Raw genomic sequence first — 576716 nt, 5'->3', positions numbered from 1 at the left:
TTTATTGTTAGAATAAGTTGTGTTTTATCTATGGATCCTCTTTCGTGATATTAGGTGCCTTTTATTCGCATCAGTCTATTCCAGATTTGCCAGTCTTGCGTAAAGTTAGTCGCTTTCTCTGCTTGATCAAAATATGTCCAGAAGAGACGGTGATTAACTTTTGGAGTGATCAACTCAATCTGAATCTTCTCATTCTGAATGTGAATGAGTCCTTACTTTTTTACTATTGTTCACATAATCTCTTCATTGGATCAGTGAATACATAATGACATGAATAATTTCTCCTATGACATATATTCAACGGTTATATTTGGTTTGTACATAGGGTGAAGCGTGATGACCGTCGCTAAGTCGTATTTTGTTAAATGATAGAATTCATCTCCTGAAAATTGCCAAGTATAGGTCTCAATATGCCTACTTCTCAGATAGTGACACGGTATGAGGGTTTTGTGACTTGACGTTGGGGTCTCGATCTGTCCACTCCTCAGGTCTCGCCACTGGTCTCCGCAAGGCCCTCAGTCTGCCTATTCCTCAGATACTGACACTTTATGAGGGTTTTGTGACTTGACTTCGGGGTCTCATTCTGTCTCCTTTCAGGTCTCGCCACTGGTCTACACAAGGCCCTCAATCTGCCTACACTCAAGCGTCGAATGTGATAATTATTGCGACTGCAGTGTCCTGTTAGAACTGAACAACTGAGCACAAAGCTAAGTAACGAGACTTGGGGTTCAGGTAGATTAATACCCAGTCGTCAAGTGTTGTAACTTCAGTGTTGATTGATTATTTAAAGCAGAAGCGTAAACTTGTAGAAGTAACATTTCTAAAATGGTATACAAAGTGTTCGGAATCGATGACTAATTCTGAAGATATAAAAAATGGGTCAAAACTCAGTATTTTCAAATGGAAATCCCTGTGTTTTGGGATATTCTATACCATAACCTCTATATCAAAAACCATTCGCGAGATTTTTCAGTAATGCAAAATGTGCATTTCTACCATAAAACTACAGGCTACGAAACCTTCATTTCGAACAGTCACAAAAAGTCTATTAGAGCAATCAATTTGAAGTCATGGTTTTTATTGGAAACAGGATTTCAGAAGAATAAATAAAGAATAAAAAAATATTTGTTCTAAATAATGTATGAAAAAGTGAATATTCGAAAATATTGTATTGTCTTTTCACACAATATATAAAAACTTTTTCAAAATATTCTTAAGGATATTTTTGTTAATCCTAATTATCAAAACGCATCAAAATGTTGTATGGACTGAATATTTGTGACATAAAATAATAACATACATGAAAAAAGGGTCGGGGGGTCGCATAATATTTTTCCGTACTAAGGGGGCCGTGTCATGAAAAAGGTTGAAAAACACTGATCTAGAGGATATCTGATGAGTACTCACGTTTTTCTAGTTGAATAGAAAACACACCGAATACTCACAATGGTAGTATGCTTTTTTTTTGGAGAAAACACAAGAAAATCCTTAAGGATTTGATATGTACCGCTCTTGATGGAATCGAATGTGCCAAGTGACTTCCCCTGAAACTGAACAGGCACCAACAAAATACAGTACAACACACGTAATATATGAGGAGCCTTAAAATATTTGATTTTGTGACACGAGTAAAGTACTCCTATTTTGAAAAATCTCGGGAAATGTTATTTGAAAAAGTGTGTTAAGATACTTGAGAATGATGTAAAAACCGAAACCTTGGTCGTATTATTATCAATACATTAAGTAAGTGGAAATTAGACAAAGTATTTTATCTATATAATTCATTTAAAAAAGTTGTTCAGCATTGAAAAATACATCTAGATTTGTAGTCATTGCCATCTAAGTGAAGTTTTATTTTTTTACCAATTTTTTTGTAAATGGGGACTACGAAAAAAAAAATTTGATGAAACGATAAATAGACATCCTGTATACGACGGTTGATCTTAAAAGCATGTAATATCACAAATTGTACAACTCTGGTGTTAACCACGGTCAATTGTTTTGAAAAGTAAATTAATTTTAAAAAATTTTGGTGCAAAGTTATTTTTATTTTTTTGTTAAAATGTAGAAAATTACTCAAAATTAAACAGTATTGTAACCAGAACTTAATATTCAATAATATTAAATCACAAAACATCAGAATAGAAGAGACATTTCGAAACAAATTCATTGAATTTCTGGAGATTCAACTTAAAACAATTATTTTGGACAAAAAAATCTACAGAAAATCAATGAGTTTATTTAGAAATACCTATTTTATTTTGATATTTTGTGATTTGATATTATTGATTATTAAGTTTTTGTTTCAATACTGTATAATTTTGAGTAATTTTCGGTGATAACAAAAAACAAAAATATCTTTGCACCAACAGGTTTGAAAATCAATTTACTTTTCGGAAAAATTGACCGTGGTTGGCACGACAGTTGTGTAATTTGCAATATTACAGGCTTTTAGAATGAACCGTCGTATACAGGATGCTATTTATCGTTTCAGCAATATTTTTTTTCGTAGCCCCCATTAAAAAAATGTTTAAAAAAATATAACATCACTTAGATGTCCATGACTACAAATCTATATGTATTTTTCAATGCTGAACAACTTTTCGAAATAACATTTCCCGAGATTTCTCAAAATAAGAGTACTTTACTCTTGTCACAAAATCAAATATTTGAAGGCTCCTCGTATTATAGTGTGTTGTACTGTATTTTGTTGGTGCCTGTTCAGTTTCAGGGAATGCACAAACTTTTATCAACAATAATTTTTTGTCAAAAAACCCTTAATAAATAAGTTTCCCATATGGTGAATACTTTGGGGATGACACTGTATATATCCATATGGAAGTAGTTGTTTCAAAAGAAATTTTCATTTCGTGTAATTCAATGTTTATGTGTAAGTAATTGTTTAGTAATTGTCAAAATTGTCAAAATCATCTATCACAGAGATCGGTCTATAATTCTTCATTTTGTGTCTGTTGCCAGCCTTGTGAAGGGGTATAACTCTTGTCTTTTTCCGTTGGTCGGGTAAGTTCCCATTTTTGTAGCTTAAATTTATTATTGAACGTTTGTTTGAAGGTGGTTGACAATGTTTCGTAGTGTATTTCATCAGTTCGGACTTCCATTGTCTAATATAATATAAATTTTTGGGAAAAAAAGTTTTTGGCTTTCTACTACTTCATCTTGATACAAAAAAAAAAGGATGAGGGAATCTTCCAAAGAAAGGAAGGAAGTAATCAATTTGAAAATAAGTAACTCTATACATGGATGTGTAGAACATGCAAAGAAGTAATTTTCAGACACACAGGACGCCATCACAGCTGATCACAGCTGTGATGGCGTCATGGCCATTGTTAATGACCTTTCAAAATATAATCATCCACAGTGCTCTATACAATTTGCTGATGACACATCTTTTATTGTCAGTGGTTCGGAATGTGAAACATTGTCAGTAAGAGCAAATGATGCTGTATCCAACATGCAAAATTATTGTTCTAAAAATTGCTTGATTCTAAATAATCTTAAAACCAACACCATTCTCTTTACAATTCAGGAAACTGATTGTAGTGTATTGGTTAGGTCTGAGATTAAAAGTATTGAACAGGTAAACTATAAAAAATTTTTAGGAGTTTTTATTGATTCCCAACTCAATTGGAATCATCATGTTGATTTTATACTGAAGAAATTAGCGACACACTGTTTCGTTATATGGAATCTGCGTAATTTTGTGTCTATTGAAATTCTTAAAAGTTACTATTATGCATATGTTTACTCTGCCCTCAATTACTGTATTATTTGTTTTGGCAACTGCAATAGAATCAGTGACTTATTAATTTTCCAGAAAAAGATTATTAGAACAATATGTTTTAAAAAACCACTCGATTCCTGTAAACCACTTTTTGAAAAGTTGAATATATTAACTGTTACTTGCATGTATATTCTTAATTGCGTAATTTACGTTAAATCAAATTGCTCCAAGTTTCAGAACAGAGATGATACATGTCTTCTTTCGGGCTTCACCCTGAGAAAAAACTATAACATTTTAATTCCTAGTCATAAGTTAGCCAAGGTGAATAATGGACCTCATATCATGACAATAAAACTGTACAACAAGCTCCCAATATCCATTAAAAAAATAACTAGTGTAAAGCTCTTTAAACAAAAAGTTCGGAAACTATTATGTGAAAAGGTATTTTATTCGCTTGATGAATTTTTTCAGTCTGATTTGGAATTTTAAATTTTAATTTTTGTATCCCTTTTATGGTCCAAATGTTATATAGTATATCTTATAATTATGTTGTTTTATGATTGTGACCTCATTGTAATTGTACTGAGTAATGTGACTTTTTCCATGCCTTCCCTAGGTCTACGGAAATAAAGATTTTTTGATTTTTGATTTTTGATGGCAACAGAATTCAGAGTGTGGACGGAATGCGAAAGTAATAGATAGAGAAAAAGTGAATAGAGAATAGAGGAATAGAAACTCGGAGAGGGAATTTTTTGTTATTTCAGCTTGCGGAAATCGTCAGATTATATATTTTTCGTTATCCTTGAATTACTTCCTTCAAAAAAAAAAAAAGTAGCTACGCTCGAGAATGTCGAAATGACGTTATTTTTTTACAACTTTGCTGGCTTCCCCTTTCTTTACGTCACTCTCAAATTGTCAGATTCCTGGATTATAACTTTTTAGCAGGTAATTAACTCACCCTAACTTATTCTAACGCGCTTGAGAATTTTTGATGATCAATTTTTTTACTAATCTGGTCCTTTATCCCTCACAGGCGGCCTTATATATGGGGCTCATATTTGGTGAAGGAACTCAACCGGGTACAAGGTATACCCCTGTATATTAATCTGACACGCTTTAATAAATCCCGAAATCCCCGCTTGGGCTCCCCTATTATAAGATATAAAAAAATTGGACATTTGCTACGCACATACCCAATTTTCTCACAGTTCCAGCATCTTATTTGTTTTCTCTCAGGCAGCACTTCTTTTATCACCTTTCTAATGGTGGCCTCTATACCAGCAGGCACCTGTCCATCTTCCTCAATAACTCGAACTTTGCTTTGGCTCTTGCAGGAATGTTTTGCAGCCTCAAACTCCAGAGCTCTTGCCAGTGCATCCACGAGATGTTTGGAACAAGTTAGTGTCAAGGCCGGCCTTGTTTCTTGGTCGCGAAGTCCGTCCAAGAATGCCTGAACTGCTAACCGCTCCATTACATTTTCCGGTGTAGCAGGATATGCCAGACGTACCAATCGAGCTATGTCGGCTTCAAATTCCTGTAGGTATTCTCCTGATTTCTGGTAGCGATTCTTCAGCTGTGAATGGTAAACGTGCTCTAGGTGTGCCTGTCCATACCGTAGCTCAAGATGTTTTATAAGTTGGTGATAGTCTTCCTGTTCTTGGCTGTGAGAGTTTGCAAAATATTCGTTGCTTCTTCACGCAACGCCAGTGTTAATGCTGCCGCCTTTTCTCCTGCATTCCATCCATTCGCTCTGGCCGCAGCTGCGAATTGTCGGCGGTAATTTGCCCAAGGAGTTTTTCCGTCGAACTGGGGCGGCTTCATGGAGAGCTTTCCTGGTTCAGAACTGACTTTGACATCTTTCAATTCCGGAATGGAGTTTTCGGTAACAGTTTCTGTGGTGTGGGTAAAATTAGCGATTTGGTTTTGCAAATGGCTAACTGTTTCCTTTATCTTGCTAATTTCTGCCTGAACTCCGCCTTTGATTTCATCTACTTCGGTGTTCATTTCCTTCCTGATTTTGTCTACCTCTGTCTCAATGGTCTTATCCTTTCTTCGAGTAGACTCACCACACAACAAAGTTCTTTCTTCAAGCCTTCTGCATTTTCTAGAATCTTCCACACTCTTCGAATTTTCCAGAAGGTTCTCCTCCAGGCACTTCGAATTCTGTCAAATTTTCGCAAAGCTTGTCTTCCAAACTCTTCGAATTTTCTAGAAATTTATCTTTCAAGTTTTTCAAATTTTCCAGAAGCTTCTCTTCAAGGCTTACCGAATTTTGTTGAAGGTCATCTTTAAAATTCACCGAATTCTCGAGAAGCTTGTTTTGCAAAGTCTTGGAATTTTCCAGAAGCTTCTCCTCCAGACTCACCGAAGTTTGTTGAATTTTATCTTTCATCGAGTTTGCTCATTATTGAACTCAAATCACCCCCAGAAACTTCGAATAAATATGTTTCGGGATCTTCTCCTGATTCCATCAAGTTATCCCACAGTCTCTTCTGGAGTACTGATTTCTTTCCAGAACAATCTAGTTCCCTCTCCTCCAATTCTTGCTTCAATTCAGCGAATTTCAAGTCCGTTAGGCGCACTTTCCTCGAACACATTTTGTCTCTTATGGTCTATTTTCCACAAAATTGTATATGTCCACTTATTTTAATCGAGTCCGAAAACACTTATTTATTTTGAGACGTCAATTTTTCGCGAGAAAGATCTATCAGTTTATGTTTCCGTAGTCCGGTATGTCCACATCGCGAAACACAACGAATAACCAGTCTCTCTGCGCGCACAAATAAGTCTTATAGTCAATTTCACTTAATTTCAGATTAATTTTACAAATCCACTTCTGATCACCAATTGTAGCAAATTAAAGAATTAACTTTCTTGAATAAATTTATTTTTAACAATATTTCACTATCTCAAACTAATTTATATTCAACACTTAGCAACTAACGCTTGATTCATTTCCAGTATTTGAATTCCTTGTTTATCCGCTCGATTCACTTTCTAAATTCAACTGCCCTCTCTGGATGAGAAGCTGGCCTTTTATATCGGTAAAAGTCCATCGTAGAATTCTGTAGCTGTTCGGTACACGCCTAGACGTTTCCCGGCGGTTTCAGACTGCATTCTTTCGCGGTGAGTCATGTATTTATTCGATGAATTGGCTGGCGTATGGGTCAGGGGCGGCTTTAGATTCGTTACATTACTATGGATCTTCATCAAGTAACGGCCTAATCAATCAGAAAAAGACATACTAACGATAAAAGCAATCGAATGTATAAACCATTTGATAGCTTTTGTCATAATGACAATTATCTAAAAATTGTTACAACATGCCCCTCGCTCCCCTACCTAATTGATAATATTTTGCTTCTTGATGCTTTTCTTATTTCCATTCTAACTTGTACAAATATTTCCATTCTCTGTCCATACATTTTTGTAACCAAATTCTTTTGTTGCGCTCGTTAGTATTCAAAATCTTGCACTCGTTAGATCCTCTGTTATGAATATTTTTGTACCTTCAATTTTGTTTCTATTTCTTATCCCTTCAGTTTCATCCATCAGGTCTTGGAATTTCACAAAGATTGGTCAAGGTTTATCATTTGTGCCATTTTTAGGTTTTTCCATTCTATAATATTCCATGAATATTCCTAATATATTTCCTTCGTTTGTATTGCTCCATTTTATCAATTTCATCTTCTAGTTTCATGTTTTTTCCTCGTATTCAGCTGTACAATCCTTACCGTCCACACTTTCCATTGAAAGGGTGGACGGTAAGAATCTGTAATGTTTTCGTTTTCACTCATATGTGTGTATATTTTTGTTCCACCCTGTACATTGCTCCAGTTTAGGAACTGCAAAAGATAGTAACATATTCACCAACTAGTTTTCCTAAACCATCCAATCTGATAAAAACGTATCAACCTACCTCCCATGTACACATGTACAGTGTCCACGCCCATGTAAATAATCATAAATTTTGTATACAATAGTTATTGGAATAATCTTGAGCTGACTCGTTCAACGTTCATTTTGAAAGCCGTATATTGGTAAATTGTCAAGGAGCACCTATACACTCGCAAATGATATTCTGTGTTGACAAATTTACCTTTCCGCATTCCATCTCTCTTTTCTTCTAATAAACTTCGTATAGTTCCGATAGTCTCTAGTGTGTGAACTCTATGAAGATCCCACAAATTTGACAGATTTATTTCTGAGGACGACAAGAGTCGACAAGGTGAATTCAGATAGGGAGTACCGATCCCTTTTAATCAGAAGCGAATCATGTTATGTGATATATAATGGCAGTACCCTTTTGTGTTTGATATTAAAAATATTATCTCTTGGAGAATCTAGTTATCGATTCATTTGCAGAAGAGAACCCTCTTGGTACCAGAGGGGAGTCCTCTACTCCATTGTGTTTTTATTATTCCAAGAATGACGCGAATATTCTTATAGGGTTTTTCTTTCCTACGAAAAATTTTCTCAACCTAATCCTGCATCCCGAAGGATTTGGAAACGTTGACCATTGACACAAGAGTGTTCCTATTCACTGATTCGGCTCCATTTATCCATTTGGATGTCCTCTTTGATTCAAACAGAGGTATTTTCTACCATAGTCCGGAATTACCAATTAGCGAGTGATAAGGCGAAATGAAAAAATACAACCACTTTTCCTTTCTTACTGCTTGGGGATCTCATCTTCTCTACGGTTGTTACTTCTTTAGAATCAACGTTGGGTGAAAGGCCAGTTATAGATGATAGAGTTCTTTCAGTATTATAGTTTTGATTTAATATTTAAGTTCTTACTTTCAATATTTAACTGTTTATATTTAACCATTCAAACAAACCATTCATAATTATTTACATAAATTTGCTATATCATCAATATTCAAGCCCTTTCGAGGTAACATAACTCACAAAAACATCTTATTCCCCATTAGGAAAAATTCATGAATTTTGCCCTGGGTACACGCTTTTTCTTATATATCTATATATATATTGGTATCATCAGCAAGTTATCCGTCAAGTAGGCTTGAGAAGGTTCAATATATATGATCGTATGCTTTGTTATAATTGCATAATAGTACCGTACGACTTAATATTTATCTCATTGAATAATATGAAATTGGGTATGTCTTTCCTTTATTTCAGCTGTTGTATCTACTCTCTACCTTAAGTTTCTGATCTTTTCCAAATAAGACCTTATAAAAAAGACAGTGGCGCCCTTATTGTATCCTTATTTTATTCAACAGAATCGCAGTAATCAATCCACTCCCATATGCCGCCGACAAACAGCTGCCGGAGCTACTTTGCCATGTTTTCTCTTTTGTAAAATGACAAAACAGGGAAAAGGAATAACGAATCGACATGAATTTTTTGTCTCGAGCGAGTTCATTCATTGAAGTTTTCATAACAATCCTTAAACTGGTCTCTTGTGGGTGGAATTTTTTCTAAGTGAATAGCCACAACAGTTTCAGTCACTATTCACTGATTTGATAAGGTTCCAAAATTTTTAACTGTTATCTAGGGCAAGCGCGCACTAAAGACTTTTTATCGGCCGATAGTTCAGTTGGATGCTTATTAGTATATAATCGTAATGGGAGTCCGCACATCTAAGCGATTCCAGTCGGCCGACGGAATAATCAGAAACAAGTTGGATAGGCTTTCCAATTCTGATTCAATGACAAAGTTGGACAACTATCGGCCGAGTTCTAATCAGACTGTGTGTTTATGAGAGTGCGCAGACTCACCAACTAAACAGTCGGTGTCTGCAGACTCCCCACTCTACATTCCATTGTTGATATCTGATATCAAATATTATCTAGTACCTACTTTAATTTTGAATATATTTGCGTTTTCATTACATATTTTTTTTCATAATTATGTTGATTATTGGCGAACGTTGAGTAGAAAATTTAATTGCGGAAGTTGAAAAGCGACCTGCATTATATTATGAAGCATCGAAACAATATTCCGATGTTAATATAATAGATTTCCTCGATAACATTCTTCAATACTTTCAATTCAACGCTGATTGGGTGGAGGCACACTACTCAAACAAAACTGTTCGGTTCGGTGCTGGTGCGCAGATCACCAACTGAAAAGTCTGAACCGTTGTTTATGTATATAATATTTTGACGCGTTGAATTGAAAGTATTGAAGAATGTTATCGAGGAAAGCTATTATTGTAATTATCATTGCACGAAGAAGAAATATGAAGAAAACAAGCAAAAGAAACCGTGAATGGTGGATGCACCCTATTTTAAGTAATAGGTTAGTTCAAGGAATGTTCTACACGCTCCATCCTAAGCTGCTGGAATATCCAAAAATGTTCTTCGCTTACTATAGAATGAGCATAACCAGCTTCAATGAACTTGTTGGACTAGTTGAACCATTAATTATGAAACAAGATACAAATTTAAGACGCACAATACCTGTGCGCACAACTTTCGCAATAAAATTTTCTAATGAATATTCGGCAATAATTATGAAAAAAGATATATGTAATGAAAACGTAAATATATTCAAAGATAAAGTAGGTACTATAGTAAAACCAATAATGATTGAGAGTAAAGCACGTTGTCATATCTAAATTTTACGTTACCAGTTTGCAGCAGAATAAAAATATGGTAAGCAGTAGAGTTGTAGGTTGTGGCAAATTATAGATAATACACAATACTAGTACGTTTAAAAGGTATTATTTATGACAAAAATCAGTAATGAGCTTGTTATGAGTAATACTTATACATTTCCTGATTAATGATCAGTTAAAATTCATTATTTTCTGTATAGTGTTAGATATTTATTACAACTAGTGGCAACGCTGTACGCAACGATATTTGTGTCTTTGTCACTTTACCGTAACTTCCATCTCATCGTTGCAGTCCTCACTAATGTACTTGCAGCCATGAGCGTATCATTGGTTTGTGAATTATACAGCGTGAATTGTACGTTTTACAGTTAAGTTAGTCAGCAATCGACGTGTTGGGCTAACAATTGGTGAAAATAATAGTGCTAATAAGTGTTTAAGCGTGACATAATTATATTTCTACACCGTTCTCAAACTACTCAAAAAATGGGAGACATGGTCGGGCCTTCCACGTCGAAAAAGGTAAAACGGTCGGAGTCTCGGTCAGTAAGAGAAAAACAAATTGTACTGCGAGTATTTCACTGTCTTGAAAGAGATCATCAGCTAAAAAAAGATGACTTTGTGCATATGTGCTGTAATTCTACGTATGTACCTCCGAATAACCAACCGGGCAATTCTACATCATTAAGTTCCACAATTACAAAAGATAAATTAGTTGATATGTGCTCTGATTATACCGGTGTACCAAAATCATCGATTTACAAAATACTAAGAGAAGCAGAAATTCATGGGGACGTACAAACGCCAAAAACTAGTAGCGAACGAAAAAAAAACCCCGTTGATGAAGAAGCCAAAACCAGTATACGCAGAACAATTCACAGTTTCTTTCTCAGAAATGAGCTGCCCACACTACAAACAGTTCTGGAGGCACTTAGCGATCATGAATTGGTCCCAAAAATGGGTAAAGAAACTTTTAGGAAACTTGTAAACGAAATGAAATTTACGTACGGAAAAGTTGACAGGAAAAGCATTCTCATTGATCGTCAAAAAATAATAGCATGGAGAAGAAACTATCTAAGAAAAATTGACGAATTTCGGAAGCTCAAAAAAAATTGTACTTCATGGACGAGACATGGGTTAACCAAGGACATACGGTCAAAAAAGTATGGCAGGATGGTAATATAACAAGTGCACGACAAGCCTTTATTGAAGGTGACGATGAGTTTAAGTTACTCGAAAGCTTGAGAATAGTTATAAAGAGTTCACTTATCAATTGCTGCAACCCAATAGCGAAAAAAAGTTATATATATATATATATATATATATATATATATATATATATATATATATATATATATATATATATATATATATATTGTGTTTTTTATTAATATTGTTAATTTATTTGGTACCTACTATAATTACCACGATTATTACTCCGTTTTCATTAGGCCCACCTAACGACTACAACGATTAGGTAAATTACGATATTGCAAAGTTTTAATGAAATCAATAAAAAATGTGTATGAATATTTTAACTAATTGTACTAAGAATTTTTCTTTCATTCTTAACCCTCTCAAAAATTAATAAGCACGCCCCCGATTTGCTGTCAACTGGGCTTACTTCTACTCTCAATCATTATTGGTTTTAGTATAGATAATATTCGATATCAGATATCAACAATGGAATGTAGAGTGGGGAGTTTGCAAGCACCGACTGTTTAGTTGGTGAGTCTGCGCACTCTCATAAACACACAGTCTGATTAAAACTTGGCCGATTATTCAGTCGGCCGACTGGAATCGCTTAGATATGCGGACTCACATTACGATTCTATACTAATAAGCATCCTACTAAACTATCTGCCGATAAAAAGTCTGTAGTGTGCGTTTGCCCTTAAACGGAGCACCGATGGACACGTCTACTCACTACGGCTGTTCATCACCACGGATCTTCATCAAGTAACGGCTGAATCAATCAGAAAAAAGAAATGGAAAAGTGGAGTTGAAAGTTACTGGAATCTGAATTTCAGCATCCCATTATTTGGGCCATTTTCTTGCCCTCACTGTACTTATCTGGCGACTTCCAACTTCTTCTGAATTGATTTGTGATCAACTAAGTTATTGTGTACGCAATCTCAATTTGAGAGGTCATAATTTTCCTGAAGGACCTCTTGTAGTTTTATTACTTTTTTCATTACTTTTTCTTTATTTCGTCGTCCACAGCTGATGTGGAATACACCATAAAACATTAGGCATTTTGAAAATGGCGTGGCCCCTCGAATAAATCCTGACCGTCACGCAATCCAATAATAAACACTCTTACTAATGGCTCTGCTACGAAACTATGTCTCCCTGTCAAAAATATCATTTGCATAAGTTGAGTCGTAAGGGCAAAACATGTATCGCAGATTGTTATCTTTTGATTAAGGACTCATAAAAAGTGAGAAACGAAAGCAAAATAACAGCCGACCCACCTCAGCAGGAGAATTGACTTTCTATATAAAATGCAAAATATTTCATGAACTGCCATTTTGAAATATCTAGTTGAACAACATTTTTTTAAGAACAGAACACAAGCACTACAGGAAAATCATTAAGGCGCTCTAAGAGCGGTGCCTGTGCGAAAGTAGCGATTCACGTTGGATTTGAATCGCTGGAGGTTAAATTCATTTGAAATAACGTTTCCAGGAAGTTTATTCCACATACACGCGGTTATCAAAAAATGGAAGAGTTCTTAAACAGTGAAGTTCGAGGTGTACTTAGTTGAACCTCAAAACGATGACCAGCCATAGTCCGTCGCGAATTTTTGATATGTACCGCTCTTGGTGGAAGCAAATGTGCCAATTCATTTGAACATCTCCCGTGAAACTATAAAAGAGAGACAAATCTCCAGATTATCATACAGGGCTATTCAAATTCGTTTCTGGACATGGGGATCTCGTAAACGATAAGAGATAGAGTGTCGGTTGAATTATGGCAAAGTTGCGTATTTCAGAGACCTATTCAATGATGTAAAGAATGCGAATATAGCTCTTTTGGTTCTGGAGATATACAAGAAAAACAAAAAAAATCCCAAATTATTTTTTTGCCTATATCATCTTTATTCGCAGGCATATTGAAAATCTGTCCACATTTTGCTGTCGGCACTTGATGTGGGCTCTCAGAATACATCCATAAATCTTTTTTATACAGGATGTCATCTGACTTGGGCCATTTTTTAAATACGGAGCTGTATTTTTTGTTGTAGTTTTTGGATCGTAGACGTTCACTTCATACAGAGAAATCAAATTCAATTTTATATTTCGGGATTTTTCGGTAATATTCGATTATAATTGTGTGAATTATTCCCTTTTAAATTACGGCCCTGGAAATTGGTTGACTGAGCTGAACACAATAGCAACTTTCACGTCTCCCTATGTTACCGTAGATTTTTTTGAGAGCTTTTTTTCATCATTAGGGACGTATTCATATTTTTTCCATTGCTCTGAGCGTTTTCTACAATGAACTTCGAATAAGAAAACCTGTTATGATTATCTGAAACACATCTACAACAAAAATATATGTGTTTTGATGAGCAGAAAAAAATGGTAGCAATAATAACATCATCCGAAACGAACACTATAATTATAATGAAAATTGAAATGAAGTAAGTAATTTATATACACAAAAAAATTAATTGTGCAATAAATGTTCGAATTGGAGTCCTTCCATTTCGAGACAAATAATGGGACAATAAGATGGTCTGCAAGATCATATCTTACTATTTTGGACTATTTTCGATGGGGTACATTGAAAAATAGGATTTACGCTGGCAGAGAGATAGAAAATGTGGAAGACTCGAGACTTAATACATTTATTTGCTGCAACAATGCAGCAAATAAATGTATTAAGGGCAATAAATAATATGAAAAACCGAGTTTAAAAATGTCTCTAAATGGAAGGACTCCAATTCGAACATTTATTGCTCCAATAATTTTTTTTGGTACCTATATAAATTACTTCATTTCAATTTTCATTGCAATTATAGTGTTCGTTTCGGATGTTATTATTGCTCTCATTTCTTTTTCTGCTTATTAAAACACATATAATATATTTTTGATGTAGATATGTTTCAAATAATCATAAAAGTTTTTCTTATTCGAAGTTCATTGTAGAATACACTCAGAGCAATGGAAAAATAATGAATATGTACCTAAAAATGAAAAAAACGTGAAAATTGTTTTTATTCAAATCAAAGGGAATAATTCACACAATTATAATCGAATATTACTGAAACATCCCGAAATATAAAATTGAATTTAATTTCGCAGTTTGAAGTGAACGTCTACGATCCAAAAACTACAGGTCCGTATTTGAAAATTCAAAGATGGAGGTGGCCCAAGTCAGATGACACCTTGTATAAAAGACTCATGGATATATTCTGAGAGCCCACATCAAGTGCCGACAGCAAAATGTGGACAGATTTTCAATATGTCTGCGAATAAAGAAGATATAGGCAAAAAAATTATTTGGGATTTTTTGGTTTTTCCTGTATATCTCCAGAACCAAAAGAGCTATATTCGATTTCTTCACATCATTGAATAGGTCTCTAAAATACACAACTTTGCCATAATTTAACTGACACTCTATCTCTTATCGTTTACGAGATCCTCATGTACAGAAACGAATTTGAATAGTCCTGTATATGAACTGAAAGGGGTATACTTTTAGAAAGAAGATATTAATATGAAAGTATGTAGTACCTAATATTCAAGGTCGTGATTTAATGAATATATTGAAAAAACACTTCATTATGAGATTTTCATTAAAAAATTTTACAAAAATGCAAAACGTGTTTTGCCATACAATGGCTTCTTCGGGCGGGGTAAAAACAGGTCCAAAGAAGCCCTTGTATGGCGAAACACGTGTTTAGTGAAAATCTCACAATGAACTGTTTTTTGAATACGTAAGTTATGGATTTTCACCAATTATCGGCCAATTCCATCATATATTCAATGAATGAATGAATTGCTTCATCTTGAATTCTGAAGAGGCAATAAGTCATTCTAAATAACAGATGTCCGCCAGTGAGGATAACGGTGTTCCATGTTCCAAAAAATTGAAACTTGGGACAATGAAATTAATACATGAAGTGAAATTGACAGATGAAACTTTCAAGATGGCGACTGGGCGCCATCTGGGAAGAAAATAAATGGAAAGGTGGGTCTTGTGACACATCTTTTTGAAGCTCCTGACAAATGCTTCACAACCCTAGAGTGTACTATCAATATTTTCAACTACTACAAAATGGCCGAACTATAAATAGTTGCCTGAATACATTGACATTCAACTACATAATATGAGGTAATAAGCTTGAGGTCAGTTCAGAAGATGCTCGAAATGGTTGCCTCGAACTTCTTGACATATGAACAGCCTTTCCGATATTTCACTCCGAACATTTTCGAACACAGTAACGTCAATATATTCACCTACACCTCTTGCTTGAAATAGCCTTGTGAAAAAAGTTCAAAGGTGTCAAATCTGGCGAGGGGGCTGGCCTTTTATCCAAATAGTTTCTTATTTGTCTGGAGTAATGTGGTGGTGCTCCATCTTCTTGGAATACAATATCCATATCGAATTCATTAGGATCCGCTTCGTTGATTTCAGTGATTGGGTATGTGTTTCCCGGAAAACGTGAGGGTTGGTGTTACTCCAATAACGCAAATTTTATCTGTGAAAATTGCCGTTTGAAAAAATGTACATTCGTCACAAAAACAAATATTGTGGAGATAGGTAGGATGTGTTGCAATCGTTTCCGTCATGGTTTCGCAGAATTCTGTTCTTCGATCAGGGTCATCTTCAGTTAATTGCTGTACCATTTCAATTTTATATGGATACCTATTCCTCTTCAAAAGTCTCCACACAGTAGAAGGAGACACCTCACAAACATTCGCGACGGAATAAGTAGACTGTTCAAGATTTACTACCATCTCACCAAATATTTGCACTTGGTGTTCTTCGGAATGAACGGATGACCTGAGGGCTTTTTGTTATGTACACTACCGGTAGTTGTGAATTTGGATACAAGTTCCCTCAAATATTTTCTACAGGACGATTCGGAAAACGTTCATTGAAAATCCTTTCGGTTTCGTGAGAGTTACGCGTCGCACCGTAAATAAAAATCGCTTCAATTTTTTCTCCCAATGGATGAGAATTGATAATTTTAGAGATTGTTGACGTGGTACCTTTCTACTAGTAAAACCGAAAACTAAATGAGAATATTCTAACTGAACAATGATGTTCATTGTCGTACTGACATTTTTTTGTCGTTTTTATAAACAAAAAATAACTCAACAAACCTTTTCGGGTTGTTGGAATTGCCATATGGCAGATAAAAAGGAATATTTCTAGAAATATCGATATCAATGTGTTTGTCTTTAGGAAATTATTAAATGTTCCGCCATTTTGTAGCAGGTGAAGACATTGACTTCATATTCTAGGGTTGTGAAGTATTCTTTCCATATACTTTTTTTTCCCAGATGGTGTTGAAATGTAATTTCTTATTATTATCATTATTATTTCCTTGTTTCATTACTGAGAATCTAGTTCACGATTCATTTATGTTCATCTTGCAATGACTTGGTTTAGTTTAGAAATATATAAATTATATTTTTGCTGACAATACTTTATGAAGTTCGTTGTCGTTAATCACCTCATTTCACTTGTTTAAATTTCTATTGGCTAGAATTTGAACCGTAAAACAGTAACTAGCGTCTATGATCACGTGACAAGGAACTTCATAAAAAGCTAGCGTTCTATTGTTTTAAGGATACTTGCACGAGCATTTTGAACAGACGACATGTAAATTGTATATCAAAACCTGTACTCTATTTTATCTATTCCGATGACGTGTTGTGTTTTTGTGGTGAATAGAAACGTTTTTTTGCATTGAAGTTTTTTCATTCCAATCATCTCCAACAATGGTGCTCAGTTGCCATTTCAAAAGTTTCATATGTCAATTTCACTTCAAAATAAAGCATTCATGCATTAATTTTATTATCCCATATTTCAATTTTGTGAGTTTACAGGTTCAAAAAATTAAAGATGGTGGGGGGCATTGAAGAAATGCACTGTATATTTTTTAGGCATGTTGTGAATGAGAAATTGTTATGGAATGAACATATTGAAAAAATTAGGAAGAAAATATCTCTTCTTACTGGAATTTTTTACAAAATTAGAAACTTTTTACCTTTGATATTGAAAAAATATATATATTTCAGTCTCATTTACTCACATTTGCACTATCTCATTTCTGTTTGGGGAACAGCAAGTAAATCTATAATCAAACCTCTGAAGAGTTTACAAAACAAAATAATAAGAAGCATTTATAAATCACCATATTCGGAACCAACATTGAACTTATATAAACCAAACTTTTTATTGGATTTGAAGTCAATCTATAAACTCAAAATTAGCTGATTCATTCATTCTGTTGAAAATAATACAAAGAAAGCAAACTTCAATTTTATTCCAATTGGACATATTCACAATCATGCCACAAATCAAACCAAATTACTATCACAAATTAAGAATCAAAAAAATTTTGTAAAAAAGGTCGATATGTTATTATGGGATCATTAAATATAATATAATTCCAGAAGAAATGAAAAAGTATCATTCTATTACAAAATTTAAATATCAATTGAAAAAAAATATTTAGTGAAATTTCATAGTTCGCATTTTATTTTTATTACACTTGAATTCGTTTTCAACATATACTTTCTGTAACCATTTTCATAATTTGACTGCATTTCATTGATATTTTTTTAGGTATAATATGTGTTCATTGTAGAATATGTTATTTCTGTTTTATTATTATATTTTGTAGTTAGTTATAGTGCCTAATTATAAGCATTCATTGTTTCTTGGGACAGTAAACTGAATTGAATATGTGATTCAATTCCATAACGTATGTTTGGAGTACATACTGAATAGAAAAAAAAGTTTTTTGTATAATTCAATGTTCATATTTGGGATTATTTATGAATGGTAAACTGAGATTCAAATCCCGTATCTGTCATATTCGCCAGATATCATTCATTCAAGAAAATATATGCGAATAGGCAATTCCTTAATCAGAAAATGAAATCAATTCTGTACCTATAATTCATTGGCGCTAGTTCGGCTCAATTATGGTGACTCAGTATATAGTCCATGTTTGGATGCCGATATTCGTCGTATACAAGTGATGCACAATTTGTGATTGCGGGGGATAAGAAGGCGACAAAATATATCTCACAAACTGAATGAGCATAAATGGCTGAATATGGCAAGGAGAAGATTATTGTGTTCCTCTTGTTTGTTTCACAAAATTATCAGCTTAAAACCTCCACCTTACCTTTCAAACAAAATTTCTTCCAGATAGGATATCCATAATACGAGTATAAACGTTCGTTTCAAAGAAAGGATTATACCTCCAATTTATAGAACCACCACATATGAAAGATCGTTTTCTTATCAAGTGTGGAGGGTTTATAATTCAACTAGTTGTTGCCCATGGCTCCGCCCGCGTAGAATTTGGTTTGTCACATTAAGATTCGTGACAGACCAGTTTAAACAAATAGTTACACATTTTTTTTCATAAACCCAAAACTTCAGGTTTCCAACTTCAAAACGAACGAAACTCAATACAGTCTTTCGAACCCTATTTTTCCCCGTTGGAGGTGGACATTCCTGATTCCCTTTCTTGATGCTTATTTACGCTATACAAATAACCTACCTGCATATTTCAAGATTGTAGGTGCGTACTTTAATATAAACGTGTCAGTCAATCAGATCTCCATCTTATTGAAAGGTGAGCTGACTTTTAAGTAGACTATCTTGAAGTAACTGAGTGATATATGATGGAATTGGCCGATACTTGATGAAAATCCATAACTAACGTTATTTAACGGTATTTTACAAAAACTCAACACGTGTTTTGCCATACAATGGCTCCATCGGGCGTGTCTTTACTAGTTTTACTCTTATCCTGTCTTCTGACAACATAAAGTTATTCAAACTCTTTTTAACTTAATAATGACAGTAACATGTTCTCAAATCAGGAAACATGATGTCAAAAACTAGAGGTACATGTGACATTTTTGACCTGTAGATATCGAACAATGTGGTTTTAGTTGATGTTTCCTTGCTTTGAAAGTTGAAATGATATGGGCTCGAATTTATGCTTATTTTACGAGTACCTAGGGAGGTAGTTCAGAGGTCCAAGCACGAGATTTGTCGTGTTTGCTATGAGTTAACCATTGAGAGACACGAGTTAGAGTTTTTTAAAATTTTGTTATATCTTCGATTTAACCAGAGTGCGCATAATAATTCTTTTTTGGGTTTTCACTACCTTGTTTCCTTTGTGTGGATGGATTTCAGATATAATATAATTGTTAGACTTGGCCTCATAGATAGGAATGGTTTTTGAAATTTTTGGCGTTTGTCGTTATAATGAGGACAAAAACTCAACAGTGATGGAGTCAAGAGATATTGCTGACATTCTTTCGGTTGAAATAGATGAAATAAAAACTGAAATATCACATCTTTTCCACATTTTTTATTCTGTTATGAAATTTTTGGAGGATATCTTAGCTTGCGCTACTTCGAAAAGAATTAAAGTGATTCTGAAATCTTCATTGATTTAAAAATTGAAACATATATTCTTTATATAAAAACAAATTCAGTGAGTTTTCCCAATTGAACACTGGTCACTGTTTCAGGAGAACTTCGACAACTCTATTAGTTGATGCAGGTGGCAGTTTGATTCAATAGGAAATGAGGTGGTTGAAAATTGAATACCGTTGAAATAGGACGTGTTTATTACTTCAATCCTAGCAAGACATAAATGCAGACTAAAATTACAATACATATTAAGGTTAATTGTGTAACATCGATCATTCTTATCAATTACTTCAATATAACATTCGACCAGTACATAAATCACAATAAAATTTAATTCATTCGAAAATGATATGAAATGTATGTTCTTGTATCATTTTACCAATTGCGAATATCGAAATTCATGCAGATATAATTAATATTGAAACTTTACAAAATCTACAATTCCATCACTAACACAAGCGGATGGTTCAATTGCAACAACAGCCATAGAGAAATCAAATGTACTAACTAAAAATTTGCGTCACACTTCACAGTCGATTTGCTGGAAAAGGCACCACTCTCTATTTCCGCACTAGAATCCACAATGCCGGAAATTACTTTTCGACAACGCCTTGTCAGGAAAATTTTGAAACAGCTCAATATCAAGACGGCGTCTGATCTTGATGAAGTACCCGTCATCGTACTTAAAAAGTGAGCAAATGAACTCGCACCAGGGGTTTTTCCTTCTTGTTGGAGGATTGCTCGCGTTCAGCATATTCCCAAAGCACTGAAAAAGTTACAATTTCGAAATCAACCTGACGTTTTCTACTACCAAAAAGACACTTAGCCAGTAATTTATTTGGTTTACCCCATGGTTGTAAGGGGTGGAAAACACAACTCCTAAAATTTATTTCCAATGTAACTTTTTGTCTTATTATTTGTTTACCATTTAAAAATTTATTTCCGATAGCCTGTTTCATTCTAAACAAAAAATGTCTTCTAGGTTTTTTGCCCAATGAACTAGTTCGCAGCAAAAAATTATTTTACGAACAACTACAGAGATACATCGTCATAAATGTGAACTGGATTTATTGTTATTTTGTAGTTAGTACCTGTAATAAATGATTAAACTAATTTATTGATAACAAAACACACAACATGTAGAAATCATAGTAAATGTTCAATATATCTACCTTCAGACATTACGCATTCGTCTAGACGTATTCGCTCAAATATTCCTGGAGTCTCTTCGATTACCCTGCACGCATCGATGATGCGGTTTCTTCAGTCCTCTACATTACGAACAGGGGTACGATAAAACAAATGCTGTAAATGGCCCCAAATAGAGAAATCGAGAGGATTGAGATCCAGGGATCGAGCGGGCCAGTTCTGTGGTCCTCCTCGACCTATCCACTGATTTGCATATGTTTCAGTCAAATGCTGACGTGCTACTTGACTGAAATGGGCCAGAGCCCCATTATGTTTTTGATGGTTAGTTTCGACAATAGCGTGAGGGTTTTCATCAGCCCATATGTGGTAATTATGAAAATTAATAATCTTGTTCCGATAAAAACATTCGTCTGTCAATTCTATCGTCTTCAGAAAGTCACAATTTCTTCTAATCATTTCCACCATCCAATTGCAAAATTCAAGATGGTTCGGAAAGTCTCGCGGTAACAGTGCCTGTACTCGTTGCAGATGGTAAGGGTATAAGAGTTGTTCCTTTAAAATTGGATATACCGTCATTTGCTCAACAATTAGCTGGAAAGCAATCTTTCTAGTACTGGTAGTAGGTTGTTCTTCAATCAAATTAAGTACTGCTTCCTCAAGCTGTGGTGTTCGTACTTCTCGATGGCGACCACAATCCTTTGTTCTTTTGTCGAATGAACTATCTTCTCGTAATCGTTGATGAAGTCGAGCAAACATTTTATGTGAAGGATGCTGCCGTTGAGAATACATTTTAGCATATCTCCTAGAAGCTTCTAACCCATTCCCCTGCGACAGACCGTAAACGTAATGCATATTAGCCATTTCCTCATTTGTGTATGCCATTTTAATAACAAGTGAATTATTAAAGTAACAAATTAAGAACAGAACAACAACACACAATTAATATTAATTCAATTTCCAAAATTCACAAACTGACAGCGTCATAGTAATTTAATTGTCACTATCGCTAATAGCGACGTACTAGATTCATTACTTTCGAATTTTCGCATTTATAACGATGTATCTCTGTAGTTGTTCGTGAAATAATTTTTTGCTGCGAACTGGTTTATTTTGGGCAAAAAACCCAAGAGATATTTTTTTTAATGGAACAGGCTATCGGAAATAAATTTTTAAATGGTAAACAAATGATAAGACAAAAAGTTACATTGGAAATAAATTTTAGGGGTTGCGTTTTTCACCCCTTACAACCATGGGGTAAACCAAATAAATTTCTGGCTGAGTGTCTTTTTGGGAGTACAAAACGTTAGGTCAATTTCAATATTGCAACTTTTTTAGTGCTTCTGAAAAAAATTGTCATACAAATTTTATGTATCCTCATTAAGGGGCTGTATCTTAACAAGGGATGCTCCAATGAAATTTCTTTATATGAAAGATTGTATCTTTTTTTCTATGAGGAATCACCTCCTCAAATCTTTTACACTTATTTGGTTACACCCTGTATTATTTTGCTGACAACAGCACACTTGTCTCGGCATTCCATTTAGTTTCCAGGACATTGGCTGTAGATGCACATCTTCACTAGCAGCAGAAGGTTGCATATCTTAATGAGAATCTAGAGGTGAAAGTAACCAGGTTCAATTGAATGCTACGAAAACCCAGGCATCGGTTTTCTCTAAAAGGATAAATGTCTCCGAAGCGGATATAATAATGTGAGGACAGACAATTCTGCTTCGATAAGTTTGTTGGGTGTTGAAATGGACACCAATATGTCTTGGCACTATTCGTAGATAGCTCTTTGTCTTTCCATGAACATGTGACAAACATTTTCAAAGTATCATTTTTCAAACTCAAATCGCTATACAAATTCAAGGATCAGTTTTCAGAAGAAATGAAATTCAGGTTAGTTCAAACTCTTATTTACCCCCATATCGAGTATTGTGATTCGGTGTATTACAATTTTTTGCCGCAATATAACAAGTAGAAGTTACAACGTCTACAAAATGCCTGCATGCGATTCGTATGCTGTATACCATATGGTGCATATGTCACACCATTTTTGTTAAAAATGAAGGAGCTGAATGTGAGGTACAGAGTCCAATATTTGATAACATTTTTTTTGTTTGAGTTGCTCCAAATCAAAACACCTAGTTATTTATGTACTTTATTAAGAAGGCATTCTGACATACATATGGTCAATTTGAGAATTAACTCATTCAACATACCTAGGCACCACACTTCCAAATTTCAACGATGTTTTTCTTATATATCTGAATGAAATTTTACTTCTTTTGAAACATAATATTCATATATTTAAGAAAGAAATAAAATCACAGATGCTTACTGCTCAGTGCTAATTTGAAAAAAATAAAATTCAATGTATGGTAATGCAGTGAAATTGTTAAATTGATCAAAATAATGTTTAGAATATTAAAAATTATCAGCAACTATATGATCTATTACTTTTTTCTCTTCTCTATCATTGTTATGATAAGTATTATTATAATTATTTCCTTACACTAACTGTATAATTTTTGGGAGTGGTGGAAGATAGCTCTTTCCTTTTATGAATGAATGTATTTTTTAGGCATAATAAACGATATTATTATTATTATCTCGCTGTAATTGCAAAAGCTTCTTTACAAAAGCTTGAAACAGAAGCCGAATCAGAAAACTGTACACACCTCAGCAACTTTTGATGCTTCATAAAGCTCAGATTAGACCTTTTTGTAGTATTGTTCTCATGTATAGAGCTCCGCCCCTAAGCATATCCTGAAGCTGCTGGATTCCATCCAGAAAAGAGCCATCCGCCTGATTGGAGACACGAATATCACTTGCAATCCTAATAATCTGGAAATACGCGACGAACTGTGACTGCTCATCGTTTTGAGGTTTAACTCAGTACACCTCGAACTTCACTGTTTAAACATTCTTCCATTCGGAGAACTGCGTTAATGTGTAATAAACTTTCTGAGAACGTTTTTCCAAATGAATTTAAGCAATTCAAATCCAACGTGAATCGCTACTTTCGCACAGGCACCGCTTTCAGAGCACCTTAAGGATTTTCCTGTAGTGCTTGTGCTTTGTCCTTGAAAAATAATAATATTTGTATTGTAACCTCAATACTTGAAGTTGCGATTGGTGGGCTGTCACGATGACAGTCAAGGCATACCGGTTCACTACAGAGGAGACGGGAGTGAGTTTACAGATGTTGTATATTATATTTTTTTTATTTGGGCGTCAGGTGAGTTGAAATGCCAATAGATTTCACTAATATCTTTACCAATTCTCCAACTTACCAAGAGAAAAGAAATAAAATCGACCAGCCACCATTTCAATAGATCAGTATATTGATAACGTGAAAATAAAATTAGCACAGGTTAAAAAAACTTTTAGCATCCATGGATTTAATCGATGTGTTTTAAACAAATTCAAATCAATACTTAAAGCCAAACGGAGTTGATAACTTTCTAAGTTTCCTTACTAGTTACCTTAAACTTCTCAATAAAAAAATAGAGCCAGCTACGTATAAATCAAAATTAAATACACAAAGAGCAGGAAGTGAAGCCGCAGGTAAGTCACCTTCAAGAATATTTTACAAGGATTCCGAAGTCATTTGCTGTGGGCCCAGAGCGCAGACGCAGTATCACGAAAAAATAATTAACTGGATCAAAACACGACTTAATTTCCGTTTTACACATTTAACAGTACGTTATTAATCACGATAATGTAAGTAATATATAAAAAAAATATAGTCAATTTTTTTATTGTTTCAGGTACTTGCGCGTCTTCTCCGCCCCCAAGTCCAAACAACAATCTTGAATCTAAAGAATCCGCCAAGATAGGTAGTCAAAATGTTCCAGAGTGGTTGTTGATCTGGCGTGAATTCTTCCTACAGGAAACCGGTACCCCAAAAAAAAACCCTTTAAAGAAAAAAAAATTCTCATTGATTTCTATTGAAATCATCCTAAGTACATAATACAAAAGTAGCATCCTTAATGACTTTAAATTAATGGGACAACACCGTAAAACAGTGATCGATATGAAAAGTAATATGTTATTTTCTTTACCTTCAATAAAAAACCAAAAGTTTTCTAATATATAATAACATGGCAAGAATCTACTGAAGCAGAAGAATCAATAACAAAAATAAAATAAATTATGATAGAACGTTACTATGAAATTATATATTTTTATTGGCGAATGTCTAGTAATCGTATATTAAAAAAACCAAATGAAAACAACAAATATTTTGCACAAGACACTTTAGGTACACTCCGTCTGAATTAGAGCAACTTACCTTCCAGTTCAGAAGGGTTTCATTTACAATAAAATCCGGAGAAATACTGAAGACAAGTATTTCTTTTTCGGTTTCCACAAAATAGAATTCAGTATTTTTCCAAAATACTGATTTGAGTAGTTCCCAACTCGTAATGGTTCAACAAAATCGTCTATGAACTAATCACACGTAGATCGCCCTATAATAGGAGAAAATGAAAATGAGAAAACGTCTCAAAAAAGCACAAATGGACGGAAAAGGTTGACAAAAATGGCGTACTCACGTGAGGTTCTCTGATCCCTGAACAGGGTGAAAGGGCCACAACCAAACAATAGCAATACTCTATAAGTAAGAAACTAACAGGCACCTTTTCACTTGAAATGAAACCTTATGGAAATTAATCCTCTATGAGGTGTCTAATAGACAGATTTTCCAAAATGGTTTTTTCTGAACACACACGGAGCGAAAAGAAAAAGTGACCAAATCAGGTCGATCTGTTTCTCCTTCCCGTTCTGAGTAGGCCGGAAATTGAGATTTGGAGTCTAGTGGGAAATTATATCCGTTAGAGCCTATTTTGAAAAACGTTTCCTTATTGAAGCGCATGCCTATACGTCATGAGCAGCGTTGGGTGAACCAATCGGTGAAGAGTAAAATACGTGACTTCCGATCCATTTCCAAGTCGGTAAGTTAAATCACTGAATTATCGGAAAAGGTGTGTGAAACAGAAAGGGCAATAATTTGAAACCTATCGACATCTAAAATTTTTAGGTATATTTACAATTACAAAACCTCTTAGTCCCTCTGACCCATAGATGGCGAAAGATAATTGATAATGTTTGTTCACTATTGTTTAATTTAAACAAGCTGTCAATTATTCACCTACACTTAGTCCGAATTCAATTTGATATAATAATCAAAAAAACAGTAAAAATAATTTCCTTTTCGACACGTCTTGACATGAATTTTTATAAATAATCGTGAAACGGTACCTCTCGCGCCCTCCATCAGCGAACAGAGAAACGTTGTCTTACGAGCCCTATGATGACAACTGTTTCACAGATCACGACTAATAATCTAACTTGATGAATCTTATTTTCTGAAACTGGGTCAACAGAACCACTAATAAGCTAACCTAAATGGTACAACGAAAACAATCTGAAGGATTATGGAACTAAACTACAACTATAAAGATCAGCTAACAGGTGGGTACAATAATATAGTTATTTTCAATTAGAAGGAAAATTATTTCCGTAAGAGTTAGTTATTTAGGCTTGGTAAGACATGTATTTTGAAGTGTTATTTACTTTCAGGTATCCACATCGAAAACCGAGGACAATCTAGCTCAAATTATGTCAACTGCTCCCTGTATCCTTACAACCTCAAATTTATCCTGTAACGAAAGGCTATACGAAACGAAAGAATATATTCCAAACAAATAATGGGCTCACCTGATTTTTGACATTCATCCAGTGGCGCGGAAAATCATGATGTCCGGGGGATATGTCCAATAATGTTGTAATTGTTAAATGTAAAATGTTTATTTTATATGAATACGGAATAATATATTTTTTTTTCCTCATGAAGTTGATTTCATTATCAATATTTTGAACTATATATTTTTAAGTAGATAATTATCCCGTTACAGTATATCACGAATGAAATGATTTGTAGGAAAAGCATAGTCGAAAACGTATTCTTAAATCCGAAGAAAATATCAAATTCAACTCCGGTTCTATCACAGAAAATGTTATTTTCATCACTTGTAGAACAATAAACTATTTTTAACATAATCAAGACATTCTTCTATATAAGACAATATACTTCCTTGAACATATTCATCCACATGGTCCCTTTTATTTCTATATCATCAGCTTATATGTATATGATTTCATATACAAGTTCAACTGAAATTATCATTCAGAATCAAGCACGGCACTGATTACGGCACATATTATCGTTTGGCTCATTTTTCACATTAGCTTTTGTGGTATGATACCTCATTTTCGTAATTGAATTCACCGAATTCCATTTATCGTCAGTCAATTCGATAATAAACGGCCACAGTGAGTTAGGAGCGTCCTCAAAAATATTGGTCATTAACGAAGCAAATAGTATTAGCTGGCTAATGAATAGCAGCAGGTGCGTGGACGAGTACGATAAATGATTAATTTAGATAATGTTGAGGTTTTTTGTTCGACATGATAAAGCTTTTTCTGAAATTGAATATTTCTTCACTTATTAGGAAATTTCAATAAAGGTTTAATTAACGGATGGTATCTTGGTTCCTTATCGATTTTTGTAGGATTGAAAAAATTCAGCTGAAAAGAAAACACATTTTTTTGAGAAGTTACCCACATACATCATCTGGAAAACAACCCATTCATTAATCAAACATATGAGGAAATTCGTGAAGAAACCGTGAAATATGAAAATATGAGCAAAATAATTCATGAAGGAGGACCTGCAAATCAATCAGAAATTCCACTCATTCAGTAATTGAGGCCTGAATAACTTTTAATATCATTTAATTCTTGATCATCGTTCATCTATCTTCTCCATTTCCTGCACTTATGAGAGGGAACACTCCAAAATCCACTCGAATGATTTTGGAATGGTCCTGCTGCTGGATGAACGAGAAACGTCTGCGAGACTAACCTCCGTGAGGTATCTTGCATAAATGTTTGTCGGATATAATTCAATATCTAGCGTGGTATTAGCTGGGGGAGTAGTTGTTTTCCGGCAGGCATTTACCAGAACCTACGATGTAGGTAGTTGGGTAGAACCAGTTCTAAACTCCTGGCATCACCAAAAGATGACAAATGAGACTTTGCCGAAACGTTTTGGAAATAATCCTTGTGAGGATCAAAAACACAAAACACAAAGCGAAATCACTCGAGAAAGTGGCAAACCATAGACACGTGTTTCGGGCTTTTGGCCCATCAGCAATATGGTGCAGCCAAGTGTAAGTATGGGTAACACTTGGTCACCGAAAGGAAGAAATACAAATGCACGGAGCCACCAGCAGGAGCCAGCCGCACATTTGTGGTTTCAGTTAATAGATTTTTTGTTTACAAGTAAAACTGCCAGGCACTTGTGCAACGTTTTCATGGAAGATTCGTTGAAAGTTATTTTCCACTATGAAAAGAAGAAATTAATTTCGTTTGGTTGATACGACCAACCGATAGACCGGTTTCGGGGTAATTGCCCCATCATCAGTACAGGGCATGGTCTCTTCAGAACGGTGTGAACCGTCTGAGTATCACGACCAAACAAATATAATTTCTTCAACTCTCTGCGCGGTATTAGCTGGGTAGTTGTTGTTTTTTGTTGGGTATCTGCAACACGTACCTACAAACTCGTAGGTCTACATGAGAGGCAAGGGGTAAGGTGTTTTCACCCGAACCTGGAGCATGTCATATGCACCTCTCCGGAATTTTAATCATTATTCCGACTCCTACCCGGGAGTATGTTTGTGGAGTTGTTTCCTGGCTCTGTCTGCAGGTGGCGCAGAAGACATTCCACTGAATCAACTGCAGAAAGAGTTCATGACTAGCTGGAATTACATTTGGTTGTGATACTCAGACGGTTCACACAGTTCTGAAGAGACCATAACCGGTACTGATGATGGGGCAACTATCCCGAAACTGGTCTATTGGTTGGTCGTGTCGACCAAAAGAAATTAATTTCTGCTTTTCATAGTGGGAAATAACTTGCGACGAATCTTCCAAATCGAAGACGTTGCACAGGTGCGTAATGATTTTACTCCAACTCTCTGCGCGGCATTAGCTGGGTTAGTTGTTTTTCCGTTGGGTATCTGCAACACGTACATACAAAGTCTTAGGTCTTCATGACAGGCAAGGGGTAAGGTTTTTGCACCTGAACCTGGGTGAATCTCCAGGAACTGCATCGATCAATTGTGGGAAAACTATAATGAGGAATGGCGGCTCTTCCGGTCATACCGGAGTAGTTGTCAACTTCGTTATTCCAAATAAAACACCCTATATATTTATCCATTTTTGAATTCTACTTTAGAATCTAAATAGTTCTTGTGCGTAATGTTCTATATCTAAGTCTAACCGTTTTTGATATATTTTAGTTTTGATGTCAAAAATGATGTTTGCAGATCCTATAATTATTATCAATTTTTTCTGTGAGGAAACCTTTATCAATATATTTTGGTCGGCTTCCTTGTAGAGTAGAATCAAATTCAATAGACTTTATATGGAATTTCGATAATTATTAATACAGGGTGGTCAAAAAGGAGAATATAATTGAAATTTATTAAAACGTCTAAAGTGACTTTTTTCGAATAGAAACCTCCCATTTTTATGATTTAATCGTATTGAGCATTTTTATTGACAGAATTCTTACTACACAGATTTTGAATATTTAGTCAGTTGGTCATGACGGCGTATCGTTAGAAAACAATCAATTGATATGATGGTGTCACTACTTGTCATTTGCAAATTGTCAATAATAAATCATGCCAGGACGAAGATTATTTAAATTTATTTATTATTTATGGAGGATGTAATGAAGTTATTTCGAAGACATGTGAAATATTTGCGACCCGATATCCGGGAAAAAACCATCACCAAATACTGTCAAAAGAAAATACAAAACTTGAAGAATTCTGGATACATAAAAGCAATGTGCAGAAAAATAACCTAAAAATAGACTACTATTTTTTTTTAGATAAACAGGTAATTTATTTAACCTCGATACATAAAGTTTTTAGCAGGCCATATGAATATACAATCTTATTCTCTGACACTTGGCAAGTTGACTTGGGTGTCACACCAATAGGTGGTTCCATTTATGTTTTTGCTTGCGTTTACGCAGCTATTTTTATCAAGTACTTTCTTGGTTTTTCTCATTTTGTTTTCAATCGAGGACCGCCTGCCCGGTACTGACGATGCCTAATAGGCTGAAACAGCTGTCTACCGGTGGCTCTTGAATTGAAGTCAATATGATTTTTTGATTTTCATGGAATTATTTTCCAGCAGCTTGACCGCATTAATCTTTCTAGATTTTACATGTATATATCTGGATCTGATCTGGAGAAATAACCTCTCAAGTATTTTGAGATCACTAGAATTGATATTTTGGAATCATGACTTTGATGGTTGCTCCCTTTCCCCGTTCAATTGATTTTTCTTTCGAAATTTATATATATATATATATATATATATATATATATATATATATATATATATATATATATATATATATATATATATATATATATTTCAATATTAAGTTTTACAAAAAGGATTTGAAGCTTTATATCTTCTATTAATTATCTGCGGGCGCTTTCGACAGTTGGTAGTACTGTCATCTTCTAGGCACTCCTCAAACTGATAAGATAAGTTTGAGGAGTGCCTAGAAGATGACAGTACTACCAACTGTCGAAAGCGCTCGCAGATAATTAATAGAAGATATAAGGCTTCAAATCCTTTTTGTGAAATTTAATATTGAAATACTGAAAATAAAGGAAAATTACTTGCATCATTCAAAAAATATTATCGATCGGTTCAATTTGTGAGGTTGCAGTCAATAGCTGGGCTGTTGTTACAAAGAAAACTCTTTGTTATATGTCAAGCTTTCGGTATATTTCATACCTTCGTCAGGACAATAACGTGAGAAAAAACATTATTTAATGTTTTTCTATCTGTTTTTGAACCTTTTTATATTTTATTCTCACATTATTGTCCTGACACAGGTGTGAAATATATCGAAAGCTTGACAAATGACAAAGAGTTTTCTTTGTAACAACAGCCCAGCTATTGACTGCAACCTCACGAATTGAATTTTCAGTTCAGTACACAAAATACCGCCGTGAAAGCCTCCACTACCTATTGCAGAACTGTTGATAAACCAATTGATCCACAATATCCGTCACCTGGTATATCTGAGACTGAACAAAACCCGTTTATTCTCCATGGATAAGATCAAACGTGGCGTCGTCGAGTTTGAACTAATTGCGTTAACAACAGCGATTGCTGATTGATCGTTAGATGGCGTGAGTTTTTTTTCTTTGAAACTATCGATACCAACAATAATTTCGGTTTTGAGTACTTGATGTAACTATATTTGTTGCGTAATAGTTTCCGTGTAAATTAGTTCAATGCATGGTTGCTTCGTACATAAGGATTGATTATTTCCAACTCACATTTCGGTTAATGTGTTATACATCTTCACCTGAGTCGGCAATACGGTATTGTATAATAGTTTGGGGTGGAACATTTCATATTACAATGACTTGCATGCAAACAGTGCAAAACACTGTTATATAGTGATACCAAAAAACTAAATATCAGATCCTTATATACTTTCCAAAGCCTGACATGGATTTATTCAAACATTGAAATATATGACCATTGTGAATTCAAAGTAAGTAGATTCACTGAAAAAATACAACTACCATTGTTTCACGAGACTCACACTCAGAGATTTCTTTTTATTTTTGGTCGAAAACTCTATAATATGCTCCCATCACCTCTGAACAATATCAACACTCTTCCTAAATAAAAAAAAATAAAATAAAACTATATCCCGTTGAAAATACAACAATATTTAACAATATCTTTTGAATCCCCTTGTACAAAACTGACACAAATTTATCATATCATACGAAAATTCCAAGGAGTATTCATTCATGAAATACCCGCTCTCACTCCTTTTTTGGTCTATTGCATTCACCTTCTCTCTCCAATATATTTTATAACCTATAATATGAACACTTTTTGTTTTTTGGATTCATTCGAATTGAGAGAATAGCCACATTACATGAGTATTCTATGCTGAGGTGTAATTCTCGACTTTTTGATGAATTCAAAATAGCACATAAAATTAGTTATTATGTATTCATGTGATTATTCAACTAGTTTCAACTGAATATTCAACTGAATGTTGATTGACTTAATTGATAATAAAGAAAGAATTGAGTTCCATTCATTCTACAGAGAACATTATAAATAATAATAGTAATATATTAATGAGGAGTTGGGATCTCCTTCCCTGCATGATCCGCGACCATTAGTTAGTATTGTTCAATAATAGTATTCAAACCTCCAACAAAAAAGTGGAGTCAGAATAATAGGAGTTGAGTCTATCAATAGTGTTCGATAATACTTTTATGAAATCAGATTCCTTCGAGAGACGGGATCATGAGCTGCAAATATTTTATTCCCTTTCAAAGTGGAATTATTGTCCTCCTCTTCTATACGAAGTTGTTGAAAAAAAAATTGTTAACATCTGTTTTTCCGCTAACCAGCTGTTGTCCCCCTATAAACGACAACTCTCAGAAGTCGAAACTTGTGCGAGCTGAGATCTTACCTTTCAACGTGTGATTTCTTTATCATTTCGGTTCAATCTGTTTTCTTCATGTACGATGGAATATCCGTTTAAGTGATATACATTTGTCCAATCATCTAAAAGAACAATTCGTTCAGGCCACTGTAGGTTAATTGACTGACACCTATCAGAAAACAACTACTATCCTGGCTAATACCACGAAGGGCGTTGGATTATATCCGACAGGTATCAGCGCAAGATTCTTCACTGAAGTTATCCCTAAACTAGGCTGAAGCGGACAACAAACAACAGGTTTGTCATCGCCCCATCTACCTGTAGACGAGGAAGCCAACCGCATATCCGAAATTTGCCCAATTCCTCGTAAAAGGAAGGAAACCTTTACACAAATAGTAAGTGGACATACTTGAAGACTATAAATCTGATAGGTGTCAGTTCATTAACCAACAGTGTAGGGAGTTGAGTCTGGCCTGAACGAATTGTTTTTTCAGATGATTTGATAATAGCCAGTCTTCAAGTATGCCCACTGACTATATGAGATAAATATACATTTACATATGTGATACATATACATTTTCCGATGAAGTTAGGCAATTAAAAAAATTGAACATGTTATACATAACTCAACATCTTCAAACATCTTGTGGCTACTTCTCACATTTATGTGGCACAATGTGAAAGCATTTTTCAATTTTTTTCTATTCACTTAATTCATCAACTTTCTCGACCTTTCAAACGAAATATCGCTTGATCCCTTGTGTTGCTAGTTTATTAGCCACATTTTTGTATGTGTTCATAACAATAATTCCAATAAAATATCAGTAGAACCGTTTTTAATCCCGAATAATTACTGCTGAGAGAACAAACATGAAAGAAAACATCCCTGGCATTTTCAATTATCCCATATGACATATTGAAAGTTGTCCATGCATCATAATTGAAAAGAGTCGCCGAAAACAATGAGATATCATCGCACAATCAAACACGAAACATTAATCACCATTCCAAACCAATTAGTCCGAAACAAATGTTCGATGTATATATGAACACGTATTCAATAAATTGCGATTCATCGGTTTTATGTGCAATAAAAGTCCTAATGTGGCAATTTACTGTAAAAGCGTCGCGCGTGGCACATCTCACTGCAATCCGATTCATAAAAATAAACAGCGGTTATTCCTTTTCAAACGAAACCTCCGATTTCATTTGTCGAAATTGAGTTCTTTATTGTAATCGACTTTCGAATGTTTGTATAACATGTTTTGACATTGAGAGAGAAATCTGCCAAGCCATTATGCCGAGGAATAAACGATAATGGGATTTTATACTGCGATTGGGTCCTTTATACAGGGTGTCAATTTGAAAACTTCCCACCCTTAATACCTTCCTTCCAGTAAACAATATGAGGAATCGAAAAAACAGGTCAATTTTTTTTGTCAAGGGAACACTTTTTTGTAGCCATCGTGGTTCAACCCCCTAGGAGGGGTAGATGTTTCAAATGGGAAGAGGGGTCAAGTGATACATCATTTTGATTGGCGTTCAATTTTGCTGCCAATGGTACCCTGACTTATTATTTTTTGATAAGAATTTTTTGAAAATTTGCGTTCTAAACTAACAGAAGTAATTATTAGTATAGTCGAAGTAACCTGTATTGTGAATGGTTGAAGCTATCGGCATCTCAAATGCCAAAAAACCAATACAGAGAAATAATGACGCTGCCAACTAGTCCACGTTGACTGAAGAATTGGCGGTTCGTATTGGATAATTTTTGCTAACCGAGTTTAATGATTGGTTGGAGAGTCATAAAATTAAATTTGAAGTCATGTTACAGTGACGAATAGAATGTGGGGATGAGTATCGCCGTTGTGTCTTCAATGTTCAGTTCAGGAACTGATCGCAATTTGAATGTTGAAATCCGATATTGGAGCAGTTACAATTACTTAAAATTTTTGTTATTTGTTCAAAATGTGGCGTTTTTGGACAAGTAGTAATAATAATAACGAGTGTGATAACAATGCAGACTTTTTTCTGTGTAGTGATTCCAATAGCGGTGGTGAACAATGCGAAAAAGAGATACCAGTGAATAAGATTCGGATGCATTCGAATATTGAAACACAGAGATTATGTTTCAATGTATATAAAAATCTACATCTCAAGTTTGGTTTCGAGGAAAACAAACTATTACAAGAAACATCAGATTTGAAAGAGATTCCTTTCTCCACTGTACGTAAAATAGTCAAAAACAAACCTTTGAACGCAAGACGCGATGTGATACGGGATTGCCAAAACCTTCAGATGTTCATCTAATAAAATCATTGAAAAAAACAATTTACGACTGTTACAAAAACAATGAGATTCCTACAACTGAAATCATAAGGAAGAAATTGAATACTTTCGACCAAAATGTGAGCTGCTGTGACAAAACTCTTCAGAAATGGATAAAGAAACTAGGATTCAGATTAACCGTAACAAGCAGTTACGGAAAGCGGAAGAATAGTGGAATTGCGTAACAAATACTTTGAACGAATAACTGAATCTAGACAAGAACAATGGCAAATTTTCTATTTGGACGAAACTTGATATGACACTCACGACACAGTTACGAAAGGATGGACTGATGGTTCGAGAATGTGTAGGCCTAACATGCCTGCAAAGGATCGCGACTAATCATTGTTCATTGCGGAGGAAGTGAAGGATGGGTTCCGAATTTTTTGAAATTATGTGGAAAAAACTTGAGGACTGCAACGTTGACTAACTTAAGAATATGGAAGCTAATATTTTTAGGAATGATTTGAAAACACATCGATCCCAAATTTGGATACGAATAGTGTAATAGTTGACAACGCTTCATATCATTCGCGACAGCTCATCAAACTACCAAATAAAAATTCGAGGAAAATATAAAAAAGTATGGACACACCATATTGAGATTTCCCCTCTATTTTTGTGTTTTCAACCCCATATAGTTGATTTGGGAAAATTTGAAACACGTTAAGAGGTAAGACCTCGTTAGTCCTTAGCTCGCACAAGTTTCCTAACTTCTGAGAGTTGTCGTTCGTATGGGGGCGGCAGCTGATTAACGGAGAAACAGATTTTGAACAGATTTTAAACAGATCAGGCGTAAAAATAATTTTCCAAAATTTGATAAGAAGCTGATAGAGCTAGTTAAAGAAGAAGTATCTAATATTACCGAAGAAAACTGGCAGAAAAGGATTAAAAAAGTAATTTTAGTTGAAAAAGACTATATGGAGATTGGACACTTCCATATTAATGGTGGAAATAAATTCATTATTGATTTAAATGACGACAGTGAATATGGAAGAGGAGTTATCAAAAGTTTCCGAAGAAAGTCAGTGAAGTATTTTTGAAGGTTAATGCAGTCAAGCTGCTGGAAATGATTCCATGAAAATCAAAAGATTAATAGAAAAGTACTATTCTGATCAGTCCTATATTGATTTCAATTTAAGAGCCACCGGTAGACAGCTGTTTAAGCCTATTGGGCATTGTCAGTACCGGGCAGGCGGTCTTCGATTGAAGACAAAATGTGAATAACCAAGAAAAGTACTTAATAAAAATAACTGCGTGAAAACAAGCGAGACATAAGTGGAACCACATATTGGTGTGCCACCCAAGTTTTCATGGCATTTCAGGTTAGCTTTCCAATTTTCTGCTAACGCAATTGTCGGTTGATTGGTCAAATCACTGACACTGACATAAAAACTTGACAAGTTGACTTGGGGTCACATCAATAGGTGGTTCCAATTACGTTTCGCTTGCGTTTACGCAGCTATTTTTATCAAGTACTTTCTTGTTTTTTTCATTTTTTCAATCGAGGACCGCCTGCCCGGTTATGACGATGCCCAATATGTTGAAACAGCTGTCTACCGGTGGCTCTCAAATTGAAATCAATATGGAAATGATCAAAATGTACTTATATTTTTTTGATTGATGCAACTAATTTTCCTTTATTTTGAGTATTTCAATATTAAATTCTACAAAAAGGCACCCTTCAAAAGTTTGAAGGGTGCCTAGAACATGACAGTACTACCAACTGGACGAATGTCCTAAACGCCTTAACTTTTGAGACACAGGGTGGCAAAGTTTTCAAAAAGAATCAGTTTTTTAATAATAACTGAGATAATTTTGTAGACATCTTTGGCATATTTGGTACATATGTTCCATGCTTCAAGGCGCATTTTCTGATGTACAATTTTCTTAATTTTCTCTGCCAGTGGCGTACGTACGAGTTTTGAAATGTATACTTTTGGCGAAAAAAATACTACGCCACTGCTTTATCTTGAATTAAAAATTATTTTTAAAATCTCCATACATTTCTGAGCACATTTGATTTGCTGGGTTTTCTTTGTCCGACGCATGGCTTTCGCTCAATAAATTGAAAATCACTTTACTTAAAGATAAATTCCTTAAAAATCTGATGCGGTATCGTGCATCGACTGAAAGCAAACTAAGAGATCAGATTTGTTGCAAAATAATTGAGGATCTAAAAGGTATTTGTTTGTTGTCAGATGCACTGTTCTCAATTAAAATCACTTCATAACGCAGCACCGCTTAATAATTTTCGAAAACATAAATTTAGTTATCCTGGAATAAATAACGTGTAGCAGAATTTATTTACTGCACCTCTTGGAAATATGGAGTTTGTCGATATGTGATTTCTTTTAAAGATTAAAAGCAGAAAAAACAGCGTACCCACCATAGCAACAAAAAACGAATTCTCTGTATGTACAAACGTCAGTAGCTAATATGTTGGTTTAAAGTAAGGTGTTGGTGTTAAAAACTGTCACAGCGCGTTTTGATTGATTTTGAAGTGTTATTGAAGTTATTTTGGTAGTCCACTGTTTTTCTGAATATCAGTAAATATGGTAAATTATAGGAATGCGGAAATGGCGCAAATGCATTACGTATATGGCCTTGCCGATGGTAATGCAACAGAAGCCAGGCGCATTTATCAAGACGAGTTACTGCTTCGCTTCGAGAGGTGTAACCTCTCGATGGCAGTAATGCCATCTGAGATGCTGGCGAAACGTCGACTATCGAATAGTACACAACGGATGAACACCCGGAAAAACAACACATCATATTCTACCATCCGTGTAAACCTACATTTTAATATATATATATATATATATATATATATATATATATATATATATATATATATATATATATATATTATTAAAGGGAAACTGTTGGAAGGTAGGTTGCACTATATCGATTACTTGAACTGTACGCCTATGTTTGACCGGAACTGGTGAAAATATTAGGTGGTAACGTTTCAACCCTTCATTAGGGGTAACATAAGCCATCATTGCCTCCAATTAATTCACATCAAAAAGTAGTCTGATAGTAAAACGTAGATCGTAGTGAAGTTGTGTTTAGTAAATGCTAAATTTTTAATTCTCATCGTTGAAAGGGTACAGATAGCAGTCTTTTTTTACTACTTCTGCTGTAAAAAGTTTCTGGTTTTGGGCAAAAAATTGGTTCGCAAATTTGAACGATGTGGTAGTATTGTGCATACAGTTGTACCTCTTGGCTATTTAGTGATTACTTTAATGAGTGCATAAAAGTGTAAAAGTGGTTTACATTTTTCAAGACAGAATTGAAATGATTATAATTTATGAAGGAGTTAAAAAGTGCGCACGAAGGGCGGCATGTCTTTTTAACGAAATACATCCAAATTGTAATGTAAGACACCGGTATGTGCTTGATTTGATGAATGAGTTTTAGGAAACTGGTTCAGTAATAAATAAAAAAATAAATAATTCCAGAGTACTAAATGAAGCAACTTTGAAGTTTTGGGAAGATTTGCTGCAGAGCCCACGAGCTCTGCAGCAAATCAGAACAGTATCAGAACAGATGATCCTCTTATAACTCACGAGCTAGAAACTCAAATGGATGCAGAAGGTAATGAACTTTTGCAGGAGGATCTGTTACATTTTCAGCAGGACGGTGCTCCACCTCATTATTTTGTTTCCATCCGATAGTGGTCAAACGAGAGATGTCCAGATAGATGGATTGGCAGAAGGGGATCATTAAAATGGCCTCCGAAATCACTGGATTTAACACCCTTAGATTTCTTTCTTTGGGGTATCATAGATCCGTTGTTCATAAAACACAACCGTCTGATATTGAAGAACTTGAAACACGAATTACAACAGCATGCCAGTCAATTTCTAGTGAAGTTTTACATATAGTTGGAGGGGAGTTGAAAAACAAACTTTTAGAGTAAAATGGACATTTGAAATGTATTTCTCGCAAATTAAATTTTATTTTGTGAAAGGACAATAAACAACAAAAAATCCCGCGGGTATTACATTTATTCTTGTCATTAAAAGGAACGGCGCCACCAACTCTTCTTAATTTTTTTATTAAAAGGCGTCAATACAATAATGCATCTCAAAATAGACAAATTCTAATTACATGTGTAAGTCTAGGACTCTGTTTTGCGGAAGATGATCATCAAAATGTCTGGATACCATTGGAAGCAGAATGGAACGCCAATCAAAATAATGTGTCACTTGATCCCCCTTACCATTTAAAATTCTAAGGTAACATGTACCCCTCTCAGGGGGTTGAACCACGAGGGCTAGTGAAAGAAAGATAATAAGGGTGGGAAGTTTTCAAATTGACACCCAGTATATGTCAAGTGTTTTGTCGATACCAGAAACGGAAGAACAGTTCAGTAGAAAGTATGTAGGCTTTGAACTTGGTTTTCAGAGGAACAGTTTATTGGTTTTCATTTTGTTGGGTTTTCAACATTTCATTATGTGAAAAAAAAATTGTGAGCCGTTACGGGACGTCTGGCAGATGTGAAATGTCAATAAAAAATAATGTGTGTATACTTAAGTACGCCAATAAGAAGTTATACTTTGTTTTTGTTATTTTGTTACTATTGAACTGTGTATGGGACAACCAAAAAATATTAGATTACTCAAAGAAAGAAACATTTGATTCAATTCAATATTTGAAATAACTAAATGTTTACGGACGTTAATAATTATTATTTGTATCTATTATTAATTTACCAATTTATTTGCACACTTATCACACATCAAATAATGAAGTGGAAATTTATTTCAGTTTATGATGTAAATAAATAATACGTAGGTAGGTACCATGTCAACTAACCGCAAATTCTACAAACGTACTTAAAGTAATATGTAAAAACCACTTTTAACCATTGTTGGATGTAGCCATTACTACGAAGTAGGAAATCATAATGAAGAAAAGAGAAATGAAACTTTCTGTTTTTTACCACTTTCATTTGCAACTAACGTTACTGCAGTTTCGTCCTATACGGACATTTTCAAACTTTTTCAATAAGCTATTGTATAAGTGAGAATGTCCATATAGGACAAAAATAAAAGCGGTAAAAAACATAAAAAGTTTCATTTCTCTTTTCTTCACCACTTTTACCACTTGTAATCATAGTAACTTATAAATAGTTAATAAATATCAGTAACCATGATATATAATTTGAAAAGGAAAGTATAACTTCAATAATATTTGTGACATCTGTGTTACTGTACTGAAATATTAATTAAAAATATGTAATTAAAATATATACGGAAAAAGGTTAATGTGGCTTTGATATAGTAGTAAACTCAATCTTAGCTAGTTATTGCAATATCTCAAGTTGTAAATATCAAAAGCTAATGTCCTAGCGAAATATGTTGTGATATATTTTTCAAATATATGTGTAGATCAAATCGTCGAGGTGTAGTGTTTCAAATCAATAATAAATGTTTCAATATGAATTCTCCCATCATTAGAAAATTAATTAATGAATTAACATTTTGACGTTCCTGTTAATAACAAATAAGAAAAACATTCGTGCACTAATTTATTCTTCAACCAACTGTTTTAGTGCATTATTTTTCATAAGAATGAAATCAAAATTGATCAATAATTAATTTGAAAATATTATATGTTATGAAAATTGTGTAGGTAAATTCTAATCTACCAAGAGAGTAGATTTTACATGTACTGACCTTTGAAACAGACCAAATATACGCGGGCTTAATGCACACTTCCATTATAAAGTATAAAGAAATGGTTAACTTACTGATGACACGATAGTGTGTCGTAGTTGTTTTCTTTGCAGGAGGCTGCTTACTTTCAATTTCTAAATTATATCACTGTCATATGAATTTTATTTTTACTAATTAATCAGTGTGGCAAAAGAGATAACGCAACGCCGAAGCAAAGAGAAGATAATCGCACAGTTGCTTGCGCATGGCTACCCATCGTCACGGCATGCGTCGCCACACCAGCCAATGGTTCACATGTCGCTATAGATGTTTCACGATAAAATTCTCGCCGGGCATAAATGGCCGCGGTCAGTGGTGTAAAACTGCAAGAAACGTTGGTGTTAGTCTCTCGAGTGTGCTTTCTCGTATCTAGTGCTTTAAGAACCCGAACAGATACGGCAGTTTCCTTCCGAAGTTATCTGCAAGAAATCAGAAATGTGAATATAAGTGCATGAGTGGACATTTAGTGAATTAGTAGGCGAGTTGACTTTTTCACGAGAGCACTTGGCTTAGACAGTAGCGGATTGGAGGTGTGTATTGTTTTTTGATGAATCGTGATTCCGCCCATAGACGTGTACAAGTATCGATACAACCAGGCGAGGGATATGCTTTCCGAAAAACTTCCGTTTGGAGGCGGATCAATTATGGCATGGAGAGGCATATCGTTTGACACTTGCTTGGAGTTAGTCTTTATCGATTATAGGACATTGAATGCATATAGGTACCTGATGGAGGTTCTACAAGACCAGGTTTTACCATACGTCGTCTTGAATACGACGAAACATTTATGCACTCAGTATCTTGACGAGGTTAAACACACGTGATTTGTTTGGCCTGCGCACAGTCCGAATTTAAATTCCATTGAACATGTTTGAGATAATAACTGAATATGCTGAGCTCGATTGAAAAAATCTTAGGAAATTTAGTGTATGAACAATTGGTAAGATATATTGAAGATAACACCATAGTTAATAGTGTTTAATCTGGTTTTCGAAGCAAGCGTAGTTGTGAAACACCATTTCAATGTGTTTGAAATGATTGGAGAAAATAGTATGGAAGGAAATAAACAAGTAGGTGCAGTATTCCTTGATCTACAGAGGGGAAAGTATCGGTATTGTGGGTGAAGCATTGAAATGGTTTGCAAATTATCTAGATAATAGAAAACAAAAGTATTTTCTGAATAACATAGAATCCGACGAAATAGAAAATAAATTTGGGGTGCCACAAGGTAGTATTCTCGGCCCTTTGCTCTTTCTTATTTATATAGATGATATCGTAGGAGAAGCTGGAATGTTTGAAATCCACTATTCTTCCACAGAGCATGGAATTTTGACGGACATGATAAACTCTACAATAAATTGTAGTCATAAATGGTGTTAAACTAATTTACTTGAAATAAATGAAAATAAAACAAAATGTATGCTCACTGCAAGAGAAAACCAGATTAAAACACTGCCAAGCCAGAATTTGGAAATTAAACTATGCTGGAACCCAATCGAACAAGTGAAAAAAATCAAATATTTGGGTAATATAGTTGAGTATGGACTAACCTTTGAAGAACATGCAAACTATATATTAAACACTATTTCTTTTAAAGTAAACTTTTCATTCAGATGTTTAAGATACCTTAATGCATGGACAAAAACGGTGACATACAATAGTATTATACTTCCCCATTTGAACTATTGCTCCACTATTTTATACCTACTGAACCAAAACCAAATTGAAAGGTTCCAAAAACTACAAAACCGATCGATGCGTATCATTTTGTAATGTAGCAGACGCACTCCCTTAAAAACCATGTTGGACAGTTTACGATAGTTAGCAATTAAAGATTATCTGTTATACCAGACATTTTAAACTCAAAACAGAACGGCACCTAAATACTTAATTGATAAAATAAGTTACGATTTTGAACTGCACCAATACCCAACCAGAACAAGAAATTGCTTTCACTTACCTCTAGTAAGGACAAAGACTTCTCAAATCCTGTCTTTGTTAAAGGACTCAAAGCTTTAACCCCAGAATTGAAGGATATAGATTCTATTGACCTTTTCAAAACGTTTTTAAAAAAATATATGATGGAAAAACGTTGTGTGAGACGTAAACTTCTAGTTTAGAAACTTTTTATATATATTTTACTTTTTCTATATGACGACAATAATTTTATTTTTATATTTTATATGTATTCGCAAGATTTTATGCTAATATATTTGAGACGAGATGTAAATTAGTAATTAACAATTTTGTATGTATGTGTGTGCATATATGTGTGTTGTGTGTATATGTATGTATAAATATTTTATTGCTTTATGACAATCTACAAGTGACAACAAATCAATTTTATTTTTAGGTTTTATTGATTTCTTTTGAAATTGTTACTCACTGAACTGCATCATTAGTATTTGACTAAATAAAGGATTTATATATATGTAAATTAAATAAGTGATTTTATATTTGATATTTTTTGAAAAACCATCAATAATATTCAAAAGAAGGATCTACAACTACTCAAATAAACACCTCACCTATTTTGAGTATTTTTAAGGTGCAATTAATATCTTTTCCTAAATAAGGGATTGTTATGTTGATTATCAATAAGTAAAAATATCGAAGATTCCATAACGTTGTGATTTAAATATAAAACAATAAAGACTGACTTATTATAATAACGTTTTCTTCATTTTTCCCCCAAAACATAAGTTTCGGTTTCGGCCGAAACTGAGACCGTTGCCGAAATTCGTTTTCGATTTCGGGTTCGGTTGTAGAAACCAGTTTCGGTTGGACACTAGTTGTTGGACAACATATATGCGGCTTCTTTGAATTTTCTCCTAAACCAGTGTTCCGCCTTGTGGATAATGTCAGCTTGAGCCCACTTGATGTTATGTTGATGAGTCCAAACATGCTCTGCTATTCCTGATTTGCTGGTTTCTCCACGCTGTGTGCTTGTGCTCGAACTTCAATGCGAACTTTCACTTTCCTCTCAGTTTCACCTATGTATGATTTTCCGCACTCGCAGGGTATCTGGTAATTCTTGAAATCGCGGTCCGCGTTTGGTGGCCTGGTTCTCGTGAGGCTGCTACGGATAATGTTACCAGATCTGAAACAGGTTCTGATATTATACTTGGACCCAATCCTTCTTATCCTTTTCAACAATCCTCTGATGTAGGGAAGTACAAGTACTGGTTGTGGCGGCTTCTCTTCCTTGTGGAGCTTATGCTGTCTTCTAGCTAGAGCCTGTTCCACCATCACTTTGGAGTAACCATTCCGATGGAGGTCATTTTTGATGATGCCTATTTCCGTTTTGAAACCTTCCTTTGTATTACAGAGCTCGAAAGCATGGTCTAGTAGAGTCTTGATGATTCCTCTCTTAGTCGATTGATGATGGTTGGATTCCTGGTTCGGATACTGTCTGTCCTGTGAGAGTGGGTTTTCGATAATCAGATGTTTCCCATTTAGTGTCGGTCCTCTTCATCAATACGTCTAAGAATGGCGTTGTGGACTTCCTTCTCCATTGTGAAATTGATGAGAGGACATACGTTGTTGATGTGCTTCAGTAAGGTGTCTGGTTTTGCAATCTGGTTTTTACAGATTCTTCCAAGGATTCCAAATCAATTTGTATCATATTAGACAATGGAAGTCCGAACTAATGAAATGCATCACGAAAAATTGTCAACCTCCTTCAAAAAATTATTTTCGGATTCGAAACTATAAAAAATACGCATATAAAGTGAATTTCGATGCACAACTGAATAGATGGCGTCATCAATTTCGATAAAACGGACATCAACTAATAATTCTTGAAAATCTGGAAACCACCATGCACGCTCTCCAGTAGCGCCAACATAAATCACTGGAAAATTACCTCTATACCTGAACATTACTTCCGGAAAATCTCAAGTCACACCTCTTTTCCTACGGATGGCGTCAGGGTGGTAACAAATGGCTTAATTTAGCGTGCTCAAGTCGAAATCCAAGATATATATTACGGGCAGGTCACAAATTAACCAACATTCGGCTAATTAGTGTTTGAAAAACACGCACAACGTCTTAAATCTATCTCTTGAAGATCAAGAAAGGCGATTCTAAAGGTTGTTGATGTGAGATGCTCGATTTCAAACATCCTAGAAATAGTAACTACAAAATTAACAGAAACACCGATTTCACGCAATGCCACAACCCTTTTCAAAAAATTATTTCATAATATTTTCTAATGAGAAAAAAAAAAAGAAAGTCAGGTTCTTACCATATGATTTTACATAAAGTAGGTATATATTTTCTTCACATACATTCCGAGCTGGATTTTTTCTATTTGGATACGCATGACAGTCGTCGAAGTTAACGATATTGTGCACATTTGAAGGTGGCGGCACTCTCAAAGGCCAAAAAAACCAATACATAGAAATGAACCGGCAGGAAACTCGTCCATGTGGACTGTAGACTTGGCGGTTCGTATTGGATATTTTTACTAACCGAGTTTTATGATTGGCTGAAGAGACATAAAATCATATTTGAAGTCATGTTACGGTGACGATAAGAAATCGGGGAGGGTTATTGCCGTCGTGCTCAGTTCAGGAACTGAATGTGTTGATTTTAGTGTGGAAATTCGGTACTGATGCAGTAATAATTACTTACAATTTTTGATATCTGTTTGGAATGTGGTTTCCTTGGACAAGTATTAATAATAATAAAGAGTGTGATAACAACGCAGACTTTTCCAGTATAGTGATTCCAATAGCGATGGTGAACAATGCGAGAAAGAGATACCAGTGAATAAGATTCAGATGCATTTGAATATTGAAACACAGGGAGTATGTTTCAATGTATATAAGAATCTACATCTCAGGTTTGGTTTCGTAAGAAACAAATTATTACATCAGATTTGACCGAAATTCCTTTCTCATCTGCACGTGCAATAGTCAGAAACAAACCTTATGAACGCAAGACGCGATGTGATACAGGATTGCCGAAACCTTCAGATGTTCATCTAGGATGGGTTCCGAATTCTTTGAAATTATGTGGAAAAAAACTTGAGGGCTGCAATGTTGACTATCATAAGAACATGTAAGCTAATATTTTCGAAGAATGGTTTGAAAACACATTGATCCCAAATTTGGATGCGAATAGTGTACCAGTTCTTGACAACGCTTCCTATTATTCGCGACAGCTCATCAAAGTACCGAATAAAAATTCGAGGAAAGATGAAATACAAAGTTTTTTAATGGATAACAATTTATATTTTGAAGATTGCCATACCAAAAACCAACTACTTGAAGTTTCACAGACTAAAACATTTGAAAAAGAGTATGCCTTCGAGAGTATGCCTCATCTGGTCTTATTTACTTGGTCGATCTCAAAAAGTTGTTGTTGATGTTCATCACTCCTTACCTCTTGATATTCTATCAGGAGTACCACAGGGTTCCATTTTGGGACCTTTATTGTTCATCATTTATACTACTGACATTATCTCGTCCATCAAGAAATATAAAATACAGGCGTATGCTGATGACATACAATTATACATGCACTCTCAAATCGATAAGTGTGCTGAGGCACAAAATCTCTTCAACACTGATCTTAATTTGATCAATGGGCTATCAAGTGAACATGATTTGGAAGTTAATCCTAATAAAACAATGATGATGCACTTTGGATCGCAGAAGAATCGTAAATTTGCAGAAAACAATTTCCGTTTAGAACTAGGGCATACTATCTTGACTCCTGTCAATACAACTAAAAACTTAGGGGTCATGCTTGACACTGATCTTAGATTCACTAGTCATGTTAAAAATTTAATGAAAAAAGCTTATATGTCATTGAAACTGTTATACTGTAATCGTTTCATTTTGAGCCAACCTCTAAAAAGAATGCTCTGTGATAGTTTGGTGCTGAGCCATTTCAACTACTGTCACTTCATATATGGGCCATACTTATATGATTCAGATAAAAAAAGAATACAAAAAGTGCAAAATTCTTGTTGCCGCCTAATTTATGGACTTCGTAAGTATGATTCAATTTCTGAAGCCTTTAAAAATTCCTGCTGGCTCAATATGAAAAACCGTGTGATTCATCATTTGGGTTGTTTTGTCTATAAATTGATCACCCTTCCCCATTCTCCTCTTTCAATACAAAAACTAATTCTGCGTCAAAATATTCACTCAAGAAACATTAGACATAAAAACAAATTAACTATGCCACAACATCGCACTGCACAGTTTCAGAGATCATTTTTTTTTGTTGCTGTAAAACTCTATAATTCATTGCCTGAGCGATTGAAGAGATTCAATATCAGGAAATTCAAATACAAATATAAAAATTATATCTATGACAGTCATGTCAAGTTTTGCTTTTTAGACAACAGATCAATTGATAAATTATTTATCAACTATCTTTAGAAGGTAATCACAAATTATTATTTTATTTACGGTTCTCATTTCGTGGTACCATCACTGTTAATTGCTTTTATTTCTGTATGTTTGCGTGCATTATGGAGTGGTGCTTGTTGGTTGAGTTAGAGTAGCTTTGAGCTAGACTTTGCCAAGGAGTACCAGAATCTCCTGTAACCTATTTTCATTTTCAGATATATCTTTGTATTGTTTTTTTGTATTATCAATAAAGCCGATTTATTATTATTATTATTATTATTATTATTGCTGAAAAGTATGAACACACCATACTGAGACAAACAAAATTGTCAAATTTGGGATGATACCAATCTATATGAGATCCAGGAGCGTCGAATGCATCCCAAAAAAGTCACTGTTTGGTGTGGATTTTTGGCTAGCGGCGTCATCGGTCCATATTTCTTCGAGAACGACGTTGGCCACACCATCACTGTCAACAGTGGGCACTATAGGTCCATAATAACCAACTTTTTTTACCACACAGCTCATGATACACTGAATATTCTGCACCAACGATTTGAGGACATGGTCACCTCAAGTGGAGGTGATGTGAACTGGCCACCGAGATCGTGCGATTGGACCCCTTTAGACTTTTTCTTGAGGAGTTTTCTCAATTCGCAGTGAAGTAAATATAATCAACGAGCAAGAAATAGTGACCATTACTCGTGTGAATGAAATTTGTTGCGAATCGAAGGCGTGAGTAGAATACTATACTTTTTCTAGGAATTACAACAGATTTTTTTTTGAAAACGGAATCATTAGTGAATGGGAGAAATACATAAACATATATGAATAGTGAAAACACTCTGCTGACTATCAAAAGGATAATACATGATGTAAAAATTTTAGTAATATTTTTTGTTGATGACAAACTGAAAGATCGACAACTTTGATCATTTTCTTTTTTTATGGATCCTCAGCCCGCACAACATTAAACTTATGGGGGTTGTAGTTCATATATTGTTGTCAGCTTGGTGATTTTCTGAATTATCATTTCTCCGAAACACATTATCCATTTTATTCAGTATATTTTGACTCGAGAGAGTCAAAAAATAAAAAATAATAAGACTTTAAAAATCATCGAACCGAAAACAAATTTTCTAACAGGAAATTGTTAATTTTCCTTCATTTTATCACTTCATGAAACGCCAAGGTAGATACGATATGTTTCTTCGTATATCAGAAACGCATTTCTCTGCAAAAATCAATCGATAAGAAATTCCTCGGGAATAAAAACAATATAAAAGACACATTGATATACACCGGTTTCCTTTTTCCTTCTGAATAAACTGTAACAAGTATCATATATCACCTGCCATACGTTCAGCCAATTTCTATTTCCTCGGGTTTCCGACTTATTTTCTACCGATATAAGTTGTTTGGAAGTCGTGGAGGGCGTAGGAATCGAATTAGGCGGTTTTTGTGAACAGTTGAGGAATCGTTTCGAGGGAAAGATATTGGCAGTTCTGACCTTCTCCTAGTTATGGCCGTGGGGATTCTAATTGGATTAGCTTCGGTTGATCTATGAGTGGAGAAAGTTTATTTGTACAGTGTGATTCGAAGAAATTATATTGAACCTAGAAAAAATCGCGGAAAAAGTGTTTACATATTCAAAATCAAAGAAACGATGCATGAATGGAAAATTGAAAACACTAGAACTCGAATGGCAAGAAATATAGGGTCTGTAATTAGGCGCTTCCTATCTTCAAACGACCATCCTTATGGAAGTTGGGCCTCGGTGGATTTTTTTACACGCTTTATATCAGCTTCACCTGTATGTATGTATGTTTGTTTGTTTGTAACTCTCTTTTTCATTTCATATCGGAATCTGTATTTGACAGAATTATCGACATTATTCTGACCTAAGACCAATTACAATTCTACCGTATCTCTCTAAAGTAGTGGAATCGATTCTGAAAAATCAGATTAATGAGTACGTCAATGAAAATCATATTATAACATCTGTACAATCAGGATTCAGACCTCAGCATAGTACCACCACGGCTCTTCTGTTAATTATTGACGATATTTTTCAAGCTGCAGATGAACAAAATTTGACCTATTTAATACTTCTAGATCACAGCAAGGCATTTGACACTCTAGATCATGAGATATTGTGTGACAAACTTGTCTACTTCGGTTTTTCTCGGAAAGCAGTGTCTTTCTTAGAAAACTATCTGAAGAATCGTATTCAAAGAGTTGTTGTGGATGAAGTTATTTCAGATGCTCTGCCGGTATTAAAGGGAGTGCCACAAGGATCTATCCTTGGGCCCTTGCTTTTTAGCTTGTATATTTGTGACTTTTATCTGTTTGTGAAAAAATGCAATATACATCACTATGCAGACGACACGCAGTTATATTTCTCTTTTTCGCCAGGCGAGTCTACATCTGCTCTGTCGCATATTAATAACGATCTCCAAGCCATCTTTGACATTTCTACTGTCCATGAGCTCAAGCTCAATTCAGACAAATCCGCAATAATGATGTTCGGAGCTAAGAAGAACAGAGAGCTCACCAACTCTACCTTTCAAGTTCGCATAGAAAACGATATACTTCCCTCCGTGGACGAGATAAAAAATTTAGGATTGTGGTTTGATCTGGATCTCCGTTTTACTAAACATGTCAGCTATCTGAACCAATCTTCTTATAACGTTCTCAGACAGCTTTCTCCTAATCGTGATTTGCTCAACACAAACTTAAAACTTAGACTATGCGAGTCTCTGATTATGTCAAAAATTTCCTATTGCGACAGTATTTATGGACCTGCTTTGAAACAATCGGATGCTCTCCGACTACAGCGTATTCAGAATAGCTGTCTACGTTTCTCGTTTGGTATTCGGAAATATGATAATATATCCCCAGCAGTGCAAGAATCAGGATGGTTAAATGTTGAGAAATTTAGAACTTTACACCTTCTTACCAACACACATGAAGTTTTGATAACTCGACAACCTGATTACTTACTGAAGAAGCTTAAAACATTCTTAACGATTAACAGCTTCACTACAAGGAACAGTCCAGTTCTAGTCATCCCCAAACACACATCTTCCATCTTCACCCGCTGCTTCTCGTATAATGCACCCAAATATTATAATCAACTACCCTGCGAATTTCGATCATACACCATCGTAAACTTTAAAAAAAGACTGAAGACTTATTTATCTCATTAGCCTCTTGCCCGTTCCCGACCTTGGCATTTCTAAAATGAATTTTCTAAAGTAAAGCAATAACTAAAATTTTTTGATATTGTTAACTCGACTTGTGTTCATATTATTTATCTATACTTTCTCCCAGATTGAGTTGAAAAACAGCCTTGGCTGATACTCCGCCTATTCACCATATACTGGAAGTTTTTTTTTCTTTGTTTTTGTTATTGTTCCTGTATTCTGTTTTATTTTATTTTTGTCTATTCCATTTGTATGTTTATGGTGAATAAAGACGTATTATTATTATTATTATTATTATTGCTTGATCTATTCGCGGGCAGATGGCACTGTACGTAACCTCCTTGATATAATTCAAACCCCCTTTATATGTATTTCTTCATTTGAAAAAAAGTATTTTTTTATTAACACGCTCGCCTGCTGCCTTATTTGTAACCCTCCTTTGCGCGCCTGCTGCCTTGGGCTTGGTAGCTGATTTTCTGGCTCCCTCTCCGGAATCGGAAAATATCAATGGTCATTTTTCTAAACAATATACGGCTGATTGATCCCAAAGTTCAGATAAAATAAATATAGTTTGAAAAGACCAAAAACACGCTTGTATAGCATACGAAACTGAAAAATGAAAAATAAATATAGTTTAAAAAACTAAAAACACGCTTTTAAAGAACATCGAACTGGAAAGTTGATAATATTTTATTTAAATAAACTTAAAACAATAACAAACGAAAAATACTACTATTATTGTGAAAAAAGCGTGGGCGCTTTATGCCATATTTTTCGTATATCAAGCGCCTGTCGACTTCTCAAGCGTAAACAGTTCACGCTTGATAAAGCTATTGTATAGCGAAACGTGTCGCGGTTTTTGTAAAACTCTTTATAGTGAAAACCATACAATAAACTGTATTGATTAGTTTAAGTAGAAACGACACATACGCTCAAAGTTTCTCAATCATACTTGTTGGCTACTTTCACTGCTTGAGTGAATTTTGTGATAACTGAGGTGGAAACTATCCTGAAAGCTCTGGAATATGTAAATATTTGTTGAATATCCCGGTATTTGTAATCAAATGATATTTTTTCAAATACCAATATCCCCCGATTTCATTTAATAACAGCGACACTACACCAACCGGTGATGAGGATGACTAGGAAGAAGTTTTTGGGGATGTTATACTTCAGAAAGCTGACTTTTTCTTTTAGTTGAACAGTAACTCAAAGAGTGGATCATTTTTCAAATAGTTTGTTATCATAGTGATAATGAACTTCCAAACTTCACCTCTAGTAAACCTCTGTAACTCTTACCATTCTATAGATCAGCGGTCGAGGAACTTTTTTAATCATTATCCCAAAATATTTTTGTGTAAGTTGATATTACTCCATGGCGAAGAGCAAAAAAAAACGAAATCGCCTCTTTTTAGCATCTTTCATAATATAACCTCTATGATAATTTTGAAAAGAAAACAATAACTTAAAATTTAATTTAAACATCATTTATTGAAGTCATCAATGTAATACCTAGTAATACATAACGAGAATAATAGTAATATACAGTTGAGGAATAAAAATCGCCCCCACAGAAAATATAAGTAAATGATAATTTCTTGTTATTGTATATAACAAATGAAACCCATTGGGGTACAATGGGAATTGTTCCTCCTGACGAAAATCAAGTAGTAAAAATATTTAAATACTTAAAAAAGAGAAATGAAATAATGCATTCAACATTTAAAGGGATTCGTTTCTATTCCATCATTTGGCAACATCGGTTATAGCTAATAAAGGACAATGAATTTGTTACCTGTATGAGACAAACAGAGATGACATATTTCAGAGGCGTGCTGTTCTGTTTACTTATGTTCCGAGTTTCGAGACATTCTGTGACATGACATTTTGTGCACCTAACCTATCTTCCTCTATATAAATAAATAACAAAACAACTGTTGTTTATATGGCTTGTGGAGGTGGTATTGAACTATAATTTATATTTTGCCTTGATTGTTGATTTATAAAGATAATTTTCCTTTTTTAAAGTAGAATATCCAGGTACGTATAAATTATTACAACTTGATATAGGCGCTGTTGCCAATATGTGAATTAGAAACAAATCCCTTTAAAAATTAAAACCCAACATTTGAAACATCAATTTAAATACTTTTCGAAGTGAATTTGAAAAACTCATGAATGAAACTCAACTTTATTCTGTTCAAACTTGCATTTGCTGTAATAACCCAAATTGAGGAACATTCCCCATTTTGGGTACTGTAACAAATTATAATAATAATAATAATGGTGGTACAAACATTCCCCATTTTGGGTACTGTAACAAATTATAATAATAATAATAATGGTGGTACAAACAAAAATTAGAATTGAAAAAATTAGAAAAAAAAAGAATAATTGAAAACATTCTTCCTTCACGTTTTGGAGTTGGAGAAATGATGTTGTTTCATGTTCGATTCAAAATTGGGACTTTTTGATGTAAGAGCGATTTGAATACAGTCTTCGGCGTTTAATCGATTTCTGTTCTTCGTTTTTATGCTCATTAGAGTGGAAAAACCTTGTTCGCACAAATATGTTGTTCCAAATGGCAACAATATTTTAACCGCCTCTTCATGTGCAATTTTGAAAGCCTTTGCAGCTTTTGACATCCAAAAAGATGACAGATTTGGTTTACTCTCAAATTGAATACGTGCTTCAGTATCAGATCGAAGTTCAAGAATTGCTCCTGCCAAACCTGAAGGTTCTTCTGGTATCATAGCAATTTCACATTAAAAAGGATCTATAATCCAACTGACAGTACGTGTATCAAGATCTGGCAAGTAATCTGAAAACCGCTTTCTGAGTTTGATAAGATGTCTCACAATTGTATTCTTGATGTCACCAAAAGTAATATTTTCACAATCTTCCAAAAACGCAGCTAACCTTGAAAAAGAAGCTATCTTGTTCTGTTCTACTTTCTGTCACCAATATTGCAGCTTTAATCGAAACGCTGACAGAATGTCTCTTGCTGAAATTATATTAATATTATTTCCTTGCAATTATTTGTTTAATATATTTATACTCTCAAGAATGTCCGGTAAATATGTGAGATATGCAACCTAGGAAGAGCTTTTAAACTTATCTGCGAGAATATTTTTTTGATCAAGCATAAAAATTTTGACTTCAGTTTTGAGAGTCCATACTCGATTTAGTACATTTCCGCGAGAGAGTCACCTTATTTCTGTATAATAAAGTAGGTTCGTATATTCAGCTTCACCGTCCTGGCATAATTCACGAAATAGCCGCGTGTTTAGTGCATGTCCCTTGATAAATTTTACAATCTTGATGACATCATGCATGACGGCTTCCAGTGTAGGTTTTAAATATTTGACCATAAGGGCCTGGCGATGGACCATACTTCAATATTTGGGTTATTTTTTTTACGAAAGCCAAAAAACCATTAATATGACCCAGCATAGCAGTTTCCTCAGTTCAAACTTTGCGCATTGAAGTATTCATTTACTTTATTGTAGACATCAATTCCACGATATCTCAACTCGAGAGGAGAACAAAACAGCAATTCATCTTCAAAATTATCTGCACTTTTGTAGCGAACATATACCATTAGCTGTGAATTGCTACTGAATTCAGTTGTCTCATCAAGCTGAATAGCAAAATATTCAGCCTGTTTTAATGCAAAAATAACGTGTTCCTTCACATTTTATGCTAATATAGAAATTCGTTTTTTTTACAATTCTCGCAGACAAGGGCACTGAATCCAGTTTCTTCGCTTCTTTTTGACCACACATGACTTAATCTCTGCCATTTTTACAGTAGCTGGTTTAACCAAATCTTCACCAATACTGTATGGTTACTTATTTAGAGCAATCCACCAGGCTATTTCAAAGCTAGCCCTTGATGCTGAACGCTGATCAAATATACCAAACAAGTTGCTATTGAATCTTTGTCTTTCAACAGATATTTGTAAATTTGCAAAGTAATCTCGCGGTTTGGAAGACAGGTGTGAATGCAAATTATCTAAATGTTTCTTCAATTGACTTTTTTTGAAAGATTCTGAAGTCACTACCTTCATACATACAACTGTGGTTTCATTGTACCATTGTCTTCTATTTGTGTAAAACCGTATTTAAGGAATTCGTCTTGGTATGTTCTTTTTCTATTTGCTGCCATCTTAAGGGAGACAGAAAATAATAGTTGTGAAATACTTGAATTAAATTTTCAAATTGCGGCTTACCTTGATCAATATATCGATGATTAATGATGAAATGATGGTCTTGTCAGCAACTAACTTGTAAAAACTCGCTCTCTGACTCGTCAATGTATTTGTATCTTGACGGCATAGCATGGACTGAACAGGTAGCCGGGGCACAGTATTTCTGTATACAGTAGTTTCACTCAGCGTCGGTCCCTTTGATGTCGGTGTCCAGGAGTTTCATTTTTTATAATGATGACGTATTTGACACTAATGACATTTCTCCCTACTACAATCTCAACCAAAGCGTGTATACACTGCTCAACATAACAACTATTCATATAAACTGCTCAAAAAAAAACAGTCTATGAAAACCATGTTGGGCACCTGAGAAAATTGTACAAATGATAATTTTGCATTTGTGTAATATTGAAGTAACCCAGATCATTTGGGCAATGATGAACTAAGTTTCAAGTAGATTTTAAAAATTCATGGAATCGGCAGATGTTCATATTCGAATGTGATAAAATATATTTTCATTTCAACAAGAATAAAGACAAGATAATGAACGTGTTTTGTTTTTCATGAACCATGGTACGAATCCATGCGAAATTTCTTTGTAGTGATTTTTGGGGCCAAATATAGCATATTCATTTATTGATTGGAGAATTCAAGATGGCGGACGAGTTTGCCGATTCGATTATATTAAGGACCAATTATTAAAAATATTCCTAATCGAATTCATCACTCAAGATTAAGGAATCTGTAGAGCCTATTCTTTCTGAATTATGTAGTTACTATTCAGGACTTGAAGAAGTAAAAAAGTAATTAAGTATGTAGTGTTCAATCATACAAAAATAATTTTTTTGTATGTATGTACTAACTATAAATGTATGTGAGAGTTTTCGGAGTCGGAAGTTATGAATTATTTACACTGTAAGATAATAGGTTGTTTTACTGCTTCCAGCTTTTATCCAAGTAAAAATTGATAATAAAATCACTGACAAGTCCAAATGCATTTTGACTATACCATTATATATGTTTTCCGACAGAAAACAACTACTTCTTTAGCTAATAACTCGACATATATTGACAAATGTTGATATTTGAATCTATACAAGTCTAGATGTCTAATCAACCCCGAAAAGTTGCTGCGTAGATTAAAAACAGTTATTCTAAATGAAACATGTCCTATTAGTCAGCAACTTCTTATATAATGTAAATTTGACTATCAAAAATACCTTACGACTGTTAACCTTTCGGAATACAAGTCGCCTCAGACATAATTGCAAAGATTCTCACTTTGAAGAAACAACTTTGCAAGAGCTCTCTAGGACAAATAGTGGGACTTCGCCTGATTCGAACAAGGAACCAACTGCGAACCGTTTTGAAGTGTTCCTCATCAGTGCAGACCATGCTATCACGGTTGTATACACACATGGACTCGTTATTCCTCCTAGAGAGCTCTTGCACAGTACCATGGTTCATGAATGACAAAACTCGTTCTTCATCTTGTCTTTTTTCTTGTTGAAATTAAAGTATATTTTGTCACATCCGATCCCATGAATTTTTAAAATCTACTTGAAACATAGTTCATCATTGTCGAAATGATCTGGGTTACTTGAATATTACACAAATGCAAAATTATCATTTGTACAATTTTCTTAGGTGCCCACATGGTTTTCATCGACTGTATTTTTTTGAGCAGTTTATATGAATATTTGTTATGTTGAGCAGTGTTTAAACGCTTTGATTGCGTGCCTGTCTTGAACTCGTCGTTTGCGCAGACCTGAGACTGCAACTCCTGGGTGTGCGTGTTGAAAATTCAAACCAAAAATCATCCGAAGTGGGATTACTGTATATAGTATACTGTGGCCGGGGGCTGTGCTTTATTGCGCTCGAGAACACTTAGTGGTGGGGAGTGAGATGGCGTGGCCTGCATATGTCGCTAAATTGTTTGAGTTGAAAATAAAATACTAACAGGTTTATAAAATAGCAATTGAAAAATATATACTTTTTACTCACAAAAGTTTCATTTTTACCACCAAAAATTTCATTTTTACCACCAAAAATTTCATTTTTAACCCATTTGGGGTAATTTACCCCGGTTCCCCTACCGCTGCTCTAGATCTTTATGAATCGACTCGAATTTCTTTCACCCGGTATCACGCCACCACAATGGTCGTTTATATTATATTCACCTCTCGCAGCCTTTGTAAAATTTTCAATTTCAACAGTAAAATGGACCAGTTTGTCATTTAATCTTATTTGTGAAATCGTTTTCCACCTTTGGGGATTATGCTTCCTTTTAAGGTTCACTTGTGAAGTTGATTAGATAGCGTTGCATGAATACCCCATAATCTCAATCGTTTTCAATTCGAGATAAGGATTTATGGCGAACCGTCAAAGTAATATATTTCCAATTGGGACTTCGATTTCGAGAAGAGGATCTCGTGCAATGCTTAAAGTAATCGCTGTTAGTAAAACCGATAGAATTTTGGATGAACTTCATTTTCTACTCTCCAAAAGGTTGTGAGAATTCAATGAATGTAAAGTTATGATTTTGTGAACAATTTAGGTGTGACCTAGTTATATACTATGAAACTGGTAATATAGGTTAGGTTAGGTCAAAAGTGAATGGGTCTATTCGACCCTCCACCGCAACTCGCAAGGGTTTATCGTGGCTCACAGCTATTCACACTCGACAAAGCTTAAACCCAGCTTCTTAATGGAGCCGATTATGGACAGTGTTATTTCAGATGAAATGGCTCTGCCAAACTCTGAAAACCTGATTAGGTCCCCAGCGGGACAGGTACAAACACCTGGGCTGAGAGCGAAATATGGTGAATATGGTATATGTGGGAGCAATACTAAGCCTATTTCATGCAATTTTGCCATCGTTTTCACTGATTTGTGACACTGTTCATTGTCTTAATGAATCAGCACTTTCTTTTCCAATAGAGTCGTTTTTCCGCAATTTCGGCCATCAAACGGTCAATAATATTCACTGTTCAGAGATCGACCTTCTCAATATAGTCGACTTTTTTGTTTTCTGGTGTTACTGCCTCAGTAATTGTCAAAGCTAATGAAGTAACTGATCAAATTGAGGAGTGGTGTTCTACAAATGGCCTGCTGCTAAATTCTGCCAAATCTCAAATGCTCAACTTTGTTACTAAAAATATAACTATTGATAAAAGCTATTTGGTAAGATTAAATAATGAAACTTTACATCAAGTTGATTGTACTAAATTCTTGGGTGTTGATATTGATAATAAACTTACCTGGAGTTTCCATGTTGATAGTGTCAAACTGAAGCTCAGTAAACATATATATTTACTTCGTAAGTTGAAACAAACAGTCTCTTTTGATGTTCTCATGCTTTTATACCACAGTTTAATTCAGTCAGTGATTTCCTATGGTCTTGAACAGTGGGGCTTATCAGCTAAAGCTGATGAAGTGTTTGTTATTCAGAAAAAGGTAATCAGAATTCTGGCTGGGGCATCTTCAAGTGCAAACTGCAGGCCATTATTCATTCGTTATAGTGTATTAACAATGCCTAGTTTGTATATCTACCAAACTCTGATATATATAAGAAACAATATTTCAATTATTCCTAGAAATGAGCAAATCCATGAACATTTCACCAGAAATAACCTTCAACTTTATTAGCCTTATAGTAGATTGACAGTATCGAAGAATCACCCCATGTGCTGTGGGATCAAACTATATAATAAGCTTAGTAATGACATTAAGTCCTCAAACATCAATGTCTTCAAAAGGAAGCTTAAGGTTTTTCTATTGCAGAAAGCATACTACTCTGTGGATGAGTTTCTCCTTGAGTCATAATCATAATTTGATTGTAGCTTAGTAATTTCATTTTTATTTAAGTTATGCTTTGTATTTGTTTTTCTATAATAGTTTGACCTGTTGTATCAGCCAGTATTTTATGATGATGTTTGCCTAATGTGATTGTAAATGAAAACTGATTCAATAAATGTTTGATTGATTGATTGATTGATTTGGACGTCCACTGCGTTCTGTAACATCAGTTTCTCTACGAACACGTTTGAAGTCAGCAGAGTCTTTATAATATATTTCAAGCCATTGCTTTGCTTTCCCTTCAAGAAGCAGTGGAAAATTGAAACACGAAATTGTTTTTGAATCATTGTGTTGAAAATAACAATGTAGTCAATACTATTTCAGACAATAATATATCTGACCACAGATATATTTTCTATGAAATTTCGGAAACCACCCAAAACACGCGAAACACTTCCTTCTCGTTCCACACAAGAATATACAGTGCCCATTTCAAAACTTTCCACCCCTAGTATTTCGTTTAGCAGGGAGAATTTGCAGTAGCAAAAAACACGTCAATTTATATATCGAGGGGGAAGTTTAAAACCAGTGCCAGTGGTATTTTGAGTTTATACCCCCTTACCCCTAGCTACCCCCCTTAATAATTTTGAATGGCAACCCCTATTTTGTAAGACACCATTCAAAAGATCTTAAAAATCCTCACTCAACCTCGTTCAGAAAACTAAAATTGGTTGATCCGTTCTCGTGAAATAGGACAAAAAGAAAATTAATTATAATAAAAAATAAAATAAAAGCTATTGCAATTAAATAAAAATACCTTACTTTATTAGGTGTTCAAAATGTTCACCATTGGTAGTTAAGCAAAAGTACAATCAATCTCGAATTACTGTCGGACTTTTGTAAATGTATCGTTATTAATTTGTCTGCATGTGTCAGTAATCCTGTGTCTTATATCCTGAATGTCCTGCGTGGGAGTTTTATATACCATTGTCTTACAATAACTCCTGAGAAAGAAATCCAATGGCGTTAAATCCGGAGATCTCACCGGCCATTCCAGAGCGCCTCTTCTGCCAATCCATTTGTCAGGGTACCATTGATCGAGTCACTGTCGGACATGTAATGCGTAGTGTGGCGGTGCGCCGTTCTGTTGAAAATGTGAATTTTGTTCATCCAAGAGCGGGTTGTCTTCTTCATCAACTTAGCGTTCTAAGGACTGTGTTATGAGTGGATCGATTACATTTTCCAATAAGTTTAAATACAATTGACCAGTTGAATTTTCTTTAATAAAAATATGGCCAATTATTTCGTTTCCCAGAATTCCAGCCCAGACGTTTATTTTTTGTGGATATTGTGTATGATCCTCTCGAAAAAAGTGTAGATTTTCATTATCCCAGTATCTAGAGTTATGCTTATTTACAAAGCCATTAAAAAAAAAGTTGATTCATCACTGAAGCAAATATTTTTTATTAAATTCGGGTCATTTTGAATTCTCGCAGTCATTATTTCACAAAATTCAATTTTTCTATCATAGTCATCCTCACTGAGTTGCTGAAGAATACTCATTTTGTTAGGAAAGAACTTGTTTAGTTTTAAAACTTTGTGTATAGAACCAACTGAAATATTTACTAACTTAGCGACTTTCGAAATTGAAGTAGTAGGCTCAACGGCAAATTGGCATAAAATCTAAATCTGTGCGGCTTCCGTAAAAACTCTCGGCTGCTTTATTGCTTTGTTGCACACAGAACCGGTCTCTTCAAATTTTTGAACAAGGTTTAGAACATATCGGTGACTCACATTTTGGCCTGCATGCCTTTCATTAAAAACTCGGGCTGTCCTACGAGCACACCTATCTTCAGTACCATAAATAAAAATAATTTCAGTTCTTTCTTATGAAGTGTACACCATTACGATTTATATTACTGTCAGTGCAACTGACACCACTTGACAAACAGTTTAAAATCAGGAATAACTAATTCTGATAAATGTTTTCACCATTTAATTGTAACTGACGGCAAGAAGCAACTGTGTGCCCTTATCTCACTTTCAGCTAAAGCAAAACACTCTGTGTAAAAAAGACACATAAACATAACGTTATTGAGTCAGCGGTAGCGGTTCCATACATTTTTGCATTTTGTTATAATTAATTTTCTTTTTGCCCTATTTTACGAGAACCGATCAACCAATTTCAGTTTTCTAAACGGGATTGAGTGAGGATTTTTTAAATCTTTGAAATGATGTGTTACAAGATAAGGGGTGCCATTTAAAATAATTGAGTGGGGGTAGCTAAGGGTGAGGGGATTAAATCTAAAATACCACTGGCACTGGTTTTAAACTTCCCCCTCGATATTCAAATTGAAGTGTTTTTTGCCTACGGCAAATTCTCTCTGCTAAAAGAATTACTAGGGGTGGGAAGTTTTTAAATGAAGGCACTGTATAATGATGAATCTCACAAGAATTTCGAAACTGCACTCCGAAATTAAAACTGGAGTGAACTTCATCAAAATAATTATATTGACCATGTATATGATATTTTCATAGGAATATTCTTCTATTATTTTGGCATTACCTAGTTATCCATTACGACGGTTGTGTAGTAGACCTAACATTAGAGAAAATGGGTGGACATGGATGTCAAAATATCTAGTTGTAAGTTGAAGGACCTTCATTTATTGAAAAACAAATACCCGGTGCTGACTGATTCACAAAAACGACAATCTCGGCTTTTAGAATCTACAAAGAAACAATACTATCAAAATAATATTCTCAACTCTGATGATCCGGGTAAAACTGCCTGGAAAGTAATATCCGAAATGAACACGTAAATATCAATGTGTTCCACAATGATATAAAAAAGAAAAACCCAGTTATTGTATCAGATCTGTTTAATATTTAAATATCCCTCTAGAACTCAAAGAAATAATCACCCAGTCAAATAATGCAGTAAACAATACCCAAGAAATTCTTATACATTCTTTATTTCTCAGACCGTTTTCATCTAATGAATTATTTAATATGCTCAGTGATAGGCTGAAAAATAAAACATCTGCAGGTCCAGATGAAATACCCACTTTCAATTTAAAAAAAGTTATGAATGTTATAATAGGACCTTTGACATTTTTATTGAACCTTTCATCTGAAACAGGAAATTTTCCCACAACCCTCAAGAAAGGAAAAATCATTCCTATTTGTAAAAAACACTGTCCTGATTACTTGCAAAATTATAGACCTATAACGATTTGCAGTAGATTCTCGAAAGTTTTTGAATATGGATTTTTCGACAGGCTGATGAATTTTGTCGATAAGCATAATATTTTGACAAATAGTCGGCACGGTTTTCGACCTGGTAAATCAACAACTAGCGCAATCTATGAGTTCTATGACAATCTCATAAACCATTTAGAACAAGGAGAGGTCCCAGTGGGCATTTTCTGTGACCTGAGTCGAGCTTTCGACTGTGTGGACTACGATATTCTTCCATCAAAGTTGTATAACTATGGTATTAGATGTAATTGTCTTGAAAGGTTAGAATAATTTATTAGATATCGTTCTCAGTATGTGAGTCTAAAATATCATCAAAATAATATAATTTGTGATGTTACATCTGCCAATACCGATATTAATATAGGTGTTCCACAAGGATCTATTTTGGGCCCAGTCCTTATTAATGAGATGACTATTTATGCAGATGACACTTTTTTACTGATTTCCAACAAAAATCAAATATAACTAGAAGAACCCTGTGAAACTGCTCTATGCCAACTAACTTCTTGGTTCAATCAAATCACTCTTTATTTCAATGCAGATAAAACTAACCTTGTGAAATTCCATAGTCATCAGAGGGAATTGGTAGATGTAGATATAATTTTAAATAATACACCTCTGCTTATACATAACAGCTGTAAGTTCTTAGGACTATTCGTTGATTCACATTTAGATTGGAAAGAACATTGCAAGCTCCCGATTTCCAAACTTTCATCTCTCCACTTAATGTTCAGAAATCTCAAAGTTGTTTTGACACAGCAACAATTAATAAACTTATACTACGCACAAGTGGAAAGTCGACTGAGGTATGGTATTTGCCTATGGGGAGACTCTACACTGTCGAATAACGTCCTCGTATCACAGGAAAAAATCATTAGGTGTATTACTGTACACAAAATTATTAGGTGTATGAACGTACTTTCAAAAAAAAGGATACCTGGTTGAGAAATGTCTATACTCTTTAAATGAATACTTTTAACTTTAACTTTTATTTTTTGTGAATCTGTTTTTTAATGTAAGTCAATATTCTGTGTACTATGTATATGCATATTTATTATGTAAACATGTTTTTTGTAGTGTTATATAATCCTTAATGTACTGTTATTTTCTTCATGTACATTTCTTCATTTAAATCTCGACCGTACTACCATGCGAATTATCTTACCACCTAGGGACAATCCCGCTGACCTAGCAGTACCACCACCCTGTTCCAGATGCCTACAAGACAGTTCTCACAGGAGCACACACTTTCGAAGCTTCGCATCCAGAGTCAGTCAGATTTCATTCCTCAAAGCAACAACACGTATAATTTCATATATTTTGTATTTTTATAATTTTTCATTTTCAAGTTCATAACAATAAAATTATTTTTAAAAAGCAAGTTTAGTGCCGTCGATAGTTAATTGGCGCAGTCGGTAGGATTGTCAAACTTACGCGTATCGTACGAGTGATTTTCGTTTCAACGATAAATTGGCAATCGAACCTTTGTGAACAGAACAAGTTGGTGTTGAAAGCAGAGCGGCTCCTGGAACTTCAGGAAACCCAGTCAATCGAAGACCTGCAGAAAACTCCGCTGTTTTCGAAAAGGGGAACTTCATCGACCCCTTCTGCAAGGAAGAAACACGTGGTGAAGACAAAATCGCTGAACCAGGGCAGACTCCTTATAGTCGTTGAGAAAGCGATGGCCAAAATCTTGCTATTATTTTGAGTAATCTGATTTCATGTCGCTTGATAATATTTTTCAATTATTGTCTTTAGCTGACTCAGACATTTCTATTTCCAACCCAAATCCAAAAACCAATCGAGTTTTTGTAAACCCCTTTTCAAATGGAATAAATTTAATTTCTCAATCAATTCCAATCAATGGTGATGATACATCTTATAACCAAAACCCAGAATTGAATATTTCAAACTCTTCAGAAATGGCAAATGTTTTCAAACCCGAATATTTAAATTGCGTTCCACAATTCGATGGGAACCCAAATGAACTTAATAGATATTTGAGTACTTGTGATAGCTTAATTACTCATTTTTATGATGCCGAGAATTCAAACTCTTTCCAAAATACATATCTATTGAATAGTTTGATTAGTAAACTAACAGGAAATGCTAAATTAGTAGTTATTATTCAAAATGTCACAACTTGGAACATTTTAAAAGACACACTGTATAGGAATTTTGCGGATCAACGCGATGAAGCCTGTTTGAATAGAGATATGGTTATGATGAAACAATACCCGGCTGAAAAACCTCAACAATTTTTTGATCGAATTTTGCAAATCCTCAATCTGATTTGTTGCTCTATTGATTCTCACGAATCAGACGAAAATTCGAAAGTTCTAAAACGTAAATTATATAATTCATCAGCTTGAAAAACGTTTTTATCTGGATTAGAAGAACCTTTAGGGACCACAATTCGTTGTATGAGACCTATTGATTTAAATGAAGCTTTTCAATTGATCATTCAAGAAGAAAATATTAATTATTATCAAAACCAATCAAACAGAGTTTCTGTAAGACAAAATAGTAGCCAAGTAAGATCAAATTCTAATCAAAATTCAAATCAGTCTCATTTTCCAAGAACTTCCTTTGATGCTGATACAAAAAACGATCGAATCCAAAACCGTCAAGAATTTAATCAAAATAGATCTTCAAATAATCAAAACAATAGTTTGTGTAGCAACACGTATGATACGTCTCTCGAATATATCGTCTTTTTAAGCTGAAGTTGACTGAATCTAAAAGAGTGTGTTATACCAAATTAATCATAAAAGTAAAGCCTGTACGATGGTATGAGGTTCACCGAAAAATACTAAGAATCACCGAAGAAAATAGTGCATAAAGTGTAGAGTGCCATGACTGAAATTCTTAGGAGAAACCGAAAGTGATACAAAAAAAAAAAATAAAATAAAAAATTCATCACAAAAACATACCGGTAGACCTCTGTCCAGGGTCGGATTAAAATATTCATAAGAACCCCAGAGTATATATGGAAGAAAATGAATAATACGAACGACTGCCTGGAACAAATTAAAGAAAACAAAAAAAATGTTACTGTGGAAGATGTATATAAATTATTGGAATTCATGAATGGAAATTTCATCAAGAAGTTTGAGTCTATAGATAATGAAATAAAATCGTTGTTGATGATTGTAGAACATAAATGCACCGATGCTGAAAAAAAGATCTCATCATTAGAAGCTGAAAACTATGAACTAAGGGTACGAGTCGAAGAACAAGAAAAAAAATTGAAAGGAAATAACTTAATAGTATATGGTATACAAGAAGAAGAGGGAGAAACGTCTACTAGTCTGACAAAAACAATCATCCAAATTTTCGAAAATATTCTTCATATCAAATTGGAAGTGATAGAAATCACGAACATATACAGATTAGGAAGAAGAAGTAACTCAACAAGACCCGTGCTATTAACACTACTCTCGAACTTGAGAAAAATTGAGATTCTTAAAAACTGCTATAAGCTAAAAGGATCAAACTTTACAGTGTCTGAAGATCTCACTAAAAAAGAAGTCGCGGAAAGAAAAATTCTGTTAATTCATCTGAAAGAGGCCAAAAAGAATAATCGACAAGCCATCTTGAGAAGAAATAAACTAATAATTGAAGGAATCCCCTACACTCTTTCTGATATCCAGACTGAAAGCGCGAACGACCCATTCTCTAATCCAGGGAAAGCCCTCAGCGACCCGTCAACTCCTTTACCAAGGGGTGAAGAATTCGTTATATCATCAGAAGAAGAAGCAGAAGAAGGAGGAAAAGGGAATGAATATAACAAAAAAGAGGCTATAGTAGATAAGAAGAAAATAACCCAAGAAGAAAAACCAATTACCCAAAATCAACTAATCAATCAGAAATCAAGAAACAAAAAACCTACGTCAAATACGGAAACCCCAAAGAAACCAACTATAACCCGTACAACCAGAAAAAATCCGTGAAAATATTGTAGTTCAACAAAGCATAGACCAAATTAGTGAGTAGTAGTAGTATATTTTATATTATTTCATGAACTCTGGTGAATTTTAATGTATTTAATTAAGGAAATTAGATAGATTTATGGAATGGAGCCTTATATAAGAGATTTCCAAATAGAATCATTACCAACCTACCCACTAAATAACACCCAAGAGGCGAAAGAAGTTTTGCAAATTAACCAAAATTCTATAAATTTCAAAATAATTCATAATAACATTTGTAGTATTGGGAAAAATATTGATGAATTCAAGGTTTTCGTTGAGGGACTTGACACTTCATTCGAGTGCATCGTTTTAACAGAAACATGGCAAATTCCCGATACTTCCATTTATGATATTGAAGGGTACACCACTTTGTATAACCACGGGAATTTGAATCAAAATGATGGGGTGATTATGTTCATAAAATCAAATTTATATCAGTCCCATAGCTTAATTGATCTCAACGGAAGCGTTATAATCAAAACAAAAGCAAAATGTTCAAATAGTACACTACTGATATATTCCTTTTATAGATCTCCCTCGACTGATGTAGATCTGTTTTTGGGACAATTGAATGATATACTGGCTTCAGAAAAAGAAGAATATCAGTACAATTTATTTCTTGGTGACATTAATATCGATTTACTCACTGAAAATGAATTATCAAAAAACTATTTGGATCTTCTAAGCGAATATGGTTATTATTCTGCAATTAACACCCCCACTAGAGAAAAAAAAAATTCGAAAACTTGTTTAGACCACATATTTATTAAAGAAAAAAGTAATAACTACAATTTCATTTTACCTATCACTATAGCTTCTTCAATAACCGACCACTATATAACAATAATACAGATCGTAATGAGCAGGTGTAACAAAACAAATAGTAACTCAAACAGAAACTACTACAAAGTAATATGTGAACATCTATTAATCGAATCAGTTAAAAACATCAACTGGAATGAAACCCTTTCGTATCAACAGGATCTTGATTCTGTAACAGATAAATTCATAGCTACATTAAAGGAATGCATACAGAAATCAACAAAGAAAATAAAAATTAAAAATAATGAAAGAAAGAGAAATAAATGGATCACGAAGTCTATCATTGAATCAGTCAACAAAAAAAATTATATGTATCTTAAATGGAAAACATCTCCAAATGATGAAGTACTAAAACGTGAATATATGAAAATGAAATATAAAGTTGAACAATTAATTGAACAGGCAAAAAAAAACTATTACATAAAACGTGTGGAGAAAGAGCAAAATGAATCTAAAAAACTCTGGCAAACGGTAAATGAAATACTAAAGATCTCACATCAAAGTAAAATAAATGAGATACAAAATGGAAATGGCGATTTAATCAGCGACCCTGAGCAAATGACAAGGTTATTCAACAAGTATTTCATAGAAGTGGGAAAAGATTTAGCAAAAAATATTACTACAAATCAAAATTATAGAAATGAAAAAAAAAATAACACCAAACTCCCTTTTCCTCGCACCTGCAAATGAATTGGAGGTTTTTAACATTATAAATAGTTTGAAAAATAAAAAAGCTCCAGGTTATGATGGCATCAAAGCGGAAACGTTAAAAATAATTTCAAATTACATTAGTACTCCTTTGACATACATCATCAACAAATCCTTTGAAGTAGGTTATTTTCCTACCGCTTTCAAGTTGTCAGTCGTTAATCCTGTACATAAGACAGGAGATAAACAAAATATTAGTAATTACAGACCAATTTCACTTATCACAACATTAAGTAAAGTTATAGAAAAAATCATAAAAAATAGATTAAATGAATTTTTAAAAAAATACGATCTTTTATTTGATGCACAGTATGGTTTTCGTGATCAAAAATCGACTCAAGATGCAATACATGTCTTGACAAGTACGATATATGAATGCTTGGATAAAGGTATTCCATCATTAGGTGTCTTTCTCGACTTGTCCAAAGCTTTCGATACCGTCGACCACAACATCCTCTTGAATACTCTTCATGAAATTGGCATCAGAGGTACAACATTCAATCTTTTCAGAAGCTATCTGACGAATAGAAAACAAAAAGTAAAACTCAATGATATATCTAGTACCGAAGAAATAATAACATGTGGAGTACCTCAGGGGACAGTTCTGGGACCCGTGCTATTTACAATTTATATGAATAACCTCTTCATGCAAGAAAAAGATGGTCAAATAATAAGCTTTGCAGACGACACCGTGATAATTTACAAAGCTGAAAATTGGTATGACCTAAAAGTAAAAGCAGAAAACGACTTGAACAACTTGAAAGATTGGTTCGATAGTAGGCTTTTATCAATTAACTTCAATAAAACCCATTACCTGCCTTTTAGTAGCCAAGAAACTTCTCTTCCCAACTATAACTTGATGATCCAAGATAATCTGATGTTAAAACCTGTGAACAAAATGAAATACTTAGGTATATTTTTAGATCCCCACCTGAAATGGAATGAACATATTATATATCTAACAAAAAAACTAAGATGTATATTATACAGATTCAAACAACTCATCACCTACCTTAATTACAAACAAAAACAAATTGTTTACAAAAGTCTCGTTGGAACTCACCTTAACTATGGCATTATAGCATGGGGAGGGGTATCACGAACGTCCATGCATATGCTCGAAGTCTCCCAGAAGAGATTTCTGAGAATGATCCTACAGAAGGATAAAAGATATCCTAGCGAAAATCTCTTCCTCGAGACACAAATAATGGATGTTAGGCAACTTTTTTATATTCAGGTTTGTATAAAACAACATTTAAATAAAAAAAATCTGATATTACCTGCCCATTCATATAATACTAGACAGAGAAATAGATATGTGATTCCCAAAATGAATAAAACAGTTGGACAGAAATGTTTTCATCATATAGCACCTAAAATATATAATGACCTACCTGAGAACTTAAAATCTGAAACTTCTTTGAATAAATTCAAAATACTGTTGAAAAAACATATATCAAGTAAAGAAAGAAGAAAAATACGAGAATATATTGATTGAATTCCGTATAGTACCTCTACCTTACTTCGCTTATTAGCTTTTAATAAAAAAAAATAAAAATAAAAAAAAAATGAAAAAAAAAAGGTTACTTTTAAATTATCAACTTTCATATTATATGTAACTTAAGGATTTATTTTTATCTATTTTTATTTATTACATTTTACATTTTATGTCATATTATTTTATTATTGTATTTACTTAATATTATTATTCGTTCCGATATATGTATTTCGTATTTTATTATATATTTCTTAATATTTTTAAATTTTTTAACCACACACAGGTTTGTAACCTCAGTGGGATTTTGAATTTATTCTCAAATTACTTAAAATTGTATTAATTGTTATTCTTACATTCTAAGTCTTAAAATAAATAGTATGTATGGTTTCCATTTCATATTTGAGAATAAATGATTTGAAAATGATTTGATTTGATCCACAAAACAATTTCCCTTCACAGCCTATAAATATTCAATCAAGAACTAATGTTCCATAACAAACATTTTTCCGAAATTCTCAAGTTTTCAAACAACCTACTAATAACCAGAACGTTTTCAAGCCCAATCCCAATCAAAATCTTCCCAAACTTCTATGAGTGTTTCAACATGGCAAACGTTCAACAGAAATCAACCCGGTCCCTCATTTCCTAGTAGACCTCAACAAAGGAACTTTATCTCAGAGGAACTTTCCAATACAGAAACGAATGATGTCGAATATTATTCACAAGATTCTGAAGTTGAAAATCAGTCAGTATTAAAATTTCGAAAATACAAAATGTTATTCTAATGAAAATTTTCAATTAATAGGCCAAGATATCAATCAAACGTAGAACCCGTGATAATATCTTTAAATTCAAGTAATTTAAGTGAATTACCCTATATAATTTTACCTGAATATAATTTAAAATTTTTAGTCGATACAGGTTCGACTAAATCTTTCTTTGATCCAAATCTAGCTTATAATCTATACCACGATAGAATCCAAAATGATTCTTTCATAGTATCAACCGTTTTTCAAAAATCTTGTCACAAACATATTGCTTTCATTCCCATTTCAAAAGTATTTAATCTTTCTGGAAATCTGAAATTTTATTTATTCAAATTTCACAATACATTTCATGGATTGATAGGTATTGATAACTAGAAACTACCTACTTCAAGCAAATGTTAACTTGAGCAAAGGATTTTTGACAACATCTCATTCACAAATCAAACTGCATTATCATAAAACAAAAAATGATTTGAACCTCATTACCATACTTCCCCGAAACGAACAAGTAATTAAAATAAAAATATCTGTAAGCGACCGTGAAATTGTAATTCCTTATCAAAAGATACACAACTGCGAAATTCCAGAGAGTTTATCGATCGCGAGAAACGGAGAAGTACTAACAACTATATTAAATAACAGTACGGATCATATTACACTAGATTTCTCTGAATCTATTGTCGTTGAGAAATTTGATAGATCATGCATACAAGAATTTAACTTTAATAATTTTGATGTGACGTACAAACGTAAACTGGACTCACCTGATTTTAGTACTGACCATTCGAATGTTGAAGAATCTGAACGTTTAAGTAGCCCATCTATTACTTTTGATAGCCAGAATACCCCAAAATACCCCAACTTAAATACCCCAGACTACCAACCATCTTCGGATATATTAGAAATAGGTAAACTTCTTTAAGATAATATTTCTATGATAGTTAATGCCGACACAGAATCTTCTCAAACTCTTGAAAAACATGAACTAAACCCAATTGAAGAAATTGATGACGTTACCGTACACACTAATACTGAAGAAAAATCAATTGTTGAAATACCCATTTCAGAATCCCCGGTAAATTTTAGTCTTCATTCACCATCCATCCAAAAATAACGATCTTATTTGAGAAGAAACAGAGAATGACTGTTCAGCTTTTTTTAAATAACTTCGAAAGAGACGTAATCGATTTTGTAAAAGAATATATTGCACCTAACATACATTATTATCTTTACTTTGAAAATTCAGATAATTATGTACGATTTTGTGAAGTAATTAGACAAAATTCAAATCGCCTTCATTAAAATTTAAAAGATGTAAATTCAAAATAATCGATGTCATAGATAAAAAATAAGCTTTAGAACTGATACAAGCATATCACGAAGGTAAAAGTATTCTTAGAAGCATTGACGAGACCGAACAAAAACTCAAAACCCTTTATTATTGGCCCAATATGAAAGATTTTATCCAAACCTTTATTAACGAGTGTGAAATCTTTCAACGAAGTAAATACGAAAGACATCCTATCAAAACAAAAATGAATATGTATAACTCCGACAGCCACCAAACCATTCGAAATTATCCACATTGACGTTTAAACGTTTTTTACTATTATAGATAGTTTTTCGAAATACGCGCAAGCATATCATTTGCCTTTTTTATCGGCTACCGATATAGCTGATAAACTTTCAATATTTTTTTCACATCATGGCGTACCTATCCAAATTATAGTTGACAACGGATCTGAATTTAAAAAAACACAGTTATTGAAGAAATTCTCAAACTGCACAAAGTAAATGTACATTTCTGCTCACCCAATCATCCTCAATCAAACGGACAAATTGAAAGACTCCACTCTACTCTTATTGAACACATTAGACTTTTTAATACTAGCGGATTTCTTCAAACACCGCCTCAAACGAAAATGGTTAACGCCATACTTGCACACAATCACTCAATACATTCTGCAACGAAATTGAAACCCATCGATATAGTTAATGGACATATAACCAATGAAAATCCATTCGATTTCGACATAGACAATATTCTCAATGGCTACACAAATGACCACCGAGAAAAAACTAAATTACTGTACGCGGAAATAAACAGAAAATTAATGAATCGAAAAGAAAAGGTTATTTCAAAATCTAATGAAACGCGCGATAACCTAGAAATGTTCAAATCTAATTCTAAAACTTACGTGAAAAAACACTTGAGACAAAAACACGCGAACAAATTTGAAAAACCGACCACTATCAAAAAAGTAGACGAAACTATGAAGACAGTTTCCACAGAAAATCATGAAAAAGTACACATGGACAATTTAAAAAGACCAAGAAAGAACTGCTATGATTTTGATAAATAGTTCATTTAATTTCTTTTCAGAATACCTTTTGTATTCGAACTTCAAAACAACCAAAAAGCATTGGCTTCTAATGTTGGGAAACAAAATTCAAATTCATATTCAAAATTCAATCAAACTATTCAACAAATAATTTACAATAAAAAATTTCTTCAAGAAAAATAGTTCATATTGCTGCGTTATTCCAAACAAAAAGTTATGAAGAAAATAGAGTATATGTTCACGATACTCTCAACTAAATGATTAATATGTTTGAAATAATCAACTTTGCCTTACAGGACATTGAAAATTCCATGGCATTCGCGAAACTCAACATAATGCATCCAAGCATAGTGAAACCCACTGACTTATACGCCGAACTTCTTAAATTACACGGTATCATTGCAAAGAATCAATTTCCTATTGATATTACTTAAGAAAACATCTTGGAATTAGAGAAAATCATAAACATCGAATGTTTTATTCTGAATAATAGAATAACCTTTCTTCTTCATGTTCCAATCACATATCCATACATTTTCGATTACTATCACTTATATTCAATATCCCTACATATAGTCAAAGTCAGTTCAAGGCACTTATACTCAAAAATTCATTTTTACTGAAGAACTCAGAATACTTCACATTCAAAAGCGACGATTGTGCAAAGTCGAACCACAATTCTATGTCTGCAAGAAAATGCCGATTAGAGAAATTTCTGGAAATCTCTGGAGCTGCAACTTCTGAAGATGGAAGACACTTCCACATGTAAACAAATCGATGTTAGGATTACTAAGCCAATAGCAAACCAACTGGAGGACTCTACCGAAAGGAAAGCGATATCTCCAAATAAAACGACAATTCACCTTCATTGTAATGAACAAGAGTAAGTTCAAAGAATAATTGGATCCCATTCAATTGACATTCCAGTAGGCTGCAAAATCAAGGCGAATCAAATCGAAATAATCAATGAAGAAAATGTAATCAATAGCAATCAAATAATATTGATTCCCGAATTGAAGCAAGATCGCTACCTTCCAAGAGGTGTAAATATGAGCTTTCAATTGGATGATGTTGACCTGAAAGAACTCCAAAACCTGAAAAATCAGCTAATTGATAACAATCCTGAAATAACATTCAACCAAGGCGGACTTTACCAATCACCGAGTATATGAACTTTAGTGATTTACTCAGCGATCATATCAATGATAGTTTACTTCTTGCACAGAGAAAATGTACTTCGATGTTGCACCAATAAGAAGCCAAGTCAAGAAGAGAACCAACTACAAGTAGTAAATGAAGTAACCGTAATCTATCTATCCACTGCAACAACACGTATAATTTCATATATTTTTAATTTCTATAATTTTTGCATTTTCAAGTTTGTAACAATAAAAGTATTATTTAAAAAGCAAGTTTAGTGCCGTCGATAGTTAATTTGCGGTTGTAACCATGACTCTTTATTTTACACATGTATGTTGTCTTGGAGAAATAAAGTTAGTTGATTTGATTTGAGTATCACTCTTAGCACAATAACTCACAAACTTATGAGTAGAATATCATGAAGTTTCAACAGATTTCTTTTGAAGGTTAGTACTAACTGAAAAAGCGGTGAATGCAATAAGACTAGCTCCATCTATGTGTTAGGCCCGAGACTTCTCAGCCCAGGTAGTACAATGAAACTAGTACATGATCGGTGTACTAATTTCACGAATGCTGTAATCGCGGATTATAAATGAATTTCATGTGTTCAAATTGAAAGGGGTTTATTTCTAAGAGAGTTTAATTTTTAGTTAAAAGGTTCCGGCTTTCTACTTCTCTATCTTCATCAAAAAATTGTGTCAATCTTCTGAACAGAGGAAGAAAGCGATCGTTTCTACGGAATACCGCAGGACGTTGCTTTTTTTGAAGCACCGACTTCTTGATAGGAAACAGTTATTCTTATCGGTGCAAACATAATCCATAACTCTCGATTAGTTCTCAATACAAATGCTATTCATAGACCAAAGATCGCTAGGCATACTGAGACGAAATTCGACTTGAAAAAAATATCTACGGGACGAAATAAACGTGTTTATGAAAAGTGGAGCGGTCAAAATACCTATTTCAATTTGGATATTTGCTAGGATAAGGACCAGAAAAAATGTATTTAATGAAATTATTGTCATATTGAAATTTTGGTGAAATCTACATGAAATGGTTCACAAAAAAATTACTGAATGAAAGTGTTATAATGTAGTGTTTACCATGCATTAACCAGTATTTTAGTTATTATATACTGGAGAATGGAAAACTCGAAAAAATATTCATTTTACAAAAGTAAAAATGTGGTATTCGCCGAAAAAAGGTACATAGTGTGTCAAAAAATGAGTTTGGACATAACGATCATTTCGGACACTTGAAAGCAAGCTCTTTCACGCGAAAAAAAATTTCACACCTTCATTTGGTAATGGTATCTTCAGAACCATTCGCTGGAACATGGTACGTAGTGAGAGATTCATCTTCATTATATACCACATTGTATATCATATTAACCACTTCGAACTTTCTATCGAAAACCACTTGATTATTTTGAAAATCGTCACTGGGAATGGAATATATGAAAATTAATAATTCGCGACGAAATTGTCAGAAAAATTATGAAACTGAAAGAAAATATTTGCCATGATAAGATAGAAAACCGAGAAACGAAAAGATTACTCCAATCAGCTGCATTGTAGCACAGTCACATACTCGATAACTGAAGCTACCGCCACACTACAACAAGAATAAACATCGCGGATTGATGAAATGATGACACAGATACCCACACCAATAATATTGAGACTTTACACCCCACTGAAGGCGTGTGTATAGTAGTAATACACTGCGAAACTTCCAACGCGTTTTTCTCGAAAACTTTTTCATACTCTGTGTGCTTTTTTTTCGACGCAAAACGCCGTCTTGCTATGTGTCTTTTCAATCCTGGGAATGAGAAAAAAAAATTGTGAGCCGTAACGGGACGCCTGGTAGATTTGAAACATCCAAATTATTTTGTACAAGTAATATGCATGAAAAAACAAATTACGACAGCAACTAATATGGCATGATGTGAAAATAAAATATTAAGAATTTTTTCTGATATTTGATAGAAAATGATGATTGTTCATTCAATGAAAATTTATTTTAATTAAATACAGAAATGAAAAATTAAAAAAATTCAAATTATGAAAACTCAATTCTTTCAATCAGTGACTTCAGTAATAGTTATATTTGCTGTTGCCTCTGACGACATTACTGTGACAATTGGTCGACGATATTGAAAGTGTGTTTCAAAAGTATTGGACATAATGTTATCAAGATATACATATAAAAAATACAGCATCTATTGTTGTTCCATATCTGGTAGTAGGTTGTTGTTGATTTTCAATTGAAATTCTTTTTACAGGAACGAAATTGATCCATGTTTTGCAAAATTTACATTAAAATCCCCAGCTGAAATCAATGGTGGTTTTTAATGATTTTGAAATTTATCGTGACCGTAAGTGACCGTACGGAAATGATAGCTCATGTACGAACCTTAGCTGGTTATTGCAATATACAACTAAAGCTCTTAAATGATAAATATCAATAAACATGTTCCGATATAAATTCCACCATCACTAGAAAATTAATTAATCAATACATTTTTTGATCTTCCCGTTAATAACAATTAACAAAAACATTACCTGATTTTGAAATATAATTTTGTCAGTATCTATGAATAACTTACTGATGGCTGGACATTATGTAGTAGTGTGATTTGCAGAAGGCTGCTCACTTTCACTTTCTAAATTTCACTATCAGACATATTTTATTTTTAACGATTTGAATGAATTATTAATTTACTATAACATGGATTATGTATACTATAGTTAACAAAACTCTACACATTATAGGTATTCGGGCTCAGTGTGGCGAGAACGTGTGTAACGCTGAACCAGTGGGAAGATAATCTATTGATAGAAACGAACACTGGCCACACTTTTCACATAAACTGAATCACATAAAACGGGCAAACATGAGCGGCTTCTGTATCCGAGCACGGAGAAACACATATTCCATTGAATCATCCCAACAACAAAAACCTTTCTATATTTCAACGCATTCAAAAACACTAGCAATAAGGTGCTTTTCAATATGTTAGTTATGGATTTTCATCAAGTATCGGCCAATTTCATCATATATCTTTTGATATCGCAATTAAATTTCAATGTCTCAGCTTTCCATGACCGACGGCGGCTCGACAAAATATTTCTCATCGGATGATCGATTCTTATACGGCTTTCCTGACAAGGGCGACGCTCTCGAAGCCTTTCTCACTCGAAGAAGAATTTGTAAAGCAAAATCAATGCTTGAATTGCAATGGAAAATTGTATTATTCATCAAATCAGGAAAAGACCTCAGCTTCTCTCCCTTTCATTTTTCCGATCCTTATGCCTTCACCTGATATTTCTTTTCCAAGGTATTCCAGGGATGATTGAAGAAAACGGCATTTCTTAATATTCAAAGATAAACCTGCAGTAGACAATGCCTCTAGTACACGCCGAAGATTCTTTCGGAGTCACACTTGGAATCGAAATGTCGTCGAAATAAACTAGGGTAATCGAATCCTTCAGATTACCGAGGGCCAAGTTAACCGCTCTCTGAAATATAGCCGATGCATTTGCAAGCCCGAACGGCATCCGCAGATAATCAAAGTGGCCGTCCGGCTGAAAGAAACCGAAAGATGTGAAGTAACGTCCCTTGCCCTGTCTGTCCAATTGGTCGTCGATGTGTTGCAGTGGAAAGCGATCTTTAATTGTGAAGCGATTTCCAGTTATAATCATACCGGAAAAATCTCGAAAAAACACTTGTAGATCACTGCGGAATTCGGCAGGAACATCGACTTCGGTCAACTCTGAAATAAATCTTCCAGAAATTCTATGAATGACTGGTAACTTGCGACGTATGATAAGAGATGTTGTATAATCTGTTATGGTTATAAGGCTTTGATCTTCAAAAATATTGTGTCCAATTAGAATACCGTGATCAAGATAATCATCGGCAACGAAGACATAACTCACTGAAAAATCAATACCAAAAATGTTTGTATAACCTGCTATCTAATGCTACATGGAATAACTTCACTTTCAAAGAAATGAAAAATTTATCAGAAATCAGCGATGAATCAGATCCAGTATCAATAAAAGCCCAGAACTGTTGGCCATCAATAACAACTTTCGTTGAACCTACAGGCTCTTAGGTAGCTGTACAGAGATGTACAGAGATTAGTATTGCACCGTTTCTCAATTGCAGCTTTGGTGGAACAATTTGAAATATTGTGACCCGTTTTGGTGCAAAAATTACAAGTTTCTGAACTTTGTGATGAACTCGGCACTTCATGTTGACTGGTAGAGAACCTAATTCAGTCTCACACCATTTTGTGCGTACTCTCTTTACCATTGCTGAATTTTCATGTATATACGATTTATAGGTGTTCACGAAAGCACTTGAGCATATAACTGTATCTTCTTATATACGACCAAGGTTTCTTTTTGGTGGAGAAGCTTCGATAAAATGAATTCAAAAAGGTGCCTTATGATGGTTCCAACGTTCAAACCATCTTTTTGCCTCGTTTAGCAAAAATCGATCAATTATTGATGATGTTTGAACATCAGATCATCCTATTTCAATTTTAATATCTTCTAGTTGACTCACTCATTTGCTGGATTCATTATTTTCAGGTCTAAAATAGGGTAAATGTACCTGTTCACTAATATTCCACGATTGGCTCACTCCAAGACGTATATTCACCCTTCGAAGTTGTTGTTGTTGGACTACACTGTCATTTGAATCATCATATGCAGAGACTTGGACTGTCGGAAGACAGTGTGTGTCGCCTCTGTTTTGGAAATGAAGTAACAGCAGAACACATACTTTGTGCCTGCCCCGCTGGGGACCGAATCAGGTTTTAAGAGTTTGGCAGAGCCGTACTCTCACCATCTGACCTGAAAAACCACTCAACATACAAACAAATTGGCTTCCTTAAGAAGCTGGGTTTATTTGGTCGATTGTGAATAGGTAAATCATAGTAAAGTATTTTTCTTTGTGTAAAGCATCGTAATACAACACTCTTTTCAAATATTCAACAGGATTCTCGAGTTCCCTGTGAGCGTTGGGCATAATCTCAATTCTGGTGATAGAAACAAACACTGGTCGCACTTTGAATAACACTTTTTATTCCCTTTCACATAAACTGAATCTCATACAACGCAGCGTCGGTCGCTTCTCTGAAGTTCTTTGTCACAAGTTACTATTTCAATGGCTTCTTGGGGGCATAACGGGTAGAAATATCTCAATGATTTCGTGGTTGAATTATAGTGATGCCACTTGCTTGAGACGATTATGGTGCTATGTTTGATGTACCGGCATTCTTGAAATTTTTTCACTCTCCAGACAATACCAAAGTATTATAGTTCAGATAAGTTCAGAAAGAATCATGAAAAATAAGAATTTATCTTTCTTGGTCAGATGAATAGTTTTGAAATTGGTGTGTTTATTGTACTTCACTATAGGTTTTTTGTTTACCACCTACACCCGATACTGCTGTAAAATATTAGGTGATAAATTTACAAATCATTGTGGTAATAGCACGAAAATATGTTCATTTTACGAACAGATACAGATACTAGACATGGATACAAAATGTTAAACAACTAATAAAACAGTATCAATCACGTAGAACAAACATAATTATCCACTTGGAGATTAATGTCGAAACAAAACATTACGCATTTTTTTTCAGCCATTAGAAGAGGGATAAATAACACGGGTGATAGTGAAGGAAATTTTGACAGTGAAAGTATTCTTGAAGTCACAGCATCCTGAATCATGAATTTCTAATGATATTGAATAAACTATGGAAATTTGTCGATTGAATAGATACAAGAAATCTAGACCTGTGACGAAAATAACCATTATTCAATCAGAGAATGGATCGGTAATTGAAAATACTAAATAAAAATGCATTCACTCCTACGATACTAAAAAAAACAATTTTTTTAATGTAGGGGTGACTGCCCATCGGTGAGATACAAAAAATGTTTCAGTTGCTATAATATTGGTATGTAGTGAAAGTGATTAACTGATATGCTAAATGGTTACCTGCAACCTTTTGCTAACGTTTAATGCAAAAGAAAGAATCGCAAGTAAGTATTTGTCTCAGTGTTGTCCACTGGTGGCCAACACTGAGACACATTTAATATTTACAGATTTATGTGATTATGATTTACTACAGTAAATAAAGCAATTTTTTATGCCAAAAACTTTTATTTTAATGTCGACACATATTTAAACGTAGGTAAATTAATGTATATCTGATCCTTCAAAGTTCATGTCGAAGGATAAGAATGACAGTTGCCTCTTTGTCTTGCCACAAATTATGGTTTTGGGTAAAACTAGTTTAATATCTTTCTAATCTACATATTGCACGTCTGGCACATCCGGAAATGTAAGTTTCTCCACCATTTTTGCACTTCTGGGCAAAAAACTTACACGGACTTCGCTCTGTGAGTTATCTTCTTCCAAAACTTGTGCAATGTAATAAACCTTAGCACCCTTGGTATTGAACTCGACGAAAAGATATTCATTTGTAGAAAAGAGAAATGAAACTTTCTATGTTTTTTACCACTTTTATTTGTAACTAACGTTACTGCAGTTTCGTCCTATACGGACATTTTTAAACCTATACAATAAACATAGAAAGTGTCATTTCTCTTTTCTTCATTATGATTTTCTACTACGCAGTAACGGCTACATCCATCAATTTATATTAATTTGTATTTGGAGATGTTGACAATTTTTCAAATTGAAGAATTGCTTTGTTGGGGAGATTTTCTTCAAATTCTTCGTTACTATCACTATCTTCAAGCAGCAAAGACAGTTCTGACTGACTCTAGTGCTACGTTCCTTTCAACAGTTTCATTTTCCTTCACAGAATCTGCTCTTTCTTTCACTCTTTTCTCGATTTCTTCCTTCTCTGGGATGTCGCTATCATGCATTCATTCTTCCTCCTAGCACGCAGCTGAGAAGGGATTTAAATGTTGAATCAATTTTTTGAACACCATTGGTTGGTTGTTCTAAATTTCTGACCTTTTTTGATTTATTAGATTTTCCGTCCATTTCGACTTCTGCAAAAAATTTCATTCGGAATCTAATTGTACCTCAGCAAGAAAAAAATTATTACATCCAAAAGCCACCAACAGTGAGACATTTTTGACAATCAGTGAGACATGTCTCACTGTTGGGTGTCTCAGTGTTGGCCAGTGTTATAATTTTTAAAACAACAACTCAACCTATAAATCGAGGTTTCAATTTTATTGAACAACTTTGCAACAGTGCCAATACTATCCCCATAATGGTTGACAAATTACTCTTCAACGCCATTAATACGCCATCTATGAATTTTTTTGAAAGTTTGTACTTTCCTTGTTAAAATAACTTGGGTGACTCACTGTTGGCAGTGTCTCACTGATGGGCAGTCTCCTCTACCATGATTTGACAAAACTATAGGACGACAAAGAAACGCAAGATATCTCAAATAATACGAGAATGACCATGAAAAATACCAACAGCTCTCACATGTTTGAAAGAGAAGTCAACAAATTCATATTGAATACCTACCGACAAAAAAAACTAATTGTTCATATTTCATTCATTTGTCAAGTAGACGAATATAATTATGTTTTGTGTCTGTTATTACTTTTTCTGTTATTGATGTTGTTGTTCACACATTCTTTTCAATGTTATTTTATTCATACATTAAATTTATAAAAAATATATCAGAAACTTCTGTGGTTATCTTATTCCTTTTGTTATAGTAATGCATGTAATATACATCATTGCATACAAGATTTAACATTGATATTATTATTAAAATTATAATATTTGGCCAAACTCTCCTCTCACTACCGAACTGATGTTTCTTCACGATCTCTGTAATAATTGATCAATGATTCACCTACTTAGCCTTATTATTAGTTACATTGATCTTTCCAACGAGTCAATCTACTTTAAGTTGAACACATCTTTCTAATAGCAGGGGAGCCCACGATGCAAAATGGGGATTTACTCGTCATTGAGACATATTAGGTTGCAAAGTTTAGATGATAAGAAGAAAAAAATGTTATATAATATATACCTTTTCATCGATGGGGGAAGCGGCTATAGATTTTTAAATATGTAAAAAAATACTGTTGCATGGACATTCTCGAGCGCGTCAGATATTGATAGCATCAATGTCCTACGTATTTTTAATAATGTTGGTATGTTAATCTGATCGTTTACATGATGTGGGTGGTTGTACGTGAGAGTTAAAAGTGAAAAAAAAATAATCGAGCGCGTCAGATTCTCTAAAGGGGTGTTAAGTGCAACAAAAAAGAAGCTCTCATTCAATAATCTGACGATTTCGATCTGACCCAAACTCGCGGTCATTATTATAATGTGCAAAAAAAATTTGCCATTTTGAAATAATCAAGCGCGTCAGATTAAGATATATATGGTTCATCTTTGTTTTAGACGTACTGTCTCATAATCTGACGATTATCTAGAGGGATTCGCCTAATTTAACGAAAACAATTTTTTTTAATGTAATTCAATAATTAATAAAAATGCATGTTGAGTATAATACTTGTATTTATAAGAGAATGATTTTAAAAAATGCTCAAAAAAATTAAATTTCTTATAATCAATTGATTAATTATTGAAGAAAAGAGGAATGAAACTTTCGATTTTTTTACCACTTTTATTTGTAACTAACGTTACTGCAGTTTCGTTCTATAAGGACATTTTCAAACTTATATATTATATATATATATATATATATATATATATATATATATATATATATATATATATACCGGGTGTCAACGAATCTATTAGACAAGTCATAACTTCTATACTATTAGGTGTATCAAAACGAGATTTGGTACAGATAAATGGTATGTGGAGAGGAGAGTTTTCACATATTTTTCACTTTCCGGTCACTTCCGGTTTCAGCGGAAATGGCTCCGGTTCTGAATTTTTAAATGGAACACCCTGTATATTGTAACATTTTTGGATTTCTGAGACAATTCTGAATCAGAAACTGACATTTCCGGAAGTTTTTCAGCCTACTTGATTTTTTCAGAGTCACTTTTAAAATTGCATCTAGGTGGCCATGATCGGACGTAAACTAATCTATGGACCTCAGGTGATATCAGAAAATTGCAATAGCGGAGTTTTAGTGACTAGTGTGTTGAATATGAATGAGACAAGTTTACAAAATAACATTTTCGTGTCTAACTATTATTTTTCAAATGGCGACCATTTTTTGACAAGCACTTTCCGAAAAAAGGATTTTTTGACAAATCTAAGGATACTAATTTATTTGCGATTGGATTACAAATAAGAACATAAATTAAATATTACTGAGGAAAATACTCGATACAAATTCAGTTACTTTTGTCAAGGGTGCCATGGATTGGAATGATGCATAATATTTTGCGGTTATTTCCATCAAGTCCACTTTGGAGAACAAAACGCTCACCTAGGTTATGACAGTGACATAAGCTTTATGAGCAGAAAGTAGAACTTTCTCTTGATTTTCGTTAATTTTAGTTTAATTTTTCGTCGAAATAATGTATACTCAAAGTGGAAAAGTGGATATGTTGTTATTGTTTGGAGAATGCCACAGAAATTCAAGGAAAGCTGCTGAGTTGTATGCTCAGAGATATCCCAATCAGCAACACCCATCTCATCAGTATTTTCCCTATGTTGAGAGTCGTTTTAGGCAAGAGGGAAATCGAGACGCAGAACAGAGGTTTGTCATAAATGAGGAGACTGAGATTAACGTTCTTGCTATGGTAGAAGTTGACAAAACGGTTTCTTTAAGAGAAATTAGTAGAGAAATGCAGATAAGTCACGAATCAGCAAGAAAAATACTGAAAAAGCACGGATATCGAGCATTTAAATATCAGTTACATCAACATTTGAATGCTGACGACGGCAATAGAAGAGTAGTATTTTGTGATTGGTTGCTTCAAAATCATAGAGTTAACCCAAATTTTATCAACTTCATTCTATTTTCCGACGAATCACGGTTTACAAATAATGGCATGTTTAATAAGCAGAATTGTCGGTACTGGGCCCAACAAAATCAACATGCAATGAGAGAGGGCAATTTTCAAGAAAGGTTTGGCGTCAATGTCTGGGCTGGTATCGTTGGAAACAGAATAATTGGTCCAATATTGTTTCAAGGTCAGTTAACAGGGGTTAGATACTTGGGTTTTCTTCAAAATGAAATCGAGGATCATCTTAATGATATGCCTTCAGAAGTTTTACGGCAAATTTACTTCCAGCAAGATGGAGCACCACCCCATAATAGCAGAGACGTACTTGATTTTTTAATAGAGCATTTTAATAATAGAGTTATTGCAACCAACGGTCCAGTACGGTGGCCTGCCCGCTCACCGGATCTGACTGTGTTAGATTTCTTCATTTGGGGATATGTAAAAGAAAGGGTCTACTATGCAACAGCCCCAGCCACTCTCGAAATCTTAGAAGAAAGGATTCAACAGGCATTTAGAAGTATATCGCCTCAAATGTTACAAAACGTGTTGAGAGAAACAATTGAACGAGCTGAAATGTGTCTTGAACAAGGAGGGATGCACTTTGAAAATTTACTATAGTGGAATTTTCAAGAACTTAGGATATTGCAAAAAATCTAAGTGCATCGCTGAAATTATTAGTTAAATTTGTTAAATTTGTTGATCCAATCGCAAATAAATTAGTAACGTTAGATTCGTCAAAAAATCCTTTTTTCGGAAATTGCTTGTCAAAAAATGGTCGCCATTTGAAAAATAATAGTTAGACACGAAAATGTTATTTTGTAAACTTGTCTCATTCATATTCAACACACTAGTCACTAAAACTCCGCTATTGCAATTTTCTGATATCACCTGAAGTCCATAGATTAGTTTACGTCCGATCATGGCCACCTAGATGCAATTTTAAAAGTGACTCTGAAAAAATCAAGTAGGCTGAAAAACTTTCGGAAATGTCAGTTTCTGATCCAGAATTGTCTCAGAAATCCAAAAATGTTACAATATACAGGGTGTTCCATTTAAAAATTCAGAACCGGAGCCATTTCCGCTGAAACCGGAAGTGACCGGAAAGTGAAAAATATGTGAAAACATTCCTCTCCACATACCATTCAACTATACCAAATCTCATTTCAATTCTCCTAATAGTCTAGGTCTAGAAATTATGACTTGTCTAATAGATTCGTTGACACCCGGTATATATATATATATATATATATATATATATATATATATATATATATATAATACTTATATATTATATATATATATATATATATATATATATATATATATATATATATATATATATATATATATATATATATAATACTTATATATTATATATATATATATATATATATATATATATATATATATATATATATTATATATATTGTATAAGTTTGAAAATGTCCTTATAGGACGAAACTGCAGTAACGTTGGTTACAAATAAAAGTGGTAAAAAAATAGAAAGTTCAATTTCTCTTTTCTCCATTATGATTTCCTACCACGTATTAACGGCTACATCCATCAATTAATTGGTTAATTAATTATCATCTCCATCACGAACGAGTCTCTGCGATCAGCTGTGATGGCTTCAGGGCAACATAATTCAAAGTGGGGACGGAGTGAGAGAGTAATAGATAGAGAAAATGTGAATAGAGAATAGAGGAATAGAAATTTGGAGAGGGAAATGTAGGTATCACACAGATTATATATTTTTCGTTATCCTTGAATTATTTCCTTCAAAATAGAAAAAAATCAGCTATGCTCGAAAATTTCGAAATGACGTTATTTTTCTACAACTTTGCTGCCCTCCCCTTTCTTTACGTCACTCTCAAATTGTGAATATACACTTTTCAGCAGATGATTAACTCACCCTACCTTGATCTGACGCGCTCGAGAATTTCTGATGATCAATTTTTTTTACTAATCTGATCCTTTATCTCTCACAGGCGGCCTTATATATGGAGCTCATATTTGGTGAAGGTACTCAACCGGGTACAAGGTATCCCCCTGTATATTAGTCTGCCGCGCTTTAGTAAATCCCGAAATCACCGCTTGGGCTCCCCTATTATAATATGTATCGAACAAAAATAATTTAGTCATCATAATCTACCTGAAACATGAACGGAACTTTTTTACATCCCATCACAACGAAATTGTTCTCTCCACTCTCTCTTCCCTACTGAAGTATTTACCGGCTGTAAGGAATACGACTCAAGGAAGTCATAAAGTACCAGAATAAAGCACTCTTCTCGAATATTTTATCAAAAAGATATATACAGTGAAACATAAGGATCTGCTCTTTTTCATCTAAAGATCTCGTGTGCCGTGTGCATACCCAAGTGTTTCTCGCACTTACTTCCACTTTGAGTTTGTTGAAATACGACCGCCACCACCGTAACCCATACGCTTTTTATTATGGGACAATGCGTGGGGTGAGACGAGGGTGAAACTGGCGTATTCAACTGTTTTGGCAGACTTTTGTTTACAAATATATCATGAGCTCTAGGCGAATTATATAGGGTCTTCCAACGAGGACTTTCGAACGTTGACACTTGATAACGGCCATATTGTTGAAGCTACATCTGTCAAATCAGTTGTCATCTATTCAGTTTGTTTTGCAAAATAACCATGGGTGGATATAACATTCAACAATACGCACAAATAATGAAATTGTTTTATCAAAATGGGTGTCCTGTTCGGGCAACATACCGCGCGCCATAATCGTCCTACCGAAAGGACTATTTGCAACGTGGTGGGTGAGTTTGAGTCCAAAGTTCAGTAAACGATCGACCAACGCAAGATATGCTGAAAATATTGCTGTTGTCTGTGAGAGTGTGCAGGAGAATCTGAAGCAATCCATTTCGCATCGCTCACAAAAACTCGACTCTTCACTGACCACAACTTGGCAAATTTTGCGTCGTGACTTGGGCTTGCATTTGACCCAAAAACTGAAGGTAAACTACCATAGACAACGACGTGTTTTCCGTGAATAGGCTGGATGGGCACCAATCCACATGAAATCCAAGAGCGTCCAATGCATCCCGAAAATGTCATAGTTTGGTGTGGATTTTGGGCTGGCGACGTCATCGGTCCATATTTCTTCGAAAACGACGTTGGCCAGGCCATCACTGTCAACGATGAGCACTATAGGTCGAGTATTACCAACTGCTTTTGGCTGAATTGGCTTCAACAGAAGGGTTCTACGAGTCATGCGACATTGGATATTTTGCACGGGCGATTTGAGGACATGGTCATCTCACGTGGAGGTGATGTGGACTGGTCATCGAGACTGTGTAATTTGACCCGTTAGAGTTTTTCTTGTGGGGTTTTCTTAAGTCGCAGGTGTATGCGAATGAGCCACAATCCACAGCGGTCCTCAAAACCAACATAACCCATGACATCGATCAAACTCAGCCCGATTTACACGCTATTACTAGTCTGTATATGAAGGTGACCTTCACATCAATGAATGTTACAAAAATGTTGTCAATATCCTAATATATGCTCTGGACCTTCACTGTCCATCAGTTAAAATTAGAATTAACCTAGAATGTGAAAGTAATGGATGGGTAACAAATGAAATTAAAGAGGAAAGTAGACGATTGAAAGACTTATTCTGGTTGATAAAAAGTACAGAAAACGAGAACATATCATTATTATACAATAACATGAAGCAAAACATAAACTAAATATTGATAGAACCAAGAGGGATTACTACGCGAAAAAAATCAACTCTTGTGGAACAAACCAAGAAAAAACCAACCAGGTTTGGAAAGTCGTAAATAAATACACGGGAAAGTCCAGGAAAGATATACCGAAACAAATGTGTATTAATGATAAGATAGAAAATGATCAATTAACCATTGCGAATTCTTTTGCAGAACATTTTGTAACTTCAGTCATTGACAATACAAACAGTTATCGCTCAAATGATGTTTCTAGTGGCACGGTAGAGCATCGTGTACTGAATAGTTTCTATTTCCAACCAGTCAATGCAGTAGAGGTGTATTATGTAATCATTTGCATGAGGAAATAAAATATCTGTAGGTTTCGACCACTTACCTACTAATTATATTAAGTTTGTCGCCTCGTCTATTTCGGAACCACTTAGTTACGTAATAAATAAGTCTGTCGAAGAAGACACATTTCCAGATAGTTTAAAAATAGGAAAAATCATTCCCTTATTTAAGAAAAATGATCCGCTGACCCTGAACAATTATGGACCCATTACGATTCCGAAAAATGTATTCATAATAAATTGCTTGATTTTTTTGTTGAGTAATAACATTTTGAGCAAGTTTCAGTACGGGTTTTGTCCGAATGAATCGACGGAAGGAGCGACTGCTGCTTTCATGGAACGCATTTACAACAATGTTGACAAGGGAAAGTATGTCGGTGCGCTCTTATTCGATTTATCTAAAGTATTTGACTCTATTAACATTGATATTCTATCGGAAAAGTTATGTACTATAGGAATTCGTGGAATATTTTTAAACTGGATATTGTCATATATAAGTTACAGAAGGGTATACGTTAGATGGAATTGTGTTGATTCGGACATATTTGACACTTCAATTGGAGTTCCTCAGGGATCCATTTTGGGGCCGCTTATATTTCTGCTAAACATTAATGTATAGCCAGAGTATATTGGAACATCCTCGATTGTACTTCATGCAGATGACACATCGATCTCTGCTGCAGCAGATAGTTCTGAAGAGCTCGAAGAGAGGCTGAATTTTATCAGCAATAATCTTACGACATGGTGTCATGATAATAAACTTGTTGTAAATGCATAAAAATCAAAATGAATAGAATTTTTTGGTAAAAAAAGATTTATTAATCATATACAGGTTTTAGTCAATAACGTCACAATTCTACCAAATGAAAAAACCAAATTTTTGGGCGTTCACATTGACACAAATTTATCTTGTAAATTTCATTTAAACCATGTAATTAGAAAACTTAATAGCAGCTTTTATGCACTATTGCAACTACGTCAGGTTTTGGATGTAAAATCTTTAATTACCGTGTATTATTCTATGGTTCAATATACACTGTCATACAATGTCATCTTGTGGGAAAATTGAACAGGATCGGATCGTGTTTTTATAGCTCAGAAAAGAATTCTTCGCCTAATTTTTAATATAGGTAGAACCGAATCATGTAGGCCCTCATTTGAACAAAATGAAATTTTGACTTTCCCAGCAATCTATATCTATGGTTGTTTAGTCTATACGTGGAAAAATATGAATGACTACGAGTCCAATTCTCAGTGCCATCGATATCCCACAAGATCGGGAAATTCAATTAAAATTAAACAACATAGGACTTCAACATATGAAAAGTCTCCCTTTCTGGCCGGAGCAAGACTTTTCAATTATCTACCTTCTACTCTAAAAAATTTCTCCGATATCAAAAAGTTTAAAATGAACCTCAAAGAGTTTTTAATTGATCGGACTATTTATTCAGTGGAAGACTTCAATAAAAATGACTATACATAATGTGTGTATTATTCATATGTATTTGAATGTATATTGTATATAATAATTGTTTTTCACTTGATGGTACTCCGTTATATTTTGATGTGCATATAGTTGTTTCAATATACTTGTATTTGACGTTTCCTACATCGTAATTGTATGATCTAAAAGAAATAAACAGTATTATTATTATAGTGATGAAAAATTGGACGTTTCGGATGCGCTTCATCCAAAGGAGCCGTAGCAGACATTTGAACGATGTTATTGAAGATAGGAAGGGTCTAATGAAAGACCCTATACATCGATTATTGAGTTTTTCAAATTCATTTTCATGTGAAACGCATTAATACAGTTTATTGTATGATTTTTCACTAAAAAGTGTTTTACAAATATCGCGACACGTGTTTCGCTATACAATAGCTTTCTCAAGCGTAATTTATGTTTCAATAATTGCCACTATTGGATATTTTCACGAAGCGTTTTGTTTTACGTCTGGGTGATTAACAGTCAACCAACAGAAATAATAGAAAATGCAACACTTTCAGTTTGCTGAAAGATATGTACACATCAGTGAAGACTTACAGCAATCCTTCTTATTTGGGTCTCACCCGTTGACTGTCTTCATTAGTTCCGAAACCTTCATAACGTAACGTTATTTAGATGTTTCGTCCCTTTACAAGTTACCAACAATTTAATAGATGTTTCACTATTTTTTTGGTATAAAACTTTTCACAATCTGAAAACAAAGCTGAATCAAATGGGTCCGCAATGAACTAAATTAATTTGGTTAGGTCTTATTGAAAACTTTTTGAAACACCGACAGCCTTGATCAATCCAAATCAGCAGTTCTGAATACCAAATTTGGGGGGGTATATAATTTCTCACTATTCCTACAGCGATGATACTCAAATTTACCTATCTTTTTCGGCAACCTGGAAGCACCAGAACTCAAAATTGAATGCAAACAAATCATTATGTATATTATTTGGACTCAAATCTGAAAGAAGACTGACTTCTAACCTTATCAAATCCACATAAATAATGTTGTCTTGCCCTTCACTTCTGAAAGTAAAAACTTGGGTTTGTTTTGGTAAGCTCTTACTATAACGTATTTCAATCAAGCTTGTATTATTGTGTTGGTTGATTTATCTTCTATTCCATATTTGTTTTTGATATAATTATTTTTTTGGTGTATATTTTTGTAAGGTTGATTTGAGAACCGCCTGTTCATCTAATTTACTTTCAGATGAATAAAGTCGATTGACTAGTATTATTATCGTTTTCCCGTAGTATACGCTGGTCACGCCCTATCCCCCGAAGCCCTGATGCATTCGGAAAGTCACGCCTACATTATCAACCAACGACCACTCCCCACACCGTGGGGAAAGTGATTATTGAATCCGAGAATCATGTGCCCTGAGAAAGCGCAGTGAGCCAAGAATGACAGCCTTCTGAATCTGTCCGGCTGAGATTTCTGCCTTAGTGCGGCAAGCCGGTTTGATTTTGAGACTCGAGAGTGGAGAGGGCATCATTCCACCAAAGACTTTTATTATTATTATGATGAAGAACATTTCTCATTGATGAATATCTCCTAAAAATATACCCCTTTCAATTCGAATGTTTTCTATGTTTCAATAATGTTCCCAGTGTTTGAGAAATGGAAACTATTTCAACTCGTCATGTGTAATGATTTCATCTACCAAACTCTATAGGTGAAATTCTGTTACTAATATATATTGCTTTTTGAATAGCGTTCTTAGGTTATTAGTCGAACAATAAAAGAAGTCGATATATAGTGCCTTTGTGGAATATACCTTCAGCTGAGAGCTCGTTGAACTCATCAATCAGGAAAGTAAGTTTTAATCACGCAATATTTACATTGACCATGTATATCGTCACACAGTGTATCGTAACGATGATATCGGTGATGACCTTACGTTGCGTCAAAATAAAATATTGGGATATATTTTTGAACTTCTATTTGCTCGACTCTTCTTTTTCGACTGGTAAACTAAAATTGCAAAATAGTAAGCACTGAATTCTCAAAAATATCTGGGGTCTTTAAACGTCTGTGTGCCTCTGGAGGCTGTTCTCTCCCACGAGCTAGGGATGCTAGGTAAGTCGTGTCGCGGTTAGTGTGTCGTTTAGGTGGTTAGGGATCGTAGGGAAAACTCTGGTCCGGCCTAGTGCCACCGTGGCGGCCAGTTGTACTCCCGCGGTGTCCTTAGATTAGCTAGAAAGTAAGGAACTTCCAGTAGACTTTGCCTAAAAACGTGTCTTGTCTTCCGAAATCGTCCAGTATACAGGAAACGGGAAGCGTTCAGGTATTGGAAACTGGTAACACCGATCTTTATAGATCCTCTGGTGGACTACCACCTGCCAGCTCTGATCTTAGTGCGGCAAGCGGCCTCGAGGTGGAAGGTATTTTGCGACCTAACGCCCAGCCGGGTACCACTTCAGAAAAACTACCCCAGGTACCGTCTTGGCGACATGGCGCCCAACATGGGACAGAAATGAGATTTCCGAAGGAAGCATACACATCAGGATTTGCTTCTTCTGATGAAGAGCCTAGTTTTAGAGCTCAGGGTCAGGAAGTTAACCCTTTTAGGATTATTTCATCTAGCTTTGATGAAGAGGCCAACGCAGCGGGCTTTGAAAGCCCCGATAGCACCTTCAGGGATGCAGAAGGTGAATCGATTAATGTTATAAGTGAAGCAGAGTCTCAGTCCTCGCTCCCGGCCATGCTAACCCAAAGGTAGTCCTAGGACCCGCAGGTCCTTCACAAGAATGGCCCACTCTGGCTTCAGGCCCAGTTAAAACTAGCCATTGGCGCCCCAACAGTGAGTTTTTTCAGCCTCAGGCAGAGGCTCCAAGAGGTTGAAGCGGAAACTTCTGAAATCCAGGATGAATCGATGAACCGTCTGGTAGCCGTTGTGTGTATGGCGATTAGCCGAATACAGAGACCGAACGATTTAGATTACATACGTTCTCCGGAAATGAAAATGGAGACACAGAGGTCTTGATATCAAAATTGTCCGCCAAGTTATTCAAAAGTGGAGTACTCGAAGAAGATTGGATGCAAATTCGATTCGTCCAATTGACAGGAGAAGTTACCAAATGGGTTACAATTTACTCGCAAAAGCAGATTTCATGGCAAATGATGAATGATGAAAATATACCAGTCCGGCAAAACTTACTTCAAAGTTTTATGGTGAAAGTCAGGACAGAAACACTTAGGCTGATGTGTTTATCATAAAAAAATTCAGGCTTGCAAGAAGGTTGTTCCCACATGGGCAAGAACAAGAAGTTTTGATAATAATAACGCAACTACTTCCGCCTGAGTTGCGATTCTTGTTGCATGCATTTTTTAAACTTAGAAACCCTCATACAAGATGCATTAAGTATTGAAGAGGATTTGCGGCTATCCAAACAAGCCAGTAGAAATTTCAATTCTACAGCTAATCAGATCCCGGTATTTTCGAACGCGAATAATGCCTCTCATAACCAGTGTAGCTGGAGCAATAATGGAACAAACAATTCATCAGAAGTCTATGGACATCTTTAAAGAGCTGCTTCTCAACAAGAGCCACCGTCATCGCAACTGGCTAATAACAATCGCTGCAAAAACCACAGTAATGTGGTGTGCCGAAGCGAACATTCGGAAAACCAGATGGGGCCGGAGCCGATGACAGTCGAGAGCCAAAGGCCCCTATTGATGAATGCCACTGCATAAATACAAACCCCCGTTCCCCGTGTATAAATATAACCCCTGCAGACTTGGACTGTTACATTTCTCTGGCTTGAGAACGTTCCTTGATTGGAAGAAATCTTTCGAAAATCCCATGCGTGATAAACGCCACAACTGCATTGAAACGAAAACATTGTTGTCGAGTTGTGATTCTATAAATTGTATCATCTTCTATTTAAATCATACACACGCAGCTAAATGGTCACATAATAACGGACAATGTGTTTTATTGAATTGAAGAAGTTTCCTGAGGATTTAGTGCCTACAATTTTGGAAATATAGTATAGTTTTTTATAATTCTACAAGGAGAAAGAGAAAACCGCATACGTGTATCATACGAGTGCGGTTACCATTTTCATTTGTGTACGGTTGTAACGAAAAACGAAAAACCCGAATGGAGACTTTCCACGCGTACACGGTTTTATTCCAAATGTTCCCAATATCCTGCATATACAGGGTGTCCCTGGACTTCCTCTTTTCCTCTCGGGAATGTATAGATGGGGTCAAAATATCACCAGTACTTCATATAACTTTTTTTCCTAAAAGTCTTCGTAACCAAGTTACGGGCCCTCGAAGTTACAAAATGAAAAATGTTTTTCTTTGATAACTTTTCAAGTGAATATTCAAAATCATCCAAATTTTGGTAATTGACTAAACAAATGAATTCCGTCGATGAGCTTTCATGCAGGAGTCAGTTGTTTTGCTACAAAGTCAGGAACGGACTACCCCCGATGGTCCACACCCCAAAACTTTGAAATGACAGATATTTTTCAATATTTTTCAACAAAATAAGGTTACTTGGACAATTTTATGAATAAAAGTACTCGTGTGGAAAGTCGATCGGAGCAACGAGTCTTGATAAAAATGTAGTTCTACTCGACGACATCAAACCCGCTCCTCCACCATTATTTGAAATGAATAATTATCAAAGCAGAAATAATAACGATAACGTTAATTCAACAACATTTATAACAGGAATAATACAAAGTATGCTAAAATGAAGTCGTAAACATATGGAAGTTTAAGTCACAATTGTGATAGTAGATATTTTTTCAAAAGAAATATCAAGTTCTGTAGATTCGTGGTGTTTTTAAACTAACAAGCTACTCTACTATGAAATATCGAATTCATTCCATATTTTGTATGTACATATTACGTGTGGAATAATCATGTTTCGTGTTGATCAGTTATCTGAATCTCATGAAACTCAACATTCGAATGTTTCAAATTCTTCTTCACAGCTAAACTGTTGAGGAGTTTCACTGATAATTATAATTTTATGGGAGAAATTCTTTAACACGAATCTAAATTTAGCTGAAAAAACGCACATCGGAAAAAATATTTACTATACTGATAAAAAGCAAACGAATGAACTACAAAAACGGCTGCACATGATCAGGTGAAAAATATCCAGGGAATAATATTTCTTTCACAGATGTTGACAAAAAAAACTTTTAGAAAGTTTTGATAAAAAATGAGAAACTGGAATGCGATTTTGTTTTGTTGAGTGGTGCGTTGTCATATGACTATCATTGTATTGTCAATATTCTATAGGATATTTTAAATTTTTTTGATATGGCCGAACAGTTTACATTCAATGAATATGCAGATATGCATGTATTTTATGGACGAGCATTTAGTAATGCTGCAGAAGCTCGTCGTCTTTATTCCGAGCATTTTCCCAATCGAACGGTACCGTCAAGAGAAACATTCGAGCGTGTCGATCGCAGCTTGAGGGAGACAGGTATGTAATAATTGATAATTAATTTGAGCACGTTGTTTTATTTCGATATTATTGTAGGTATAGTTTTGCCAAAACGAGGTGGTGAGGGCGCTCCTAGGACTGTACGTACCGTTGTATTGGAGGAAAATATTTTGGAAGCCGTCGCTGATGATCCTTCAATGAGCATCAGAAATCTATCAGAACAGTTCCATACATCCAAGTCCACTATTCATAGAATAATTGGGGAACAACTGCTCCACCCATTTCACATCCAGAAGGTACATGCCATGACACCTCAAGATTTTCCAGCACGACTGGAATATGCCAATTGGTTCATGGATAGGCAAAGAGAGGATATGACTTTTATTAATCGAGTTTTATTCACTGATGAAGCAGGTTTCAGTAGAGATGGAGTTATCAACTCTCATAATCTCCATATATGGGCCGAAGAAAATCCCCATGGGATATTGCAAACCAAACACCAACGGAAATTCAACGTGAATGTTTGGGCTGGTATCATAGGAAACCATCTTATAGGACCATTCGTTCTACTGGACCGATTGAATGGAGAACGTTATTTGGAGTTCATTCAGAACGATTTAAATGGACTTTTGGAACATGTTCCATTGCAAACCCGAAGAGATATGTGGTTTATGCATGATGGCGCTCCTCCTCATTTTAGTTTGATTGTGCGTGACCATCTGAACCATATTTTCCACAATAGATGGATTGGTAGAGGTGGGCCATATTCATGGCCATCGCGGTCTCCGGATTTAAATCCATTGGATTTCTTTCTGTGCGGGCATCTAAAAAGCCTTGTTTACGCTACACCTATTCACACAAGAGATGCATTGTTGAATAGAATAACATTACATTGTGAAGCCATACGAAACGACCCTGGAATGCTATTTCAAGTACAGAGAGGGTGTCTTCGCAGACTAAGAAAATGTATAGAGAGAGAAGGTGGTCATATCGAGCAGTTTCTGTAGCGGATTTTTCATTTCTGTTTGCTCTTGAGGCTCTTGAGTTTCGTTAGTTAACCGTGTTTGCATTATAAAAATTCGTTATGAACATTTTACCTATCATTTCCATTTTCCTTAAAAACTAATATTTTCGAATAATGGTAGACATCTCAGGATAAATGTTGTTGAATTAACGTTATCATTATTATTTCTGCTTTGATAATTATTCATTTTAAATAATGGTGGACGAGCGGGTTTGATGTCGTCGAGTGAAACTACATTTTTATCAAGACTCGTTGCTCCGATCGACTTTCCACACGAGTACTTTTATTCATAAAATTGTCCAAGTAACCTTAATTTGTTGAAAAATATTGAAAAATATCTATCATTTCAAAGTTTTGGGGTGTGGACCATCGGGGGTAGTCCGTTCCTGACTTTGTAGCAAAACAACTGACTCCTGCATAAAAGCTCATCGAAGGAATTCATTTGTTTAGTCAATTACCAAAATTTGGATGATTTTGAATATTCACTTGAAAAGTTATCAAAGAAAAACATTTTTCATTTTGTAACTTCGAGGGCCCGTTACTTGGTAACGAAGGATTTTAGGAAAAAAAGTTATATGAAGTACTGGTGATATTTTGACCCCATCTATACATTCCCGAGAGGAAAAGAGGAAGTCCAGGGACACCCTGTATAGTATAGTACACCTCAAACTTGTCAATTCTTGTCTGAACTCGGAATAAAAAAGTCCAGAGAAATAGAAAGCCAAAGCATTTCTTTTCCAAAAGGTAATCTCTTCTAAAAAATTTCTCCCTTTTAACTTATACTGAGAAATATCTTCCACAAACCATGAAAAATAAAAGAAGCAGAATATAATAATTGTACTTTTTTATTTTTTATTCACTACGAAATATCCAGTCCAAGAGATCAATCAGAAACAATCATTGGTACATATATGTATATGTGTTCCTCAGTGGGGTTCCCAAATCGTGTGAAAAATCCGAAATGAAACATATACTGTCACTGCTGTTCATTAACTCAATCAATCACACACTAATTGCAATCAATACGTCCTGATGCAGACTGGTCATTAGAATGGCGTTTCATTATGGACTACGATATGCACATTGACAGTGTTTGGTGTCCAATCATGCACCGTATCGTATAAATAGCGATGGATTGTCGAACGTAAAGCCACAATGGACTGCTAATCTAGAGAGGAATGACGATGTTGGGAAAATTAATGACCACTTGTATCGCTTAACAATTTGTGATTGTATAGTGGGATAAAAATATATGAATTGAAAAATTTGTTGAATCGTTTTTCTTCTTTCTCAACTAGATCATTGGTCTCAGATTCCTTCAATGCGTTATATTGACCAGCACAATCGGACTGAAAAGTTTGTAGGATAATATAGAAAACACTTTTTTACAAAATTTTATTTTATTTATTCATTCACAGAGTCACCATTAGAAACAATATACATTACATTTATATCAGTGAACTGCTATTCTAAGAAGTTACACATTTCACATACAGGGTGTGAAAGCCAAATGGAATAAATTCATTATTTTGATTTCGATTCATATTTTAACAAAATCCAGAAACACATCAAATTTAAATTATGATTTGACATACTTCAATGGAAAATGCTACCCCTACCTTGAGCCCCTGTCGAATCACAGGTACAACTACCAATTTCAATTTTTTGAATGGTTAGTATAGGTTTGTGACATATCATTTGAAAGGTCTCTTCATTCTCTATTCAAAAATGTTATCGATTTCAAGTTTATTGCAACAATTGAGATGAAATGAATTGAAATTATGTGGTCATCGAAGTTCGATAAAATACACTCGAAACCTATTGCAATATACTCAAAACTCATTCTATGTTGAGGTATTGATGATAAAAAAGTAAGCAAAAACCATAGGAATGTTCTTTTCAGATGGTATCCTTTAAAATACTGTAAATAATTTCCGTGGCAACGTTAGTTTGAAACGCCTTGTCAACTTGTTTTGTATGTTACAACATTAGATGTCATTATTTTAATTTCAGTTCAAAGTTCCTTAACTTCATGTCTGACAAATGGTTAGATTAACGGTTTTACAAATGATTGGTTACAGAGATAAAACCCGAACATAACAGGAAATAGCTCGCCTATTTCGTGAGAAATTTTCTAATTTACCGCCCATATGTCAAGGAACAATAAGCAAGATAGAGAAGCAGTTTTGCGAGCTTGGTCATGTGGGGCAGATAAAAAAAGCAGCTACCAATACAATGAGTGATGAACTCAAATTAGATGTGATGCTTTAGTTTGCGGAAAACCTACATACATCGAGTAGACAGGCATCCACTACATTCTATGTTAGCCATACATCGATAGTGAATATATTAAAAGAAAATAAAATGCATCCTACTTTGTCTCTTAACGATCATGCTAATCGGCTGAATTGCCGCCACTGGTTAACGAAAAATCCTCACTGGATGAGAGAAGAACACACGCAATACCCTCAAAAGGTTAATGTTCAGACAAGGATTGTAGGAAACCACATCATTGGTCCCTTCTTCATTGAAGGCAACTTGAATGGCGAAAGTTATTTGGCACTACTAAATAATTTTTTTCTGAAATAGGACTGTTTATTTGCGATTTCGTTCTTTTGATAGTGTTTCCGTTTTCATCCCAAAATACTGATACCTCAACCTTGCCAGCCGACTGTTGAGTCTTTGCACGCTTTGGAGTCGGTTTACCACGTGCAATCCACACAGATGACGATCATTTTGATTCTGGTGTGGAATGATGGAGCCATGTTTCATTCATTGTTACACATCGATGCATGACTTCGGGTTTTTTATGGTGGAACCGCTTCAAACACTGCTCAGAATCATCAATTCGTGCTTGTTTTTAGTCGATTGTGAGCTCGCGCAGCACCCACTTTGAACAGAGCTTTCGAATACTCAAATATTCATGCACGAAATGTCCAACACGTTCTTTTTATATTTCAGAGCTTCACCTATCTCGATCAACTTCACTTTGAGATCATCCGAAATGATTCAGCAAACCACTTCTCAACGGTTGATTTTCCTGGTAGGAATAATGTTTATCAAGCAAGTGGCTGCAAGTGGCTGTCGATAGATATGTCTCGAATACTTTGACCACCAATGCTGGTGTTCCCCAGGGATGCATATTGTCTTCAACCCTCATTTTATTGTATATCAACGACTCATTCGAAAAAATCAATAATGTAATATATTGCTTTGCTGACAACAGCACACTTATCTCGTCATTACATTTGGATCCCAAAACATCGGCTGCGGAAAGACATATCCACCGGCAGCAGGAGGTTGAATATCTTAATAAGGATCTAGAAGTAATTTCGAATTGGGGTGAAAGTAACCAGGTTCAATTCAATGCCAAAAAAACTCGGGAATCGGTTTTCTCCAAGAAGATAAATGTCTCCGAATCGAATATGATAATGTCAGGTCAGACAATTCCGCTTTCTGCTTCGATAAGTTTTTTGGGAGTTAAAATGGACACCAATATGTCTTGGCACAGTCATGTCGCTGGAATTACTGAAGCTGCTCCTCAAAAGCTTGGAACACTGTTCCGAACCAGAAAACTGTCCACACCTCAGCAATTTTTGATGCTTTATAAAGCTCAGATCAGACCTTCTTTGGAGTATTATTCTCATGTATGGAGCTCCGTCCCCAAACATACCCTGACGTTGCTGCATTCCATCCAGAAAAGAGCTATCTGCCTGATTGGAGACGAGAACGTCACTTGCAACCTTTATAGTCTGGAACATCGAAGAAAGATTGAAGATTTCTCTCTCTTGTTTAGATACTTACACGGAAATTGTTCAAGTGACTTGGCACATTTGATTCCACCAAGAACGGAGCAGCACACTGTGACTGCTCATTGTTATGAAGTTTAACTCAGTACACCTCGAACTTCACTGTTTAAGAACTCTTTTATCTGGATATTTGCGTTTATGTGGAATAAACTTCCTGAGAACGTTTTTCAAAATAGATTTACTCTCCAGCGGTTCAAATGCAATGTGAATCACTACTTTCGCACAGGCAAGCGGTGCCTGTGAGCGCTTTGAGGATTTTCCTGTAATGCTTGTGTTTTGTCCTAAAAAAAACAAGTTTTGGCTTCAACAGTAAAAAAGCAACACTAAATTTATTTTTATCCATTTTCTGCAAACTGACAAAAGTTTACTTCACTCAAAATGTTACATCCTGCAAACCAATAATCCGACAGCTGTGAAATTTGTACGCGTGTCTTTTGAAGGTTAGGGTTAACTAAAAATTATATGAACAATGATATGAATAATGTTGAAGGTGATTTCCGTAATACATTTTAGTATTTCCCATTGAGGGGACACCTAAACAAAACAGGGTACAGGACACAAGATTTTTGGAATCAGGTTCATGAAAAAGATGAGAGAAAAACTCAATAAGCCTATGAGGCCGCAGTGTTTTCCGAAGACTTGAAGAAATGGATGGATGGCTCCCAAGTAGTAGAAAAAAAAACTACATTATTTTCTTCTTGCTTTTTCCAGGCTATTATTGAACTGAGCTATACTTTTTTAACATTATTATGAACTAAATCTATGTCATGCTGCAACATATCACCGAACAGAATAAAAGTTCCTTGTTTCTGTGGTGAAAACGGTACCAAAATGGATATACATTTTATTTTTTTTCATCTCGCCACTGTTAGTCTAGTTCATGCTTACATCCTTCTTGGTATATCGTCGATGTATGCAATCCGTCCAAAATCCTTTCTAACATTTTTTTTCAGTTGATTGCCCTGATATTTACTTTCACTGTCGGCATTTTTTCTACTACTGCCACCAAATGTTAGATAATTGGGTTTTGAACGATATACTTGGTGATAAGTTCCGGTTCAATTCAATGTCATAAAAACCCAGGCGTCGGTTTTCCCCAAAGAAATAATTTTCTCAGAACCGGATATAATAATGTTAGAACAAACAATTCCGCTTTCTGCTTCGATAACCTTGCTGGGAGTTAAAATGTACACCAAGACGTCTTGGCACAATCATGTCGCTGGAATTGCGAAGGCTTCTTTTCAAAAGTTTGGATCACTATTTTGAACCAGAATACCATACACACCCCAGCAATTTTTAATGCTTCATAAAGCTCAGATCAGACTTTCCTTAGAGTATTGTTCACATGTATGGAGCTTCGCCCCTAAGCATACCCTGAAGTTGTTGGAAACCATACAGAAAAGAACATCCGCCTTATTGGAACATTCAATAGGGGATTTGTCTCTCTTCTATAGATACTTTCACGGGAAGTGTTCTTTTTCAGGTTCCAATCAGTACACCTCGAACTCAATTTTTCAAGAACTGTTTTGTTATAAGAACTTCGTTAATGTGGAAATAACGTCCTGATAACGTTTTTCCAGAAGAAGTTAATCTTCAGCGATTCATATCCAACGGGTATCGCTACTTTCGCACAAGCACCGCTCTCAAAGTGCCTCAAGGTTTTTCCTATAGTGCTTGTGCTCTGTCCTCAAAGAAAACTTGCTTGCCAACTTCTAACAAATTGGTAAACTCGGGCAATTGAGACTAACTAAAATCTCTAATGAATTTCACTAGTTCGGACTTCCATTGTCTATTATATAAAATGATTTGAAATCCCTGAAACAAGTAAAAAAGAATAATTAAAAAAGAATAGTTGAAAATAACAATTATATTAAGCAACAATAAACCTGAAATGAAATGATAGTAAAATAACCTACAAGTAAAAATATAATAATTGAATAAATAAAAAATTAAAGGAATGCAAAAAGAAAATAATAAAAATAAAAAAGTGTAGAGATTCCAAGTCACGTTAGTTCACGACGTTTCGATTGTTGGTATCTACAATCGTCTTCGGGTGATGACTGGTCCAGTCATCACCCGAAGACGATTTTAGATACCAACAATCGAAACGTCGTGAACTAACGTGACTTGGAATCTCTACACTTTTTTATTTTTATTATTTTCTTTTTGCATTCCTTTAATTTTTTATTTATTCAATTATTATATTTTTACTTGTAGGTTATTTTACTATCATTTCATTTCAGGTTTATTGTTGCTTAATATAATTGTTATTTTCAACTATTCTTTTTTAATTATTCTTTTTTACTTGTTTCAGGGATTTCAAATCATTTTATATAATAGACAATGGAAGTCCGAACTAGTGAAATTCATCACGAAACATTGTCAATCACCTTCAAACTAAAATCTCTAATGTCTAAATTGAATTCAATATTATTTGTAGTTTTATTTATTCGTTGTATGGCAACTGAACGATTCAATATAGATATCTGTTGGAAAGCTATACAATTTCCACTAAAACTATCCCTGAAGTTCGAGGTGTACTGAGTTGAACCTCAAAACAATGAGCAGCCCAAGTCCGTTGCGTATTACTACTGATATGTACCGCTCTTGGTGGAATCAAATGTGCCAAGTCACTTGAACACCTCCGTGAATGTATCTATAGAAGAGAGACAAATCCCCAACCTTTCTTCGATGTTTCAAGCTATCATGGTTGGACGTGATGTTCGCGTCTTCAATCAGGTGGATGGCTCTTTCCTGGATGGAATCCAGCAACTTCAGGGTATGTTTGGTGGCAGAGCTCCATACAATAGGTACTCCAAAGAAGGTTTGATCTGAGACCATCAAACGTTGTTGAGGTGTGTACAGTTTCTGGTTCGGAACATTGTTCCAAGCTTTTGAGTAGCAGCCTTTGCAATTCCAAGACATATTGAGGTCCATTTTAACCCACAACAAACTAATCGAAGCAGAAAGCGGCATGGTCGGATCTGACATTTTTATATCCGGCTCGGAGACATTTATCTTCATGGAGAACATCGATGCGTGAGTTCATGTGGCGTTGACTTGAACCTGCTTACTTTCACCCCAATTCGAAATCACTTGTAGATCCTCATTAAAATATATAACCTCCTGCTGCCGGTGAAAATGTGCCTCCGTAGTCGATGTCCAGGAATCCAGCACGAGACAAGTGTGCTGTCGTCAGCGAAGCAGCTGGGGAAAACCAGCGTTGATGGTGAAAGTATTCGAGATATATCAATCGACGGCCACTTGCAGGAAACGTTCTTCCAGGAAGCTGAAGAGTCATACACAGAAATGATCCGAAAAGCCATAGTCTGAAGTTTGGCCAGCAAACCCTCGTGCCACACACGGTCAAAGGCCATAGAAATATCAACAGCGCAACAGCTCTTGATTCCGTTATTCCAAATATGGGTGACATATGATGGAAGGTTGCCTGTTGATATTTGATCCCGAAAGCCATATTGATGATCACTCAAGATGTTGAAGCCTTTCAAATATTTGAGGACATGGTGGTTTACGACTCTCTCCATGATTTTTGATGTCACTAATAGCATGGAGATTTTTATTGCCCTTTTCGGGAATAGGCTGAACGCGAGCAATCTTCCAACAAGAAGTAAAAACCCCTTTCTTGTAAGACAGGTTGAAAAGTCAGCAAAATACTCCAATATATTCATTTTACGCCAGACGTTTCAATTGTACCTATGGAGATTTCTGTTGTTGAATTTTAAAAATTGGGGGCAAATATCAAATTCATAAACCAACTACGAAAAAAATATGAACTTCAATGGAAACTCTAGTTCCATGTGAATAGTCTACCGAAGAAAATTTTGTTGGTTCACATACTAACTTTATTATCATGGCAATTTATTACGCGTATTTGTTAGTTATTTAGTATAATTTCGAAGTCGATTACAGTGAGGTCCATACTATTCTGTAATTTTTCATGGGCTCGAACGTAAACATACGATTATGTATCTGTAGAGTAAGGAGGGTGATTGTATGTCCACAGCACTTAGACCACATGTGACTCATTGTACATCCTCTCGAGGAGTTGTCCTCCTAGATCATCGTCCATCCTGTCCTTTCCAGGAAGGTGGACTGGTCACTGAGATACATCTCCTTTATATCGGCAGGTGTAGGCCAAGACTCGCCAAACACACACTCTCAAATTGACGATAACTCCGGGCACTCGCACAGGACATGCCTGACAGTCTCATCTTCCTGTTCACACATCCTGCATAGAGGTGTGTCCACTAGCTCCATATCATGGAGGTGTTTCCTTAGTTGATAGTGGCCAGTCAGAAATCCTACTGTTGACCGTAGATTTTTCCTGGTCATCGCCAGATCGCCCAAGGTGATCCTGGCAAGATTACATCCTTTGATTCCGTCCCATCTCTTTAAGGATTGAGCATGGGTGTAACATTTGACTAATTCCGCAATTGTCGAAGTCATCAGGCCGTAGGTGCCACTGGGTCCTCAAATTCTTAGTCCAGCCGCTTCCTTGGCTAAAGAGTCGGCAAGGCGATTACCTTCACTCCTGTCGTGCCCTTTAACCCACCTCAGGATAATGTTATTATCTACCGAGGCTCTGGCTGAATCTTGGTGACACTCTAGTACTAGCCCTGAGTTTATAAGTAGTCTATTCCAGGCTGATAGGGTTTGTCTGCTGTCAGTTTAGATTGTCATGTTTTTGCCAGAAATTCCTTTCTTGGTAATTTCTTTTGTGGCGATTGATATACCAGCCAGTTCTGTTTGGACCACGCTGGTATTTCTTTCCATTCCCCACTTAATTCTTAGGCTTAGTGATCTGGAGTACACTCCACACCCTGAGTCTTCTTTGGTTTTTGAGCCGTCTGTATAATTCCGTATTGCATTTGTATCATCTGACTCTATGTTCTTCTTAATATGTATTTTGTAGGGTTTATTGAACACAAACCTGGGTTCAATTGCATGGCTTGTTGCCTGCAGCAGAGGTTGCGCAGTAAGCGCTTCCCGCCATAGGCGTAGCCTCAATTGACCCATTCCTACTTCGAGGTTTACACCAGCCGTGCGCATAAACATACGATTATTTTATTAACTAACCTATGGAGTTTCACACCAAAAAAAGCTTTATTTTTGTTAGTACTCTTATTGAAACACACACACCATTTTGATTTCGAAAAACGAACGTTGAATTCGTGAACTATTCGAATACTGAATCACGACTGACACGTTTCGATTTATCTGACCATAAGTTCACCATACTTCAGTCGTCAGTCGGCGATTCAAGGACTCATTCCCTTGGTTTCTACTTCTATGTCTATGGTGCAGTTCAATAATTCATGTAACGGTACATTGTCACAACATCTATGGCCCAATGTTGATGAGCTACGAACCCTGAAGGTAACCGAACAAAACAACATCTCTGCCATATTATTCCAGCTAGGAAAAAACAGACCACTATGAAGTTAATGAACGACAAAGGGAACTTGTGAAAGCATTCAAAATCCAGATACGACCATACTTGTTAACCATCGTCATTCAATTACATAATGGAATTTTCCAATTAGTGTTCCCAAATTACGATCGTCGCAAAACAAGAAATGAGAAACATCCACACATAATAATGATTGAAATCATGTGGGATTATTCGTATTCGAAATAATGTTTTGGTTTTTATATGCCCCGGGCCATTCCATTAGAAAATTAAATATTTAACACGCTCAGCGACAGTATTCGGTAGTAACTGTAATGGAATGGAAGAATATCAATCAACATAGTGAATAATTGAATATCGATAGTGATTACTGATTACGTGAAAATTAACGAACTCGTATTTGACCCCCAAGGAGGACATTCATTTGAGAGTTCGAACATTACGCGGCTGTAATTTGATATTTTCGGTCATTCATTCGGAGTTTGCTTCATCAATTATTGATCAGTAATATTTCAATCCCAAAAATGCTTCTGAGTGTAAAATGTTTCTCTTTGGAAATGTTTTCCCAGCCCATATGAACATTGGCGATTTTACATTTTGTGTTGTTTTAATAGATTATATATATATATATATATATATATATATATATATATATATATATATATATTCTTGTAATTCAATATACAGTGTGACCTATTTAAAATGGAACCACCCCTGTAGAATGTGCATTTTTCAATCAATCTCAATTTTTTTTTATTGAAATATTAAGCATGAAAAATTGTATCTTGACACTAACTTTCACAATTTTAGTTTCATTTCCAAGGCACTCTATGGTTTTTTTTGTTTGTTAAAAACGGCAAAAGTTTATTAGGCAATTTTTGTTTTCAAATTTGACTACACCACTGGATTGGTAGTCGTTATAAATCAAAACTGTCAAATTTTCATTAAAAAATATTTGTTAACAACGAAGTTACAACAACTTCAATTTTGGAAACAAAGTATTTGTTTGTAATTTTTATTCAGATTATAGACATATTTGAGATCTGACAACACTGTCATCACCAAGTAGAACACCAGTGAATTTGTACAGTGAAAATCCGAAGTCAACAGCTCAATGCGTTCTACAGTTATAACTCCTGAAAATATGGTAATGTGAGAGATTTGTGGTGCAAGCGTTTTGTAATAAAAATCTGACTACGCCACTGGCACATTCTACAGGGGTGGTTCCATTTTAAATGGGTCACACTGTATATATATATATATATATATATATTCTTGTAATTCAATATATATATTTATATATATATATATATATATATATATATATATATATATATATATATATATATATATATATATATATATATATATATATATATATATATATACATATATTGAAAGGTCAAATTTAGTTGACTGGTTATTATATATTTTTTTTCCTTTATCAAGAATATCTACAAAATAAAGATCATGTGAATATTATACAGTAATAGATATGTTACAAAAACTCACCAAAGTTAGTATGAAATATAAAAAAGGCATATAAATCCAAACATAAAAACGAAAAGTCAAATGCAAAATTTGACGTTGAAAATTTTGTTACAGCACCAGAGAAAATGTGATTATTATAATATTTACACATACAGTGAGATTTAAATGTAAGTGTAGGTGAAAAATTATTAGTAATGTGATATTGAAATTATTTGTTCAATTTTATTTATCAAAAGTTAAAATATAATTGTGAATTTGACTTAAATTTTGTATTTCTGATTTTTTGTTTGAATTATTATTATGTTTACTTATGTGAACCATTTCTAGAAAAAGCCTTTAGAATTTATTATTTTCAACTGTTAAAATTTTAGTATTTTGATAATCCGTAACATGATCTGAAGAGATAACATGTTAAGCTAGTCCACAGGAACGTTTGTTTGGTCTGCAGTCACTTTTATGTGAAGTGATTCAAGTTTGCAGCTATGACTAAGTATGAGTACAATGTAATATAACGAATAGCATATAAAATGATAATATTTCGATGCGAAATTAGGCCCATTTTATTATTCGAACTAGTATATCGATATTTGTTGAAAATGGTTCAAGTTTTTAATAGTTTTTTGGTGCAAAATTGATACTTCACTCTGTATGTACGTCCATAATAACAACACTACGACTCAATGACAAGAAATAATCGACTAAATTTATTAATTTTGAACAATTTAGTAATAGAAATTCGTAAGTTGTACTGAATACTCTTTGTGAGGCTAGAACCATGAAAAAGTGGATTTTTTTGGACTGTGATTTCGAATCTGAATATTGTTCTCAAATTTAAACAACTTTTTTGAATAAACCTCTTCAATAATTTCGAAAATAAGGGTAATTTACTCATGATCAGTTGATCAAAATTTACAATTTTAAGAACTCAAATCCAAATTTTCGGCAATGTACTAATTTTTATCAGGAATAAATGTTTCTGAAAAATCGATAATGAGACAAATTCTTTCGAAACAAATAATTTTTAATGAACACTGAATTATACAAAAAACACTTTTCTCTACTCAGTTTGTATTTCAAACATTCGTTTTGGAATTGAATCACATATAATTCCCAAGATTTCTACACAGTATACTAAATGAAACATGTCTCACTGGTAGACATCGATGTTTCGCCATAAGACACTTGCCATAGGGCTCTTTAGTACCAATCTAGATAATATTGAAAGAAAAAATACTTAATTCATTCACGGAATAATCTACTTATGTCATCGATGACATCGTAATGATATTCATTCACATATCTTGGCTGGGATGTAATCCAATGTTGACAGTGTTCCATGTAAGTGGAATTTTTACCTTTCAATAAATTGATGGATGTAGCCGTTACTACGTGGTGGGAAATCATAATGAAGAAAAGAGAATTGAAACTTTTAATTTCAAAGTTTAAGTTTGAAAATGTCCTTATAAGACGGAACTGCAGTAATGTTAGTTACAAATAAAAGTATCAAAAAACATATAAAGTTAACTTTCATTTAGTATACTGTGTAGAAATCCTGTGAATGATATTGATCTGATTCCATAACGAATGTTTGGAATACAAATTAAGTAGAGAAAAGTGTTTTTTTTGTATAATTTAGTGTAGGGGAGTGTTCCCTTGAACTGGACATTTTTATTGGAATGGCTCTAGGGGCTAAACGATTCATCATTTAGGAATTGAAATATTTATATCAATACGTCAGAAAATCAGGCTTTATATTTCTACACTTGAAAGTTATAAAAAGATAAGTCAAGATGTTTAAAATTTTATTTTTCTTATTGTTCACCAAGTGTCCGATTCATGAACAGGTTTCTATGAAATGGACGGTTGTTTCCATGAAATGGACACCAGACGATTTTTATACGGTTTTCATAATTAACTGATTACAATACAGTAAAAAAATTTAAAAACATTTGTAACAGAAAAAATTCAACTTTCCCAGAACTCCACAAGAATTGTGAGCCCATTTCTTGCAAAGTTTGCACTGGAGCCATTCTTCTTTGCTGTTTTGATATTCACCTTGACAGATTGGACAAACCGAATTTTCCTTTTCACCTTCTCGATCACATGAATCATCTTTATTCTTTTCCACCATTTCTTCACAAAATTCTTCTAGATTAGCAGGTGTCGAAGACTCATCGTGTAGTGATATTTCCGATGATATATCAGTATCAGAATCGTAATCATTTTTAGCAACTTTTGGTAACTTTATATTCATTTTAGTTTTCTTTAATGATACTATTGCTTTTTGAGAGCCTTTATTTGTTTTTCGTTTCTTCGCCTTTTCCTCAAATGCTCTCATAAGTTCATCTTTTTCGGGAGTGTCAGTTATAACAGCACTTTTTCCTTTTTTTCTCTTACTTCGGACCGATTTCCGTGGCATTGCTTTTGGATAGGGTCTAAGAACTTCAGGTGAAATTAGATTTAGTTCAGCTCGACCTTGTAATGTAATTGATCGATTTGAGTTCTCCACACTTTTAGAACAGCAAGGTCTTGAATGGTCAGAGCTAGTTGAGGGGATAAATTCCAAACAGGTGCTGTTAAACTTGGCGGTCTGCTCACAGGAATTTGAAGTGTTCAAGTTAGAAGTTGACTGAGAAACTATGTCCAATCCTCCAACTTCAGATAGATCATTGGACTTCTTGTCTTGAATGTCTTGTTCTTGGATTTCTTTGTTGCAAGGATTTTGCCTGTCAGTTACAGATGATGCCAGAAGGTCGTCTTCAGTAAATATTGATGAATTGAATGGATATATTCCTGTTTTCAGAAAGCTTTTACAAATATTGTTTATTGAAAAAGATTCACTATATGCAACATTAAGAAATCCTGCAACTTCGTATAGACTAACGGTTTTGCCAGGATTTGAGACAAGCCAATTATTTAATGCCACTTTGCACCTTGCCTTAAAAGGGCCGTAAACTGCCACATCAAGTGGATGCATACGGTGACTGCAGTGGGGAGGGAGTGTTGAAATAATTATATTATTTTTTCTCGCAAAATCAATTACTTGTATATTCACATGAGTAATGTGGTTATCCATAATAATCAAAGCTTTATCTTCACTCGTGGGTTTAACATGGTTAACAAAATGCTTTAGAGACTCTACAAATATTTCTTCTGTAATCCACCTAGATGGATTTGCAAACCCTTTAGACCCTGTCGGTGCATCTTTAAGCTTAATGTCCTTAAAATAAACCCGAGGAAACACGAATACAGGTGGCAGTGATCTGCCGGCAGCATTTATAAAAAAAGTGTGGTGATAAGCGTTCGTCTTTCGGCAGATGCAATTTGACCAACTTGTTTGGAACCCCTTACTGCTATAACTTTTGCTGATTTTGTAACTGTCATACAACCGGGTTCATCCAGGTTCCAAATCATGTCGGCTGAAAACCCATATTTGTTTTACAAGCTTTCTAATTTGGAAAAAAAGGTGCCTACGTTTAATTTATTAAAACTAGATGCTCTGCTTAGAGACGTATTTTCTGGCTGACGGAGCGACACATCCTTATTGCATTTCATAAACCCATGAAGCCAGTGAATGCCAGCTTTAGAATTTTTGTTCCATTCTGGTGAAATAGACATGTTGTTCGCCAATGCAAACTGGTATGCAAGCTCTCTTGTTTGCGTGGTAGTTAAGCCATGACACATTTTCGATGTTGTTTTAAGGTAAGAAACTAATAATTGTTCCTGTCCTGCCGAAAAAGTTTTTCTGTTTCCAATATTGCGGTTGTAAACAAGTTCATTGCCAGGCGCACTTTTCGCTTTTTTTACAAGGACAGCTAATAAAGACTTTGAAATGCCGGAGTTTTTAGCTGCACTCCGAATCGACAAATCTTGGTTTACAACTGCATCTACAGCTTAACGAATTTCTTCGTCAGTCTTTCTTGTTCGTTTTCACATAATAAGCCAGGCCTAAAAGAAAAAAAGTCGGTCAACTATTTTACTCAGAACTTTATTCCTTGTTTCCTTAAATCGGACACTCCGGTTCCCATGAATCGGACGTCCGATTCATGGATATCGTTGGTGTCCAATTCATGGATTTATTTACTTTGAAGTGAACCCGTATTTTCACTTAAAATATAAATGAGATCAACATACCTGGGTGAAACTAGACCTAGTAAGCAAACAACCAACACAAAAATCTTTCGGATATCTTCAAAAATAGTCAGTCTAAATGTTAAAACAGGTAAATATTTACTTTGCTTGCCACAAATATTTCACTGAGTGTACTAATACCAAACGATAACGCCGACGCATCGATACTAACACCAACACGTGTTATGCATAAACCGATGTGCCCTCCAACAGGAGGGCTGTTTCTTCCAGTTCATGTCTGGAAGTTACTTCTTGGCATGATCTACACATCTATGTCTAGAGTTACTTGTTTTGAAGTTGATTACTTCCTTCCTTTCTTTCGAAGATTCCCACATTTTTGTATCAAGATGGAGTAGTGGAAAGCCAAAAACTTTCTTTACCAAATATTATTTCGAATAATAAGAAAAAACAAATAACCAAAAGTGGAAGTGTTTCTGAAGATGGAAAGGTGAAACTGAAACCTCCGACGTATAATAAATCTAAAAACAAGCACCTTTCCCAATCACCAGAACTCATTTCTGTATCGCTTCTAAAGACTTTCGGGATAATGTTATTTATTGTTGGAACGATATGCTTACTTATGTTTAAATGATATATTATCGAAATACTGAAATTCTGCAAAAATGTCACATTTCAATGTGAATAACAGTTATTTAGTAATTTATATGCGAATGAATTCAATTCTTTGCCACATTACGAACCTACATCGGATTCGGAATGGAAATTACTGATATGCAATCGAAAAATACGATGATTCAGAATTCAAATATATTCGTTGTTACTGTCACGGCATTAGGTTATATTATTATTTATTTGTAGTCATTAAATATACATGACATATGTGCTCCAATGGCTTCAAATTCATCATTTACCAAATTATTCATTGTTATTGTTATGTAGAGCATTGAATTTTGTGACACACAAATAAATTGTTTGAATCTGATTGTTCACTGTTCTATACCTATTTTCGAATAACGTCAATATTCATATTCAGATATAACTGATAACTGGTCATTCATTACTAACAATTTGCATCAGTACATATATAGGTAATCAAACCAAAATTACTGTCATCCATACTTTGTTCGGCTTCTTAGAATGCTGGTACCTTCAGTGTGTAAAAGCCAAATGAACTAAATTCTTTATTATGGTTACGTTACATATCTAAACAAAATCCTGAAACATGTTAAAATTAAATTATAATTTGACATACTTCAACGAGAAACTACTACCCCTACCTTCAACTCCCGTCGAATGACAGGTATAACCCCAAATTTTTCAATTGGAAAGATATCTTCATTCATTATTCAAAAATGTTATCGCTTTCAAGTGTATTGCAACAATCAAGATAAAATAAATTAAAAACATGTGTTACCGAACTTCGATAAAATACACTCAAAATTTACTGCAATATACTCAAAACTTATTTCTTGTTGAGGTATTGATAATAATATAGTAAGAAAAAACCACAGCAATGTTTTTTTAGATGATATCCCTCAAAATGAAATAAATAATTTCCGAGGCAACGTTAATTCAAAACGCCTTGTTATAATATTTCCAATACCAATTGGAACAGCACAGAGAAGAAATTCCCGCCTCCACATAGGCGTCGGCATATTATTTTTCAGTGGTAGTTTTTCAGTTACTTATTCCTACAATCATAGCAATTGATCACCCCATGAAAAAGTTATCTCAACTGAATTGTTCCACCATGGGTAATTATGAAAAACTTCGAAATTTAAGGTAGTTGATTTCCGAGTCGAAAACTCTGAAATACAATGAAAACACAAATAATCACACCGAATTCTCGTCAAACATATATTTACAAAATAATAGAAGCCAATAAAATTGCTAGAAAAATAAAAATTCTTCTTTGCTATATTCGGATGAGGTGGAATCATCATCGAGTTGAATAATGATCGAATTTATGGAACTTTGCATATAATATTTGTTCTTTTCTTTCATAACGGGGGCCACACAGTTCTTCCAAACATCACTATCACTTACTTCATTCACCACTCGCCTTATATTGTCAAGCACTACAGCATTCAAAGTCGGTGACGGATTACATTTCCGCAAGCTTTCTTCCATTGTGGCCCAAACCATTTCAATTGGATTGAACACATTATAGTATGGAGGCAAACGTATGAGAATATGACCACGTGTTTCACAAATCGAATTATTAATATATTCTATTTTGAAATTACGTTGTTTTATGGTCGCCAGTAATACCTTTTTCGTTGGAATCTTTTCGGGTATTTCCATGTCATGATTTCGCATGAAATCAACAATATCTGCTTTTTTGTTATTGTTTGGTATTGTAGTCAATAACCGAGAATGATATAAAGCATTATCCATAACAATAACCGAGTTTGGATGAATTATTGGGGGAAGTTGCTCACTGAACCAGGTTTCGAATAAAGCCGCAGTCATACCTTCGTGGCAATCAGCAGACGAATCTTCTACATTTTTGGCCGACAGAAGCAAAGCGTTAGGTACGAAACCACTTTCATTCCCGGCATACAAAATTATGACACGTTTTCCCCTTGAAGAAGGTGTGTTCAAAGCACAATACTTGTTTTCGTCTATCCAGCCATATTTGACAACATCATGGGTGTCAAACCAAGTTCCGTCGAGGTAGATTATATGTCTGCTGGATTCTTGGTAGATTTTCATTCGCCTCAAATATTCTTGTCGGGGTTGAACAATGCATGTCGATTCCATTATGACCATCTGATTGTTCAATTTTTTATATTTGAAACCACAAAACAATAAGACACCTCACCTCGTAGAGTTTCTAAAGATTTGTAATTGTAATCGGGATAGTCGAGTAATTTATACCAAATTATTTCCAAGGTTGGAACTTTATTTTTTTGGTATATACCATAAATTGTTCGCCGAATCACATCTTTTGTAGCACCATCAACGTTTGCGAATTTTTTATTCCTTTGTTTTCGTTTCATTGCATGGTCAATGACATTCCCTATTTTAATGATTCGAAGAGATAGTTTCGTTAAATCGCATATTCTATTCACAATAAATAGCATTCTGTGAAGTGTGACAGTTTTCCTTCTTCAAGCATTCATGAATATTTAAAATTACTCGCTGAACTTGAACATGTAAGTCCTTATTTTCAAATTCCGGATCCCTGTCGATTGACACAGATTCCTCACACGTAATGTTATCATTTGTTTCAAAAGGTCTCCAGAAAGCCATATTGACTAAAGTACCCAAAAACACTGGAATTTTTACAAAAATCGATTTAAACGATGAGATTGGAACTTTTGGTGTAAAAGTTGAAAACTTTTTCTAGAGATCAATTACCTTAACATCAAACTGATATTTTTGTACTCGACGCGCGTTTTGATAACAAGGTTAGCATCTTCAAAAGAAGCAAATTGATACTGAATCTGAAGACAAGGGTAAGCTGTTTATATACCTACAGTTTTTTGGTCCGATGTGGACTTTGTTCGTCAAATGATGGTTATCTTAAATGATTTTTCGGTAATTAACTAGTGGAACCACTACCTGCAAATTAATTTGTCAACAATAGATTAAAAAGCAACAATAGATTAAAAAGCAGACAAATTAATTTGCAGGTAGTGGTTCCACTAGTTAATTACCCAAAAATCAATTAGGATAATCATCATTTGACGAACAAAGTCCACATCGGACCAAAAAACTTTAGGTATATAAACAGCTTACCCCTGTCTTTAGATTCAGTATCAATTTGCTCCTCCTGAAGATGCTAACCTAACCTTGTTAGCGAAACGCGCGTCGAGTGCAAAAATATCAGTTTGGTGTTAGGGTAATTGATCTCTAGAAAAAGTTTTCAAAAATCGGTTTGCAAAACCACTCACTACCTCACCTAACCACACGAACACACGGCACTGATAAAGAAATATTGTGAAACGGACAAAAAATTAGTATTCAGCCAGTCCAGATAGCCGAGCCTTTATTCCTCAACTACATTTGATAGCACGTTTACTGACTATCTGGGTGACTAGGGGCCACAGGCAAGAACTATTTATGACTGTTCACTTATTTTTATTGCCGTTCCAATTGGGAATGGATAAACTATAATTTGTTTTGTATGTTACAACTTTATTTGTCAGTATTTTAATTCACGTTTAAAGTTCGTTAATTTCAAGTCTGATTAACGGAAATGCATAAAATAACAGTTTTACAAATGATTGGTTACGGAGATAAAACCCGAACACAACAGAAAGTAGCTCACCTATTTCATGAAAAATTTTCTAATTCACCGCCCATACCTCAAAAAACCGCCATGAACATAATAGATAAGCAGTTTCGCGAGCTTGGTCACGTGGGGCAGATAAAAAAAGCAGCTGCCAATGCAATGAGTGATGAACTCAAATTAGATGTGATGCTTGAGTTTGAGGAAAACCCACATACATCGAGTAGACAGACATTCATTACACTCAATATACATATTAAAATAAAATAAAATGCATCCCTATAATATAATATCTACTCAGAATCTTATGGGAGATGTATTCGAAAGAAGAACTTATTTTTGTGAGCAAATGATGGCCTTATTGGATAACAATATCATCAAGTACACTGATGAGTGTACTTTGTCTCTTAACGGTCATGCTGATCGGCAAAATTCCGCTATTGGTCAACGGAAAATCATCACTGGGTGAGAGAAGAACACACGCAATTCCCCCAAAAGGTTAATGTTTGAGCAGGGATTGTAGGAAACCATATCATTGGTTCCTTTATCATTGAGGGCAACTTGAATGAGGATAATTATTTGGCACTACTTTGAAATTATGTCATTCCAAGTTTAGGAAATTTAAATCCAGATACAGGAAATCCTCAAGTTCCAGTGAATACGATATAGTTTCAGCAGGATGGAGCATCAACACATTACCAAGTTAATAGCTCGATACAACATTTCCCAATCGGTGGATGGCCAGGCGAGGATCGATAGAATGGCCAGCGCGATCATCTGATCTTTCGTCACTAGATTTTTTCATGGGGATTTGTAAAGATTTATGTGTACATAACTGAACATTCAGATTTCAATGACTATAAAGAACAAATAACGCTTAAGTTTAAGTCGGTCACGCCTGATATGGTAAATAATGTTAGAAGACAGTTTTATTTCAGATTAGGAAGTTGCTAAGACGTTCGCGGTGAATATTTTGAACATCTGCTTCGTTAAAATCCATAGTTCTTTTTCGTGTTCTACATTTCATTACGTTTTGCATTACATTTTAATTTTATCTAGTTTTGGAAACCACATGATTTTGATTTATATTTTCTTAATTGTTGCAATAAACTTGAAAGCGATAACATTTTTGAATAGAGAATGAAGAGACCTTTAAAACGATATATCACAAGCAAATACTACCAATTTAAAGAATTGGGGTTTGTACCTGTCATTCAACGGAGGTTGAATATAGGGGTGGAATTTTTACGTTGAAGAATGTCAAATTATAATTTAGATTTGACATGTTTCGGGATTTAAAAAAAACATGTATAGTAACCGAAATAATTTATTTATTTCATTTGGCTTTCACACCCTGTATACATCGTTTTGTCAGAGATACATAAAAACATAAACAAATTCAAGAGACTCAACTATATAGTTGATATCAAACAAGATCTGCAGGTCTGTTGATTTCCTAATGGCATAGACTAGTTGTCAGCAACAAAAATTTTTTGAATCTAAATTTGTATAATTTTTTCGATGGATCAGTGGAAGTGTTGGAATTCAACAAATTTAAAACAGTCATCAAAAAGTTTCTTCTCGAGAAATGTTTCTACAGTATAATGGAATATTTGATTCAAGCATATTCATCAAAATACCCATAACATATTAACTTTTATCATCAAATGATTATTTGGTTAGCCAATAATCGTTGTCAAATACTGATTTCAATGTGTAGGTATTGTCATAAATGTATCTATTCCTAACACGGGTAAAAAAATCTTCTCTACTCTATTGAGATTCAAGGCTTCAATACTTGACACTGTATGGGATAGTTGTATTACCTGCATACAGGGTGTAACATAAGTTCGTTAAAATATTAAAGTAACGTATTCCTCAGTCAATTTTAAGAAAAAAGTCTATATGAACTTGTGTTCGAAAATGCTTCGTTTCGGAGACACGGGGTGTTGAAATTGATTTTTTTTGTTCGCTTTTTTAAAATAACTCTTGCAAAAAATAAGTTATTTGCACGAAATTCGTGGTGTGTTTTTGACGTGAGAAATCATAATTTCGTATTAATTTTCGTGTAACATCTAGAGGGTGCTGCGTACTCTGTCATTATTTATTTCAAATTGCCCTAACTTTTTTGACAGTAAATTTTTGGAACTTTTCATGAAAAAATTTAATTCCCACACCCTGATCGTTTTCGAGATATTTACAATTTTCCATATCGATGCATATTACTTTATAGCCAAATTTGATTTCAATAATTTTTATAACTGTCCGCTTGCAAATTAAATCGAGTAGGCTATGAAAGTTTGTTTATAAAAATGAAAGATCGCTATCATATTTTTAACTATTAATTGACAAATTCACAGTTTGGAGTTCATAAAGTGATTTTTTGGTACCATGCTGACTTTACGAATGCTGAAATGGCTGATATGGTTTTTGCATACGGCTTGGCTGACGGAAATTCAAGCGAGGCAAACGCATCTATCAGGAAAGGTATCCCCAACGCGTAACTCGTTGTGCAGCGACATTTGCGAATCTTTTCCGGCGACTTTCCAAATCTCTAAGCTTTGAAGCAAATTTTGCAGTAGGACGGCCACGGACTACAAGAACTGTAGAATTGGAGGAGGTGGTTCTCGAAGAAATTAGTGAACATCCAGAGATAAGTGCAAGAAAAATTAGTCTAAATGTGAGTCACATGACAGTTTACAGAATTTTGAAGGAGCATCAATTATATCCTTTTCATATTCAGCATATCCATTCAGGTACTTACGCTACATGATTTCCAACTACGTATCGAATTTGCTCAATGGCTTCAAAGAAAAGTCGAACAACATCAGCAAATTTTATCGAAAATCCTTGGTGACACTGTGTCACCAGATTTTCTATATTTAAAGTTAGTTAGACTTGGGTTTTCATATAACGTATTATCTTGGTTGAAATCCTATATATGTGGTCGTCGTATGACTGTCAAATATAATAATATCGTGGCCAAGGAACATGACGTAACATTAGAAGTTCCTCAGGGATCAGTATTGGGACCTTTACTGTTTGTAATATTTGTTAATGATCTCTCGCATTATATTGATATTGATAATTGTTATATAAATGTGTTTCCAGATAATTGCCACAATGGCAATTACTGGAGCCACACAAGAGGATATACTAATAAGGGTCAAAGATGTTATTGATAGATTTACTTCATGGTTCCAACGTAATCATTTAATATTAAATACCTCTAAATCTGTCTCACTGAAATTTTATAACAGAAAAAATAACATCCTAAGGGAAATTGACCTTACTGATGATACTGATTTGGCCTAAGATGAAAAACAGAGGTTGTATCTTTCGATGCAACCAACTGATCTTCAGCCTTTCCCGTTTCAGTAAATGTTCACATTTATTTTTTGTATCATTCTGAGAATAAAGACCTATTATTATTATTATTGAATAATGATGTCACGTGACGTAAAATTTCTAGAAACTATATTGGATGAATCTCTAAATTGGGATCTGCATATTGATAGTGTCTGCAAGATACTAAATTCAGGTTTTTTGCAATAAAACAAATGAAATTGTGTGTAGATTCACAAAGCCTTCTTAGATTATACTTAGCAATGGCATATCCACATGTTTCTCTAATTATTATGTCATGGGGATGTGGTAGAGATTTCAATAGAATATTTGTTTCCCAAAACGTATTATAAGATTAATTTTTGATATGAACTATCTTGATAGCTGCAAACCTGTACTCATAAGGGAAAACTTGTTATCAGTTCCATGCATATATACAGGCTGATTCACGGTGGATGGCACATTAGACGTTTCTGGTGAGCCAGACAACGGATCACTTTGAAAATTTAATGGAGGGCATATTCGGACATTCTCTAGCCAACTAAAATATTTTCGGCAATGCGGTGTTGCCGCTTCTATTAGAAAGCAGTAGCAACTTTGATTTTTCAAATGGAACACTCTGTATATAATATTATTTTTGGAATCTCCAATTGCCCGACAACTTTTCTTGATATTTCCCTATAACTATCTGTTACCGTTTTCGAAATAAAAATTAATTTCAATTTTTTTCTTCGAAAATCATGACTTCTAAAAATGCCGATATCTTTTAGTTAAGAAGTACTATGATATCGAAATTTGGTTTGGAGTTAGGTGATACTTGGACACTCCCCACACGTCAGCCTAATCTCCGTTACTTCAATACAGGGTGGTAAAAAAATACAGTTTTTTCGTTTGCTTGAAAAAGTTGCTGAAATTTGATTATTTCAAATGGAACACCCTATATATTATTAAAAATTCGGAAAGCTGCTGAAATTTGCTTTCTTTCTATGTATATCATACCTATACCTAACTAGTCAAGTTTCGGACATATGAACATTTATTTGTGAAAATGTCCCTTCAGAATGGTATTTCCATTCGGTATTTGATAAGCAGGCCATGATTACTATTTGACAGTAGCGTTGTGACATTCTCCTAATAATATCGACATTTTCGTCACTTCAGAAGTTGCAAATACCTTCAAAACGATGGAACAAAACTATTCAAACGAAGTTCTTATGAATCTGTTTATTATTTTTGGACAGTGTGACAAAATTATCAGCAGAACATGTAGAAAGTTCAATGAAATGTATCCGAATCTACCGCCAATGAACCTCAAGAAATTTATACGAATTCAGAACAATTTCAATACATTTGGATCAACTTTAAAAGCACCAAGAAACTTGCCTCGACCCGTAACTTTCGAAGACAACCAGATTAATGTCTTAGCATATTTTCACGCATTTCCCGAGTCATCGATAAGAAGTGCTGAAGAAGATTTGGGTATAAAATATTCATTGGTTCGAAGAATCTTGCGAAGACATAAAATGCATGATTATGAATTCACCAAAATTCAAGCAATGAAGCCTCAAGATCCTCAACAGAGAGTAGAATTTTGTGAAATGTTGTTGACACGCATAAGAAGATCCACTTTTTTTTAAATAAAATTATTTGGACTGATGAATCGAAATTTTCGAGAGAAGAGATTTTCAATAGAAAAAATCGTCATTATTGGTCCAGTGAAAATCCTCACGTCACAAAAGAAGCCGGATTTCAAGAAAAATTTAGTTTTAATGTCTTCTGCATGTTAATGGACAACAAATTGAGGTACGTGATATATGAGAAGTCATTAACATCCAGAAGCTACCTGAATATTTTGGAGAATACTGTAGACAGTTTCGTGGATAATCTGCCACTCGAAGATTATCGAAACTGTTGGTACCAACTAGACGGAGCTCCTGCACATTGCACAAGAGAAGTGAGCGCAGAACTGGATAGACTATTTGACGATCGGTGGATGAGGCGCTTGGGACCATGGAATTGGCCAGCGAGATCACCCGATCTTAATCCATTAGATTTTTATTTGTGGGGAATGTTTAAAGAAAAAGTTTACAAAATACCCGTGCGTTCGAGAGATGAATTGTTAGAAAGGATTGCCTAAACATTTGAAGATTTGGATCCCAATGAAATCAGATCTGCCACCACGAAAGCAGTCAACACCCGCATTTTGAAGTGCTTGGAAGTGAACGGCCAGCGATTCGAACATATTTTGAAATATTCCACATGACTGTTTTACTTTTTTATAATTATTCATATCAATATTTCCAATTTCAAGTTTCTTGGTGCTTTTTTAAAGTTTGTTCAAACATTTTGAAATTGTTCTGAATTCGTAAAAATTTCTTGAGGTTCATTGGCGGTAGATTCGGATACATTTCATTGAACTTTCTACATGTTCTGCTGATAATTTTGTCACACTGTCCAAAAATAAACAAATTCAAAAGAACTTCGTTTGAATAGTTTTGTTCCATCGTTTTGAAGGTATTTGCAACTTCTGAAGTGACGAAAATGTCGATATTATCAGGAGAATGTCACAACGCTACTGTCAAATAGTAATCATGGCCTGCTTACCAAATACCGAATGGAAATACCATTCTGAAGGGACATTTTCACAAATAAATGTTCCTAAGTCCGAAACTTGACTAGTTAGGTATAGGTATGATATACATAGAAAGAAAGCAAATTTCAGCAGCTTTCCAAATTTTCAATAATATATAGGGTGTTCCATTTAAAATAATCAAATTTCAGCAACTTTTTCAAGCAAACGAAAAAACTGTATTTTTTCACCACCCTGTATTGAAGTAACGGAGATTAGGCTGACGTATATATATATATATATATATATATATATATATATATATATATATATATATATATATATATATATGTATTGTACACCCCATGGTGATATGTTGAGAATACCCTCTCACAAAACAACCAAATTTAAAAATTCTCCACTATATAACTCGATCACACTGTACAATAAACTACCAAATGCTATTAAGGAGTCTAAATCGTATGAAATATTCGAGAATAACACTAAAAAATTCTTAATAGAAAAGTGTTTCTATAGCGTACAGGATTATTTAAGACAAAAATTCTAGTTTTGAGTTTAATTTATACCTTCTATAACTGTGATATCCATATGCTGTTGTGATATTTGTTTTAGTTTTTTTATTTATATATGATTAATCATGATTTTAATTGTTTTTTTATTATATAGTACTTCTATTGACTTACCATATGTACATTAAGTACCGAAATGGCTAATAAATATTATTATTATTATTATTATCATACATCCAGCGAAAGACCTCTAAAAACGAGTTATGTGATGTAATCGACCTATACTTGATGAAAATCCTTAACGTATTCACAAACGCAACACGTGTTTCGCTATACAATAGTTTATTCAGGCGTGCCTGAAGCACTGCAAGAAAATCCTTAAGGCGCTCTAACAGCGGTGCCTGTGCGGAAGTAGCGATTAACATTGTATTTGAATCGCTGGAGATTGAATACATTTGGAAAAACGTTCTCAGGAAGTTCATAACAAATGAACGCAGTTCTCTAAATGGAAGAGTTTCCAAGCAGTGAAGTTTGAGGTGTACTGAGCTGAACCTAAGAACGATGAGCAGCTACAGTTCGTCGCGTATTCCTGATATGTACCGCTCTTGGTGGAATCAAATGTGCCAAGTCACTTGAACACTTCCCGTGAAAGTAACATTAAAAGATAGATAAATCTCCAACCTTTCTTCGATGTTCCAGACTATCAAGGTTGCAAGTGATGTTCGCGTCTCCAATCATGCGGATGGCTCTTTTCTGGACGGAATTCAGCAGCTTCAGGGTATGCTTAGGGACGGACCTGCATACAAGAGAACAATACTTCAGAGAAACTCTGATATAAGCTTTAGAAAGCATCAAAAGTTGCTGAAGTGTGTATAGTTTTGAGAAGCAGCCTTTGCAATTTCAGCGATTATGCTAATACATATTTTGTCCATTTCAACCCCCAACAAACTTATCGAAGCAGAAAGCGGAATTGTCTGTCCTGATATTATTTTATCCGGTTCCGAAACATTTATCTTTTCGGAGGAAATCGATACCTGAGTTTTTGTGTCATTGAATCGATCCTGGTTACTTTTACCCCAATTCGAAATCACTTCTAGATTGCATTAAAATATGCAACCTGCTGCTGCCGATGAAGATGTGCATCTGCATCTGATGTTCTGGAATCCGAAGAGAATGACAAGACAAGTGTGGTTCGTCAGCAATGCAATATATTGGATTTTTGGTCTATACTATATTAAAAATGTTAACTGAAAATCTTACAATCTAGTGTTCCTCGAGTACAAACTAATTGTTGGAACAGAAAAAAAAATCAAGTCCATAGGGTTGGACTGTCTTTGGAAGAAATAGACAAGTCAGGTGTCTCCCTAAGAGAACAAAAAGTATCAAAATACCAAAAAATACATCACGTATGTTCATGAACCGGTTAATAAATCACACTCGCAGTAATGCTACTTCAACTCAGCGAAATATAAATCTCAAAACTCATAATCCATTCATATCAAAACATGTTACTAACTCAAAGTGAACCCCATTCTGATTAATTCATTCGTAATGATAATTTCGTTTGTGTATGCACGCCTTTGAACACAGAATGTGAGTCGATTTGCCGGTTAGCTATTTCAGGCTGTGTAATTTTCATCGGTTGAACTATAATGATAATAAATAGGAAAATAACTCAATATTGTGATGAATAATTTATTGTTCGTGAAATGATCGATTCGGTTCGGAATTGGTTGAAGAAGTAGAATAGAACAGAATATTACATTTTAGCTTTCGATTTGTAATGAAGTACTTCCTCATTGTACCTCATTGTATAAATATCTAGGATATTCAGGAAATATTTTTGATGATATTACACTGAGTAGTCATCCAAATACATCGATGTAGTTGTTCAAATTACATTCGAACGTGAGAAAGAAATGGTTTGTCCTTTTAGGGCAGTTGGGTCCAATGCAGGCTGCAGTGCCTTCGTGGTTCGCCCCAGCACAATTGACGAAACCTATGTCTGGTCGAAACAGTACTGTCTGGTATCTGACCTACAACATTGGGCTGACCTACAACAAAAATTAATCAAGATTTTATTCACAATATAGACTGGTTTGATTATAATTTATTAACTGTTAATTACTCAAAAACGTGCTTTGTTCCATTTAGTTGTTATGAAAATGGTCTACCAGATTTTAATGTTGTACAGTTACATGTCAACAATAAAATAATAGAAATAAATAGAGTAAGATATATAAAATAGTAGGTATAACAATTGACGATACTATGAAATGGAATATACATATACAAAATGTAATTGAAACATTAAGGCCTATGCTATATAAAATAAAATTTCTGAACCGATACTTAGACTTACCTGTGATAAAGATTGTATATTATTCTCTGGTTGAATCTGAGCTAAATTACGGAATATTGGGATGGGTTGGAGCCGCAAACTGTCATTTGTCCAAACTTGAGACTCTACAAAAAAGATTCCTAAAAATAATATTTAAAAGAGACATGTTGTATCCTACAAACCTTCTTTATCAAGAGGCTAAAATATTTGATATTAGTCAGTTGTACTACATACAGTTAGTGTATTTTCAATATAAACATAAACGTCACGATTATATAGACCACGTACATAACACTAGAAATAAAGTAAAAAAATTGATCAAAACAGAACTGACACTCAAAACAATTGGTCATCGAAGTCATTTGCATTCAGCTAGTCGAGCCTATAATATACTTTCGGAGTCCATTCGACAGGCAGAACATTTTAAAAAAATTAAAAAATTAATTGAAAAATTCGTTTTGGACGAACGACATCAAATTAATTTGTTACTGAGAGCCTGACGTCCTAGTAACATGGTATGTTGTTCTTTTTTTGTATTGGCAAATCCTGTTGTTTGCAATGGTTTGTAGTTCTTTTTGTTTATTATTATTTTTATTAACTACTACATACAAAAGTTTTATTTACTGTCTAGATTATTTCTTCTGTATTTCTTTTTTGTTTGTTGCTATAGTTTATTTCATTAAATACGTATATTTTTTATTCGAAAATTTTGGCAGTTTCATCGCATACAAGCTCTGCTTTCGCGATGTTCTGTGTTGGTGTTTATTTGTGTTTATTTGTATATTATATATAATAAAATCGATGTAAATTAGCATGTGAACAATTGACAAATAAACATATTATTATTATTATTATTATCTGGTCACGAATGTTTTGTTTTTGAGCTCTGGTTTCAACTAAGGGGTCTTCCAACAGAGATATCCGAACTTTGACAATCGATAACGGCCATCTTGATGAAGCTATATCTGTCAAACTAGTTGTAATCACCATGGACGGATATAGCATTCCACAACATGTGCAAATAATAAAATTATACTATCAAAATCAGAATCAGTTAGAAAAAAAATATTTGAAGGGTTAGTTATTGTCTTCAGGTATTCATTTTCAATCATCTCTTTTCATGATTTTTCGAAGTTTGAATATGTTAATTCCTTCCAGAAAATAAAAAAAAAGGGAAATATCTTTTTTCACAAAAAATCACCATTTACAGGTGGCTTAGGCAGCGTAAAGTTGCTTTCGAGAACTCTACAGTCGATTTTCCGGGATAGACAACAGCTACTATTCCAATACTAGAATCCACAATGCCGAAAATTACTTTTCGAAGCTTCCAGTCAGGTGAATTTTGAAACATCTCAATATCAACGAGTTGTCTATTCATCGTACTCAAATAGTGCGCAAATGAACTCGCACAAGTATTTTGAAGACTTTTCAACCTGTCTTACAAGAAAAGGGTTTTTCCTTCTTGTTGAAAGATTGCTCGGGTTCAGCCTATTCCCAAAAAGAGCAAGAAAACTATTCCAAATAACTATTGACCAGTCGCTTTGCTATTAGTTATATCAAAAATCATGCAGAAAGCCGTAAACTACCATATCCTCATATATTCGGAAGGCCTTAACATTTTCGGAAATAGAGATCAACACTCATATTTGGAGGATTGTAATAGAAGAACATGAAGTGTTATAGTATTTCCAATACCAATTGGAACAGCACAGAGAAGGAATTCTCGCCTCGACATAGGCGTCGGCATATTACTTTTCAGGTAGTTGATTTCCGAGTCGAAAACTCTAAAATACAATGAAAACACTAGTGATTACACCGAATTCTCGTCAAACATATATTTACAAAATGATATAGGCCAACAAAATTGCTACCATAAGAGGATGTGACTCAATATGTGACTCAATCAATAACTCTCTTTACTCTTTTTTGAAATTACGTTATTTTATGGTTGCCAGTAATACCTTTTTCGTTTGAATCTTTTAGGGTATTTCCATGACATGATTTCGCATTTTAATCTATTGTTGACAAATTAAGTTGCAGGTAGTGGTTCCAATAGTTAATTACCGAAAAATCAATTAGGATAATCATCATTTAACAAACAAAGTTCACATCGGGCCAAAAAACTTCAGGTATATAATTAGCTAACCCTTGTCTTTAGATTCAGTATCAATTTTCTTCTCCTGGAGATGCTAACTTTGTTAGCGAAATGCGCATCGAGTGCAAAAATATCAGTTTGGTGTTAGGGTAATTGATCTCTAGAAAAAGTTTTCAAAAATCGGTTTGCAAAACCACTCACTACCTCACCTAACCCCACGAACACACGGCACTGATAAAAAAATATTGTGAAACGGACAAAAAACTAGTATTCAGCCAGTCCAGTTAGCCGAGCCTTCATTCCTCAACTACAATTGATAGCACGTTTACTAACTATCTGGGCGACTAGGGGCCACAGGCAAGAAATTTTATTACTGTACTCTTATTTTTATTGCCGTTCCAATTAGGAATGGATAGACTATAAGAGCCGTTGCGCTTGATATTTTTAAGGCCTTTGATCGTAAATAGCATGAGGGTTTGCTGGCCAAATTTCGCTGCTGTGCCTTTTCGGATCATTTTTGTGTATGGCTTCCCAAATTTCTGAAAGAACGTTCCCTGCAAGTGATTGTCGATGGAAATATCTCAAATATTCCTGCAATTGACGCTGGTGTTTCCCAGGCAGCGATATTGTCTCCATATTGTATATCACCGACTCATTGGAAAAATCCAAGGATCCGATATATTGCTTTGCTGACGACGGTACACTTGTCTTGCTATTCGGCTTTCCGCTTCGGAGGACACAATATGTCTTGGCACAATCATGTCACTGGAATTGCAAAGTCTGCTTCTCAAAAGCTTGAAACACTGTTCCGAAACAGAAAACTTGACACATATTTTGAAGCTGCTAGATTTCATCCAGAAAAAAGCCATCCGCCTGATTGGAGACGTCAACATCACTTGCAACCTTGATAGTCTGGAACATCGAAGGAAGGTTGGAGATTTATCTCTCTTCTATAGATATCGTCACGTGAAGTTTTCAAGTGACTTGGCACATATGATTCCCCCAAGAGCGGTACATATCAGGAATACGCGACGGACTGTGGCTGCTCATCTTCAGCTCAGTACACCTCGAACTTCACTATTTGAGAACTCTTCCATTAGGATAACTGTGTTTTTGTGAAATAAACTTCCTGAGTACGTCTTTCCAAATGGATTCAACCTCCAGCTAGTGTTTTGTAAAATAAAATAGAGGAACTGCCTATTAAAAAAGTCTTTTGGCTTGTGATCATCATTATTTATCCCTCTACGAAACCCTTATCACTGGGAAGGATCGATGAATGGATCGGTCGGTGGCCAGGTGGTTCGACGTGGGTGCTTTGTTCACTCACTCGAATTGACTGCCGTGTTGGTCGGTGGTTCAAGCCCTATTCTGAACGATAGATTTTCACTTGCTATCGTCCAACTCGTGTTAGGAATCACACGTTAAAAGGTAAGACCTTGTTGATCCTTAGCTCGCGCAAGTTTCGATTTCTGAGGGTTATCGTTCGTAGGGATGCGACAGCTGGTTAACGGAAAAACAGATTTTGAACAGATTGCAGCTTGAGAAATGGTTCTTATGGAGATTATGTGAAACATGTTCTTCCTTACTAATCAGTAGAGAGTTGTCCTGAAAATCTTGAGAAGAAAATCGGATTAGATAATTTAGGAAACACTTGCTACATGAAGATCATTTTACAAGTGTTGTTCATGACGAAGAATTTGAAGAACGTGTTTTTAATGATGGAAAAATCCCCACTTATTTACTTTGTTGTAAATGTTTAAGAGGTAGCAAAGACGTATAGACGGGGCCTGTGCGTGGATTAAATGGGGTTACATAATATACATATATATATATATATATATATATATATATATATATATATATATATATATATATATATATATATATATATACTTGTATAAGAGTATGAAAACCAAAATGAATATGAAATATAAATGTAAAGGTAGATAGATATAAAAGATGTGTAGGTACATATTTATTGAGGTATATTAAAATATAAGGTAAGTATCCGCATGATTAGTCAATAAGACTGTGAATTGTTGTTCTGGGCAATGAGAAAATTTACAATTTCAGGTGTTACTTGAATGTAGTTGGCCTTGAAATATTTTGAATTTCAGCTGGAAGACATTGGTATAGTTTGGGACTCAAAGTCGGACTTTTTTGTCCTTTTGATTTTGTCCTAAAAGGAGTCAAGTATGTGAGTTGTCTGTTCCTTGTATTGTATTGATGTTTCGGGTTCTTCAATTCGTGCTTAGAATTATGCTGTTTGATGTTGCTACGTGAGAAGAATAGTTGCCTTGGATCCATAATATTATTTTTATTGAATAGTATATCCGATGGATATTTTATATCTTTATTGAATATAATTTCGAGTAGGCGCTCCCCATGCTAATATTCCATACACAATATGTGGTTCCACTAACGCCTGATGTATCGTTCTCATTGCTTTGAAATCTAGAATATATTCAACACTTCCGAGTTTATAAATCAAAAACTGTATTTTCTTAGTGATGTATTTGATTTGTTTATTCCATTTCAGGTTATTGTCTATCATGACACCAAGGTATCTGATCTTATTACAGCTGCATATTGAGATGTCTTCAGTGATTTGCAGGCTATCATAAGAAGGAGTACTTCTCTTATCGATATCTATGGGTAGAAATAATGTTTTTTTAAAGGTAATTGTTAAAAGGCTATAGTTGAAAAAGGCTTGAATATTAAGTGATAGCCAGTCTTCATGACTGTAGAAAATTGCAGTATCATCCGCATAAGTAATAATTCAACCACTTGTGCTTATTCTGAATAGATCATTTAAATATATATTGAACAGAAGTGGTCCCAAAACAGTTCCTTGGGGTATACCATATTCTATTCTTTGAAAATTGTTCCTCGCCATCTTCAGTTCAACACATTGAAATCTATTGTAAAGATAACTTTCGAATAATTTTAAAGCCACTCCCCTTATGCCGATGTTTTCCAAGCATTCCAGAAGCAAGTTATGACTGACCGTATCGAATGCCTTTGAAAGGTCTATAAATACACATAGAGAGGGTTTTCCTGTATCTAAGGCATTTTGCATCTTTGTTTTAAGGGCCAGGATTACATCTTGGGTTTATACTCCTTCTTTGAACCCGTATTGGTTGGCGGAGATGATTTTTGTTTCATTAAGATTTTTGGTAAGTCTTATTTTTATGATTTTTTCCAGTATTTTAGCAATAGCGGTTATTAATGAGATTGGTCTGTAGTTTATGACATCCTCCCTATTACCTGTTTTGAAAATTGGTTTGATCACTGACTTTTTGAATATGCTTGGGAAATGTCTTTGCTAAAGGCACTTATTGAATATGTGAGACAGTGGTTTTTTGATCATCGGTGATAATAATTTTATTGTTTCTGTTTTCATTCCATCAATACCTGGTGCTTTCTTGTCTTTGATCGATAAAATAATATCATTTATTTCATCAGCATTGATGATCGACTATATTGCCAAACATGCCAAACTTCAGATTATGTGGGATGCTGTAGGTTTTTTGGGTTTTCCTGCAGCTGAAAAAGCAAATGCGCCACTGGAATCAATGAAGTCGCCCCGGAGCGCCAATTATTTTTGTTGTTGTTTTATAATTTCATGAATTGTAATTTGGAAGTGTTATTCGTTTTATTTAACTCAGTTTTCTGAAATGTATTGAAAGAAGAATGAGATCTGATGAAAATCACTTCAAATTTCCATAACTAATCCTGTTTTATAGTCACAATCTTCCACCAAAAAACTGTTTTTGTTTTTTCAGAAATTTTCATGTTATTCATGAAACGTTATAACCGAACTTCCTGTGGTGAAACTCGTATTCGACATTCCATGTCTGTCCATATAAGACGACTGTAGACGTCTCAGTAAAAAAACTACGTAAATAAATATTTTTCTTTTATAACTATGATTTATAAAATAGCACCACTTCTTTCGTATTCAAAATACATCCAGCAAAAGATTATCCGTTGAAGACTAATTCCTCTCAGACTGGAACCTTCTTATGATACCAAATTATTCAAATCTGAGTAATATTCGAATTCATTATCATTATATCATCCTACGCCATCCGACCTAGAGTTTATGTGCTCAGAGGCGTTTACACCAACCCGACTGAAGTTATCGTTACGAATGAATGAATAAGTATGGCCCTTGAGGCAAGGGAATTCGCAAAAGTTTTGTTGATGTAGTGAAATCTTGGCACTTACCTTAAGGGCCTCCTTTGCGATGCGTGGGATCGTCGAAGGGAGTAGTTATGTTTAGGTATAAGATAAAAGTTTCAGCTTTGAAAGGAAATATTACACTTTTTTCAATAAGCTCACTGGATAGCAGTTCATTTTTATCAAAATAAAGTATGTTTTAATAGCGTGAAAGCTATTTTCCGTTTTTTTTTTGACCGTGGAATGCAGGTTTTATGGCTCATGTTTCGTCTACTACTGCGGTAGACGTTATGGAAGGCGGTGCTGCAGAATTTGCAGTGCCCGACATGGTGATGGTGTTGTTGTTCCAGTTGTTCCAACCGCATTAATTACGATTCTGGTACTTTGATCTGGTTTTATATTATTATTAGTGGGCGCCATCTTTGTTTTTTCTAAGTCGATACATCCTACATTCTTTTTCTCTCCATTAGACGTGCTCACGTGACGATCCGACTATTGTTAACGAAAAAAAAATCTAATTCAGGTAATAAAAAAAATCAAATGCATGTATCATTTGGAAAATTATAAAAAAATACATGACTTCAAAAAACCTAGTAAACATAAGTTTACTGAATAAAAACGTGCTAAACTTTGAAACTAACAATATCAAAAGACGACTCAAAATATAGAAAATATGTTTCTTCGTCAACCAGCTGTCGCACTCCTACGAACGACAACCCTCAAAAGTCAAAACTTGTGCGAGTTAAGGACTCACGAGGTTTTACCTTTCAACGGGTGATTCCTAATACGGATTGTTCAGCCTGGGGCTTCAACTACCGACTCAAACATCGGTTGAATGAGAGAATGAACAAAGTACCCAAGTCCAATCGCCCGGCTACCGACCTATCGAAGATGAGGTTTAGTGCCTTTTTGGTATGTTACCATCTTCGATTTTTCTTTGTCGATACATTTTGCATTCCTTTCCCCTTCATTTGACCTGCTACACATGACGATGCGACTATTATTAACGAGGATACGGCTTAGTGCCCTTTTGGTATGTTGCATCATCTTTGTTTTTCCTTTTATACAACTCATTCATTTCCACAAATCGTCACACATTTTTCACCACCTCCCCAACGCCGATGACGTCACCCTCAACGTTTTTATGTTTTATCATTATTGTTATTCAACCCTTATTCTCGAGTTCAATTTCATTTAACATAACCACCAAACCGATACTTGTTCCCTTCCTTCTGATTGGCTTACCGACGTCACTCTGTATCATAAATGTGCTACAAAGCACAGAATTTATTCATCTCCTGATGATGCTTACCTGGTTAGCAAAACACGCGTCAAGGGACGGTAAACAATAAATGACAAGCGGCCATTGTTTTTTCTCGAGTCAAATCGATGATCAAATCGATCACCAATTCGAGGACTAGTTCGAGGACCAAATCGTGAACCGATTCGTGTACCTACCTACCATTCGAGGACCACACTAGCATCGGTCCCTCATTTACATAGCGATCCAACTAGTATTAACAAACATACGGCTCAGTGTCCTTTTGGTATCATCTTTGTTTCTTTCGTTTCCAATGGATTCGACCTTTCTTTCCTCTCATTCAATGTGCTGCACGTAGCAAATCGATTATTCTCAATTAAGTGACGGCTTAGTTCCCTTTCGACATGTTGCATCATATTTGTTTTTCCTGCTTCGATAAATTCTGCATTCTTTCTTCTTTCATTTGAAGTGCTAAACGTGACGATCCAACTATATTAGCGAAAATACGGCTTAGTGCTCTTCTGGTCGCAATTCCTGTCCAATTTTCCGAGCTTTTGAAATGAAAGTGGCCCTAATCAGTCTCTATATTTACGTACTCCGAAGCTCTGAGGATTATGTTCAGTTCATAATCTGAAATTTTGTGTCCTTTTTGAAATGGATAAATGTATGATATCGATGAAGAAGAACCCTGAAGAAACGATGACGTTTCTTCCGGGTTCTGCCAGTTCAATCCAATTCTATTCTGAATCAACTTGAGTTTTGTTCCTAGTATTGAGTACACTTTTCAAAAATACATAGACGTAACCAGACTATGGTGATTCAAGAATATAAAATCCGTTGTTATGACATTCAGTCTCTGTGAAGTATTAACAGAGATCAAGCGTAACTACACATCTATTTTCATGAAATCCCGTTCTGACTTCCACGACTGCCAACATAATACAATTGGCTATCAATTTTCAGAAGAATGCAATACAATGTCGTGTAAACGTGGACATAGATAGTTGAATGTTCAGTCAGTGAAACGCTCATCCTGATCGTAAGGAAGTTTCTGATTTCAAATGTGACTTCATCCAGATACAGAGCTAGTCAACAAGATTCCCTCGATTCATTGCTATCAGAGAAAACAATTTTTCGGACTGCTTCATTTTTTGCAGTCATATCGATAAATACTACCGTTTAAAATTACTTTCTCGCATACTGGGTAATTCAGTTGAGCGTGGCCAACCAAAGTATCCAGTATATGAATACTTCATTCGATTTCATATTTTTTTTGCTTTCTAAGGAATTTTTATTTTCAAATTTCTATTGCGGCATTGCCAAGTTATTCCAGAAAAACTTATTTTGCAAACAATATTTTTTTAATTCACCACCCGCATGTCCACATCAATTGAGTGCAATTCCTTAGGAATAGTCGGTCAATATCACTATGATAATTTCGGGAATCTCAACTTTCGGAAACGTAATTCAACATTTTCAAATGTAACACTCTGTATTTTTTCATTTGTATGAAATGTTTTAATATTTCACAACATTTTTTATCAAAAGTATACTATACGAAAAACTGATATTTTACAAATAATACCAAGTTTTAGTAATTGTTGTAATCACAAAAAATGTATTTTCTTATCACTTACTCAAATTTGTTCTTTGAATATTCAAACTAATCGCTAGTACATTAGCATTTTTCATACTATCTAGTGATAGTTATCAGCGGTTTCAACGGTAAGAAATGCGTAAAAAACCCAAAGAATACTTGAACTGCTTTTTTCTTCATATTTCTTCATTTATGCTGACTGACATAAAAAAATGAATCTCAGAATTTGTCAATAACGCCATGTGTTGAAGTTCTTTTCGCGTTTAGATTGAATCTTTTTCATTATGAATTTCATATTGAAAGATATGGTGCAAATGGTATGTGCTTTGGGGGAAAGTGGCGGAAACTGCCTCTGGGATTTACAAAGAGAAGTTCTCCGAAAGGAGACAACCAGATGAAGGGGCATTTCAGGCTCTAAATGGTAATGTCAATCACGAGAAGTTCGAACGTGTCTGCCCTGTAATAAATGAAGAGAATACATTTCAAATTGCTCTTCACCTTGTTGAAAGTCCCCATGTCGGGGACTTTCAACAAGGGACCCGAGACCTGAGAAGGGAATTAGGATTTTCTCAAACCAGCGTGTCACGAATAATACGAGCAAGCGAATTTCATCCTTATCACATGCAATTGATGCAAGAGTTAGGAGGAAGAGATTTTGAAAAACGTGTTCAATTTTGCCGATGGGGCTTAGAAAAGACCAATCTGAAAAATTATTTTTTCGTGCTATTTTCTGATGAAGTGACTATTCATAAAAATGGAACTGTGAATCGTTGCCTGAACTAGCAAGAGCGTTGGTCACTGAATGTTTGGGGTGGAATTCTCGGAAGAGAGTTATCGGTCCGTATTTTTTGTATGGGCATCTCACTGGAAGGAAATATGTAAGATTTCTACGGCATATGGAACAATACTTAGAATGTGGCTGCAACAAGATGTGCCCCACCACATTTTAAAATTAAGGTACGGAAATACCTCAACGATCATTCCATTCAAAAATGGATTGGTATGGGTGGGCCTGTGGCTTGGCCACCCTGATCACCTGACCTGACCAAAATGTTTTTTTTCATGGGGGTATATCAAATGTTTTGTCTATCGAACTTCTTCAATATCTATAGAAGACATGAAACGAAGAATCACTAAAGTTTTTAGAGAAATCTGAGAGTGTAGAGGAAAAACTTAACATTATGTGTTGCAGAAAATGGTCGCCATTTTGCACATCTTCTGACTCCTCTATTCAATAAAAAATGTAGGCGTTATTGTTCATATTGAACAAAAATTGAATAAGTGAGCGTAATTAAATGAATTTTTTATGGTTACATCAATTAATAAAACTGGGTATAATTTGTAAAATATCAGTTTTTCGTATAGTATATCGCTAATAAAAAATGTTGTGAAATGTGGAAACATTTCATATTTATGAAAAATATTGGGTGTTCCATTTGAAAAAGTTGAATTATATCTGTTTAAAAATGAATGAAACTTGACCGATTTTACCGAGCACGCTATATATTGTTTCCGAAAGTTGGGATTTCCGAAATTATCATGGTGATGTTGACTAACTATTCCTGAAAAAAATTCACTCAATTGCTGTAGACATGACATTGCCAAAAATTCCTTGAAATCTGAAACAATATGGAATCGAATGGCGTATTCATATATCGGATGTTCAATTCAAAAAAGTGTAACTGTGGTTGGCCACGCTCGGTTGACTCGCCCAGTATGCGAGAAAATAATTTTGAAAGATAGTATTTATCGATATGACTGAAAAAAAATTGAGCAGTTCGAAAATTTGTTTTCCCTGATGGCAATGGACCGAGGGAATCTTGTTGACTCACTCTGTACACTGGTAGGGTAGCATCTACATCAGTTTCCTGAATGAATTTTTATCAAAATGAATGCTTGGGTCATTATGGATATATCAAGGGTAAATTATATTAAACACATCTTTTATTTTCATTATACATATTTATTTTCTCCAATTGAATGTTTCATCAGATTCCGACAATACAAATAAATTTACACAACACTTCCATATAATGCATATATAAATAATGGAGATTCATATGTATATAAAATAGTTCAAGCAGGAAATGACATTTATGTACTGATCTGGTGCCAATCAAACGAAAAGCGCCTAATGAGAATATTCTATTCAATAATTAAAACGATTATATGGAAGTGTTTTTATACTATTAGTGAACTGTTACACACACTGTATAAGAAAATAGTTCAGTCCTTTGGACTTAAAAGATAAGATCCATCATTCCATCCCAGAAAAATTTAAGAAACATCATATTGTGATAATTAGAAGGGATCTATTTTTAGGAGAGAATAATTTTCCATCTTCATAAAAAAGATGTTGGGATGATAATTGTTTTCAACCCCTAATTATAAACCACAATTTTAATATCAATCATGAAACTAAAAATATTAAAATAGGAATAATATCAAAAAAGTTATCTTGAACATAAATATTGTTAGTAGGTTTCATATTTCATTAGGAATATGAATTTTGGAAATATCGGGACGAATTTCTCTAAAATTTTTTCAAATGAAAAATCACAAAAAAATTTTGTGATCGATCTAAAGACTTTTTTCTACACATGTTTCTTCTGCGTGAGGAATTATGAAAATAAAAGACCATTTAGAAAAATCAACCCTATACAAAGATATGTAGGTCATGCAAAGAAGTAACTTTCAGACACAAACTAGTGGAAAAAGCCCTTTCGAAATAGCTATTTTTATATAAACATGGAATCACACAAAAAATTCAAAATAACTAGTTTTATATGAACATTAAATCATACAAAAAACACTTCTCTCTTTTCAGTTTGTATTCCAAACATCCGTTGTAGAATTGAATCAGATATCAACCATAGGATTACTACACAATATGATAAATGAAAGACTGTCTCAATACTGTAATCTTTACTGGTGAACATCCGATTTTTCGGAATATAACACTTGTCTTATTACCTCTTTTGCACCAATCTGGATAAGATTATGAGATGAATCACTCAATTTATTCATAAAATTACGACTTTATGTCACGAATGACTTGAATCTACTAATCGACGACAGTACGTAATGCCATTCATTCGCATAATTGATCAACTTCCAGCCATAGGAGTCTTGTTAGAATTGAAAGGGATATATTTTCAGGAGAAATTGAGTTTTGGAAGTTTTTTCTAAACTGATTTGCTTTCTTCCTTTTTTTGGAAGGTTCCCATATTCATTGTATAAAAATGGAGGAGTAGAAAGCCAAAACCTATTCTTCTCAATTTGTATATTGCTTGAAAGACATCATTTTTTGTAGAGAGATATTCTCGTGGGGTTTTCAACACCCCAAAATCTTAAAAATGAAGACACTCAATAAGGAATCCGTTAGTGTGTAATAAAGGACAAACTGAAAGATTCACTTCTGAAAGTTACTGCGTAATTTAAACTTCTGAAGAATACAATGAGAATGAATTTAACCTATAATTGAACTCGTTGATTGAAGAAATACAATACAATCATTCATAACGATCGACGTTTCGGAAAAAATCTTTTCCGATTCAATTTCTGCAGAATAACTCTCGCATACGCCTCCTTTGGGAATGTGAATCATCCTTTTGACAAATGTCAAGAGAATAAAATTTCCAGGCGTCATAGTCGATAGTCTATAATCTATAGGAACACATACTCACACACACAGTATGTTTGCCGAGAAATCATTTCAGGCTGACCTTTCGTCTCAGCAATGATATGCAGGTGCAGTTCATTTCGACACAGTTAATTGAAATACGCTTGATACCTGCCAAAAGTATGTAAACGGTTTTTTCGATGTTTCATTTCATTTCACCAGTTGATTTCCAAATATGCTTCACTGTCCACAATCATCTTATTTGTTTTTCATTCATGTATCCACGAAGTTCATTTTTTAGGTGTATTGAAGTTTCACCTACATAACATTTCCATAGGATGAATACAGGGTGTTTCAAAATAAGTGGGTACCACTGTTATTATTGATGCAACTAGTTGCATTTTCAATGTCGTTCTCGATGCCGAAAATAAAAAAAAATACAGTCGCGTTTTCAAAATAATTCATAAAATGATATTTCTTTAAAAGAACCACCCTATTTCGATTCGTAAAAACATTCCTAACAAGAAATTTCATATCACCTTTCTTCCTGAAGTTGAAAAATATTTATTTATTTCACTAGTACAAAACGTTTTTTGTTTCGGGAAATGAAACCTCATTGAGTTCAAACACCCAATTTTGGTACTTATACGAATGACAAATTTTTTTCACTAACAACAAAAAGAAAAAATGCGCTGGGATTTGAACTCATGAAACCCCTTGATCATGTCGTACCACTCACTTGACACCACTGAGCTATTTGGTATTAATTCACAAAACGATAATTTTCAAATTAAAGCCATTCCACTAGCCGTATTTATTTTGTGATTCAAAATATGTCTGCTATAATGATAACTGCAATGGCTAAATCGATAGGAAAATTTGCCAAAACAAGACTCCTTTGCTTTCTGAATGGAAACAAAATAATAAGTGATTGCCAGTTTGGTTTCCAAAATCAAAAAACACTTTCGATGCCATATTTTCATTTCTTTACAATGCTTATTCCAACATAAATGACAGAGAAACAGTGGCTGCGGTCATTTGATTGCGTGAATCATAAAATTCTTTTACGGAAACTCAGTAGATCGCACCCAGATGGTCAAAACCACTTCATACTCAAATGAAGTTAAAATTACTTGCGGCATCCCTCAAGATTCGGTACTGGGCCCACTTTTATTCTCAATTTACATTAATGATCTATCGTCTATGAACATTCAAGGAAAATTCACATTATTTGCTGATGATACTACTACTATGGCATACTCCTAACAACATAAGTTGTATGAAGTTATTGTATGAAGTTATGACTGGTTTGACTCAAATCTCTTGAGTCTGAATGTATCAAAAACAAATCCTATCGTTACCAGATTCCAGCCGTACATCTAAATAATATTCAAATTGACAACGTACCAAATTGTTAAATTCCTTGGCTTGTTTATTGACAGTAATTTAAAATTCAACAAACATGTAGATACTTCGAAATCGAAACTCTCCTGTGGATGTTATGCAATACGAGTAACTACATTTGAGCTACAGAAGCTAGAATGGTTTATCATTCCCTTTTTGAATCCCATCTTCGTTATGGTATTCGCTTTTGGGGTGTGTGTTCTACCACATGCCTTCAATCAGTATTACTAATACAAAAACGTGCAATACGATGCATATGCAAAGACAAGCCTAGGGAGTCTTGTCGGCCTCTTTTTGTCTTTTCCAGAATCCTAACTGTGGTATCCTTATTCATATATGAGACAATCTGCCTTCTCTTCAAAAATAGGATATTGTTTAGCAACTTGGACGCGCCAATGTATCAAACTAGGCAAAGATTCAGCTTCAAATTACCGCTGCCTTCTTCCATTATTTACAACGGTCTCAAAATGTTCAATCATCTTCCTCAAGATATAAGAACGATAAATGAACTTAGAGCTCTTGAGAGAGAGTTGAAAAAATTGCTTTCTGTGAGACCTTATTATAACCTATCAGAATTATACGATGATAATTTTAATTGATAAAACTAACTGTAATATCTACGGTATTTTATTAATTGATTGATTTCAGTGACGTAAAAAGAATGTTGCGAGACTGTTTTGGAAACAGATGGATCGCTACAAATGGTTCTGTTAAGTGACCTTCCCGTTCACCAGACATGACACCTGTAGATTCCAATTTTGGGTATTTCTGAAAAATGAGATGTACAAAATAACACATGATAATGTAGATGAACTGGGAAATCATATTGGAACTATTATCAGTAGAATTGATGGCCGAATTGTGTTGAAAGCAACACGTAGTGTCAAGAGAAGGGACTAATATATGTTCAACAAGACGGCGGTGTTTTTGAACATTCACTCTTCATTCGCCAAAACAAAGAAATTTTTTGTACTAGTGAAAGAAATGAATATTCTCACATAAGTCGTGCTTTTTCGACTTTAGGAAGAAAAGTGATTCGAGCTTTGTTGTCAAGAATGTTTTTACGAATCGAAATGCATGATGGAATATAAGGTGTTCCATTTGAAAACATATCATTTCATGAAATATTGTTAATTTTTTTTTGTTTTCGGCATCGAGAAGGCCATTCAAATTGCTACTAGTTTGCCTGTTCAACCGAATTCGTAGCATCAATAATAACGGAATTGGCAATTATGTCGACTTGATTTGGAACAACCTGTATACTATTTAGTATAGGTGAAACTTTGAAACCGTTAAATGGAAATGACATTTCATCCCTTTGACATTTGTCAAAAAATGCACATATTTTTGAAGCAGGTTTGATAGAAATTAATTTGGCAGATTTCAGAAACGGAAAGGATTTTTCTCGGTTTTTAAAAAACTTGGTATAGAAAATTCAATTTTTTCAGTCAATAAGTTTATTCAAGAATGAAACAAGTTATTCTGTGATCAGACTACTCACTTCTCGAGGTGAACGTTTCAGTTTTCCCTTAATTATATCATATTCTTTGTTGATCTATATTAAAATATTTTCCAGATGGTGATAAGAAACCGAAAATACATCAAGAAAAACACCTCAAGTTTTATTGAATTTTTAAATTATGCATGAAATTGCACGCATGCATATTTGGGTGGAATATTGCTGTTGAAATAACAGTTTTCTGAAGTTTGTATCAACTCGCAAATATTTTATGTTTTTGAAACTGAATTGGAAGAAGAACACTGGCGAATGAAATTGACCTCCCCATTTAATATACACAATGGCGAAGACAGCGGGATAGATAAAAATGAAAATAAAATGAAAATAGTTAAAAAGCAAGGTTCAAAAATGAATAGCAAAAATAAACAAAATCAAAAAAGTAAGAGATGGAATGTTTTGAATTGCATTTGTCACATTAAATGTTTCCTACAAATAGGGAGATGTTACAATATTGTTTTGGTTTAGTTGGTGGATGTCAATAAACCAGTAGTACCTACACGAATTAGTCCATACATTACTTAGGTAGATTTCCGTATGTTACTCCTATAGATTGTGTGAGGATATCTGAAGTCTAACCTTTCATTGAATAAACTGACAAATTTCGATGGAAATGGAAGTCAGAATAAGTTTTGGAATTTTAAAAATCATATTGCATTGTGCGAGAATTTCAGTAAAGCAAAATGGAGAACTGCAGACGATTTGAATAGCCAATTTGACATTATTCAAAAATTTAGGATCAATGAATGCATTGATTTGTTTTTTGACCAAATTGATTTAAATTTGAGATATATGAGAGTGTCTGATACCAGTACATACTGTGTTCTAATCAAAAAATTTTATTATCTACATGTTTTCAGCTAGGTATATCAAAATCAGTTCATAAAATACGTTAAATTGAAAACCGTCTTATCACAAAATTTTTTGAGGAAGTTTTGCGATTTGCTTGTGTTAATCTAACATTGGCGCCATCATAAAAAACTTCTTGTTTTGTAAATGAAAATCAATACGGACTTCGATGGATCGTCTGTCACAATCTATTCAAAACAAAATCTGTTTGAACTCTCAAAAGTCGAAACTTGTGCGGGCTAAGGACTAACGAGGTCGTACCTTTTGACGTGTGATTCCTAACACGGGTCCGACCTTGTGGCTCGAACCACGGTTCACACAGCGGTCGATTGAAAGTGCAACATAAGCAATCTTTTATCGCCCGATGCAACTTTTATCCTCGAAACACTCCAGCCTACAGGGTAAGCAACGGAGCAGTTGTTTCCATCAGTCGCCATGAGCTCCTCAGAGGAGGACGATGTTTTTGCTTACTGGTACCGGCAAAAGAGGAAACGGGAATCTAGAAAATACTGGTTACACCCATATAATATTAAACACAGTTCAACATTGGTTTCCCGTGAGCTCTCTCAACATGAACAGAAATTTAGAGAGTTTTATAGAATGAGCTCAAATAGTTACCATGTTTTATTGAGGATTTCAAGGGGACTGGAAAAGCACGGGTTCTGCTCTACCAATTTCTGGAAGGAAATAGAGAATTGCACATATATGAACATGTCGAACGATATTGCGCCTTTCTTTCGCATAAGCGACCCGGCAGCTGTGTCCCCCTCACCGATGCGACTCCGATAACATTAGTTCACAGCCAATTCACGACTGCCACGTAAGATTTTTGAGTTATGCTTTTTTTTCAAAAATTTAATGAACATGCCATTCCAAGTTTGATTTTCCCCTAAATTGAGGAAATTGTTCAAAATCTGGCAACACAGCGGCTCTGCTCAGTATTCGAATCTGCTTCCGCTGTATATGAGACTTGTAAAGCCGCTTCTCGAACTTCCGATACTCGAAGTTTCCAGAAAATACCAGAAATACGGAACCGCTATAAAAGTAGTAGGCTGACAAGCGGATCATCAATATTGGTTTAACGCGAGTAGTGGTGAGTTAGTATAAGAGAAGCGAGGTGAGCAACCAGGTATTATATTGGTGTTATCTTTGTGAATAAAATAAGTTGACTCCTGTGAACGCAGTATCACATATTTGAACTCTACGTACGCAACAGTACCAACATGTCCAAAGTACAGAAACGTGGCTATATCAATCCCGCAGATAGTTTTTACTATATATGTGGTCAGTTTACTCCTAAATCGCAGAAACGAACAATTAATCAAATGACCAAAGTAGCCTACCATAAGTATTTTGGATGTGTTGTTGGTGATCAAGATCGGGATTAGGCTCCTCACGTATGTTGCTAAATCTGTGCAGCAAATCTGGTTTAACTGGTTAAATAGCAAACACTCTTCTATGCCTTTCACAGTTCCAATGATTTAGCGAGAAACAACAAATCATCACAACGACTGTTACTTTTGCATGACAAACGTGTCTGGTTTTTCAAGAAAGAGCAAACACGAAATTGTATTTCCGGATATTCCTTCTGCAAAAAGGCCGATTCTGAATGGAGGTTTACCAGTTCCATCACCACCAGCAAATTGGAAAGAAGATTTAGAAATGTATGATGACTAGGCAGGTTCCCATGATGTGTTCCCATGTGTCCTTATTATCCCCAGAGTGAAGGAAGAACACCCCATTTCGTCGAAAAACATGTATTAAATGACCTAATTCGGGAACTCCACTTTACTAGCCCCTCTGAAACCAAATTTACAATATTTAGGAACCGTCACCATGAGCTATTCTCGTTATTTACTATGCAGGATAAAATGTGTGTTTGTGTAAATCTAAATGGTGTGATGCAAAAATTAGAATTTGCACATAATCCGAACGAATGTTGTTTATTTATAGATTCGTCTAAAGCATGTTTGAAAGCCGTTCTGCTCCATAATGGTAACGAAATACCCTTTATTTCTCTTGCACATGCAGTTGCTATGCAATACGTTATAATACGTATAATTGGCAAATATGTGGTGACTTAAAAGTCATAGGACTATTTCTAGTTCTTCAGGGCGGATTAACGAAGTTTTGGTGTTCTCTTTGCGTTCGGAAGAATAGGACAACACAAGGCCATTATCAAGTAAAAGAATGGCCCCCGAGAGATAAATATATTCCAGGTCAAGCTAACGTGAAGAATATACCTCTTGTTAATCCCAAAAACGTTTTGTTTCCTTCATTACACATTAAACTGGGGTTAATGAAAATTTTTTAAGAAGGATTAGACGAAGAAGGTGATGCGTTTAAATATCTTGAATACGTTTTTCCAAAATTAATTGATGCAAAGTTCAAGGAAGGTATATTGTTGGGACCACAAATCAGAAAACTAAGTACTAAGTGATCAACAGTTTGATCAAAATTTAAGCAATGTCGAATTAGCTGCGTGGAATTCTTTCAAAAGAATTGTTTCGGAGTTTTCAGATAACAAGAAAGTAGAAAATTACGAAAAGAAGAACTACTTGAAAACTACTGCAGAATGGGATGCCTATTTCTTGCACTCCCATTTGAATTTTTTTCCAGAAAATTTGGGTGCTGTGACGATAAAGGAAAAAGGTTTCACCAAGACATACTGACAATAGAGCAGAGTTACCAAGGCAGATGGGGTGCAGCAATGATAGGGAATTATTGTTGGTTCTTTATGAGGGAAAACGATGAAACATATAAACGGAAGTCAACATTTTCAAAAAGGTTATGCACAAAAGACTTCATTTGAACGTTTTTTCATGTGTATTGTTATCCTCAAAATATATTGTTTTCTTCTTGTTTTGATCTTATATTTCCCTATTGTATAAAATAAAAATGACTATAACTCAAAATCTTTACGTGATGGAAAATTTTTGATTGCAAATGAATTGTACGGAACTCAACATAAATTAACAAAATTTGAAAAAAGTCCAGGATATGTTGGAGCTAAGTTTTTTAACAAACTACCGAGCAGCATACAGAACATGAGTTTCAGAAAGTACAAACAAACAATTAAAAAAATGATTTTGGCAAAAGCATATTATTCGGTTAGAGAATTCCTCAATGACAGTCACAACGACCATTTACATTTACCATTATATATTACGTTTCTAAGTGTATTGTCAATTTGTGTATGAGTGTAAAACATGACGTGTATATCCATCTTATAGATGGCTGCTGTTGCAAATACAAATAAATGAATTTGAATTTGATGTTGGAGTTGCAGTCAGGATGCTTTGAACTCTCATGTTTATCCATTATAATATTGGTCAATTTTTTTTCTTATTTGTTGGCTAGTGTAATTATAGATATAGTATTGCGATCGCTTCAGTGTGTACTAGATTATTTGCTTCCATTATGTATGCACGATTACGAGTGATCGGTGTCAAATCAGGATCGGTTTGCTAATCGAATCACTTGTTGCATAGCTTATCGTATCGCTCCAGTAAAATCCGCGTCTTAAACTATGTTTTATTATTCCAATTACAAAATATGCAGCTGAAGTTTTTTCCCCAAACTTACCCATATCCCAATTAAATGAGTTTACAAGTGAATGAAATAACCTGGACCAAGTTTTCATAATGAAATCAGTGTGTGTAACATTGCTCACTCTATGATAAATTGAAAGAATTAACAAGCAAAAAATTAAGGAAAATTATCTAGAGGTGTGGCCATAGCAGTCTACTGATCTTTTATTGAAGTTCCATTTGCATAAAAGTTCTATGGTGAAATGAATGTACTGAAAATTATATTTAAGTTTGAAGTGGCGGCACAAAATAAAAATCTGAAATTCAAATACTGTGCAACTGTTCAATATCTTATTTCGTTTGCTCATCTATTCAGATAAGCAAACGAAGTACTTCGACAGTATTTTTCCAAAAAAAAAACACAAATTCCTGATGATATGTTGATAATTTTCGATTGGGATGCACCTTTAATTTCTATCTGCAAGGTATCTGGCACACATTTCTGTTGGACATAATTCAATGTGTACCGTGATATTAACCAGGAAATCAGTTGTTTTTCAGCAGGCATTTACCAGAACCTATGAGACGTGAATGTTTAAAAAATTCAATTTTGAAATATCCATTCTCTTATACCTAAGGTGGTCTGGGTACGGTTGAAACAAAGGACGGTTGAAACAGTGCAAATCCGAATACGAATTCAGTGCCACGCCGCTTTCCGCGCATTTTCATTGTTGGTAGAACGTCATATTATTATTTATTACCCAAAATTAAGTATTTTCCTTCTGACATTGAGGCTTATATTATATGTTCTTTTTAAGTGGATGTATCGAGTGTGTGTTTTGGTTGGTTTCCGGGTTTTGCCGTAGTCTTCTACTTCGATCACGCCACTGAAGATGACTGCCGCAGGAGCAGTTGAATCGTTTGGAGATTATAACCAGAGAAGAATTTCGAGTGTGTCTTTGTTATTATTATAGAGCTTGTCGAATAAGGGATGAGGACTATTTTTAATGTTGATGTTGATATTACTGTCGTAACTATAAAGTATATTTCACCAAAAGTGGGGTTGGGGACGGTTGAAACATTTTTTGTAGGTACGGTTGAAACGGAAAATATATTGTTTATTTTTTGTAAATGTCGTAAGTTCTGGCGAGGAAAACTTAGAGAGCGAAAATTAACTTGTCGAGCTATATACATGTTGTAACTAAATGAGTGTAAAACATTCAAGGATGTGATTCCTTATCAAAAAAAAATTGGATTTTTTATATAAATAAATTTCATTGGAGCATTCCTTGTTAAGATACAGCTCCTTAAAGGGGGTACATGAGATTTGTACAACAACTTTTTTCACAAGCACTAAAAAAGTTACAATATTGAAATTAACCTGACGTTTTGTACTACTAAAAAGATACTTAACGAAAAATTGATTTGGTTTACCCCATGGTTGTAAGGGGTGGAAAACGCAACCCCTAAAATTAATTTTCAATGTAACTTTTTGTCTTATTATTTGATTACCATTTAAAATTTATTTCCGATAGCCTGTTTCATTTTGAACAAAAAAATGTCTCTTGTGTTTTTTGCCTAAAATAAACCAGTTCGCAGCAAAAAATTATTTTAGGAACAACTACAGAGATACATCGTCATAAATGAAAAAATACGAAACTAATCTATCTAGTAGGTCGCTATTAGCGATAGTGACAATTAAATTGGTATGACGCTGTCAGTTTGTTGAATTGATACTAATTGTGTGTTGTTGTTCGGTTCCTAATTTGTTACTTTAATAATTCACTTGTTATTAAAATGACATACACAAATGAGGAAATGGCTGATATGCATTACGTTTACAGTCTGTCGCAGGGAAATGGGTTAGAAGCTTCTAGAAGATATGCTGAAATGTATCCCCAACGGCAGCATCCTTCACATAGAATATTTGCTCGAAGCAGTACTTAATTTGATCGAAGAACAACCTACTACCAGTACTAGAAAGATTTCTTTCCAGCTAATTGTTGATCATATGACGGTATTTCGAATTTTAAAGGAACAACTCTTATACTCTCTTATACCTTATACCATCTGCAACGAGTACAGGCACTGTTACCGCGAGACTTTCCGAACCGTCTTGAATTTTACAATTGGATGCTGGAAATGATCAGAAGAAATTATGACTTTCTGAAAACAATAGAATTCACAGACGAATGTAGGAATCATTGGGGATAATTTAATTGGGCCTCATTTTCTACCTCCTCGATTGAATGGTGAGGCATACGTTCAAGTTTCAAGAGAAGTGCATCCAGTACTGCTGGAGGAAGTTCCTTTGAACGTCAGAAGGGATATGTTTTTTATGCATTATGGGGCTCCCACCCATTTTAGTCAAGTATCACGTCAGCATTTAACTGAAACATATGCAAATCAGTGGATAGGTCGAGGAGGACGACAGAACTGGCCCGCTCGATCCCCGTATCTTAATCCTCTCGATTTCTCTATTTGGGGCCATTTGCAGCATTTGGTTTATCGTACTCCTGTTCGCGATGTAGAGGACTTAAGAAACCGCATCATCGATGCGTGCAGGGTAATCAGAGATACTTCAGGAATATTTGAGCGAATACGTGCGCCGACGTCTAGACACATGCGTAATGTCTGAAGGTAGACATATTGAATATTTACTATGATTTCTACATGTTGTGTGTTTTGTTATTAATAAATTAGTTTCGTTTATTAACCTTTAATCGTTTAATGCAGGTACTAACTACAAAATAACAATAAATCCAGTTCGCATTTATGACGATGTATCTTTGTAGTTGTTCGTAAAATAATTTTTTGTTGCGAAGTGGTTTATTTTGGGCAAAAAATCCAAGAGACATTTTTTGTTTAGAATGAAACAGGCTATCGGAAATACATTTTTGAATGGTAAACAAATAATAAGACAAACCGTCACATTGGAAACAAATTTTAGGGGTTGCGTTTTCCACCCCTTACAACCATGAGGTAAACCAAATATATTACTGACTAAGTCTCTTTTTGGTAATACAAAACGTCAGGTTAATTTCAATATTGTAACTTTTTCATTGCTTGTGAAAAAAATTGTTACACAAATTTTATGTACCCCCTTTGAGGGGCTGTATCTTAACAAGGGATGCTCCAATGAAGTTTCTTTATATGAAAGATCCTATCTTTTTTGCGATGAGGAATCACCTCCTTAAATGTTTTACAATTATTCAGTTACACCCTGTACAGTAATGCATATGAGGAAGTGAAAGTTGAAGATTCATTACGGAAAGCAATATATAAATCACTGTTTCCTGTTGAGATACATTCGAAAGCGAGATGCATCCGGCAAAGACGATCCCAACATTCCAGCCGTCTTTCGCAAAACGGGAATTTACCCATATAACAAGAAGCTGTTTATTGAGATCGATTGTGCTCCTGCATTTGTAACAGATATCGGGAATATAAAACTATAGAGAACAGAAAATACTATTACTATATCTAATGAAAATCCAAGTGAAAGTGAAACACCACCATTAACGCCTTCTGTTTTACCTGAAGAATTACAGTTGTTTCTCCAGACAATAGTTGAACAACAAGCTTTCTATGACTCAACAGTTTAAATAATTCAGCAAATGAACATTTATTAACCTGAAGGAACTATAAACACACCACCTAGACTTAGCAGCATCAGTATCTATCATGAAATTTCACCAAGACCGTCTACAAGTGTATAAGCTACTAATGATTGTATCATCCCCTGAGACAGTAAGACCATTACCATCCCCAAATGAAAGTTAAAAAAGGGTGAACAACTAGAAATTCAACTATTTATACTGACACATCAGAGAAAGAAGTGATATGAAAAGAGCATGTAGCAAAATTAAAACGGACCAAACCAAAGCAAGTTTTGAAAATATTAGATGGGAGAAAAGGTGAGAGATAATTTTTAAAAGGAATTAAAGAATATTCAGCAGGAATCAGGAGGAAAATAATACAACAGTATTGTTTGCAGGTCAGAGAGCAGATCTGCGGAAAAGTGAATTTATTGTAATTCGTTTAAACAGTCAAGACAAAGAAGAAAGCACAGAAAGTGGTCTTATCTACCATCGTTTGTCACAATTGCGACTCTGAATACTCTGATTAATCCTAAGCTGATCGTTTTATTTGAGTTTATTCTCAATGTTCATTTGATTCAAGAAGTGTTTTTTGTGTTTATTTCGAATGATTATTTGATTGAAAAAACAGTTTTCTTCTATAGGAATCCAACTAAAACGTTTTTTTAGGTTATTAAGGATGTTGATTTCATTATTAATGTTTGTTTTTGGGAATGTCTTTCATTCAGCTTATTTTCAAAGTTTATTTGTCTTTAGAAAAACATTTTCGTGTTAAGTTTATTCTGAAATTATTATCGTTTTTTGTAATTCCTTTAAATGTTTACGTCGAATACTGACGAATGTTTTAGAAGTATCGAAATCTTGAAGACTGATTAATATTGTCATGTTGTGCCATAATTATTCGTATAATTAGTAATAATGACAAAATAAACATGTTTTATTAGTATTTATCGTATCATTTGTATGTGTTTCAACCGACCCCAATCGCTATTTTAACCGCCCCTGGCATGGCGACGGTTGAAACAAAAATTATTATTTGTTTGAAGGTGGTTGACAATGTTTCGTGGTATATTTCATCAGTTCGGACTTCCATTGTCTACTATAATATGAATTGATTTGAAATCCCTGAAAGAAATTATCACCCGAAGTCGATTGTGGATACTAACAATCGAAACGTCGTGACGTAACTTGGTTTGGAATCTTTTAATTTCTAGTTTCATTTCTTGTTGATAATATTTTTTAATTTTCAGTTTGTATTAACTTTTCAATTTTTTTTCATTTTTTGGTTGTTGCTTGTATGTTATTTCTTTGTAATTTTAGTTTTTTGTTCAATAAAATTGTTATTTTTTTTGGTTATTTTTTTATAATTTCTTTCAGGGATTTCAAATCAATTTATATTATATCAAACAATGAAAGTCGGAACTGATGAAATACAAAAATTATTTTTGGGAAAGAAAGTTTTTGGCTTTCTACTACTTGATACAAACTAAAAATATAACCTCTTCAATTCACAAAAATCATTATTTTTTTAATTTCATATATTTCTGAAAACAGTAACCGGGAAACTATGATGATACAGCTATATCGTAGCTAAAATTCCACATTTGCATTCCACTTATCATAATCGTCACGTGGTTGATAAACAACAAAAAAACAAAATTATAAACCGTACCCAGTCTCTTCTACGTATCTCTTTTCGATACAGTCTTCAGACTTCATTCTTTAATTCAAAATGGTCTGTGAATATTTCCAAAATGAGCTAGTTTCTAAGTGTATTGGAAAAAAAAACGAATGATGAACTCATGGCACCCAAAACTTTTCAAAGTTTGGTCTGTTTTTTTTGACAACTAAGCGCCACTTCAACTGGTAAGAAAGGTGAATATCGTCAGCTTCAAAAATATACCAAAATACATTCAAGTAAAGCACAAAACTTATTGCATAATATATTACTTTCACTTCAATGTCTACGGCATTCTCTGAAGAAATGTCTCGAATGCTTCACTACCATAGTACAAAGACACTAATCGTATAACTTACTATAGCACAATCTCTTCAGAAGAGTATTTTTTATCACAGTTGTTATAATTATGCACTCACACTTTCGTCTCGATTTCACTTTTGAGCAGCACAAAAGCCATCACCAGAATCTTCTAGGTTGTGAGAGGAATAAGGTACGTTGCTAGAGTAATCCACAATATAGAGACGTTGATACATGTCGAAGAACTTTTCACTGCAACAAAATAATGACGGTTGAATAGTTTTGCTTTGAATGAAGAGATGATAGTGAAATAATAATATGATTAGTACAGGTTGCCAATTCTATTGTAGGAAAGTATTGAAACCTTTGTCATTTCAAAAAAGAGTAACAAAGAGGAATAGAGTGATGCATGCATACTTGTTAGTTCCAAAGTGGAGCCATCTATGTTTATCATCCAAAAGTTAGAACACTGCTAATAATAAACGTCATTGCTCTTATGTGACGAAATCAAATATCGACCTGGAAAGAATTTAGTCACGACCAATCATGTAAGTCCTATATTATAAGAATAATGATCATTTTGAATGAATAGTATTTCAACTATCTACATTGTACTCTTTTCAACATCAGAATATTAGCTGAGAGCCTGCAGACCACAGTATCCCACTCGTAATGCACTTTTTGGAACCTTTGGTGTAGTAATGAATATTACTAGAGTAGGGGAAGAGCGGGTAATGGGAATCAGCGGGTAATGATAGTCATCAACATATCTCCAAAACTATACCCGCTAGTAATGCGTTTACTACCGTCCCCGCCCCGCTCTGCCCCCTGCTATCGCTGCGAGCGCGCCGTCCCAGTTTTGCGACGGTTCAGGGAATGACAGGTATGTTTTGTTTTTACGGTTCACCGATGCAAATTTTTATGGACGCAAAATAAACGGTGAGTATTCTAATTATTGATCTACTAGCATATGACTGTAAAGGCATACTATAATTTTGTTATTCTGCTTTCAGATGCCGAAAGTACGAGTTAGAACTACCACAAAAACTTAGTGAACAAGTGATACTTTGAATAAAGCGTTGAAACTTATTGAAGAAGATGTTTTTCTATACAAAAAACCGCTAAGGTTTCGAAGTTTCGTTTTTTGGACCTCTTGAAGGGGCATATAAAAAATAGTGCCTTTTATATATGAGAAGTCACCTCGCAGAAAACATCACACCATATGAAGTAGCATTGAACAAGGCATTTAATAACGTTGCGTCTTTTAGTAAAGGAGGGTCGGGATTTAGACCTACAAGTATTTTTCCAAGAATTCCAACGTATTTTGTGATGAAGATTTCCTACCAGCTGATTTGCTCCGATCGGAAACTGCTGTCAGTCAAAACTTTGATTAGTCAGTTTTGCAAATAATAGCCCAGCTCCAGGCATAGAAAGTTTTTCAGTACCTGGCACATCAATGTAAGTTAATTCACTGCTACCTAGTGTTGCCGCCGAGACAAGAGATTCTTGACTCTTGTCTCGTCTTGTCTTGTCTAATCAAGTCTCGATCGAGACAAGAGAAGATTTTCCTTTCGAAAAATTTTGTCTCGTCAAGACAAGACATAAGGTCCTCTTGGATAAGACAAGACAAGACAAGACAAGAGAGGCTTCTCTCGACAAGAGAAGTCAAGAGAGGTCGAGAGAAAAATAGTATTATAGAAATCCAATTATAATATTCTTTTGATGCAAAATGCGTGTTAATATTCACCGTTCGACGATAAATGTTCATCAACTTCGAACCTCTACAACCAGTGAAATCTGACTGTCAAGCTATTCGGACGACTGAAATAGACACTAGAAACATTGATGCCAAAACAACAAACACCTTATATGGATACATAATAATTTTCGAATAACTGAAGATGATTACGAAATGAAATATGTTCATGAGCAGAATACCTGCTGTTTTCGAAGAATAATCAAGTATCCGAAACTGTTTTGTCAGAAAGTTTTCGATTAAATAATGCCTGATATACTTATACCAGAATAATTTGAAGTTATTCACAATTAGTATACAACTGACATCACTGTTAAACGGACGAATCCAGTGCAGCGTTCAAGTACCCAAATAACCACTAAGTTTCCGTTTACTGCAAATTCTGAATACCAAGGACGTTCTCTCGCCAAGAGAAGTCGAGACAAGACAAGACAAGACAAGAGAGTGCCTGAAAAACAGGTCTCTTGTCAAGAAGAGAGACCATTTCCTCTTGACTTAGTCAAGACAAGACGAGAGAAATCATTTTCTTGTCTTGTCTCGACAAGAGGCATCACTACTGCTACCATTGACGCCGCCACCACTTTCCACTCATGGACCGTTGGCCCATTAGCCAATAAAAGAAAACTTGATAGAGAAAGAAAGCTTGATAGAAAAAGAGAATAAGAAAAGTGAAACCGTCTGCCCAGCCAAGGATGAGGGAAAAGGAAAACCGAACCGAAAGAGTAAAGAGGAAGGTTCTCCATGAATCTCATGATACATCTGTTTCAGACGTGGCTACTGATGGTTTATGCCAAGTCGATGAGCTAGATGATGCTGACGACGCAGGGAATACGTGCTTAATTTGCAACGAATTTGGCCGAAATAATGATGTTTGGTACAGGTGTACCTCATGTGGTTTTTGGGCTCACGCAGATTGTATGGGGTGGGAGTCTGCCGAGGGTTATGAATGCGATTTGTGCTAGATTTTTGTATGATCCTCTATGCCCATGAGGTGACCACAATCACCCTTACTTCAGTGCAATGGGAATCAAAATTGTTTATTTTTTTACTTCTCCATTAACCAAAGATGATTATTCAAGAGATGATTACTGATCTCAAATGATAGCCAATTAAATAGATTTTGTTATGAGGTGGTTGCAATAAAAATTTAGTTCAATTCCATTAATTTATTTCAATTATTACTTAAGTGATCCCCATTACCCCTTTCTACGCTACACCAAACTATTACTGTAACACCTCGACAGGTGTTTTGATCACCAAGTGATCATCTTCAAGAGAAAGATCAAACAATTCAATGTGAAAATCTGTTATGTACAAATTTTTTATTTGAATTTTATTCAAAAGTAGTTACATTTTGGGGTGGTTATCACAATTTATATATTCCCTTCCAAGACCTACGAGTGAATGCCCTTCAGAAACATTGTTGACAGAATTAGATCGACCAGACAGTTATAATATCATAATTTGTCGATTTTCGATAACGCAATCGTGAAACTCATAGGTTCCCCACGAAACACTCGAAGGAGTTCATTATACCACTATGGCAAAGCATTTCCAAAAGCTTTACGATTCCTTAGGGAGAGTGGCATGTATGTATACTTTGTCCCTGAGGTATAACTTCCTCGGCGGGAACAGAAGATGAACGTGAATTTATAAAGCCTATATGCTTGTTGCACAAGACTTTTCAGATGAGATCCAGCAGAGTCGTAAATGGAGCTAGTGTATATTTTATCGACAACGTGTTTGTTACGGATCAATATTTCTATAGAAATTAAACATCCTGTTTTGTTGTAGAACTTCTGAAGTGTATACTATTCTTGTGATAGTTGAATTGTCAAACTGCACAGAGAAAGCCAAGTTCAAGTTTATTTAAGTATTGCATGTACAAAAAAAATATTACAATTTTTGTTTACAAAATGGGGTTAGATTTGCTCTCTGAGTAAAACATACCTAGGCGTAATTGCCTGTATGTGTGTGTTTTATCCAGAGCTCCTCTAAGAAAACTATTAGTATTGTACATAAAATTATCTTAAAAATTTTGGTGGGCATAGATTTACAAGATAAAAAAAAATAAGGAAGGTAATTAACTCTTATGTAAAGCATAACTTCAAAACACCTGTATATTTAATGTGTGCACGTATTTTTACTAAAACTCTGAAAGACATTCGACGATTTGTAGAGGACAGGGATAGCAGCAAATGGTGGGTGTATTCACTATCGTTGTATTTTATAGAAAGTTTCCTTGTTTTTCAGGATATAGTTCTTTATTTCAGTTTTAAAATTGCTTAGTTTGCCAAATATTTTTAAATGTACTGGTATTTCATTGTAAAATTTTGTACCGAAAAATAGAAACGTTCTCTGGTTTATAGCTTTTCTAAATGTAAGTATTGCTAATTCTTCATTACTAGTTTGTCTGGTTGGTTGGACAGATCTGCTTCGAAGTGAGTATTTAGTTGTGTGTACTCGAATTATACATTGATGAACATACAAAAGACTGATTGGTAGGATTTTTGTTTCTTCATATAATGATTTTGTGGAATACTGTTTCTTTTTTCTGAAAATGATTTTCATGATGGAATTTTGTATGATATATAGAGGACGTAAGTTCTTAACGAAGGCTCTTCCCCATATCATAATATTGTATCTTAGAATGTATTCTACTAGGGAAGTATAAAGAATTAGTAGGTTTTTGCGTGAGAGGATATCTGAGGATATCTGAGTGTAAAGTCTGTGCAGTAATGCTCTCAGTCGTTTATTTAAATTCGAGATGTGCTCAGTCCAGCGAATGTGCTGATCCAGAGTCACTCCTAGGTATTTTATTGATAATACTCGATCTATTTCTGGGCAGGTACATGTATTTGTGTCCGTGCAAGTTGTTTTGTGAAGGTTTATAGAATAATCTCTAGTGGGTTGTGTATTAACCGTAGGTGTAAAAGGTATGAATTCAGTTTCAGAGACGTTTGGGGTAAGTAGGTAATGGTCCAGCCAAATTTGGAAATTTTTTAGATCTGCTTCTGTGGTTGATTTTATTTCTTCCAAGCTTGTTCCTGTGAATATCAGAACGGTGTCATCGGCATAGCATATTATGTTGGACGACAAGTCTCGTATTTGAACTATATTATTCATATAAACCAAAAAAATAAGTGGCCCCAGAATAGTCCTTTGTGGTACACCCATTTTGACAGTTAATTCTGAGCTCACGTCTCTTCCAATCTTCACTTTTTGTGTTCTGAATTTCAAATAGTTTAGCATCAGGTCCAATGCGATACCTCGAAATCCATAGTATTCTAATTTTTTTAAAAGGATATTATGTGAGACCGTATCAAAGGCCTCAGCAAGGTCAAGGAAAATAGCCGGACATTTTGATGATTCGTCTAACGCTCACACTGTTTTTTCGAGGAAATCAGCTATGGCATTTTCAGTACTGGATTGTTTAATGAAACCGTACTGCCTGTCAGTTATAATTTTGTACATGTTGAAAAAATCAAGCAGCCTGTTTTTCAAAGCGTGTTCAAATATTTTAGCAAAATTGTTGATGACAGAAATGGGTCTGTAGTTATCCATGAGAGTGATGTCTCCTGTTTTGAAAATAGGGGTTACGACAGATTCTTTCCATTGTAGTGGTATTATAGATGTTTCAAAGCAGAAGTTGATTATATACTGTAGGGGTGTTGTAATATGGTTGTGTGTAGGTAATTATGTTTGATAGTTTTGGCTGTGATTTTATCATTTCCAGGAGAGCTGTTATTTTTCAATTTTGATATTATGATAATTATTTCATTCATGGTTACTGGTTGTAAGTATATTGATGAGTTATTTTTTTCGGATTTTAAAAAATTTGGTGATAAAATTGTGTGAGCTATTTTGTTTGACATTTTGTATCCGTGTTGTGTGAGAAATGTATTGAATTTGTTTGCTTTGGTCGTCTTTTCTTTTATGTGCATATTTTGGTCATCAACAATTATTGTATTTTCAATGTCTTTATTTTTTTTATATAGCTTCATATTTGAAATCATTGTCATTGAATGAATTGATACATGGGCTAAAAGGTCTTGAGCTCAACACATAGTCTTATTCCATTCACCTCTGTTTCAGTTAATAGTAACCTTCAAAAGGAAGCTGTTGAATATTCATGATATTTCAGTAATTGACTGTTAATCATGATGATATTTTCGTAATTGACTAATTGATATGCTGAATTTTCCTGGACAATATTTCTGTTTGGAAATCTTCATCGACATCACCTGGGCTGAAGAGTCCCGGAAGAAAACACGTTGTTTTTCGAAATTGGCTTTACTGATCAACGTAATCTTCATCGAGAGTCACATAATTATTCCAGCGCCGCTCTAACATTGCAATACCATTTTTGTGAAACGATTTCTCTTTTGCCTCAAAATAGGCCTCAGTTTCAGCATGATCCTCTTCATTCAAGCAAATTTTTTTATCGGTGAGCATTGTTTGAATTCTGAGAACAATAAAAAGTCGCTGGTTGCCAGATCTGGATGAAACGGTGTTTTTGCGGAAGGAATTCGAAGCTCAATTCATTCAATTTTGCCATCGTTTCTATTGATTTGTGACACTGTGCATTGTCTTGATGAAGCAGCACTTTTTTTTCTTCAAATGGGGTCGTAAGTCTGCAATTTTGGCCTCGAAAAGCTCCAATAACACTATATAATATTCACTGTTGATGTTATTTCTCTTCTCAAGATAGACATTGAATATAACATTACGCACATCCCAAAATACCGAGGCATAACCTTCCCAGCCGATTGTTGTGCTTTCGAGTGCTTTGTACGAGGTTCACCAGTTTCTCAACACTCAGATGACGACATGGATAAACATTGCTCAGAATCATCAAAACGTTCTTGATTTTGATCAACAGTGAGCTTACTTTGAACAGAGCTTTCTCAGTCAAATGCTCATGTAATATAAAGCCAACACGTTCTTCCGATCTGTATCTCTGTATCTGTAGAGTAGGGGGGGTGAGTGTAGACTCATAGCACTTAGGTCACATGTGACTCATTGTACATTCTCCCGAGGAGTTGTCCTCCTAGGTCATCGTCCATCCTGTCCTTTCCAGGAAGGTGAACAGGTCACTAGGAGACATCTCCTTTATATTGGCAGGTGTAGGCCAAGACTCGCCAAACACACTCTCTTTGGCAACCTTGAGGTGTCTCACGGTGGCCTCCGCGAAGGTTTTGGAAGGTGCAGCGATATTACGCGGCTTCTTCAACTTTCTTGGGGCTCCTTTCGTGGGGGTACACAAGTGGGGGAGCTTTCCTGCAGGGGCAACCAGTTCTGTGCCTTGATTCAAGGCGGAGCTCTTGGTACCCGCCGCAGGAACTCTCCTTGCTGTTGAAGGTGAATTGCTATGTCCAGCCTCATTCCAAGCGGTAGATTGAGGTGGACACTTCTGTTCATCTCCAGCCACTGACTTAGATTGTTGTGAGCACTGCTGTCCAGCCTTGGGCTTGGTTTTTGTTTTTGTTGTTTCTGTTTTTGTGTTGTGTACCAGATGTAGGATGATTAAAATGGCTGCGGCCATTCAGCTGTCGCCATGATTCCTTACACCTTAGCTTGAGTAGACTCGTTCACGGTGGCATGTTTCGCAAAAGTTTTTAGAGGGTTTTAGTTCCACACACCCTACTTATTTTTGCCTTTGACCAGGAGTCCGGTGACCCCGTCCGTAAGGCCACATTGGCTTCCCGGTCAGGGCCACCAGTCCCCTGGTCGTTCCCCTAGCCGCCACCTGGGGACGCGCCCGATAGGTAGCCCAATCCACGTTCTTCTGATATCTCAACAATATCAGCTAACTCACGCAACTCCACTTCTCGAGCATTCAAAATGATTTTGTGGTTTCACTGCCTCATTTGGACGTCCACTGCGTTCGGCAACTTCAGCTCTACGACCACGTTTGAAGTCAGCAAACCAACGTTTTGATTATTGTTTTTGATGGAGTAGAGTCCTTATAACACTTTTCAAGCCATTGCTCCGCTTGAAAGGCATTTTTCCCATCAAGAAGCAGTTTAAAATCGAAACACAAAATTGTTTTTGATCCATTGTTTTGAAAATAACAAAAGTAGTATCGCTCTTAGCACAATAACTCACATACTCATGAAGGTTCGTACTAAGTGTAAAAGTGGTGAATGTAATAAGACTAGACTAACTACGTGTTGGACCCGAGCATTTTTAGCCAATGTCCTATATGAGTATATCATAAAGAGCATTCATATTGTTTTTGGATTACTGAAAGGATAGCTCTCATAATGAAACTAAGTATTACATTACTTCAGGAAAATTTCTGGCTAATTCTGGAGTTCCACAAGGCTCGAACCTAGGACCTCTTCTGTTTTTACTTTTTATCAATGATTTGTCTTCAACTCTTAAATTTTCGGAGTGCTTACTTTTTGCAGATGACTTAAAACTTTTCAAACGAATTCAAACTGTTCGAGACTGTATAGGTCTGCAGAGAGATATTGATAAAACCATGGATTGGAGTCTAAGAAATAAATTATATTTCAATTTGAAAAAATGTTCTGTACTCTCAATCACCCGTATTGAAGAGAAATGAAGGTAGAGATCCTAGAGAGAAAAACTGAAATAAAGGATCTTGGTGTTACCTATAATTCACAATTCAACTTTTCCACTCACATTAATAACATGATTAAGTCCGCTAATCATATTTTAGGTTTTGTTATCAGACAAACATCGAATTTTGCCAATATTAACACCATTAAATTATTATATTATTCCCTGGTCAGGCCTAAACTAGAATTTGCCTCAATTATTTGGTCCGGGGAATATCAAATATATCTAAATAATTTGAAAAAAGTACAAAACAAACTGTTGAGATATTTGTATTCAAAAAAGTACCACATGTGGCCTAATTATAATACCGTCAGGACATATCAATTAGGATCGGAATTCAAGATACTATCCTTAAACCAGAGACGAACTTTAACATCAATGACATTCCTGTAATAATCAATAAACAATTTAACAAATTCCCCAGAAATCCTCAATGTGCTTCCATTTAATGTACCTCCACGGTGTATACGTTCCGCACCAATGTTTAATATCTCTGCAATATGTACATCATCGAGAGCACCTCTTTCAGCTATGATTAAATTAGCAACCAATTTCAATCTACTTATGGATTTAGATTGGACCTTACCTCTATCAGTTTTTCGTAAAACAATTTTAGAACAAATATTGAATTCAACCCTGTCAAACTGAACATATATTTGACGAATCCACTCATTGCAGTTATGGACGACTCCCTACGAATCTGGTATCAGTAAATAATACTTTAGTAATCCAGATCTATATTTAATAGCTATCATTGTAATGTATTTGCCATCGGTTTATCCATGTAATTAGTCTATGATGGACTGTATGGGTAATAAATACAAATAAATAAATACATAAATAAATTAGCTTTTTAGTAATATAAGATATGTGCTTTTCGAAAATCAATTCAGAGTCAAATATAATTCCCAGAAGATGGAATCAGGTCAGAAGATGGGTCAATAAATAACAAAAAAGTACGGAGGAATATATCTTTGAGAATGTCTGAAAAGGAAATTCAATAATAGCTTCAACAAAAACGCATGGGCTCTAAATAATTACAAGGCTTCTCCCTGGACCCTGTCTATTCAGACTGAATAATTGTGTATTGTCTGCATATTGGATACTGTTGACTAAAAATTAGAAAGCCTTGATGGTTCTGAGCAGTGTTTGGACATGCTTAAATATGACAAACCGGAATCTTTGCGTCGATATGTGAGAATGGATAAAAATGGCATAACAATCGGCTATTCAGGCTTAATAATTGTCTTTATATTGTCTGCATATTGGAGCAGCAGTAGGCAAGCTGATAAATGAACAAAGGTGTTATATCCTGAAAGTTTTCAGGTAAAGACCAAGGTGTGGAAATTATAACACCGCTACGTTAATTTGAACTATTCAATGTCGCACTCTATTTATCAACTGACAATGTATTCTGCTTATCGCAGGTCGACAGAAAGGTACAAAAAATGATACTGTTTTTATATGTGAAGGTTAATGAGCTAACCAATATATGACAAAAAGTGAATTGAAGAGGTTATGTTTTTAGGAGTGATTAATTTTTGGGAAAGAAGAATCCCTCATCCTTTTTTTTTGTATCAAAATGGATTAGTAGAAAACCAAAAACTTTCTTTCCCAAAAAAAAATGACAAAAGGTATCTCTTCATGTTTTATGCGAATCAGACATTGGTTTACAGGAGGCAGGCAATTTGGAGAAATCACAAATTATATTTAGGAGAATGTCATAAATAACCTGTACAAACTAATATAGGAAACATAATTGTGAAAATGGCTTCATGAAATGTCACAAGGAAAGAAGTAATTGAGGCCTGTGATATTGCAACATGTGTCGATGTGTTAAAATAACAGTTTGGTGTTGGGAAGAAACTCCAATCAGATTCATTACTACACCAAAGGTTCCAAAGAGTGCTTCACACTGTTTATGCAGATATCAAGTGATGTTTGAATAAAATGTGCCTACCATCAAATTTTTCTACGTAGATAGACCACTCACCAAGAAGGAGTGCCTCCCTTATGGGAACACTCTGGGTCTGGACCACGCTCTCTTTGTCGCTTTGGTACAGTATCGGGGCTATAGAAGCGACGCACTTCACTCTCATTGAACCTCCTCGAAAATGGTGATTGCTTAGCTTGAATGTCAGGCCTAATGTTGAAGATATAAGGTCTTTGGGGTGGTGAGTGTTCGGATATGTGATGAGAGCCTCCTTTTTCTGTATCTGGAACAAAAGAAAATTGACACATGACAAGTGGTAGTATTATTGTTGACATTGAGTTACGAGAGACATACCACTTATATTTTGAACTTTGGCAACACCGAGTGTTCTTAGTGGTCAACTACCGTTTCCACCTGAAAGTTAGACATTCTTGAACCTTACTTTCTACGGAACGTTTTCTCATTTCAACAAAATTTTACATTCACATGAAAATCGTGTCTCTGCGAAAAGTCTGAATCAATTGAAATTTTTGTGCAATGATTCATCACGACTCATTCCTACTTTTGGCTGAGAAGTCTGATTGTATCTACTGTTCCAGTTACCCGTCAAATAACTGAAAGTTTTTCGAAATCAGTTCTATCAAAAAAATAATGATACTGTGCAATACTGATAATGCAAAATTGTTATGTGACATACTGTGAGATGGATACATTCTTGGGCATGAGTTACATCAGCATATACCAGGTGTTCCAACGATAAATTTACTCACCCAAAACTCAGATGATACCCGTGATCAAACTTTCCGAAAGAACTCTGTCTGACATGCAACGGCTAACGAAATAAGGGGTCTAGACATATAATATTTGAGAAGTATTCAATCATCCTGTCACCTTCGTGATTGTTTTCATAATAGATCAATTTGTTACCGATAACAGAAACGAATATACAGTGTGTAAAGGCCAAATAGAATAAATTCATTATTTGAGTTACAGTACATATTTTGAGAAAATCCGGAAACCCGTCAAATTTAAATTATGAGTTAACATACTTCAACGGAAAAATGCTACCCCTACCTCCAACCCCTGTCGAATGACAATACAACCCCAATTTTTCAAAGGGGAAGTATAGGCTTGTGATACATCGTTGGAAAGGTCTCTCCATTCTCTATTCAAAAATGATATCGCTTTCGAATTTATCACAACAATTAAGAAAAAATAAATTAAAATCATGTGGTTACCGAAATTCGATAAAATACACTCAAAACTTATTGCAATATACTCAAAACATATTTCATATTAAAGTATCAAGCGATTAGTGAGCAAAAACAATAGCAATGTTCTTTTTAGATGGTATCTTTTAAAAAACTAAATAATTTCCGTGGCAACGTTAGTTTAAAACGCCTTGTCAACTTGTTTTGTATGTTATAATATTAGTTGTCAGTATTTTAATTTAAGTTTAAAGTTCGTGAACTTCTAGTCTGACAAATGGTTAGATTGACGGAAATAGATGAAATAACAGTTTTACAGGAAGTAGCTCGCCTATTTCATGAGAAATTCCCTAATTTACCGCCCATATCTCAAGGAACAATAAGCAAAGTAAAGAAGCAGTTTCACGAGCTTGGTCATGTGGGGCATATCAAAGAAGCAGCTGCCAATGCAATGAGTGATAAACTCAAATTAGATATGATGCTTGAGTTTGAGAAAAACCTACATATATACAGTAGGCAGGAATCTACTTCATTCAATACTAGCCATACATCGATACTAAACATTAAAAGAAAGTAAAATGCATCCCTATAAAATGATTCCTACTCAGGAGCTCATGGAAGACAATTTTGATGAAAGAACTTATTTTTGTGAGCAACTGATGGACATGTTAGATAACAATATCATCCAGTTAGGAGATGTTATGTTTTCTGATGAGTTTACTTTGTCTCTTGTCATGCTAATCGGCCAAATTGCCGCTACTGGTCAACGGAAAATCTTCACTGGATGATAGAAGAACACACGCAATACCCTCAAAAGGTTGATGTTTGGACAGGGATTGTAAGAAACCATAACATTGGTTCCTTTTTCATTGAGGGCAACTTGAATGGCGATGATTGTTTGGCACTACTTCTAAATGATGTCATTCCAAGTTTAGCAAATTTATATCCTGACCCAGGAAACCCTAAAGTTTCAGTGAATACGATATGGTTTCAGCAGGATGGAGCACCACCACATTACCAAGTCAATGTCCGGCAATACCACGATACAACATTTCCCAATCAGTGGATAGGGAGGCAAGGATCGATTGAATGGCCAGCACGTTCACCTGATTTTTAATCATCTGATTTATTTTTATGGGGATATGTAAAGAGCAATGTGTACAAAACTAAACCTTCAGATTTGAATGACTCGAAAGAACGAATAACGCTTGCGATTAGGTCGGTCACGCCTAATATGTTAAATAATGTGAGAAGACAGTTTTAGATGTTGCCAAGACGTTCGCGGTGAACCTTTTGAACATCTACTTCGTTACCATCAATAGTTTCATTTTTTCGTATTCTACCTTTCATTACGTTTTGCATTACATTTCAGTTTTTGAGTGTATTTTATACAATTTCGGTAACCACATGATTTTAATTTATTTTATCTTGATTGTTGCAATAAGTTTGAAAGCGATAACATTTTTTAATAGAAAATGTCATTCGAAGGAGTTTGAAGGTAGGGGTGGCATTTTTACGTTGAAGAATGTCAAATTATAATTCACATTTGACGTGTTTTGGGATTTTTTGAGAATATGTACAGTAACCAAAATAATGAATTTATTCCTTTTGGCTTTTACACACTGTATATCATTCCTCATACACAGGCCGATCATTTTGCCTACTAAAATGAAATTTATTTGTTTACTGTTCATTTCTATATGTTCATGTGATTTTACTGTAAACAATTTTAAGAAAGTAAATAAATACATATCATTATTATTTTATGGTAATTAACATCAGGTACAATAACAACATGAGTTACACTAGTAATTTATTTATTAGTTACGTAAAGTGCCGGTTCTTCCAGATATGTATGAAAATATCAATTTTAGATTTATCTTCAGTCATCTCCTGATGATGATAACTTGATCAGCGAACCGCGACCTACTAAATAAAATCACAAAAAAGCATATTGCGTACATTTATTAGAAAATCATGTTCCAGGAAGATAGTGCTCCTTTACATTGCTCATAAGTTGTTAGTAATTAAATGAACGACAGTTTCAGTATTCAATTTTTTTAAGGACAAAACACAAGCGCTGCAGGAAAATCGTTAAGGCGCTCTTAGAGCAGCAGTAGTGATTCACATTGGATTTGAATCGCTGGAGATTAAATCTATTTGGAAAATAGTTCTCAGGAAGTTTATTCCACATAAACGCCATTCTCCAAATGAAATAGTTCCCAAACAAAGAAGTTCGAAGTGTACAGAGTTGAACCTCAAAACAATGGGCAGCCACAGTCCGTCGCGTATTTTTGATATGTACCGCTCTTGGTAGAATCAAATGTGCCAAGTCACTTGAACACCTCCCGTGAAAGTATCTACAGAAGAGAGACAATTCCAAACTTTCTTCGATGTTCCAGGCTATCAAGGTTGCACATGATGTTCGCGTCTACAATCAGGCGGATGGCTCTTTTCTGGATGGAATCCAGCAGTTTCAGGGTATGTTTGGGGGCGGAGCCTCATACATGAGAACAATACTCCAAAGAAAGTATGATCTGAGCTTTATGAAGCATCAAAAGTTAATGAGGTGTGTACAGTTTTCTGGTTCGGAACAGTGTTCCAACTTTTGAGAAGCAGCCTCTGTAATTCTAGCGACATGATTGTGCCAAGACATATTGGTATATATTTTAACCTTCAACAAACTTATCGAAGCAGAAAGCGGAATTGTCTGACCTGACATTTTTCTTTTTGGAGAGAACCGATACCTGGGTTTTTGTGGCATTGAATTGATATTGGTTAATTTCACTCCAGTTCAAAATTATTTCTAGATTCTCCTGCTGTCGTTGAAGATGTGCATCCGCAGCAGATGTCCTGGAATCCATATGTAATAACGAAACTAGTGTGCTGTGGTCAGCAAAGCAATATATTGGATTCTTGTTTTTTTTCAATAAGTCGTTGACATACAATAAAAAGAGAGTTGGAGACAATATGGATCCCTGGGGAACACCAGCGTTGATTTTTGAGTAAAGTCCATTCGATTTGTGAACTTTTCGAAATACTGTCTAGATTTATAAAATGGGACCAGTTTCCTAAAGCGAAGCAGCAATAAACCTAACCATTCTCAATGAGGTATCACAGGACTCATATCTCGAATGAAAAATAATTCGAAGGATGACATTCTCGCTCAAAGAATTAAGGATTTTCTAATAGTTTTTTTTATCAAGGTTTTCTAATAGTTTTTTTCATCAAAATTTGTCCCCTTCAGTAACAAACTTAAAACGATATTTAAATTTTTGCGGAAAATTCTTTATATTATGGCAATGTGAGTTGTTCTTGAATACTGATTTGAGTTTTTCTTCTCTCGTGATTTCTTCTCTCTCTCTCTTTCTCTCTCAGTGCAGATTATTCACTGAGTAGATGCTTTCCTGCTCGAAACTTGGAAAAACGTTAATAACTTCAAATCAATGGTTCTTACCCTTTGTTCGTTGATATACCAGTGGAGAATAGACGCAGGGTGACTTTTTCCCGATGTGCAGTTCAAATTTATCTCATCGCCAATTTGATATTCCATCTCGACGCCTGTAATGATTGGATCTTCTTCAGGTAATGCTGGAAAATATAAAAAAAATCTTCAGAAACAAAACATGGAAGTCTAATAGAAGTTGTGTAATTGGCCGCTGTGGTAGTGCGTCCGACTCACGATCGGAAAGTCGTGTGTTCGATTCCCGCCTCGACCAGATATTTTTCTCGAGATAATTTATCTGGTTGGAGCTGGAATGATTCTGCAACCGTGTTAGGAATCACACGTTAAAAGGTAATACCTCGTTAGTCCTTAGCTCGCACAAGTTTCTCAATTTCTGAGAGTTGTCGTTCGTATGGGGGCGGCAGCTGATTAACGGAAAAACAGATTTTAAACAGATGTTTTCAAACAGAAACAATAAATATTTCAATATTCTCGTATCACCAGTTTGAACTTCAAAATAACAGTTATATAATGGAATGTAAAACATCAGGGCAGTATTTTTATACTGAGATATATAATATAAAAATACCCAGTATATAACTTTATTGTGAAATATCAAACAGGGATTTCCATCACATATGTCAAAAAAGACCTCACGAAATACTCGTACTCGTACACTTCAAATTCATCTTCCTGGAGACAAATAACAGAGGCAGTTCTATTCAGTGAAAATCTCACAATAATATGTTAATAATAATAATAACTTTATTCACAACAAACACAGATTAGAGTTGAATTGATACAAAATATGTGAACGAAGTGGTTTGGCGATAAGAGCAGAGCTCTTGTTTCGCGAGAAGTTATAAAGAATATGTATATATGTATATAAATATTTGTATAAAAGTTAGTATGGCGTTCATGCAGTAGAAACTAGAAAACATTTTATTGAATTTTGTGAATTTGGCGTTATCATTAAATAAATGATATTTCGGCTTCAAGTGAAATAGGCCAATTAAATACTAGAGAAACAAAAAATTAGAAAAATAGATAAAACCTTGGACAAATATTACACGTTTCATGAGAATAAAATATTAATGTTCAAATAGATAAAATCTTAGGCAATATGGATAAGATTATGCTACTTACAATACAGTATGACACAACTTTAGGATAAATTTGACTGAGACTAACTTAGTTCATTGTAACAGATTTTTTTCAAATTGTCCATCTTTTTCGAGAATGAGTTTTGTTATTTGTTTTTTGAATATTGGTTTGTAATAAGAAGTTTTGCTTTGTGATGTATACTGTTATATAATTTAGTTGCCATAAAATAATATGCTCTTTGTGAAATATACTTTTTAACAGTAGGATGCCGTGTGTTATAGTCGTGGGTTCATGATGATGCTTTATTTTTGCTGAAATGATACTTCACGTTTGTATGAGAGTAATATAATTGTCTCACATCCATAGCTTCACACTCTCTATACAGTTTGTTTAAGTTCTTTCTGAGGTAAGTAATTTTTCGAGGAACGGAAGTTGTGAAGTATTGTTTGCAGTTTTGTTATTATATATTTTATATGAGAGTCCCACCTTAAGTTTCTATCTATGTAGAAGCCCAAGTATTTGATTTCTCTCAGGGAATCTAATTTTACTGTTTTTTTCTTGTTCGCCGACATCAAGAGTTTCAAATGGACAATCATTGGATAAATTGCAGCTAAATGAAAGAAAATTACTTTTTTTCAGATTCACTGTCAGGAGCCTTTGGTCAAACGATTTTTTTGAGCAAGTGGAAATCTGTTTCTACTTTCTTTTTAAAATCAAGCCAAGTCTGCCTCATAGAATTACGCAGTATCGTATGCCTATTCAATTATTTTTCTACCGCTGTCGAAATTGAATAATTTATTTAGATATAAATTGAAAAGCAGAGGACCCACTACCGTACCTTGTGGGACTCCACATTCTATTTGTTTTTGATTGCTAATTGTAACTGCAATTCGCACAAATTGCATTTTCTATTTCGAAGATAGCTTTCAAAAAGCGTTTGACAGTTCCCTCTGATACCATTATTATCTAAAGTTTGTAGAAGTAGTTGATGAACGACAGTATCGAAAGCCTTCGTTAGGTCTATAAATAGACATAAGGAAGGTTTTCCTTCCTCCAAGGATTCATGTATCAATTCTGTCAGTTCAAGAATCGTGTCTTCGCTTGGGTTGAGGTTTCTTCTTTGAAGCTAAATTATCTATCTGAAATCAATTCGTATTTGGTTACAAATGAGTTTATTCTTTTCTTTAGCAATTTATCGAAGATTTTTGACAGATGGGTGATAAGCAATATTGGTCTATCCATAGTCCGTGATTTCAGTTTTATCTCGTTTTTCATGGATAGAAGTCACTAGTGCAGTTTTGAATGATTCGGGCCACATACTAAGTGATATACATTTATTAATAATAAAAACTGAAGAATCTGGTATAAAATGTGATATTGATTTTAGCAGTTCTACTTTGATTTCGTCTTTTCCTACCGCCTTTTCGTTTCGTTTTCAAGATGGAAAATTAAAGCGTGAACTTCATTTCTATCAGTTAGGCTCAAGACAAAATAGTTTGGTGAAATGTTTGGATCAAAAACGAGGTTTTTAATTTTGACTATTTTATTTGCCAATTTCTTTCAAATATCTACGAAATTATTGTTGAATTCATTGTCTCTGTTGTTTGTTAGGAGAACTCCCTGATCCTTTCTAATTGGTCCAATTGAATACATTATGGATTTTCATCAATTATCTACGAATTTCATCACAATATTCATTATTTCAAAGTAAGAATTATTCAAATAATCAGAACACAAATGTAAAAGTATAATTGTTATTGTCATTGATAACGGCGGTAATATACGCTAGGTATAATCACTTGTCTATGAATTACCAACAAGCAGATAAGTTCATCTTCTTCAATGAATCTTCGCTTTCAAATTTGACTGAAATACAGGGATGTCTTCATCTCAAGTGTATCATACTGTATAAGATCGTTTAAATAAGTTGAAAAGCGAAATTGTAGCTATTATTGTTAGACAGGATTTTTTTTCCAATTTTCGTGAGGCACCCGTGCCAACAATTTACGAAATTTACGAAAATTTCATCGTTAACAAAATGAAGAAAAATGACTCTTTTTGGAATTTTGATTACTTTTGAAAAATTATATGATCGTCAAATTCTTTTCAGTAAATGAATAAATAAATTGATAGAAAAAATTCACGATGATTGGAAAAATCCTGAACTAGTTATTTCAACATTGAGAAAGTTTTTACAGTGATTATTTCTCCATGACAACAAAATAGGGAAACAATGTTTTGCCTCTTCGTTCATAAACGTTTTATCAGAAATGATATCAATTCAAATAAATTTCGACTTTGAGAATTTTTTTCTCCAACAATGCAAAAAGAGCGACCTACTTCCGTTTTTCTATTTGGAATTTGAACAATCAATGATTTATCCAATAATTTCATGTCTTCTATCGATAAATGGCACAGCTCTTCACGCAAGCAAGCTCCATATATTCCGAAAATAGTAGCAACTTTCATCATCAAATATTTTTTATCTGGCGCCTCATTTATAAACCGCTGGACTTGTTCAAACGTAAAAGTTTTTGATTTTTTGGGCCTATAACTTTCATTTTTCCACTTCAAGAATGCTATTACTTTGAAATATTTGCTTGTATTAACAACACTTTCAACGAGCGTACTCGACTTTATCATTGACACAAAGATGACGTTCCATATTTCTTATTTCTCTTCTAGATAGGCTAAAAAGACGATTTCGCTGAAATTTCCTTCGTTGTATTTAAGTCTATACCAGGTAAGAAAATTAGAATATGTGATGTCGTACTGCTGAGCCAATTTTTTCAGTAACAAATGAATTGAAACTTTTTTGCAGCCACTTTGACATCGTCAGAAACACACAATTTCTCACTTTTGTTCTTCATTATGCAAGACATTAAACACGAGCAAGAACTTTGAATGTTACTTTAAATAAAACGCGTGAACTGTAAACAATACTGTTTGTTGGTAACCAGGTGATTTGGCGTCACCTGACACGGCCACTTTACAGCAAATGCGATAACATCGAAATAGTTAACTGACAAGGGATGGCAAAATGTGTTTTTATAGAAATATCAAATTTATCTATTTTATTATGAAAACAGGACAGTTGTACAAATAACTTTGTATGATATTTGTGTTGAAAGTAAGTTTTATTTTGTTCGTGAAATTGCTCAAATCGCTTGGCTTGTTTCGCAAAAGTTTTCACTCACAAAATAAAACCTTACTGATAACACTCATAAATAGCTATTTCGTGTCTATTATTTTTCACACAGACACCATTTTTTGACAACCACCAGCCGTAAAATAAAGTTTCTGGCAAAATAATTGAAATTTAATTCAATATTAAGCATTCTTCCCAATCACCAGCACTTCGATTTTCTCCTTTACGCGCGTTCCACCAACAGAGTTGGTCTCTTCAGGAGGTAAAAAAACTTATCATCAAACGCAAACTTGGTTAGTAGAATGCGCATCTCGAAAAGTATTGAAGATTGGGAATAGTGCTTATATTTGTATTTATTATACGCCCGATGTTTCAGTGTTACGTTTCACTTACAAAACTGGTTTATTTGAGATTGAATGTCAAGTATTCTGTGTATAGCTATGATACATACAATATAGTCGTCTTTGGAAAACAAAACATTCACTCAGATAATGACAATGACATAGTTTTATAATCAGAAATGAAGGGAATCATGAGGCTGTATAGAGTTTCATAATGAATGAACATGCTGGGATTAACGTTTATGCCATGGCGAACAATTTCTTTCTCCATTTTCACAAATGGCAACTTGAAAGTTTGAATAATGGGGCTGAAAAATTTCTGATTGTTCAGTTTTTTATATTCGTACTTAGGGAGATTACATCATTCAAGTTTATTGAAAGAATATTGGCTTTTGAAAGTTTTCAAAGTCGATATTTATTTGAAATGATATCATTTCTGATAAATCGTTTATTAACGAGGCAAAACATTGTTTCCCTATTTTGTTGTCATGACTGTTGTAATGACTGTAAAATTTTTTTCAATATAATAACTAGTTCAGGATTTTTCCAATCATGATGAATTTTTTCTAACAAATTATTTATTCATTTTCTGAAAAGAATTTGACGAACATATGATTTTTCGAAAGTAATCAAAATTCCAAAAACATCATTTTTCTTCATTTTCTTAACGATGAAAATTTCGTGAATTGTTGGCACGGGTGCCTCACGGAAATTGGAAAAAAATTCCTATCTAACAATAATAGCTACAATTTCGCTTTTCAACTCATTTAAACGATCTTATACAGTGTGATTCACTTGAGATGAAGACATCCCTGTATTTCAGTCAATTTTGAAAGCAAATATTCATTGATGAAGATGAACTTATCTGCTTGTTGGTAATTCATAGACAAGTGATTATACCTAGCGTATATTACCGCCGTTATCAATGACAATAACAATTATACTTTCACATTTGTGTTCTGATTATTTGAATAATTTCTAACTTTGAAATAATGAATATTGTGATGAAATTCGTAGATAATTGATGAAAAGCCATAATGTATTCAATTGGACCGATTAAAAAGGAGCAGGGAGTACAAACAACAGTGACAATGAATTCAACAATAATTTCGTAGATATTTGAAATAAATTCGCAAATAAGATAGTCAAAAATAATAACCTCGTTTTTGATCCAAACATTTCACCAAACTATTTTGTCTTAAGCCTAACCGATAAAAATGAAGTTCACGCTTTAATTTTCCATCTTAAAAACGAAAAGGCGGTAGGAAAAGACGAAATCGAAGTAGAACTGCTAAAATCTATATCACATTTTATACCAGATTCTTCAGTTTTTATTATTAATAAATGTATATCACTTGGTGTGTGGCCCGAATCATTCAAAACCGCACTAGTGACTTCTATCCATAAAAAACGAGATAAAACTGAAATCACAAACTATAGATAGACCAACCTCGCTCATCACCCATCTGTCAAAAATCTTCGAAAAATTGCTAAAGAATAGAATGAACTCAATTGTAACCAAATACGTATTGATTTCAGATAGATAATTAAGCTTCAAAGAAGAAACCTCAACCCAACCGAAGACACGATTCTTGAACTGACAGAAATGATACCTGAATCCTTGGAGGAAGGAAAACCTTCCTTATGTCTATTTATAAACCTAACGAATGCTCTGATTACTCTCGTTCATCAACTACTTCTACAAACTTTAGATAATAATGGTATCAGAGGGAACTGCCAAACGCTTCAAAGAATACTCCAGATTGGCTCCTCAGGGATCATCTTTCACCAACTCTTCGACAGAAGCGCCTTGCAAGCAACAATTTTGACAGCTACGCTATAGTTTATTCGATGCGTGTCACGTGCGTGAGAAAATATCGACAACGATCAGCAAGCAGAACAGCCTTTCCATTACACAAATCAATAAGTGATTCCGCTGGCAATTTACAGGTATTGTAGTCAAGACACGTACAAAAGTATATTCTGAAAATGTAGGCTATTCATTATTCATGATCGGAGGGATAGGGAAAGAAACTTGTAGGTCATTCATCATGCGGGGAAAGTGAAATGCAGAGGTAAGGATGATCTGATGAAGTTAACAACTGATATGACTGGTTTTAAAACTTCAGACATATCCAAATATTTTCCGCACAAGGACTGCCCCAGTTGTCATGCCGTGGATACTATCAATATCAAAAAGTTCTTCATGCACTTCATAGCTTTTATCTACTCCGCGAATAAAAATCAACACCTGAGCAGTATCTGACACATCCGTTGACTCATCCAATGCTAGAGAAACCCACTCATGATGTCCATTTTTGTTAGATAGTTGAGATGATATATTTTCTGCGATGTCTTGCACCCTCCTAGCCACGGCGTTTGCTGACAAACTGACACTTTTAAATAATTGTACCTTTTCGGGGCATATTTCTTCGGCTACTGCAATCAAGCATTTTTTATCATTTCTCCATTGGTGAATGTTTTGCCACGTTTTCCGATTTCAAGAGCCACACGAAAGCTGGCGCGAGTTGCAGACTCTTGTTCAGTATTCGCTTTGGTAAACAAAGATTGCTGCGATTTGAGTCCGCGTTTCAAAACTTCAAATTTTTCCTTCCGCACACTTCCTGTATACTTGGCGTAACTTTGAAGATGTTTCGATTCATAGTGTCGTTTAATGTTATAGTCTTTGAGAACAGCTATGATTGCATTACAAATTAAACATAGCGCTTTATTACTGGACCATTTTTTTTGGAACGTTCTGCATTCACTGTCGATTTTTCGCTTCTTTTCCATACTAACAAATCACACATAAAAACAATGAGTCAAATCAAAATACTTTTATTGACGGGTGTTACTTTATTTCACAATAGACAGTTTCGCTTCCTTCGCCTTTCCTACGCAGACTAACTCGCAGTTGCGCCGCTAGCCTTTCTATATGCAATTATCACTGCCATCTCGAGGTGATCGGAATACACTAGGTAGAACCAGAACTTTCTCGAACCAATGGTAATTCCAAATATTTAATTACGCCTAATGCCACGTAGCGGGTAGCTGAAAAAGATAGTACATAGTACCACTACTCGCCCTTAGATGTCGTTAAGTGTCACAATACACAATGATAATCGAAATGCAGAAAAAGCGTAAGTTTGCTTAGGTCACGCACTAAGGGCAGAAAGTGGCCCTTGGAACAAACTGAAAAAATCATTATGGCCCGAAGGCTTCAAAGTTTGGAGACCCCTGGGTTAGACCATCTTGTGATTCCGCAGGCAAAACTGGATACTGGATACTGTCATGAGAAAACAACAACAAGATGTTTGAAATGTGACATTGGAGTACACATGAAATGCAAACTTAATATTTCATACAAAATAATATATTTTTCGTAGTAGTACATCTACCTAATGTACTATATGTAGTACGGCCTTGATTTTGTATTTTTTATAAAATAAAATTCTGAGAAAAATTTAATCTCTTTTTTGTCGCTAATGAGCTTCAATTTCTTAAAAATTACTTCTTGAAAATTTCAAATAATCCTATAGGCATATCTGGGTTAATTTCCATTGCTTCCAAATGATTCACTTTCAAACCTTTATTTTCTATGGGCAAAATTTCGAACTCTTCATTAAAGATGTGATTTTCTTCTAGAAAATGATTTGAATATGTTGAATTTGTTTTTTCATTTACATAGCTCGTATGTTGTTCCTGGATTCGATTCCTAAATGTTCTACCAGTTTGACCAATATATACCTTAGGGCACGTTCCATACTTCAATTTATATACTCCTGATTTGTCAGGTCAAATTTCATTCAGATCCAAATACTTTTTTCACAACCCTCGGTGAAACCAAAGGTAGTAGAAAAAGGCATGAAATTGTAAATTTCCCCTTTGAGGGTCACTGTTTTGTTCTGGAAAAATTGTTGCGGTTTTTTATCACCATGGTCACAGTTTTATAATTCTTTCGGTCTCACAAATTTGTTTCTCCATGCACATATATAATCATGGTCTTGTCGGGCCACTGCTGACGGAAAGCTAAGAGGCTTTAATATCTCGAACAATACATTTTTCAGTGAATATAAATATTTTCTATATCGAGAGTTCGAGAGTTGGCCTCCGTTTCAATTTCACCCTCGTCAACCCTCGTTAAAACTTTTGGAAAGCGGTACAAAGCCTTTATTATTATCTAATGGATAGAACGGAACTTAGATAGCTGCTTTCATCAGAAAAGTGATTCATTATTAGCGAATAAGTCCGAGATGTATTTCGATACTTGTGTATGAGTATCCGTTAGTGCTTCTTCTGATTAGTTCCTGATGGAATGTCAGATCATTGCAAAACACGCACCCTCTGTTCCCTCTTGAAAAAAAAACGTGAAGAGGGAAATTACGGTATCGCATAATCCAGTGTTATATAGGATGCTATTGTGTCAAGCTACCTAGTGAAATCTAGTGTAATATCCCTTATATTTGATCGCAAGGTGCTATAGAACAGCTGTTGCCTTCACGGAAGCCTACTGATTTTCTGAAAGCTATTAAATTTTGAGCTGCAAGTAAATTGCTTTTACAAAAACCTTTGACAGGTTTGGGGTGACAGGTTTTGCCCTTAAGTCCCTGTAATTAGTAGGAGATGCTTTTTTAGGTTAAACTATTCACTTGTATGGGAATAGTCCTCCATACAACCGGGCGGATTGGCTGTCCTTGTTCATCTTCCACTGCCTAAACCACTGTGCATGCTGTTTTTGGCGAGTGTATTGGCTTGGGATGTGGTGGTTGAGCAAACCGGCAATCGGGTGCCTGCTTCCACGTAGCCCCGCTGGTTACGGGAATGACAGAATCACTTGTGGTTCTGTTATTTTCTAACTGAATGGCATTCCAACGATGGCTCAATCCTAAGGTGTGTGCACCCGTGCCAAGAGGATGAATGACCCTAAGCCTATCAGCTATCTCTACGGAACCTTCGAGATACCGGGCGCCCCCTCGTTGTAGCATCGCCTCGTCACGGTAATGCGGGGCTCTGCCGTGATTGACCTTCTTTTCCTAGCTACTCGTGGGACTTTCATGAACAGAGTGAACTTTAAAATTCCTTCTGACGCTGAGTATATAGAGGAGATGGATGTCGAGCTTACTACTCCAACTGACCTCCCTGTAGATTTAGTTCAGGAGCGAGAGCTCTTCAACTCCCCAACTCCTGATCCAATAACTGAACCTAAAAAAAAGGTTTGGTGGTGCAGCCAGGAAACGACTGAGTCGTCTACTCATGAGCGGGATACTTTATAAAACCGCCTTGCCTCAAATTCTTCAGCGGCGTATGCAGAATCTGTCTCAGATGGAGAAACAAACCCCTATGAGCAGATTAACAAACCTTTGCGCTCAATTGATGATTCACCAAAACCAGAGAGGAAAAAGCCCTGTATGGTTGAATCTAAGGCATCGTCAGGTGGAGCTGACGTGCAAAAACCCTCATATGGAATGGTTGTCGCGGGTATCAAGGTAGGAATCTTGCACCTTGACTATCCCCTACCTCATTAACGATAAAACAGCAGAGCATATACTTTGTGCCTGCCCCGCTGGGGACCGAACCAGATTTTTAGAGTTCGACAGAGCCGTACTTTTACCATCCTACCTTAAACTAATTGGCCAAGCTTCGTTAAGAAGGTGGTTCCAAAATTCGAAAAAATCAAAAAAGAAATCATTAATAATCTCTGAGTTTTTCAACTATTGTGGTAAAGTTTTTTCACCTGGAATAATTTCAGATTCTCTCCAGAACTCCAAAATTGATTATTTTCGCCATATAACCATGAAAAAAGTCTGTGTATCATATGTTCTAATATTACCTGAAAATTTTGCGATCGAGTGAGCCGGTACGTTGATTTTTGAAGCTCTTGAAACAATTATAAAAAACATAAATTGAAACATCTGTAACAGATTTTGAATACTTCCAATTTCATTACTATTGGTATTTAAAAAAAACAATCATTTTCCAAAAAAAAATTCTAGCTCGAATCACACGTATGATTCAAGATATATTTTCTGGCGCATTTCTCATGAAATCAGATGAACTTGATCATTCAATTATGTATTCACTTGTGTGTATTACACTTATGTGTACACGCTCATATAAAGTTCATGAGTAATAAAAAAAATTAACGAATTTTAACTAAACGTTGAGAAATATAAGAGGTATTCTACATGAAATCTGATTCTCGACTTTGGAAATGATGTGACAAAAATAACAGGTTCTGTCAGATTTTCAAAACTTCGCAAATAAATGGAAGACGAATCGATATAAACTTCAGAATTTTTAGTTTATGTTTCATTCATCTTCGTAACCAAAAGAGCTGGAGTTGATATCATTTCGAAATAAGCAACTTTTCCTCGATTTGATACTCTCTCACGTTCCAAGCGAGTTTTAAGCAAAAATTTGAATTCAAATGGTCGTGTATATACATGTCATTGCTCAAAAAAGTATGATTCAAGCAATCGACAATTTTACTCTGAAATTTAGTCAAACTCTGGAGATGGCGACTGTTATCGCCAAAACACTTTCAAAAAATATTATGAAGAATGATTATGTGTTTCATATCAAATTTCCAATAACTGATTTTCCAATATTTTCTTCGATTCTGCGTATTAACATATTATCGATTTGTTAATCGTAAGTAATCGATAACGTATTGAAGAATAATTACATTTTATAGCGCTTCCTATGTTAAGAACGACTAAAAATTCGTAAACAATCTGTCGAAAATGATAACACGGTGGACAAGAAAAAGACATAGAAATGGCAGGTGGATCAAAAACACCTTCCGGTTCTGGTGCAGGTATTTTTAGTCGCACACCCAGGACAGAGATATCTACCTGCCTAACATATGCGACTGAATTTCAAGCAGAAATTCACGATATTGAATTGTGGACGGAGAGACTAGAAGAATCCAACCTCATGTACATATCAATAAAAGTATTCTCGGACAGTCAAACGGTATTGAAAGCTCTTGGCTTCTACCGAGCAACGTCTATTGATAGCTAATTGCCAAAAACGACTCTCCTCGATAGGAAGACTGAACATATTGTTTTTGGTCTAGATCCCTGGCTATACTGGCCTGAAAGGCAATGATGCTGCTGACTTCTTTGCGAAGGAGGGTGCTGCAAGCAGCTCCACCGAATCAGGTTTTTAGAGTTCGGCAGAGTCGTACTCTTACCATCTGACCTTGAAAGACCACTCACCAGACGAACTAATCGGCTTCGTCAAGAAGCTGGGTTTATTTGGTCGAGTGTGAATAGGTCTGAGCCACAATAAATCTTTGCAAGTTGCCGTGGAGGGTCGAATATACCTACTCATTTTGGACCTGATCTAACCTAGTCGGAAGTAATCGATAACGTATAGAAGAATGATTACATTTTATAACACTTCCTACGTTAAGAATGACTAAAACTTCGTAAACAATCAGACGAAAATGACAACACCGTGAACAAGAAAAAGACACAGGAAAGGCAGAAACTCCCTCGAAAAATGAATAAATTGAAAACAGAAATGAATTATGAGATGTGAGATTCAGGCGGCTTGGAAAAATAAATATGCAGGAGAAGTTGGTATCAATCTTCATGGTTTTACTGACAGTGGGAGAGTATGAATATACGCCATCTTATCAAAACATCAGTTGAGTTGAATGGTTTTAATTTCATTCGATGATCCGCATTAGACACGGGCTCGACTGACGCCCCTCACATTTTTGAAGAGTCGGCTGATGATACGCGAAAACTACTGTTGAATCTACAACCAATCATTGAGTGTTGTTTCTTTCACAAACAAACTAGTTACTAAAGTTCACTACTACTTGAGTTGACTGATCGCCACTTCTCGAACTGTAATAACTGCCTATTCGACAATTTTTTGGTAAATGTGATTTTAGGAGAAAAAAATCGTTTGATGATGTAATCACGATGCCGTGAAAGTATCAATGAAAGAGAGACAAATCTCGAACCTTTCTTCGATGATCCAGACTATTAAGGTTGCAAGTGATATTTGCGTTTTCAATCAGGGGGATGGCTCATTTCTGGATGGAATCCAGCAACTTCAGGGTATATTTGGGGGCAAAGCTCCATACGTGAGAACAATACTTCAAAGAAGGTCTGATCTGAGCTTTATAAAGCATCAAAAGTTGCTGAGGTGTGTATAGTTTTGTGGTTTGGAACAGTATGTTAAGCTTTTAGGAAGCAGCCTTTGCAATTCTAGCGACATGATTGTGCCAAGACATATTGGTGTCCATTTCAACCCCCAACGAAATTATCAAAGCAAAAGCGAAATTGTATGACCTGACATTATTATATCCGGTTTTAAGACATTCATATTCTTGGAGAAAATCGATGCCTGGGTTTTTGTGGTATAGAACCTGGTTACTTCCACCCCAATTTGTAATCACTTCTAGATATTCATGCATTAGGATTGGGATGTAACTTATTGAAATGATTCTCTATCGGAGAATAAATTTTAAAATCATCGGCGTATAATAGATAATGACTATGATGAAAGCACGAGTCAATGTCATTCATTAAAATTGTCTTTCCAATAAGTTACATCCCAAGCCTAATAAATGCTCTTCTATAAGATTTTCTCGAAAAAAGCAGAATCTTGATTAAATTTACGAGATGGACGGTTCACCTCTGAAAAAATTTCAACAAATAAGAGATCACTGGGAAATCTTGGCTTCTTACTCAGAAACTGTAAAGATTTAAAAAAACCTGTATACTCTTATATAATTCCATTGTTCGAAGCCACGTTGAGTATGCAACAATAGTGTGGAATTCTTTCCATCCAAAATATATAAATAGAATAGAACAGGTTCAATACGCTTTCTGAACTTCAAATTCAAATTAAGTTAAAGTTTTTCTCCATATACTTCTATACTATATATATATATATATATATATATATATATATATATATATATATATATATATATATATAATAAAAATAAATAGATAAGTACTTTTTAATCATTCCCATATTGATTTCAATTCAAGAGCCACCGGTAGACAGCTGTTTCAGCCTATTGGGCATCGTCAGTACTGGGCAGGCGGTCCCCGTTTGAAGACAAAATGAGAAAAAACCAAGAAAGTACTTGATAAAAATAGCTGCGTAAACGCAAGCGAAACATAAGTGGAACCACCTATTGTTGTGACACCCAAGTCAACTTGCCAAGTTTTTATGTCAGTGTTGGTGGTTTGACCAATCAACCGACAACTGCGGTAGCAGAAATTTGGGAAGCTAACCTGAAATGCCATCGAAAACGCCCGGTACTGACGATGCCCAATAGGCTGAAACAGCTGTCTACCGGTGGCTCTTAAATTGAAATCAATATGGGAATGATCAAAAGTACTTATTTATTTATTTTTTGATTTTCATGGAATTATTTTCCAGCAGCTTGACTGCATTAACCTTTTTAGATTTCATATCATTTCTAGAAACATGTGGATTCGTTTTCGATGGCATTTCAGGTTATATATTGACGAACTAGAAACCAGACGGAAAATTGCCTACGTCATTTTTCTTAGTAAATTTTCGAGCAATAAAATCGATTCAGAATATTGTTTGGCAAAGATATCGTTCAAAGCAATGGTGATTTATTCAAGTTGTCTTTAGCAAGTTCTAATTATTTCTTAAACGCTCCAATATCACGTATGCAACAAATATACAATTCCACTTTTTTTTCTGTTGACCTATTGCACTTACCTCTTTCAAAAGTAAGATTTTCTTGTAGGAACATACTATGCGCAAAGTAGGGTAACTGTATTTTTATTTCTATTTGTAAACAATTATCTTTAGTTTGATCCAGCTTAACTCTTTGAATGTAATGATGACTCTTGTAATTTCTGTGCGACTCTATAATTGAAACTTTTGTAGGGTTGAGTTGCCAAAGCTGTGAATAAATGAATGAAAAACAATAAAAATTAAAAAAATACTGCTGCCGGTGAAGATGTGCCTCCGTAGCCGATATCTTGGAATCCAACTGGAATGACGAGACAAATGTGCTGTCTCCAGCAAAGCAATATATTAGATTCTTGGTTTTTTCCAATGAGTCGTTGATATACAATAAAAGAGGGTTGAAGACAATATGGATCCCTGGGGAACACCAGCATTGATGGTGAAAGTATTTAAGAGATATCCATCGACGGCAACTTGCAGGGAACGTTCTTTCAGAAAGCTGAAGAGCCATACACAAAAATGGTCCTACAAGCCATAGCATCGAAGTTTGGCCAGCAACCCCTCATGCCACACACTGTCAAAGATATCTAGCGCAACAGATTTTGGTTATACCGGAATTTAGTACCAACTTCTAATTCAAACAAAGCAGATTTATAAAATGTAACATATGGTGTTCGAAATGACTAACTCTGAAGATATAAAAATGGACCAAACCAAGTTTTTTCAAATGGTACACGCTGTCTTTAGGATAGTTTTGAAATTCTGTCTACATCAAAAGTCAATCGTGCTCGAGATATTTCAGTTCATCCTGAAAAAATAAAACAAGTCCACTAAACTACAGGCTACTAAATCTTCATTTCGAATAGTTACAGAAATTAAGTTTATTTTCAACAATTTACCGTCACGGTTTTCATAGAAGAATGGATTTCACATGAATGAATAATGAATTGAAAATTGTTCATTCTAAATGTTGCATATAAAAGCGAGAATTCAAAAATATTGCATCGTCTTTTCACACAAAATATAAAAACTTTTTCAAAACATATTAGTAGACATTTCAGTTAACTTCCAGGCATTTATTCACTCTCCCTATCAAATTGATTATTTACAGCACGACTAATTTCATCCGTATTTAGGATATTGGATGAAATTTTCTATTTACCGTTCATGAGTACTTTATCGTTTGATACATTATGAATGTTATGAAAACAAATGAAGTTTGTTGATTTATTGTTGTCATTTGTATAAGTGTATTTCACGAGTTCATGAGCAAAATATCTCATTTAGGTTATATGAACGAATATTATTTGTTTTCGATTATGATCTATGGTGAATGTAATGATAGAGTTATTTATCGACCGGACATGCAGGTTATTTGGCGGAAGATATTCGGAAAAACCGAACCGCAATACGGTAAAAAGGCTGTTGATTTTTTTTTTGCATTATTATGGATCATTTCTTTCAAAAATGCCGAAATGAAAGCCCCAGATTGATAATGAAGATAGATGTTCATGAATATTTTGCTGCTCATCCAAATGATTGTGAGAAAAACTTACCAGTTGAACCCAGAACCGCTTATCGCATTTCGAAAAAGCATAAATGAAAACCTTTTAAATATAATCTGGTACTCGGATTTGCAAAGTCGAATTTATTTTTTTTTATTTGAGTTCCGTGGTGGCCGTGGTAGTGAACGGACGTGCTGATAACGTCAGCCCACAAAGAAGGTACGCGGATGCCATGTGCTATCGTGGGACTCCGTTTTCGTGTTGTGCTAGTCCATTATGTTAATTACGGAAATGTGTGAGTGTCGTTAAAAAAAATTTCATGAATAAAGGGCCCCCTTTATTCACGCCGGTACCCTGCACGCATCGATAATGCGGTATCTAAAGTCCTCTACATCGCGAACATAAGTACGATAAACCAAATGCTGTAAATGGCCCCAAATAGAGAAATCGAGAGGATTGAGATCCGTGAATCGAGCGGGCCAGTTCTGTGGTCCTCCTCGACCTATCCACTGATTTGCATATGTTTCAATTGAATGATGACGTGCTACTTGACTGAAATGGGTGGGAGCACCATCATGCATGAAAAACATATCCCTTCTGACGCACAAAGGAACTTCCTCCAGCGGTACTGGATGCACTTCTCTTGAAAATTGAATGTATGCCTCACCATTCAATCAAGAAGGTAGAAAATGATGCCCAATTAAATCATTTCCAATAACTCCGAGCCACACGTTAAGAGAAAACTGTTCCTGATGGTTAGTTTCGACAATAGCGTGAGGGTTTGCATCAGCCCATATGTGGTAATTATGAAAATTAATGATCTTGTCCCGAGAAAAACTACATTCGTCTGTGAATTCTATCGTCTTCAGAAAGTCACAATATCTTCTAATCATTTCCAGCATCCAATTGCAAAATTCAAGTCGGTTCGGAAAGTCTTGCGGTAACAGTGCCTGTACTCGTTGCAGATGGTTAGGATATAAGAGCTGTTCCTTTAAAATTCGAAATACCGTCATATGATCAACATTTAGCTGGAAAGCAATCTTTCTAGTACTGGTAGTAGGTTGTTCTTCAATCAAATTAAGTACTGCTTCCTCAAGCTGTGGTGTTCGTACTTCTCGATGTCAACTACAATCCTGCGTTCTTTTGTCGAATGAACCATGTTTTCGTAATCGTTGATGAAGTCGAGCGAATATTCTATGTAAAGGATGCTCCCGTTGAGGATACATTTCAGCATATCTTAGAAGCTTCTAATCCATTCCCCTGCGACAGACCGTAAACGTAATGCATATCAGCCATTTCCTCAATTGTGTATGCCATTTTAATAACAAGTGAATTATTGAAGTAACAAATTAAGAATAGAACAACAACACACAATTATTATTAATTCAATTTCGAAAATTCACAAACTGACAGCGTCATACCAATTTGATTGTCACTATCGCTAATAGCGACCTACTAGATAGATTAGTTTCATATTTTCGCATTTATGACGATGTATCTCTGTTCATTTTGGGCAAAAAACCCAAGAGACATTTTTTGTCAAGAAGGGAAAGGGCTATTGGAAATGAATTTTTAAATGTTAAACAAATAATAAGACAAAAAGTTACATTGGAAATGAATTTTAGGGGTTTCGTTTTCCACCCCTTACAACCATGGGGTGAACCAAATAAATTTCTGGCTAAGTGTCTTTTTGGTAGTACAAAACGTTAGGTTAATTTCAATATTGTCACTTTTTTAGTGATTGTGAAAAAAATTATACAAATTTTATGTACCCCTTTTAAGGGGCTGTATCTTAACAAGGGATGCTCCAAAGAAATTTCTTTGTATGAAAGATCCTATCTTTTTTCCGATGAGGAATCACCTCCTTGAATGTTTTACACCTATTTAGTTACACACTGTATTTTTCAAATAAAGTTTGTGGAGATCAAATCGTGATGTGTAGTTTTTGAAATTACTATGGACCTTTATCAAGTAACAGCTGAATCAATCAGGAAACTAGTATTTTTCTTTCGTTATTGTTTTAAGCTTATTTGAAAAAAATATTTTTAACTTTTTAGTTCGATGTTAATTAAAAGGGTGTTTTTTAGTTTTTTGAAATATACTTATTTTTCATTTTTCAGTTTCCTATGCTATAAAAGCGTTTTTTTTTAGTATTTTTAGTCTATTTGTTTTATTTGAACTTTGGGATCAATCAGCCATATATTGTTTAGAAAAATGACCATTGATATTTTCTGATTCCGGAAAGGGAGGCTAAATATCGGCTACCAAGCCCAAGGCAGCAGGCGCGCAAAGGAGAGTAAAAATAAGGCAGCAGGCGCGCGTGTTGATAAAAAAAATACTTTTGTCAATGGAATCAATGAAGTAGCCCCGGAGCGCCAATTAATTTTTATTGTTGTTTTTATTTTATTCTTATCGTTGTTTTATTAAAATATTTATTATTACTTTTGTCAAATGAAGAAATACTTGCGAAGTAAGTTCGAATTATATCAAGGAGGTTACGTACAGCGCTATCTACCCGCGAATACAATAAGCAATAATGTCAATAATTCAGTCAAATACAGATCCCGACCTTGAGAGTTACAAACAAACAAACATACATACATACATACAGGTGAAGCTAATATATTATAATGAGGAACTATATAAACCCTTAAAACTTTTCTCAAATCAAAATATCAGAAAGTGTCTTTTTACAGTCACCCATTCTTTGTTTTATCGACTGGGGATGATAACAGTAAAAACAATAAAGGAATGTTTTGTCAGTTCATAAAATCATTCAACGTTAAGGGCACTCTGTGATTGTCCATTGATATTCATCTTCCTTTGACTCTTCCGAAACCGAAAGGAACTCTTGAAAAGAAGCGATCAACTTCAATATTCATTTTAATTACTGAAAGATCAATTATTTGGAATATGGAAAATATCATTCCAAAAGTAACCAATAGTAATATATTTTTCAGATAACCAGTATAAAAAATCTGGTTGGCAGTGGTTGGGAAGTGGTTATTTTTGAACCATATCATTATTTTTTCTATCATCTTTTGTTCCATAACTTGTTCTATAACATAATAAAACAAGTTTTATTATGTAGTTAGTTTTGATAGCGAATTTATTTCTTGAAGTGTTTTTACCGCAATACTTCATAGAGAATAAATCTAAATTACCAGAGAAGTGACTTCGGCGAGATATCTGTAGAGTTCCGAAAATATTTTCCTAATTACAGGAATATGGACGAGAATTTATTGCTGTTGAAGAAGTTTTCGAGTTTAATAAATGAAGCGAGTTCGTTGGAAACTGTAAAAATGTATCTCGATTCGTTACATTTTATTTGGAAAGTTGGGAACGAACCAAAAAACGTTATTTTGTTCTCCCTTGACGGTAATCTGCGAATAAATGAGGTTACAAATACAATAATATTCGCACAATATAATAAAAAAGATACAAAAAGATACGGAATACTTGGCAAGTTTTTGTTTGAAAAAATTCTATCACGCTCTCAATTTCATTCACTCTCAAATGTATATCAGCAACGCACTATTTATTTACGTAAAAAATTCCGATACATATAAGTCTATCGGAGCGTAAAAAGACTACATATGTTGGTTCTGCCAAAATTGTAATTTCTATCATAAACTTGAAATTTTGACTGATCCTAATTGATTTCGAGAAACCCGTACACAACAACTAAAATGTATTAGCCAGTATTCTGTGAGATTATATTGTCAGGTCCTTTTTCATCCACAGTAATTTAAATGAAAAAATACCTAAATTTTTGAAATGAAATTAACTTCAGAAAAATTTGATGATAGATAAGATGAGAATCTTACAGAGAACGAATTTATAAGAGCGGTAGTATTATTATTTAGTACTTTTGTGTACAATAATGGCTGGGAAAGCAATGATATTAGAATGCTTTAAAATTTCATACTCTATGTTTTCCATTGAAATTTCAGTCACCGAGGGACTCAAAGTGTTCCCCGTTATTAGGTCTTCACTGCATAAATATGATTTTTCGTCAAACCGGAAATAATTTTGAGATAGACAAATAGTAAGTTACTCTAAAGTTTCCTGTTTTATCAGTGTGAATATGGAATCCATAATAGTCAGTTAACTAACAGTTTCTTGTACTGGTAAATAAGAATTTGCAATATTTCACAAACCATCGTACACGGACATTATCATACCTAACTCCTCCACACACCCTTAACAACATAAAATTGCTGCATTTGAGAGTATGCTTTCCAGACTGTTTAATATTCCATTGTCTGGAAGCAATTTCCAGAGAGAACTGAAATTGATAAGGCAGATATAGACTCCATTATTTCCAAAAAACTACAAAGCAAGCCATGGACCTGGTCTATCCAAATTCAATATGTGGTAACGTCAGTTGAAGGAAATTATCATATTTGGGTGAACCAACCAATAATGATCCAAGTAAATTTATTAAAAACAACAGACAAAACTTTGGTGTTGGATAGATCAAGGGTATATGGTCTGACTTGTGGTTCTAGCCCAAACCTGTATATTGGCCAAACAGGGAGAACATTTTCCGAAAGAATCAAGGAGCATAGAAGTAGTTTTGTGAATAGAAAGACCAATTCCATATTTGCAAACCATCTTTCAGCAGAAGGACATGAGTTCACTCATGAATACGATGTGTTACATTTGGAAGAGAAGAGTTTGAAACGTAATATTCTAGAATGTTTAGAAATCACTAGTTTCAGGAATTCGGGTAATTTACTGAATGATTAATTATAATTGAATAACTCCCGCGGCTGCACCGCGCTGATGAGGCCAATAGCCAGAAACACGTGTCCGCGGTTTGCCCCTATTTTTTGAGTGTTCTGTCCACGAATTTTCCCCTCTTGATTTATATCATACATATATATATATATATATATATATATATATATATATATATATATATATATATATATATATGATATATACATATACAGTTTTATTATCCTCAGTGTGAAGATGGATGCACCTAAGTAACTAAAGTACTTGTGTTGAGCTTTCCATCTACCACTCAGGGTATTCAATTATATGCAATCAACTGTCTTATATCTATATCTATATACACACATTTCGAATAATTAATTTACAGAATTGATGAATATTGGGGATGATGAAGAGCTTGCTGAACATCGTTTATGTTTAGGTATATCAGGTACTTGAAATGTATTTACCTCAAATTGTAGAATAAGGTATATTTAACATTGAATATGAAAAATTAGTAAACACACGCCTGAAGAAGCCATTGTATGGAGAAACATGTGTTGCGTTTTTGTAAAACATTTTAGTGAAAATGTCACAGTATTTTTGAATACGTTAGTTATGGATTTCAATTGTACTGTGTAGTCAATTATTGTCAAACCCACGTGGAAAACGGTCTATGTCAAACCCACGTTATGGTATAGCAAAACATGTGTAATGATTATGTAAACTGTCCAGTGGAAATCTCATTATAATGTGACACTTAAATACGTTATAGATGTTCATCAAATATTGGCCAATTCTATCACATATTTGTTTAGGGTATCATGTGTTAAGATGGGTATTAGATTTTTCTTTGGTAACTCAAGCAATTTTGCCAAAGGCAAAACCTTCCACCCATCATTTCAGTATTTATTTTTCTGTTACCATATGTTACCACTAATACTTTATTGAAGTCTGTTCCGCTCATATTCTGCAGGATGAGATATGAGAATTCAGTTTCGACATCGGCTGAGTAACTTGCGTTCTCTACCGTTTTACGTATGGTTGATTTTCATATGAATACCTTTCAATTTAGGAATAATAGTCTACTGAAAATGGCTTTGTATAATTTGTTCAGCGTTGTTACAATTCATATAATTCAGCATTCCAGTTGTGATCGAGAGAGTGCAACCGATGTATAATTCAGAAACTCAAAGCAAAGTAAAGAGAACTGTCGAAAACTCTAAATGGGTCAGAGCAGTTGAACGATTTCTGTTTTGTTATAGATTGGATCTTTCAACGTGCACTAAAAGTATGCCTGAAAAAATGGAAGACAAAGTTTTATTCAGGGTTTTATGAAAACAAGTATTTCGTTATTGATTTCTCATCTTTTTTCTCGGTTACTAATTGAGTGAACATTTCCAAAAGAAGCCATTTCTTTTGAATTCCAAAGTGGGTATGTGATAATAATGATATGCGAACAAGAGAGAGCAGAAATTGGAACAGTTTCAATTATATCTGATATTTCTCATGAAAGTTCGTCAGAAATGAATCATTTAATGTTGTTTACTTCATTTACTTTGGGTTAGTTTCTTCACTAAACATTTTTCAATATTGCCATCACTACTCTTGCAAATATCTTGTTCTAAATCACGATTCAAGTATATGAAATATAAGTAGATTTCGATATTGTGTTCATCAAACACAACTAAAACTTTCAATCTGAGAGAAAACAATTTTATACTAATCGACGGAACTTTATATCCCTTAGGTGGGCACGCCTACTGAACTTATACGAGTGGGCGTGTTGCGGCTTTTTGCCGCAATTCATACTTTTATGAAATAATGAATGTATCAGTCATATTTGGAATCGGAAGTATATTCTCGTTGAAAGACATCAATACCACACAGAGACATATTAATTATACATGCAGAAAATGATATGAAACACAAAAATAGTTTGAATAAAAATTGATCAATCTCCATTTGCTCATCGTTCCTATAAATGAAGCATATCATATTAGCATGTTTTTTAGACATATTTTTACCACATTTCAAGCAAATGAGTTTACTTCTGTTATTATCCTATGCTTCCCACATATATACCAGGTTTTGCTTCTTCTGTAAGATGCTCGTCATTGTCCCGATACTTCGCCAAGAAACATTGAATATCTTTGGGAAGAGACTGAATTAGAGCTCTTTCTTTCAAGTGTTCCTCCATCAGACGAATAGAAAGTTTTTTCAGGAAAACACGTCTCCTATCCTTATTTCCGACATTATTGAACTTGAAGATGACGAATGCATTGATTCCAGCAATATCTAGATGTCTATAGAATAAAGCCAAAGGCCATCGTCTTGTGATTCTGGAAGTACCGTAGGATGCGCACATTTGATCCACAGTGTCGACACCTCCCTTTGTAGCATAGTAATCCAAATTGACCAGGGGCTTTCTAGTGTCTTCATCACTTTCCGATGAACAATGCATCGTTGGAAGAAATATCACGGTCTTAGATTTTTTAGGAATGGTTGAAACCAAACAGAAGTTGAATTGAAAACCAAAAATAGTCGAACATACTTCTCTGTTGCGGTTTGGTAAGAATTCTGGTGGTATTTCTTTCTTGTTTTTTTTTCATTATTCCAAGGAAAGTGAGCTTTTTCGCCAACAGATATTCTGCCAATGGATGGCTGCTGTAGTAAGGTTTCTCTTCGTGTTCTCAATGGGCACGATCAATCTCTTCACAACGTCAATACTTTTGTTAGATGTAACGAAAGGTCCGGAAACTTTCCACAATATATTTCAAAGTTCAGACTGTAGAAGGTTTTTGCATCACGAAGTGCATATAACTTGATGCCATATTTTGCTGACTTGTTGGGAATATATTGTACGAATCTACAACGTCCTCTATACCCACATACCTCATCAATTGTTACATATTCACTAACATGAAAATTAGTTAACAAACTCTTCATGAAATTCATGAATCGGAGCAAGTTTGTCGGTTTCTTTTCTCTCATCTCTAGTGAGCAGATTATCAAATCTAATGGCTCGAAGCAGAAAACGGAAACGCTTATAACTGAAAAGTGTCCGTAAAAAAATCATACCTGTACCATCTGAATTCCACAGTTCAACACAGTTCGTATGGCCTCCTTTTTTATGCCAATCAAAAACAGAGCTCCTAAAACAGCTTTCAGCTCCATTTTTGTCGTTTCCTTGTAGTCCTCATCTCTAGCATATTCCACTTCAACCTGATTTTTTTGGATATATATGTAGGTGAAAGTCACGATATCTTCAATCATTTTGTCAGTAATGAACAAACCAAAAGCATCAATTTCTCTTTTCGCTTCTTTGGCATTCATTTTTGGCCCAGGGAGAATGTTCGCTACGTTTTTTGCCTGTGTTTTACCTACTGCGAGAGGCTTATCGATCCAAATAGTTTCACCATCTTTACCTATATAAAATCGATAATCGTCTTTGATCACTAGGGTTTTCATTGTTCTCTACTTTCCTTTCTTTCAATAACTCACCTACATCGTGAAGAGCTCTCTCTAACTCTTCTTCATTCAAAATTTCCCGAGACCTGAGAAAACGAGAAGTAGGAATGAAACAACATATCTTCTAATTATTAGGGGTATTTTGGATGAATCATTGTGACTGAAATATTATAGATAAAGTGTTACTTACATGGTGATGCTTTTATTTTGGAGAATACATAATGAGAAACGTGAGAGGGCGCGTTGCGGCAGATAGCCGCAAATAATACTGTCCTTCACTAAAGGTATATCAGTAACTGAACCATTGTCGCTTGGAACGTTCAATTTATCGAGCATGGTGTGGGAAATGTGAGTAAGGAATACATGCGTATACAGCACGACAGGTTGAGCGGCAGCTCTGTTACAGGAAAAAAAACGAGAAACAAATTGCTTGCCTTCACCAGTTACCAGCGGTTGAAGCTGCTTCACCACATAATGTAATAGTAGAAAGAAATGTAGTAGGTAATCACTGAATCTAGCCGCTGCCGCTGGGTAAAATTAAACCGATTCGAAAAGCGCTTTATTGCTGCATCGGTGCGACGCTTTCTGCTTTTTCGTCCTGGACGCAACTAAAGTTGTACAACTCGATGTGTACAACATTGGATCAATCGTATTACTTGCATTGAAATATTTTGACAAAACCAAAGCGAATCGATGAAGACACCAGGGTTTCTATGAAGCTAGCAGTGAGCTTTGGACATGATATTTCAAATATTTTGACAACTTGGCCATCAGTGCTCAGATTCTGTAAACTTTGAATATGATCAGTTTCAAAATATCGTAAACTCAATTCAGTTATAAGTATTGTACATTTTTCAGAATCTTTTCAATCATAATTTCATTTCAGCGTCCTGAAGAAGTCTGTATCCGGAGACTACAGACCTACAGACAAAGTCCGGAAACATCTCCACAAACACATACTCTGGGGAGTCAGAATAATAATGATTGGTCTCGTAGGCTATTGACACATTCGACCAGAAATCTTCTTGCTGGTTCAGATACGTAGATGACGTTTCCATCAAATGGCCCCAAAATTCTCCACAATTTCCTTGATCACCTCAACGCCCTCCACTCAAATGTAAAATTCACAATGGGAGTTGAAAATAATCATTCCCCTCCATTCCTAGATGTCATCACAAACAGATACCTCAACGCAATTCACACCATCATCCAACACAAACCAACACCGTTTTGAATTCTCTTATCCACAGATCTATAAACCTCCCAAACCTCCACAACACACTACAAGAGCTGGTTCAACTCAAATCAGCCCTTCTTCAAAATGAATTCACAGACCATCAAATTGACAGATCCATTTGTCGTCACCAAACTTCTCCATATATTTCCAGAGATCCAAAAGACAACAACGTTCCCCACAAAGCTTCCTTTCCCTACATTGAAGGTGTTACTGACAAAATTGGCCGAATTCTCAGAAAACAGGACATAAAAACGATATTCACCATCAACAATCAATTTTCCACATTTCTCTTTTTCCCCAAGGACAAAATTGTTAATGAATCCCAGGTTATATATGGAATTCCATGTTCCGATTGTCATGGCACACATGTAGACGACAATAGACATGTGACAAGTAGAGTATACGAACATTAACTTGCTGTCCGAAAGTTAGACCCATCTTCAGCCCTGTCCAAACATCATCAAGAGACAGGACACAATATAAACTTTGCGAACACTAAGACCATCGTCACAGCAAAAACACTACAAGTTCGGATAATTCGCGAGAAGCGAAATCGAGAAGCTATCTTCTACCTGAACAAACGTGACGACGGTCAGAGACATCCAACTACCTGTGAACCCCTACTTTCCCTATGTCCATCCCCACCGTCCGGTGACGGGAATTAACCGAAGCGTCCCCCACATTTTCAATTCAGTAGCACATGCCGATAGAAATACCATCGAACACCCTCCTGGGGAGTAGGCAGGTTGAGGCCCAGGCGTCAAGTCACATCAATTTCTTGAAAATGGCTCCGAAATCCAAGAAATGCATCGATCGATTGTGGAAAAACTATAGATGAGAAAAATCGGAAAATTTAACAATATACTAAAGTCGATGAAAGCAACTCGGCAAAATATGTCCAAAATGGCGGTACTCCCAGTTATACCGGAAGTAGCTGTCAAGTTCGTAATTTTTTTGTAGAACCCCCTACATATTATGGAACTTTTGGATTTTATACCAGAATCTGAATACTTTTTGTGTATGATGTTCTATATCTAAGACTGACCGTTTTTGACATATTTGAGTTTTTGTCAAAAATTATGTTTGCAGATCCCACAATAATCATCAATTTTTCCCATAAGGAAACCTTCATCATTATTTTTATGTCGGGTTCCTTGTAGAATAGAACCAAATTCTATAGACTTCATATGAAATTTCGATAATTTATCAATATATGGTGGTCATAAATGAAGAATAAAATGAAATTTAATAAACCGTCTGAAGTGACTATTTTCAAATATAAACCTCCCATTTTTATGATTCAATCGTATTAAGTATTGAAAATAAGGGTTATGTGTTCACTCTACAGGTTGTGAAGTTGTAGAAAGTTTCGATGAATTGATGGAAGTAGCCGTTACTACGTGGCAGTAGATGATCATGAAAAATGAAAAATAAAACTTTTTACATTTTTTTTTAAATTTTTATTTGTAACTGATGTTCAAACAATAACAATAAACTGGAAATAAATCATAATGTTAGCCCTTATATATCTAGTGTAAGTGATAATAGGTGTCCTTAACTTAATTGAGTACCTGGAATTTGTTTACCTGTGACAATGTGGATACACTAATTTGAAAACTGGTGAGTAATCTAGATCGATTTGATCACTTAGCAGATTATATCTGCAATGCTTAAGCTTACGAATTTTCAAGGATTCTAAATATTTGAGTTTCCAACCCTTGCATGCATAGTGCAAAACTTCCGTATCGTTCAGATTTGGGAACTTGTGGTTGCATTCTGAAGAATAGTTTGAAAACGTCCAATCATTTTTAGCTATTTTCTGTATTTAGTGAGTAGAGAGGGTGAGTGTAAACCCACAACACTTAGGCCACATGTGACCCATTGTACATCCTCCCGAAGAGTTGTCCTCGTAGGTCATCGTCAATCCTGTCCTTTCCAGGAAGGTGGACAGGTCGCTGGGAGACATCTCCTTTATATCGGCAGGTGTAGGCTAAAACTCGCCAAACACACACACACACTCTTTGGCAACCTTGAGGTGTCTCACGGTGGCCTCCGTGAATGTTTTGGAAGGAGCAGCGACATTAGTAGGAGGTACCCGGATTGGGGCAGACGCTGACGTCATCACACTAACCAGGTTGCTTCTCATCCAGTCAACCGAATTGTCACGTGGTGTCCCCCCATCGGCGAACCAATCAGAGTGTACCAAATTGTCACGTAGCGTCCTCAAACTGTCACGCGCAATCAGAGCGCACGCTTCTGCATCATTGTGGCGGGAGATTTGAATTTTCTGTGGACATAAATAATTCAGGCAGACAGACATGCCGTCACGGCAGACTAGACATAGTAGGTAATATAATTAAAAAAGTTCATAGTTATGAGAATCGAACCCACGACGTCCGCGTGGTAGACATTGTCCTTAGCCTCTACACCAACGTAAGATTTTGAAAGAAACTGCGAGTGATTGGTATTTACATCGTTAGTTTTATGAGAAATTGACTCATTCATTATACTTGACAGCATTTTTTGATTTCCGTAGAATCTAATCGTCATTATCAAGTTGAAGATACGCGTTATGGACTCAACGTGGGGGCAATGGAGGAGCTGAGTATTCGACAATGGCATTTCAAAATACGTTGTTATGCATGAGTTTCGACAGTTTTTCGTTCGTTTTTTATGCTACCGTTTTGGGTGCGATAGTTTTTCGTGCGTTCTCGACCGTTTTTTGTTCGTTTTTCGTGCTACCGTTTTTGCGTGCGACCGTCACGCGTGTTACCGTTTTTTATGCCTTTTTGACAGTTTTTTGACCGTTACACGTGTGACCGTTGCGCGGCTTCTTCAACCTTCTTGAAGTTCCCTCAGCGGAGGTGCACAAGTGAGTGAGCTTTCCTGCAGGGGCAGCCGGTTCCTTGCCTTATTCAACGCGAAGCTCTTCGCGCCCGCCGCAGTAAGTGCCTTCGGTGTTGGAGGTGGCGTGGGGGAGGAGGAGGGTGCACTTGTAGTTGCTGCCACTTCTGCCTCCTTCGATCTCTTTCTCCTTTTGGCCTCGGCGCCGCAAATGCGCTTACGCCTTGGCCTCTGTATTACATCACGAGGTGATCTGCTATGTCCAGCCTCATTCCAAGCGGTAGATTGAGGCTGGACATAGCATCATCCCCACCGACCGCCTTAGATTGGGGTGAGCACTCCTGTCCAGCCTCGGGATTGGTTTTTGTTGTTTCTGTTTTTGTGTTTGTTTCATTCATGTGTGTTCCCACGAGTAGCAGGGGAATAGTTGGTCACCTCTGGCAGAGCCCGGCATTACCAGAGGTGAGCTGATTACAAAGAGGTTTTGCCAAGCTCCCCAAAGGGATCGTTCGTAGCCGCATTTCACACTGAGCCATTCAGCTCTCGGCACGATTCCTTACATGTTTACCTAGTCTGAAGGACCTTTCATGTTCAGCATACCGTTTTTGCAAATTTCGACCACATTGTTCCACATGAACACTATTACACTCCGGACACTTAAGTTTATAAACTCCAGATTTCTCCATCTTGTCCACTTTATCTTTAGAGGTTTTTCAGGACATTTCGAAATATCGTTGAAAACGATCGAAAAAAGGGTAGGTCTAATAATCGATTTTTTATGATTTTTTGGCGTGTAATTTTTTTAAATAATATTTTTTATCTCAAACAATTGCTTTTGATGTTGCTTCTAGTTTATTCAATATAAATTGTTTCCATGCTGCCACATCACAAGTTTTTTTTATTGATCAGTGCCCAATAATTTTTGTAAACGAAATATTTCAGATATTTCACATCAAACGAAAACATTTCGTGTTTATCACGAGACTTGTTCTGATCTGTATAGAGTGCTCTTCCCGAACTATATATCCATAACTGTCGATTTACTTGATGATAACTCTCCATTCCTTGGAGATCACCATTTCTCTTCGGAAGTATTCCAATTATTGTGTATGTTATTTACCGAAACAAGTGAAAGAACGGTTCGCGTGGTCGCGTGTTCCCAGATATAAGACACAAAATAAAATGATCGGTCATTCTCAAGATTAATGACTGTCGCTTTGAATGGAGAACAATACACGAACGGCGGCTTATTTGTTTTTAGTGGATACCACGGCCTAGGTAGATCAGGGGTGGCGCACCAATAGTTTTCTCTTCGATTAGACAGAAAAAAGAGGGTGTCAGAGTTACTTTTTCACATCTCAGTAAGAATCCTTCATTCAGCAAGAATCCTTTACTCATTGAATATTATAATTTCACATTGAAACAGAAGATAAACAACTATTTTTAGAAATGTTGAGGTTATGTTTGCTTTTGAAATGTGATCTAGATTCATTGAGATTGGTGAATATAATTTCCTTTGGAATATTGACAATTAATTACTGAATTCAAAATGAATTCAATATACAACCGCAGCACATGAGTGGAATATAATTTCAATTTCAATTTATTCATTCAGTTAACATTCAGTTAAATATTCAGTTTAATAATCAGATGAATTCAGTTAAATAATTAGATAACATGAATAACTATTTCATGCGTTATTTTGAATTCATCAAAAAGTCGAGAATCACATCTAAGCATAGAATATGCTTGTATTGTGCCTATTCTCTCAATTTGAATGAATCTTTACGACTATAGAAAACAAAACAAAAAGTTTCCATATTATAGGTTATATAATATATTGGAGAGAGAAGGTAAATGCAATGGGCCAAAGAAAAGAGTGAGAGCGAGTATCACATGAATGAATACTTCTGTCAGTTTTGTGCTGGGGGATTCAAAAGATATTGTTCAATATTGTTGCATTTTCAGCGAGGTATAATTTTATTTTTTTTTTATTCGGAAAGAGTATTGATATTTTTCAGAGGTTTTGGGAGCATATTGTAGAGTTTTGGACCAAAAAAGAAAACAAATATCTGAGTGTGAGTCTTGTGAAACAATGGTAATTGTATTTTATCAGTGAATCTACTTACTTTGACTTTACATTGGTTATATTTTTCATAAGGCATTATATGGCAAATTACAAAATTAATTTAGGCATGGTATACCTGTATGTGTGGTATACATGTATAGCAAACCTGTATGGTATACCTATATAGCATAAATAGGGTTAGCTTCACAAAGTTTTCAGTTTAATATTCCTCTTGAAGATGATCACTTGGTGATCGAAACACGTGTCGAGTTGTTGAAAATAGCGAGTTGGTGGTGGGAAAAACTCCAGTAATATTCATATTTTTCATTGTTTGAATAAATCCATATCAGACTTTGGAAAATATATAAGGATCTGATGTTTAGTAATTTGGTATCACTATATAGAGACTCACTTTCTGTGTTTCTGTGCAGTCTGTGTTTCTTAAATATTATTTAAGTGTTTTGTACTGTTTTCATGCAAGTCATTGTTCTATGAAATGTTTCACCGCAAGCTATTATAGAATACCGTATTGCCGACTCAGCTGAAGATGTATAACAAATTCTCAAATTCTTCCTATCTACAATATCTCGTATAGAAGGTGTAAAAAAGCTTTCTGAGTCTTTTTGTTACTTGACTTATGTGTTCATCCCACCTGAAATGCTGATCCAGCATAACACCCAAGTATTTGATAGTTGAAGTCTTTTCTATTATATCACATGTACATGGTTGATATGAATCGCATCTCAAACTCTTTATTTTTAGTTTTTTTCTGTGTGGCTAATCAGTGTTCTGCAGAGAAAATGTCATAAATTCCGTCTAACTAACATCCAAGGTCAGTAGATTATAATCAAGCCATTTCCTAATCTTTTGGAGCCCGTTTTCAGCAAGTTTATAGACGTCTTTTCATGATATTCTTCTGTGTATACAATAGCTGTGTCATCAGCATAGCAGATGAGGTGACCACAAAAGTCGGTCATTTCTGTGATACTGTTTATGTAAATGAGAAAGAGAACTGGTCCAAGAACAGTTCCCTGAGGAACGCCAATAGTGACTTCTTGTGGGGTACTCAACTGTTCATGGATTTTAACTCTTTGTAATCTATTTGCTAAATAGGTATGCAAGACATCTAGCGTCTTATCTCGCACTCTATATGTATATAATTTTTTTATTAGTAGACTATGAGATACGGTGTCAAATGCTTTGGCCAAATCAAGAAAAATGATTAAATACTTCCTCGACTTGTCTAATGCATCGACAGCCTTCTCAACAAGGTCCATAATAGCATTTTCAGTGCATAATTTATTCAAAAAAACCGTACTGACGTTTACTTATGACGGAATGTTTATCAAAGAATGATAATAATCTTTTTTCAATGCATTGTTCGAAAATCTTTGTGAAAGTGTTAATGACAGAGATCGGCCTGTAGTTGTTTAATTGGTTTTTTTACCCGACTAATATTTCCCATTGTCGCGGCATGGTTCCTATTTGAAACGATAAATTTATAATATGTAGCAAGGGTCCTATGGTCTGTGTGTGAGTATGTTTATTCATGTCAGCAATTATTCCATCCGGTCATTAGAAGCTGTTATTTTTGATATTTGCAATCAAGATAATTACTTCATTTTCATTCGTAGGTTCTAAGTACATAATAGAATTTCTAGATATGTTTTTAAGAAAACGGTTTGACAAATCTACTAAAGGATTTTTTTTTAACCTGTCCCGTCCAATGTTTATGAAATATTCGTTGAACAGTTTTATTTTCTAAACGTTTTCACTAATTTTTTCACCATTTGATTTTACAGCACTGTAACACTTCTAGTAATCAGGAAGTTCAGGATCTGAACTATTTTCTTAAATCTGAATTTATCCGAATATATCTTGCAAAAGTAAACATACTTCCTGTAGTTTCATATGAAACATGACGCACTGATTCGTGATCTCAATCGGATTTCCAAGAAAGGTAACTTTCGAAGCTAGTCTAAGGTGAACATTGGATTGGTTATTTTAATTGAAAAGAGTATATTTTTAGGATACATTTTTGATGGAGAAAGGTCTTGGCTCATGTAAATGTATTGGTTACATATATACTAAGTGACAAAGGAAGGTAAACACCCATTTATATTGAAAATATTTTGTTGATTTTTCCACTTACATACTTGACAGATGATAGCAAACAAATGAGTGAGTTTTCAGATAAATTGGATGATCGTGATACCAGTGAAGTTTCGTTAGTGTCTTGCAGATCCTCGATGTCTGATATACTCGTGGATACGTCTGAGCACTGTTCTGATAAGGTGATCTATATCCTGTTGGGGTATCTCGTTCCACCCTACTTCTAACTCATGTCTAGGTTTTTTTTTTCTGATTGATGCAGCCGTTACTTGATGAAGATAGTAATTTCATAAACTACACCTCACGATTTATTCTCCACAAACTTTATTTGAAAAATACATCTCAGGTAACCATGACTGAGACTACCTCCAACAAATTACCTAAACCACTACCTGAAGTACCTCTTCAATATGATCTCCTGAATCAAATAACCTCACGTCTACATCAATAATAATTCTTTTTAGGTTTTTCTGAGAAAACAAGTTCAATAATGGTGATCTATTCAAATCCAGTTGGTCATTCATTATTATGTTTGAGTTTATTATTTTCCATTGCTTTCAAATGATTCAGTTTCAAACCTTTATTTTCTATGTGCAAAATTTCGAAATCTTGGTTAAAGATATGATTTCCCTTTAGAATATGATTTGAATATTTTGAATTTGTTTTCTTATTTACATAGCTCATATGATGTTTTTGATGTTTTTCCATAAAAAAGGAACCCCAAGGACTCAAAGATTTATGAAAAATTTTATATTCCCAAATTTATGATTATTTTACTTCAAATAACTTACTTCCTGATTGCCAGTGTGGCAATCAGGAAGTAACTACTGATATATTAACTGTATGTGATCAAGGCTTATCTAGCACTTTGATACTGCTTGATTTTTCCAAAGCATTCGATACTATTAATCATGAGCTGCTTTGTGCTAAATTAAGATTTTATGGCTTTGATGAATCTTCAGTATTTCTTAAATGGAATTACTTTTTAAGGCGTTCTCAAAAAATATCGAATAATGGATCATATTCATCTACGCTTGACATACTTTCGGGAGTCCCCCAAGGGTCTAGATTGGGACCTCTTCTTTTCATTATATACACAGCTGATATTCTAAAGAATATTCATAATTGTGAAGTGCAGGCTTTTGCTGATGATACACAGGTATATATCAGTTTTCGTACCGAAAATCTAGATATCACTGAAGATATTATAAACAATGAATTGAATAAAATAAAAGAAATATCCAATGAGCACAACTCAAAGATCAATCCTGACAAATCTAAAGTACTATATTTTGGAAACAGATATAATAAAATTCTTTTAAAAAATAATATGAAACTGAAAATTGATAATAATATACTCAAAGCTAGTGATTCCGCTAGGAATCTTGGTTTAGTTATGGATACATACTTACGTTTCTCTCAACATATAAGTAATCTCGTCAGTAAAGCGTTTTTATCCCTCAAACTGATCTATAGTAATCGACACATTTTAAGTATTAAAATGAAAAGAACCTTGTGTGAGTGTCTAGTTTTGAGTCATTTCAACTATTGCGTTTTCATTTATGGTCCCTGTTTAACTAAAGATGATAGTAATCGGATACAAAAAGTGCAGAATAGTTGTTGCAGAATAATTTATGGAATACGAAAATATGACTCCATCTCCCATAAACTCAAAAAGTGCAACTGGCTGAACATGGAGAATAGACGGCAACTCCACTTGGGTTCATTCACACATGGACTCCTAAACAAGTCCAACCCACCAGCTCTATTGCATAAATTCATTCCACGTTCTAGAATACATTCAAAAAATGTCAGAAACAGATCTGCCCTGACCATGCCCCAACACAAAACTGCGATATTTCAACGATCTTTTATTTTCAACTCCATTCGAATGTACAATTTTCTTCCTGACCAATTCAAGTTATATAACATAAATAAATTCAAATATAAATTGAAGAACTATTTATTACTCATACAATGTAATATAGCAAATTCTGATAATTTACATTTTACCTTTTAATTGCCTGCAATTATTCAGGCTAGTTAGTTTTCAATAATGTATATGTGATGGTGATTAACCTGTATAAATTATTTATGTTTACTGCGCCACTCAATTATTTTTGTAATCCACTAAGTACAGCCATTTACTAAAATTATCGTTTACCTAACTTGTGAACTTTCTTTTTCAAATCGGGGTTCAAACCCCTGTTGGTTGAGTAGAATAGCTCTGAGCTAGACTTCGCCAACACTTTCATTTCATTTGTATATCATATGTCATTTAATACAATAAAGACGTTTATTATTATTATTATTTCTAAATGTTCTGCCAGTTTGACCAATATATACCTTAGAACACGTTACACAGTTTGATTTATATACTCCTGATTTCTCGAATTTGGATGTTTCATCTTTAATATTTTCAACTAACTCTCCCAACGTATTACTTGTTCTATATGCAATATTATTATCTCGTTTCCTCAAAAATTAGGTCACGTTACCGTTGTTTGTCCAAAATACGATAAAGCTCTATAATCTCGATTATCTAACTTATCAATAGGAAAAACGTCTCGAATCGCTTTTGCGAAGAATTTTTTGGAAAGTATTTTGTTTATAATTCGGCTTCAAACCCATTGTTCACTGCAATTTGCTTAATGATATTAAGTTCTCAATCGAAATTATATATTGAAAGAGGAACATTGACTAATCTGTGAATCATGCTAGTATAAGCTGCTACTTTGGGTTGATATGGATGGGTAGAATCATAATGTATAATAAAATCCGTATAGGACGGTTTGTGATGAATTGAAAAATTATGTTTGTTGTTCATTCTATTAATTGATGAGTCCACGAAATTGATTGAGTTGTCTGCTTCTACTTCAATAGTGAATTTAATGTTTTCATGAATTCTGTTAATATCCCTATGAAAAGTATCTAATTGGGTCTTAGTATCTGTAAAACATACCAATACGTCATCCACATATCTATGCCAATACAAGAATCTTAATCAAAAGATGTTTAAACATCGACTTCATGTCCTCATTTCTTCATGTCTAAGTGCTGCCAAAGTCTGTGTGAGCTGTTGTAAATTCAGCAGTTTGCGACCAAAAATATCCACACATGTTCCATCGGTGAAAGATCGGGCGATCTGCGTGGCCATGGTAAGCCGTTATTGTCATGATGATCCATGAAGACTAGAGTTACTCTAGCCGCATACGGTCTATCGTTGTCTTGTTGAAATATGGGGTTTTCGATGGCCTCAAGATATGGAAGGACATGAGGCTACACTACCTCGTGAATGTAATGAAGAGCTAACATGCTACTATATGGAATAGCACCCTGTACCAATAAACCAACAGTATGGTGAACATACCCATCCACATCAAACTGGAGATCTCGTCTTTCACCACGACGTCTTCTTACTCTTGCTCGTCCATCGTGCATACCCAAACAATAGCGAGATTCATTGCTGAAGACTACGCGGTTCCACTGTTAATCCCAATTTATTCTGTCTCTGCACCGGTGCAATCGGTTGCGTCGAGGCTCGAGAGTCAGTGACAACACCTAATGGGGATAATAAGAAAAACTTCTCATTTACCGAGATACTGTGCGCATTACAACAATCCTTCCGTGTTCTTCAAACCACTGATTCGCAATTTCCCCAGTAGAAATGAACCGATCCCTAAGAGCCAAAAGTCTTATTCGGCGATACTCACGCGCTGTTGTTCTCCTGTGACGACCGGTGCCTTTAGCTCTGTATTCTTGGTGTTCTTGGTCTATGCCTAATTACATCTACGCAAAGATCGATTGGTTTTTCTTGAAATTTCTGTAACTGAAAAACCTGCCTCACGTAAGCCAACAATTCGTCCTCTCTCAAAATCACTAAGTTGAGACATAGTGTTAACAATACGAAACACTCCACAACAAACTCTTTAACTTCGAAAGCTCAAGTAAGAACAAAAATTGGAGAAATGGTAAATGCTCACACAAACAAAAAAAGTTAAAAACTGGTCAGAATAGCTTTCGATATGAATAAAATTTTATTGGCTCTGTAGTGGCTTCAACATAAATATAAATGCAGAACATCATTAAAATATTTTCAATTTAAATGATGGTTCACTTCTGTTTGTCACTTAGTATGAATCATATAAATTTGATTCGTATGAAAGTATTTGTTTCGAAAGTATTTTTCTTTGGCATAATTCAATTTTTTAACCTGTAAGAAGGCTTATTAGACATCATAGTTCATTCCTACTGTAGTCCAACAACTCTTTGGTATGAAGCTTCGAAGGGTGAAGTGAATAAACGCCTTGGAGTGAGCCAATCCCGGAAGATTTTCCCAAAAGTCCATGAATCTTCCTGCCATCCAGGTGGTCAATGTTTGTTTGGCAAAAAGCCTAAAACGATGCCAGTGACAGGTTCTGGTCCCATGAAGCTGCTTGCAGCAACCTCCTTTGCAAGGGAGTCATTGCCTCCTAGGCCAGTATGCCAGGAATCCAGAACAGAGACAATCTGTTGAGTCTTCTTATCGGGAAGAGTCGTTTTTGGCAATTACTACCAATTTAGACGTTTCTTGGTATAAGCCAAGAGCATCCAAAGCCGCTTGACTGTCGGAGAATATTTTCATTGACTTGTGTATGAGGTTGGATCCTTTCAATCTCTCCGCATACAATTCAATAGCGTAAATTTTCACTTGAAATACAGTCACATAGGTTCTAAGGCAGGTTGATATCTCTGTCCTGGGTCTGCGACTAAAAACACCTGCACCAGAACCGGAAGGTGTTTTTGATCCATCTGTAAACCAACATTTATCTGCTCTTGATATTTCCTTCTCCTGAAGGATTTACTCCTCTCTATTCGAGAACAGTACTTTATAAGGCAGTTCGTAGTCGACAGTTGGAAGCATAAAGTCAGAGGTCATTTCCAGAATGCTGTGAATTCCAGTATCAACCAACAATCTGTTGCACTCTGCATTAAATTGATTTGTACAATTGGCAATGTTTTTTTTTTAATTCATCAATTTGCATCAACCGCTAGGGTTATTAGCGACGGATCAGTACATATTGAAAAATGTTGGTAATGTTTGGTACAAAAATATTGTTTTAAATACGTTGCAATAGATTAATATTGTTCACAAATGAAAACAGTTTCCTAAAGTTGCAATTTTCACCCAAAATATCTTCTATTGTCTCTGAAAACTGATGATTCACCCTTTCTTGATGGTACAGTGGGCACTCACACAATATGTGTTTCACGGTTAGAGTCGTATCACATAGATAGCACACAGGTTCGGTGGAGCGAGTGATGAGATAGTCGTGAGTGATTCTAGTATGGCCTAATCTCAGTCGTGTAAGCACAACTTGATGTTTTCTGTTGTTCGGGATGGATTTGTAAGGGCAAATACTCTTCTTCACATCATGTAGTTTGGAGTTGGAGGTATCCCTTTCAAATTGCCTTGATTTGTTTTGAAGGTGTTTTAAGAAGACCTTCATGTCTGACGGTATTATAGCTGGAAGAGCTGTGATTTCGCCTTCAGTAATCGCTTTCTTAGCTAACAAATCAGCTCTCTCATTACCTATAATTCCACAATGTGAAGGGACCCATAAAAGTCTCAAGTTGATTCCGTTATTAGAGATTCTTCGGAGTTCATGTCTTATCGATATGAGGATCGGATGGCTGGGATAGAGTTCAGAAAGAGCGGATAAAGAGCTGAGGGAATCCGTGATAATAAGACATCGTTCAATATTTTCTTCATTTGCAAACTGCATGGCTCTCCATACCGCATAGAGTTCTCCCGTAAAGACTGTGGCTGTTTCTGGAAGTTTGAATATAACTTGATGGTTGTCTGTGGTAAGAGCAGCTCCTGTCTCTTCTTCTGTTTTCGAAGCATCTGTATAAATGCAGGTGTATCCAGCATATGTCAAGAGATGGTGGTGAAAAGTTTTTGATATTGTTTGGGTGTTTGTCTCAGATTTTTTCAGGAAAGTTAAGCTAGTGTCACACTCTGGAGGAGAAATGAGCCAGGGAGGAGAAGGGGGGTTTATTAGGTTCGTATTCGCTGGAATACGGTTCCCTTTAGTGTTGAAGTGAACAGGATTTGTTGTATTCGAGGCTACTGAGAAGGCATATTGAAGTGTAAGGTACTGTCTTCTGGAAATTAAAGATGGTTCTCCAGCTAAGCATTGTAGACTGGTTATCGGGCTGGTACAAAAAGCTCCCAAAGCTATCCTTAGTGCATTGTTCTGTATCACGTCTAGATTTCTGAACACTGTATTTTTAGCTGAGTTATAAACGATGGCACCGTAATCCAACCTGGACCGAATGAGGGTTTTGTGAATATTAAGTAATATTGTGGTGTCCGCTCCCCAATCTTTGGATGCAATTGTCTTCATGATGTCGAGGCTTCTCTGACAGGATTTCTTCAGGTACATGATGTGAGATTTCCAGTTGAGTTTATTGTCGAATATCATGCCTAAAAACTTCATGTTGTCAACATATTCGATAGGGCTGTTGTGGAGAATAAAATCTTTTGGATTGTCCTGTTTTGTTTTTGAGAAAATCATGCATTTAGTTTTGCTGTGAGAGAGTTGTAGACCGGTTTCGAGTGACCATTGCTCCAAATTCCTCAAAGCTGTCTGAAGACCTGTGTTCATGGTTGTTTGGATTCGGCCTTTCGTATATATGACTAGGTCATCTGCGTATAGTCTTGCCTTGATTGGGGATTTGCATCTATCGAGTATGTTGTTGATTGCCACCAAAAATAAAGTGACGCTCAGTGGGGACCCCTGTGGTATACCGTTTTCCTGGATTTTTGAGCTCGATAGGTGTCCATTGGCTCTCACCTGAAAGCTCCGTTCGTGAAGAAAGTTGGATACGAAACTCAAGATATTTCCTCTTATGGACCAGCTCCACAGAGTTTTAATGATATAATATCGCCAAACAGTATCGTAAGCCTTGGTTATATCGAAGAATATTGCGATGCACATCTGTTTATTGGCGAAAGCTTCATGAATGTAGGATTCCAAGTCCACAAGGTTGTCTACAGTAGATCTTTTTTTTCTGAAACCGCTCTGTTCTGGTCTGATTAGTTGTTTCTGTTCTAAGGTCCACATTAATCTCGTATTCACTATTTTTCCCAGCAACTTACACATAGCACATGTGAGTGCAATAGGTCGGTAGGAGTCTGGCAGATTTTTTGGATTGCCACCTTTATGAATATACACTTACGCCATTTTGATGGAAAAACCTTGGTGGTCCATATTCTATTATAGATATTCAATAGGAGCTCTTTGGCGTTATTTGGGAGATTTTTCACGAACATTATTGTGATGTTATCAGGGGCTGGTGAGGAATTTTTGGTGTTGTTGAGGGACTCGTCTAGTTCATGCATGGATATTGGAGCATTTAATGGGGTATCTTGGTCCTCGTCAAGTGGAATGGGTTCCGCTTCACAAGTGAGTTTTCTTCGTATGAATTCTGGTGCATAGTTACTGTTCTGGGAATGATGTTGGTAAGATGTTGCCAATGTTTCAACTATGTCTGCAGAAGATATCATGGATTTATTGTTATACACCAAGTTGTTTATTGTGTTGTAGCAATACTTTCCTGATATTCTCTTTACTTTATTCCAAATAACGCTAACTGGTGTCGATGTGTTGATGCTTGATACGTATTTCATCCAAGATTCCCGTTTGCTTTTTTTAATAGTGTATCGTGTTCTTGCTCTCAGCCTTTTATATTCAGTCAGGTTTTCGTTATTTTTATCTCTTTTAAGCTTATTGAATGCTTGCTTTGACTCTTTGAGATTTTTCTCGCAATCCTGGGACCACCAAGGTACAGGTTTATGCTTCCGTATATGTTCTGATTTCCTTATGAATAACTCAGCGGATTGTGTTATTAGATCTGTGAACTCATCCACCAAGGAATCGATGGACAGGCTTTGGAGAATGAATGGGTCTAGTTCTGTAGTCTTTGATTCAATAAAAGATGTGAAAGCAGTCCAGTCGGCGTTTTCTAATTGCCACTTGGCAGTAGGGTTACTATCTGGAGATGGTGTGCCATCTTTCATGATTATGGGTAAATGATCACTACCAAAAGGGTATGGGAGCACTTCCCAGCTGAGAGATAATGATAAGGTAGGGTCACATAAAAATAAGTCAATAGCTGAAGATTCTCCATTATGTGCGTTGAAACGTGTGTTCTGTCCTTCATTCAGTAGATTGAGGTTTGAGTCATTGAGTATTTTTTCTATTTTTTGACCCATCGGTGTGAGTTTATTTGAACCCCAGATAGGGTTATGGGCATCAAAATTTCCTACTATAATCCTCGGTGTTTGTATTTGGTTGATTAGATCATTCAAATCATCACTACTAGGCTGTTGATCTGGTGGTATATATATGTTGCATATATGAATTTTTTGGGGTCCGTGGGTACTTACTGCTACTGCCTCCAGATCCGTTCTTAATGATAAAGATTGTGCATCAAGTTTATCAGAGATATAAAGAGCGACTCCTCCACTTGCGCGTTGTTGATTTATTCGGTTTCTAAAAAAAACTAGTGTATTTGGGAAGTTGATGTACTCTATGGTCTCGGAAATGAGTTTCCTGGAGGCAGATTATGGAGGGAGAGTGTTCTGATATGAGTAATTTCAGCATTTCCAAATAGGTGTAATACCCATTCAGATTCCACTGCATAATCGATCCGAAAATAATGGTGGTCTAGTAGGTTACTTGGGATGCGTCGGTTTCTTGAGATGCGTCGGTATCTGAAAGGGTTTCTAGAAGAAGCTGTTTTTTTATTCTGTTCTGAATTTTGGAACATCTGGCTTTGATCTTTCTGTCAGTGATAATAAATTTTTGTCAGTATATCTAAGAGTTCGCTAACGTTGGATGTGTATGTCTTTGCTACACTCAGGGGATCTGAAGAACCATAAACATTCTCTAGAAAATGGCTGACTTCCTGATAGTTAAGAGAAAAATTTGACCCTTCATCTTCAAATACTGCTTTGGTGGGTTTCATGAGTTCTTCTATTGTAGGGGATTGTGCAATGGGTGGATTTGTTTTGACTTTTTTCTGTTTCTTCTGTTCGAAATTGGGTTTATTGAAAATTGGTTGTGGTGATGGAGTGGAGATTTCTGATAAAGTGCGTTTTAAAGGTGTCGGTGTTGGTGTAGTTAATGTCATGGATATAGATGTTTCCGGTTGACTGCTAGTTGGGGGTGTCTCAATTGAAGGAGTGACTATTGGTGAAACAATTGTTGACTTGGTAAAGATTTCGTTCGGTTGGATTGATGGAATATATATGTCTTCAATCGTGTCTCCCAAAAAATTTTCATGGATGGTTGTTTGGGGAGTTTCGTTAATGTGGTTTTCTGCATCCTCATTTAGATTTTGGTTCGTCGGACAATTTTGTGCTTGGTGTCCTATTTGTTTGCATGTGAAACATGTCTGTTGATCCAACGATAAGAAAATACGATAGGAAGTTAACTCATGAGTGACTAGGATGGATTCTGGGACTCTTGCTTGGTCTGGGGGGAAATATATGTTTGTCTGCGGAAACTGAGGATGTGCTTAAAGTCAGGATTGGTAGTACCGATTCGTAGGAAAGTAATTGGTGACACTAGTTCAATTCCCAAATTCTTGAGTTCTGTTTCTAAGATATTGTGAGGGATGGAAGGACTCACGTTTGATAAAATCAGTCTCTCGTTTGGAGTAATCAGTCTTCGAGCCTGGATAATCTGATGTTCTATTTTAATCGTTCCATGGTTTTCCAGAATTTTTTCGTTCGCTAGATATATACAAATTCTGTTGTTAGATATTCTGGATGAGAAAATGATGTTATTTGGTTGTACGACTGCGCCGAGTGCCACAAGATAATCTTCCAGTTTAACATTTTCTAGTGCGGTGAAAATAATTGCTTGTTTCTTGGAAGGAAAAATTGATGTTGTCTGGTTGAGTACTGATGAATATGTTTTGGTGGGTTGTTGTCGTTTGTAGGTTTGTTCATTATGAGAAACCCTGTAGTCAGAGTTTCCCTGTTGAAGGTTTGAGTCCATGTTTACAATGGGTAGGGTAGATTAGATTTTTGAATACGGTCCTGTTACACAGTACCATATGTGACCTCGGAGCGCTGATAAGGCGCTGTCGGTCAGCCTTCGGATGAAGTATTTCGATACCGATTTTATTAATCAATGTAAAATATCTAACTCAAATAGAATTACACTTTTGGTGCTGGTTAGGTGATGTTTTAATGATGGTGTCGCACAATTTGATGAACTCAAAAACAGTTAATTAGCTATTTTCTGGCAGACTGATAAAGGCACGTACTGAAGTACTCAATATCAGGGCCGGACCTCAATTGGCAATGTTCACAAGTCTATATGCAGCCCATCTAGCCTCTCTCTCCAGAAAAATGTGGAGAGGAGGTAGATCTAGAAGGATCTCTATGGCCGCTGTCGGTGTGATACTGATGGCACCACTGATGGCCAGACAAGCCTGTCTCTGTAAGCCAGAGGACTCCGCCTGAGCTGTTTTTTGTGAAACCTTCGGCCACCAGGCAAGTGCACCATAAGTGATCATTGGTCTGACAATCATCACATAAATCTAATGGATTTGTTTGGGACCTGAACCCCAAGTTTCATTACAAATCCTTCGACATGTCCATAGGAACAGTCCACCTTTGTGTAAAACTTTTTCCAAGTGAGTGTTCTAGGTGAGTTTTTTATCAAGGACAATGCCAAGATCTTTCACGTCCGTTCCAAATGGAATGACCTCACTATTGAAGGGAAGTGGCGTTAGATCGTTCAATTTTCTCCTCCTGGTGAAGGGGATTATCACAGTTTTGCTGGGGTTGACAGATATCTGCTCCGTCAGGCACCAACTGTGAACAACGTCCATTGTGCTTTGGAGGATATTACAAGCTACCCTTTCCGACGGGGACGAAGTTTATCTATATTGAATACTTCAAACGACAATTGTATAAATTGTTATAAGAAATTGACAGATATTCGTTAATATGCATTGTAAAAAAAGTATCTAATTCGATTGTATTTATGATTCAGTATTTTGCTACCACATAAGAGGGAGATATATGAGAGCGGTTACTTTTACTTAGATCCATTTAAGATAAACAATCTTACGGTACATGAAACTTCAACGATGTAGGCAGCGCACGCCAAGATAACTCTCAGGGAGCAAGACTTTTTCCGACTTACCAATACTTATCGTTATATTACACCAAACCTTTGTAAATTGTAGCCTTTATGTTATTCTGTTGCATAAGCTAAATATATGTTAAGGTTGATTTGAATCCGTTCAGTCGTTTAGGCGTAAAAGAGCTACATACATACTACATACATCCATCCTCACAAACTTTTACATTTATATTAGTATAGATCTATCATTGCATAGATTTGTGGAAAAATTAGTCTAGGCTGCATCTAGATTCCTAGCAAAAATTGAAACGCATAAATCAGCCCAATCTTTGTCGAGGCTATATTCGTACTCCAGTCTGGTAATGCAATAAAATATTCTGCTTTATTGTGGTCATTTGATAAAAGCGATAAGTATGACAAGCACGCGACAATGTTAAATACTCACCGGTGGATTTCCCTCAGTTGCTTTGTCCTCTTTCATTGGTGTTCAGAGGCGTGCATGAAGTTTGGATATTTATTTAAATGAATCGCAAAGATCCAGAAATCGAAAGCAAGCATATTCTGATCTTCTACTGCTGCCCTCAACTACAGGTTGAAATCTGCGTGTGAAAAACGAATATAAAATCATATACAGAAAGAAACCCAGTTCATTTTGAATTGAATTGAGAGAATGAACAGAGAATTCTGAAAGAGAAAGAGAAGCTGAAGAAGATTGTCACCTCGTTGTATAGATACTTGTTAGTGGACACAAATAACAGAAATAAAAATTCAGATTGGTAACCCAAACCTCTTCACTTATGAATATTACTGGAGTTTTTTCCCCAACACCAAATCGTTATATTTAACACCTCGACACGTGTTTCGATCACCAAGTGATCATCTTAAAAGAGGAAGATTGAAACTATACTCATATCTGTAAACTTTCGAATACATCCGAGAAAGTGCTGCTGTCTGAATATTGTTTTCTTGAATAGTATATAGATCACAGGCCAAGCGGTCAGTAGCCGGAAATTTCGACACATTTGATGAGGCGTGTTAAACAGTTACTGTTAAAATCTGTTTCCGTTGACCAGTTGTCACCCTCCTACAAACAACAGCTCTCGAAAGTCGAAACAAGTGCGAGCTAAGGTTTTACCTTTCAACGTGTGATTCCTAACACGGGTTGACGATAGGAAGTAAAAAAATTGAAAATTTCGGGCCTATATCAATAATGCCGGCACTTTCTAAATTATTTGAAAAAAATATGCATACATTCATTACTAGATATTGTGAGCGGTAAAATAAAACTGCAACCAAATACGCAATGCATTAAACTGGCAAACAATTTCTGCACTGTTCTTCAGGAAAGAAATGAATTGATTCAGGGTATTTCTCCGAATTCACACAATAATTACTTGAATCATAACTGGCTCAGTCATCGGGCGATTTTAGCAGCCAAAAATGTTGATGTTGACGAAATTAACCCAGATACAACAGTTACCAGGCGACACTGTTGTTGATGAAAATGAAAATGTAAATTTTCCAATTGAATTTTCAAATTCACTAGATATACCTGGAATGCCATTACATAATATTCCATTAAAGATTGGTTCCCTTATTATTCTCCTACCTAATTTGAATCCACCTCAGTTATGCAACGGTACACGTTTGGTCATCAAAAAGATCACCAGAAATATTCTTGCAGCAACCATTTCAATTGGGAAGTTCCATACCACCAATATACGAAGAACTTTGGAAAGATTTTCAAGAAACTAGATATGAAGGTGGTTTTTTAAAACAAGTCATACACTACAGAGCCTTTTGGAAAGTCCAAAAGACAAAGTCGAGAATTCGGAAGAATCTGGAATCTGGAATGTGAGGACTGCGATGCAAAATATTATGGACAGACAAAAAGATCTATTGAAGTAAGATATAAGGAACACATAGCACACTTAAAATATGGAAGATCTGAAAAATCAGCAGTCGCCCATCATATTTTGCAACAAAACCATTCCATAGACTTCAGTTCATTAAGATCAGTTAGACAAGTTCACAACAGGCAAGTAGATGAGAGTGTGGAAATAAGTATAAACATTAATATTATGAATAACGATGACGGACCTATACCAAATAGCATACTATATAGCTTGTCAAAATAATATTGTTGACTTTACTGATTGATACATAAGGACACATTGCAAAAATAAATTTAGATATTCTGAAATTAATTATTATATAGTTCAAAATTGTTTTATATACATCTATAACATTCAAACATATATTGTAAAATAATAGATAAGGCAAAATTGTAAAATTGATTTAGGGTGGTATACCTGTATGGGTGGTACACCTGTATGGTTTACCTGTATGGTATACCTATATAGCATAAATAGCGTTACCTTCGCGTTACATTATAGTTTAATCTTCCTCTTGAAGATGATCACTTGGTGATCGAAACACGAATTAATTCATAGAATTACGTTTTTATATCACGAATGAGTCAAATCTACTCACGTCATTGATAACAGCAAGTAATGTTATTAATTCGCTTATTTTATTGAATCCCAGGAATTTTGTATGAAAAGCGTATATTTTTAGAAGAGATTGATTTTTGAGAAAGGAAGGTTTTGGTTTTCTACTTCTACATCTTCATACAAAAATGAAAATACTTCTTTTTGAAAGGGTGTCACTTTGATTGGAAAATATTGTCAACTGAAATTATTCAGCTTTGAGTTACAGATGAGATTTTGAAAATGAGATAAATTCTTCCCGTTCTTGAAAATCTAACCTTGAATTCAACAACTCTCTTGTTTTTTTCTATCATGTCAGTCAACTTCATTTTCACATACACCCAATAGCTCGCTATGAAATCACATGACATTTTTGTTATATGCATTAACACGTGTAAGGAATCACACGTTAAAAGGTAAGACCTCGTTAGTCCTTAGCTCGCATAAGTTTACACCTTTGAGAGATGTCTGTCGATCGTAGGAGTACGTCAGCTGATTAACGGAAAAACAGATTTCAACAGATATTTTTTTGTCAAGAACGCACATCCAATAGAGACGAAGAAAAGAGCGAATATTTTCAAACTTTCGACAGGAAATTATCATATATTTCCAAAACCAATTATAATCTAAAGAAATCATTTCCTGTGAATTAATTCGGAAAGTGAGAAATGTATAGTTCTACGTTATAAAAACCAACGCGAAGTGATGGGAAATTCATTTCGGTTGTCCTCCATTTGGAGAAGATTGATCGGTTTGGTAATGTCTCCTACACAATGATTTACCGTATGTTGGAAATAGCTCACGCCCCCAGCTCTGTTCGCGTGAATCGTTGGAAATTAATTATGGTCGAATATAAAACAATATTTACAAACGAATTAATAATAAGCTGCATGAGAATGTCATCTTAATGAACTGGTACATGATAAAAATCTGATTCTTTCAGTGTTTCAGTAAAGCATTCAACAAAAATATATTCTTACAAATATACAGGGTGTTAATCAAACTTGCGGCAAAAATTTAAGGGACTATTTCTATATTTTGTCCTTTGATATTTTTGATAGAGCGCTTTGTTTCGAAGATACGAAGCGAAAAAGAATTTCGACAATAACAACTTATTACCAAAAATACATGTAATGTTTCTTAATCTACAAGAGCTGTTGAAAATGACTACCACCCGCTGGGATGTAAGAACTCAGTCACCTCCTCATCGACTGCCGAACTCTTTAAAAAACACCAGGGTCGTTTTTGATTGCGTTACACCCAGTCATCATTCTATTTCTCAAATCTTACACATCTTTCCCAGGAGTAGTATAAACTAATGACTTTAGGTGGCCTCATAGGAAATAATCCAGAGGGTTTTAGTCCGGTGATCGAGCAGGCCGTAAGGGTGGTCCACCTCGACCAATCAGCGATCTCCGTATGTTACTGCTAAAGCCAATATGCTGAAATTTGCTGAAGCACCATCGTGCACATTGCATTTCTTGTAACTACTGGTACATGCTCCAGAAACTGAGGTGCCGTTTATTCCAAAAAGTTGCGGTATACCTCGCCGGTAAGTTTTTCTGGCAGAAAAACCGTGCCAATCACGAAGTCACCTACAATTTCCATCCAAACTTATGTTGAACGCGATCTTCAAGCACGTCATGTAGATTATCTTCAGCCCATACATAGTTATTGTGGCAATTCCTTACAGATCTAAAGCAAATGAACTTCAAACATTCAAGCCTGTCTCGATATACCTACACAGTAGGTTTAATGGACTGACGCCTATCAAAACAACAACTACTCCCCTGGCTATTACCGCGAAGGGCGTTGGATTATATCCAACAGGTGTCAGTGCAGGAATCTTCACAGAAAATTTCCGGCATATGCAATTGGCAATACAACTGAAAGAGTCGACCTTCAATTCTGGAACGGGCACACTTGCAAACTGGTTTTGGGCTTATTAGCCACTCATCAGTGCAAAATAGTGACCAACATCGACCTAAAGTCAATGATATTCCACAATTGAAAATAGGAATTCTTTCAGAGTATATCATTCCTCTTCCGAAGTTGGAGCGAACATCATAAAATGTCACTCCATCTAGTAGACGAGGTATTAACCAACTGTATATCCTTAATTTGCCCGACTCCTCTGAATGAGGAAAAACTCTACACGCATAGCCCAATGACTAATAAGAAAATTCCTTGTAGCATATCTTGAGAAACTGGCTTCAGCGGTAATAAGAATAAAAGTCAGTAGTTGAGGAATTTGAACCAATGTGCGCAAAAGCCATTGACAAAATGCAATACGTGAAAGAAAATCTGCGGAAGAAGTGCCTGAACTGGTTGTATGTGGTTTGGGACAGTAAATAGTCTCTAAGAATGTTTCAACTCGTCCCGTTACTCACATTTGAAGTATTTGCAATTTTTCCAATAGAGATATCTGTATTTTCTTCTATCATGGTCAGCATATTCTCTTCTACTTCTACCGTTGTTACTGTCATTGGCCTTCCTGGTCCTCCATTTCGTTTTAATGCTCGTTTCAAGAAGTCGATGATGTGCTCTAGCGCTTGAGGAACACATTCGAAATGAAATATGAGGATTATGAAAAATGGGATTCATACAAACCGGGGAAAATACAGAAGCAGCAAGCGATGCTATATCACGAGAGGTATACAGAGAGAAGACAACCTTTAAGAGACATTTTTCCATGATTGCGACACAAACTAATTGATGGTGTCTATTTTGAAAAAAAAGGTCAAACTTACATGAATTAAATAGGGAAAAGGAGTAGAAAAAAATAGTCGTTTTAGGAGCTGTTGGAAATAATCCCATTACGTCAACGCGAAATTTGAAAATATCAACAGGCCTACCAAGAACTAACGTTAGAAGGATTTTGAAAAAAAAATCAAGTCATATAGGATCAGAAGAGTTCATCAACCCAGATCAGGAGAATTTGAACGCCGCATGACTTTTTGCCCATGGTGCCTGAAAAGTTGTAATCAAGCGCGTGATTTTTCGTTGAATTGTATTTGGACAGACAAAGCTTAAGTCAGCAGTGTCAGAATTTCCAACTGCTACAATTCTTATCTGTTTTTCCGTTAATCAGCTGCCGCCCCCATACGAACGACAACTCTCAGAAGAGAAACTTGTGCGAGCTAAGGACTAACGAGGTCTTACCTTTTAACGTGTGATTCCTAACACGGTTGCAGAATCATTCCAGCTTCAACCAGATACATTCTCTCGGGAAAAATATCTGGTCGAGGCGGGAATCGAACACACGACCTTCCGATCGTGAGTCGGACGCACTACCACCGCGGCCAATTCCACAACAAAATCCTCATTCTATTGTGGAACAGAGAAGTCAAAGAAGATTTGTATTTAGTATGTGGGTAGGTGCTTTCAGTGGTAGAATCATCGGCCCGTTCATTTATAATGACACTTTCACATCTTACAGTTAATTAAAAATTTCAAGACGAAAATATTGAACTCCTTGTTGATGAATTGCCACTAATGCATATTTTGGTAATAATTGGATAGCGAACCAAGGACCCAATCCTTAGCCAACCAGGTCACCGGACCCAATGCAGAATGCATTTAAAAAAGGTGTCCTGTATGTAGAAGAAGGTGATAGAAATTTCGAACACCCTCTCTGAATCTTTACACCGAGTGATCTTCTTCTGAAGGAAGAAAACTACCTTTTGAAGATGACCACGTGGTGATCGAAGTACGTGTCGAGATGTTTAAAAAAACTGTTTGGTGTTGGGATAGAAGTCCAGTGATATTTCTTTCACGTAATCTTTTTGACGTTGAGCATTTTGCATTCGATTACCTTCAGATTTTCTAATGACCACGCAGATGAATTAGGGATAGTCGCTCTTATATCTTGAATACTTTCAATGAAGGAATCATTTCAAACAGCTCTATCATAATTTCATGTGGCTCTCTGTATATCAAAAATACATCTCTGTAAAGAGAATACACTGTTGCTTGAATGAAAAATCACGAACTGTAACTTTTTAGTGTTCTTTCCCCAGTAGTTGGAGGTGCTATTAGAATATGAGAAAAGCTTAATTTGTCTATAGCAGGCAACTAATTTAAAACTGGAATGGATCCATAAAAACTTCACTTTCCATCATAAAACAACACGTACTCGTACTTACTGTGTGCAACAATATAATCGTGTACGCTAATTTTCATTGGTGCAATATAAAAAAAGTTACGGCAATAGCGTTTTTATGACTTGTAGCATGAGTAAAACATGAAGGTAACCAGGGGCGCCTGATTTTTCTTTCAATACTTTACGTCGTCAGGATACGCTGGAGGGTTAGATGTACAAGTACATACTGAAATATTTTCATGCTTGGAAGCATTATGTAATGCATTCAACGTTTTTCAGTTGATATCTGTTGGGTTTGGGTGTATTGGAGTTTCGCTTAATATCACAAGGAAATGTACAAAGTAAGTAATTAACTGGATTAGTGATTCAATAATTTTGTTCAAGAGGGTTAGTTGGGTAACTGAATCAATATTTCGAATTTGAATAAATTCTTGTTTATAGCTCTGTAACACTGAATTTACTTTGAACATACCTCCGACATAACTAATAACTCTCATCATTCCTAGTAATATTGAAATGGTAACACTTATATAATAAATCGACCTTATTCATCATGATATACAGTGCATTTCTTTAATAACCCCCCTTTCAATTTTTTTAATGGGTCAACTCACAAAATTGAAATTTGGGATAATGAAATTAATGCATGAATACTTTATTTTGAAGTGAAATTGACAGATGAAACTTTCAAGATGGCGAATGGCAGCCATCCGGGAAAAAAAATTAATTCAAAGGGGGATCTTGTGACACATCTTTTTGAAGCTCCTGACAAATGCTTCACAACCCTAGAATATAATGTCAATATCTTCAACTACTACAAAATGGAAAATTTTTAAATAATTGCCTGAATACATTGACATTTGAGTACATAATATGAGGTAATAAGCTTGAGATCAGTTTAGAAGATGCTTGAAATGGTTGCCTTGAACTTCTTGACATATGAACAGTCTATCCGATATTTCAAGTCTAACATTTTCAAACACAGTAACGTTAATATCTCTACAAATATTTATTATATCCAATATTGAAGCAGGTTCAGTTTCGTACACCTTTTGCTTCGAATAGCTCCATAAAAAAAATCTAAAGCTGTCAAATCTGGCGAGCGGGCTGGCCATTCTGTAGGACCTCGACGACCAATCCAAAGACCGGGAAAAGTAGTTTCCACATAGTTTCTCACTTCTCTGGTGATGGTGATATGGTGATGCTCTTTGGAATACAATATTTATATCAATTCCTAATGAATTCGATAATTTCACTGCGACGATTTCAGTGATGAGAGGGTCAACAGTAGTTTCCAGCATATTCAAATTAAGTTTCCCTGTTGAATTTCGATCAATGAATAGAGGTCTCAGAATATGGTTTCCCAATATTCCTGCCCAAATGTTTATTTTTTCTGGATATTGGGTATGTGTTTCCCGAAAAACGCGAGGGTTGGTGTCACTACAATAATGGCAATTTTGTCTGTGAAAAAAATGTACATTCGTCACTAAAACAAATATTGTGGAGATAGGTAGGATGCCTTGCATTGGTTTCCGTTATGATTTCGAAGAATTCTGTTTTTCGATCAGGGTCATCTTAAGTTAATTGATGTACCATTTTAATTTTCTATGGATGATACCTATTCCTCTTCAAAAGTCTCCACACAGTAGAAGGAGACACCTCACAAACATTCGCGACGGAATAAGTAGACTGTTCAGGATTTACTACCACCTCACCAATTATTTGCACTTGCTGTTTGTTATATACTCTACTGGTAGTTGTGAATTTGGATACAAGTTTCCTCAAATATTTTCTAAAGATAGGATGATTCGAAAAACCTTCATTGAAAATCCTTTCGGTCTCGTGAATGTTACGCGTTGCACCGTAAATAAAAATCTCTTCAATTTTTTTTCCAATGGACGATAATCAACCATTTTGAAGATCGTTGACATGGTACCTTTCTACTAGTAAAACCGAAAAGAAAATGAGAATATTCTAACTGATCAATAATGTTCGTTGTCGTACTGACATTTTTGTCGTTTTTATAAACAAAAAATAACCTAACAAACCTTATCGGGTTGCTCGAATTGCCATATGGAAGATAAAAAAAAATATTTCTAGAAATATTGATATTAACGTGTTTGTCTTCAGGAAATTATTAAATGTTCCGCTATTTTGTAGTAGATGAAGATATTGACACAATATTCTAGGGTTGTGAAGTATTCGTCAGGAGCTTCAAAATGATGTATCTCAAGACCCTCTCTCCATTTAATATGATTCCTCATATCCGAATCGAACCAATTTCTCGTGTAACGAAAAAAACTTCACATATTATCATCAACTACAGTGTACGAGAGTTGAGACTGATTGTTCATTTAGATAATTTGATTTTCAACCAGTCTTCAAGTATGCCCTCTTACTACATGTGAAAAAATTTAAATGCAAACAAATTCAAGAAATTTCACTCGCACCAAAATGATCTTCATACTTCTTAAAAAATCTGTAAGCTTTTGCCGGCTCTGTTTTATAAGTCAACTAAATCGAAAATGAATGGATAGCAGAGTAAAATTAAAGCAGCAATAAATTCTCTAAATTCAACACGGTCAAAAGGCTGAAGAACAATAACAAGCCCTTTCAAACATAAAAGTGTCCATTATCTCAAGGGATATCAGTTTCGTGGGCCTTTATACTCTTATCGCTTAATATTCAACATCTGAAAAGATATTGAAAGAAATGTTACTGTATTTTTGTGTTACTGTATTCATTCATTTTTCCCGGAGCTTTCTTGGAGGCTTTGGTACCTGTCATTGTTTCTCCTTTGATGTTCGTCTTGACGCTTTGTTTCACTTTTATTTCCTTCAAAACGAGCCAAAGTTCTTTCTCAGTTCTTTGTAACAAATCATAAATCGAAGTGAGCAATTTACAAAAGGCACCCAGCCTTCAATCTGATATGAAAAATGTCGCAAAAATATTCATACAGGATGGGGTATTATGTTAATTCAAAGAATATCAAAGAGAATATTTTTACCGCTCTCAAACACATTTGGAAAAAAATAAGATATCAAAATATTGAATTATATTTTTCTCTGCATTATCTAAAGTGATATGAATAAACCCCAAATAGTTATTTCTTATTATTCTTCAACATTCAATCTGATCGATGTAAATAATTTTTGAGGAGACAAAAATGTTCCTGGCACTCTAACATGTGTGTTACTTTTTGAGAAGAAAAAAAATAATTAGGAAGGCAAGAAAGGAGTGTGTTCATCTCTGTGAACTGAAGGTTTTCGAAAAGTTTCTGGATCCCTCTGAAACGGGACGATTGTCCCTCACATAATTGAGCTCTTCAAGAAAATGATATGGTATGGAAGAGTATCTAATGAATTAGCGATTGTGAATGAAACGATAGCTAGGCAGATACTGGTTTATTTTACTTCCTCTAGAATATTTAAAGTACACTCATTTCGAAAAAATATACCGGGTGATCCTTTATATCTTCCCCTTCTTAAAAATTATACACCAATAATAATTTACAACAAATTAACATACTCTATTGTGAAACTAAAACTAAACCAAAATGATTTTTTTTGCCTAACACAAAATACTAAAACACCTTCCTTTATTCACATTTTTTAATACCTATTGGGCTTATATATGAAATGATTTTATTATTCTTCCTCTACTACTCTGATTTTCTACAAATATAACATCATCATTGCTACCGTCCAAAACTTACGGTTCTTCAACTACGGAATCATCATTTGTTTTATCTTCAGGAATGATTGCTAGTAACCTCCTGTTTCTTTCTGGAACTAATCCGCTATCCATCCTAACTTTACATGATCTATGTCTAACTTTTATAACTTCTCCCGGTTGCCACCTAGAATTAGTACACTAAATCTTAATTTTTGTATCCTTTTTTTAACTCTGGTAAAAAAATTTGGGTTGTTTTATTATAATAGTACCTTCGTACTTCCTGGCGATTATTCAATTTCTCTCTAGTTTTTTCAACGTTTTTTAAACTGGGTTTAAACATACTATTTTCCATAGGAATTATGCCTCTTAATCTTCTGGCCAATAAAAGTGGTGTTGGTGAACCAATTTCATTTGGAACTAGAGTATTTTTATACTGTAACAGGGCCAAATACATATCTTTTTCATCATCCCTATTTTTTCGCAGAATGTTTTTTAAAGTTTGCACAGCGCGTTCCATCATTCCATTACTTTGTGGATATATTGGTGAAGAAGTTTAGTGGTCAAATTAACAAATAACTTGAATAATTCAGAGGAAAATTGTGGACCGTTATCAGAAAATAAAATTTTTGGTATACCGTGACAGAGCAAAAACGCTCTCCAAATGCATTATTACATTCACAACAGTTTTATTTATGTTTAAGCAGATCACTTTTACGTATTTTGAAAAATAGTTTATGACAATCAAATACTGCTTTCGTTAAAAAAATGTGTGTCTCGCAAAATCAATATTTTCGAAAGGAATAAAATGATCTTTGAATTTCTTCAATAAAACATCCAACTTTCCATCTTCATTTGAACCAAATTTGAATGTTGTATAAATACGATATGCCACTTCTTCTATTTAATGGAGCACGTGTGCACATTTTGAAAGGTCACCTTTTTTAGAATATTCAATTGCTATAAAATAATAAGTGAATCTTTTTTTCCACAGAATCCAATTATCCTCCATATTTCCTTCGAATTCTAGAGGTGGAACTCCGTTTTCAGCCATTTTATGAATATTTACTTTTTCCTTTTGTTTTTTATCACTTTTCTACCGACTGAATGAAGCGATAGCTACTCAAATATTGGTTTATTTTACTTCCTCTAGAACATTTAAAGTACACTCATTTCATATGAATATACCGGGTGATCCTCTACAGCAATAACTTTTCATTTCCAAATCACATAATTTACATCCTCCATTCATCCGAATGTAATTAACTTACTTTTGTTTACAGAAAACCGAACGTTTTCCGGGAAACAACACACCTGCGATCTCTTTCTATATCTGCATTATTTGTTTATTTCTGATTTATGTGCAGATATAAATGGGTATAATGTTCTGTAACATATTTTACGATGTAGTTAATGTTCCATTGGTATAGATTCATTTTATGACTATTTTACGATATACTATGCCCCATGTGCACGTTTGTTTTGTTGGATGCTTAAATTGCACCTAGACAATCCCATTTACAGTAAATTTTATCTTATTTCCACGTGATATGGGAACAATCCACATCGATTGGAGAGCTCGAGAAAAATCAACAATTCCCGGGAATACGCGAGTTCGAACTTATTTCATGACGTTCGAAACAGTAGACAAAAAGTTTCTAAAATGAATTGTTAATGACTTCAATGTGCTGAATACTACATGGGCTGAAAAGGCTCAGGCCTAACATATTAATGGCGCTAGTCCAATTGAATTTACTGCTTTTTCAGTTAGTACTAACCTTCAAAAGAAAGCTGTTGGAATTTTATGATATTCTACCCATAACTTTGTGAGGTATTGTACTAAAAGTGACACAACTTTTGTCATTTTCAAAACCGGTCTGAATGATCGAAGACTGAAGTTGCGTTAGTTAGCTGACATTTTGATGTTATCACAAGAAAGTGTTGGCTCTACGTTGCATGGGCTTTTGACTATGAGAAATATCTGTGCCGCGCTAGCTCTCTGTTGACAGAAAACAAGAACGTTTTGATGATTTTAAGCAGTGTTTGGCCATGTTTAAATGTATCAAACCAGAATTTTTGCGTCTTTATGTGACAATGGATTAAACACGGATCCATCACTTCACTCCGGAATCGAAACGATCGTCATCTGAATGGAGAGCAAGTGGTGAACCTTGTCCAAAGCATCCAAAAGCACAACAATCGGCTGGGAAGGTTACGGCCTCGGTATTTTGGGATGATAGTGGTGTAATATTCATCGACTATTTCGAGAAGGGCAATACCATCAACAATGAACATTATATAGCGTTATTGGAGCGTTTTAAAGCCGAAATAGCGATAACCTACCCCATTTGAAGAAAGAGAAAGTGCTGTTTCATCAAGACTATGAACAGTGTCACAAATCAATGGAAACGGTGGCAATATTGCATGGAATTGTCTTCAAATTGCCTCCGCTTATACCATTTTATGGTTGCTGTATTTCTCGATATTGAAGGAGTATTTGACAATGCACTATCTGAATATACTGGATCATCTCTGGTTACGAAAGGTATAGAATCGACCATGACTGGCTGGATTTATGCCATGCTGGTGAACAAAACTGCAACTTCAAGGCGAGGCCATTAGGTTCAGGATCACCAGAGACTGTCCTCAATATGGGGTACTATCCCCCTTTCTCCCTTCCAATAGTTCCCCTTTGGATAATATAGTTAAGGAGCTAACTAATTTCGTTATTCAATAATAATTTCTGATTACATAAGAATTACAAATATTTCGTTTATATAGGTGAATGGGAAAGTGGGGATTCAAATAACAGGGTGATAATCGAAAATATATATATATATATATATAATATATATATATATATATATATATATATATATATATATATATATATATATATATATAAAGTTGAAAATCTTAGCGACTGGAGAAATGTACAGTAGAATGAAATAACGGGGTCTCTCAGTCAAAAAATCAAAAACTCTGCTTTACTCCGCCAAGCTTTCGATTCTAGTGGGAAGCTTCTTCAGGGCAGTAAAAATGAGTAAAAAACAATTAATTGAACATATAAATCGACGGAAAAAGTTAAACATTAATGGAGTTTTTTGGTTTGACAAATGTCATACCTTCACATAAATGTCATTTATGTGAAGGTATGACATTTGTCCATCGTTACACGTGGATGCACCATACTGATGATGGGCCAAAAGCCCGAAACACGTGTCTATAGTTTGCCACTTTCTTGAGTGCTATGTTCGATTATTAACTTCTATTTCTATATCAAGACTCTCAATAACTTTCATATTTGTATAATTTCCTGGAACCGGATGTCACGCAGGTAGCTATAGCTGCCTCCGTGGTGATTTTAGTAGTTTTCTTGTGAACACAAGATTTATCAACTGAAACCACAAATGTGCGGTTGGCTATTGCTGGTGGCTCCGTGCATTTGTATTTCTATCTTTTGGTAACCAAGTGTTTCCCATTGACTAAACAAATGAATTCCTTCGATGAGCTTTCATGCAGGAGTCAGTTGTTTTGCTACAAAGTCAGGAACGGACTACCCCCGATGGTCCACACCCCAAAACTTTGAAATGACAGATATTTTTTAATATTTTTCAACAAAATAAGGTTACTTGGACAATTTTATGAATAAAAGTACTCGTGTGGAAAGTCGATCGGAGCAACGAGTCTTGATAAAAATGTAGTTCTACTCGACGACATCAAACCTGCTCGTCCACCATTATTTGAAATGAATAATTATCAAAGCAGAAATAATAATGATAACGTTAATTCAACAACATTTATAACAGGAATAATACAAAGTATGCTAAAACGAAGTCGTAAACAAAAAATACAGTACCTATATGGAAGTTTAAGTCACAATTGTGATAGCAGATATTTTTTCAAAAGAAATATCAAGTTCTGTAGGTTCGTGGTGTTTTTAAACTAACAAGCTACTCTACTATGAAATATCGAATTCATTCCATATTTTGTATGTACATAATACGTGTGGAATAATCACGTTTCGTGTTGATCAGTTATCTGAATCTCATGAAACTCAACATTCGAATGTTTCAAATTCTTCTTCACAGCTAAACTGTTGAGGAGTTTCACTGATAATTATAATTTTATGGGAGAAATTCTTTAACACGAATCTAAATTTAGCTGAAAAAACGCACATCGGAAAAAATATTTACTATACTAATAAAAAGCAAACGAATGAATTACAAAAACGGCTGCACATGATCAGGTGAAAAATATCCAGGGAATAATTATGTTCCATTTCTTTCACAGATGTTTACAAAAAAACCTTTTAGAAAGTTTTGATAAAAAATGAGAAACTGGAATGCGATTTTGTTTTGTTGAGTGGTGCGTTGTCATATGACTAACATTGTATTGTCAATATTCTATAGGATATTTTGAATTTTTTTGATATGGCCGAACAGTTTACATTCAATGAATATGCAGATATGCATGTATTGTATGGACGAGCATTTTGTAATGCTGCAGAAGCTCGTCGTCTGTATTCCGAGCATTTTCCCAATCGAACGGTACCGTCAAGAGAAACATTCGAGCGTGTCGATCGCAGCTTGAGGTATGTAATAATTGATAATTAATTTGAGCACGTTGTTTTATTTCGATATTATTGTAGGTACAGTTTTGCCAAAACAAGGTGGTGAGGGCGCTCCTAGGACTGTACGTACCGTTGTATTGGAGGAAAATATTTTGGAAGCCGTCGCTGATGATCCTTCAATGAGCATCAGAAATCTATCAGAACAGTTCCATACATCCAAGTCCACTATTCATAGAATAATTAGGGAACAACTGCTCCACCCATTTCACATCCAGAAGGTATATGCCATGACACCTCAAGATTTTCCAGCACGACTGGAATATGCCAATTGGTTCATGGATAGGCAAAGAGAGGATATGACTTTTATTAATCGAGTTTTATTCACTGATGAAGCAGGTTTCAGTAGAGATGGAGTTATCAACTCTCATAATCTCCATATATGGGCCGAAGAAAATCCCCATGGGATATTGCAAACCAAACACCAACGGAAATTCAACGTGAATGTTTGGGCTGGTATCATAGGAAACCATCTTATAGGACCATTCGTTCTACAGGACCGATTGAATGGAGAACGTTATTTGGAGTTCATTCAGAACGATTTGAATGGACTTTTGGAACATGTTCCATTGCAAACCCGAAGAGATATGTGGTTTATGCATGATGGCGCTCCTCCTCATTTTAGTTTGATTGTGCGTGACCATCTGAACCATATTTTCCACAATAGATGGATTGGTAGAGGTGGGCCATATTCATGGCCATCGCGGTCTCCGGATTTAAATCCATTGGATTTCTTTCTGTGGGGGCATCTAAAAAGCCTTGTTTACGCTACACCTATTCACACAAGAGATGCATTGTTGAATAGAATAACATTACATTGTGAAGCCATACGAAACGACCCTGGAATGCTATTTCAAGTACAGAGAGGGTGTCTTCGCAGACTAAGAAAATGTATAGAGAGAGAAGGTGGTCATATCGAGCAGTTTCTGTAGCGGATTTTTCATTTCTGTTTGCTCTTGAGGCTCTTGAGTTTCGTTAGTTGAACGTGTTTGCATTATAAAAATTCGTTATGAACATTTTACCTATCATTTCCATTTTCCTTAAAAACTAATATTTTTGAATAATGGTAGACATCTCAGAATAAATGTTGTTGAATTAACGTTATCATTATTATTTCTGCTTTGATAATTATTCATTTCAAATAATGGTGGACGAGCGGGTTTGATGTCGTCGAGTGAAACTACATTTTTATCAAGACTCGTTGCTCCGATCGACTTTCCACACGAGTACTTTTATTCATAAAATTGTCCAAGTAACCTTAATTTGTTGAAAAATATTGAAAAATATCTGTCATTTCAAAGTTTTGGGGTGTGGACCATCGGGGGTAGTCCGTTCCTGACTTTGTAGCAAAACAACTGACTCCTGCATGAAAGCTCATCGAAGGAATTCATTTGTTTAGTCAATTACCAAAATTTGGATGATTTTGAATATTCACTTGAAAAGTTATCAAAGAAAAACATTTTTCATTTTGTAACTTCGAGGGCCCGTTACTTGGTAACGAAGGATTTTAGGAAAAAAAGTTATATGAAGTACTGGTGATATTTTGACCCCATCTATACATTCCCGAGAGGAAAAGAGGAAGTCCAGGGACACCCGTGTTTCTGGCTATTGACCTCATCAGCGCGTTGCACCCAAGTGTAAAGATGGGCAACACTTGTTTGCCGAAAGCAGGATACAGCACATACGCACGGAGTAAACAACAGGAGCCAACCGCACATTTGTGGTTCCAGTGAAAAGACCCCGAATTCCCAGGCTACATCTATCATGACCACGTAGGCAGCTATAGCTACCTGCGTGACATCCGGGTTCAGGATATAAATACAGAGAGAGATTTTATCGAGTGTGTATGATACAAATCAAAAATGTAACAAATAGAGGACATAACACTCCAAAAAGGGGGGCAAAACGCGGACACGTGTTTCTGGCTATTGGCCTCATCAGCGCGGTGCAGCTAAGTGTAAAGATGGGCAACACTTGTTTGCCGAAAACAGGCTACAGCACATACGTACGGAGTCAACAACAGGAGCCAACCGCACATTTGTGGTTCCAGTTAGAAGACTGGAACCTTATGATTTCAGTTGTAGGAATCTTGTTGCTTTTGTAACAATCGTATACTGTTTTTTCAATGATTTCATTAGTTGAACATCTGAAAGGTTTTGGTAATCCTGTGTCACATCACGTCTTGCATTCATGAGGTTCGTTTTTGACTATTTTACGTAAAGTTGAGAAAGGAATTTTGGTAAAATCTGATGTTGCTTGTAATAGCTTGTTTCCTTCGAAACCAAATTTGAGATGTAGATTCTTATATACATTGAAACATACTCTCTGTGTTTCAATAGTCAAATGCATGCGAATCTTATTCACTGGTATCTCTCATTGGCATTGTTCAGCATCGCTATTGGATTCACTACACTGAAAAAGGTATGTGTTGTTATCACACTCGTTATTACTATTATTACTTGTCCAAGGACGCCACATTTGAAACAGATAACAATAATTTTGGGTAATTATAACTACAGCAATATTGAATTTCAACACTCAAATCGCGATCAGTTCCTGAACACGACAGCGATAACCATCCCCACATTCCCCACATGACTTCAAATTCAATTTTATGACTCATCAGTCAATCATAAAACTCGGTTAGTAAAAATTGGTATTGTATTTTACTGGTATGTATTGGTTTTTTGGCTTATGAGAGTGCCACTTTAATAGTGCACAATATCCTTTACTTTGACTATACCTACTATTATTTTATATAAGAGTTGTAGTTCAGCGTATGATATTCATTTCTACCGAGGAAGCTACGGTGTTAGCAAAACGCGTCTAGAAATAAAAATGTTTCTGATTTGTTTTGATTGTCATCATGTTAGTTTTATTAATTTCCATCAAGTAACGGGTTAGTCCATTCATAATTCTTATCTTATCTTGGATTCTCAAAGAGAATTGCAGAATGAACTTTTAGTTTTCATATTCAACTTCTATCCCGTATTTGACGTCACACGAATTTCCCGATAACCGTATTTCATCTAACCCCATCATTGAACCTCAACTGCCAATAATGTTGAACTATGCTCATCCTAGTAAGAACAGAAACGAGGAGACTCTTTTAAAATTTAACTCTCGGGATTCAGCAGTTTAAAGTAAACCCAAATCAAGATAGACTGAATTTCCGACAGGAGATCAGCAGTAGAAATATTTGGGAGTCCAAAATCTTCTTTTCTTTTGATAGGAGGAGGTCGATTGGGATTTATATGCGGACTTGCGAAGGGCGGTTTAAATATGTTCCAAGCAATCATTGGCGAACATGTTGACGATAAGCATGAGTTTTTCCGAATGTGGATTTAGAAATCTAGTTTTGTGTCAGCGGAGGATGAACGTTTATTTCTTTTATTGTTATTCGATTTCTTTTGCATTTTTTGGGGCCGTTTCACAGACAGTGCGGTTCCCAAACAACGGATACATTCATTTTCTACGTATGGAATAATGTTACAATTTCAAATCTGTAATTATATTTTTCAGACAGAATCGTATACTTTTTCCCAAGCGTGGAAGCACCGACTTAAAACTGTTTGAATAAAAGGCAGGTGTGTGTGTGTGTATGTGTAGCTCATTGGTGATAGCTCATGGTGTTTTTTCACACTAATCAACGTGGTGCTAACAGAAAAACAAATGAACATTTACTCAAAAACATATTTCTTTGATATGTTCATGTATCATTTCGGTTCAATTTTGAATTTCATGGCAAACTTAACGAAAAGTGAAACTGGCACATAAGTCCTCCATTTTTGGTTATAAAATCGAATTCATAATAATCTTTCAAATTCAGAAATTACTTAGCAATTGATGGAGGTAGGAATATACAAAATGGCTGATTTGAAAAATACATTTTTTTAAATGAATCATCACGTCTTAAGTTCAAAAGATCAGGTGTATCTAATAAAATAAAAAAATTGAAATGTTCAATATACAGGCCGTTTCTTTTATCATGTGGTGACATTGCTATATTCTAAACCGTAACAGATACGAAGACGATTAAATGAGAAAAAAGGTATCTGTCATCGAGAACAGTACCTACAATGGCCGAAGGAAATTTACAGGGACTCTAGGCCTGTTTTTCGTTTTTTTATAATGAAATTGTTATTTCGGAGAATATCAAAAAATGGAAAAAAATGTTATTGTATCCGAAGTGTACTATGACGATGTAATAATAAATATTCGAGAAAACGTTTCGTGTCAACAGGGCAACCATCAACTTAATTTTTCAATTACGGACCTGTCTTTTTCATTACAGATATTAATAAAGCGGTAAATTCACAATCCAAAGGTATATCACATTCGATATTTTTATAGTGTTTCATTTGAAATAACCACCATCCTCAGTTATAACAATCAAACAGAAAAACAATTTATTTTTTCATTAACTTTTGAGAAAAATGAAACCAATACGGAAAATCAAAGCTACATGGCGATCTAAATTAAATGCTCGAATTGACGAGCTCTTTGTTGAATGCACAAAAGTTGTCGGTCGAGACAATTTCCATGGCAATTTTCTAGCATAATGGGTGTGATACTAATACATGCATATCTTAGTTTTTGTTTGAGATGGTCGATATCTGAACTTGGTGTTGAAAAAACTTTATCCTTCATGTATCCCCAGACAAAAAATCTAAAGGAGTAAGTTCTGGGGATCGAGCAGGTCAGTTAATTGGTCCTTTGTTTCCAATCCATTCTCTTGGGAATATTGCATCTGTATGTTCCCTTACTATTGCTGCATTATGGGGATGAGCGCCGTCCTGTTGAAAATATTGTATTTCATGGGGAATATTCAGTGGCATTCATTGAATAGAAAATGGTGATACATTTCACCATTCAAAGGATGTTTGTTTCCACAATTCCCAACCAAACATTTATTCCGAACCTTTCTTGGAAATTGGTTTCCCTGCATGTTCATTTATATTATTTCACCTATAATGGATATTTCTGGTAAACCAACCATTTTTGCTGAATTTTGATTCGTCCGTCCATTTTATTTTTTTACAAATATTTCCAACTTTTCTATTTCTACGTCTTAACCAGTTCGCAAATCGTACTCTCCTTCCGTAATCTCTTTCATTGAGGTGATGAACTTTGCGTATCCTCGGGTCCTTATTTAAAAAAAAGGTGATTGTGGTCATGTTGACACGAAACGTTTTATCGAATATTTATTATTACGTCATCATAGTTCACTTCGAATGCAATAAAATTTCTTTTATTTAAATTTTTATAGTCTCCAAAATAACGATTCCACTCGAAGAAAACAAAAACCAGCATTTTTTGTTTTCCCCGTATAACTCGAGAAGGGCGAGAGTCCTCGTGAATTTTCTTTAACCATTGTATTGTTCCCGATGACAGTTACCTTTTTTCCTCATTTAATCGTCTTCGTATCTGTTACGGTTTAGAATACAGCAATGTTACCATATGATAAAAAAAACGGCCTGTATATACAATAATGTTAAAAATTGCATTCAGAAGAATCGCTACTATATTTTTCTCCATCACTGTTTCAAAATTAACACTATTCATTGAATAATACAAACACTTCACTTTTGGATGATTCTTTTCCCGTGTCTGGAATCTTTGGATGACTTCAACATAATTGTGGACTGGATGTGAAACGAAAATAAGTAAAGTGTGAAAGCCATTAGGGTAAAGTGGGTACGGTTGTGACAATTTTCATTTGATCACCCTTAATTTTGTTAGTATGCCAGTTAGATGCAAAAAATGCATTTTTTATAGTAAAATGTATATTAGTGTACACATAAATACTGAAATACTGTGCCTAAACAAAAAGGTTAACTCATAGAACCAAAATTAGAAGAAATTAGAAATTAGAACAAATGTCACAACCGACCACATCCCAGGGGTGGTTTTGACAGAGCTGGGGGTCAGTAGTGACAAGTTGTAAAATACACAAAAATGATTCGAAATCACTTTTATTGCGAGTAATATAAGAAATCTAAGGGTAAACTGAGTTCTAAAAACTGATTAGTGAAATACTGACATCTAGTCAGACTCGTCACAGTTATGATAAATGCAATAGCGACTACAACCTGCGCACTCTAAGTGGGACCAAAGTTCACATTTTCATTGGCATTTGATCCATTTTTCGCCAGGCCTACATTCAGAATATGCACCTACACAAACCAGACAGAAATAGTCTCCTTCATCCGATGATTCGACTTTGTTTTTTCCTTTTCCATTGGTTTTTTCTTTTGGTTCCGTAAAATTTTTCTTCACCTGCATATCCTTCAACCGTTTTTCTTTTTCTTCATATTCTTGCCTGACTGCCTTTTTTTCAGGAGTGTCTGTATAAATAGTCGACTTTTTAATTCTTCTACCTCTTGTCTTTCTTTGGGGAGCCTTTGGAAAAGGCCGAACAACGTCAGGTGATAAAAGAAGAGCGTAGCTGAGGATGATGCAATTGCCTGAACATTGCTTAGATTCGAAAATGAAGATTCGCCCAATAAAGAAGCTGAAAGCATCAGAGTTTAGTTTGTCCGTTACAAAAGATGGTTCTGCAGCATTAGTCTCTCCAATGTCAGAGTTCAGTCAGAGTTCAGAGTTCAGTCGAAAGATGGTTCTATAGCATTTGTCTCTCCAACATCAGGGTTTGGTATATCTATTACAAACGATGGTGCAAAGTCAATTTCTTGAAATAGATTACGATGGTAAGGATAAATGCCAGTTTTGCAAAAACCAGCCTGAATGTTCGCTTGTGTGAAAGCCAGAGGCATAGCAGTTTTGATAATACCTGGTATATCATAGATTGTCATTGTTTTGCCAGGGTGACTTCGCATCCATCCATCACAAGCAGTATTTATGGCTTTTTTAAGGGTCCGAAGATTGATCGATCCAAAGGCTGCAGTTTGTGAAAGCAGTAAGGAGAAAATGAAAGTAAAATTGTGACATTTTCTATATAAAAATCCAATGTATTGATGTGCAGGTCGTTTCAGATTATATTTCTATAAGCTAATTTTCTTACCTCTTTCGAAAAAAAGCGAAAATATATTTCAGCGCAACGTGTTCATGTACTTTGACAGCTGCTGTTTTTGCTCCTTAGAGAAAACTCTATTATGAGCAACATACCCTATGCTGACATTGTGGCCCGCAGCGGCCCCATCGCGTTTACGAATGTATCGTAACAAAGACATGCGATTAATTTCGTGCATTTCCGCAGTTCTCCGCAAAGAAGTCCCTCGTTTTACTTCTTCATAAGCATCTTCATATTTTCTTATATCACAGTGCTCTTTTTCGGTTTTCCTCAATCGTTTCCTTGGCATCTAAAAGCAAAAAAAAATGTTTACTTGTGTCACAACTGTACCCAAAAAAATATCACAACGTACCCAACACACCACTCCGCAAAAAAACCATCGCCATGACAATATAAAATAATTTACGTACAAAGTAATCAACTACTAATGTTCAACCTATAACTGTGAAACACCCATTACTCTATCTGTACAGGTATAAGAACAATTATTAAAAGAAATCGAATAAAAATACTTACTTTTGACTGATAAAAAGGAATGTAGGCCTCTGCTAACGTTAATACCGCACGATGGCTGGCGCAATACTGTGAAACACCCCACACAGCACTAGATATTCATGGAATATTCCCTGTATATCATAAAACGAACGTATATATATTCATAGAATATTCTTGGAATATATACATGCCTTTAGAATATTCATAGAATATGCTTGAATGAATATGGCAGGGTTATTCCCGAAAGAATGTGCATAGAATGTCTATAAATGGATTATTCTCCCTTGAATATTCTAAGAATATTGTCGATCGAATATACCATATGGTATATTCTTAGAATATATCCCCACGGTATATTTTGGAATATTCTATACAATGGAATTTTGAATTATCTTATAATAACGTATTCAAATAATTCAATATTATTGAAAACAAAAATATTTGAAGATCTTAATCGAATGCATAACCTAATGTATATAACCCTGATAGTGTTAACCAGTTTTTGAACTCAACGCAAAGATTCTGGATGAATTGCTCCAACAGCAACTGTTGGAAACGACAAAAAAATTTGAATGTGCCAATAAATGAACCAATTGCATCAATAAATTGGTTAATTCTCATCCTATTTGTCTTTTTGTATTTGAAATTATTTAATTATAAAGCGAAAAATCCTGGAAACAGAGAAATGGGGAAGTGAATAATTGGAGTAAACGTTTCTCATTGGTCAATTGAAGTGTAGCGCGCGACAGTCGAATAAGCTCTGTGAAAGCGGCTGTCCCTTAATGCATGGTACATTTGCGTTTGCGTTGAATTCGACATTTGATTCAACATGGCGGTTGACTGGCAGGTTCGCGTGTGTAATGCATGACGTGTTGGTGTTATTATCAAAGTATAATTCTGTCACGTTCAGTGTACCATTTATAATTTGGGGTTGTCCAATTTGCAGTACAGCGAATAGTTTGATTTTGGATCTTCAAACAGGAGAGTTGCATCTATTCAGTCTTCAAGAAAAGTAAGTAAAATGCAATAGTATCGATAGTAAAGTCATAGTGATTAACCTACTATACCTCATTTTAGGTTCATGTACAGTACATGTAGTACATGTTTGAACTAGAGTGATTTCAGCTGTGTATCTTCAATAGAGAAAAGTAAGTTAATGACACATTCTTTTGTATCATTTGTTTTCATAATTTTTATCACTCGTTTTCAAGATAATATCAATTTGCCCAAAAGGAAACAGAGTGGTACCTGGTACAGGCAGGTGCGCCAAGGAACTGAAAACGTAATGATTACTTTTCAACAAGACAATGAAAGTTGCTCTTCAAGTCATAAAATGTTGTAAATGTTCATGAGTAACCTATGCGAAAAATATCTATTTGATTTTCATTCCAGTTTTATTGTGCCACTTTCAAATAGTGATAATGAACGTTAATGTACATTCTGTTCCAGGTATTACTATTGAAACACTGGCTGATACATTGTTGGACAAATATAAGGAAAACTATTCTGGTGAGCAAAGTTTGGATGACTTTAAGTAAGTGAAATTCATTGAAGAACCCATCATACCACTCATTTTAAATACTTCATTTGTGGGTTTATTTTTCGAAGTGAGAAACCTAACCTAACCTATTTCTTGATGTAATACACTTTTTCTTTTTCAATAAAATGATATATTTATCATTTTTTAATTAGTGCTGATTAATTCACAGAGTTGTTATTTTAGTATATTTTTTAGTATACATTTGTTTGAGAGTAGGAACATCCTAATTTGAATACATTTCTATTATTTGTAATATGACAGTATTCAGGAATATTTTATTCAGTGAAAAAATATTTTGAATTAGATTTTTTATTTTTAATATTGGTTGAAACGTCAAATATTTCAATGTATATTGTTTTAAAAATATATTTGTTTATGAATATTATGTGTTTTATTACTTGTGTGAATCTTGTATCAAAATGCAATATATACATGCCTAATAGCGGTTACTCGTCACATTCTTGGAATATTCCAAATATTCCTATAATATTCATAAAATATATTTAAAGAATATTCTATGGTGTTTCTCTATTGTATATTCCTACAATAAACTAAGAATATCCTGAATATTTTATGAATATTCTTCGGGTTCTATTCCTGGAATATTCTTAATAGAATATACCTTAGATATTCTAAGAATATTATAAGATATTCCAAGAATATTCCCAAGGAATATTCTTAAAATATATCAAAAGTTCGCCAGGAGCACCTCCAGGGAATATTCTCCAGAAGATATATATATATATATATATATATATATATATATATATATATATATATATATATATATATATATATATATATACATGGAATATTCATAGCATAATACAATATCCTTAAATGTATATTCATGAAATATACCTGAAATATCTATTGCTATGTGGGACATTCAGACTCACATACTGCTTCTCTCTCCCTTTGAACCCTCCTTGGTATTCCTTATAGTTTCGCTAAAATGACGACTGTCACAACCGTAACCTGGCACAACCGTACCCAGTCTACCCTACTGCGGACGGAGGCATTCGAGGTACAGCTCAATACAAAAGTATGTACGTATGATTTCTCCCACCGGTCATGACTCAGTCCGGTAGCTCAACCTTTCTTAGGTTTTTTCATGCATTACGATAAGTTACTGATAGATAGTATTTTTTTTTAAACATTGAATTTACGCATTAACTAAAAGAGGTGAACCAAAAGTTTTCCCTCTCTACATATTTAGGAAGTTATTCATCGCAGTTTTTACTATTCCTTTCAAATTGTAGGGAGTGAAATTCTTCAGAGAGGTCAAAAAACTCTGGTTTTCTTCACAAAAACTGATTTTCGTTAAATACCATCTTGGAAATTATAGTTGATTCATGGAATCCTTTTTTGGATTCTGATGTCAAGTTCAGAAACATTGAATGGTCCTACCTTTCCAACGTTCAATTCCTAGTATGATTCCTTGGACGATATGCGGCCAACATTAAGCCGTAAGGCTCGAATCACCGTTCCACATAGCGGTAGATTAAGTAGAATGAAAAGCTAAACCAATCATTCCATACAGGAACATGAAAATTCAAATAATGATATCAAACAACTTTCGAAAATGTGTTTAAATTAATGATAATTGTTCGCCTTGACTTATTAGGATTTTGAATGAAGCCAAAATGTATGGATTGATTCCAAAGGAAAATTTTCATTTTTGACTCGAAAATATGAACGCAAAGATCACTTCATCTAAATGTTTGAAAGGCGAAGTAGATCAGATAGTTTACTGTCAAGCTTCGTCTAAAAGATGAACATCATTATCGAATGTATCAATAAAAAAATGTTGGCTTCAATTCAGTTAGAAGATGATAAAATTCCGTCGTCAGTTCACTTTGAATATCTAATTTATCAAGAATATCTACTCATAATGAATGTTTTGCTGGAATAGATGGATGAAACGAATGGAACGATGGAAAAAAACCGTCAATTTTCTATATCTCGGCTATGATTTTCACCCACAATTCAGGCTTAAATTTGGAATATCTCTTTCTATCAGAAGCGATCTCTCCTGTCAGCGAGAGAAAATGCTGGAACTCCGAAACTTGATGGTATGTGATTCAAAGTAATGTCACAGAAGATCACCAATTTCATATGCTGCGTTTATCGACCACCAAGCGATACACAATATAGGGCACTATTCTCTTCACTTGCAAACAACATTGAATTTTTGCGAATCAATCATCCCAGTGCCGATATTTCCATATTCGGTGATTTCAATGCCCACAATATCGAAAGGCTCAAGTTTTCAAATATCAACGACGAACAAGGTCGCGAAGCTAAGGCTTCTCCAATAAGCAGCGGACTTACTCAGATTATAAATGAACCAACCAGGATTCCTGACCGTGATGGAGAATATGTTAGTCTTCTGGATCTATACCTAACAACTAATCCAGAAATGTACACAGTCACCGTAAGGTCTCCATTGGGATTTTCTGACTACAAACTCATTTCAGTGTTGAGTTAATTACCGATAGATGTTGCGAACAATCTAAAATTTTTCTGGCTAGATGTATGTTTCAGCTCTGATAATTCATCATCTTGTGCTTCTGAAGTCACGGAAGTTATTCTATCATCCATGGATGCATATATTCCTTTCTCAATGAAACGACCTTCTAACGGCAAACCTTGGTTCTACAAATATTGCGAGCAAGCTGTCGCCTCCGAAAATCTCGCCTCCCGGCAGTAGCGCAAAAATCCCAGTGTCGAAAACCGAACTAGGTTTGTTAATGTTTGATTCACAATCAGAGAATTGGGGATAAACTGATTGCCAATCCCAACAGGTCTATATCTTTCTGGTCGCTGGCTGTTAATCAGAACTTTACAAAATCCACAGCTTCACCAATAACACGAGCGGATGGTTCAATTGCAACACAGCCATAGAAAAAGCAAATCTACTAGCAGATTAATTTGCATCCCACTCCATGGTCGATTTTCTGGGAAAGGCAACATCCAATATTCCCACACTAGTATCCACAATGCCGGAAATTACTTTTCGACAGCGTCTAGTCAAGCGAATTTTGATACAGTTCAATATCAACAAGACGTCTGGCCCTGATGAAGTACCCGTCATCGTACTTAAAAACTGCACAAATTAACTCGCACCAGTATTTTGCACACTATTCAACCTACCTTATAAGAAATGGTTTTTCCTTCTTGTCGGAAGATTGCTCGCGTTCAGCCCATTCCCAAAAAGGAAAAGAAAAATCCTCCAAGTAACTATCGACCTATGGCTGTCAAGGACTCTACTCTTAATTTAGCATCAATGCAACGATGCGACATAATGTAATAGTCGGAGAGCCAGTGACGCATGTTTCATGAAGTGTTTGATGCACCCTGAAATTTTGTAAGGCTGGTATCTATGGAATAAGAAGTACGAATACCTGTGTTTGCCTGACCCTGCCCGGGACAACAGGTACTGCGCATGATAGAAACGTGTGAAAAAATATAAGCCAAAATAAGTGTTTGATTCACAGGCCAACACACTTTAATCGAAAGATTAGTTAATTTTCAATTATAATTTAAGATGGCCGACATTTTGGGCAGGGTTTACATATAATTAACTTCCCTCAAAATTATTTTTTTTAACAAAATGAAATGTTTGATTCATTATGAAATTTCAACACGTAGTTAATCAAATATTTAGAAAGTTAATTACAACTGCTTTATAACTGCTTTCTTTAATTGTACGTTGATCAGATTTGGAGACCTTATATCTACTGGTAAGTGATTGAATAATTTTCCACCATTATAAAAAATGGAATCCTTGATTAATGTTGAGTTAGGTATAGGAAGTCTTATATTAAATATGCTATTACGAGTAGCATAAGGAGAAGCGACAAAGTCAAACTCCGTTTTATGTTTGTGCACCAAACATACAGTTCCAAGAATGAACAGAGCAACGACGATTAAAACATTGTTGACCGCAAAATAATTTCTGCATGATTCCCTAGGTTTGACTTTAGAAAGACATCTTACTGCCCTTTTCTGTAATATCAACACAGATGAGAGAAGGGTTGCACTGCAAGTTCCCCAAAAGGGTACTCCATATCTTATTTGGGATTCAATTAAAGCGTAGTAAACCGTTTCTGCTGTGTGAAAACCCAGCTCGTTAGAAACCACCCTCACTGCATAACATCCGGAGGAGATTTTACTCTTGAGTTGCCTGACGTGTTCATCAAATTTGAGCCTATTATCAATATAGACACCAAGAAATTTTGTGTTCAATATGTTTTCCAAGATATCATTGTCTATTGACAGTTCATCTAGCAGACATTTAAATGTTATTATATTTGTTTTGGAGATATTCAAGGATAATAAATTAGCATCATACCAATTTTTCACCTTTTCTAAATCAGATGATATCTTTTTATGTAGCTCTTCTGAGTATTTTTCCTTCCACAATATTGTTGTATCATCCGCCAAGAGAGTAAAGCTGCCAGAGATATCTATCATAATCAAATCATCAATATACAACAAAAACAGAACTGGACCCAACACAGAACCCTGTGGCACACCAGATGTGATTGCCCTGCTTTCTGAGAGTTCCGATGTTCTTACCATCTGACGATTCGAACCAATTGTACGTCACCCCTCTGCAGCCATACCGGTGAAGTTTTTTGAGTAATAATTCATGATTAACACAATCAAAAGCCTTCCAAGGTCGCAGAAAATTGCGACAGCTACTTCACTAGCATTTATTTCTGATTAAAGTTTATAAAGGAAAGAGGATATTGCATTACTTGTATCTTTCTCCGTCTGGAACCCAAATTAGTTATTACTCATGATATCATGCAAATTCAAGAAATCATTCAATCGTTTATTCACTAATTTTTCAATGATTTTCGCTAAGGTTGTAATTAGAGAAATGGGCCGCAGATTGCAGGGATTATGCAAATCACCACCTTTATGTAGGGGAATAACAATTGAAGTCTTAAAAGAAGGAGAGAATGATCCAGTTTCGAAGGAGGCATTAATGAGATCTACTTAAGTTTCCAATGCATTGCCTGGTAGATTCAAAAGTATTTTTACTGAAATCTCATCATACCCAGCGGTATTTTTATTTCTGATGTTGTTCAAGGTTTCAATTGATTCATGAATATCTGTGTAATACAAAATGAGGCTATCATTGATATTAATATTTTCTAGATTGAATAAAGGATCATAGGGCACGTGAATAGTGCTGCTTAGCTTTTGAGTAATGGTGCAGTACATTTCATTTATTTTGCTAGGATTTAATGGGATATATCAACTTTTGTTTTCTTCGACTTTCCTCTGAGGTCATTTATTATGGATCAAGTCTCTTTAATTTCGTTAGTTGATTTTTCTTTGAGTTGAGTTGAGTTACTGTAATACATTTTCTTTGCTAACCTGATAGTTGATTTATAAATTTTACGGTACCTCGTGAGGTACATACAGATAAATTGGTCATTTGTAAATTTCCTAATGTAATGCAGTGAACGTAAGTTTTTGAGGAATTTTTCAGTCCTTTTGTCACCCACGGCTTTTTACGCTTCGATTTGATTTTCTGTATAGGAAAAGACTTATCACACACGTCCAATAACATGCTGTGAAATGATAAGAAATGATTATCTTTCGTTAGAGTGCTCTCTCAGTCAATTCCGATACAATTCTGATCGAACCTATCATAGTTTGATATACTATACAGTCTACCATGTTTACATATGGGCATGCTTCTTTGGCGACTCTAGAAGAACAGAACATATTACGGCTTCATGATCCGATAACCCGGATGGGATAACTGTGCACGACTCTGTCTCCTCTTCTAGATTGCTACATACATAGTCAATATGAGATGCAGAGAATCGAGAAATACAAGTATCTGACCAAAGTTTGCTGACCAAACTTCGATCCTATGGATTGTGGGATCATTTTTGTGTATGGCTTTCCAGCTTCCTGAAAGAACGTTTCCTGCAAGTGGTCGTCGATGAATATCTCTCAAATACTTTCACCATCTACGCTGGTGTTCCCCAGGGGTCCACATTGTCTCCAACACACTCTTTATTGTATATCTACGACTTAGTATAAAAACACACGAACCCAATATATTACTTTGCTGGCGACAGCACTCTTGTCTCGTCATTCCATTTGGATTCCAGGACATCGGCTGCGGAAGCACATCTTCACCGGCAGCAGGAGGTTCAATATCTTAATGAGGATCTTGGAGTAATTTCGACTTGGGCTGGAAGTAACCCGGTTCATTTGCCACAAAAACCTAGAAATCGAAACTGGATATAATAATGTCAGGTCAAACAATCCCGCTGTCTGCTTCAATAAGTATCTTGGGGGTTGAAATGGATCCCAATATATCTTGGCACAATCATGTGGCCAGAATTGCAAAGGCTGCTTCTAAAAAGCTTGGAACACTGTTCCGAACCAGAAAACTGTATACACCTCAACAACTTTTGATGCTTTATAAATCTCAGATCGGATCTTCTGGAACATCGAAGAAGGGTTGGTGTATAGATACTTTCACGGCAAATGTTCAAGTTACTTGGCACATTTGATTCCACCAAGAGCGGCACATATCAGAAATTCGCGACGGACTTTTGCTGCTCACCGTTTTGAGGTTCAAACGTCACTCTTCAAGAATTCTTCCATCTGGAGAGCTGCGTTTATGTGGAATACACTTCCTGAAAACGTTTTTTTCAAATGAATTTGATCACCAGCGATTCGAATTCAATGTGAATCGCTACTTTCGTACAGGCACCGCTCTGGAGGCGCCTTAAAAATTCGTCTATATTGCTTGTGTTTTGTCCTTAAAAAAACGACGTAGAATCAGTATTTGAAAAAATCTGGTACTGCCTACCATTGAATCAATCCCGTTTTCCTGTTATATCATAGATTTGACATGGATTTATTTAAAACTCACAAGTCGCAGATGTCTTGGGGTTATTACCAGAAAAGAACGTTCGTCTTAATACCAATTTATTTCCCGTCTCCTTCAATAACTCCTTTCAAATGCGATCCAACTCCGAATCGAGCTTCGTTTATTTGATCAATAATCACGTAATAGCTGCGAAAAGTACCGAGCTATTAACTTTAATTCCCATTATCCGGAAACCAGAGGCAGACTTAACAAACACGTAACTATCAGTGGCGCTGTTTTCGACAGCGGCGCACTCTTGATTGAACGTGGTCTTCAACACAAACATATTTTTGTACGACTGTCATTAGAAGTGACATTATTAATGATTGTCAAGAGTATTAAGAGATGATGTTTACAAAATAGCGTGTTATAGTTATTTATGTATCAAGGGAATTAGGAGGGCCTTAATTACCGATGGCAAAGTTTGCGTCCCGAGGGCCTCTGGCCCGAAGGACAGCAATTGCCTGAGGTTATTAAGGCTCATTATTTCCCGTGGTACATAGATAATTTCATTTCTGACCGATTTCAATAAAATTTTGTTCATTTTTGAAACGGAAAAATGTACCAATTCATTAACTTCCCGGTATATTTGAATCAGGTACCGTTGATTATAGTAGAGTTTTCTTGTTGCTAGGTTGTTGCTATGTTACTTGTTTATAAACAGAACTTTGTTATCAAGCTGTGTTTGCGGTGAAAACGTGTTTTCTACCCCAAATATAATGGAGGATATTTTGAAAAAAGCTGAACAAGCAAGAGAATCATTAATTCCATCGAAAAGTGAAGCCGTATACCAAAAAGAATACAAGATATATCTGGACTGGCTGACACGGAAAAATGTTATGCCAAAAGATGTCACTGAAACTGTATTTCTGGCATATTTTCAAGAACTGGTAAGGAATTTTCTATGTTTTTCGGTAGATTTGGTAGTAATTGTGTTTATTCGTTTCAGTCAGAAACGTATAGTCCGAATTCTTTATGGACTAAATGGTCAATGCTAAAATCGATGGTGACTATACATGAGAAACGAGATATCACCAAGTTCAATGAACTACAGGCTTTTTTGAAACGGAAGAGTAAGAGTTATAAGCCGAAAAAGTCTGCTGTTTTATCTCCTAAAGATGTTATCAGATTCCTAAAGGACGCTCCTAATGATATTCATTTATTGCATAAGGTAATTTTTTTCTTATTTTTCTTTTTGTGTGTATTTATTTCCTTTTTTTTGTTATAGGTTGTTTTGATTATGGGTTATTTTGGAGGATGCAGAAGTCAGGAACTTTTGAATATGAAGATATCGGATATAGAGGACCGGGATTCCGTTATGGTAGTGAACGTACCGGACAGTAAAACTGGTGTATCGAAGAAATTTACAGTTGTGGATGAAAAAGAGTTCTCTGCTTTGCCTTTATTAAGACTTTATATGTCTTTGCGTCCTAAAGGTATTGAACGATTTTTTTTTGAGCTTCCGACAAAATAAATGTACATCTCAGCCAATTGGAAAAAACATGTTTGGGAAAATCCCCAGCAAAATCGCAATGTATTTAGGATTGTCAAACTCATCTTCCTATACGGGACATTGCCTTCGTCGCACTTCTGCTACTGCTCTAGCCAATGCAGGAGCAACTATGACTAACTTAAAAAGACACGGAGGTTGGAAAAGTTCCACGGTGGCGGAGGGGTATTTGGAGGATAGCATCGAATTGAGAAATAAAACGGCGCGTATGTTGTCTACTTTGTCATCAGAAGAGGCAGGTACCTCGACTGTAGTGAACAGAAGCTCCAGCCATACAAAAGAAGAAATTGTTTCCAGTGGCGGAAATAATTTTCAGGGAACATTTCAAAATTGTACATTTATTATTTGTAATGACGTGAATAAATAAAATATGGTTCAGTTTTCATTTCTATTTATTTTTACTTGTGAAAGGTAGAGGGAATTATAAAATCTATAATGTCCCAAGGGAGTTATGACCCTCTTTATTGATAGCGTAACTATGACGATATAAGCTTATAATATCCCGGTCAGAAATACAAATATTTTTAACATTAGGGTTAAAAGTATTTTCAACACGATTTTATTCGACCAAATAGCAATAAACAAAACATAATCATTCAAATTTCGAGAAAGTTTTATCACCAACAAAAGATATAGATACAATTGAATTCTGTTACAAATGTTGATGCTGATATCAATACCTTGCGATGTTGAAGAGCCTTGTAATATATTAGTAATATATTATAGGTAAGTTAACAATTTCATTGGCATTAACGTTTAATTCTTGAAGTGCAGAGGATGATGCTGTAACGCTGTCTTCTATTCTCTCTGTATCTGTAGAGTAGGGAGGGTGAGTGTAAGCCCACGCACTTAGGCCACATGTGACCCATTGTACATCCTCCCAAGGAGTTGTCCTCCTAGGTTGTCGTCCATCCTGTCCTTTCCAGGAAGGTGGACAGGTCGCTGGGAGACATCTCCTTTATATCGGCAGGTGTAGGCCAAGACTCGCCGAACACACACTCTCTTATTGACGATAACTCCGGGCACTCGCACAGGACATGCCTGACAGTCTCATCTTCCTGTTCACACATCCTGCATAGAGGTGTGTCCACTAGCCCCATATTATGTAGGTGTTTCCTTAGCTGACAGTGGCCAGTCAGAAATCCTACTGTAAGGCGTAAATTTTTCCTGGTCATCGCCAGATATTTCTTCGGCGCCAGCTTCCCAGGGTCGCCCAAGGTGATCCTGGCAAGATTACATCCTTTGATTTCATCCCATCTCTTTAAAGATTGAGCATGGGTGTAACATTTGACAAGTTCCGCAATTGTCGAAGTCATCAGGCCGTGGGTGCTGTCTTCTATTATTAGTAAATGACGCAGCTCTCCACGTCAGCAGGCTCCATACATTCCGAAAATAGTAGCAACTTTTATCATCGAATATTTTTCATTTATAAACCTCTGGACTTGTTCAAACGCAAGAGTGTTTGATTTTTTGGGCCTATAACTCCAATTTTTCCACTTAAAAATTCTATTACCTTGTATTAACACCACTTTCAACGAGCGCACTCGACTTTATCATTGAAAACTTGCTCCACAAAGTTGAAGAGTTTCATATTTTTGATTTCTCTTCTATATAGGCTAAGATGACGGTTTCACTGCAATTTCCTTCGTAATTGAGTTAATACTAGCTAAGAACATTAGAATATGCGATGTCGTACTGCTGAGCCGATTTTTTTTGTAACAATTCAATTGAAGCTCTTTTTGCAGAATACACAACACCTCACTATTGTTCTTCATTATGCAAGACATTAAACACCAGCAAGAACTTTAAATCTGACTTTGAATGAAACGCGTGAGCTGTAAACAATACTGTTTGTTGGTTACCAGGTGATTCGGCGTCACCTGACACGGCCACTTCACAGCAAATGCGATAACATGAAAATAGTTAACTGACAAGAGATGTCAAAATGTGTTGTAGAAATATGAATTTTATCTATTTTATTATGAAAACAGGCCAGTTGTAGAAAACATTTTGTATGACATTTGGGTTGAAAGTAAGTTTTATTTTGTTCGTGAAATTGCTCAACTCGTTACGCTCGTTCCGCAAACTTTTTCACTCACAAAATAAAACCTCACTTTCAACACTCATATCATAAATAGCTTTCGTATCGCCGACTAGTAAATATGAAATGCATGAAATTCCTGGTGTAATAAGTTTACTGTCCAATAAATAAGCTAACCATTTACTCATTTGCGGCTGGTAAATCGAACATTACGATCCCCTAGCCTAGTAACACTCTCTACCAGTTGTTTTACAAAAATGATAATTAGAAATTTCATTGAAATCTGTACGAATGTACAAGCTGCATATTTTTGCCATATTAACGAAAACTATAATTCAGTCATTGCCATTTGTGTGCCCTCGAAGCAGTTCTGATATGCACAGTTCTGAAATGCGCAGTTTTTCCTTGTTAATTTATAAAATCTGTTTTTCACTGATACCCACTGGATGTCGAGTTTACGACTCCAACTGACCTCCCTGTAAATTTAGTTCAGAAGCGAGAGCTTCTCAACTCTCCAACTCCTGATGAACATCAAAAAAAAGGTTCGGTGGTGCAACCAGAAAACGACTGAGTCGTCGACTCAAGAGCGCGGTACCTTGCACCAAATTCATGAGCGGCGTACGCAGAATCTGTCTCAGGTGGGGAAATAAACCCCCTTGAGCAGTTTAGCAAACGTTTGCGCTCAAGTGATGATTCACCAAAACCAGAGGCGAAAAAGCCCTGCACCGCTGAATCTTAGGCATTGTCAGGTGTATCTGACGTGCAAAAACCCTCATATGGGAAGGTTTTCGTGGGTATCAAGGAGGGAATCTTGCAACTAGACTATCCGAATACCTCATTAACAGAGCAAATACTTTGTGCCTGCCCCGCTGGGGACCGAATCAGGTCTTTAGAGTTCGGCAGAGCCGTACTCTTACCATGTGACCTGAAAGACCACTCACCATACAAACTAATCGGCTTCGTTAAGAAGCTGGGTTTATTTGGCCGAGTGTAAATAGGTGTGAGCCACAATAAACCCTTGCGGGTTGCGGTAAAGGGTTGAATAGACCCACTCACTTTGGACCTAACCTAACCTAACTGATACCCACTGCAGACAATGTAACATGTTGTTAAAACGATTACACTTCAGTATTATTCTCATACCGCGATTTTGCAGCTTTTCTAGTTGTGGAATTTTATTCGAATCAATGGAGTGAAGTGAGCTACCACAATTATCAAAGTAAGGCTGGATAATGGTAATTATGGAGTATGTTCAAAGACATTGAGAAAGTCTAGAAAAGTTAGGTTTCTTAATAATTTGTTTACTTATGTAGGAAAAATATGCATGTAATAATGGGCTACTATCAAGTATGAATCAAAGATATTTATTCATACTGGTTCACGAATTCAATTTTATTGTTATATATTTCCAGATTGAGGTGGTTTGAGTAGATGTTTTTGTATCTGAAGGCTATCGTAAGAATCATTGCCTCACATTTTGTTACGTTGAGTTTCATTATGTTAATGTTGAAATATATTTGTAGTTTTAGTAGGAAGTCGTTCATTTTGTTGACAGTATCATGCAGATAATTGCCTGAGATTGATAGTAACGTGTCATCTGCGAGTAGATTGAGAACACCATAATTATGATAGTACTGTATATCATTGATATTGCATAAAAATAATAAAGGACCCAAGACACTTTTCAGTAGTAGGTACACCGGAGTTATTGGTGATGGGGGCCAAGAATACATTTTATGTGATCTGTTTGTGATCTGTTAGGTAGTCCCTGATCCACTGCAATACAGTACCTTGTATAACAATAGCTCTCACTTATCAATCAGTATTTGACGAGAAATAGTTTCAAAAGCTCTTATTGACTCTTTATTGACCGTATGATCATGAGGCAAGAACTCCTGATGTACTAAGCCACGGTAATGGAAGAACAAAATGAGCAAAACCTTGACATTTGATCGAACTTTGCATGCTGTTTTTGAGTTTCACTCCATTAGGTTCTTCCATTGGGACAATTGGAATTCGGTTTCGATAACATGACCATATAGTCATGATTCGTCGCCAGATATGAGCAAATCTGGATCACTCTTGACGTCATTCAACAATTCCTGAGCGATGCTCATGCGACGGTTTTCATTGGTCAAAATTCAGCAATTTCAGAAGGAACTCCGCTACCACACGTATATAATCTTTAAATTCCCTATTAAAAGTAAAAATTCAAAGAAATCATTCAAGTTTGGTAGAATATACAGCTCCAAAAATTTTAACAAATTCAAACACAATTGCGAGCAAACTGCATGCGAAGAGGTTTTGTCTTCAAGCGATTCTATAGGCGCCTTTCAAGGATTATTCACCAGACTTTTTGAAGAATGTTTTCCTAAACGGAAAATTAAGATTAAAAAGATAAATAAATCGTGGATTACACAGGACCTCAAAATTACTGCGATCAACTTGAGATCGCTACACTCAATACGAAAATATTTTTCCGATAAATTTTTTATAACATTTTCCAACAAATATCGTTAAATTTACAGACGGGTCATTAAACATGCAAAAGAAATCCATTACAAGAGTAGAATAAACGAAGCTGTTAATGAAATCAAAGAAAACTGGGCCATAGTGAATGGTCTATGAAATAAATCAGATTAAATTCCAGAACACGTCAATATAGATCCGGAAACACTCAATGATTTTTACTGCACAATTGCTCAAAAACTAACTTCATCCCTCGTTCAAATCCTAAAGATTATTTAAATAATGTAAATATGCCCAACAACTTTCACTTTGAAGACACAAATTTATTAGAGCTGAAAGAAATTATGCAAGAAAATAAAAACAAAATTGCAACAGGCATTGATGAAATTTCAGTAAAAATTTTAAATAACTTTCTCGATTCCGCTTTGAATACACTAGTGATGGCTATAAATGAATCATTTTCCCTTGGAAATTTCCCTCCGTGTCTGAAAACAGCTCTTGTAATTCCTATTTTCAAAGGTGGTAATGCAGAAGATCCAAATAACTTCAGACCTATCTCCATGCTTTCAACACTCTCAAAAATCATAGAAAAAATGGTGAAAGAAAGGGTATTAGCTCTTCTTTATAAACACAATATATTAACCAACTGTCAATTTGGCTTTCAGAAGGCAAAAGGCACAAATGATGCAATCTTTTCCTTTCTTAAACATGTCTACACACATCTCAACAATGGTGAGGTAGTAGCTGCAGTATTCTGCGATTTCTCCAAAGCTTTTGATTGTGTAAATCATTAACTTCTTTTGCAAAAGATGAACTACTATGGCTTTAGAGGAGTGTGTAATGACTGGTTCAGGTCTTACTTAAGTGATAGAAAACAGTTAGTGAAATCAAACAAAAAACTATCACACACTAAGGATATCTTATGGGGCGTACAACAAGGATCAGTACTAGGCCCGATTCTTTTCCTTATTTTTGTAAATGACCTGGTTACTCTCTCAATTCAAAGAATTTTCACCATCTTTGCGGGTGACACCACACTCCTTTGGCATGGAAAACATGCTTCCAATATGAAAGAAACTATCTCTAGTGATTTAGAAGCTGTGAAAAAATGGTGTGACGCAAAATACTTGTGCTTTAATATTAAAAAAACAAACCACTCACCTTCAGCTGTAATGTTAACAATTGATACTTGAATGCAAACAAATTTTTGAGAATAAAAAGCAATCCAATTTCCTGGGTATCTTCATGGATAATAAATTAAAATTGGATCAACATCTTTGGATAAAAAATTGGCATCAGGATGTTATGCACTTCGAATAGTTTCAAATGAACTGAGTTCATCCACAACAAAAATGGTAAATACATCTTTCTGTTCCAAAAACAAGCCAGACAAAGTATTCTTTAATTTATGACAGTGAAAAGCTGTATAATCACATACCTTACGAAATTAGGAAGGAAAAAAGCTATAAAAAGTTCAGAAATCATGTTAAAGATGCCCTTGCAACTAAAGCGTACTACAATCTTGATGAATATTACAACGGAACATTGCTGTGATTTAATATAGGTGTTTTCTTTTGTTGTTTATATTGACACCTATACTTCAAATTATATTTTATACTGGGATAGATCTTATTTTATTGCCATGGCATGTGAACTTATGTTCAAATTGTATATACAGTGTGTCAATTTGAAAACTTCCCACCCTCAATATCTCCCTTCCAGTACATAATATGAAAAAATGGTCAGACAGGTCAACTTTATTTGCAAGGGGGACACTCTGAATGAATATTTTCAACCCTCGGGGTTCAACCCCCTAGGAGGGGTGGATGTTACCCTCAGAATTTCAAATGGAAAGGGGGGTCAAGTGGCACATCATTTTGAAGGGCATTCAATTCGCTTGCCGACGGTGCCCTCATTTATTATTTTCCGATCAGCAGTATCCGAAAATGTAGTTCTAAACTAATAGAAGTAATTAGAATTGGCCTATACTAAAATGCCTGGTTATCAAGTTAGTATGCAAAGAAATACAATTTATTGACTCTCTTATAAGTAAAACTTGTGATGACGGGTCAGCTTTTCAACTTTCCATCAGGGGTAAAATTAGACAAGCCTCAAAAAATTTACATTAATTAGTTATCTGATTTCGGTGACTTTCATTTGGGTTTATTATCGGATTTAAAACTCTTATCCCTTTTTTGTTACTTCTGCTATAAAAAGTATCGTTTTTTGAGCAAAAAAGGTGTTCATCGCATTCAAGCCATTTGGTAGTACTATCATTTCAGTTTCATTTGTTGAGCTGATCAGCGATACCTTAGAAAGTGTATAAATTGTAAGAATGGTTTACACTATCCAAGACCGAATTGGAATAATTTTTATTTATGGAGAGGTGGGCAAGTGCGCACGAAGGGCGGCATCTCTTTTTAATGAAAGAGATCCAAATCTTAATATAAGTCACCGGTATGTGCTTGATTTGGTGACAAAGTTTTCCGAAACTGGTTCGGTGAAGAATAAAAAAAGGAATAACCCCAGAGTACTGAATGAGGATGCTCAAATTGAGGTGTTGGGAACATTTGCTGCAGAGCCGACTAGCTCCTTACGATCAGTAGCAGAACAGACGGGAATGTCACACGAGACTGTAAGGAAAGCACTGAAAATGCACAAATTTCATCCATATAAAATGCAGATTCTCCACGAGCTCCATGAGGATGATTATGACAGAAGAATAGAATTCTGTGAAATCATGACTCTTCGAATCAATGCTTTACCTAATCTTCTGTTCAATATCTGTTTCAGTGATGAATGTTCATTTTTCCTGAATGCCAATGTTAATAGGCAAAATTGTCGCTATTGGAGTGACGAAAACCCTCACAATTTTCGAGAAGGACATACACAACACCCACAAAAAGTTAATGTTTGGGCTGGTATTCTTGGAAATGCCATTATCGGACCTTTATTTTTTGAAGAAAACTTGAATGGTGATCTGTACCTAGATATGCTTCAAGCACCTATCGATCCACTTATAACTCACGAGCTCGAAACTCAAATTGATGCACACGGTAATTTACTGTTGCAGGAAGATTTGTTACATTTCCAACAGGACGGTGCGCCACCTCATTATTTTCGCCCCGTCCGACAATGGTTGAACGAGCGATTCCGGGAGAGATGGATTGGCAGAAGGGGATCAATTGAGTGGCCACCGAGATCACCGGATTTGACTCCATTAGATTTTTTTCTTTGGGGATATCTCAAATCTGTCGTTTATAAAACACAGCCCACTGATATGGATGACCTCAAAGGACGAATTACAGCAGCATGCCGGTCAATTAGTGGTGAAGTTTTCCAAAATGTTCGAGAGGAGTTCGAAAACAGACTGTATTACTGTTTAGAGCAGAATGGACAACATTTTGAACATATTATCAGATAAAGCGTAACAAGATGGTTGAAATTTGTTTTTTGCAATTTAGTATTTTTTGTTTGCACTCGATGCGTATTTCGTTAACTAAGTAGTTCTACATTCCTCTCACATCCACGAATTCGAATATTAATCAAGGGTTGGAACGATGCTACCTAGTACGATGCTCACCTTTTCCAATAGTCCATTACAATCATTTGTTTTGAATACCAACCTGAATACCAAACATCTAGTGCGGGCGAGTTTTAATCATTTATTCTCATTCACTTCTAATCACCGTTCGTTTGGAACGTTATTTTTCAAAAACTGCTCATCAAAAACTAATGAAAAAGGTATCATTGGCAAGAGAATTGAATGCCCTTCAAAATGATGTGCCACTTGACCCCCCTTTCCATTTGAAATTCTGAGGGTAACATCCACCCCTCCTAGGGGGTTGAACCCCGAGGGTTGAAAATATTCATTCAGAGTGTCCCCCTTGCAAATAAAGTTGACCTGTCTGACCATTTTTTCATATTATGTACTGGAAGGGAGATATTGAGGGTGGGAAGTTTTCAAATTGACACACTGTATTTGTTATTTACATCTTTCGAAAGGGACTATACAAACTATTTTGTCTACATTTTGTCAACTTTCATTTTCTATTGTTATATTTTATCTATTAGATATGTGAACTTAGTTTTGCTCTAATTGTGTTTCTGTGTATTTGTGTTTTTGAATTGTTTCTTTTCTTTTATTCTTTGTGCTATATATACCAGAATTTTTAACAAGCTTTATCAATAAGATTGTATTTTCTTGGACAATAAAGTATATGTCTATCTATCATTGTCAAATTTTAACAAAGTATAAAACATATGGTCTGAAGCTTATGGTTCGGAAGCTACAAATTAGTTGAATTGAAAACGAGCCACCCTGAATAACTTGTGGAACAATTATTTTCAGGAAAATAAAAAACCACCTCAACAATAAGAGTACACATTTTGACATATTAACATTTGAAGTAACTTTCCCTATCGCACCCCCAGAGCATGTCACCATTTTTTTTCAAGGATCAATTGTTTTGCATTATCAGATGTTCTATGATGAACAGATTTCAACAAAGTAGAATACATTATGGTCTGAAGCTCATAGTATGGAAGCTAAAAATTATTTGAGTTGAAAACGAGCCACCCTGAATAAACTTCTGTACAATCTGTTACCTAGGTTCCTCAGAAGTTTTTGTGAAGTATACTTCAAAGAAGTCGTATTTTGTCTAGTTAAGTTTGAATTCAATATCCTCTTCATTTTGTATTTGTCTCAGTCTACAATAAAGATTACCTATCAGATGGAGTTACAATTGATGTTTCTCTGAGTTTGTACTACCAGAATGGAAATAGTGCTAGAGCTGCTGCCCGTATGTTCAATAATAACCATCCAGGATGAAATGTACGATACAAATACGTTTCTAAATTATTGAAAAATGTGATACATTAAAAAAAAATTGGTGACATGCTCTGGGATGCGATAGGGAAAGTAACATCAAATGTGAATATGTCAAAATGTGTACCCTTGTATACTATTGTTAACGTGTTTTTTTATACTTCCTGAAAATCATTGTACCAAAATTTATTCAGGGCGGCTCGTTTTAAATGGAATGCACTGTATTTTCATCGGTTGTTGATGTGTTGGAGCATCTAGGGCGAGCGTCGTCATTCACATCTTCTCGACATGAATTGCCACTTATGAACATTTTTCTGACTTAGAGCACAATCACCGTATACCACTGTCAACATTTCGAATGTTCTTGAGCACTCAATTTCAGTTTTTACAGAAAATTTAATAGAAATTCTATGATCCAGTTTATTCGATAGCAGAAAATCATCGAACACGCAAAATATTTCTATTTTTTATTATGCCTTTCACCATTGAAGTGAACATTCGAAACAGCTGAAACTATGAACATATGTTCGAGACGACTGTACTAACACTAACGCGAAATTTTAAGATTCACCTCATTTTTTTAATAGTTCACGTATATTTCGTGTAAATAGCGGGCTTACAAAGTTATTTAACTTCTAAAACTCAGTCAATATTTTCGATTCCTTGAGTAATATTAAAATTGTTTATCATGTACCTATACCTGAACAAGAATTAATATATGGTCTGTTTTTGAACTAAATATGTATTTAAACAAAGTAAATATGTTGCACAAACATACTTATGTTAATATCGAATATGAAAGAGATTTGCTGGTTTGTTTTGGTTTCGAAATTTCGGACAGTCGTCATCAAATCCAACATGAATATTGGATGGGCTCTTGTTTGTTGATTCATATCAGTGATACAATAAAAGTCGTATACAAATGGATCGAAACCATTGAATTTGAACTTGAAAGAAGATAATATATAGATACAAACATAGGCATGTAGTCTTTCACGGCTGGCGTCACTGTTTTGATTCGCTTCTGGATTTTGCCGTGGTCTTCTTTGGTTAAATTCCTTCATATTATATGATACAAATATTATCGAACTGCATGAAACATTATTTCCCATTAAAAATAAAAACTCCACAGGCTCAGATGAAATCTCTATAAATATCCTAGAAAATATTCCGATAAGACTACTCGATATATTAGTAAGTCTAATAAATAACTCATTTAGAGAAGGAATCTTTCTAGTTTTTTTGAAGAAGTCGATTGTGTTAGCACTGCCAAAGGGAGAAGTCATCAATGGTAAATCAAGTCTTCGTCCAATTCCTCTAATCTCTGCAATGGCTAAATTGATAGAAAAATTATTCAAAACAAGATTCCTTTGATTTCTGAATGAAAACAAAATAATAAGTGATTGCCAGTTTTGTTTCCAGAAGCAAAAAAAACACTTCCGATGCCATATTTTCATTTTTTTACAATGTTTATTCCAACATAAATGACAAAGAAACAGTGGCTGCAGTCTTCTGTGATATAGACAAAGCATTTGATTGCGTGAATCATGAAATTCTTTTACGGAAACTCAGTAGATACGGTATAACTGGAATAAGTCTTAAGTGGTTTGAGTGATACTCAGCAGATTGCAGCCAGATGGTCAAAAGCACTTCATACTCAAATGAAGATAAAATTACTTGCGGCGTCCCACAAGGTTTGGTATTGGGCCCACTTTTATTCTTAATTTATAGTAATGACCTATTGTCTATAAACATCCAAGGAAAATTTAATTTATTTGCAGATGATACTACAATTTTATGGCATGCTCCTAACAACCATACGTTGTATGAAGTTATTGAGAATGACATCACAAAAGTGAAGGACTAGTTTGACTCAAATCTCTCGAGCTTGAATTTATCAAAAACAAAAGTAGTGTCCTATCGCTGCCAGATTCGTTCATCTAAATAATATTCAAATTGACAACGTACCAACTTCTAAATTCTTTGGCTTGTTCATTGACAATAATTTAAAATTCAACAAACATGTAGATAATTTGAAATCGAAGCTCTCCTCTGAATGTTATGCAATACGAGTAACTGCATTTGAGCTCGGATCTGCAGAAGCTAGAATGGTTTATCATTCCCTTTTTGAATCCCATCTTCGTTATAATATTTGCTGTGTGTTCTACCACATGCCTTCAATCAGTATTACTAATACAAAAACGTGCAATACGATGCATATGCAAAGCCAAGCCTAGGGACTTTTCTCGGCCTCTTTTTGCCTCTAACAGAATCCTAACTGTGGTCTCCTTATTTATATATGAGACAATCTTCCTTCTCTTCAAAAATAGGGTATTGTTTAACAACTTGGACGCGCCAATGTATCAAACCACGCAAAGATTCAGCTTTGAATTACCGCTGCCTTCTTCGACCCTAGTTAAAGATTCCATTATTTACAACGGTCTCAAAATGTTCAATCACCTTCCTCAAGCTATAAGAATCATAAATGACCTTTGAGCTCTTAAGAAAGAGTTGAAATACTTGCTTTCTATGAGACCTTACTATAGCTTAGCAGAATTCTACGATGATAATTTTAATTGAGAAGACTAACTGTAATATCTACGGTATTTTATTGATTTGGTTTCATTCAATTCAGTTTAAATTGATTTATTTAATTTTATTGAGCATGTTCTTATATCCTGAACGTTTGTTATTATTTAAATGTCTCTTTTCAGTTCATGTTATCACTTACTTTTAGTAATTTTACTTTTGTGATACTTTTGTGATTTCATGTATATGTTATTTATATTTCGCACAAGGCTTTGATTGAATTGAATTGAATCTCCAAACGTTTCAACTGCAACTGCGGCAGTCATCTTCAGTGGAGTGGTCATAGTACTTTTCTTGACGTATCAACTGAAACTTTACTTTCAATGTTTCAATATCAACATTTGTTCACAAAAAGGATTTGAAGCTTTAATACCTTCTAATTATATGCGAGCGCTGTCGATAGCAGACTATGCTATCATCTTCATCGCTCTACTCATACTGAGTTTGAATAGAGCCATTCTTAATCCTGCAAATGAGTTGGGAGCTGGATTTCGTGCTCGTATATGAGCTCCATGAGCTCGTTGCGACTGTCCCAACTAATGCCCCCCACAACATAATGAAACCACCACCAAAGCTAACGTTATGTATAAAACGTTATGTGCGAAACGTTCTCCAGATCTTCTGTAAACTCCACCACGTCCATCTGGTTTCCATAACTGTATTCTTCTTTCATCTGTTGAAAGAATTTTACCCCACTGTTGTTCATTCTAGTTGACATGGGCTATGGCAAACTGTAACCGTCTAGTTTTGTGTCGTGGGAGAAGCCTAGGAACTCTACCAGAGCGAATCAAACCAAATACTTTGAGTCTTCTATTACTGTTTTGACACTTATGTTAACTTGTCTCGTACTCAGTAAATCATTTCTGAGATGCGGAGCTATAAGCGTGGGATTTTGCAAAGATTGAATTTTCAAATATTGGTCATCTCTTGGCATCGTTCATCTCTTACGTCCTCGGCCACCTTTTGTACTCCCCAGTCTCATTGTATCGCTTCACAATACGAGAAACAGTCGATTGATGGATATCCAATCTCCGCGCAAAATCTTATTGTCTGCATCATTCATTGACTAAAGTAACAATTTCAACTGGTGATACACTGTTTGGAACCTTTGGTGTAGTAATGAATAATACCGGAGTTTTTTTCCAACACCACTTCTTCTACAAGAAGAAGATGAAACTAAATTTGATCTTCTTGAAGATGATCACTTGGTGCTCGAAACACGTGTCGAGGTGTTGAAATAAAGGATTGGTGTTGGGAAAAAACCTCAGTGATATGTTCTAACAATTTTAACACAAACTAATTCGCTCAAATGCGGCATCTCACTGAGAAAACTACAGAATCTAGGCATAAAGTACTCAAAATGTCATTCTATCAACAATAAACATAACAATAGTCATTAATAGTGGCCAAGGAACACTATTCAAAGTTTGTTGTACCATTGGACTATAGCGACTATGTTCAAGTACTTTTTTAACTGTACTGAATGGAAATTTACGTAAAATAATTTGGCCTTGGAACATTCATAAATGAAAATTGATAACGTGTTAAGAGAATAGAAAGTGACATGACAAAGATCTGACAAAAATATGCAATATTTTTGTCCGAAGAGAATGGGTGAGACTTCGTTTCCAGAAACTTGAGATGAAAGACTGAGAATATTCTTGAAATTGAAAAATTCAGTTTGGAAAATAATGAATAATGTATTACTGATCTACTTTTCACCAACCATCAGGTTGAAATCTTTCACAATATCAAGATATTTGAGGGTGGACAACTCCATGATTGTCGACAGTCTCGCCGGTCAGTTGAAATCTACGTTGAAGTGTACATTCTGTAGACTAGTCTTTCTCAAAGTGGGCGGTAACGCCCCCTTGTGTGCGCTGGAGGCCTCTAGGGGGCAGTAAGGGGCACAAAGAAGATTGGGGGGCGTTGAAGCGGCTTAGGGGAGCGATGGCTAATTTTAAAATGTTCTTTTGCTTTATCGCTCCTTTACGCTTAAAGCGCGTTTCCTCGTGTAACGCCATCTAGGGGACTAGACAGTAACTATTTCCTGTCGGATAGTTGTCAAACTGTACAATATCTCGAAAGTACTGCCTGCCTCATATACAGGGTGTCCCTGGACTTCCTCTTTTCCTCTCGGGAATGTATAGAGGGGGTCAAAATATCACCAGTACTTCATATAACTTTTTTTCCTAAAAGTCTTCGTAATCAAGTTACGGGCCCTCGAAGTTACAAAATGAAAAATGTTTTTCTTTGATAACTTTTCAAGTGAATATTCAAAATCATCCAAATTTTGGTAATTAACTAAACAAATGAATTCCGTCGATGAGCTTTCATGCAGGAGTCAGTTGTTTTGCTACAAAGTCAGGAACGGACTACCCCCGATGGTCCACACCCCAAAACTTTGAAATGACAGATATTTTTCAATATTTTTCAACAAAATAAGGTTACTTGGACAATTTTATGAATAAAAGTACTCGTGTGGAAAGTCGATCGAAGCAACGAGTCTTGAGAAAAATGTAGTTCTACTCGACGACATCAAACCCGGATTTATTGAAAATCCCACAAATCCAACTTCGCCTATGTACCTTCATTGTCAAAGAACATGGTCGAATGAAGCGATGAAACTCTCAAGGCTACAAGATCATTTGAATAAAATGCATTCAGATAAAAAAGACAAAAGTGTGACTTATTTTCAAGAACTGGAAAAAAAACACTCAACTCAGCCAACTGTATCAAAACTTTTTCCAGCGGCTTCTAAGCAAGACGACGACGGACTCCGAGCTTGCTACAATATCTCCTTGCTAATTGTGGGGTGAACCCCACACTATTGGAGAAGATTTAATTTTACCGGCAATAAAAGAAGTAATAACTACTGTGCCCCATAAACCAGCGGCAGATAATATCCGAAAAATTCCTTTGAGCAATAGTTCCGTGAAAAGACGAATGGATAAGATGGTTGAAAAGAGTCATTATCTGAATACTTCTAAATTCTCAATTCACTTAGATGAGTCCACTTTACCAACCAATGAAGCATTGCTGTTGTCAACATGAGGTTTATCAAAAATGAGAAAATATATCAAGAACTACTATTTGCCAGAAATTTAAAGACGGATACAAAAATAGTAATCATATATAATACACTGGAAAAATTATGTGATGAGAAAGAATTTCCACTCAAGAATATTATATCAGCTGCTACGGATGGCGTTCCGGCTATGACAGGACGTCACAAAGGCTTTATAGTGTACTTAAAAAATAAAATTCCAGATGTGCTCGTTGTACATTGCGTCATTCATAGGCAACATTTGGTTGCGAAAAATTTGAGTGAGCGTCTCTCTCAATCACTGCAATATATCATCAAAGCAGTCAATAAAATCCGAAACAGCTCTTTGAATGACACATTATTTAATCAGCTTCGTGTTGCTAATGATGAAGATTTCAATCGATTGCTATCTCACACAGAAGTGCGTTGGTTATCAAGAGGTAGGTAACTGTCTGACTCGATTTTACAATCTATTTGACTCTGTAATACAGTTCTTGGAAAACAAAGATAAAGAATTGTACGGCAAACTCATCACTTCAAAGAATGATATTGCGTACTTGACAGACCTGTATAAATTATTCAATGATGTCAATCTCCAACTTCAAGGTAACGACTTGAATTTGATTAAAACAAAAAATGTCATTGCTGCTTTTGTAGCCAAATTGTTCTCATACAAGAATAATATCGGCAGACTTGAGTTTCGCAATTTCCCCTAATTTGTCAGCAGTATCCTTCAACAACGACGACTTGCTTGTTTACTGCCAACATTTGGAGAACCTTTATAGTGATTTCGCAGAACGATTTCAGGACATTTCAAAATTGGAAATACCGGACTGGGTGTTGGATCCTTTTTCAAATGTCAACACAGCAGGACACTCCAGCTGGAAGAAGAACTCATAGAACTAACTGATATCGAACGAGGAAATATAAATTGAATTAAAAAATGGATACCAAGAATTTTGGCTACAAAAGCCAAATCCGCAATTGTACCCTGGATTGTGGTCCATCGTTCAACGATTTTTGATAGCATTTCCATCATCGTATTTGTGTGAATGTGGCTTTAGTGCTGTGACAAAGTGCTTACTGAAAAGAGAAATCGGTTGCAGATTACTGAACGCGGTGACTCTCGGCAGTTTTTGAGTTAATTCGAGCCTGATATTAACAAACCTGTTGAAAATCATCAAATTCATACTTCACATTAGATTAGTTTCAAAATTCAAATTGAAATTTTTGTTTTAATAACATGAATCAAAGTTTTCCTAATATTACGAAATAGTGTTTTACATTACCCTCATCAGAAAGTCTTATTTTCCAATGACACCCATAATTTAATTATTGAAATAATGACTACGATTGTGACTCGTAAGATTTAGTAAAGTAAAAAAATTGGAGGGCGCTATAAAATAATCAATTCTTGAAGTGGGCGGTAAACAAAATAAGTTCCCTATACCACAAACAGCAATCTGGGGCTGCCACAATGTTTAGATTTTTTTACAAGGAAAAAAACTGGATGAAGACGTGCAACCAATGTGTTGAAAGTGCGAAGACAAAAAGGAAATGCAAAAGATAAAATCTCTATTAACAAGTTTCCGTGCAATGCATTCAAAGGGATTTTCTCCAGAAAAAAAATTACGGGTGAATTAAATGTTACATCTACTTGCCCCTGAAAGGTTGAGACATGAGTACCTGTACAGCAAAACAATGTAGCCACTAACTCGTGAGGTAATAATAATACTTTTTGGGAAAGAGGGATTTTGGCTTTCTACTTCTCCATCTTCATATCGGAAAATGTCGAAATCTTTCAAAAAAAAAAGTTATCATTTTCAAGAAATGTACTCTTTACAAAGATGTGTAATTCATTCAAAGAAGTTACTTTCAGATACGAACTAGAAGGAAAAGCCCTCTCAAAAAAATTACTCTCATATAAAGAAAGAAACTTCCGAAACAACTACTTCCGTATGAACCATACATAAAACAACTATATTCTATTCAGTTTGTATTCCAAACATTCCTTATGGAATGTTTGGAATACTATATATAGGGTCTTCCATTAGGCGCTTCCTATCTTTAAAGTGAAATAAAATGAAGTGTATGTGAGATACCATTAAATTTTTTTATTCGTTTGAGAGACCTATTGATGTCATTATGTGTGGAATATAACATCGTTCAAATATCCGCAACAGCTTCTCTGAGTGGTGTGCTCCTGAAACGTCCAATTTTCCATGACTGTGGCACATAAAGCAGGCTAAATTTGAACAAAAGAATGGGTTATGTTGACTTTGCAATTTGAGAAAACCCCAAAAGAAAAAGTCTAACGGGGTCAAATCGCACGATCTCGGTGGCAAATTCATATCACCTCCACGGGAGATGACCATGCCCTTAAATCGCTCGTACAGAATATCAAATGTGGCATGAGCTGTGTGGCACGTAGCGCCGTCCTGTTGAACCATTGCCATATGCCAGATCAGTCAATTCAGGCCAAAAGAAAGTGGTATCTGTAGAGTAGGAAGGGTGAGTGTAGGCCCACAACACTTAGACCACATATGACCCATTATACATCCTCCCGAGGAGTTGCCCTCCTAGGTCATCGTCCATCCTGTCCTTTTCAGGAAGGTGGACAGGTCACTAGGAGACATTCCCTTTATATCGGCAGGTGTAGGCCAAGACTCGCCGAACACACACTCTCTTATTGACGCTAACTCCGAACACTCGCATAAGATATGCTTGACATGGAGCAACATGGGTCTATCAAAAAAAACCCAATGCAGATTCTGTCAACAATAGGAAGAAACCGCACTGTATGTGCTCTGTGAATGCGAAGCGATAGTAAGACTGAGACACGCAAGATGCGGAAAAGAAAAACCCGAGGCTGCCAGTTATATGAAGGGGTCAGTGTGAAGAGTATGGAGTCTCACCAAAGAGATCAAGCTAGACAATGAGCTCTTACAACCAAGGAGCATCATAATATATACGAAAAGGTCGTAGTGAACAGGCCGTGGGCTAGCTCTCCGACAATCTAATCTAATGGGTGTGACGTTTAGATAGTTCCGCAATTGTCGAAGTCATCAGGCCGTAGGTATCACTGGGTCCCAAAATTCTAAGTCCAGCTGCATCCTTGACTAAAGAGTCGGCAATGCGATTACCTTTACTCCTGTCGTGCCCTTTAACCCACTTCTGAATAATGTTATTATCTACCGAGGCTTTGGCTAAATCTTATACTAGCCTAGTACTGTCTAGGGCTAGTACTATCTAGTACTAGCCCTGAGATAACACATTGTCTGTTCAAGACTAATACGGATGTCTACTATCAGTGCAGATTGTTATTTTTTTGCCAGAAGTTGGTTATCATTGACATATAGAGCTCACTGTTGACAGTGATGACCTAGACAACGTTGTTTCCTAATAAATATGGACTGATGATGCCGCCAGTCCAAAATCCACACCAAACAGTACCGTTTTCGGGATGGATTGGACGCTCTTGGATTGGTATCGTGCCAAATTTGGCAATATTTTGTTTCTTCACGTACCCATTCATGCTTGGGGTCAGTTGTCAACTGCTCCAGACACCATTCAGCAAATACACGTCGTTGTCTACAGTCGTTTACCTTCAGTTCCTGGATCAGCTGGATTTTTTTACGGGTGCAGTACCAAATCACGACGCAGAATTCATAAAGTTTTGTGGTCTGTGAAATGCCGAGTTCTCTCTCACAGACAGCGACAATGTTTCCGACAGATTTCGCTTTTTGTCGACCTGAAGGTGTTGGTCGATAGTGTACTGAACTAGTTGACGAAAATTTATCCACCATATTGCGTATAGTCCTTTCGGTAGGACCATTATGGTGACTGTAAAATGGCGAAGCGCGCGATACGTTGCTCGAACAAATTTATTACTTTCACGCGTTTTTGAGTGATAAGTACAACCTTTCGCGGTGATTTGGAAAACAGACTGAATAAATGATAAATAAGTAACTTCAACAAAATGACCGTTTATGGTGTTAAATTTGATTTACTGAATACTTAGGAAATTCTCTTCGATTTAAAGCTGAATGCCTTTGTAAATTCAATAGTGGAATATCAATTTTATAGATATTGTTGATGCATGATGCGACATTGTAACAGGAAGAACGGCAGTATATTTCTTTGGAATGTTTTGGGATTGTGAGAATTGTTTGCCGATGAATGTTAGGATTGTGCATGTCAGTTCTTTTCCAATGTATTCTCATAAATTATATTTTCCCAATTTTTACAGTTCATTCACATCAACATAACGTGTTGGGAATCGTACAATAAATGGCAAGACCTCGGTTATCCTTAGCTCTTTTCTAAAAGGTAGATATGGAAAGTTAGATATGGTGGAAAATGACACCCAGAATGTCAAACCCTTTCGGGGTTCAAAAAGCCCCAAATAATCGATGGAGATTACTGTATCTCAAAAATACATTTCTTGATCAAATTTTGTACCCACTTCAAAAGTACTGTAAATTAATTTTCATAATCGGTATTGGTACGTATACGAGATTTATAACTTTACAAAAAAATTCTCATTATTTTGCAATGCCGACTCTGGTTTCAGCTTGGTTCACAATTAATCTGAACTCTTTCAAAGTGATCGTAGGCGAATTTCGCGTTCCATTTCTTTTATTTTTCCAACTGAGAGAAAAAAATAGATCCCTTGTAATCCAGATTATCCTGGACTAACATTTGCAGTCATTAAAGAACGAGACTGGAAGAAATTTCAAGGAAATTTGAGAAAATCTGGGAAATGACCTAGTCCGTGATTACAATCATTCGCACAAGTTGAGATGGCGGGTGAACGTGTAGCAAATGGTTCAACGAGTTTGAATTAATTTTTCTTTTGGAATAGAAGTTCAATCAAACTGAAAGTTACCGTTCAATATAGTCTGCATTAATATTTGTTGTGAATGTGAGAAACTGAATCATTATTCGCTCATTTGTTTCAATCCCATCCATAGAAATTTTCTTTGAATTGAAAGAAGTACACTCATGTGGGAATCTTCTGAAGAAAGAAAGAAAACAATCAATTTCAAAATAAACTCTTTACAAAGATGTGTAGACTATACAAATAAGTAATTTTCAAACACGTGTTACGAGTTACAGTTCGATAACCTCTTACATCAGCAGGATATTGTTCGATGACCCGAAGACGACATCAATTATTTTGCTGATATCTGCAAAGTCGGCAATAATTTATGTATAAATAGGTTCAATTGATTTGTAATAGCCAGTACTTATATTTCATAGTTATTAGTTGTTACTCTGTTCAAATAAAAAGTTTTTAAAAACCCTTTTGTGTGAACGAGAAATATAATTGGCGCAGTCATTAGGATAGTGGAAGAGTCCTTAGAAGATCCTCGTCGTTCTCAAACGTTTATCCACTATTCTCCCGAACCAAGTTCCACCGAGAAGCAAGTACTCCAGGAAGAATTCCGGCCGTAGACAAGAATACCTCTTCACTATCGACCGTCAAGGAATATCTACATAGAAATAAGTTTTTGGTGACAGAATATGCAACGAGCCATCATCGCCATCCTGTAAGCATAAATGAACTCGACTTCATCAATTGCAAATACTATTTTACGTCCCCCTACCTTAGTTTTACCAAATTCACCTTCAAGTATCAATTCTCGCCCATCCATTATTCCTCAAACAATTGACCAACCTTTAAATCCCATCAACATGGCAAAACAATTCGACCTGAAGAATTTTTGGATTGTACCCGAATACGATGGAAGCCCAAATGAATTATACCAGTTCATCAACGTATCAACAATGATTCTGAACGAATATTGGAATACTGAAGACCCCGGTTGTTTTCAGAACCATATATTGATACAAGGACTACTCAACAAGCTACGAGGCAGAGCCAAAGACGTCATCTCAGTTTATGGATGTAGTGACTGGAACAGCATCAAAGGAACTCTAATCCAAAACTTCGCCGACCAACGGAATGAAAATTCCTTAACAAGAGATTTGGTAAACCTGCGACAAGACCAGAACGAAACACCACAACGTTTCTACGAAAAAGTCATAGGACTTTTAAACACAATATCAAACTATATCGAATTACACACCGCCGATGATACGATAAAGATCAGCAAGAAAAGCTTTTCCCAACAACAAGCTCTAACAACATTCCTAGCCGGACTACGAGAGCCTATGGGATCCACCATAAGAGCAATGAAACCAATAGACTTGGCAACGGCAATGCAGTACATCCAAGAAGAAAACAATATCCGTTATCTACAAAGGACGTTTGGACCCCCTCAAGTCCCCAAGAAACCACTCCAGACCCAGCAAAAAACTGCAGATCACCAATATGCCCAACAATCAATACCACAGCGGATGTACCAACCCATGCAACACTTTCAACGACCCGGACAACAACAACCTCATCAGGCAATGGGACTCCAACCACAATTTCAACAACCGACCTTCAGACCACATTGGCAACCAAATACTCAACAGAAACAGATGTGGCCTTCAGTCCAACCACCACGTTTTGGACAGAATCAACCAAACAGGCAGAACGGACAAGAACCAACACCAATGAGCATCAGTACCAGAAATACTTATGGAGCACCAACGAGGAGCATGAGAACCCAACCTCAGGCAAGACCAAATTTCAATCCAGCTCCCATGTTCAACATTGAGCAACATGACGAAGACTTTGCATATCAAGCGAACCCCTATTACATTGAAGAAACCTACTTTCATCCCAATCAAGAACCAACTGAAGAATTCCAGGTTCAAGAAGACCAACAGGAACCAGATGTAAATTTTCCATTGGATCCAGGACAAAACCAAGAAACATAGTGGAACTGCATACATTTGACGATAAGAGAGAACTTCCTTATATAACCATTGCAAATCCTCCCCTCAAACTCCTCATTGACACCGGATCAACAAAATCCTTTCTCAATCCTGAATTAGCTTTTCAATATTACAAGGATTGCATCAAAAAAGATCCCTTCGTCGTCACTTCCATTTTCCAAAACTATTCTCAAGATTACAGTGCAGAAATTCCCATATTTCCTGAGTTTAACTCAAACGGCATTCTGAAATTCTACCTCTTCAAGTTCCACAAAACTTTTGATGGCCTCATTGGACTCGACAACCTGAAATTTCTCAAAGCTGAACTGAATTTTCCTGAATCCTCCCTTTTAACCGAATACTCCTCTCTCCCAATCCAGTACTACGAAACCAATAAGACCCAGTTCTACTCTATTCAATTGGAGCCAGACAGCGTGACCCAAGTACGACTACCGGTGAAGGAGAAGAATGGAACTATTATGATACCAAGACAGAAACTTCAAGGCGCTTACATCCGTGAAACTCTCACTGATGCCCGTGATCATCTAGCCTGGACGGAAATTGTCAACTTCAGTCCAGATAAACTCCAAATCGTTCTAGCCGAACCAGTATGCAGCAGCCCAATAAATCTTCAAGAGCATCATATCTATTCTGCTGACATAATCCCATCAGGAAACAGAGACCCAATCAACAACATAGATGATCTAATCAGAACAGACCACCTGAATCCAGAAGAGGAGATGCATATCAGAAAATTATGCAGAAGATATGCTGATATTTTTCACCATCCAGATTCCTCACTCACATTCACCAATCAGGTCAAACACCATATAAAAACCAGAGACGAAATCCCAGTCTACACAAAATCATACCGATATCCGTATGTACACAAGGAAGAAGTCAAGAAGCAAATAACTTCGTTATTGGACCAAGGAATCATCAGACCTAGCCAATCTCCCTGGTCCTCACCAATTTGGGTCGTTCCAAAAAAACTGGACGCCTCTGGAAAAGCAAAATGGCGTATCGTTGTGGATTTCCGCAAAGTCAACGATAAGACAATCGACGACCGCTACCCTATTCCGAACATTTCTGACATCCTCGACAAACTGGGAAGGTGTCAATATTTCACTACCCTGGATTTGGCAAGCGGATTTCACCAAATAGAGATGGGAGAGGAGGACATCCCTAAGACCGCATTCAACGTCGAAAACGGACACTATGAGTACCTGCGTATGCCGTTTGGACTGAAAAATGCTCCAGCGACCTTTCAAAGGGTTATGGACAATGTCCTAAAGGGTCTACAAGGGACTATCTGCTTGGTTTATATGGATGACATAATCATAATCATCTCTGCAGGAGCATATGGTCAACCTCACAAAAGTTTTCCAACGTTTACGAGAAACTGGTTTCAAAATACAAGTAGACAAGTGCGAATTCCTGAAAAAAGAAGTCAGCTTTCTAGGACACATCGTCACTCCAAATGGGATAAAACCAAACCCAGCAAAAGTCAAAGCAATCATGGATTATCCTGTACCTCGAACTGTCAAAGAAATCAGAGGATTCCTAGGACTTCTAGGGTACTACAGGAAGTTCATCAAGGACTTCGCCAAGACTACCAAACCGTTAACCTCCTGTCTCAAGAAAGATGCCCATATAGAGCATACGCCAGAATTCCTAAAATGTGTTCAAACTTGTAAAAACCTGCTTACCAATGAACCACTACTACAGTATCCGGACTTCACAAAGCCCTTTAATCTGACCACAGATGCCAGCAATTTCGCCATAGGAGCCGTTCTGTCCCAAGGACCCATAGGAAAAGACAAGCCAATAGCTTATGCATCCAGGACCCTGAACGAAACTGAAATGAAGTACTCTACCATCGAAAAGGAAATGCTAGCAATAGTTTGGGCCACCAAATATTTCCGACCATATCTTTTCGGCAGAAAATTCAAAATTCTGTCAGATCACCGTCCCCTCCAGTGGCTCTTCTCCTTGAAGGATCCAAACTCAAAACTGGTCCGATGGCGCCTGAAGCTAGAAGAGTATGACTACGAAGTGGTCTACAAAAAAGGCACAAGCAATACCAACGCCGATGCGCTCTCCAGAATAGAGATACATACAAAGGAGCTCCATGAAGCAAACTACGACGACGACAAGGCATCTCTATTCAACCATCCTCCATCGGAAGTTCCTGAGTCTGCAGATGACATCATCAACGATCTGTTTAAAGATTGCTTTCATCAACATTTTCCTGAAGATAAGGACCCCATACCGCAAGAACAAGAAATTCAGAACGAACCCCCAACCGAAGGAGACAAGGAATGCGTGAACCTGAACCCGGAAATTACCCCAGACGAAGATACTAGTGGCATCACCAACCATACAGCCAGAGAAAGTCCAATATTAGAAATACCAATATCAGAGAAACCTCTCAATGTCTTCAATAACCAAGTCATCTTCAAACAAGTAAGCTATAACCCAGCAAGAACGGTGATAGAAGAAATATTCCCGAATAAAAGAAGATACCATGCTCAATTGGGAAACGACAATATGGACGAAAATGTTTTTAACTTTTTCAAAGAATATATCAGCCCGGGAAAGAAATACGCTTTGATGTTCGAAGATGAAGAACTCTACCCCAGCATGTGCAGAATCTTGAGAGAGACATTCAAGAATTCCTCTTTCGATCTCATAAAATGCAACCGCCTTTTGGAAGATGTCAGTTGCTCAGCTAGACAAAAAGAAATAATCAAGCAGCATCATGAAGGAAAAACAAACCATAGAGGAATCACCGAAACGGAAACTCGGATCAAAAGATTGTATTATTGGCCCAATATAAAAAAGGATATCGAAGAAGCTATCAACTTATGCGAAACTTGTCAAATCAACAAGTATGATCGAAGACCAGAGAAGCCAAAGTTCATGCTGACACCTACCCCAACGAAGCCTCTTGAAATAATTCACATGGATACCTTTCAGGCTGCTGGACAAAAATTCCTGACGATTGTGGATGCATTTTCAAAATATGGCCAGGCGTATCCAATAGAGGGATGTAATGCTATCAACACTCTCAATGCTCTCTTAGTATTCATCAACCATCATGGAATACCACATATGATCGTCACTGATAATGGAACGGAATTCAAAAATGGACTGATCCAAGAATTTGTTGATACACATAAAGTCAATATTCACTATACCACTCCAGAAAACCCTCAGTCAAACGGGATAGTGGAAAGATTCCATTCCACATTGATCGAGCACCTGAGAATATTGAGAGATACGCATAAGAAAAGAAACATCAAAGAACAGATGCTCTATACCATCTTAGGATACAACAACTCTATCCATTCAGCAACAAGACAGAAACCTATGGATATTCTGAACGGACATCTCAATAGTCAAGACCCATTCGATATCGACATAAGACGAGCCTTGATTAACAACTACGTCCAACAACACAGGGAAAAAACGAAGGAAATATATAGGAAAATCAACGAAGATTTACAGAAACAGAAAACAAATATCATAGAGAAGAGAAACAAGAAAAGAGAAACTCCTATTACCTACAAACCCTGCACCAAGGTGTACACAAGAAAAACAGTGAAAAGAAACAAACTGCTACCACCCTTCCTCCCAAAATCCATCCAAAAAGACCAAACAGTAACTGTCGAGACAGAAAATGCAAACGTCCATAAGAAAAATATAAGACATTTGCCTAATAAGTTTACTAAATTCTTCGTCCCTTTACAGTCTTCATCTGACGAGAGGACAGGAGATCGAAATCCAGAACCTCAAGACAAATCCAGGACTACTTCCCCTCAAGATGGGACAAGCAAAGATCAATACTAGTACCCACGACTTCATCCACTACTATGATCTTCAACCCATCCACGAAGAGATATTCGCTATAGAATCCCAATATGATGCCGTCTCCACAGCAATTCGTAACGGACTAAGTGACCCTTATTTCTTCAACTTGCAAAATTTCGATCAATGACTGAAGTACCAACTGAAAACTGCCAAGGAAAAGCTACAGACTCTTTATCCTCTCAGTAGACCCAAAAGAGGACTCATAGATGGCTTAGGAAGTGTGATCAAAGCAATTTCTGGAAACTTGGACCAAGAAGATGCAAGGAAATATGAGAATGCTATTGCTTCCCTAGAAAACAACCAAAGGAACATAATAAGTCATGTGAACCAACACATCAGTTTAAACACAAGAATAATGGAAAGCTACAATGAAACCATCTCTCTATTAACACATAATCAAGATACCATCTCAATAGAAGTCAAGAGAATTGAAACCGATCTCAATAGACTCGTTTTTGACTTCAATCACTATCTGGAAACCAGAAACGTATTGGATCAAATCAACCTGATACTTCAAGTTATTTTACAAACACTGAATGACTTAGAAATGGCAGTATCCCTGGCAAGGATCAATACAGTCCATAACAGCGTCCTCAAAAGCGAAGATTTAAGTTGGATCGTAAGGACACTGCTCACCTACCACTCAGAAAACCAGTTACTCTATAACCAGGAGGACGACATCCATAAATACTACGACGTCATCAAAATAGACGCCTACCACACGGATCATAAAATCGTATTCATCCTTCATGTTCCCTTAATATTCCCTGATACATTCACCTACTTCCACTTATTTCCCATTCCTACACAAAATTCGACAATAATTATTCCACCAACTCCTTACCTAACAGTCAGTCCCTACCTCTACCAATACCTAAATTCACCTTGTGAACGAATTGGCCTGGATTACCTTTGCGAAGAAAATTTCCTCCAAGATACTGGCAGATCCCCTGACTGTGTTACCCAGATGTTGGAAATAACAGATGAAGAAGCAAAATGTGAACACGTTCCAGTTTCGATGAATGCAACACTGATTCTGGAAATGTCAGAAGCCCATTACATAGGAATATTTCCACAGGCCACGAAGATATCTACACATTGTTCCAGTACGAAAGTTATGGTTCTGGAAGGAGTGCATCTGATAAAACTTCCACCAGGTTGTGAATTCAAAACCAACAATGAAGCCTTCATAAACTCCAAAAGTGTCATATTAGACGAGCCCCTCACTTTACCAAATATCAAGACAGCTCACATCAATTCCTCGCTGAAATTCAAACCATTGAAATTAGATAAGATTCCCCTGGATAAACTACAACATCTGACCCTAGAAGAAGAGAAGTTACAACTCATCCCAGAAGAAACCAGACAATCTGATAATAGCCATTTCTGGATGACTCCCATTTACATTTCAATCACCATCTTCATTCTATACGTAATTTACAGATTGAAAAGGCAAACGAAGAAAGAACCATCCAATGATGATCCACCAGTTCCCGAACACGAAGCATCATCTTCAGTCTTGTTCGTCCCTTACAAGACTTCCCCAGGGGATGGAGAAGTTACAGTTCGATAACCTCTTACATCAGCAGGATATTGTTCGATGACCCGAAGACGACATCAATTATTTTGCTGATATCTGCAAAGTCGGCAATAATTTATGTATAAATAGGTTCAATTGATTTGTAATAGCCAGTACTTATATTTCATAGTTATTAGTTGTTACTCTGTTCAAATAAAAAGTTTTTAAAAACCCTTTTGTGTGAACGAGAAATATAATTTACGGTTCCCAAAATGCAAGAGCGGATTTATAAGATAACAGAAAAGTAATGTATTGAAATCATATATTTATGCACATCATCCACCCTGTATAATATTCAAAACAATTCAGTTCAGTTTTTTTGTGCCTAAAGACAATCAGAATAATTCGACCTTGAATAACGTTGATAGGGAAAAAAAGGAAAGGAAAAAGAAAAGGGTTTTTTTTTCTCTGGTAATGAGAGTTGAGTTTGGTTATCTTCTCTGGAGCAAGAATTTTGAGCTCATCACTTTGTGGATTTGAAGAAACCAAAATATTCAATACGGGAATAACTATATTTGGGTTATCTAAAGGAATAACTCGCTCACAGTATTGGGGATTTTTATTAAGTACCCGTTCTCTTGTCAAATTCCAATCTTCAGGCCACACAACAACTACGGCCTTCTTATTACCACCTCAAGTCGATATTTTGAACTATATCCTGGTAAATCTCTCGCAAGGCTAGACCACTACACCCCTTATATCTCTGATTACGGTCTTCCGAGGAGCAAGTATTCTGCATGGAAAAGATAATTGCCTGAGTGGACTGCGTACAGGGGTAGGATCGTGCTGCTGGAGACTATTCTCCCATATCCCATGCATGTAAGGTCTTCCCTGTTATGTATTACACCCTCCCGCACGACCTCGAATCAACATTGCGGCACAAATTGCGAATTCTAGAAGGAACCAAGTATTTACCACACCTTAAGTTTAATCATAAGTTGCTTACATTTATATCTGTGAACCCAAAAGTATACTTCTGGGCCATAAGCCTGTAATCACCACAAGCTTGGCGTGTTTGAAGAAACAATACACTTATCCTACAAGTGGACTTATATTTACCCACCATCCCTCTCCGCTGAGTTCCGGCAGCCCATAATTTAGTTTCTAAGTAACAAAGTAACCCGTTTCAATCTACGACAACGAAGGTTACACACGAACTGAAAGAAAAAGCTCTATTGTGTTATTCAATGTTTACTCGTATATGGAACTTTTCTTCCAGTTTGTGTCTGAAATAATCTACACATCTTTGTGAAGAAATTATTTTGAAATTATTTGCTTCATTTCTATCTCTGGAAGATTTCCACGTTATTTTGTATAAAGATGGAAAATTAGAAAGCCAGAACCGTTCTTCACCGAAAGCAAATCACTTCTGAATATTTAACCGTTTCAATTTAGGAATACATGATTTCCAATCAAGAAAAATATAACATGTACAAACAGATACACAGTTTTCTAATTGATTCAGTCTTTACTTGATGAAGATCCATAGTACTTTCAGAAAAGAATCTCCCGAGGACGCTAACTTGATTTAGCGTCCTCAGTAGATTATTATGATCACAATGATCTTAGGACGCTAACTTGGTTAACGAAACGCGCGTTTCTTTTGGTGGGAATGTGTTCTCAAGATACACATTTCATACTATGAATATTCAATCAATTGAATACAAATTATCGCAAGGTTAACAAAACTATTGGTTCTTTATCGAACGATTCACAATTTTAATTAAAACAGCTTTTATCACTCTCTATATCTAATTGTCTCCCAAGAGATACGTGAATGATTGGATAGTTTTTCAGGAATGGCTGAAAGGGCAAGAAGTAGTTGTTCAAAATGGTTCACTCTCATAAATTTTGAGTAGTTGGACGGTAGCCGGTCGGTTCGACGTGGGTGCTTTGTTAACTCACTAAAATCGACCGCCGTGTTGGTCGATTTTAAACTGATCAAAACTTAGAAGCAATATATGCGAAAAATTCACAAAATATGATGTCTTCTCAAATTGTTGAATAAAATTCGTGCGATGAAGTCTAAATGATCATTCTGACTATTCTGAATAACCAATTCGGAATGAGTATATTCCGGGAAAGTGAACATCAAACACGAGCTGTTGATAAAAATACATAACATCACTCTACCTACTTAACACATCAAATTGGGATTCACGAAAAAGTTTGTGAAGGTGCTTGACAAAAACAGTGATGCTTTCTGGTATTTACAAAAAATCTTCCCAAACATTACAGAGGATAAACTGAAAGAGACCATATTTGTTGGCCCACAAATCCGTAAAATCATGAAAGATTCTCGGTTTGAGAGTCTTTTAACTGTTAATGAAAAATCTGCTTGGACATCATTCAAAACAGAATATTATTTGGAAAATAATAAAACTGAAAGTTACAAGGAAATTGTTACCGATTTATTGGAAAACATTCAACAGATGGGAGTAAACATGTCGGTCGGTAGCCGGGCGGTTCGACGGGGGTGCTTTGTTCACTCAGTCAATCGGCCGATGTGTGAGTCGATGGTTCAAGCTCCAGGCTGAACGCTCGCTTGTTATTGTCCAACCCGTATCAGGAATCACATGTTAAAAGGTAAGACCTCGTTAGTCCTTAGCTCGCACAAATTTCGACTTATGAGGGTTGTCGTTCGTAGGGGTGCGACAGCTGGTTAACGGGAAAAACAAAGTTTAGAACATATGATAAAGATTAATTTTCTGCACTCGCATCTGAGTTTTTTCCTTGAAAATTTAGGAAGTATGAGTGATGAACAAGGGGACATTTCCACCAAGATTCAGAGGTTATTACATGTCAGGGGATTACTTTTGGTCCATTATGAGAGAAACTGATTCAAATAACCATAAAAAGAAGGCAAAAATTAGTTATTTTTAATTTTTATTTTGTAAAAATACCAAAATTATTTATTCCCGTTAAGCCGTTAAGTAAATAAAGTAAATAAAGACGTGACAGAATTATATTTTCTGGATAATTCTACCTCAATAAATAATAAAATAACAACTTTCAGCTGAGGTATGAAAACCGTGTAAACTAGTGAAATTATCAAAAAACGAGATGCTTTGTTTTGGGAAAGAAAGTTTTTGGCTTTCTACTACTCCATCTGATACAAAAAAAAAGAGGATGAGAGAATCTTCCAAAGAAAGGAAGAAAGTAATCAATTTGAATGTGTAGATCATGCAAAGAAGTAACTTTCAGACACAAACTGAAAGAAAGTTCTCCTGAAACAACTACTTTCATATAAACATTGAATTACACGAAAGAAAATAATTCTTTCGAAACAAATACTTCTATATGAACACTGAATTATACAGAAGATACAGTTTGTATTTCAAACATTTGTTGTGGAATAAGAATCAGATATCATTCACATGAGTTCTACTTTGAATGAATGGTAATAAATTGTACCCACATAGAACACTGTCACCCTCACTGGTACAATTTATTACCATTCATTCAAAGTAGAACTCATGTGAATGATATCTGATTCTTATTCCACAACAAATGTTTGAAATACAAACTGAGTAGAGAAAAGTATCTTCTGTATAATTCAGTGTTCATATAGAAGTATTTGTTTCGAAAGAATTATTTTCTTTCTTGTAATTCAATGTTTATATGAAAGTAGCTGTTTCAGGAGGACTTTCTTTCAGTTTGTGTCTGAAAGTTACTTCTTTGCATGATCTACACATTCATGTATAGAGTTTCAAATTGATTACTTCCTTCCTTTCTTTGGAAGATTCTCTCATCCCCCTTTTTTTGTATCAGATGGAGTAGTAGAAAGCCAAAAACTTTCTTTCCCAAAAAAAAAATTAATCACTTCTAAAAATATAACCCCTTCAATTCAAATAGAGATGCTTTGCTGTTTAAATTTGAGTACTGGCAACTCTGAGCTGAATACTAAAAATTTCAGATTTACAATTTACTCCTTTAAAAATAATAATTTAGATGGCAGAGGCTTAAGACCGAACACAGATCAATAATCACACAAGTACTGAACAATTTTGTTTGTCTCGACTGATGACTTCAGTCCACTGAATATTTTTGTGAGGCACTTTCACAATAATAGGTTTTCTCTGAAACCTATTCGAAAGTTCGAAAGTAGTTCGTGAAGTGCTCGAACCCCAAACTCCATATTTCATACCTGACTGTAAAAGTGCCATGAAAGAAGCTATAAACGTTCAATGTGACCGTTAACTGCATGTGACCTGCATGACTTGGCGATCCTTATAAATTATGTCGATACCTTTAAACTCCACATAGCCATCGAACGTTGTCAATAAAATATTCATCGCGAGGACTCTGCTAGCGGCGGGTCTTTTCATGAAGTTTCAAGTAGGGGAATGAAAATTGTCGAACAGGGAAAAATATTTCTAACAATATTGAAACTCTTATATGACCAATGAAGTCTGAGAATCAACATGATAATGGTACTTCACTTATAAGGAAATAAATATTTCAAAATAATAATTTCTTTCAACTACCTACACAGTAGGGTGTGGTAGAGGTTTGTCGAAAAACAACTACTTCCCCGGCTGAGACCACGCTGGATATTTAATTATATCCGACAGACATTTATGCAAGATTCCTCACAGAGGCTACTCTCGTAGATGTCTCTCGTTCATCCAGCAGCAGGACCATGCTGAAATTATTCAAATAGTTCACCTGCAGACCGCGGTTTCGAGGTGTTACCTCTCGTCAGCACAGGAAAGATCCTACCCAGACAACAAAGTGTCTGGGACTCGACTAATTTCATCATGGCTCCGCTACATAACTTTCTCTCGCCTGAGAGAAAGATTGTTAACGAGTAACAATTTCATCTCGTGAACAAAGCTCCAAGCGGGAAAGAAACATCCCATATATCAAAAACTCAGTTGTATAGGGATAGTCAACATTTTCACAAACATTTTCATTTCAGACGAGTTTAGCGAACACTGTAGCTTCCTACCGAGCCTATTTCTTTCGATGTGAAACATCTATAACTGCCAGTAAACCCTATTGCTGGCATTGCGACGCATACCGTGGCGATGTGTCGCCATGCGCAGGTGACTGTGCGATTCTCTTCCCGCTGGCTCGGCATTACGCTATCTTTCTCGCCACTCTGAGCTCGGATACCTATAGTGTATTTAGTTGTGTTCACTACAGTATATATAACCTGTATTTTACTGTATATTTTTTTAAATATTCAAAAACAAAAAATTTCTGACAGTGATATACTGTATACTGTGGTAAACACAGTTGTGTCTACTGCAGTACATAACATGTATTTTACTACATGATTGATATTCAAAAATAATTGAAAATAAAATATGTCTGACAATAATAATTCAGAAAATGAAAGTGAGCAGCCTTCTGCAGAGAAAGCAAAATCACACTCTACGTTAAACTATCAAGTCATCAGAGTGCGTTATCGAGAGTGAGCCTAAAGTTACACTGAGTTTCTACTATTTGTCATTGAGACCCTATGCATAAGGCCAAAGTTTTATTTGGGTTGATTTTCAGTCCATGATTCTCCGAGTATAGGAATGTTTTGTGCAAATTTGTGTTTATATTGGCCACGCAACTTTCTGTATCGGTGTTATGAGAAGACAAATATAACTGTATATCATCTGCGAATAGATGTACTTGACAATGTGAAAAGAAAGTGGGGTAATCAAAAATAAACACTGAAAACATCAAGGGCCCTAAAATACTTTCCTGTGGTACACCTGAGATTGTTTCTTTTAGGGATGACCATGAGTAATCATCCAGTTCGACCCTCTGTGATCGGCCTGTGAGATAGCTGGTCATCCATTTAAGAGAAATGTCTTCGAATCCTATGAACTTGAGCTTGATGATGAGTAAATCGAAATTAACTAAATCGAAAGCTTCACTTTGATCGAGCAGTACTAAAATGGTGACTTTTGATTGATCTCTGAATCTCGCAAGATCGTCGATTACTTTCAAGAGGGCAGTCTGTGTTCCGTGTTTTTTTGCGAAACCCAGACTGCTAGTACGGGAGTATTCGATTTTCTCTAAGAAAAGCTCTTATTTGACGGAAAACATTTTTCTCGAACATTTTAGAGAATGAGGGCAGAATGCTGCTAGGGCGTAGGTCACTGAAAGTGGTAGGTGCATTCTTTTTCGGAATTGGAATTATATTAGCAACCTTCCAAACATCTGGAAAAAACCCTGTCTGAAGGACTCATTGAAAATATGTTCAACTTCATCAATACTGTGTGGTGTCACTAAAGCAATCATCGTGATATTTATATTGTCAATACCCAAATCATTAGACTTCACTTCTTTGATAGCAGTCAAAATATCATCATCACATATATCGGTGAGGAAAAAGTTCATAGGAGCGTTAAATTTATTATTATTGTAGAATGAAAGAGTTTCGTTATTTACTATTGAATGTCCGGCCACTTTGGAAAAATAGTCATTGATTTCTTCTAGTCTACGTAGTTCAATTGGCCGGCTATTGGTTTGCGAGGTTGATTTTGTACTAACACCCCAATCTGCGAGATTTATCCATGTCATTTTTTAATTGTTTTCATTTTTGTTCGAAACAAATTATATAAATGATGTTTTTATACGTTTTACTGCGTCACTGATGTAGTTGCGTAAAGTTACATAGTACTGTCTAGCGGCTGCTGTCGTTTCTTTAAGATATTTGGCACGAGCTTTATCACGGGTTTTCATCATCAATTCGATATTATAAGTTATACACGGGGATGCTTTATGTTTTCTATTTACATTGCAAATTGGAGTATGTTTTCTATTTACAGTGCAAATTGGAGCATGTTTGTCAAAAAGCATAATGATGCTTTCGTTGAGAAAATTTACTTGGAATTAATATCTTGCATAGTCACAATATCATCCCAGCATCTTGAGAAAAAAGTTCATGACTGGAATTCTTGAAATTTCTATAAAAAAATCAAGTTATCATAAGTAAATTCGCCTTCGAAATCAATATCGCAAAATACCATCAGATGTTCAGTTATACCATTCATATCAAGTGTATTACAATTTCTTACCATTACTTCCTCACTACTGCAAATGACATCAATCGGAGATTCAGAAGTTATTGTTATCCGAGTAGCTTTTTCTACAATTTGATTCATATCGAAACAAGAAACTAGGGCAGTGAATAGTTGAATGTCGCGAGAATCACAGTTCAACAAATTAATATTAATATCACCAATAACACCACAGTAGATGTTTCCAAATAAACTCGTTCCAGTAGTCCTCTACATTTGTTCCTGGTATGCGATAAACAACTCCACAGGCTAATTTTTGTTTGTTTATATTGACTATAATCCATAGCTGCTCTAGACCATTTGGCGAAATTGAAGAGTAATATAATTTGTATTTATACATACAGCGATTTGATGAAAAAACATACGCCACCACCTCTACCATCACGGTCCATACGTATCAAGTTGAAGTTAGGTATAGTAACAAATTCATCTGGATATTATGGAGAGAGCCATGTGTCCGTGACTCCAATTATTGAAATTTTGTTATTATTGTTAGAGTCTTTGAAATCACCAAAACAATTATTCAAAGAACGAATATTCACGTGACCGAATATTATATTGAGTTTTTAGATTTACTGATAGAAGGAACCCCATAAACATATTTAATGTATATGTTATCCTCGCCATTTTGTTTTCGTTCATTAAATTGCAAGAGAACACCTTTCTCAAATATTCACGTTGAAGAATTGTTTTATCGGTACTAATCTGAACGTTGAAATTTTTCATTTTATGTTTAGTTTTCAATGTCATATAGACGTCTTCTTGTCTATTCAGAATTACTTTCAGTGGTGGTTGTTGAACACCTGTTCTTCCAATCCTGAACGTTTTTATATCTTCAGTATTTACTGACGGGGCAATAGCTCCAATTATATCTTTGGCATTTTTCATATCGGAGTCTTGGCCATCATCCTTCACTTTATATATAATTATATTTTTTTCTTTTCGTTGTCTTTCCGAAATTTTCAGTTATAATGGTTTCAGCAATACCAGAGTATTTGTTCTCCTTGATTTCCTTGATTTCTTCCTGCAAACCTTTCACTATTACAGTGAGATCCTTGATCGCCCGAGTTAATTCGCGGCAATTGGCACACTCTGTACCCGGTGCGATAACGGGTTACCCGCCCATGAGTTGTCTGCAATCCTCGCATTTATAAAATGTCCCTTCCATGCTAGTGAACACAGCACTTTGTTCTTTAGACATTCCAAGGCATTTGTAGTGAAAAAGTTTTGAACAAAAACTACACTGTAGGCCTGGCGCTCTATCATTTGTAGTGTTTGTGCATTTGTCACATTTCACTGACATATTCTTTGAATTTCTTATTTTTCACTCAAAATCGAAATACAACAATGAAAATAAGTGGTGTTATGTGTGTAGATTGTAGCACTAAACTTTTGGGTTATCGTTGGTATAATTATTTAGTATTATTTCTGTCGTATCTTTCAAATAAGTACGGAACAATTTCTCACAAGTCTACACTCACTTTGGTACGCCTCTGGTAGGGTTGCCAGTTGTCTTGCCAGATGTGGTAATTTATGTTAATTGTAGGCCCTTTTATGATTCAGTCACAGAAAAGCGGGACTTTTTAGTCCCAGTACACTGTATCAATTTTAGATATCATTCAATTTCATCTACTCAGTACCCGAAACTGACTTTATTTTTCACAAAAAATATTCTGTCACCCTGATGTGAAATTTGAAATTTTCAATCGACAAAATACCACTACAACTCCAATTTCTGACGGAACTCTTCGACGCACGTACGTTCAAGAAATACTTTATGCGACTATCTGATATAGAAATTGCATATCCTACCAATTTCCATTCATTTTATTATATACCATTTATTTTATTACACTTGATAATTGTAATAATTGTATCAATTTTAATGAGAGCTGGTTGAAATGTACTGGTTTTAGAATTTGCCCAGAAAAAACCAAATGTATGATTTTTTCAAAGAAGAACGAGGCTCTTCCATCATGTCAAAGCGGTATCAATCTACTACGAATTCTCACAAACCATAATTTGGGCTCCAACAGTAAAACGCTTTTACTTCTCTATAGAACTCTAGTAAGGTCTAAGATCGATTACGGCTCTATAATACATGCCTCAGCAACTAGATCAGTTGTTGACACAGTTCATAATACCGCAATAAGACTAGGACAACGCCTACTGAAAGTCTTCACAGTGAATCTGGAGAGTCACTGTTGCAAGCTCGACGAAAGTATTTGAGCCTAGCATATACATCAACTGTTTCGGCTGACAACCAGCATACATTCTCATAGCACTCCGGAAATCTGTATGAAACCTGAAGTAGAATAACACATATTTTTATCAAAGAATTAACAATTACAGTTCCGAGTTGAACGTTGTCTTCCCAATAATCCTCTCCAACAAAACCTCAGATACCCCTTCCGGGCTCATTGCACTGCCATCATGCACTCCCAGTCTTCTCAAAAACACACTTCCACTCATCACTGAGTAAATATCAAGAATACACAGATGCTTCCAAATCTAATGATGGAGTAGCATCAGCCTTTCTGAGCCCGAATACATCAAGTGCTTTCAAACTATCTTAATATTATGACCCGTTTGTCCTTCTGGCAAACATCAGTTTGAAGGGTAAGGGAGCCAGGCTCCAACCTATTTGAAATTAAGATGACGTGCAGGTATCTCAGTATTGCAGCGTTTATAGTGGTGAACTTTTCGGAAAATATATACTGATCACCCGTTGACAAGATCCATCAAAGAGTATACTCACTCAATTACGGGAGCTTCCAGAAGGCTACAATTCATGTGGGTACCGTCACATGTCGGGATTTCTCGCAATGAACGAGTCCACAAAATCGCACGTGAAACCGTCAATAAACCAACCATTCAAGAACAAGAAGGGGTACATTATGTTGACCTGAAAGCATGTATGAAAACTGTGGTTCCTAATTACTGGTCATCCATGTGGTTAATATCTAAAATGAAATTGAAATAAATTAAAGATGACATCAAGCCATAAAAAGACATCCCCAAACAACGAAAACAAATCATAATGATTTGTTTGCGTATCGGACATACAAAGTATACTCACAAACACTTACTGAAAGGGGAAGAAGAAAAAATTTGTTATACGTGTGGGGTGCCAATTTCAGTTAAACATTTTATGGTGGAGTGTCCGATGTTCGTGGATGCACGGCTGAAGTACAAAATTAGTGGAAATATAAAGACAGCTCTTGGTGAGAAGTGTAACTTCACAAACATACTCGGATTCCTTTCTGAAGTATCAGACAACCTCCCTAATCCCAATGCTATTTGAATTTGTAAAAAAAATACTATTGTAAATGATAATGTTAAAGGAGTTGTTTGAAGTATTTCGTGAACGCGCGTGGGTCGATAGGGTTCCGTCAGAAATTGGAGTTTTAGTGGTTTTTTGTCAATAGAAAATTTCAAATTTCACATCAGAGTGACAGTAAAAGTTCCGCGAATATTTTTTGTGAAAAATAAAGTCAGTTTCGGGTAATTTGTTAAACTGTGACTCTCGCGACACTCAACGATTCACTACCCTAGTTTCTTGTTTCGATATGAATCAAATTGTAGAAAATTCTATTCGGATAACAACAACTTCTGAATCTCTGATTGATGCCATTTGCATTAGTAAGGAAGTATTGGTGAGAAGTTCTAATACACTTGATATGAATGGTATAACTGATCACCTGATGGTATTTTGCGATATTGATTTCGAAGACGAAGAAACTTAATTTTTTTTAGAAATTTCAAGAATCTCAATCATGAATTGTTTTCTCAAGATGCTGCTAACTTATCATGGGGTGATATTGTGACTATGCAAGATATTAATTCCAAAGTAAATTTTCTCAACGAATGCATCATTATGTTTTTTGACAAACATGCTCCAATTTGCACTGTAATCAGAAATCATAAAGCATCCCCGTATATAACTTATAATATCAAATTGATGATGAAAACCCGTGATAGAGCTCATGCCAAATATCTTAAAGAAAAAACAGCAGCCGCTAGACAGTACTATGTAACTTTACGCAACTATGTTAATGACGCAATAAAACTTAAAAAAACAGCATAAATACAATTCGTTTTGAACAAAAATAAAAACCTTTCAAAAATGACATGGAGAAATCTTGCAGATTGGGGTGTTAGTACAAAATCATCCTCGCAAACCAATAGCCTGCCAATTGAACTACGTACACCTAAAGAAATCAATGACTATTTTTTAAACGTGGTTGGACATTCAATAGTGAATGATGACACTCTTTCATTCTACAATAATCATAAATTGAACGCTCCTATGAACTTTTCCCTCACCGATATATGTGATTATGATATTTTGACTGCTATCAAAGAAATAAAATCTAATGCTTTAGGTATTGACAATATAAATATCAAGATGATTTCTTCAGTCATACCACACTGTATTGATGATGTTAAACATATTTTCAACGAGTCCTTCAGACAGGGTTTCTCCAGATATTTGGAAGGTTGTTAATATAAATCCAATTCCGAAAAAGAATGCACCTACCACTTTCAGTGACCTACGCCCTAGCAGCATTCTGCCCTCATTTCCTAAAATGTTCGAGAAAAATGTTTCCCGTCAAATGAGAGCTTTTCTTGAAGAAAATAGAATACTCCCGTACTAGCAGTCTGGGTTTCGCAAAAAACACGGAACACAGACTGCCCTCTTGAAAGTAATCGACGATCTTGCGAGAACCAGAGATCAATCAAAAGTCACCATTTTAGTACTGCTTGATCAAAGTAAAGCTTTCGATTCAGTTAATTTCGATTTACTCATCAGCAAGCTCAAGTTTACAGGATTCGATGACATTTCTCTTAAATGGATGACCAGCTATCTCACAGGCCGATCACAGAGGGTCAAACTGGATGATTACTCATGTTCATCCCTAAAATAAACAATCTCAGGTTTACCGCAGGAAAGTATTTCAGGACCCTTGATATTTCCAGTGTTTATTTTTGATTACCCCACTTTCTTATCACATTGTCAAGTACATCTATACGAAGATGATATACAGCTATATTTGTCTTCTCATAACACCGATACAGAAAGTTGCGTGGCCAATATAAACACAGATTTGCACAAAACATTACTATACTCGGAGGCTCACTCTCGATAACGGAGACATTGACGGGGTAGACAGTGCTAAAAATCTTGGCGTAACCATAGATAGCTCTTTGTCTTTCCACGAACATGTGACAAACATTTTCAAAGTATCATTCTTCAAACTCAAATCGCTATATAAATTCAAGTATCAGTTATCAGAAGAAATGAAACTGAGGTGAGTTAAAACTCTTATTTACCCCCATATCGAATATTGTTGTTCGGTGTATTACAGTTTTTTGCCGCAATATAACAAGCAGAACTTACAACGTATACAAAATGCCTGCATGCGATTCGTATGCTGTATACCATATGGTGAACATGTCACCCCATTTTTGTTAAAAATGAAGGAGCTGAATATGAGGTACAGAGTCCAATATTTGATAAAAATGTTTTTGTTTAAGTTGCTTCAAACTGAAATAACTAGTTATTTATCTAGTTTACTAAGCAGGCATTCTGACATACATATGATCAATTTGAGAATTAACTTATTCAACATACCTAGACACCGTACTTCCAAATTTCAAGGATGTTTTTCTTATACAGCCCCTTCCTATCTGAATGAAATTTCACCCCTTTTAAATCATAATATTCATCAATTTAAGAAAGAAATTAAATCACAGTGCTAATTTAAAAGATTTTAAACTCAATGTACGGTAGTGCAATGAAATTGTTAAATTGACCAAAATAATGTTAAGAAAATTAAGAGTTATTAGCAACTAGATGTATTATTTTTCTCGTATCTATCATTCTTCTCTATCAAATAAGTATGTTTATAATTATTTTCTTATACTTACTGTATAATTTCTGGGAAGGGTGGAAGATAGCCTTTGGCTAACCCTTTTCCTTTTGTATAAATGTAATTTTATGTATATTAAACGATATTATTATTATTATTATTATTATGAAGATGTTTTGGTTCATATGCCTATCTAGAGAACGGGAGAGCCGGTTTCGAATCTCGGTGGGGTCACATTTTTTCAATTTATTTTTTCTCTCGTTTCATATAACATACCCTAATTTCTCTTCTATTATTCAATTTCTGTACAAGAATCAATGAATATCCTAGATCATTTCACACACCATTTTCCTGAATTTTCTCATTTTCACCTGTTCGCCATCTTAATCATCATGTGATTCTTGAACGAGTTGACAATCGTCATGCAAAATGCTTTGACATTTTTGGGCGCTTTTTCAAATCTCTCTCAAAAATACAAAAATGTTTCCTGGCCCCCCCTAATCCTCTTTGACTTGAACCAACTGCAGTTTCGGCGACGGGCAAAGCACAGCTGGTTTCTAATGAACCGTGGTGGCGACACATATAAGTTTCGCATAGAGCCAACTCATCTTGTCGAAACGAAATTGGATCATACCGACTCCAAGGAAAATTCGAAAGCTTAGTCAATCACTCACTTCTACGTATCCATAACTGGATTTACGATTGTTTCGTCAACTTCGAAATAATATTCATGAAAATTATTATTCACACGCCGTAGGAGTATCTCATGATTACTTCCAGAAACAGAACACGCTTTAAATTATTCATGCTCTACATGAAACGCTGGAGCTATAGAAACAATCTTGCACATCTGTAGCAGATGTATTTTATACTGGAACAACTTATTCTGAAAGTTTTGTGACGATATCGGTGTTGGGAATGAAGGTCTGTAGCAGTAAAGACTAGATGATTTTATGTAATTCACCTTAAAATTTATGTACATATCAGGAAAAGTATTTATTCATTCAGTAACAAATGATCTCGAAGCGTGATTATAAGATACATTTACGAAATACGATTACAAAATATATTCAAAAATACTTACTAAATTATTTCAGTTTTTTTATATTTGATATATATTTGATTATATTCGATATATTTGTCTATGTTTCGAATGGATTGAAATGTAAAGTCATCAGTCAACCTAACCGTTTTTGTGAACAATTGTGGGTAAAAATTTCTCTTCAAAAAAAATCTTTTGCAGTGGGTGTAATATACAAGCCCCCTCAACGGGATAAAAACTGTTTTTACAAGAATTCGAAGATACTCTGAGTGATTTTCATCCAACTGTTGATGAAATTATATGCACTGGCGATTTCAACATCAACATCCTAGATTTCGAAAATACACACGTAGACAATCTTTTATCAGTTTTAAATAAACTTTGGTTTGACTCAAATAATTGACTTGCCTATTAGAATAGTAGTCTAATCAACAAGTTCAAAAAAATGAAAAATAAAGATAAAGGTCCTAAAGATGTGAGCGATAGCTCATTCGATTCGGAATCACCTCTAGAAAAATGTTTCAGAAGGATTTTGGTTCAGGTAAAAAATTGCAATTGTTATTATCAAAATAAGATTGAAAAAAAATGGGATTTAGTTTTTTGTTAATAACTCAAAAGATATCAATATTTAGGCAATTTGGAAAAAAGCTCGTTAAAGAGGAGGAAATTTCCGATAAAGAAGTCCCGACTCCCGAAACTCTATCTCCATTATTTATAATTTTAATTTGACTTTGAAAATAGGGTACCGCGCGACTGTTACGGCATGCGCGCGCTGCCGCTAAAGAGAGTTTAACAAAAGAAATAATTTTTTTATAACATGAAATGTCACTTGGAAAATTTGAAAAAATTCTAGTATCCTCTTAACACTTGAATGAATCGAGTCCCGTAGAAAAAAAAGTTTTATTACCATTTTTCAAAAAGTTATTCAATTGTTAACTAACGAATTTTTCCCAATCTCCGTTGGCATAAATAATGGGATGGAAGGTATAAATAATTGGCCTATAAATTAATACTATAATATTATAACTATAATATACTTCATACGATCCTGCGATAAAAGTTCATAAGAATTTATTAATCTGTTAATTACGATTTTTTATAACTATTGCAAAATGAAATATGTAAAAAAAATTATAATTTTTTTTCCAATTGATATGTCTGTGAAAAAAAATGTATAACATTTTTTTATATATAGCTGTTTTCATAATTTTTTTCTGCTTCAGAGAAAAAATATAACGTTATTCAATATTTGTTCGTTCGTTGTTAAAATAATAAACAATTAAATAATAAATAAAAAAAAATTCGTCAAACTATTCAAAAGTGTAAATTATGATTTTTAAAAACAAAATTATTTCTCAAATAACTATTTAAACAATCGAAATACAAAAAAAATCGATTTTAAACCATTCAAAATTAAAATAAGGAAAATTTTTTTTCAAATCATAATCATCTCTAGACAACAAAATATCAAAAAAAAATAAAAAAATATCGAATTTCTTTATTTGTTTAAAGCAATTCAATGAACAAATTACGTGAAAAATTCATATCCCATGTTAATAACTGCCATTGTTCAATGTAAAAACAGACAGCTAAATATCAATTGAAAAAAAAATATCAACAATTATTAGATATTTCATTTTGCAATAGTTATAAAAAATCATAATTGAAAAATTAATAAATTTTTATGAACTTTTATCGCAGCATCGTATGAAGTATATATATATATATATATATCATAAGGGCTTCACGAAGTTTAAAATTTATAGGCCAATTATCCCTTTTATCCCATTATTTATGCCAACGGAGATTGGGAAAAAATTTGATAGTTAACAATGGAATAACTTTTTGAAAAATGGTGATATAACTTTTATTCCTACGGGAATCGATTAATTTAAATGTTGAGAAGATACTAAATTATTTTCAAATTTTTAAAATGACACTTCATGTTATAAAAAAAATATTTCTTTTGATAAACTCTCTTTAGCGGCAGCGCGCGCATGCCGTAACAGTCGCGCGGAGTTTCGGGAGTTGGGACTTTTTTTATCGGAAATTTTCTCCTCTTTAACGAGTTTTTTTCAAAATTGCTCAAATATCAAGATTTTTTGAGTTATTAGGGAAAAACTGAATACCATTTTTTCAAATCTTATTTTGTTAATGACAATTGCAAATTTTTACCTGCACCAAAATCATTCAAAAACATTTTTCTAGAGGTGATTCCGAATCGAATGAGCTATCGCTCATACTTTAAGGACCTTTATCTCTATTTTTCATGTTTTTAAACTTGTTGATTAGACTATTATTCTAGTAGGCAAGTCATTTATTTGAGTCAAACCAAAGTTTTTAAAAACTGATTGTAAATGTGTGTATTTCCGAAATCTAACAAAAAGTGTGCCATTCAAACTATCATTTGTTGTCATTTGTTGAGTTGGCAAGAGATCACTGTCTGCTACTAAATGCCACTAAAACGAATATCATCTTTTCCGGATAAAAAAAGAATCGCCAGAAAACAAGTGAATCTCTCACAATCACGATTGTGATTACAACCCACAAATGAACGCAAAAATCTTGGAGTTATAATCGACTCTGACTTGCGGTTTGAGAAACATATAAACAAACAAATACAACTTGCATATTCTTCGCTGAAACTTATTTATGGACACAGACACGTACTCACGAAACAGACAAAAACAACTTTTTGTGATGCACTAGTTTTATCGCGTTTTAACTACTCGGATACTTTATATGGTTCATGTTTAACCAAACAGTATGCTCAGAAAATACAAAAAGTACGAAACTCGTGTCTACGGCTCATTCACGGAATCAGGAAATATCAAAGAATATCCTAATAAGTTGAAGAATACGGGGTTGATCACAATGGAAAATAGACTGATATTAAATGCTGCTAATTTATATAATAAAATTATACAAACCAAAACGCCGCCTTATCTGTACAGAAAAATCACTTTTCGTACTGATGTTCACAATCTGAACATCAGATTTGAGGGTACTCTTACCCCACCTAGTTTTAAAACTGAATTTTTCAAGCAATCTTTTAGCTGTGATGTATGCCAAGTAATCAACCTGTTACCAAAAGAAATAAGAAATTCAGAACTTTCTGTTTTACGGAAAAGATTCAAACTCCTTCTGCCCAACCCTATACATTTTTCATCATTATGAGACCAGAATATGTCTCACTAATGGAGACTAATAGATATTTAAATAATACTAATTTTTTTCATGTATTTTTTTGTGTTAGTTTAAGTAGAATCTTTTTGAGATTGAATGGAAGAACAACTCAGTAGCACTTGTGCTAACTGAGTTGAACTTCTCCTTTTGTTATATCAGCAACTAGCTCTGTAATTTATCTAAATATTTGTATGTTACTACAGCTGGAGAACAATAAAGACGATTATTATTATTATTATTATCATAACGTTTCGCCAGCACAAGTGGCTGGTTTTTTCAGAGGTTTATTCATCTTAATGATTAATGTGTATTTATGCTGACTCAGGGAGTCAGCCTCTCTTGTTGATGTGTCGCTATTGGCTGAAATGTTATCTTCTTCACTAAGCGCGTGTTTCCCCACTGCCGATTTGTCTATTCGATCTAATCTACAGTTTCTCCCATGTTAATTCAGCCTTGTACCCATGGATCTTTTGGTGGTACCGATATAAACTTTTCCGCAGGTGTATGGTGAACGATATACCCCTGCAGCTGATAGTGGATCCCTTTTGTCTTCCATTGTAATTTCCTGATGGGCTTGAACACTGTTTTTATTTTATGCTTCCCTAAGAGTCTTCTTTCGACTCTGCCTGTAAACCTAAGGATGTACGGTAGAACTGCACGTGCAACCGTTTGAGTTTCCTTTCTATTTCGACTTGTGTAAGTTTTCAGTTTCATAGCCTTTTTGATCTCGGTTACACGGTATAATCCAGTCATTTAAGCTTAAATTAGGTAAGAATCTCGGAATTCGAGATACCCAGCTGTAAGTATGTAAATACTTGTATATTGACACCCTAAAAGTTGTCTCAAAACCTACATATGGTAGGGTGTAAGCAACTATTAAATTTCAAGGTCAAAGATCACAAAAATCGGTTTTTTGCGCTTTTTTTGGAAATATCTCATTTCCTTAGGTTTTTTGCTATTTGTATTCATTATCAATATTGTAGAATACAAAATTCTCTACAAATTTTGTTTGAAAAAATTTTTTATACGATGAACCGTTTTCGAGATAGAGGGCGGAGAGCGCGCGGTCACAGCAACACTTCAGGTCAACCGGTGCCTCCGGTCGAAAACGCGCCATATATAGTTGATGAACTATCGATAAATCAATGATTATAAATATTTGTCAATTTTCATTAACTATCATATTATATATTATCATTTTCTTCATGCATTAAATCTATATCTATTCATATTGTATGGAGCAGAGAAGATACTTTTTCTATTATTTTTGATAAATACATGCATTATTTACAAAGGCATTACAGTTCCAAAATAATTGTTGTATTTGACGGATATTCAGACTACAGTAAGAACGTAAAAGCTATGGAGCAGCAGAGAAGACCTGCTGCACTTTCAAAAACGTATGAAGTTTGTTTCGATGAAACAATGTTTGTACCAGTTACTCAAGAAAAATTCTTATCAAATCGAAATAACAAAGATAAGTTGGGAAAGGTAATGTAAAAACGGAGATATACTCGACTGAGAGTTTTGATAATTATCCTCATTCTAAAAAATTTTATTTCTGCACGCATTAAGTGGCTGTGACACAACTTCTGCGCTTTTTGAAAAGGAAAAAAAATCATTTTTAAAAGTAATTGAGAAACTGACAAATTTGGATGAACTAGCTGCAGCATTTGAGGAAGAAAATTGTTCGGCCCAGAGATTATTAGAGAGTGGAACTCAAACCTTATTGGCAGTCTATAATGCTCCGAAATCTGTGAAAAGTCTCGATCATCTTCGTGATATGCATTACGTCAAGTCTACAAAACTTAATAAACCTGTGCAGCTTTCAAATATTCCACCAACAAGTGCAGCTGCTCATCAACATTTCAACCGTGTATATTATCAAGTTCAAACTTGTTTAGGACATGATTTGGAACACCAGGTATGGGGTTGGGTAATGCGAAACGATTTTCTGGAGCCTATCATGACAATTTTACCACCTGCTCCAGAAGATTTGCTTAATACAATTTTCTGCAACTGCAAGATTGGTTGTGGTTCGCGGGCTTGCAATGCTCTTTAGCTTGTGGCCAATGTAATGGGCGAGCTTGTCTCAATGCTCTACCATATCACAGCGACATTAACGAAGATGGAACCTTTGACCCCGAAATCATGGAAGAACTTGAGACAAATATCGTTGAAGACGATAATGAAGACCAGTTTGAAATTTACCAGCACCCAGAAGACGACGATGAAGAGGAAGAAGATGATTAAAATTATAAATTGTAGATTTTGTACCCTTTATTCCATTTCTTCACTTTCAATAAAAATAAATGCATTCAATGATATTTTTTAATAAAAAGATTGATTCATAATTTATTGTTTTTTTTTTCATCATGTAAGAAGTTATAAATAATAATTAGGTTGAAATTCAGATATAATTCCTATATTTTCATTAACAATTCTGCAATTACATGGACAGGTAAGTGTTGTTAAATAAATTAATACTGAATAAAAAGTGAATAAATTAGGAAAAAAATGATAAAATATAATATAATAGTTAATAAAAATTGACAAATATTTATAATCATTGATTTATCGATAGTTCATCAACTATATATGGCGCGTTTTCGACCGGAGGCACCGGTTGACCTGAAGTGATGCTGTGACCGCGTGCTCTCCGCCCTCTATCTCGAAAACGGTTCACTGTATAAAAAATTTGTTCAAACAAAATTTGTAGAGAATTTTGTATTCTACAATATTGATGATGAAAACAAATAGCAAAAAACCCATAGGAAATGAGATATTTCCAAAAAAAGCGCAGAAAACCGATTTTTGTGACCTTTGACCTTGAAATTTAATAGTTGCTTACACCCTACCATATGTAGGTTTTGAGACAACTTTAAGGGTGTCAATATACAAGTATTTACAGACTTACAGCTGGGTATCTCGAATTCCGAGGTGAACTTACTATAATGACTGGACTAGTATCCATTCGATCTTAAAGCCACTTGATACTGCTCCAATACTGCTCCTGTTAGCAATACAAATACCAGAAACCCTTCCACGCACAACCAAATCGGTTTTAGTGGAATTCATCCTGCCCTTGTTTATTGTCTGATGTAACGTAATGTCCATTTTATATTGTAAAATAAATCGTTATTGTTTCATGCCCTTGAACTCAATACTCATGTAATGCAGAAGTTCCAAAATAAGCCATTTTCCCAATTACCAGAAATGCAATATTTTCCTCGACGAACGTTTTACCAATCAGAGGTTCTAGTTCCACCTTTAATTGCAAAAGACGTTACTAATAATAACTGCGTTAGCAAAGATTTGTGGAATTTGAAAATTGTTTCCTGGGAACCAATGAAAACAATGAAATAATCAATGACTTTTATTTCACCATTCATTTTAATTTCTCCTTGAAGAATCTGATGGTTGGTCCCTGTGTTAACTTCAGCAGGTTGAGAATTACCTATTTCGAATCTTATTGTTGGATCCGATATGAATGCAATATTTTTCTTTCTACCTATTGCCATAATGTCAATTCTCCTAATGCTACCCTTGCAAGTTGTACAGTTGACTTCCTCATAAACTTCGAATTCATCAGATAATGTTGTGGCTATTAGGTGATGGATGGTGTTTCTCAGAAGTTAACCAAATGGACAAGATGTCAAGATGTGAGGAAGGGTTTTAGTCTCAGTACAATGTCTGTACTAGGTTCCTCCGTCTTGGGATATGCCTGGTATTCCTCTTAGGTTCACTAAATACCCTGTCATTTACACAACTTGAGTCTCCATCCAATAATTTGCTGAAGTGTATTGATCATTAAGTTCTACACCTCTTCTTTACATTTTCAAATTCTTCAAGTGGTTATATTCTCTTTCCCTAAGAATTTCTTTCAATTTTGGACCAGAATAGGTCCATTTGTCAATGTCAATTTTTTCAAACATGTGTTAACTTCATTATCGAAGGATCATATTTTGTGTAGCACATTCTGTTGAGATCTGAGTTTCTTAGTTATTGAAGCTTTGGAGAAACGCTTCCCATGATGCTCTAAAGGGACCTTGTCCTTTCTCTACTGAAGAAGAGTAGAGCATATTTTTTGGGAAAGAAAGTTTTTGGCTTTCTACTACTCCATCTGATACAAAAAAAGGGATGAGAGAATCTTCCAAAGAAAGGAAGGAATTAATCGACTTGAAACTCTATACATGAATGTGTAGATCATGCAAAGAAGTAACTTTCAGTCACAAACTGAAAGAAAGTCATCCTGAAACAGCTACTCTCATATTACACGAAAGAAAATAATTCTTTCGAAACAAATACTTCCTTCCTTTCTTTGGAAGATTCTCTCATCCCTTTTTTTGTATCAGATGGAGTAGTAGAAAGCCAAAAACTTTCTTTCCCAAAAAATGAATCACTCCTAAAAATATAATCCCTTCAATTCAAAGTAGAGCATACTATCTGGAATGTCTAAAAGTAATGCCAGCATTTCTTCGAGATATTTCATTATTTTGTCGATATCTAAAAAGAATTTTAAAGGTAATTCATCTAGGTAAGTCGGCTGAAATGAATATACCAGTGATGACCATTTTGAAATATTGAAGAGGAGAGGAACTAGATGATAAAGTCTGAGAGGATTGATAAAGAAAGACGAGGGGAGATTGTTAAAGATTCAAATTCATGTTCATTCTATATTTATATGAAAACAGCCAACAGCCAGGTGAATGAAATACTACAACATTTGGATTTCTGTGTGCGATTTATCACCAATATTCGTTTACATCAGACATGTCGACAGCGATAAACTTTCGTTCAAGCTTTTTAATTGTTTTAATTTGGATTAAGAAAGTTCTATTCAAACACTAATGAAAATAAATCGAGTAATCGCATCCACTTGGTTCTGCCTAATCCAATTGTTCACTTCCGTCTCTCAGTATGGATCGATACTCCTTTCAAGAATTTCTACTAAGAATTCAATGAAGCCATTGGATTACAAAATAATTCAGGTTTGTCTTCATTGAAACATGTAGCACAGTAATTAATTGAAGAAGAGCAGCACTAATTTTGTTCGTTCATCCACTCGACAAACTTTAAAGGAAAACTACTCCAGTTAAGTATATCGAAAGTGATTTGCATCGGTAATATTTTAAATGCAATTTTCACAATAGATATTATTTCGATATTACATGCTATTACATGCGATATTACACTGGTCACTTACAAGTATTATGCCTCATAATTTCAGTTCGTCTTCTTCCAAAATAATGATTGAGGTGCCATTCGATTAATATTTTCACACAAAGTTATAGCAAATAGTTCAAGATTCAGTTCAACAGAAAAAGAGGTGTTCGTTTCCTGTTAATATTTCGAAAATTATAGCAGATATTCGAAGTTTCGAAAAAGATCATCAGAAAGGAGAAAATTTACTGAAGAAATGTATCTCCCAAAACTACAGCACCAATTTTCACAGTGAGAACATCTTCAATTGTTCATGAAAGAATGTAAAGTCTACAAAAATCAAATATTAAAAAAACCCAGGTTCAAATTTCGAAAACTAACAGGGTTTCTGTGTAATGTCAGTTTTTCATTGATACAATTGGAAGACACATTGAATTCGACCATTTCAAGAAAAGGTTGTTTGAAAATACTTCTTTTGTATGTAAAACTTTGATATTGATGTAACCAGGTTTATGTGTTGTTTTTATTGAGTGTTATATTAATGCACATGCTTTCTCATTGAGTTCTAAAAAATTTCCCTCGCATATAAGAAACACCATGTTGCATCTGCTCCAGAACTTACACCGGTGAGACCAACAGAAAAGTCTCCAATAGATCCTATGAACATGAGCTTGCTGTCCGTAAATCAGATCCAGCTTCATCCCTCTCCAAACGTGATCTTGATACACAATAAGCTTCGAAAACACCAAACCCACTGCCATCGAAAAAATTCTCCGGCCCAGGATAATACACGAAGCTATTGAAATTCAAAACGTCCCAACTGCCTCAACAAACTAGATGTTTCACAATCATCACCTCGTTCATGGCGTACATCCCACAACATTGCTCACCTCGCTTCTGCAGGTCACACCCCCGTTCTCACTACCACCTCCACCCTCGCTTCCACTACCGGTGCACCCCTCTATCGTCCAGGAACATAAATACCTGACCAGAGCTTGTGGACCCACAGGCAAGATCAACTAGCCATGCGCAAGTTATCAGATACTTGCAATAGCAGGTGTACAGATTAGAAGATTGGGCCAACCTTTGGAAGATCAGTATAAACCCAGACAAAAATCCGGGCAGACCCGGAAGGAAACATCACCTCCAAGGGGCAAGAGATTTCGTGGACCGACAAGGAAGTCACCCTAGACAAAACATTATCATTCAGGTCTTACGTACGGCAGAGAATAGGAATAGCGAGATCTGCGCGACATAACCTATTCCCAATAATAGGTCGAAAAAGCAGCATGAGACTGAAAGTGAAACTGCTGATGATTAAGACCGTAATATTACCAATAATCCTGTATGCCTGCACTGCCTGGGACCGGTGCGCAGCAACATACAGAAGACAGATCCAGTCGTTTATGAACGCGTGGGTAAGGGCCGCGGTAAACGCTCCAAGATATGTACCGAATAGGTACATATTCTGGAATCTAGACCTGAACATGCACTACGAGATGCACGCTGAAGACGCGCTTGACAGAATTCGAGCGCACGACAATCCAGCGCTACGCGATCTTCACAATGCATGACCCCAGATTCCGAGAGAGAGATAAACATAGAAGGCCAACCAAACAGAATCAACGTCCACCTCCGAGAGTCGATGTCAGTCGGCTCCAGTAAGTATACATTTTTTTAAATAGACAACAAACACTTGTTTTTCAGGTTCAACGAGCAACACTCGACCGCAATATCTTTTTAAGCAATAGTCTTCGGTTGGTTTTTGGGGATCCCATGCAAAAATTCATTTAGAAAAACCAAGACAAAACAAAACAGATTTGAAAGTAAAAGCACCTAAAAGCTGACTTCTGACCGAAGGAGGTCAAATGTCAATCTTGCCGAAGTGCCCATCAGTAAGTTGAAGACCGCTCCGAAGGAGCGCGTGTGGATGGACGAGATGTGATGTTCTGTACACGGTAACCGCGTGGGGAAGATTTCAACTCAGGGCATCAACCCAGCATGGGTTGGTGGACCCACAGTCAACTCTTGGGAGTAGGTAGATTGAGACCCTTCTGGAGACCAATGACGAGACCTGGGGAGTAGGCAGACTCCAGCCTCGAGTCACAAAACCCTTTAAACGTGTTACTACTTGAGAAGTGAGCAGATGGAGACCTCCGTGTAATCAAACCTTCTTAGCTGAAGCCAAAACGACGAACAGTTGAAAACACCAGATGCGGTTCAACCCGAGCTCTCGACTTCTAATATCATCGTCTAGTTTGAGGCGCTTTAAATTCAGTAGTGGAACTAACATTGGAGTTTATTTTGCCTGAATAATTCTGATTAAATAAAAATGCTGTATACATGGAGTCTCCGAAATGGTATCTTGATTATAATATTATAATTATAAATATATCACTCACATATGATTTCCATTTTGGCCTCACTCTGAGCAGATGCAAATGAAGGTGCTTCTGCCGACACTTCGCATCGGAACAGGCCACTTGTTCTCCAACTCACTGGGTGAAGGACCACTCTCTTGCTATCTGATTTCGACATCTGCAATGAAAGAATCGATTTCTTAAAACTACGAAATAGTCAAGATAATGAAATTCACAAGTATTGAGCGCAAAGGACGATATTGAGCGATATTGAGTGATATTTAACGATATTGGCAAAATTGATGATATCGAAATTGAGCAATGTTGAAGTTGTTCGTATTGAGGCAATTTCTAGCGCCACTCAGACGATATTGAGACCGTCAGAGGAAATTGATAATGTTCGATTGAGTACCTAATGTCTTCATTTTCCAGTATTATTATTACTTGAAATTCATAAGAGTCACCAGTATTGAGCGCAAAGGACGACATCCAGTAAATTTGAGCATTAATGAGTGATTTTCAGCCATATTCACGATATTGAACGATATTGACACGGTATTGAGCGAAATTGGGTGCAAAGGACGATATTCGGCAAGAAATATTATACATACGTATTTTATTATGAAAGATATTTCATTAAACGCGTCCTATCTTTGAATTTGAATAATATAAAGTGTGTGTGAAATATAATCGAAATTTTTCCGTCGTTTGAAAGACCTATTGATGTCATATGTGTGGGATATAACATCGTTCAAATGTTCGCTACAGCTTCACTGTGTAGAGCACATCTGAAACGTCCAATTTTCCATGACTTCGTCGCATATATCAGGTAGAATTTGGCCGATAGCATGGGTTATGTTGGCTTTCAGGACTGCTGTGATTTGTGGTTCATTCGCTTACATCTATGACTCAAGAAAAACCCACAATAAAAATCAAAGAGGACTAATCGCACGTTCTCGGAGGCCAATTCACATCACCTCCACGTGAGATTACCATTCCCTCAAACCGCTCGTGTTAAATATCTAATGTAGTATGAGCTGTAGGCACGTATAGCCCCGTCCTGTTGAAACCACATGTCATTGGTGTCCAGATCATCCTATTCAGGAAAACAGTACTGGCCTTGGCAACCTCGTTATCAAAGAAATATGGACCGAATGACGCCGCCAGCCCAAAATCCACACCAAACAGTGACTTTTTCGGGATGCATTGGTATCGTCCCAAATTCGACAATTTCGTACTACGTCACAGAAATAAATAAAAAACATTCATATAATCTTTCAAATGAACAATAGCAAACATTTTTGCATAGAGAGAGAATGGCTAATATGTTTTATTTGATAATTATTGGTTAGGTATCCATGTGAAACAATGGTCATTTCCTAGCAAACCTTTACAAAAGACCTGAGAACTCCTTAAAAGTAGTAATATATCAATCTTCAAAAAAATCTTCAAAAATTTTTTTTACTCACATTACCCCATTTGAAATTATACTTATAAGTTCTTTTATACTTCTTTTTATGGAATGTATCATTACCTATATCCTCAGAATTATTTTTCAGATCTGGGTTTGATCTTTGATTTTCAAACTCAAGAATGGGGAATGTTTCTCCTGACGAAAATCAAGTAGTTTTCATAAAAGAGCTCTAAAAGAACGCATTTTAAACTTATCATTTCAACCTTCGTCTTTAAAAAAATATTTAAATACTTAAAAAAGAAGAATAAAATAATGTATTCAACATTTAAAGGGATTCGTTTCTATTTCACCATTTGGCAACATCGGTTATAGCAAATAAAGGACAATGAATCTGTTACCTGTATGAGACAAACAAAGATGACATATTTGAGAGGCGTGCTGTTCTGTTTACTTATGTTCCGAATTGCGAGACATTCTATGACATATGACATTTTGTGCACCTAACCTATCTTCCTCTATATAAATAACTAACAAAACAACTGTTGTTTATGTGGCTTGTGGAGGTGGTATTGAACTTTGTAATTGCTCTTCAACAAGAAAACAATTGTTTTTTTTTTAAACAATTGAACCTGTTATCCAACCAACCTTTTTCCTTAAAAATTATTTGATCACCAAACTAGTTAACTGATTATGAAAAAAATTACAAAATTGAAGAAACTAAAAGTTAAACTTTCCCTCGGTTATCTTGAAGGCGCGATTTTGTTCCATCCTTTACATAAAAGAGGACGTATGCTTCTCCACTCACAAGCGACTTTGGTGAAATTGGTGACACGTGTGAATCGTTGTATTTGTGCCACGCGCTAGTATACGGGTGTCTGCAGTATGCTGTATAATGTCCTCTGTTAGTAGTCCCACTGTGATTTAAAAGTGCATATAGATTATAACAAGTAGCCACATTTTCTCCTGCAAAATTGTCCATATCCAATCCTTCTAGAGGAAATTCGATGACATCATTCAATTTGCCTCTATTTTCAGTTGTAGAGAATCTTTTTAGATGTATTACTAAAATATAGGGAAACTTGTGGATTGATAGGGACTTTATGCATTTTCTCCTTTCCTTGCATTTCGAACACGTCGGTTTTTCAATTCCATCCAAAGTTTCTTCTCTTGTAAAATAATCTAAGCATTGCCACAAACTCAATTGGTCGGTTCTTTGTGGTATGGAGAGAGACAAATCCCAGAAAGGATCAAATGTTACTGAAGAGTATCCACAGTGTGTGCATTTCATTGTGGATTTCAATTGGCCAACGAAATTATCTACAATCTTAGAGTTATGCATCCTCAAATATGTGAGCCATGACTCTTGTGCATTTCCGCTGTCGCTCAATTTTTCGTCAATCTCCGTTAAGATTGGTTTAGGTTTCTCATTAATTATATTAACCTCTTCATGTAATCCTTCTAAAAGATAACGGAGAAACTCCTGGGCGTCTTGATGGGAATTACCCATGAATCGAGGAGCAAAACTTTGAATCTGATTTTTTAAGGACGCTGTATTTACTACTTTATCAAAAGAATCTTCTGACCACAACTCCTTGATGACTTCTGACTTGTATTGAACTATAATTTATATTTTGCCTTAATTGTTGATTATAAAGATAATTTTCCTTTTTTGAAGTAGGATATCTAGGTAGGTATAAATTATTTCAACTTGGTATAGGCGGTGTTGCCAATATGTGAATCAGAAACAAATCCCGTTAAAAATTTAAACATTTGAAACATCAATTTGAATACTTTTCGAAGTGAATTTGAAAAACTCATGAATCAAACTCCACTTTATTTTGTTCAAACTTGTATTTGCTGTAATAACCCGAATTGAGAAACATTCCCCATTGGAATATTTCCATTTTCTTGTTGTGAACTTGGAGTGTCTCGACCCAATGCTATCAGGTACCTAATGATAAACAAAGGGATACATATTTTAAGTTCATTTTTAATCCATTTTATATTTACCTGTCCAGATTCTTATTTATTTTGACAAAACAACAAAACAAATTTCTCAAATGTGAGGTTAAAAGTTAAAATTGCTATTCTGCTCTGCTGTACTCATCGACATAACGTTATGTCAGTGGATGTACTGCTGACTGACTGACAGATGACAGAACCACAGTTCACAGACACGACACAGAACATAGGATTAAACAATGCAGAGTTGTGATGACAGCTCACAATTTTGACATGAGTACGGTATTTGGTGATCTGGAACTTGAAACACGAAATTACATGGTTGCCACACATATTATCATATTGTCATTTTTTATTGTACTCAATGGAAGTCAACGTGAAAATGTCAAAAAAATTGAGATTATAGTACTGACTAGTCTACATATTGATCCGGGTAGTACCTTCGTATCAAAATCATGGAATAGTACCGAATGCGGTACAATAGAACCTTAACGGCAGCACTGTAAATGACTGATTTGACAGATGTAGCTTCAACAAAATGACCGATATCAATTGTCAAAGAACGGATGTTTCTGTTGGAAGACCCTATATATTTGAATTGATACCTGATTTCTTCATTTTTCAGTTTTATTGTTACTTGTAATTTATAACATTTACGAATTATTTTCTATTCATCTAATATTTCATCCTAATTATATTGATAAAGATTGATAATAACATAAAAATTAGACAGCATGCCATGTTATACACGTAGGAATGAATCTCAACTGATGGGGTCATCTTTTGTGTTTAAATAGAAGTAATTGTCAAAGTTAACTAATTTAGTGATCCAATAATTTTTCCGAAAAAGGTGTTGGTTGTGTAACAGGATCAATTAAAAAAAATTGTATTCTTGCCGACGTTTCGAATTTAATCAAGATCTTCTTCAGGGCTCTGAAGCAATGAATTTTCATAAGCATACCTTCCACAAAACGTATATGATTAATATCGTTTCAATTTCATGAGAAATAATGAGTTCCTAATTAAATAACTCACCGAAAAGTAATTTTTTCGTGTTGATGATAATACTATTTTGAAAACTATCAGACATATTACATACGTATTTAAAAAATAAAAATAAAAAACATTGCAACAACAAATTGTCGAAACAACACCAACACAAAACGACATGATAAGGTAGTGTCTGTTTTTTAATCAATGGCAGAAAGAAAAATTATGAAAAAAGTGTAAATTATTCAGGTATTTTACGTATCGAATTAAAATATGCAGTATTAAGGTCATCGACATCTCTTCTACTGTTAACACTATCGCATTCGAGGATATGTATGTTGTATCGTAGCTGGAATATATAACGTGTATGTTATGTGGTCTGATATAACATGTATCATTTTGCTCAAAAGTTTTTTTGATAAATATGGTTGAACATCTAGAATGGTTGGATGATTGATCAAAATCAAAAATATGTCCATATTCTTTTTCATCTTCAACGAGAGCTGTGGGGTTTTTATATTCAGTTTCTTAGAGTCTCTCCTGCTTTCCAACTGTATATATTCCAATAATTTTTGTTACAATGGATCTTTTCACAAACAAATTTTTGGGTTGGGGATGGGTAATTGTATGTCACCCATTTATGCAAACTTGGTCATGGCAGAACTACAAAATATATGCATTAAGAAGTTGTCATTTTCATTCTAATTTTTCAAAAGATATGTTGACGACATTGTTACTTACATTCCAAAAAATAAACAAACTGAAACATTAGACACTTTTCATAGTTTTAATCCAAAACGAAAATTTACTCTAGAAATGGAAAAAAAACAATTCGTTAGCATTTTTACTGAAATAATCAAAGATGCAAACCGAATTTTGAAGGAAGACTGGTATCATAAACCAACTTTTTCTGCGAGATTCTCAAATTATTTCTCGAAACATAATTTTCATAGTAAAATCAACATCATAAGAAATTTGAAATCAAGAGCAATTGCCATTTCTAATTCTGAATTCGATAACAAAAATCTTCAATTAATTGAGGATTACCTAGTGAAAAATAATTTTCGTAGAGCCCTTATTAGAAAAATAATTAAAGAAAGAAGGTTCTCCTCCCAAAATACAGGGGTGAAACCCAAATATCACAAAATTCCATCTGCAGAAAATTTATCTGTTAAACTACTTAGTACCGAAGAAATAAAAGTGGCTTTTTCAAATGAAGATACAGTTGGAAAACATTTTTTCTCGAAACAAAAAACTAAAACATCACAAGAATTACAATCCGATATTGTGTACAAATTGATCTGTCACAAATGATATGCTGGTCAAACTGGACGGTGTCTTAAAACACAAGTTTCAGAACACATGAGAGACTCTAAAAAACTGAATATAAAAGCCCCACAACTCTCGTTGAATATGAAAATGAATATGAACACATTTTTTATTTTGATCATCCAACTATTCTAGATATTCAACCATATTTATCAAACAGACTTTTGAGCGAAATGATACATATCCTCAAATGCGTTAGTGTTAACACTAGAAGAGATGTCGGTGGCCTTGATACTACATTATTTCTTTTTCTTTCTGCCATTGATTAAAAAACAGACACCACCTTATCAGAATCACAGATAAAGCCATTCGTTTGTTTCATGTTGTTTTGTGTTGGAGTTGTCTCGAAAATTTGTTGTTGCAATGTTTTTCATTTTCATTTTTCAAATACGTATCTGATATGTCTGATGGTTTTTAAAATAGTATTATTATCAGCACGAAAAAACTACTTTTCGGTAATTTAACTAAGAATTCATCATTTCTTGTGAAATTGGAACGAAAATAATTGTATGAGTGTTGTGGAAGGTATATTTATGAAAATTCATTGTTACAGAGCCCTGAAGAAGAATTTAATTGAATTCGAAACGTCGGCAGGAATACATTTTTTTAAAGAAAAAATTGATCCTGTTATCCACCAACCCCTTTTTCAGAGTAATTGTCGAATTTGACAAAAAATAGTCTTTTCAGTCTCAGTTTGTTGAAATTTGAGCATGGGCATGAGAAACAATGTTCAGTTAATGAGTGTTATTTATTATTGTTGGGTTTATTACAGCAAAAACAAATGCCAAGTCCAATTGCATGTTAGTCTGTTATTGACGTAAGATGTCTTATATTACCAACTTCAATGGTGTCACTATATATTTTGGAATCTAACTGAAAGGAGATGTAAAATTTGTTACAAGCGTTGACGAGGAAATTGTTATCAATATCTCAATCGTCAAAAGCTTTCTAAAGAGACAGATAAGTAATTCATATGACGGACCTTTTGTCTCACTCGTGAAAAAAATCGGACAAGTTAATGGAGAAATAAGACATATGTGTTGTTGTTCAGAAAGAAATGTATTGAATCACTTATGATTTTTGATAGGTTTTTGATGCATAATAGAAACAGTTTTGAAACAGTATGGTTAGGATGACTGACAAATCATCAACTCATCGAATTTTTTTTTGTTTTGTACAAAAAATATGAACCTTGGGTTTGCTAATTTTCTAAAACATTCTTTCAATTTTTTTTCTTGAACTAAACACAAGCAGAACACAAAAATCCTCAAGGCGCTTTAGGAGAGGTAGCAATTCACGTTGGTTTGAATCGCTGGAGATTAAATCCATTCAGAAAAACGTTCTCATGAAATGTATCCTACATAAACGCAGTTCTCCAAATGAAAGAGTTCTACAGTGAAGTTCAAGGTGTATTAGGCTGAACTTCAAGACGATGAGCAGCCACAGTCCCTCGCGTATTTATGTACCGCTCTTGGTGGAATCTAATGTGCAAAGTCACTTGAACAACTCTATTGAAAGTATCTATAAAAGAGTGACAAATCTCCAATTTTTCTTCGATGTTCCAGACTATCAAAGTTGCAAGTTCGTGTCTCCAATCAGGTGGATTGTTCTTTTATGGATGTTATCTAGCAGCTTCAGGGTATGCTTCAAGGTATGTGATCAGCCTACCTCTGGCAATGCGGGGCTCTGCCAGAGGTGACCAACTCTTCCTTTGCTACTCGTAGGAGCACACATAAATGTAACAACAAAAACAAAAACCAATCCCGAGGCTGGACAGAAGTGCTCACCTCAATCTAAGGCGGTGGCTGGGGATGAACGGAAATGTTCACCCCAATCTACCGCTTGGAATCAGGCTGGACATAGCAGATCACCTCCAACAGCAAGGGCATTTCCTGCGGCAGGCGCCAAAAGCTCCACCTTGAATAAAGGCAAGGAACCGGCTGCCCCTGCAGGGGCAACGACAATGATATCGCTGCACCTTCCAAAACCTTCGCGGAGGCCACCATGAGACACCTCAAGGTTGCCAAAGAGAGTGTGTGATCTGCGACTCTTGGCCTACACCTACCAATATAAAGGAGATGTCTCCTAGTGACCTGTTCACCTTCCTGGAAAGGACAGGATGAACGATGACCTAGGAGGCAACTCCTCGGGAGTTTGTACAATGAGTCATATGTGGCCTGAGTGCTGTGAGTCTACATTCACCCTCCCTTCTCTACAGATACCAGATAGTGCCGAAGCTCCATACATGAGAACAATACTCCAAAGAAGCTCTGATCTGAGCTTTATAAATTTGTTAATCTATTCTGTTATTGTATTGTCACAGAAACAGAATAAATCAATAACATTTGTATTCAAGAAACAGTTTGTCGTGAGATTTTCACTAAACAGTTTCACGAAAATGCAACCCGTGTTTCTCTATACAATATCTTCTTCAGTCCTGATAGATTTTCATTGAGTATTGGCTGATTCCATCACACAAATTATATTACAATAATGGACCGTACATAATCAGTTTGGTTATGCGTCTGGGAATAGATCGAATCATTGAATTTGAGTACTGCATGAATATATAAAGTTCCAAAGAACGGTATACATAAAAACTGGATGTGAACAGCCATATTGCGTGTATCGACCCAATCAGGTCGAGCAAATAATGTTTCTAACTCATAAATGTTATTTGAACCTCCCATTTGTAGTTGAATGAATCTTGTTCGTGTATTTCTGAAGACTAGTCATGTTTTGCAATAATGAATTTTTCCCTCAGTTTATATTTGTGGATTGTTTTGATTACACTCCCAACTCCCATTCGTAAACACAATAACGCAGTGTACTACAGGAAAATAAGTTCAAAGCCTGGAATACAAAATCGCATGACCAATAACAATAATTCGATCACGAACAGAAATTGACGCTAAGGTAAACGAATATACTGAGTTTAGTTTTCATTGTTATCAAATGAAGTATCTCGTTTCTATGGCAAGGAAATAAAAAAGAATTTGATATATCTAGAAAATCGATCAAATGATCATCAAACAATAATGTTAATGCCACAATACTTTCTTGTATAGTTCAAGTAAACGATATAGTGCAACCTACCTTCCAACAGCTCCCCTTTAATAATATAGTTAGAGAGCTAAGTAATTTCGTTATTCAATAATCATTTCTGATTATATAAGAATCACATTAATTCTGTAATATATGTGATTTCTGTTTGTGAGGTTGAAGTGAATTTTGAGGTTGACAGGGAGTAAAAAAACTCTTTGGTATTATGTCAAGCTTTCGGAACTGTTTATTTTCTTCTTCAGGGCTTAGTAAAAAATTGTAAACAAATTAACACTGTTACAATTCCATAGATTGGATGAGACTACTTACGATCGTGAGTTTGAGAGAAGCTAGTTCCTTCGAAACAATCAAAACTTGTCGGTCATCTTATGCAGAACAAACAGCATAAATGTAGATTTGTGACATTTACATGTCACATTGTGAACACGAAACTGATAGTTCTGTCAAACAATTCAACATGTTCCATGACTTCCACACAAGAGTACGTGATCTTTGTGAACTGTCAGTTTCATGGATCAATAAAAAAAATTGGGCAGTTATGAATAGACACTGATCACACATTTATGTGATCACGTTTATTCGTGACTGACCTAAAACAAATATCCTCAATTCAACCATCCTGTTGCACAATTAAGATTTCAATCTACAATCAAATGTAGATTGAAATCTAAATAAAATCTATATTTATACTGTCTGTTCTGCATAAGATGACCGACAAGTTTTGATTGTTATCAAGTAACAAGCTTCTCTCAAACTCACGAAGATAAGTACTCTCATCCCATCTATGAAATAAATTATAACAGTGTTGATAATTTGTTTACAATTTTTCTGTAAGTCCTAAAGAAGGAAATAAACATTTCCGAAAGCTTGACATAATACCAAAGAGTTTTTCCTACTCCCTGGAATCCTCAAAATTGAGTTACAACCCCACAAACAGAAATAACATGGTGGTTTCAAAGTTTTTTCTTCAACTGGCCAGTCATGACCAACCCAAAGTTTATATTCAGGGCTATTCAAATTCGTTTCTGTACATGTGGATCTCGTAAACGATAAGAGATAGAATGTCGGTTGAATCATAGCAAAGTTGTGTATTTTAGAGACCTATTCAATGATGTGAAGAAATCGAATATAGCTCTTTTGGTTCTGGAGATATAAGGAAAAACCAAAAAATCCCAAATTATTTTTTTGCCCATATCTTCTTTATTCGCAGACATATTGAAAATCTGTCCACATTTTGATAGCCCTCATCAAGTGCTATTGGCAACTAGACTCTAGAGTCTAGTTGAAAAAACCAGACATCACCAGAAGATGGCAAATGAGACTTTGCCGAAACGTTGTGAAAATAATCCTTATGGGGAGAAAATACACAGAACACGGAGCGAAACCCGAGAAAACAGCTCATCATATATATATATATATATATATATATATATATATATATATATATATATATATATATATATATATATATATATATATATATATATATATATATGTTATATTAGAAAAATCAATGCACCCTTTGTCCAAGGATTGCACCATAATAAACAAACATTGCATCAGCCACTACGCAGTTACCCAGGAAATGACTCAGCATATTCAGCACATTTCCAAGGTTTTTCTAGAACATTCGAAGAAACGCATATCTACATCAGCAGTTCCTGATCCTATAAATATGGGAAAACAAGAGGACGCCTCATTCTTGAACACTTTCGCGACTATCCAAGTTCGTCGATGTCTTGAATCATTATTTAATCAGATTCTTGAACCACTTCGCGACTATCCAAGTTCGTCGATTTCTTGAATCATTTTTGTAACATTTTATACTTTATTGTAAATATTATATTCAATAAAGTTTGTTTTTAAAAATATAAATTCAGTGTGAACCACATAACAAATTGGCGCAGTCGGTAGGATCTTGAGAAACGCTGACATCCAAACAGCGGTAGTCTCCAGACTTTCGACAAGAAGAAGAACAGCACCAACCCCAGTGGACAGGACGGTCTCTTCAGCATCAAGAAACCCGCATAAGTCGTCGCCGTTGCCCATCCGTTGTGAAGAAATCACTCCAGGAAACACGCGTAAGTCGTCGAACGCTGCTCATCTTGCTGTAGCCAGAGCTCATGAAGTAGGATTTCATCCCGCCACACCAAGCAACCAGAAGCCACAACGAAAAAGAAAAAACAAAGAAGAATAGAATAAGAAACTAGGATAAGGAAAAGCGTGAGTACACTTTGAATTATCATCACAATTGAGTTGAAATTTTGATTAACCCTTGTTCAAATTTTGAATAATAATTTAAAAATGGCAGAAAATAATGATCCAATTGAACCCTACAAACTTTCTGAAATATTTTCAATTGTTCCTGAATACGATGGTGATTCAATTTCGCTAGGAAATTTCATAAATGCTTGCGATCATGCCGAACGTATGGCCGTAGATCAACAAAAAACTTTACTCACAATACATATTAGAAATAAATTAAGAGGAAAAGCTGCTCAATTGATAAATTCCAGAAACCCAGGAACTTATCAAGAGATCAGAGGTTTATTAAATTCTCACTTTGGTGATACGCGAGATCTAACGTCACTAATTCAAGATCTACAGAGAATAAAACAAGGAAATGGAGAAAATGCACTGACATTTTTCTCAAGACTACAAAGTCACAATGCAAAAATGTTATCTTGCATACAAGCTTCAAACTTGACTCACGAACAAAAATTAGCACAATCAGTACTAATCGAGTCAATGATATTAAATACTTTATTGACAGGACTAGAACCCAAATTAGGTCACATAATACGAGCAAGTAATCCAACAACGATGTTAGAAGCATCAATCAGAATAAAACGTGAGATACAGCTCTCATACTTTGAAAATCAAAGATTGAATACACGTTTACCCCCAAATCAAAGTCAGAACAAGCCAAGACAAATGGCAAACACCCAAAATAATTTCCAAAGAAATTATATGCAAAGCCAAAATCCAATAAGACCCATTGGAAATCAAAGTCAAAGCTTTCAACAAGGTTTTCAAAGACCACAAAACTACCAACAATCATATATTCCAAGACCAAACTTCCAAGTACAACAACGTACACAACCGAATCAAACGAATCAATTCAGACAACAGAATTACGGTCAATCACAAAATAGGCCTACAGTAATTCAGAAAAATCCCCAAAATCCAATAAGTAATAACATGAGAACCCATTATCTTGATTACAATGACTATAATTATGATAATGAGTATGATCAAAATGAATACTTTTATAATGACAACCAATACCAAGACGAATACAGTTCGGAAAATAATTCATTTTACGATGAAAACAATTATTTTCAAAATCAATATGAAGAAGAACAATTCTATGAGGATTTTCACAATACCCTGTCTTTAGACAACCCTCCTATAGACAACCCTCATATAGAGAACCCATGTATACGAACTACCAACAGTCATTCAGACAATATCAAGCCCCAATTACGACAAACCCAGTATATAGACAAGTTATTAATAGACCCATCATGCGTAGCACAGCCGATAACCGAGAAATTTGCGGCAGTCATCAAAACCAATATCAGTCCCGTTCTAACAATGAACAAAGAACAATTATTCGTATAAGTCCGATCCTAAGCAATCTTTATTATATAAACAGTTTAAGCAATTTTAAAATACTAATTGATACCGGAGCAGGAATATCAATTTTCAAAAAGAAAACTGTAGAAAATTATTCAAAACGATTTAAAGAAAATATTCAAATAACAGGAGTAACTGAAGGAAAAGTAACAATTAATGAATCTGTATTATTACCATTCGGAAAAAATAGAGTTGAACACAAAGTTTATATTCACGATTTAGATATCGATTTTGACGGAATTTTAGGATGTGATTTTTTAGAACATTTTGAAGGAGTTGTAGATATAAAAGAACAACAATTAAAATTAAATTATGGCACAATCCCGCTAATAAAAGCAACAGAAATGATTGATGACCAAAAACCGGAAGAGAAACAAAATCAAAATAAAGTCACTCTTAATCCTGAAACATCAATGGCTGAAATAAATGACATTTTTGAGTATGACCCTGATAATTATTTTTTCGAAAGTAAATACGACTATTACAAATACTTAGAAGACGAAATTCCCATCAATAATATAAAAATTGAACCAAGAGTAGAAAAAGTTTTTAAATTAAAATCAAAACTTAGAAATACAGAAGCTATACTGTTAGCTGCTGAAAAAGAAAAAGTAAGACTTCCAAATGCACTTGTAAAAATAAATGAAAAAGGAGAATTTTTAGTAACAGCTGTAAATGGAAACGCAATTGAAAAATCCATTGATTTCCCAGACTTACAATTTGAAAAATTTAATGAAAATGAAATTCAAAATGATTTTAGTGAAATTTTTCCAAATCGTTCAACAGAAATAAAAAGTTTGCTTCGCTTAGAACATTTGAATGAAGAAGAAAAAGAACTCATTGAGAACCTTTGTTTAGAATTCTCAGACATATTCTATATAGAAAGAGATCCTTTAACATTCACGAGTGAAATAAAACATTCAGTAAAACTAAAAGAGAATGCCCAACCCATCTCAACAAAATCTTATAGGTATCCACACATTCATAAAAATGAAGTGAAAACTCAAATTTCAAAACTATTAGAACAAAACATAATACGACCATCAGTCTCACCTTGGTCAGCCCCAGTTTGGATAGTACCTAAAAAACTTGACGCATCTGGAAAACAGAAATGGCGCGTTGTAATTGATTACAGGAAACTAAATGAAATCACAGTAGACGATAAATACCCTCTACCTAATATCTCAGACCTTTTAGATCAATTAGGAAAGTGTCAATACTTTACAACACTTGACTTAGCATCAGGATTCCACCAAATTGAAATGGATCCTAAAGACATAGAAAAAACTGCATTTTCTGTAGAAAATGGCCTCTACGAATTCCTGAGAATGCCATTCGGGATGAAAAACTCACCCTCCACCCTTCAACGAATTTTAGACCATATACTAACCGGACTTAGAAACGAAAGATGTCTAGTCTACATGGACGACATAATAATTTATTCCCCAACAATTGACGACCACTTGCAAAATTTGAAACTAGTATTCAAACGCTTAAGAAAAGCTAATTTAAAAATACAACCCGACAAATGCGAATTTTTAAGATCAAGAATGATTCTTCTACTGGCACTAACGATTCAAATAATCAACGCCCAGTATATGCTAGTACCTGTGAACAACACTATAGGTATTTATTACCATGAAACCGGAAGCATGAAAATATCAAATGAAAAATGGACTTTATTAGTTGTAAAAGACATGGCACCTGTAAAACAAGCCATTGCCCATAATCGAAACATTTTAAGTAATCTCATTCACCTACTTGAAACAAACAATTTAAGAATGAAAACTTTCAGTTCAGAGATAAGCACACATATTAGCCTTTTGAATAAAGTAGCTGATTCAGTAGAATTAAAATATGAAGAGACGCAAATAGACGCGAATGATTACAATAAGAATAATAAGCGATATAAACGAGGACTTTTAAATGGAATAGGTTCCGTATGGAAAGCAATAACCGGCAACCTTGACGCCAGTGACGGCGAATATTTTAATGAATGTATTAACAAGATTTATAAAGATGAACACCAAATTGAAAATTTATTAAAAAACCAAATTTCAGTCACAACCTCTGTAATTAAAGAATTTAATACTACAATACGACAATTACAGGTTGATGAACAAGCATTTAATGAAGATATAGTTCAAATTGAAGCATGGATATATACGCTATCCGACAGAGTATCTTTAATAAACGCAAGGTTGAAAGCCATCCAAATTTGCGAACAACTTTTAGAAAGTTATGTATTTCTAGAAGATTATTTAAATGATATGCTGAACGCAATTACTTTTGCCAGACTTCATATCATTCACACATCAATCATAAAGCCAAACGATTTAGTTTCGTCCCTTCAGGAAATTGCTCAAACAATACAAAGAAACAATTTACCTTTACCAACAAGACTTTCTTCAATATCAAAATATCTTGACATAATTGAATTACAAGCTTTTCAAGCAGATTCAAGACTTGTCTTTATTTTAAAAATACCACTAGTAGAACCTGAATTATATACTGTCTATAGATTGTACCCCATTCCAATTTTGGATAATCGAACAGGGTTACATCACATTTTACCCACAAACAAGAAATTTATAGCAAAAGATGATGATTCAATGCTGTATGCTGCATTTGAAAATCTAAATTCATGTAAAAACTTAAACTATAATATTGATATATGTCAAAATGTAATTTCGTACCCAATTGATAGTAACGCAATGTGCGAAGCTCAAATTTTGAGACCACTTTCAGAACTTCCTAGAATGTGTTCAATTTCACTTTTATTTGCAAAAGATTACAATGTCTATGAAATACAAAGTAATACTTGGCTAATTGCATTATCAGACCCGTTAGCTGTAACAATAAATTGCCAAAAACGTGAGGTTGAAACACGAATTATAAAAACCAATTCAATCTTGAAACTTCAAGATAATTGTAATGCTTTCATTGGAAACACAAGAGTGTATTCAAAAATACTTGCAAATGAACAAAATGTTACTTATAAAAGTCATCCAATTTTGATACCATATCAATGTTGCAAAGATGTACCAGAAAAAGAAAGTTTACCACACTTAAAACCTTTGAAATTGAGTAAATTGAATGTAGACAATCTCAATATTGCTCAACATAAATTAGATCAATATTCAGATCAGCTGGACCAAATTATAAATGAACCATTCGTAAACCGACATGTTTCATGGTTTACTATTTTCACAATTGTAATAATTGTAATAATAATAATAATAATAGTACTTTACATATTTTGTAAATGTAGAAAAAGACGTCCTATGCAAATTGGTATAATGACATCAAGCAATGATGATCAACCACCTGGACCCAGAAGAACTTTCGCTTCATTACGAAGACTACTCCCAGCTCCAGGAAGAAGACCCAGTATCCACCTAGAGGAACCCATTGAGGAAGAAATTGAGTTAAGCTCAAATAAAACATTTGCTTGACTGAAAGTTGCAGCACCGCATCAACTTTCTTTTCAAGGGGGAAGTTGTTATATTAGAAAAATCAATGCACCCTTTGTCCAAGGATTGCACCATAATAAACAAACATTGCATCAGCCACTACGCAGTTACCCAGGAAATGACTCAGCATATTCAGCACATTTCCAAGGTTTTTCTAGAACATTCGAAGAAACGCATATCTACATCAGCAGTTCCTGATCCTATAAATATGGGAAAACAAGAGGACGCCTCATTCTTGAACACTTTCGCGACTATCCAAGTTCGTCGATGTCTTGAATCATTATTTAATCAGATTCTTGAACCACTTCGCGACTATCCAAGTTCGTCGATTTCTTGAATCATTTTTGTAACATTTTATACTTTATTGTAAATATTATATTCAATAAAGTTTGTTTTTAAAAATATAAATTCAGTGTGAACCACATAACATTATATATATATATATATATATATATATATATATATATATATATATATATATATATAAAAATCAAAAATTAAACAATTTGTGGACACAACACTCAAAAAAGGGGTGCAAACCGCGGACACGTGTTTCTGGCTATTGGCCTCATCAGCTCGGTGCAGCCAAGTGTAAAGATGGGAAACACTTGTTTGCCGAAATCAGGAAACAATACAAACGCACGGAGTCAACAACAGGAACCAACCGCACATTTGTGGTTCCAGTTAGGTCAATAGCCAGAAACACGTGTCCGCGGTTTGCCCCCCTTTTTTGAGTGTTGTGTCCACAAATTGTTTAATTTTTTATTTATATCATGCACACTCGATAAAATCTCTATTTGTATTTATCCTGGACCCGGATGTCACGCAGGTAGCTATAGCTGCCTCCGTGGTCATGTTAGATGTAGCCTGGGAATTCTAGGTCTTCTAACTGGAACCACAAATGTGCGGTTGGCTCCTGTTGTTGACTCCGTGCGTTTGTATTGTTTCCTGATTTCGGCAAACAAGTGTTTCCCATCTTTACACTTGGCTGCACCGCGCTGATGAGGCCAATAGCCAGAAACACGTGTCCGCGGTTTGCCCCCCCTTTTTGAGTGTTGTGTCCACAAATTGTTTAATTTTTGATTTATATCATGCACACTCGATAAAATCTCTATTTGTATTTATCCTGGACCCGGATGTCACGCAGGTAGCTATAGCTGTCTCCGTGGTCATGTTAGATGTAGCCTGGGGATTCTAGGTCTTCTAACTGGAACCACAAATGTTCGGTTGGCTCCTGTTGTTGACTCCATGCGTTTGTATTGTTTCCTGATTTCGGCAAACAAGTGTTTCCCATCTTTACACTTGGCTGCACCGCGCTGATGAGGCCAATAGCCAGAAACACGTGTCCGCGGTTTGCCCCCTTTTTTTGAGTGTTGTGTCCACAAATTGTTTAATTTTTGATTTATATCATGCACACTCGGTAAAATCTCTATTTATATATATACAATATATATATATATATATATATATATATATATATATATATATATATATATATATATATATATATATTTCTGATGTACAATTTTCTTAATTTTGAAATGTATATTTTTGGCGAAAAAAATTCTACGCCACTGCTTTATCTTGAATTGAAAATTATTTTTAAAATCTCCATACATTTTTGAGCACATTTGATTTGCTGGGTTTTCTTTGTCCGACGCATGGTGTTCGCTCAAAAAATTAAAAATCGCTTTACTTAGGATAAATTCCTTAAAAATCTGATGCGGTATCGTGCATCGACTGAAAGCAAACTAAGAGATCAGATTTGTTGCAAAATAATTGAGGATCTAAAAGATATTTGTTTGTTGTCAGATGCACTGTTCTCAATTAAAATTACGTCATAACGCAGCACCGCCTAATGATTTTTGAAAACATAAATTTAGTTATCCTGGAATAAATGACCTGTAGCAGAATTTATTTACTGCACCTCTTGGAAATATGGAGTTTGTCGATATGTGATTTCTTTCAAAGATTAAAAGCAGAAAAAACAGCGTACCCACCATAGCAATAAAAAACGAATTCTCTGTATGTACAAACGTCAGTAGCTAATATTGATGTTGGTTTAAAGTAAGGTGTTGGTGTTAAAAACTGTCACAGCGCGTTTTGATTGATTTTGAAGTGTTATTGAAGTTATTTTGGTAGTACGCTGTTTTTCTGAATATCAGTAAATATGGTGAATTATACGAATGCGGAAATGGCGCAAATGCATTACGTATATGGCCTTGCCGATGGTAATGCAACAGAAGCCAGGCGCATTTATCAGGAAAGATATCCTAATCGTGCCTTACCAGATAGCCGAACCTTTTCAAATATTCATCGTCGACTTGGGGAAACTGGTAGTTTCAAGAAAGGGACTCCGGAAGGTAGACCTCGTGTAGTAAGAACTCCTGAAATTGAGGAAGCGGTGCTGCAAGAAATTGAGGAACAGGAGGAAGAGTACGAGGAAGATCGCTAGAACTCTGGATATTTGTCATCAAATTGTTTGGCGTATTTTGGTTGATTTTTTGTTATACCCATACCATATTTCAAGAGTGCAGGCATTACTCCCCAGAGATTTTCCACAGCGTGTGAACTTCATTCAGTGGTATCTACAAAGTATTGCACTAAATCCGCAGTTTGAGACACAAATTTTGTTCAGAGACGAAGCAAATTTTTCTCGGAATGCCATTCAAAATTTCCATAACAATCATGTGTGGGCTGAAGAAAATCCCCATGCAATAACCGAAACCCATTTCCAACACCAATTTTCGGTTAATGTATGGGCAGGAATTATAGGTGATCATCTAATAGGCCCATTTTTTCTACCAGGACGCCTTGATGGTCGTTCTTATTTACAATTTCTCGAAGAAGACTTACCTGAGTTATTGGAAGATGTGCCACTTGCGTTAAGGAATCGAATATGGTACGTGCACGATGGCGCCCCTGCTCATTTCACTGTAATTGTCCGAAACCATTCAAATACAGTTTATCCTAATCGTTGGATAGGTCGCGGAGGACCTCAGCAGTGGCCAGCAAGATCCCCCGATCTCAACAGTTCAGATTTTTTTTATGGGGTCACCTCAAAACTCTTGTGTATGAAACTCCCGTTGATACTTTAGAAGATTTAAGAGAGCGAATAGTTGCCTCGTGTGAAACTATACGAAATACGCCGGGAATATTTGAACGGATGCGTAATTCCATGCGTAGAAGGGCGGAAGCATGCATACTAAGTGCAGGTGGCCACTTCCAACAATTTTTATAATCAGTTTTGGTATTATTACTAATTAACAAATTTGTACTATTCGCTTAGACTTACTGTCACAAAATAAAATAAAACTCGTTTTTGTGAAAAATTTATTTTTTTGCAGATTATGTTTTCAAATATCATTAGGGAATTGGTAATGCATTATGAAGCAATTTTCAGATTCTCATTCATTTGAGAATTGATCTAATTTCTTAATTTGCTTTCTGTCGATTTTTATTTTTTTGAGTGAAAATCATGCGTCGGACGAAGAAATACCAGGAGATCAAAGTTTCTCAAAAATAAATGAGGATTTTGAAAATGATTTTATTTTGAAAAGAAAGCATTGGCGTAGTACTTTTTCCCCAAAAATATTCAAAAATATTATTGCTTAATCTATTCGCGGGAAGATGACGCTGTACGTTACCACCTTGATATAATTCGAACTCATTTTACATGTATTTCTTCATTTTTGGCAAAAGTATATTTTTTTATTAACACGCGCGTCTGCTGCCTTGGGCTTGGCGCTGGTTTTCGGGCTCAATCTCCGGAATCGGAAAATATCAATGGTCATTTTTCTAAACAATATACGGCTGATTGATCCCAAAGTTTAGATAAAATAAATATAGTTTGAATAAAAAACACGCTTTTATAGCATACGAAACTAAAAAATAAAAAATAAATATAGTTCATAAAACTAAAAAACACGCTTTTAAAGAACATCGAACTGAAAAGTTGAGAATATTTCTTTAAATAAGCTACAACAATTACGAACAAACAATACTAGTATTATTGAGAAGAAATCGTGGGCGCTTTGTGTCATATTTTTTGTATATCAAGCGCCCGACATTTGTTTCACAATAATACTGTTATTTTTCGTTCGTTATTGTATTGAGCTTATTTTAAAAATACATCATTTTTAACTTTTCAGTTCGATGTTCTTTAAAAGCGTGTCTTTTAGTTTTTTTGAATTATATTTATTTTTCGAACAGATCGCATATACCTAGGTGATTACATGTCATTTGAAAACATTTCCTACCCACTACCTCATTACTTTAAGGTTGAAATAAAATAATGGATTCATATGAAGACACTTCAACATAAATAAATTCAAATGCTGTAACTGACTTTGACTGATTTTGAAATCATTTTTCAAAATGAAAGTTTGAGTTCCACTGGGAATGTGAAGGTGTGATCTTTCTTTCATGACTTGTTCTTCGTAATTTGTGTCAGTCATTTCTTGAAATAATATTTTCGGAGGATTCTTTTTCGTATGTGAATCATTATATCATTTCAATCCACATTAAGATCATACTGAATAACGTGTTCCGCCAAGGCACATGATCTAATGTGAAACTAGGAATCAATCTGATGAAAGATAATGCGACTGTTCAATGTTGTAAATGTCTGACCAATATATTACTCTTCACTATTTTGAAAAGAAAATTTGATTCATCTTTGTTTTCAATTCAACTCTGCGAATTTGATATGGACATAATATTTTTATAGCAATTATGATAATTTAATTTTTCAGCAAATTTAATAATTTGGGAGCGAGTTCTCCAACAAACGATAGGGATCTGAATGTGAAATTTGAAATTCGTGGAAATTGTGATGGGATTGAAGATACGGGGTGACAATTCAAAAACGAACAATGACTATATGTGGTCAACCAAATGAAATATAAGAAATCGCTGAAAACAACTTCCATAATATGAAGGGGAGAAACAGGATAATGTGATAGCTCACTTGTTTCCACTTACCCCCTCGCCCCCAGCCACCACAACTTCAAATTCTCAAATGGCAACCCCCTACTTGTGATACCTTACCTAACAACTCTTAAAAAATGCTTTCCAATGGTACCTTAGAAAGCTACATTCGATGTAAAAAGTTTTGGTTCATTAAATATAACACTATTTATTCAAATTGAAATTTTAATTTAGGAAATGTTCAAAAACATTGTCATTACTATCATAGCATCAACTCTGCACCTCGCCTGTACGATTTCCAGAGAAAAATTTGCCTATGTACATCAAGATTTTAAAAATAGACTGTATTATTGTTTTGAAAAGAATGGAAATCATTAAATAGAAATGGCCGATACTTAATGAAAATCCATATCAAAACTAATTAATACAGTTAATTGTATGATTTTCACTATATAGGGTTTCACAAAAACCGCGACAACCGGCACGTACAGATATTATCACTCATAATTCGTCCACCCACTCGCACTCACCCCGCTGCATAAAGTAGCAGCTTTCAATGGTATGATAATAATAATAATAATAATAATCATCTTTATTTCAGAATATGTCAACAATACAATAAACAAATAGTGAAAACATATAATGAAATGACATCATAGACTGATCCATAGACTGAAAAATGTGCCCTTGTCAGAGGCGAATTTCAATTAAGAACTGAACATAACAAAACAAATAGCCGTCAACAATGATTACGATAGCAGTCTAATACATTCTTTATTATCAAAACAGTTATACAGCCAAACTTTGGAGAAAGTTCACTCAAATCGTAGAGGAGAGGATGAAATTCATAGGACCTCAACCTACTTAGGCCAACCCACTACAATATTTCATATTTTCTGCACAACAATGGTGTAAACATTGCTTTCAAAACCAACAACCACTTAGGCATGCAGATTAAGAATAACAAAGATAAAAGTTCAGTTTTAGAAAAAACAGGATTGTATAAATTATCATGTGGGTCATGTCCGATATTTTATATTGGTCAAACTGTGAGAAAATTCAAAGCCCGCATAAAGGAACACAAAAATTGCTACCAGAATGTAAAAAAATTAATTCCACATATGCCACTCATTCAATCACAAAATGACATGAGTTCAACCATGAATATGAGCTTCTCCATTTCCAGAGGAAAGGTTTGAAACTTAATCTATTGGTGAGTTTGGAAATAAAGAAATTCAAAAACTTTTATGAACGATGAAAGTGAATTGAATAATTCGCCATCATTGAATATGTTCATTTCCAGGTAAAATTGTCACCCTGTATGTCATAAAAGATGGAACTGGAACCCCTGGCGTTTAATTTATTCCAATCACAATCAACGTATTGATTTAATCTGACTCAATTCTGGAAAGATAGTTCAACTTGAGTAATCACAATTGAATATATTTGGATTTTGAGAAATCTAAAGTTTTTTGATTGGATTATTTGGGGAAGTCTGAAAATGACATCTGGCAACACCGATCGTAGGTAGAATAACAAATTATTCCGTAACTTAATAGAACTCTTTCTTGAAACCTACACACAAAGCACATGCAATAACTCATTTCACTGAAATCTCATTAATCAAAGCAACGCGATGGGGAACAACAAAAGTGTATAACAATTTCAAATTTGATCGAGTCTACTTTTCACCACGTATCGAAATTGTCTATTTATGTGGCGCAATAAAATGAACGACAGTTATGGCGACAAAATAATGGATGTTTCCGAATTGAATGAACTCCATTTCGAGGAAACGTATTTTCCGTAGAGACTGAGACACGCAATTGTCGAAGCAGCATAATCTATACAGATAGAAAAACTCCTGGAAAGAAGTTTATCCATCGAAGAGACTCCGTCCATACTTGTTGAACTGTCCTTAGGGGAATCGGAAACTTTTTAGCTTTTCCTTCGGAAAACACAAAATATTGGGTTACCGTTTTCCATCAACTGGAAGAATTTTGGGTGCGTTGACATTATTTTTTGTATATCAAATATGTTATACTTATACAGTGTTATGAATCTTGTCCTTGTTATACAATTAGTTTCATCATTCAAAAAAATGAATACTCAGCCAATGAATTGATCAAGGCTGTCGCGGTCAAGATTTTCAGTATTACGATCTTTGTTCGGGTTTGAACGCCGTCGTAGTTTGGAACTGTATTCTACCGTTTCGCCAGCAAGAGTCGCTGGCTTCTTCAGAGGTTCATTAACCTTGATGATTCACCGATGACTGGTGATTTCTAGTTCGTAAGTTGTATTTATATTGACTTAGGTAGTCCGCCTCTTTTGTTGATGCATTGCTAGACCACATAAATGTTCAACACCCTAGCATCAAGTTCACTATGAAGACTGAACAGGAACAGCTTTTCTAGACGTACTCGTCGAAAGGCGTGGCACTCGACTGACACATGAAGTGTACCAAAAACCGATACATACGGACATATATCTGCATGTACTCTCGAACCGCCATCCAAAACATTAGCGGGTAATTATCAACACCCTGACTGAACGTGCCCGTGGAATAGGTGAACTCGAGCACCTACAAGAAGAATTGGAGATCGAATGGATACCCTGTAACCGAGATTAACAAGGCCATCAAACTGAAGACTTCCACAAATCAAAATAGGGAGGAAACTCAAACGGTTGCACGTGCATTTCTACCTTACAGCCCTAGGGTTACAGACATAATCGGCAAAATATTAGGAAAGCATAAAATAAAAACAGTGTTTAAGCTCGTCAGGAAAATACAACAAAGCCTCAGATCTGCGAAAGACAAAAGAGATCCACTATCAGCTGCAGGGGTATATCAATTACCATGCACCTGCGGAAAAGTTTATAACGGTACCACCAAAAGAATCATGGGTTGAATGTCATCGAAGAAACTGTAGATAAGTTCGAATAGACAAATCGGCAGTAGCGGAACACTCACTTAGTGAAGGAGATCACACGATACTGTTTGAAGATGTGAAACTACTTGCCTCCAATACCACAGTCGGCTTGTCGGTAGCCAGGCAGTTCGACGTAGGTGCTTTGTCCACTCACTCAAATTGACTGCCGTGTTGGTCGGTGGTTCAAGCCCTAGTCTGAACGATCGATCTTCACTTGCTACCGTCCAACCCGTATAAGGAATCACACGTTAAAAATGTAAGACCTCGTTAATCCTTAGCTCGCACATGTTTCGACTTCTGAAGGTTGTCGTTCGTAGGGGTGCAACAGCTGGTTAACTGAAAAACAGATTTGTTATTTTTTTTTGTACGGAAAGCAATACAAATCCATGAAGACAATAGAAAAGAGGAGGCGGTAACGCTTAACCGGATTTGGAATCCCATACTAAAAGATGCTAAAGGAGCAACAGCGCAATGCAATGTTACGTCATTAACAGGCTTCGACCAATAGCAACGCATCAACAAGAGAGGTGGACTACCTGAGTCAACATGAATACAACCTACGAACCAGAAATAAGCAATCATCAGTGATTCATATATAATTTTTTTTTCTGTGACTGGAAAAAAGTTTGACATTTTGTCTCTGATGACAAAATTTGAAATGTTTAATAATATTTCAGGGCATACTACAATATTTTTTTTAGTCGAAAATCGGGATTTTTTAGTAGCGATTTTTTAATTGGAAAAATCACTACGCCACTGGATTCAGAGTGCCTGTAAATAGATGTGACCAACATTTCATGAAAGATCATTCATTATTACCAAAGTTATGACAACTCAAAAATTCGAAAACTCACACAGCTAACAGTCACAATATATCTTTTTTTTATGACTTCAACAATAAAGTGCCACCAGATGAAAAAAAACAAATAGCGTAAATATTTCTAATGAAAATAACGGAAATACATTCACACAATTCAACTAACAATGAAGCAAAAAATTTAAATGTACGGAACTAATAACTAATTATTGAAATGTTTCGATCCAGTGCAACAATTGATTCTAACGCATATTCCAGTAGCCCCTACTAATCCACCACGTATTATGATACATGAGTCGTAGCGCTTACGAATGTTTCTGATTACGTTCCTTAGTTCTTGAGGGCTAATATCTGCACATACCTGTCGAATTCTTTCAGAAAGTTCATTTTTATCTCTTGAGCGGTTTTTGTAAACCTTTTGTGTGAGAAGTCCCCAGAGAAAAAAGTCCAAAACTGTGAGATCTAGAGATCTGGGTGGCCACTCTATAAATGGACTACCACGGCCTATCCATCGGTTTGGAAAATGTTCGTTAAACCATTGCCTCACAGCTCTGGCATAATGAACTGAACACCCATCTAACTGGACAATTAAATTTAATCGTTCATTGATTGGCAGCTCGTGAATAGCATCCCAAAACTCTGTGTTTAAAAATTCTAGAAACCTCTGCGCATTCATGTTTTTCTCTAAAAAGAAAGGACAGATAATTCGTTCGTTCAATATCCCACACCATACGTTGATTTTTTGGGAATACTGGCTTTTACAGTTTATTACCCAGTTAGGATTATCCGCTGCCCAATAGCGACAATTCTGTGATGACACTACTCCATTTGTAGTGAAAGTGGCTTCGTCGGTATATAAAATATTTTTTAGGAAATTTCAATTGTTTAAATATTCCCCTTGAGTCCATAAACAATATTCGAGGCGTCTTGCTTCGTCGCCTTCTTGAAGTGTATGTAAAAATGTTGGCTTGAAAGGTTTAATATTCTTCGCCTTGAGACATCTCCGAATAGTTTCTCGTGGAATATTCAAATCCAAAGTGGCATTCCTTATACTGGCATTAGGATTATTTCCGAAATAATCTAAAATGATTTGATCATTCCTGTCATTCCTGTTTCGTCTTTGTACAGGATTACTTTTTAACATCATTTTTGATACTGTACTAGTTTCATTGAATATTTCATTTATTTTATTTGGTCGGTCGGTAGCCAAGCGGTTTGGCAAGGGTGCTTTGTTCACTCACTCGAATTGACTGCCGTGTTGGTCGGTGGTTCAAGCCCTAGTCTGAACGATCGATCTTCACTTGCTATCGTCCAACCCGTGTTAGGAATCACACGTTAAAAGGTAAGACCTCGTTAATCCTCAGCTCGCACAATTTTCGACTTCTGAGGGTTGTCGTTCCTTGGGGTGCGACAGCTGGTTAACGGAAAAACAGATTTTAAACAGAGATTTATTTTATTTACCGTACCGCAGCTAATACGAGGGCGATCTGGATGTCTCTCATTATATACTCTACAAACCTCTCTAGCACTTCTAACGTCATCTGCCGAAAGGCGTACAATTTTAATTTTCTCTCTTACGCTCAATCTTGCAGCTATGGCACAAAATAATTCGAAGAACTGTAAGGTGAATATTGTTGACAATAATAAACTTAAATCTTTCACAAGTGTCAAACTGTATTATCATTTCCATGGCAACTAAGATTTAAATTGAAATATTAGGTATTAGTTTTAGTTAATTTGCGTGAAAACTTGAATGTAATTCCGTTATTTTCATTAAAAATATTTACGCTTTCTTTTTTGTTTTCATCAGGCGGTACTTTATTGTTGAAATCATGAAAAAAATATTCTCATGACTATATCTGTTGTTATAGGGTGTTTTTGTGACTGTTGGCTGTGTGAGTTCTCGAATATTTTTGAGTTGTCATAACTTTGTCAATAATGAATATTTTGTCATGAAATTTTGATCACATCTGTTTAGAGGCACTCTGAATCCAGTCGCGTAGTGATTCTTTCAATAAAAAAATCGCTAATAAAAAATCCCGATTTTCCACTAAGAAAAAATATCGTAGTATGCCCTGAAACTTCAATAAACATTTAAAATTTTGTCCCAAGGTAGACCTTTTAGTACTTGCCATTTCGAGAAAAAAAATTGAAATCGGTTCACAACTTCAAATTTTAGGGGGATGTTTCCATTACAAATGGGTCACACTGTATATACACATATATATATATATATATATATATATATATATATATATATATATATATATATATATGGCAGTTCTCCTACCTACTGCCAAAAGCCATCAACAACCCTCAGGTAGAAAAACAGGTAACAAATCCATACAACTTACGCAAGCGAAACCATATAAAAACACCACAAGAAGAACCTAACATCAGTTACACCTCTCGAAGCGAAGCAGTAACTCGTCTTGATAATGCCATCTGAGATGATAGTGAAGCGTCGACTATCGAATAGTACACAACGGATGAACACCCGGAAAAACAACACACCATATATATATATATATATATATATATATATATATATATACATATATATATATATATATATATATATATATATATATATATATATATATATATATATATATACATATATATATATATATATATATATATATATATATATATATATATATATATATATATAAATGTGCATTGCATGAATGATATGTTCCTTGGACTATTCGATACACCAGTCGAATTTTCCTGTGTTGAAATTATATTTTTTCTGCCATGGACACAACTGTCGTTGATGTTCCTGGTCACAAATCGGGTATGGGTGTTATTTCATCACTGCCAAACGTTTTAAACATTTTATTAGCTATTTCTGTCCTGTGTGCTACTGATTCATCAACTTACCCTTCAGCGACCGTTGATGACTTCCCACCGTCATGTTTCTTCAGTGTCATCAAGTCTCCTTCAGATTCAACTAAAAGTGTAACAGACGATCTTCGAAATGAATGATCTGTATATGAATTTGCATTTTCAAGTTGAAGAAAATTAGCCACTGCTTCAGATACCTTATAAAACTGATTGTTTACCCACAACCTGATTGATACATATTTCATTGCGATATGCATAAAATAGGCGGTGATCCTTTGCTGCTGCTGGACGAAGGGCTATATACATTCGGTAAAATTCAATATATTCTTCAGTAACTACAAATCTCCTGTTTGAATAATTCTTTGTTTGCTTAAGTTTTACAATCAATAACGTTCCCGAATTTTCAATATCATCATGTTACCTGGCTGATTTCACAAATTCGACAAGCTCCTGCAATCCCGAATATAACAACAGCCTTGGCCATTAAATAAACTTCATCGAGAGCCTTATTTAAAAAGTCACTAATATGTGTACTCGTAAGTATCGCAGCTTTTTTGGGCGTGTAACCTTTCCCATTTTGTTTCAGAAATGTAATTAATTTGAAATATTTTGAAATGTCTACTTTATTATTAGATTGTAACATACTTTCAATCATTGAATAATTCGACCACACTTTGATGGCTTTTGTTGTTGTGTCAGTTCCGATGAATAAGCTAATAACACCGTCTCCGAGAATGAACTGAATGTCTTTTTCCTCTTCCATTCCATGAATCTTGAATACGCGGTTTCATAAATTTTCCGCGATTAAGCTGGCAATAATTTTTGTAACGCTACTTTCGCTCCTTCTACTAACTCCGGCGGAGTCAGAGAAAACTCGGAATTAGACATTTTTCAAAATAACTACTAACCACTAAGTTCGCAATTTTTAAATCAAATCACAGAATTTAATTGACAGATATTTGATTTTCTATTAATTAGTTTCCCAGCAACGCTATAAGTACAACAGCCCACCTGTTTGAAAATTCAAATTTCACATCGATAATTTTCTAACTTCAACTCATTGTAATAATATGTTTTTTTCAATATTAAATCGTCGTTTTTTCCGTCACAGAAAGAATTGTGTATTATACACGGAAAAAATATTAGATTTCAGTTCTCAGTTTTTTGTTTCCGTCCGCTTCGCGTCGGGGGACAACACAACCTCGAGCTAAAATCTAATACTTTTTCCCTTGTATAATAAATAACTATTATTTTTCCATATGCAATGCCACAAAATGAGTTTATAATTTGGCGAAAGAACAGGGCCACACATTCAACATTTTGGCGGAAGCTAGTAAAAACTCCGTTGTACTTTTCAAATATTTTGATAACTGTGAAACGTACATTTACAGATATTTCTTCATTTATTATGTTCCAATAATGATTCAAAATGGTTTCAATTCATGTTTTTTGGTTCAATTACCTTCAAATACAGGCTGATTCACGGTGGATGGCACATTAGACGTTTCTGGTGAACCAGACAACGGATCACTTTGAAAATTTAATGGAGGGCATATTCGGACATTCTCTAGCCAACTAAAATATTTTTGACAATGCGGTGTTACCGCTTCTATTAGAAAGCAGTAGCAACTTTGATTTTTCAAATGGAACACTCTGTATATAATATTATTTTTGGAATCTCCAACAATTGCCCGACAACTTTTCTTGATATTTTCCTATACCTATCTGTTACCGTTTTCGAAATAAAAATTAATTTCAATTTTTTTCTTCGAAAAACATGATTTCTAAAAATGCCGATATCTTTTAGTTAAGAAGTACTATGATATCGAAATTTGGTTTGGAGTTAGGTGATACTTATACACTTCCCATATGTCAGCCTAATCTCCGTTACTTCAATACAGGGTGGTAAAAAAATACAGTTTTTTCGTTTGCTTGAAAAAGTTGCTGAAATTTGATTATTTTAAATGGAACACCCTGTATATTATTAAAAATTCGGAATGCTGCTGAAATTTGCTTTCTTTCTATGTATATCATACCTATACCTAACTAGTCAAGTTTCGGACTTATGAACATTTATTTGGGAAAATGTCCCTTCAGAATGGTATTTCCATTCGGTATTTGGTAAGCAGGCCATGATTACTATTTGACAGTAGCGTTGTGACATTTTCCTAATAATATCGACATTTTTGTCACTTCAGAAGTTGCAAATACCTTCAAAACGATGGAACAAAACTATTCAAACGAAGTTCTTATGAATTTGTTTATTATTTTTGGACAGTGTGACAAAATTATCAGCAGAACATGTAGAAAGTTCAATGAAATGTATCCGAATCTACCGCCAATGAACCTCAAGAAATTTATACAAATTCAGAACAATTTCAATATGTTTGGATAAACTTTAAAAAAGCACCAAGAAACTTGCCTCGACCCGTAACTTTCGAAGACAACCAGATTAATGTCTTAGCATATTTTCACGCATTTCCCGAGTCATCGTTAAGAAGTGCTGAAGAAGATTTGGGTATAAAATATTCATCGGTTCGAAGAATCTTGCAAAGACATAAAATGTATGATTATAAATTCACCAAAATTCAAGCAATGAAGCCTCAAGATCCTCAACAGAGAGCAGAATTTTGTGAAATGTTGTTGACACGCATTCAAGAAGATCCACTTTTTTTAAATAAAATTATTTGGACTGATGAATCGAAATTTTCGAGAGAAGAGATTTTCAATTAAAAAAAAATTGTCATTATTGGTCCAGTGAAAATCCTCACGTCACAAAAGAAGCCGGATTTCAAGAAAAATTTAGTTTTAATGTCTTCTGCATGTTGATGGACAACAAATTGAGGTACGTGATATACGAGGAGTCATTAACATCCAGAAGCTACCTGAATATTTTGGAGAATACTGTAGACAGTTTCGTGGATAATCTGCCACTCGAAGATTATCGAAACTGTTGGTACCAACTAGACGGAGCTCCTGCACATTGCACAAGAGAAGTGAGCGCAGAACTGGATAGACTATTTGACGATCGGTGGATGAGGCGCTTGGGACCATGGAATTGGCCAGCGAGATCACCCGATCTTAATCCATTAGATTTTTATTTGTGGGGAATGTTTAAAGAAAAAGTTTACAAAATTGTTAGAAAGGATTGCCCAAACATTTCAAGATTTGGATCCCAATGAAATCAGATCTGCCACCACGAAAGCAGTCAACACCCGCATTTTAAAGTGCTTGGAAGTGAACGGCCAGCGATTCGAACATATTTTGAAATATTCCACATGATTGTTTTACTTTTTTACAATTATTCATATCAATATTTCCAATTTCAAGTTTCTTGGTGCTTTTTTAAAGTTTATCCAAACATATTGAAATTGTTCTGAATTCGTATAAATTTCTTGAGGTTCATTGGCGGTAGATTCGGATACATTTCATTGAACTTTCTACATGTTCTGCTGATAATTTTGTCACACTGTCCAAAAATAATAAACAAATTCATAAGAACTTCGTTTGAATAGTTTTGTTCCATCGTTTTGAAGGTATTTGCAACTTCTGAAGTGACGAAAATGTTAATATTATTAGGAGAATGTCACAACGCTACTGTCAAATAGTAATCATGGCCTGCTTACCAAATACCGAATGGAAATACCATTCTGAAGGGACATTTTCCCAAATAAATGTTCATAAGTCCGAAACTTGACTAGTTAGGTATAGGTATGATATACATAGAAAGAAAGCCAAATTTCAGCAGCTTTCCGAATTTCCAATAATATACAGGGTGTTCCATTCAAAATAATCAAATTTCAGCAACTTTTTCAAGCAAACGAAAAAACTGTATTTTTTTACCACCCTGTATTGAAGTAACGGAGATTAGGCTGACGTGTGGGAAGTGTCCAAGTATCACCTAACTCCAAACCAAATTTCGATATCATAGTACTTCTTAACTAAAAGATATCGGCATTTTTAGAAGTCATGATTTTCGAAGAAAAAAATTGAAATTAATTTTTATTTCGAAAACGGTAACAGATAGGTATAGAAAAATATCAAGAAAAGTTGTCGGGCAATTGTTGGAGATTCCAAAAATAATATTATATACAGAGTGTTCCATTTGAAAAATCAAAGTTGCTACTGATTTCTAATAGAAGCGGCAACACCACATTGTCGAAAATATTTTAGTTGGCTAGAGAATGTCCGAATATGCCCTCCATTAAATTTTCAAAGTGATCCGTTGTCTGGTTCACCAGAAACGTCTAATGTGCCATCCACCGTGAATCAGCCTGTATATATTGTGTACCACTATACTCTTTCAGGTGCAGAACTCTTTGAAATTATTTCACCGAAGCGAAGTAATGAGGGTTAGATCTCAAAAAAGTTTTCTGAGCAACAGCCTATCAAAATTAAGGAAGATTCATACATATATGAACACATAAAAAACATTTCAGTGTGACGATTTCCTTTTGATAGCTTTCTATCTCTTCCAATTTTGCTTCTATTCATTCTCTTACTAAAAGAGTACATATACTTATCAAATTATCACAATGTATATTTGAAGTTTCATGTACCAAAAACCCTGAATTACAATCTCCGAATCAAATGAATAGATATCGAAAATATCAAAGAATTTGAAAAGTATACCTAAATTTTCACCTCGCTCTCGCAAAAATGGAAAAAAAGTGCCTGGTTCATTCTTTGAATTATACATAAATTTTTTGGTCCAGACTAATAATGAAGAATTCGAAGAATAAAAATCACCATCATGAACCGAATCAAATGTGAACATTCAATGATTCATTCGAATAATACGTGTATGTGAAATAATAAAATACTTCATTAATCATATAATCACTTACCAACTGTTCGTTGATGATGTTTTCATTTTTTATTTTTCAGTTTGATAATGTTTTATTTTCATTCTGCATCTACGCTTTCTTTTAACAGAAAAATTGGGAACTTCATCAATCTCTAACAATTATTCATTTTGCATTCAAAATAACTCTGTTTTCATAAATTCAATTTTTTTATCGAGTTTAGAGAAATGCAAAATTTGTGAATGATTTCAATAGAGCTTTTTTCAATTCCGTTTGCAAAATATTGTAAATAGCAGATAAATTTAATTGTAACAAATGAGAAAAAAGCACGTGACTCCTATTGAAAAAAATAATAATACAGAGTACTTGACTACAAAACTTCACGATTAGTTGTGGAGTCCGAATCAAATTATATTGTTAGTGCCAACTCCATTTCAAGCTTGAATGCCCACGTAGGTAGAAGTAAGTTAGGGAATTCCAAAACTGGTTCTTGTTCAACAAGCTGAGACGGGATAACTTCGATAAACTTCTTTTGGAGAGATTGCTATTCGAACTTCATCTTGACAATTGTGTGTCTGCGGAAAAAACACTACGGAATGGAATTGATTCAGTTTGGAAACCTCGATATTTCGATTTATGTAATATATATTCATGTAATAGGTCAGTAGCCGGGTGGTTCGAAGTGGGTGCTTTGTTCACTCACTCAAATCGATCGCCGTGTTGGTCGCTGGTTCAAACCCCAGGCTATCGTCCAACCCGTGTTAGGATAAGGTAAAAGGTAAGACCTCTTTATTCCTTAGCTCGCACAAGTTTCGAATCTTGAGGGTTGTCGTTCGTAGGGGTGCTTCAGCTGGTTAACGGAAAAACAGATTTTGAACAGAACAGAAAACGGCTCAGGCGAAGCTTTCTGGCTTACAAAGATAAGCTTGTCTGGCCATCAGTGGTGCCATTAGTATCACACCATCAGCAGCCATGGAGATCCTTCTAGATCTACCTCCTCTCCATCTGAAGACGACCTCTGATTTTATACCTCCAACTATTAACTACGAACTGCCTTATAAAGTATTGTTCCCGTGTAGAGAGGACTGGATCCCTCGGGAGAAGGAAATACTAAGAGCAGATAGCTGTTGGTTCACAGATGGACCAAAAACACTTTCAGGTTCCGGTGCAGGTGTTTTCAGTCGCAGACCCAGTACAGAGATATCAACCTACCTAGAAACCTATGCGACTGTTGGAAGCTCTTGGCTCCTACCAAGCAACGTCTAAATTGGTAGCAAATTGCCAAAAACGACTCTCCTCTTTAGAAAGACAACAGATTGCCTCTGGTCTGTATTCCTAGTTATACTGGCCTGAAAGGCAATGAAGCTGCTGACTCCCTTGCAAAAGAGGGTACAGCTTCATCGGACTAGAATCTGTCATTGGCATCGCTTTAGGCTTTGCCAAACAAAGATTGAACACCTGGATGGCAAGAAGATGTATGGACTTCAGGCAGAATCATCCAGGATTGGCTTACTCTAAGGCGTTTATTCACCCTTTGAAGCTCAGTACCAAACAGTCGGTGATCTACAGTAGGGATGAACTACGATGTCTAACAGGTCTTCTTACATGTAACTGTCATTTGAATCATCATATGCAGAGACTCGGACTCTCGGACAGTGTGTGTCGCCTCTGTTTGGAAAATGATGAAACAGCAGATCACATACTTTGTGCCTGCCCCACTGGGAACCGAATCGGGTTTTTAGAGTTCGGCAGAGCCGTACTCTTACCATCTGACCTGAAAGATCTGGAGAGTCGAATAGACTCACGTTGGACCTAACCTGACCTATCATCATTATTACATTTAAAATTTTGAAGTGCAAGTTACCAGTTCAAATAGGTACTCGATTAATGACAAAGACATAAAAAGTTCTATAATTTGGCGAATGAACTTGGACCATACTCTATATTTTGGCGAGCACACGAATCTAAAACTCCATTTATTTTATTTATGTGTGAACATGTGAAACAATTGAACAAATATTAAACTGCCACATAAAACATTGACATGGGTCAAATAGCATGCTGAAAAATTTCTATAATTGATTTGTGAACTTGTTGACAGTATTACATGTGAAAAGTCGAGACAGTCTTACGAAAACAGTACCTAACCCCTTCGACATATAACGAACCAAATCACTACATACTGTACTCCTACCATAGGTCTACAAAGGTGGAAAATTTGCTATACCCTAATAATCGCCACATATTGTTAAGTAATTGGATACCTATAATATTGATTGTTATCGAATATATACACCGTCGTCACCTCAAGCATTCCATACACATTATGATTACCCCTGACAATTCACATCTATATCTAAGGGGTAGTCGCAAAATTAAAGCTATCGCACGAGGAAATAAATTCAAGAGGTCTGACAAACCGATGCGGCACACGTAATGAAGTAACTTTGCAATTGTGTTGGTTTTGTTTCAGTGTGAATCACTTTGGAGGTTGAGATTGCATTTTTTGTTAAATTCAGGTAGATAGGTGTATACTATTTCAAAATTGAAATTGGTAATCGCAATTCTACTTATTCAAGTTCATTTAACAACTATTGCCAAAAATCGAGAGTATAAAAAAAATCAGTTTATATTCAGATCATGGGCACCCCATTCCACCACTCTAATACTGTTTTCAAATAAATTGATTATAATTGTATATTTATGACTTACTGTGTTGCTGACTTCCGTTTCCGATTATTCATTGCTCATAAAATTTTGAATTATGAATACATTCACATGTTACTTGATGGAAATCAATACGTAACGTCATTCATGATGATATTCATAAAATTTTCAAACTTCCCTACAATGTTTTTTATATAGCATTATATCTTTCTATTTTCTAATATCAATATTTATAATTATATAGTTATATCGAGCCATAGGCCTTATTATCGATGTTGAACATATTCTTGAATTAGTTTCAAATTTTTTTTTTAATTTTGTGTTGCTACTGAAGCATGTTTTTCGGTTTTTCAAACTAATATTTATTTTCCACTTTTTAGTTGGGCTTGTTATTTCAAGCCAGTTCGCATTAATATAAATTATATTCGCATGCACAGATAGTGTGGTTGTCACAACTGCTCTCACACAGAGACTGTGTGAGAAAATTATTCAATCCTGTTGTGGAATTGGCCGCGGTGGTAGTGCGTCCGACTCACGATCGGAAGGTCGTGTGTTCGATTCCCGCTTCGACCAGATATTTTTCTTGAGAGAATTTATCTGGTTGAAGCTGGAATGATTCTGCAACCGTGTTAGGAATCACACGTTAAAAGGTAAGACTTCGTTAGTCCTTAGCTCGCAGAAGTTTCTCAACTTCTGAGAGTTGCCGTTCGCATGGGGGCGACAACTGATTAACGGAAAAACAGATTTTAAACAGATTTTTAAACAGATCCTGATCAGAATAATGAGATAAACCTATGGAATTTTAGTATTGTCATTGTACAAAGTTTTAAATACATGAAGTTAGTCAAAATATTGTTTAGAGGAGTCGGTTACAAACAAATATAAACCTTGTACGAAGAGTTTTCCGAATTCCATTTTGGCCCAGCCCACTAGATCTGCTTTCGTTAGAAGACAGTGAGACCAAGAGAAAGAAAAAGAGAGTGAAAGATTTCTCGAAGCTCTTCCTAGATTTGACAAGCCGTACAAGTGAAGCTAATGTAAGCGTGTTGAAAAGTAGAATTTGTGTTGATCTTTAGTGATAATTATAAAACTCATCGAGAAGCAGTTAAAATATTCAACAGACATCCAGAGAAAAATATACACCATACATCAGTAATGAGAATTATGGAAAAATTCAAATCATGTAGAAACATTTAGAAACAAACATCAAAAACGTGTTGCAACAAAACATTTTCAGAGAGAATAATATTTATCATAACATAACATAGAATACGTTAAAATTTGGAGACTACGACAGACGGCTAGAATTTTGTATACTCATTCAAGGAAAGCCAGCTAGGTCTCCAGAGTCAATCCCATTGGATTTTTTCTTCTATGTATATCAAGACAGGCCATTCATAAATGTAAAACATTTGGAAACAGCTATTACGGAAACAATTCAGGATATTATTCCGAATATAATTAGGTATTTATTGAAAGAATTTCTTTCTAGAATGGAGACCTGTATTGTTAGATGAGGCGGAAACGTTAAAGCAATAGTGAATTATTGATAAAGTATTACACGCTTTTCACGCAATCAACATTATTAGCACTGTATCTATGTATACAGGGTGTTCCTTGAATACATGCTAATATTTAAGGAGGTAATTCTCAGACCCATTATAAGAAAAAAACTTCCTATGGACGTATGTCCTAAACGCCTTAACTTTTGAGATACAGGGTGGCAAAGTTTTCAAAAATAATCAGTTTTTTAATAATAACTGAGATAATTTTGTAGACATCTTTGGCATATTTGGAACATATGTTCCATGCTTCAAGGCGCATTTTCTGATGTACACAAATTTGTATTTTTTCAAACAGTGGCATCCCTACGGGTTTCGCAATGAATATTTTTGGGGAAAAAGTACTACGCCAATGCTTTCTTTTCAAAATAAAATCATTTTCAAAATCCTCATTTATTTTTGAGAAAATTTGATCTCTTGGTATTTCTTTGTCCGACGCATGATTTTCACTCAAAAAAATAAAAATCGACAGAAAGCAAATTAAGAAATTAGATCAATTCTAAAATGAATGAGAATCTGAAAATTGCTTCATAATACATTACCAATTCCCTAATAATATTTGAAAACATAATCTGCAAAAAAATAAATTTTTCACAAAAACAAGTTTTATTTTATTTTGTGACAGTAAGTCTGAACGAATAGCACAAATTTGTTAATTAGTAATAATACCAAAACTGATTATAAAAATTGTTGGAAGTGGCCACCTGCACTTAGTATGCATGCTTCCGCCCTTCTACGCATGGAATTACGCACCCGTTCAAATATTCCCGGCGTATTTCGTATAGTTTCACACGAGGCAACTATTCGCTCTCTTAAATCTTCTAAAGTATTAACGGGAGTTTTATACACAAGAGTTTTAAGGTGACCCCATAAAAAAAATCTAAACTGTTGAGATCGGGGGATCTTGCTGGCCATTGTTGAGGTCCTCCGCGACCTATCCAACGATTAGGATAAACTGTATTTAAATGGTTTCGGACAATTACACTAAAGTGAGCAGGGGCTCCATCGTGCATGTACCATATACGATTCCTTAACGCAAGTGGCACATCTTCCAATAACCCAGGTAAGTCTTCTTCGAGAAAGTGTAAATAAGAACGACCATCAAGGCGTCCTGGTAGAAAAAATGGGCCTATTAGATGATCACTTATAATTCCTGCCCATACATTAACCGAAAATTGGTGTTGGAAATGGGTTTCGGTTATTGCATGGGGATTTTCTTCAGCCCACACATGATTGTTATGGAAATTTTTAATGGCATTCCGAGAAAAATTTGCTTCGTCTGTGAACAAAATTTGTGTCTCAAACTGCGGATTTAGTGCAATACTTTGTAGATACCACTGACTGAAGTTCACACGCTGTGGAAAATCTCTGGGGAGTAATGCCTGCACTCTTGAAATATGGTATGGGTATAACGAAACATCAACCAAAATACGCCAAACAATTTGACGACAAATATCCAGAGTTCTAGCGATCTTCCTCGTACTCGTCTCAGGATGTTCCTCAATTTCTTACAGCACCGCTTCCTCAATTTCAGGAGTTCTTACTACACGAGGTCTACCTTTCGGAGTCCCTTTCTTGAAACTACCAGTTTCCCCAAGTCGACGATGAATATTTGAAAAGGTTCGGCTATCTGGTAAGGCACGATTAGGATATCTTTCCTGATAAATGCGCCTGGCTTCTGTTGCATTACCATCGGCAAGGCCATATACGTAATGCATTTGCGCCATTTCCGCCATATCCTTATGTAAAGCGATTTTTAATTTTTTGAGCGAAAACCATGCGTCGGACAAAGAAAACCCAGCAAATCAAATGTGCTCAAAAATGAATGAAGATTTTAAAAATAATTTTTAATTCAAGATAAAGCAGTGGCGTAGTATTTTTTTCGCCAAAAATATACATTTCAAAACTCGTACGTACGCCACTGGCAGAGAAAATTAAGAAAATTGTACATCGGAAAATGCGCCTTGAGGCATGGAACATATGTACCAAATATGCCAAAGATGTCTACAAAATTATCTCATTTATTATTAAAAAACTCATTATTTTTGAAAACTTTGCCACTCTGTATCTCAAAAGTTAAGGCGTTTAGGACATACGTCCATAGGACGTTTTTCCTTAAAATGGGTCTAAGAATTACCTCCTTAAATATTAGCATGTGTTTAAGGAACACCCTGTATACTGTCTGTCCATGGTTATCAAATTTCCAACGAATATAGAGATGACCGAAGAAAGTTTTCGATATTTTCGAAAATGAATTTACTTTATTGTTAATATTTCCTGACAAACCTTGTATATGATCGAACAAATCTTTTATCTGATGGTTTCATTTTAGGTTTGAGTCCATGCCGAACTTTTCATCAGATATAACTTCTTTTTCTACAATTATTAATAAAGAAGTTTTCCATATGGTGCGAACTCAAGCAGACATACTCGTACGTGTATAATCATGAATAGCTTTAGAGTTTGCCACATTAACTATTGTATGCGGGTTTAGTCCTGTCATATAGTGAAATTGTTTATTAAGTTTCTATAGTGTGAGTGTTAGATGGAATCTGTCATTAATTATTGAAATACTTTCAATAGGAAACTCTATTCAACCTATTATCATTCCACCTAAAAACGCCAGAGTCTGCACATAAACGGATTCACTGCAAGACAAGTCTTTCATTTCTCCTTTGGCAAGTCAATTCCGATATCCCTCAATAAGAAAACTCTGTGAGAACAACAGTTGAATATATATAAATATACTCGTTAGGACAATAAGAGGGTAGCTTCGATTCTTGGGGTTCTTTTTGAATACTCTGAATACGAGCAAAAAAACAGAATCAATACTCCTGACCGCTCTGGATTGAATGATTCCGTACAGTCTATCTCGTCTTGTGTTCGTAGATCTTTTGCTGGAAAAATCCTCATTTGTTTACTTCATAGTAGTAGTTCAAGAGGTAGCAAAAACGTTTGTGATTTTCCAGAACTTTAACTAGCGTTTCCTAATATGATTGATAAGCAGTACGTGCAAAGCTTATTATTAAATCATCTGAAAATGGAACTTTTAACTGGTGATAATCAACTGTATTGCCAAACATGCGCCAAACTAACTGTTATAAGGAAACAAATAGAGCTGAGGCACCAGTCAATCTAATAATAACACTGATGATCTTCAAACATGACTCAACCTCTGACGGAAGCACCAAACTCTTACGAAGGATCGGAATGAATGAATACTTCAATCTAGCAAACCACTATTAAAATCTTCATACAGTCATTGTTTACTGTGGTTCTGGCGTTGAATCTGGTCATTATTATGCATTGGTCAGAGACGAAACGGGTTGGTTTAAGTTTGACGATAGTCGTGTCACTAAGTGTTCTGGTGAAGTCTTGAATTTATTGGAGCCTCTGGAGAAACCCCACATTTTGTTTTATGAAAGAGAAGACATTGGCAGATCAGAACCTTCAAATGATATGGTGCCGCAGGTTTTTCCGGGTTTTCCTGCAGCTGAAAAAGCAAATGCACCACTGGAATCGATGAAGTCGGCCCAGAGCGCCAATTAATTTTTATTTTATAATTTCACGATTTATAATAAATAAAATGAGTAGACACATTGTATTAGGACATCATTGTATTAGGTACTTTCTTCTTCAATATATAAATATACACACATCGGAAAAGTTTAGGGATATTTTTATAGCATACTAAATATCATAAAAATGAATGCATGAGGTCGTTTAATTTCGATTAAATTGGTACACTCGACTACCCTGTAGATTTCTATGGGTTGAACAAAGCCTGCAAAAACGGTAACTAATCTTTTATCAAGTTTTTTATAAACTATAGGTTTTCGGCTAAAATGAATAATCTGAAAGTGTCAAGTTTGTACATTCTATGCAGTTCTTGCTCAGCAATTAAACTGGAAATATTGTGCTTTAACATGGAACGCCATCACTTACCATTGGCTGAGATGAATAGAGCTGTAGGGCTTCTTCAAGGTGGCATGCGACAAAATGATGTAGCTCATCGTTTGGAGGTCTCTCAAAGTGTTATCAGTCGATTGTGGCGGCGTTTCCGTGAAACTGGCAGTCTAGCCGAACAACATCCAGGGCGAGGACGCACTACAACTGTAGTTCAAGACCGATTTTTGGTCTCAACCGCAAGAAGACAACCAACAATCACAGCACCTGAGTTGGTTAACGTGTTGCAGTAGAAGCACCAGGTAACCATTGGTCGTGATACTGTCAGAAATCGACTGCATGAAGCAGATCTCCACAACAGAAGGCCACTTAGATGTCCACCTTTGTCGAGAGGCAATCGCGGTAGAAGATTAGAGTGGTGTCAAGAACATCAAAACTGGGATGCAAATGATTGGGCCACAGTTTTGTTTACAGACGAATCCAGATTTGGATTTCATCCAGATTCTCGTCAAGTAAGACTGTGAAGACGACCTGAAAATAATGAACGTTTGAGACACGTCCAGGAACTCCACACATACAGAGGTGGTACAGTAATGCTATGGGGCGGAATCATGATCGGCGGCAGAACCGATCTCTTTTTTCCAAATCGCTCCCTCACAGCTCGACAGTACCTCGACACCATTCTTCTACCTATCGTCCGTCCATTTGCTGGTGCTGTTGGTGAAAACTTCCACCTAATGCACGATAATGCTCGTCCACATGTCGCGCGTCTAGTGACTGACTGGCTCACCAACGAAGGACATGGCCAGCACAATCACCGGACCTGAATCCCATCGAGCATGTGTGGGACATGCTTCAACGAAGAATTACTCCGCATATGGGGAACATTCACACAACGTTTCAATTGAGAGAGCTTTTAATCGCTGAATGGGCAAATGTACCTCAACAAGACATTGACAATCTCATTTTGTCGATGCACGATAGATGTAGGGCCGTAATAAACCAGCGTGGAGGCCATTCTTTGTACTGATTTCAATTTTTTTTGTATCATGATTTTTTTTCGGGGTGCCAAAGAAGAGCCATATTTTTTTTTAGTTTTGCTTATATGCGCACTCAGTATTTTTGACCATTTAATAAATTTTGTTGTAAGATACATTCGTTTAATAATCACCCGTCAACTTTTTTTCCCTAAAGCGATCTAAAAAAAAATTATTGCCATTTTTAAAAATATCTCTAGACTTTTCCAAAGTGTGTAAATACCTATTTTTGGAGAAGACATATTCATCGATTAACTTAGGTTGTGCCTAATAGTGAATTAATGATACTATTTTGCGAATTTTTGAGCCAAGATTTGATCAGTTTCTTGAATTGATGAATGTTGTGACTCATTTTTAAGGCAGGGACACATATACGCGGTGGCGGTAGCGGTGGCGACAGCGGTGGCGGTGGCGGTAATCACTAAACACATACATGAGCGGTAGCAATGCGGTCGCTCATGCGGTATAGTCTCTCAAAACATACATTTGTGAATAATATTGGGTAGGTATACTTATCCATCCTATGGATTTCGAAGAGGAAGTATTACTTTTGGCAGCCGCCAATGAAGAAGAACAACGGGAGTTGCTTCATCAGAGGAACCGAAGGTACGTTTTGTTCAAATGTGTTGGATGAAAAATTGAATTTTCTTAATGTTATTTTAGGAAAAACCAGTGGGTTCATGAAATAAATCAGACGCGTCTTCAGGAAGGGGAATTCCACACGTTATATAAACAGCTACGAATGGATGAGAAACGGTTTTATATTTATTTTCGAATGAATTTTGAATGCTTTGATGAAATATTAGCACGTATAGAGAAACAAGTACGCCAGGACGCCAGAAAAGAAAAATTTAATTACCACCTATGCCGAGCTCGTCGAGTCGTGGAAAACGCTTTTGGAATTTTGGCTCAAAAGTGGCGGCTATTTTTTAGCCCTCTAGAAATGAAAGTTCCAACTGCAATAAGTATTGTGAAAGCTACTTGTGTTCTTCACAATTTTCTACTATCAAAGAATGTAGACGAACATTTTCATCATCTAACTGAATATGATCCAAGACCAGTGCAGGGATTAAAAAATTGCCAGCTGACAGACGAATAGCAACTAATTATGCTTTTCATTTACGTGATCAATTTGTTGATTATTTCAATAGCTTGTAGTGTTTAATGTTACTAAACAGTGAGTTATATTGACATAACATAACAACATAATAAATTACCAATACACAATAACACTAATATTTTCATACTTACCATCCATGCCTTCAACATTTCAACTTTTTGTCATTTCGTCCCATGCTTTATTCTTAATCCGAATATTTTTGTAATGAGGATGAGATACATCATATAACACCCTGCATTTCTTTACATGTTCTATAATTTTTTCAGTGACACTTTCTTCAATTATAGACATTTTTGCGAGCGGTACGCGTTTCAATAGCGGTCGAACTCAACAGCCCATGTTTCACCGCCACCGCGCATTAGAACGCTGCCGTACCGCTCTGGCCCTAGACATGTTACGACAAGTGTGCAACGGCATATTTGATTGTACATGTTACGTCTGAACGCCACCGCGTACTCCACCGCCACCGCTACCGCCACCGCGTATATGTGTCCCTGCCTTTATATTTTTAGATAGAAAACAGAGTGTAAGGCATTATAATTGAAGGCCTTAGACCCAATCTCCTCTCTGCTTGATATGTTTTGGTACTGTGTTCCTTCTTGTATCGTGTCTCATATATACGGAAAATATTTTCTGAATTACTTTCCATTTTATAATAATAATGATACATTTATTTTCAACAGGTATACGCCCAATAATAGAAAAAAATGGTAGAATATAACTACAAGGTAGGTAACATAAAAAAAGTTAAATAAAAATAATCCTAATTCTGGATTCACTTATGAATTGATAAAATAAAGTTAATATCATCGAAATTATCACAAGACGTATAATTATCGTTGAAGATTATACACATTGAATGAATTGTTGACATGTGGATTACATTGATGCCAGGAGCCGAATTGTAAAAAGTAATTTTTTGGCGAGAAACAAATCTTGGTGCATGAAAATTGATCCTACTCAACAAATAGGGACAGTGTATTATGCCGTTCAATAATTTATGGAGAATGGTAAATTTCAAGCAGTTTAGTTTTATTCGCAGAGATTGAAAGTGAAAAGTATTCAGAAGATCTTGAGGGGGCATATCCTCTTTCGGGGTAATAGCCATAATATTTGAAGAATATATGTTTGAGACATTTCCTTCAAACAGATCCAATATTGTCTATTGCGTTTTTATATAAAGGTGACCAAATGACTGTGGCATATTCTAGTTTACTTCAAAGGAATGTGAGGTGTAAAGTATTTTCAGACTGTCTATATTAGCGAAGCTAGACCAATTTCTAACATAGTGATCGAGTGATTTCATTGAATTCATTAAATTCATTCTCCAAACCTAAGTCTATCGTCAAATATTACAGCTAAATCTTTCAAGCTGAAGCATCTTTCAAGAACGATGTTACCTATTTTGTAGCTATAGGCAATTAGATGTTATTCACGCAAGAACTTTAGGATTTTGCATTTGTTGATAATGAGTTTGAGATAATTTCTGGCACACCAGTGCTCCAATGATGTTGAATTATCTGATTGATTCGGCCGTTACTTGACGAAGATCCATAGTAATTTCAAAAACTACACCTCACAGATTATATATTTTCGAATCGTCAGCGAATGGAAGATGGGTGGCACTAAGTTCAAGTGATAGGTCGTTGATAAATATTAAAAATAGAAGTGGAACTAGATTGAAGCTTTGTGGGACTCCCGAGCAAACTACATAGCGATCAGGTGTGTACCTTCCATATTCTACAAACTGAGTTCTTCTGAGTAAGTAAGATGTCATTGAATCGATTAGTGATTCAGAGAAACCAACTGCTCTTAATTTAGTTATTAGTAAGCCAATGATATCAATAGCCTTTTCGATATCAGTGTAAATGACGCCTACTTGACTGTGAGAGTCACAGGCCTTTGATATTACTGAGTAATGCAGGTTAAATTAGTAACAGTGGATCTTCGGGTCATGAAGCCATGCTGAGTAATAGAGTAATAGCTTACATCATATAAAATAATTTCGAATGATTTACCAAAGTTACACAGAAAGGCAATAGTTCTATAGTTAGATATATTTGCTGTGTCACCTCATTTTGAAACAGGACAAATCTTGGTTTTTTTCACAATGTTGGATAAACTTTACATCAAATAATAATATGACAAAGTGGACTAGCTAAAATATTTATGCAGTAATTAATTATGAAACTAGGTATATTATCGACATCACTTTTATTCTTGGGTTCAACAAATGTAGGAGTTATCATATGTGCTAGTAGATCCTTGCAGATTAAGGGGATTAGACTAAATATAAGCGTCTGAGAAAAATTGTGATATTCCATTCACTACATCTTGGAGATTGTCAAACGTTGAATTATTTTATGTCATGATGCTAGGTATTTCGGGTTTTCTTCTCTTGAGTCGAATAGATGACCAGAATTTCGCGGGATCATTAATGCTGGAGAATAAGTACCTTATTTATTTTACCTCACGGTAAAATTTCAGATTCTTCGTACTGCAAATGACTTGGGTAAGTTTCATTTTATTGATTATCAGTTTTGGAATTATTTTTTTAGTAGTTTTGTGTGTTCAAATGATTTTTGGGCAACCCACCCCATCCTGTTATGCCATATTGGATTGGTGATTTCACTAATACAAAGTACAACTTTTTAAAATAACATAAATGTAATATCCCATTGATTTCAATACCTAAATAACGCGCATGTACTGCTTCTTCCAAAATCAGCCTACCACAAGATATGGAACAACAACCGATGCAGTTTTCTCTACATATCTTTGCAATTTGCATTACAAAAAATATGTATCTTATTTCTCATACCATAAGCCTATTTATTGTCTCGGTACACTGTACCTACCACTGTACCACTGTACCACTGTAATTACTCATGTATGCGATAATGAAAATGTGTTCATCCGTTGTGTACACCCGGAAAAACAACACCTCATATTCTACCATCCGTGAAAACCTACATTGTGATATATATATATATATATATATATATATATATATATATATATATATATATATATATATATATATATATATATATATATATATATATATAAAGAAGTTTTTAAATCGGACATAGCACTCAAGGAAGTGGCAAACCATAGACACGTGTTTCGGGCTTTTGGCCCATCATCAGTATGGTGCAGCCAAGTGTAAGGATGGGCAACACTTGGTTACCAGAAGAAATAAATACAAATGCACGGAGCCACCAGCAGGAGCCAGCCGCACATTTGTGGTTTCACTTAATAGATCTTGTGTTCACAAGAAAACTATCAAAATCACCACGGAGGCAGCTATAGCTACCTGCGTGACATCCGGGTCCAGGAAATAATATAAATACGAAGGTTATCGAGTGTCTTGATATAGATAAAGAAGTTTTTAAATCGGACATAGCACTCAAGGAAGTGGCAAACCATAGACACGTGTTTCGGGCTTTATCTATATCAAGACACTCGATAACCTTCGTATTTATATTATTTCCTGGACCCGGATGTCACGCAGGTAGCTATAGCTGCCTCCGTGGTGATTTTGATAGTTTTCTTGTGAACACAAGATCTATTAAATGAAACCACAAATGTGCGGCTGGCTCCTGCTGGTGGCTCCGTGCATTTGTATTTATTGCTTCTGGTAACCAAGTGTTGCCCATCCTTACACTTGGCTGCACCATACTGATGATGGGCCAAAAGCCCGAAACACGTGTCTATGGTTTGCCACTTCCTTGAGTGCTATGTCCGATTTAAAAACTTCTTTATCTATATCAAGACACTCGATAACCTTCGTATTTATATATATATATATATATATATATATATATATATATATATATATATATATATATACATATACAGTGCATTTCTTTAATGTCCCTACCTTTTATTTTCTGAACGGGTCAACTCAAAAATTGTAATTTGGGATAATAAAATTAATGCATGGATACTTTATTTTGAAGTGAAATTGACAGATGAAACTTTCAAGATGGTGACTGGGCGCCATAAAAAATTAAATGGAAAGGGGAGTGTTGTGACACATCATTTTGAAGATCCTGACAAATGCTTCACAACCCTAGAATATAATGTCAATATCTTCAACTACTACAAAATGGCAGAACTTTTAATAATTGCCTGAATACATTGATATTCAACTACATAACATGAGAAGATGCTCGAAATGGTTGTCTTGAACTTCTTTACATATGAACAGCCTATTCGATATTTCACGACGAACATTTTCGAACACACTAACGTCAATATCTCTACAAATATTTATTATTCGTCGCCGTATATCCAATATTAAAGCAGGTTCAGTTTCGTACACATTTTGCTTCAAATAGCCCCATAAAAAAAGTCCAAAGGTGTCAAATCTGGCAAGCGGGCTGGCCTTCTTTAGGACCTAGAGGACCGTTTGATTGGTCCTCTAGGGAAAAGTAGTATCTAAATAGTTTTTTACTTGTCTGGAGTAATGTGGTGGTGTTCCATTTTGTTGGATGGGCGACGATTTCACTAATGAGAGGGTCAACAGTAGTTTCCAGCATATTCAAATACAGTTTCCCTTTCAAATTGTGATTAATAAATAGATCTCCTACAATATGGTTTCCCAATATTCCTACCCAAACGTTAATTTTTTCTGGATATTGGGTATGTGTTTCCCGGAAAACGTGAGGGTTGGTGTCACTCCAATAACGGCAATTTTGTCTGTGAACATTGCCGTTTGAAAAAAATGTACATTCGTCACTGAAACAAATATTTAGGAGATAGGTAGGATGCCTTGCAAAGGTTTCCGTCATGATTCCGCAGAGTTTTTTCCTTCGATCAGGGTCATCTTCAGTTAATTGATGTACCATTTTAATTTTGTATGGATGATACATATTCCTCTTCAAAAGTCTCCACTCAGTAGAAGAATAGACCTTACAAATATTCGTGACAGAATAATCATAATAATAGTGATAATAATAATAATAATAATAATAATAAAAGAGGTTCCTGACACAAGGTGCAGGGCCTGCCGCGCGGCGCCCGAGACCCTAATGCACTTGCTATCAGCATGTCTAGCATATGCGGTCTCGGCCTGTATCCATCGGAATAACGCGACCCTAAGAGTGCTATACTACCATCTACGGCACTGTTACGGTATTGACGAGACACCGGTGTTGCCCTACGCTTCGGGGGATATTGAACGAGAAGTGCCGAATTCATTGGAACTATTCGTTCCCCACCCTCAGGCTCATACAAGCTAATAAGCTGATGTAGTCCTTCTCGACCACCAGAGCAAAACGATATTTGTCGTGGAGTTTTCAGCTCCTGGCGAGACGAATATTGTCCGAAAAGAGGAGGAAAAACGGATAAAATGTCGAGATTTTCTCTTCGAACTCCGCAGACTCTATCCAGATCATTCTGTCAAGATGGTTGTTCTGATTATTGGAGTCCTTGGTGGAATGATGTCCTCTCTACTCTCAAATCTTAAAAAATCATACCGGCTTGCCGCACTGAGGCAGAAATCTTAGCCGCACAGATGCAGAAGGCTGTCATTCTTGGTTCACTGCGCTTGCTCAAGTGGGAAGTGGTCATTGGTTGATAATGCTGGCGCGCTCTCCCGAATGTATCGGGGCTTCGCTGGCATGACCAGCGCACACTACGGTGAAAATAATAATAATAATAATAATAACTTTTATCAACCTGTAAGACAATCAAAAAGGTACATTGTGTAGGATTAGTCAGAAAAGAACTTAAAAGTATAACTGAAAATAAGACAATTTACTAAGAGTAATGCATTCATTGAAATTTTCCTTTCATTAATCAATCATTTCCTGAAGGAAGTAATATGTTTTCTCTATTAGGAAAGACTTAAGTGTAATTTTGAAGCTGTGGATAGTACAAGAGTTTTTCAGTTCAAGTGGTAACATATTAAATAATCTGAGCCCTATTACATTGGGGGAATTGTAAGTCAGTGCATTTTTACAATGAGGCATATGAAAGTCTGTCTTGTACCTGGTAGGTATCAATAGATGCACATTTTCTTTTCTTATGAAACAGTTACGGTTACCATATATAAAAACACATAATTCAAATATATACAGGCATGGCAATGTTAGTATTTCAAAATTTTTAAAAATGCTTTTACAGCTTGTATTTCTTGAGACTCCTGCTATCTTATGAATTTTTTCTGGTCGTCAAAAACATCTTTGCATGAAGAGGAAGCTCCCCAGAAAGTAATACAATACCGAAGACGCGATTCAACCTGAGCATGATACAGTATAATCAACTGTTTCTGGTCTAAAATATTACGAAGGTTTGTCAGAAGATAATTCATGGAGTTCAATTTTTATATAACTGTTCCACAATGAGTTTTCCAGCTGAGAAATTCATCCAAGTGTACACCTAAAAATTTCACCGTAAAGCACGGAGAAATTTCATCATCTTCAATTTGCAAGTTGAATCTGGCTATTTCTTTTTGTCTAACGTGTTTTTTTGATTATTGAAATGTAGGGAATTTTCCTTGAACCAGGTGTTTAATTTTTGCAGGATTAAGTTACCTTTGGTTTGTAGATTTTGATCTATTTCATCTGATATAACCATATCTGATATGATAAGTAGACTATTCAGGATTTACTACTATCTCTCCAATTAATTGCACTTACTGTTCTTCCGGAATGGACGGATGACCTGGGGGCTTTTTGTTATGTATACTATCCGTAGTTGTGAATTTGAATAGAAGTTCCCTCAAATATTTTCTCCAGATAGGACAATGTAGAACACGTTCATTGCAAATCCTTTCGGTCTCGTGAAAGTTATGTGTCGCACCGTAAATAAAAATCGCTTCAGTTTTTTCTTCCAATGGACGAGAATTGACTATTTTAGAGATTGTTGATGTGGTACCTTTCTACTAGTAAAACCGAAAACTAAATGAGAATATTCTAACTGAACAATGATGTTCATTGTCGTACTGACATTTTTTGTCGTTTTTATAAACAAAGAATAACTCAACAAACCTTATCGGGTTGTTGGAATTTCCATATGGCAGATAAAAAGAAATATTTCTAGAAATATCGATACTAATTTGTTTGTCTTCAGGCAATTATTAAAAGTTCCGCCATTTTGTAGTAGTTGAAGATATTGACATTATATTCTAGGGTGATGAAGTATTCCTCAGGAGCATTAAAATGATTTGTCACATAACCCACCTTTCCATTTAATTTTTTTCCCAGATGGCGCCCAGTTGCCATCTTGAAAGTTTTATCTGTCAATTCCACTTCAAAATAAAGTATTCATGCATTAATTTCATCTTTTCAAATTTCAATATTTTTGAGTTGACCCGTTCAAAAAATAAAAGGGGGACCTTTAAGAAATGCACTGTATATGTATAATTAATATATGTATATACATATATTAATAACACTGAATACACACTGATAACACTGAATATGCTAATATTTACATTTAAAATCAAACACAATATATTATCTGCGTGATCAGTTAGCCTACAAAGTAGTATTTATATACACTCCATTAGAAATAGAATAGGAAATTTCCATATCAACAGAGAGCACCTAGGTTGTAACTCTTTCTATAGTTCTGGTCTGATTACATTCAATAATTTGCCTGGTCATATAAAAAGCTATGATTCATTAAATTCATTCAAAAGAAAATGTAGTGAATATTTTTCAAGTGATAGTCATCAATAGTTTGTCTTGTTTTCTTGTTTTCACAATGTGACTTGTCTCTATTTTTATATTTTTTGTTTTGGATTTCACAAGTGGCTGACTGTACTATGAAGAACATTAATTGCTAGTAAAGAGTGATATATAAGTTTCACAGGATTATCTATGTATTCAGATTGCAATTATGTACATTTTTGAGTACCATTACTTTAACTTTCCAGGGAAGAGACTTATCGAGCCGGAAAATAACTCATAAGGCATGCAACACCCCATTAGGCCCCATCTGAATATTAAAACCTTTCTGTTGTATATGTTTACTCGGACAAGCAAACTGTGAATAATTCAGGCGACTTCTCGACGAATCGATAGCAGTCAGAGCGAGAATCCATGTTTCCAAACACCTTCTTCAATACTCACCCTTTTGAACTACATAATTGAGTGGTTCAATGCTCACTCATGAATACTACATTGACAGATCGCAGATAAAAAGTGAGAGGCTAGTGGAGTGGAGCTAATGTAGATATTTTCTGTATACGGGATTTTTACGACTCATTTCCAAAAATTTCGTACCTGGTTTTTTATATTTTTCTGATATTTCATAGTGCATGCTATTTTTTTTCCTATGGCTCTTCCACAATCAGAAAAAAAATTGAAATTGTAACGGAGAACTTTATCCCTCTAAGTTGCAGAAGTCCGAGAAACATTTTGACTGATAATTTACTGGTGCTTTTCAAGGAACTGGCGCTCTTTATTGGGACATTAGTGGCCTAATCTCAATATTTTCGGTTAGTTATGAAATTGTTTTCAAGATAAAACACAAGCACTACTGGAAAATTCTTAAGGCACTTTAAGAGCGGTGTTTGAGCGAAAGTAGCGATTCACGTTGGATTGAATCGCTATTGGTGGAATCAAATGTGCCAAGTCACTTGAACACTTCCCGTATCTATAGAAGATACGGACTATATAAATATATATATATATATATATATATATATATATATATATATATATATATATATATATATATATATATATATATATATATATATATACCGGGTGTCCCACATTTTATGTGACAGGCAATATCTGGTTTGTTGAAGGAGATACACAAAAATGTTTCATACAAAAGTTTTAGGAGTTCATGAGAGCTATATTTTGATATAATTTTTAAATATACAGGCTGTTTGGTGTAGGTGCTACAGACCAAAATTCCATTTTTTAAAATAGAACGCCCTGTATATCATTACATATTCAGATGCTACGTTAAATTCTGATATCATTTCATGTTTGGTTTTTGAAATTCGGTTACGGCGTTGTTGAGTTATTGCTTGAAATGTAAAGTCTTGAGAACGACTATTATTTTTAAAAATATCTCATACAATTATTCTCTCTGCATCAGATCACATGAAAATTAGTCAAAATTTTGGGTGTTCGAAGATATTCAGTAACAACCTGTGAATTGTGAGGAGGAGCACCATCTTGTTGTCACCAAATTCCTTGTCGTTCTGCTATGGGAATATCTTTCATCAACTGGATCAAATCATTTTCTAGAAAATGTAAATATCGCAATCCATTGAGATTTTCATTGAAAAAGTAAGGTCCTATGATGCGGCCATTGAACAATCCACACCATACATTAATACCCCAAGTAGTTTGAAAATTACTTTCGCGGACCCAGTGGGGATTTTCTTGAGACCAATAATGACTGTTTGTCGATTCACAACTCCATTATTGTGGAATCGCGATTCATCGCTCCACAAAATTTGACTGAATATGTTAGGACTTTCATGTAATGTTACCTAAATACAAGCAATGAATTCAAGTCGTCGTTCAAAGTCCGTGGGTTTCAAACCTTGTACCAACTGAATTTTGAATGGGTGGTATTTATTTTCTTTCAGAATTCTCTGTACATTAGATTTACTCACACCGACTTCTTCTGCAAGAGTACGGATAGAAACATGTGGATGAATAATAATATAAGCCAACACATTGATCTCTAAATCTTCAGTTCTAACAGATCTCGTATGATGACGATGCTTTATAGTAGAAGGAAATGACCCAGTTCGCAATTTTTCTACAACTCTCGAAAAAGTCATTCGTGACGGAATGGGTCTGTCTGGAAAACGTTCTTGGTATAGACGTTTTGCTTGACGGCAGTTTTTCTGACATTCCCCAAAAATTAATAACATATCAATGCAATCACTTGGACTAAACGCGAAAGGCATACTGGAGTTTTCGCACAAAGAACACAGTTACTGTTTTGCAAAGAATCACTGAATCGAACTGACAAGTAGATACAATTCAACAACATTTGTTACTATGGCATCAACAAGCATAAGCTACTTGATGAAATTGTGCAATATAAAGCAATTCACCCTCAAGTTAGTCACATTCTCAAGAATTTCAATATTATATTCAACTGATATCGATATCGTATCGTAGAGGTGAGAATAATGGTTTGTATTCAGTAGTAGTCTAGTTCGATTTAATAAAAGATATAGACTGGATTCGTGTACGAGTAAATAAGTTTTTTTGAAACTTTATATTTAAGGAAAAGTGCAATAACTCAATAACGCCGTAACCGAATTTCAAAAACCAAACATGAAATGATATCAGAATTCAACGTAGCATCTGAATATGTAATGATATACAGGGCGTTCTATTTTAAAAAATGGAATTTTGGTCTGTAGCACCTACACCAAACACCCTGTATATTTTAAAATTATATCAAAATATAGCTCTCATGAACTCCTAAAACTTTTGTATGAAACATTTTTGTGTATCTCCTTCAACAAACCAGATATTGCCTGTCACATAAAATGTGGGACACCCGGTATATATATATATATATATATATATATATATATATATATATATATATATATATTATGATTCAAACTCTCATCCTTGTTTTCCAGGAATTGAAAGTTCTGCTGTGGTTATCGGGTCAAAACTTGTCCCTCTCCCAAATAAACATGACCATTTTCGAATTGAAAACCAGATCCTATACACAACGCATTCATGATTCAACACCAGATAAAGCTGTTTCATTTCGCCATGTGTCACAGGAGTGGTGCTAGGCCGAACCACAAATGAGTTTCTGGGCCCAACTGTCCTTGAAAAACAAACCTGAGTATGTAAGGTCGACGATGTCACCTTGCAAAAACGCCATCTATGGGATCGAGAGAGACTGCAACTCTTGAATATCAAAGTTGAACGAGGCTCTCCAAGGCGACCAGATGCAAAGCCAAGCTTCAAAATTAACCGCCGACGAGATTCGTCCTCTATCTTTTACTGCAGCTTTCACTGCAGGGCAACTTGTTGAAAACCAGAGCCCGTGCACAACGTATTCATGATTCAACATCAGCAAGCGCTGATTCGACCTTACTCATTCTTGAATCGCTGCAAAAAGTTCTTTCCCTGACAGTTCTGCCTAGCCGTAAGTTTTAAATGTCCCTTCTGTATTCGACACAGACTGAAAGAAATCGTTTTTTAGCATCATTAACGTCATCCAAACGACAAACCACATTCATCTACTAAATTTATTAGCGCAAAAAGTTATGTTTGGCCTGATTTCCGATCATCCTTCCATACAATGTAAAGCTGATCCCAAATCAATATCGAAGCATTTACTAAAATTCAGTATCATTAATCATTCACTCACCATTCAATTCGCATCAATTTATTATCCAGAAGGTCAAATCCCTATTAGCGAAAACATGGAAGTCAATATTTGTTGTGAGTTTTAAGCTGGGTATGGTCTGGAAAATTGGAATACTTTCGTTAACTTTTATTGCTAAATGAAATCGTTCACCTAGAAGCTTATTTCTCTACCAATAAAACAAAAAGTCTCAAGTCAATGGAGATTGCCTCATTTTCATTGCTATTGATGTTCGTTGTACGTCGACTACATTCAGTATAAGTGTCATCAGACTACGTGGAAAACTACTAGGAGCACTCACAGCACTCAAACGAGAGAGGAGAGAAACCGTGAGAAGTTTTGTTTCGAGTTTGCAGAAGTTTCACTCGATGTTTGTAGCAAAATAACTATCATTCAATAGAAAAGTGTCAATTTGGCGTAGTAAATGAGTACAATGATACTTAGGCAATCGATCTCGCATTAATATCCCAAATTCTCTACAGCTCAAAATTTCAAAACTCTTAACTCATACAAAAAGCTACTTCCGTTATTGAATACATCGATAGAAAATTCTTTTCCGTAAAACCAAGACAATAGACAAACAAAAAATTTACACATAGTTAAAGTTACCAATATTGTGCACAGTTGAAGTTCGCGGCACTCTCAAAGCCCAAAAAAAACAATACATAGGAATGAACCGGAGAATGCGGAGTTGTGTGATAGTTCTTGACAACGCTCTCTATCATTACCGAATAGAAACTTGAGTAATAATGAAATACAAAGTTTTTTAATGGATAACAATTTGTATTTTGAAGATTACTATACCAAAAACCAAATACTTGAAGTTTTACAGACAGATAGAGTGTCGGTTAAATCGTGGCAAAGGTGTGTATTTTACAGACCTATTCAATAATATAAAGAAATCGAATATAGCTCTTTTGGTTCTGGAGATATACAGGAAAACCAAAAAATTTCAAATTATTTTTTTGCCTATATCTTCTTTATTCGCAGACATATTGAAAATCTGTTCTCCTTTTTCTATTGGTACTTGATGTGGGCTCTCAGAATATATCCATGATTCATTTATATAGGGTGTCATCTGACTTGGGCCACCCCCATCTTTGAATTTTTAAATACGGACCTGTATTTTTGTTGTAGTTTTTGGATCGTAGACGTTCACTTCATACTGAACAATCAAATTCAATTTTATGTTTCGGGATGTTTCGGTAATATTCAATTATAATTGTGTGAATTATTCCCTTTTGAATTATGGCCCTGGAAATTGATTGACGGAGTTGAATAAAAACATAATATAACTTTCACGTCTCCCTATGCATCGCAGAGTTTTTCCAGAGTTTTTTTCATTTTTAGGTACCTATTCATATTTTTTCCATTGCTCTCAATGAACTTCGAATAAGAAAACCTTTTATGATTAATTGAAACATATATACATCAAAAATATATTATATGTGTTATGATGAGCAGAAAAAGAAATGATAGCAATAATAACACCCGAAACGAACACTATGTATAATTGTAATGAAAATTGAAATGAAGTAATTTATATAGGTACACAAAAAAATTATTGGCGCAATAAATGTTCTAATTGGACACCTTCCATTTCGAGACATTTTTAAACTCGGTTTTTCATATTAGCGTAAATCCAGCGTAAATCCTACTTTTCAATGTCCCCCGAAAATAGTACGACCTGGTGATCTTGCATACCATCTTATTGTCCCATTATTTGTCTCGCAATGGAAGGACTTTAATTCGAACATTTATTGCACAATTAACTTTTTAGTGTATATAAATTACTTACTTCATTTCAATTTTAATTATAGTGTTCGTTTCGAATGTTATTATTGCTACCATTGTTTTTCTGCTGATCAAAACACAAATGATATATTTTGGTTGTAGATATGTTTCAGATAATCATAAAAGGTTTTCTTATTCGAAGTTCATTGTAGAAAACGCTCAGAGCAATTGAAAAAATATGAATAGGTACCTAAAAATAAAAAAAACTATCGAAAAACTCTACGGTACATAGGATGACGTGAATGTTGCTATTGTGTTTTTATTCAACTCAGTCAACCAATTTCCAGGGCCGTAATTTAAAAGGGAATAATTCACACAATTATAATCGAATATTACCGAAAAATCCCCAAATATAAAATGAATTTGATTTCTCAGTATGAAGTGTAAGTCTACGATCCATGGATATATTCTGAGAGCCCACATCAAGTGCCAATAGCAAAATGTTGACAAATTTTCAGCATGTCTGCGAATAAAGAAGAAAAAGGCAAAAAAATAATTTGGGATTTTTCGGTTTTTCCTGTATATCTCCAGAACCAGAAGAGCTATATTCGATTTCTTCACATCATTGAATAGGTCTCTAAAATACACAACTTTGTTACGATTCAACCGACACTTTATCTCTTATCGTTTACGAGATCCTCATGTACAGAAACGAATTTGAATAGCCCTGTATATATATATATATATATATATATATATATATATATATATATATATATATATATATATATATATATATAATCTTCTTTGAAGATGTCAGAAAAATCGAACAACGAATATGATCTACATTTCTTTGTGAAGAGTTTTTTTATTGAAGTTAATTGGTTTTTGACCTTGTTAGACAGTTTTCCATTTTCTGATAGTGATGCAGTGAAAACCTAGAAATCTTTCACTTTCACTCAAAAAACAGATATCGAATGTCTAATAATAATAATATTCACTGATGTACCATTTTGTTAATATGTATCAGATCAATATGAAACAATATGGAATAAATATAATTGGGTGAATGTATTATACAAAGGTGTATTTTCTACCCTTGATTTTACCCTCGGTCGTTACGAGTAAATTTAGCTTTGTCATTACCAATGACAAGAATGAATTCTGAAAAAAATGTGTAAAATTTTCTGGCGATGACATTGCTATTATCATATTTGAATTGAACGGGTATATTTTAAAGAGAGATCAATTTTTGGGAAAGAAAGTTTTTGTTTGGCCTTCTATTTCTCCATCTTGATACAAAAAATGTGGGAATCTTCCGAAAAGAGAAGGAAAACAATCAATTTCAAATAATTAACTTCATACAAAGATGTGTAGATCATGCAAAGAAGTAACTTTCAAACACACACTGGAAGAGAAAGCTTTTCGAAACAGCTTTTTTTATATAAACATTGAAATGCACGAAAGAGTAGCTATTTATGATATGAATGTTAAAGTAAGGTTCGTGAAATTGCTCAACTCGATACGCTTGTTTCGCAAACTTTTTCACTCACAAAATAAAACTTACTTTCAACACAAATATCAAACAAAGTTTTTTGTACAACTGTCCTGTTACATCTCACACATTCACATTTGAAGTACTTGCTGGTGTTTAATATATATGATACATTTGTAACAGAATTCAATTGTATCTATATCTATTGTTCACAATAAAATTTCCTTGAAAATTGAATAATCATGTTTCGTTTATTGCTATTTGGTCGAAAAAAATCGTGTTAAAAATAATTTTAACACCGGTGTTAGTAAAATTTCTCTTACATGTCACTATCATCCTCACTGCTAGACAAACATCGAATGTTTCGCCGTAAGACACTTATCTTATCGCCTGTTCAGTAGCAAATACGGATAACATTATAAGAAAAAAAACTCAATTCGTTCCTAATTGCGACGTTTCGTCACGAAATAGGTTGAATCCACCTGTGTCATCGGTAACAGTACAAAAATAACATTCATTCGCTTATTTGAATAAATCCCAGCCATAGGAATCTTGTTCAAATTGAAAGTGTATATTTTTAGGAGAGATCAATTTTTGAGATATATTTGAAGATTTGACACTGGCAGCGATGTCAAATGTTTTCTTCACTGACAAAATGGTTAAGGTTTTCACGGCCGAAGTTTTCAGTGTCACTATTTTTCGGGTTTGAAAGCCGTTGATTTTTGGAATTTTGCTGGCACAAGTGGCTACCTTTTTCAGAGGTTTATAAATCCCGAGTTCATCTCCGATGACTTAATATTACGGCTGCGTAAAGCGTATTTATGTTGATGGTATGAAAATACGTGTATCTAGATCAGGCAAATTGCAGAGTTGCCAACCGTGGCGGAATTCCGCTACAGTAGCGGAATTTACACAACGGTAGCGGCGTAACGGATTTGAATATAAAGTAGAGGAATTTTCTACAAATAATCAATATTGAAAAAGATGTTCAAGAAAAAGAGGCAGTGGACAGCATTCGAAGCTGACAGATGATAATTGAATAATTGAATGCAGAGTCAATACGTTATACTCTTAGTAGCTGAGGCCATTACATGATGAAAGGGAAGAAGAATCTTGTTAGATATTTTCATTCATATCAGATACCTGCAATATTTCGAATCTGAAAATCTCAACTATCTCCAGTATTATAAATTCTATGAAACAAATTATAATGGAAATGGAAGATTTTCAACTGATTGTAGCTGGAGTGAATGATCGTCCGCAGTTGAAATTGACGGAAATGGGACATGTTCAAAAAAATACAAAAAGTCTCGAAAACAAACTTTTTCAACATTGGTTGTCTGATTTCAACTTGAAAGGATGGATTGGACCTGTCGCGAATCGTTCAAGAGCTCAGTGTGACTATAAGTATGTGAACAAATTGATATTTTGTTTTACTTTTCAAAATCATTATTTGAAGCTAAGAAATATTTGGTCGAAACGATAGCTTTCAAAAATTGAATGCTGTGAATTTAGAAAATTAGGTAACATCTACTGAGTTGCGCGGTTAAAAATTAGCATAATTCCTGAAATTAGTTAGAGTTCAGTTTTGTGGTATCTGAACGATACACAAACTACAAAATGTAAGTTCTGTGGTATTTAAAGCGTCAGATTTACAAGCGTAGCGGAATATGAAGCAGTATAGCGGAATGTCGGTTCATGTGTAGCGACTTTATGGTTCATCCAGTTGGCAACACTGAAATGTATAATAGATTCGTCGACCCTTTTCTACCTGCCTTCATGCTGTTTGCCATTTTTGAACTTCTTAGAATGGGATTCCATATTCGTTTGAGTTTCACAGCTTCTTCTTTTCTGTTGAAATTATCTGTGTTTTCTTCAGTATTTTGTATGTTTACTAAGTTCAAGCATCTCCGCTTGAACTTTTAGCAAATACTAATTTTTCAGGATCCATTTCTTATTTCATTCAATTTCAACATCCTGACTATTTCCTATTCGAAAACATCATGTATTATACAAATAGATTAAGTTTCTTTCAACTGTTTTTGTCTGGACACCTGTTATTTCCTCTGAATCATATGATTTTAGGGCCTGACTACGTGGTAGTCTGTAGTTTTCTTATGAATATTATTGGAGTTTTTTCCCAAAACGAAACCGTTATTTTAACACCTTGACACATCTTCAAGAGGAAGATCAAACTAATCCTACTGAGAGAGTTATCCTTATTTGTACCATAGGTAACTCTTCTATTTACCTGCGTTTTAAGTGTCTTAAATTAGCTTCACAATATTGCCTTAACTACTATTCTTAAATTAATTTTACAATGTGTCCTTATCGGAAGGCCGTGGGTTGTATTCCCGCCTCGACCAGATATTTTCCTCGAGAGATTTTATCTGGTTGAAACTGGGATGATTCTGCAACCGTGTTCCGAATCTCACGTTAAAAGGTAAGACCTCGTTAGTCCTTAGCTTGCACAAGTTTCATAACTTCTGAGAGTTGTCATTCGTATGGGGGCAACAACTGATTAACGAAAAAACAGATTTTCTAAACAGATAAATTCACAATATTGCTTCATCTACTAGTATCAAATTGATTTTACTATGTATACTGTATTATGTATAGTATTTTCTTATTAGTCAGTGGGCTATGCTTGAAGACTGGCAGTCAACAATCTAAAGCAAATGAACTTCAAACGTTCAAGCCAGTCTCTATATATCTACACAGTAGGTTTAAAGGACTGACGCCTATCAGAAAACAACTACTCCCTTGGCTAATACCACGAAGGGCGTTGGATTATATCCGACAGGCGTCAGTGCAGGAATATTACAGAAAATGTCCTGCATATGCAATTGGCAATACAACTGAAACTGAAACTGACTGCCAGTCTTCAAGCATAGCCCACTGACTAATAAGAAAGTTTTTCTTCCTTATTCAGAGGAATCGGGCAAATTACGGATATGCAGTTGGTTAGTACCTCGTCCACTAGATGGAGTGACATTTTGTGATGTTCGCTCCTACTTTGGAAGAGGAATGAAATACTCTGAAAGAATTTCGATTTTCAGTTGTGGAAGATCATTGACCTTGGGTCGATGATGGTCACTATCTTGTACTGATGAGTGGCTAATAAGCCCAAAACCGGTCTGCAAGTGTGCCCGTTCCATAATTGAAGGTCGACTCTTTCAGTTGTATTGCCAATTGCATATGCAGGAAATTTTCTGTGAAGATTCCTGCACTGACGCCTGTCGGATATAATCCAACGCCCTTCGTGGTATCAGCCAGGGGAGTAGTTGTTTTCTGATAGGCGTCAGTCCATTAAACCTACTGTCCATTTGCTCTAGATTGTATGTATAGTATACTGTTAGATATTGGTCCACCACCCTTATTCATAATATTATTATATTTACCTATTTCTACACTCTCATAGGCATCTAGATGCCTGTTGTTGTTAACTTGTCTGACTAATTTTATTGAACTAAAGTCTATGGAATAGTTTTGTTCCAAAATATGATGGGTGACTGCTGATTTTGAGTCTTTCATATTTTGAGTATGCTAAGTGTTCCTAATGTTTTATTTTAATAGATCTTTTTCTCAGTTCATAATATTTTGCATCGACATTAAATGTAAGGACTGCAAAATAATATTTTAATTATTAAATTCACCTGGCTATTACATAAGGACACATTGTAAAATTAATTCAAATCTGTTTAAAATCTGTTTTTCCGTTAACCAGCTGTCGCACCCCTACGCACAACAACCCTCAGAAGTCGAAACTTGTGCGAACTAAGGATTAACGAAGTCTTACCTTTCAACGTGTGATTCCTAGTAGATAAGGCAATATTGCGAAATTAATTTAAGACGCAGGTAGGTACCTATAAGAGGTACCAATGGTATAAATAAGGATAACTTCGTAAGTTGGATTAGTTTGATCTTCCTCTTGGAGATGATCACTTGTTGATCGAAACACGTGTTGAAGTGTTAAAATAACAGTTTGGTGTTGGAAATAAACTCCAGTAATATTCATTACTGCACCAAAAGTTCCAATCAGTATATCAAAAGTTTTCTTATGAACAAACAGATTTGTGTTTCTTTGTGCAACGAAGTGATTTTACGCAGGCAACTGTAACAGGCTGGTGGTGATTTTATTGCTGCCCAACTGTGTTCTCGACTAAGGTTTTGATTTTCAATATGGCTATCCCGTAAGTAACGAATGCCATAAAACCCAGTAAACTCCGAAAACTGCAAGTTTTCTTAGAGAATTCAGTCTTCTCCTAGTGATGGGTTTTGTCGGGTTGAAGTAAGTTCTCAGATTCCATTCTTCTTTCCATCAATCATAGTATTTCTATTTGTCATTGCTCAGACATCATTTTTACGTTTCATTCCTTTTTAACTTCGGTTATCTTGGCTTTCTTCAGGATATTGGTAATTCATAAGCTTTCTTGAAGCGTAAGGATTTATCTTAAGGACTAGGTACTATGCATTGATCTACGAATATTCTTCATCTCTTAATATCAAGTGACAAATATTGCCTTTGGGATTGCTACTATTCCGTTGGTGTTCCCCAGGGATCCACATTGTCTCCAATCCTCTTTTGATTGTATATCAACGACTTATTGAAAAAATAATACAATATATTGCTTTGCTGACGACAGCACACTTGTCTCGTCATTCAATTTGGATTCCAGGACATCGGCTACGGAGGCACATCTTTACCGGCAGCAGGAGATTGCATATCTCAATGAGGATCTGGAAGTAATTTCGAATTGGGGTGGAAGTAACCAGGTTCGATTCAATGCCACAAAAACCCAGGCATCGGTTTTCTCCATGAAGATGAATGTCTCTGAACCAGATATAATGATGTCGGGTCAGACAATTACCATTTTTGCTTCGTAGGTTTGTTGGGGGTTGAAATGGAATCCAATATGTCTTGGCACAAACATGTCGCTGGAATCGCAAAGGCTGCCTGTCAAAAGCTTGAAACACTGTTCCGAACCAGAAAACTATACACACCTCAGCAAATTGTGATGCGTTATGAAGCATGTATGGAGCTCTGCCCTCAAACATGCCCTGTAGTTGCTGGATTCCATCCAGAATAGAGCCTTTTAACTGATTGGGAACGCGAACATCAAGTGCAACCTTGTAGAACATCGAAGAAAGGAAGGATATTTGTCTCTTTTCTATAGATACTTTCACGGAAGGTGTACAAGTGACATGGCACATTTGATTCCACCAAGAGCGGTACATATCAGAAATGCGTGACATACTTTGGCTGCTCATCGTTTTGAGGTTCAACTCAGTACATCTCGAACTTCACTGTTAAAAAACTCTTTAATCTGGAGAACTGCGTTTATGTGGAATAAACTTCCTGGGAACGTTTTTCCGAAAGAATTTAATCTGCAGCGATTCAAATCCAATGTGAATTGCTACTTTCGCATAGGCAACTCTCTGAGAGCACCTTAAAGATTTTTCTATGGTGCTTGTGTTTTGTGCTTGAAAAAAATTACCAATTATTAAATTCACATGTTTTGTCAAAAAGTACATTTGTATTACCAAATATCAAAGCTACTGATTTTTTGTATCAATTTTCAGAGCATAATCAGTTGAAATTTCATATGACGAACCAAAATCATTATAGATAAACTTTACTGATAACTAGAGATCTGTTATTTTGAAAGAGTAATATATTAGAGTATCGTCTGCATAAAGATGATAGCTACAGTATCTCAAAACATTTACAAAATATGAAGTATATAGTGTAATTAAACGTGGCCCTGAGATGCTTCCCTGAGGGACTCCTGAAAGTCATTTTTGACAAGTTTTTCATCATCTAATTTTATCAACTAGGTTCTATTATGTGAGTATGAGTTCATCAACATACACGCTGAGTGACTAAATCCCAAATAATGTTACATTAACAGAAGAATATTATCATTCATTAGGTCGAATGCCTTCGAGTAGTCTAGCAGAATCAATATAATTACTCTATTTACATCATTGGTATCAATAATGGCATCTAACAGCCATGGCTGTCGCTGTTGAACTCTGTTTTGGGACTTCTTCTTTCACCGTTTTTCCTAGTTATACAGTGTTTTCCATGTATTCTTCATTATTATATTGAATCACATTTTCAACAAATTCAATTTCAATAGCATAAGAAACCAAAATGAAAGTGAATTAAATTTTCAAATACAAATTTCAATGCCGCCACTTGAATTGCATGTTCGTAGACGTTTTCCACTAAACGAATTCAACCCAACTATGGAGTATAATTTATGAGTTTTTAATCCTTAAAGATGAGCAGAACGGAAATTACCTGATATGTGTTACAAAATTTAATATTATTCCATCGCAAAAAGAGCCGTAGCAAGTTATAAAAAACTAAATATATTTTAAAACATTCGCTGCGCGTTATTGGCTTGAGAGATGAGAAGAGAGTGAAAAGTGATCCAGTAGCGTTCCAACATTTTTAGGTTTATGGAAGTCTTAGAGACCTGATTGCTCGACGGATTCAAGTCCAACATATTGTGAAGACTTGGTTGGTAAAACATACGTCGAGAAAAGTACTGCGATTTTGGTTATTGGGAGAGTGCTTGTTTTGAATTTATACTATGCCTATGCCAGAAGGTTCAGTTTCACCTTCTATTTTAGTATCAAGTATATAACTCAATCAATCAATCATACATTTATCGAATCAGTTTTCCATCACAATCACATTAGACAAAAAAAACATAACATCATATAAAATACTGGCTGATTCAGTAGGTCAAACAAACATAAAAAAGTCAATATAAAACATAAAACATACATAAAAAAGCTACAAATTAGGATTCAAGGAGAAACTCATTCACAAAGTAGTATACTTCTTGCAACAGAAAAAATCTTGAGTCTCCTTTTAAAGACATTGATATTTGAGGATTTAACTTAACCCGAATGCACATGGGGTGATTCTTTGATACTGTCAATCTACTATAAAGTTGATGTAGTTGAGAATTATTTCTGGTGAAATGTTCATGGATTTGCTCATTTCTAGCAATGATAGAATAAAAATATCAAGAAAGTACTTGATAAAAATAGCTGCGTAAACGCAAGCGAAACATAAGTGGAACCACCTATTGGTGGTTTTTATTTTTATCAAGTACTTTCTTGGTTTTTTCTCATTTTGTCTTCAATCGAGGACCGCCTGCCCGGTACTGACGATGCCCAATAGGCTGAAACAGCTGTATACCGGTGGCTCTTAAATTGAAATCAATATGGGAATGATCAAGGAGTACTTATCTATTTATTTTATATATATATATATATATATATATATATATATATATATATATATATATATATATATATATATATATATAAATTGTTATAAATATATAAAATTAGAAGAGTATGGTAGATACCTGTCCTTACCTCTAAATCTTACCTCTATTCTTCAAGGTTGCTCAGCTCAATCGAAGCTCATGCAGCTCTCTTTCTCAGAGTAGAGTTCTTGGAAAGGTGTTATAAATAAAATTTTGTATGTCTGTGTTTTTGAAAATAAAGCTTTGTCTCAAAGTTAAAAAAATATATAATGAATGTCAAATTTTTGTAAATGTTTTGTCAAACCAAACTTAAATTACCCTAAAACTGCGCCAAAATACCTTATGCTAAGTATCTGGCTTTCTAATAAAATTAAACATCTAAGAATAACTTTGATTTTCACAAACTTTCAACACTGAACTAACAAAATATGTGAACTTTTAACATCAAATTAATAATAATATGAAAAACTTTTAACATCGAACTATCAAAATAAATACAAACTTTTAACTTTTAACTACTAAAATAAATGTAAACTTTTAACTAATTAAAATTTGAAAATCTTTAACTTTGCAATAATCTTATAAAAAAAAACTTATCATAACAATATATTGGTAGATATACAAACTAGACATTGTTAATAAACTATAACAAATGAGCAGTGTTCACTTGAAAATGCACCAGCCAGAGTTCTGAATACCTTTTTCTGAATAACAAAAACTCCATCAGCTTCAGCTGATAAGCCCCACTGTTCAAGACCATAGGAAATTACTGACTGAATTAAACTGTGGTATAAAAGCTTGAGAACATCAAGAGAGAATATTTATTTTAACCGACGAAGTAAATATATATGTTTACTGAGCTTCAGTTTGACACTATCAACATGGAATTTAGTACAATTAACTCAATGTAAAGTTTCATTATTTAATCTAATCAAATAGTTTTTATCAATTGTTCTATTTTTAGTAACAAAGTTGAGCATTCGAGATTCAGCAGAATTCAGCACCAGGCCATTTATATAACACCAGTCAAGAATTTGATCAGTTACTTCATTAGCTTTGACAATTACTTCCGACATAGTTCCTGCAGATACCAAGATGTTAGTATCGTCCGCAAAACAGTAATGGAAGCTTTTGAAGAAAATTTTGGAAGAGCATTTATGAAAACCAAAAATAGAAGGGGTCTCAAAAAACAGAGCCTTGAGGTACCCCTCTTGATATACATTTTCTTTCAGAATTCATTTCATTCACACAGACCAACTGACTACGATCAGTCAGATAACATCCAACCCAATTCAATGCAGAACCACATATACCATGTAACAATATGGCATGGTCAACGAGGTCAAAGGCTTTGCTCAAATCCTAAAGTAATTCTAAAATCTGCTGTTTGTTTTCCAAGATTTCCAGCGCATGTTTAATGAGTTGATCAATTGTACCAACTGTAGATTTATTTCTTCTATAAGCATTCCGACTAGAAGAAAATAATCTGAATGACTGAAAGTAATCATATAATCTCCGATAGAAACAGTATTCAATAATCTTAGAAAACTGATTGAGATGCACATCATTTCAGTTGCTGGATATAAATAAATACGTTGATGAGCAGATGACATATAATTGATATTTTTAGTATCAGGTATGAATATGCTCCTACTGAGATTCAATAATATATTGGGTTGTTTCGAAAGTTCTGTCCATTTTCATGAATCTACTTCAAACTGTAATATATTAGTGAGAAATTATTCAATTCAAACGAAATAGGCGCCATTTGAATCATCGGACTTGTGCCAACATAACACAAAACGATTAATTACATCAAAATTGCCTGCTTGGGATTCTAAAACTGGTTCTGCCTGGTGCTGATTGGCGAATTTTTTATCGGTTAGAAAGTTATCGAAGTGATGGTAGTCGGTTGGCGAGAGGTCTGGGAGGTATGGTGGGTGAGGCAGTACTTCGACGCCCTATTCGTTTGATTTCCAACCAATGATTTGTGAAACGTGCGGACGGGCGTTGTCGTGGAGCAGGATTCGACCTTCTCTGTTGACCAGTATCTGCTACTGCTGATGCAATTTCTGGTACATTCTATCGATTTTCTCAAAGTAGGAGTCTGCTGTGATGATTGGCCTGGTTGCAGATAGTTATAGTGAATCACACTAGCCACAATACAGGAACCATGGTCTTTTTTGATGGATTTTCGCCTTTGGGAAGTGTCAAGATGGCTCGTTGGTATCCAATCACTGTCCTGAACGTCTCCTGTTGTTGAAGAAGATCCACTTTTTATCACACGTGGATCCAAAATAGGATCGTTCTGGTTATGCAAAGAAGCAAAGAAGTGCAGACCTCGAAACGTGACAATTTCTGTCGATCGTTCGAATCGAGGGGCACCTACTTTTCGAGCTAGTTAACCTTTCCAATACGTTTAGAACCATCGAAAACGCATAGGAGCTTACACCATGTCTTCCGTCATCTCACGAACCTTTTGTGATGGCTCTGTCTGAACCCGGGTCTTCGAATCCTCTTCCCTTAGTGAGGATAAGATCTCCAGAGCAAAATTCAGCAACCCAACGTCGAACACGGCATTCATTACCAGTATCATTGTCAAATGTCTGGTTAATTTTTCGGACTGTTTCGGCAGCGCTTTTGTCCAATTAGAATTCGTAGTTTATTGACTACGTTACATTTTCATGTTTGTAGTAGTGTCCAACCGAAAGTTTGGTTTCGGTTTCGGTCGAGTTTCGGCAAAAAACGGGTTTCGGTTTAGTATCGATTTCGGCGGCAAACCTGCCGAAACTACGACCGAAACCGCATTCGTGAGTTCCCGCGCTGTGATCGGTCATTTTCGGCGCGTTGAATTTCATACAAACGATGAAGACCTAATCATGTCGTGACTAACTTCGTGATTTACTTTGTTTATTATATAAATATTAAGTACCTATTGTGATATTAGGTAACAACTTAAATAAGTAATTTTATGTTTAATATTTTTGAAAAACCATCAATAATATTCAAATATTCAAAAGAAGGATCTACACATACTCAAATAAACACCTCACCTATTTTAAGTATTTTAAATAAGGGTCTGTTATATTGATTATCAATAAGTAAACATGTCGAAGACTGCGTAACGTTGTGATTTAAAAATAAAAAAATTAAGACTGACTGATTGTAATGACGTTTTCTTTATTATTCCATCAAAACATAATCTTTGTAAGAAAGTTTCGGTTTCGGTTTCAGCCGAAACTGAGACCGCTGCCGAAATTCGTTTTCGGTTTCGGTCGTAAAAACCAGTTTCGGTCGGACACTAGTTTGTAGTAAGTCAAGTGTAAAGGCTTTCTTACATGAACATATATAACAAAGAAGTAAATTGAAAAAATGTAAAAATATTAAGCATCGCAGGGGTCGCCTACGTACATATATGAATAAATAAATATATAGGGGTTTTTACAGACTACCACAGTACAATCGATACCGGTGAGTATGTTTCATCTCGAGTAGACATAGCTATCCTAAAATGATCCTAGTTTTCCGAGACTGAGTAAAAACATTGGTTGAGTAGCAAATTCTTAATGGCCTTTTTTGAATTTGGTTATACTTAGCTCTTTGAAGTTATTTGGCCGAGAGTTGAAAAGATTTTAATCAACAGAATTCTCCCGGAAACCTGCACTTGCCAGTATTCTTTCTCTGTAGTTTGAAAATTTTCATCGAATCAGGAGGGTTCCCCAAAGAACCACCACATGTGAGTGGAATAATGCAAAGTAAGTCATTTTTAGAATCACACCGCTTGAGATGTTTTGCAGTTGATGAAGGATATATTCCACTAGATAGTGTATTTGAGAGAAGATCTGTATGTTGATGCCAAGATAAAGTACTGTCGAGAGTAATGCAATAAATTTTACACTTTTGTTAACTGAACCAACAGTGTTTAACTCAAGATTTTGAGTTTTGTCACTTTTCAACTTCAATTTATTTGCTAGAAACCAAGTGTTGGCTTAATTTTCAACTTTTTCCATTACTTATGGAATGGACAAAACTTTTGAAACAACCTTACGCCAACATAAAAAAATCAGAGGAGTAATGAAGGAAAATGAAAAAACTAGAAAAATCTGAAAGCCGATAACAGGTATTGTCCAAAGACGATTGTGGATACACGAAAAGTCGTGAAATGAAATGTTTTTTCAAACAGTTTTTTTTCCTGTCCTTTTTTTATTTTGAATGTATCTATATTGACATTTTATGTATTGTTCAATCCATTTATCAATCCACTTCTATTTCAGCTCCCAATAATTTGTTCTCTTCGAAGATTAACATTCTTATTCATTTGAATTCTATACTCGTTGCTTGTTTCTTTTCTTTTTTCCAGCTCATTTCCTTCAGCCTAACTCATTTCGGTTTTGGTATTTTCGAAATTTCTTCGTCGAGTCGTTATAGATTTCATTCTGATTTTAAACAATAGGGGTCCGAACCGCTAATATCTACCAAAAACCACAACCACTACAAGTTGACACCTATTTCCGGTATTAGCGAAGGCTCCAACATTTCGACAAATATTTTTGCTGAATTGTGCTCATCGATTTTAGTATACTGTCGAATTTTCGAAAAATGTTCATTTGTAGATTTTCATTTGCAGATCGATGAAATAATTGTGATATCATGTTTTGAGTTGAATTTCAAATGAATGAATAGAGTTGTCGAGTTTGATTATGTGTATCGACTTAAACAGAAGAACAGCATTGAAAAACTAATCAGGAATGGATTTGGAACAATGTGAATATTATTTGAAGGTGGTTTGTGGTGCACAACGAAACATTGTCAACCACCTTTAAACAAACGTTGAATGCCTGGTACGGACCCGGAACTAGCGACTTATTCCGAGGATATGCGAAGACCATGGTCAAGCTTACCAAAGAAAAAACTCACCTCAGCTTCTTGTGCAGAGCTAGAGACAACAACATCATATCCAAAGGTTTTTTGCTGAAATCACCAATCCCAGGAGAGAGTCAAACGCATATTGGAACGCGCCAGCCGAGCACTGATAAGGTCTCAAATTAATTACCACCGTTGAAAGAGGTGTACTCTGATGCAGGATGCCACAAAACGATTTGAGAAAATGAAAAAAGAGACTTTGGAAGAGGATCATGGACCAATATTTGACGACATTGTAAGCACATGTTTGAAGATTCGACAAGACATGAGAAAAACCCACAGCAGAAAGTGGGAAGAGTGGGTGAGAAGACAATACCCAAATACAGAACGGAAACAGGACAACTATAATGCCGCCAAAGTCATCAACATGAGTTCCTGCCCATTCACAGACATAGAGAAATCCTTGTTGAGGAAAGATCTAAACTTCGCCATTGCACCAACATCTGTGCCTACTTTGGAAATAATAACTGCAGTGGAATCCACCAGTTCCCTTATTAATCAAATCGAGGCAGGAGAATTCAAATGGAAAATCAGAGAACAGCTAGATCTAGAACCAGTTCCAACATCTAACATCAGCAATGAAGAACTGAGAGCCCTGAACGGGCTACATAGAGACAACATCGTCAAGATCTTACCTGCAGATATGAGAAACGCTACTGTAGTGATGGATACTGATGGATACTGAACAGAAGATCGAAGAGGTGCTTCAGAAAGGAGAATCCACGAAAATCGTAAGATACTCTACTGCATCAATTGAAAGGAAGTTGTTCTAGACTTTGAAAAAACACCAAGTCTATTTTTCCGACAAAGAGAGATCATCGCTAACACCGCACCACAGTAAGCCCCCTCTCTTGTATGGACTACCCTAAATCCACAAGAAGAAGGACGTTGTGCTCAGACCGATCATTAGCTCTAGAGATTCAGCCACTCACAATATGTTCAGATTTTCTCTACCAATAATTAAGCCACTACAAAGAAAAACATCATCATTTGTGAAAAATTCAGGGTATTTTGTTGAACTACTAGAGGAAATCGAAGTCAATGAGCAGGATCAACTGATCAGTTTCGACGTGGAAGGCTTTCACACATACAGAAGAAGCTATTCGAAGATGGAGACCTGAAAAATAGGGCAAATTACCGATACAAGTAATCATGGAATCACTAGGATGTTGTGTACGAAACTGCTACTTCCAACTGAAGGACGAATTCTTTACGCAAGATAAGGGACTGCCAATGGAATTGCCACTTTCACCAATATATATATATGGAGTGAACATTGAACAAGCCCACAAGAAGCCCTGAGTCTGGTTGAGATACGTGGACGACACCTCCATAATATGGGTCCATGGACACTTTCCTGAAGCACATCAACAACGTAAGTCCTTCCATCACTTTCACAATGGAGAAGGAAGTCCATAACGAATTGCTATTTTTGGTATTGGTGAAGAGAACCGACACTAAATGGGAAACATCTGTATATCGAAAACCCACTCACACAGGACAGTATCTGAACCAGGAATCCAATCATCATTAGTACCAGTACTACATAAGAAATATTGGGTCCAAGTATTAAACCAGAACCTGTTTCAGATGTGGGAACACTATCCGTAGCAGTCCCACGAAAACCAGGCCACCTAACGCGGACTGCGATTCCAAGAAATTGCATTTACCGAATATCCTGCGAGTGGAGAGGATCATACATCGGTGGAACTAAGAGGCCAGTGAAAGTTCGCATTGCCGAGCATAAGAAACACACACAGCAAGGAGAAACCAGCAAATTCGGAATAGTAGAGCATGTTTCGACTCATCAACATAACATCAAGTGGACTCAGGGTGAAATAATCCACAAGGAGAACCCTGGTTTAGGATAAAATTCAGAGAAGCCGTATATAAGTTGTCCAACAACGCATTTAGCCAAGCTAGCGTAGAGATACGTAACATATGGAAACATCTAATCAAGCGGAACATGACCAACTCCCGTCAAACGGTCAGCTCTCCGTAAAACCAATGAAGCGGTGAGATGGAGGAGGGGATAGGTGAAAGCAGTCGAACGACCTATATAAATAGTCAGATCCCGAAGGAATAAGTCCAGTTATCACCAGAAGACGATTCTGCATACTAACAATCGAAACGTCGTGAAGCAACTTGGTTTGGAATCTTTCAATTTTATATTTTTAATTTTCATTTTTTGTCAATAATTTTTTTTATTTTTCAGTTAGTATTAATAGTCAATTTTTTTGGTTGTTTTTGGTTGAAATGAAATAACATACAGGCTGTTATTTCATTGTAATTTCAGTTTTTTGCTTAATAAAATTATTTTTTCAGTTAATCTTTTAAATTTTTTTTTTGTACAGATTCTTTCAGGGATTTCAAATCAATATTAGACAATGGAAGTCCGAACTGATTAAATGAATGTGGATATTGATCAATTCTCAAACAATCTGCTAAAATAATATATTTCATCAATTACAGGGATTTTTTTGAATTCGATTCGTTTACCTGATTTGCTTTGAGCCCTGTATACATAGCAATATACTATCTCCTTCACTTTCTCCAGTGTGCTTCGTTATGAGAATATCCTGAATGCGAAGATTTTTTCGCGGTGAACCCGAAAAACGGAAATTAAGCTGTTTGAAATGAAAGGAAAGGAATGGTAATTACGACGCAAACACAAATACATCTAAACATAAGCTATCCAGTCGTAGATTTATATCTTGACTCATTAGGCTTGATGAATATTTAGTGAAAAAGACTTTGTAGCGAGCTGTTATTTGATTTTTTCGTTTTGGGTCCATTTCATCCACTTTAATTTATGTTTACGACAAACTAACTCAGGCATTTGTACGAAAATACATCAAGTAATATTTGGTAATTCTTGAAATTTAACTTGTTTCATTCAGGGCAAAATACCTTTGGAATTTATAACTGGAATGAGTTCTGTATCTCTGGAGTTTTTTCAGTTAACTCAATCTTTGAGTAGCCCACTTTAACATTGCCGTTACTTATTTACTGCCATAATAAACAAATGAAAATTTAAGTTTCATAAGTGTTTCAGTTAATTGGCATACCGAATCCGTTTGAATGAATCTAACTAAATAGGTATACAGTTTGATCTGAAGAATGAGTTTCGTCCAAAATATTTGAAATAGCAATCGCAAATGTATACTGCAGAATAATCAGTAGTTAATACTACGATGAAGCAATAAAGAAAATTGGTGAAATGTCTCTTGGTTTATGGTATACCAGGTGATTCTCTACGGTTGCTCCCCCCTATGACTTTTTTATTATTGGAGATAAAACACGAAATTTGGGGGTTGTGTATTATAGTAACATTTACATTTTTTGACATATTCACTTGCTTTGCCGTACTTCCGGTTTGACCGGAAATGATTCCAACTTTCGATTTTTAATTAGAACATCCCATATATTTTTACTTATTTCGATCGAGAATGACATCATGAATCCAACAATACTTCACTTGTCAATATTTGACAAATAAAATCATTTTTATTCCAATTTTTAGTTTTTGATCTAGAATGCCATGGATCATGTAAATCGCTTCATTCTTGATCAAATAACATAATAAAACTACGACGTAGAGAATTATGACTTCACAGAAGTTTTAAGAATCATTTGACAGTCGCAAATATGAATTTTTCCAGTTAAGGCAGGTTTTTCCATCATATAGTAAATTTTGATTGGGGAATTTGAGATATGGGAGGTATTTCTTCAATTGCTTTTCAGTATGCCTCCAGGACTCAACCTAACGTCTCTCATCTTTCCAGTTGAATGTTTGAAGTCTTCAATGGAAGATTCAGTTTTTTTTGAACAGTTACAGTAGAGTCGTTGAGTGTTTGTCCAGCTCAAGCGAAATCAAATTGTTCATTGTTTTCCAAATATCAGTGAAACTTTCAGATGATCCATAATATGCAACTCTATCTAACATTTTCTATAATTGCCTAGAACTTACTGACCATTTGTGCTGTGTATTCAAGAGCAGGAGTTAGTAGTAGTAGCTACTGTATAGGGTGATTCTCTAAGGCGGCTCACCCCCATGACTGTTTTATTATTGGAGATGGAAAAACGAAATTTGGGGGTTGTGTATTATAGATCAATTCAAATTTATTGACATATTTACTTGCTTTGCCGTACATTCGGTACGGCAAAGGGGTCAGAAATGACCCCAAAATTCGATTTTTAAATGGAACATCCTATATATTTTCACTTATTTCGATCCAGAATGACATTCTGAATCCAACATTACGCCACTTGTCAATATTTGACAAATACATCATTTTTATTTCAATTTTTATTTTTTTAACAAGTAACATGGGAAAACTACGACTTTGAGGCTTATGACTTCACAGTCGTTTTAAGAATTATTTCACAGTCGCAAATATGAATTTTACAGTTAATTTGATTTTTTCAAATTGAAAGGGAGTGACTCGTCGGCTTTTTGTGAAAGATCATTTTCTTACGAATAATTTGATGCCACACACTTTCACTTTATTTTCTCTATTTTTCTGAATAATTGCAAGGAAGTCTCAAATTAGTCCGTTAAGGTTATAAATTTTCAAAATGACCTCCTCCTTGATCACAGCAAAGTTCAACTTTTTCAATTGTTGCGCACATCATATTGATTTGCCGTTCCTCAGTTATGTTCTGAAATGCCACCCTTACTTTATGCTCTAGTTCTTGATAGTGCCAATCCACTTTTCTGAGAAGGTGTCATTCAGATGTTCTCTTACGACTTGAGAATTGTGAGGTGACGCTCCATGTTGTTGAAAATGAATATCAACTTGGTAAGCCAGTGGCAAATCTTCAACAATAATAATATAATAATAATAATAGTAATAAAGTTTATTCACCATATTGATCACATGAATATAACATAGATTCGGCAAATAAACGTAGGCATAACGGAAGCAAAATTTTCGAAAAAATGTTCTTTTTGCATGATATTGCCAAATTCTAAACCGTAACTAAACTAAAAAATATGTATGTTAGAGTATTCTATGCAATGAATAGATATAAACTATTGACTATAAATTGAATACAATACAATGAATAGATATAAACTGATGAAAATAAATTAGCATAATGAATTGAAAAACTATATACATAATATGAAACATATAAGGACATGATGGTATTGAAATTAACTACTTTTTATTGAGTTCATTCTACAGGGGGTTTTATTCTCACTCATAAATACCATATTGTATTTTAGTAAGGTAGGCATTACAAATATATTTTTTAAAGTGTTCTGATTAATAATTTGATGGAACAGAGTTCGATCAGAATTTCTGAGCCAAATTTTCAGTTCTTTCTTGAATTTGAATTTATTTTGTATTTTAATGAGTTGTATTTTTTCCAGTACTATGCTCCAGATCTTTGGACCAGAATATTTCCAGTGTCTTTGACCTACCAATTTTTGGCATCTAGGAGCTAAAAATGTATTATGTAATACCCGTAGTATTATACATGTGGTCCACTGGTTTCACTTTTATTCTGTTCTCAACGACTTTCAGAATAATCTTCTGGCAGTGTAGCTGCCTTGTATGTAGGATATTACTTTCTTTGAAAAAGAGGTCACTGGAGAACGTTCTATCTTTACTCAACGAAACTTTTAAATATTTTTTTGGAAGGTATCCAGACATCTCAAGTGGGTATCAATGAAATAATTAATTTGATTTCTAAGGACTTGTAGATATCTTTCCGCATTCAGTTGTCCGTCGAAAATTATTGGCCCCAAAATTTTCCTCCGATAATACCCATCCAGCAATTGAAACCATACCCATCGCTCTTGAAAATTTCTTTCTTGCATCAGATGTAAATTTGTTTGAGAGTAGCTTTTATTATTTCTATTGAACATACCCAAGTTGGTGAATCGGGTTTCACTTGAATAAATAATTTTAAATGGAAAACGTACATCTTTGTATTTAGTCAAAAATCATTTGCAATAAGTCAATCTTCGGTTGTAATCGTTATCGAAAAGATGTTGGTGTAGTTGGTACTTGAATGATCGATAATTATATTTGTGAAGAATTCTCCAAACGGACTAATAACTTACATTACACTCAGAAACAATGTGACGAATTGACGCCGTACAATTCACTTCAACGTCTACTTCTTTTTCTTCACTGACGATGAAGTTATTGGCATTTTCTTCTGGTTCATTTCGCATTTTTCTTTCCAATTTTGGGAAATAATGCCGAGTGGAATGGCGACGATTAGGGAACCTCTGAGCATAAATTCAAGCCGCATCAGTTGCATTCTGTGTCTCCGTAAATTTGCCATATCTAATTATAAACTACACAACAAAAAAATGTTTAAAAGTGACAGCATATTCATCAGCTTATTTGTTTGGGTAGGTCTAGCAACAGCTTCAATTGTTTTTCATGGATAACTAGAATAACAGGACTTGTGCAAATACGTATTATTTGTTATTGGGTATTAGGTATTGTTTCTTGCAATTATTCAAAAAATAAAGAGAATGAAGTGAAAGTTTGTGGCATCAAATTATTCGTAAGAAAATGATCTTCAACAAGAAGCCGATGAGCCACCCCCTTTCCATTTGAAAAAATCAAGTTAACTGGAAAAATTCATATTTGCGACTGTGAAATAATTCTTAAAACGACTGTGAAATTATAAGCCCCAAAGTCGTAGTTTTCCCATGTTACTTGATCAAGAATGAAGCGATTGACACGATCCATGACATTCTAGATCAAAATATTAAAATTGGAATAAAAATTATTTATTTGTCAAAAATTGACAAGTTAAGTATTGTTGGATTCAGAATGTCATTCTCGATCGAAATAAGTAAAAATATATAGTATGTCCCATTTAAAAATCGAAAGTTGGGGTCATTTCCGATCAAATCGGAAGAACGGAAAAGCAAGTAAATATGTCAAAAAAATTAAATTGAACTATAACACACAACCCCTAAAATTTAGTTTTTCTATCTCCAATAATAAAAGGGTTATAGGGGTGAGCCACCTTAGAGAATACAGTAACTACTACTATTAACTCCTGCTCATGAATACACAGCACAAATGTTCAGTTAGTTCTAGGCAATTATAGAGAATATAAGATGAAGTTACATATTATGGAGCATCTGAAAGTTTCACTGATATTTAGAAAACAACGTAAAATTTGATTTCATTTGAGCTGGACAAACACTCAACAACTCTACTGTAGCTGCTCAAGAAAAAAACTGAATCTTCCATTGAAGACTTCAGACATTGAACTGAGAAGATGGGAGACGTTAGATTGAGTCCTGGAGTTCATTAGAGTTCAAGGTGTACTGAGTTGAATCTCAAAACGATGAGCAGCCACAATCCGTCGCGTATTTCTGATATGCACCGCTCTTGGTGATATCAAATGTGCCAAGTCACTTGAACACTTTTCGTGAAAGTACCTACAGAAGAGAGACAAATCTCCAACCTTAAGGTTGCAGCTGATGTTCGCGTCTTCAATCAAATGGATGACCCTTTTCAGAATGGAATTCAGCAGCTTCGGGGTATGCTTAGGGACGGAGCTACATACATGAAAACAATAATCCAAAGAAGTTTTTACAAGAGCAAGAGCAAGAAAAACCTGAAAGAACGTTTCCTACAAATGGTCGTTGTGGCATATCTTTCGAATACGTTCACCGTCAAGGCTGGTGTTCCCAAGGAATCCATATTTGTCTTCAACCCTATTTTAATTCTATATCAACGAGTTATTGGAAAAAAACAAGAATCCAATATATTCCTTTGCTGACGACAGTACACTTGTCGCGTCATTCTATTTGGATTCCAGGACATACGCTACGGAGTCACATCATCATAGGCAGTAGGAGACTGCATATATTAATTAGGATCTTAGAAGTGATTTCGAATTGAGATGAAAGTAGCCAGGTTCCATTCAATGCCACAAAAACCCAGGCATCGGTTTTCTCCAAGAAATGAATGTCTCCGAACCTGATATAATAATGTCAGGCAAAACAATTTCGCTTTCTGCTTCAATGAGTTTGTTGGGGATTAAAATGGACACCAATATGTCTTGCCACAATCATGTCACTGGAGTTTCAAAGGCTGCTTTTCGAAAGCTTGGAACACGAAACAGAAAATTGTATACACCTCAGCAACTTTTGAGGCTTTATAAAGCTCAGATCAGACCTTCTTTGGAGTATCGTTCTCATGTATGGAGCTCTGCCCCCAAACATACCCTGAGGTTGCTGAATTCCATCTAGAAAAAAACAACAGCCTGATTGTAGACGGAAACGTCAAGTGCAACCTTGATAGCCTGAAACATCGAAAAAAGGTTGGAGATTTGTCTCTCTTCTATAGATACTTTCACGGAAAGTGTTCAAGTGACTTGACACATTTGATTTCACCGAAAGCGGTGCATATCAGAAATACGCGATGGACTATGGCTGCTCATCGTTTTGAGATCCAACTCAATACACTTTGAACTTCACTGTTTTAGAACTCTTTTATCTAGAGAACTGCGTTTATGTGGAATAAACTTCCTGAAAACGTTTTTTCAAATGGATTCAATCTCCAGCGATTCAAATCCAATGTGAATCGCTACTTTTGAACAAGTACCGCTCTGAGAGCGCTTTGGGGATTTTTCTGTAGTGCTTGTGTTTTTTGTAAAAAAAAAATCCAGATGAGCAATTGATTGAGGGTAGCCTCTATTGAGAGGTTTTACTGTATCATAATTTTCCAGGATTTTCCTATTGTACGCATCTCCTAGTACTTTTTCGTCCATTATGGTCCATAAAATTCAATAGTTCTTTCATCAAGTTAGCAGAGTCTAACTAACAAGGGTTCTATATTCTGCCGCTTGTGCAAAAAATTTAATTTAAGCTATATTCCATACGTTCTGATTATCATTCAGACTAAAGAATGAAAGTAAGGATCAAATCTAACCGTATTGTGGTGGTCAAGAGGAAGTAAGAAACATTTAAGTGAAGAACAATCCATGACGAAATCGGGATATCGCTTACGATACACTGTTGTGTTCTATGAAAGTATAGATATAACGGAGAAGAAAAATATTTTTACGGAAAGTGGAAAAAGATCTGAATTTTCAGAAACGAAGATCAGCAGACATAGTCCCATTTCAAGTGTTGTCAATTGATTTCAGTATGTTCTTTGCCAGGTCAAAACATATCATAAAATATACAATAGGATTTGAAATTTCAGAGAACAAATTCACTTACGTCCACGTGAACGCCTTCCACTTCATACCAGTTGGCTTGGGGTCGTGATTTGGGGACGAACCTGTAGAACTCTTCATGCTCTTTGTACCATTTGACAGCATACAGGGTATCGTTTCCTAAGTCGTAATCACACTGCAGCATGGCTGTTTCGCCTGGCATTCGATACTGAGGAACATTCACTCTAACCCACTTTTGACCGATGTTGGCAGAAAACGCTGTAAAAAATTCATTTTTCATTGAGGATCTCAGATCAGAATTATATAATCATTTTGAAAAAGTTTTTTCAACGAAAATAATGAAAGCATTGTACCTGTGAACCTGTAATCCCAAAAATAATAAAATGATGTGCAAGTCATAGACTAATTCGGAAAATCAGTCAGTTATAGATGAGAATTCCAAGATTGTCACAAGAAGATCGATAAATTTGAAGCTTTGTTGAGATAGATATCTTGTACTGAACGTGAGTTATTCTCTGGCTGGATCTATGGCATGCTAGTAAACAGAACTACAACTACGACTCTTCAAGGAGAGGCCATCAGGTTCAGGTTTACCAGGGGGTGCCTTCAAGTTAGGGTACTATCTCCCCTTCAGTGGTCGCTCCTGATGCAAGCTTATGTAGATGACCTTGTCATCCTGGCAAGGTTCACGTCGTGAAGGGTAGCTTGTGGTGCCTAAGGGAACAGATGTCTGTCAACCCCAGCAAAACTATGTTAATCCCCTTCACTGAGAGGAGAAAATCGGACAATCTAACGCCAATTTACCTCAATGGTGAGGTCATTCCATTTGGACTCACCTGGAACGCTCACTTGGAAAAAGTTTTACACAAAGTCAGACTGTCTCTATGGACATGTCGAAGGATTAGTGGTAAAACTTGGGCTTAGGTCCCAACCAAATTCATTGGATTCACGTGATGATTGTGAGAACAATGATAATTTATGGAGCAGTTGCTTGGTGTCCGAAGGCTTTACAAAAAACGGCCCAAGCAAAGCTCTCTGGCTTACAGAGACAGGCTTGTCTGAATATCACTGGTGCCATCAGTACCACACCGTCAGCGGCCATGGAGATCCTTCTAGATCCATCTCCTCTCCACATTTTACTGGAGAGGAGGTAGATTGCACGAATCAATTGAATGCAGAGTGCAATAGACTGTTGGTTGACACTGGAAGTCACAGCATTCTGGAAATGACCTCTGACTTTATGCCTCCAACTGACAACTACTATTCTACTATTCCCGAGTAGGGAGGACTGGATCCTCCGGGAGAAGGAAATATCAAGAGCAGATAGTTGTTGGTTTACAGATGGATCACAAACACCTTCCGGTTCTGGTGCAGATGTTTTTAGTCTCAGACCCAGGACAGAGATATATATCTACCTGCCTAGGAACTTATGCGACTGTATTTCAAGCGGAAATTTACGCTATCAAATTGTGTGTGGAGAGATTGGATAAATCCAACCTCACACACAAGTCAATAAAAATATTCACGGTCAAGCGGCGTTGGAAGCTCTTGGCTCCAACCAAGCAACGTGTAAATTGGTCGCCAAAAACGACTCTCCTCGATAGGAAGACTTAACAAATTTTCTCTGGTCTGGATTCCTGGTGCTGCAGGCGGCTTCATCGAACCAGAACCATTGGCATCGCTTTGGGCGTTGCCAAACAAACATTGAACACCTGGATGACAAGAATATTTATGGACTTCTGGCAGAATCTCACAGGATTGGCTCACTCCACCCTTTGCAGCTTGATACCATGCAGTTGTTGGACTACAATAGGGATGAACTACGATGTCTAATAGGCCTTCTTATGGTCACTGTCATTTGAATCATCATATGCAGCACAATAAGCTAGCACATTTATTTTTGTTTCTTTATTTACTACAAATATTTTCTTCGACTTACGCTTGGCAACAGATCATTCGATCTGTATATTTTGTATCTTTGATCTGGAATCATCATTTCTTTCTATCTATCATAAGAATATATCGTTCAAGATCCCAGTCGGCATTTTTTTGACACAGTATGTATGCTTCAAGTATTTCTCATTTTTGTAAATGTAAAAACATCAAAGTGACGAGTTTCGTTGAAGAGATGATTATACACCGCCTTCCAAGATGAGTTACATACAAAATACTTTGAGCACGTAAGTCAAATAGCAAATTTTGCAACGAATATGTATTATTTTCTTTTCTTTCAATATTGAATTTCATGCTTTCAGGATAGAATTAATGATAACCTCTTAAGTTTAGAAAAGAGTTGGCAATCAACTCAGGTATAAATATAGAGGGTGTCTCATTCAAAATATGTACATTTTCTGAACTAAATTGAAAACGGGATATTCAATTATTTGATTGTCTAATTGTTCAACCGAACAAGTATCTTCGGAAATAAAGAAGTTAGTTTCTTGAAAATTATGACTTTTAAATACAAAATTTTGACTTCAATCCTGAAATTATGACTTCAATCTCAAAATCAGGAGATTGAAGTCGAAATTTCGAGGTTCAAAGTCGCAATTTCAAGTTTCAAAGTTGTAATTTCAAGATTGAAGTCGAAATTTCGAGATTAAAATCGTAATTTTGAAGTTTGAAGTCGTAATTTCGAGATTATTGATAGATAGATAGATTTATTTGATCATGCTATGCGTGAATTACATTTATGACAAGTCAGAAATACAGATGGGTACAAGCTACACAGTTGTGCATGTATAAAAAAAACAGTAAATTTTGTAATAAGCTTACAAAGTACATTTCAACATACAGTGTATAAAAGATAAATGGAATAAATTCATTATTTCGGTTACTGTATATATTTGAAAAAAAAATCCCGAAAGACATCAAATGTAAATTATAATTCAACATTCTTCAACTATCACCCCTACTTTCAACCCCCTTCGAATGACAGGTACAACCCCCAACTTTTTAAATGGGAAGTATAAGTTTGTGATAGATCGTTTGAAAGGTCTCTTCATTCTCTATTCGAAAATGTTATCGCTTTCAACTTTATTGCAACAATTAAGATAAAATAAATTAGAATCATGTGGTTACCAAAATTCGATAAAATACACTCAAAAACTGAAATGAAATGCAAAACGTAATGAAAAAGAACTATGGATGTTAACAAAGTAGATGTTCAAAATGTTCACCGCGAACGTCTTGGTAACATCCTAATTTCAAATCAAACTGTCTTCTAACATTATTTAACATATCAGACGTGACCGACCTAATCGCAAGCGTTATTCGTTCTTTTAAGTCATTCAAATGAGAAGGTTCAGTTTTGTACACATTGCTCTTTACATATCCCCATAAAAAGAAATCTAATGATGAAAGATCAGGTGATCGCGCTGGCCATTCAATCGATCCTCGCCTCCTTATCCACCGATTGGGAAATGTTGTCTCAAGGTATTACCGGACATTAACTTGGTAATGTGGTGGTGCTCCATCCTGCTGAAACCATATCGTATTCACTGGAACTTGAGGGGTTTCCTGGATCAGGATATAAATTTGCTAAACTTAGAATTACATCATTTTGAAGTAGTGCCAAATAATTATCGCCATTCAAGTTGCTCTCAATGAAAAAGATGCCAATGATATGATTTCCTACAATCCCTGCCCACTTTTTTAAAGCACTGAAAATTATGACCCTTCCATCTCTCTTTATTTTGAGCACACTACTGGAAATACATAAGAACCTGCCGAATTTAACTCTGCAATCCGCTGTCCATGAACACAATACCCGGGGGGCCAATAAAATCAGAGTACCCAGATATAGACTTGCTAAATCTTCCAAAAACTCACTCAACTACAAACTATATAATGTGCTACCAGATAAGTTAAAATATGCAACCATGTATACGTTTAAATTCACTATAAAACTCTTCTTGACGGACAACGCTTCTTACTCACTAGAGGAATATGAAACTTGTGTGATAAACGGGAGCTTGATGACGTATACTCGCTGAGCAGTCATAAACCCAACCTAAACTAATAGTCTCACATGTATGTATCTATGTTTAATCTTAATATTAACACTTCATTTCAAATAGTTACAAATTTTATTTCTTTTTTTTGTAACTTCTGCACTTTATATTTTATATTTTACATGTTTTTTTTATGACTTTGTGTATTTATCATAGTCAAGTGACTTACTATTATTATTATTGTTTTAACTTAGTCATAGTAATGTATCTCAAACTGCTTCAAGCATATGTATTGACATGTCTTTAAACTGTATGTTTCTGAAGATTAAATTTATTATTATTATTATTACAGATCAACCTTTTGAGGGTATTGGGTGTGTTCTTCTCTCATCCAGTGAGGATCTTCCATTGACCAGTAGCATGACCTAATTGGATGATATTGTTATCCCACATGTCCATCATTTACTATCAAAAATAAGTTCTTCTATCAAAATCGTCTTCCATGAGCTCCTCAGTAGGTATCATTTTATAGGGATGCATTTTATTTTCTTTTAATATGTTTACTATCGATGTATGACATTAAATGTAGTGGAAGCCTGTCTACTCAATGTATGTGGGTTTTCCTCAAACTCAAACATCACATCTAATTTGAGTTCATCTCTCATTGCATTGGCAGCTGTTTTTTCTGCCACACATGACCAAACTCGCGAAACTGCTTCTCTATTTTGTTTATTGTTCCTTGAGATATGGACGATAAATTAGAACATTTCCCATGAAATAGACGAGCTACTTTCTGTTGTGTTCGGGTTTTATCTCCGTAATCAATCATTTGGCTTGAAGTTAACGAACTTTAAACTTATATTAAAATACTTACAACTAATGTTGTAACATACGAAACAAGTTGAGAAGGCTTTTTAAGCTAACGTTGCCACGAAAATTATTCTCGAGTGTATTTTATCGAATTTTGGTAACCACATAATTTTAATTTATTTTACCTCAATTGTTGCAATAAACTTGAAAGCCATAACATTTTCGAATAAAGAATGGAGATACCTTCCAAACGATGTATCACAAGCCTATATTCCGTCATTCGACGGTGGTTGCAGGTGGGGGTAGCATTTTTCCGTTGAAGTATGTCAACGGGATTTTGTTAAAATATGTTCAGTAACCGAAATAATGAATTTATTTCATTTGGCTTTTACACACTGTATATTCAAATTAAGTGTGGAGGTTCGGAAAGCATATTCAAAATTTTTTGTAGTGGAATAAAAACAGTTTTTTTCAGTATTTTTTTTACAAAACCATATTCATATTTTCAATATTGGCAGGAAGTGTGTTATACAATCTGAAATCATAGAAGTTTATTTGTGATTTCATCAGTCTGAAACGTTGAGGCCTAATGAAATTGCTGTTACGTGTATCATGGTTGTGTAAACTGGATTGTTTGGGAAACAAGGGCTTTTGTAAATATCTAATAGGCTTGAGTAAACATACAAAGCTTGGCATTTTCAATCATTACAGGAGCCATGAGAAGAACACCAACCGCGGCAATGTATTTAATTACTGGTCTGACCCCTCTGGACCTGAACTTTAAGGAGGTTGCGTTAATGGCCATGTTACGATTGCGCACGACTGGTGTAAACCTCGAAGTAGGAATGGGTCAATTGAGGCTGAGCCATGGGTAGAATCGCTTACTGCCAACCTCTGCTGCACGCAACCAGTGATGCAGTTAAACCCAGGTTTGTGTTTGATAAACCCTACAAAATACAAATAAAACAGAACACAGTGTTAGATGCTACAAATGTAATACTCATATATACAGACGGCTCAAAAACCACAAAGGCTCAGGATGTGGAGTGTACTCCATATCACTAAGCCTAAGGATTTAGTGGGGGATACAAAAAAATACCAGGGTGGTTCAAACAGAACTGGCTGGTATCTCAATCGCCACAAAAGAAATAACCAGAAAAGGAATGTCTGGCAAAAACATAACAATTTGCACTGATAGCAGACAAGCCTTATTAGTTTCGAACATACAACGTGTAACCTCAGGGCTAGTACTAGAGTGCCACCAAGATTTTGCCAAAGCCTCGGTAGATAATAACATTTTTCTGAGGTGGAATAAAAAGCACGACAGGTGTGAAGGTAATCGCATTGCCGACTCTTCAGCCAAGAAAGCGGCTGGACTAAGAATTTTGGGACTTCGACATTTGCAGAACTAGCCAAACATCACACTCATGCTCAATTACTAAAGAGATGGGATGAAATCCAAGGATGCAATCTTGCGAGGATCACCCTTGGCGACCCTGGGAAGCTGGCGCCGAAGAAATATCTGGCGATGACCAGGAAAAATCTACGCTGAACAACAGGAAGGAAACATCTCCACAATATGGGACTAGTGAACACACCTATATGCAGGATCTGTGAACAGGAAGATGAAACTATCAGGCATGTCCTATGCGAATGTTCGGAGTTATCGTCAATAAGAGAGAGTGTGTTCGGCGAGTCTTGGCCTCCAGCTGCCGATATAAAGGAGATGCCTCCTAGTGACCTGTCCACCTTCTTGGAAAGGTGGACAGGTCACTACTCCACCCTCCCTACTCTACAGATACAGAACATACAAAGAAGGTACCGACGTAATTTCATAAGTGATGAATGATTCACGGCAAGAATTCCCAAAACCAATTCCAGCAAGAATTCTCAGAGCTTTTATCTGTAATATAAAAATGCATTGGGCGTCACTAGAATTTTCCCAAAGTTTAATTGCATAAGAAATGAGAGACTGTATGATTGAGCAAAATACTTTTTCAACGTAGTGAAATTGGTTATTAGTTTCAACTGCCGAAGTAAAAATAAGGCACTCGATAGATTACTTTTTAAACTTGATATATGGCTTGACCAATTTAGCCTATTGTACAGAGTAAAACCCAATAATTTGACACCCTGAAATTCAGATAATGGCGGAGATATAGAAACAATCTTGTTCTGTGATTTTTCCTTATTCATCATTTGTGTGTTGACATGAGTTTAAGAAAATAAAGTCAGAATTTCAAGATGAAAGTCAAAACTTCAAGATTGAAACCATATTTCCGAGTTTCAACGTCGTAATTTCGAGTTTTATGTCGAAATTTCGAAATAGAAGTCAAAACTTCGAGTTCAAACTCGTAATTTCGAAATTTCGAGATTCAACTCGCAATTTCGGGTTTCAAAGTCGTTATTTCGAGTTAGATTTTGTAATTTCGAAATTACAAGGTTGGAGTCGAAATTTAAAGTTTCCAAGTCGTGATTTCCAAAACACAAATAATTAAAAGATGTGGTCCTTCTGCGCTTCTGTAGACTTGAGTTTGATCACACTGTATATTTTGGTTTCTGCCATAAATGTTCTATGTACACACATTTTTCAAAGGGCGAATTCAGTGCTATGTAATCATGAATAACAAAATGGTGCTTTTCATGAACATTATCAAATTGTCTTTTTATTCATACCGAATGTGTTTGAATTCAGAGAAAAACTAAGTAGGAATTCATTTGCGATTTCGAGAATGATACATCTGGGGTATGAAATGGGTAATAAAACGCCTTTTATTTAACTGCAGCCCGTTCATTTACTGAATTGGACAGTACCGATGGCCTTAAAAAGAAATAAAATGTCGCTTCCGAAGCGTTATCGGGAAAGAAATATCTACTATATCGCCCTCAGGTGCTTCCTTTCAACAACTTGCAATAAATATTTCTCATCGGAAGTTCTCTTTAGCGAGCTTTTCTCTGATGATTCCGCGAAATGAAACATTTGTTTTTGTTGTTGCTTTTCAGATGAGCGTCGAAAATGGTGAAATGTTTAGAATAATGAATGCATTGGATTCAATAACTGATATTACTGATAATAATGATATTACGATTATAACTGAGAATTCCTGACTGTGATGGAGAATATGCTAGTCTTCTGGATCAATGCCTAACAACCAATCTAGAAATTTGCAAAATCACCGAAAGGTCTCCATCAGGATTTTCAGACCATATTTCAGTGTTGAGTGAATCACCGATAAATGATGAGGAACAATCTGAGCCGTGAAAAGTATGGCATTACAGATCTACTAAGTGCGACAGGACATCAGCTGCGGATGCACATCTTCACCGACAGCAGGATGTTGCATATCTTAATGAGGATCCAGAAGTGATTTCGAATTGGGGTGAAAGTAACCGGGTTCAGTTCAATGTCACAAAACCCAGGCATCGGTTTTTTCCAAAAAGGTAAATGTCTTCGAACGGGATATAACAGGACAGAAGATTCCGCTTTCTGCTTTGATAATTTTGTTGGGGGTTGAAATGGACACCAATATGTCTTGTCACAATCATGTCGCTGGAATTGCGAATGCTGCTTCCCAAAAGCTTGGAACACTGTTCCGAACCAGAAAACAGACACACCTCAGCAACTTTTGATGCTTTCTAAAGCACAGATCAGACCTTCTTTGGAGTATCGTTCTCATGTATGGAGCTCCGCCCGTAAGTATACCCTAAAGCCGCTGGATTCCATCCAGAAAAAAAAACATTCGCCTGATTGGAGATACTAATTTCTGTCTATTTTATAGATACTTTCACAGGGGGTGTTCAATTTTTTCAATTTAATGTTAGATTTATAGTATATAGCTATTCCTCATCCTTTACCCAGATAATCCTCTCGTATCATTCCGTAACCCTGTACATAAACAATGTGCTGTGAAATATTTGGCGAAAGCCATGTTTCTCTTGTAACTATCAAAACAAAATTGCATTCACTCATAATCTCTTTCAAATGGTCGAACCCAACAAATATCGATCTAACATTCAGAGTTGCGATTTTGAGAATCATTACTAAGAGTAACTCGAACAAACACCTGGATGGCAAGAAGATTTATTGATTTCTGGCAGAATCTTCTAGGACTGGCTCACTCCAAGGCGTTATACAATATCTCTAATTCCACCATCAGTCACATAGATTTCTCGATTCATGTACTCCAATATATATTTTCACCAATCACCGCTCCTACTGTAAAGATAACCAATTATTTTCTTAAAAAATCCTTCTGTGATCAAAACATTCACTTTTTGAATGCTTTATTGGTTCGTGAGGATTGGCTATCTATATACTCCAGCAAACGGTAATGCTGATAAAAAATTCTCTATTTTCTATGACTCATTTCTCAACCTATTCGATAAAGCCTTTCCTCAGGAATTACATCAAACCAATACACATATAAAATCTTATAACAATAAACCTTGGATAACTAAGGATATCGTTAATGAAGGAAAATTACTCAGAGATATTTTCCACATCAGTAAAATCCGATCTAATGAAATCATTAACCAACAATATAAATTACTTTTGAAACAGCATCGACAAAAGATAGAAACTTTAAAGAAGTCTTACTTCGGCCACACATTTCTTGAAGCCAAAAATAAATCTAAGGTTGCCTGGACTGTAATCAAACAGAATACCGCATGTGATAAAAAAGCCTGTTCTTTCCAAAATATGTTATGAATGAAAATGAATTATCTGTAGACGAGGGTGGTTGATATCTCTCAAACATTCAGCGATTACTTCTTGAATTCTGTCCAAAAAGTAGTCAAAGAAACATCTCCTATTTTAGTAAATAACTGTGACATCAACTCCAAATCCCTTTTTTTATATCATCTGGGTGACACAGAACTACTCGAGATAGTGAAGTCGATATCTTCTAAAACTTCCAGTGGAGTGGATGAAGTACCTTGCAACCTCTTGTTCAAGGTGGTTGAAAATTTGATCGAACCCCTCTTATACCTCATTAATATCTCCTTAGTTGAAAGTATATTCCCTACTGGACTCAAATATGCAATAATAATGCCTACCCATAAGAGAAATGACAAGCACTCGTTTTCCAATTACAGAGTAATTGCGTTATTATCTACATTTTCCAAAATATTCGAGAAAACTTATCAAAGAAGACTACTTTCTTTTTGCAAGAAGTATGAAATCATCCCAGACTACTGTCAATATGACTTCCAAATTGACAAACCCACTCAGGATGCCACGGTGAATTTAGTCAATGAAGTAATTTCTAATCTCGATAGAGGTGAAAAAACGATAAGTGTTCTATTCGACTTGTCACGAGCTTTCGACACTGTTGATCACGATTTACTTTTGAGCAAGCTGTTTTGTCTAGGAATTCGTGGCTCATCTCTGGATTGGTTGAGATCTTATCTGTGTTGCAAAACGCAAACTGTGAGGGTTAAACTGGAGGCTGGGACGTTCAACTCTAGAACCTGTGTCGTTACCACCGGTGTTCCCCAGGGTAGCGTCGTAGGACCTATTCTCTTTCTTTTATTCGTACATGACACCAACAACAGTAATCGTCAATAATGTACAGTGCAATTTTCCGACGATTTTTCGTTCACTCTGAAGTCTTCAGATTATGAGGGATTGCCGAGTCAGGTCAATCAAGCAGTTGCTAATATGCAAAAATATTGTTCTCAAAATGGTCTCATTCTGAACAGCTCAAAAACTAATACAATTTTCTTTTCATTACATGAGAATCATCGCAGTGTTCTCGTCAAATTAAATGCAAGTTAATACAACAAACTTCAATTGTAAAATTTTTAGGTTTGAACATTGATGCTCAACTATCTTGGAACAAGCACATTGATTATATTTTGAGTAAAATGTCGAAACAATGTTTTGTAATTCGAATTCTCCGTAATTTTGTTCCATTGAAAATATTGAAGAGCTATCTATTACTATGCTTATATTCAATCTTCATTCAGTTATTGTCTGATCAACTTTGGTAACTGTACAATAAACGAATTACTAATAGCTTAAAAAAGATACTGAGAACAATGTCTTTCAAAAAATATGATGACTCATATATATATATATATATATATATATATATATATATATATATATATATAATGAGCTGTTTTCTCGGGTTTCGCTCCGTGTTCTGTGTATTTTCTCCCCATAAGGATTATTTTCACAACGTTTCGGCAAAGTCTCATTTGCCATCTTCTGGTGATGTCAACTAGTCTAGTTGAAAAAACCAGACATCACCAGAAGATGGCAAATGAGACTTTGCCGAAACGTTGTGAAAATAATCCTTATGGGGAGAAAATACACAGAACACGGAGCGAAACCCGAGAAAACAGCTCATCATACTTTATCCGTGAGAATCTTCGAGTTCTTTTTTTTTGAGTATTTCAATATTAAATTCTACAAAAAGGATTTAAAGCTTATATACGTTGTGTCTGCCCCGCTGGGGACCGAATGAGGTTTTTAGAGTTCAGCAGAGCCGTACTCTTGCCATCTGCCCTGAAAGATCACTCACCATTCAAACTAATCGGCTTCGTTGAGAAGCTGGGTGTATTTGGTCGAGTGTGAATAGGTGTAAGCCACAATAAATCCTTGCGGGTTGTGGTGGAAGGTCGAATAGACCCACTCACTTTAGACACAACCTAACCTAATCTCGTACAAAAAGAAGACAGAAAAAATGCTACCCAATTGAAATCAAATCAGTGGAACTAAAGATACCTGGAATCCTAAATTTATATGAATGTTTATATGATGGTGTAAAAATAAACAAATAATTTTTATTGACATTTGAAATATAAAAGCCATTCTAACCATTATAGAATTCTACAAATCCCACAAAACGAACAATCAGCTTATGGTAGCTGTAATATGTGTACATACCCAAAATAATCAATAAAATATTTTATTAATAAATAACCTTTCCCTACATTCTCATATTGATTCAATCAATTAATTAATAACCTAAGCTTGTCTCAAGTTGATCAATGTCAATATTAAATAGTTCAACTTCGGTTTACTATGGTTTGAGTTTTTCAGAAGTGTACTGTGCCTTTTTTATTTTGAACCATCCATAACAGCATACAAAAAATTTAGAACTGCCATACCTTTTGCGAGAAACCCCCCTTCTATTGAATGGGCCATTAGTTGAAAAGAAATAATACCAAGTGAAATTCAAAGCTCAAAGTTATTTGCTTGTTCGCAGTTAACGGCGGCATTATTATATCTGTTCTATCTCCAAATGAATCCAATTTCATGTAATTACGATGTGCGGTAATGTTTCTCTCTTTCGAATACCGAGATCTTGTACATGTATTTTACTGGTACAATTATTAATGTAGTTACAAAGTAAAACAAGTTTCTTGAAGTTCGTAGCGAGCATACCAATCATTATCCATTGTTCCCCGGGGTACACTTGAAATCCCACTACATTGTGAGGCATTAAATGGTCTGTAAATGTTAATATAGCAATTAAGACGGAGACATTTATCTTGCTTCATTAACCTCAAGAAATGAGTAAAACTTTTATTCATAATGGCGTGTTTCAGTCTTGCCATCGCAAGTATATTCGGATCCCTCGGGATTTTTTTGTATTGCTAGCGTCTCTTCTGTAATTAAAACTGTCGCACGATCCTAATAGGCCAATTTTCAGAAGATGATTTCGATAAATGAGCAAATACTGGAATATGAAAAAAACAAAAAAATAGGCCAGTGATGTTGGTTATAAGCCCGGTATGTGACTTGTTATAGCACGAGTTGTAATAACACCTAACTACCATGAATTGAAAGGGGTCTATCTTGAGAGGAGAAACGTTTTTGCTTTCTATTCCTCCATCTAAATATGAAAATATATGAGAATCTTCCAAAGAAAAGAACAAAGCAATCAATTTCAAAAATGTGTGGATAATGCAAATATCCACTTTCGAACAGAAACTGGAAAAAAAATCCTCTCCAAACAACTAGTTTCATGTAAACATTATGAATCTATTCACCAATATGCAATAAAAATTATGTTTAAAAACCTTTCGGATTTTCTTCAAAAGTTGTATTCAGAAAATATTTCATTTTAAATCTCAGACAAACATTTTACAAAATCAGTACCATCTATATAAAAAAATTTTTGCAAATACTGACATAATTGAACATCAGTATAATACAAGATCAAAGACTAATAAATGCTTTCAAGTTGCTAAGTGTAGTCTACATTTGATGCAACAACACAGCACATGTGGTTGTAAAATTTACAATATAATTGCACTAGAAATTAAAAAGTTGAGAACAACAGCATTTTAAAAAACATTACACAATTGGATATCAGATAATAGAGAAAAAATTGAAAATGTACTCATATTGAAATAATTCAGTTCAACAGATAATTTATTTAATCCTTATTCTAAAATACTATTGTTGATACTTTTCTTCATTTCAATTTTTTTTTATTAACAATATCTATTAACAGTTGACATAATCTTCAGTTTTCAACCAACCCAGTCAAACACAAGTGTTTACACTTAAGAGACTGTGTTAAAATATTATGAATGTACCAACAATTTTTTTTAATATTTATAGACATTCATTTGATATTGTACATTTGTTAATAAATTTGAGTTTGAATTACATGAAAGAATTAATACTTTTGAAATTGAATCAGACATCATTCACAGGATTGCTACACAATATAATATACGAAAGAAGCTAATTTTACTATCATCCCCAATGGCGGAACCCGGTGTTTCGGAATAAGACACTTGTCTTTTTAACTCTTCAGTACCAGATACAGATAACATTATGAGAAAAGACACTCGATTCGTACATAAAATTACGATTCTTTGTCACGAAATGAGGAGGAAAAATACTTTCGAAGAGCCGATAAGGCAAGTATTATACGCGAAACATCGGATGACTACCAGTGAGAATGACAGTGATCCATGTAAGTGAAATTTCATTTTTTCATTCATTATATTTTGTAGGAATCCTGTGAATGATATCTGATTAAATTTTCATAGATTATAGCTGAACTCCAATAATTATATCATCAATATGTCTGACATCAGCGATATAGAAGAATTACCATCGACTCCTCCACACATATGGGAGGAAGCAGAAAATGCAGTAAAAAATATTTTACCATAAAAATCTATGAAAGTTAAGTAAAAACTTTGTCAACGGTTTATGGACTGGAGGAATACAAATAATATTTCGACATTCTCCTAAAATGTTTTCATTGCTTATTTTCAAGAATTGATGGAAACTTCGAAATCATCCAGTATACATAGACACATTAAGTATTCAATAATAGTGTAAACTTCATCAACTTAAGATGATTTTCCTAAAATTTCGAAATGTTTCCAATTCAATGAATCAACTGTTGATTACCAAAAAACTTGGTACTCATCATTTTCATCTCATATTAGCGAATTACCGAACTTAGGCCCCCTTAAAGTAGGCTTGAACAAACAAATCCCTTCAGCAACATCGGTGAAATACTTTGGTGTCACGGTAGATCGACATATGAAGTGGGATTTACATATGCAACAATTTATCAAAAAATTATGAGGGTTTCTTCCGAAATTTAGATGTCTCAAAAAATGTATGGACATCAGACAATTAAAAATGATTTATTTCTCGCTAGTACAATCACGTCTTACATACGGAATTTTATGATGGAGGGTTTCTGCATGAAAATATTATTACTCATCAAAAATTTAAAAAATTATGATATTTTCAGTAATATGATAAATTCTAAGTGAGTATTTGGAAAAAAAGGGTACCTCCTCATTATGTCATTTACCGAAGTGTGAAATTTACTCTATATGTAACTCATCAAAAATCCCAAATATGACTTTACCTGGATGTGTCAGTATATCACGTACAAGCAGTTTGAACTGATTTTCCTGTTTATTTGTTTTTTACATGTGTTTTACATAGAATCGTTGGTAAATATAGACCATAATATAGACATTTCTGAATATAAGAAGCAACAAGCTTTATTGAAGCGAAAGTCCAAAGAATGTGTTCGAAAAAAAAATATTTTTAAGAAATCGGATTAATTACAATTATTATATTCAGTATACATATAAATAGAATGTTTACAGTTCGCCTATATCCATGGTACTACCCGAGGTAATACCAATAATTACAATTTTGTAGGACTTTTTAAAGAAATACGAGTAATTACTGTTATTGTGTTCAATACAAATACGAATATAATATTTATACTTCTCCATTTTTTATCGGGTGAAGAAAACATAGCGTATATGCAACTCTCATGTAATGATAACACAGGAAGATCAACTAATCAGTTTTGATGTGGAAAGCTTTTATACCCACATTCCGGTTCGAAGTATTTATGGATTTATTAGGATGCTGTGTACGACTGTATTTCCAACTGAAGGACGAATTCTTTACACAAGATGAGGGACTGCCAATGGGATCGCCACTTTCACTAGTCATAGCCAGCATATATATGAAGTGGTTTGAAACTCTGGCCATTGAAGAAGCCCACACGAAACCTCGTGTCTGGTTGAGATACCTTGACGATGTCATGGGAATACTGAACTAGACTCCTTCGTGAATCACATCAACAGCTTAAGACATTCCATCACTTTCAAAATGGAGTAGGAAGTCCACAACGAATTGCCATTCATAGACGTATTGGTGAACAGGTCCGACCCTAAGTGGGAAACATCTGTATACAGAAAACCCACTCATACGGGATAGTATCAGCACCACGAATCCAATCACCATCAATCGACCAAAATGGGAATCATCGAGACATTATCAGACCGTGCTTTCGGGCTCTGTAATACGAAGGAAGGTGTCGAGAAGGAACTGGACATTATCAAAAATGATCTTCAACGGAATGGCTACTCCAAAGAGATGGTGGAATAGACTTTGACTGAAAGACATCAGGAACCTCGCAAGAAAGGAAAGCCGTCACAAACAGCGCTTGCACTTTCCTACATCAGAGGATTATCGAAAAGGATAAGAAGAATTGGATTCAAGTACAACATCAGAACCTGCTTCAGATCCCGAAAGACTATCCGTAGCAGCCTCACGAAAATCAGACCACCAAACGCGAACTGTGATTCCAAGAATTGCATTTACCGGATATCCTGTGAGTGAGGAAAATCCCATATTGAAGAAACTAAGAGGTTATTCAATGTTCGCATTAACGAGCACAAGAAACTATCACAACGAGGGGTAACCAGCAAATCAGGCGAAGCAGAGCATGTTTGGACGGTCGGTAGCCAAGCGGTTCAGCGTGGGTGCTTTTTTCACTCACTCGAATTGACTGCCGTGTTGGTCGGTGGTTCAAGCCCTAATCTGAACGATCGATCTTCAGTTGCTATCGTTCAACCCGTGTTAGGAGTCACACGTTAAAAGGTAAGACCTCGTTGATTCTTAGCTCGCACAAGTTCCTTCTTCTGAGGGTTGTCGTTCGTAGGGGTGCGACAGCTGGTAAACGGAAAAACAGATTTTAAACAGATTTAAACAGATCAACATAACATCGAGTGGTCCCAGGCTGATATCATACACAGGGAGAAACATTGGTTCAGGAGGAAGTTAAGCCGCATACATGTTGTCCAACAATGTATTCAGTCAAGATAGCGTAGAGATACACAACATATTGAAGCCCATAAACAAGCGGAAAATGGCCAAACCCCGCCAAACGGTCATCTCCCACTAAATCGGTGAAGCGGAAAAGGGAAAGCGAAGATAAGTGAAAGAATTCGAATGACATGTAAATAGTAACAGTAAAGGAATTAGTCCAGTCATCGTCCGAAGACGATTGTGGTTACTAACAATCGAAACGTCGTGAAGTAACTAGGTATGAAATCTCTAAACTTTTTTTTTATTTTTAGTTTTTGTTCAAACGTTCTATTTAAACTTGTATTTCATTTCACTATTATTTCATTTCAAGTTATTTTGCGTAATATAATTGTTATTTTCAGCTATTTATTTTATTTTTATTTATTGATTCTTTCAGGTATTTTAAATCATTTTATATAATATCAGACGATGGAAGTCCGAACAAATGAAATTCTACAATTGTAATGTTTCTGTTAGTACCTTCAATATTTGATACAAATAAGAATTGAAATGTTCGAAATTGTGTTCTACAAAGGAATATAATAAAGAAATGTGTCTCTTTGCCGGTTGTCGGAAAAATAGTGTACGCAACACATCCAAAAACAGATTATTTAGACTTGCAGACTACGAGGACTCGTCTACGTCTCGTACTAGAATTTTCCCTACTCGACCAAAAAACAGTATTTTCCCAAATTGTTACGTGAGTCATCATTTGAATACATGTAAGAGGCTCCCAGGAACATTTCAGAAGCAATGTTTGGCGTGGAAAAATTAGATCAACCGGTTGGTTCTAGTTTATATAACACTTGGGCTGAAAAGTCCCGGGCCTAAGAAAGAAAACACGATCATCATAGTGCCGCTCTAACATTTCAATACCACTTTTGCCCCAAAATAGGCCTCAGTTTCAGGAATAACCTCTTTAATCTAGCGAAATCTCGCACCGGTGAGTATTTTTTGGAATTCTGCAAACAGCCAGTAGTTGCTGGGAGCCAAATCTAGCAAATATGGTATATGCAGGAGTGATTCGAAACCCATTTCATGAAATTTTGCCATCTTTTCCATTGATTTTTGACACTGCGCATTGTTTTGATGAAGCAGCATTGAAATGGGGTCGTTTTTCCGTAATTTTGGCCTTCAAACGCTCCAATAATGATATATAATATTCACTTTTGATTGTATTTTCCTTCTCAAGATAGTCGATGAATATTACACCATGCGCATCCCAAAATACCGAGGTCATAACCTTTCCAGCCGATTGTTGAGCTTTCGGGCACTTTGGACGAGGTTCACCACTTGTTCTCCACTCAGATGACGATCGTTTTGATTCCGGTGTGAAGTGATGGATCCATGTTTCATCCATATCGACGCAAAAATTCCGGTTTGTTGTGATTAAACATGGCCTAACACTGCTCAGAATCATCGTGGCGTTCTTGTTATTGGTCAACAGTGAGCTCGTGCGGCACCCACTTTGAACACAGATGTCTCATAGTCAAATGCTCATGCAATATAAAGCCAACACGTTAGTTTTATATCTTCACACTGTCAGCTAACGTCACTTGTCGATCGTTCAAAACGATTTTGTGATTTTTTTTTCCGAAGTTACTGCTTCATTTGGACGTCCACTGCGATCTGTATCATCGGTGTCTTTACGACCACGTTTGAAGTCAGCATACTAATGTTTAATTGTTGATCCTGATAGAGCGGATTCCTTATAATACTTGTCAAGTCATTGCTTTGCTTGACCGGTATTTTTTTTCCATCAAGAAGCAGTGTAAAAGCTTACTTTTGGTGAATGCAATACTTACTGGTGAATGCAATACGAGTAGCACCATCTATGTGTTTGGCCCGAAATTTTTCAGCCCATGTAGTAGGTATCATTATTAACAAAATCGTAAAACTACAGATATACGGTTCAATTTATTATAGATATTAACATTGTTTTCAAAACAAAGGATTCTGTGCAGTGTTACCACTTTCATCTCTTTATTGCATGTTACTGAAAATAACATTTCATCAAAAACATAGTCTGTCAATTTTGAAATTTACAATGGGTTATATCTCACGAACGAAAGCTGATATCGAGAAATGCTTGAAACAGTTTCTAGGATGGTAAGGGGGAACTGAAGTGACGTGAAAGAGAACTCACCCCCATCAACCCCCTAGGCCCCACCCACCAAAACTCAAAAAGTTCAAGTTGCAAACCCCTACTTGTGATACATCATTGAAAAGACTGTAAAAATGTTATTCAATGGTATAAATAGTAATTGTACAGGGTGAAGCAATAATTGTGAAACTTTTGTTTAAATGGAATATTTAATGAGGTTTTTGTTGAACTGCAAATTTATTAAAAATGTCAATTTAGTAAATGTTCACAGTGGGTTCCGTTGTCCTGTAAAAAATAATACAGACTATTTTCAAATTCTGCACGAACTTTGGCAAATATTGTTTTAGTAATGGCGCGACACGCTATAACCTTGGTTGTTTAAAAAAATCAAAGAGAATAAAATAAAACAAGGCTACACAGTTGCAAACGGTTACTCAGTTTTTACGAGGGAGCTGTGGGTCGTGAGTTGGACGAAAAATACAAAATTAACCTCTTTGGGCGCCAATCAGTTTAGTTATCAAAAGAGAATATATATATATATATATATATATATATATATATATATATATATATATATATATATATATATATATATATATATATATATATATATATATATATATATATAATTATGTAACTGATAAATATAACTATAAGGATCAATGATGTCGTAAAAAAAAATATATATATAAAAAGATATGCAACAGATTTCTGAACACACACTAAACATTTATTATGAAAAACATTGTAGAAATACATATATCATAAATTATGTTCAATCTCAAAAAAAATATATTTCAGGATATTTCTTCCTGTAGCAATATGCAATCGTATACGTATAACTTTGCCTTACACCTTGGAAATAGTAATAAAATCCTGATATTTCCTAATCTGAATTCCAGTAAAACAGAAACTGTATAGAATATTTTTTTCTTGCGAAATATTCGTTGGAGCGCAAATAAAAAAATAAATAAAAAAAATTATATATATAGCTTATCTGGAATTTCTTTCGAGGGCCGCCGGTTACATAGACTTCGTCCAATTTCCCAAGAATGATTACTGATGAATTTCACAAAAGAGTGATCAGAAACTACCATAGGTGACAGTTGAAATTGAAAGGATCCAAAATGCCGGTCGGTACTATTCTTCTACTTTTGTACATCGAATGATGATTTCAGGTAGAAATCAATATAATAAATAAAATGGAGGAGAAGGAAAAAGAGGCCTGAAAATGAAACAGGGCTTATTTGGGCACTTGGAACTTCAGTTTTTATTATCTTACCGTTGGTGGAATGTGGCCTCAAAGTGGAAAGGGTCCAAAAAAAATATTTGCTGAGATTTTTCACTGGACAAGGCTCGTAATCTGTGATGTTTTATAGATCCATGAACTCATGATACCACCACAAAAACTTATTTTTCTTGTGTGATCTCGACAATGCTTCTCATTTGAACTCTTCAGTTTCTTGGCTAGGAATGGCAATTTTAAAAGGAACATGAAATACCGTCACGCTACGGAAATATTCACTGAGGGCAGCACCCACGGAGAGACAAAGTTTAGGATACGATAAGACAATCAGAGATGTTCAAAATGTTAAATGATGTCTGCTATATTATTTTTCATATTCATTAAAACTGATGTTTTTAGAGTGTACATACTGACAGTATGAGCCATAGCTGATATTGGAAAATCACCAGAAATTAATTTAATCGCGAAATAAGAAACATACCATCAAATGGACTTTACTGGGACTCCGAACATTTTGATGTTTCCTGGATGTGAAAATGAATACTCTGAATATTGGTTTGTTCGGTTTTTTTTTATTTTTCTATACAGTGTTTTCACTCTTGAAATAGTATCAGGTAAAAGGTATCGATTATTCTGTGTTGTAGCATTTCAAATGCTACAACGCTTGCGTAATTCTTTGTCGCAATTCCCCAAGTGACGCAACTTGAGTTTTATAAACAACTGACTTGAGGTGACCCCCCAGAAAAAAGTATGGTGGCGCCAAATCTGGAGACCTCGGTGGCCACTCAATGGGACCTCTACTTCCAATCCATTTGTTCGGATAAGTAGTATCCAACCAGTGCCTAACTGAAGCTGCATCTTGTTGGAGGTGCAGCAAATCTTCCTCTACAGGTTGCCTTGGTTGCCTTAAATTGTCTGGTATGAACAAGGGACCAATTATAGCATCGCCTAATATTCTTGCTCAAACATTCAGTTTTTCAGGATATTGAGTGTGACCTTCTCTGAATCGATGCAGGTTCGCATCACCCCAGTACCGACAGTTTTGTTTATTTACATTACCATTCAGCATAAAAGTAGATTCATCACTGAAACAAATATTTCTCAACATTCTCGCTTCAACGCGAATTCTTTCAGTCATGAGTTCACAAAACTCCATTCGTCGGTCTGGATTATCATCGCCTAGTTATTGAAGAAATTGTGTTTTGTACGGGTGAAACTTATGTAATTTCAACACCTTTCTAACCGACCCATGTGAAAGTCCTGTCACTGCAGATACTTAACGTGTTGATGCAGTAGGCTCCATTGCAGAATTTTCAAGGACCTCAATTTGAGTTTCTTCATTCAGTAATCTTGGGGCGTTCTTTTTTTTTATTTTACACTGATCCCGTTTCTCTAAACTTTTCAACTAAATCGCGGACGTACACGTGACTTACATTTTTGTCCGGATGCCTTTCATGAAATATTTGAGCTGTTTTTTAAATAACACTGATTCTGGGAGGCAAATATGAAAATTATCTCCGCGCGCTCAGGTATAATGTAAACCATCGTGACAACTACAGCTGACATTTAGAAGTCTCAAACAAACCAAAAATTATTGACTGTGACAAAACCCAAAAAACAGATATATCCAACTTGTTTCGTAAAAACGGCAAATTAAGTTTTATTCAACAATCGACGGACACTTATCATTCAAAATAATAGTCCGGGAGGTAGCATTACAAATAAAAAAGGCATAGTAAGCCGGCTGATATTATAGTTCGTGCAAACTTTGACAATAGGCTGTATTATTGTTCAAAAAAACAACGGAACCCACTTTGAACATTTACTTAATTGACATTTTTAATAAATTTGTAGTTCAACAAAAACCTCATTAAATATTCCATTTCAGCCGAAGTTTCACAATTAATGCTTCATCCTGTACAATTATATTTATACCTTCGAATAACATTTTTATAGTCTTTCCAATGATGTATCACAAGTAGAGGTTTGCAATTTGAACTTTTTGAGTTTTGGTGGTTGGGGCCTAGGGGGTTGATGGGGGTGAGTTCTCTTTCACGTCACTTTCGTTCCCCCTTACTATCCTAGAAACTGTTTCAAGCATTTTCGATATCAACTTTCGTTCTTGAGATATAACCCATTGTAAGTTTCAAAATTGACACACTGTATAGTAACAGCACTGTCGACTACGACAGTGCCTAATTTGTTTTGTTTCACATCAAATCATTCAAAGTAAGCATCCTGTGATGTCTGGCATTAGAAAGAAAATATTACTACAAATTTGTTAGAGAATGAACGGAACGTAACGCAAAGAAAGGGTAGGTTAATTGCTAGAAACGACAGTTGTGCAAGTAAGAGTGTAATAGGGAAATGGTCGGAGTGAGAGGATGTCTGTTGCGATGTGAGATCATTTGGAAGGATTAACGATACTTCCAAATCATTGAAAGGTTAATGAGGGTCATTGAATGAGCTGTACATTTTCGTGAAAATTATGGAAACGTTGTGTAAATGAATACATTCATTTTCTACAAATTATTCATATCTTAACTTAAATAGTACTATTAAATGGAATGTATTATTGATTCTTCAACATTTTATTGTATCCATTTCAAATTATTTTCAGCCATACCATACATACTTCATCACCCTTTCAAACACCCATATAAAAAAATGTTCAACTAATTTGAATAAAAAAAATTTAATGGAGTTAGATCAGGAAATCTAGGTGGCCATTTAATCAATCCTCTACCCCGTGCTATCTAATGATTGGGGTAATTTTGATTTACAAAAACCCTTCGCGACGTCTCAATTATGTACCAAACAACCATTCAATTCCGAACATAAATTTCTTGTTAACTAGTTTAGTGATCCAATAATTCTTCTGAAAAAGGGGTTGGTTGGGTAACAAGATCAATTTTTTCTCTAAGAAACAATTGTATTTTGATAGGCGTCAGTCCATTCAACCTACTGTGTAAGTATATTCGAGACTGGCTTGAACGTTTAAAGTTCATTTCTTTAGATTTGTTTACTGCCAGTCTTCAAGCATAGCCCACTGACTAATAAGAAAGTTTTTCTCTTCTTTCTTATTCAGAGGTATCGGGCAAATTTTGGATATGCAGTTGGTTAGTACCTCGTCCACTAGATAGAGTGACATTTTGTTGTTTGCTCCAACTTAGGAAGAGGAATGAAATACTCTGAAATAATTCCGATTTTCAATTACGGAATATCATTAACTTTAGGTCGATGATGGCCACTATCTTGCACTGATGAGTGGCTAATGAGCCCGAAACCGGCCTGCAAGTGTGTATATATATATATATATATATATATATATATATATATATATATATATATATATATACAGATAGAGATTTTATCGAGTGTGTATGATACAAATCAAGAATGAAATAATTCGTGGACACAACACTCAAAAAATAGGGGCAAACCTATTTTTGCCCCTATTTTTTGAGTGTTGTGTCCACGAATTATTTCATTCTTGATTTGGGTTTGCCCCTATTTTTTGAGTGTTGTGTCCACGAATTATTTCATTCTTGATATATATATATATATATATATATATATATATATATATATATATATATATATATATATATATATATATATATATATATATATAAAGAATTGATTACGTAGAATTTATTCGTTAAGAACACATCTGACGAAGCTATTGTATAGCGGAACACGTGTTGCGGTTTTGCAAACTGTTGGGTGAAATTCCCTGATGACGTGTCAATTGAATAAGTTATCGGCAAATCCCATCACATAACATACAGGATGGCCAGAGTGAAACGGCAAAAACCGTTATCAAATTGCGACAAACAAATTGCGACAATTCTGAAATAAAATAACCTGCAGCAGTTCCAGTGAATAATCTAGGTTTTCAGAGGAAATACAGGTTATTATGATTCTACTCTGAATACATTTAAACTTTTTTTTATGGCATTGTCCTGAACTTAATAAGAGTAACATTGATGGTCGACGGTTAAAAAAACTTTTCTCTTTTCAAGAATTGGTACTAAATGGTTGCTCTCCAAATAATCAGCCAGAAACAGCACCAACGCCTCCTTAAAACGATAATTTTTAAGGCTTTGCAAATACTTTTTCGGTCTAGTTTGTTGAGGTCCCGAAATTTTATACGGAATATCTAATTCTTTTCGGCTTTTACGTTCTGAGTCTTTGATTGAGAGTGATAAATAGCGATCAAAAATCAAATGTATTTCTGTAGCATTTGTTGGACATATTTTTACAAGTATTGATTCTGCTATTTTATCAAAAGGGCCTATCGCTATCCTTTTCATTTCCACAGGCAACCAGCATGCGCATTCTCTTTCCCACAATGGAGAAACTATACACAGCTGCTATGCTGTATCCTTCTCCATCGCATAGGCTGGCTTGTTCGGACTTCTCTGTCACACATATTCGCTTGCCGCAATCTTTTACTTTTTTAAATTCGACAACCGGGATTCTGGACTGATTTTTCGCAGACAACCCTATACCACCGTGTTCAGAAAATAATCTTCATTTTAATGTAATTTTGATGTATTAACCAGACCGGTGCAAGTTACTACTATCGATTTACCTGTTTATACCTGGCAACCCAAGAGTTGGGGCCGGAAAAAATTAGGCAACCCAACGTTTGCATACTCTGTAGACTTTATACTGACGAACGGTATGTAATTTATCTATTAACTACACCAGTGAAATGTTTGAAAAAAAATTTTTTTTAATTATAAAAAAATCATATTCTGAACTGAAATTGTTCAGGCAACCCATTTCCAATATACTTAACGATATATTTAATTTGACTTGAAATACTTTTTATCCATTAACCAGCTCGGTGAAGGTCGTTTTATATCGGGATCTTAGACTAATTGTTCTGATTCACAACTCTCATAACTTGTCTGTTTTTCACTTCAAAGAAAGAGTGGTCATATGATTCTAAAAATTTGATATCATTTCCTACTAGTACAAATAGTACATATAAGGCTCTCCATTATGACAAAGAGATTCCATCTGAAATGTCGTCAATGCATTAACTTTTTTTTCTTTGTTGTATCTCAATGAACTTCAAAAGTGAAATTAGTTTATCAATTTGAACGATTTGTGTCGTCAATATTAACGAATTCATCGGTGATGTGCTCCTAAATTTCATCAGTTTTTATATTCAAAAAGTTCATACTCACCCCAAACGAAAGCAGCCAGGAAATGACACCCGATGATTTGCATTGATGTCGGCCCCATCGCCAGTCTTTGTAACACAACGCCAAAAGGTGATCCAAACTCACATATTTCCACCAAAGCAATTTTTTGATCCAGTCCAAGTTAATTTAAAATTCATCCCGCGCGGATGTGCAGCTCATAACAAGCGCTGTTGTTCTTTTGATTTGTTTTCTCTGTTTTTTCCTCGTCTGTTGTTGCCTCTCTTCAAAGAATAATTATTATTCTCTCTCAGCAACAGTAGTATTACGTTCGGATCAAAGGGGCTTTTTGTTGGATTAGAATCAATCCTTTGTGTTCTCCATACGCCGTGGAATATGGCTGCTAGAAAAAAAAGAAAAAACGTGAATTCATAAGGTTTTCTGCTTACTGTTATTAAAGTGAACGAATGTTTCATTATCGTTGATGAAATGATCCAAAATACGTTCGGATTACGTTTGCGTTTCTCTCAATAATCAGAAAGTACGTGATTTCAAGTGGGTGTACTATGTACACTAATAGATTTTACAATTTGCAAAATGTATGTGTTTTTTGCCGCGATTGATGATAGAAAAAATGTACCTAGTTATCTAAAGTCAATTCAGGTTTCATGTCGTGTTAATTACTCGACAACATGCTATTTGGGAGGTCACTTTAATGGAATGAATAAAAACACTTTTGTCTAATTATCACTAGTTGATTTTATTTATACGACCGGTTTCGGGTTTTACCCCATTATCAAGTATGAAACTGAAATGTGAAATTTGAAAACTCGGTTATGTCAGGAGTTTTCAGGTAAGATGTAAGGACAAGTATTTGAAAGACAGGTAGTTGGGGGAACAAGGATGCTGACTTTAAAGTTCAACACTGAAAATTCTAGAGGATGTTAAACTTATAAATTCAATAGAGGAGACCTACATAAATAGAGTTGCTCCTTAAGGGGTATATATTTCTGGTTTTTAATTGATTTGTTGATTTCCATGACTTCCAATAAATTCATTTTTCCCTTTATCACCTTTGTGTAGGATTTTGAGGTTATCTTTATTCATCTTGTGTTTTGATTCTTGAAGTTGGCACCTGTTTGTTTACTGCAATTTGCTTAATTATTTTTGGAAATTCTTTTCAGGTAAAGGGTTTGCGAAAGCTATGTGTACCATCGTCCTAAACGTGGATAACTTATGTGAGAGTAGACTGAAAGAGTCAAAAGGAATTGTACAGTCTATGAACGTGTTTTTACGGTAGATATTGAATTGAAAACTATTATTGACTCTTGAAATATTCAAATATAAGAAGATAAGCTCCTTGTTTTGTTCGATATCTACTGTGAACTTAATTTTGTTATGCAGACTATCGAGAAAGTTTAAAAATTGATTGATATGTATATTTGAACCATCAAAACCAACCATTACGTCATCAACATATCTGAACCAAAACACAATATGTTTCTGGGAAACGGGGTTATTAAGAATGCGGGTATTTTCTAGTGTGTCCATGAAAACGTCTGCCAGAATGGAACTCAATGGTGAGCCCATAGGGAGACCTGTGTTTTGCAGATAAAAATTATTATTCAATTTGAAGAAATTTTGTTTCAGACGCATGCATCAAGGAATTTGCAAAATTCGATAGTTATATATGGATTTGTATGACTCTTATCTGATATGTATTTGACGGGGGGAAGACATTTGTCTGTTGGTAACATGTTTTTACATCGAATGATACTAGTTTGATATTCAAATTTGATGATTTGTCAGCTAGGTCTACTGAATTCACAAATGTGTTTGAAGGATTAAATTTTGTAAGATCTCTGAATCTTGAATTTAAAAATTTAGACAACTTACTGGTTCGGACATCTATATATGATACCACGGGTCTGGCTGGATGTCCTTCTTTGTGAAGTTTGAATAATCCATACAATTCTGGAGGCTAGGGGTTCATGCGTATCATTTTTTTATATCCCTTGGTATGTCGATTCCTCCATGACCTTCTTAGCTTGCTGGGAATACATTTTGGTGGTGTCATTTTTTAAATTGGTAACATCTAATGTATCCACCACGAAATGAACAAGTCATCAATCACACATAACATATTAGGTCAACGTCTATTCTAAATGGTATTAAAAAATTATTTTTGGCAATTTTGGCAGACGTGGTGTATTTCTCCGTCTTTACTGAGCGCAATCAAGCTAGGATACAGAACATGAAAAACAGGTACAAAGTATATCTGGCTGGGTATATCTGACCTGTAACCTAGGAAAAACGAAACGAAAGTCTGTATCTACTGAAAGCAAAGGTTCGAGATGATTATGCTAGTTTACAGCTAATCACCGACTATAATGCCAAAGGCAGTTCTTCGTTAATTTTTGCTCCCTAAATGCGAAAATGATAGTGAAAATTTCTTAACACGTGAGATAATTGAGTTATGATTTTTTCACAAAAATTCAATGAACACACATTCCAAATTTGTTTTTCCTCTAAATTGAGGAAATTGTTTAAAAACTGGCAATGTAGCATCTAAAACAAGTTTAAAAGTATGCAGTTGCCATGAAGGAAACACACGAAAGTATGTCACTTATTATAAATGCAATAAGTTATAATACATATAAGTGGCAAATATGTGGTGATCTAAAAGTCATAGGACTATTACTAGATCTTCAGGGCGGATTCACAATGTTTTACTATTTTCTTTACCTTTGGAACAGTGGGGCAACACAGAGCCATTTATTATCAAGTAAAAGAATGACCTCTGAGAGATAAATACATTCCAGATCAAGCTAACGTGAATAATATACCTCTTGTTAATCCCAAAAACCTTTTGTTACCTCCGTTATACATTTAACTGGAGGGAATGAAAAATTTTGTAAAAGCATTAGACAAAGAAGGTGATGCGTTTGAATATATTTAACACGTTTTTCCAAAATGAAGTGATGTGAAGCTCAAGGAAGGTATATTTGTTGGATCACAAATTAGAAAACTACTAAGTGATCAACAGTTTGATCAAAAATTAGGTAATGTTGAATTAGCTGCGTGGAGTTCTTTCAAAACAATCAATTGTTTCGGAGTTTTTAGGGAACAAGAAAGTAGAAAATTACGAGACATTTGTAGAAGAACTACTTGAAAAGTACTGCAGAATGGAATGTCGCATATCTCTCAAAATCCATTTCTTGGACTCACATTTGAATTTTTTCCCAGAAAATTTGGGTGCTGTCAGTGACGAACAAGAAAAAGGTTCCACCAAGACATGCCGACAATGGAGCAACGTTACCAAGGAAGATGGGATGCAGCAATGATGGGGGATTATTGTTGGTTCCTTATGAGGGAAAAAGATGAAACATATAAACGAAAGTCAACATTTGCCAAAAGGTTATGCACAAAAGACTACTTTTGAATGTTTTAATATAAAACCAATACTACCCGAATCGATTCTTTGAAAGATATTCTTTAATGAAGACCTCAATTCTTTTTATCGGTTTTTGGTATATCCACAATCTGAAGAATAAACAAAGCTAAATCTATAGAGGATCTACTGAAATGTAATAAATGGCAAACTGAAGAGTTCACCCCGAAAAGTTACTACGTCATAAAAACCACTGACAAGTCCAATCAGTCAGAATCTGGTCGTATTTCTAAATTTTGCTCACAAATTGAGAAAATCAGTTGAAAAAAATTGAAAATTTATACTTAGCTTCTTGAGTGGTCAACGTTTTGGACAACAATCTTTTTTCGATTTCACTTTGAAACTTTCGCCTAATTCTATCTGTGAATTCTTTTGACATACTATTATCAATTTATAATTTATCGGGATATGTTAATGAAACAACGCGCTCATTTTTCATGAACTTGAGAAGAACTAAACTTTATTCAAGGTTGTACCGTCATACAAAATTTTGTTCAATGTGAACATAGGTGGCGCCATAGCCATAATAAATGGTATTCTATTTTGAGCATACAACTACAACACATACGTCAAAAAAATGAAATGTCATATACGATAGTCTACATGTATACATATACTAGATGTTTTTTGATAATTACTTCCCGGCAGCGTCTAGTGAGGCGAATTTTGAAGCAGCTCAATCTCAACAAGGCGTCTGGCCCTGATGAAGTGCCCGTCATCGTACTTAAAAAGTTCACAAATGATCTCGCACCAGTATTTTGCAGACTTTTCAACCTGTCTTATGAGAATGGGGTTTTCCTTCTTGTTGGAAGATTACTTGCTTTCAGCCTAGTCCCAGAAATGGCAAGAAAATTCTTCCAAATAACTATAAACCAGTCTATAAATAAATATAAATAAATATAAATAAGTCTATAAATCAGTTATATCACAAATCATGAAGAAAGTCGTGAATCACCATATCCTCAAATATTTGAAAGGCTACAACATCTTGAGCGATCATCAATATGGCTTTCGAAAACAAAGATCAAGAGGTGACCTTTTATCGTATGTCACCCGTATTTGGAATAACGCAATCGAGAAATATGGAGAATCAAGAGCTGGCGCTCGATATTTCTAAGGCCTCTGATCGTGTTCGGCATGAGGGTTCGCTGGTCACACTTAGATGATATGGCTTATCGGATCATTTGTGTGGATGACTCGCCAGTTTCCTGAAGATCGTTTCCTGCAAGTGACCGTCGATGAATATCTCTTGAATAGGTACTCATTCCATCAACGCTGGTGTTCTTCAGGGATCCATATTGCCTCCAACTGTCTTTTTATTGTATGTCAATAACTTATTGGAAAAACTAATAATTCAATATATTGCTTTGCTGACGACAGCACACTTGTTTCGTTTTTCTATTTGTATTCCAGGACATCGGCTGCGGATGCACATCTTCACCGGCAGCAGGAGGTTGCATATCTTAATGAGGATCTGAGAATATGTTTGAATTGGTGTGGAAGTAACCAGGTTCAATTTAATGCCACAAAAACCCAGGCATCGGTTTTCTTCAAAAAGATAAATGTCTCCGAACCGAATATAATATTGTCAGGACAGACAATTTCGCTATCTGCTTCTTGGAGGTTGAAATGGACAACAATATGTCTACTTTCGCAAAGAGTCGGTGGAGCTAGAAGAGAAAATCTTGTTAAATTGATGGATGTAGCCGTTACTACGTGGTGGGAAATCATAACATAGAAAAGATTAATAAAACTTTCTATGTTTTTTACCACTTTTATTTGTAACTAAGGTTACTGCAGTTTCGTCCTATAAGGACATTTCCAAACGTATACATTAAACTCTGTATAAGTTTGTATAAGTTTGAAAATGACCTTATAGGACGAAAGTGCAGTAACGTTAGTTACAAATGAAAGTGGTAAAAAGCATAGAAAGTTTCAATTCTCTTTTCTTCATAATGAAAATCTTGTTATTCCACCCGTTTTTCCTCCTCCGCTTATACAAGATTCGTCTCACCCGGAGCTAAAAACTCCGACACGAATATCTTCATACTTTGTTGATCGAGAAATTCTATAGTTTCAATGAATTAGGCACGGCTCAAATCCCATAAGGGATTAAATACTCCTCTAAGAGTTAGGCAACATGTATATTTATTATTATATCAAATTAATGACTTTTCAGGAATAATTGCAATTCTTGTAAATGCAATTTGGATATTCGCGAAGAATTTATAAACGTTCAAATTATTCCTTTTTATTCCTTTTTGTTCTTTATCTATATACAGGGTGTCCCATATAAAACTCCGCTAGCAAGTATCTGAAAAATGAAAGAGAATATCCATATTTCGTGAAAGCAGATAATTTTGGTCTCAAAGGGTCCCCTTATTTACGTAGAGATCTAGCACTAGGCATCATCCTTTAGGGCGTAGCGACACCGACGCCAATATTTCAAATGGCAACCCAGTGTTTTCAATTAATTTTTGAGTTCTGCATTAAAATCTGAATTCAGCCATATAGCACACTTGTAGTTTTCCTTGAATACTGATGAAAAAAGGCAATTTAAAGCGAATTATAAAGAGAGCCATGAATAAGTCAAAATAAATGCAATTGTGTATTTATCGATCTGTCAGAAGACCTGTAAGATTTGACCTGTAAGTATATTCAGTTTCGTGTTGGTTTTTCATAAAATGAAAAATGGTTCAATTTTCAAATTCAGAAATGATATATATTTATGGCGAAGCAAGAAGGAATTCAAAAGGAGCAGTGAGAATATACCCTAATTGGTATCCTGACAGGAAATTACCGCCAGACAAAACATTCGCTGGCTTAGCCAAATCTTTGGCACGAAATGGATGTTTTAATGAACGGAAACAAAAAAACCAAAAACGGGTATTGATGACAATCACATGTTGCAGTGTTAGGTCAATTATTATTGAAACCACATAGTTCCACCAGACAAGTAGCAACGAATTGTGACATTTCGAAATCGTCAATACAACGTATTTTGTCAAAAAACAAATTCCATCCATACAGAATACATTTAATTCGAGGACTACATCCAGGTAATAATCTTCATGTTTCATTTTTAATAACTAAAATATTTTCCCATTTCCAGAAGATGCTGATAGAAGATTGAACTTCATTGCATGGTTGTCCACCCGAATTAATGATGATCAGTTTCTGAAAAAAATATTATGGAGTGATGAAAGCCATTTTCATAACAACGGTATAATAAACAAACATAATTGTCACTATTGGTCTGACGTGAACCCTCATTGGGTGCAAGAAACGAGATTTCAGTCTGTGTGGGGGTGTTAATGTTTGGTGCAGAATTATTGATGGTTATTTGATAGGATCTCATTCTTTCGAAGGAATTCTCAATGGGAAGAGGTACTTGGTTTTTTTAGAACATGTGTTGCCGAATCTCTTGGAGAATTTACCGATACAAATTCGACTGAATATGTGGTTTCAACAAAATGGGGCACCTCCACATAATAATAGAATAGTTACGCAATATATGGATGATACTTTTAATGAGAAATGGATTGGAAATAAAGGTCCAATACTATGTCCAGCTCGAAGTCCAGATATTACTACACTAGATTTTTTTGTGGGGATATATCGAAGACTTAGTTTATATGCGACGTCCACAAAATGTAGAGGATTTCAAAAATAGTATCACAAATATTGTCATAACTAATGGATTCATTTTATTAAACTCGTATTATTGCATTCATTTTGACTTATTCATGGCCCTCTTTATAGTACGCAATAAAATTGCCTTTTTCATCAGTATTCAAGAAAAACTACAAGGGAGCTATATGGCTGAATTCAGAATTTAATGCAGAATTCAAAAACCAATTGAAAATACTGGGTTAATATTTGAAAAAATTGGCGTCGATGTCGCGACGCCCTAATGGATAACGCCTAGTGCTGGATATCTACGTCAATGAGAGGACCCTTTGACACCAAAATTATCTGCTTTCACGAAATATGGATATTTTTTTTCATGTTTTAGATATTTCCCCGCGGAGTTTTATATGAGACACCCTGTATATTGAACTGTATAGCTTAGACATTTTTAATATTCTATATACCTACAGCATAAGCATATATTCTATTGGAATTTTCCAATAAATTTTCATATTTTGTATCAGTTTTCCTCAGGATATCCCTTTGATGAAGAATCTAAATTCCATGCCGCATAATGAAATGTCTCCTCTGAGAAAAACTGTATCTTTTCCCAAAAAATGCAAATTTCATTTCACTAGGAACTTTGTACGATAACTTATGCATTGCATGCTATTTTCGTAATAGCATCAAGGAAATATTCGAGTGAAGGCAAATTCGATAAAATACCAGGATCAGAGTTCAAAGTAAAATTGGATGAATCAGCTTTCTCACTGAGTTCTTAGTTCGTAGAAGGCCCACTTGAAAATTCAGAAAGTGGGGAAGAAGACTTAACTGGTGATTGCTTGTGTGTTCATACAGTAAGAACACGCCTTATACTGAAACACGTGTTACGTTTTATTAAACTGTTCAGTTGAATTTTACAAGCAGCAGTAACTTCATTTTTTTTCTGATTGATTCGGCTCTTACTTGATGAATATCCATAGTAATTCCATAAACTACATTTTACGATCTGATCTTCACAAACTTCATTTTCAAAAATATATCACGACATGTTTCGCTATCAGAGTAGCTTTTTCATAGTCAATGACATAGAAAGTTATTTCTATGATAAATCCAATTGGTCATTCAGTAAAATGTTTGGAAGCAATGGAAATTAATGAACTGAAAATCCAAACATTTGACTGAATGACCAATTGGATTTAAATAAATTATCAAATGGTCAATCAGTAAAATGTTTGAATGTTTGGTTCATTAATTTCCATTGCTTCCAAACATTAATTAATGAACTAAAAATTTAAAAATTTTACTGAATGACCAATCGGTAATCTACTTAAATCTAATTGGTCATTCAGTAAAATGTTTGAAAGCAATGGAAATTCAATGAACTGAAAATTCCAATATTTCACTAAATGACCAATTGGATTTAAATAGATTACCAATTGGTCATTCAGTAAAATGTGACAATAATTTCCATTTCTTCCACACATTTTACTGAATGATCAAAATAGATTACCAATTGGTCATTCTGTGGAATGTTTGGGAGCAATGGAAATTAATGAACTAAAAATTCAAACATTTCACTGAATGATCAATCGGTTATTTATTTGAATCCAATCGGTCATTCAGTAAAATGTTTGGAAGCAGTTTGTAAGGAATGGACAGGGTCATCAGAGAGCCTATATGGGATAACGTATTTTCACAATATTTCTATACATTTCCTTTGCTTCATACCAGTGTAAAATGATCTTTCTGTATATATTATCATTATTATTATTATTATTATTACTTCTTCACCGTAGTGTGCGCTGGTCAGGCCCTATCCCCCGAAGCCCCGATACATTCGGGAGGGTGCGCCAGCATAATCAACCAATGACCACTCCCCACGCTGTGGGGTAAGTGATCATTGGGTCCGAGAATCGTGTGCCCTGAGCAAACGCAGTGAGCCAAGAATGACAACCTTCTGCATCTGTGCGGCTAAGATTTCTGCCTTAGTGCGGCAAGCCGGTATGATTTTGAGATTCGAGAGTAGAGAAGACATCATTCCACCAAGGACTCCAATAATCAGAACGACCATTTTGACAGAGTGATCTGGATAAAGTCTGCGGAGCTCGAAGAGAAAATCTCGATATTTTATCCGTTTTTCCTCCTCTTTTCTGACGATATTCGTCTCGCCAGGAGCTGAAAACTCCACGACAAATATCGTTTTGGTCCGTTATTATTATTATTATTATTATTATTATTATGTGCATCCATCGAACCCATGAAGTTTATTCACGATGTCGTTTATATTGTTTTCCGAACTTGGATGACTTCAACAAATCCACAAAGTTGTCCCACAAACAGAATTGTTCCCACCGATTGAAGAGAAGTTGACTTCAAAACCTAATTCAATGCATATCATCATCATTTCCGGCGGCGAAACATATCAAACTTTCCTGACGATGGAAATTTTCTTTCTAATCTGAAACCCGCAACCACACTTCATTTTCAGGAGTATTTCGGAGGTCTCTTCTTCCAAATGAGTTCGCCGAGAAACAGATAAAGGAGAAATGAGATTACCTATCGCCGGCAGCCGATACGCCACTCTTTTTAAACCCACAAGTGTTTTTATCGTCACTTTTTATCGGCCAGCTTCGTTACTTGATAGGGCTGCCGTGGAAAAAGCCACCAATTTGAGTTAAAGATGAATAAAAGCGTAATTTGTTTTTTTCGGTATTACCTTACAGCTTTTAGGATTCATGATTAATGACTTCGTGGGTACAAAGAAACTCAATTTCGTACTTTCTAAAAAAATACTTAGTGATACAGTTTATTGTATGATTGTCACTATAAAACGTTTTACAAAAAACGCGACACGTGTTTCGCTATACAATAGCTTTCTCAAGCATGAATTAAAACTGAAAGTAACTTCTAAATTACAACCATTTTATACCTATTACCTACTCGTATCCCTAATTTCTAAAGAATGAATCTACCTGAAAAGGTCATCAACTATATGAATGAATTTTCGAAAGTACCGTAGATATACTTAACTATTTTTACCTGGAAATCAACAGATTCAATAATGGCTAATTATTCAATTCAGTTTGATGGTTCATAGGATATTGAGATGTTTTGAATTTGTTCAATACCATACTCTCCAACAAGTTAGGTTTCAAACCTTTTTTCTGGAAATGAAGGGGATTGTATTCATGGTTGAACTCATGTCCTTCTGTGATAAAGTGAGTGGTATATGTGGAAATTTATTTTTCCATTCTGGAGACTATATTAGTGTTCCTTTATGCGGGCATTGAATGTTCTTCCAGTTTGACCTATATAAAACATCAGACATATCAAGCAAACAACAATATTCCACAAGATAGTCCACAAGTACGATTCCAGAGTTACATATTCCAGAGTGGATCCCCAAAAGTTTCCACTGAGGATCACAAGATAGTCCTCTAACACCTCCATGGAATGCGTCACAAGAGACCTAATTCACAAACCTACCTAGCTACCTAGTACCCAATACTACATACTTTACGAAGGTAGTAGCATGAAGAGAACAAACCATGGTCTATCATCCTAGGAGTAGACATGACCTTCATAATAATTATCATGTGAGTCATATCCGATGTTTTATATAGGACAAACTGGAAGCACTTTCAAAGGTCACATAAAGAAACACAAATATAGTTTTTAAAATAGAAAAATAAGTTCCACATATGCCACTCACTTTCTCACAGAAGGACATGAGTTCAACCAAGAATACAAGCACTTCCATTTCCAGAAGAAAGGTTAGAAACTTAACCTGTTGGAGAGTATGGAGATAAACAAATTCAAAAACACTCAATATCTTATGAAGGATCAAACTGAATTGTATAATTCGCCATTATTGAATCAGTTAGTTTCAGGTAAAAATAGTTAAGTATGTTTACGGAAGTTTCGAAAAATTTATGATATAGTTAATGAATTCATACCCGACCTTTTCATGTAGATTCCTTCTTTTGAAATTAGGCATACGAGTAGGTAATAGGTGATAGTATAAAATGGCTGTAATATAGAAGTAACTTTCAGTTTCAATAGGGATGTTCATCAAGTATGGGCCGATTCTATTCAATTTCGTACTTTCTGTACCAGCACTGGTTTTTTATTTGTAGTTCATCATAATAATATAAATAAATTCAAGTCGTTCCAAATTCCCCAAAGGACCCAAAGTCATTATCCAATTTTTTTATCAATACAGTTGCAATATTAGTTTTTTCGTTACATTCCAGTTTGACATATGTTGAGAAAAATAGCAAACGACATGAAGAAAAGTACAATTCTGGGCATCCTAACTAAAAATCAAGAAACGTCAGTAAAGTGTAGGCTAACCAAATATATGGAAATAAATTAATTTCTTCGGTTAGTAGTCGGTCGGTTCAACATGGGTGCTTTGTACAATCACTCAATCGACCGCCGTGTTGGTCGGTGTTGCAAGCTGCAGGTTGAACCGTCGATTTTCACTTGCTATCGTCCAACCCGTGGTAGGAATCACTCGTTGAAAGGTAAGACCTCGTTAGTCCTCAGCTCGTACAAGTTTCGGCTTCTGAGGGTTATCGTTCGTAGGGGTGTGACAGCTGTGCATTTTCGGTTCTGCACTGTATAAGCCTTGAGCTTTCTAGAAAATGATGCTAAATGTCTGCCTCTACCTCTTCTACTGTATTTATTGATTTCGGTCCGTTGAAATAATGATCCTGCTTTGCAGACTTTGCTTAGAATATATATGTATTTCAGTTCAGTTCAAAAGAGTTTTGCCTCATTTGACACTCTTCATTCCTCAGTTCGATATTTTATAAAAAGTGCATGAACTTAATGCGAGCTACCAAGTCGTCAGGCAATATTTTGAGATGAATTTTTCATTGACAACGTTCGATATCTGTTTGAAGTTAAAATGGTGATATAATTTATGAGGATCGCGAAGTCATACAGGTCGCATGCAGTAAACGGGCACATAGAATGGTTATTGCGTCTTTTATTAGACTTTTACAGTTAGGTATGAACTATGGAGTTGGTTTTCGACAGTTGTGGAGCTACTTTTTGACTCTCTACGTTTTGAGGAAACATTATGAGTATGCTTCTCTCGAAAGACAATGGTCTAAAGTCATCAATCAATTAAAATATTTTTCATCGGAATGGAGAAGTTTTGGCTTTCTACTTCTCTATCTTAATAAAAAAGGGGAGAATCAATTTCAAAAAATTGCCTCTATATAAAGATATTTAGATCATGCAATGAAATAACTTTCAGACACAAACTGGAAGAAAAATCCCTTTCGGAACAGCTATTTTCATATAAACATCGAATTACACGAAAGAATAATACTTTCGAAAGAAATACTTTTATATGACCGCTGAATTATACGAAAAACACATTTCTCTATTCCATTTAATTTCCAAACATTCGTATAGAATCGAATCAGATATCATTCACAGAATTCCTATACAATATAATGAATGAAAGATGAAAACTTTCACTTACATGGAACACTGTCATGCTCACTGGTAGACATTAGATGTTTCGCCGTAAAACAGTTGCCTTATCGGCTCCTCAGTACCAAATACGGATAACATTATACAAAAAAAACACTCAGTTCGTGCTTAATATTACGCTTTTTGTGACGGGAAGTGTTGAATCCACTCGTGTCAAAGATGACAGTACGTAGATAACATTAATTGACTCATTTGTTTAAATCTAAACTGAAAATATACCCTTTCAATTTGAACAAGACTCCTGCGGCTGCGATTTAAGCAAATATTGAATGAATATTATTACCGTACTGTCATCAATGGCATAAGTGAATTCAACTCATTTCGAAAAAAAAATCGTAATTGAATGTTTTTTCTCATGATGTTATCCGTATTTGATACTGAATAGCCGATAAGGCTATTCAGTATCATCTGATGTCTAGCAGTGAGGATGACAATGTTCCATGTAAGTGAAATTTTACTTTTTTCATTTATTATATTGTGTAGGAATCCTGTGAACGATATCTAATTCGATTCCATAGGAATCTTTGGAATACAAACGGAACAGAGAAAAGTATTTTTCGTATAATTCAGCATTCATATAAAACAATTTGTTCCAGAGAACGAAAGAAAAATTCTTTCCAGAGGTTCCAGAGAATGCGTTGCGTAATTTGGCGAAGAAGTTGGGGTTTTGTATTCAATATTTTGGTGAAAGCTGAGGTGTGCGATATTTTTGATAAATTGTTTGGAATCCGCACTATTATAGAGTGTGTTCATAGCAGTGATTCTGAAATAGCTATTTATAGTATGAGTGTTGAAAGTAAGGTTTTATTTTGTGAGTGAAAAAGTTTGCGAAACGAGCGTAGCGAGTTAAGCAATTTCACGAACAAAATAAAACTTACTTTCAACACAAATATCATACAAAGTTTTTTGTACAAATGTCCTGTTTTCATTATAAAATCAGGGGGATACCTCTTTTCTGGATGGAATCCAGCCACTTCAGGTATGCTTAGGAGCCAGAGCTCCATACATGAGAACAACACTCCAAAGAAGGTCTGATCTGAGCTTTATAAAGCATCAAAAGTTGCTGAGACTTGTACAGTTTTCTGGTTCGAATCAGTATTTCAAGCTTTTAAAAAGCAGTTTTTGCAATTCCAGCGACATGGTTGTTCCAAGACATATTGGTGTCCACGTTACACTATCAAGTTGTAATGTATGTAGAAATATATACTTTGAGAACAGTCTGACAACGTTGCAAAAGCAGTATACTTTACAGCCTCGATGTGAACACATACTATATTAACCTGTGACAATAAATAACCTCATAGAAAAGTATCAGCCTCTTGATTTCATAAGAAACAATTTCTTATCAAACAAAGAACATTACGCAAGTCATCAGTAAGTTAATGGGCTTGTTTCATGCTATTGAAAATGATACTGGTTTGCTTATATACTGATCTAGTAAGGGGTATATTATACTCATCAAGAATAATCGGTCCCAGGATCTCTTTATATTTACAGAAAAAAGGACAATTCGAGAAGCAAAAGTTTAAATTGGCCTCGTGTCTGTTGACCAATAAAATTGATCGTGTCTACAGCGGTGTTGCCAAGTGTATTGGTTTCCAATATCCAAACACAGAACCAAAATATAATGATCCAATTTGACAGACGCTATTTTTATTGTTATTGTTGTCAACTCGGTATTCAATACAACCGATTTGTTTGTTACAATTTTTTTTATTATAAAACATTTTATTTTATAAAAGGTAGGTCTCGGTGGGTGTCTATTTTGCTGTATATTCTGTGTTATTTTTGGATTAAATTTTACCATTAGGTACTTCCACCAGAATGGTTGAAATATGTTTTAAACCTGGAAACAGATCATCCATACCAGATAAAAAGTTTTTCAGTATTCCAGAAAACAAAATTCTAAGAGATCTATGGTTTTTCATAACGCTTGAATTTAGTAGCAATATTAGGAAGAGGTAAGTATGTAGGTTTCATGAATGTGTGCGTGGGTGAGTGTAGTGTGCACAATAGTAATAAATGTTTGGGAAAGAAAGTTTTTGGCTTTCTACTACTCCATCTGATACAAAAAAATGGATGAGAGAATCTTCCAAAGAAAGGAAGGAAGTAATCAATTTGAAAATAAGTAACTCTATACATGGATGTGTAGATCATGCAAAGAAGTAACTTTCAGACACAAACTGAAAGAAAGTCCTCCTGGAACAGCTACTTTCATATAAACATTGAATTACACGAAAGAAAAAAATTCTTTCAAAACAAATACTTCTATATGAACACTGAATTATACAGAAGATACTTTTCTCTATTCAGTTTGTATATCGAACATTTGTTGAGGAATAAGAATCAGATATCATTCACATGAGTTCTACTTTGAATGAATGGTAATAAATTGTACTCACATGGAACACTGTCACCCTAACTGGTATACACCGTGTTTCGCCTTAAGACACTTGTCCTAAGGCTCTTCAGTACCAAATTGGATAACATTATAGAAAATACACACACTTCATTCATGAATTACGATTTTGAATGTCACGGAATAAGCTTGATCTGCTTCCTTTCTTTGGAAGATTCTCTCATCCATTTTTTTTGTATCAGATGGAGTAGTAGAAAGCCAAAAACTTTCTTTCCCAAAAATTAATCACTCCTAAAAATATAACCCTTTCAAATCTAATAAATATTATGTCAAATATTGGCAAACAATCAAGTTATTTTACCGGAGCCGACATTTGTGTTGGCCAATAAGAAACGTTTTTTTTTTTATAATAAATTGTAGCTGAACAGGTTGACGAATGAATTGAATTAAATTTGAAATGACTCTTCTCTCCTATGTATAAACTTATACTAACTATAAATTGTTGTAATAAAAACTTCAATCCAGTTTGCTACTTTTTATTGTTTTTCATAACTGTATATTAATAATTAATGTATAATGTTTAGGTGAATGTTTTGTGATATTTTCATTTTGTGTACTGATTTTAGATATTTCCACTAATGGTTTTCGTGTTTCGTATTTCATGTGGAGAATATTTTCATTAATTCGAACGTTAAGGTGTCCATTATCAAAATTTCTGCGATATCAACATGAAGATGTCTATACTGACGAAGATATTTCGAAAATGAAGTTTCTATTGCGTTTTGTGTTATTTCGATCCCACGTAAAATTATTTCTCCTTTTCAATGCATTTCTTGCACTTGTTTCTCAGATTCAGTTGTCGAAAGTGACTGTGATTTTACTTTGAAACGCCAATGAATCAGAAACTGTTTATACGCTCTGTAAATTATACGATTTGGCAATGTTGATTGTTTGTAATGTTCCTATTGGTCAATCGAACAAGAAGCGGAACTAGGCCCGTGACGTCACGGGCCTAAAAAATTTGATTTTCAATAATTAATTACGGGAATACAACGGTATTTAGAGAGCTGAAACAAAGTGCACCGTTTTGCAATTTAAAATTACTATCGAATTAAATATAAACCAAAAATCATGAAACAAGCCCATTATATTTTCATATTTTATAGTTGAATGTGGATCCATCTGTACATTTGAGTCCGCGTATATTTAGTCTGTCTCAAGGGTCGGTAAATGTAAAATCTACTCTCTAGGAATATTAAAATTTACAACTTTTTCATAGCATCGATTATTTTTGATTAATCATTTATAAATTTCAATTTCATTCTCATGAAGTATAATGCAGCATTTGCTTGAAGAATAAATTTCATGAAGACTAACAGAATTGTACTTCAAAATCAGCTGATAGCGAGTAGCGCATTTAATATCTTCAGTAATATATTGCAATAACTATATTCTTGAGTTTACTAGGGTATATTAAAGCCACATTGAAATTTTTTCATATATATTTTAATTAGGAACATATTTTAATGAATATTTCAGTGCCCATAAAATATTATAGTTGATGTTTCACATCTGCCAGACGTCCCGCTACGGTTCACAGTTTTTTTTGTGTTCAATAACAGTCTATCGTTAACAAAATTGAGTCTCTGAACAAACCGTCATCATAAAAATTACTCATTTCCATATTCCTGAAAGTGATGATAACCTGAAGATTGATTGATTTGTCTCTCAAATTTAGATCCCGAAATTTTTACTCTGGAAGTTTGCTGTTGAAAATGATGTATTTTTGGAACGGAAACAACAAAAGCATGAACAAGGTTCATTTGGAAACCGTTGTACTGAAAACTTTTGGATTCAGGTCAATCAGATTATTATATCTTTCGAACCGCTAGGTATTTACCTACTCAACGTCATATTTAAAAAAAATACACTTTGAGTGAAATATACAGTGCATTTCTTTAATGTCCCCCGCCACTTTCATTTTATGAATAGGTCAACTCAAAAAATTGAAATTTGGGATAATGATATTAATGCATGAATACTTTATTTTGAAGTGAAATTGACAGATGAAACTTCCAAGATGGCGACTTAGCGCCATCTGAGAAAAAATTTAACTAGAAAGAGGGGTTTTGTGACACATCTTTCTGAAGCTTCTGACAATTGCTTTACAACCCTAGAATATAATGTCAATATCTTCAACTCATACCAAATGGCGAAACTTTAAATAATTGCCTGATTACATTGACATTTAAATACATAATATGAGGTAATAAGCTTGAGGTCAGTTCAGAAGATGCTCGAAATATTTGCCTTCAACTTCTTGACATATGAACAGCCTATCCAATATTTCACGCCGAACATTTTCGAACACAGTAACGCCAATATCTCTACAAATATTTATTTTTCTCTGCCATATATCCAATATTGATGAAGATTCAGTTTTGTACACCTTTTGCTTCAAAAAGCATCATAAAAAAAGTCCAAAGATGTTGAATCTGGAGAGCGGGCTGGCCATTCTGTAGGACCTCGACGGCCAATCCAACGACTGAGAAAAGTAGCATCCAAATAGTTTCTTACTTGTCTGGAGTAATATAATGGTGCTCCATCTTGTTGGAATACAATATCCCTATCGAATTCATTAGGATTCGCTTCGACGATTTCAGTGATGAGAGGGTCAACAGTAGTTTCCAGCATATTCAAATACATTTCTCCTGTTGAATTTTGATCAATAAATAGAGGTCCTATGACGTAGTTTCTCGATATTCCTGCCCAAACGTTAATTTTTTCCGGATATTGAGTATGTGTTTCCCGGAAAACGTGAGGGTCGGTGTCACTCCAATAACGGCAATTTTGTCTGTGAACATTGCCGTTTAAAAAAATGTACATTCGTCACTAAAACAAATATTGTGGAGATAGGTAGGATGCCTTGCAATGGTTTCCGTCATGATTTCACAGAATTCTGTTCTTCGATCAGGTTCATCTTAGTTAATTGATGTGTACCTTTTTAATTTTGTATGGATGATACTTATTCCTCTGCAAAAGTCTCGACACAGTAGAAAAAGACACCTCACAAACATTCGCGACGGAATAAGTAGACTGTTCAGGATTTACTACCAATTATTTGCACTTGCTGTTCTTCCGGAATGGACGGATGACCTGGGGGCTTTTTGTTATGTACACTACCGGTAGTTGTAAATTTGGATGCAAATTCCCTCAAATATTTTCTACAGATAGGACGACTCAGAAAACGTTCATTGAAAATTCTTTCGGTCTCGTGAAAGTTACGCGTCGCACCGTAAATAAAAATTGCTTCAAGTTTTCCTTCCAATGGACAAGAATTAATCATTTTGAAGATTGTTGACATCGTACCTTTCTACTAGTAAAACCGAAAACTAAATGAGATGATTCTAACTGAACAATGATGTTTATTATCGTACTGACATTTTTTGTCGTTTTTATAAACAAAAAATAAGTTAACAAACCTTATCGGGTTGTTGGAATTGCCGTATGGCAGGTAAAAAGGAATATTTCAAGAAATATCGATATTAATATATTTGTCTTCAGGAAATTATTAAATGTTCGCCATTTCGTAGTAAGTGAAGATTTTGAATTCATATTCTAGGGTTGTGAAGTATTCGTCAGGAATTTCAAAATGATGTGTCACAAGACCCCCCTTCCTCTTTAATTTATTTTTCTCAGATGGCCCAGTCGCCATCTTGAAAGTTTAATTCGTAAATTTCATTTCAAAATAAAGTATTCATGCATTAACTTCATTATTTCTACTTTCAATTTCTTGAGTTGGCCCGTTCAAAAAATAAAAGGGGGGGACTTTAAAGAAATGATGAAAATATCTGTTCTTTTTGATTAGCACATGTGCTAATCAAAACACTTGAATCCAATAACCAAATTCAAACAAGAAGGAAGGATTTTGATTTGTAACCTTATTTCATTTGGTACATCATTGTTCATACTTATTTTAAACTTTCGAAATGCTTTACTCTATCAAGATACTCACACTGAGGTATAAACATTGTTCGTTCAACTACTATTCATTATTTGTTCCACTTTAGTGGAAATTTTCCCATTATCAAAACAAGCAAAGTTCTCCATCATCCTGCAGATATATCAGGTTTTTTCAACTTAACTTTTACTCAAATAGAAAATATATTTGATTATTTCAATCAGATCCACTATTTCACTTATCTTTAAAATTTGTTTGTTCAATAGAATATTCGAAGTCTCTAAATCATTCTCGCTATCAATTAGACAAAATATTACTTGAATTCAATTCTTCTTTGAATTGAAATAACTAATAACGATTGTTTCAATGAAATATTTGTTTGATACAATGAACATATGCTTGAAGAAATAGTTAGGAGTCAAGAATTCTTTTTACTTGCATCAACAAAATATTTTGTCGTGCATATATGACACTTTTATTTCTTTGAATGAAGTGAATTATTTCATTTAACAAATCTTTTTTTCCGTGCAGTAGTGAAAGAGTATAGTGATGAAATTATTATTCGACAATGAAAAAAGTACATTCTGAAAATAACTTCGTGAGAAAATGGACCCTGTCATATCAACTCTTTATTGAAAATGGGGACGGACGTTTTGATATATTAACAATTTATTCTTCCCAAGAAACATACAGTATTCATAGCGGCAATTAGCTGTGACATATTGTATATGACGATCGTTATATTTTCATTAACTGAAATTTGGTCGTTTATATAATTTTTTCATTTTACTTAAGTGAAATTCTCACCAGCAACAAAGTTCCTCAATTGATCGCAACTGAACAGCCATCAATGTCAGTCATCGCTGCATTCCCGAAATGATTGAATATCAATAATTCATTAGAGCACATCCAGTCCTCGCGAGTTTTCGCGGAAGTTGGCGCGCAAGTTTCGGTCTAACCGCTTGGACGCTTCCCGAGCAATTCGTACGACTGACTGCGGAACTCCGGCCGAACTGCGGAACTCCGGCACAACTCCGGATCGGGATATTTGTAACTCCCGCATACTTGACGAAAAAATCGCAGGTGAGCACATGCGCCTCCTGGACGCCCCAGAGGTGCGTGTATATCATCATAAAATATGGTGATTTAAATTTGATGTCCCCCTGTGTTTTTGTGCCATAGGGAAATAATTTTTGCCGCCATCGATTCCGTAAATAATACATCAGGACGTTGGCGTTTTATTTCGTGGCGTAATTTGGAGTGGAGTTTTTGGAGATGAAGCAGGTGGAATATTGTTATTTATTGCATGGAATATCAAAACTTGCGTGACGTCAACCGTTTTCGGGAGAGAGGACAACATCACGGATGAGATCAGTTGTTCAAATAATCGAGAAAAAATGTGATGAAAGTTTTTGATTTGATGCGCTCTTTGTTGGGATATTAGTGGCTTAAACTCAATATTTTCGGTTAAATAGTTACGGAATTTTTTTCAAAATAAAACACAAACACTACAGGAAAATCCTCTAGGCTCTTTAAGAGCGGTGCCTGTGCGAAAGTACTACCTGATGTTGGATTTGAATCGCGTATTTCTGATATGTACCGCTCTTGGTGGAATCAAATGTGCCAAGTCACTTGAACACCTCCCGTATCTGTAAAAGAGAGACAAATCTCCAACCTTTCTTCGATGTTCCAGACTATCAAGGTTGCAAGTGATGTTCGTGTCTCCAATCAGGTAAATGGTTGTTTTCTGGATGAAATCCAGCAGCTTCAAAGTATGCTTGGAAGCAGAGCTCCATACATGTGAACAATACTCCAAAGAAGGTCTAATCTGACCTTTATAAAGCATGAAAAGTTGCTGAGGTCTATGCAGGTTTTTGGTTCGTAACAGTTTTCCAAGCTTTTGAGAAGCAGCCTTGGCAATACCAGCAACATGATAGTGCCGTTGGTCCATTTTAACCCCCAACCAACTTATCGGAGCAGAAAGCACAATTGTCTGTCCTGACATTATTATATTCGGTTCGGAGACAATTGTTTTACTGGAGAAAACCGATCCCTGGGTTTTTGTGGCATCGAATTGATTGAGTTTAGAAATTTTAAATCTGAGTTTCTCACGGACAGGAATATACGGAAGTACTTGGCAAGATAACTTGGGTGTCAGACCAGCTTTCAAATTCGCAATTATATAGATTTGTAGGAATTTTATTGGTGTCGTAGTTGAAATTCTGACCAAGACTCAAAATATATAATACATAATCGGGTATATTTTTGTCCGATGAATTTTTTATCAAGGATATCGATTTGCTTTGTATTATTTTGTGGATTTTCAAATTTTTTTATATGTTTTTCTTAAGTGGTTCGAAAATTCTTTCATTGCAAATATTTTGTTTATCCGTTTCAGGAATCACACGTTAAAAGGTAAGATCTCGTTAGTCCTTAGCTCGCACAAGTTTCTCAACTTCTGAGAGTTGTCGTTCGTATGGGAGCGACATCTGATTAACGGAAAAACAGATTTTAAAGACAGACAGATATTAAATATATTCACTGCTCTTATTCAAATTTGATAGGTTTTGGCAACTTTCTTGAATGCAAATTTGGATAAGTTTTATATAAAAATACCCCAAAGTATTTTATTTTCGTTTGAATTTTTCATGTTTGAAATTGAGTTTAGTTTTCATTATTAGAAAGTTTTGTGTTAGATTCTGATCTTTAAATCTTACTAAAAAAATTCTTTCATTTTTCTCCGATGTAAGTTTTTTGTTTAAGTTTGTATAATCCTTCAGTAGTTTTGTATTATTCTTCCCTATTTTATTTTCCATCTTCTTGTAAAATCCATCCCAGCCGATTATATTTTTTTTCAGTTTCTTAAAATAAGCCTCTTATTGAGTCTATATATTTTCATTAAAAAATGTTTCGACGTTGTCTATGTCATCTTAATGATTTCCACTTACAAAATAGTCGAACAAGATTACTATTTTGTACTTATAGTAGAGCCTAGATGATGACAGCACGATCAGCTCGCATATAATTAAATAGGAGTTATAAAGCTTCAAATCCTTTTTGTGACTTATATTAATATTGATATATATATATATATATATATATATATATATATATATATATATATATATATATATATATATATATATATATATATATATATATATATATATATATATATATATATATATATATATATATACAGGGTCCTGCAACAGTGGCGCGGTGTTCCATATCTCTATATAGGAAGCAGATAGGAATCTAATTTTCTATAATATTACCTTATTGCTCGAGCTCGACAAAATAAAAATATTGGCGGTCACACAGGGTGTTCGATTTTTTCTGGGCGGATCCCAACTGTGTCTTTTTAAATGGCAACCTATATTTTTTATCGCTTTTTCGGTTTCTTCATAGAAAATAAAATAAACTTTATGTATATCTGCACTTCGAAAATATTGATGGTTTTCGAGATATCTAGCATGACAGGTTTTTTTTCCAATATTCGTCACTCAGAATATTTGAAATTATAAAGTGGTGCCAAGTCCAGTTGAAAATTTTTTTTTTTTGGTCGAATTTTCTACATTGGTAACTCTCTCAAACGATATATCTGAAATCGACCTGTGATATACAGGGTATGAAAAACCGCTTGCCAAATATTGTAAATGAAAATTTGCAAAATCTTCCTTATATTAAATGGAACACCCTGTATATTATTGATCCATAAGAAGCGCCAACGAAACCTCTACAAATTTCATTAAGTATTCCCTATGGCTAAGTTCAATAGTTTTTCTTAAATGAGCATTTCTTTCGAAAAATGGTCATTTTTTCAAAGCGAAATCCATTTGACGACTGATAAGAATATACAAAAAATACCCTTTCCTTAAAATATCGCCCATTCCTAAAATTACCTGTTGCTAGATAAACAAGTTGCGAATTACACCACAAAATGGACGTTCTTGAATAGTTACAATAATTTCAAAAATCTCGGAATTTGTGCCATATTCTTTCGGTCTAAAACAACCTTTCAGCGAATGAAATATTTATTGGAAATCAAGTAGTCTGGCAAATGACAGAACAAAATATTTGGCTGCAAATGAATATTGAAATTTTTAGTCAATCGTGAAGTTGAATTGTCGGTATAATTTCATCAGAATGTTGTTATCAAAAAGTGATTTGATTGATATGATTTTCATATTAGGTGAATCAGACAGGAATTGTTTATTGGCAAGTAGAATTTATTCTCAACGGTATCCAGATAGAAGGCATCCAGATGAAAGATCTTTCCGAAAGGTCTTGGGACGATTCGTTGAAACTGGATCTATTAATTATTCCAAACATGAGCGCATCAAGCCAGCTACTAATGAAGATAATGAATTGCAAGTTCTTCTTGCTGTTGAAGAAGATCCTAGTAGGAGTCAACGACAAATTGGGGAAATAGTGGATATAAGTGAGAGATCAGTGCAACGAGTATTGAAGAAACATCGCTTGCATCCATACCACGTTCAGTTACATCAAGAACTACTGTATGCTGATTTCGAGAAAAGAGTGAGATTTTGCAATTGGGCCATGAACAAAATTCGTCGAAACGAATATTTTTTCAATAATATTTTATGGTCGGATGAATCGACATTCCATAAAAATGGATTTGTAAATCGACATAATTGCCATTATTATGCGACAGAAAATCCTCACTTATTGAGACAGGTGGATTATCAACATAGGTGGTCGATAAATGTCTGGGGAGGCATCATTGGAGAATATGTAATTGGTCCATACTTTTTTGAGGGACATATGAATGGTGCAATGTATCTCAATTTCTTACGAAATGATTTACCAGGTTTGTTAGATGATATTCCTCTTGACCTCCGCAATATAATGTGGTTACAACATGATGGTGCACCTGCTCACTATTCGGCAGAAGTGAGAGATCATCTAAATGAAGTATTTCCCAATAAATGGATAGGACGGAATGGGCCTGTACGGTGGCCCGCTAGATCACCAGATTTGACGAAACTAGATTTTTTCTTATGGGGATACATAAAAAATATGGTTTACGTTGAGCCACCAACTTCTCCCGAAAATATGCGACTTAGAATAACGAATGCTTTTCGCAGCATTACACCAGCTGTCTTGCGCAGGGTAGAACAGTCTTTCAAACATAGACTTCAGCTCTGCATTCAAGAAAATGGAAGACATGTTGAACATATTTTATAAAAGTTTCATTATCAACCTTAATTAAACTCTCCCTTCTGTAGTTTTGTAATTTGCCAGTTGACAAATTTGAATATCTAGAACTCAAGCTCTGAATGAATATAATAACATGAAAAAAATAGTTATTTATAATGTTTCTTTCTTTTAACTTGTTTGGTTTGATATTGCACGATTTATGAGTGAAATTCTGCATCCAATGAAAAAATAATTTTCCATTTAGCAAAAAGTGATAGGTACATACATTTATTTCGTTAAAAAATATTTGTTTGGACACCTTCTAATGTACAAAATTGAAACAAGATATCTTTCGTATATTTTTATCAGTCGTCAAATGGATTTCGCTTTGAAAAAATGACCATTTTTTGAAAGAAATGCTCATTTAAGAAAAACTATTGAACTTAGCCATAGAGAATACTTAATTAAATTTGTAGAGGTTTCGTTGGCGCTTCTTATGGATCAATAATATACAGGGTGTTCCATTTAATCTAAGGAAGATTTTGCAAATTTTCATTTACAATATTTGGCAAGCGGTTTTTCATACCCTGTATATCACAGGTCGATTTCAGATATATCGTTTGAGAGAGTTACCAATGTAGAATATTCGACCAAAAAAAAATTTCAACTGGACTTGGCACCACTTTATAATTTCAAATATTCTGAGTGACGAATATTGGAAAAAAAAAACTTGTCATGCTAGATATCTCGAAAACCGTCAATATTTTCGAAGTGCAGATATACATAAAGTTTATTTTATTTTCTATGAAGAAACCGAAAAAGCGATAAAAAATATAGGTTGCCATTTAAAAAGACACAGTTGGGATCCGCCCAGAAAAAATCGAACACCCTGTGTGACCGCCAATATTTTTATTTTGTCGAGCTCGAGCAATAAGGTAATATTATAGAAAATTAGATTCCTATCTGCTTCCTATATAGAGATATGGAACACCGCGCCACTGTTGCAGGACCCTGTATATATGTATATATATATATATATATATATATATATATATATATATACACAACACTCCAAAAAAAGAGGGGGGGGGGCAAACCGCAGACACGTGTTTCTGGCTATTGGCCTCATCAGCGCGGTGCAGCCAAGTGTAAAGATAGGCAATACTTGTTTGCCGAAAGCAGGAAATAATACATACACGCGCTGATGAGGTCAATAGCCAGAGCGGTTTGCCCCCATATATATAGATGCTGAACTGGTTTTTCCGGGTATTTGATCCGTGTATGTGATATTATCTTTAATTTCACCGACGTTTCGACAAAATCTCATTTGTCATTATCTAGGTGTGTTATATATATATATATATATATATATATATATATATATATATATATATATATATATATATATATATATATAGTTCACCCCGAACGGTTACTGCGTAATAATAATAATCATAAATCTTGTTTTTCTAAACTTGCAATGAAACATATATTTTATATATTTCATCTACTATACAATCTTTCAAAGTTATATTGATGAAAACATTTATTTTCAAGTTGGATGAGAATTGACACATTTTTTTCAATTGAGAAAGGGACCAAGAGATCTAAAAATGCTCCATTTTCCTCTGTCATTTATTTAAAAGACGGTCCAAAAAACAGAAAGTAATATGAATACTAAAGGATTTGACCAATTTGCAAAAACATATTAGTTTACAGAACCACTCGGTGTTGTTAATTCAACAAACGTTCCACTTTTTTCATTCCAAAAGGTCACTCTTTATGAAAACGAAAACAAATGTCACTAAGATGTATTCAGTTTGTCTGCATATTCCCAGTAAACAACCATAATTTTAAAATTATTGAGTATACGAGCAAAATTATTGAATATATGAGCTTATTGAGCATACAAGTATATTTATTTATTTATTTATAAACGGATTTCACCTTTTTTTACATATGAAAATACAGATATATACTCAAACTAAATGTATACTAAAAATGAACAATTTAGCAGTGCTACAGTAATAGACGGACACCTATACTACTAATCTTCTTAAGTCGGTTTTGAATGTATTCAATGTTTGTCGATTGAAATCTAAACCTCTATTGCAATATTCATTTCCTAATCTTACAAAACGTGACAAAGCACTATGATAACCATAATTTGTGCTATGGTAGGGAACTTGGAATAATTCAGAGTTACGAGTAGGTCTGTTTGGAACTTTAAAATAAATCGAGTGGAGCAATGAAGGACAATCAATCTCCCCTGTTAGTATCTTATGCAGAGTTATCAAATCAGTTCTTGTTCCACTATCTTCCAAGCTAGTAATATTCAGATTTTGCATAACTTGCATGTAATCGTATACACCTCAAAAAATTTGTATGTACTCTTTTTATTCGATCGATGTGAGTTTGATATTATGGTGACCACACTGGTGGGGCGTATTGAATGACCAAATAAACCAATGTTAGATATAACGTTCTAAAAGCCAATACTGATAGTTTTTTAGCATTTCTAAAAATGAAACCCAATAATTGAAAAGATTTGCTGGCTGCGGAGTCAATATGATGTGCAAAATTTAATTGATGATCAAATATGACTCCTAAATCGCGAATTTCAAAAACCCGTTTAAGACTGTTTTCAATTTGATAATCAAATTGAATAGGATTTTTGGACCTAGAAAATGAAATACAATACCACTTATCAATATTCAGAGACATTTCATTATTTTGTGACCAGTTGATCAATTCGTTCAGATCAGATTGAAGACATTTACAGTCAAGGTTGGTTTTGATTTGCATATAAATTTTGAGGTCATCAGCGAAGAGAAGATATTTACAGTGGCGAAAGTTTAGAGCTATATCATTAATCAAAATATTAAAGAGAAATGGACCCAGATGCGATCCCTGCGGAACGCCTGATGTGACCTGAATATCACTGGAAATGTGGTTTTGAATTTCTACCCGCTGTTTCCTATCAGATAAATAACTGTTTAACCAACATGTTAACCAAGTTGGAAAACCTGTTACTTGAAGTTTACTAATCAACAAACTTTGGTTGACTCTATCAAAGGCCTTACTGAAATCAGTGTAAATTGCATCAATTTGAAGGCCTTTTTCTAGGGTCTTGTTAATATACCAATAAATTGGATGTTGTTGATCTGCAGCAAATCTATGTTGATTTTCATTTAGCATATTTTTGCAATGCAACATAGTGCACAAGTAAATATTCGAAAAGTTTTGAAATAGCTGGAAGTTTGTTGATTGGACGGTAGTTTTTTATGTCTTCCTTTTTGCCACTTTTGAAAATGAGGGTGACATAACTATTCTTTCATTGGCAGGGAAATATTCCAAGCTTCATTGATAAGTTGAATATTATGTACAATGGCTTAGTTTGCGAGTAGACACATCTTTTAAGGAAATAGGCAGGGATCCCGTCCGGTCCACAACTCAAATTTCCCTTTAATGAGTTCAACCCTTCGAATAATTCAACATTACTACATGTTATAAACGGAATGTCAACCACTGCTGCAACTGCTCAGTTCATGACATTATCTAAATCCAATTCTTTTCTAGTATAGAACCTTAAAAATTTTTCGGCAAAAAGATCAACAATATTTTCCCCTGTATTAGTGTATTAGCTATTCGATTTTTTTTTTTTTCTTATTGAGTTTATATAATTCCGATAAAATATTTTAAGTTGCTGATTATTTGGTCATCAATATTAGCTATATAAGTATCATAGGAAAATTTCATAGGGTCCTTGCATTGAGACCTCATTGGAAAATATTAGGTAATCCTGGTCTGAACGAGTTGATTTATAATTTGTGTGAGCTATCTTTTTCTCAGTTATGAGTAACTTCAGCTCTTTGCTATACCATTTTGGATAAGTTGTTGGTTTACTTTTCTTCCGAGGAATGAAGTTTGCAAAAGAGTTCTTAATAATTTGGTAAAATATATCAACTATAGTATGAATATCTGAGTTATTGAATAGAAGTTCCCAGATTATTGGTGCGAAATAATTATTTTAGCCTACATAGTCTGTTTTCTTAAAATCCTAGTTAAACTCTTCAAATAGAAGGGGTTCAAAATTAACTGATAGTTCTGATTTGGCAGTAATGGCTTTATGATGAAAATTGTTTGGTAATAGTAGGTCAGTGGCCTCTTGAACATGAACAAAAATATTTTGTGAAAAAATTAGATCTAGATAAACATTATGACTATTAGGAATAAAATTAAGTTGTTTAAAATTAAGAAAAGAAAAATGATCACATAGAACATGAGCTGGATATCCTTGAGGGCAGCGAACGCTAAGTCCATGTTCTTCCGAAGATTCCCACGTAGCTAATGGTCAGTTATAATCACCAAAGAGATAACATTAAGATGCACTGACTTTCTCAGATATTTGTTCGACAGTAATACAATGATCTATATAGATATCGGAGTTTGGACCAGGAGGTATGTAGATAGGTCCAAAAATCACATTTGCGCTTTTGTTCTTTGGAAAAATGAATAAATGTTCAACATTTGTACTAATTACATCCAGTACTTTTACGTTTAGTTCTTTTTTGAAGCACATCATCACACCGCCACCTCGAGACTTGTTACTTGTGTTCTCATTTCGATCAGTTCTAAAAATATTATAGTCGTTTAAACCAATTTCTGAAACATAGTAGGAGCTAGTTAACCATGTTTCAGTTAAAATAATAACATCATAATTACAGCACAGGACAGAGTATTCAAATTCATCGAGTCTAGTTCTTAAACCACCAACATTTTGATAATATATTTCCAACGTGTGGTGAGAGTTATATCTTAGTGTTTCAATTCTTCAATTATCGAAATGCCTTTCCTATATTCAATAGTGAGATTTTGCTCACCTCAATCCCGGCGTTGCTTTAACTCATCCTGTACTTTTTTCATTTGTTCTTGCTGTATTTTGGTTCTGTCTGAAGCGATTCTGAATTTTGTATTAAGCAATCTATTTTTGAGTTTCAGAGCATGACCAACTGCATTTGAGTTTGACAACATAATCTTGATAGGCCTGGGTTTATTACCTTGTCGACCTATGCGGATCACTTTAGTTAGATCATTGCTGTCAACGTCAATAGATTCAAGTACTTGAATAGCAATTTTTTTGTCGTCAGCTTCTATACCTTCAGCCTTCGATTCTTCAACATTGAACAGCATCAGATTATTTGAACGTATTGCGCGTTCATGAACCTCAGTAAGTATATTTTCCATGCCAGCACTACTTATGGTTTTCACATCATTCAATTCCCGTCTCAGCAGACTAAGTTCATCACAGTGTTTCTTCTTCATATCTTGGACTTCTTATTTCAGACGACTTATTTCATTTTCCAATTATGGGGTACTTTTTTGAAAGACGATTTACATTCATTGCAAAAAAAAAATATCACTTTCCTCTGCACTACTATAGCCTTTATCTCGCTTGGGCACAATCCTGAGCATTTTTCACTAAGATGAAACGGGGTGCCGCAGCTATCACACTGTATATATTCATCTTCACTCTGTATAAGGATTGAACACTTGGAGCAATCCATTTAGATTGAAAAATTTTACCCAAAGTTCCCGTACTGATGAACTTCTTCACTCACGATGTTGTTTTTACTTATCATTCCGCTAGCGCGCACAAAAAGAGCAAGCTTTTTGTTGCTTGATTTTCTATGGCTAAATATCAATGATTTCTCACTGAATCTTTATTAATATGGATTTCTTGAATGCTAATATATCATCCGATGAAGCTCTTCTACCGGATTCCAATGATATTAAATTCACTTCACTTCATTCACAATGTCCTTAGAATAAGAGAATATAAGTGAGACCAGTGAACACCTGTGTACTGCACAAAAAACCTGTTTATTGAGCATACAAACGATCATACGAGTATATTGAGCATACATAAGAGCATACGAGCATATTGAGTATACGAGCATATTGAGTATACGAGTATATTGAGTATATGAGCAAAATTATTGAGTATATTGTAACAATTTAAAGAATTCACTGTCTTACTGTGTCGTTGGCTGAGATATCGGTCAGGGCCGGCTTCAGATTCGTTACAATACAAACAAAATCAATGTGTATACGAGCAGTTTCATATTTGTTTATTTCATTTTGAAGCTCAATTGCCGTCGAAACAAGTTTTTTTTAAACCTCCTTTCATGTTTGTTCGTTTTTTTACCACCACTCACCAAAGTTCATTCGAATACAGACAGATCAAAATTTTTCTTTCTTTGTTTTTCGCTTTGAAAAATTAGAGGAAAAGCATTCTGGCCCCACATTTATAGGAAAAGAAACCTTACTTCCTCTTTGCGTAGTATTGAATTTTTCCTCAATAATTACCTGAATTGTTTTTGGATGACTTTCAAGTAATTTTCAATAATACCATAAGTTTTGTTCTGGTAAAATCTGTTTTTCCGTTAACCAGCTGTCGCCATTCTACGAACGACAACTCTCATAAGTTGAAAATTGTGACAGCTGAGGACTAACGAGGTCTTACTTTTCAACGTGTGAGTCCTAACCTTATTATAAATATTAAGAAATGTATTTAGTCCTATGTTTTTTTTCAACATTTGCCAATAGCCTGTCATTTTCTTTTTTTTTCAAGTTTAAATCATCAGAATGAAAAATAACATGTTATCTGCAGGAGTAAAAAAGTAATTGATTCATTCAACTTTTTTATGCCAGTTGACAATGAACGAAAATAAAAATTGAATGAGTCTCGAGGGTGTAACATTCAATTTTCAAGTGGCTGCACCCACAGTCTACGAGATACGAAAAAAGGCAAAGTTTATCATCCTCAAGTGTATTTACTTGTCAGATCAACAAAAGAAAATATATTTGCATATGTGATTTTCTCCTCCTGCAAAAGAGATGCCCTCTTATCAACGAGCTGCGTCATAAATCTAATTGAATGGGAGGTTATCAAATGTTTGAATTGAAGCAGCAGGATGGCCTGCAAAATCACCAGATCTGATATCCCTCAATTGTTTTCATGCTACTCTTAGGTCTTAGATGCGCATTGAGGAAGGATTTTCAAATATTCCAACTGGGACGCCCCCGTAGAGGTAGAATGGACGCGTTTACATATGATAATGACTATATTTTCGGATGCTAAGATTTTGTATGCATAGGTTTGTCTTATGTTATAAATGTGCAATAAAAAACTATTTTTCTATTTTCCAACTGGGGCTCCCTCTAGGGAGCCCCACTGTTTTTCCATGCCCTTAAATTTCCGGTGGGTGAATTTATATTTAGTATCAGCATTGCATCCGTGCGGAGCCGAGGCGGGTCACTGGTACACAATAATCATCACTGATTTCCCAAAAATATTTCAAAGATAACAGTACTCTGAAAAATAGCAATTTCTGTCAATCATCTGAAATTTATGAGTGATTCAACAGAAGTTTCGGTATTATCGTAGTTATTCCTTATTTTACAAATTCGTTTCGTTCTTTGAATTCAATTGAAAAACGAGGGTTTTACTATAACCGTTCATGTGTACGAATTCATTGATAATCTCAACAAAAAATATTTTTTTACGAAAGGTAATATTTTCGAAATCAATTTAAAAAAATCATTAGAAAAATGTGCCTGCAGCTCCGTACTATAAATCGTATGTAAAACCTCGTTATTCCTCAGGTCGTACCAGGTTCGACTTCTGAGATTGGTCGTTCGTAAGGGAAAGACAACTGGTTAGTGGTAAAAAAGATTGGTCGTTCGTAAGGGAAAGACAACTGATTGATGGTAAAACAGATTTTAGGATCTTACAAACGTTTTGTTAAGCTCCCACACAGTGGTAGTTTCTGGATCTGCCCCTGTACTGATGATACCAAATTTGGACAAAATATACTGATATATTTCACTTTCAATTCAATAATGAATATTAAATGACTAAAACAATTATCTACTCCATTTTTAACTCCTCTACTGAATTAAAAATTATTGCTCTTCGAGCGAAGCCCTATTGAGATCCACTCTGGTTGAACTTATTTTGTTTTTGGGGATGATCCCGAAGGCAGTTCTTCATTTAATCATCCACAACAGTTTTGTTACATGGAGAAGTTCATCAATATATTTTTCAAGATAATGAGCTCTCCCTTTGTTGCGAATAATGCAATTATTTTTCGTTTACAGAATATCTTTGAAGTAACAAGTTTATATCAAAAGTTGTTAAAGCGAATGAGAAGTGTAATGGGTGGAAAGTAAGTTTCCAAAGAAACCATTCAGCTGTTGAGGAAGGATTATTACAACGAAATGAAAATTATTCTTTCTGAATTCAAAATGATATGAAAATTTGAAATCTTCTCAACATTTACTGACTTCAGTAAAGTAATACTACATTTGTTGACCTCATCAAATATGAGAATGTAATCAACCAGACCAGTTCTGTGAATAAACAGTTACACCTCTCGAAGCGAAGCAGTAACTCGTCTTGATAATGCCATCTGAGATGATGGCGAAACGTCGACTATTGAATAGTACACAACGGATGAACACCCGGAAGAACAACACATCATATTCTACCATCCGTGAAAACCTACATTGTAATATATATGTATATATATATATATATATATATATATATATATATATATATATATGTATATATATATATATATATATATATATATATATATATATATTTGGATGATGCAACTAATTTTATAATATATATAATTGAAACCACAAATGTGCGGTTGGCTCCTGTTGGTGACACCGTGTATATGTGATGTTTTTTTTTTCCATTTTTGGTAACCAGTTGTTGTCCACCTTTGCAATTGGCTGCACCGCGCTGATGAGGCCAATAGCCAGAAACACGTGTCCGCGGTTTGCCTCCATATTTCTTGAGTGTCATGTCCACGAATTTCCTCCTTTTGATTTATATCATACACACTCAATAATATCTATATCTCTGTATCTATATCCTGGACCCGGAAGTCACGCAGGTAGCTATAGCTGCCTACGTGGTGATGTTAGATGATGCCTGGGAATGCTGGGTCTTCTAATTGAAACCACAAATGTGCGGTTGGCTCCTGTTGGTGACACCGTGTATATGTGATGTTTTTTTTTTCCATTTTTGGTAACCAGTTGTTGTCCACCTTTGCAATTGGCTGCACCGCGCTGATGAGGCCAATAGCCAGAAACACGTGTCCGCGGTTTGCCTCCATATTTCTTGAGTGTCATGTCCACGAATTTCCTCCTTTTGATTTATATCATACACACTCAATAATATCTATATCTCTGTATCTATATCCTGGACCCGGAAGTCACGCAGGTAGCTATAGCTGCCTACGTGGTGATGTTAGATGATGCCTGGGAATGCTGGGTCTTCTAATTGAAACCACAAATGTGCGGTTGGCTCCTGTTGGTGACACCGTGTATATGTGATGTTTTTTTTTTCCATTTTTGGTAACCAGTTGTTGTCCACCTTTGCAATTGGCTGCACCGCGCTGATGAGGCCAATAGCCAGAAACACGTGTCCGCGGTTTGCCTCCATATTTCTTGAGTGTCATGTCCACGAATTTCCTCCTTTTGATTTATATCATACACACTCAATAATTATATATATATATATATATATATATATATATATATATATATATATATATATATATAATATATATATATATATATATATATATATATATATATTTGGATGATGCAACTAATTTTCCGTTATTTTCAGTATTTTACTGTAAATGTAAGTTACAAAAAACAAAAAGGATTTGAAGCTCTATAACTTCTGTTTAATTATCTGAGAGCGCTTTCGACAGCTAGTCTTGCTGTCATCCTCTAGGCCCTACTCTATCTGAACGTCGACGTTAACCATCTTGATTTTATTCAGGTTGAAGCCTGGCTCCCTTCCCCTTTCAACTGAATATCTATCTGAACGTGTCATCCTGTGTGTCCTTTTATACGGCCCAAATGCCTCGATACAGGTACTTCAGGTAGTTTAGCTGACCAGCACGACAGCTGGTCGATATATCACGTTCAAGTTCCATTTCTTTCTTGATCAACTTCCTCTCCTGTCAAAAATTGAAACCCTTTTTCATATTTCGCACGTCTCTAGGAGACTTATCAATCATATTCACCGTATAATGCATTTTCTCGAATATATGCATCAAGTGTATATTCTTAAATTATGAACATTTTCAATATAACATTTTAAATTCATGTAAACTTTCCTTTATTACTCTCCTACCTGATATTTAGAGGTTCAACTCCGTGTAGGTGCATGTCCCATTAAAACATGTATTTATAACTTTTCATGGATTTATGGTAATGTGATACGAAGGGTCAGTAACACATGTCAAGCTTTCGAACATGGGCGTCGTTACTATTGGAGTATTTTGAGATTAATACAAATCATGAAATTATGAAAAAACAACAAAAAAATTAATTGGTGCTCCAGGCGACTTCATTGATTCCAGTAGTGCATTTTCTTTTTCTACTGCAGGAAAACCCTGAAAAACCTGCAGCACCACATCATCTGAAGATCTTGATCTGCTAATGTCCTGTATTCCATAAAACAAAATTTAGGTTGTCTCCAGAGGCTCCAAAAAATTCAAGATATCGCCAGGCCTCTCAGTGACACGACTATCGTTAAACTAGAACCAGTCCGTTTCGTCTTTGACCAATGAATAATGACCAGATTCAACGCCAGAACCACAGTGAATAATGACTGCATGAAGATTATAATAGTGGTCTGCTAGATTGAAGTGTTCATCTATTTCGAACCTTCGTAAGAGTTTGGTGCTTCCGTCAGAGGTTGAGTCATGTTTGAAGATCATCAGTATTATTATTAGATTGACTAGTACCTCGGCTATACCTGTTTTCTTATTATAGTCAGTTAGTTTGGCGCATGTTTTGCAATACAATACATGGTTGGCAGTACTGTTGAAACTTCCATTTTCAGATGTTTTAACAATAAGCTTTGCACGGACCGGTTATCAGTCATATTAGGAAACGCTAGTTGAAGTTAATGATGCATCTCTATAGGAGTTTGCATCCCAAATCGTCCATTTCACGGTTGTACAGGGAGGCAGTGGACTTTTGAGTTTGGAGTGTCTACATGACAGAATGGTACTGGATATAGCCTATCAGGAGTTCAGATCCCCTTCTCTGCATGGTCCGTCACCATGAGAGAGCAGGAATTGGAACATTTCTCTTTAGGGCAGCTGCCCGAGCAGCTGGTGAACGCGGTTTAGTTTCCGACACTGAACGAGGTCATCTCAACTCTGTCATCGAGGTGGAACCCGTTCAGCAAAATCTCATGTAAAAGTCGCAGGGATTACTTCACTTCCGCGGCAATACAAGGATAAGCTAATGCATGGGGTCTTTTTCAACAACATTGAAGACCTAGGCTCATCACAGCGCCTGACTTTCGCTTTCCTCAGATTGAGAGTGCTGAATTATCACATAACTTTACATGAATAAATGTTTCAAGTTTATATTCAAAAAAACAAACAACAAAAAACGATATTTATTGTATTTTGATTTGAATTTTGTTAACGCTAGACAGTTTAGTTCCAGAGGTAGAGTGTTGCATATGGTATATATTTGATATGAAGAGCAATGTTTGAAAAATTCAGTTTTAAACTTCAGTTGCGTTAGCGAAATGTGATTTTATGATGTGAACAGGAGGGTTTCTGGTATATAATTTTGTGGAACAAACAGGCAGCTCTAAAAAGTCTTCTCTGCGCCATATTCAACCACCCAGCAGTTAATTAGTTTATTTGAAATTCTTTCGCGTCTACGAACACCATATATGAGTATTAGGCAAGAGTTTTGAACTTTCTGTACTTTCGAACAGGATTTGAAATAAACAAAACGATTCACTCATAAGTAATTTTTTCTACACCCTTACTATAATAATAAACTTATATATCCATAATCCGATTCATAATGACATCCAGTATGATCCAGATTTTCCATAACGATACAGATTTTTAATCAATAGAGTTTGATATCAGCGATACAAAAGATCTACCATTTACTTCTCCACACATATGAGAGAAAGCAGAAAATGCAGTATAAAATATTTTACTCCAAAAATCTAAAAAAGTGTTCAAAAAACTATATCAACGGTTTATGGACTGGGGAATACAAATAATATTTAAACGTTCTCCGAAAATGTTTTCATTGCTTATTTTCAAAAATGAGCTAGTAAATGGACACATTATCCAATAATAAAATCGTTGGTGAATATCAAACATGATATAGACATTTCTTAATGAAGCTACAAACTTAATCTTAAGCGAAAGTCCGAAGGATATATTTATGAAAGTTAGTATCTACCTAACATTGCATTTTTTTAAATTTTGTTATGATAACATTATTTCCATTCGACTCATGCATGATTTATTTCATTAATTTATAGAAAACTACGGTAACTCGTGTTCCATTTTCCTTCTTTTTTTTCTTTATTTCTCACTAGCTATCTGCCCCGGCTCCACACGGGTACAATGCTGATACTATATAGAAATTCACTAACTGGAAATTTAGGGGGCAAGGAGAAACAATGATGAAAAGGTAATTTCATTTTGCGAACGCGCCTTTTTCCAACGCGGCTGGCTCCCTAGTTGGAATTTTTGAAAATTCTCCCTTATTGCACTTCTATAACGTAAAATGAACCTACATACAAAATTTCAGCCTCCGAAAATATACCGGTACGGAGAAGGGGTAATTTTCAAATGTAAACGCTCCCCTTTTTTCCTGAGTTGGGGATCTCCAGTTGGAATATTCAAAAATCAATTCTATTGCACATCTACAACATTAAACGAACGTACACTCAAAATTTCATCCCCAAAAATATAACGGTATGGAAAAAGGGTGATGAAAATTTAATTTTCATATGTAAACGCATCCCTTTTCTCCTAAGTGCGGTATCATCACTTGAAATATTCAAAAATCCTTTCTATTGTACATCTACAACATAAAACGAATCTACGTACAAAATTTGAGCCTCCGGAAATATACCGGTACAGAGAAACAGTGATGAAAAGGTATAGTATTTCCACTACCAATTGGAACAGCACAGAGAAGGAATTCCCGCCTCGAAATAGGCGTCGGCATATTAGTTTTCACTGGTAGTTTTTCAGTTACTTATTCTTACAATCATAGCAATGGAACACCTCATGAAAAAGTTATCTCAACTGAATTTTTCCACCATGAGTAATTATGAAAAATTTCGAAATTTAAGGTAGTTGATTTCCGAGTCGAAAACTCTAAAATATAATGAAAACACAAATAATCACACCGAATTCTCGTCAAACATATATATTCAAAATAATAGAGGCCAACAAAATTGCTAGAAAAATGAAAATTCTTCTTCGCTATATTCGGATGAGGTGGAATCATCATCGGGTTGAATAACAATCGGATTTATGGAACTTTGCACATAATATTTGTTCTCTTCTTTTATAACGTGGGCCATACAGTTCTTCCACACATCACTATTACCTACTTCATTCACCACTCGCCTTATATTGTCAAGCACTACAGCATTCAAAGTCGGTGACTGATTACATTTCCGCAAGCTTTCTTTCATTGTGGCCCAAACCATTTCAATTGGATTGCACGCTTTTTAATCTATTGTTGACAAATTAATTTGCAGGTAGTGGTTCCACTAGTTAATTACCGAAAAATCAATTAGGATAATCATCATTTAACAAACAAAGTCCACATCTTATCAAAAAACCTAACCCTTGTCTTTAGATTCCGTATCAATTTGCTTCTCCTGAAGCTAACCTTGTTAGCGGAACGCTCGTCGAGTGCAAAAATATCAGTTTGGTGTTAGGGTAATCGATCTCTAGAAAAAGTTTTCAAAAATCGGTTTGCAAAACCACTCACTACCTTACCTAATCCCACGAACACACGGCACTGATAAAGAAATATTGTGAAACGGACAAAAAATTAGTATTCAGCCAGTCCAGCTAGCCGGGCCTTTATTTCTCAACTACATCTGATAGCACGTTCACTAACTATTTGGGCGACTAGGGGCCACAGGCAAGAAATGTTTATGACTGTACTCTTATTTTTATTGCCGTTTCAATTGAGAATGGATAGACTATACCTAACTTTATGAAAAGAGAAATGAAAATTTCTATGTTTTTTACCACTTTTATTTGTAACCACGTTACTGCAGTTTCGTCCTATATGGACGTTTTCAAACTCATACAATAAACTCTTTTGTTGTATAAGTTTGAAAATATCCGTAGAGGACGAAACTGCAGTAACGTTAGTTACAAATATAAGTGGTAAAAAACATAGAAATTTCCATTTCTCTTTTCATTGTGATTTTCTACCAAGTAGTAACGGCTACATCCATCAATTTACTCAACTTTAATTTATAAGCGCGCCTTTTTCCACCGCGACTGACACTCCAGTTTGAATATAAAAAAATTCTTTCTTTCTGTACATTTGCAACTTAAAAAAAATCCAAATACAAAATTTCAACGTCCCAAATTATACCGGTATGGAGAAAAAGTGACGAAAAGTAAATTTTCCTATGTAAACGCGCCCCTTTTACCCCCATGGGTGAGATCCACTTAAATTATTCGGAAATCCTTTCTCACTGCTCATCTAAGGCCTAGGAGTTACCTATATACCAAATTTTAGCTTTTTAGGACTTACCAGTACAGAGAAATAGAGATTGGGTAGCAAATACTACAAAATTAGTAAAATATAATCATCGAAAAGAACAAAAGTAAAATATATATGAATCAACGGCCGAAATTTTGCCCCACCCCATCTTTTATCGTTAATTATTTTAATGGAAAATGCACAACTGAAAACATTGGTATTAATGAATTTGGTTATTATAGAAAGCCAATAGCAACATATTTAAATCTGCCTGATCTGAATTTATATACAGAACATCTGCAACCGTAATAGTTGATGCCGGTGATGATATGACTGCATCAAAACGTCATGGTGGCTGGAAATCCAATTCATAGGCGGAAGGCTACAGTTAAAATTTATTTCGGAATAAAATCAGCATTTCCGATACAATATTGAACTCTATTGAGACTAGCAATGATGAAATAAATGTGAATATTTCTTAGTCGAAGTAACCGATATGGTGATTCTTAAAGCTATCGGCGAAGTCAAAGGCCAAAAAAACCAATAAAAAGAAAAATGCCGCTACGAATTAGTCCACGTGGACTGAAGAATTGGCGGTTCGTATTGGATAATTTTTACTAACCGAGTTTTATGATTGGCTGAAGAGTCATAAAATTAAATTTGAAGTCATGTTACGATGACCAATAGAATATGAGGATGGTTAGCAGAGCCGTGTTGTCAATGTTCAGTTCGGGAACTGATCGCGTCTGTTGAAATTCAATATTGGTGAAGTTATAATATTTTTTTTTTAATTTTATTATTTGTTTAAAATATAGCGTCCCTGGACAAGTACTAAAAGTAATAACGAGTGTAATAAAAACGCAGACTTTTTCCTGTGCAGTGATTCCAATAGCGCTGGTGAACAATGCGAAAAAGAGATACCAGTGAATGAGATTCGGATGCATTTGAATATTGAAACACAGAGAGTATGTTTCAATGTACATGAGAATATTACATATTCTTATGTACATTGAATGTACATATTAAGTTTGGTTTCGAGGAAAAAAAACTATTACAAGCAACATCAGATTTGACTGAAATTCCTTTCTCAACTGAACGTAAAATAGTCAAAAACAAACCTTATGAACGCAAGACGCGATTTGATGCGGGAATACCAAAACCTTTAGATGTTCATCTAATAAAATCATTTAAAAAACAATATACGACTGTTACAAAAGCAATGAGATTCCTACTATTGAAATCATAAGGAAGAAATTGAATATTTCCTACCATAACGTGAGCTGCTGTGACAAAACTCTTCAGAATCGGATAAAGAAACTAGGATTTAGATTTAAAATAATAAACGAACGTCAAACAGTTATGGAAAGCAGAAGAATAGTGGAATTGCGTAACAAATACTTAGAACAAATAACTAAATATAGACAAGAACAACGGCAAATTTTCTATTTGGACGAAACTTGGTATGACACTCACCACACAGTTACGAAAGGGTGGACAGATGGTTCGAGAATGTGTATGCCTAACATGCCTGCAAACAATGGATCGCGACTTATCATTATGTATTGCGGAGGAAGTAAAGGATGGGTTCCGAATTCTTTGAAATTTTGTGGAAAAAACTTGAGGACTGCAATGTTGACTATCATAAGAATATGGAAGCTTATATTTTTCAGGAATGGTTTATATATTACTAGCTGTTGCCTGCTCTTATATTAACGTACAACCGAAGCTACCGAACCTAGAATCTTGAAATATGCAGGTAATGTGACAAACCAAATTCTACGCAGGCGCAGCCGCGGGCAAAAACTTGTCTATTAATATTACATATTAATAAATCGAAACACATTTCAGACCGACAAAAAATCACATAACAGGCCAATCTGAACGACGGAACTGATAATACATTCATAACCCCGAGGGACTTATCGGTACGATCTACTATGTTCAATAAATTTCGTGCAAACAATGGCAATGCCGACGTCACTTTTACCAGTTGCTAAATTAACTATTCTATATTCGATTCAGGAATTCGTGTTGTTATTGGCGGGGTTGCACCGCTCTAATTGACTTTTAACTGCATATCATCGAATTCATCGACATAATCGATTCATAGCTCTTTGGAATTCGTTTTGCCGAAATGAATATATATAGCAAGGGATTTCGATTGTCAGATCAAAACAAATTACTTTGTTGAGGGTAATCTATAGTGCTTATTCAAAAAGTGTTCCCAAAATAACCACCTTCACCTTTGTTTGAAGGTGGTTCACAATGTTTCATGATGAATGTCATTAGTTGTGAATTCCATTGTCTAATATGGTATAATAGGATTTGAAATCCCTGAAAGAACAAATAAAATTTGAAAGAGAATAGGTGAGAATAACAATTATATTAAGCAAAAAATCCCGAAATGAAGTTGCAATAATAATGATAATAATAATAATAATAATAGGGATGCTGGCGATACATTCGACGAATATCGTCAGAAAAGAAGAGGAAAAACGGATCGAGATCGAGATTTTCTCTTCGAACTCTTCAGACTCTATCCAGATCACTCTGTCAAGATGGTTGTTATGGTTATTGGAGTCCTTGGTGGAATGATGTCCTCTCTACTCTCGAATCTCAAAATCATACCGGCTTGCCGCACTAAGGCAGAAATCTTATCCGCACAGATTCAGAAGGCTGTCATTTTTGGCTTACTGCTCACTTGCTCAGGGCACATTATTCTCGGACCCAGTGATCACTTATCCTACAGTGTGGGGAGTGGTCATTGGTTGATAATGCTGGCGCGCCCTCCCGAATGTATCGGGGCTTCGGGGGATAGGGCCTGGCCAGCGCACACTACGGTGAAAAAAAAAAAAATAATAATAATAATAATAATCCGTTCCAATCTTACTCTACTCGTTTGGAGTAGTGAAGTGAACTCGGGAGGAGCTGTATCAACTCGACGTAAGGACCCGAAAAATGATGCATCTCTCTAGGAGTTTGCATCCCAAATCGTCCGTTCCACGGTTGTACTTCCCCCGACAACAGGGAGGTCGTGGACTTTTGAGTTTGGAGTGTCTACATGACAGAATGGTACTGGATACAGCCTGTAAAGTCGTCAGGAGTTCGGATCCCCTTCTCTGCATGGTCCGTGACCATGAGAGAGCAGGAATTGGAGCATTTCTCCTTAGGGCAGCTGCTCGAGCAGCTGATGAACTCGGTATAGTTTTCGACTCTGAACGAGGTGACTACAACTCTGTCACCGAGTTGGAACCCGTTCAGCAAAAAGCTCAGATAAAAGCCGCAGAGATCACCTTACTTCTGCAGAGACACAGGGATAAGCCAATGCATGGGGTCTTCTTCAATAATATTGAAGACCTTGGCTTATCAAAACGCCTGACGTTCGCTTTTCTCATGTCGAGTGGGCTGAAGTCGGAAACTGAGGGGTTCATCATGGCTTGCCAGGATGGTGTCTTCAACACCTTAGTCTACCGCAGTCGCGTAATGGGTATAGAGGTTCCTGACACAACGTGCAGGGCCTGCCGCGAGGCGCCCGAGACCCTAATGCACTTGCTATCAGCATGTCCAGCATATGCGGTCTCGGTCTATATCCATCGACATAACGCGGCCCTAAGAGTGCTATATTACCATCTACGGCACTCTTACGGTATTGACGAGACACCGGTGTTGCCCTACGCTCCGGGGGATTATGAATCCGTTGTGGGGAACGAGAAGTGCCGAATTTATTGGAACTATTCGTTCCCTACCCTCAGCCTCATACAAGCTAATAAGCCTGATGTAGTCCTTCTCGACCACCAGACCAAAACGATATTTGTCGTGGAATTTTCAGCTCCTGGCGAGACGAATATCGTCAGAAAAGAAGAGGAAAAACGGATCGAGATCGAGATTTTCTCTTCGAACTCTTCAGACTCTATCCAGATCACTCTGTCAAGATGGTTGTTATGGTTATTGGAGTCCTTGGTGGAATGATGTCCTCTCTACTCTCGAATCTTAAACTCATACCGACTTGCCGCACTAAGGCAGAAATCTTAGCCGCACAGATTCAGAAGGCTGTCATTTTTGGCTTACTGCTCACTTGCTCAGGGCACATTATTCTCGGACCCAATGATCACTTATCCTACGGTGTGGGGAGTGGTCATTGGTTGATAATGCTGGCGCGCCCTCCCGAATATATCGGGGCTTCGGGGGATAGGACCTGACCAGCGCACACTACGGTGAAAAAAAAGTAATAATAATATTTATTCACGTAGGAAAGAAGAATACAGAACAATGTATTGACTAAATGAGTAGGTACTCGATGAGTGTTTTTCATACTTATTTCGAGAAAACACAATGCAATAAAACTTATAAATAATATCTAAACATGCTGACTGGCAATTGCGAAAATATAAAAAAAATCCATGGTTGATGCGTGAGAGTAGTATAAGATTGTTTGTATGACATTTAAATGACACAAATTATATGAGCGGTGTGTAAGAAATCATAATAAATAAGGTAAAATGGACAATCCTGATGTACTAATATATAATATGAGGTTCTATTGTGAAGTAATAACAATTTTGTTCCTTCACACATTTTTCACATTGATAAAAACTTCATTTCAACTAATTTTTTGTCAACAAAATCAGAAATCATTTGTCTTGGCTGTCTGCATACAAATTACCTCAAATGGCATTTGAAGTGGTGAAATATATTAATGTTTTTTATTGTATTGAGAAGAGTATTGAATAATTTTGAAGCCAAGTAAGTATATGTATGCTGCAAAAGTGATTTTTGTGTTAATGGAATTACATGATGATTTTTTTTTCGGGTACTGTAATTGTGTGACTTTTCTTCTTGTGGTACGTTAAAATTACATTGAAATAAAAGAGTTGACAAATGTCAAAAACACCGGCTTCACAAAGCAAATTGTCTGTAGGAAAGCGTGAACTTTTCGAATGCATCAGTTTTAGAAATTTGTAGTACTTACGCCATCCCATAGGGTAAATGAATTTGTACTAGTGCGAGGTAAAGAATTTTCGGATGGTGGGTGGGGAATATTTCTCTTAAGGTTTAGAATCTGTGTAGAATACTTCGCAGCTTTTTGCAAATGAAGTTTTTTGTTATTATATCATATTAGCTGTCCTCTCTGTATTTCAGTTCTCTAATTAGGGTCAAACTTGCAGTGAGCCATCAACAAATTATGAACGGACTATACTATAGGTATTGTTGTTGATTTTTACCTGAGTTCTTCTTCTTCTTGATTGACCTCTTCTCCCCGTAAAGGTTTGAAATGTTAAATCTAAGGTTCTGAGGAAAATGTTTTTGATACCAAAATTCACGGGAATTGAAATGGAAAATGATATGATAGTAAGTAACATTTCAGCATCTTATTCATTTGTGAAAATAGTAATAAAATCAATCAGTTAAACTTTATTTCAGAAATAATATTTCATTCAAGACTTGAAGATAATAAATTCAGAATTGTCTGTAAATTTACGAATGGAAAAATGCAACCAACAATTAATCAATAAAATATTTTTCAGTTTCGAGTTTCAGACGAAAGATGTCATTCTTCGAAAAAATATATATTTTCCCTCTTCATGTTTAGTAGAAAGCGTTAAACAGCGCAGAAAGACCGAGAATAATCATACTTACCTGGCGTAGGGACTACCGTGATCAACAAGGCGGTTTCCCCAGGACGAGGCCCTTCCATTGCACCAGGGTCGGGCTGACACGCGCTGTCCCGGTGTTCAGTAATTCAAACATAAATATTCGGAAAGGTACATCGTGTGTAACACTATGAAATAAAAGTAGAGATGCCTTAGATTGGAAAAATCACTGAAAATTCATAAAGTAAATTTATATTCAGGTGAAAATAACAAAATTTTGCAATGCATTTTTGACTTATTTGTATCAGGGTGCCAATCTTTGTATAAGAGTTGAGTCGAGGTCAAATATTATTCAATAACTCTGAAATATTTTCTTCGTTCAAAACAGTGACTTTTATTATCATCCGTTTCATCCCGGTATTCAGCAATTCAAACATAAACATATGATATTACCTATATAGTAGAAGTAGAATTTGCTCAGATTGAGAATGGTTTTCTTAAAACATGTTTTCAATGTTCAAAATAATATGGTAATGTATGCTAATGGTGATATCATATAATGTGGTAAGTGGAAAGCTATTCAGTAGAATACAGTAACAATCCTCATCAATTTGAATACTTCAAGCGGTTAATGCACATTATAATTAACTTCACACCATACAATTTAAAATCTCTAGAGATATCGTTAAATTAAAACTCTTGCGCGCCAAAATAATTAAAGTTGCTACACTGATGTTACAACTTATGCCTGATGAAGAGAGTTCACAGTTGCATTGGTTTTGATCTACACAGTGAATCGCTTTCATTTGAATGGTTATCGTCACATGGTCGGTAGATAACAATAATAATAACGGTAGATAATAATTATACGTATCATCCACATAACATACCATAATAAATACAACAAATAGACATCCATGAGTATAGATAAAAAGGCTGAGTATCAGCCAAGTCTGTTTTTCACCCCAAACTGTTATGAAAACTCCAAAGCCCATATAAGAATCGTGTTATGTGGCTTTTCTAAAACTAATTCCGATACCTATCAGTACGAAACCTTTGATAAACCTACTTTTTCAACTGACATAATTCATTGAGGCTAGTGTATATTAAATTGTATGTATTATATGTAAAACTTATATTGGCCTAGTGCTCCTAGAGCCGGCCCTGACATAATAATCAGAATTTGTAGAATTCGAAGAAGGATACCTTTGAACGAGTGGCTTAAGAACTTTCAAATTCTTGAATACCATAACATATCCTAAACAATAAAGAGTCTTCTTGATGACAATCATAATAAATTATTTGTGAACAAAAAATATATTTTTCCGTCTTTTGACTACATTTTTTTCACGAACATTTTCATGTTGAAATAATAATTATATCAAATCTAAAAACTCATTTGAACCTTTTTCAGGAATTAAGATTTGACTCTCATGGCATCACCATTATTTGAAGATTCCATTTTGTCACATTTTTTCCTAACGTGTGACTCAGTTTATGTACGTAAAAATGGTATCCTGAATAGAAAACCATTCGTATTACGATAATGCTTTATTGAACTGTGAGGGAAATTTACCCTTATAAATACACCAAGAAAATGAAGTAGTTATAACCACGTCCATTATTAGATTTATTGTCACGTAAGGAAAAATATTGAAACATTTCATATCCAACTTTAGTAGCTAAAAAATCAACTAAAAAGCGAATGTGGGTTCTTTATCAGCTGTCATCTCCATTCGAACGACAACCCCTATTTTATTTTTCTTTCAAAATATTTGTATTTCATATTGAAAACATTTTTGCAACGTTTTTAGACCAACCAGTTTCAAAAAAGTCTCTGGTCCACAAAATTATTTCATATACATTATATTGGTTCGAAGAACTTAGGTAATCTATTTATTCGACTTTTTGTTTTGACATGAACTTCCTAAGTGATTGAAATATTCTTTCAAGTTTTTTCAAATTGATACTTCCTCCTAAATTTCTGAAGCATGTTCCACAATAGAATTCATATATCACCATTGTCATGAAAGTAATAACATATTGTAAATGTACTTCAACAAAAATCGCCCGGTACTAATTGTACAAAGGGATGTGAGAACATTATAATACATTCTAAAGAATATAGGTGGCAGCATATACATTCCAAGTGTCACTGCTTACAGAAGATTCTCTAATACCTCCAAAAAATTGTACTGAAGTCACTCTGGTTTCTCTTCAGAGCGAATAAATCTTTCGCCTTTTACTAAAGATTTCCGTGGAGAGGAACATTTTAATGAGTCTTCTACAATTTTTGGAGCCCAATCCAGTTGGGCATTTACATAAATTCCAAACATAAATTTTTCCTACGAATATTATACTTAGACCAGGGCTGAAGAATTCAAAAATTGTAAAAAGAGAAAAAAAGTAATAGTAGGATGAAACCCATTAGAAAAGAAGGCGAATATGATCAAAATTGAAGGAAAAATAAATTACGAGCGATCTGAGTTCAGGAAGTAGGAGGGAGTGAGTTTTTGAGGGTAAAAAATGGGTAATCTTGATTTCCGGCAAAATTACAAGTCCTATGGAAAAATAATCAAATAGCAAAGTTGTAGGTGATAAAAAGATCTACAACTTTTGTATCATCAATGTTTCAGATAACCTCAAAATTTATGTGAACAATTCAAATAACCAAGTTTTGGTTTTTTATTTTTCTTTTTGAAAAAAATTCGTGTGAACTCACTTTTTTATGTCCCAAATACACTGTAATTTATTTGTTTTGGAATATTTATTTTTTCACCTCATTTTGACTTAATATCAAAAAAGCACCCTAATTTTCAATCGAAAATTCTCGCGTCAAAATATCAGATTTTTTCAAAGTTGCTTCTTTGCATGATCTACACATCCATGTATAGAGTTACTTATTTTCAAATTGATTACTCCCTTCCTTTCTTTGAAAGATTCCCACATTTTTTTGTATCAAGATGGAGTAGTAGAAAGCCAAAAAATTTCTTTCCCAAAAAACAGTGTTACATATTATCAGCTTCAAATTTGGTTGGGTAACGAACTGACAGCAACAGATTGGGACTGGAAGCAACATCAACGTGGCATTATACCCAAATTTACAGAAAAGGAATTAATTCCTTTGCTTGAAACTATTTGCTGCAGCTGTGAAACTTGATGTAACAGTTTGAAATGTGGCTGTCGAAAACATGGTTTGAAATGCACAAATGTATGCTCAAATTGTCGTGCTTCTGAAAATTGCTCCAATATAGAAGAAAAAACTACGAGGAAGTAATTGATTTATATAAAATTGTGGATGAAGAACCAATGCAAACTGGAAATAATATTGGAGACAAAGTAGGTGATGGTCTTGAAGATTTCGAAGATCAACTAGAATTGAAAAGGTTTGTCGAATCTAACGATCAAGAAATGCCATCAAAGAGACAAAAACTAATGGATAAGTGAGATCAGATAAGGTATTTATAAATAACAAGATTACATTTTCAAAAATATAATTATTAACCTCAACAGAATGAAGTATCTAAATTCAATAGTACGATTTACATGTATATTTATATTTTGTGAGATTTTCTATGGCATGAATATAATTAGAATTTAATAAATGAACTTATTAACCGAATAAAATTGCAGCAATCACCATTTTTTTGATGAAATTGTACATAATTATAAAAAAAATAAATTTGGGGTTTTTTCGATTTTTTGCATTTTCTGAGAACATTCAATATAGTAGTGTATTTTTCACACCATCAGAAAGTAGAGATTTCGGTGAACAAAAAGCACACCGACTTTTTAAACAAAACTGATTATTTGACGCGAGAATTTTCGATTAGAGTGCTTTTTTCATATTAAGTCAAAATAAGGTGAAAAAATTAATATTTCAAATCAAATAAATCACAGTGTATTCAGGTCATGGAAAGGTAGGTTTCTACCAAATTCGTAAAAAAATTTTTTTGTGAAGTAGACAAAAATAAAAAACCAAAAACTTGGTTATTTGAATTCTTTACAAAAATTTTGAGGTTATGTGGGAAAATTGTAGGTAAAAAAGTTGTGGATCTTTTTATTACCTACATCTTTGCCTTCAGCTTTTTTCCATAGGACTTGTAATTTTGCCGGAAAACGACATAAACCATTTTTTACCCTTAAAAACTCACCCCCTCCCACTTCCCGAACTCAGATTGCCTGTAATTTAGTTTTAATTTCATTTTTATCATATTTCCCTCCTTTTCTTATGAGTTTCATACTAATGTTATTTTTTTTCGTTTCAGAAATTAACGACTCTAAATGTGAAATGAATCGATACACTAATCATTTCAGTTTACAATAATTTGTTTTCTTTTCGAATTAACGTTTAAACATTTTCTGATTTCACACTCATTGCTATTCTTCTCATTTTTTGTTATTGTTTTTCAACCATCTAATCCGAATATTTCAGTCCTGGAATTTTTCGTATTTTCAACATTTCAGCCATTTGTTTCACCAGTTTCTCAGACAATGAAAGTCCGAACTTCAAACATTCACGAAGAAACAATGTCATTCACATTCTAACAAACATTGATAATGTACATCGATTGCATTTTGAAATAATATATATATCCCTATAGTACAATTTGGGCAATTAAAAATCATAGAAGTTAAAGTGACGCTGCCAGTCTAAAGAAGTAGGGTGTTTTAATAATTATTTTAAAGGCATATATTGAAGGTGGGTTTCAGTTATTATTCTGAGAATTTTTGTTATGTAGAAGTTCTAAGACAGCAGTGGTACTGAATTAAAAAAAGAGTTCAAACAGACCAAGAGAATTATTTTGGAGAAAATCTATTTTACTGACTGGGCCCATTTTTGCGGATTGGGCATTGAATATTGAATTTTCTGAAAATACAAATTCTGACTAGAAAATGATAATAAAAATTATACGAAGAAATAAACTCAGTCCATCACTTTACTTCTTCCCTTGACAATACCTCATACTCGGTTATTTACTAAGTTGAACACTTTCGAATTTCACTGGGAAATGTTGAAACCAAAATTCACGCGAATTGAAATGAAAAAACGACATTATTGTATAAGTAACATTTTAATTTGAATTGAAGGGGTTATATTTTTAGGAGTGATTAATTTTTTGGGAAAAAAGTTTTTGGCTTTCTACTACTCCATCTGATACAAAAAAAAGGGATGAGAGAATCTTCCAAAGAAAGGAAGGAAGTAATCAATTTGAAACTCTATATATGAATGTGTAGATCATGCAAAGAAGTAACTTTCAGACACAAACTGAAAGAAAGTCCTCCTGAAACAGCTATTTTCATATAAACATTGAATTACACGAAAGAAAATAATTGTTTCGAAACAAATACTTCTATATGAACACTGAATTATACAGAAGATACTTTTCTCTACTCAGTTTGTATTTCAAACATTTGTTGTGGAATAAGAATCAGATATCATTCACATGAGTTCTACTTTGAATGAATGGTAATAAATTGTACTCACATGGAACACTGTCACCCTCACTGGTGTACACCGATGTTTCGATGACATAAGCAAATCAAGCTTATTCCGTGACATTCAAAATCGTAATTCATGAATGAAGTGTGTGTATTTTCTATAATGTTATCCAATTTGGTACTGAAGAGTCTTAGGGCGAGTGTCTTAAGGCGAAACATCGGTGTATACCAGTGTTCCATGTGAGTACAATTTATTACCATTCATTCAAAGTAGAACTCATGTGAATGATATCTGATTCTTCTTATTCCACAACAAATGTTTGAAATACAAACTGAGTAGAGAAAAGTATCTTCTGTATAATTCAGTGTTCATATAGAAGTATTTGTTTCGAAACAATTATTTTCTTTCGTGTAATTCAATGTTTATATGAAAATAGCTGTTTCAGGAGGACTTTCTTTCAGTTTGTGTCTGAAAGTTACTTCTTTGCATGATCTACCCATTCATGTATAGAGTTTCAAATTGATTACTTCCTTCCTTTCTTTGGAAGATTCTCTCATCCCTTTTTTTGTATCAGATGGAGTAGTAGAAAGTCAAAAACTTTTTTCCCATAACATTTTAACATCTTATATTCATTTGTAAAAATTGTAATAACATCAATCAGGTTAGCTTCATTTCAGAAATAATATTTCATTCAAGACTTGAAGTGAAGACAATAATTTCAGAATTGTCCGTAAATTTATAAATGGAAAAATGCAACAATCAAAATATTTTTCAGTTTCGAGTTTCACACGAAAGATGTCGTTCTTCGAACGTATATATATATTCCCTCTTCATGTCTAATAGAATGCTTTAAATAGTCCAGAAAGACCGAGAATAATCATACTTACCTGGCGTAGGGACTACCGTGATCAACAAGGCGGTTTCCCCAGGACGAGGCCCTTCCATTGCACCAGGGTCGGGCTGACCCCTGCGATTATCCCTAATGCGGATAACTCGGGCGCACAATTTTTGGTAGTCGGGACTGCGTACGCGCTCTCCCGGTATTGTATAATCCAAACAAAAAGTTTCATATCGCTCTGAAATGGTAGAATATCTTCATTATTGAGCCGATTGTCCATTCTTATGCGATATTCACTATTCAGCCTCAAAATATATTTCAATGTGTTTGGTTAAGTCGAACGTAAATTATTTGATGAATTTTTCATATCCTAGGCGATACTAGTGGTTCTAAATGAAAATCGATGTTGAAAGGACTGGATTTATGAAAAATTACGACTTTAAAATCGAAATTTAGGCTTCAATATCGAAACTGCCAGTGTAAAGTCGTAATTTCGAGATTAAAGTCATAGTTTCTAGATCGAAGTCGAAATCTCGAGTTTCAAAGAACAATAAAAATATGTGACTCTTCTGCGCTTCTATAGATGCGCTTCACATGCCTTGACTGGATGAAAAATAATACTTTCTTTTCAGCTCTTCGAGAATGGGAACAAAACAAATGTTTTATACAGTTTATACAAACAGGTGAACATGCGCAGTGCTTTCCCTATCATTAACCGAATATTCAGGTTACTGGATTCTCAAATGCCTTTGAAGGCATTTTTAGCTGACTGAACACAAGAAAAATGGTCGTATCAGACAAAGCAACAAATCAGCTGTAGCCGAAGATTCCTACACTATGTCGTTCGAAGAAACACAAATACTGGACATGTGGGTGAAGTTACCCACAATTTCTCATCCACAGTTTATGACAAATGACAATCGAATATGGTTTAGAATGAGATTTGCGAACAGTGTTGCCAGATTGAATTTTACCTCTATTTTGATGTTATCATTTTAAAAACACCATATATTATTGAAACATGTCGAATAAATGAGTCAGCACTAACTAATTCAAGAAAGACAAATTTCTCACTTATCAAAAATAGTTTGTTGATCAAAATTTCACAATATATTCTTCGAAAGTATTTCTATCGATGTATTTGAACAGATTCGCGTACCATATGTTCCTTCGGTGCGAAAAAAAAATAGTTCCATATATTCGAAACTGACTTATTCAAGAAGGTCAAATTTCTCATTTATCAAAAATAGTTTGTTCATCAAAATTTCAGAATAGAATTTTCGAAACTATGTCTATCGACGTGTTTGAACAGATTTGCGTACCATACATTCCTTCGATGCGAAAAAAATAGTTCCATATATTCGAAACTGACTTATTCAAAAAAGTCAAATTTCTCACTTATCAAAAATAGTTTGTTGATCAAAATTCTCAGAATATAATCTTCGAAAGTATGTCTATCGACGTATTTAAACAGATTTGCGTACCATACGTTCCTTCGATGCGAAAAAAAATAGTTCCATATACTCGAAACTGACTTATTCAAGAAGGTCAAATTTCTCATTTATCAAAAATAGTTTGTTGATCAAAATTTCAGAATAAAATTATCAAAACTATGTCTATTGACGTCTTTGAACAGATTTGCGTACCATACATTCCTTCGATGCGAAAAAAAAATAGTTCCGTATATTCGAAAGTGAATTGTTCAAAATAGTCAAATTTTTCACTCATCAAAAAAAGCTTGTAGGTGAAAATTTCAGAATATATTCTTCGAAAGAATATCTATCGATATGTTCCTTCGGTGCGAAAAAAAAAGTTCCATATATTCCAAACTGACTTATTCAAAAAAGTCAAATTTCTCACTTATCAAAAATAGTTTGTTGATCAAAATTCTCAGAATATAATCTTCGAAAGTATGTCTATCGACGTGTTTGAACAGATTTGCGTACCATACATTCCTTCGATGCGAAAAAAAAATAGTTCCGTATATTCGAAACTGAATTGTTCAAAAAAGTCAAATTTCTCACTCATCAAAAACAGCTTGTTGATGAAAATTCCAGAATATATTCTTCGAAAGTATATCTATCGATGTGTTTGAACAGATTTGCGTACCATACGTTCCTTCGGTGCGAAAAAAAATAGTTCCATATATTCGAGACTGACTTATTCAAAAAAGTCAAATTTCTCACTTATCAAAAATAGTTTGTTGATCAAAATTCTCAGAATATAATCTTCGAAAGTATGTCTATCGACGTGTTTGAACAGATTTGCGTACCATACGTTCCTTCGATGCGATAACAAATAGTTCCGTATATTCGAAACTGAATTATTCAAAAAAATCAAATTTCTCACTCATCAAAAACAGCTTGTTGATGAAAATTTCAGAATATATTCTTCGAAAGTATATCTATCGACGTGTTTGAACAGATTTGCGTACCATACGTTGCATCGGTGCGAAAAAGAATAGTTCCATATATTTGAAACTAACTTATTCATAAAAGTCAAATTTCTCACTTATCAAATATAGTTTGTTGATCAAAATTTCAGAATATAATTTTCGAAAGTATGTCTATCGACGTGTTCGAACAGATTTGCTACCATATGTTCTTTCGGTGCTAAAAAAAATAGTTCTCTATATTAGAAATTGAATTACTCAAAAAAGTCAAATTTCTCACTAAAATAAAAATAGTTTATTGATGAAAATTTCACAGTACATTTGACTTTTTTTAATAATTCAGTCTCGAATATATGGAACTATTTTTTTTCACACTGAAGGAACATATGGTACGCAAATCAGCTCTAACACATCGATAGACATACTTCCAGAGAATACATTCTGAAATTTTCATCAACAAACTATTTTTGATGAGTGAGAAGTTTGACTTTTTTGAATAATTCAGTTTCGAATATACGGAACTATTTTTTTTTCGCACCGAAGGAGCATATGGTACGCAAATCAGTGCAAACACGTCGATAGACATACTTTCCAAAAATATATTCCGAAATTTTCATCAGCAAAATAATTTTGATAAGTGAGAAATCAATTTTTTTCATTAATTCAGTTTCGAATATAAGGAACTATTTTTTTCGCACCGAAGGAACATATGGTACGCAAATCTGTTCAGACACTTGATTAGATATACTTTCTAAGAATATATTCTGAAATTTTCATCAACAAATTTTTTTAGATAAGTGAGAAATTTGATATTTTTTGGATGAGTCTTTCCTGGGCATTCGGTATTGTTCAACGCAGGATAGTTCAAATGACATACTTTTGAGTTACAAATCATAAAATTTTTACGGAGAAACCAATTTTCCAGTTTCCATACGCTACCTGTTTCGATACAAATGAATTTTTTCTGAATAATATTATACTCTTATTTTACATGTTTTTCGGTATTAATGCTTATATAGGGAGAGCTGACTGATAGAATGAGTTTATGTAGAATGCTGACTCATTTATTCCACATGTTTCAATAATATATCGTGTTTTTAAAATGATAACATCGAAATACAGGTAAAATTCAATCTGACAACACTGTTCGCAAATCTCATTCTAAATCTTATTCGATTGTTCCTCGTCATAAACTGTAGATGAGAAGTTGTGGGTAATTTCACACTACTGGACGAAACTGATGATTACAATTGAAAATTATTTATGGTGACAATATAAATTGATGATCACTGAGGAAATTTCAATAAAAGCGAACAGGGAATTAACATTCAATGAATCTAGCTGCCCGTTCTTAACTGCACCCAAATAAGGCTATTTAATTTCACCAATCAAAATGAAACCACGCCCATCACCGATGGAAACTAGAGACCAATTCCAATGGTAGAATTCGTTGAGACTGCCCATGACAGTAGTAGACGAAACGTCTACGGAAAATAGATTTGACATAATATCAAAACCATTATTATACATAGTATGGCTTCAGAAAAATAAAAAAAAATCCATGCCTTTACCGTTTTCCTGGAGTCGTACATAAAGTGATCCATTTGTAAACTATATTTAATTGAAAAATTATTCAGTCGAGTTGAATACCGTAAGATAGAAATGAAAAAGGCTTCTTTGAAGTCCGTTAATGATTCCTATTACAAAACAACTCTCATTAGATGAAATTATCTATATTTTTCTATTTACTCTTCCTGAAAATATCGTATTAATTATGCATTCCACTCCTATTTGAATTGCTAAACCATTCGCTTTCGTATTTCAATAATTCGGATGGAGTTTAAAATATTCTTGAAAAATATAATCCAGCGGGATATTTACAAGTAGATATCCACTTGTTCCGGCTAAAATTATATTTTGTTGTGCTTGTCTGTTTCCAGGGAGCCGTTGTCCCAATTCCAATTATTGAAACGGTTAGATATGTTACTTGATTCCGACCCACTGACGAGATAATGGAAAATTTACCTAATTGTTTCTGGACACAAAATTGTCAAATTTTTTAACCCATGCCGATAGTTGTAAATAGAAGTATAGCGCAATAATTAGCAGTAATGAACAAGCACGCAGTTTTGAGGGAGAATTAGAACTTGGCCTAGAATCAATCCAATCAAACACCGTTTTCACATAACAAAACTGCAGACCTCTTCTCGACGCAAATTTATTCCTAAACTCTAATAGGATGAACTGTGCTATCCACTTTTCTATACATAAATGATTTCTTGATTACAAAAAGTGGAAAAATCCTCTTGCTTTTTGAAAAACGGTAGCTGATATAACTACAGACATGAAAAACTACCGATGTCGGAATACTGACTTAGTAATCAAACATTTTTATTTGCTTAGTAATAAAGTATTACAAGCCCTACCACGTCCGAAATCCTTGCCTGAATTCAACGTCACCAGTTCCTGGCCCAACATCGGCCATCTTGTCCGCTCCCGGACCTCCTGGAGTCCTCCTTTACCCAGCACACAGGTTGACTCGAATAAACTAGTTGTAACACTTTTTTTCGATTTGTCAAAATCATTTGATACCATTTCTTCCGAATTTCTTATAATTAAACTTGCAGGCCTAGGTTTCCCAAATAATCTATTGAACTGGGTGAAATCATATATGGAAAACCGTAGTCTAATAGTTAGCTGCAATGGAATTTTATCAAGTCCCAAAGATGTAAAACTAGGAGTGCCTCAAGGTTCTGTCCTGGAACCATTGTTGTTCCTCAATTTCATAAATGACCTGTCTGAATTCTTTTCTGAGTGTCACATAACCATGTTTGCGGATGACACTGCAATTACGGTGGTCGACAAAAACGAAGTTGAGTTGTCAGACAAAATAAATAAAATAATAGATAAATTCACTGCTTGGTGTCAACGTAACAAACTTATTCTGAATAAATCTAAATCTGTTTCAATGAAATCATTTATTAGGAAAAATTTCAGCAGTGACTCTTCCACAATAAATGGTATTCGATCTTCCAGCGAAGTCTTGTTTTTAGGAACGTCTTTAGACGAAAATTTGACCTGGAGCGGTCATATTCAGAAGGTCTGCAACAAACTCAATTCCGCATATTACTCAATCAAACAATTGGAAAACACTCTAGATAATTTTGGATTGATGAATGTCTACTTTTCTATGGCTTATTCTCACATCAGCTTTAATATCATTTCTTGGGGATGTGCAAGGGAATTTCCACGAGTTTTTGTTGCTCAGAAAAGATTGCTGAGACTAATTTTTAATATAGATTTTCAAGATAGTTGTAGACCAATTTTCTTAAGAGAGGGCCTATTGACGGCACCTTCTTTATTCATCTTGAAGTGTGTCACTTTTGCCCGTAACAATATAACTGAATTTGACACAAACGCCACTTCACTTTATACTACCACCTTCAAACAAATCTTATACTACTGGTAAACGAGCAGATGGTATGTCTCTCATACCATGGAAATAAGGTAAACCTGTGGTATGGGACTTCACTTGCGTTGACACGGTCGCGGATTCCCATCTAGCCGAAAGTTCGAAGTCTGCTGGAACCGCAGCATTGTCTGTTCTTATGCAGATTATAGAAACATGTTCTTCCTTACGAATCAGGAAACACCTGCTACATAAATAGCATTTTATAAGTGTTGTTCATGACGAAGAATTTCAAGAACGAGGTTTTAATGCTGAACGAGAACGAATATGTTTCCTACTTATTCACCAAACTCAAACACATGTTCATGCAGCTGCAGTTTCGTAAGAATGTATCATATTGTCCTCCAATCGATTTCCTGGAGTCTTTGAAGTCCACTAGATACTCGTTAGGACAAGAGGATTGTTCCGAATTCTTGGGGTTCTTGTTGAATACTCTTCGTGAGCAAAACAATAGCAGAATCAATACTCCCCACCGGTCTGGATTGAATGATTCCGTACAGTATATCTCGTCTTGTGTATGTGAATCTTTTGCTGGAAAAATCCTCAGTTGTTTACTTTGTAGTAAATGTTCAAGAGGTAGCAAAAACAAACGTGAATTTCTGGAACTTCAACTAGCGTTTCCTAATATGACTAATAACCAGTCCGTGCAAAGCTTATTGTTAAAACATCTGAAAATGGAACTTTTAACAGGCGATCATCGACTGTATTGCCAAACATGCGCCAAACTAACTGTTATAAGGAAACAAATAGAGCTGAGGCACCAGTCAATCTAATAATAACACTGATGATCTTCAAACATGATTCAACCTCTGACGTAAACACCAAACTCTTACGAAGGTTCTAAATAGATGAACACTTCAATCTAGCAGACCACTATTATAATATTCATGCAGTCATTGTTCACTGTGGTTCTGGCATTGAATTTGGTCATTATTACGCCTTGGTCAAAGAGGAAACGGACTGGTTTAAGTTTGACGATAGTCGTGTCACGAAATGTTCTGGCGATGTATTGAATTTATTGGAACCTCTGGAGACACCCCACATTTTGTTTTATGAGAGAGAGGACATTGGCAGATCAAGATCTTCAGACAATGTGGTGCTGCAGGTTTTTTCGGGTTTTCCTGCAGCTGAAAAAGCAAGTGCGCCACTGGAGTCAATGAAGTCGCCCTGGAGCGCCAATTGATTTTTATTGTTTTATAATTTCATGATTTGTAATAAATAAAATGAGTAGGTATATAAAAAAGACACATAAAAATTCACTAAAAAAGCAAATGAAATAGTACATACTGAGAATAAAATCAAATCTAAAATAAAATCATAGCAGAGTTTCACTGTAAAATTCCTCGAGATTATAGTAGAGCTTCTTTATTATTTTTCAGAATTTGTAATAAATTTTCTCATTTCTGACTTTGGAGGATACGTGATTATATAGTTTTTTGCTTTCGTAAATCAGAGAGTCCTTTGTCAAAGTAGATTTCGGAATAGGAAGAGGTATTTTATTTTACGATATTTGCCTTTTAACATATTCCATTTGACTGGTTGGTTTTGTGGTATCAACTGTATTAAGTTTTATGTATATTAAACATACAGGCTCTAGAATGAAAATGCAGGTGAGGGTTAAAATGCCCTTGCTGATAAATAAGGGTCTACAGGGTTCACGCTTTTGAGCTTTGCATAGGTATATGTACCTGCCCTTTTTTGTAGTAAAAACACTGATTGTAGTAATTGTTGACTACAAAATCCCCGAAAGGCAATTCCATACCTCAAATGAGCCTCAGTCATAGAGTAGTATATCTTCCCTGTAGATGTGCTCAGTTCATTTGAGACAACTACAAGTACATAACACCCCGCCGCTAGTTTTTTTTGTCAATGCTCTAATGTGCAGATCAAATTTCAGTTTGTCATCAATAAATATTCCTAGGAATTTTAAAATATTTTTGTTTTCTAAAGTGACCATCAAAACCAAAACGATACACATTTCCGTGATTGAATTTCTGCACGAGAAAAAGTCGCTTATCAAGTACTCGGCCAAGATATGTTTCATGTCCTCATAACACCGAAAGCAGAGTTTATAAGCTGTTCATAAATCTGAAGATATTTTATTTATCCAGAAAGTTTTGTGCTCAAGACTGCGGAAATAATAGAATTCGACGCTTCAGCGTGCTCGAGAGCTAGAAACAAAAGTTTTGTGAGAGCTTTCTGTGATTTGTTGTTCTTTCCGGTTTCTTGCATTAATCTTTAACACATAAGTAGACATACTTCACGCCCGAACAAAGACCATTAATAATGAATTTGTTCAGAAAAATATCTGGGGTGCCATAATTGTCTGGAAGTGATTGTGTGAATTCTAGACTCGTAATCCAGTGAATAAATAACAAGTAAAAACAGAGGAGATAAGTTTATACGAAAATTTGTGGGGACTATTTGAAGTGTCTTCGAAACTTATGACAGACATGTTATATTCAGCTTGAGTATATATTAACTTATCCCGTATTCCTGGAGTTGTGTTAATTTTCATCGAGAATGCAAATATTGAATTTTCGCTTTTGTAAACGTCTCTGAAGATTTATATTGAAATGGAGAATGAATATCGTGATTATTTATAGACAATAGGTCAATATTCAAAAATAACGAGTCATTGACGTATTCTTGCAATATCATGAACTCAGTAGTCAGTAGTTTTTTTCCATTTCCATGAGTCTACTTTAAACTTGGATATCACAGTGATTAATTCTTCAATTCAATCATATACCCTTTTTAATCAACACGCTTTTATTATTAACACGCTTTTAGTAGCTTCACTTGTATGTATGTATGTTTGTTTGTTTGCTTGTAACTCTCAAGCTCGGTATCTGTATTTGACAGAATTATCGACATTATTGCTTGATCTATTCGCGGGCAGATGGCGCTTTACGTAACCTCCTTGAAATATCGAGATTATTGCTTGATCTATTCGCGGGCAGATGTCGGTGTACGTAACCTCCTTGATATCATTCGAATTCACTTTACATGTATTTCTTCATTTGAAAAAAGGATTTTTTTTTATTAACCCACGCGCCTGCTGCCTTATTTGTAACCCTCCGTTGCGAGGAGGAATCCGGAATCCTCCCTCTCCGGAATCGGAGAGGGAGGATTCTAAACAATATACGGCTGATTGATCCCAAAGTTTAGATAAAATAAATATAGTTTAAAAAGACTAAAAAACACACTTTTGAAGAACATCGAACTAAAAAGTTGAAAATATTTTTTTAAAATAAGCTTAAAACAATAACGAACGAAAAATACAAGTGCTCGCTTTGTGCCATATTTTTTGTATATCAAGCGCTCGTCGCTTTTTTCACAATAATACTAGTATTTTTTGTTAGTTATTGTTTTAAGCTTATTTTAAAAAAATATTTTCAACATTTCAGTTCGATGTTCTTTAAAAGCGTGTTTTTTCGTTTTTTAAATTATATTTATTTTGGGTATTCTCTGAGCCTACGATTTCTCAGTATTTTTTTGAGAGCAAATGGGTCGTGAGTTAACAACAAAAAAAATAAATGTTGAAATTATTTCTAGTTAATGAAATGGCGCCAATAAGTTTGAGCTCAAACGTGAAAATTTAGACTATTTATAATGAATCAACCAATAACTCATTTATGATTAGAAATAGTAAAGTATCAATAAAAGAAAGAATATTGATGAGACCTACAATATCTTCATATAAACATTCTACATATACAATATATATATATATATATATATATATATATATATATATATATATATATATATATATATAGATAGATAAGCACTTTTTGATCATTCCCATATTGATTTCAATTTAAGAGCCACCGGTAGACAGCTGTTTCAGCCTATTGGGCATCGTCAGTACCGGGCAGGCGGTCCTCGATTGAAGACAAAATGAGAAAAACCAAGAAAGTACTTGATAAAAATAGCTGCGTAAACGCAAGCGAAACATAAGTGGAACCACCTATTGGTGTGACACCCAAGTCAACTTGCCAAGTTTTTATGTCAGTGTTGGTGGTTTGACCAATCAACCGACAACTGCGGTAGCAGAAATTTGGGAAGCTAACCTGAAATGCCATCGGAAAACGAATCCACATGTTTCTAGAAATGATATGAAATCTAGAAAGGTTAATGCAGTCAAGATGCTGGAAAATAAATTCCATGAAAATCAAAAATGAATAGATAAGCACTTTTTGATCATTCCCATATTGATTTCAATTTAAGAGCCACCGGTAGACAGCTGTTTCAGCCTATTGGGCATCGTCAGTACCGGGCAGGCGGTCCTCGATTTATGTATGTATGTATGTATGTATGTATATATATATATATATATATATATATATATATATATATATATATATATACCGTATATACCGTATAGGAAATAAATATTCGCATATCACACCATTAATATATATCTTAATGATAAATGATATATGGTCTTCTGATCTGTGAATGTAACTTTCAGAGAAATGAAAAACGATTATCACACCTTGCCAAAATCATTTGCAAACCTGATAGTTGAAAACTTGCGGACTCTATTCATAAACTATGTCCTAGATATTGATATTGGTGCTTCAACTCGGTGGTCTCACCCTCTCATCCTCACCTTCACCCTCATACAGGGTGTTTCAAATTCGATCGATGATATTTAAATCGCGACAAAGTTGCGCATTTACCTGACTAATAATATGCCGTCGAGAAAGTTCTGAAATTCCGAGTGTATCCGGAGATATCCGGAAAAAACAGAAATTTCGGAAAATGGTTTTTATTTTTTTCAAACTTTATTTTTCGATGGATTCGAAAATAAATTGCACTTCCACGCTGCCACTTTTTCCCTGCTACATAATGGTGTTTTCAGACATTTCGTCTTCTGGCCAGCACCATCAAATTAATTTTTTTTTATGAGTGCTACATTGGATTCTTTCTGTTTTGAATAGAACCAGATTTTACCTTTTCAATGATGTATCACAAGTTATCATTCTTTTTCGAAAAATTGGAGATATTGAAACAAAATTATTTTTTATCATAATAGGCTTTGACTTTAATATTTATAAATTTGACTTTCAATTTGTTACACTCAATGACATTTTTTAATTGTACAAGTCATTGAATTTTTGGCGAAAAATGGCTTTCACGAATGAAAAAAAGGAGATATGATAAAAATTTATTACAAATACGATAGAAACAGTATTAGGACATCGGAAATGTATTTAAACTTGTATCCCAAAAGACGACAATCACATCGAACTATGTTCAAGTTATCGGATCAAAATCTCGCCGAGTTTGGTTCATTTGAAAAGCCGAAGAAAAAATACGGAGACAGAATGGACCAGGAAACTGAAGAGAATTTGATAAAATAAATGGGGTATGTATAAGGTAAGTTAGACATCAAATTTTCTCCGAAATGAGACATCTCAAAAAAATCAGTTTAAAATATTACAAAATACATATATCTCAAAAATTTCATCCAGGTGATCCCGAAAGGCGATTAGAATTTTGAAATTGGCTAATAAGAAGACCTGATTTTCCTGTTTTCCTGGAAAATGTAATTTGGACAGATGAAATCACTTTATGAATTGTGGGATATTCAACGGAAATAACGAACACAATTGGAGCATAAACAACCCCAGGCAGTTCCGAGAAATTCGACCTCAAGTGCAATTTAGTATTAACGTGCGGGCAGGAATTTACAAAGACAGAATTTTGAGTTCTCATTTATTTGACGGAATTTTGAATGGAGAAACTTATCACCAGTTTTTAATGTTGATTTTCGATGACTATTTGGATGATTTACCTTTGGCTAACTATAACAACATCTGGTTTCAACATGACGGTGCTCCACCGCACACTACCAGACGTGTATCCAATTACCTGACTGAAAGGTACAAGTTTAAATAAATTTCCGATGTCCTAACACTGTTTCTATCGTATTTGTAATAAATTTGTATCATATATCTTTTTTCTTCATTCGTAAAAGCCATTTTTCGCCAAAAATTCATTGACATCTACAATAACAAAATGTCATTGAGTGTAACAAATTGAAAGTCAAATTTAGAAACATCAAAGTCAAAGCCTATTATGATAAGAATACATTTTTTTTCAGTATGTCCAATTTTTCGAAAAAGAATGATAACTTATGATACATCATTGAAAAGGTAGATTACATTAGATTAATATGGGGCTTCTGTGCTGAACAGCCACTACACTGCGACCTTTGCAGATCTTTTGTGTGTGCCCTCATGTATGCTAGAGTTCCTTGTCTAGGCCCGTCCTTGTAACTAGACTCCATAGGCCAGACCTCAAGTTCCCCATTTATTGAGAGGGTTGTGGTTTTTCCTCCCCTAATGTTGCAAACCTTATCCTTGACAGACCTTCGCAATAGCATAGTATGTGTACGGAGGTTTCCTTATCCTCTTGGCAAAGCCTGCATAGGGCTGTGTCTGCCAGTCCGATGTTGTCATGTGTTTGTTGAGTCTACAGTGTCCCATCAATAGCCCGACCAGAACTCTAGTTGATCGCCTATTCAGACTTAGTAGGTACTCCGTGAATTTTGGCGATGGCTCTTTAATGAACTCTTTGGCCTGTCTCATACCCGGCGCCTTATTCCACCATGTTTGAGATTGTTTTTCCTTCCAGTTGCTGTTACCAGTTTTTCGCAGCGCTTTTGCTGTACCACAAAAGGGTTCTGGGCCAATGGGGGAGCGTCTCTTCGTTGCCCTTGTATCCTGTGTGGCCTGGTACCCAGGCTAATGACAGTCTGTTTTGACTACCTAGTTCTTGTAGCTTTTCTAGGCAGTTCCAGACCAGTTTGGAATTGACCTACATGGAGCTAATTGCTTCTATAGCTGCTTGGCTATCAGAGTATATTGCAATAGTCTTTTCCTTAAACTCTTGCCTTAGTAACTCTTTTGCGCAGTGACGTATTGCTGCTGTTTCTGCCTGGAATATCGTCACTTTTTTACCTAAGGTTAGTGAGACTTTTGTCTTTGGTTTAGTTATATAGATTCCTGCACCTACACCTTCTTCAGTTTTTGAGCCGTCTGTGTAACAGGCAATCTCTGCATTAATTGGAGGTCCTCCCTTCCATGCCTCTCTGCCTGTTATAATTGTTTTGAAGTTATTTCCGAAGCTATACTGGGGAAGCATCTCATTCGATGGCATTCCCATTATGGGGTCGTTTTCCAACTCTTTGTTTAGCTCGTTGTACCTTTTACCGTGCAGCATGCTTATAGGAATTTGCCCTCTGGTCAGTCTACTGATGACTGACCTGGCTTCCCCTTGAATATATAGATGTAGTGGCGTTAGGTTCAGCAAGACTTCTAATGCGGCTGTTGGGGTGGTTCTCCTAGTTGTTCGTCCACTAGGATAGCCCACAGTAGGGGCGATAATACCCCTCCTTGTGGACACCCCTTGCCAGCTCTAGCTGTGACTGTGGTTTCGCCTATGGATGATATGATTACCCTTGTTTCCATACTGGCATTTATCCACTTACACAGGAGGGTTGGAACCCCTTTTCTATCTACAGCTTTGGTGATGGACTCTGTGGATGCATTATTAAAGGCACCCTCGATGTCGATGAACATGAAAAGGTAAAATCTGGTTCTATTCAAAACAGAAAGAATCCAATGTAGCACTCATAAGAAAAAATAAATTTGATGGTGGTGGCCAGAAGACGAAATGTCTGAAAACACCATTATGAAGCAGGAAAAAAGTGGCAATGTGGAAGTGCAATTTATTTTCGAATCCATCGGAATTTCAGAACTTTCTCAACGGCATATTATTAGTCAGGTAAATGCGCAACTTTGCCCCAATTCAACCATCTTCGTTTCTCTCAGAGTTTCCGAGATCTCAATGGTGAGGATCGAATTTGAAATACCCTGTATAACAAGGCACAGTAGAATAGATTTTCATTGAAATATGGAGCTACAGAAACAAATGACATTGCAATGGACAAAACTTTTGAAACAACCTAATAGAACACATCCAGAAACCCAATTTTTCCTGAGAAGCACGCATGATGTAAAGTAAAAGCTGATCATACTAGTCCTTGTATGCGTCAAATTCAGTATGTAGTAAACTCTTCATGCGAATATGAGGCTATATCACAAACAAATTAACATTTTTATTTGTTAAACTCGTTCAAAATTTATTAAGATTGAAGGATTTTTTTGATAATGTTTTGATAAACAGCTACAAAAAAAATTGGTACATTCTCTTTACTTTCGCTCGGTGTAAAGACAGGTTCATTATTGCTTCAAACTCGTACTCGTACTCGTAATTTATTTTCTGAAATGATAAATTATTTTTGTACATTATTTTTGGGAAACAATGCTTAAAAAAATATTTTTGCAAGATCTGTAAAAGGCATTCAACTAGACAGCTCGAATGTCATGAAGCTTTTAATTCAAACAAAATTGTAACTAAAGTGACGGTATACAAAAGTCTTCGAATGAGTTGAAATTTTTCCATTGAAAATGATATATTTTCCGCTGGAAATTTTCCTTGTCTTCATGTATCAGTGAAAAAGTAGAGAACCAAAAGAAGTTTTTTTCCAAAAATCAATCTCAAAAAAATATTTTTTTTGTGATTTTTCTTAATTTTTCCCATCGTTAGATACAGAGAATCCTATGATGAGTATAATATTCTGATAACTACTATTTAACGATAGTTAATTACAACGTTAATCTGCGTTGAGGGATCGATTCTCAATAAGATCTCCTTCACTACTCCTTGGAACAATTACTAAGGTAATTGGGACTAATATAACCGAGGAGCCCAAATCACCAGGACTGTTTTGTAAGGATTTGCTTCGAATGTAAGCCGATTATCAAGGATTAATGCCATCTTAGTTTCGCAAACATAAGGATACATGGAGGCCCTTCGCAAGATTGCCTCTAAATGGCGCTGGAGATTATGCTCTTTGTCGCGTCGCCGTCGTGTAGTTTGGAAAATGAAACATGTGTGGGTAACTTTTTCCATCATGATAATATAGTCATGGAGATACGTAGAAGAAAAACGATATTCTGGAAATGTCTGCAACTACTCAAATAACTTTTTTTTCAAATACTATAGATGAATGATAGTTCACTCATTCGAAACACATTCCAAAAAATCCCGTTTAGTCGTTTTATATGATACATGAATTTTATATACAGGGCATTCCAACGAAAACTGGACCCCCCATGTAAGTCAGAAACCGACGCGTAAATGAAAATTTCAAAGAACAAGTCAATTTTTATTTCTAGGGGGACTAATTCTGTTATGAAAATCATATCCGAAACTTCATCCCCTGCGGTCAGCAACTATCCCCCCTATTTTTTCAATGGAATGGGGGGTCGAGTGATACATCATTTGAAAGGTATTTTTCCCTTTATTACCTTTGCATTTTTTTCGAATTTGGTTCATTCGTTATTGAAAAATTAAGTGTTGAACGTTTTATTCAAGAAAAAACAGAAAATTCGCTGTCGTTCATTTTAATTAGGACAACAACAAATAAAATATCAGTGAAAACAAAATCAACGGATAAATTGTTCAAAATGACCTCCACCTAGTTCTATACAATAATACAGTCTACTCTGGAAAGCAATCCGTACATTATTCAAGATGTCCGGAGTCAGCTATCGGCATTCCCGAGCTATTCTCTGTCGCAGGTCTTCTAGATTTGTAGACTTAGTAGAGTACACTTTCGACTACTGGTGTCCCCACAGAAAAAAGTCCAATGGTGTGAGATCAGGTGATCTAGCTGGCCACTCCCCTTCTGTCGATCCAAGAATGTCGGCCCAGACATTCAATTTTTGTGGAGTTTGTGAATGTATTTCCATCACCAAATGATGATTCTCATCGCTCCAGCAATTATGTCTATTCACTTCACCATTCAACATGAAAGAACTTTCGTCTGAAAAACCTGTATTGTATAATAGGTTTGGGTTATTGGTCAATTTCTCGCTGAACACCTCACAAAAAGTCGACGATCAGGATCATCTTCGTTTAATTTCTGAACTAGCCTTATTTTTAAAAGGGTGGAATTTGTAGACGGGATACAACATGTTTTCTGTTGTGAACAGAACATGAAGTTCGAAACTTATCCATTAACTGTTTAACATATTGATGGCTCACGTTGTAATCTGGATGATTCATATTATTAATTCTTGCAGCAGCTTTAGCACATTCATTATTTCGATAATAGATTGCAACAATTTTTATTCTTTCTTCAGTGGAATAAACCATGTTGGAACACAGTGAACAAGGATGACTGAATAATAATTCGTGAAGAAGTGACAGTGGTCAATTATCTACTTTTTGTTCTGCGACAACTAGATTCAACAAAAAACTAACGATGAGAACTGTTCGGGAATGCCGATTGCTGACTCCGGATATCTTGAATAATGTACAGACAGAGTAGACTGTATTATTGTATGGAACTAAATGGAGACCATTTTGAACACTCTATTCCTTGATTGTGTTGTGGTTGATAACACTTTTGTTGATTTCCTCAATAAAATGAACGACAACGAATTTTCTGTTTTTTCTTAAATAAAACGTTTAACATTCAATTTCTCAATAACGAATGAACCAATTTCGAAAAAAATTACAGAAGTAATAGAGGGACAAAACACCTTTCAAATAATGTATCACTCGACCCTCCTGCCTTTGAAAAAATACGAGAGATAGTTGCTGACCGCAGGTGGGTGAAGTTTCGAGTATGATTTCCATATCAGAATTAGTCTCCCTGAAAATAAAAATTGACGTTTACTTTGAAATTTTAGATTACACGTCCGTTTCTGACTTACAGGGGGGTCAAGTTTTCGTTGGAACGCCCTGTATAGGGTATTTCATTTAGCGCTTCTTATCTTCAAATTTCAATAAATTGAAGTGTGTGTGTGAGATATCAACGAAATTCTTTATTCGTTTGAAAGATCTATTGATGGCATTTTGTGTGGCATATATCATCGTTCAAAAGTCCGCCACGGCTTCTCTGGGTGGAGCACATCCGAAGAGTCCAATTTTCTATGACTCTGACGCATAAATCAGGTTGAATTTGACCGATAGCATAGGTTATGTTGGCTTTGAAGACCGCTGTGGTTTGTGGCTTATTAGCATACACCTGCGACTTGAAAAAAACCCAAAATGAAGAGTCCAACGGGGTTAAATCGCACGATCTCGGTGGTCAGTTCACATCACCTCCACGTGAGATGACTATGCCTTCAAATCGCTCGTCCAGAATATCCAGTGTGGCATGAGCTGTGTGGCACGTAGCGACGTCCTGTTGAAAACACATGTCGTTAGTGTCCAGATCATCCAATTCAGGCCAAAATAAGTTAGTAATCATCGACCTATAGTGCTCGCCGTTGACAGTGGTGGCCTGGCCAACGTCGTTCTCAAAAAAATATGGACCGATGACGCCACCAGCCCAAAATCCACACCAAACAGTGACTTTCTTGGGATGTATTGGACGCTCTTGGATCTCATTTGGATTGTTATGGTCCAATTTTGTTTGTACCCATTCATCCAGAAATGGGCCTCATCGCTGAAGATGATTTTTCGATGAAAATTAGGGTCAGCCATTCAGCGAACACACGTCGTTGTCTGTGTTCGTTCACCTACAGTTCCCTGGTCAGTTGAATTTTGTATAGGTGCAGGGCCAAGTCACAATGGAAAATTTTGCCAAGTTGGGGTTTGCGAAAGGCTGAGTTCCTATGAGCGACGCGAAATCGACTGCCTCCGTGCCACAAGGTTTGTTCTGGTTCTACGAAATTCAGGTTCTATGACGTCAGGATCATGCCCAGTAGATATAGAGCGTTCTGGTTTATTGAGGATGTGTTCGAATTGACGAATCCTCTGTACCAGTTTCGACTGCAAAATGATCCTAAACTGTCTTGAACCAGGGGTCGAGAACTATCGATGGCGCTATCGATAATTATCGATAGTTTCAACTATTGAACACTATCGATTATATTTTTAGACTATCGATGGTATTCGATAGTTGTGTTATGTGAGTGATGTCAACGTATCTTGACATTTTTTACTTGATATTGACCGTTGACATGAATGACACATTGAAAGAAGTGAAAAAAAGAGTAGAAAATAACATTATTTAGAACAAAAGTGAGAAAAGAAGAGAAAGATGAAACTTGTTTCATCAGTTTCATTTGTCATAATAGGATAAGTCCATCCAGTCATCGAATGTATACATTTTATGGTTTGTTTTGTTTTAGTTGTAGTTGCATTTTTATTTTTCTTCGGCTTTTAATTTGTACGTTTAATAAAAATAGACAAATTTTTAATAAAAGAACATGGTGCAAGTACGAGCAAGGCAAAAGGTAATTAAAAATGATTATAATGTCTGTTTGGCTGATTATTTTAGCTTGCACTTTATATTAGAAGTATTTGTTTTTAACAAGGTGATTTTTTACAGGAAGAATTTCACCAGTTTCATGTACTGAGGACGAGGACTACAAATTGATAAGATCACGATCACCACCAGGTTCACGTCATGAAACTTAAAAAAATAGTTTACTATCGAAAACTATCAATAATTATCGATAGTCAAAAGTCAAACTATTGAATACTATCGATGGTCAAGACTATCGATAGTACTCGATAGTTCTCTGTTGAGAACTGTTCCCGTTGCTCATACGCAGTCATGTGGAAATTTGTTTGGGATATTTTCTAAGATGTTTTTTTTTATTAATCGATTTGAATAATTGATTATTGAGGTTAGATAACATTTGAACTGACTACAAGGATACGCTACATTACAAAATGAACATCATCAACAGTATTTTCTCGTCTTCATCTCTTCATATTATACGATAGGTGGCACAGTGGTCTCCTCAAAATGCGTTCTGGTTTAACCAAGAGTCCGAGACTATTTCGAACTGCTTCAGATTTTTTGCATGTACGCATCATGTCTTGCGCAGGTTACAAAGTTTCAGATGTTGAAACCAGAACAAACCTACAGACAACAGCGATGATTTCGGTAGATCTTGCGTTTCGTCGACGTTCGGGTGTTGGTCGATCGTTTACTGAACCCGTGGACTCACTGCATTGCGAATAATCCTCTACGTAGGACGATCAAGACAACCGTGAAATGGGCGAAGCGCGCGGTACGTTGCCCGAACAGAACACCCATTTTGATAGAACAATTTTATTTTTTGCACGTTCTGTTAAATGATGTATTCGTCCATGTTGATTTGGCAAAACAGAATGATAAATGACAACTAATTTGACAGATGTGGCTTCAACAAGATGGTCGTTATCAATTGTCAATGTTTGGAAGTCCCTCTTGGAAAACCATGTACGTAGTATGTATCAACTATTGGTGGGTGCACGATAGCTGCTGGCCTATTATAGATACAAAAAAATATTTCGGGAAAAAGTTGTAGAGATTGATGAAATTTATGTTTAAATGATTATTTCCAATATACCAAATACTCATGTATTTTTTAATAGAATTCTCCAGATATTTTCACTCGATTGATTTTTTTCGGTAGAGTGCTGGGTTTTTACCGGGTGGTTTAGAATTTGTAGTGAAATTTATATCAAAAATGGATTCATTCAACATTAAATATCTTGATCAAATGGAATGAGGAAATTTTTTAAACAGTTATCGTTGAGGAGTGTGTATTTTTATTTCATTTTCATAACTTTACCGAACGGCGCTTTTTCTATACAGGGTGAACAAAACTCGGGATTACTTTTTTTCAGTTTCTTCAAGTGGAACACCCTGTACATAGTTCCATCCCAGAATAATCCACACTATGAGCTTTCAGAAAATGTAGGAATTGACTACTTCATTTCCATCGGACATGTATCTATGGAAACTATGGAAAAGTCATTAAATAAAAGCAATAATGTTTTTTTTTGAGTGCTGGAAAAAACAAGTAACAAATGAAAACAAACAATTAGAAAATATACAATTTTACAGTAGATGTTCGAACAATCTTTCATTTTGTACTAAAGTCAAAAAGTTCCCTTCGAACTTCAAATAAAGTCGTTATTGTAATATACCAAAAAACTTCTCTAATCTATTCTTCGTGTCTTCTGGTCTTCTTTCGATAGATCTCTCCTTTTGCATATCCCCTTAGTTGGATTCTAAGGGCGTGATGTCTGGGGATTGTGCTGGCCAGTGAATAGGTCCATTTTTTCTCATCCATTTATTCCTACCCCTCCTGTTCAAAAACCTCCTTACTCAATTTTGGTTGTGGGGAGGCTCATCATCATGTTGATAATATAATCTATGCCGTGTGTCTATCAATACATCCTCTATGAATTTCTCCATTCAGACGCCCGTCAAAGAAATATGGTCCTATGACCTAATCCCCAATTATGTTCCCCCGAACATTTATCTACCATCTGTTTTGTTTATCGACTTCTCTCATCCAATGTTGAGTCGTAGTGCATATTATGTGTATTTACCATCCTTTACTTTCAAATAATCTGGACTCGTCAGAAAACAAAACATATTTAGAATTATTCGGTTCATCGCTAATTGAATTCAATAAATTTTCTCAATATCAATCTCTGGTATCATAATAGAGTTTCTGGATGAAATTTTTTCATAAAACATTCTGTTCAGGGAAGTGTGACATATATTCAATTCTTTTGCAATTTCCCTCATACTCACATGAAGATTTTTCAACTGCTGAAAGCATTACCGCTAATTCATTTTCTACATTTGTTGCAATATTATTTACTATTTTCCTTTTCTTATGCTCAACACTGCCTGCTTCCTCAAATTTTTCTTTAAGCCTCCAAAAAGTCTCTGGTTGTGTATATATATATATATATATATATATATATATATATATATATATATATATATATATATATATATATATATATATATATATATATATACAGCATTTATTCTATTGGCTAATAAAAAAGAGTAAATTTCAATTATAAATTCACCTGCTCAACAGTTGAATGTCATGTTTTTTGACAATTCCTGTAACATTCAAATATTTCAAAGGTGATTTGATAGAAAGAAAATGATCTGCATTCCAAGTAGATGTAACATAAGCTGCTTCCGGTCAGTAGAATAATATGCAGTACAATATCCTGATACAAGGTATATACGAATTCAGATTTTTCGAAAAAGATGTTTCAAGAAACAGAGAAAGATTGAAGCACGAAGAGTAAACGAAATGTGGAAAGAAGACAATAAAAGTTATCGATGATTGTGACGACTGAGTAAAATTACAACTGATACATTTCTGCAGGAGCAGGAATGGGACGTTCCTATTCCTAACCTCTAATTTCTTAGTTTTCTTTTATCTTGGTAAGGAATTAGCCTACTGCGAGAAACCAACGTAGTTATTGAGAAAATAGATTGATTCAATGAAGTTTTCTGTTCTACTACAAGATGAAGATTGAAGTTCTAAGAGAAATTGTAAATAGATTCAATTAATCACTTTTTCATACTTTCCTCAAGAATTAAATGAATTTTCGATAGAAATGAAGTAGTCTATTTCTACATTTTCTAAAGACCATAGTGGACTATTCTGGGATGGCTCAGTGTTCAGGATGTTCCATTTGAAAAAACCTGATCGTGAGTTTTGTTTACCCCTGTATATAAAAAGCGCCGTTCGGTAAACTTATGAAGACGAAATAAAAATACACTGTTCCCAAGGATATTTGGTTGAAAAATGGCCTCATTCCATCTGAATGAACCCATTTTTTGATATAAATTTCCCTACAACTTCTTAACCACTCGGTATAAACCCAAACAACCCTATATTTTTGAGAAGCACTCCACTCGATAAATTCAGTCGAGTGAAACTATCTGAGATATTCTATTCGAAAAAAGTTTTTTCCGTCACATATTTATTGGATACACTGTAAATTAGTGATGTTTATGGAACCATCTTTCATTTTTCTCTATGTCAATGTTGTTGATTGACATAATTTCATATTTCAAAACTCCTTTGACATCTGTCGAAGAAGTTAAGAAATAAATAATCAAAAGGAATAACTGCAAACATCTTAGAATTTTTTTGTCCATTTCTGGAGACAGAGGCAGATTTTGGTCTCCGAAACATTGTGGAAGGTAAAGAATACCCAAAAAAGGTCGATAAAAAACCATAGAAACGTTCCATAATGGATTTGTAAACAAACTTCATTATGTCAGGAAGTGAACGGTAATCAATTTGAACATTTACTGGAATGAGCTGAAGTGAGTTCAGATAGTTATCGTTTTTAAATCATCAAAACTAATACAAAACTGAAGAACGGTTGGATTGATTTTCAAATATAAAAAATGGATAGAGAATTGAAATGCCTATCAAACAAATTATCACAAGACTTCCTGTTCTATTTGAGAAAAAGTTGTAAGCGCCCTCTCGGCGATGAGTGATGCACATAAGCTAGTAGAAAAATTGTATTTCACATAATAGAATTGTGTCAAATAGAAATATTTCATTTCCTATCCAGTCCTATCCAGAGTTATTAACATTGAATCACCTAGTACATCAACCTACTTTATTGCCTTACTTCATACTTTGTGTGATATTTGTTCTATAATGTTGGAAGCCATTAAACTAGGTCGATTATTGCCGAAATATTTAGAGTCAGCAATAATGTTTTTTTGAGAGAACTGAATTGAGAGTGAAAGGACAGAAACGAAGGTGATTTTTCACAATCGAAGAAAACATAGTCAACTACAAAAACGACTCGATTATTGAATATGCTAATATTGAAATGTTTTCATGTTGATAAGCTCATGTACTATATACTTATTTGCACATGCGTTGCTGTCTCTAGATGGTTTTTGTATGCCTCTCTCTAGAGCAGTGGTCGTAAATAGTTGAGATTCTGTCACAGAATATCGGAACCGATAACCGACAAAAAAGGGGTGGCAGCATTACTTCGAGTAAGACCGCTGCGCCCTCCGACGAAGCTCCTGTCAATTTTCATAAGAGGAGCCTGGACAAATGCGCCCAAGTGGTAAGCAATGTCCAATGAATTTAGAGAGAGAGAGAAAGACTGCTGTATATTTTATTTCATATTTGAAATTTTGTCAGTTATTGTCGCTATAATTATATTCAACTAGAATTGTAAGTATTTCATTAATAAATGGCAAGTTTTCTGTAATCTCGAAGGTATCAACTAAGCTAGGCTATTAAACTGTAACTATTAAAGCCTTTTTTGTTTCCTGAGTTCCAACTGAAAATTTTTGATAGGTATTTGTTAAATGAAAAATTGAAAATAGTAGTATATTCAATGTATTAATAAGTATCCATATATCAATTTCCTATGTTTCGTTACAGAAAAATGAATACAGATGATGCTGAATATATTTTATCCCACATGAGAGGTTTTCCCCAATTCCAAATATCCAAGGAAGATATTCTTCGTCCCACCCCGGAAATAGTTTTCAGATTCTATTCCAAGTTCATTTCGGAATTTCATGAGAGAGCTACATTCATTGCTGGTACATCTCTAAACTTGCTCGATACAGATTCTGAATCAGGGGACCCAGAAGAACGCTTGTTCCAAAAAATGTCACAAATGTCAACACTTTTTGAGAAAGCTGGCATGAAATTTTTGCATGGAGACATTTATGAGCCAACAGTTGTACGAACTAAAAACCTATTCAAAATTTGTATACACTTCCTCTCCTTCGTAGAACAAATTTTAGAAGAAACTGAAAGGCTAGGATCAGATATTTGCAAAAAGAAAGGAGACAGCGTCAGGATGGAAGAAGACCATCAAAATCTCATGAGTAATATTAATGAAGCGGCAACCAAAAAAGCAGAGTTGCTTGAGAGTGTCAATAAACTGAATGATGATCTGAAATGTATTACAAGTTTGCAAGAAGAGTATATGGAGCTCAAAGCCAAAAAAGATAAAAGTAATGATGATAAGAGAAAGCAAATTGAGATGATGAAGAGGGAGCTGCAAAAGGAGGAATATGATTTCGAAAGATTGGAATTACAAGAAAAAAAATTTATTGAACAAACCATCACCGAAAGTGAACACAAGACACTTTTACAAATGTTAGACAACCTTGAGAATGAAATCAAATCTCTTAGTAATGATGATGTGAATATGGCTGACATCTTATTACATGAAAACAGCATATTAGAACATTATCAAGCGTGCATTAAAAGATTACCAGACGTGTCTGAATTCAATGTTGAGGTTGTGAAAAATTTTATTACCAATGAAGAACTATTGAACGACTTGGAAGTAAATACTGAAAAACTTCATGACACAAAATTGACAACTGTTAGTCAGTCCAAATTTCAGAAAGACAAACTTTTGAAAGAAACTGAGTATTTGCTTTCAAAAAGGCAAGTTGAATATGAAAGTTGTAAGATGGTCTTCCTCAAAAATATAGAGGAACTCTTATTGCAGGTGAAGCAATTTAAAGAAGAATTAGAAGCGAAATATCAAAAAAGTATCAAGAGTATTTCATCTTACATGAACAACATTGAGAAATTGAAAAGTGATCTAGAGAAAATTCGAAATAGTTTTTGTGACGAGTACATAAAATTTTGTAAAGCTGAAAAGTCTGCTACAGATATGTTCACTAAACATTTGCAAATTCTTCAAACCTTGGATGAAGGTGGAAAGAGCATTGATAGTGTTGAAGAATTGTAGGTAAATGAAAAAACATTTTTCCTTAAATCAATGCCAATAGTGATATAGTGGCAGTATTGAAAATTCAACAAAATATTCAGAAGATTGTAAAAATGTATTATAGGTATACTAGCTGTAAGAAATCAAGTTGTTATAGTTAGTCAATAATTAGACACAAAAATTATTTTTTATGCAAAATTAAGGAATTTTATTTCCGAGTTTTGTTCTGAGAATAAAAATGTTATTTATTTATACTATTTTTTTGTTATTTATGATTGTGATAAAGTAGAGGCGACAACGTCTTCTCATACAAATAGGTCATGTATGGAATTGATGAAAGAATTATTTCTCGAGGCTCTCCAAAGTTAGGTTAAAATAAAAACATTCTTTTTTTTAATTGTACTTTATAGGTTGTTCACCTTAAGAAGACAATGACGTCACAAGATGACAAGTTATGGCGATGCCAACATGTACAATATTTCGAACTTTCAAATTTTGTTGTACTGTTGATATGTTTTATTGCTATTATCCTAACTTACTTTTAGTATTTTTTGAGAGTATTTCGACAATGCTTTAGACATATTGAATATACGCAGGTCTTATCAAAAGAAATGATTAGTTCTGAAAAAAAAGAAAGACTGACAGTTTTCGAGTTTTTTTCGATTAGGCAACGTCTGAAATTTTACTATCAGTTAAACAACTTACAAAATGAAATGTTAGTTTCATTGCTGTTGAACGCATTTCAGTGGGAATTTTAACGTTGTTATGTTGTATATACAAAATTACCAAAAATGACGTCATTCTCTTCTTAACGTGAACAGCCTATACCATATGTTTATATGAGGATTATGCAGTGTTTGTCCCTACCGAACTACTAGCGCTGCTGGTGAGTGATTTTTCGTTCTTCACAAAAAAGGTTCATTAAAAAAGAATGTTTTCAACAGAAGATGTCCCTGGAGCAAAACTAAAATTTGCAACTGTAAAAGATAACAACAATGTTGTAACATTAAAACGTTGGCTTGCATGCCGTAATTCAAAAGTAACTGGAAAAAAAGTGAATTAATAGATAGGTTAGCATACAGACTCTAGTAAAAGAGTAGCCGTAGATTCAAACTGTAATGAAAGAAATTCAAAATATGATTTGAAAGGGTTATATTTTTAGGAGTGATTAATTTTTTGGGAAAGAAAGTTTTTGGCTTTCTACTACTCCATCTGATACAAAAAAATGGATGAGAGAATCTTCCAAAGAAAGGAAGGATTAATCAATTTGAAAATAAGTAAACTCTATACATGGATGAGTAAATCATGCAAGTGTCTTAAGGCGAAACACGTGTATACCAGTTAGGGTGACAGTGTTCCATGTGAGTACAATTTATTACCATTCATTCAAAGTAGAACTCATGTGAATGATATCTGATTCTTATTCCTCCACGAATGTTCGATATACAAACTGAATAGAGAAAAGTATCTTCTGTATAATTCAGTGTTCATATAGAAGTATTTGTTTTGAAAGAATTTTTTCTTTCGTGTAATTCAATGTTTATATGAAAGTAGCTGTTTCAGGAGGACTTTCAGTTTGTGTCTGAAAGTTACTTCTTTGCATGATCTACACATCCATGTATAGAGTTACTTATTTTCAAATTGATTAATCCTTCCTTTCTTTGGAAGATTCTCTCATCCATTTTTTTGTATCAGATGGAGTAGTAGAAAGCCAAAAACTTTCTTTCCCAAAAAATTCAAAGTAATTATGAATTTCAGATTTATTTCCGAGTGAAATATGAATCAAATATAGATGGTAATGAAATAAATTCAATTGAATATAATAAATGAATATAATTTGATAAACGGTTGAGGTTATATCTCATTCTGATCAATGGTAATTAACTATGAAAAATGTACTATTCATTTCATGTTTAGAACATACATATGAATTTTTATTTATTTTTCTGTTAAATCCTCTCTCCTCGAAGCGTGTATCAATTTCTTACATCTAACCTCATTATTATGAGGTTTTATAAATGGTATAAAAACACGTTGTCTTCCGGATATCGATTATCCGACGTACAATTCGCAAAACAGCAATGCTTTGTTGGCATTTTACTAGCACAAAATAATTCTTTATATCATATTTATATTTTTAAATAATAAATTAATATTACGTAAATAACATTGTTTTACATATGAATAGTTTATTATTGTTTGTCCCTACTATTAGTGCTGCCTCTCGTGACACGTTTGCTGTACTATTCTCAGGAAAAAGGCTCAATATTTCACCTCCTGGTAATCTGTGAAATGGCAATTCACCATTTTTTTGTGTTTTTTACTACAGTACAATACGCAACAATGTTAACTACCAATGCATTTATTTTTAGTTGAAGTACTCATTGATATAGTGTGAACAATAACAACTTCACGCGCTCTGGATTTAGATGTTATATGACCATAATATTGAATTATTCCATTGAACGCAGTAAAATTAAAAGTTTTTCATTCACTTTATTGAAAATATATAAGTTTTTTCTCAATATGATGTCAAATTTGAGTGTTGCCAACAATGAAACACCTGTTATTCTATTGTCAGTTGTCAATTATCGTGATCAATTTAAAATATTTTTGTATAATTTGCAATGAACTTAACTAGTGATAGTTCATTTCAATGTAATTTTTGAAGTGATAATCTAAGAAAAAATCACACAGTTATGGCTGGATCTGCTCTGCGAAGGCTTATGGCTGAATACAGACGTAAACCATAGTAATCAAAATGATGTATTTTTATATTCAAACTGGACTCTTTTCAGAATTGACATTGAATCCTCCAGAAGGAATCATCGCTGGCCCTATAAATGAAGAGAATTTCTTTGAATGGGAAGCACTCATAACGTATGAAAATAGATATTTCATTAAAAATTGTTTTATAGAAGGTTGAAGTAATGGACTTATGCACAACTGGTTAGTGAATGAAGGTGGATTAATGCACCAGTGTTGAACCTAAAACTTATGACTGGTGCATGAATGTTGCCATTGAAAATCGATCATCCAACTGCTTACAAACATTACTCAGGACTTGCAATTTACAAGGTGACTGGTGCATGAATCCACCTCGAGAAGAATTAGTTGTGTGGCTCTTGATGAGCATGTTCAACCTGTAACCAGAGACATGGACAAGGTCTCAAAACGTGGTCAATTAAACACACAATACTAGAAAGACATTTTATTGGGCAACATTGCATGTTCGTAATTTTTTGGCCAAAAACAACACTGCAATCATTCCTCAGCCATCATATTCACCAGATTTGTCCCCCTGCGAGTTTTTTCTGTTCCCAAGATTCAAGAGACCCGTGAAAGGACGGCATTTTGTGAGGATTGAAGATATAAAAACCAAATCGCTGAGAGAGCTCAAGGACATATCAGTACTACTTCGAGGGTTGGAATAAATGTTGGCACAAGTGTATTATATCTGAGAGGGACTACTTTGAAGGGGACAAAAGAGAAATTGATGAATAAATTAATATTTTTTGTGAAAAATGAAAATTCTCTGTATTGTTTGAAGAGACAGTATATATCAGTCTGTTCTTCACAAAACTTTCATCTCTCCATTCGAATAACACTTTTTTAAATTTTTTATCAACATTTCAGAAACATTACAATTTTTTATTACCTTTTTCAAGGGTACAGGATGAATCTTTTCAACTAATTATTTCCTCCTAAAATGGATACTTTAAAATTGTTTGTTTGAAGGTGATTGACAATGTTTCGTGATGAATTTCACTAGTTCGGACTTCCATTGTCTATTATATAAAATGATTTGAAATCCCTGAAACAAGTAAAAAAGAATAAATTAAAAAAGAATAGTTGAAAATAACAATTATATTAAGCAACAATAAACCTGAAATGAAATGATAGTAAAATAACCTACAAGTAAAAATATAATAATTGAATAAATAAAAATTAAAGGAATGCAAAAAGAAAATAATAAAAATAAAAAAGTGTAGAGATTCCAAGTCACGTTAGTTCACGACGTTTCGATTGTTGGTATCTACAATCGTCTTCGGGTGATGACTGGACTGATTCCTCTGAGAGATGACTAATTTATAGGTCGTTGAAATACTTTCACTTTCTCTACTTTCCATTTTCCGCTTCACTGATTCCGTGAGAGATGACCGATTTGGCGGGAGTTGGTCATTTCTCGTTTGATGATGGGTTTCCATATGTTTCGTATATCTACGCTGGCCTGGCTGAATACGTTGTTGGACAACATATATGCGGCTTCCTTAAATTTTCTCCTGAACCAATGTTCCTCTCTGTGCAAGATCTCAGCTTGGGACCACTCGATGTTGTGTTGATGGGTCCAAACATGGTCTGCTATTCCTGATTTGCTGGTTTCTCCTCGCTGTGTGTGCTTCTTGTGCTCGGCAATGCGAATATTCAATGGCCTCTTAGTTTCACCAATATAGGATTTTCCGCACTCACAGGGTATCCGGTAAATGCAATTCTTGGAATCGCAGTCTGCGTTTGGGGGCCTGGTTTTTGTGAGGCTGCTACGGATAGTGTTACCGGATCTAAAACAGGTTCTAATGTTGTACTTGGAACCAATTCTTCTTATCCTCTCCGATAATCCTCTGATGTAGGGAAGTGCAAGCACTGGTTGTGACGGCTTCTCTTCCTTGCGGGGCTCCTGCTGTCTTTTGGCCAAAGTCTTTTCTACCATCGCTTTGGAGTATCCATTCCGCTGAAGATCACTTTTGATGATGTCTAGTTCCTTCTCGAGACCTTCCTTTGTATTACAAAGCCCAAAAGCACGGTCTAATAGAGTCTTGATGATTCCTCTTTTCGTCGATTGATGGTGGTTGGATTCGTGGTTCAGATACTGTCCCGTATGAGTGGGTTTTCGGTATACAGATGTTTCCCACTTAGTGTCGGTCCTCTTCACCAAAACGTCTAAGAATGGCAATTCATTGTGGATTTCCTTCTCCATTGTGAAAGTGATGGAAGGTCTCACGCTGTTGATGTGTTTCAGAAAGGCGTCTAGTTCAGTATTCCCATGGTTCCATATTATGAAGGTGTCGTCAACATATCTCAACCAGACTCGAGGTTTCTTGTGGGCTTCTTCAATGGCCAGAGTTTCAAACCACTCCATATATATGTTGGCTATGACTGGTGAAAGTGGCGATCCCATTGGCAGTCCCTCATCTTGTGTAAAGAATTCGTCCTTCAGTTGGAAATAACAGTTTCGTACACAGCATCCTAGTAATTCCATAATTACTTCTATAGGTAGATTCGTTCTCTCTTTCAGGTTCCCGTCTTCGGATAGCTTTCTCTGTATGATTTGGAGTGCTTCTTCGACCGGAACGTTGGTGTAAAGGCTTTCCACGTCGAAACTAATTAGTTGATCTTCCTGTGTGACTTCAATTGACCCTAGTAGTTCGACAAAATGTCTTGAATTCTTCACAAAAGACGATGTTTTCCCTTGTAATGGTTGTATTAAGGGAAGTAAAAATCTAGACAAGTTTTGAGTAGCCGAATCTCTGGAGCTGATGATCGGTCTAAGCGGAACGTCCTTCTTGTGGATTTTGGGTAGACCATACAAGTGAGGGGGCTTACTGTGGTGCGGTGTTAGGCATGATCTTTCCTTGTCCGAAAAATAGACTTGGTGTTTTTTCAAAATCTGGTACAACTTCCTTTCGATTGATGCAGTTGGGTCCCGTACGATCTTTGTGTATCGTCCCTTCTGCAGAACCTCTTCGATCTTCTGTTCGTAGAGAACGGTATCCATTACCACAGTAGCGTTTCCTTTATCTGCAGGTAGGATCTTAATGGTGTTGTCTCTACGTAGGCCGTTCAGAGCTCTACGTTCTTCCTTGCTGATGTTAGATGTTGGAACTGGTTCTCGATCCAACTGTTCTCTAATTTTCCATCTGAACTCTTCTGCCTCGGTCTGGTCAATGAGGGAACTGGTGGATTCCACTGCAGTGATTATCTCCAAAGTGGGCACAGATGTTGGCGTAATGGCAAAATTCAGGCCTTTCCTCAACAAGGATTCCTCTATTCCCGTGAGCGGGCGGGAACTCATGTTGATGACGTTGGTGGCTTCATAGTTGTCCTGTTTTCGGTCTGTATTTGGGCATTGTTTCTTCACTAACTTCCCCCACTTTCTGTTGTGGGTATTCTCCATATCTTGGCGGATCTTCAAGCACGTCCTTTCAATCTTGGCAAAGATTGGTCCATGATCATCTTCCAATGTCTCTCTTCTTATTTCTTCGTATACCGTATACCATCTGTATACCGAAAACCCACTCATACGGGACAGTATCTGAACCACGAATCCAACCACCATCAATCGACGAAAAGAGGAATCATCAAGACTCTATTAGACCGTGCTTTTGGGCTTTGTAATACAAAGGAAGGTCTCGAGAAGGAACTAGACATCATCAAAAGTGATCTTCAGCGGAATGGATACTCCAAAGCGATGGTAGAAAAGACTTTGGCCAAAAGACAGCAGGAGCCCCGCAAGGAAGAGAAGCCGTCACAACCAGTGCTTGCACTTCCCTACATCAGAGGATTATCGGAGAGGATAAGAAGAATTGGTTCCAAGTACAACATTAGAACCTGTTTTAGATCCGGTAACACTATCCGTAGCAGCCTCACAAAAACCAGGCCCCCAAACGCAGACTGCGATTCCAAGAATTGCATTTACCGGATACCCTGTGAGTGCGGAAAATCCTATATTGGTGAAACTAAGAGGCCATTGAATATTCGCATTGCCGAGCACAAGAAGCACACACAGCGAGGAGAAACAAGCAAATCAGGAATAGCAGACCATGTTTGGACCCATCAACACAACATCGAGTGGTCCCAAGCTGAGATCTTGCACAGAGAGGAACATTGGTTCAGGAGAAAATTTAAGGAAGCCGCATATATGTTGTCCAACAACGTATTCAGCCAGGCCAGCGTAGATATACGAAACATATGGAAACCCATCATCAAACGAGAAATGACCAACTCCCGCCAAATCGGTCATCTCTCACGGAATCAGTGAAGCGGAAAATGGAAAGTAGAGAAAGTGAAAGTATTTCAACGACCTATAAATTAGTCATCTCTCAGAGGAATCAGTCCAGTCATCACCCGAAGACGATTGTAGATACCAACAATCGAAACGTCGTGAACTAACGTGACTTGGAATCTCTACACTTTTTTATTTTTATTATTTTCTTTTTGCATTCCTTTAATTTTTATTTATTCAATTATTATATTTTTACTTGTAGGTTATTTTACTATCATTTCATTTCAGGTTTATTGTTGCTTAATATAATTGTTATTTTCAACTATTCTTTTTTAATTTATTCTTTTTTACTTGTTTCAGGGATTTCAAATCATTTTATATAATAGACAATGGAAGTCCGAACTAGTGAAACTTTAAAATTGTATTATCATAAAAATAATGATGAAAATCCATCTGCAGTTACAAGTTATTCCTTCTTACTAGTGTTCTAATTAGGTCTTGCAAAAAGTAATAACTTGTTGTGTCAGCATAATTTACAAATCATATTAAAAGTTACATTCATTAATGTTTCATTTTAGTGGCCCGGAAGGCACTTGTTTTGAAGGTGGTGTGTTTCCTGCTAAATTAGTTTTTCCTCCGGACTATCCTTTAAGTCCTCCTAAGATGCAATTCACTTGTGAGATGTTCCATCCAAATAGTGAGTATTCTGAAATAAGTTATTAAACATTTGGAATAAATAATCTATCAATAATTTTATTCATTTCAAATAGTTATACTTACAAACAGCTATAATAAATAAAGCATTGCCGCATCAAACGGCAACTTTGATATGGTGAATATTAGAGGTTCGAGTTTCCATTGTCCAAGAAAAGTATTTGGAAATTTATGAGAAAAAATATTTGAAATATTGAAAGTAATGAAAATACAAGAAACAAAAAAGAAGAAAAAATAATAAGAATGTTAATGTTATACAACTAAATTATTGTATTATTAATGAGATATTGAATGGGTGAAACAGTTAGTGACAATAATTTACAAACAATAAATGTATTTATAAAATAAGAGGTAAAAAAATGCAGGGATTAAATGGATTAAGCGGCTTCAGTACGTTTGGATTGTTAGTATCCACATCCATATTTGGCTGATAACTCATCAGACTCATTCATTTCTGGTATTTTTGTCATTTTCAATATTTTTGATACAGTTTGTTTCTCGCAGATTTCGAATAATTTCTAAACTTCTTTAGACAATGGAAGTCTAAGCCAGTAACGTTTACCAAGAAACATTGCCGAGCATATTCAATTATACAAATCTTCTTTTTTCATTGGAATAAACAACCTATAATTGAATTATTTTCAGTTTATTCTGATGGAAGAGTCTGCATTTCCATTTTGCATGCTCCAGGAGATGATCCAATGGGATATGAGTCCAGTGCTGAGAGATGGTCACCAGTACAAAGTGTAGAAAAAATACTCCTTTCTGTTGTCAGTATGTTAGCAGGTAATTATTATGGTATTTATTGATATATCTTTGATTTTCAATGTTCTATAATGATAATTGATACGATGTATGTTAGTAAATGCAATACACCAAGTGTAATATTCATTTGGAAGTATCCCCGAACTTTTAGAGGGTGTTCTATCAGATATAATAGATGTCTGTGCTACTAGTATTAGGATTTTTCAACATTCCCTATATATTGTATTGTTTCTTTTTGAATTCAAGTCAATGTATTAATAATCGCAGTTTAAACAACTAGATCACCTGAATTAACAACTTATTGATGTATCAAAATTTGTATTGCAAATAATAGGTAAGAACTCGAACACTGAAATGTTTGTATATAGAATAACGTGAATTTCAATTTTTCCATGAAGCCAGGATTTGTTTTATAACTGTAGTAAAATAAGTTCAAACAAAACCTTATAAAACCCCAGTGGCCTGAACTCTTATTTCAAAACTAATAATACAATTATTTGTACAAGCAAACATTTTTTCAAAATATAAAAAGACAAAGAATAACCTACAGAAATCATTTGTAATTCGTTATCCCCATACGCACATTTTAGTAGACTAGCTTTAGATGTTAATAGGTTTTTCTGGAGAATATTTTTCGAAAACAGCGTGAATCCGACCCCTGATGAATAAGTTAATAAACCTCCGTACGGGACACTATATATATCAAAATGAACCTATATTATAGTATGTTCGAAAATAATTTGTCCTGACATATAATAATATTTAATTTGCCTGATTTACTGTTAGTGTTTCCCTCTTAGTGAAAATTAACATCACAATAGTATACCCATATTGAACTGACGTTTTTCAGAACCAAATGATGAAAGTGGAGCAAATGTAGATGCAGCAAAAATGTGGAGAGAAAACCGGGAAGAATTTGATAGAATAGCAGAAAAAATTGTAAGGCGAACACTTGGCATTCCTACATGAATTTTTATCTATAAATAAATGTTTTGTCACTTATAAAATGAAATTAAAAATTATGATTATTAGAAAAATGTTGCTTTATTCAAAAGAGAGGTCATAAATTCGAATTTGTAAATTATTATATATCTTCAATCAAAATAAATTTCATTTCAACATACTGAATCGTCTGAAGTAGATTAGTGCTCTTTAATGTTGTGATTCCCACCTATCAAGTCGAAGTCAAATAGTAAACATAACAATACTCTCTAAAAAAGCGTACATGAAGACTGGCGTGCCTCAAGGCTCTATACTGGGTCCGCTCTTCTTTTTAGTGTATGTCAGTGATTTGCCAAATGTCAAAATATCTGGACATTTTACACGGTATGCTGATGTGTAGGAGAGTGTGTGTGTGTTTTTTTCAATTTTTTACTGGATAACTATGTAGATCCACAAATGATTTTGAAAAAAACATTTAATTTAGAGTCTTTTAAATTCAACAAAATTTTAAATTCAGAGATGGAGTTTATGAAAAATCCTAGTTTTAAATCGGAATTAACAAAATTTTTTTGTCAACCATCTTTGGTTATTTTCACCATACACAATATGTAATCGCACAAAATCCCTAATCGAACGTAACCAAGAGATTGAATTTCATTTCATGGCACAAAAGAATATGATGTGAAAATAATCGTGAAGGTTTTGAATTGCTTAACATAACAGAAAAGAATTCAATTAAGCATATTTTCAACAGTTGAATTACTGTTTTACCTAATGGAAGAAAATGTGACAAAATTACTTGAGAGACTGTTCCAAACTTCATCTTTCAAATTAGACACATTCAAAGCATCCCAAAATAAAACTTCGTGTAATTCTGCTTATAGTTCCCCAAATAAGAGTCGGGCATAGACAGATCTGGCGAACGAGGTGGCCATAAAAATGGTTCAAACACTTTTGTTGGGAAGTGGAGAGGGGCACCATCATGGTGAATTCTCAACTTTCGCAAGTGATAAACTGTGCAGAACTTTCACGTTTGTGTCTTGTAAAATATCTTGATATTTACTTATGTATCTCTCTTCAATACAGTTTTCAAAGAAATATTAGCTTGGATTGGATGAAAGCAAAAAATATTTGCCATTCAAGTTTTATTTGTAAAAATGTACATAAACAACAGTATCATTTTGCAATGTGTGTCACTAAAGTGATGTGAATTATGTCCGTTGAATGAACCGGTTATGACCTCATCAGTCCATATAATTTTTTCTAGAAATCCTGGTCACCACAATGTTATGTTGAAACAAAAACATAAAAGTTTACACGTTCATTCAAATCATATTGTCGATAAAAAATGAACATATTGAAATAATCGTTTTAAGAAAAATATAACTGTACACGGTTTGACGGTTCAGAATGGTAAATCATATAAATGAACATTCTAAAACTCACACAATTTTTTCCAGCTACAGCAAATATTTATTTCTAAGCAAATAGTGTGTTCAATTTGAGATTTTCAAACAGGTTTTCAGGTAATCAAAACTAATATCATAGTTACTGTATAATCAATTTGATATAACAAAATATTAACAAATTTCAGCTATAATCCTATTCTTAAAATCTAAATAAAATTGTCGAGCACTTCAACACATTTTATAGAAAAAAATTTTCTATCAATATTTAAAAGTCATATTTATGAAACTATCTTTATAAAATGTTTACCGTAAAGTATGAAGGAAAACCATCAAGAGACACAAAAATATATTTTAATGTTTCCCTTGAAAAACACATTATCAAATGGTGGAAATTATATTTTTGTGAAATCTGATTTATTCCATTTCGTTATCTGTGTGCTTCTTCTTCTTCTTTTTCTTTTTTTTCTCTGATCCAAGACCTTCTGCTTGCTCTTTTGCCGGCGTTTCCTCCTGGGATTCATTAATTTCTTGTTTAACCTTCTTCTTTTTCTTAGGAGTCTCAAGTGTTTCTTCCTCTACTTGTTCTACATCCTCAATTTCTTGTTTCATTTTTTTCTTCTTCTTCTTGGGAGGTTCTTCAGATTCTATAAATAACAGAAGAAAAGTTAGTAACATGTTCAATTTTTATTCAACATTAAATTTTTCATAACCTTCGTGTAGGAATTCAACTGTATTCGTTTGTGTAATAGTTTCACATTGAAGATAACTTCATTGAATTGATAAAACTTTTCGCTCTCACCTTCCAATTTTACCTCTGATGTACCTTGTTCTTCATCTTCTACCTTCTCAGCCTTCTTCTTCTTCTTTTTCTTTTTGATGGATCCTTCTTCTACTATGCTGTCATTGATTTCGTCATTGATTTCCTCCTTGACCTCTTCTGGTTCCCTCTTCCGTTTACCAACAGAAGGGAGTGTGGAATCAGCGGCATCGGGATATTGTTTGATTTCACTGATACCATGATACTTCTCGAACTTGGCTTTCGCTTTACCTGTGCCACTGATCCTTCGGATATTTCCTTCTTCTAGTATCCTCAACCTAGCTTCCAATTTGGCTTTATGTTCCACCCCTGAAAAAAATTGTTGACTTGTACTATAACTGAAAATATATATAGATCAACTATTATTCCGACTTGTGTCACGGAGAAGGACTGATAGATAAAATAAAATGATAAGTGCCTCCGGACAGTAAACACATTTCCTAAAGACTTTCTATAATTTTTATCAATATTTATCACTTGTTAAAAATTTTAAATTTTTTCATCAAGTGTCAAAACAGGTTTCATTCTCCAGATATTAATCTGCCTCAGAATTAATGTTTTTCTTGTATTGTTTATAATTTTCTAAAATGGACTTCAAGTAATATCAGTTCATTTCAACACAAGATATTTAAAGGTATTGAAATAGATGAAATAATTTGGGAACTATAAAATTGTGGACCTTTCGAAGCTCAATACAGACCATTCACAGACCTGCAACTACAGACATATTACTCTTCTTCCAGTGTTAGGAAAAAACTTTAGAGAAAATCATCAAAAATGTATCTCAGTGAACATATCGATATACCAATGTAACAATTTGGTTTTAGAGAAAATTGAAATAAAACCCATCCTATAGTAATTGTAACATCTAACGTACAGACAGCGCACGCATGACCAACCTACACTCTGTATATCAATAAAGCTTTTGATAGGGTTTGGTATGAAGGAATGTTATATAAACTTCACGAATTTAACACCCCTATCCATCTTCTCTGTATAACAAAACAATATTTTGAGAACAGAACCATCAGCGTCAGAGTCAGAAATTCATTCTCCAAAAAATTTGCTCCTCAACAAGGAGTTCCACAAGGCTCTCCGTTATCTCAAATTCTCTATAATATATACTGCAATGATATACAATCACAACTTGGAAGACAAGAATGAATTTAATGAAAACTTTTACATCTTACAGTATGCAGATGTCAGTGCCTTAGTTTTACACAACCACACGCTAGCACTCACAATAGAGGAACTGCAAAATCTTGTCGACTGAACGTTCGAAAAATGGAGATCGAGACCAAACCCGGAAAAATCACAATTCATCATTTTTCATTACAACCCTTCAGAGATACTACCATCAATAAACATCAACAACAAAATGGTAATAAGCAGGCAATCAGTAAAATACTTGGGGAACATTGACCACAAAATCAACCTGAACAGCCATACAAAAATGATTAAAAAAGAAATGCATCAGTAGAGGAAAACACTTTCGGAGTCTGACATTTAAAAAAAGAGGAATCAACACTAAAACTTCAACTAATATAAAATGATCTGTCGTCCACTTCTCGTTATCGTAATCCTACATTAAAAAATCTCCAAACAGCTGAAACATCTACACTGAGTATTACCAAAATTTGTCACCCTCAGAACATATTAAACAATCCCTCAAATGCACTGCTTTATAGAACTACAAAAGTGAAACCTATAAAGGAGAGACTATCAGACCTAGGAAACTGCTTTGCCAAAAATGAAACTAGCTTGTGAGACCCTACAGGCATTATGTAGGGAAAGAGCTGAAGGACAACCATCCAAATTCAAATACCTGGAAAAAACTATTTGGGAAAACATCAAATCACTCTCATAATTTATATTTTTTTTGTCAGAACTATAATGTACCTCAAATCTATTATGTAAGCATATGTAAAAATCATTGCAAATGTTTAAAAATTGTACATTGGCTGAAGGACTTCGGTCGATGGCCTTTTGGTATTCACCAATAAATGATATTTATTATTATGAAGAAGATCCCTTAAAAGTTTTAAACCAAGCGTGTGAAAATGAATAATTATTGAAACTCATTTGTGGTCCAAATGTGATTAATCAAAATATTGAGATTAAGTATAACTCATGATATTCAGTATATTTCAAAAATACCGTTGAAGATACAACAACAAAAATCTGAAATATTATCGATTCTATTCATATGAATTTACAGTAACTTACTGGGTCAACAAAATGTCATTCTCCTGCCTGCAAAAAATTATAACAAAAATTTACTATCGACTATCTTACCTAAAGAGCAAATACTATCCTCTCCTAAGGCATCAACTCTAGTAGCTAGAGCGGCCTTTGCGGCCAACATTCTAGACATTTTTCCCTTGTTTCTTGTGCTACTCTGACCCACCAGTTGAGCATGATAGATGAGACCATACTTGGGGGTATCCTTTTTCGTCTTCAACGCTCTAAAGAGAGCTTTTTCCGCACCGAGTATTTGAATGGTAGAAGCAGGTTGCTTTGCTAAATTTATCAAAGATCCAGCATGAGAAATCAGCCTTGCACCTACCAGCTCACCAACAAGAACGGTTAGATTTGGAGCCATGGCAATCATTCTAGCTTTCAAGTAGTCGAACAACTGTGTTCGGTAGTTCATGATATCGATCACTTGGTCACACAAATTTTGGATATTTATGATATCTTCTTCGGAAATTTCGGTTCCCATAGAAATCTCAGCGGCCTCTTTTACTTTCTCCTCTATATCCTCCGGAAGAATATCAGACAAGTCTGACGTTGATGTGTTTTCTCTGGTACCTATGATCTTGACAGTTTTTGCGAATACAAGGTTATCTGTAATAATCTTTCCTAGTTCAGGAAAATGCCATCCGTACCACTCCCGGCATCTCATAATGTAATTGTTTATTTCTTTATCTAAATCATCCAACAAAGACACAGCTTGCACAATCATTGTGTCAACTTTATCGGGTGAGAATTTTAACTTGTACCTAGACAAAGAGTGAGCTAAACCCAGAGCCATTGCTGTCATCTCCTTCTTTGGCAAGCCTGATATAAGGCTGTCAAGCTGGGAACGGATGCATCTCATCAATTCCTGAACCGCATTATTCGAGAGACATTGCACACTGAATTTTTCTTTAATTGCTGATCCCAGTTTTGCATCTGCTACAAGGAGTTGCTCTTGTAAGTCTGTATCTACATGTTTCTTGAGTACTTTCTTCAAGCTCTTTGAAATTTTTCCTTCTACTGCTGCTGTAGTTGCTGCTAATGCTTCTGTTGTATCAATAAATTTTTCAAAATGCTTGAGTTTGACACTGAAAAATAATTTTTAATAAGATGTACTGTATACACATATTGTGTTATCAAACTGTATTGGTTAATTGAATAAAAGAAGTAATATACACTTTTTTCAAGAAAAAAAAGAAGCTGTCAATGAAAATACATGAACTTTTTTGATTCCTTGTTTTTCCTAAGTTGGAATTAGTGTCTAATCACCAGTTCAAATCAGGGTTGCTGTTTACTTCTTGTATTACTTCACAAATTACTATTTTACAATTTTCACAACTTTCTTATTCTGAAGGTATATTTCAAACAGGCAAAAGCTTGTAACCAATTTAAATTTCCTACTGGCGGCAGAAGCGGTCAAAGTAAATAGATCAAGATTATCATCTGCAGATATCTTGTTCAATTATTTGTCGACAATTTCTAAGATTTTGAGGCCAGTTGATAATGTGATACTACTGTTCGACAATTTAATGTTTCCACGACTAATAAACTCCAGGTATTTCATAGTAAGTACATTTTATATTGTAATTAATATTAACCTCAAATTAGGAATGGCTGTCTAAAATTCCTTACTCACGAATATTTACATTGCCAAATACAGAAGTTGGATTATGGAATATAAAAGAGTGTATTTACAAATTAATTACTATATCCTTCAAAGCTGGATTTATTGATTAAGTAATGCAGAGATATTATTATTAACGCAAAAAAATCCATAGATCAAGCGCAAACACCTTTCCAGATTTTTCAAATTTTACACAACTCAATATATTGTTAAAATACAGAAAATGCTGATTCAAAAAGCAGTGAATAAAAAAACTGAGCGAACTACAAAAAGTCCAAAAATGAAAATAGGGATTGGAATCTGAGTAATAATACTGAAAAAAAATTCAATTTGCAATTTATGTTATAATAGTCTTGTGTTTCCACTTGAAGATTTAATTCTATGTCCATACTGATGATTATTCATATACATGAATTATCGCAATATTGTAAATAAAACCAATGCTTCAAATGAACTTACATATTTCCTGCCGATTCGGGACTTTCAAATGCCTTATATAAGTTGTCGGATTCTTTGAGTCTCTTCTCATCCAAAAGCTGAAAGCATGGTAAAATTTAGGTTAAGAGTTATTTTGTAATTTATTGGTAACAAAGTACCTTGAATATCGCATATCCAGCTGGAGTTTCGAACAGAACCAACATTTTTCGCTTAAAAGAGCCTAGCTCTCACTAACTTATATTTATAAATGAAATTTTATTTCAAAAACATAACCACAACACCAAACACCTCGAAACGTTGGACTTATGTCTCCCCTTTGCACGCTGCACGAGAACTTCGACTCTTCACAGCGTTGCCACGTTGCCACAAGATATTTCTTCTTCTTTCATATGTATGTTCGTTGTTTCTTTAGTCAGGCCATTTGACCAGCGCGCCTCTCAGAGTATTATTCTGCGGTGCGTCTCCTAATACTTAATAAAATAGTGGCTTCAAGTCAAACTGCACCCGTTTGACTTGATACCGTACCAAAGATGGGTATCCTATATGTAGCATTACTTATTTTCTGTTGTTAATTTGTCAAAGTTTTTGTGTGTATGCAATTATATAACAGTTTTTTGCTTATCAGTTTGCTAGTTATACTCTTTTTTTTTTTAAAGGCAAGAAGTTTGAAAAAGAAAAACAGTTCAAAACAAGGGTTTCAGTCGAGGGTGGAAGACAGTTAAAGCGACCGCTCACTACCATTGTGTTTTCGTGAATATACTAGAAAATTCAGTGATTTCGTGCACATGCTTCATATATTAAAATATTAAGTAGCTTCCATGGACTTGATAACAAACGAATGGGATTTGACATAAGCCTTGAGAACTGAAATCGCTAGCAAAATATTTAATTTATAACGTACTACCTCAATGCAACAACGTAATAAAACTTGTGATGCACTGTTTGGAACCGTTGGTGTAATAATGAATATTACTGGAGATTTATCCCAACACCAAACCGTTATTTCAACAACTGAATGTCAAACATAGGTTGTGTTTATTTATTTGCAGTTTTTTGTGTTATTTAATTGTGAATTCATGAAAGTGATGTTTTAGCGGGTTTATTTGAAACATGAGAATCTGATATAGTTGAAATAAATTACTTTCACTCACAGAAACCACTAAAAAACAAGAATATATGAAAAAAGCTGACAATACTTTATTTTTGTTTTGTCAACTGGGTCATTTTAAATATACCTGGTAGATACCGTATCTGAACAATCAACTCCTCAATAGTGACAGATTTAATGGATACGAAGAGAATGAAAGTGGCAACAACTCTCCCAACACTTCAACTGTATTTCCAACCACCCCTTGAAAACTAATCATTACCTTTTTTTTTTTTTCATTTCCTCAACTGTCAGTGGGTGACCAGTATTCGAGAAGACCATTTTTGAAAGGTAGCAAAAACCTTCTTGAAAGAAAACAAAAAATTGTTGGCGTAAATAATTCGTCATTTGGGACAGAATGCAAAAAGTATTTTGAAACTCTACATATTTATCTTTCATTATCTATTTCCGTTTCCAATACTTTCACTTTCTCTGTATTCATGAAGAGGACATTTTCTGCTTTCATGTGCTGAAATTGAATATCCAGAACATGAAAGATTTTGTCTGTAGCTGAAATCCCGTACTTACTGGAAAATTTCAACAATTCACATGTAATTTCGGCTTTAGAAAGTTTGGTTTACGGCGCATAACGTCAACATTTTAGCTGGGCCTATTTTTACAGCAGAGTTCAGTGAAGTATAGCTTTGCATGATATAAGGATAATACAATCGGTCTACAAAAGTGTTTTGTCAAGTGCTCTATTATTATTGCTAAAATTCATTAATGGAGTCACTGATAGATTGCTGTAGAATTTAGGTACTTGGCTGAATTAGAAGGTATTCAAAAGGACCACGGAATTTGCGACATCTAGTTTTAAAAATTCGAACATCATACTTTAGGAAAAACAATAACCGTTCACATGACGGACAAGGTCACAAAGATTCAAATAATCTTTGTTAAATTGCTATATCTGTTCATGATGCTCAGTAAATTCAAAAGTTGTTCAGAGAGCCATAATCGATGAACCAATCTGCAAATTTGTATGATATGGTGAGGAACATGCTTTACAACTTTACACATATATATGTAGGAAGTATCATAGTTAATCCCACTTTGTGAGGAGATAATTTCAAAGGTAACCTTTGTAGTCAAAGAGAAAACATTTTTTCTGCACCAAATTCTCTACTTCACACAATATTAAATATTGATACTAACAACTGCTTTTTCTTTAACTATCGGTTTATTATTATCTTTAAAACACCACATTATTTACACCAACAATAAGTTGTTCTTATTTTCAATACAAAATGTTTGTACTCAAAAAAAACACTTTAATATGAGATTTCCACGTGACAGTTTACACAACCGCAACACTTGTTTCGCTATACAATAGCATCTTCAGGCGTCACAGTACTGACTAAACGAATTTTTTGTCATGCTTTTATAATAATTTGCATCGGAACTATAACTACTTGACAATTTTCTATCTGATGAATTCATTACATAAAGTATTTACCTTTCTAGAAACAACTCATTAAACTGGAGAATAATGGAAACAAGTTCAATCTGAGACCTCATTTTACCTTTTTTCAAAATGTTTGACATTTCCTTTGTTTTCCTAGATATTTGCAGTGCTACCTTGCGGCACACACTATCTGCCAGTTCAAATTGAATGGCAGATAGTGTGAACAATCTTTGCAATGTCCTGGAGTTTCCTTGATATTTTATTTTGTAAAAAATCCTCTATTTACTGCATCAATCTAATACTTGTAATACAGCAAGTGTATGAAGACTAGATCGATTCAGGATCAAGATATATTCTTCACTATACTACCCAGTGAAAGACTTATAATCATTAAAAAATATATTTCATATAAGAAATAGTAATACCTATATCAGCCACCTTGTATGACAAGAGTCTCGAAAATGAATCTGCTTTTACATGAACACATCACAAATATACTAAAAAATATCACAAAATAGCATTGTTTGAGTCCAAAGGAAATCACTTTTTCCAAACATAACTGGTTGAGAGCTTAGGAGGTTGGACGATGAGAAAATTTTTGATGTCAAAAGTGATTTTGATTGAACTCATTCTGTCAAATGTTCTTCCACTTCAGAATAGTCGAGGTACAAGTATAGGGAGCGTAACTAATCCTAATATATATGCTGCAACATATTTTAAATTATTGCTGATGTGGAGGTAATCCGGTATTTTAGATGATTGGGATACTTCTGCTTGGGTAGGTAGAATCAAAATTCCCAAGCACGTAATTCCAACAGCTACAATTATTGTGTACCTCACAACATTTGTTTCTGAAGGTGAGCTGAAACAGAATGAAAGGTATACAATTATTTACAAATCGAATATAATATGTAAGTAATCAACCCAAAGTTGTTGATAATATCGATATAACCTCACTGATTTAATGGAAGTTTTATTTTTGTAGTCGTAATTGCCAAATATCAGTATGACAAATAAAATTTGCCATCCTATAAAAATAACAAGTACATCCAAACCTCTGCTAGATGTAAGGTATACAGATGCTCATTGCTTGTGCAAGCGAAACCGTACCTGTGTACCACATGTATTCAGCTTGTATGGTCAGCTTGGTCGGTTACCAGACCATTTCAAACAGATGAACACTGTAGCATTTAAAAAAGCAGTTAAAACATTGCTTCTTTCTAAGGCCTACTATAGTATTGGCGAATTTCTCTCGGACCATCTCGACTGAATGGGTTCATGCGGCTTTGGCATGACGTATTCAATTTTTATAACTACAATTGTTTTAATTTTTGTTATTCTGACTTATTTGTATAAATTTTTATTGTATTATTTTTATCTACTGATCTACAATTTTATCGTTTGATGTGATTTTTATCTGCTTAATACTGACCTATCCTATACGTTTGTCAACGTCTTTGAGGATGAATAAATATTATTATTATTATTATTATTATTATTATAATTAGCCCGTCCGTGACGGTGAATGAGCTCTACGTCGCCATCATCATGTCTAGCGATTTGAGGAGGAGCAATCAAGAATTATTGGAAGATTTTATTCGTGCATACGAAAATCGGCCGTGTCTTTGGCGAATTAAATCACCAGAATATCATGATAGGGTGAAGAAGGATGCAGCATACAAAATCTTCCTTAATAAGTATAGATTAATTGACAGCCAAGCCGATAAGGATGCCCTTATTAAAAAAATAAATGCCTTCAGGACTAATTATAGAAGAGAAAAGAAAAAAGTTGACGCAACTCATCGCTCCGGCAGTCGCACAGATGACATCTGTGTCTGTAGAGTAGGGAGGGTGAGTGTAAGTCCACAGCACTTTGGCCACATGTGACCCATTGTACATCCTCCCGAAGAGTTGTCCTCCTAGGTCACTGTCCATCCCATCCTTTCCAGGAAGGTGGACAGGTCACTGGGAGACCTCTCCTTTATATCGGCAGGTGTAGGCCAAGACTCGCCGAACACACACTCTGTTATTGACGATAACTCTGGTCATTTGCATAGGACATGCCTGACAGATTCATCTTCTTGTTCACTTATCCTGTATAGAGGTGTATCCACTTGCCCCATATTATGGAGGTGTTTCATTAGTTGACAGTGGCCAGTCAGAAATCCTACTGTTAAGTATTGTAGGGTGTAGCAGGGGGTGTAATACAGTTTCTTCATAAAGTACTTTCTTGTGAATACGATATGAAAATATTGTTTGAATGATATAGAATTCTATTTCATATATTTATGTCACTATCTAACCTCTTTGTGGATATCTCCTTTTCTATTGTTTTCCTTGTCATAATTTCCTTGTAAGTACCTGGTAAACTCTTGGAGTCGCCCTCCGCAGTGTCTTCTTCTTCCTCTTCTTCTTTCAACATCAATGTTGCTTTGATATCACGATTACCAACAACCTATAAAAATTTCGTTAGTCTTGTTTTTTGTATAGCAACTGAAACTAGTAGGAAATTCATTTTTCAAATACTTTCACTAGATATCATAGATGGAGAAAATTTACATTTACGTGTTAGGAATCACACGTTAAAAGGTAAGACCTCGTTAATCCTTAGCTCGCACAAGTTTCGACTTCTGAGGGTTGTCGTTCGTAGGGGTGCGACAGCTGGTTAACGGAAAAACAGATTTTTTTTTTTAAACATCATTTTTGACCAGACGCCCCAGACGTTTAAAGGTAATTAGCATTTTTATATTGTTTTTAAGAACCTGCAAATAAATAATGAATATCATAATTAAAAAAAAATATATATAGAAAGAGAGAGAGAAGAGTGGTTTTTCGGGGATTCGGTCTGTTTAGAAAGTAAATGATACTCTTTGTAGCTGTCCGAGCTTTCCCTAATGTTTATTAGCTTTATCGAGGGCTGTGCTATTTGAGAATATTTTCTTTAAACATTATTATGTTGAAAGAAATGTTCAACATTTCCGGAAAAACAACTGCTAACCCAGCTGATGACATGCAGAAAGCTGAAGTAAAACCATCTAGCACCTATGCATCATCTTCCTTTTGAAAGATAATTTGCAAATTACTTCCTATGCAGATAAAGATGAAATTATTTTGACAGATTCAGAGAACGGTTTCAGAGTACTAGCTCCCCATCAGTGCCACTCAGTACCCATCAGAATTGATCTACCCGGCACTAACGAGGAGCGAGTACACCAAAACCGGTCATATACAGGAAGTTACTTGCGATGAATCTTCCAAACAGAAGACATTGCACAGGTGCCTGATGGTTTTACTTCAGCTCCACCTCTCTGGAATATATTTGTTATTCTGACTTCTAGAAGACATTGAATATATGTGCCTGATGGTTTTACTTCAGCTTTCTGTGCTGCATTAGCTGTTGTTTTTTCGTTGGTATCTGCGACACATACCCACAAAATTGTAGGTCTCACATTAGAGGCAAGGGTTTGGTATTTTCACCAGAACTTGGGCATATCATATCCACCTCTTCAGAATATTTTTAATAGGGAAAATTCATGAACAAGGCACTCCAAATGATGCAAACGGCAGACACGTGTTTCTGGCATATTTATTTATGTAAATACACGGGCAAGCCCAATTCAGATATAAGTAGTACAGTGCTATGTAGTACTTGCTATGCAATATAGTTGATTGAAAGTAAGTTATAACAATAATACGATTCCGAAGTAAGATAACAAATAGATTATTTAAGAAAAAATTAAAATATATAACAATATGAACTAATATAATTCTTACAGGCAAGTAACACTAGACACAATACAACAACACAAGCAGAGTTTATTAGATAGCTAAGTGAAGAATATGGTTTTTAAAGCGGGATACTGATATATTAAAGATTTGAAGGTTATTCAAAGAGTTAGCCAATCGAAGAGTTCTGGGAATAAAGCTGTTATATGAATAATTAAATCTGTGAAAAGAAATTTAAAACGTTTGAACCTGTCTAGTTGAACGACTGGGGACATGTAAAGATATTTTGGAGAGAAGCTCGGGACTGATACTCAGTCCGTTGATAATTTTGAATAGAAGTAATAAATCTCTATGTTTTCTGTGAGTCTCAAGAGAAGGTATGTTCAAAATGCATTCCAATGCAGTATAGTTATAGTATACACGCATTTTGAAGGCAATATATCGCAGGAAATTGTGCTGTACGTCCTCGAGTTTAACTTTTTGTGTAACGTAATGAGATGACCAAACTGTGGAACAATAATCGAGATGAGATATAACCAGGGAAAAATAAAGAGATTTAATAGCAGTGATGTTAGTGAAATCACGGGTAGTTCTCTTTATAAAGCCAAGTATCTTCATAGATTTTTTAATTACAGCGGAAATGTGTGATTTATATCTAAGTGTGAAGTCTATGATCATACCTAGATCTTTGCTTTCAATAGCAGAATGTAAGGTCCGATTAATTATTTATACTATATTCGAAAATGATTGGGTGATGTGTTCGATGAGCGAAGAATTTGGCATTTGGATGCATTCAAACACATACCATTTTGCGAACAACAGTTAGATAGGCCATCTATATCGTTTTGTAGACACAATGTATCAGCTTCACTTTTGATTATTTTGAAACATTTGTAATCGTCGGCAAATAGCAAAGCTTCACTTTCATGGAAACAGCTGATTAGATCGTTGATAAAAAGATTAAACAACAGTGGTCCCAAATGTGAACCTTGTGAAACACCCGATATAACTGAGATGGTATGAGACTAGTAATGATTAATTCTAACAATTTGTTAGAGTTGTGTCACCATATCGTAAAATAGCTCTTGAGCCACTGCAATATTTGCCCATCAACACTATATAAACAAAGTTAATGGATCAATAGCTCATGATTAACTTTGTCAAAAGCTTTGGAGAAATCAGTGTAAACAGAGTCAACTTGCAAACCCTTAGACAGAGCATCAGAGAGAAAATCAATGTAGGTAATCAGACCCAGTTCAGCTGACTCAGCTGACTTTTTGGATGTAAATTCGAATTATTGGGTCCCTATAATTGGGGAGAAGTCATAAGTAAGGTAATAAAAAAATGATGCTCTCAAAAATTTTAGGGATTGCGCTAAGAATAGAAATTACGATAGTTACACACATCGGATTTTCGACCTGATTTATATATTGGGGCGACATATGAGGTTTTCCAATAGTCCGGGAAATTGCCAGATGATAGGGAATTATTAAATATATAGGTCGAGCTAAAATGAAGCTAAATGATTTAAGAAAAGTTGAAGGAATTCCATCAGGACCGGGACCTTTGTTGATATTAAGTTCGGACAGTTTTTTCTAAATTTTAGAGATTTCAATATGATAATTGGACACATTAACCATGGATGTAATATTGGTATCATAAGGATGTAAATATTGACTTGTATAGACGGAAGAAAATTGATTAGCAAAAAGGTTAGCAATATCGATCCCATTGGTAGCAGTATGATTACCAGAAGTCATTGTATTAGGTATAGTGTTATTTTCCCTTTTGCTGTTCATAAATCTCCAAAAAGAGTTAACATTATTAATAATTAGAGTATTCAGTGTGTTGAATGTTATCTGTATAACATTGTCTGGATAATGATTTACATCTAGATCTTAAATTGCTAAATGCTGTGTAGCTTTCTGGACACCTTGCGCTCTTGTAGATCTTGTGAGCTAATTTCTTTTCACATAATAGTTTCTTCAGCTCAGGGGAGTGTCAGCATGGAAATCTCCTTTCACAGATTTTTTTTCAAGGAACAAAGCGATCATAGATAGAATAAAGAATGTCGTAAAATATTGAAATCATATCAGAAAGCTCCTTTCCATGTAATGCACCATCCCAATCGATTGCTTCAAGGGACGAGTTTATCGATGCATTGTCAGCGAGAAGGAAGTCATAGTAATACTCTTCACCAGATGAATATTCGTTTGGGATTTTGAGTGGCAAATAACATTCAAGTTAAGGATGATGCGAATCTTCAGGAATTAAGATATTGATAGCCTTTAGCCATACTGTCATCAGTATGGTATAGCCAAGTGCAAGGTTAGGAAACACTTGGTTACAAGATAACACAAAATCATGGAGTCACAGGAGCCAGCCGCACTTTGTGGTTTAAGTTAGACCACCTCGGTTTGGAGATTTTACTAAGGTCACCACGGAGGCAGCTTCAGCATTTTTTGGATTGCTTTGTCCATGAATTTTTCCTATTTTTGATGTTTATCAAATCTACTCACTAAACTATCATCTGTATCATGTACTGGACCTGGATGTCACCCAGGTAGCTGAAGCTGTACCACCTGCAAATCTTTACCAGCAGCATATGCAGAAATTACTTTTGTGAAGAATTCTGCACTGACACATGTCGTGACAGGTGTCAGTCCATTAACCTACAGTGTAGGTGAGTTGAGACTGTCCTAAACGAATTGTTCTTTTAGATCATTTTATTTACACCCAGTCTTCAAGTATGCCCCCTTACCATATGTGAAGTTTTTTTTTTTTTATACGAGGAATTGGGCGATTCAGATATGCGATTGGTTACACCGTTCACGAACAGATGGGGAGATGACAAATATGTTGTTTGTCAATCGCTTCAGCCCAGTTCGAGAAATGATACCCTGAAAGGAATTCGATTTTTAATTATGGAAAAAATTGACTTCATGTTGATGATGGGCAATACCTTGCACTGACGAGTGGCCAAATATCCTGAAACTGGTCTGCAAGTGTGTTCCAATAATTGAGAATCGATTCAGGCAGTTGTGTCACCAACAGCAAATGCAGGAATTACTTCTGTGAAGAATCCTGCACTGTCACCTGTCGGATATAAACCAACGCCCTTTGTGGCATTAGCCAGGGGTGTAGGGTGTAGTTCTTTTCTGATAGGTGTTAGTCCATTAACCTACAGTGTAGGTGAGTTGAAACTGGCCTGAACGAATTGTTCTTTTTCTACTGAAAGAAGTATGTCATATTTACAAAATAAGAAACACACTTCCAAAATATCATGATGTACGCCCAAACTAGATATATCAAATTTATCTGTCCTACACTAGACCATCTTGATCTGGTGTTAAAGGGACCGATCTTCAAAGCATATAAGTTGCCAGAATGCTTTAGAAATTAAACTCTCTAGATTTTTTTCATAATTGTTTCATTTAAACAAGTTCTTCAAGTGAAACTACTATGTATGTTTTTTTATATACTTAGGTAAATTGTATTTGTACAGTCAAATTGTGAATGTTTTCACTTCATAGTCATCTTCATTTCCTTCAGGTTGGAAATGTGTTGTCACTAAACATAAATGTTTGTAATTAATTTGACATGTTTTACAGCCAATAGGATCTTGGATAAAATAAATGATTGATTTTGAGAATTGAAGGGCCTATCAAACTTGATATCACAAAATCTTATTTGCTATACCATTAATGTTTTATCAATAGGTTCTAAAAACAATATCATTCTATGTGTAAAGGCATCATGCCCGACTTTGATATCTTATCCAGTTCACAAGTAAGATTTGGCGACTTTTTTTGTCTGCATTGTATAAAAATTCAACAGAATATTAGGCGCAGTGCAACTATTTTTTTTATCCTTATGGCAATTAAAAGTAGCATTTCAACATTTCAAGGGATTCTCTTTTAGCAACCTATTTATATAAATATACCACATATGATATCTTACTTTTTTAGTAGAATGATCTTCTATTACTACTCTAAATTTATCTGTAATGTTTGCGTTCTCCTCTGTTGGAAAATTATGCCTCACCACTACATCTACTAACATTTGAGGTCCAATATTACCTTCTGGTTTTATTACTGAATACTTTCTTGAAGCTGTGCTCAAAACTGAAAATCTTTAGATTATTATAATGACTCACCATACATATTTCCATTATTACCTTTGTATTTAATTTTAAAATCATAGGGGTTGTATATACTAAGCACTTGTTTGTGGGACGACTTGGAAGGTAAATAAAATTTCAACTCAGTAGGAAATACAAAAACTGGAATTCTAATATTTTCAGGCATTTCTGAATATAACTATTCACTTCAACTACTTCTGACTAGGGGACAAAGATAATTAAAATAGGACTAACTAACTAGCTAGGGGTACGAGTGATAGACGTTGCAAAAAATGAACTCTCTCTCTCTCTGTTTTTGGCTTTTGCCTCCATTCAGGCGCATTAAGTCATAAAAACTGAAATTAAAAGCACAGATCAAACAAAGCATAGGTAACAATTGTTACAAAGCAGACCAACATCAAATCACATAATTTATTTCGTGGGTAAACTTCTCTCTCTCTCTTTCTCTATTCCTGTATGGCCATTGCTTCCTTCTCAGGGGCATTGGATCACGGACCACCACTCCTTGCATTTGATAATTTTTATCATAAAACAAAAGCTTCGTACGCAAGTCTTCTTACGTTATGCAACCCTGCGTCCGTTTTTTTGGTTTTTTAATTCTTTTTGTTTTCTTCTTTCCTTTATTCTTCTGTGTACCGAGGGGTTCATGACAAATAGCACAAAACATAGGTCTGATTAATGAAACTGAGGAACGAAAAAAAAAGGAACGAAGTTACCCCCTCCTCATTTTATATTTTGATTTGATTTTCATCATAAATTTGTTTAATATTTTAACGATTCTCACATTCAGATATCTTAGGAATATACACATATCTAAGGATGCTGACATTCCGGTCTCTATTAGATTTTGGTAAATATTGTACTCAGGGATAATTTTGATGGGACTATATATACGCTATTCATGCACAATGTCCAGCTTTCAGTCTAATAATGGTTGTTATGTGTCATCTATTCATAGGATTCGTGTTCATCATTATTACAAAATAGAGAACTTTTGTATTCTTCCTCATTCTCATGAAAAACATATAATAAACAGTTATAACATTGTGCAATCGGAGGTATGTAGGGGGTTGTTACATATGTTAGAAAACAGATATCTACATACCGTGGGATGATATTTCTCTTAAATGTGGTCAATATGGTAGAAACCGGTACATATTGGGTTTCATCATCTATATTGATGCGTCTATTTATTCGTTTGATACTCAATACTGTGCAAGAGCTTTAAATCACTTTTTTAACTCGTCTTCGAAAAAATTCATACTTATTTCTAATACTATAGCTTTACAAGTTACGTTACACATCCTATAGGATATATACATCCTTTGTTGGTTGAAATATCTATATCATTGAATTAGCACTATATTATTCAATTCCACTCTTACTTCATTTTTTCCTGAAATTTTCATTTTGATAATATGTTCCAGCTTGAGATCACATATTTCTTTTGCTATTTTCAAGTAAGAAAATCTACTTATCTCTTCATCTCCGTTTTCTACAACAACTCTAAAAGGACCCCTTATTTCCTCACATATTTCTTTTGCTATTTTCAACTGAGAAAATCTACCTATCTTTTCATCTCCGTTTTCTACAATAACTCTAAAAGAACCCCCTATTTCCTCACTGTACCTAGCTATTTCCCTTTCCCCCCCTCTGAATCCTGTTCCCTTATTTCCATGTTTTCATTTTATCCAATATGTGAAATAGTATTGAAAAATCTTGTATCTCTTATACCTATAAATTATATTCCTCACTCCTCCTGACGTAATATATTGCCTACTTCTCTATCAGCACTGTCCATATTATTGTCACTGTTTTGATTTTGAACTGTACTAATTTCTTTATAAGAGTCTTAATGATTTTTTTTGGGGAAGATCCCTCTTTCCCCTCGCCTCCAACATGTCTCTAGTAACTAAGTTACCTTCGTTATGTTTTCAATATCCAATTTAATTTAAATATCAAACCCAGTAATCAAAACCCATATTTCAAAAAAAGAAAAAGTCAAAACTCAGAAATAGAGCGTGAACAAAATATTACAAAAAGTTTACCAGCACACTTTCTGTCGCTCGCCAAAAAGATGTTCACTCAACAATAATTTAGAAAAAAGTCTGGCTACTAAACGGCTAAACCTTATTTTCTGCTGATAAGTCCTTAGTTGGTGGCAGTGTTGCCAATAATGAATCGTCAAATTATCCACAAGCGTGTCTGAATTTGGCCAAGACCACACATTTTCAAAAAGTCGGCATTTTTAGATGAAAATGTATATTGAAATCAATGAATGTGTTGCTTTAAGGGTCAATCTCCTCGTCGATTGATACGAAATGTTCGATGCCTACGCGTTTACTTCTTTAGGCTCAGTTTGGGAAAATTGTTCACTCCGCAAAGAAATGAATTTAGAAGAATTCTAGAACTCGTGCAGGATTAATGTGTTCCCATCATTCAAACTTTGCAATGATGAAAAAAGATAAACAAATATACACTGAATATGCAATAGTCCTCTACTGCAAAAATAATTCAGTATAAAATGTGTGGGAAACATTATCAGTAATGCTAATGGCGCCAATTCAAAGTAGCACTTTCATAAGAGTTAAGTAGTAACCGGGTTTTATATATTTAATGTTGGCAATATTCATTTCGGTCATAACTGTCAATGTCAATATGCAAAATAAAGACAGGGTGTTTAACCTATCGTGGTAATTATCCAAAATGAATTTTGTAAGAAAATTACCAGGAAGAATCTCCAATTACCTACGATCCTGGTAAGACTGATTGTGTGTTGTAAACATTATTTTAACTGGACATAAAACTCACAACTAAAAACAATATTGAATGGACGTTTCTATTTGTTTTCTCTTTCACATATACCATTAATATTTTATTGTTCTGACACCCAAACCAACAACTAAATAATTTTTCCTTTCTTGCACTGTTGCCTACAAAAAATAATTTGTTTGCGTAACTAACTTCACGGTGCAACAAATGTTTTAAATTATTTTTATCAATGAATTGTGATTATACTCTGGACGAATTTTCAATCGAAGTTGTGAATACTCAATTTGGATTCGATTCTATACGACATATAATTTCATTATGTCGTGCCTGTCACTTGTGAATTAGATTTCAATGAACGTTTTTTCGTATTTATCTGTATATGAGTATATAGGTATATTTCAAAAGATTTCAACGTATTCCATTTTTGTACTGTAGCACAAACGATAAGTAAACCCACTCGCGAGAAATTGCTATTATCTGCTCCTTCGGCTTACGTCGACCAACTTCATTATCACGAGTAATCGGCAAACTTTTCGATCGTCGAATAATGCACTAATAATTTTACCCAAGTACATGTGTATTCAACACAAATATATTTTGAATACTTTCTAATTTTTTGGAGCTAAAAAATACATAAAATAGTTTAAATGTTACCTGTATATCAGAAAAGAGTAACGGATAACTTTTTCACTGAATATTTATATTAGTTCACTTGATAGCAACAGTGCTGTATTTCACAAAAGAGGTGACATTTGATTTTAATGTGTTGTTCGGTTGGCTAACCTGTTTTGAAGACAAATAAAACCCATTAATAAAAAATTTCAATTTCTCATTCCTACTTTGAGTCTTGTCTATGCAATAATCATGGCCATTATGCTTGTAACTATCAATAGTAACTACATGGTTCCACGTTAGAATAAATTGTTTGTTGGGAAATTCGTCAATATTTGGGGATTCAGTTGGCGATATTGAAAAACAAACTTTTTTGGTTAGTTTCTTGTCAGCGCCGCAGAATGAGCTGTTGGTTGTGTGCTGTGCTGTATTTGATTGAAAGGTTATAGTTGTGTCAAATATAATTCCAATTATTTTAGTGTTGATGTATTAGTTGACTATTTATTAAAATGGAGTGTTTAGTAGCTAATGTTGATCATATTAAGTTCGATATAGAAATTGCACTCTTAGAACAGTATGGAGCCTTACCTTTGCCTTTTGCTGGAATGGACAGTAAGTACATTTGATGATATATATTTTACTACATATTATCACAAAAATATTATTAAACAAGCTTCAATTACCAATATTTCTTTTTTTCAGAATCTACATCTGCTGTCTGCCAATTTTTCAATACACCAAATGGATGCCAAAAGGGTCCTCAATGCCCTTTTCGTCATGTTCGCGGTGACAGAACAATTGTTTGCAAACATTGGCTGCGAGGCTTGTGTAAAAAAGGGGATCAGTGTGAATTCTTGCATGAATATGATATGACTAAAATGCCCGAATGTTATTTCTATTCCCGATTCAATGCTTGTCACAACAAGGAATGTCCATTTCTACATATCGACCCTGAGAGCAAAATAAAAGACTGCCCATGGTATGATAGAGGATTCTGCAGGCACGGTCCTCATTGTAGGCATAGGCATGTAAGAAGAGTATTGTGTACAAACTATTTATCTGGGTTATGTCCTGAAGGCCCGAACTGTAAATACATACATCCTAGATTTGAACTACCTGCACCCCCTGATCAGAATCTGAAGGATCAGAAGAAGACTCCCGTCATCATTTGTCACTTTTGTGGCGAACATGGACACAAAGCAATTCATTGTAATAAAATGGTGGACCCTACTAAAGTTTTGTTTCTCCAATCTGAAGATAAACAAGGCTCTGAAAATTCGGAGGCTACTAGTGCTCAAAATACTTACTTACAGAAGATGCTACCAAAAAGACTGGAGGATGTTACTTGCTATAAGTGTGGCACTAAAGGACACTATGCCAACAGGTGTCCCAAGGGACACTTGGCATTCCTTTCACAATCTAAAACTAATAATCAAGAACCAACTGATCTGAACTTGTAAGAGTTTGATTTTGTTAACATTCGATTTGCACATTATTAGGGGTATGTTCTGATGATATAATTGAAGGATAGAAGTCAGAAAACTTCTAAAATATTATGAAAATATTACTGAGAGTTGTAATATTTGCCGTTGGTGTATGCAGAGAGGTCACCGTTTTGTAAATATGGTATATTAGAAAACCTTTTATTAATTTATATCAGTTTCTTATGAATTCAAATCGTTTTGACAATTTTAGTAAAAAATTTGATAAATCCGATCTGTTTTTCATTGTTCAAAACCCTATAAAAAATATTTTGTCAAGGGGTGGTGCTGCAAATGCCACTATGTCGGTTTAAGAACTGAATGAATTTCCCGTCCACTGACCTTACACAATTAAAGCTACGTAAATTAACAAACATAGCCAATAAACAATAATCTATGCAGCTTTCTGTATTCTGATGAATTTTTCTTTGTATATATTATAGTTATATCGCAATGTATTCATCAAGTTTAACCATTGCTCCTTATTTTTTTAAATGTATTGTTATAGTATAGTTGTTTTAATTTTCATCCTTGAATTTCACTTGAGTTTCTGCAGATGACTTGAAGATATTGAAAACAATTTTCAATCTTGCAATTGCTAAAGAACTATTTTAACGTTGGTGTATTGCAACGACCTTATGATACATATAAGAAAATGCTATAAGGCTACTTTCTCTCAAAAGTCATCGTCTCATCTTTTTCAGATGATGCACTTTTCAAAAAATTTGATGCAATATTTAATAAAAATAATTGATAATACTAATTAGTGATTTCTTTAGGACATCCTAATATACATACATTATTATGAAATATTCATTTCACATAATCATTAGTGTGTACAAGTAATTGTTGTCAAAGTAGTAACAAAATTAATAAAATAATACAAGAAGAAAAAAATTTACCATGATTCCAGGATGGTTCAAACATGTAGATATACATAACAAATATATTAGAAAACTGAAAAAAAATCAGGGGTGAGATTTTATATAGTTGAAAACCATTTATTGAATTCTTCAATGAATGTGGGAGTTTATTATCCTCCTTCAAACCTTTAAAATATGATATAAAATTGAAATTTCAACACAACCAAACTTCTGTAGGTAGAACTCTTTTTGAAAATATTTCCACAGTTTGTGTGCCTTATTATTTGTAACAGACTAAGAAATTTGAAATAAATTTTTAAGGTATGTAGCATTCAAGAAAGGCTTGATTTCTAGCACTTGACATTTTGTCGAAATATCACAACTAAATCTCAAATCACTCATGTTCCCTACAACATTTTTTCAGGTAACAGAAGAGTTTGGTTCAGGTTTTTCTGTGATTCTAACTAGCACAGCCATTGATTACACTAATCATACTTTCCATGCTCCAGTAATTAGATAACAGCACTTGTAAATAGATATGATAGAATTGACCCACACTTGCCTAAAATTCATTATAACAAATTCAAAAAACATACTCTAATGTGAGATTTCAACATGAAAGTTTACAAAACCGCGAAACGAGTTTTGTGTGCTTTTATAATAGCACAACACAGAATTTGTACGAACAGTATTGTGACGCCCGAAGTATAGCGAAACACGTGTCACAGTTTTGTAAACTTTCAAATGGAAATCTCTCATTGAAGTGTTTTTTGAAACTTTCAAATAGATACATCATTCAATTGCAGTCGGACAATATTTGTATAGAAAGGAATCATTTTTAGTACTTTTTGATAGAAAAAGCCAATCACGTGACATCACTTGCCGCAGAGAGGGCTCTATCAAGTGTTTTTTCAAATAGAAAGGGGTCTTTTGGCCCTTCGCTTGAAAATTATTTCAATTCTCTATACTATGATCTTTACTGTTTTGAATTTGGATAACCGGTTGCGGAATCATTGGTGTATGTATTGGAGACTAGGAAAAATGGTAATTCGTTACTTTGCAATCAAAAAAGGGTTCAAACAGCTCCACAGTAAGTTCTCACAGGTTACACACAGTTTGTAATATGTAAGAGAAGGAAATTGTTGATTTATATATTTGTATGTATTGTATATTTGTTAGTTCTCGAAACATCATTTACCCACGGATTCAAGAAATTATGTCCAACAATCAGAATTAGTTCGAAAATCCAGTTGTTTTCTAATAAGATGGTGCGCCCTCACAATTAAAATATGCGGCATGTAGATTGGAAGGCGCGATCCATTGGAATGGCTTCCTTGTTCACTGGATTTGACTCCTCTCGATTTTTCCTTTAGGGCTATTCAAATTGAAAGTTTATGTTACACTACCTGTGCTAGCATTAACTCAGAAATATTTCAAAATGTTAGAAACGAGTTCAAAAATAGACTGTTTTACTGGTAGGACGTTCAAGCAGAACACTTGTTAAAATAAATTGATGGATGTAGCCGTTACTACGTGGGAGATCATAATGAAAAAAGAAATGAAAATTTCTGTTTTTTACTAGAGGTAAAGTGGTAAATAACTTGGACATTTTTATTTCTCTTTTCACTTGTTAAAATATAACGAAGTTGAAATGAAATGCAATCTTTTTGTGCCATTGAAATTAACACTTATCTATTGCAATGCATTCAAACTACAACTCCGCAACCTCAGAGTAATATCAAATAAGTAGAGATGCCCGCCGTATATAAACACAACAGATTTGTAGACAACCAGGATATCCATCTCTCTCACAAAATGTGGACAAGGGGACTGAGGGAATTGTTTACATAATCCTCTGGACTAGATCCAGGGGCGTGCGGAAAATATGTTAAGTAATTTAAAGGGATTTATTTATTATTACAAGCTTTTATTTAACTTCAAATTGTTTGGGTCAGTTTCTAACAACTTCCAGTAAACGACTTAAATTTGAGTGGTGTTCCTCATTTGGGTGACAAAAAATTAGGATTTTAATAAAAAAACAAGACGATGGAAGAATTTTGTGAATCAATATCAGATTTAAAATTAATATGTTTATTTTGATTTTTGGCCTCGGAGATTATGAATGTTTACGTAAACAATCAATATTGCGGACGAGTTTGTGATTTATGGTACGAGATTCTATGCAAAATTGGTATTTAGGGGTTATTTCTGTGGTTGGAGATCATTTCAAGATGGCGAACGAGTTTTGTAATTTATAGTCAGATTATATTCAAAATTAGAATCTGAAAGGATTGTGAGGTCGGAGATTATGAATTTTGGGTTGAAATTCAAGATGAGTTTTGTGATTAAATTCTAATCAAAATACCACAGTGTTTTTGGATCCGGAAATTGTGAATTGTTTGTAAAAATGTCGCAAGACCCCCCTTTCTATTTGGAAAAAAGTTGATAACACCTCTCTCTCTTTCTCTCTCTCTCTCTCTATGATCATGGCTTTTGCTTCCATTGAGGCGCATTAAGCCTTTGATAACACCTTTTGGCGATAAAAATTTACCAAAAATGATTACTTCTTACTAAAATTTTGTCCGACTCTGATATCCTGCCTCATTCAAAATCTGTGAAGGGAGACTATTTACTTCTACACTGTAGATATATTTGGGATGTTGGATCCATTAGTAAGTATTGAATCAAATAGTAAATTCATTAGTAGAGAAAAAATTACACAGCCTTAAATATCAATGTCATAAAATGAAACTTAGATAATTTCTGATTTTACCAAGTTTTGAAAGTGGGAGATTGATATACATTATCTCAGTCGGATCACAGTAATGTTTGCTGTGAGTATTTACAACTTACAACAGCCCTTTTTACAGGATAAGTTGAAATGTAAGTATAAATGAATCTGTTAAACCGAAAGAGTTATAATAATATAGACACACCCGCACGCGCACACACCGACACGCGCACACATCGACACACACACACACATACAAATGTGCCTAAATGATGCACACCCTTTTTTTGTATCAGGCTGCACAATTAAGAGTAGCACATGAAACAAATGAATCACCATGATTGATGTATGCAAATCAACACAACTGAATGCGAATTGAAATACTCCAAACAATACACAGACACTAAAATATGAAAAACCATCAACACCATAAAATTACAGAAACATTCAAAATGCATAATTTTTCAAAACTCAGTTACTCAAACAATCCATAGAAAATAAGCGTAGCGTTCATTGGGTCGAGATGGTATAGTACGTTCCCTACTTTTTTAGGGGTATGCGCGCACTACTTCAGTATGAAAGAAAAGGATGGTTGCTAAGTAAAACACAGTTTCTCTAGTTTCGTGCTCAAAATGTTGCGGGAATAATAAATGAATTGAGAGAGATTGGAACTTGGGAGTTTAACACCCTATTTACTGATTCAATCGAGAACAATTGCAATTTCATTCAGATCTTTCGGTTTACCCACAAAAAATTTGAATAAAATGTGAATGTTGTTTATATGAAACGTCTAAGGAGAATAAGAAATATCAGAGAGATTCTTCGGATGATGCGTATTTAAGAGCTCAGGGTAGTTTTGCACCAACATAATTAGTTTAGCTAACTGAACTGAAACGGTGGAACGATACGTTATCAAATTATTGTGAGTACTTCGGGCAGCAGATAAGTTATCAGTTGTCACATCGACATGGCTTAAACATTTTTTTGTGACTTTTCGAGCACGGCGGATTGACCTGTCGAGATCATGACGGCCACATCTAGTTGCTGAGCTATCATTGAAAAATCATCACCATCAAAAAGTTAAAAAAAATTTTTTTTTGGAAAAAACTACATAGCAAAGCATGTGTGCATAACGAAAATATAAAATATGCATAAACACATAAAGCATCGTGTTAGCTGACATCAAGTGTGTGAATGACGTAGATGCCAAAAACTAAATTATTTATCCTTTTTTCGTTGTTGGAGTCAGTGTTTTCTCTTTAGTTGTCAGTCTATAATATTGTGATGTCACTGCGGGTAACACAGTAACACAGATTCACAACTTACAACTTGTAACGTCAACTTTACTGTTTGAATGACATGATAACATTAAAAAATTTTCATAAATATTAGCTTATTTGTTAAACGCAAACATGGCAGAATCACTCCAACAACAATTGGTTGATTCAACATGCAAAGAAAATGGTAGGATATTTTTCATTTCCCTGTGCATTTTATATAATTTTCTTCTACAGATGAGAATATGGAATGTGCAGTATGTCTTCAACGCTGCATCCATCCAGCTCAGTTACCCTGCGGCCACATATTCTGCTTTTTATGTGTGAAAGGATTTGCTAATCAGAATAAAAAGTGTGCTATGTGCAGACAAGAAATACCAAAAGATTTCATTGATCAGCCAAACCTCCTGGAATTCTCTATTCCTTTGGAAAACAGTGAAGGTGTTGAAAACGATTTCCAATGGTTTTATGAGGGCAGAAATGGTAAGTTTTTCGTAAATATTGCCAACGATTTTATTACTAAGATTTAAGGTTGGTGGCAGTATGACGAAAGAGCCAGTGAAGAAATAGAAGAAGCATTCAAATTAGGCATTCCTTCTTTTGAACTAATCATATGTGGCGAACTATATGTTATTGATTTCAAACACAAATTTCAATATCCTAAGAGAAATTCTTCCAGGAAGCGATCCATCAAACGAGATAAAATTAATAATGTTGTTGTTAAAGGAGTAGCTGGGTTGCGTTGATTGTTGTGTGATATATACATGTTTTAAGTAAAGCATCAAATGTTTTTTGAAATGGATTGAAATGGTGGCAACTGTAAGATGTAGAGAGTTCTTGAGGAATCTGTGAAAGATTGTCTTTGAGATGGACGTGTGTACTAATCAAGTCATAAGTTGTTGCAAGTTCTATCACGAATCCATGTTTTCTATTTGTTTCTACTAAAAACATAACTTTTTGTGCACATAGATATTACGACGAAATATTTACAGTATGGATGTGAAAACTTTCTTCACTCTTATTTTTTTAACAGAACAGAAGATATCAATATCCGACAAAATTAACATAAGAAGACATCAATTTCAGTGCTTTATGAACTTTTTTCAATTGGAATGGAAAGTATTGTGATACCTTATTTTATAGGTATTTGAATCATTAGAAACACTTGAATGTTTGTATAATAAATTTTTCGAGTCGTACTGCTGAAACAATAGCAAATGATCTCAACTTCATATCCCTGCAGAATTTACAAGTTTTTCTTAAGATTAAATAATTCAATACAATATTGAATAAATCTTCAAGAATAATTTTAGAATTTCCACACCCACAGATTGGGATTTTCTAGAAACATAGTGATGTTAATCATGGAGTGTTTGACTATTCATGTCTAAAATGTCTTAAGTGGGTTCAATACAAATACAGTTGGTAAAATAAAGGAAAAACCAAACATTTTTCAAAAAATTGAAAGAAACCAAGTAGGATATCCTGAGACACAAATGTTTGAAAACTGACATAAAAATAGCCTCACGTAGATAGAAGACTCTATGAAATCTGATCCATTAGAGTTCTGGTCATATATACAGAGTAAAAAAGGAAGTTCAAGAATTCCCAGGCTGCTCTATATGGATGGAATAGAATATAGAAACCAATCAAGTACTTATTGACAAAAACTACATGAAAACTAGATGTAATAAAAAGCAATATAAAGCAGCAACTATAAAACTGTTGCGAAATAATACTCATGATGAGATAATAATGAAACAATTGATAAACTAAAGTGACAAATAATACAGTACAATTAAATAAACAAGAATAGAATAAAAGTGATGTCACAACTTACATGCTATGATTAAAATTGAGTTGAAATATAAAAAAAATGAAATTTGAACTTGAATGGAATATTTGAATAATTGAGTTCATTCAAATGCTATAGATTCTATATTATAGAGGAATACCAAGTGAAATGTTTGGTGCTTTGTTCACGAGATGGAGCTGTAGTTTCATACATGCAGTATGAGGAACATCTGCTAGACTAACCTCTGCGAGGTATCTTCCATAAATATCTGTCGGATATAATTCAATGACCAGCGTGGTATTAGCCGGGGAAGAAGTTGTTTTCCGGCAGGCATTTACCAGAAACTACGGTGTAGGTAGTTGGTAGAGATGAATATTTCGAGATTTTATTTCGAAATATTAATTTTCTAGTACGTATGTATCTCTCTTCGATACAGTCTTCAGACACGGTTTAAAATGAAAAAATAAGCGAGTGAAATATCCATAGTAATCGACTAATTCGAATCAAGTTACATTCTCACACACATAAGCAGTGCCGTGCCTGTCTGCATTTTAAAAGAAATACCTTGGTACTATCCTCGACAGGAAGCTAACATGGAATTCTCACCTACAGAGTAGAGCAATAAGAGAATATGTGGTTTATGAGCAATGTCGGAGGACAGTGGGACGCGTATGGGGTCTTTCACCCCGTGTGGTCACCTGGACCTACACTGCAATAATAAAACTTATGTTAACGACCGAAAGTTCTACAAGCAACGGCCATCCAAAAATATCAAAAAATACAGCCATGAGAACAACACCAATCGCGGCAATGGAATTAATTACGGGTCTGACCTCTCTGGACCTGTACGTTAAGGAGGTTTCGTTAATGGCCATGTTACGATTGCGCATGGCTGGTGTAAACCTCGAAGTAGGAATGGGTCAATTCAGGCTGAGCCTATGGCAAGAAGCGCTTACTGCGCAACCTCTGCTGCAGGCAACCAGTGATGCAATTCAACCCAGGTTTGTGTTTAATAAACCCTACAAAATACAAATAAAACAGAACACAGAACATCAAAGAAGGCTCAGGATGTGGTGTGTACTTCAGATCACTAAGCCTAAGGATTAAGTGGGGAATGGGAAAATACCAGCTTCGTCCAAACAGAACTGGCTGGTATCTCAATCGCCACAAAAGAAATAATCAGGAAAGGAATTTCTGGCAAGAACATAACAATCTGATTGATTGATAATATGTTTATTGTTTAAGAATAAAATTCTTGTTACAAACACAATGTCATAAATAAATATTAATATAAACATGAAGTATAAGATGTGAAGTATAAGTGTATAAAATATAAATGATTAAAATAAAATATAAACTATATATACATACATATGCAGAGGTTACATGACAAGAACTAGGACATCGAATAAAAATATATGTTTCACACACAGTACAATAGCAGTTTCATCACATTCTAAATTACAGGGCATCATTAAAATATTCTTGTAGGTCATAATAGGCTTTATCACTTAATAGTTTTGTACATTTCTTTCTAAATATGATGAAAGGAGTCTCTTTGATTTCATTGGGAAGTTTATTGTATATCCTGATTCCATTATATATCAATGAGTTTTGAACCAAACATGTTTTTGGAATTGGTAGACTCAGTTAATTTGACCGCCTTGTGTGGTCTGTGGCTGTAGCTGTAGATTCATAGTTCAATTTTTTGTATAATTGACACGGTTTCCAATATAAATATTGAAATAATCGTGAGGATTCTATTTTCTCGAAAAAGGGGTTTACATGAATCCCGCCATTTCGCTTTACATAAGTACCTGATAGCCCTTTTCTGCAAGACAAAAACCTACTGCATGAGTTGTTTATTGCAAACAACCCAAAAGGGTATTAAGAGTATTAAGGCACAGTACACTACTTTCGCTGCAGCAAAGCCCAGTTCCTATGAGATGTTTCTCAGTGCGAAACATCCTGATTCCAATATTTTGTTGATGTGTGCAATATACTGAGAGAATTTTAAATTTTCATCTAAATAAATTCCCAAAAATTTCAAAGTGGAGTTATTTTTTATTGTTATTGTCTACGGGGATATCAGGTATACTACACTTGAATGCTAATATATTTATTTTGCTAGTATTCAATGATAGAAGATTCGAATCAAACCAATTCTTCACTTTTTTCATGTCTTGGCACATTTTGTTATGCAATCTGTTTTTGTCCTCGTCATGCTACACTAATGTGGTGTCGTTAGCAAATAAGGTAAAGCTTCCTGTAATCGATATGTTGGTCAAATCATTAATGTATAACAGAAACAGTATAGGACCTAACACAGAGCCTTGAGGTACTCCACAATTTATCTCTCCCACGTCCGAGTTAGATGATGAACTTAAAAATTGTTTTCTGTCAGAAAGGTATGAACTAATCCAAATATGACTGTTGTCCCTAAAACCATATCTTATGAGTTTCTGAAGCAATATGCTGTGATTGACACAGTCAAAAGCTTTGGATAAGTCACAAAGCACTGCTGCAGTGGCTTCTCCGCTGTTGCTTTCATTATACACCAATTGCAATACTATTGCTATAGCTTCTCTTGTACTCTTAAAATTCTGAAAGCCATACTGATGTGTACTCAATATCCCATTACTGATCATAAATTCCATTATTTTTTTTTTACCAGTTTTTCAATTATTTTTGCTAAGGTTGGGATGAGCGATATAGGCCTAAAGTTTGCTGGATCTTCATTGTTGCCGCCTTTATGGAGAGGAATGACAACCGAGGTTTTGAGAGTTGAAGGAAATGTTCCTTGCTCGAAGGAGTTATTAATCAGTTCAACAAGTATATTGAGCGCAGTCTCTGGAAGACTTTTGAGAATTTTAATAGAAATTATATCAAAAGATGCTTTCTTGTTTTTCATTTATACTGATGGGGTGTAATGAAAAGGTACTGACTACATAGATATCACTGAGATATTCTAGGGGATCGTAAGTAGGTACAATGTTTTGACTGAGTTTTGTTGCGACAGAGCAGAAATAGCTGTTTGAAAGGTCCGGATTCAAGGATGTATCTGTTGTGTTTGTATACATATTTTTTCCTCTGAGTTCGTTGATTATTGACCAGCTTTCTTTAGCTTTGTTGTCAGCTTCCGTGTTTCTGTTACTATAGTATAAGCTTTTTGCAGCCCTGATTACCTTTCTATAGACTTTCCTATAATTATTGAAGTAACAGTCAATAAATAAACTATTAATAAACTTTCTGATTTTATGAAGAGATCTTATATTGTTTGAAAAAGTTCGTATTCCCTTAGTGATGCAATGTTTCCGTTTCTTTTTGTAAATTTTTTGTTTGGGAAACGCGGTCTCAAAATGTATTCTATAGAATACCTGGAACGGTGTCTCTACTAATAACACACTATTCCAGTCAGTACATGAAGTACGGAAACTGAAGTAATGAAACCTATTATAATTTTTTGTAGGGTAGATTCTACCAAGGTGAGATTTTTTTCTTAATTTGAGCAATTTGAGTTTTATTTTACTAAATATTGCCTCATGGTCAGATAAATTGGAGGGCATGATTAAACCGATATTAAAATCCCAGCTAGAATAATGTTAGCCTTTAATTGAAATTTGAAACACCAACTGGGTGTTATATAGTTCCACGCCAGTCTAGCTCTATATAATTTTGTGAGAACAGGTAAAATTATTTCCAGTCCGTTTTGAAGAAGAGCTGGAAATATACCATGCTATAACCACCAGTATGCTTATCAAACCGGCAAATCGACAGATTCAGATTAAACAACCTCGTTGAGAAAATCTCCCAATCCCTTGACAACAAGGGGAAGGCGGTTGCTGTATTTCTTGATATTGAAGGAGTATTTGAGAATGCACTACCTAAATCTATAGGATTGCATTTGGCTAGAAAGGGTATAGAATCGACCATAACTGGCTGGATCTATACCATGCTAGTAAACAGAACTGCAACCACGACTCTTCAAGGCGAGGCTATTAGATTCAGGGTCACCAGGGACTGCCCTCAAGGTGGGGTACTATCTCCCCTTCTGTGGTCACTCCTGGTGGATAGTCTGCTTGATGCCCTCAACAGAAGAAAAGTTGATCTGCAAGCTTATACAGATGACCTCGTCATCCTGGCAAGGTCCACGTCGGGAAGGTTAGCTTGTAATATCCTCCAAAGCGCGTTGGACGTTGTTCACAGTTGGTGCCTGAGAGAGCAGATGTCTGTCAAACCCAGCAAAACTGTGTTAATCCCCTTCACCAAGAAAAGGAAATTGGACGAGCTAACGCCACTTTCCCCCAATGGTGTGGTCATTCCATTTGGAACGGAGGTTCCAAATGGCATTGTCCTTGATAAAAGACTCACCTGGAACGCTCACTTCGAAAAAGTTTTACACAAAGCCAGACTGTCTCTATGGACATGTCGAAGGATGTGTGGTAAAACTTGGGGTTTAGGTCCCAAACAAATTCATTGGATTTATGTGATGATTGTTAGAGCAATGATCACGGCCACGCTTGGTGGCCGAAGGCATTACAGAAAACGGCCCAAGCGAAGCTCACTGGCTTACAGGCTTGTCTAGCTATCAATGGTGCCATCAGTACCACACCGTCAGCGGCCATGGAGATCCTTCAAGATCTACCTCCTATCCACATTTTTCTGGAAAGAGAGGCTAGATGGACTGCATACAGACTTGTGCACATTGCCAATTGCACAAATCAATTCAATGCAGAGTGCAACAGACTGTTGGTTGACATTGGAAGTCGCAGCGTTCTGGAAATGACCTCTGACTTTATGCCTCCCACTGTCAACTACCAACCTCACTCACAAGTCAATAAAAATATTCTCGGACAGTCAAGTGGCGTTGGAAGCTCTTGGCTCCCACCGAGCAACGTCTAAATTGGTAGCAAACTGCCAAAAAAGACTCCTCGATAGGAAGACTAAACATATTGTCTCTGGTCTGGATTCCTGGCCATACTGGCATGGAAGGCAATGAATCTGCTGACTCTCTCGCAAAGGAGGGTGCTGCAAGCGGCTTCATTGGACCAGAACCTGTCATTGGCATCGCTTTGGGCTTTGCCAAACTAACACTTAACACCTGGATGGCATGAAGAGTTATGGATTTCTGGCAGAATCTTCCAGGATTGGCTCACTCCAAGGCGTTTATTCACCCTTCGAAGCTTGATTCCAAACAGTTGTTGGACTACAGTAGACATGAACTACGATGTCTAACAGGCCTTCTTACAGGTCACTGTCATTTGAATCATCACACGCAGAGCCTTGGTCTGTCGGAAGACAGTGTGTGTCGCCTCTGTCTGGAAAATGATGAAAGCATATACTTTTTGCCTGCCCCGCTGGGGACAGAATCAGGTTCTTTGAGTTCGGCAGATCCGTAATCTCACCATCTGACCTGAAAGACCTCTTACCATACAAAATAATCGGCTTCATTAAGAAGCTGGGTTTATTTGTCCGAGTGTGAATAGGTGTGAGCCACAATAAATCCTTATGGGTTGCGGTGGATGGTCGAATAGACCCACTCACTTTAGACCTACCTACCTACCTACCTACCTACCTGTGATTGTTACCTGATTTTTTCCATAACGAATGTTTGGGATACAAACTGAGTAGAGAATAATGTCTTCTGTATAATTCAGTGTTCATATAAAAGTATTTGTTTCGAAAAAAATGTTTTTCGTGTGACTCAATGTTTATATGAAAGTAGCTGTTTCAGGAGGGCTTTTTCTTCCAGTTTGTGTCTGAAACTTACTTCTTTGCATGATTTACACATCTATGTATACAGTTACTTATTTCAAACTTGATTACTTTCTTCCTTTCTTTGGAAGATTCCCTCATTTTCCAAAAACTGTCTTTCACAAGTACTTAATATTTATGTAATAAACAAAGTATATCACAAAGTAAGTCACATGATTAGGCACGTGGACCCGTAAAATGTCGCTTGCATGAAATTCAACGCGTCGAACATGACCAATCACGGCGCGAGAACTCCCGAATGCAGTTTCGGTTGCGGTCGTAGTTTCGGCAGGTTTGGCGCCGAAACCGAAACTAAACCGAAACCCGTTTTTTGCCGAAACTCGACCGAAACCGAATTTGGACACTAATAAATTTTTCTCAATATTTGTTTGACTGATGACCTATGTATTTTGTGAAAATTAAATTTAAATATAGGATAGAGAAAATAACTTTTGTCTAATTTCTACTAAGATTTTTATTTGTTATGGTTTATTGAACTATTCTCATTTACTCAAGTAAATGAGAAAAGTTTGATAAACCGAAACCAAATCTGGTGAATGAGGCATGATTACGGTGTGGTTTTTGGCTAAAAAGTTACGAAGAAGTAATGACGATATTTCTAAGGTCTTTGACCATGTGTGGCATGAGGGTTTGGTGGCCAAACTTCGATGCTATGGCTTGTCGGATCATTTTTGTGTATGGCTCTCCAGCTTCCTGAAAGAACGTTCTCTGAAAGTGGCCGTCGACGGATATCTCTCGAATACTTTTACCATCAACGCTAGTGTTCCCCAGGGATCTATATTGTCTTCAATCCTCTTTCTATTGTATATCAACGACTTATTGGATAAAACCAAGAATCCAATATATTGCTTTGCTGATGACAGCACAGTCGTTTCGTCATTCCATTTGGATTCCAGGACATCTGTGGCGGATGCACATCTTCACAGGCAGCAGGAAGTTGCATGTCTTAATGAGGATCCAGAAGTAATTTCCAATTGGTGTGGAATTAGCCAGGTTCAATTCAATGCCACAAAAACCCTGGCATAGGTTTTATCCAAAAAGATAAATGTCTCCGAACCGGATATAATAATGTCAGGTCAGACAATTCCACCTTCTGCTTCGATAAGTTTGTTGGGGGTTAAAATGGACACCAGTATGTCTTGGCAAAATTATGGAATTGCAAAAGCCGCTTCTCAAAAGTTTGGAACACTGTTCCGAACCAGAAAACTGTTCACATCGCAGCAATTTTTAATGCTTTATAAAGCTCAGATCAGACCTTCTTTGAAGTATTGTTCTCAGGTATGGGGTTCCGCCCCTAAGCGTACCCTGAAGTTACTGGATTCTATCCAGAAAAGAGCCATCCGCCTGATTGGAGATGCCATCATCACTTGCAACCTTGATAGTCTGGATCTGGAACATCGAAGAAAGGTTGGAGATTTGTTTATTTTCTATAGATACTTTCACGAGAAGTGTTCAAGATCTGTGCAAGATCTCAGCTTGCGACCACTCGATGTTGTGTTGATGGGTCCAAACATGGTCTGCTATTCCTGATTTGCTGGTTTCTCCTCGCTGTGTGTGCTTCTTGTGCTCGGCAATGCGAACATTCAATGGTTCAGGAGAAACATTGGTTCAGGAGAAAATTTAACGAAGCCGCATACATGTTGTCCAAACAGGTATTCAGCCAGGCCAGCGTAGATATACGAAACATATGGAAACCCATCATCAAACGAAAAATGACCAACTCCCGCCAAAACGGTCATCTCTCACGGAATCAGTGAAGCGGAAAATGGAAAGTAGAGAAAGTGAAAGTATTTCAACGGCCTATAAAATAGTCATCTCTCGGAGGAATCAGTCCAGTCATCACCCGAAGACGATTGTAGATACCAACAATCGAAACGTCGTGAACTAACGTGACTTGGAATCTCTACACTTTTTTATTTTTTTATTATTTTCGTTTTTCATTCCTTTAATTTTATTTATTCAATTATTATATTTTTACTTGTAGGTTATTTCACTTTCATTTCAGGTTTATTGTTGCTTAATATAATTGTTATTTTCAACTATTCTTTTTTACTTGTTTCAGGGATTTCAAATCATTTTATATAGTAGACAATGGAAGTCCGAACTAGTGAAATAAAACATATGGTCTGAAACTTATGGTTCGGGAACTACAAATTATTTGAGTTGAAAACGAGCCACCCTGAGTAACTTTTGAAACAAAGATTTGCGGAAAAAATAAAAAACAGGTCAACAATTATACAGGAGGCCACATTTTGAAAATTCGTTCTAGAGACAAATATGGAAGCAATAAATCAGAAAAAGAGATTTTTTATTAATTCTTGAATCAAAATCTGATGACTGGACAATGAGAAGAAAAAATGTTCTATAGTAAATGTTCTCAACGTTTTCACTTCCATACAATAGTACAAACGAGCATCCATTGCCGCCCTCACATGGTGAGAATCTCGGGAGTTATTTCTCTGCAATGCCTCACGATATTCTCTCTCAAATTTTTCAAACTTCAAATATCCCATAGAAAGAAATCTACAGGAGTGAGATAAAGAGACCTTAGTAGCCATTCTGTAGGAACTTTTCTGCCAATCCGGTGATCAGGAAAATGATCATACAAAAATTGTCGCACTGGAGCTTCATAATGAGGAGATGCACCATCCTGCTGAAAAACTATTTCGTTTTCGAATATATTTATATCCTCAATTGCCCTATTGATGCACGGTATTATTCGATTCTCCAACATATCCAAATATTTATCTCCAGTCAAATTATCATCGATAAGAAAAGGTCCTATGATGTGGTCATCTGAAATACCCGCCTAAACATTCAGTTTTTGAGGTCATTGGGTGTCAACTTGCCGGTATACATGAGGGTTCGTATCACTCCAATATCGAAAATTTTGCCGATTTACCTCTCCATCCAAACTAAACGTACATTCATCCGAAAAACAAATTTTATACAAGAAATTCTGATGCAAGTTCATCCGTTCAGTAAGACTTTCACAAAACTGGATACGTCTATAGAAATCATCTTCGTTCAATTCATAAACTAGTCTAATCTTATATGAATGAAATTTGTACATATGAAGGATCCTGAAAACATTTGTACGACTGATTCCTGATTCTAGAGATAACTCAGTAAGAGATTGCGAATTTTCCATTAGTCCAACGTGCCCTAAAACTGCATGGCTTCATCATTAACAGTTCAGAAGATGCTCGAAATGGTTGCCTTGAACTTCTTGACATTTGAACAGCCTATCCGATATTTCATGCCGAACATTTTCGAACACAGTAACGTCAATATCTCTACAAATATTTATTATTCTCTTCCGTATATTCAATATTGAAGCTCAGTTTCGTACACCTTTTGCTTGAAATAGCCCCATAAAAAAAGTCCAAAGGTGTCAAATCTGGCGAGCGGGCTGGCAATTCTGTAGGATATCGACGGCCAATCCAACGACCGGGAAAAGTAGTATCCAAATAGTTTCTTACTTGTCTGGAGTAATGTGGTGGTGATCCATCTTGTTGGAATACAATATCCATATCGAATTCATTAGGATTCGCTTCGACGATTTCAGTAATGAGAGGATCAACAGTATTTTCCAGCATTTTCAAATACAGTTCCCCTGTTGAATTTTGATCAATAAATAGAGGTCCTACAGTATGGTTTCGCAATATTCCTGCCTAAACGGTAATTTTTTCTGGATATTGGGTATGTGTTTCCCGAAAAACGTGAGGGTTAATGTCTGTGAACATTGCTGTTTAAAAAAATGTACATTCGTCACTAAAACCAATACTGTGGAGATAGGTAGGATGCCTTGCAATTGTTTCCGTCATGATTTCGCAGAATTCTGTTCTTCGATCAGGGTCATCTTCAGTTAATTGGTGTACCATTTTAATATTATGTATCAATGATACCTATTCCTCTTCAAAAGTCTACACACAGTAGAAGGAGACACCTCACAAACATTCGCGACGGAATAAGTAGACTGTTCAGGATTTATTACCATCTCATCAATTATTTGCACTTGCTGTTCTTCCGGAATGGACGGATGACCTGAATGCTTTTTGTTATGTAAACTACCGGTAGTTGTGAATTTGGATACAAGTTCCCTCAAATATTTTCTACAGATAGGGCGATTCGGAAAACGTTCATTGAAAATCCTTTCGGTTACGCGTCGTACCATAAATAAAAATCGCTTCATTTTTTGCTTCCAATGGACGAGAATTGACCATTTTAGAGATTGTAGACGTGGTACCTTTCTAATAGTGAAACCGAAAACTAAATGAGAATATTCTAAGTGAACAATGATGTTCATTGTTAGTTTGACGTTTTTATGAACAAAAAATAACTTAACAAACCTTATCGGGTTGTTGGAATTGCCATATGGCAGATAAAAAGGAATATTTCTAGAAATATCGATATTAATGTGTTTGAATTAATTATTGAATGTTCCGCCATTGGGTTGTGAAGTATCCATCAGGAGCTTCAAAATGATGTGTGACAGGACCCCCTTTTCTATTTAATATTTTTTCCAGATGACGCTCAGTCGTCATCTTTATATCTTATCCCAATGATTCAAAATCTCGGATCAGAAAAAAGCGTATTCATATTGCTTGTGAGGGGGGAATAAATGGTACAGGAAATTAGCTATAGAATTATTGTTTGGTAGTGCCTTGGTGAATGTTTATATTGTATATACACAGGTTACATAAACTAAATTGACTATAATAGAGTTCAGAACAGAAGTCGCTTTAGAACTACTGGGAAAAAGCGAATTGGGGTGGAAGGAAGCTCAGAACAAGTGTTCTCGATCTAAGTTTTTGTGCAATGAATGCAAACAACATTATTGTGTTTCTTTTTTTTCTCAACACATAATGCTGTTTTAAAATAATGAGGTGTTATATTATTATGATCATTTTTGCATATTTTGAATAAAATAATCTTTTATTTTTTCATAAAGTTTTGAAATTTCCATATCCTTCGCAAAAACCGTCTCACATCCGATCAGAAAATATTGTTAGGTTTTCCCCGTGGGTTGACCGATAATTGACTACACTGAATAATCAAACTTAACTTTATTTCACTTTACATACAACAAACACACTATTATTTAAATATCTATCGCCTTACTAAATCACTTCGCGTACCGCACTGTATCGTCCACTTGACTGTGTCGATATCCTCGTGGCTAGTCTTTAAATATCGTAATCGAATGCCATAGAAATTTCGCCGAAGTTACGTTGTAATCGGTAGCATGATTCTCGCTGCTTCTAGAGTGGCGGGGAATCATCGTACATTCGTGCGCTCTTAGCTACGTTTGGTTTATGGTTACCAGTGGCGGCCGGCGTTATTTTCTTTCGGGCATGATTTACGACAATATTTTGCTCCTTGGACCACCCTGTCCAACTTACAATAAAATTTATATAGCTGTGTGGCCTAAAGTTGATGCCACGGTGTCCCTAATACAAAGCCTTAACGTTATGCCTCACTGTCTAAAGAGTACAGTTTAGTGAGTCACATTGATGAACCCGGGGCTGAACCTGTTAAATGATAATTCGTCTAGTTGAAATGTTATTTGATTTGGCATTGAATGCACTTGAACTACCTATGATTGGTAAAAAAGAAGTTGTGATTCGAGAAATTCTAGCAATATTTTTTTATAGGTTGGTGGCAATATGATGAACGAACTAGCAAAGATCTAGAGGAATCTTATAAAAAGAACGAGAGCACCTGCGAACTTCTCATCGCGGGTTTTTTGTACATTGTGGATTTAGAGAATATGCTACAAATAAGAAGGAACGACCCCTCTAGAAGACGAAGAATAAAGAGAGACCATGGTTCGATACCAAAGAAAGGTAAAGAAGTCAATTGCATGCCCATCTTTTCCGTATCTGACACACATCAAATGAAATGTATAAGAGGACAATTTGGTGTAGAGTTTGAAGTATTTTCGGTAGTTTAAAAAAGTGCAATATTGATACATAATGCTATTCAAACCCGTAGGTATAGCTGGTCTGCCTACAAATAAATCTGCTCATCAGCAGATTAGTCATCAAGAATTTAGTATTAGTCAGTCTACTAGTTCAGTGGAAAACCTTGACCCTATCGACCTCGCAGAATCTTCTGATGATCAACTAAGTGAGAGTTCAGATGAAGATGAACAGGATTTAGACGAAACCCTACAAAGATTTGAAAACCTGAACCTTGAAGAGGGTCAATAGTATCGTCACAAAATTGAAAACACTTTAAGGTTGTGGCAACTAACATATATCTTGAATATTGTCCCATATAATTTAATGAATATGTCTCTCATTAGTAATATATGCAATACTTATTTTTTTTATTTGACTTATTTTTTATACTACGTGACGATGATCTTCAACTTTCTTGATTTAGGTTTTTGTGACTGCAATTTTCCCACTGAAATAGTTCCAAGTTTGGTCCAGATTTGGTTACAAAATCACAACTGAACGCTATACTTTAACTTATGGCACTTATTTCACTTGCTCAGTGTTAGTAGTTGCTTATCTGAACTAATTGGCGTTCTGATCTAGTCTTCAAACTGATCTAATCTACTGCTGCATCTCGACCTCCTCATGTACATACCGCATTCGACCATTCTTGTATATTCTTTACTTTCATTGGAGAATTTATTTTTGAATATAATGTTAACGATAATTAGTATTTGTGGAAGCTGTCAATAATGCCGTGTTGGTCGAACCGGGCGGTATCTTGAAACACGAGTTTCAGACCACATGAGAGACTCTAAGAAACTAAATATAAAAAACTCCACAGCCCTCGTTGAACATGAAAATGACTATGGACCCATTTTTGAATTTGATCATGCAACTATTCTAGATGTTCAATCATATTTATCCAAAATACTTTTGAGCGAAATGATACGTATTCTCGAATGTGATAGTGATAGATATAGATAGAACACTAGAAGAGATGTCGATGGTCTTAATACTGCATATTTCAATTTGGTAAGTAAAATACCTAAATAATTTATACCTTTTTTTTATTCTTTTTCTTTCTGACATTGATCAAAAACAGGCACCACCTCATCAGAATCTCAGATAAAGCCATTCGTTTGTTTAATGTCGTTTTGTGTTGGTTTTGTCTTAAAAGTTGCAATGTTTTTAATTTTTTATAACATGTATCTAATATGTCTGATGGTTTTTAAAATAGTAATATTACCAAGACGAAGAAACTTCTTTTTGGTGAGTAATTTAATCAAGAACTCATCATTTCTCGTAGAATTGAAACGATAATAATCATATAAGTTTTGTGGGAGATATGTTTATATGTTTATGAAAATTTATTATTACAGAGCCCTGAAGAAGAATTTAATTGAATTCAAAACATCGCCAAGAAAAAAAATGTTTTTTTCAAGAAAAAAGTAATCCTGTTATTCAACCAACCTTTCTTCAGAAAAATTATTGGATCACTAAAATAGTTAACTGATAAAAATATAATTTGGAGCAGTGAAGCAAACTTCAATAAATAATCTGTAGTAATGCAGTGACAACAATCCACACATCTATAAGAAGCATACATTTTTGAGATTAGTAGAACTTTAGTAGCGCCTACTCGCATACACGCTCAGTCGCACACTCGCGCACTTTCGCTTCCTCACGCACTCACTCATTAACGCCCTCACTCAGGCACTAACGCCCTCACTCACTCACGCACTCGCTCACTCACTAACGACCTCACTCACTCAAGCTTTCACTTACTCACGCCTACTCGCCCAATCACGCACGCACTCACTCGCTCAACCGCCCACTCACTCACGCACGCAGTCACACTCGCTCACTCACCCAAGCATTCACCCACTCATGCACTCAAGCATTCACTCACTCCCACCACAGCAAGGTGAAGACCCCTCGAGAGAGATATTTTATAAAGCTTACTTGGAATTACTAATTTTTTTTTAATTGTATTTCGATTATTCTATAAGAGACTTTACGAATAGTATTAGAAAAATTTTATGGTAACTGCCGAAATGTTTATAAAATTGTTTTGTAGTGTTTGTGAAAGGCCTTATAAAATATTAATAAAGACTATAATGTTTTATGAAACGGTCCCAATTTCCTATTTATAGCTATTTTATGAACACATTGAAAACATTTCTGGGATGAATACAGTTTTATAATTTGTTTCTCCGAAACGTTTTCACAACCATTATAAAATATAAAATTGCTAGTTATGTGCGTTTTATTAAATAAATAATTTTGTTAATAATTAAAATTAAAATATGTCTGACACTGATAATTTAGAAAGTAAGAGTGAGCAGCCTCTGCAAAGAAAGCAATACAAGTCATAAGTTAATTGGATTTTTACATTAAATAACTGAAGTGTGCATTTATCTGTGCATTGATAATGTTACGTCCAATACTTATGTAACATACTTCAGTTATGATGAAAGATGAAAAATACCAGATACAATAATGATCTGCATCAATTTGGAATTGATGCGAATTTTGTAGACTATCTGCATCCGTTGTTCCATTTTGGGGACTATTCGCTTCTGTAGCTCCACTATTCAAGCATTATGGACAATAACTTTAACCCATAATGTTCTAACCAGTCCTGGAAAACAAACAGAATTTTTTTTTACTACGCCGCCCTTGCCATATAAAGAAACTGCCGACGTTCGGTAACTATTCAATTTTTATTCCACTCGAATTGACTTCGTATATATTATACTCGAATTATCATTCAGTTAATTGGAATACCCGAATGCTGACTGTTCGATTATGATATCATAAATTTTTCCAGCTGGTGCTGAGATATCGCGTACTTGTAGGAGAACTAGTACCTTTCCAGAAAAAACTAGGACCATTATGGTCCTTCGAGTTGGAAACTAATTAGTTTAACATAGTCATAATAATTCTTTCCCTGTTTGTCTCGCGCAACTTTCAGAGTTTTTTGTAGAAGATTATTTCATTTCAATTATGTGCCAAAGTCGTTAATCCTGTTTTCGCAATAGTACCACTCTTCATTATAGCGCTTTACTAGATACTTGTCCATTTGAAAGTTTGTTATGTGCGAATAGCCGCGCTCGACGTTGATTTTACCGAAACGTGTGTTAGCATTACCGTAGACACATTCCAAAATTCAGAAATAAGTCGAGGAGAATATTGCAAACATTTGATTGAATCAATTTATACATGAGAGCTGAGTAATAACGATGTTGAAGTAAAATGCCTTCGTTTTATGTAACATAAGTGTTACATATGTTACTCATTAAGTCCTCTTGTAATATTGGTCATTGGTGAAAAATCAAGAAAAGTGGTTCTTTTTAGAAAATTGAAACACCTCTTACATGAATTATCACAAGAAATTTCAGGTAAGTGAAATATCATGGATTGAATATTACAAAGTTCATCACAAAAAATATTTTGAGCATTGACAGAACAAATGTCTCTTGGGTAGTTGTTCGGCTACATCTGTCAGATTCTTTGAGTAAGACTCAATAACTGAAAGCGGAAACTTATTATTCTTTTCTATTGAATACTGAAACAAAAAAGGGAATAGGTACAAGTACTACGTTCCACTTATTAGAAATAGAAAATGCGAGAAATATTGGTAATTATTTAATAAAAGATGAAAAATACCAGACACAATGATGATCTGCATCAATTTGAAATTAATGCGAATCTTGTGGACTATCTGCATCCGTTGTTCCATTTATTACATTTTGGGTACTAATTGCTTCTGTAGCTCCAATATTCGTCTGCCGACCAACTAGAGTAATATTATTATTACTATTAATAGGCACTTGATAGTGTACCTGGTGTCCATTTTTCTACATAGGATTTGAATTTTCAGATTCCTGATTCAACCACTTATCGGATCGGATTATCTGTAAGTTAGGCCTTTTGAGAGGATCTCTAACCAAAAGAGTCTTCAAGATATTTGCACAGTCCGTGCTCACATAAAAAGGGATCAGACATTTGCCAAAAAGTACTTGCACCCTTATTTCTGGTAGTGTTGAACCGTTAAAGGGTAAAGTACCTGTCACGAGAAAGTATAATACGATGCCTAATGACCAAACATCAACTTCAGGCCCATCGTATTCTATATTCATAAACATCTCAGGTGCTGCAAAATGTAGGCTACCACAAAATGTATGTACTTTGATTCCCGGGGTGAATTCTCTTGCGAAACCAAAGTCGGCAATTTTTACGTTCATTACGCTATCAAACAATATATTTCCATCTTTCAAATCCCTGTGGATAATCTTCTTCTTGTGGCAGTACTCCACCGCAGAGACAATCTGTCTAAACTTTGCCCTGGCTTCCGTTTCATCCATCCTACCGTGGCGGACAATGTAATCAATCATATCACCCCCCGAGGCGTATTCCATAACAATGTGATAAGTCGTTTTCGTTTCGATGACTCGAAATAATTTCAATATGTTCGGGTGGTCTAACATTCTCATTGTTCTTGATTCTCTGTATAATTTCCACATTGAATCAGGCTTAAGATGAGTCTTGTCCATGGTCTTGATCGCAACCTTCTTACCGGTGAGTTCGTCGATGGCCAGTTTGACTTGTGCAAAGGATCCTTCGCCAATGGTCTCGAGTAATTTGTATCTGCCAATTGTTGTATCCTGCTTCTTCATAGAGTTTTCTCTCGTAGATGCTGAGTCTCTCTCAGTCGATTCGTCTGCATTGTCATTTCTGGGAAGTGGAGAAACGTTCCTAAATAGACTTCTGGTGTACTCCATTTCGAAATTCACTTTGTATTTCTGATGTTTTTTTGTACAAGAATCTTCTTTTCACAACAGACCAAATATTTCTTGCTTATACACAAACAATGATTTCATTCACACAACTCGTTGATCATATAATATTGATAGGTATAATGATAGAATCACTACTGGTAAGTTCGTCAAAGCGATGTGTTATATACGACCAAGTACCAGCTTAGGTACCTGAAAGTAAGTAGGTAGTAGATAATTACCTGCTTAGGTACCTGAAAATTGGTGGTAGATTTTCAAGTATCTTAATTGAACTGGCTCAAATTAAATTATGTAAATTCTCTAATTGTTGGCAAGCCAAATGAACCGAAGACATACATGAGTTTCTAGACACCCGTCAAATTTTTTTGAAATTCGGGAAATGGTAAGATTTTGATGAGTATAATAAAAAGTGCGAGTGTGAAGCTCAAAAATGTATCGGTTTCGAGCTACAGCAGGTCAAAGTTCCATGCGTAAAACAGTACTTAACATCAGTGATAATTCAGAAAATGAAATGAGAACCATTTTCTGCAAAAAAATCATGAAATTTTATTTTTACATTATACCATTTCTGTCGTAATCTGTTCTTTTATGCATATTACCTGTACAAAATAATTCCGATGTTTGACATCTGCCAGGCGTCTCGTGACGGCTTACAATTTTTTTATAACAGAGTATAAATCTACCCCTTGAAGAGGAAATACCAACACTATCAATTTAGTAAATTATTATCAGTATCATAGTCGTATTCTATACTTGTAGACGAATGAAAACCACGAAAACTCCACCTGAAAGTATGCCAAATAATTATGAATAATATTACGACTTTGGGGTGATAAAAACAAAACCCAATCTTATTTCAATTATGTATATTTCTCTTATACTCTTTTACATATAGTAGATCTATGGTTGCGATATAACAAAAATAATTCGGATCATAATATTATAACTTATATTTCAACTGATCTTAAAATTTGACCCCTTGCATCTACAAACATTGCACTGGATAATTATCATAAATCTTTACAATACCTACAATTGGATAGAATATGAGGATTTTGTGGGTTTCATGATATGAAGTAGCCTCTCTTTCCGATAGGAATGCTCCTTCTCGAGGAGAAACACATCCTTTAGGAATAAATGAACTCTGATTGTTCTGAAAATACCACAATTTAACTTTTAATTGATTAAAAATACAGCTAACTTTTTTTTGTACATTGTTTCACTCGTCAGGATATTTATTTGAATTTTTATAAATAGGTGGTGGCCACTGTTTCAATGCGGTTATACCCATATAAAAGTATTCAAATTGTGAGAGATGGAGAGTCGAGAAACTGGCAAAAAGTTGCAGAATTTATCAAAGCTCTGTCAGATACAAAATTATTTAGTTTTTTTTTGTTTTCTACTGTTATTTGTAGAAACAGTTCAAAGAAATTCAATATCTTCCATTCTGATTATCGGTTTTCAGCAGTTTACTCCATGCGAACATATCTTTTCCATACTCTTTTCGTTGGTGTAAAAATATAAAAGTTGCGTTGTGAAATAAAAAAGGGTGGGTTATGATGTCTACAAAACAACAGCGATATTTATTCGTCTGTACACTAATTTCCAGTAACTTATCAGAATGATAGAATTTATATTTCAGAAATAAATTTGGCATACCAACTTATCTTCAACTTGATCAAGTTCTGGTGAAGTAACTTGTGAAACCGCTGAACGATGCCTATGAGAACGTAAGTGACTAAGACCATATTGATCTCATTTGTTCTTCCGACCCATGTGATTTGAAAATACGGTAATTTGATTGTATGTTTATTGCAGAAAAACATTTTCAGAATTAATCTTGACAAAAAAGCTTCAGATGATAAATACCTATGAGTACTTATATTTGAAAGGTACTGAAACCATCAACGGTAGTTGATGAGGAAAGCATTATGGACAACATTTTTTCAACAACTTCAACCCATAACGTTCTAACCAGTCCTGGAAAACAACCAGTAGTTTCAATTTGAAAAAGATTCGTGATTCAGGCACCTGTACCAAACTTCATGACAAATTGAGCAGGAATTCCTTTGTCTAATTAATTTTTATTTATATCACTTTCTAAATAATATCCAATCTTTCACAAAGAACTTCAATGGCTAATAAAGGTATTCTGATTTCATTAGTCTTATCAGGAATAATCAATATTGCTCTACAACTTTTCACTGTAAATATGTATGATTGCTGAAAAATTATTTGTTGTCATACAAAACAAACAAAATGTTTCACCGACCTCTTATTGGAATCCAAGAACAGAGAGAAGTTTAATTCAGCTGTAAGCACGTATACAGTGTGTAAAAGTCAAATGGAATAAATTTATTATTTCGGTTATGGTACATATTTTAACAAAATCCCGAAATACGTCAAATTCAAATTATGATTTGACATACTTCAACGGAAAAATGCTACCCCTACCTTTAACCCCCGTCGAATGACAGGTACAACCCCCAATTTTTTAATTGGGAAGTATAGGGTTTTGATATATCGTTTGTAAGGTTTCATCATTTTCTATTCAAAAATGTTATCGCTTTCAAGATTATTGCAACAATTAAGATAATATTAAAATCATGTGGTTGCCGAAATTCGACAAAATACACTCAAAACTCATTGCAGTGTACTCGAAACTTATTTCATGTTGAGGTTTTGATAATAAGAAAGTGAGCAAAACCATATCAATGTTCTTTCCAGATGGTATTCTTTGAAAAACTGTGAATCATTTCTGTGGCAACGTTAGTTTAAAACGCCTTATCAACTTGTTTCGTATGTTGCAGCATTAGTTGTCAGTATTTTAATTTAAGTTTAAAGTTCGTTAACTTCAAGTCTGACAAATGGTTAGATTAACGGAAATGCATAAAGTAACAGTTTCACAAATGATTGGTTACGGGAGTAAAACCTGAACACAACAGGAAGTATCTGGTCTATTTCATGAGAAATTTCCTAATTTACCCCGTATTTCAAGGAACAATAAACAAAATAGGGAAGCAATTTGGCGAGTTTGCGATTAGATCGGTCACGCTGATATGTTAAATAATGTTACAAGACAGTTTCATTTGAGATTAGGATGTTACCAAGACATTCGCGGTGAACATTTTGATTATCTACTTCGTTAACATTCATAGTTCTTTTTCGTATTCTACATTCATTACGTTTTGCATTACATTTTAGTTTTTGAGTGTATTTTATCGAATTTGGGTAACCACATGATTTTGATTTATTTTATCTTAATTGGTGCAATAAATTTGAAAGCGATAACATTTTTTTTATAGAGAATGAGGAGACCTTTTAAATTATATTTCACAAACCTATACTTCCTATTTGAAAAATTGGGTGTTTTACCTGTCAAGGAGATTGAAGGTAGGGGTGGCATATTTATGTTGAAGAATGTCAAATTATAATTTACATTTGACGTGTTTCGGGATTCTTTAATATGTACAGTAACCGAAATAATGAATTTATTCCATTTGGCTTTTACACACTGTATATTCACGTTGAACTAATTTATTATACATACAATGATTTTTGACATATTCAGGAGAACGATAAATGTTGTGATCCATATACTGTTTTCTGATATTTTCAGACTTACGTTTTCATATGTACATAATGTACATATGTAGAAAAACTCCAACTAATCACAACCTGAGCCAGTAAATAACTAAATTCATGGTCTAACACCATACAGCGCTGTTTCGACCCATCATAGGTATCATCAGTGGTGCTAGGCTGAAACATTCATCGACAGTAGTTGATGCTTGGCTTCGGGAATCTTGTTCACCATAGACGGTGTCTTTTTAGTGGAATATGTCCATGCTCACTCATAACTGTTCATCTATTAAACAATCACCCTATATATTCATACGTTTTTGTACTAGACAGAGCTTCGTGAACTGCACCATTTTCTTCAAGCGAGTTTTGTGAAAGTAGCAATTCTGTTTATCCAGTGGTGATTTTTTTCTTGTGTATCTAATACAAATTGTAACTACCTCAGTATTATCCCAAAATAAGCTATTTCAATGTTGTGAATGTGATTTCAGTACAATTAATGAATTTGCAGAGCATTACTTTCAATTTTAGATATGTTGTCGATAAAAAAATTCTAGACAAAGTATATTTTTATTGATTGATTCATTTCTCTCGAAAACCTGTTTCTTCTGAAAATATGTTTCGTTTGGGTTGTATTTTTTGATTTGGGAATCATGTCGTAGCCAGACCACATGATACCTGTTCAATAGATTTCCTGCCAACCAACCGATGATGACACTAAATTTAATATGTGCCGTGTGTTCTCTGATATGGAGGTTTTTTGCTCATCCAGTTTAGTTCAACCAACCCACTCTTAATAAGAAACAAACTTCCAACTGATTTGGAAAACTAAAAATATTTGTGTGGAAAAATATGTTGGCTAAACTAAACGCTCCATAAATAGTAGTTTCAGGGGACATATGACACATCTTAGCTTTGGAAGAGCAGGACAATCTGATAATGTAATCATATATGAACTTGATTGTCAAAACATGTGCCCATTCAGCTGCTGGTTTCGATGTTACATAGTAGCTACTGTAGATAATAATGATTTTGGCGTAAAATCGGAGTAGCCTTTCTGTAGCCTTACTATAGTATATTCAAAGAAGATGCTTGAAATTACAAAGTGTCTTTAAAAAGATAGATATAGTACGACTTTAGGTCAGATTGAGATTCAAACGTATGTAAAACAAATATGTACTTTCTGTGGTTTTTGTTTGCGAACACATTTATGCTTTTATAAATGTTTCCATTAAATTATGGATATATACTACAAACATTGATATAGGGACCTAATATCTACAATTATCATAACATCCAGTGCATGAACAAAAGCGACAGAAACAAAAACAGATTGTCTCACTAGCTAAATTCATCATGGGATATATCAACACTAATATATATTAACATTTATAGACAATTACCGTCCATATTATAGAGTATCTATATTTATATATAAGTGGATTGTCATGTTCCAATGTTAGGCCATTGAGTATATTTATAGACAAGCTAGGACATTCAACATACGCAAATCTAAATGATTGATTTTGAAAGGAAAGTCCTTGCATGGAAAATCGTGGAAAACCCTTCATCTATTATTGATTGCTGACAAATTTTTCATGAATATCTTCAATCTTAATATTAGGATTCTTAATATTAGGTTAGAGAAGATCACCTATATTTCATCTACGTTGGTAGATTCATTCCAAGAGTTACTGATTTTGTAAAATTATACATTACATCTTCTATTCTGCAAGATTTAAAGATATGAGCAGGTGACAGTAGAAAGATACGGATATATGATAGGCCTGAGTCACCATTCAATGATTAACTTACCTAGATAATTCATCAATTCAATGTACCGATATAAAAAGTTTCCAGTTAACTTAGAGTAGTTGTGCTAATCAAGCTATTTCTTAGTTCATGTCAAATAAGGATGTTCCATCTTCAACTGTCCGTTAAAATAAATTTCAAAGTAGAATAATACGTCAAGTAATATTTCTAGAGAGAATCTTTTGAAATTTTTCAATTGAACCCGTTTTTAAAACGGTTGTGAGAATTTACCAAATGACTCGTGAGTTACAGACCAATGATATGATGTTGAAAAATTCAGAACCACTCTCTTTGAAAATATCGAGCATAAACCCAAGGGGATCTTCTTACACAAAAGGTATAAGCCAGACCTATGGCTGTATGTATACCTTAAAATATATCCGGAACATTCAACACCTAAAAGCAGATAATGGATCTTGAGGATCTAACGGAGCCACTTCGTCTAAAGATATATATTTTAAGTAAAAAAGAAAATTGGGAAGATTCACAAAGAGATCGCTTCCAATGTTAATGTGTCGTGAACTTGTAAAATCTGAATTATGAGAAACTTGTTTCAAAATAAGACTTTTCCTTCAACCTGCTGTCGTTTCATTATGAAGGATAACTTCTAAAAGTCGAAACGTGTGCGAACTGTGGATTACCGATGTCTTATCTGTCGATGTGCGATTGAAAGCACGGATCAGACGATACACATTGAACACCCATCGTCCCAGAGTTGAGATCGAACCAAGATACACAATAGGAACTTTTTTTAAAGACATCCTTATGGCTCTCTAAAAGCGAAGCCTGTGCGAAAGTAGCGATTCGCGTTGGATTTAAATTGCTGAAGATCAAATTCATTTGGAAAAATATTCTCAGGAATTTTATTCCACATGAACGCAGTTCTCCAGATGAAAGAGTTCTTCGAGAGTTAATTTCGAGGTGTACTGATTTGAACCTCAAAACGATGAGCAGTCCGTCGCGTATTTCTGATAGGTACCGCTCTTGGTGGAATCAAATGTGCCAAGCCACTTCCCGTGAAACTATCTATAAAAGAGAGACAAATCTCCAACTTTTCGTCTATGTTCCAGGTTGTCAAGATTGCAAGTGACTTTCGTGGCTCCAATCAGGCAGATGGCTCCTTTTTGGATGGAATCCAGGAAGATATGCAACCTCCATCTGCCAGTGAAGATGTGCATCTTCTGGAATCCAAATGGAATGACGAGAAAAGTGTACTGTCGTCAGCAAAGCAATATATTGGTTTCTTGATTTTTTCCTATGAATCGTTGATCTGTTTAAAATCTGTTTTTCCGTTAATTAGCTGTCGCCCCCATACGAACGACAACTCTCAGAAATTGAGAAACTTGTGCGAGCTAAGGACTAACGAGGTCTTACCTTTCAACGTGTGATTCCTGACACGGTTGCAGAATCATCCCAGCTTCAACCAGATAAATTCTCTCGAGAAAAATATCTGGTCGAGGCAGGAATCGAACGCCCGGTCTTCCGATTGTGAGTCGGGCGCACTACCACCGCGGCTAACTCCATACTTGATAATCAATAAAAAGAGGGTTGGAGATAATATGGATCCCTGGGGAACACCAGCGTTGATAGTAAAAGTATTTCAGAGATATCCATCGACGGCCACTGCAAGAGTGAAACTTAGTAACCAAATGGTTACCGACTGACAAATGGATGCATTTTTTTTGTATATGAATTTTCGGATCATCGATCAGGCAACAACAATGAAATCCCTTGAGAGTGTCTAATGGTAGACAACGAATTGAACTGGTTAAGTCATGTCAAATTAGTAGATCACCAAAGCTGATTCTATTACACCGGCCAATGAGAGCGTAGCAATTTGTCACATGACCAGTTTGTTCGGTTGGTCACGTGTACGGCAGAGAATCGAGCAGCGTTATCGGGGTTTGAAAGATAACGATTCGAGCGCGCTTGGAATAATATGAAAACAATACTATAAAGTCTATCCATTCCCAATTGGAACATCAATAAAAATAAGAGTACAGTCATAAACATTTCTTGCCTGTGGCCCATAGTCGCCCAGATAGTTAGTAAACGTTCTATCGAATGTAGTTGAGGAATAAAGGCTCGGCTAGCTGGACTGGCTGAATACTAATTTTTTTGTCCGTTTTACAATATTTATTTATCAGTGCCGTGTGTTCGTGGGGTTAGGTGAGGTAGTGAGTGGTTTTGCAAACCGATTTTTGAAAACTTTTTCTAGAGATCAATTACCCTAACACCAAACTGATATTTTTGCACTCGACGCGCGTTTCGCTAACAAGGTTAGTATCTTCAAGAGAAGCAAATTAATACTGAATCTAAAGACAAGGGTTAGCTGTTTATATACCTAAAGTTTTTTGGTCCGATGTGGACTTTGTTAAATGATGATTATCCGAATTGATTTTTCGGTAATTAACTAGTGGAACCACTACCTGAAAATTAATTTGTCCGCTTTTTAATATATTGTTGACAAATTAATTTGCAGGTAGTGGTTACCTCGAATTTCGAAGTTTTTCATAATTACCCATGGTGGAAAAATTCAGTTGAGATAACTTTTTCATGGGGCGATCAATTGCTATGATTGTAAGAATGAGTAACTGAAAAGCTACCACTGAAAAATAATATGCCGACGCCTATGTCGGGGCGGGAATTCCTTCTCTGTGTTGTTCCAATTGGTATTGGAGATACTATACAAGGTGTGTGTGGTGTTAAAGAAAAAAACATAGCTGCCAGCGTTAAAGAAAAAACATGGCGGTACATTGCCTGCATGTTTTTTTCTTCAACGCTGGCAGCCATGTTTTTTTCTTCAACATCACACACACCTTGTATATTATTGTTTTCATATTATTCCAAGCGCGCTCGAATCGTTATCTTTCAAACCGCGATAACGCTGCTCGATTTTCTGCCGTACGCGTGACCAACCGAACAAATTGGTCATGTGACAAATTGCTACGCTCTTATTGGCTGGTGTAATAGAATCGACTTTGGTGATCTACTCAAATCGTAGAGAACGACATGAAATATTTTCATATTTTCGTTGAACTACAAAAAAGTTAATGATACTTTAGGTTCCACATAATTTCTAAGAGAATCAACTTTATTTCATCAATCGATTTAGAAATAGCAATATTGATATAGTTTATATATATTTACCCACCCATGAAGAATATCCAAATTATAGGAAAACTCTGAGAAGTTTTGTCAAATTCAAACAATTAACAAACAAATACCTTCTCATTAAATTAAGTGAGTTTCAACCTACTTTTTAGCTTTGGTAGAAGTTTGAACGGTAGTAGTTCGATGGGAAATCCTGATTTGACTGGGTTTAGTTATGATACATAATCTCTATAGGATATGGCATTTAAGCAAGGCCCATCTTTGGATATTCAATTCATTTATTTATATTGAATATGAATCTGGTTGTTAAATGATAGGATATGATATGAAAGGAGGATACCGGAAAAAGTTTAAGATAAAAGAAATGTGTTCCTAATTCTTCCGTTAAGAAAGTGGATGATCTTCAGATGGTGCATGTATACACTTTCTTTCTCGAAAATATTATAATAAAAATGTACAAAATGTTGGTCCTTATAATCTTTAAAATATCGATATGACTTTGTACCATTTTGATCTATTGATATGATTCAATGAAAATGATCGAACTTGATATACATTTATGCCCAATCCCAGAAATAAATTTTGCAAAATATGAAATTATGCTGAAATGTTTTACCGTCATATGGTAAAGCACTCAAATATTTATTTTGAGTCTGCACTGTGAGTGCCACAATATTTTTTATCAACACCTGCATCATCATTTTTTCCTCTCTTCAGTATATTCTGAAAACAGATTACTCATCTTTTCTTCTGAAGAAAACAATGCTCCCACTTAAGATTAAATACCTGTTTAAATTTTGAAGTTTTGTTATCAACTGTAGGTATGTGTTTCTCTATGAACATACCCTCTCTTCATAACCTCAAATTATTGGGAGATAAAAATTACTGTTATTTTACTTTTATTAAAACAAAAATTTGTTTGCACTTTTAGAATCAATGAAGAAGTTGATAATGAACAGCAGCCTTCTCACAACGTGCTTCAGCCTTTCAATACTGACTCAGGTCAAAGGAAATTCGACGCGAATCAAACAAATCTAAAACAAGCACATTTCCTAATCACCAGAAATGCAATACTTTTCTCTTCGGGAGTTGAAGAAAAACTTCATCTTCTGAAGACGCCAACTTGGTTGGTGAAACCCGCGTTGAGAAAAGTATTACATTTCTGGTGATTGGGAAAAATGCTTGCTTTGGATTTATTCTGAGCCAGGTGTTCCAGTGTTACTTCTAATTATGAATTAAACAATTTGTAATACAAGTTGTAAGAGCAGGTTAGACACACTTTTGGTGTTGACACAACATAATGTCCAATACAAACATATGTACAACAAGGTGAGAAACGAATACAACAATTTATTAATTGACGCAAAGAAGGACTCATACTCGGAGATAATTTCCCATTTTGATAATAAATCAAAATGCATGTGGAGCATTTATTCCGAAATACCGTGAATAGTTTGAAATGAAGAGTGTTGCATAAAGGGTGACCCAAACGAAATAGTTAATGATTACAATAAATATTTGGTAGACATGGTACCTCAATTACCGGCAATTTCCTCAAATAGTCCATTTCAATGTGATATCTCTGTAAATATGCAGTCGATGTTCGTGAGATCCATAACCCCAGATGAAATCATAGATCTATCTAGAAAACTAAAAAATAAACATTCCAGTGGAGAAGATGAAATTCCTACCAGTATTATGAAGAAAGCTTTATTGCCATCAACGAAATCATAGCCTATATCATCAATAATTCACCGAAGTATGGCATATTCCCAACATGATTAAAAACCTCCATTGTGAAGCCAATCTTTAAAAAAGGTGATCCAGAGAGTCTACAAAATTACCGACCGATATGCATCCCTCCCAGTTTTTCGAAATTATTCGAACTAGCAATGTCAGTGAGGATTATAGAGTTTATGAATCAACGTAATTCATTTAGTAGGCTTCAACATGGATACTTTCAGGGTACGTCAACACAAACGGTCATATATCAGCTCACACAAAATATAATGAACATGATGGAAGCAAAATTGATGGCTCTCGGGATGTTTTTGGGTCTATCCAAAGCATATGACTGCTTGAATCATCAACTAATGTTAATAAAATTAGAAAGATATGGAATAAGAGGTTCAGCACTAAAGTGGTTTGAATACTATCTATCAGATCATCACAGACGTGGGAATTCTGCATTGCCGGCCCTCTTTTGTTCGTCATTTATTTGAATGACTTATGTAATCTAAACCTAAACCAACTTCAGTTTTTTTCGCAGATGACACAAGTCTCTTATCAGGTGGTGAAACCTTCCCAGAGATGGTGGTAAACAGTACAGATCTATTCAACAAAACTAAGTACTGGTTCGATAGAAATAAACTTGTACTAAATGAATCGAAGACATATATTATTTTGTTTAGAACAAACCAAGACAACATTGATTATCCAGTTAGGGTGGACCTTCAAAACTCTTCTTTTGAGCTGTCCCACAACACCAAATTTTTAGACATCCACATCGACGAGAGCATGACTTGGTCTTTTCATATTGATAACTTAAGTGGAATATCGTATGGAATTCGAGTAACATCAAAATATCTGCACAACGAGGCTACAAAAACAATATACACGGCTAACTTCCAATCGGTTACTCGATACGGAATTATATTTTGGGGTAACAATCGAAATATTGAAAAAATCTTCACATAGTTCAAAAAAAAGTAATGAGAGGAATCAGCAACTCAAATTATAACCAAACTTGCAGAACAGTATTCAAATCTACCAATATAATGAAAATCTACGCGATTTATATCTATGAATGCCTAATGTTCATTTATAAAAATTCACACATCTTCACTGAGAATATACCTGCTCGAAGTATCCCACTAGAACAAATTAATATATGTATTCCCTTCATAGACTAACAGCAACTGAAAAAAGCGCCCACTATATGTGAATCAAGCTTTTCAACCATCTTCCTAACAGAATAAAACAGACTAAGAAAATTGGAGTTTCCAAAAGATTACTAAAAAAAGCTTCTCATAGACTTAGAGCCCTATGATTTGAACGCATATCTCACTGGAACATTTATTTGAAAATATTTATAACAAAAAAATCTGAATCTCCTTGGTCATTTCATTCTATGTTACCGACCTTTTGTGCAATACAAGTTTGTATTCTACTCTGAAATAAAGCTGTTTATTATTATTGGACAATAAAAATGATATCTTTATGATATATACATACTCATCAAACTTTTTGATGATACTTATCATGCAATGTGATTTTGAAACGTTATTGAAATTTACTATTCTGGCCCAAGTTTTGAGAAATTAGCTGCCAATTGGTTACCTTTGTATGAAAGAACACTTCAACACTCTCTGGAGAGACTCTACGAATCTCACATAAAGAAATAACAGAACAAGTGCAAAGATACATTTTGATAGTCCAGATAAAGGTAAGCCAGTTCGAAGTGAAGTCAAAGAACTCTGGAAAAAATGCATACATTCACTGGCAAAGTGGAGTCAAAAACGATTGAAAATTATCGAAGAAATTGAAAAAAAAAATGAATGAACAGGTTTCAGACGAGGTGAACAAAAAGCAGATGGATAATTAACATGTACCTTCTGGAAATGCGATATGGATTACAATACCTGAAACAAAAATTGTATCAGCAGAGACAACTCAAAAACGAATATCAACAAATACAACAGGTTTCGCAGATTTCTGGCGGGGATATCGAAAGATCAATCAATGCGGCCTATCCCAAACCCCTAAATAATTTCTGGAACAGATTGGAACAGAATCTGTATCGTAGGCAGAAGATACCACGGATGTGGTTCATAAATCCAGTTAAAAGTGTTACTGACCTTGACGGGATTTCTTATCTCAACGCAATAAGCTATGCAAAGAACTCTTGCCTATTGAAGAAAGGTCCTACGAGTTTGTCGTGGAAACCAGCGAACAAAGGGAAATATATATCATCTTATCTGATATAACACTGCAAAGCAAGAGCTGACAGTAATATATTATACGTTGAAGGTTCCCTATCAAACTTTTGTGGTGGTTGAGCAACGGGAGCCAATATATAAAGGTTAACTCATATACTATCTTGATTCCCTTGACCAGTCTCGAAATTAATTATCTGGCATTTTTGACATTACCGGGTCACTGTCCTCTAGTGATATGCCATTTACGTTTTGCTTGTTGTTTATTTGTTGAATTTTTTTGTATGTAATCTAACGTTATATATTATTTATTGGGTGAGTAAGAACTAACATAATTTCATTTGAGACTTCCTCGATACCTTTTGTGGTTATTCCATCTATTGCTGGAAATCTCATTGAATCTAGTGATTGTATCTAGTTCAAAAAATGTTCCGAAGGGTTACCTACATAACTCGAAAAATTCACTTAGAAAATGATGTTCCTATGTAAAAAATCGTGATTTTTTTTTGCCTTTGAAAAAGACGAAGAAAAATTGTTCTTCAAAAGTACTGAAGAGATGCAAAAAACGAAATGCTGAAGTGATATACGAGTATGAGTGTGACAACTCACCCACTCAACTTACTCTTCAGTTAATTCAATGATATGAGTTGAGTTAGCAATATGAACATGAAAATGATTAATTTATGATATTGAATTACTTAAAGATAAAGTGTGAAGTAATCTTGTTTTTTTGTGCGACGCTCTGAATTTACAGAACTAGTTGCACATTCAATTCTCGGTTTCAATTTGGTTCTAGAAAGTTGACTCTTTTGGTTTATTTTTTGCGTTGTCCTGAAGATTCGTATGATACACATTTCTATTAATGTCCACACACATATCTACTGTTGAACAACCAACAATAAAAAGAAATATAGTAATTTTCATTTTGTAAAAGAAAATTCATTGAAATTTGGTGTTTATTCAGTGCATCAATATTTCAATCCCATTCTTCGTTAATATATTGATATTTATTTATGGAAGAACTTGTTGATATACAGGTAAGTGATTCTTGTTAGTGCTTGAATAACTCAAACAAAAAATATTTACAATTACACAGCATAAAAAATCACACACATTGAAAGTTGGTACTCTCTACAGAGCTACAAACAAGTTCTTCCAATAGATCAAATCCGAGTTTTTCTTAATTCTTTCAGGCACTTATCGTTCCAGTTTTCAATTGAAAGATCAAGAAAAGGGAATAAGAAATAATAGTTTCATGTGAGAATTAAGTAGGACCAAATGATTTTTGATCAGCATTGAAAAATATTCTGGGAGGCAATATTTCAAGTGAATTTTTTTAAAGGGCGAAATTATTCATTCAAACGTTTCAAAAGAGAACAGGCTGTTCATTTTATTTCTATTTTTTTAATGATTACAGACGCTGTTTTTTCAGAAGGGACATCGCCATCCCTGAGAATGATGTGTGGGGATCACATTCAAGCTTTGTGCATGTACTGTTCATAACATGTGTTCCAAAATGCTACGGGCAATAGTTCACTTATAGAATCAACTGAAGAAAATTTTTCAGGCACTGTTATAAAAGGAAATAAAGGCATTTCTGAAAAAAAAAAACAGTAATACATGGTTTTTCATAGATATATAACCTCAAGCATAAGTTGTTTTCTAAATGCTAAAGAATCGTTTTACTTTTAGGCATCCTACTGCTTATTGTTGATTTTTCTGGGAAAAAGTTCCACAATTCAAAATAAAAAAAATTGTTGGTACTATTGGTGTAGAACGAGTTAACTTCTATCTCACCCCGATAAGTTACTGCGTTGATTCAATGTTATTTGGGGTATTTAATAATTTTGTCTATCAAAAAAAAGAGCTAAGGCTTGTATAGGCACTTATCATAAATGGTTATGAGGCCAAATCTGACTAGGAAATTTACGCTATTGAATTGTGTGCGGAGATATGGGTAGAATCCAACCTCATACACAAGTCAATAAAAATTTTCTTGGACAGTCAAGCGGCGTTGAAAGCTCTTGGCTCCTACCGAGCAACGTCTAAATTGGTAGCGAATTGCCGAAAACGACTCTCCTCAATAGTAAGACTTAACAGATTGCCTCTGGTCTGGATTCCTGGCCATACTGGCCTGGAAGGCAATGAGGCTGCTGACTCCCTTGCAAAGGAGGGTGCTGCAAGCAGCTTCATCGGACTAGAACCTGTCATTGGCATCGCTTTGAACACCTGGATGACAAGAAGATTCATGGACTTCTGGCAGAATCTTCCAGGATTGGCTCACTTCAAGGCGTTTATTCACCCTTCTAAACTTGATACCAAACAGTTGTTGGACTACAGTAGGGATAAACTACGATGTCTAACAGGCCCTCTTACAGGTCAGTGTCATTTGAGTCATCATATGCAGAGACTCGGACTGTCAGAAGATAGTGTGTGTTACCTCTGTTTGGAAAATGATGAAACAGCGGAGCACATACTTTGTGCCTACCCCGCTGGGGACCGAATCAGGTTTTTAGAGTTCGGAGCCGTACTTTTATCATCTGACCTGAAAGACCACTCACCATACAAACTAATTGGCTTCGTTAAGAAGCTGGGTTTATTTGGTCGAGTGTGAATAGGTGTGAGCCACAATAAACACTTGCGGGTTGCGGTGGAGACTCAAATAGACCCACTCACTTTGGACCTAACCTAACCCAACATAACATAAAAAGCTAATGTTTACTGAGAAATTTTAAATAAAGTTAAAGCTTTTCATACTCGATTTTTCGAATTCTGAAGATGGAGAACCAGAACCTACGGTGCGGTAGTTGGGAGGGATGAATATTTTGAGATTTCATCTCGAAACATTTATTTTTCTTATACGTTTGTTACTCTCCTCGATATAGTCTTCAGAAACGGTTTGATCTCTGTTAAAGTGAATTATATCGGTTCGGACTTCCATCGTCCAATATGATTCTAATGTGATTAGAAATCTATGAAAGAACAAATGAAATTAAAATGAATAGCTGAAAATATTAATCATATTAAGCAATTACTATATCGGTGAAACTAAGAGACCATTGAAAGTCCACATTGCCGAGCACAAAAGAAACACACAGCGAGGAGAAATCATCGAATCATGAATAGCAGAGCATGTTTGGAATCATCAACATAACATCAAGTGGTCCCAACCTGATAACATCTACAGAGAAAAACGCTGGTTTAAGAGAAAGTTCAAAGAAGCTGCATATATGTTGTCCAACAATGTATTCATCCAAGCTAGCATAGAGATTCGCAACAAATGAAAACTTGTAATCAAGCGAAAAAACGGCCCACTCCTGTTAAACTGGTGAAGAGGAGAGAGGAAATAAACAACTCAAATTAAAAAAAAAGAGAAGATAGGTGAAAGCGTTTGAATGACCTATAAATAGTCATATCTCGGAGGAATAGTCCAGTCAATACCCGAAGACGATTGTGGATACTTACACTCGAAATGTTTCAAATTTCATTCTTGATTGTTGAATTTTTAATTTTTTTGCTTATTTTTATTTTAATATAATACCATTTCACGTTCCATTGCTTAATATAATTCAAATCATCTAAAAGAACAATTCGTTCAGGCCAGTCTCAATTCCCTACAATGTAGGTTAATGGACTGACACCTATCAGAAAACATTTACTCGCCTGGCTAATACCACGAAGGGCGTTGGATCATATCCGACAGGTGTCAGTGCAGGATTCTGCACTGAAGTTATTCCTGTCTATACCCTATGCCGTTGGCGATACAACTGCCGCAATAGATTTTTAATCATTGGAACACACTTGCAGACCGGTTTCGGGCTGTTTGAGCCCTCGTCAGTGCAAGGAAGTATCTATCATCAACATAGAGTCGATGATTTCCGATAATTGAAAATCTAATTCCTTCAGAGCATCATTCCTCGAACTAGGCTGAAGCGGACAACGAACAATCGGTTTGTCATGGCCCCATCTGCCTGTGAACGAGGTAACCAACCGCATATCCGAAATTTGCCCAATTCCTCGTATAGGGAAAGAAAACTTTTCACATATAGTCAATGGACATACTGAAGACTGGCTAATAATCAAATCATCCAAAAGAACAATTCGTTCAGGTCAGTCTCAACTCCCTACACTGTAGGTCAATGGACTAGCACGTATCAGAGCTACTCACCTTAATATTTTCAGCTATTCATTTCAATTGTATTTGTTCTGTCAGACATTTGAAATCATATTAGAATAATTTTAAACAATAGAACTCCGAACTAGTGAAATTCACCATGAAACATTGTCAACCACTTTCAAAAAATCTGTTAGAGTATTGGTCCAAAGGATGTTTTTTCCGCTTGGGACATTGCGCAACGGGATGGAGCTGTTACCAGTTAACAATCTTTATCTTGGACGAAGGTGTCATACATGCAAATGAGCCGCGTTGGAATTATTCGAGTTCTTAGCACTTTGCTGTTTGGGTCGGATCATTCCTGCACTGATGAGAAATCTTGCATGAAAATATGTCGAATGTAACTCAATAGCCGATGTGGTATTAGCCGGAGAAGTAGTTGTTTTCCGGCAGGCATTCACCAGAACCTACTATGTAGGTAGTTGGGAGAGATTTCGAAATTTCATCTCGAAATATTTATTTTCTTATTTCGATAAATATCTGCCTATCATGATAGGCAAAATTTTAAAATACAAATTACCAATTATTTGTACAAAATAGTCTGTAACTTGTCGGGGTGATCTAGAAGTTTGCCCGATCTATTCCTTTATGAGGTTTTTTATTACGATTTTCATTATTTTGTATTGTGAAAACTTACAGAAAAATCGACAAAAAACCTATTTTTCCTTCACAAAAATGATTTTTTTTAAGATTGCCAGTGGTGACTCGAAATAATTTACTACGGATTTGCTGATCCATATTTTGATTGATATGTATATTTGTGTGAAAGCTTTTTTCCGGTTTTTTTGACCGTGGTCTACAGGTTTTCATGCCTGCCATTTTGTCTACTACTGCGGTAGATATTGTCAAAGGCAATGTGGTAACGGTCGCAGTGCCCGAATCGGTGCTAGAGTTGTTTTCAACGCTGAAACTGATGCTGGTATTTGACTCTGGCTTCACACTATTATTGGTGGTCGTGGCTTGGTTTTTCTTGATTAGATTACCTGAGCTTGTTTGTGTTCCATTAAGGGCAGATAGCCAGATTTTATTAATGTTCATTGCCTCTTCTTTTCTATTGAAATTATCCTGTGTTTTTGAAATTCTATTGCTTTTCTACACATTCTTAGATAGTAATTTTGAGTTTTATCAAGCATTACTTCGAATGAGATAGTGTGAGTGCCTTCTTTGTTGAGAGCATTTTCGGCTACAGCTGATTCGTCGATTTGTCCGAGTCGACAATTTATCTTGTGTTCAGAGAGACTGGTACTTATACTTTTTTTTCATGCTTCCAATGTCTACTTTGGAACCACTACATGGTACACAAATAATGTCATTTAATCCAATCCAACATCGTAGTTTCTCCGTTGAGAACAACAGGAACAACAATTAGAACACCAACTTGGGCACTCCGATCATTACTACATCGCCTTTGATGAAATCGACCGCAGTGGTAGACAAAACGTCAGGAATAAGAACCTGCAGACCATGGCCAAAAAACCCGGAAAATAGCTTTCACTGAGTTATCCCCGGCCGTGAAAGTTTACATTCTTTGATATGGATATTTGATACTTTCTCAAAGATGATCGTTTGCATTGAAAATAAAGTGAGCAGCCTGTTGCACTTGACGAAACCTCTGACTAGAATGAACTTTCGAAAATGAGGTAATGAACAAATTCATCGATCACCATGCTACAAATCCGAACGAAATACGTTCACTCGGTTGAACTTTCTGTAGGGCTGTCCATCCCAGGTCAAGGTGAGTCGTTGGAATCAGACCCCAAGGAATGTATTGGAAATAACGGGTACCAGCCCGTTGTTAGATGCGTGAGCGTTACGGAATCCAAGGCCACCTGCAAAATAAAATATAAAAACAAATTCTTAATCAGAATATATTGGAGAATTTATTTTCAATGGCGGCCTGATTTTTTATAACGATAAAATTAGGAATGAAGACTAAGTATTGAGGAAGAATTTCCAATCTATCAATATTGTGGCCTAAAAAAATAATTCGTGCGTAACCCATCAGAGGGCAATTTGAAGTTCTGTAGTTTTGGTACCACAACCACCATTGATACAACTCAAGAAAGGAGTAGTAGTGATAACCATTTATTTTCTAAGAAGTAGGTATACCTCCTTCATAGGAGGAAAGGGTATTCCAACAGGCAATTCCGAACTTTGACAATTGATAACGGCCATCTTGTTGAAGCTACATCTATCAAATTAGTTGTCATTTATTCATTCTGTGTTGGCAAATCATCATAGATGGATATAGCATTCAACAACATATGCAAATAATAAAATTGTTTCATCAAAATGGGTGTTCTGAGGGGATGACAACAGGGCAGGGATTTATCTCCCCTTCTTTGGAACATAGTTCTGGATACCCCGATTAATCACCGCAACATTAATGGATTCTACACAAATGCATATGCAGATGACATAGTTATCCTGCAGACCGGCAAATTTGTGAACACACTTTGCGATAGAGCGCAGGATGGGCCCAAATTAATAGAAACATGTTGTAAGGAACACCCACTATCGATCAATCACCAGGAAAAGAAGTTTATCGGGCTCAAAATCTTCCGAAATCTTCAAAAGCAAACTAAACTACTCTGAAGAGGTGAAATACCTTGATACTATCCTCGACAGGAAGCTAACATAAAATTCTCACCTACAGAGTAGAGCAAAAAAAGCATATGTGGCTTATGAGGAATGTCGGAGGACAGTGGGACGCGCATGAGGTATTTCACGCCGTGTGATCAACTGGATCTATACGACAATAATAGGACCTATGTTATCGTACGGAGCCATTGCATGGGGACCGAAAGTTGTACAAGCAACGGTCATCCAAAAACTATATCAAATACAGCGATTGGCTTGTTTAAACATCACAGGAGCCATAAGAACAACACCAACTGCGGCAGTGGAATTAATTACTGGTCTGTCCCTTCTGGACCTGTACGTTAAGGAGGTTGCGTTAATTGCCATGTTACGATTGCGCATGACTGGTGTAAACCTCGAAGTAGGCGAGAAGCGCTTACTACGAACCTGCAGGCATCAAGTGATGCAACCCAGGTTTGTGTTTAATAAACCCTACAAAATACAAATGAAACAGAAAAAAGAATCAAATGCAATACGCATATATACAGACGGCTCAAAAACCAAAGAAGGATGTAGAGTTTACTTCAGATCACTAAGCCTAATGATTAAGTGGGGAATGGGAAATACCAGCGTGATTCAAACAGAACTGGCTGGTTTCTCAATTTCTACAAAAGAAATAACCAGGAAAGGAATTTCAGGTAAAAACATAACAACTGATAGTAGACAAGCCATATTAGCCTTGAACAGACAACGTGTTACCTCAGAGCTAGTACTAGAGGACCACCAAGATTTAGCCAAAGATAATAACATTATCCTAAGGTGGGTTATAGGGCATGGCTGGACTAAGAATTTTAGGACCCAGTGACACCTACGGCCTAATGATTTCGACAATTGCGCCACACGTCACACCCATGCTAAATCCCTTAAGAGATGGAATGAAATCAAAGGATGCAGACTTGCCAGGATCACCCTGGGCGACCCTGGGAAGCTAGCGCCGAAAAAATATCAGGCGATGACCAACAAAAACCAACGCTCAACAGTAGGATTTCTGACAGGCACTGTCAACTAAGAAAACGCCACCATGTTATGGGGCTAGTGGACAGGCATGTCTTATGCGAGTATCCGGAGTTATCGTCGATAAGAGAGTGTCGGCGAGTCTTGGCGTAACCTACCGATATAAAGGAGCTGTCTCCTAATGGCATGTCCACCTTCCTGGAAAGGACAGGATGGACTATTCGCAATGTAGTGAAAAAATTTGAGTCCACTGGTTCATTAAATGATCGATCAACACTCGTAAGTCGACGAAACGCAAGTGGAAGTCTGTGAGAGTGTGCAGGAGAATCCGAGGCAGTCGATTTCGCATCGCTTACAAGAACTCGGCCTGCACCCGTACAAAATTCATTTGGCCCAGGAACTGAAGGTAAACGATAGTAGACAACGACGTCTGTTCGCTGAATGGGCTCTGGAGCAGTTGGCAACTGACCCCAATTTTCATCGAAAAATAATCTTCAGCGATGAGGTCCATTTCTTGAACAAACAACATTGTCGAATTTGAGACGATGAGATCCAAGAGCATTCAATGCATCCCGAAAAGGTAACTGTTCGGTGTGGATTTTGGGCTGGCGGCGTCATTGGTCCATATTTCTTTTAGAATCACGTAGGCCAGGCCATCACTGTCAACGTCGAGTACTATAGGTCGATGATTACCAACTTTTTTTGGCTTAAATTGGATGACGCACTGGATATTCTGCACGAGCGATTTAAGGGCATGGTCATCTCATGTGGAGTTGATGTCACCTGGAAAAAGTGTTGGGAAGCTCTCTTTTTTTATATTGTCTGGCAGACGATTGAATTAACGGCAGCCAGCATTATTCGGGGACTTTTTATAAAACGAATGGTTGTGTTTACTTAATTTGATGTCGTTATTACATCTACTGCTATGGGAGTGAGAGTCACTGTTTAGAGGATACGTATGCTTATTCCTGAATATGTGACACAGAATTTTATTTAAATAAATACGACACTTGGGATTTGGCATTTTTTGAAAAAATCTCTACAAGAATTGCGATTTTTCATGCCAAATATTAGTCGGAGTATACGCTTTTGAGCAACAAACACTCAGAGCGGTGCCTGTGCGAAAGTAGTGATTCGCATCGGATTTGAATCGCTGGAGATTAAATAAATTTGGAAAAACGTTCTCAAGAAGTTTATTCCACATAAACAAAGTTCTCCAGATGAAAGAGTTCTTAAACAATGAAGTTCGAGGTGTACAGAGTTGAACTTCAAGACGATGAGCAGCCACAGTCCGTCACATTTTTCTGATATGTACCACTATTTGTGGAATCAAATGTGCCGATTCACTTGAACACCTTCCGTGAAAGTATCTATAGAAGGCTATCAAGGTTGCAAGAGATGTTCGAGTCTCTAATCAGGCGGATGGTCCTTTTCTGGATGGAATCCAGCAACTTCAGGGTATGTTTGAGGGCAGAGCTCCATACATGAAAACAATACCCCAAAGAAGGTCTGATCTGAGCTTTATAAAGCATCAAAAGTTGCTGAGGTTTGTACAATTTTCTGGTTCGGAACAATATTCCAAGCTTTTGATAAGCAGCCTTCACAATTCCAGCAACATGATTGTGCCAAGACATATTGGTGTCCATTCTAATCCCCAACAAACTTATCGAAGCAAAAAGGGAATTGTCTAACCTAACATTATTATATCCGGTTGTGAGACATTTATCTTCTTGGAGAAAACCGATGCCTGGGTTTTTGTGGCATTGAATCGAACCTGGTTACTTAAGACATATAACCTCCTGCTAACGGTGAAGATGTGTCTTCGTAGCTAATGTCCTGGAATCCAAATAGAATGACGAGACAAGTGTGCTGTCGTCAGCAAAGCAATATATTGGATTCTTGGTTTTTTCCAATGAGTCGTTGATACACAATAAAAAAGAGGGTTGGAGACAATATGGATCCCTGGGGAACACCAGCGTTGATGGTGAAAGTATTCGAGAGATATCCATCGACGGCCACTTGCAGGAAGTGTTCTTTCAGGAAGCTGAAGAGCCATACACAGAAATGGTACGACAAGCCATAGCATCGAATTTTGGCCAGCAAACCCTCATGCTACACACGGTCAAAGGCTTTAGAACCATCAAGGGCTCTTAATTCTCCATATTTATCGATTGCTTTATTGAAATTATGGGTGACATACCATATTTTTGTCCAGTGATTTTCAAGAATTTGAGCAAAAAGTGTTCAATATATACGATATTGTTACCATATCCGAAACATGGCAGTCTGCTACAGTAACCGATGAGTCTATCTCATTACCCGGATACCAGTTATTCCGTCGCGATCGAGATACCCGCGGTGTGGGTTTTGCCATTTTTGTGGAAAGTCATCCTCGTTTCGTTCAGGCTTGTAGTCCAGCTCCCCTACCCTTTCGGCTGATTATTGGTCTCGAGAAGAACCAATGGGTTCATGACTGATGGTATGACGGCATGAAGTCCTCAGACATCAGTGCCGACCTTCACGGGATACCCCTACCTGGCTGGGGTGGGATGGATGAGAAAGTTGTTCATCCGTTAACGGGGGACATGAGGACCTCATTTGACAGAGTGTCGGGGCCTTCTATATCGGGAGGGGTCGTCCACAGCATAATCTGTGGCTTCCCTAACTAACGGATTTTCATGAGTTTCCGTACTTTCAAACACTCTCTGATTCCTCGACTGAATGGACTGCTGTTAGACGGAGCCGCTTGTCCCCAGACGCCTGAAGCATACATGATGACAGGCTTGAACATCGTGTTATAGATGGTGATTTTATTCTTCGTGCTTAGTTTGGATTTTCTATTGATTAGAGGGTACAGACTAGCTATCCGACCCTCGATCTTAGACTTAACGCACATGATGTGCGGGTTCCAAGTGAGCCTACGGTCTATTAGAAGGCCGAGGTACTTTACCCGCGCTTGCCATTCAATCTCCCTTCCAGAGATTCTCACTTTTCTGGCCGGAGAAGATAGTAATCTTCCCATGGTTGCCATTTTTGTGAAGCAGTTCCTAAACTCTAACGTATTGAACCTTAATATTGCTCTCAACTCTGAGCAGGTATGGATATCGTTCATATTCAACAAAGAAAAATATGTTATTGGCTCTTTCTACAGGGCCCCAAGTTTCCTTGCGCACGATTTTTTTGCTGATCTGGAAGAGGTGCTATCAGCACTAGTTCCCACCCATGAATACATTCTGTTCGGGGGAGACCTCAACATTGATCTTGTGAATCCATCATCTCAGGTATGTAAGAACTTGAATGGGATTTTAGAATCCTATGTATTGTCTCATGTTGTTGATGAACCTATTCGTTACAGTGCGACACGAAGTTCTTTGATTGATCTTTTAATGTGTTCAGAAGTTTTAGATATCACAGACCGTGCTATAGTTGATTGTTCCACTTCTTCCGATCACAATCTAGTGGCATGTAAAATTGGTACTGACAGTCCAATATTCTTGCCTCCATGCATACATACAGGTTTTGGAACGAGGTTCATAATACTAATTTGAGATTCAAGAACTTGCTCACTCCCCTTCACCACAAAACTTCCCTTTATCGTAGCTCGTTTTCTTATTACTTTAACAAATAACCTCTTTAACAAATAACCTAACGAACTTAAGAAGTTCAATGTGTCTTACATACTGTTTTATGTAGTATATTTTTAATCGTGTTTGTTTGGTGAAATGTTTGTTTGGGTGCACTTGAGTTTATGTTTACAAAGGTGCACACGTTTTTTGGTTGGATGGCTCATGTTGCCATTTCTCTGTAGCATGGTCAGAAATTGAATCCTGCAATTTCATAGGAGCTTATATTTTTGTTCATATATATATATATTTTTCTCTGTATTTTGTTTTCTATCAATAAAAGCAATTATTATTATTATATAAGCAGGGACGCGCCGTCCATATGGGCAAGGTCGTGCGGCGCACGACGGCGCCAAGGCGTTAAAGGCGCCCTTTGAGTTGGCAAAATTGAATAAATATTCAATCCAAAACTAAGGATTTTTTGAAACTTTACAAAAAATCAACATAAAAAATATTTCTACCAATACCGATGGTGAAATTTTATCACTCACCAATGCTGACCGGTGGTGAAATTTGAAATTAATGCTATTTAAACTACCTACTTACTTGTCTTCTCTACAAGTGTAGGCGCCGCGCATTCCCGGCAAGAGTTTTCTTGTTTAAACTTGTAAAACGTTATCGGAAAGGCGAAGTGGCGAAGAAAGGCTTAGTGAGATGCTGGTAGATGCCAAAGAATTGGCAACTGCCTTGGACGTAGATGCGAAATTCAAAAGTGCAGAAACCTTACGGCCACGAAGAATAAAAAAACAATTTTCCTATGAAAGTGAAGATCAGTCAATTGAAAACCAAGAATTAAAATTCAAAGTCAACTGTTTTTTTGGAATGCTAGATATTACACTTTCATCTGTAAATGAGAGATTTGAGCTCTTATACTCCCATGCCGATGTTTTCAAAATTTTGTGGAATACTGAGGATTTCGGCAAGTATTCTGATGAAGATCAATTTAATTTTTGTAAAAAACTTCAAGAAGCGTTAACTGACAAAAATCGAAACGAGAGAGACATAGACGGAACGGAACTTTTAACCGAATTACAATTTCTACAAATTTGTGACGGAAAAGTAACATCTGTAGTAGAAACACTTAATTACATTGCAAAAAATAACTTGGCCCACTCATTCCCAAACATTACTATTGCGTTACGTATATTATTAACTATACCGATTTCTGTAGCTTCAGCCAAGAGATCATTTTCTAAACTTAAACTAATTAAGAATTACTTAAGATCTAGAATGGGTCAGGAGCGGCTAGAAAATCTTGCTATTATTTCTATAGAATCTGAGTTGTTAAAGGAGCTGAATATTGAAAATGTAATTAATGAATTTGCCAAAGGTAAAGCAAGAAAAGTTCAATTTCTATAAGAAATTTCCGTTGGTTTTCATCATAATAAGTGTATTTGTTTAAAAAAGAATCGCAATCTAGATATGTTTTATTTGATCTTCAGTTTTTTAATAATTTTAAGTAATGTTTTATAACTTTAACATAGTTTTTATTCTGTTCTGTTTTATTGTGCAATATAGCCAATATAGTGTTTAATATATTATTTTTTATAAGTGTACTGTGTACTTATCGTTTTTTTCAAAAAAAAATCTAGGTAGATGTAGAAAAAATTTCACAGTTTTCCACGCTGAAATGGGAAGGAGTGATTGAATATAATATTTCTACCCTGGTAATTTTGATAAAGGCGCTTATCAATATTTCGCACGACGGCGCCGAAGTTACTTGGCGCGTTCCTGTATATAAGATATAGCTGAATATACCTATGCGTGATATATTTGAAGAAGAGACTCAATGTTTAGTATATTTTTCAGATTAACGAGTATATAAAAGCTTTCATTCAATATCTCACAAACGAAATTTATTTGTTCTTCTAATGAGAAGTTGCAAAGTTGTGACGAAATAGACGTTTTCAAAACGATATCTTCAAAGTTGTATTCGTAGTTTGTTGCAGGTCTATTCTTTATGTGATATTCTATTACTACAGTTTTGCTGTGACTACAGATCAACATATTTTCAGACCAGTAATTTGAGGAGTCATTCAGCACCACAATGGTGGTGTCGTCCGCATACAAAAAGGTTCTACTACTGCGAATGAGCTCGGGAAGGTCATTCACATATGTTAAAAAAATTGAGGGGCATAGAACACTTCTTTTGGGAGTTCCAAGCTCAAGAGAATATTCGTCTGATTTTGTGTTATCCATTTTCACAATAATTTTTCTATTCTCTAGGTAGGACCTTATCCATCTATTTAATGGACCACGTAATCCAAGTAAGGAAGCGCCTAATGAAAAACCCTATAGAACATGGAACAAGATTGTTGAGTGTCATGAAAAGACACAAGAGGTGTCTGAAAGAAGTTGGAGAATCAGACAGCTCTCAAGTAGCAAAAAACTCAGGCATTACCTCCGCTCCGCCTAATCCCTGATTGTGCTCAAATCCACCCTGTCTTTCCCAGAGCATCACCACCAAGCTACGACCGAGAACGTCGCAAGCTTGGTACTTGAGAGTCTGCCGGAACTGAGGCTCGCAGCAGTGCTTCACGACGCGCGTCTTCTTCTTCTGCAACCATCGGTCACCGTCGCGCAGGTAACACTTCACATAAGTGTCTGGAGGGGTTTCTCTCGGAGGTATGTGCCTCACGCATACGACTTCCACTTCCAGCTGGCCCTTGGTCATCAGCAGACCCAGCTTGATTTCCACGGGGCGGGTGCTGGAGAGTCGAAAACCTCGAGGTTTGATTTGGCCGGGGCCAAGTTGGGGCGGGGATGTGCGTTCTGGACTAGAAGGGGGGCTATTCTCTTTAGCTGTTTCTGCGATTTCCATTACGCTGTCTTTACGAGTGTCCCTGTTGGAGGCTCCACTAGTAGATCCTGGAGAAAACGGAAGAAAACATTATTTATGCACTTCATCTTCTTGACTTTGATAAAGAAACTAGAGGTCACACTATGTACTAGATTGACTTTAATTTCAGATCAAAGAAGGTAGTAGTATTTTATTCTGGGACAGGGAGTATACCCAGAAGCAATTAATAATAGTTGACAAAAATTATGTTTTGAATAAATTATGTAAAAACTAATTCTGTATTTTTCTAATTACTTTTTTATCTCAACTTTTGTAGTTTTCAATTGTCCATTGTGTTTTGCAACAGAATTTAACTCAAAATCACTGATTCATTCAAACCAATTTTCATTTTATTCTTCTGGCAAGAGAAATCCTGTTTGAAATTGACATGATTGGTTTATTCTTTTCGGAACACCCGTGCGACTGATTTTTAAATCTACTATTTCTTTAATCTTTATGAATCTATAATTGCTTTGGAAAATCTGGCCCTTCACAAGAAAAATCTTATGCTGATAACTTAAATTAATTTTATCAGTTTCAGGATAGAGAGAGCATTTTGCGTTTGTTTTCATACATCGACTAGAAAAGGTATATGCTGTCTGTTCAAAAAATAAGGTGAATTTTCATTTTCCTCAAAATAATATCTATTATGTCATCAATTTGTATTTTGTTTCCTTCAGAGTAGTCTCCCTCAGATATAATACACTTTGTGCCAGCATTTTTTCGAATCTTCGAAACAATTTGGAAAAAGTCGCAGGGAACAAAATTTGGTGAATATGGTGGCTTGGGCATAAACACGACCAAGCAATGATGAGTGAGCAGGTGCATTATCGTGATACAAAGGCCATGAAATGTTTTTCCACGATACTGGACGTTTTCTTCATATTGCTTCTCGCAAGCGGTGCATAACTTCAAGATATAACTTTTTATCAACCGTAGGACCATTTTACAAGAACTCCTGATGCACTAAGCCACGGTAATCGAAGAAAACAGTGAGCGAAACCTTGACGTTTGGTGTTAGCTCTTCTGGGGTCTTTCATTGGGGCGATTGGACTTTGGACCATAAACCCATGATTCATTACCAGTTATGATCATCTTAAGCATATCTGGATTGCCGTTGAGGTCATTCAACAATTCCTAAGCGATGCTCATGCATTGATCAAAATTTTGCAATTTTGGAACGAATTTCGCTACCACACGCTGCAACCGATAAAAAAATCGAGTCATTTCCAACAGAAGTACGCAGTTACACAAAATTCTATTATTGGAAGCCGGCTCTGACCGATATCTCAGCCAGCGAATAAACACATGACTCACCGTGAAAGAATGCAGTCGACAGAAACGCCGGTTAAATTCTAGTTGAGTACCGAAACCACTAGAGAAATCTAGAACGATCGTAACCGATATAAAAGGCCCGATTTTCGTCCAGAGATAGCAGTCTGAATTCAGAAAGCGAATCGAGCGATCAAACACATAATTCGAATAGTGAAGATGAATTAGGCGTTAGTTGCTAAGTGTTGGATATAAATTAGTTTGTGATAGTGAATATTGCTCGAAATAAACTTGTTCAAGATAGTTAAATTCTTTAATTTGCTACAGTATATATAAAATGTTCATATACGTAGAATTTCAAAAGATGAATTGAAAATTGAGTATATAACTCAAAAAGTTACAAATCATGCAATGTAGCAGTACTGTCACAAACATTATTTATGTTGAAGAAAAGAGAAATGAAACTTTTTATTTGTAACTAACGTTATTGCAGTTTCGTGCTATACGGACATTTTCAAACTCATACAATACGTACTTATACTATTACGGGCATTTTCAAACTTAAACAAGTATAAGTTTGAAAATGTCCGTATAGGACGAAACTGCAGTACTTATACAAAAAAATCATTATATATAATGTCTGAAAATGAGTATTTTGGAGTAAAATTTTTTGAATATTAATTTATACCAACTACCTACACTGTAGGTTTTGGTAAATGCCCGCCGGAAAACAACTACTTTCCCGGCTAATACCACGCTGGATATTGAATTAGGTTTCACAGACATCTGACATAAAATCAATAAATACTTTGATTGTATTCCTACATAATAAAAATGTCTTACAAGTATCATGATGTGATGTTTTAAACGATTTTTTCCAAACCATATAAAAATTATCCAAATATGTTGATATCTTTCCTGTTTATGACCCTCGAAGTTACCTATCTTTATATATAGAAGAATGCAAACTAAAGTTTGTGGGGTGAAACTGGATGTGGAACAGCTGATGATGTTTCAAAAGCTGTATCAATTCAATAAGTTCAGGAGAGACTTGAATATAAAGTATTGATCAAATTGGAGTCTTCTCTTATGAAGTGGAAATAATCGAACTGAGTCGAGTCAATTGTGATCATTTATAACTGTGTTGAATATAAATATACAGGATAATTCTTTTTGTATCGACAAATGTGTCACTGCCCAACCGATTCAAAAACTAAATTAGGATCGAATATAACAATGACATTTTTCAACAATATCTCGGACAATACAAGGATTTTCATTTTTACACTCAGGAATGACGTATCGAAGAAAAAAAATTGGAGAACTTTTTCATCCTTAATTGAACGGAGAGTTCAGAAATTAATTATGTTTGAGTAAAATCTGTAGGCGTATCATTTTATTTTAAAGAAATATTCAAGTCAATTCTCGTACCCACGCCACTGTGAAGCTGAAAATTATTTTTTAACAAAAAATATTAACTTTCATCACCTGTCACTGCTTACAAAATATCACTGATATATCTCAAATGGTTTCGGAAATATTAAATTATTTCCAGTTTTTTCTTGAAAATTTAAAACCTTGTATTTTTGTAGCTAAATATTTTTGAACCATAGTTCATATAGCAATGTATCATATAGCATTGAAGAGATTATTGTATATGTACACAAATATGCACTTACTTCTGTGTCTCTTCTCCCCTGACAAACTCATCGTTCTCCCCAGTTCTCCCTTTACTGCTTTTAGAGATTTCAGTATTTCTTCAGGATCTCTGAGCATTCTGGTACAACTACTTCGCCTTCTGTCTCTACTATACGAAGCAGGAGGGGGTACAGCAGGTCTGTCTTGATCTTGTTGTTCCTGCGCAGATTGGAATGAAGATCGCCTCGAACCAGGAAGAGATCTAGAAAAGTCTTTTCCTAGTTCATAGACTTCAACTTCCAACTGTTCCGATTGAGAGGACCCTCTTCTGGAACCCCAAGCATGGTCAGGGTGGAGAAGGCTAGCGCATTCTCCGATGGAGTCTACGTCGTCAGAAACACTTCTCTGATTGCCAAAATCGCTTCTTTTTCCTGTTCCTGCAGCAATGGAGCCTCTGGGAGAGGTGTGCGGTGACTTGCCACGCAACTGCCTAGGGTCTTCTAACCTACAAATTTGTAAAAGTCCTCAGTTTCTATATCAATTTGGAGTACTGTTGATTTCATTTTTTTTGCAAGATTTTGTATAGTTTTGGAATGAAAAGACTGTATCAAATTGTGTGCACATCATCGGTAAAGATACAAAATCATTTAAAATGGCAAACTAGTGGAATATTAAAGCTCATTAGGATAGGTGAAGCAAAAAAACAATTGATTATTACATTACATTATATTATATTCGAAACAATGAACAGAGTTATGCCAAAGTCTCAATTTCCCGGAAAAATAAAATTGAGCCATGTACTCGTATTTCTGTGGGGCTGTGCTTAATATTCTGTGCAGAACATTTCTTTTCCACGATTTTCCATATACCTTCACTGCAAACTATTGTGATGAACCGATATCCGTTCATATTAATTAACGAATAATTCACCGAAATTAGGTCAAGCTCAATTAACGTGAAAAGAGTGGAATGTTGGGTCAGATATGAGTGTCGTAATTATTAGGGCTTATCTAATTATCTAATTAAGTTGTCACAATAGACATCAAAACGATAAATAAAATAGAATATTCTGATTCTCACTTTTATCAAGCAATTTGAGGTATGAAAAAAATTTTAATTTGGTATAAACAATTTTCCAACCAAATATTCTGGTAGTTCCATTTCCTGAACACGGAACAGTTTTTGAAAATTATCATTATTGTCTTTCACGATTTTGAAGAACAACTCAAAAATTCGAAAACTCACACAGCTAACAGTCACAATATATTATTTTTTTATGATTTGAACAATAAAGTACCGCCAGATGAAAAAAAAAACAAATTGCATAAATATTTTTAATGAAAATAACGGAATTACATTCACACAATTCAACTAACAATGAAGCAAAAAATTTTAATTAACGTAACTAATAACTAATTATTGAAATGTTTCGATTCAGTGCAACAATTAATTCTAACTCATATTCTAGTAGCCTCTACTAATCCACCACGTATTTCGATACATGTGGCGTAGCTCTTACGAATGTTTCTGATTACGTTCCTCAGTCTTGAGGGCTAATATCTGCACATACCTGTCGAATTCTTGCACAAAGTTCATTTCTATCTCTCAAACAAATTTTGTAAACCTTTTGTGTGAGAAGTCCTCAGAGAAAAAAGTCGAAAACTGTGAGGTCTGGAGATCTGGGTGACCACTGTATAAACGGACTACCACAGCCTATCCATCGGTTTGGAAAATGTTCGTTAAGCCATTTCCTCACAGCTCTGGCATAATGAACTGAACACCCATCTAACTGGACAATTAAATTTGATCGTTCATTTATTGGCAGCTCATGAATAGCATCCCAAAACTCTGTGTTTAAAAATTCTAGAAACCTCTGTGCATTAATGTTTTCCTCAAAAAAGAAAGGACCAATAATTCGTTCGTTCAATATCCCACACCAGACGTTGCTTTTTTGGGAATACTGGCTTTTACAGTTTATTACCCAGTTAGGATTATCCGCTGCCCAATAGCGACAATTCTGTGATGACACTACTCTATTTGTAGTGAAAGTGGCTTCGTCGGTATATAAAATATTTTTTAGGAAATTTCTATTGTTTAAATATTCCCCTTGGGCCCATAAACAATATTCCAGGCGTCTTGCTTCGTTGCCTTCTTGAAGTGTGTGTAAAAATTTTGGCTTGACAGGTTTAATATTCTTCGCCTTGAGACATCTCCGAATAGTTTCTCGTGGAATATTGAAATCTGAAGTGGCATTCCTTATACTGGCATTAGGATTATTTCCGAAATAATCTAAAATGATTTTGATAATTCCTGTCATTCCTGTTTCGTCGTTGTACAGGATTACTTTTTAACATCATTTTTGATACTGCACCAGTTCCATTGAATATTTTATTTATTTTATTTACCGTACCGCAGCTAATATGAGGACGATCTGGATGTCTCTCATTAAATACTCTACAAACCTCTCTAGAACTTCTAACGTCATCTCCCGAAAGGCGTACAATTTCAATTTTCTCTCTTACGCTCAATCTTGCAGCCATGACACAAAATGATTCGAAGAACTGTTAGGTGAATATTGTTGACAATAGTACACTTAAATCTTTCATAAGTGTCAAACTGTAATGTCATTTCCATGGCAACTAAGATTTAAATTGATATATTAGGTCTTAGTTTTAGTTAATTCGCATGAAAACTTTATTGTTCAAATCATAAAAAAAGTATTCTCATGGTTATATCTGTTGATATAGGGTGTTTTTTGTAACTGTTAGCTGTGTGAGTTTTCGAATTTTTGAGTTGTCATAATTTTGTTAATAATAAATATTTTTTCATGAAATTTTGGTCACACCTGTTTAGAGGCACTCTAAACAGGTTTGACCAAAATTTCATGACAATAAAAAAATCGCTTATAAAAAATCCCGATTTTCGACTAAGAAAAAATATCGTAGTATGCCCTGAAACTTTAATAAACATTTCAAATTTTGTCCCAAGGTAGACCTTTTTGTACTTGACATTTCAAAAAAAATTATTAAAATCGGTTTACAACTTCAAATTTTAGGAGGGTGTTTCCATTAAAAATGGGTCACACTGTATTATCTATTGATATTTCTGAAAAAGTGGTCTCATATGCTGATGAAACAGTACTAATAATTGATGGAACAACCCGGGAAGATGTAATATCTCATACAAGAAATGATATTGACACCATAGTAAATTGGCTTGATGATAGTTTACTGACAATAAATATTGATAAAACATCAATATTCATTCAACTAGAAGAAAACATAACATAACTTTGAAAAATCCAGTTCATTAAAATATCTCGGAATACACATTGACCATAATCTTGATTCGAAAATACATATAGACTATTGTGACGAATCTGAAGCCGCACTTGACCAGTACGCCCGCCGACTCATGGAACAAACACATGACATCACCGCGAAAGAATGCAGTCGGGAATCGCCGGTAAAATTCTAGTACCGAACCGATTACAGAATTCTAGAAAGGACCTTTACCGATATAAGCACGTCTTCCCGATCCAAGAGGGCAGTTCAGAAAGTGAATCGAGCGGCTAAACAAAATATTCAAATAGTGGAAATAAATTGAGCGTCAGTTACTAAGTGTTGTAATGAATAAATTAGTTAGTGATTAGTGAAATATTGTCGGAAATGAATTTGTTCAAGACAGTCCTTCAATTTATCACACTATCTTTGTAAAAGATTCAGAGCCCTTCCGTATGTTTTTCGAACACTTAAAAATATACTGAGTATCAATGATATGCGCAGTATATATTTTTCGTTATTTCAGTGTCTCTTAATGTATGGAAATCTAGGATGGGGTGGGGTCTATAGTACAACTATAAAACCGCTTATGTTACTACAGACACGATTTCTCAAAATTATCTATAATTTAAATCCCATCGGCACAAATATTCCAATATTGTGATCTGATGAGTTTGAGATATCTTTATTTTAAATAATTAATAATATTTATATTTCACAATAGAAATGAGTTAAAAAATCATCAACTTGGATATGAAACCCGACTCAAAGCGAGTAACCTAGATATACCGAAAATGAACAAAGCTATTGGACAAAGATCAATTACATACATTGGACCCAAATTATTCAATCTTGCTCCAGATCACATAGAAACGTAATATTTTGATTGCCCATTTTTCTATTGTATGCTTTTATAAATACAGGTAATTTGGTGATTAATAAACTACTACTACTTACTGAGAATGAATGAATGCTTTTTCAAAATGAATGAATAAATAATAACCATCTTTCCCAAAAAACCTCCTCAATTTAAACTGTAGAATGAGGATTTACGATGCTTCTGAAAAAATTTTTACAGCCGATTGCGTTTTGAATATCATTAATCCATATTTCATGAAAAGTAATTTGTGATTTTTCATAATAAGATGATAATATATAGATGATTGCGAACCTTCAAGATAAATGTAACTATATAAGTATCTCACCTACACCACACCGCTCTATCATCCAGGAATGCCTTTTGTATATCTACTGAGCATTCACCTAGGAAAGCATGTTCGTTGTGTGGGATTAGATCCCACAAAGTGATTTCCAGGACCCTCTCCATCAGCTCATCTCCTGGTACACCTGGAAAGCTGAGGTTGGCGTTCCATATGGGGTTTTGGCTTGCAGGGGCTACTTCCGTTTGTACACAATGTTCTTCAGCGCTAAAATAGCAGAAAATGTAAGACGAGTGAACTTTCTATTTTGAAAAATATGACGTTACAGAAACAACGCGTTTCATGAAATGGAAAAAAATGATTAACAGTTTTACAGAAGGATTTGAATAATAATATCATCTAGAATCAACAGATGAAACATTTTGATGCATTAGTCTATCAAATCTTGTATTATTACTTACGTTAGTGGCAATAAACACAATCTAGCATATGCTTCTGGAAGTGATCCAAAACCCAAGCTGTCATCTCGGGCTGCCAAATCGTCGGCAGCAAGAACTGCCACGACCAATTCTTTCCTTTCGTCATGGTACCACACTTGAATTTGAATTCTGCCGGAAACACAACGTTCTCTGGCAAGTTGTTCCTACGGAAAAAATCAGTGACTGGAAGATTTATCGACTGGGTTTGTTATCGAATTCATAATTGACTTATTTTTGAATTAGCGACACTCAAATTCTCTTTAAATAATTTGATTTTTTTACATATCATATTATGAACGCGAATGCCCAGGCTCTTTTTAATTTTTTTTTCAATAATTGTAGACGAAGTTGAATTGTTTGAATGAATTTTAGTTGTATTCATAGTAATTCGGTGCTTAAGATAGGATCAAAACGCGATGAACCTTTCATTTGAAATAATATGATTTTCTTAATATGAATGCGAATTACCATTGCTGCCATCAGATAGCAAGTTCTGAAAGTGTTTTGGCTTTCTACTTCTCCATCTTTATAGGAAAAAAAATTGTGGGAATTTGGTTTCGAAATAACTACTTACATATGAACATTGAATTACATGGTAGAAAAATTACTCAGAACAACTACTTTTTTATGAACATCGAATTATTCATTTTCAAATAAATTGCTTTCTTCTTTTTTTTGGAATATTCCCACAAATTTTTGTTTGAACAAAGATACACAAGTGAAAAGCCGAAACCTTTTTTTCCAAAAATTATTCTTTCATTCAGGACCATTTCCTAAATTCCAGCTTTGAAGATCCATCTATTTGTGCTTCTGAAGTCACGGAAGTTATTCTATCATCCATGGTTGCCGATATTCTTTTTTCAATGAAACGAACTTCTAACGGCAAACCTTGGTTCAAGGAAAAACTGTTGTAAACAAGTTCATTAATAATAACTGGATTTCTGACGACATTGCACAGGAAGGAAAATATCTAAGAGATATGTTCCATCTAATTATAACTGATCGAGAAGTTGACTCTAGTAATATGGCTGCATACAAATCTAGGCTGAAATAACACAAGAATAACTTTAACCAAAAAAAGATTAATTACTTTTCCACTGAAATTGACAATGCCAGTAACAAAACTGAAGAAACTTGAAATATAGTAAACAAAAAGTTGGGAAGAAAAAGAAAGTGTTATGCTGATAATGTTATCACTCTCCATCATGAATCAGTTGTGATTGAACACTATTCTGCTGTAGCAGACCTATTTGCCCATCATTTTGCAAATTCTGCTAAAACGGCTATTTCCACACACTTAGGTCAAAATGTAACATTACCTTGTACAATCAGTACGAATATTGTACACTCATTTGAGACTGGACCGATTACTGAAGCTGAAATTCATGCTGTATTGATAATAATGAAAAATACAAATTCGAGTGGATCAGATGACAGTTGTTAAAGAAATATTCGACCTTATGTATCTCCTCTCATTTATCTAATGAATCAATCCTACATGTTAGGCTACTTTCCAGAAGAGTTCAAGAAAGCCTTAGTCATTCCTCTTTTTAAAAAAGGAAATAGAAATGACCTGAATAACTACCGACAAATTTCATTACTTTGTTTTCTTTCGAAATTGTATGAAAAAGTGGTGGCTACTAGAATAGTGAATTATTTAGAGTCAAATAACATATACTCCGAAGTTGATTTCAATAGTTTTGTGATTAGTATTTTTTTTATCTGTCAATGGCATTTGACACTGTTTCATCAGATTTTCTATATATAAAGTTAGAATGGCTTGGGCATGATGTGACATTAGAAGTTCCTCAGGGATCAGTACTGGGACCTGATCTCTCAGAACATGTTAACAATTGCCACACAACTACGTTTGCAGATGATACCACAATGACAATCACTGGGTCTACACTGGAAGATGTATTAACAAGAGACAAATAGGTTATTGATAGATTCACGTCATGGTGTGAATGTAATCACTTCATATTAAATACCTCCAAATCTGTTTCGATGAAATTTTATAACAGAAAAAATAACATTTCAGATGGAGTAGATATTACTGATGAAATAGCGATGTCACATGATGTTAAATTTCTAGGAACCATGTTAGATGAATCTTCAAATTGGGATCTACATATCGATGGGGTTTGCAAGAAACTTAATGTAGCATTCTTCGCGATTAAGCAGATGAAATTGCTTGTAGATGAAAAAAATCTCTTAAGTATATATTTTGAAATGGCATTTCCGCATATTTCCTTGAATATAATGTCATGGGGATGTGGTAGAGATCTTGATAGAATATTTGTTGCCCAAAAGCGCATTATAAGACTGATTTTTGATATGGATTATCGTGATAGCTGCAAACCTATTCTTATAAGGGAAAATATATTATCAGTTCCATGCATATATATTCAAATGTGTGACTTATGTAAGAAATAATCTTGCATCTCTTGAAACGAATGCTTCTTTTCTTAATTATTATCATTCACGTCATGGTGGTATGTTGAGGATACCCTCGCACAAATCAAATAAATTTAAAAATTCTTCAATATACAATGCTATTTCACTTTACAATACATTACCTGATTCAATCAAGGAGTCAAAATCATATGAAATCTTTAAGAATAATACGAAACTATTCTTAATGAAAAATGTTTTTATAGTTTAAAAGACTATTGGAGTGATACTTCCTGGAAATAATTCCCAATATAATATAATATGTGTATTTGTTTTTAAATTGTAACATTTATATATTAGGTGCCGAGTTTTATGTTTTTATATTTATATTCTATCTTTATTCTTCAATTTGTTATTCAAGTATGACTAACTATTATTTTTATTCTTTAAATATATATATATATATATATATATATATATATATATATATATATATATATATATATATATATATATATATATATATGTACCGACAATGGTTAATAAAAGTATTATTATTATTATTATTATTAATAGGAGCAAGCTGTCGCCTCTAAAAATCTCGCCTACCGGCAGTGGCGCAAAAATCCCTTTGCAGAAAACCGAACTAGGTTCGTTTATGCTCGCAATAGAGCAAACTTAGGATGAATGAAAGCAAAGAACTTCACAATCAAAGAATTAGGGATGAACTGCTTGCCAATCCTAACTGGTCTATATCCTTCTGGTCAGTAGCTAAAGTTGTTAATCAAAACTTTACAAAATCTGTAATTTCGCCATTAACAAATGCGGATGGTTCAATTGCAACAACAGCTTTAGAAATTGAACTGAAATATACTGAAACAGCTCAATATCAACAAGGCGTCTGGTTCTGATGAATTGCTCGTCATCGTACTTGAAAATTGCCCAAATGAACTCGCACCAGTATTTTGTAGACTTTTCAACCTGTCTTACAAGAATCTATAGACCAGTCGCTTTACTATCAGTGATATGAAAAATCAAGGAGAAAGCTGTGAAGCATCAGATCAATATCTCAATCGAGAAACATGGAGAGTCAAGAGCTGTAGATTTTGATATTTCTAAGGTCTTTGACCGTGTGTGGCACATTCGTGGCACACTTGTTTTATCATTCCATTTGGATTTCAGGACATCGGCAGCAGGAGGTTGCATATCTTAATGAGGATCTAGAAGTAATATCGGATCCAAAAAGATAAATGTCCTAGAACCAGATACTATAATGTAATTCCACTTTCTGCATCGATAAGTTTGTTGGGTTTTAAAATGGACACCAATATGTCTTGGCACAATCATGTCGCTGAAATTGCACAAACCGCTTCTCAAAATCTCGGAACACTTTTCCGAACCGGAAAACTGTACATACCTGAGCAACTTTTGATGCTTTATAGAGCTCAGATCAGACCTTCTCTCGTATCGAGCCCCGCTCATAAGCATATCCTGAAGCTGCTGGATTCTATCCAGAAAAGAGCCTTCCGCCTGATTGGAGACGCGTATCTACTTCACTTGCAACCTTGATAGTCTGATACATCGAAGAACGGTTGGAGATTTGTCTCTCTTCTATAGATACTTCCACGGGAAATGTTCGAGTGATACATGTTAGCGGTACATATTAGAAATTCGCGACGGACTGTGGCTGCTCATCGTTTTGAGGTTCAACTCGGTATACCTCGAACTTCACTGTTACATCTGGAGAACTGCGATTGTGTGGAAAGAACTTCCTGAGAACGTTTTTTCAAATGGATTTGATCTCCAGCGATTCAAATCCAATGTGAATCATTACTTTCGCACAGGCACCGGTCTTAGAGCGCCTTAAGGATTTTTCTGTAGTGCTTGTGTTTTGTCTTTAAAAAATAACCCTTTCACTTTAAACAAGATTCCTATGGCTGGGATTGAATCAAATAAGCTTATGGATGTGTGTATGTCCTGTCATCGATGACATGAGTAGAATCAATTACTGAAGGAAGGTTGGTTGAGTATCAGGATCACCTTTTTCCTTAGAAAACAATTGTTTATCTGCCAAACAATTGATTTATTTGCAAAAAACAATTATTAAAAAAAAATTGATCCCGTTACCTAACCAACCTCTCTTCAGAAAAATTATTGGATCACTGAACTAGTTAACAGATTCACTATATTTTGAGAATGATATCTGATTCAATTTCATTACGAATGTTTTGAGAAAATAGTGAAAAGGAAAAAGTGTTCTCATTAGTAGGGGAGCCCACGATGCAAAATGGGGATTTACTCGAGCGTCATAGAGACATATTAGGTTGAAAAGCTTAGGTGATAAGAAGAAAAAAATGTTATATAATATATACCTTTTCATCGGTGGGGGAAGCGGCTATACATATAAATATGTAAAAAAATACTGTTGCATGGACATATTCGAGCGCGTCAGATATTGATAGCATCAATGTCCTACGTATTTTTAATAATGTTCGTATGTTATTCTGATCGTTTACATGATGCGGGTAGTTGTACGTAAGGGTTAAAAGTGATAAGAAATAAAAATTAATCGAGCGCGTCAGATTTTTTAAGGGGTTGTTAAGTGCAACAAAAGAAGTTCTCATTCAATAATCTGACGATTTCGATCTGACGCAAACTCGCGGCCATTATTATAATGTGCAAAAAAAATTCACCATTTTGAAATACTCAAGATATATATAGTTCATGTTTATGTTTTAGACGTGCTGTCTCATAATCTGACGATTATCTAGAGGGATTCGCCTAATCTGACAAAAAAAAACTTTTAAAAAAATGTTTTTTGAATCATTGGAATTAATCAATTGGAAAGCTTAGGAAATAGCATGCAAATAAATAAGTGTATGTTTTTCAAGTAGAATACTTGTATTTATAAGAAAATAATTGAAAAAAATGCTCAAAAAAATTTTTTATAATCGATTGATCAATTGATCATCTTCATCTTCATCACGAACGAGTCTCTGTGATCAGCTGTGATGGCGTCATGGCAGCAGAATTCAGAGTGGGGACGGATTGAGAGAATAATATATAGAGAAAAGTGAAAGAGGAATAAAAACTTGGAGAGGAAATATAGGTATTACACAGCTGCACGACGAATTTTTGTAATTTCGACTTGCGGAAATAGTCAGATTATATATTTTTCGTTATCCTTCAAAATAAAAAAATAGCTACGCTCGAGAATGTCGAAATGACGTTATTTTTTTACAACTTTGCTGCCCTCCCCTTTCTTTACATCACTCTCAAATCATCAGATTACTGGAATATATACTTTTTAGCATGTAATTAACTCACCCTACCTTAATCTGACGTACTCGAGAATTTCTGATGATCAATTTTTTTTTATTAATCTGAACCTTTATTCTTCACGGGGGGCCTTATATATGGGGCTCATATTTGGTGGAGGTACTTAACCGGGTACAAGGTATCCCCCTGTATATCAATCTGCCGCGCTTTAGTAAATCCCGGAATCATCGCTTGGGCTCCCCTATTATATATATTCCAATGTTCATATAGAAATAGTTGTTTCGAAATATTTTTCTTCCATGTAATTCAATGTTTATATGAAAGTAGTTATTTCAAGAGGGGTTTTTTCCAGTTTGTGTCTGAAAGTCACTCCTCTGTATGATCCACACATCTTCATATAGAATTTATTTTGAAATTGTTTACTTTCTTCGTTTCTTCGAATGATTTCCATATTTTTTGAAAAATGGAAAAGAAAAAAGTTGAAACCATTTTTCCCAAAAATGAATCTCTTTTAAAAACATACCCCTTTCAGTTTAAATGGTCGTGGGAGCGTTCAGTTCCATGCATATTTGCATTTTATTTCAATTGTGATATTTCATGGGAGTTTTCATTCATTAGTAGCTGTTTATTTTCTTCGTATACATTTGTTTTGAGTTGTTAGTGAACTGATTTCGATGATTAATTCTTTCAAAATGGAGTTTCTTTTGAATAAATTAATCTCCTCTTTCTGTTTATTAATAGTTAAAAACAAATGTTAAATAATTTAACATAATTTCATTATTCCAAAATCAATAACCTACTAATTGATATTTTTTATTTTTCAAATAATTCAAGTTGACAATTTTCTGTGAATGAATACTTCGAAATCTGTTACTTAAACACTATTTGATTCTCTTGATTTACTTTTTTCAAACCTGTCGACTGACACGTATGATCTATTAATTGATTACAAAATTTTCTCAACACAGGGAAAGATTCGTGGCATACCAAGCAGAACGAACTGAAATAATATTGGACAAAGGATATTTTGAAAACCAATCTATATATTCAAAATGTTGATTATATGAGCAAACCCTCAAAAAATTCAAATTTAACTTTTTTCGCACGTGATTTTTTTCTTTTCATCAACTACTAGGTTATTAGCCGAGTTCAAAATAATATATTCTGGATATTGCTTTCTTTGAATGGAATATGGGAATGAAAGTATGGAAAGGATAAGTGCATATTCTTCGAGAGCTACTTACCACACCAAAAATAGTCATGGTGCATTTTTCTATACTTTCAGAGTATTGGAAGTATTCTGTATTTTATTCAGAAAAAACCATTTTCATCATCTCACATGTAGAACACAATATATAAAATTTAAGTTGTGATTTGTTTCGAAAGGAGTTCTTTATGTCCTAGAAGGGATGATTGTAATTTCATTCTCCGGAGACACCTTTTCCGCTTTTTAGCAGATGGTAAGAGTAACCCCGTTCGATATTCTGAACGTATATTCTCATATCTGGAGAGAATTGTATTTCGAACAGCTCCTTAGAAATAGACCGTACTTTGCTATCCATCTAGAAGGAAAATTTGGATAGTGACGAAATGGCAACAGGATATCGGAGAGCACCTTGTATCACATCGAATGTTTCGGTTGTCAATCAACAACATTGACATAATTTCACATTTAAAAACTTCTTTGACATCTGTCGAAGAAGTTGAGAAATAAATAATCAGCAAAGGGATAACTGCAAATATCTTTGAATTTTTTGTCCATTTCTGAAGACGGAGGCAGACTTTGACCTTTCAAACGTTAAAATAAGTATTGTATTATTCCTTAGCAATTTTTTTGATAGACAAAATTGTTAATACGACAAGTTACTGATAAATAGAACGATTTTCATTCTGAAAAATACTTTGATTTTGCGTAGTAACATATCGAGTTGAACTAAAAAGTTAGCCCTATCTACACTTGTATAAAGTTCTCCATATAATTTTCAGATTGTGAAAGGTAAAAATACCCAAAAAAAGTCGATAAAAAACTGATTTTCCTCCACAAAAAATGACTTTCGTTGAATATTTTTCATGTTTTCCATAAACACTATCATTTTTGTCCAAAAAATTTTTGGACATACATATCCATGTATCACACTTGCTACATCTTCAACCGTTTCGGTCCATGATAATCACCATCATGGTTAGACCAATGGAAGTCTTGATAAAACTAATTTGGATTTTCATATTTTGAAAGCCACTATAGTATATAAATCAAGAAATCCTGGCACAATGTAGAATAACCAGGTGTCAGGTAGTCAATGTGAATGAGGTAGCAATCGAATACCAATAATTTTAAAATTTCAAAAATTAAGTTAGATTCTCGTTCGTTGTTTATGCTGATCTGGAGTGTTCTAGAACCGATAGAGGATAAGACTGAATTTCAGAAACATATTCCAGCCGCCGTATAGTAGGATACTACTTGAAATGTTTCTATGATTAGTTCATTGTTATATTACAGAACATATACAGTGTGTTACAGCCAAATGGAATAAATCAATTATTTCATTTACGGTATTCGTCATACTTCAACGGAAAAATGCTTTCCCTACTTTCAATCCCCGTCAAGTGACAGGTACAACCCCCAATTTTTTAAATGGAAAGTATAGACTTGTGATATATCGTTTGAAAGGTCTCTTTATTTTCTATAATGTTATCGCTTTGAAGTTTATTGCAACACTTAAGATGAAATAAATCAAAATCATGTGGTTACCGAAATTCGATAAAATACACTCAAAATTTATTGCAATATACTCAAAACTTATTTCATGTTGAGGTATTGATAATAAGAAAGTAAGCAAAAACCATAGCAATGTTCTTTTTAGGTGGCGTTCTTTGAAAAACTGTAAATAATTTCTGTAGTAACGTTATTTTAAATCGCATTGTCAACTTGTTTTGTATGTTACAACATCAGTTGTCAGTATTTTGATTCAGGTTTAAAATTTGTTAACTTCAAGTTTGACAAATGGTTAGATCAACGGAAATGCATAAAATAACAGTTTTATAAATGACTAGTACTATGTTGCTGTATCGCTGCTGTTCCAATACAGCGCCATCTAGTGGCGAGTTACAGGAAAATTGATAGCCTAAAAACCTTCTCTATGAAAAATTACTTATACATGTCAAGTTTTATCACGATCGGTTGAGCGATGTAAAAGTTTATCACTTACCAACCAACCAACCAACCAAAAAACATTCGTTTTTATATATTATTAGATTAGTCCCCCTAGAAATAAAAATCGAAATTTTTGATTTCATGTCCGTTTCTGACTTACAGGGGAGATCAAGTTTTCGTTGGAATGTCCTGTATTAGAACCACTGAAGAGATCAGCAAAACCAACAAGAATATATGAAGGATCATCGAGTGCCTTACCTGTATGTAACATTTCATCTCCGATTCCATTTATACATTTTCGATTGATAATGAATGACCAAAAAAATTATTAAAATTAGATTGGTCACGGAGAAAAAACCCAAACATAACAGGAAGTAGCTCGTCTATTTCATGAGAAATTTTCTAATTTACCGCATATATCTCAAGGAAAAATAAGCAAAATAGAGAAGCAGTTTCGCGAGCTTGGTCATGTGGAGTAGATAAAAAAAGCAGCTGCCAAATGCAATGAATGATGAACTCAAATCAAATGCGATGCTTGAGGTTTAGGAAAACACACATACATCGAGTAGGCATGCATCCACTACATTCGATGTTAGCTATACATCGATAGTAAACATATTGAAAGAAAATAAAATGCATCCTTATGCAATGATACATGCTCAGGAGCTCATGGAAGACGATTTCGATAGAAGAACTTATCTTTGTGAGCAAATGATGGACATGTTGGATAACAATATCATCGAAATGTTATGTTTTCTGATGAGTGTACTTTGTCTCCTGACGTTCATGATAATAGGCAAAATTGCCGCTACTGGTCAACGGAAAATCCTCACTGAATGAGAGAAGGACACATACAATACCCCGAAAAGGTTAATGTTTGGGAAGGGATTGTAGGAAACCATATCATTGGTCCCTTTTTCATTGAGGGCAACTTGAATAGCGATAATTATTTGGCACAAATTCAAAATGATATCATTCCAAGTTTAGCAAATTTATATCCTGATCCAGGAAACTCTCAAGTTTCAGTGAATACGATATGGTTTCAGCAGGATGGAGCTCCACCATATTACCAAATTAATGTTCGGCAGATTTTTCAAACAGATCTTCTTAAACAGAATACCTCGATACAACATTTCCCAATCGACGGATAGAGAGGCGAGGATCGATTTGGATTTATTTTAATTGGGATATGTAAAAAGCAATGTATACAAAACTAAATCCTCAGATTTGAATGACTTGAAACAACGAATAACGCTTGCGATCAGGTCGGTCACGTCTGACATATTAAATAATGTTTTATTTGAGATTAGGATGTTGCCAAGACGTTCATGGTGAACATTTTGAACATCTACTTCGTTAACATTTTTTTTCTTCGTATTCTACATATCATATCGTGGGCATCCCATGAAGAATGCAACAACAACTATGAGAAGATTCACATGATTCCAGTTATTTCAGTGAACATCAAAAACATAGTGTTGAAATGGGTAGAATAACGAAGGACACATTCACATTGTATAAGAATGTTGAATATGTCTCCTTCTATCTTCTTCGATTTTTGTCAATACATTTTTTGTTGTGGTATTATAAGCATTTCAGATTGTCTGTTTTAGGTCTTTTGAATCGTAACGTGTATAACGATAATTTTTTTTCAATATGAACCCAAATGAAACAATTTAGAGGAGTAAAATTAGAAAATATAAATATCTGTATCCGTGTAAAACCCCAACAGTAAAATCGGGGCCTTTCAAAATCCTATCCAATATATCAATGCAAACATTGATATCAAAAGTTTCTTGGAAAGTTGTATCATTCAGTTGTATAACTTTTTGTTATACAATAATGGTGAACATTGTATTCAGACATACCTACTCGTCAAAAAAGCCAATTCTTGCCGAAATATGTTATTGATGAAAATGAATTATCTGTAAACGAGGGTGTTGCTATCTCCCATTCAGCGATTACTTCTTGAATTCTGTCCAAAAATTAGTCAAAGAAACATCCCCTATTTTAGTAAATAACTGTGACATCAACTCCAACTCACTTTTTTATATCCCCTGGATGAAACTGAACTACTCGAGATAGTGAAGTCGATATCTTTTAAGACTTCCAGTGGCGTGGATGAAGTTCCTTGCAACCTCTTGTTCAAGGTGATTGAAAATTTGATCGAACCCCTCTTATACCTCATTAATATCTCCTCAGTCGAAGGTGTATTCCCTACTCGATTCAAACATGCAATAATAGTGCCTATCCATAAGAAAAATGACACACACTCAGCTTACAATTACAGAGGAATTGCGTTACCATCTGCATTTTCCAAAATATTCGAGAAAACTTATCAAAGAAGACTCCTCCTCTCTTTTTGCAAGAAGTATAAAATCATCCCAGACTGTCAATATGGCTTCCAAATTGGCAAGTCTACTCAGGATGACACGATGAATTTAGTCGATGATGTCATTTCTAATCTCGATAGAGGTGAAAAAACGATAAGTGTTCTATTCGACTTGTCACGAGCTTTCGACACTGTTGATCACGATTTAATTTTGAGCGAGCTGTTTATACTGGAGGCTGGGACCTTCCACTCTAGAACCTGTGTTGTTCCCACCGATGTTCCCCAGGGTAGCGTCCTAGGACCTATTCTCTTCCTTTTATTCGTACATGACCTCAACAACAGTAATCGTCAACATTGTACAGTGCAATTTGCCGACGATTCTTCGTTCACTCTGAAGTCTTCAGATTATGAGGGATTGTCGAGTCCGTCCAATCAAGCAGTTGCTAATATGCAAAAATATTGTTCTCAAAATGGTCCCATTCTGAACAGCTCAATAACTAATACAATCGTCTTTTCACTACATGAGATTGATCGCAGTGTTCTGGTTAGAATAAATGGCAAGTTAATACAACAAACTTCATTTGTAAAATTTTTAGGTTTGAACATTGATGCTCAACTCTCTTGGAACAAGCACATTGATTATATTTTGGAGTAAAATGTCGAAACATTGTTTTGTAATTCGTAATCTCCGTAATTTTGTTCCATTGAATATATTGAAGAGATATTACTATGCTTATATTAAATCTTCATTCAGTTATTGTCTGATCAACTTTGGTAACTGAACAATAATAAACGAATTACTAATAGCTCGAAAAAAGATAGTGAGAACAATGTGTTTCAAAATGATGACTCATGTAGGGAGCTGTTTACCGATTTGGATATTTTAACTGTTATTTCACTATATATATATATTCAGCTGTGTTGTTTATGTCAAAACTCATTTCGACAAATTTGAATCAAGAGATAATATTCGACTCGCCACAGGATATACGTTAAAATCTGACTATAATTTCATTATTCTCCACCATAAATTGACGAAAGTAGCAAACGGCCCTCTAATTATGCCCATCCAGTTATACAACTAACTACCTATCTCTCTTGAATAGCTATCAAACCTGCATACCTTTGATAAAAATGTTAAAAAACTGTTACATGACAATATATTTTATTCCCTCAATGAATACTTCCAGGCTGATTTGGAAATATCAATAACTTGATTGCAACAATTTAGACTGTACTATTTTCAATTGTCATAGTTTTCAGTTTCATGTTGTTTCATACTTCTGTTTAATATTTTCATATCTTTATGAAATGTGAATTTCCATATTTTAGTTCAATTGACTTTTTCCATGCTGTAGGGTCTCTGGAAATGAACTGATTTGAATCTATTTATATCGGTACATCAATTCTTTTGTCACTGCGGTGTTTTCCCAATAGCAATTACAAAATCTAATTCATCCTGGCTCTCTATTCTCCATCTTGGAAAAAATGTAGAGAATGTAGAAACCAAGAAATAATTCAACCTGAAAATAAATTCTTCAAAAAATGTGTAGATCATGCAAAGAAGTTTTTTCAGATAATATTCATCTTCTATTCTACCGTATTTATACGTTCTATACATTCAGACATACCTGAATATTCTTTAATTTACGGAAGAAAATTCGTCCATCGATATTATTTTTGTACTTTCTTCACTATCAGCCACATTATTTGATTATGTAAGCGGTTTATGGAACAAAATTTCTGCAATATGATTTGTCTGACATTTTGGAGAATTTTTGGAGTTATTGCTGACATAATTTTTTTTGCAAGATTGCGCCAAAATTGAAAATTAGGTAAAATCATCATTTATGATGACGTGTTACACTTCTACTTTTCCTTTTCTGAGTAATTCAATGGGTGATGGTCAACAAGGGGTGGGGAAGGAGGTATGATAGTTGAGGTTATGGTAGAAATATGTCTCACAAATGTGTTTTGAAGATATTTTCTGTTTTGTTTTAGGTTCTGCACACTGTATATATTTCAAAATTAGGTGAAAAAATGATTTTCTCAATGTAGAAATCTTTGAATTGAGGAAAATTTCCTAATTCTACTCATGCCCATGCATATCATTATATATTTCGAAATGTTCATGCAAGGTGTTTGATGAAAATTTATCCTCATAATCATTTGCAAACTGCTGTGATTTATTTTTCAAAAATAAACTTCATCTTTCAATTTTGAACCATTCTTTACAATAGGGGAGCCTAAGCGGGGATTTCGGGATTTTCTAAAGCGCGGCAGATTAATATATAGGGGGATATCTTGTACCCGGTTAAGTATCTCCACCAAATATAAGCCCCATATATAAGGCCGCCTGTGAGGGATAAAGAATCAGATTAGTAAAAAAAATTGATCATCAGAAATTCTCGAGCGCGTCAGATTAAGGTAGGGTGAGTTAATTACCTGCTAAAAAATGTATATTCCAGTAATCTGACAATTTGAGAGTGACGTAAAGAATGGAGAGGGCAGCAAAATTGTAAAAAAATTACGTCATTTTGACATTTTCGAGCGTAGCTGATTTTTTTTTTTATTTTGAAGGAAATAATTCAAGGATAACGAAAAATATATAATCTGACGATTTCCGCAAGCCGAAATAACAAAAATTCATCGATAAAATTCAATGCGTGCAGCTGTGTGATACGTATATTTCCCTCTCCGAGTTTCTATTCCTCTTTCACTTTTTTTCTATCTATTACTCTCTCACTCCGTCCCCACTCTGAATACTGTTGCCATGACGCCATCACAGCTGATCACAGAGACTCGTTCGTGATGAAGATGAAGATGATGATTAATTAATCAATTGATTGATGGATGTAGTCGGTACTACGTGGTAGGAAATCATAATGAAAAAAAGAGAAATTGAACTTTCTATATTTTTTACCACTTTTAGTTGTAACTAACATTACTGCAGTTTCGTTTTATAATAGATTGATCATAAAAAATTAAATTTCTTTGAGCATTTAAAAAAAAAATTTCTTATAAATACAAGTATTCTACTTAAAAAACATACACTTATTTATTTGCATGCTATTTCCTGAGCTTTCCAATTAATTGAGTTCATCGAATTGATTTTTTTTTAATATTGTTTTTGTCAGATTAAGCGAATCCCTCTAGATAATCATCAAATTATGAGACAACACGTATAAAACATAAAGATGAAACATATCTTGATCTGACGCGCTTGAGTATTTATTATAATGGCCGTCAATTATCGTAATGGGCGTCAGATCAAAATCGTCAGATTATTGAATGAGACCTTTTTTTTTGTTGCACTCAACACCCCCTTAGAAAATCTGACGCGTTTGATTTTTTTTTCTTTTCACTTTTAACCCTTACGTACAACCACTCACATCATGCAAACGATCAGATTAATATACCAACATTATTAATAATACGTAGGACATTGATGTTATCAATATCTGACGCGCTCGAGTATGTCCATGCAACAGTATTTTTTTACATATTTAAAAATCTATAGTCGCCTTCCCCACAGATGAAAAGGTATATATTATATAACATTTTTTTTTCTCATCATCTGAGCTTTGCAACCTAATATATCTCAATGACACTCGAATAAATCCCCATTTTGCATCGTGCACCTGCTATTAAGAAATTTTGTGAACGTATTGAATATAATTTCCTATATTCAAAACCAATGGTTCCTTTAAAAACACAAAAAAAAACTCTGAAAGCCAATTTTTTTTAATGACAAAAGTAGTGATTCACATTGGATTTGGATCGCTGGAGATTAAATCCATTTGGAAAAGCGTTCTCAGAAAGTTCATTCCACATAAACGCAATTCTCCAGATGAAAGAGTTCTCAAACAGTGGAGTTCAAGGTGTACTGAGTTGAACCTCAAACGGAAAGCAGCTCTTAGTGGAATCAAGTCACTGGAACACCTCCTGTGAAAGTATCCATATAAGAGAGACGAATATCTAACCTTTCTTCGATGTTCCAGGCTATCTAGGTTGTCAAGTGATGTTCGCGTCTCCAATCAGACGGATGGCTCTTTTCTGGATGGAATCCAGCAACTTCAGGGTATGTTTGGGGACAGAGCTCCATACATGAGAACAATACTCCAAATAGGGTCTGATATGAGCTTCATAAAGCATTCAAAGTTGCTGAGATGTGTATAGTTTTCTGGTTCGGAACAGTATTTCAAGCTTTTGAGAAGCAGCCTTTGCAATTTCAGCGACATATTGGTGTCCATTTTAACCCCCAACAAACTCCATCTTCTTTGAGAAAACCGATGCCTGGGTTTTTGTGGCCTTGAACTGAACCTGGTTATTTTCATCCCAATTCAAAATCACTTCTAGATCCTCATTAAGATATGCAACCTCCTGCTGCCGGTGAAGATGTTCCTCCGAAGCCGATGTCCTGGAATCCAAATGGAATGACAAAACGTGTTTGCTGTCGTCAGCAAAGCAATATATTGGATTCTTAGGTTTTTCCAATAAGTCGTTGATATACAATAAAAAGTGGGTTGGAGGCAATAGGGATCTCAGGAAAACACCAGCGTTGATGGTGAAAGTATGCGAGAAATATCCATCAACGGCCACTTGCAGGAAATATTCTTTCAGGAAGCTAGAGAGCCATACACAGAAATCCTTCGACAAGCCATAGCATCGGAGTTTGGCCAGCAAACCCTCATGCCACACACGGTCAAATGCCTTGAAAATATCAAGCGCAACAGCTCTTGATTCTCTATGTTTCTCGATTGTGTTATTCCAAATATGGGTGACATACGATAGAAGGTCGCTTGCTGATCGCTTGATGATCGCTCAAGATGCTGAAGCATCCAAATATTTGAGGATATGTTGGTTCACGACTTCCTTCATGATTTGTGATATAACTGATAGCAAAGCGACTGGTCTATAGTTGATTGGAAGTTTTTTTTTCCCTTTTTGGAAATAGGCTGAACGCGAGCAATTTCCCAACAAGAAGGAAAACCACCTTTTTTGTAAGACAGGTTGAAAAGTCTGCAAAACATTTCTTCCACACCAGAACAAAAATGATGTCTGTCGACACGCGTTTCGCTAACCAAGTTGGTATAATCAGGAGATGACTGTTTTTGGTCATCATGAGAATAATACCCGAAAAACCATTCTTGCTTCGAGATTATCATCGATTTGGTTGTATCGTAACGTAGAGCCGGGTTTGTGAATCGTGAATTTCTAAAAATGATTTTTTTTACTTCCCAATTAATACGACTGAAAACTATTGGGAAAAATTTTGGCTTTCTACTTCTTCATCTTTATACAAAAAATGCGGGAATCTTCCAAAGAAAGGAAGAAAGCAATCAATTTCGAAATAAACTCTCGATAAAGATGTGTAGATTATGCGAAGAAATAATTTTCAGACACAAACTGTAAGCCCTCTTAAAACAACCACCTTCGTATAAACACGAAAGAAAAAATACTTACGAAACAACTATATTTACATGAACATTGAATTGAACAAGAACACTCTTTCGAATTGAAGGGGTTATATTCTTAGGAGTGATTAATTTTTGGGAAAGAAAGTTTTTGGCTTTCTACTACTCCATCTTGATACATAAAAAGGGGATGAGGGAATCTTCCAAAGAAAGGAAGGAAGTAATCAATTTGAAAACAAGTAACTCTAGTAATAAAATAAGTAACCCATCACATAGAGTTACTCATTTTCAAATTGATTACTTCCTTCTTTTTCTTGGAAGATTCCCTCATCCCCTTTTGTGTATCAAGATGGAGTAGTAGAAAGCCAAAAACTTTCTTTCCCAAAAAACCCTCTTTCCTATTCAGTTTGCATTTCGAATATTCGTTATAGAATTGAATCAGATATCATTCACAGAATTCTTACACAATATAGTACATGAAAAATGTGAAATTTCACCTACATGGAACACTCTCATCCTCAATGGTGTACATCCGACGTTTATCGCCTCTTCACATCCAGTCTGTATAACATTACAAGAAGAAGTACTCAATTCATAAATATACCCATTTCAATTCAAACAGGATTCCTACGACTGGGATTGAATCGAAAAAGCAAAAGTATGTCATCGATTAGTAGATTTGACTCATTCATGACATAAAGTCTTGAAATGTTAATGTTAATGATGCTGAAGAGGCATTGGATGTCCACCATTGATGTTGGTGAAATTTCACCCCTTTCAGTAGTGTTTTATTCATAATTCAATGTTCATATGGAAATAGTTCTTTCGAAAGTATTTTCACTTTTGTGTAGGTAATTCAATGTTTATATGAATGTAGTTGTTCCAGTTTGTGTCTGAAAGTAAGGTTGGATTAGGTTAGGTCCAAAGTGAGTGGGTCTATTCGACTCTCCACCTCAACCCGCAAGGGTTTATTGTGGCTCAAATCTATTCACACTCGACCGAATAAACCCAGCTTCTTAACGAAGCCGATTATTTTGTATGGTGAGTGGTATTTCCAGTCAGATGGTGAGAGTACGGCTCTGCCGATGGATTGATGACAATCCAAAGAACCTGAATCGAATCTTCTGGAGTGATGAAAGAAGGTTCCATGGTGTGGTCACAACGCATATTACTGGTCAAATTACAATTTTCATAAATTTGTTTTCGAACAATGTGGAGTGTGAACGTGTGGTGTGGATTTCATTTTATTAAGTCATATTTTCACCTTGTTACTGGACCAGAACCACGATATTTAGATTTTCTACTGACACCTTACCAGAAGTATTAGACAATATTGAACGAAGGTCATTTTTTGTGAGAGAAAATCTGTTTTTTCCGATCTTCTATGGCTATTTTCACCTTCCACAACTTCCGAACTCTAAAAACCTGATTCGATCCCCAGCGGGGCAGACACAAAGTATGTACTCTGCTGTTTCATCATTTTCCAAACAAAGGCGAAACACACTGTCATCCGACAGTCCGAGTCTCTGCATATGATGATTCAAATGACCTGTAAGAAGGCCTGTTACACATCGTAATTCATCCCTACTTTGCAAGGGATGCTTTGTGATATGGATGCTCTCCCTGAAGATGACCAATTGAATAATTATGGCCTCTGGCCTCAATTATTCCGCCATTGTACTCATTTTCGTCTATTGTAGGTAGACGCAATTCGCTCGTCCATAAGTTACATCATTTGCAACAATACTAGGGGCGTAACTTCAACCTTCTTCGAGTAACTCTGTTCGTGGTTAGGTTAGGTTAGGTTCGAATAGGTTAGATCTATCCTAACCTACGTTACGTTAGGTTAGGTCTAAATTGAGTGGGTCTATTCCACCCTCCACCGACCCGCAAGGGTTTATTGAGGCTCACAACTATTCATACTCTAAGGCCTGTTAGACATCGTAGATCATCCCTACTGTAGTCCAAGAACTGTTTGGTATC

At 35.1% G+C, this 576716-nt stretch overlaps 9 protein-coding genes, 2 long non-coding RNA genes, 2 other non-coding genes and 1 pseudogene across 16 annotated transcripts; 8 read left to right on the top strand and 6 right to left on the bottom strand.

Annotated features, from left to right (window-relative positions):
- Positions 1-23000: 23000 nt before the first annotated feature.
- Positions 23001-25787, bottom strand: LOC141483550 (uncharacterized). Its single transcript, XR_012466151.1, has 3 exons — positions 25679-25787; positions 25417-25594; positions 23001-25039 (listed from the first exon to the last, which is right to left on the bottom strand). It is a non-coding gene; the product is annotated as an uncharacterized lncRNA (long non-coding RNA).
- Positions 25788-138080: 112293 nt separating this feature from the next.
- LOC111505250 (uncharacterized) lies at positions 138081-138842 on the top strand. The gene is made up of 2 exons (XR_002722094.2): positions 138081-138330; positions 138398-138842. It is a non-coding gene; the product is annotated as an uncharacterized lncRNA (long non-coding RNA).
- Positions 138843-148245: 9403 nt separating this feature from the next.
- LOC111505249 (uncharacterized) lies at positions 148246-414108 on the bottom strand. 2 transcript variants are annotated; one of them, XM_074178233.1, is made up of 7 exons: positions 413937-414108; positions 394263-394620; positions 369390-369604; positions 290956-291091; positions 163236-163369; positions 158598-158853; positions 148246-148545 (listed from the first exon to the last, which is right to left on the bottom strand). In XM_074178233.1, the coding sequence occupies exons 2-7, from the start codon at positions 394318-394320 to the stop codon at positions 148466-148468; spliced, it is 879 nt and encodes a 292-aa protein (XP_074034334.1). In that variant the 5' UTR covers positions 394321-394620; positions 413937-414108; the 3' UTR covers positions 148246-148465. The 2 variants fall into 2 exon arrangements, with proteins under 2 accessions (XP_074034334.1, XP_074034335.1); XM_074178234.1 differs by having other exon boundaries at positions 158631-158853; positions 413937-414104.
- LOC141483549 (uncharacterized) lies at positions 237967-239507 on the top strand. Its single transcript, XM_074178236.1, has 3 exons — positions 237967-238388; positions 238448-238669; positions 238727-239507. Exons 1-3 carry the CDS (start codon positions 238218-238220, stop codon positions 238970-238972), a joined length of 639 nt encoding a protein of 212 aa, XP_074034337.1. The 5' UTR covers positions 237967-238217; the 3' UTR covers positions 238973-239507.
- A 26589-nt stretch (positions 414109-440697) lies between the features above and the next one.
- LOC141483631 (U5 spliceosomal RNA) lies at positions 440698-440812 on the top strand. Its single transcript, XR_012466199.1, has one exon. It is a non-coding gene; the product is annotated as a U5 spliceosomal RNA (small nuclear RNA).
- A 4006-nt stretch (positions 440813-444818) lies between these two features.
- On the top strand, positions 444819-444981 carry LOC111511103 (U1 spliceosomal RNA). Its single transcript, XR_002722862.2, has one exon. It is a non-coding gene; the product is annotated as a U1 spliceosomal RNA (small nuclear RNA).
- Positions 444982-467559: 22578 nt separating this feature from the next.
- LOC111511100 (uncharacterized) lies at positions 467560-469487 on the top strand. 2 transcript variants are annotated; one of them, XM_023167102.2, is made up of 2 exons: positions 467560-467707; positions 467921-469487. In XM_023167102.2, the coding sequence occupies exon 2, from the start codon at positions 467925-467927 to the stop codon at positions 469254-469256; it is 1332 nt and encodes a 443-aa protein (XP_023022870.2). In that variant the 5' UTR covers positions 467560-467707; positions 467921-467924; the 3' UTR covers positions 469257-469487. The 2 variants fall into 2 exon arrangements, with proteins under 2 accessions (XP_023022870.2, XP_023022871.2); XM_023167103.2 differs by lacking the exon at positions 467560-467707 and adding an exon at positions 467710-467833.
- A 2316-nt stretch (positions 469488-471803) lies between these two features.
- Positions 471804-478751, top strand: Ubc7 (Ubiquitin conjugating enzyme 7). The gene is made up of 5 exons (XM_023167106.2): positions 471804-471977; positions 472034-472115; positions 476814-476932; positions 477595-477735; positions 478565-478751. Exons 1-5 carry the CDS (start codon positions 471935-471937, stop codon positions 478681-478683), a joined length of 504 nt encoding a protein of 167 aa, XP_023022874.1. The 5' UTR covers positions 471804-471934; the 3' UTR covers positions 478684-478751.
- Positions 478752-480198: 1447 nt separating this feature from the next.
- nop5 (nop5 ribonucleoprotein) lies at positions 480199-485530 on the bottom strand. The gene is made up of 5 exons (XM_023167098.2): positions 485341-485530; positions 485204-485280; positions 483178-484208; positions 480865-481191; positions 480199-480709 (listed from the first exon to the last, which is right to left on the bottom strand). Exons 1-5 carry the CDS (start codon positions 485383-485385, stop codon positions 480480-480482), a joined length of 1710 nt encoding a protein of 569 aa, XP_023022866.2. The 5' UTR covers positions 485386-485530; the 3' UTR covers positions 480199-480479.
- A 2585-nt stretch (positions 485531-488115) lies between these two features.
- LOC111511099 (motile sperm domain-containing protein 1) lies at positions 488116-495983 on the bottom strand. Its single transcript, XM_023167101.2, has 4 exons — positions 495638-495983; positions 495421-495584; positions 490038-490189; positions 488116-488596 (listed from the first exon to the last, which is right to left on the bottom strand). Exons 1-4 carry the CDS (start codon positions 495765-495767, stop codon positions 488386-488388), a joined length of 657 nt encoding a protein of 218 aa, XP_023022869.1. The 5' UTR covers positions 495768-495983; the 3' UTR covers positions 488116-488385.
- A 3231-nt stretch (positions 495984-499214) lies between these two features.
- On the top strand, positions 499215-500699 carry Cpsf4 (cleavage and polyadenylation specific factor 4, 30kDa). The gene is made up of 2 exons (XM_023167105.2): positions 499215-499597; positions 499688-500699. Exons 1-2 carry the CDS (start codon positions 499495-499497, stop codon positions 500443-500445), a joined length of 861 nt encoding a protein of 286 aa, XP_023022873.1. The 5' UTR covers positions 499215-499494; the 3' UTR covers positions 500446-500699.
- A 4640-nt stretch (positions 500700-505339) lies between these two features.
- Positions 505340-519244, top strand: LOC111511098 (E3 ubiquitin-protein ligase rnf146). Of its 2 annotated transcripts, XM_023167100.2 has the most exons (4): positions 505340-505524; positions 505575-505820; positions 518565-518756; positions 518905-519244. In XM_023167100.2, the coding sequence occupies exons 1-4, from the start codon at positions 505473-505475 to the stop codon at positions 519120-519122; spliced, it is 708 nt and encodes a 235-aa protein (XP_023022868.1). In that variant the 5' UTR covers positions 505340-505472; the 3' UTR covers positions 519123-519244. The 2 variants fall into 2 exon arrangements, with proteins under 2 accessions (XP_023022868.1, XP_074034338.1); XM_074178237.1 differs by lacking the exons at positions 518565-518756; positions 518905-519244 and adding an exon at positions 505869-506127 and having other exon boundaries at positions 505341-505524.
- Positions 519245-522715: 3471 nt separating this feature from the next.
- Positions 522716-523639, bottom strand: LOC111507427 (MAP/microtubule affinity-regulating kinase 3 pseudogene; annotated as a pseudogene).
- A 14893-nt stretch (positions 523640-538532) lies between these two features.
- Positions 538533-558506, bottom strand: LOC111509180 (regulating synaptic membrane exocytosis protein fife). Its single transcript, XM_074178232.1, has 5 exons — positions 558140-558506; positions 557724-557945; positions 553279-553742; positions 549890-550356; positions 538533-542100 (listed from the first exon to the last, which is right to left on the bottom strand). The coding sequence occupies exons 2-5, from the start codon at positions 557843-557845 to the stop codon at positions 542002-542004; spliced, it is 1152 nt and encodes a 383-aa protein (XP_074034333.1). The 5' UTR covers positions 557846-557945; positions 558140-558506; the 3' UTR covers positions 538533-542001.
- Between the last annotated feature and the right edge of the window lie 18210 nt (positions 558507-576716).

Source organism: Leptinotarsa decemlineata, unplaced genomic scaffold (assembly GCF_025532065.1).
Source record: "Leptinotarsa decemlineata unplaced genomic scaffold, Ldec_3_MD MMD2_tig00003736_RagTag_RagTag, whole genome shotgun sequence".
NCBI lineage: Eukaryota > Metazoa > Arthropoda > Insecta > Coleoptera > Chrysomelidae > Leptinotarsa > Leptinotarsa decemlineata.
This window is presented reverse-complemented; position numbering and strand designations above follow the sequence as displayed.

Excerpts from the sequence above, each read along its gene's own strand:
- Ubc7 (XM_023167106.2), top strand. The coding sequence starts at position 471,935 with ATGGCTGGATCTGCTCTGCGAAGGCTTATGGCTGAATACAGAC. Across the intron at positions 472,116-476,813 it reads GAATGGGAAGCACTCATAAC|TGGCCCGGAAGGCACTTGTT; the intron begins GTATGAAAATAG and ends GTTTCATTTTAG. Across the intron at positions 476,933-477,594 it reads TGAGATGTTCCATCCAAATA|TTTATTCTGATGGAAGAGTC; the intron begins GTGAGTATTCTG and ends AATTATTTTCAG.
- LOC111511098 (XM_023167100.2), top strand. The coding sequence starts at position 505,473 with ATGGCAGAATCACTCCAACAACAATTGGTTGATTCAACATGCAAAGAA. Across the intron at positions 505,821-518,564 it reads GTTTTATGAGGGCAGAAATG|GTTGGTGGCAATATGATGAA; the intron begins GTAAGTTTTTCG and ends ATTTTTTTATAG. Across the intron at positions 518,757-518,904 it reads TGGTTCGATACCAAAGAAAG|GTATAGCTGGTCTGCCTACA; the intron begins GTAAAGAAGTCA and ends TCAAACCCGTAG.
- nop5 (XM_023167098.2), bottom strand. The coding sequence starts at position 485,385 with ATGTTGGTTCTGTTCGAAACTCCAGCTGGATATGCGATATTCAAG. Across the intron at positions 484,209-485,203 it reads CCCGAATCGGCAGGAAATAT|TGTCAAACTCAAGCATTTTG; the intron begins GTAAGTTCATTT and ends ATTATTTTTCAG. Across the intron at positions 481,192-483,177 it reads GGATAGTATTTGCTCTTTAG|GGGTGGAACATAAAGCCAAA; the intron begins GTAAGATAGTCG and ends AATTTTTTTCAG.
- LOC141483549 (XM_074178236.1), top strand. The coding sequence starts at position 238,218 with ATGGAGGATATTTTGAAAAAAGCTGAACAAGCAAGAGAATCATTAATT. Across the intron at positions 238,389-238,447 it reads TGGCATATTTTCAAGAACTG|TCAGAAACGTATAGTCCGAA; the intron begins GTAAGGAATTTT and ends TATTCGTTTCAG. Across the intron at positions 238,670-238,726 it reads ATATTCATTTATTGCATAAG|GTTGTTTTGATTATGGGTTA; the intron begins GTAATTTTTTTC and ends TTTTTGTTATAG.
- LOC111511100 (XM_023167102.2), top strand. The coding sequence starts at position 467,925 with ATGAATACAGATGATGCTGAATATATTTTATCCCACATGAGAGGTTTT.
- LOC111511099 (XM_023167101.2), bottom strand. The coding sequence starts at position 495,767 with ATGCCTGAAAATATTAGAATTCCAGTTTTTGTATTTCCTACTGAGTTG. Across the intron at positions 495,585-495,637 it reads TTTTAAAATTAAATACAAAG|TTTTGAGCACAGCTTCAAGA; the intron begins GTAATAATGGAA and ends AAAGATTTTCAG. Across the intron at positions 488,597-490,037 it reads AAGGAGATATCCACAAAGAG|CTCACCTTCAGAAACAAATG; the intron begins GTTAGATAGTGA and ends ATTCTGTTTCAG.
- LOC111505249 (XM_074178233.1), bottom strand. The coding sequence starts at position 394,320 with ATGGGGCCGACATCAATGCAAATCATCGGGTGTCATTTCCTGGCTGCT. Across the intron at positions 163,370-290,955 it reads GGCCAAAATGGAAATCATAT|CATTACCTGAAGAAGATCCA; the intron begins GTGAGTGATATA and ends TATATTTTCCAG. Across the intron at positions 158,854-163,235 it reads GGTATATCAACGAACAAAGG|ATACAGAAAAAGGAGGCTCT; the intron begins GTAAGAACCATT and ends CTTTTGTTCCAG.
- Cpsf4 (XM_023167105.2), top strand. The coding sequence starts at position 499,495 with ATGGAGTGTTTAGTAGCTAATGTTGATCATATTAAGTTCGATATAGAA. Across the intron at positions 499,598-499,687 it reads GCCTTTTGCTGGAATGGACA|AATCTACATCTGCTGTCTGC; the intron begins GTAAGTACATTT and ends TCTTTTTTTCAG.
- LOC111509180 (XM_074178232.1), bottom strand. The coding sequence starts at position 557,845 with ATGGAGAGGGTCCTGGAAATCACTTTGTGGGATCTAATCCCACACAAC. Across the intron at positions 553,743-557,723 it reads GATAGAGCGGTGTGGTGTAG|GTTAGAAGACCCTAGGCAGT; the intron begins GTGAGATACTTA and ends ACAAATTTGTAG. Across the intron at positions 550,357-553,278 it reads AGGGGAGAAGAGACACAGAA|GATCTACTAGTGGAGCCTCC; the intron begins GTAAGTGCATAT and ends CGTTTTCTCCAG.